Source organism: Manis pentadactyla, chromosome 18, assembly GCF_030020395.1.
Source record: "Manis pentadactyla isolate mManPen7 chromosome 18, mManPen7.hap1, whole genome shotgun sequence".
Classification (NCBI taxonomy): Eukaryota; Metazoa; Chordata; class Mammalia; order Pholidota; family Manidae; genus Manis; species Manis pentadactyla.
The window spans coordinates 16,637,388-17,061,448 of NC_080036.1; the positions used below are offsets into that span (position 1 = coordinate 16,637,388).

The following is a 424,061-nucleotide window of genomic DNA, read 5'->3' on the forward strand; positions in this document are numbered from 1 at the left end:
ACTGTCTGTTCCCCAAACATTTTTTTAGCAACCTATTTCACAGAAACTCTATACCCATGAAGCCACAACTCCCCAACTCCATATCCTCTATTCTATATGCTGAGCCATATGGTAATTCAATATTCAACATTTTGAGGAAATATCACATTTTTCTGCAAAGACTGCAACATTTTAGATGCTTTTTTAAATTCCCACCAGCAATGTATAAGGGTTGTGATTTTCCATATCCTCACCAACACTTGTTATCTTCTGTTGTTTTTGATAGCCATCCTAATGGGTGTGAGGTGGTATTTCATGGTGGTTTTGATTATTATTTTTTTTTGGTATCATTAATCTACAATTACATGAAGGACATTATGTTCACTAGGCTCCCCCCTTCACCAAGTCCTCCCCACATCCCCATTCACAGTCACTGTCCATCAACATAGTAAGATGCTGTAAAATCACTACTTGTCACCAAGTTCACAGTCACTGTCCTTCAACATAGTAAGATGCTGTAAAATCACCACTTGTCTTCTCTGTGCTGCACAGCCCTCCCCGTGCCACCCCCCAACACTATACATGCTAATCATAATGCCCCCCCTCTTTTCTTCCCACCCTTATCCCTCCCTTCCCACCCATCCTCCCCAGTCCCTTTCCCTTTGGTAACTATCAGTCCATTCTTGGGTTCTGTGCTTTTGCTGCTGTTTTGTTCCTTCAGTTTTCTTTTGTTCTTATGCTCCACATATGAGTGAAATCATTTGGTACTTGTCTTTCTCTGCCTGGCTTATTTCACTGAGCATAATACCCTCCAGCTCCATCCATGTTGTTGCGGATGGTAGGATTTGTTTTTTTCTTATGGCTGAGTAATATTCCATTGTGTATATGTACCACATCTTCTTTATCCATTCATCTACTGATGGACATTTAGGTTGCTTCCATATCTTGGCTATTGTAAATAGTGCAGCGATAAACATAGGGGTGCATCTGTCTTTTTCAAACTGGAGTGCTGCATTCTTAGGGTAAATTCCTAGAAGTGGAATTCCTGGGTCAAATGGTATTTCTATTTTGAGCATTTTGAGGAACCTCCATACTGCTTTCCACAATGGTTGAACTAATTTGCATTCCCACCAGCAGTGTAGGAGGGTTCCCCTTTCTCCACAACCTCACCAACATTTGTTGTTGTTTGTCTTTTGGATGGTCATGGTGGTTTTGATTTATGCTGCCTTAATGATGAGTGATGTTGAGTATCCTCCCATGTGCTTATGGACCATTTGTGTATTTTCTTTGGAGAAATGTCTATTCAAGTCCTTTGCCCATTTTTGAATCAGGTTATTATTGAGTTTTGAGAGTTCTTTATTTATTTTGGGTACAAGTACCTATCAGATATATTGATATATGGTCTTCTACAAATATGTTCTCCTGACCTGTACCTTTTTTTTTTTTTCATTCCTTAATAGTGTTTCATGTAGAGCAAAAGTTTTTAACTTCAATGAAGCCCAATCTACCAATGGATCATTCTTTTGGTGTCATATCTAAAAAATCTTTGCCTAAATCAAAGTCACAAAGATTTTCTCCTATGTTTTCTTCTGGAAGTTCTAAGTTCTAGGTTTTACATTTGGGTCTTTGATCCATTTTGAGTTAATTTTATATACAATGTGAGGTGTATTAACATGTATATTAATGTGTTGATTTTTTCTGTATGACTATCCAATTTTTCTAGCCCCATTTGGTGAAAAGACTATACTTTCTACACTGAATTACTTCTGCACCTTTTCAAAAGTCTGTTGTCCACATATATGTGGGTCTGTGTCTGAACTCTGTGCTGTCCCACTGATTTTCTTTGTCTAACTTCATGCAAATACCATCTGTCTTGGTTACTGTAGATTTACAATAATCTTGAAATCAGTCCACCAAATTGTTATTTTTCAGAGTTGTTTTCTAGGACTTTTGCATTTCCATATGAATTTTAGACTCACCTTATCAGTTTCTCTAAAAGGCAGCTGGCGTTTTGTTTGAGGATTCTTTGAATGTGTATATCAGTTTGGAGAGAGCTGACATTTTAGCAATATTGAGTCTTATAAATATGGTACATTTTCCCAGTTATTTAAGTCTTCTTAAATTTTGCTCTGTAGTTTGTAGATGCTTTGTAGTTTCAGCATACAGATCTTTGGTATCTTCTTTCAGACTTATCCCTAAGTAGCTAAAATGTTTTGTGCTATTGTAAATGGTACTTTTAATTTCTGATCATTGCTAGTGGATAGAAATACAATCGAAATTTTTAAATTAATTTTATATCCTGCATCTTTGCTGAATTTACTTATTAGTTCTAATAACTTTTTAAATAGATTTCACAGGATTTTTTTATAGAGATGATTATATTGTCTATGAACTAAGGTAACTTCACTTCTTCTTTCCCAGTGGAATCTTTTTGTTTATTTTTCTTACCTGATTGCATCAACTTGAACTTCTAGGACAATGTTGAAAAGAAATAGTGAGACATCCTTTTCTTTTTCCTGATCTTGGGAGAAAGCATTTCAGTCTTTCACCATTGAGTATGATGTTATCGGCAGGCTTTTTGTACATGTCTTTTCTCTATAAAAGGTTGAGGAAGATGCTTTATCATTGCCAGTTTGCTGAGAGACTCTTTCTTTTTTTTGGAAATATCGGAAATGGATGTTGAAGTTTGTCAAAGGCAATTTCTATGTCTACTGAAATGATGATACCATTGTTCCTTTTTAGGTGCAGTGTGAGTTTAGGTTTATTGTGAGTTGCAGTGATTGGTTTTAGAATGTTAAATAAAGACATGTAACAAACACCCCGTTTGGGCTTACTTGAACTCAGTAGATTTTTGATACAAGCCATGTGAAGATTTTTGAGAGATACAATCTGATGATTATAGTTTTTCTGCCCAGCTTTATATTTCAAAGTTTAGTTAATATTGGAAGACATTTCTGCATGACATATCTAAGAAAGGAGAAAAACCCTTGAACTTCTGATGATTTGGCAAACACTTATTGAAGAGCCTGCTGTGTTCAGACAGTGCCTTAGGTGTGGGGTGCTGAAATACACACTCCTGAGATGTGATGACCAGCTGGGAATTGTGAGAAATTCCAGTGTTACTCGAACAACAGAGGCCTTCCTTATCTCTTTCCTTTGCAGCTAGCAGGAGAAACATTGACATCTGGCTCTTTGGTGTTTTTAAATCAAATCTACATGAACCTGGTGAACTGAAATGCCTCCAGGGAAGAATGACAATAAATGAATGCAGAGAGTGAGGAGGTTTTGATGCTTTATTATCTTTGACTGTGTAACAAGTTTTAGAGTCTTCAGAAATCCCTGATTTTATTAAACTATTTTCTTTAGTTATTCATTTATTCAATAAATATAACCCGGTGCCTATAATGTATCAGGACTTTTCTATACCTTTGTTTCCATTCCCAGAGATTGTCTGACTTTGCTAGGCTAAAATCAAGTTCAAGCTCAAAAGCGAGATAACCTCCCTCTACCTCCCCTTTTTACAGAAGAAAAAACTGAGGGTCCAAGAAGAGAAAACCCTTGCCTAGGCCATACAAACAGGGACAGATTTACTACATGGCCATGTGACCCATTCCCAGGCAGTTGAACCTCCTTTTTATTTTCTAATCGCCCCCTACCCTGCTCCCAGCCATAATGAGGGCAAGACTGGTGCCCCAACAATGAGTCAAATCCCAGCTCCATCATGAGGCTTATTTCTTTCTGGCACTGAGGCCCATCTGTAGAATGTGGTTAATGTAATGCCCACATCTGTAGAATAAAGAACAGTGTTGCGGTTTACCAAAAAATATGGTAAGGCCTTTGCTCCTTCCCGCCTCTTCTTAGTTCCTGCTTTCAGATGCTGTGTTGATGGTCACCACTTCCCACAAAGTGACAAAGCAGGACAGAGGAAGGAGGAGCCAGGCTCATCCACTACATCCTCGGGATCCAGGAAAAAATTACTAATTTTTGCTGTCACTCCATATTCATCCATAAGGTGGGACCCTTTACATCCTGGGCCATTTGAGAGACAAGGTCAACATTTTTAGAATGTATAACTCTTAAAATATCTTATTAAGTTGTCTTGGGCAGGTCATTACCATTTCTCAGATCACTTTCCCCATCTGATATAGAGATAATAATTTCTCCCTCACTGGATTATTTTAAGGATTTATAACCCTTTTTTCCCCCTGATTTTTTAAACTACTCATAAAGTAGTTTTTTTGAGCATACCACGTTATACAACAGAGGCAATATGTTTAAGTATGTTAAAAGTACAAACACATTGGAATTTTTAAAAAGATTTAATTTTTTTTTCAAAATACCACCTTCCATTGTTAAAGAAAGCAACTGATAAAGAAGTTCTTGAAGTATGAAACAATGATACCTGCCCCAACTCTAACCTCACACTCATTCCCTTTTTCTGTTTTTAACTATTTTCTGTTTTTAATTATTTTTGTTTTTAGTTCTGATGGCCTCTTTCATGTCATTAAAGAAAACTATTCTCATACCAATATTTTTTACATATCAAGATTAGACCTATCAATTGGCTTACTGCTAAGATGAATAGGGATTTACCTCACTTTTATCCCATTCCTGTCCAATATAAGGGATTCTTTTTACTTCTTTTATTGATTATCTTTGTAAATTCAAAAAATATATGTATGCTTTTATTTTTCATTTTTAGGCAGCCATAGGATATCTTTCTACTGTCTGCTTTTGAGGACGAGGATACTTTCCCTGAACACTTTTCTTCATCTTTTCTTTTGCCTTCCATCGCTCCTCCTTTGTTATCTATTCTTTTATTTTTCTATGATCAAGGGTGATAACTTCTGTAGTTGGTTCTGCAGCCAGAATTATTTATTCTGGAGTTTCTTTCTGGTTGATTCAAACAGTTGAAAATCATCTCCCAGTGTTTTCACTATGATGACTATGTGAAAGTTGCTCTCTGCAGAGCTAAGCAGGGATTTATTATGATTATATTTCCCATTTCTTTTTTTTTAGTGTTTCTGCTTACCTTCTGGATAGTGGGACTCCCAGTTTTTCTAAGCATCTGTCTTCCCTGCTTCCCATGCAAGCCAGTCAGTCTCATTCCTGGACCTGGGTCAAGGCTTGGCAGAGGGGCCGTGCCCAGGGACCAGCCAGCTGTCTGCTTGCTGTTGTGAATGTAGTCACCCTATTCATCCTGCAGGTTGCTTCTAGGTAGACTGAACTCCTAATGGCCACCTCCTTCATGCTGCCATCACATGCATGTTTTCATATAAATCTTTAATCTATCTTGCAATTAATTTAAGTATGTGTTCTGAAAATCTGTATTAGTTGCCTTTTGCTATAAAACAACTTACCCCAACTCCAAAATTAGTGGCTTAAAAACTAATTATAATTTATTTGTTTATCTTTTATTTTTGTGGGTCTGTGTTCACAATGTTTGGGAAAGACTCCAAGACTGGGGCCTGAAATCATCTGAAGGCTTGACTGAGGCTGGAAGATCTTCTAAAGTGGGTCCCTCACATAGCTAGATGTCTGTGGTGAGTTGGTTTCCTTTTCATGGGCTTTTCCATAGGTTTGCTTAAGTGTCCTTGTATCATGACCACTGGTTTCTACCAAGTAATAACTGATCTGAGATAAAGATAGGTAGAGAGAGAGGAAGACAAAGAACTGGCAAAAGGTGTGTTCTTTTTATGACCTAGCTCCAGAAATCACAAAGGATCACTCCCAGTACATTTTATTCATTAGGAGCAAGTCAGTGAGTCTAGCAAACTTTCTATGTAGGGAATTAGAAATTATTTGTCTAAGTAGGGAATTAGGTTGAAGGGAAGAGGGTCATAACTAGAAGATGTATTTTAAAGTCATCACAGAATGTAACTTAGGCTTTGTCTAAGTTTATAGAGAGCCATCCAATACCATATACTAAACACACTATCATTACCACACCAATCTGAGCCATCACCATTTGCATTTATTAAAATAAAATATAATTTGGGTCTATTCTGTTTTTTCAGCCTCGACTTGCATTACATTTTAGCCTAGTGTATCAGATAAGCTGCTGTCCTTGAGAGGAGACATTAAAGAAGGGAAAGGTGTGTTGCAGAACAATGAAAAATATATTGCATTTCTCATTTGTTCTCAGGGGAGAAGAATTAGTTGAGGTGAAGCTCTGTATTCATGTCCAGCACTAAAGTACTCATCCTGCTGATAATTCCGACATGGGGGCTGCAAGTGCTTCTGGTCAGAGGGGGCCTCTGGCACCCTGCAGAAGGACATGAAGATGGAATTGTCTCTTCAACAGTGGGGACACTTGAAGGCCACAGATACTCAGCTCTAAGTTTGGCTGAGACCTCAGGGTCACAGCATGGAGGCCGGGGATAGCCAAGATGCTGGTACTGGGTAGGACAAGGGATATCTTACTCGCAATGCTGATTGAACCAGCAATAGTAGATTGAAGAATTCAAAGTTCAAAAGAGTAGTACTGGACTTGTTCTTTAGTATCACACCAAGGGCCTGATTGGTTGAGCAGGAATGGAGGGCAGCAGGAATTTCTAGACAGGGGCCATCCCCAGAGTCAGGCGGGAATGGCCTCATGCAGCTGGGCACTCATTTGTGCGCCAGACGCTGCCAGCACTCTGGAACCAAGGAGAAGCATGCAGAACCCACCGGGAAGGGTAAGCAAGAGTCCCATGGGGGGGTTAAAATGCTCCTCAAGTAGCTGCATTTTCATCAGGGATCCAGGCCCAAGAGGGAAAGGATGAAATATGAATCAGAAAAAACAAGCCTTTGGAGGAGGGAAGGAGCCGGAGCCTGCATTTCCCACCGATTCTGGTTTAGGATTATGCGGGACTGATGCTGGACGCCCCCTGCTGGAGAGGATGTGGCATCCACTGGAAGGAGGGTTGGTCGCCTCAGGAAGACCAGGCTGTCTGTGGAATCCCTACTTACCCTCTCTCCACCCCACCTCCCCAATGCCTACCAGTCCTTAGGGCCTGGGGCCTTCTTCCACCTGCACACGGACCAAGTTTACACATGAGTCTTGGCTCCTGGAGACACCAGTTACCAGCTCAAGAAAGCCCTGGGTGGGGGGACTGAAGAGGGCCAGTCACGTTTGGCCTAAGGGCCTCTTTATAGCTTGTCCCAGCTGCGTCCTCAGCCCTCCATTTCTGAGTGTGGGCTTTGAACATGTGGCTCTTGGCAGAGCCTGTACTGCTTTGGGGCTATCCTGCTTCCACTGACAACACTAGGAATGGTCATGTGATGGCCCCCAGCAGCCAAATGCGACTGTTGGGCGTGAAGCATCCAAGAGAGGCATAGGGGGGCAATAAAACCAACCGGCTGGGTGGCCGTTCCAGACAACAGGCTCACTGCCCACTGGAATCGAACCGTTCACAGACAGCAAGTGGACAAGCTGAAAAGTTGAGGAGGTTTGTTAACTGTGGGTGCAACACATGGTTTTGACCTCCAGACAAGGAAGGTAGCTTCCCTTACATCAGCTTCAGACCGCCAAAGCCACCTATAGGGCTTCTGGCTGCTTTTTTGTCTTGCTTTTAATCCCCACCCTCCCACCCTGAGCCCTCATTTCTCTATCTGTGAAATGGGGTTAAGCCCTGCCCTTCCACAAAATTGAGACGGGCAATTTGTATGTGTGTGCTAAGATGAAATGAGATCACAGCAAATGGTAATCGCTTCTTTTTTTTAATTGTGGGAAAACATACATAACATTTACCATTTTAACCATTTTAAGCATACAGTTTGACGGCATTAAGTACATTCACATTGCTGTGCAGCCATTATGGCATCCATCTTCAGAGCTTTGACATCTTCTCAAACCGACACTTCGTACCCATTAAATACTAATTCTGCTCCCAGTCCCTAGTAATGACTATTCTACCTTCTGCGCCTGTGAATCTGACTATTCTAGGTACTTTGTGCAAGTGGAATCATAAAGTCTTTGTCTTTTTATGACTGAGTTATTTCAGTTAGTGTAATGTCTTCCTTCAGATATACCCAGAAGTAGGATTGTGCATCATATGGTAGTCCTATTTAAAAATTTTTGAGGAATCCCCATACTGCTTTCCAAAGTGGCTGCATCAATTCACATTCCCTCCAACAGTGCACAAGGGATCCCTTTTCTCCACATTGTGCATAAAATTGTAATATTTCCAGAATATTTCACCTGGGTTTAGTGCATCCTCAGGGTTGGAGAGAAGTATAGCTTTAGTGCATCTGCCTATCAATAGACTTTCCTGGGGGTGAAGAGAAATTCATCTCCATATCAGCGGGTAATTACCTGGGCAACCGAGGGTTTATCTGAACCTGAGAGGTTAAGAAGAGGACTGGTTGGCTTCTGCTGGAGCAGGAGAGAGAAACAGCCCTGGACTGCAGTTTGTAAGCAATAAATGGGTTTTAAACTTTATTTATCCCTTTGACCGATTTCGGTTTTAGAGGTATTTTGCCCTAGGATTTCCTCTCCCTGGAGTTACAGCATCCTCGCCAACAGTTGTGATCTCTTGTCTTTTTGCTAACAGCCATTCCAACAGGTATGAGGTGATATCTCATTGTGGTTTTGAGTTGCGTTTCCCTAATGATTAGTGATGGTGAGCATCTTTTCTTGTCCCTGTTGGCCATTTGCATGTCTTTGGAAAAGTGTTCAGTTCCTTTGCCCATTTCAAAATTGAATTATCATTTTTTTTCCTATTGAGTGGCTGGGTTCTCTATGTATTTTGGATATTAACCCCTTCTCAGATGTAGGGTTTGCAACTATTTTCTCCCATTGTGTGGACTGCCTTTCAGTTTCACTGATTGTTTCTTTTGCTGTGCAGAGCTTTTAGATTTGACAGAGTCCCACTTGCTGATTTTCATTTCGTTGCTTGTGCTTTTGGTGTCACCCCCATAACCACTGTCAAGACCAAGTCAAGGAGATTTTTCCTTATGTTTTCTTCTGTGAGTTTCATGATTTCAAGTGTTACATTTAAGTCTTTAATCCATTCCAAGTTGATTTTTGTGAGTGGTGTAAGATAGGAGTCCAATTTCATTATTTTGTATGTGAATATCCCATTTTCCCACCATGATTTATTGAAGAGACTGTCCTTTCCCCTTGAATATTCTTGGCTCCCTTGTCAAATATTAGCTGTGTTTATGCATGGGCTTATTTCTGGGTTCTTGATTCTGTTCCAGTCTATGTGTCTGTTTTTATGCCAGTACCATACTGTTCTGATCCCTATAGCTTTATAATCTAGTTTGAAACCAGGAATTGTGATGCCTCCAGCTTTGCATTTCTTTCTCAAGATTGCTTTGGATCTTTGAGGTCTTTTGAAGTTCCATACAAATTTTAGGTTTTCCTATTTCTGTGGAAAGCACCAATGAAATTTTGATAAGACTGCATTGAATCAATAGATCAGTTTGGAAAGGAGGCATGAACTTTTAATGGTGACCGATAAAACACAACAACGAAGGGCAAAGGGAATTCAGCCTCATCTAGGCCAGATGAAGACCTTTAGAGTGTTTGTCTCTCAGCCCTACCTGCCCATTTCTATGTCTGCTTTTCATTGTTGAGGCATAAATCTACAGCCTATATGCTCTGACTCCCTTCCATTTTCCTAGGCCTCCTCTTATGCCCTGCCCCAAACAGGCCCTGGCAGGAGGTTAGATGGCAAGGCACAGAGATAAGGGTCCAGGGCAGTAGATGTTGGAAGTTGCTGGTATGGCAATGGGCATAGGACCTTGGTAAAGGTCACACCACTGGTAGATCCAGAAATAACTGTAACAGTGTGTTCAACAGTACAACAGCAGGCATAAGCTCCTGAGGCTAGAATGCATCCCAGGGGCAGGGCCAGCATGTCATCACCGAACTTACTCTTTGAGCCCTTTCCAGCTTTTGTAATCAATTCTCTGTGTTAAATTCCCTCTGTTTGAAACACCTAATGGTATTAGTTATCCTGACTGGACCCTGGTGTGACATCCTTTCATGCAATTTAATATAAAAAGAGCACTAACCTTGCAAAGGTTTGGTGTGTACCCTCTCAGACTTTTCTTTATTATTTTACCATACAAATGATTTAATATTGAATGTTAACATAAGTATTATCATTCTATATGCATTATTTTGCAACTTGACTTTCTTTTTTAATTTGACAACATACCTGGGAGGTCTCTCCATGTTATAAATATGAGATTGCTGCATTTCTTTTAATTGATGTCTGATGTGTTCTATTAGCCATTTATTTAATAATAAATGTTCAGGTTTTTGCAACTTTTTTGTTCTTTGTTATGTGCTGTGAACATTCTTGTACATGTGCCAGTGTTTCTCTATGGTGATTAAACAGAAGGGGAATTGTAGAGTTGTAGGATATGTATATTTTAAGTTTTACTACAGTTTGCCCCCTTGTTCTTCAAATTGGCTGTACCAATTTATACTCCTACCTGAGGGAAAAAGAGTATATTCTCCATTTCTTGATTATTTCCAAGCTGATTTATAGTCTTGGACAGTTTGGGGTATGAAGTGTATCTTGCTGTTGCTCTAGTTTGCATGTTCCAGTGGGCTAATGCACTTGAGCATCATCTGATAGGTTGACAATGACTACTTTAGGTTGACTCCAGCAACAGAAGTAATTTTTCCTCTGAGACTGTGTGACCACTACTCCCTGGCAGGTCTTTGAGATGGCTCTTTTGCCAATGCAGCTGCATCAAAAAGCTTACCATGATTTCAGAGTCTACAGTTGGCTGAGGCTGCTTGTCAAGAGGGAGGAAGAAAACGCCAAGATTGTCCATGAGCAGGATGTGTGCAGGGGGTTCCAGAAACTGCAGGGGCCTAGTAGTGAGTGGCAGGCCCTGGAGCAGTGGCTGGACTACCAGGTGCCTAGCAGTGGCCAGCTCCTTGGGAGGGCAGGGATCAACAGAGCAGAAAACAACTCCACCAACCACACTTGGGGCTACACAGAGCAGCAAGTCTGCAGCGGTGAGAGTGGTGGGCTATACTGAGAATCAGGGTCACAGTCCACTCCCAGGGTCAATTAAATGTTATGGAATCTGGAAAGTGCTCACCCCTAGATTCCTTCCGATGACATACAATCCTGTAATGAATTTTAGGCTCTGAGAGGCTCCAAGCAGTCTGGTGTGAGTAGCCTTTCTGCTTTGAGAAAAGAGAAACAGGCAGGACAGGGAACCTGAAGTTACACTTCAGTTAATTTTGCTATGTTTTCTACAAGATGTTCCTCAGGAAGCTGAAGGAATCGCCTTTCCCGCAGCCTTCAGTTATATTACGGTGGAAAGGTATGAACCCATTCTGTTGCTGGAAGACTGGGTTCAAGTCCAGGCTTTGCGACTTCGTGCCTAGTTTCCTAACCTCATAAAACCTGGTTAGTAGTACTTCCTGCCTGCCTCGGAAGGCTTATGCTGTTCCTAGCAAGCAGCACTGGGCCGGAAGTCAGGACCACAAATTTCTAGCTCTTGCTCTGAGAAACTAGTTGAATAATTTAGCAAGCACCTGAATCTCTCTCTCCCTCAGTTTTTCAATCTGTAAGGGTGTAATCTCGCGTGTTCCACTGGCTTCTGTGAGGATAAAGGCGACAGGAGGAGTGAAGAGTTTGGATAAAAAGGGCTACAACTGGACGCAGCCATCAGGTGCAAATTCAGGTATGCAGCAAAGTGCCCAGCCACAAGCAAAGCGGGTTTTACTTTGGATGCACAGAGAATATGCTTTATGGATGAAACCTGCTAGTCAGGACCATTTCTGTCTTGTCTTCTTGGGAAGCTGGATAGCAGAGTCAGAGAGGATTTCTAGAACGAGGACACACAGTGAAGACCAGTCAGGTGCCCTCCTGGGTCCTCCTAAATCGCACGGCTCCAGGCAGCTCCTTCGCGCCACCTGGTGTCCCAGACCCGCCACTGCTCAGAAACCACGTGTAAGAAAGTGCTTACAACCTAACTACGCACCCTGGTTGAGACCTGTCCTAGCCAATAGGGGAGGGGGAGGCGGGGCAGGGGGAAGGGAGAGTCCAGTCACCTTCAGCTTTCCGACGAGAAGGCGGGGCTTGGGGTTTACCACGTTGGGTTTGTCCGCAGCGCTAATTACTTTTTCCGAAGGCTGGAGGGTTTCACTCCGGCTGGCGCCGCCGCCTCGCGCGCTCGTGCTCTTCCGCGACTGTCTGGGGGGCTGCTCCTCCCAAGTACCATGTGTGACGGCGCCCTGCTGCCTCCTCTCGTCCTGCCCTTGCTGCTGCTGCTGCTGGTTTGGGGACCGGACCCGGGCACAGGTAACGCTCCCTCTCCCTCCCCTGCTTCGCCTGTGCCTCTCGCCGCCACCTTCCTTCTGCCCTCCCGACGCATCCTGGCGGCGCCCGCCTGCCTGAGCGGCCGGGTCCGGTGGCGGACCGCTGACAGCCCCCGGGGCCGAGGGCCGCGGCTGGAGGACCGGCCTCCGGGCGGCTCCCGGGCGGCCGAGTTGCCACTGGCTCTCCTGTTGCCGATGCCGCAGCGCCGTCCCTGGAGGAGCTCGGGTGGCCGCGTCGGAGACCCTCCCCGGGTGACGCGGGGCCCGGCGAGGCCCTGCCCGGCGTGGGGCTGCAGGGCGAGAGAAGGGAGGAGAGCGCCGCTCGGGGCCGCGTTTCCTAGCGCTGGCGCGGCGTGCCCGGCGCTGGACTCGATGCACGGCTGGCGGCTGGCGGCCGGCGGGATGGCGGGCGGCCGGGCGGGTCCCGCCGCGCTGACGCGTCTCGTCTCTCCCCGCAGCTGTCGGTGACGCGGCGGCCGACGTGGAGGTGGTGCTCCCGCGGCGGGTGCTCCCGGACGACGTGCACCTGCCGCCACTGCCCGGGGCGCCCAGGTCCCGAAGGCGCCGGCGTCCCCGCGTGACCCCCGCAGCCTCGCGCGCCAGGCCCGGCGAGCGCGCCCTGCTGCTGCACCTGCCGGCCTTCGGGCGCGACCTGTACCTGCAGCTGCGCCCCGACCTGCGCTTCCTGTCCCGCGGCTTCGAGGTGGAGGAGGCAGACGCGGCCGGGCGCCGCGGACGCCCCGCGGAGCTGTGCTTCTACTCCGGCCGCGTGCTGGGCCACCCCGGCTCCCTCGTCTCACTCAGTGCCTGCGGCGCCGGCGGCGGCCTGGTACTGCTTGCGTCCCCACCCCGGGACTGCCTGTCCCTCCATCGTGGCTCCTGGGATGGTCCCAGGGGAGGGCTGGGTTGGGGGTTGGGGCGGGATGTGCCGCCTCCAAGGGTGCTCTGCCACTGGCTGGAGGAGGGGACCGTCCTTCTCACGCCGTGACATTTCAGAGCGTCTATGAGCAAAGGGGCTGAGGGAAAGCATCTGATTATCCGGTGCCTTCCACCCTCTGTACTGAGCCTCCGAGGTTCCTGGGGTGGTTGTGGGGGATACACCACAGGCCACCCAGAAGAGCAGAGGACTAGCAACTAGGCCTCTAGACTGAGATGCACGCTTCACCCAAGTGTAGAGAGCCGGCCATTTGTATCCATACAGGTGTGTGATACATGTGTCATGGGGAACACCTGTGTGTGTACATCTCATCTGTTCTTGGATGTGGGGATAGGATGGTGAGCATTCACTTCCTTTCTGTCTTTTTGAGTCTTTTTTATTTTCTACTGGAAAAGGAAGTTTGGAGGGGTACCCTGAGAGGCCACTACCTACTCTTAGTTGAACTGTGAGAACCAGGAGAGCGAGGGTGTTCTTTCATACCCTGTTCCCATGCACCACCAACAGGCATTTGTCTGACACCCGTCCTCAGCCAGGCATGAGGGGTGCTTTCATTGGTGATAAGACCCTTTCTTTTCCTGTCCCTAGAAGCTCTCTTGCTGTGGCAATAGCTCCCCGACTCCCTGGGACCCTGCCCTGCCACACTGAGGCTCCCGTGACAGTGCTCTGAGGGGCAGGGCATGTTCTTGTGCACCTTTGTCCCACCTGAACTCACACTTGATCACTCCACTGACTGGTACCCAACCAGATGCTTCTCAGCTCCTCCGTCATGCCCACTGGGAGCGCATGGCTGGCAGATGAGCTGCCCCCAGCAAAGCCTGGTATCTGCTCAGAGTATGAAACACACAAATTATTTCTCTGTCTTCTGTCATGACTGGCCTCCGGGGAATCAGTTTTTAATATTCTTTTATGTCTGTCCTTCCCTGGTACAAGAAACTGCTTCTCCCCCCCACCTCCATCTTATTTTGCTCCAACATCTAGAATTCTCTAGCCTTTAGCCACGATAATGTGTGATAAGTCACCAAGGACCTGCAGCAAAGCCAGAAAACCTGAGGCTCCAAGATTTTATATGAGGCTCCTACTTTCTTCCCAGCAATGTAGGGGAACTCTGGGGGTAATTCCCTAGGATTGGCCTTCATCAAGTTCCCCTTTGAGGACATTTCTGAGCCCTGATCAGAATGGGAGATGCTGAGAGAAACTGGCTACTTTGGTTAAACAAGGAAAATGGGCCTTGGAGGGAGCCTGGTAGGAGCTGCTATGGAACAGGGGCAGAGAATGTGGGCTATGGGTGAGGAGGCTTAAGTAGGAGTGAGAACGGCTCAGATCACTGTAGGACTCGGGTCAAGGCTGTATCATGTTCTGGGAGGGACTGGAAGGCCCACATCATTTTTCCTGTTTTTGCCAGAGTGTTTAAAGTCTAGGTCACATCACTGCACTGTACATGGAAACATCTGAATCCCATTTGCTGCGGTTTAGTGAGTTTCTGTAGAGGTCAGAGTTTATACTTGTTGGTGTAAAGTTTCCAGCAAGAAGCTATCTGTGAAGGAGCTGAGAGTGAAAATCTGGATAACACTGATTTAAAATCCTCCCCGAGTGAGTGCTGGGCCCTCTCACAGATGGTATCTAAGCTCAGAGAGGGTTCACTTCAGTCCTCTGGGGTTTTCAGGAAGACTGCCCTTTCCTTCAGCACCATGCGGGGGCGCTGTGCTTTAGATAAAGGAACCCGGCCAAGAGGCTTGAGTTCAGCATGTGCCAGCTGCGGGTCGACCTCTAAGACTTCAGATTTTAAATTCCTGCTTGTGCAGACACTTGTGTTGTTTAGTCTGCCTTATTCCCCCTGTTTGTGTGAGTCGCATATTGGGCACTTCTCCCTAAGTTCATTCTGTAGAGGAAGGGCCCAACAGAAGAGACAGCGTGCTGCCCTGGAGTGGACCTCTTGGCTGTAGGGTCGTCGTTGCACTCCACCTTACTTTGATTTCACAAGTGTACTCGACACAGTTCAGATGCTAGTCACTCTTGACTGTGGCGGAAACACCGAAGTGGAGATATGTTGTACATTTGTTAGGACAGGCTCAACCACAAGGTGTGGGAAAAGGGTGATATTAAGTACAAGAATTTTGATGTCCACAAATGGGAGCACTCCAAAGCCTCCTTGTATCTAGCAGGGGTTGGCAAGCTTTTTTGTAAAAAGCTAAATATTTTAGGCTTCGTGGGCCTCAGTCGCAACTACTCAATGCTGCCCTTTTAGTGCAAAAGCTGCCTTAGACCGTACGTAAACAGATGTGGATGTGTTCAATAAACCTGTATGCCAGCGATGAGTATCAATGAAATCCTGCTGCATCAAATATATCCAACATGGCTTCGCAGAGAGAGTGGAGTACAGAGAAAGGGGTATGCAGGCTGTGTTCCTGGTTGCATGGAATCTGTGCTATCTCCAGAGATGTTCGGTATCTTCAAGGTTATAATAGGTCACTACTTATATATTTACAGAGCATGAGGAGTGAATATCATGCCCCATCATGTTCCCACGTTTTTGACAGTGGGCCTGTGGCATTCCCCTCTCTGGGTCTTATCTTGAAAAGCTGTGCAAGCTGCACTTTTTAGATCTTCAAAGATGACAGCTCAAGTATTAATTGTTTTCTGTTTATGCTGCTTCATTTTATTTACATTTCAGAGAGTCCTTAGATATAACATAGGTTTTTGGAAGTTTCTACAAATATACCATTTCAAAGCAATGAACTTTGGGCATGCGAGGAAGGTATTTCCATAACCAGAGAATTTATATAAGTTTGGGTCAGTTGCCTCCTATGAATAGGACCAGCTCATGGAAGACCAGCGGAATTGGTACCGGGTTAAATTTCAACAGGGTGGGCAGGGGATGGAATGATTGTCAGTCTTTGAAAGGATGCTCTGTGCTGCTTGTCTGAAATGAGAGGATGAAGGGGCTGTTGGTCATCCCCACACATGAGGAGAAGTTGACAGAAAGCAGAGGCCCCTGCCAGCAGGTCTGGTCTGAGCCGCGGCCGTTCTTCTGTAATGGATACTAGGCTCAGGGGAGCCCACCTGTCAGAACTTGTCCACTTCTTCTTGGCTGAGGCTGTGCCCTGCCAAGGGATACACTGGGGGGGAAATGTTGGGTCCAGACAGGGGCTCTGGGCTGTGGAATATTAAAAACTGTGCCCATTTTCCAGGCATCCCCAGAGGGACAGAGAGCAGGTGAGGAATGCTTCTGGCATGCCTTCTCTGGAGTCCCAGTCATACTGTAAGGGACCCTGTTTGGACTCTGTCTCACCCAGATTGGTCAGTGGGGTCGACCTGCTGCCCCAGCCCACCCTGGCTGTGGCTGGTCAGCCCAGGTGCAGTGCAGGTGGCCATTTTGGTAGCTCAGCATTCGTGGTGCTTCTTACACATAGTTCTGAAAGCTCTTCCTCCTGGCCTACTTGGGAGCTTTTCCATCTCTGTTCTGCAGAAGAAGAAGTGTGGTCCAGGTAGCAGTAGGGGGGGTCCTCGGTCAGCCAGTCAGCAGGCAGCTAGAGGAGTTGGAGGACTGTTCTCCAGGGCGGCCTGCGTTTATGTAACTCCTACGATGAAGGGGCAGGTTTGGGAGGTTGCTGCCTCTCCCTTTAGAATCATCAACCTCTCTTTTGATTGACTGATTATAAAATTGCCTAGCATTCTAATGCAGCATCACTTGATCACATACAACTGAGCAGGAATTTGTTTTGGCAAAAATATGGTGTGGAGATCATTTGGAAGGGAGCAAATGGGCCAAACTACATTATTCTACATCATTATATTGATACAGGTGTGGGGAAGGCACATAGTCCTAAGTGGCTCATCAATTAATATCAGTGAAGAACTTGAAGAAATTATTATGTATAGTAGAAGTATATTTGGGAAATGGATAGCACATTTTTAAAGCTTTATAAAAAGAAACAACTGCATGGATATTATGGAAAGCGAAAATAAGGAAAGAAGCAGTGTGAAGTTTGGAGGCATAGAGGAATTAAAGGGGAGAACATGGATCAGACTTAAAAGGGAGGTTCATGTGGCTTCACACTGACTTTCTACACCATCGCCTTGGGGTACGGAACCCTACCTAGCTACCTACCTAAGGTATGTTAACTAGCTTTCCCCATCTGAACTTCTGTTTAGTTGGCAACATTTTAAAGAAAAATTGCAGGCTGGGATGATGAGCTGAAGATGTCTTCTTAGACTGATTACATTCTTGGAGCTTATCTCCTGAACTCTGAAATGCTTCAGCTGCCTGACCGTGGAGGTGTTTTTGCAGCTAGTATGTCGGAGGGAACCATGCAGAGTCACTGTAACCTACCCCCGTGCACGCCATAGTGCACAGGCACGCAGATGCACGGCCATGTCCTTGTTCTTGAAGAAACGAGACTGCACGGCTGTTCAGAGCTGTGATCTTGTGCTCAGATCACCTCCTTTGAACCTCCCAGTCTGCGGACGTATGAAGGGTAAATAACATCAGTCTTGCATGGTTATTGATAGAATGAAATAAGATAAAGTCTATGAAATCATTTAGTGAGAGCCTGGCACATTAACTCATTGAGAACATGTTTCTTCTCTTGCCCTACAGGCCATTCCCAGACTTTTCCAGTTATAATCAGCCCATCAGTCAACACTGTTGACTAAATGAACAGATCATTATCACACACCTGCCTTGTGTAGGACACACTGGTGGGCTCCCAGCAGGCCTGGAAGAGGAAGGCAGTGAGGGCCCTGTCCTGGCAGGTGGTCCAGATCGACAGGGGAGGAAGCTGCTCTGAAGCCTGCAGGTGGCTGAGGGGAAGAGCAGGGATGGGGGTGGAGGGGAGGAGTCGGGGGAGAGCTGGGTGCAGGGCTTTCAGGGAGGACTGGGGATGAAGGAGGCCGGCCTCAGGTTCCTAGCGGCAGGAGTGATGATGGCAAAGCCTCCAAGGCCTTGTCCTTCCCGAGAAAAGGGGCCCATGAGCTGGCTGTGGATGGGTGACCCTGGCTGCACATGGAAAGCTGGTGAGCTTTTAATAAATACCAGCACCTGAGTTCCACCCCAGGGATTCTGACTCAGTTGGCCTTGAGTAAGGCCTGGGCTCCAGGAGCTTTGAAAGCTCACTAGATGACGCATTTGGTGTGCAGTGCGATGAGAACCACTGAGCTGGCGGGGGGCAGGGTGGGGGGCTGCAGGGCATCCACTGCAGTCCATTCCAGGCCAATCCAGTCCATTCACATTTTCTTGAGTAACTATTTTGTGACACTGGAAAAATGAATTCCGATCCTGCCTCAAAGGAACAAACTATTAGGTTGTGACAAATGCTCCGTCACACAGTGGGTAGTGGGCTGGGGCACAGAATGCCAGGGAAGGGGGTGTTCTTGAGGGGTGAAGGAGAGAAGGGAGAAGCAAGGTCAGGGGAAGATAAGGAGGGCTGACAAGTACTGCCCTGAGCTGAAATTGTGCATGCATGTGTGTGTGTGTGTGTTCGAAGGGACCCAAGGGGCACTTTTCAACAGTTCATTTTTTCACTGGCAATGTGATGACAGGGTAAGTTTTTGAGATGTTTCAGGGAGCCTAGTGGCAGTGGGACTGTCAGAAGGAGGGCGGGGTGGGGCGAGGTCCTTCCCTGTGTGGCTCCCATGGGTGAGGACTGCACCAGCCCATCCCTCGTGGGTGCTAGTCCTGGTCATATCCCTGCTTGAAGGGCGGCAGTCCCTAGGTCCCTTGAGGATAAGTGGCTGCCAGATCGAGGCCAGCCTGTGAATGTATTTATCCACCCTCACCAGGGTGACCGTTTCTCCCTGAATGGGTGAAACCCAGCATATGGGTCTCTGCAAACAAGACCTTGTAAAGCAAGACCTCTGCAAGGGGCTAGACTGTGCCTGTGGGCAGTGGATGGATGTGAGATCCCTGCCCCAAGGTGACATGCTCTCTCTGTTGTGTCCCTTTATGACCCCCTGCTCTGTCCCTTTGCACTGCAGCCTGGGAAGGCAAACACCAAACTGAACAAATGCCTGGCTTTGAAAGTTGTAGACCCAACGGCGCCTCCCACAGAGCATTTCAGGAAGAGACAGGCTCCTCAGAGTGGAGTGCACCCTCCAGGGAGCCCGGGGCTCACCCTGCACGTCCAGCTTTATTTCAACTGTGGGTGTTTTCGCTGATGGGCATTGAGGTGGTGTTCACTGTGTTTTGCACAGCCCCCCACGGCCTCCACCTCCACTTCTAAAATCTCCCCAAAGTATGGTAGTGAACAAACTCAAGTTTTAAGCTTCAAAAGAAAGGTAAGAAAGCCACGCTTTCCTGCAGATCATGCAGTGCCACCTTAAGACAGTTATTTGTGCAGTAAATTTCTAAGTTGTTCTTGGCAGAAGTTCTAATGAAATGGAAACCTTGAAATCTGCTTAGAGCAGTAAGTATGGTCTTATCTGAGGACTCAAGGTTGTAGGTGATCTTATTAGTTGATATGATTCACTTCCCAAGAGGCTTGAGGTTGATGCACGCTTTCGGAATGCAGACGGGGGGTCTGTCCTTTGGCTTGAGTGAGCTCTGTCCTCGAGCCTGGAGGGATCGCTGTGCTGGGGTGGAGAGCAGTGCTTCTCAAAGTGTGCTCCCGGACGGGCAGCATCAGCATCATCGGGGGACTATTTAGAAATGCACTTTCTTGGGGCTTACCCAAGACCTCCAGGTGATTTTTGACGCTGTAGTTGGAGACCCACTGTTATAGTACGTTATGGCCTTTAGAAAATAGTGTGGGGGAGAGAAGAAAGGATGTGTGTGACGGCTTAAAACTGATCTGCCCCATCTCCTGAGTCTGCTGGCAAAAGTGGTTCCACGCATGGACCCACAGGAGAGACCAGGGGCTGCACAGCCACTGTGCGAGCGCAGGTCTCCTCAAGCCCTGGCCTAGTGGGACCCTTGAGGGAGGTTTACCTGCTCGGTGCCCGCATGGGGAGGGAAGCTAGAAGACCGTGTCCTGGGGACGTTGGGCAAATTGACTTAATGCTGTCAGCATTGGTGCCAAGTGAGGGAAGAAGTCCCCTACATCATATGGATTTGTTTTCGAATTAACATTCATTCTATTAAAGCAACAAATTAAAAATCTTTGTTCTTAAATTTTTCATTCCATTTGCAAATCATGTGCTATTTATAATCCAGCAAGTTTTTGTCCTCCCTTTTAAGGGAGCTTTGGATAATATTTGTCCCCACTTACATACTTGGTGATTAACACCTTTCAGACCTTTAAAATAGCATTTAGGAATCCAACATACTCAATTTCATTTCCATTTTTTAGTTGTCTGATTAAAACACAAACCCGTTGCAAGTACTTAAGTGATTTTTATAAACCTAGTAAGTGAATCTTACAAAAATGGGAAATCTCAAGATCTTTCCTATGTTCTAAGACTGCTTATAAATGTCATAAGATTTTAAAATCACAAGTCTTAATGATGCACTTTAAATTAGAATCACAAATCTAATCCACTGGATACTCAGTCCAGTTGTTCGAACTTTACAAGTTCTGAAAAAATGTACAAATCCCTCACCAAAAAACGATTAATTCTCCAGGTCTGACTGCCTCCGTACTCTGTTTAGTTCTAAATCTGCCCAGGGGCAAGACACATCTTCCCATTAAGGGTGTAATTGTCATTCGTTCCCAACACTTTTGGGCTTGTCTCCTCAAGTGGACTCGTAGGAGATGATTTCAGAAGTAATTTTAAAAATAAAGTTTCTTTTTTATTAAATAACAAAGTAATACATCTTCTTTGAAAGGGAGCCTGGAAAATGGGTGCTGTTGCACCCCCAACCTTGTGCTCCCCTCCCCAACACAACTGCAGGGGAGGATGTTTCAAGTTACACAAAGGCTCATTCTTGGGCTCTGACAGTTGGAGCAACCTGTAGAGAAAAATCCCAGATGTGGTGGTCTCGCTGCCCTCGGGCTGTTGGGGTTTCAGGTGTGTGTGTGTGAGCATAACCAATGCCCCATTTTCCTCTTTCTGGACAGGTTGGCCTCATCCAGCTTGGGCAGGAGCAGGTGCTAATCCAGCCCCTCAACAATTCCCAGGGCCTGCCCAGTGAACGAGAGCATCTTATCAGGCGCAAATGGTCCTCGACACCCAACCCTTCCACCGAGGCCCGGATACCTGGGCAGCTCTGCAAGGTTCTAACAGGTGAGGCTGGGACACAGCATGGCTGCCAGCACATGCCATGTGGCACTGTTGCATGTCTGCTGGCTCACCCCTATTGATGTGTCCCCAAATGCACTGTCATATGAGCAAGAATTTACCTTTCCCTGTATTTTGAAGGCTTTTTTTTTTTTTTTTGGCCCCTGAGGCCACTTCCTTTTGCTTTCTATGCGTATTAATGTCAGCATTTCATGTGTAGCAGCCCTTTGAAGAAGAAAGGCATCTAGGATCTCATTCATGCAGTGCCTCAATTTTGTAGATCAGGAGCAAGTTGAAGCCTGAAAAACCTTGATGGGTTGTTATCAAACCCCAGGTTGGTGGCAAAGCAAGGATGAAAATTCTTTCCCGGGGCCCCCTGTGCATAATGCAGGGTTTCTCAGGCCTGGCTGCACTAATTAGAGTCACCTGGAGGAGCTGGGCAGCAGTGATTCTCAGAATGTGGCCCTGGGTCAGCAGCGTCAGCATCTCCTGGGAGCCTGCTATTGCTGGTTCTCTGCGCACCCCAGAACTCCTGACTTAGAAGCTTTCTGGGTGTGCCTGGTAACCAGTGGCTTCACAGGCCATCCCTCTAATTCCAGTGCACACTAAGGTGTAAGAACCACTGCTGTAAAAAATGCCACACACTGGCCCGTCCTTCAATATCTGATCTGATTGGTCTGCGTGTGACTTGTGCATTTGTTTTGGAGTGAGAACCCAGAGTTTTTATATTCTGTGCCTCTATTTGAGCAACTGTGGATTATCCGTCTGCTGTTGAACATTTCGTGGTGCTGAGTCACTAGCAGTCTGCCTCCATGGGTCCCCTGATGAAGACAGACAATCTGCTCACAGGTGGCATTTCCAACCTGGAGTGTACAGGATCCCACAGCTAACTTTTTCCAGTGGTGCTTTTGTAATTTAAAGACTTATCATTGTATAAAAATATAATGTGTCTTGCTTTAGTGTTCCAATGACCTTGGAAATAAATTGATTATATGACTCTCCTTTAGACCAACTTTGTTATTTGTAAAAGAGCCTTGAGGCTCGGTTCAGCTGCTGAATACAGACCTGCTCCTGTCCAGGGAGTCACCCTCCTTAGTCTAGCCTGCACTCGATGGGAGGCAGTAGGTGATTTGCTGGACCAAGGCCATTGCTGCAGTCCCAGTAGAGCTTTGAGTGGTAGCTGGAGAGAGAATGTTAATTTAGGGTTTTGCTCTGTTCCTTCCTAAACCTTTCAAAAGCCGGGAAGATAAACTTCAGCATAAAATTACTAGTAACTCAAAAAGGCCTGTTAGGAGGAAGCAGGGGTTTTGGTAAGTCCAGTGGCTGGTTGTGCCTGGGCTTATGTTGGTGTGTTATTTTAAATGTTAGCTGCCTGGTTCTTTTCAGGTCAGTCTTGGTGAATCATTTTTTGTTTCATCTGCTTTTAGAGTAAATGACTGCTGGTCATTCTAAATCTTTGTGCATTTTTTGCAGCTGATCTGGACGTACTGTTTCCAGGGAGGGAGGATTACTCCAGGGCAGTGGTTCTCAGCACCGGCTGTCCATTGGCATAACCTGGGGAGCTCTAACAACCACTCACACTGGGGTTCTGCCCCAGGGGAGCTGCTTTAATAGGTCTCTGGTGTAGCCTGGGCAGCTGGCGATTTAAAACCTCCCCAGGTGGTCCTAATGATCAGCTGGCACTGAGAAACACTGCGCTAAGGAGTATTAAGCATGAGTAATTGCACCTGTGGACCATCAGAAGGGGGTTTTCTCAGGTGAGAACCCGAAATCAGAGGGCAGATATGTTTCATTCTCACTTGCCTTCCATTCATTCAAGCCAGTGCTCATTAACTGCTGAGCAGTGGTCAGAAACCCAGGGTGCCTGTGGGTGATATCATGGGATCTAATGCCCAGTTGCCATCCTCCTTAGGGGTGTGATACCAGGGATTGCTGACAACACAATATATTGTGCTTGTGTGTGCATTTTTGTCCCAGGCCTGTTTCAAGGCACACTTTTGATAGACTGTTTAGCTTAGAAGGAAATAAAATAAGGTACAAAACCAGGGTGGGGAGGATATGGTGGAAACAAAGTTAAAACAAGAGCAGCCATGCAAAGCTGCAGAGAAAAATTTCTGAATTTGCTTAAAAAATAATCTCCCCTTCCTGCCCCCAAATCTAACATCAATGTGCTCTGTTGAATGGGAACAATAAGTATATTTAAGGTGGTGGCAGTTCAGGCTCTGTCCTAGGTAGGAACAGACACAGGAGAAAGGTCTATATTTCCTTTCTGGTCCTTCTTGCTTTGTGTGAAATATTCAGCACACTTTATTGCTGTGTTGAGAAAGCTAATGGACCTTCAAATAGGTTTAGCTAATAAGCAGTCCATTAGGTCCTAGCTAGTATGGATTAACTTATAATCATTGAGAGTTTGGAAACTGGGAAAATTAATGTACTGGGATTAATTTACAGCAAAATACATTTTTGAAGTCTCCCAGAAAGGTTAATCAGATTAATCCAAGATTTCCCATGGGAATGTATTCTTTATGGCTGAACACAGCTGCCACAAGCATCATTGTGCCTTGTTGTTGGTCTTGTGGTACCCCGACCGTGGACATGGCCTTGGAGGAGCCAGCTGGCCCAGGGAGCTGTGGCAGATTCTAGTAACTCTTCTTCCTCCATGAAGCACTCAGTTTACTTGAAAGTAGAGCTTAGGTGAGTGTAGGGGAAATGGAAGTTCCTATGGCCAGGATCCTCACCAGACCCTTAATTACTTGATGATGTAATTGGCCTGCTGCTAGGCTACTGCTTCCACACCTAGGCAATAAGCTATTATTGACTGAGTCACTATAGAAAGACTGCTGGATGCAGATGGATTCTTCTGCTTGCTGGGAGAATAAAGCCAGTTACAACCCTTTTTACCCCAAGAATATTCCATGGCCATTTCTTGATCTCACTGAATCCATAGTGAACTTGCCTGGGGCTGAAACCCTCAGGCAAGACAGTGAATCTGCATCTGAACCTCTGTCTCCTCCTTTACCATGGCAGATGTAGTATGCGGATGGCTGAGCTAGATGGTAAAATAACAAAACTAATTTGCCCCGAGGCACTGTCAAAATAGGCATTCTATAACACTTTGTAGTGGTGGTAGGCTTGTTAGAACACAAACATGCCATGCAGTAATGGTGTCTGGGAAGTAAATCAATTGCAGTGAAAAAATCAATCATATTGTTTGGTTCATTTTATAAATTTTAGTGAGTGTTTAGAGGATATCATAACTATGAAGAAATTGTGCACTGCCAATTTATGCAGGAATTTTGCATGTGTCCTAGTATGCATATGTCCTCTATAATAAATAATTTTTACTTATAATTTATAAAATTATTTATAATTAACATTGATCTATGGTTGGGACTTGTGCTTTGTACCAATTGAGATTCATTTGGTTGGAAGTGACAGAAATCAAACTGGCTTACACACTGACATCACTGCTAGGGGCTCCTGGAACTGAGACGTGGAGCGGGAGGTGGGACCCCAGTAAGGCCTCTCCAGGCTGAGCCGCTCCGTGGTTCTCTCCCCGTCTGACAGCTTTTTCCTCGGCTGGATGATGAAGAGGCAGCTCTGCTGAGGAGATAAACTCTTCGGTTTAATGAGGAATTGAGGCGGGTTGCCTCGGATTGCATCTTTAATCACTTTGAGCTCACCACTGGTTTCAGATGTGAGAAAGGCAGGATCTGGAGATCTCAGCCCCCACCTCACGATGGAGATCCCGTTCCCCTTGCCATCCTCATCCTGACTTCCTGCAAGCCATCACATACTTGGTAAAAGCCTGGGGGAACAGATTCTGGGCACCACAAGCCCAGCCGATCCATCATGCCATCATGTGGCTGATGAGAATTTGGCTGGTTCCTCCACACAAGGTCGTCTGTGAGATGCTGCCTAGCTCCTCAGCCCACCTGTGGGCCAGGGATCAGTGTTGTAGCCACTGGTCTGTGCTCACTTAGGAAGGACTCAATCCTTCTGAAGTTTGGTTTCTCTAAACTTCATTGAGACTTCAGTTCTCCAGTGGGTAAAAAAGTATATATGACTTCCTAGTTTATCCCGTGTCTTTTGTTGTTTCAGTGGTGGGGATGGTCTTCCAGAGGCCGCATCTTAACTGGAAGAAGAACCCAAAAGGAGTGGAATTACATTGCTCCTTTGGGTTTCTCCATGGTCATATTTTAAGTACTTATTTACACATAAAAATAAGACTAAAAGCAGACGCCAATATTTTAAGAATTACTGGTCTAGGAGAATGAGAAAGAAGAATGTTGCTAGAAGTCCAATTCTGGTTCCCTCAGGTGTGACCCCAGAAGAGCCACCCATCCCCTCTGTGCCTCTGTGTCAGTGTGCTGGGGTGCCAGGACAAAGTAGCCTGGGTGGTTTAAACAGCAGGCATCTTTTTCTCATAGCTCTGGAGGCTAGAAGTGCAAGATCAAGGTGTCAGCAGGGTCTGTTTCTCCTGAGGTCTCTCTCCTTGACTTCTGCGTGGCCATCTCCTCCCCGCTGTGCCTTCACATAGTCTCTCTGTGGCTCTCTGTGTCCTAAGCTCCTTATAAGCACCAGTTTTATTGCATTAGAGCCTACCCAGATGATCTTGTTTTCTCTTAATTACCTTTCTAAACACCATCTTTAAACAAGGTCATGTTCTAAGGTACTGAGGGTCAGTGTACACAATTCAGCCCGTAACTGCCTCTGTTTTCTCATCTGTAACACTGAGATAGTGGTGCTGGTCTTGTCTGCCTGCATGTTTCTTAGGTGTTTCTTAAAAGTAATATGTATCTGAATTTTTAGAAATGTCCAATTTGATAATATCTGTCTTTTCACTGGCAAGTTAGTATTTTACATTTACAGTGTATCAGTAGATACAATTACATTATTCTTACCATCTTATATTTTGTTTTCTGTTTATGACACCTTGCTTTTTGTTTGCTTCTGTTTCTTTTAGCTGTTGTTTCTCTTCCTGTTGGTTTCACCAGCTTTTCTTCATTAACCCTTCTTCCACTGGTGTGGAAGTTATATAATCTAGTCAACATTTTTGTTGTTATTGTTACTTTAAAAAATTGTCTTAAGAAAGTCTAAAGGTATCAGCTATCTTTCAGAATACAAGAGCCTTTCAATGCCTTAACTTTGATTTTTTTATGTCTATTAATTTAATTATATTTTTGCTTTTGTCCTCTCACACTTAATCATCAGTATTTTATGTTTTTGCAGTTAGAATTATTTAGATGTATTTACATATTTACCAGCTTATTTGCTCAGTAATATTTCTTACAACCTACTTCTGTGTTTAATGTCCTTCTTAAAGAACATTTTTTAACTAGGGTTTGTGAGTGGTTAATATCTTATCTTTGCTTTTTCCAAAACTGTCTTTATTTCCCCCATACTCTTGATGGTTTAGCTGAATATAGAATCTAGGTTGGGTCTTATCTTTTCTCAACACTGTGAATGTATTCTTTTTTTTGAGCCTGTGGTTTTTATTTATTTATTTATTTATTTGTATCATTAATCTACAATTACAGAAAGAACATTATGTTTACTAGGTTCCCCCCTTCACCATGACCCCCCACATACCCCTTCACAGTCACTGTCCATCTGAGTAGTAAGATGCTGTAAAATCACTATTTGTCTTCTCTGTGTTGCACAGCCCTCCCCGTGCCCCCCCACTCTATACATGCTAATCGTAATGCCCCCTTTCTTTTTCCCCGCCCTTATCCCTCCCTTCCCACCCATCCTCCCCAGTCCCTTTCCCTTTGGTAACTATTAGTCCATTCTTGGGTTCTGTGATTCTGCTGCTGTTTTGTTCCTTCAGTTTTCCTTTGTTCTTATACTCCACATATGAGTGAAATCATTTGGTACTTGTCTTTCTCTGCCTGGCTTATTTCACTGAGCATAATACCTTCTAGCTCCATCCATGTTGTTGCGAATGGTAGGATCTGTATTTTACTTATGGCTGAATAATATTCCATTGTGTATATGTACCACATCTTCTTTATCCATTCATCTACTGATGGGCACTTAGGTTGCTTCCATATCTTGGCTATTGTAAACAGTGCAGCGATAAACATAGGGGTGCATCTGTCTTTTTCAAACTGGAGTGCTGCATTCTTAGGGTAAATTCCTAGAAGTGGAATTCCTGGGTCAAATGGTATTTCTATTTTGAGCATTTTGAGGAACCTCCATACTGCTTTCCACAATGGTTGAACTAGTTTACATTCCCACCAGCAGTGTAGGAGGGTTCCCCTTTCTCCACAACCTCACCAGCATTTGTTGTTGTTTGTCTTTTCGATGATGGCGATCCTTACTGGTGTGAGGTGATATCTCATTGTGGTTTTAATTTGCATTTCTCTGATGATTAGCGATGTGGAGCATCTTTTCATGTGCTTGTTGGCCATCTGGATTTCTTCTTTAGAGAAGTGTCTGTTCAGCTCCTCTGCCCATTTTTTAATTGGGTTATTTGCTTTTTGTTTGTTGAGGCATGTGAGCTCTTTATATATTTTGGATGTCAATCCTTTATCGGATCTGTCATTTATGAATATGTTCTCCCATACTGTAGGATACCTTTTCATTCTATTGATGGTGTCCTTTGCTGTACAGAAGTTTTTGGCTTGATATAGTCCCACTTGTTCATTTTTGCCTTTGTTTTCCTTGCCCGGGAAGATATGTTCATGAAGAAGTCACTCATGTTTATGTCCATGAGATTTTTGCCTATGTTTTTTTCTAAGAGTTTTACGGTTTCATGACTTACATTCAGGTCTTTGATCCATTTGGAGTTTACTTTTGTGTATGAGGTTAGACAGTGATCCAGTTTCATTCTCTTACATGTAGCTGTCCAGTTTTGCCAGCACCGTCTGTTGAAGAGACTGTCATTTCCCCATTGTATGTCCATGGCTGAATGTATTCTTTATTCCACTGTCTTCTGAATTCTGTTTTTGCTATGAAAGGTCTAATAGCCATTGATTGTAGAGTCAGATAAATAATCTTTTCTCTGCAGGTTTAAAAACATTTTTATCTTAGTGTTCTGTGGTATATCTGTGGCATATTTTCCACATTTCTCCCATCATTGTGAGGTTTGGATGTGAGGATTCATGGGTTCTGTCAGTTCTGAGAAGGCCTGTGCCTGGGAGTGGAGTTGCCCAGCCACTCAGGGGCCTGGCCAGATGGCTTATCTCACTGTGGCCCTTCACCCTTCCGGCCAATATTTGGATCTAATTCCGTTGGTTGGTTGAGGCCTCGGATCACTCACCTCCTGTTCTGAGTATGGAATTTCTCAATCTAAGTGGGCCATCCTTGATGATGGGGACCTTCTAGTGTGGCTGTGGTGCCTGGAACCCAGCTCAGTGTTCCCATCCACCCTCTGGGGGATGCAAGTGTGGGGTGCCTCCCTGCTGCTCAGAGGTCCCAGCCATGCCCTCCCCAGGCTGGAGAGGTCACCCCTCTGCATTTGCTGCTTCAGCCCCTACCTCTCCTCTCAAGGGAAACCCTTCCCCTCATGTTATCTTTCCAGGAGCTCAGGGTTTAGGAGCTACAGCTGGGGATGGTGGCCATGCCTGGACAACTTCTGCTTTGGACCCTACAAAGCGCCCGCAGCAAGGAACACAAGGGCTACCTGGTCACAATAACAGAAGACACCACATTAATACCTTAGTAAATCAGCACACCAGTCACTCGCTGCTTCCTTTGCTGACTTCAAGTACACGTGCTGTCTCTTTTGATGGTGTTGCCCAAGGAAATACTCAGTGATGTACACATTCCATGGAGCCTGAGTTTGTTCCCTTGGGCAATGGGGAGCTGCTGTCACACTCCTGGCAATGTGTTCCTGGGGTGCCCTGTGGTCTTTCTGATGTGTGCCCACCGCAATATCGGGAAGGTTCTGGTGCAGATGGTGGCAGTCAGCTAAGCGAAGACCTGCCCTGCAAGACTAGAGGGTCAGACAGCGCTTCTGCCTCCTGTGAGGCTGGGAGGCCCCATCCACATCGTGTGGCTGCCCGGTGCCTGTGGGCGTAGATAGGGGGGCATGTTTGAGATCACCAGAGAGTGTTTCTCTGGCACCAGGCCCTTCCTAGAAAAGCCTGCGGGGCACCTTCTGCATTGTGAGAGCTGAGTAATAATCATTTCTGCGTTTGCTGTTGTCTTCTAGACTTAATTCTTACAAGCTTTTAGGGGAATCTCTGATCCTGCCATTTGCTTTATATGAACCATGTGTTCATCCAAGTCCCTTTGATCTCATTCTATTTCTTTTTAAGACCGATGACTGAGGAAAACTTTTGGATATTCTTTTGGGGTGTTTGGGTGGGTAGAGGATGCTTATTCATTACCCTTTGGGAATAATAAAATTAAAACCCAATAATATCACTCTATAAAACCATCATTGCTATTACTATTATTATTACTGTTGCCTTTATTATTCCCTGAGGCTGTATGCCTCTGTGGATGTGGAGGCTGTAAGATGCTGTAATGTGGACGCGGTCTGCCTGTGTGGCCTCGGAGTGAACACGGCCCTGGCCTGGGCTTGGTGGCCCTGGGCAGGGTCTGAAGCTACCCCCCAGCATGTAGAAGTTCCTAAGGACAGCTAACTTCTCTTATTCCTATGTTTCCTCATCTATATTAGTATCCAAAAGGTAAGACTTTTCTTAATAATTTGACTTCACCATGTTGCTGAGAGTTAAATGAACTAATGCAAATGGGTTTTCTTTAAGTGGAAAGTATTATTAAAACACATACGTGTGTGTATGTATCATCTCTTTATGGAAAATGTTCACAGAGTGGGCTTCCTAAAAGCCAAGCCTGAGTGGAGGACTTGGGTACAGGTGGTTAGTGTGAGGGAGGGAGGGGTCCCAGGAGTCAGGAGGAGAGAGACGGAGAGGAGCAGCATCGAATGGAATCCAGTGGAAAGGCTAGTGGAAGGGGTGTGTGTGCCAAGGCTGTTGTGGTGGGCAACAGGGACTTCTTCCCTACAGCTGGAACTCAGGAGTGCACGGAAGCTTCCAGAGCTGTCCCAAGGCTGCAGAAAGTGGGGAACTGGGGTTTTACCCAGCGGCTCTCATCTCCCAGATTTCTGGGCTGCTTTTGTGAATAGAACAAGTGGGCTTTTTTGAGGTGTGAGAGCCTGCAAAAAAAGTGAGGCCGGGGTCATATACTTGAGGAGGGGCCCTGTGGGCATGAGCTGCTCACCACAGTGGTAAGAGAAGTTGGGGTGACATGGAGCACTACAGGGAAGATACCTGAAGAGGCTTCTGCCGGTGTCCTGGCGGTGGGGCAGTGTGCAGTGCAAGGATACCTCACCATTTAAAAATGTTAACAATTGAAGAAAGCTTGTTACCCTCTAAAAATTCCTGTATATGCAGTTAAATTCTTCCTGCATGAACAATCAGTTAATCTATGGCAACCTCCCTTCCCTCTTCCATCCTTCCTTCCTTTTAAATATTTAGTCATTCAGCAAAAATGGCTCTGAGATCTCCAAAGGAGTGGACAGAACACTGTAGACCTGGAATCTTCTGGCGGCTTGGGGAGGGCCAGCTGGAGGCTCAGGCCATCTGGAAGGGAACTCCCTCTTGCCTGGAGGGACCCACCCAAGCTCGCTCATGTGTTTCTCTTTGGAGGTCCTTCTTTCTCATTCATGGAGAATCAGGAAAAATGGATAAACCAGAGCTGAGGGGAAGTGTTTGAATGAATCTTCATGTAAATATCCATTCTATTCTGTATGCTTTTAAGCTTTCAGTGACTGTGGGTCTGTGTTTTCTCTAAATTGGCTTGAGTATATTTTATTTATAGGTCTCTGTATTTGGACTGTAATATGCCCGGTTATCCAGGGCAGTGATTTACTACTTGGCCAATGTTTATTTGCTACTGACTGTGTGTCAGGCCCATTCCTGGGCATTCATCCTGCAGTGAACAAGGATAAAAGTCCCAGACCTCACGGAGCTGACACTCCAGTGGGGGAATGCTGTCCCTTGGATTGAAAACTGATTACCAGTCTCATTCTGGATGTGCTTTAGGGAGGGCCCCCAGTCCCCTGATCTTCCCTTCCTTCTGTGTTCTGGTTGGAAGGACCTTCTGATTCCCAGGGTGGTTGCTTGGCAGGGTGGTAGAGGGAAAAAACAAAGGGAATGAGGACCCAGCCACCAGACTGACAGTTGGGCCTTGCAACATGAAGCGGGGTGTCCAGATACAGGGTGGGGTATTCTGAGTGGCTCATTGCTCCTGAAATTGGAAGCAGAGGCATGGGTGGAAGTCTTGCTTCCTGCACTGCCCATCCAACTGTAGGCCTCCAATATGCCTTTTTAGCAAACTTTTGCAATTCTCTTCTTTCTGTTTACCTCTGGGACCAGATGGCCTCAGTGGGACTGAAGTGTTCCCCTCAGAACCCAACCCTGGTTTATGCCGTGGGAGCATTTGCTCAGCCGTATTTATTTTCCTGGCATCAAGGAAGCATTGCTAGCAGGGATGCCTCGCTCCTGTGCTCTCTCCTGACCTGCTCCGGCTCCCCTTCTTCCCCTGCCTGGCCTTCCAGCCCTTTCCAAGGTAAGCCTGTGGTCTGGGCTGCTTCTTCTTTTCCTTGCTGCCCTGGTACTTCTCTGGCCCCACCCTATAGCAGTCGCCCCTCACTGCATTCCCAGTCTCTGTCTCAAGCCCCTCATCTTCCCGTGTCCCATCTACACACCTCCAGTGGTTGGCTGGAATTGCCATCACTCTCCGTGACTCGGTGTTTCTGGACCAAATGTTTGTCTGACGATGCCTGCCTCCACCAGCCTAACACCCAAGGTTCCGACCTGATTTTTTTTCCAGTCACCCAGACTCAAAATTAACTATGAGCTCTCTTATCCTTGTCCCCTTTCCTTGTGTTCCCCTTACTTTTCATCAGCTTATTTTGATATAGCTGCCAGGAGCATTGGCATGCCCATTACCCAACTCAGCACTCATTAGCATTTTCCCCACTTGTCCTGTTGTTTGCTTTCTCCCTCTCTCCCCTGCCTGCCTCTCTCCTTCTGTCCCTTTCCGCTTCCCCAGTCCTCTCCCCCTACACACACACTTTTTCTGAACCGCCCAAGAGTAATTTGCCGACATCATACCCCTTTATAAATACTTCCGTTTCTATTTCCTAAGAACTCTTACTAACCACTGTGTATTTATCAAATTCAGGATATGAAACTTTGACACAATACTATTATCTAATATACCATTCATATTTAAATTTTGCCAGTAGTCCCAGTAATGTCTTTTATAGCTTTTGTTGGTGCAGAATCCAATCTGGAGTAACACGTTGCATTTTGTTGTCCCGTCTGAGTCCCCTCCAATCCGGGTCAGTCACAGTGTTTGTCTTTCCTGATCTTGACGTTTCAAAAATATATGTGCCATCTACTAATTTCGGAGGTGATCTTTGCATTTGGTTTTGCTGATGTTTCTTCATGACTGGACATGGGTTCTGCGATTTCGGCAGGAATACCTGGGCATGATGTGTTCTGTTCATGCTTCTTATCAGGAGGCCCATGTGGCTGGGTTGTCACATTATTGGGGTGTCAACTTTGGTTACTTCGCTCAGGTGTGCCTCTAGATTACTCTGTTGGAAAGTTACTATCTTCCTGTATGTAAGTAGCAAGTAATTTGTGGAATATTTTGAGACCATATAAATATGCTGTTCTTCAAACCTTCACTCACTGGTTTTAGCATCTCTTAATTCTTGGCAGAATCAGTTATTATTGCAATGGCTTCAGTCTCGTGCTTTTCTAACTCCATTCTTTCCTCCACACTTTTAGTTGGTGCTCACCCCCAAGGAGAGCTTCCTCTTCTCCCACATTTATTTATTTATGTCTGTGTGGACTTCATATTTTACTCCATGGAATACTCATTTATTATTTCTTTTGATGCACAGTGGTCTCAGATTTGGCCATTGTGACAGTAATTTGTAAAAGAAGACATGGGTTTTGGATTTTCTGAAGGCCTTTGCAACATTGTGGGGGCATTCGTGTGATTGTTCTCCTTAGATGTATTAATATGGTATATTATATAAATGGTTTCCTAATAGTATACCAACCTTGAATTCCTGGTATAAATCTCACTTGGTTGTGGTTTATTATTTCCTGATATTGAATTTATTTGCTAATGTTTTATTGAGGCTCTTTTGCATCCTTATGCATATATGATGTTGCTCTAATTTGTGTGTGTGCTGTGCGTGTGTGTGTGTGTACACTATCACCCTCAGCTTAAGTATCAAAGTTATACTAGCTTTAAAACATGGAAGCTTTCCTTTATTTTCAGTGCTCTGGAACAATTTATGAATCACTGAGGCTGTCTGGTTTGTGAGATTTGGTAGAATCCCCTGTGGAACCATCTCAGCCTGGTGCTTCTTTGTGGCTCTAGTTCCTTCATAGCTTTTCCTGTTTCTTCTGTAAAATTGGCCTGTTAAAATTTTGTGTTGCTCATGGGGTCAATTTTGATAAATTGTGGCAAATTTTGTCTAGGTTTTCACATTGAAGTGCATAGAGATCCTCCCTTACTTGACATATTAAGTATTATTTGATGTGGTTCAAAGTAGATTACAGATTCCTAGGTCAAAAGGCCCTTGGTATATAAAAAGTAAACTTTGGCTTATGGAGCTGTGTGGAATGACCTTTTTGTGTTAATGGATTTTCAAGAGCAGTAAAAAGGTAGTGTTTTTGGAGGCCCAGTTCAGATGTCACCTATTCCAAGAAGACCCCCTTGATTGCCTTACTTAGTTTCCTGGAATCCCAAGGGGCTTTGTCTGCATTCTGAACATCCCACTTGTCTCTATCTGCTGTTTGTTGTGTTAGTCGTGTCTAAGGCACCCTGGCTGAAAGGCCAGACTCATGTATTACTTTTTCTGTTGCTGCTGTAACAAATTACCATGAACTTAGTGGCTTAAAACAACACAACTGTATTATCTTACAGTTCTGGAAGTCAGAAGTCTGAAATCATTTTCACTCGGCTAAAGGCAAGATGTTAATAGGCCTTCATTCCTTCTGGAGGCTCTAGGGGAGAATCCATTTCCTTGCCTCTTCCAGCTTCTAGAGACTGCCTGCAGTCCCTGGCTCTCAGCCCCTGCCTCCATTGTCAAAGCCAGCAACAGGCAGAGGACTCTTTCTCATGCTGAATCACTCTGACAGTTCCCTTCTGCGGTCAGATCTCCCTCTGCCTCCCTGGTATAAAGAACATTAGTGATTACATCAGGCCACCTGGATCACCCAGGAGGCTCTCCCCATCTCCAAATCTTTACCTTAATCACATCTGCAAAACCCCTTTTAGCATGTAAGTTAACATGTTACGTGTTCTGGGAATTAGGACACGGACGTCTTTGTGTTGGGGGGGCATTATTGAGCCTACCTCATTCATAAGTATGTTTCCTATGAAACATTTCAGAACTGTGTTTTTCCCATAAGTCTAAACATAGTGATTAACTAACCACTAATTTTTTTCTCCATCTTTCAGTTATCTTTTGGACATGTTCTTTGTAAGAACACAGAAAAAATCACTTGCAGGGTGAGTGCATTAGACCTCTTCCTGAATATTCCCATTATTCAATTGAGAAAGAAAATCTAAAACTCAAGCATTGAGACGAAGAAGAAAAGGCTACCGTGATAGGTTTTGTGCGTGTGTGTCTGAATCCTTTTTCCCACATGCTGCTCCACCAAGCAGAGGAGTTGGAAGCACAGCGGTGTTGTCTTTCCCAGTTCTCCCCTGTACTATTATGCAACACATACCCGCCCCACTTCAGTAACTCAAAGCAGAGAAGGCCTCCAGCTTAAATAGGAAAATCTGCCTCGAGCTGCAGACGGGTCAAGAATGCACAGTTTATTATTTAAAGTGCATGCTGGCTGGGGCTGTCCAGGTGGCTCGAGGAAGCTCCTGGCAGCGGGTCCCACCCTGAGGCTGGAGGAAGGATCGTGGCCCCCAGAAGGCGAGGGCTGGGTGGCTGTGTGAGCACATGGCCAAGGTGCTGACTTGGTGTTCCAGGGGCCGGGGCTTGGGGGGTGTTGAGGTGGAGATCGAGGCCCCTGCCAACTCCCGCAGAAGTGTCTGATTTTTGAATCAGCAGCGTTCATGTTCCCTCCAAGGGAGAGAGCAGGAGAGAATGTGTGACTGAGCAAAGGAGCCCGCCCTGCTTCCCTCCCAGCAGGAGGATGTGGGCCAGGAAGTCCAGCACAGAGGAAGGGAAGGGGGACAGACACTCTGGAGTGACTGGTCTTTTTAAGAAATGAATTTTGGGTTGCATTTTCTTACCCACTCTGCAGAAAGGTCTAGCCTTTTTTGAGCACACTGATTTCTCATGGAAAAGCCTAGCAAAAAAGTCTCATCAGGACATCTGCCGCCCAGTTTTCTTGGGTGTTTTCCAGCCACGAATGCAGTGGGTTCATTTTGCACAGCCTTTTTTTTTTCAAAGCAACGGGCAATTTCTTGTGCACAAACAGACAGGGAATTTGCTTGCTGGAACGGGTGTGGGGTTGCACAAACTGCCTTCAGGCTGAGGGATCTCATACCTTCTCAATCCATTAGCAAGTCATAGATCAAACTCCCTGTCACTGGGCTTGGACAGGGCTGGACAGTGAACCGTATAGGGGAAAAGCCCAATAAAGCTGGGAATGCTCCCACCCAGTTGAGCAGAAAATATCAGGCGTCACTAGTGGTCAGCTGTGACGGTGGTGTGGAGGGGTCTTGGGACCAGCTGTGAAGGGCCACAGCCCCCGGGGTGGGACGCAGAGAGATCTCACCTGCATCTGCCGTGGGTATTGATGCCACACCCCGTGCTCAGGGACTGTCAGGTTTGGGGATGGGAAGAGGGGCTCTCCTCTCCAAGGAGACAGCCATTATTTATAGACAGAGCATATAGGACAGGATCCTATGGATCCCTTAGGGAGTCCATGCTTGGCCTTCCAGGCCCTCAAGAAGGGGATGGGCATTCTTTATGTCAGTACTTAAAGAAGTACAATTTTCTCCCAGAAAATAAACTGTCAAGGCTGGCTACTGCTTTTTGACTCACTTTTGGGGGAGTTCTGGTTTCCCTCGACCACCTCTAACCTCTGACCTTGACGTGGAGGTGCCCATTACCTGTGTGGGGCTGACAGTCGACAGCGGGATAGCTGAGCGTTTGTGCCTCACCTGTGCTGTGTCCCGGAGGGATTGTCTGAGTCACGTTTGCGCCATCGGTGCCCTTTCCGTGAAGCAGTTAATCATTTAGTTCGTGTCCAGTATTCGTAGCTGCGTTGAGGCCGAGGCCCTCAATTCCTGTCTGGGGCCTTGTAGGCTTGTCTCTGAGTTTGAGAAACTGCTGTCTTCAGTATGAATGTGCGTCTCCCGGTGGCGAGGGGTGTCTTGGCTGTTCGGTGATGTGAGCATCTGTGTTTCAAACCCTCAACAGAAATGTGGCCTCTTGCCAGCAGGTTATCTGCCCCCAGATCCCCCGTTTCCGTCCCCTTGCCCTCCCCGAAGCTGGCCCTGTAGGGTCCCTGATCATCCCTTATGAAATAGAGATTTTTTCTTTTCAATTGATCATCTGAAGGCTCCGGAGAACAGTGCAGTTGTTCTTTTTTCCGGTTTTAAAAGGCACCCGCCTCATGAAGCGTTTAGGGAGCCCATTGGGGAGCCCCCCTGCAAATGCTCCAAGTGCATTTCCTCTTTCTCTGTGTTCACGCCGTCCCGTGAGTATCAGGCCCTCCCGGGACCCTGTGGGGGTGGGGGACGCAGGGGAAGAGCTTGGAGAAGCTGGCCAAGCTCCACGGACGCGGGGCACCCCGACCCCGGGTGGGCTGGGCGGGGCCGAGCGCACTGCGAGGGCAGAGTGGGGCACTGGGATGCCCCCAGCTCTGAGCTGGGTCCCAACCACTGCGGGGCCTCCGTGGGTGTGCGGAGATCGTTCCAGAGAAGGAGACAGTTTTTGTCGTCTGTCCCTCTGTACAGTGTCAGGGTGCCTGCCAGGGCCCAGGAAGTTCACACGGCCGGAGGGCATGGGTTTGGGAGTGTGGAGAGGGCTCCACGGCACCCGGGAGAGTGAGTCCTCAGCCTGGAGCCTGGCTCAGAATGTGTGACCTGGAGCACACGTGTCTCTTCCAGGCCTCCATCTTCTTGTGGAACTGTTGCGGAGGCTCCATCCTAGGACTGCCCCCTGGCACGGGGCAAGCAGGGGACCATGGGCAGCGTCAGCAAAAGGGAAGTTCTACAGCTTCCAGCCGTAGTGGAACATAGGGATCGTGTGATTAAAGACAGTTTTCTTTGGGGCATCTGTGTTGTGAAAAATCAGTGTTCCTCAGCAAAATGTCCAGCTTGTAGTAGGGGCCAGATAATTGCTAGATTTGGGGATACAATGACTTGGGAAGAAACACATGTGGCTTTCTTGCCTCATCAGACCAGGGCGTGGAGTACCTGTAAGTTGTACGTCCAGGTGAATGAGATTTGTCCCCGCGTCCCAGGGGTGGCCTCTCCTGCCGCGCGGTCTCCCATGGGGGGATCCCACACTGCATCACCCTGTGGAGAAAGCAGGCTGGGAGGGGACCCCAGGGCACAGTCGGTTAGCTAAGCCTGCGATTCTGTTTTCCTTTCCCATGACTTTTTTTTTTTTCATGATTCCACTGTTGACAGTACAGACTTCTTGAAGTTACTCCAGTTTCAACCATATTAAAGAATAGTTACTTGAAGTTCTGATACACCAGTAACTACCTAAAAAGGGAAGGCATTTAGCAATAGCAGAAGAAGAAGGAAACTGTTCAAGTTGTGTTAAGAATATGATTCGGATTTAATTATTGCCAGTGTGAACCATGTGGGCGTTCTCTTCATGTGAGACCACCATGTCCACCGTAGCATTTGGCCACTCACTTTGTCTTTGGGGATCCTGAAATTTACAGCTGTCATCTGCTCTTTCCCCCTTCCAGTTGTCTGTGACAAGCAGCCTCTAGCAGCCTGTGTTCCAGACAACTGAAAATCATTTCTGGCTGCCAGATAAAATAAAATGTTTTATAAAAACTTTTTGACAAGGCTCTATTATAAAACATTTAGTGGGGTGTGTTTGTGTGTGTGACTTGTCTGTGCATGTGGGGAAAAATGTAGAGATTATTCTCCTCTGGGGGTGTAATGTTTTCAGTAATAGATGTCACTGAAAAGTCATTTAAAAAGTGAGATTTTTGCAAAGTGAACCAAATTTTTAATTTAAGCAAATGAGCTTATCATTTGAAGGAAATCTGGAGTGAATTCTTCTGTGAAGGGGAAAGGTGTTTGGCAGGATGTGTACCAGGTTCTTAGGAGGTACTTGGTTGCTTCTATATCTTTCATAAAAAAGCATAACTGTCCAGATCAGATCTATGACTATTGGGCTCTTTTAGTGGGCACTCTTGTATGTGGCCAAACTGCTTGTCAGGTGTGGCCATATCAGGTGTGCATGGCTGGGAGCTAGGTGTAGTTGGGAGCCTGTGAGGCAGCCTCATTTGCAGAGTACAGGGGAGCTCATACTGGTGTGCCATTTAGCAGGCACACCGAGGTCCTCAGTGCACACCTGGTACCATGCCAGTCACATTACATCTATTATCTCATTTTACCCTTTTAAAAATGCTCAGCTATTTCTGTCACTGTGAAACTACAAGGTGCCCATTTCAGCTGAATGAACACAGAGGAGCATTTCAGGACCAGAGGCAGGAGAGGGCCCAGCCTTGATCAGGCTCCTCTCTAACTCAAACTAAGCGAAAAAAGAAAAAAAGGGGGTGTGGGGGGAAATTTATTGGCTCACATGAAGATTTCTCTCAGGTAATATGAGCTTCAGTCATGGCTGACCCTCAGAATTTCAGTAACATGGCTGGAATATTGTTACTCTCTCCTGCCATCTATTGCCTCTGTTTCCCCCATGTGGGTTTTGTTCTCAGGCAGGTCTGCCCTGATATTAGCAAAGATGGCCCCTGGCACCTGTGGCTCATGTGGTCCTTAGTGCCTGGGAACAGAGTCACATCAGATGTCATAAAATGACTCTCATGGTTGTGCTCTGGTCAAATGCCCATCCCTGGACCAGTCACTCTGTCCAAAGTGTGGAGCCCTCTATTCTGTCCATATAACATGGTCAGTTTCAAAAGTAGGATGGGGCTTGTGCTAGAAGCCCTGGTGGTTTTTTGTGGTCCCAAAAGGCGAGACATTCTAATGTCAAGATGGGGCAAAGTTACAGATGTCCCCTTAGGTGGCAGAGATAATTTTGTCAGTCTCTTTCCTTTTTCTCCTGGGCCAGGCTCCTGGGTGGTCTTTGCTCAGAGGTGGCTTTTGGCCAGGACTGTCTGACAAGTGTGGCTCAGTTTCTGACACTGTCCCCTTAGCCTTCTCATTCTCCTGAGGGCAGTCAGAGGAGGAAAGAAGTCATGTCAAACTAGGGACTCTACTTAGATGAAGGCCATTCTAGAAGCAATGTGTCAGGCCTGTGTTCCAGCTGCATCTGTCCAGTTTGGCTCAGGTAATATAGGTAGGTGCTTTGGGCTCTGGAAGCAAGGCAGGACATTGAATTTCTCCCTAGCTCAGCACGGAAGAAGCCAAACTAATTATTGCATTACTTCTGCATCAGTTGCTATTGCTGTGTAACAAATTACCCTGGAGTTTAGTTGCTTGAAACTGCCATTTGAATATACTTACAGGTTCTTTGGGTCAGGAATTCAGACGGGGCCTAGAGGAGACAGCTTGTCGCTGCTCCATGGTGTCTGAGCCTCGCCTGGGAAGCCTTACAGTCTGGAGGCTGCAGTGACTGGAAAATCTTCTACTCACCAAGGGCAAGTGATCTGATGATAGAACTCTCACCTGGAGTTCTACGGTGGCCTCTGTGACTTGGCCTCCTCACTTTATGGCACGTCCTTCTCACATGGCAGCTCGGGGATCCAAGTGCAGGGGTTCCAGCAAACCCAGCAGAAGCCGCCCGCCTGCTGGGACCCGCCTCTGAGATCACGGAGCTTTGCTTCACTGCACTCCGTGAACTGAAGCAGCCACAGCCCATCCATATTCAAGTGGAGGTGGGGGTAGACCCACTTCTCAATGTCAAAGAAAGAATTTAGAGGCCTTATTCAAAATCGCCTCAGACCTGCGGGTAGGTGATGGTGCTAATGATGAGGGGCCTGTTCCACTGCATGGGGCTGGTCCCAAGACAACACGAGGAGAGGTTTACCCCCTTCTCTCTTCAAAAGGGTGGAGAGAACACGCCGTGGCTCCTGTCTTTCGCCCTGACTTCTTTATAAACTGTCGGTGGCAGTCCTGGCTCAGAGGTCTTTGTAGCAGAAGTGTGGTGGTGTCACACCAAGTGTATGTAATTAATGAGTTTACCTGATGGTAGCTTTGTGGAGGTAAAATGAACATACGCCAAAGTGGGCATACACCAAAATGTACAACTTGCTAAGTTTTGATGCGTGAATATGCCATGAAACCACCCCCACAATCAAGACAAAGAACATCAACATCACCCCTCAAAGTGTCCTGTACTGTCCCTAGTGACTCCCCATCTGTCCCTCCCTGCCTTTCCCCTCCTTAGGCACCTCGGGTCTGCATTCTGTCATGAGGAGGGTGTGCATTTTTTAGAGTTGTATATGTATGGAATCATACAATACGCAGTATAGACGGTTATGTGGCCAATTGGATTCATCCTAGTTATTTTAAGATTCACCCATGGTCTTGTCTGTACCAAGAGTTTTATTCCTTCTTATTGCTGAGTAGGACTCTGTTGCATGGATAATCCACAGTTTGTTTACCCATTCACCTATTCATTGGAATTTGGGTTGTTTCAGTTTTTAGCTATAACAAAGTTATAACAAATACTTGTGTAACAAGCATTTGATGAACCTTTTCCTTTCAATCCTTGGATAAATACGTAGCTGTGAAATGGCTGCCTTATAAAGTAGGTATGTGTTTTGGTGCTTGTAAGAAACTGCCAAACTCATGTCACAAAGTGATTTTATTTTTGACTATTCTGGGTCCTTTGAATTTCCACCTAATTTTAGGACAAACTTTCCAATTTCTGTAGAGAAACCAGGTGGCCTTTTGATAGGAATAGCATTGAATCTGTAGGTTAGTTTGGGAAGTATTGCCATCTTGGCAATTTTAAGTCTTCTGATCCATGAACATGGGTCTTTCCAATTGATTTAGGACTTATTTTCCTCAACAGTGTTTTCAGAGTATAAGATTCTCATTTCTGTTCCTAAGCATTTTATTCTTTTTGATGTGATTGTAAATAGAACTGCTTCATAATTTCATTTCCAGTTTGTCCATTGTTATTCTTTAGAAATGCAATTAATATTTGTTTATTGATCTTGCATTCTTTAATCTTGCTGAACTTGTTTATTAATTCAGGTAGTTTGTAGTGAATTTGTTAGAGGTTCCTATATATTAGGTCATGCTTTCTGTGAATATAGTTTTACTTCTTCCATTTCAATCTGGATGCCTTTTATTTCTTTTTCTTGCCCAATTGCCTTGGCTAGACCTGTCAACACAATGTTGAATAGAAACGCAAGAAAGGACATCCTTTTCTTGTTTCTGGTCTTATGAGAAATGGACTCAGTCTTTCACCATTAAGGATGACGTTAGTTTTTTGTTGTTGTAGATTCTTCTTTTTGGGTTAGGAACATTTCCTTTATTCCTACTTTGTTGAGTCATTTTTGTTTGTTTTTTTTAATCATGAAGGGGTGTTCAATTTTGCTTTTTTTTTTTTTTTTTGTATCTGTTGAGATGATTATGTGTTTTTTGTCCTTTATTCTATTGATATTACATTTTTGGGTTTTTGGATGTTGCATCAATTTTGCATTCCTGGGAAGAATCCCAATTTGTCATGGTATATATTCCTTTATATATATATTGGTAGATACAGTTTGCTAGGATGTTGTTGAGAATGTTTGCATTTATATTTATAAGAGATACTGGTCTGTAGTAGGCTTTATTTGTGATGTCTTTGTCTGGTTTTGGTATCAGGGTAATACTGGCCTCATACAATGAGTTGGGAAGTGTTCTCTTCTATTTTTTTGGTAGAGCGTGTGAAGAATTACTGTTAATTTCTGTTTAATGTTTGGTAGAATTCATGAGTAAGCCATCTTTGCCTAGTATTTCTTTGTGGCTAATTGAAAAATTAGTAATTCAGTCCCTTACAATAGGTCTGTTCAGAATGTCTGTTTGGTCTTGATGTTTGTAGTTTGAGTCTCTCTAGGAATTTGTCCATTTCATCTACATGATCTAATTTGTTGGCATCAAGTTGTTCATAGTATTCCTTTTTAATCTTTTGTATTTCTGTAAGACAAGTAGTAATGTTCCCTCTTTCATACCTGATTTAAAAATTTGGGTCTTCCCCCACCCTTTGTCCTGTGTAACTAAAGGATGTCAATTTTCTTGATCTTCTCAGGGAACCAACTATGGTTTGGTTGATTTTCTCAATTATTTTTCTATTCTTTCATTTTTTTCCCCCTAATTTTTGTTGTTTCTTTCTTAGTGTTTCTTTTTGATTTTGGTTTTTCTTTCTTCTAGCATCTAGTATCTTCTGTGGCCAGGATTCTCACCTGACCCTGGTTGGCATGCTCACTACACACGTGTGGGCAATACGTTGTTACTGACTCTATTATAAAGAGCTCCGTCCAGTGCCCTGGGCTGCACGGCTCAGGAGAGCAGGGGCTGGAGGGGTGGCAGGATAGAGACCGAGCTGGTTCTGGGAAGAGAGGCCCAGATGCAGAGCCCAGCTAGCTGCACGCTGACTTGCTCTGAGGTGGGCAGGATTAGAGAATGCTTGACCTGCCGCTGTGGGAATGAAGTTGGGAATAAACCCTTTCACCCTCAAGAACGTTCCATTGTCATCGTTTGGTCTAACTGAATCCATAGTGAACTTGCCCAGGGCTGAAACCCAATGGCAAGACACTTAAGGCAACAGGTTATTACTTTGAAGTCTGCAAGTATTACTGGTGAACTGTCCATTTCTCCCTCCAATTCTTTTTTTTTTTCTCCTGCTTTGTATTAAGCTGTGTCAGGTGCACATGTTTATAATTATTTTATCTTCCCAATGGACTATTTATCATTTTTAAATGTCCTTCTTATCTATAGTAACATTTTATGTTTTAATGTCTAATTTGCCTGATATTAGTAGAGCCATTTCGGCTTTCTTATGGTCGCTATTTGCATGATATATTTTTTCCATTCTTTTGCTTCCAACTTATTCGCGTGATTTAATGTAAAGTGTCTGTTGTTTGCAGCATCTACCCAGCTGGTAGGCTTCACTAATTGCTGGCTAATTTCTGCACTGTTTTCAGTAGTGCCCTGGGACATACATTGTTCCAGCTGGATCCAACTGAATTCAGTTAGTGGTTATTTTTTGTGGCAAGTCTTTGAGGTCTGTTCTAACCCCAGGAGGGTTCTCCTTAGCTGTCTTTTTTTCCCTGGTACTCTCTGATGAACTAGCTGGCCTATCAGTTAGCTTATTGCCCTTAATTAAGAGGAGTTGCCAGCCACCTATTTGCTTACTGCTAAAATCTCTATTGTTTTCACGCGTGCCCTGAGGCTTGAGCTTTCCCACACTTTGTTTCAAATAAGCTTATTCTTTTGGGGAGAGTGCAGGAGCTCTTCTTACAGACTGCCTCTGTCCCTGGGGAAAATCTCAGAGCTTCTGGTCTGGGTAGGTAGGGTGGTAGTCTCTGGTCTTCTCAGCGTGCTCTCCTGACATGGAATATCTGCCCTGTGTGCAAGCTGGTGTGAGGGCAGTGGGTGCCTCCAGCATATTCCTTCTCCCTGTAAGTGGGGGCTGCATGAAGGAAGGGAGCCCTGATCTTTTGGTTGTACTCTTCAGGAAATTGGACTCTTTGGTGTGGACTTGGAGGGGATGGGAAATGTGAGTGGCCTGCCCCTCCTACGAAAGTACTGTATCACCCTGATTGGGGGCTGAGGGGAAGAGGAGCCCCATCCACCTGGTCACTGACCACGGAGGGAGGGACAGAGTGGTGGCTCAAGTGTCACAGATTCTTATCCTTTCTACTGTGTTTTAGTAGATTTCCTTGAACACAGGTTTCTTCATTTCCTGTATTTCTTTAGGGAAATTTCTAGAGACTTTCAGTGGTGTTTTTAAAATAGCTTTCGCCAATGAGCTTCTCATAGTCTCATCCTGAAAGTGGAACATAAGTAGCTGTTTCTAAAAGCTCATGGACTGAGAAAAAAATGTGATCAGGTTGGAAACCATACCTGTCATGAACTGGCTCTTCTAGGCTCTGGCTGGAACTCTACACCTGAGGTTAGCTTGCCGATGAGTTAATGTAGGCAGGAGTGAGGTGGAACTTCTGGAAGTACAGTCTCTCATCTCAGATTCCTTGAAGATTTCTCAGAGCAAAAAAGCTCCACCCTTGGGTAAAGACAGGAAGTGTGGGGTTCTTCTACTGATGAACAGAATGACTGTCTGGCCTTAAAAGGGGGCTGTTCCAGAAAGAAAACCCATCAGTATTATTCCCAGAGCTGGGAAGCAGATTAGACATGGAAATAGTAGCCGAGTTCTGGGTTTCCCTGGTTGGATTTTTGTCTTCTCTCGGGCAGTGCCTGGGCACAGAGTGACCTGCAGTGGGACCAAGGCCACATGCGGTGGGCTCCTGTGGCTGCTGGTTGCTCTGTCTGAGGCTCCTACTAGGGATGTGTAGGCAGGCGTGATTGTAGGTTGAAGGCATAGCCAGAGCTGATCGTAGACGGCTGTGCCAATTGTTGACACCATAAGTCAGGATCCTGCTGGAAGGATTCCATAGTGGCAGCATTTGCCCTGAAAGATTGCTTGCTGCTGGTCTGGTGCCTTTATGTTGGTCTGCTCTTATAGGCTTCTGGAGCAGAAAATAAGTGTGGTGGGTCTGGTTTCCAGGGATGCAAGTAACTGGAATCACATCAAAGAAACTGACCATGTGCTTCATGGTGGGAGAGAGACATCTTCTTGCAATAGGATGACCCTAGGGCCACTTGACAAGAGCCAGTGGCTGGCTGGCTCAGGTACACTGGGATCAGAGCAGACGTGATGTGTGCCTGGCTCAGAAGGGGCATGCAGTAAATATGGGTGGAAAGGACATGGAGGTGGGCGGGGGGAGAGAAGGGGCTACCCTGTCTCTAAAGGTAGAGCAGGACAGTACCATAAAAAGAAAGCAGTTGGCATTTGGGACTGCTCTGAAGGTCCTGAGGAGGCACTGAGGCATCTCAGTTCCCAGCATGTACTCAGCATCTGGAATTGCCAGGTGGGAGTATTGTCTCCTAGGATTCAATTCTAAAGCTATTGGGCTTAGAACTCGTTGAGCCTCCTGTAGAGGCTGTGCCACAGAGCTTCAGGCAGCCCAAATGAGTTTGTTATAGGAGTCCACACAGTGGCAGCAGATTAAAATAAATCCCCCAGGATATGCTGACATGCTCAGAGTAGACGGCGTTGGAAATACTCTCTTGCTAACTTCTGGAGCACTGCAGCATTACAAAGCATGCTGTCAACATGGCCTTGGGTTTAACTGCAACCAGCAAGCAGTCCTTATGCGAAGACAGAAAAGAACAAAACAGCATTTAGGAAAATGAAGGAAATTGGAAATCTCTGGTTCAACTCAGTGAGGTCTTTCCACCAACTATAAAGGATAGTGGGTTTGGATTGTAAGGGTGGTCAATGGCCTTTTCAGAGTGGCCAAACCCTGCCTGTCTGAAAGAGGGCAAGAAGAAGTAGTTTCCTGTCACCACTTGCTTCTCCTTGGCTCTGAGATTCGGAGGATTTGTGATACTTAAGTAACTGGTCATCTCTCTCTTGGTCTGGCATCAGCCATTTTTGTATTTTTGTATACCATTCCGTAGCCGATTCTAGGCTAGTCCTGTGGCCAGAGGTGTGTGTTGTTGGCACTTGGCATCTTGCATTGCCCTTTAAACAGAAGGAAGCTTGCCTGTAGATCCAGATTTTATTGTCCTATCAGTTCAGAAGGTACAGTCCCTGGGGGTAATACAATCCTACCACAACCTGGAAGAGCTGACCAAGCAGATGCCTACTGGCATCATTCATGGCCACCTGCCCTCTAGCACAGATGTGAGGTGAGTGCTGACCAGAGGGACCAAGGGAGACCTGTCACCCCAGGTGTTGGTGCTGGCTTTAGGTAGACCTCTTCTTTGTGGAGTTTGTATAAATAGAGAAAACCCAGCTGAGGGCCTGAGTATAATGCTACAGACTAGGGAAGTGGTACGTGAAGAAAGAACATATCCTTGGAAAGGATTTCTTTCAGGGACCAGAATAAAGTTTAGAAAACTGATATTCTAAGTGGGGGGCAAGAAAGGGCTTTTAAGAAGTAAAAACTATAAGGACCACAGAGTGAGATGTAAAAACAATAAGCTTAAAATAAAAGGGAGCTGGTGAGATAATGGAAGCGTACGAAACTAGTTTGCTATACAGAATTGAAATCCACTAAGGAGGCAGTGCCGAGCAGAAGGACATTACACATTTAAATTAATGATGCAGAGAATAAATGCTGAGATGCTTTCTTAGGAGGAAAAGGAAAGAAAGAAGAGAGTAGTAAGAAAAAGTAATAGAAAGGGGTTATAGAAAATGGAAATCCAATTAAAAAATCTCTGGAGAGGGAATCCCTCTCCCCAAGATACAATAGGAGCATTGATCAAATATTTATAATGAATGAAGACTTTCTGGAAGGTTTTTTTTAAAAAAAATCTCAGTTTACAGGATAATAGACTTATTGTATCTGGGTCCAAATTGATATATATAGACCCACAGTTATTTATTCTGGCAAAATGTGTGAATTATAAGAATAATGATAAAAGTTTATATTAGTATGTAGGCAGACAAAATAAGTTACTCAAAGAAATGAAAATATGACAGGTCTCAGAGTTGTTTATGATGCTGAGTCCCAGAAGACAGTGGAGCTGGCACTACAGTGTTGGGATGAGAAATTGTGCTCTAAGAATTTGATACTTAGACAAGTTGTTCAAGTGTGAGGGCCACTGAAAGGTGCTCTTAGATATATAAGAGTTTAGGAACTGTACACCGTACCTTCCCTTCTTTTAGGACGGATTTCCTTAAGATATAATTGAGGTTGATTCTGAGCTGAAGCAAAATCAAGAGGTTAAAAACAGGAAAGCCGTAATATGAAGAGTTGATGTAGATGATTGAGAGTGATTTCACATAAGCCTGATGGACATACAGTTATAAATGGAATATAATAATTGAAAAATGAAGGGAAGATAAAAGACTTGAAGGAATGTAAAAGAGGTAAAACTCTCAAGCTCTTAAAAGAAAATATAGGTATACATTTTTGTGACCTTGGACGAGGCAATGATTTCTGAGATATGACACACAAAAATACAAGCGACCAAAGAAAATATAGCTAAAGTGGGCTTCCTAAAAATAAAAAACTTCTGTACTTCAAAGGATATCTTCAAGAAAGTGAAAAGACAATTCACTTGATAGGAGAAATTTCTCTAAATTATATATCTGATAAGGGACTTGTACCTGGAATATATTCTATTATAACTCAATTATAGAAAAAGATAAAAAAACTAAATTTCAAAGTGGACAAAGGACCTGAATGAACAGTTCTCCAAAGAAGATTTACAAAGACCAGTAGCACGTGAAAAGATGCTCAACATCACTGGGCATCAGGAAATTGCAAATCAAAATCACAATGAGATACCATTTCATACCCACTTGGATGACTATAACAACAAAGATGGGCAATAATGAGTTTTGGGGGAACAAAGAGAAATTGGAACCCAGAAATAAACTGCTGGGAATATAAAATGGTACAGCTACTTTGGAAAACAGCATGCCAGTTTCTCAAACGTTTCAACATAGAGTTACCGTATGACGTGGCAGGTTGACTTGTAGATATATACCTAAGAGGGATGAAAACATTTGTCCACATAAAAACTTACACATTAATGTTCATAGCAGCATTATTAAAAATAGCCTAAAAGTAGAAGCACCCTCAATATCCATCTGTTAATGAACAGAAAAATAAGATGTGGTACAGTCATACAATGGAATCATATTTGTCAATAAAAAAGAATGAAATACTGATCCATGCTCTAACATGGATGAGTCTTGAAAATATTATTATAAGTGAAAGCCAGACATGAAGACCACATATTATATGATTCTATCTATATGAAATGTTCAGAATAGGCAAATCTATGGAGACAGAAAGTCGACTAGTGATTTCCTAGGGCTGGTTTTAGGGGAAGGCAAAGGAAATGGGGTGGTGGTGATCCTAATGGGTATGGGTTTTCGTTTTGAGTAATGGAAAAGTTCTATTATTGTGATGGTTGTATACCTCTGAGAATAAACTAAAAATCATTGGATTGTATACTTAAAATGGGTGAATCATATGGCATATGAATTACAGTTCAATGAAGCTGTTATAAAAATTTAAAGAAGATGGATAATATATAGTACTTTAATAATAACCTGTACCTCAATTCAAAAGTCACAAATCAGAGAAATAGGGACATGGGATGAAAAAATGCTAAATTCTTTGTGTAAAAAGGGCAAGCCAGATTCTGCTGTGTTGCTGACAGTGATAACCAGGAAGCTATATAAAGAATGTTTCTTAAGATTGTAAAGATAACTTACTAGTAGGAATGTTTCCTCAATACTAGAGATAAACTTAATGAAATATAGCTCACATAGGAAAATACAGAGAGAAAAGGAACTAAAAACACGATAGAAGATTAAACATTATCCATTTCTGTAATAAACATGAAAGTATGAAAATCATTGATTCAATGAAAAAGACTCAGGTGATCAAATTGAGAAAATATTTACCATAATACAGCAAAAGTCTAAAATCTTTCATTTGCTCTTTCATTCCCTTAATTTTAAAAGTATTGAACAACTGTGTACTAGGCTCTAGACAGAGTGATAAATAAGTTGACATAGTTCCTGTTCTGGATGAGCTTCCTCTTAGTGGAATAAACTAATATTGAACACAGAACAATGAAAAATGTACAAATTTTGGTAAATGCGCCAAGGAATGGTGTGTTATGGTGACTTAGATGAAGGGGTCCAAGGAAAGCTTCTTTGAGGAAGTGAAATTTGAGTCAGCAGTACAGGTTAGGTGACTGGGGTGGGGGTGGGTGGGGGTGGGGGTGGAACTTCCCAGATGGAGTGATAGCATGTTCAGAGGCCAGGATGTGGGAAAGAGATGAGGTACCTGCACTCATGAAGGCCAGTGTGATGATGTGATGGCCTTCTTGGATTTCAGAGAAAGCCACAGGACAGCAGAGGGAGGCTGTAGGAATTGGGGAGTGAGAAGTTCCAACAAATTTGTGAGGTGGCCTGACATAGGTTTCCATTCTCTCCACTGCTTGGATGGTCTGCTCACCCTGGTGGAGCCCAAGGCTGTTGTGCATGTGAAAGTCCACAAAATGATTGACCTGGCCACCAAGGAATTGCTCACAGCTTGGTGACCTGATGGGGACAGTGGAAGGCTGGGAGTAGGAGCCTCATTACACGGTGCTAACCGTGGTGCCAGGAGAACCACGCCATGCTCAGGCGGATGTGCCTTTCTGGGCAGGTCCTTTTGCCTGGGAGTGTCCTGGGCATTTGGGAAAGGGGTCTTTGTTTGGGAAAGAATCATAGTCTGGTGACTGGGTCTAGGCCAAAGCAAGAGCATTTGGACTTATTTTCCCACCTCTGGGCCTGTTGGTCAGTTATTTGAGCTCTTTCTCCATCTGTTAGGGGACATCTGGGACTTCTATGAAGCTGAAGAGGTCATTGGAGGAGGAAAGGACATCTGATTGCAAACAGCTCTGGAAATATGTGGATTATTTAATACGTTTGGAAGAACCCCTGGCATCCAAGGGCCCTACAAGGCCAAGGGGATGTTTTTGTTTTTCCCTAAGCTTCTACAAAGAGGGCAAAAGGATTGTTTGATTGTTTTGTTTACTGTTCATTAGCTGCATTCTCTCATTCTTTTAAACATTCAAAACAATGACTGAATACCAGTTGTATGCCAGGTGCCCTCCTCAGTGTGAAGAGACAGAGACAGGGTTGGGGGGGTGCCCCACCCTCGAAGCCCAGCAGCCTGGGGAGATGTCCAGCCAAGCACCCCAGGGTGTGCTGAGTGCTATTGGAGCACTGGAAGTAGGAGAGTTTGAGGTCCTCGTCCACACAATGGCTCTTTGCAGAGGTAGAGGAATTTCTGAGCTGTCTGAGGTTTCTTGTACTTCCTTGTCAAAGATGAAAGTGCCTGTCAAATGAAACAGTACCCAGGATCCCAGGGGCGGACTCCAGGTGCAGAAGACAAGTTGATTTCTTTTCAGGCTTTTGTTTGCCCTGTCTTGCTCTGGTTGAAATGTGAGCACATTAATTAATTTATTTCCCCAAGCTGTGTGTTTGGAGAATGTTCTTTTTTTCTCTTCCATCAATTTAGAAGAGAAAACTGTCATACTGCAGTAGGTAGTGTAATCTTTCAGCAACAGAGTTAACTGAGAAGTAGTGATGAAAAGCACAGGATAATTCCAAGCATTCGCATGTGTTTTCTTTTGAATTTGCCCAATGTGTCACCACGGACCTCTGAGGGGATTGTCCTTTCCAGGAAATGCCACGCTGTGCTGACCATGTGATTAGACACACATCCCACATGCAAAGGTGACTTGCCCGATGCATACTTCTTAAGATAGGAAAGAAGACAGATGTCCGTTAGGGGCTGAACTGTGTCCCCCTCCCCATTCATATGTTGTCCCAACCCCCAGCACCTCAGAATATGGCTGTATTTGGACATATATTTGGATCTTTAAATAAGCGATTAAGTTAAAATGAGGTCATTAGGGTGGGCTCTAATCCAGTATGACTGGTGCCCTTATAAAAAGAGGAAATTTGGACATACACCAGTACAGAAGGAAGACTGTATGAAGATATGGAGAGAAGACAGCTGTGTTCAGGTCCAGAAGAGAGGCCTCAGGAAAAACCCACCCGCAGACACCTCGATCTTGGACTCCAGCCTCCAGAATTGTGAGGAAATCAATGGCAACCACAGAAGACCAATACAGTGTCTTTAACAAGTACATTTAATGTTTAATAGTGGTTGAGACAAGGTTTTAGATTGATGTGAAATTAACCAGAAAATGCAGCTTGCTGCCGTACCCTCAGGGCGCCTAGACAGCCAGTCCAAAGCAATCCGACTGGAATAGACCCAGCGTCGCTTCCTAGGTGGGGCTAACTTGTTTTTTTGTTTTTTTTTTCATTTTCCCTGCTTTTCTTGTGAGTGTACAGCTCCGTCCTTTCCTGATAAGATGAATGTGCTTTTTCTCCCCTTCTTCCCGTGTGAAGCCAGCTTTCCCTAGGAGTTCTGTGCAGTCTCCTTGACAGCTCTTTCCTTGTGGGGTGTTTATAGGACTGTTAAGTCTTCACATGCTTTTCTCCCTCCTTTGAGGGGAGCACCAGGGCAAGGCTAGCCGCAGAGCTGGGGCTTGGTTCCCCCCTGCTGGACGACTGTCCTCTTTTCTCAGTTGCTATGAGGTGGCACGTGAGGAGCCTTACTCTGCCTAGCTGGAAGTCTGTGGACTTCTGTTTGTAAACGTGACTGGTTGGGGAGAGTGGTAGAAACTGAGTGAAGGTGGCAGTCTTTTCAAGCCTGGGGTTCTCCACTGGGTGTGCAAGTTTTTCCCATGTCAAGAAATCATGTCTGTATTCTAGAACCTTCCAGCAGCATCCCTGAGACTCGAAGGTGTCTGCATCATTTCCTCACTTCTCACTCTGTCACCCTTCCCTGGTCCAGTTTTAGCCCCCTCTCCTGTCTCTCCCAGTACAGCTCTCACTAAGACCCTGCTGCCCCCAACAGTGGACCCTCTTTTGTTCAATCCAGGCACCTCTTGACTGGGGCCTCTGCGGTGTTGTGGGTACCAAGCTGCCTCTCCTGAGACCTGATCTTCCCTGGCTCCGTGACCCATGCTCTGCTCTCCCCGCACCTTGCCTACCTCATCCCCATGGTGGTTCCACCTCTTCTATCCAGCCATGCAGTTTTGAGCTCCCTGAAGGCTTGGTCTGGGCCATGGATTCCTAAATGCCTGCTCCTGTCTTGCCTTAACTCTTGAACTTCAAGTCTGCCTGTCCAACAGCCAGGTTGACCTTCTCCACTTGGGTATGTCAGAAGCACCTGAAACTTTATTAGCCCCAAGCCCACAGTGCTTTTTCACACCGGTCTGTGTTCTAGGGGTCCCTAATTCAGTGACTAACATAGCCATTCAGATCAGGTGCTACCCTCTGGCCCTCCTGTACCCCAAAACCCCAGTATGTTGGTTTCATCTTCTGAGTACCTCACACAGGTATGGGCCCCACGTACCTGAGCTCCTGTAGCAGTTGTCCAACTACCGTCGCTGCTTCTATGCTACCCCCTGGAATCTGTTCTACCCACAGTAGCCAGGGTAACCATTAAAAGCATAAGCCTTCAATGGCTTCTTACTGCTCCTGGGATGAAAAAGGCAGCCCTGAATACATTCTACATGACCCTGCCTATTGCTCAAGTCTCTTTGCCAGCCACACTCTCTTACTCTTGGCTCCCTGTAGTTTCTAGAATATTCCATACTTCTGTCCCCAGGGCCTGTGCACATGCTGTTCCTGGTGTCTGGGCTGCTCTCATATCCTCTCTCCCTGCCGCCACCTGTTAACCCTTATCCTTTCAATCTTGGCCCATGTGTCACTTCCTCCAGAAACCCAGTCTAAATTGGAACCACCTCCTTTGTTTTCTCACAGTGTTGTCTATTCTTTCTTGTAAGCATTTATGTTTGTAATTTTAAATAGAATCATCTGTTCATTTGGTTAATGTCTATGCCTTCTAGATGGCCACCTGCATTTTGGCAGTGCCTAACACACAGTAGGTCCTCAATCAATGTTTGTTGGCTGAATGAGTATCTTCTGACCTCACCTACAGAGAGAGGGACTGGCTGCTTGGTACCTACCTGGCTCTGACCAGGGGTAGAAAGTGCAGGTGGGGTTCTGGGAGTCCCAGGGTGGGACTGTGGGGCCCAACCCTTGCCTTGTGTAGGGACTGATTTTGGCTTCTAATGCTGACCAGTTCTTCATGCAGGATCTTAATCACACACGCACACACAAAAACCTTATTTTCAACCTTTCTTTGTAAGGAATTTACAGCAAAAAGATGCCTTTTATAAAAATCACTTGGCCTTGGGGGAAGTTATTTAAAGAATTCATACTTGGAGAACGAAACTTATTTTTTTTCCTTTTTGAAAAAAAAAAAAGCGAGAGAGAAGGTCATTATTTTTTAAGGATGTTGGATTTATGCAGCTGCCGAAAAGTTCACCTGGCTGGGAGCTCTCTGCACACATGGAACCATCATTTCCAGTTGAAAAGGTAGTTCTTCTGTAAAGAGACCCTGTGCTTTGGGTGAAGAAGAGAAGTGATGAGAAAATAGTTTTTTGGACCTGACAGTTTCATTGGAAAGTACAGTGTAAGCCTGAGCATATGCAAACTTTATACATGAAAACCCACCCTGGCTCAGTCGTTTTTTTATGTTTCTCCCTCCACGACTTGCCTGTGTTGTCTCTGAATCGGTAAGGTGCCATCCTTAGGTTGTTGAGTGACCTGTGGCTCATATTGATGCTTGCGTGTCGTTCGTGGGCATTCTATTGGTTGTTTTTTGTTAAATGGTGACTCAGAATATAGGGCAGCATTCCTGTCTGTGCCAGTGTTGTGCAGTTTGGAAATGCACGTCCAATATCTTAATACTTGCGTGGTAAAAAAATAAATCCTTCGTTACAGAACTGGAAAGAATCTTTGACACTTGAATGAAATAGTACAAGATAGTTTCAAGGACTGACCCTCTCATTTTAGGCTATATCAGTTTGTGTCTAGTTCAGAAAGTGGAAACCATGCTAATTATTTCTAAGAGAGGGATTTAACAGAGAACCGGTTATATCAGCGTCAAAGTCTGAAAGAGCAGAAGAGGGAGCTGAGGAAACAGCTCTCACCCAAGGGGTGGGCAAAGGGAAGAGGCGCATTTCTAGGACCAAAGAGCTTGGGGCAGGGGTCTGGGGGCTGGCACTCAGACCTCTCAGGGGGCATCAGTCCACCAAGGGGGTAGCCAAGCTGGTGTTCCTGTGGATGTACCTCTGCTAGGGCCAGGGAGGCAGGGCTCAGCGTGCCCAAAGAGCTGGAGGCTGGAGCCATAGATGCCCAGTGCATATGGCTAGCCCCATTCCACCCTGAGCTGAAAACACTAGGAGCTCTGTCTCCCCATGTCCTGCCCTTATGTCTCCTTCTAGTGCCCCCCCGCCCACTGCCCTGCAGAGCCGTATAAGAAGCCAGCTGGCAAGGGAGTCTGGGAAATATAGTTTGCAGGCTCCAAGCCCCAGAGCAGAATGCAGAAGAGGGCCAGCAGACAGAAGGCAAATAACTGGTGCTTAGGAAATGGAGAACTTTCTATTAAGTGACACCTTCAAGGGCGTTAAGGTCAGGTCCGGGTGAATATCCAGAGTTCTCAATTCCCAACCTGAAGGTACTTTCATTACACCCCATGGCTGCTTATTATAAGAAAGTTAATGACAAAAGACAGAGGAGCTGTTGGACCATGCATTGAAACCATGCATCTTCCTGTTTTCCCTGCAGTGACAGTAGTGCCTCTGGTGTCCTGAGAAAGGGTTGGTGAGGCAGTGGAGGTCTGCCTGTGGTGGCAGTTGGTCTCTCCTCCAGGGAGATGGACTTAACACTGTCTTTCTTCCATCTTAATGAAAAACATTTGATTTTCATTCTTTCATCCTATGCAAAACGTCATTAACGTTTCATGGTTTGAAGAGCTGATTTGATGTTTTATGTTCTAACATGTTTTATGTGCTATCATGTTGCTGGTTAAAATACTCCTCCCTCTGGAATGTCTGGAGGTTACGTTGAGATGTTGAGCGGGAGTTACAGACCTCTCCCCACCACTCCTCTTGAAACTGTTACTTTAATGTAATTTGAATTTATTGCTGCATGATTGAGGATGGCCTTAGAGAAATTCTTTCTTGCCTCTGAGCAGTCAGAAATATTAAAGGCAACAGGTTGGTTGGTGAGTGTCTAGATTAGAGGTTCTAGGTAGAGGTATAACAAGAGAAGTCAGACTTGTAGAGTGCATCAAAGCATCCAACCAAGCTCACTCTTTCATTCTGGGGTCATGCACAATTTAAAAATTAGTATTTAGATGCTAAGTTAACAGCAGTAATAATGTAACGATAAAGATAGAAATAAGACTGGCAGCATGATTTGGGTGTTACAGGCTGAGCATGTTTCTCTTAGTTATTCCCCACATCTGCCCTAAGAGAGTGGAGTAATTATCACCTTGTTTTATAGGTGGAGAAATTCGCCCATGGACACCCTAAGAAGTCCGTAGGCAGATTCTAATCAGCTCTGTCAGATGTCAAAGTTGGGCTCCATGACTAGCTTTGCCACCTCCTTCTTCAAGATGTGGAGGAAGCACCTTGCAAGAATTTAATTTCAGGACATTTTCTTTAACTTTCTAAGCATTTATCCTGTTATTAATTAGCAGTTTCAAAGAATTCTTAAAATTTATTAATCTAAGTATAATTCTTAAATTCCTACTATGCACCAGGCATTGCTAGGCACTGCCGTGGGTCCACAGAATGGTGTTTGGTTCCTAAAGCTCAGTGTAGCCCAGAAGACAAGTATAGACCCATGGTAGATTACCAAGCATGCTGTATTATCTGCAGAGTTTGGAGGAGAGCTAGGGAGCGGGAGACTTGGGGGCACTCCAAGCCCCTTGAGGTTGGCTCACTGGATCACCTACTAGCAATGGGCTGCCTGGGGTCTCCCAGGTATGCTGGGGGGGCCCCAGAGCTCCAGTCTGCTGCTTAGTCTTGGCTGAGAGGTTTAGACCTTGGCACCTTGGGTGGGCTGCATGGGGTGCCCTGTTGGGCTGTGCACCAGTGAATGAATGGGCCCTGCCTGCTAAGCAGCACCCTTCTTATTCTAGAAGCCAGTGTTACCATCTGTGACCTCACATCTTCTAACTTGGGCCACTTCCTTTCTTGTTTCTGCTGGCCCCTCCCCTTTGCTTTTGCCATGTTTTGTTGGCTGCTGGGCCCCCAGCCCCTATTCTGGGCACTCTCACTGCCCACCCTGGACTGAAAGACTACCCGAGGCTGCCAACCTAGAACACACAGAGGAATTTTTCTAGAATTCCCATTAACAAGTGTTTTGATTCCGGGCCCTTTGGTGTTATCGAAGGTCCTATAAGACAGAAGTAGACAGAAGTCATGAGCACATGGCTGAGAATGCTGCCTGGTGCAAAGTAGCCCCTCCGTGAAGTCTTGTGGTATTTTTATTTTAGAGGTTGGTGTCAGGAAAATATGGTCTTTCCCTGAGAAATGATCCTTCCTCCTGTTGGAGGAGAGTGGTAAAACTGAAAGTCTAGCATGTTTACCTTTAAAATATTTCTTCTCTGATTTCAAGAGCTCACAACCAAATTCTGAGGCAGAATTAGAATTTGGACAGCGAGTAGACCTCTGGCCTGGAATCCCAGTTGGCTGGGTTAGCGGCCACGAGCAAGATACCGAACTCATTTCTCTGTGCCCCAGTTTGCTTATCTGCAGGCATGGAGATGATAAGACCATGACTGGCCGTGGGAAGGGGACGTCAGCCCAGCTTGGGCAGCAGTGTGTCGTCTGTTCTGTGTGCCTTGGGTTAGGTTACAGTCTGCAGTGACCTTTACCACCAGAGCTGCTGTGCTGGCCTTCTCTGTTGGTATATTTCTATTTCCTTTTCTGTGGTTTCTAATTTCCCCAATTTTATTTTAATTATATATTTTTGGGGGATGTCACCTGAAATCTTTGCTGCTGGGATGTAATGGTAAGGGTGCTTAGCATCTTTTCTCCTCCGTGTTCTGTGTCCCCCATGCAACATGCCATCTGCTGGAATGCAAGTTGAGGGAGAGGCTGTTGGTGTACATTTTACTTTGGCCTGTTTTACATGAGCAGATTTGTAGCTCAGCAATGCTAGGAAACTCACCTGCCTACCCTCAGAGGATCAGGCAAATGATGCCTTTTGCACTGGGCCATTTTATCTAGATCTGTCACTGTCCCACCCTAGAGCCTGTCACTCTGTGGGGTGATGGCTCCAGCAGGAGACCTCCACTGGACACCCTGGCAGTGGACATACCAGCCCCTTGTGGGGAGTGGTAGCCTGGCCCTGGAGGCTGTGGTGGGACCATGGCTGCAGCCTGGGGCACACACGGAGACCCCACAGAGACCATCCCTTAGAGTGTTGGCATGGTCTGTGTGTGACTCTCTACCTGTCCCCACTGCTCACATGTGGCCGGGGCATTTCTTCTACCAAATCTTCAGGAGGAATCACTGCACCCCAGAAATGACTTTCCAGAGGGCGTCCTCAGCCCAGGGGCTCTTTGTTTCCATGGGGATAAGGTGTGAAAATGAGGGTTCCAACCAAAGCAATTCCCTGGGAGAATATTAACTAAAACCAAAATCCTCCTCAGCCAAATTATGGGTTGGGAGGATGGTTTTCCTATTTTTAAAGGTTTCTCTGAGATCAGATGTGTTCCTGTGATGGGTAAGCCTGGGCCTGTTTCCTCCTCCTCCTCCTAGTTGTAGCATCGTCTGTGTGCTTGTTTCTGCCACATCTTCTTCTGACTCATTTCCTCCTCGCCAGCTTTGAGAGGGCGACTGGGATGGGCCTACGGGGTCCCTACTGCCAGCAGCTCCAGAGCCCCCTCTTGTCATCTGTCCCCATGAAGAACAATAATAGTTGGTGATCAGTCAGGTGAAGCTTTACTGGGCACTTACTGCGAGCCAGGCACTCAGCTGAGGGCTTACACATGAGACCTCCTTTAAGCCCCACCAGTGTCCTGTGAGGGAGGAAATGTTAACCCCTCTGTTTCATCGATGAACCCTCTGAGGCTAAAAGAGAGCGAGTGTTTTACCCCAGGGCAGACGAAACACTTGAGGAGCCAGGATTTGAATCCGGGCATTCTCCTCTACAACTATGTCCTTAACCACTAGGAAACCTGGCCACTGCTGCCATCATAATTGTCATCCTAATAAAAGTGCTGTTTACTGAGGAATATGGCATTCTGGGAAATGTACTAAGTCCTCAACAAGCACCTCACTTGCTCACTAGGCGATGCTGTGATGGAGGGTATGATCGTTGTGATTAAAAAGCTAGTCACATAAGCTTGGAGAGGGTGCATGGCTTGCTCAGCATCCTGCAACTGGCTCGTGGATGAGCCAGGCACACCCTCTGGTCTGCCCCAAACCATAGCCCTGTTCCAAATTCTTGTCATCTGCTGCCGCTCATCTTGTGGCCCTCAGGACAGAAGCTCCCTGCCCCATGTGCACACTCTGGGGCCTGCACTGCCATGGCCAGCCATGGTCCTGACAGTGGGAACCCCTCTCCCAGCTCTGGAAGGGACTCTTCATCCCAGGACTTGTAAAGGTCTCAATGGGTTTGTGCAGATCATGGACTGTGTGCCTCAAGGTGGCCTTTCTGTGACAGCAGGTAACTTTTTTGTAACACATCACAATGGCCTGAGGGCTTCCGACAGGATTGCTTGCCCTGCCCACAGAAAGCTGGAGACAACTCATGGTCAGTGCCACCGAGGAATACCTGGTTCTGGAGTGTTCCCCAGTGCTGAGGGTTCCAGCTGTCCACTGTAACTGTGTGCCCAGGTGGGGATGCTTTGGTATCTGGACCTTGAGTGCTGCGTGTGGGAAATGTTTGTTTCTGGCTTGACTGATGAGAAGTCTACGTCTGCATCTTCCTGTTAAGCATAAGCACCTTGGACGCCTGGTGCCTAGTTCCCAGAAGTGGTGTTAGTCCTCGCCCCCTGGGCCCAAAGAACCCAGTGCCCACGGACTGCTGCCTCCATTTCCTCCAGCACGCCTGTTTTCTCTGATTTGCTGCTACAGCTGGCAGAGGCTTATTTTTCTCTTCCTTGGCACAGAAAGTAATCTGAGGTCTTCCCTGGAAATGACCTTGGTAGAGTCACGGATGCAAGGATCCTTCTTGTGCAGCAGGAAGGAGAGGAACTCAGGGAGGGCTTCTGACCCAGTGTGCTCTGATCTGTGTGTGGTTTCTCCCTAGTAAATACCGAAATCCTGTATTCCTTTTAAACCAAAGGAATATCTATTCCATTTGATAATTCATAACTGAGTTCTTTTGTTTTAGTTTGCCAAGAGCACAACTAGCAACTACAATTTATTGCGTTTTTAAGCATTTTCAATAGTCCCAAGCTCTTAGAATAAATAATAATTTGAATATTCTAAAAGTACAGCATTTAGAATACCCTTTGTTTCTTCCTTGCCTTCCGCTTTTTCTCATCTTGACCCAAAAAAGATTTGGGGGGTATCTTATTTAAATACGTAGGATTTTCTTTTTTAATGGATAATTAGGACAAAGGTGAAATAAATGTAGGAAAAAGTAACATGAAGCCAGAGATTGACAATCTACGAAGTCAGCACTAACTCCAGCAATGTGCTGGCACAAGAAACTGCTGGGCTGGACTTGGCAATGATCCCTGGTGGCTGTGACAACAGGAGAGGGCTCGGAGCCTTGTGGGCTGAGGTCTGTCCTCATCAGCAGGGTGAGGGCTGCTTCTCTGGTTCCCGCAATGGCTGGAGTTGACTAATTACCTAGTCCAGCAAGGAGGGCACCCCCCCGACAGCTACTCACCTGCCCGGCCTGAACTTGGACCTGTCCCGTGAGGTCTCAATCCAGCATCTGTGTTATTATTCTGAAATTGATGTTTTTCCTCTTAACTTTTCAATATATTTATAATCTGTGAATATCGGTGTTGATGAAATGTTGTCTCCTAGGTTGTATGTATGCAGTTCCTGGAATCAAAGGGGAAAATGTGTTACGGTTCTGTTCTCCCTGTAGGAAAGGAATAACCATCCGAGGTGATGGCATAGAGACCTACGAGTGGAGTGGGTGATGAGAGCAGGAGGGCGAGTGCCCTCCACCCTCCCACCCTTCCATCCCCGTTATCCTTGCCCCCCCCCCCCTCTACCCCCACCTCCCCAGGAAGAACACCTGCATGGAAAAGAAATATAGGTCTTTGGTCTCTTAACTGCAATTCCTAAATTTAGGAGTTCTCCCAACTGTTTTGTGGCAAGGCCTGACCTGCACTGACGTGAGGCTATCAAGCGTCTGTATTTACTCTGCTTTGTGCATTATACTGCATTTTGTAGTAGTGCCTCTGATTACGGCTGCTGCCCTAGACCTCATTGAAAGTAGCATTCAGTAGAGAGTCCATGAACCATATATTGCCTTGCAAAATCTGAACATTTCTGAATTCCTGAAATTCTTCTAGCTGCGGAGGGTTTCAGTCAAAGCTTGGAACATTTCTTCTTGAGTGTGGGGACAGGACGGATCCCTGGGATGTGTCTCAGAGTCACCAGCGTGGGTCTAGCACAACAGCCCCAATTAGCAGCACTCACTGAGGGGAAGGCGGGCCGGAGCACTGTGTGCCTGGGGTAGTTGCGCAGGATAATCATGCTACAGCTGCTCAGGGGCCTCCAGCAAGCTGAGACCATTGAGTGTGAGCTGCACTGTCACTGCAGTGTGCTGTCTTCCTGGCCAAGTCCTGCAGCACACAGCAGAGAAATCAAGTTCATGGTGCACAGCACAGAATACTTTGCTGCCAAGTTTTCTGCAACCCTTCCCACCTTCATGCTTTAAGGTCATATGGCAAAGAGGAGTGTGTTTGCCCAAACAGGTGGCATAGGTGGGGAGCATCAGAGCTGAGCAGTGAAGCCCTGGGTTCCAGGGCCATGTTCACCACCACCTTATGCTTTGCTTTCAGCTTTGTTGTGTGGGAAATAGGGGTTCCACTCACTCACCCATGCAGGTATGCATTCATTCATCCACCCACTCATGCATGCAGTCATTCAGGAAGTATTTAGTTCACACCAAGCACTGAGACAGGGCTGGGCAATGACAGGAACAAATGAGATAGTGTGGTGAAAAACTCAGCACTTGGCCATTGTATTTTACTTATTACTTGGTTTTCTGGGCATATGTTAACACACATTATTTCAATCTTTATGACACCCTGTTTATTAGCTCTCAAGGTCCATGAGGGAGGGAGGGACAGGTCTTATTAGTCCTACTTGATACTCTTGAATGATTGATGCCCAGTGTAGCATTTTGGTATGTTACATGTCCAGGAGCATCCCGCTCCTCTGGTCTAGGAGTGCAGGCCACTTGCCTTAGAGAGTACTCAGCTCCTCCATGTTCCAGCTCACCATCTCCCAGGGAGAGATTACTAATGCATCTTTAGGCTGTGTTAAAAATGATGCTCATTCCATACGAGAACCTGAAAATATATGATAACATGTGAAAACAAGTACTGAGCAGCCAGTTGGGGAAAATCTGGAGAGGAGAACATGAGCTGGTGACTCTAAGGGGTGGGTTGGGTTATAAGTAACCGACTTTGAGAATTGCTGTGGCACCACGTGTCTCTTGGCTGGTCACTGGGGAGATCGTGGGTGTGCTGGGGACAACAAAGCTCTTGCATGGGTGTCCCTTCACTTCTGTGCTGAAATGGGAGCAGCGTGGCTTGTCACAAACTCTGGGTTCAACAGGTAGGACTGATCCAGGCAGGGAGCACCCTGGCAGCCACACTGAGCCCAGGGTTTGGAGATCACCTGTGTTCTGTCTCCTTGTGCTCAGAGATGACCTGGTTGGTGAACGTGGATATTGGTCTGTAAAGAGATCTTCAACAAGGGGCCTCTTTCATTCTGCCCATGTGCAAAGGCAATGCCATCTGAGACCTTGCCTTTCATCCTAGAAGGATCCCTTCCTTCCCTTATTCATTGTTGAGGCCCAGAAGTCCTGCTGGGGGGTGGGCTGGCTCCGAGCAAGGAGGCAACCATCCTGCAGGGCCTACGAGACTTTCATGCCCGTCTCATCTTGTGTTTCTGTGACTAATCTGACGATATACTCGGCTACCCATGCCTTCTGTTTTGTTCTGAGTTTAGAAGTGACTTACGTGTTTTTCTCAAACTCAATAATGTCATCTTAAATAAATGAAGTAATACTTGATCACTGTATAAATGTGGAAAATACAGAGGAAAAAAGGAAAATGAAGATCACACATCACCTACCACTCACATTTTAGTTCTTTCCTAGCTGTTTATTTGGGGTTTTTAAAAAATTATTATGTATGGGATATTATCTTTGAGGATATTTATGTCTAAAATCTTTGCAAAACTGGGATTTAACTGTGTATATGTAGACATATCTGCTTCTCACTATGTCACTAAATAATCTTCATAAACATGACTTCTATGGCTGCATAAGTAGTTTTACCACTGTTGGTTTCCCCTGTGGTTGAATATTTAGATTGTTTCTCAATTTTCACAATGATATGGAATGTTCTTTGTTCATTATGACCTATTCGTACCTTAGGTTACTTCACAGTGTGTGTTTTTGGCTCTGGAATGATTGTGTCATTCTATGAAGCTGGTTTGTACATATACATATTTACTATGTGGAAATTGTAGCAGAGGTGGCTTCCGTATGGGCTAGTGCTGAAATGGAAATAGCAGCTATCACGTGAAAGAATTACCTTTCTATTCCCATTTGGATCCTGAAAGGGCACAGTATTCATGTCATCCTTCCGTGTCGGTCCGAGGGGTTTCCACCGACTGCGTCTGTGTCAGTCCTTACACAGCAGCTAAGTACTAATAACAGCTGCTTGTCAGAGAGCCCTTGGGAGGAATCAGCTGACCTAAAGAGGCAGCAGAGGACCGCGCGCTCATGTGTGTAACCCTTCCCTGTGGTGATGAAAGGACACACTTGCATCTTGTCCTGGTTGTGTATCTTGTGTGATTTTTTTTTCTGATTTATTCATTAATTTTTTTGCAAGTAATGCTTTTGTGTCTGTGAACAATGAGGGCTCCCTATTCATGACTCAGAGCAGTCGCTGGAGTGCCAGCCTTTGGGGAATCTGTCCCCACCATGCTCCCAGCTTCCTTGGGACCAGTTAGCAGGAGTGGGTGTAGCCCTTTCAGGCAGCCCCGCTGGTTCTGTGTCATTGACCTGCGGTGCTTTCCGACCCCTCCCCCCTGCGCCCAGGGCTTCTTTTCCTCCCCTGACTTTGCGCTGCCCACCCCCACCCGTTCCTCAGAAAGGACGGCTTTCTCTTCTGTGGTAGGCAGTCCCATGTGCCTCCTCGGCTATGATGGTGGATGGGTGGCATCAGGCCTCTGATGAACTCTGGCTGTAGCCCCATCAGGCTCCCCTCTAGTGAGTGGGCTCAGGCTCACCCCCAGGATGGTGGAGATCTGTCCACTGGCCAGACTCCACTGGCCAGTCTTTTTGATGTCAGGCTAAATGGAAGGCCGGTTCCCTGGATGGTTCTGGAAATCAACACGCCAAGGACTGCTAGAATGTCTCCATTGTTTTCTAGAAAAGAAGAAGCCCAAGAGGGGCAGGCTGTCCCGGGACTGGCGAGAGCGGAGGAACGCCATCCGGCTCACGAACGAGCACGCGGTGGAGACCCTGGTGGTGGCCGATGCCGACATGGTGCAGTACCACGGGGCGGAGGCTGCCCACAGGTTCATCCTCACTGTCATGAACATGGTGAGTCTTGGGCTGGGGTCCTGACCCGGGAGGGCTCTGGAAGCCGTGCTGTGTCCTTTGTCTTCTCAGTTAAGGAAGAAGCTGGGTTGGGGGATGGAGGCACGCACAGCTTTGTGACCTCTGGGCAGTGTGGACGGCAGGGGACTGGTGGGTGTCCCCGTGGGACAGGGCCTGCCCCTGGCCTCACTCTGGCATGGTGCTCCAGTCCCTGAGTCTGTTCAGTGTTTGGGCCCTGCCTGCCACCCCTTACCGCAGGTTTTCGGTGTGCAAACGCCCTCCCAGGGGCACTCAGAGTTGAGGGAGTCCTACTCTAAGGAGTCAACGGTCTAGTGAAAGGAACAAAGACCAAACTTTATGGAAAACAGGACTTGCTGTGCACCTTGGGGGCCTGGGGGCAGCTGGGAGAGAGGTCACCTACTTGAGGGGACTGAGGAAGAAGCCGTGAAGCCTGTGTCTCCATCCGATTTGATGCGTGGGGGTGGAGGGAAACCACCTGATGTGCAGGCAGGGGAAGGGCTGCACTCCTCAGATTTTAGACACACAAGGATCATTGCACACATGCCAGCTCCACCCACTCCCCTAGCAAGCACTTTGAAAACATCCTGGCCTAGTGTCAGGTGCTGGGGAAACAAGTGCAGAGCAGACCTGGTGCTTCCCTGGGCAGGCAGGGGTTTCATCAGACGAATGACGTTACATAGACACATCTGCAGGGGCCACTGGGGTCCTGGTGGAGCAACAGTGAGTGATCCCCTGTAGCATGGAGGTGTTACTGACCTTTGAGTTGAGCGGGATGGCAGGTCCTGCAGGGGTGCAGCAGGAGCTGCCTCTGCAGGAAGGCCAGTGGTGTGGAGTGGCTGCAGCAGGGAGTCGTGCAGCCTTCAGGGTCTGGGTGGGCTCGTGGATAGGGCCAGGCTGGGAGGGAGGGTAAGGCATCCTGAGGAGTGGGGCCACTGCAGGGGAGGGGAGGACATGTCCAGAGAGATGTTGAGGAACAATCCCAGCAGCTGTGCTCAGGGTGGGCGGAGTGGGAATAGTGGGAAGGCACACCAGGAATGGAGTGCGTGTGGAGAGAGGGTCTGAGCTAAGGGGCAGGAGTGAGGACAGGGGAGGTGGTCCTGCGGCGAGGAGGATGTTCTGGGAGGAAGGACCCACAGAATCGGTAATTGGCAAGGTGTGGGGCTCAGAGAGGCAGGAGATGGCAAGAGAAATAGGGTACAGCTGAGCTACAGATGGGGAGCCTGGGTGGGTGGCGGAGCCCCTGGCTAGGAAGAAGAGGAGCAGAGAGTCTGGGGACATGATGAGAAGCTCATTTGGGGCAAGCTGGATTCAAGTTTCCCATGGGAGGTCAGGATGGAGGTCCCCGCAGGAGATAGGGAGCGGGGGCTCATGGGCACAGCGCTGTGGGAGTGGCCGTCATTGTCCGGCGGGAGCACGTATGGTGGGTCGGAAGCCGGCAGAGACCAGCCTGTGGAGCACCAGTCCTGGGTGGGCAGGGCCGCTTGCAGCAGGGCAGACAGAGACCAGGGAGGATGTTGTCCCTGAGGAAGGGGTGTAGGGTGAAGGAAGAGACTGGGCGACAGTGCCCAATGCCACAGCCATGTCCCTGGAGGAGTATCTCTGGGAACCGTTGGGTGTGGAAGCTGGACAGACCGAAGCGGGAACGGGAGGTGAAGGAGTAGAAACAACACCTGCGGGCGGTCTGGGCCAAGGCGGGGAGAGAGGAGTCTCACTAGTTAGAATGAGGATCAAGGGGGACTTGGCAGAGGGAAAGGGTGCAGGGGTTACAGGTGTGGGGTTTGGGCTCAGGCACGCCTGGACCCGGAGCCCGGACCCCAGACCCCTGCTCAGCCGCTGATGCCTCTGCTGGCGGGTGCGGCGAAGGGCTCTGAGCCTGCTCCTCCTCAGCCACACGGGGCCCTTGCCACAAGCGCTCATGCCTGGCAGCGAAGGGTAGTATGGCTTATGGCAAGGGGGCATGAGGGAAGGCATGGTCAGACGGGCCTGGGCTGTGTTGGGGAGTGTGACAGATGGCTGCCAGAGGCTGGGGACATCACCAAAGTCACTGACAGGGCCGTGGCCACCAGGCCAAGCCTCTGTCTTACCGGCCATAGGAAAATAGATGCTCATGAACCCCACTGTGGGTTAAACGGGGTAATGTGGCCCACAGCTGTCCTGCTTACTCTGAAGACAAGACTCGTACCTTGTTCTCTGTCTGGTGGGCTTCCTGGAGCTTGATTTCAGGACACATGTCTATTTGTAGGAAACTCCATCTGTCTTGCCCACACCCCCTGAGACATGCTGGGCTCTAAAGCTGGTGCTCTCTGGGCAGTGCTCTGAGAGTAGGGGCTTCATGCTGAGTCAGTGGTCTTACTGCTACAGACTTCCTCACCTGACAGGCTCTTCTGCAAAGCAAGCCGGCTGTGTGGGCCCCAGGGACCCTCGGCTAGTGGTCTCTTTTCAGGATGTGGGCCTCTGTGGGCACAACATGAGAGTACCTAGTTGCTCCCCCACGTTTAAAATCATCAACTTGAGGAGTCCCATCAACTTAAAAAAAAAAAACTTTTTGCAGATTTACTCTTTTTCAAAAAAACTGTGGTAAAATACATCTGAAATTTACCATCTTAACAGTTCGGTGGCATTAGGTACATTTACCATCCATCTCCAGAACTTTCTTCATCTTGCAAAATTGAAACCCCATACCGTTAAACGCTAACTCCCCGTTTTTCCCTGCCCCCACCAGCCCCTGGTAGGCACCACTCTACTTGAATTTTTCTCTACAAATTTGATTACTCTAGAACCTTAAATAATGAATCATAAAGTATTTGTCTTGTTGTGACTGGGTTATTTCACTCAGCATAGTGTCTTCAGGGTTCATCCGTGTTGTAGCATGTGTCAGAATGTCCTTTTACATGGCTGAATAATATTCCACCTCATGTACACACATCTGTTCATCCATTCATCTGTCAATGGGCATTTGGGTTGCTTTGTCCTTTTGCCTATTTTGAACAGTGCTGCTATGAACGTGGTGTACAAATATCTGTTCAAGTTCCTGTTTTCAGTTCTTTTGGGTATCCACCCAGAAGTGGAACTGCTTTCATTAACTTTTAATGGGGCTTGTCTATGGTTTCTGAAAAATATTTCTGTGTTCTTCATTTGCACAAACCCAGGTCCTCCTGGTGGCTGGTCCAGGATGGGTTGCAGTGCTCCATTCTGCCCAGAAGAAAACTGGGAGGGCTAGTGGGGCCCGGTTCCTCAGCAGACTCTCCTCTGCAGAGAATTTGTCTCATTTATTTTTTTAATTGTCCAGGACACGAGGAAGAAAGATTCTTTACAGAAACTAAAGTAGTAATAAGGCAAGGTTTCTACTTTTGTATTTGCTTTTATAATTTTATCATCGGGACAGGAGCAGCTGTTTAATCAGGCGGGGAGGGGACAGCATATGGGAATATTGCCCTCCCAGCCCCCACAGCTCTAAGAACTGAAGCCTGGGAACTGAGTGGTTCTGATGCTTGGCTTTAATTTAACACACTTGGAGCTTCTGATCCTGCTGCTCAGGGCAAATCTGGGGCCAACCACGTTAAACTGGGATTTAGATGTTTCCTAATGAGGCAGCATTGCTGTGGCAAAGGGCACTGGACATGTGTGCACTAACTTAGCCCTCCAGTCATCCGCCCTTAGGGTTTCTTGGCCAGTCTGTTGAGGCCACAAAGCAAATGAAAGCAGTCTCCTGAGCTCCCCCCCCGACACACACACTCTCACCACTGGGAACTCCGTTCTGTTGTTCTAGTTGGGGGTTTCTCTTCAGTAAATTTAAGAACAAGCTACAAGTCAGACTTAGTGTGGCACTTAGTGTGGAAAAAGAGCACCCTCCACCATCACCATCCTTTAATCTCTCAAGACCCGGTTTTAAAAATCCAAAGAATTCTATTCTGCCTGTGGCTGTTTTAGAAAAGGGATTTCTGTGAGTAAGAAAGATCACTGTTAAGCCAGGAGGATGGGAAAGGATTGAGGCTGGGCTGAGGAGGCCTGTCGTTGCTGTCTGACTAGCCCCCCACCGGGGGCAGTGAGCAGGAAGGTGGGGCCAACCTGCCCATCTCTCTCTCATCGGTGTTTTCTGTGGGTCAGCAGCATTGAAATGGCTCTGTCTCCTTAACTCCCCTGGGTTTGGAAGGAAATCTGCCACTTTCATTCCAACACATTCCTCTCCAGGCAGTGGGAAGTAGTATCATCGGCTGGCCCACTGCCTCCCCATCATCCTGCTTGGGTCTCTGTGCGCAGAGACCTGCTCATTCACACGTACCACTGTGACTACTGAGGCTGAACTTAGGCAGGCTTGTAGGCCTTGGTGAGAACAACGTGTCCAAAGCAGGAAGACTTCACTATCAAGTGTTTGCTTACAATTTACATAGCATCTCATGGTTGTGATGTATCAGATCAGCACCAGTCAGTGGTCTGATGGTCCATGTTTGAGCAGAAGGAAAGAAGTAGATGTCTGTGAGGAACTGACTAGTCCAGATGGAAAGCTGGGTGATTTCACGTCATTGGCTCCTCACACCTGGGTTTCACCATTCTTGTTTTGCAGAGGAGAGGGAGGCTTGTGGGGTGTGGTACAGCCAGGGTGCAGAGCCAGTGAGTACACAGCAGGTTGGGGACACAAACCTGGGGCTGAGGGGCCCCCATCCCACCTTGTTCAAGGTGACCAGCATGTCTGGAGTCTGCTGTTTCTCTCCATCTCTGCCCTGGACTGACTATCATTATTTCTGGCCTGAACAGTTGCAGGAGCTACCTTGTTGGACTCCTCACTTCCATTTTTTTTCCCTTTGAATCATTGCCACGGAATGGCCAGCAAGATCTGCATCTAACAGAATTGGGACTTTGTCACGAAGCAGCACTAAGCCCTTCATTGGCTTCCCTTACAGTTAATATAGAATCGCCCCCCTTTTATGCTGTCCCCACAGGCCACATGACTGGGGCCTGCCTGCTTCTCCTGGGCTTCATTCCTTTCTCCACTTCAGCACAGACTCCTGCCCTGCCAGCCACTGTCTCTCAGGTGCCCCAAGCTCTTCTCTGCCTCACAGTCTCTCCTTGTCAGGAATGCTCTTCTCTCAATGACTTACAGAGCTGGCTTCTCCATCTTTAAGCCCATTGTGTAAATGTCCCCTTAGTGGGGCCCTCCTTGCTAGATCCCTGTGGAAATAGCTTTATCATAGCTGTCTGCTTTTCATTTGGTGATTCTTATCTTGGTTTAGAATTCCATATTTATTTGCTTTTTAAAATTCATCTTGCAGAGTTTTTGTATGCTATTGAATGGAAGCTGCTATAAATTCAAATTAAGTATTTAACATGAAGATGTTAAATGTAATCCCCAGGGTGACCACAAAAAACATAGCTATAGAATACACACAGTGAAATGAGAAGGGAATCAAATCATTTTGCTATAAAGAAATCAACTAAACACAAAAAGTCAGTAGTGCAGGAAATGAGGTATATAAAAAAAAGTACATAGAAAAGAAATAGTAAAATACAAAAGTAAGTCCCTTCTTATCAGTCATTACCTTATTGGATTAATCAAAAGACAAATTGGTAGGATAGATTTTAAAAAGTCCAACTACGTGTTGTCCACAAGAGACTCGCTTTAGATTCAAAAACACAAATAAGCTGAAAGCAAAAGGATAGAATAAGGTATTCCATGCAAATAGTAACCATAAAAGAGCAGGAGTGGCTATACTAATACCACACAAAATAGAGTTTAATGAAAAAAAAGGTTACAAGAGCAAAGAAGGATACTGTAAGTTAATAAAAGTTTCAATACAGTAAGAAGACTGACAATTGTAAGTATTTATATAATAACAGACTATCAAAATATATGAAGTAAACATTGATGACATTGAAGGGATAAATACACAGTTCTATAGTACTAGAGACCTCAACACCCACTCTCAATAGTAGATAGAACAACCATAGAAATAAATAAGGAAGTAGAGGACTTGAACAACACAGTGACCCAACTAGACCTAACAGACATACAGAACATCCTACCCAGTGACAACAGAATATTGCTTATTTTCAAATGCATGTGGGACATTCTCCAGGATATACAATATGTTGGGCCACAAAATAAGTCTCAACAGATTTTAAATGATCATATGTAGTACCTTCTCTGACCACAGTGGGATTAAGTTAGAAATCAATAGCAGAAGGAAAACTTGAAAATCCACAAATATGTGGAAATTAAACAATATGCTCTTAAACAACCAGTGAATCAAAGGAGAAATAACAGAGGAAATGAGAAAATACGTAGAGATGAAAAATAATGAAAGTACAACATACCAAAATGTATGGAATGTGGCAAAAACATTTCAGAAGTAATGTCTAGCTGTAAGTGATTACATTAAAAAGAAAGAGATCGCAAATCAACAACCTAAGCTTGACGAACTAGAAGAGCAACAAACTAAACTCAAAGCTATTAGAAGGAAGGAAATAAAGATTAGAGCAGAGATGAATAAAGAATAGAAAAACAATAGAGAAAATCAACAAAACCAAGAGCTGATTCTTCAAAAAAATTAACAAAATTGAACTTGAGCTAGATGGACTAATTAAAAAAATTCAGTTACTAAAATCAGAAACAAAAGTGGGACATGACTACCAATTATGTAGAAATTAAAAGGATTATAAGAGAATGCTATGAACCATTGTACACCAACAAATTGGGTAACCTGGACAAATTCCTAGAATCACAAAACTGTGATTAGAAAATCTGAGTAGACTTCGAACTAGCAATAAGATTGAATCAGCAATCAAACATCTCCTGACAAAGAAATGTTTTGGACACGACCACTTCACTGATGAATTATACCAGACATTTAAAGAAGAACTAATCAGTCCTCCTCAAATCTTTACAAAAATTGGAGAACACTTCCTATCTCTTTCTATGAGGTCAGCATTGCCCTTATAGCAAAGTCAGATGAAGACACTAAAGAAAACTATAGTTCCTTATGAATAAGAAAACAATTTCCTTTGTGAATGTTGATGTAGAAATCCTCAACACAGATTAAAGATGGTGGCATGAGAGGTGAGAGAGAGGCCTCCTCCTAAAACCACATATAATACAAAAATATAATTAATACAACTAATCCTGAAAGAGCAACAGGAAAGAAAGCTGTGCCAGACTGCATATACCTGGAGAAAAGAATAGACCTTATGGAACAGGGTAATGTACCAAAGCTGTGGCCCAGCGGGACCCAAGCCCTCCCCTGCACCAGCTCACCAGAGGGTGGAAGAGAAATGGAGCAGGGAGGGAGTGGAGGCCTGAGACCGCTAAACACCTAGCTCTGGAGATCTGCTCTGGGAGCACAAACCTACATTGCATGGTGCTCTGGTGATTAGGGGGATTGGTAAGCTAAGACAGGGAGAACACCTGGAGAGACTGAGATTTCAGTCATTTGTGGAAAACAGATCCATATCCAGCTGCTCTGGCACAAAAGAAAGGCAGGCAGTCTGAGAGACTTCCTAACAGCAAGAGGGCTGCTAAAGAGGCAAGGGTTGCACAGAGCTTACTGCTTAGGAGAAACGACAGGTAGACAGAATTCTCCAGGTGCACTCTGCCCCGTGATATGCAGCTTGCTGCACTTTCCTCCCAGCCAGCCTGCACCTGCCTTGCAAACTGGCAAACTCTGCCCTGGCATCAGGCCAGTCAAAGGGAAGCCCCACCTACAGCAGCTACAAACAGCTTATACCTGTGTGCTTGGCCCACTGGTTCTGGGAGTGGAGACAGGTGCAGCAGCCGGGAAGCAGCAAACAGCTGTTTCATCCCCCAAGTCACCAACACCGCTCCCCTGCAACCCCCAACATTGCTCCAGGGGCTGAGCATCTCCAGAGAGTGGAGCTTCTGGGCACTAGAGGGCAAAATACTACATACACCAGGTAAAGAGTAAAAGGAAACCTATCTCATGAATCTTCCTGAAAGAGATTTCAAAATAAAAATCATAAACATGCTCATGGAGGTACAGAAAAATATTCAGGAACTCAGGAATGAATTCTGGTTGGAGATCCAATAATTATGGAACACAGTATCAGAAATGAAACATACAATGGAAAGTTTTAAAAGCAGATTAGATACAGTAGAGGAGATGATAAATGAATAGAAATTAGAGAAGAGGAATACAAAGAATACAAAGAAGCTGAGCCACAGTGAGAAAAAAGGATCTCTAAGAATGAAAGAACATTGAGAGAACTGTGTGACCAATCCAAATGGAACAATGTTTGTATTATAGGGGTACCAGAAGAAGAAGAGAGAGAAAAAAGGATAGTAAGTGTCTTTGAGGAGGTAATTGCTGAAAATTTCCCCAATCTGGGGAAGGAGGTAGTCTCTTAGGCCATGAAGGTCACAAATCCCCCAACACAAGGGGCCCAAGGAAGACAACACCAAAACATATAATAATTAAAATGGCAAAGATCAAGGATAAGGACAGACTATTAAAAGCAGCCAGAGAGAGAAATAAGATCACATACAAAGGAAAACCCACCAGGCTATCATCAGACTTCTCAGCAGAAACCTTACAGGCCAGAAAGAAATGGCATGATATATTTAATGAAATGAAACAGAAGGGCCTTGAACCAAGAATACTCTACCCAGCAAGGTTATCATTTAAATTTGAAGGAGGGATGAAACAATTTCCAGATAAGCAAAAGCTGAGAGAATTTACCTCCCACAAACATCTCTACAGTGTATTTTGGAGGGACTGCTATAGATGGAAGTGTTCCTAAGGTTTTATAGCTGTCACCAAAGGTAATTAAACCACAGTAAAGTAGAACAGTTATTACTAAGAAAATGCAAAATTAAATCAACTACACCCAAAGTCAATCAAGGGATAGACAGAGTCCAGAATATGATACCTAATATATAAAGAATGTAGGAGGAAGAAAAGAGGAGAAAAAAAGAACCTTTATATTGTGTTAGTAACAGCATACTAAGTGAGTTAAGTTAGATTCTTAGATAGTAAGGAAGTTAACCTTGAACCTTTGGTAACCACGAGTCTAAAGCCTGCAATGGCAATAAGTACATGCCTATTGATAATCACACTAAATGTAAATGGTCTGAATGTACCAATCAAAAGACATAGAGTCACTGAATGGATAAAAAACAAGACCCATCTATATGCTGCCTACAAGAGACTCACTTTAAACCCAAAGACATACACAGACTAAAAGTGAAGGGATGGAAAAAGATATTTCATGCAATTAACAGAGAGAAAAAATCTGGAGTTGCAATACTTATATCAGACAAAATAGACTTCAAAATACAGAAAGTAACAAGAGACAAAGAAGGACATTACATAATGATAAAGGGGTCAATCCAGCAAGAAGATATAATCATTATAAATATCTATACTCCCAACAGTGGAGCACCCACATGTGTAAAACAAATACTAACAGAATTAAAAGGGTAGATAGAATGCAATGCATTCATTCTAGGAGACTTCAACACTCCACTCACTCCAAATGACAGATCAACTAGACAGAAAATAAGTAAGGAGACAGAGGCACCGAACAACACATTATAACAGATGGACCTAACAGACATCTACAGAACTCTACACCCAAAAGCAGAACAATACACATTCTTCTCAAGTGCACATGGAACATTTTCAAGAATAGATCATATACTAGGCCACAAAAAGAGCCTTGGTAAATTAAAAAATATCGAAATTGTACCAACCAGCTTCTCATACCACAAAGGTATGAAATTAGAAATAAATTATGCAAAGAAAATGAAAAAGCCCACAAACACATGGAGGCTTAATAACATGCTCCTAAATAATCAATGGACCAATGACCAAATAAAAACAGAGATCAAGCAATATATGGAGACAATTGACAACAGTAATTCAACACCGCAAAATTTGTGGGACACAGCAAAGGCCATGTTAATAGGGAAGTATATTGCAATACAGGCCTACCTCCGGGAAGAAGAACAATCCCATATGAACAATCTAAATAAAGTCACAATTAACAAAACTAGAAAAAGAAGAACAAATGAGGCCCAAAGTCAGTAGAAGGAGGGACATAATAAAGATTAGAGCAGAAATAAATAAAATTGAGAAGAATAAAACAATAGAAAGAATCAATGAAAGCAAGAGCTGGTTTTTTGAGAAAATAAACAAAATAGATAAACCCTTAGCCAGACTTATCAAGAAAAAAAGAAAGTTTACACACATAAACAGAATCACAAATGAGAAAGGAAAAATCACTATGGACACTACAGAAATACAAAGCATTATGAGAGAATAATATGAAAAATTATATGCTAATAAACTGGATAACCTAGAAGAAATGGACAACTTTCTAGGAAAGTACAACCTTCCAAGGCTGACCTAGAAAGAAACAGAAAATCTGAACAGACCAATTACCAGCAATGAAATTGAATTGATAATCAAAAAACTACCTAAGAACAAAGTCCCTGGACCAGATGGCTTCACCACTGAATTTTATCAAACATTCAGTGAAAACCTAATATCCATCCTTCGTAAAGTTTTCCAAAAAGTAGAAGAAGAGGGGGGGTACTTCCAAACTCAATCTATGAGGTCAGCATCACTCTGATACCAAAACCAGGCAAAGACACCACAAAAAAAGAAAATTACAGACCAATATCCTTGATGAACATACATGCAGAAATGTTCAACAAAATATTAGCAAACCGAATTCAAAAATACATTAAAAAGATGATCCACCATGATCAAGTAGGATTTATTCCAGGGATGCAAGGATGGTACAGTCTTAGAAAATCTATCAACATCATCCACCACGTCAACAAAAAGGACAAAACCACATGATCATCTCCATAGATGCCAAAAAAGCATTTGCCAAAATTCAACATCCATTCGTGATAAAAACTCTCAACAAAATGGGTATAGAGGGCAAGTACCTCAACATAATAAAGGCCATATATGACAAACCCACAGCCAACATCATACTTAGCAGCAAGAAGCTGAAAGCCTTTCCTTTAAAATTGGGAACAAGACAAGGATGCCCACTCTCTCTACTTTTATTCAACATAGTTCTGGAGGTCCTAGCCACAGCAATTAGACAACACAAAAAAATAAAGGGCAACCAGATTGGTAAGGAAGAAGTTAAATTGTCCCTGTTTGCAGATGACAATGTATTGTATATAAAAAATCCTGAAGAATCTACTCCAAAACTACTAGATCTAATATCTGAATTCTGCAAAGTTTCAGGATATGAAAGTAATACACAGAAATCTGTTGCATTCCTATACACTAATGATGAACTAGCAGAAAGAGAAATCAGAAGAACAATTCCATTCACAATCACATCATAAAGAATAAAATACCTAGGAATAAACCTAACCAAGGAAGTGGAAGAGCTGTAGTTTGAAAACTACAAGACACTCATGAGAGAAATTAAAGAAGATACAAATAAATGGAAACACATCCTGTGCTCATGGATAGGAAGAATTAATATTGTTACAATGACCAGCCTGCCTAAAGCAATCTATAGATTCAATGCAATTCCTATCAAAATATCATCAGCATTCCTCAATGAGCTAGAGTAAATCATTCTAAAATTCACATGGAACCACAAAAGATCCCAAATAGCTAAAGCAATCCTGAGAAGGAAGAATAAAGCAGGGGGTATTACACTTCCCAGCTTCAAACTCTACTGCAAAGCCACAGTAATCAAGAAAATTTGGTACTGGCACAAGAACAGAACCATAGACCAATGGAGCAGACTAGAGAGCCCAGATATAAACCCAAGCATATATAGTCAATTAATACACGATAAAGGAGCCATGGATATACAATGGGGGAATGATAGCCTCCTCAACAACTGGTGTTGGCAAAACTAGACAGCTACATGCAAGAGAATGAAACTGGATTATTGTTTATCCCCATACACAAAAGTAAACTCGAAATGGATCAAAGACCTGAATGTAAGTCATGAAACCATAAAACTCTTAGAAGACAACACAGGCAAAAATCTCCTGAATATAAGCATGAGCAACTTCTTCCTGAATGCATCTCCTCGGGCAAGGGAAAGAAAAGCAAAAATGAGCACATGGGACTACATCAAACTAAAAAGCTCTGTACGGCAAAGGACACCATCAACAGAACAAAAAGGCATCCTACACTATGGGGGAATATATATGTAAACGATATATCTGACAAGGGGTTAACAGCCAAAATTTATAAAGAACTCACACCCCTCAACACCCATAAAGCAAATAACCCGATTAAAAAGTGGGCAGATAATATGAAGAGACAGTTCTTCAAAGAAGAAATTCAGATGGCCAACAGACACATGAAAAGATGCTCCACATCACTAATCATCAGGGAAATGCAAATTAAAACCACAATGAGCTATCACCTCACACCAGTGAGGATGACCAGCATTGAAAAGTCTAAGAACAACAAATGCTGGCATGGATGCAGAGAAAGGGGAACCCTCCTACACTGCTGGTGGGAGTGTAAGCTAGTTCAGTCATTGTGGAAAGCAATATGGAGGTTCCTCAAAAAACTAAAAATAGAAATACCATTTGACCCCAGAATCCCACTCCTTGGAATTTACCAAAAGAATACAACTTCTCAGATTCAAAAAGACATATGCACCCCTATGTTTATCGCAGCACTATTTACAATAGCCAAGATATGGAAACAACCTAAGTGTCCATAAGTAGATGAATGGATAAAGAAGAGGTGGTACATATACACAATGGAATACTATTCAGCCATAAGAAAGAAACAAATCCTACCATTTGCAACAACATGGATAGAGCTGGAGGATATTATGCTCAGTGAAATAAGCCAGGCAGAGAAAGACAAGTGCCAAATGATTTCTCTCATTTGTGGAGTAAAACAGTGAAGCAAAACTGAAGGAACAAAACAGCAGCAGACTCACAGACTCCAAGAAGGGACTAGCAGTTACCAAAGGGGAGGAGTGTTGGGGGGGCGGTTGGGGAGGGATTGAGGAGTACTATGTTTAGTATACATGGTGTGGGGGTTCCCAGGGAAGACAGTGTAGCACAGAGAAGGCAAATAGTGAATCTGTGGCATCTTACTACACTGATGGACAGTGACTGCCATGGATTATGGGTGGGAACTTGATAATATGGGTAAATGTAGTAACCACATTATTTTTTTATGTGAAACCTTTGTAAGAGAGTATATCAATAATACCTTAAAAGGAACTGAAGAAAAAAATCCTCAACATAATTCTAGCAAACCAAATTTAACAGCATATTAGAAGGACTATATACCATAACAAAGTGAGATTTATGCCTGGAATGCAAGGATGTCTCAATATACAGAAATCAATCACTATAACACACCACCTTAACAGGATGAAGGAAAAAGAAGACATCATTTCAACTGATGCAGGAAAAGCATTTAATAAGATTTAATAACCTTTCATGATAAAAACACTCAACAAACTAGGAATAGACAATAGTACCTCAACATCATAAAAGGCATATGAAAAACCCATTATAAACATCATACTCAATGGTGAATGCACACTTTTTCTCTAAGATGAATAACAAGGCAAGGGTACTTGCTTTTACCACTGCTATTCTACATAGTACTGGAAGTCTAGCCAGAGCAATTAGGCAAGAATAAGAAATAAAGTTATCCAGATAGGAAAGGAAGAAATAAAATGATCTGTGTTCACAGATGACATGATCTTATATGTACAAAACCCTAAAACCCACCCCACCACCAAATTTAGAGCTTATGAAATAATTCAGCAAAGTAGGTTGCAAAATCACCACATACAAATCAGTTGCATTTGTCTACTTAACAATGAATAATCCAAAAAGGAAATTAAAACCATTCCATTTATAGTAGCATCAAAAAAATAAAATACATAGTCATTAATAAAAGAGGTAAAAGACTTGTACAGTAAAAACTATAAAACATTGGTGAAAAAAATTTAAGATGTAACTGAATGGAAAGACAGCCATATTCATTATTGGAAGACTTATTATGATGATGTCAGTACTACTACACTCTAGCTATAGAATCAATGGAATCTCTAGCAAAATCACAATATTTTCCTTTGCAGAAATAGAGAAATCCATCTTACAGTTCTCATAGAATCTTAAGAGACTCTGAATAGCCAAAATAATATTCAAGTTCACACTTCCAGATTTCAAAATTTACTACAAAAATATAGTAATCAAAACACTATGGTACTGGCACACAGACAAGCATATAGACCAGTGGAATAGAATAAAGAGCCCAGAAATAAAACCTCACATATATTGTCAAATAATTTGCAACAAGGTTGACAAGATCATTCAGTGAGGAAGTCGCAGTCTTTTCAACAGATGGTGTTGGGAAAACTGGATAACCACATGTAAATGAGTGAAATTGGACCCTTACCTAATACTATATACAAAGTTAATTCAAAATGGATCAAAGACCTGAACATAATAGCTAAAACTATAAAACCCCCAGAAGTTTTAGGGGGGAAAAGCTTCATGATGTTGGTCTTGGCAATGGTTTCTTGGATATAATACCAAAGACACAGGCAAGGAAGAAATAGAAAAATTGGACTTCATCAAATGCAAAAACCTTTGTGCATCAAAGGCCACTATCAACAGAGTAAAAAGGCCATGCACTGATTGGGATAAAATACTTGCAAATTATGTTTCTGATAATATCCAGAATATATAGAGAAACCCTAAAACTTAACAACAACAAAAAAGCCAACCTGATTAAAAAATATGCAAAGAACTTACATAGACATTTCTCTAAGGAAGATACATCAATGGCCAATAAGCCCATGAAAAGATATCCAGCAGCACTGATCATTAGGGAAATGCAAATCAAAACCACAATTAGATACCCCTTCATTCCCTTTGGGATGCTATTAGTAAAAAGAAAAAAAGTAAGATAACAAGTGTTGGTGAGGATGTGTAGAAATGGAAGCCTTTGTGCAGTGTTAGTGGGACTATAAAATGATGCAGCCTCTGCAGGAGGGTGGTTCTTCAAAAGAAGATAGAATTACCATAGTACTCAGCAATTCTACTTCAGAGTATATACCCAAAAGAAATGAAATTTTGGTCGTGCAAAGATGTTTGTACACCCATGCTCATGGCAGCATTATTTATAGCCAAAGGAGGAAGCACCCTAAGTGTCTGTTGACAGTTGAATGGATAAACAAAATAGGATATGTGTACACACACACACACACACACAATGGAATACCATTCAACCTTAAAAAGGAAGGGAGTTCTGACCTCTGCTACAACATGGATGAACCTTAATGACACTAAACTAAGTATAATAAGCCAGTCTCAAAAGTACAAATACTATATTATTCTTCTTACATGAAGTACCTGGAGTAGTCAAATTTATGGAGATAGAAATGAGAATGGCGATTGCCAGGGGCTGGGGTGAGGGGGGAATGGGGCGATAGAGTTTAATGTGTATAGAGTTTCTCCTGGGAGAAATGGAAAAGTTCTGTAGATAGATGGTGATAATTTCTGCACAACAATATGAGTGTACTTAATGCTACTAAGCCATACACTTAAAAATGTGTAAAATGACAAATTTCATATTCATATTTAACACGACTTATTAAGAAACTTATCCTGCTTATTATTTGTCTTTCTACCATCTGTATGTTCATTATGTCAGGACTCTGTCTATACCTTCACCATTATTTACCCAGTGCTTAATACCTGTGTAGATGATCAAGAAATATTTGTGGAGTCTCTGAACTCATAAATGAGTGACTGTGCCATATATGAATCCTTTGCAAAGGATTTAGTGTTGAAGTTGTGAAAACATTGGCTTAAAAAAAAAATGCTTGATAAAGTTACTTTTGAAACGCTTTCTGTATTCCAAGCATAGCACACAGATATGGTGTATTATTCTCTGGTAGAAAATGTTTCTACATAAATGTAATTGCATGTTGACATCTCCACACAGCCCACTGTCGGTGGGCAGGCCCCTTCAGGCCCTCTCAGCTCACTTCTTGTCCTTCAAGGAGGACAAGGTCAAGATGGAGCAGATAAAACAAGCGTGATAAGGAGCAGTACAGAGAGCCTTTCTGGCTGCTCCAAGTTTCTTTATGTCTGAGCCCTGACAGGTCAGACTCCAGGGTTAGAGAAGTGGTGTGGTGAGAGCCATGCCCCTCTGGTCATTGTTGAGGGGCTGCGGAGTGGGGAAGAGGTACCTCAAAAGCCTGGCATCGTGCAGAGCGGTGTCATCTTCAAACAGAAGGAAGAAGTGCTCTAAACCACATAGCAATGAGCTGGGTTCTTGTGTCAGTCAGAGGTTTTGGTTATAAGCAACAGAAATGGAACCTGGGCTAAGACAGAAAAGGAAACATGTTTTTGGAGGTGTATAGAGAGGTGCTCAGAAGCAAGAGGAAGGCTGGGCACCAGGCTCAAAATCTGGAGGAATCCTGGGGTCAGGCAGCAAAAGAGAGCGAAGTCAAAGGCAGTCAGGAGCATGGGCTGCTCTCACTCTGCAGGCGTCCGGCTGCTGCTTCGGGGTTCTGGGAACATCTCCCCACTGCCCCTGCCCCTCCTCAGGAGTCAAAGGCCTAGACGGGTGTCTAGAAACAGCCCTGCTCCGTGCTGCTATGGCAAGCCCCAGCAGGGCAGCTGCCCTCTCTGGTTTCTATAGTGGGATGAGGGTGTCTGCCTTCCTCCAGAGCTCACCCAGTAGGGAAATTTTCCCCAGCGAAAATAGCAGTAGATGCTATTTAGGCAAAAAAGAAAAAAAAAGAAAATTCCAGCAAAATTTCTAGCCACTATACAGGCTAAAGTATGAAAGAGGATCACATATATGCCAGATGACCCCACAGTTCCACTTGTGGGTGCATACACAAATGAATTGAGGGCAGGGTCTCTGAGAGATGTTTGTCCACCCATGTTCATGGCAGCCCTATTCACAATAGCCACAAGGAGGAAGCAACCCAAGTTCCATTGAAGGATGAATGGATACACAAAATAGGGTCTATATGTATGCACCCAATGGAAAGTTATACGATCTTAAAAAGAGAGGAACTTCTAACACACGTTACAGCTTGGATAAACCTTGGGAATATTATGCTGAGTGAAATAAACCAAACACAAAGGACAAGTACTGTCTGATTCCACTTATATGAGGTGCCTGGTGGAGTAGCCGCATTCACAGAAACATAGAGTGGAATGGTGTTTGCCAGGGGCTGGCGGGGAGGGGAGAGTGGGGAGCTGTTTTTTGATGGCTCCAGAGGTTCTGCTTTGCAAGAAAAAAAATGTTCTGTGGATGGATGGTGGTGACGGTTGCACAGTAATGCGAGGGTATATGGCACTGTTAAACTGTATCCTGCAAAATGGTTAAGATGTTATGTTATCTATATTTTACCACAATTAAAAATGAAATAAAAAGGTTCACTCACTAATTGCATTCAGCTGTATTTGCTGGGCTCCTAGTGTGTGCTAGGGACTCTTGTAGGGACTGAGGATAGAGTAGGGACCACGACATATCCCATGCTCATAGAACTTATGGGATGGGACCAACATCAGTAAAGTTTGTACACAAAATTTTATAAACTGCTAGGCAAAGATGAGGTGATAGCAAGGGACAGCTCTGTGAGGAGTGACATTCCACTTAGCGGGGAAGGTATTTAGGAGCCAGCCAGTGGGGTCACTCCGGCACTTGGGAGGCACAGATTGTTCATTACTGGTAGACAATGGGGGAGAGCGGGGGCATGGTGAGAGGTGTGCCCGCCAGCTGATCTTGCTGACTGGTACACCAGGGCATGGAGAATGAGCTTTGCTTCACATGCACTGCAAAGCCTCTTGACGGGTTTGAGAAGAGTGCTATGTAATGATTTGTGTTTTAAAAGATACCTATGCCTGGCACTTACCCAGCAAAATGGAGTCCTGCTCTGGGCTCTGCATCCCCAGCAAGCCACTCACCTGCACAGGTAAATGCGCAGGGAGACCTTGATGGGTCCTCCAGCCGGCAGCAAGCCACGGAGAAGTGCCCCGGTCTCGGCTTTTGTAGGTTTTCCAAATGTGCTATTGTGCCTTTTATGTTTCTCTTTGGTTGGGGGTGGTGGTGACGCAGGAGCAGGAATATTTTAAAGAACAAATTGCAGACGGAAACAGGTGGTGTTGACACTAGAAACCCCGGGCTTGGGCAGCCAAATTGGAAAATGGGACCACTTGACAGAATTTTGGTTGTTTTTAGCTTCCTTAACAACCATGGAGTGGAATGAAAACCTGAGACATTCCAGGCAAGTTCTGTTTGGAGGAAGAATGACTTCAATTTTACTCAATTACCATGTGAAACAGTCAACACACTCTCTACATGGTGACCAGAGAAGCTGTCACAGTGTGAGAGGACTCGCGGCTTCTCACACCCCAGCAGCCACCCATGTGAAGCTGCTGGGGGCTTGTTGAATGCAGATGGCCGGGCCCAGCCCAGCATCTCTGATTCAGTGATTCTGGGGTGGGCTCTGGACTGCATTTCCAAAAGTGCCTGAGCAGTGTTGGTGCTGCCACTTCCGGGGCCCCACACAGAGGCACTGTGCTAGAAACACAGCCCCTTCTGTGTGGGGGTCTGTTCACATGTGACATGGGCGTCACCTGTGGTCCCAGTCCGGCCCTGGGCAGGCTCTGAGTCTTGCAGGTAGGTGGTGTTCCTGTGAAAACCCAGCCTGGAATTGAGAACAGCTCCTCCCCTTGCATCCCCGCCACCTGCTCCTTCTCTGGTCCCTGTCTGCCCCTCTCTGACCGTGTCCCCAAGTCCCCCAAGCCAGGAGAGCCTCGGTGTGAGGCTGGTGGCGGCAGGCTCAGCCCCCAGGCTGCCAAGGAAATGTGACAAATGCAGCTAGGACTCTGAACCCTTGCCAGGGCGCAGCTGGAGCTGGATGCTGGAGACAGAATTTCCAGACGATTGGCCATGCTGTTCCCTGCCCAAACCAGGTGTCTCCCTAAACATCATATGGCCGCCACCTCCAGGACTTCTCCTGAGCATGAATTTCCATGGGAAAAAAAGACGGAGACTTTGTTACATGTCGCTGAGGCCTGCTGCTTTGTGTTTCGTGGCTGTCATCAGATTTGCGTCTGGCTTGCCTGGCTTGGCCGTGGGCCTCCAGGGAGATCCTTTGCGTCCGCCCTGTGCTCTGCCGAGCCCTGTGGGAGCGTGGTACAGCTCACAGCAGGTGACGAGGCGTGTGGCGGTGGTCAGGCCTCTGCGCCCGCTCTCCTGGATGTGAGCTCCCTGGTTACACATCAGGGGGGCAGTGCCTTCCCTTGAGCTTGCTAGAGAACATTGTTAGAGCATGAAGCTTTAAAAAAAATAATAATAATAACAAAGTTGACTGCCTTAGCCATGTTTAAGCATACAGTTCAATGGCATTAAATAAAATCACAGTGTCGTGCATCCAATCTCTAGAACTTTACCATCTTACAGAACTGAAACACTATACCCATTAAACAAGAGCAACCCCAAAAGCATGAAGCTCTTTCTCCCCCTCCATCTCACATCTTTTTTTGTGCATTTGCTCCAAAGAAAGCAGCTGGGCCCTGCAGGCAGCGGTGTATAGAATGTACAGAACTGTCATCAGCCCAGCAAGGAGAAGATGCTAGATTCTGACACGGGAGTTTGTTCCTCTAGTTGGGTCTTCCTGAAACTTGTGCCATTCCACACAGGTTCTGTGTGCCTCTTTCATGTGGCCTGTCAGAGTACCCATGAGGATTACTTTACTGCATTACTTCTTCAAATGTACAGTAATATTCTTCAATGTCTTTGGCTGGTGTTGACATTACCAGCCATGTTTAGGTTGCACCTTGAAATCCTGTTTGACTTGAGTTTTATCCCTCATAACTTTTAAGTTTTCCTTGTCCTGATTTTCATATTTTGAATTGAGGTTTCCCAGTTTGGACCCAATCCTAATGCTGAATGTTTCTGGAAAAAGATTGAATTACAGCCATTGGGTGGTTCTCAAAATATAAACACAAGGAAAAAAGTTTTGTGCCTTTCCCCTTCTTCTGCCAGGCTTGAGGATAGGTAATTAAGACGTGCCTTCAGAGCTGGCCCACGGATGGGCCTGTGTCAAAAAAGGACTGTCCTTGAGGAAAGAAAATTTGCAGGGGGGATAAAGTGAGAGTAGAACAACTGACTATGTCCTGTTTTGCCTTGTGGGGAAGAATATGACATTGCACAAAGATTTTGTTTTGCGTTAATAATAGTTTTCAGAGTAAAATCCAAGCAATGACACAGCTAATTCCTTTGTCACACAGATGCTCGAACAGTGTGTGAGTCTGGCTTCTGACGTATGCCAGATGCTGCATCCAGCTTCACGTGGCCTGAATCAACTGTGGCTACACTCTCTGCTGTGGGCATTGCTTTGATGCCGCTGCTGGTATGCCGGAGGACCCAGCACCAACTGGAGAAAGTTTTAATGCCCCTGCTGGAAGATTCTCCCTTCTAGATTATGTCTATCAGAAAAAGCCAAGGAGAATATTCAAAATGAAGTGAAATAAGTCAGATAGAGGAAAACAATATGGGATGATCTCACCAGGTGGATTTAAAAAGACTGAACTCGTAGATAGATTGGTGGTTGCCAGAGGTGGGGTAGGGGGTGGGCAGCATGGATGAAGGGGACAAAAGGTACAAACTTTCAGTTATAAAATAAATAAGTTCTGGGAATGTACTGTGTAACATGCTGACTATAGTTAATACCACTGTATGTTATATTTGAAAGATACTAAGAGTAGATCTCAGAAGTTCTCATCACAAGAAAAAACCATGTGAGGTGATAGATATTCACTAATAAAATTGTGATTATTTTGCAATATATACATATACATATATCAAGTTATGTTCTACTCCTGAAATTAATACAATGTTACATATCAGTCATGTTTCAATAAAGCTGGAACAAAATAAAAAACCAGGGCAGACTGAAACAAAGTATTTCCTCAATTTAAAAAAAAGTTCAAAAGATTCTCATTCCCATTCTCTGCATATCTACAGTCTCACCTTTGTCACCTGCCCTATGGTACCACGCTGCCTCCTGCTTTCTCCGTATTACGTAAAAGGAGCTCAGGAGAGTCACCATCACCCCGGAATCCTCAAATCCAATAGGCTTGCTTGCGTCCATGTCAACTTTAATTCCTGTGCCTTATTTGAGGTTTCCTATCATTCCTCTGCTTGAAACACTTTCATCTGATTTCTTGATTTTGAAGTCCTTATAATTAATTTCTACCTATGAGAAGTACAAAACCAAGAGAGACATATCCTTTTCTGTTACTATAGCTTTATCGCTGTGACACACTTTGGTTAGAATGAGGACTTTGGGGAATAAAGAAGGAATAAGGTCTTTCTGGCTGGGGAAGCCTGCTTTTGAATTGGGATCATTGCTGACTGGTTGTGGGGTTTGAAAAGGTGGCTTTATTTTGATGAGCTGAGGGTGGTAGCGATACCAACATTGATGGCTTGTGATGAGGTTGGAAATGACACAAGCTGGCACCAGGCGGGGCTCACAGGCAGGGACCACCCCCTTCCTTTCGTAAAGGTCCCCTTCAGCTTCCGGCATGAGAGCCCAAAATGGGCGTTTTGAGTTTTGTGCAAGTCATCTAACAACCTTTTTCCTTTTGTTTAGAATCTCCATCCTATACTTCAAAAAAAAAACTTATTTCCAGCTTAGCTTTGTGTTATATGTTTGGGTGCACATGTGTGTGTGGTTCCAGAGTTTTTTTTATCATATAGATATTTAGGGGAATTCATATTTATGGGATTTTTTTTTTTAGTCTCAAGCCTTTTAAATAAAATCTGGGTTATATTTCTCACATATATATATCTTTTTGTTCCAATAAGACTTTATCTATGAACACAGAAATTTGATTTCATATAATTATTATTTGTTTAGATTGTTCTTTTGTGCTGGAAGAGTACAAGCTGTTTTCTGTTCATTTTTAATTAATAGAATTTATGTTTTGTGGTTTAATTTTAACTACATTTATATTTTATTCATTTATATTTTATGTTTTAGATTTATAGAAAAATTGAACAGGTGGTACAGAGAGTTCCCGTACATAATTTCCCCTATTATTAATATTTTACATTAACATGGTATGTCATAACCAATGGACCAGTGTTGATGCATTATTCACTGAAGTCCATAATTTATTCAGATGTACTTAGTTTTTACCTAATATCTTTTCTTTGTTCCAGGATCCCAACCAGGATGCCACTGGTTTTTAAAAAATTTTTATATTACGTATTACTTCTTTTTTCTCTCCTGACAGGTGTACAATATGTTTCAGCACCACAGCCTCGGAATTAAAGTTAATGTTCAAGTTACCAAGCTCGTCTTGCTACGACAACGTCCTGTAAGTCCCCATCAGCACCTCCTCGTGCACACAGAGAATGTAACTGGTCTTGAAGCTTTCTGTTGCTGTTGAGTGCTAAGGAGGAGGTTGCCTGTCTTTTCTGCCCTCCCTGTCTTTGCAGGTGGGAACAATACCTGGTGGGCCGGGGGGCTAGGGATACATGGTGAGAGGAGGGCAGGTACCATTACTGGAAGCACGGTGTGTACATAATTGTGTAGAATCTCAAGGGAACCCCGAGCAGTGGACCTGTGTGCATCCCTCCTTCACTTCCTGCATGTCTCATGTGTGCAAAGCCTAGACGGTGAGGTCGGGAACCGCAGATACCTTTCTGGACCTGTACCCAAATTTCAGGCCAAATTTGGATTAACTGTAGCATCATTTTCTGGTCTTTTGATTGAATGTGCTCACACCTGACAGTGCTGCCGGCAGAATGAAGCCATGAACAGGAGAAGGAAGGGCCAGGGTTTGGTTGGGCACACTGTTCAGAGTGTTTGTCTTTAATGACATAGTCTGCATCTGAAGTTGTCAGTGAGGCCTTGGTGGCTTCTCTCTGGGTCTCTGCATCTCCCTGTAGCATAGGGTTTGTATCTGGGCAAAGTGATGTCAGAGAGCTGCTGTCTCCACCTTAACATCCACACTGTGGTCTGGGCATGGACTCTGGCTGTCCTGAGCCTTTGGTTCTTTAACTGCCCACCTCCTGATTTCTCTTAGGCCAAGTTGTCCATTGGCCACCATGGTGAGCGGTCCCTGGAGAGCTTCTGTCACTGGCAGAACGAGGAGTACGGAGGAGCCCGGTACCTCGGCAACAACCAAGTCCCAGGAGGGAAGGACGATACACCCCCTGTGGATGCCGCCGTGTTCGTGACCAGGTAAAGCTGGAGTTGGCCTGTAAGGGAAGTGTGAGAAGGAAAGACACTTCCCATTGGAAAGCAAAGAGGGCAGTTTGCTAGGAATTCAGGCTTGGAAATCAGACCAGAGCCACCTGTCTGAGCCTCGGGTTGCTCATCCAGTAAAACAGGGATAACTGAGAGCACCTACCTCTGAGGTGTGAGGATCACATGAGCTTGGGAAGCTTCTCACAGTGCCTGGCCCCAAGGAAGGGCACAATAAGGCTTAGCTATTATTGTTGCTCTTGTTATGACTAATATAAAAGTACTGAAAGGCTAGTTATCAGTTTTAAAACTTCTAAGAAACTTTATCTACTGCCTCTCCCCTGCCCCAAATATAAGGCTCCCTGGAAAGAGCTAACTGTTTGAGGTTGTTTCTAAACTGGCCTAAGCACACTATTTGGGGGAGCAGATACCCGGAGTTTCCTGTGGGAGGAAGTCCATGAAGCCCTGCGTGTGCTGTGCACAGCCCCCTCCATGGGGTGCTCTCAGGACAACAGCAAGTGGTCAGAGATGCCCAGAAAATTCACATGGAGGTTCTATGGGAAACAGAGCACTAGTATTCTTTATAGGCAACTGTGCTGGACACTCTTACAGACTGACAGAGAGAGCAGGGGCTTGGCCGAGGACGATAGACACCAAAGCCAGAAGGCAGGCAGCAAGAATGTTCTTTTAGTTTGCTAGGGCTGCAGCAACAAACGGCCACAAACTGGGTGGCGTAAAACAACAGAAACTGATTCTCACAGTTTGGGACACCAGAAGTCCGGAATCAAGGTGTGGGCAGGGCCACGCTCTCTCTGAAGGCTGTAGAGAGGATCCTTCCTTCCTTCTTCCTGACCTCTGGCGGTTGCCTGCAGCTCATGGTGTCCACGTCTTGTAGATGCCTCTCTCTAGTTTCTCCTCCACTCTCACAGATCCTTCTTGTGTCCAAATTTTGCTCAGGACACCAGTCATTGGATCCGATGTGACCTCATCTTAACCTGATTACATCTACCATGACCTTCTTTCCAAATTAAGATGGCGTTCATGGGTAGTAGGGGTTAGACCTCAAACATATCTTTTCGGGGGACACAATTCAACCCTCACCCTATAGATGTGCTTATTTCATTTCCCCGCCATGTCTCAAATCTCTCTGAGAAAATGTGGCTTGCCTCGGGTTGCTTTACATCAGTAATATAAAAAAAAAAGACGTGTTATGTGTTTATCCCAAAATCCCCCTATAGAACATAGACATGTTTCTTGATAATTTAATCCATTAGATTAAACTACCAAAATTTTATTAGAGCTGCTATGAATATGTCAGCTTTGAATTGTAAGGATTTTCTTTATTGATTTAAGGAAAGTACTTCCCAAATTACAAGCTTCCTTTTTGTCTGAGTTCAGAGGTAAAGTTGTGGAAGGGAATCACTTTACTTTGTCTTCACCTTGAAGACAGCCTGCCCCTGTAAGAAGAGTCAAATCTGGTTTAAGTCTTTGGTTTTGAGTCCAGAAAGTGTCTTTGGTTGCATCTCTTTGCCCATGTACTGCAAGCTTCTGGCCCAGTGACATCCCAAAGCTACCTGGGGAAGTTCTGTGGCCTCAGCCGCAGCTACCAGGCAGTACAGCTCCCTAACCTTCTGTTCGTAACAAACCCAGAACATGCACATTGCCACCATCACACACCAAACAGATGCCCAGTCACTCATCAGTTGCCCACCCAGAGGGTTAAAATGTGCTCTGTAGTGTGCTGACCCGTATGAGAACATGTGCTCCTTCTACAAGCTATGATTAAATGTATAATGGGACATTCGAGGTGATACCTGTTCAGTAACCCTGATTGCCTACACTACCAGGCGCAGAGGGCAAGGGATGACTTTGGCATGGTTCTTGCTTTGGATCTGGATTTGCCCACCCCAGGGAGTGCTGGCGACCTCCAGGCACCGTCTCTGGTCCCCACACCCACTGGCCAGAGGCCACCATGGCTCAAGGCACTTTGAAGTGGCTTTTGCAGCCATGGGTTTTGTGTAAACCACCCTGAGGATTGTGGTGCTGGAGTTACGGGTATCATCCTCTCAGAGTTAATCTGGGGAGCAAGCAGGAGTCCTTGGGAACCATGTCTATGTGTGACTATAAATTAATGTGACTAATTTTCCAAATAATAAATTATTTAAAAACCTTTTCTAGAGAGGAGCTCTAAATAGCATCATCTTTGGAATATACAGCTAAATTTCCAAGGTCATTACTTTGAAAGTGGTTTTGAATAAATACTATATAGAACGTATAAATTCTGATGTTTTGTTAAATAACCAATGGGAGTTTTCCCTATATTGCTTATTCATTTTCCTGCTGTTTTCCTTCCTTGTCTGGGTGGAGAAAGTGCTTGCAGGTGGTCTTGGTTTGGAAGGAATAGCCTTTCATTATTTTGCAAAGGCAGTTAATGTTCCCAAAATCAGTGTTGACCAAGCTTGCGGGTTAGCCCTTTGATAGAACCGCCATCAGCAGGCACAAATGAACCCTCAGCCAGACAATGTTGCTGAGAGGCTTGTTTTTCTTTTCCTACCTCCTAACAGCTTATTTTGCATTAAAATGTTCTCTGTAACATTTCACACCCATTGGGATGGCTATTATAAAAACAAAACAGAAGAGAAAATACCAAGTAATGGCAAGAATGTGGAGAGACTGGAACCCTTGCATGCTCTAGGTGGGAAGGTGAAATGGTGCAGCCACTATGGAAAACAGTATGGCAGTTCCTCAAAAAATTAAAAATAGAATTACCATATGATCCAGCAATTCCTCTCCTGGGTATATACCCCAAATAATTGAAAGCAGGGTTTCAATGAGATAGTTGTATACCTATGTTCATAGCAGCATTATTCATAATAGCCAAAATGTGGAAGCAACCCAAGTGTCCATCAATGGGTGATTGAATAAACAAAATGTGGTCCATACATACAGTGAACTATTATTCAGCCTTGAAAAGGAAAGACATTCTGACACCTTCTACACCTTGGATGAACCTTGAGGACATCATGCCGAGTGAAGTAAGCCAGTCACAGAAACTCACAAAAAATCCTGTGAATCCAGTCATAGGAAGTGCCTAGGAGAGTTAAGTTTATAGAAGGTGGAATGGTGGTTGCCAGAAGCTGGGGGTCAGGGGAAATGGAGAGTTTTTCTAAGGGACATAGAGTTTCAGTTTTGCAAGATAAAGAGAGTTCTGGAGCTTGGGCGCACAGCATTGTGAATGTACTTAGCACTAGTGAGCTAAGCACTTAAAAATGGTTAAGGTGGTAAATTTTATGTGTATATTACCACAATAAAAATTTTTTAATGTTCTTTTTTAACTAAGCACATTGTGCATGTGTGTGTGTGTGTTTGTGTTTGGGGTCCTGACTGCTTGCAGGTGCTTCTGAGTGTAGGGGCTGGAAACGGGAATGCCCGGTAGCCTGGAAAAATAAGGTTTCTAATGCTGCAGGCAGAGCCAGTGCAAATGCCTCCTGCACCCCTCTGTCACCCATGGCCTAGTGTTTCCTTTCTCCCTTTCATGCTGACACCTCGGGAGCCACCTGAGCAATTATGATTCCTCTCACCTGCTTCTATGGAGCTGCTGGACCGAATTGCTCCAGGCCTGTCCATTCCCTTGGGTCCTTGCGGATGTTGAATTGAAGACCTCCCAGGAGGAAGGGGTGGGCAGCCGTGGGGTGGAGGCTGGAAGCCCAGTTGGCTGAGAAGCATTGTTTAATACAGACTGAGAGCTGCAGTTCTCAGGATGGGCTAATAATAGGCTGATGTTTTCGCATGGAAATTGGGTGAGAGACAGCTGCTGCTATTGAGAAGCAAGCAGTCCCGTCCTCCCAGAGTAATACGAGCCGAGGGTCTAATTGCAGGCTGTGTAGGCCAGGCAGTGTTTAAGGGCTGGTGTCGCTGGGTCCTGGAACTGGGACTCGCCGATCTGCGAGTTTCTTCTCTTTTCTTATTTTTTTTCTCTCATGGGCTATGGCTGAGCCCAAAAGCGAGTTCTCCTGGACGCCCACCAACCCTACAGGTGGCCCCCCGCAGAGATGCGAGCATGACATCACGCCCAGCAGAAGCTGCTGAGCCAGAGCAGCAGAAGCTGAATTTCCAACAGTTGCAACTTTGGGGCTAGGAAGCACCTCTGAGTCTGGGGCCCACAGGGGGGCCCATGTGGAGGACAGGGGTCCGGGGGGCTTCAGTGCCTCATGCCACTTGACCTTTGCCTCTGAATCTCTCCCAGAAAGCCAGGAAGGTGGGATTTCTGCCCAAACCCAGGTCTGTGCTCATGGGAAACACCAGAGCAGACACACAGGGCCAGCTTGGAGCTCAAGCCCCCGGTCACCGCCAGCTGCCCCTGGCCCTCCCCTCCCGTGGGACTCCATCCAGCTCCCCGGGAACGGTCTTTGCTCGGGCCTTTTGACTAAGGGGGCGTCCTGCAGGCCTTGCTCATGGTGAGCGCTCGGTGAGTGTCTGTGGATCACAGCATCACGATTTTCTAGGTCTCCAACCACTGGGGAAGATGAGGCCAATGGTGAGCTTGCACAGCATGTTGCACGTGGTCCAGAAATGTAGGTCAGTCATGTAATAAAGCAGCCAGTATTTACTAAGCCCCAACTGTGACCAGGTTGTTGGTTACATATAACTTGCTGGGCCCAGGACAGAGTGCACATGTGGGACCCCATGTTCAAAAATTGTTTCAAGGCAGCAGCAACAGAGTGTGAAACCAGGCCGGGAGCTGGGGGGTTCTGAGTGTGGTGCTCACACCCCCAGGAGACTGCCCTGTCGCCTTGGTCCACACAGCCTTCCTGCTCTTCAGGAACAAACAGTGGGGTGTGGACTTAGACTGGTGAGCGGCCTTGGGACCCTCGTTGTTTTTTTGCATTCCCCAGTTGAACCCGGCAGCCCCTACGTGGGGGTGGGGCCTGGGTTTGCAGCGGAAGCAGGATTACCTGGAGAGGAAGCTGCCCCTGCAGGCAGGTGGCTTACTTTTCCTTTTCTGGGAAAGGACCTTGAGCAGGAAGGAGAGTGAAAATTAAAACTTTGACCCTTCCAAACCAGGCCTCTAACTGAGCTGGGCCCACTGTGAGCGGACCACACACCCTTTGAGACTGCCTTCAGGGCAGCCATGAGCTGAGAGAGCGCACACGCCCCTGTCAGCCCGCAGGGCTGGCTTTCTCCAAGATAGCACCTGGGAGTAGCGGTTCTGCTTTGCTCTCTTTTGTGGGACTGATGGTCAGGTGCCCTTTCTCCTTTGTTCAGGTGAGGCAAAGGGATGAAACTTTCAACCTGTCCAAGTGCTCACCCTGGGAAACCCCAGAGCCAGGTCCTGGGCCAGCCTGGGCTTTGCGTCAGCAGGTGTGATGTCTGAACTACCCCAGTGGGAAGGCATCAGATCAAGAATGTTGAGTTGAGGTTAGATAGATCCTGGCCCAGTGAACACATTCCAATCGTTGCTGCTTCCTTGCCACCCTCTATGGCCTGTTAATTCGTCTTCTAAAAGGTTGTCTTTGAGAAAAAATCAAGTCACAAGACTTCCTTTCTCAGCTCCTCTGGTTATTCTCTTTCTATTTCCCCAGAGGCTCCCTTGGTTTTGAAATCGGGTTGTGAAATGTGTGGGGGTATTGAAGGCCTCCTTCTCCCCTCTGTTAAAAGTATTTTAGAATTGACCAAAATAAATATGCTTGCTATGGAAAGAAAGGAGACGCTTGCAGCAAGCAGACCCCAGGTGAGCTGCTGACGGTACTGCCCCACTTTCTCTCCTCACTGTCTCTGGCTGGTTTCAGGGCCACACCATCAGAGCTGTCACACCCAGCCATGTGTCCTACCCTCTCTGGGCTTGTAGGATGTCCAGGGCACCTGGTGGGAACTTGGCCTGAGGCAGTGGGTCTGGCCTGGGAATTCTGTACATCAGAACCCCAAATGGAATCTTTTAAACCTACAGCTCTGGAATCTGTGGGTCTGAGTGGGCCAGTGGCATGGCTTCGGAATGTACTTTTAACTCTGAAGCCATGCCTGGGTGAGTTCAGAGAACTGCAGGTCAGTGGGTGCTGTCTATCAGCCCCCCAGGGATCCCAGTGAGAAGATAAGCATTGGACCCTAGGGAGGGGCCAGGCCACTGCTCTTCTAATCCAGCACCAGGAAGGACACTGCCCTAGACAGTGACCTGGTCAGCTCCTGACTGTGGGAACTTGGGAAGGAGACATGGGAATGGATGCTTTGATTCTAGAATAGAAGGGCTCAGACACCTCGTGTCACACATGAGTGGCCCGAGTGAGAACTTTGCACTTGCAGAACCTCAGCTGGACCAGGTGTTGAGCAAGTTTTCTGTGTGTCCATGGCTTCACACTTGGCGGACTGCAGTGAGCTGTAAATGTGACTTTTAGAAAACTTGTGTTGTCTTCTCATATAAGCGGTACATGGTTATTGCAGCATGTAAAACAAGTTGCTGCCTATGTAGGGCAGCTTGGGGAAGTCACTGTAGTTTGATGGTATTGACTAATAATTGTCACTGATACATGATTTGCAAACATCTTCTAAAACTTGCTCAGCTCTTGGCAGGAGGCCTTCCAGCCACTGAGTGTTCTGTATGGAATAGTGCAGCGCTGAAACGAGGGCCTAATGTGGGGTAACTGGGCCTCCCGGTTGGAAACGTGAATGGGTTGCTTGTGGCAAATGCTGCTAATTAGTTTTCTTTACTGTAACCTGTGACAGCTAAGGTGATAAAATCACTATGGGAAGGATGACTAACCGAGGTCCGCTGACGGCGTCTTCTCCCATCCTTAGGGGTGCTGCTTACACCTGACATTGTCCTTTTGTTTTTTAGGACAGATTTCTGTGTACACAAGGATGAACCATGCGACACCGTTGGTAAGTTCAGAGTTAAGTAATAATTTAAGGGGCTGACGGACCCTGAGATAACCTGGAGGTCCTGTCCTCGAACAAGCTCTGCTTTTTCTGTTGCCTTGTTTTCTTGTGATTTGGTTCTCGGACTTTATTTTACTTCTTTTTTTTCACCCCTAAAACATGTTAAGGCTGCTTATGGCAGAAAGCATCTAGTCAAAGGGTTAATCAGGAAGATATGGAAGTTAAACCAAGGGAGGAGCCACGTGGCTGTCGTTGGGGTGCATTTGGCTCTGAGCCCCTTGGTCCCCAGTGCAGAAGGGGGACCACAATGAGTCACACGGTTGCCATGAGACAGAAGGTGATCTTTACCTGCGTCCTGTGAGGCAGAGCGTGACTGTGTGGCTGTGAGACTGCCCTCCTCCAGGAGCGTCGGCTGCAGGCTTGCCACTTCCTGGTCACACGGTCCTGAGAGTGACACAGTGCTGGTGAAGGACATTTCCCTTCTTCCCCTCCCCTCCCTCCTCTGCCTTCTCTGTTGCCTGCACCTTTCCCTTCTCTTGCCTTTTTCCTTTCCCTCCTGTCTCAGTTATTCCCAGCTTGCTCTTGACTCTTCATAGGTTTCACGTCAGCACCTGTCTGGGACCGTGGGAATAGAGTGCTCAGTTAGCAGAGGAAACACCGACAGGGTGTCCAGTTTGGTCTGCTGCAGCCTAAAGCTTTGTTTACCGGGAGGTTGAAACATCATACTGCTGAAAGCAAAATTTTGATTTGAATGTGCCTAGAATTGTTAGAAAAATAGAAGGAAAATGGAATAGGATTGAAGAATATATATTACTGCGGAATTCAAATGTTAAAAACCTGCGCTTCCTGTGGAGTCCTAGCAGTGGGTAGCCCGGAGCCTTTGCTCTGGCTTTGCCATGTATGAGCCAAGTGGCCTTGGATAAGTCTCCGTAATACATAAAGTGATCATCTTGGACCAGGTGACTTACAAGGTCAAAATCTAGTATAATGATAGCATTTACATCCCATTTTAGAATTTACAAAATGATTTTTATGTATTTATCACTCCTCTAAGCATATGAGAGCCAAGTGTCAAAAACTAACCAACTAACCCAGGCATCATTATTTGGGGCATTATATAATTCCATAATGGAATTCCTAGACAAATGCAATGTGAAATAGGCTTCAGGAGAGGGATGGCTGACACATGTCTGAGTCCAGCTGGGGCTGTAGAAGACAAGTCCTTTGCAGAGCTGGAGGCATGCCATGTCCCGAGGAGTGGCTGTTCCTTCCCACTGTTCACTGGTCAGCTTTCATAGCATCTGCGCTTCTGCGCAGGAAGGGCCTCTGCCCTGTGCATTTCCTGCTCCCTGTGGAGACGGTGGTCCACCATAATGCCTGTTCTGGAAAATGCTGCACTAGACACAGCCAAGCTCTGCCCTTGACCTGTGTGTCTGTCAGCACTTGACACAGGGTTTGAGAGGCTCATTCACTGCTGTTTGTTGACTGAATGAAGGAATGAGTGAGTAAATGGATGGATGCATGCATGCATGCAGATGAAGGAACTTCAGCATTTCTGAACAGCATGCACATAATCACATGGTTTTCTTTCCTATGATTTATAGCTGGCTTTTATTTTGAGGATGTAGCCATAACTGATTAGGTTCTGTATTTTAGACTCCCTGTTGCTATCCTCCCTTTTCTAAACCACATCACCATACTGCTTAGTATTCATTTGCTGGAGCTAACAAAATACCATAGACTGGGAGGCTTAAACAGCAGGCATTTATTGTCTCACAGTTCTGGAGGCTGGAAGTCCAAGGTCAAGATGTCAGCAGGGTCGGTTTCTCCTGAGGCCTCTCTCCTTGGTTTGCAAACAGCCGTCTTCTCTGTGTCCTCACGTGGTCTTTCCACTGTGCATGTCTGTTTCTTAATCTCCTCTTCTTATATGGGCACCAGTCAGCTCTTAGGACCTTATTTAACCTTAATAACCTTTTTAAAGGCCCTCTGTGTGAATACATTCACATTAGGGGTCAGCACTTCAACATATAAACTTTAGGGGACGTGATTCAGTCCATAACACTAGTCATTTGGCGCTCTGCCTCGTCCTGCTGGGGAAATCTTATGTCCTGTGTGGCCCCCACATTTCCTAAACCAAAAGTCTTTTACTTGCATGGGCCAGGTATAATGATTCTCTACAGGACGGTGGGTCAGCTCGGGGCTGAATTAGCCCCATCTCCTGCTTCTCTACTGCGTGTTCTTTCCCACATCTCAGTGATTTTTAGCTTTTACAAAGAAACTGAATCCCTTCCTTTTTTAAAAAAAAAAGGAAACCTGCATTGTTTTTTACTAGTACACACTTGTTTTAATGTGTCATGATTTACTTGTCCATTGTCTCAAGTCCATCAGTGAGAGCGATGGGTGATCCCAGTGAACATGAACATTTGAGAGCTGGGGTTATGTCAGTTTTATGACGTTCTCATCCAACTTCTGTACTTTTTAAACTTTCCATTTTGAAATAATTATAAATAGTTGAAAACTGCCAAAATATTACAGAGAGATCTCTTGTACCTATCACCCAGCTTCCTCTGATAGTGACATCTTAGGTAACTACAGTGTATTTCCGAAACCAGGGACTTGATTGGCACAGTACAATCAATTGGACTACAGGTCGTCCTCCGGTTTCACTGCTTTTTGTGTAAACTCACGTCTGGGTATGTTTTACATATAGTTCTATGACTTTTTATCACATGTGTAAGTTTATCCCACCGCCAGGACAGCGAGGAACAGGGCTGGTGTGGCACCTCCAAGCAGCTCCCTTGGGCTGTCCCTGCAGAATCACCTGCTCCCTCCCTGTCTTCCCCTAAGCCCTGGCTACCAGCTCTCTGTATCCCATCTCTATCATCTTGTCATTCCAGCCTCCAGTTTTTTTTTTTTTTTTTGATTCCACAGGGTAGAAAAATAATCTGAGTCACCTAGCTATGTGGTTGCCAAGGCTAAGAGATTTTGAACAGCTGCCTTCAAATCTCAGGATCCAGCCCTAGCAGGAGGGGCTATACCCTGAGTTCTGCAGAAAATGAGATAATCTGGTGCCTTGAGAAACTAGGACAGCTTGGGGATTGTCACTGTTTTAACATTTAGTATATAATGATGGTTGGTTTTGCTTTCTTGTTTTAATTGTGGTGTAACTTACATAAAGAGTATAGATCTTGATGGATTTTGAATTAAGGCCTACATACACACTTTAGTTTATCTTGTATTTATTGATATAGTTCTAAAGCAGCATTTGAATTCTGTTTTAATCTATTTTTCTAATGGTGGTAATGTATATAATGTAAAATGTACCATCTTAACCATTTGTAAGTGTGCATTCAGTGGCATTAAGCACACCCACATTGTTGTGCAATCATATGCCTGCCCTCCAGATAGCAGTGTTCAGATCGAACATGGAATGTTATCAGCCCCACTCCCCAAAGGTTCCCTCATGCCCCCTCCCAGACAATATGCCCCCAAAAGTAACTTACTACTGAAAATTCTAATTACTGTTTTTAAAATAGCTTAAAATAGATTTCAAAGTTAAATTTGAATGCTTCCTTTGAAGAACCCTGAGGCACAAAGTGGAATTTGGGTTTCTATGAAAAATACTTTTCCTTTACACTGTCCAATGTGCATCAGCCCCTTTCTTCAGACCAGATGCCTGATTGGGAGGAATAAACAAAAGGGCATTTATCAAACAGGGGTTGCCCACGAGGCTGGAGGTCCTGGTTGAAACACAGCCAGCATCCCAGGTAGCCCTGGAAGCTGAGGCTGCAGGCAGGGCCTGTGGGGAATGGACCCCATCTGTCCCCCCGGTCAGCTGCCTGTCACCAGCTCCCAGTTCCAAGTCCTACCTTCAGTCACATGGCCTGTCCCTCCCCACTTCCACCTGAAAGGGGGTGAGGGAGGCTTTGACCTTTTGGGCTTCCATAGGGGAGGCAGCAGTACCTCCAACAGCAGTGCATGTGGGGGGTTCCCACTGGGGGTCAAGGTGCTTTAGCTAGGGGAAGGATGGGTGCTGGGTCATCTAGAATGGCCAATGTCCACTACACCCCTGACTGCTTAGTAAAGGTTGAAATATGAGAAACCAACATATCCCAGGCTTACCACCTGTGCACATTACAGGGGTTCTACTATCATTGGCAAGAGGGGGGCTTCCCTGGTCTTGATTCTAAGGTGGTCCTGACCCCCAAGGGGGAGAGGCCTTGCCAAGCTCCTGTACACTGGGCAGAGGCTTGACTGCACAGATGAATGAAGGTGCTTTAAAAAAAATCACACTCGATGGATCCTCCCTCCATCTCCAGCTCTGCTGATGGTCTCTTGGGTCACTGTGGAAGGAGAAGGGGTGACACTGCAGGGTTCTGCTGATCTCCATCTGGGAGGAGGACACACAAAGGAGAAGAGGCAGCTCTTATGGCAGAGGCGTCTGGAAAAACAGGCTTTATCCCTTACAGAAACAGCTGCCCCCTAACTGGGTGGTCCGCTTCAGACCTTGAATTTGTGGGGTCTGAGCATCCTCTTGCATTGCTTTATCCTGTGTGATTTGCTTTCCTGCCACCATCCTGATGAGGAAGCTTTCCTAGATGGAAGAGGCTAGACCCCTGGGGGCCTTTGCTGACCTGTGCACAACCCCTCCCGACACACACACCTCCGGCCTGTCTGGGTTGGTGCGGGCAGCCTCTCAAGGAGATGTTGCCCAGGGCTTCCGAGCCTGGTCTGTGCACTGGGGCCCTCCTCCTCTGGCCCAAGGGACCCGTGGCTGTTCCCGCACTTGGGTAGGAAGAGCCCATCCCTGTGTGGGTCCGTGTGGGAGGAAGTGAGGGAGAAACATCACTGACCAGGACGCAGGTCTTTGGGAATGAAGTGTCTGCTTCAGGCCCACCTGCTGTGAGGCCAGGGGAGGAAAAGGTGCTGGGGAGCTGGGGAGAAGGAGGGGAGCAGTACTGGGTGTGTTAACGCTGCCTCTCTGAGATTTTATTGATGGAAGGAGGAAGAGAAGTTGCAGGCTTTGTCACGTCGTAACTTAGGGCTCAGGCAATAAAGTCAGGCCACTTTGTATAACAGCAGACATCTGATGTAGCCGTCTGGCTGCACTCGATCCCCCCAGCTCTGTCACCCTGCAGGGCCATCTGCTCATTCTGTCCTGGTGCCCAGACAAGCAGGCACACATTCGTTTGTATTTTCATGGTGTTGGTAAGTCTTCCTTCAGGGTTGGTGGTTTTGAATTGCAGAGGCAGATGTTCTCGGTTCTCTTTGCTGAACGAGGCTGAAAGTTACTCTGAGGTAAAAATACGAAAGTGTTACTAATAAGACTAAGATTGAGTTTCCTTTTTCTGAGGACATTCCTGTTCATTTTGCTTCCTTTTGTTATCCCTTGTGGCCTTACAGAAGTCAAGGTTCAATTTTCTTTAAGATTGTTTGTTGGAAGTAGTCTCGGACGATTGCCTCCGAGGGGAATCACCCCATTGAGTGACCAAGTTCTGCGTGTCAGTCTTCCGTCTTACCGCCCATCTCTGATTGGGCACCATGCATGCTGCTTCCTTTCAGACTTATTCACTCTGCATCCCCTCTGAGAAGCTTACAAAGAAGGCTTAACATTCAGTGACTTATGAGTTGCTCCAAATCAGGCAACTGGAGGTCTTCAGCAGATTTATCTGTTTCCAGAAGTTATATTGGTATTTGTAATTATGCTCTTAACCATGTTCTGTGATTTTTTGAGAGGTTTATGAAAGGTTTCAATTTTGGGAATCAAATGTGTACACATCTAACAAGGGTTCAGACCATTTGGGCAAGCACTGGCCCCTGTGGGGTTTCCAGCTGTGGTTCTTCAAGTGTCAGATTTGGGGCCCACTTCGGCATTTAGGTCAGAGTGGGTGCCTTAGGAGAGTGTCATTTCACAGTGCCACTGGTTAGCATGTCCCCAGTGGCTCACAAGGGACCTCTGAAATAGATACCCTTCCAATCAGGTAGTCCTCAACCTGCACGCAGTGTTGGCAATGTTGGTGATGTTGGTGCCGGACCACAGCCTGCTGCCCTCTGATTAAGCACTGCCTCCCTTGTTCTCTATTTCCGTTCCTCACAGCCAAAGGAGTGCTTTCTGATGAGTTGGAATGAAGTGAGATGCTTCATCTCATTACCTCCACCACCTAGGAGGCCAGGTGGGGGTGGTGAGATTACTACATCTCTTATTCCAGTCGTGCAGCCCTGAGTCACTCCTGACCCTTTTAGAAACCAAAAAAAACCCTTCTCCAATGGGCGGAAGAATCACGAGCAGGAAACGTGGATTTATGAGGTGAGCACTCTTCTGTGTAAGTGCTCTTAGAGCCTGTGTGCCGCCCGGTTGTTGGGAGCCTGAGCACCGTGCCGGAGAGGTGGGGCCGGGTCCCTCTGCAGTGGCTGCAGTGAGAACACGGGCTGCTGCCCTGCCTGGCGTGAGGCAGGCGCCAGAGGGGCACACCCACTACGGCTTCCTGCACTGTGGCCCTGGCCCTGGTCCCGCTCAGCCCCTGCAGGGGCCCAGCATCTCCACAGTGAACCTGACCATCCTCACGGGCTCGCACATGGCGAGCATGGCGAGGGTTGGTGGTCTGAGCACTGACCCCTGCAGGTGGACCTGGGGGCGAGCGCCGCTTCCACTACTGTCCTTGTGTGAGTCACATGATACCTCCAGCACGGTTTTCTCATTCGTAAAATGGGGATGATAATACCCAAAATTATTGTGAAGGTTAAATAAGATGATCCATCACACCCATTAGGATGGCTGTTTTTCCCCCCCTGCAACAACAACAAAAACCCTAAAAAACAAAACCTGCAGAAAATAATAAGTATTGGCAGCATGTGGGGAAATGGGAACCCTGTATACTGCTAGGAATGTAATGATGTATCTGCCTTAGAAAACAATATCGTGGTTCCTCAAAAACTAAGAATATGATCCATGAATTCCAATACGAGGTCTATAACCAAAAGAAATGGGACTTGAAGAGATATGTGTACACCCATGTTCATAGTGGGATTATTCACAGTAGCCAAAATGTGGAAGCAACCCAAGTGTCCTTTGATGGATGAATGGGTAAGCAAACTGTGATATGCAGTTATATGGAAAATTATTCAGTCTTTAAAGAGAAAGGGGATTCTGACGCATGCTATAATATGGATAAAACTTGAAGACATTATGCTGAGTGAAATAAGCCAGTTACAAGAAGATAAATACTGTATGATTCCACATACATGAGGCCCTTGGCATAGTTAGATTCAGAGAGACAGAGGGTAGAATGGTGGCTGTTGCCAGGGGTCGGGGGGCAGGGAGAATAAAGAGTTAGTGGGTGCAGAGTTTCAGCTTGGGAAGATGAGAACACTTCAAAGATGGATGATGGTGAGGGTTGCACAACAATGTGAATCTATTTAATGCTATAGAATGGTGTACTTAAAAATGGTTAAAATGGCAAATTTTATGTTATATATACTTTACCACATATTTTTTTTAAATGGGGTGAGCAAAGTTAATTTTATGCACTAGTACTTCTTCATAATGATTTCTTCCAAGAAAAATGGTCAGGATGAGAGAAGTATAATTCCCAGAGCAGGGGTTCCTCAATTCCCTCCTAGGAAGGCAGGTGCAGGTGATGCAGGGAGCTGGGGTGGGGCATGGGCCAGGGTGGGGAAGGAGGGGGTGGAGAACCAGGCAGCTGGGAGAGGCTCTGGGGTTAAGAGAACAGAGGGAAGACAGGAGAGGGCACTGTAAGAAGCATTGCTGGGGGTTGAATTAGCTTTTTAATGTTCGTAGAGAGATGCAAGTAGGGGTTCGGCCCTCTGCAAGTTTGTTTTTCCGTTGCTCGGCTGTACTGCTTTGGCTTGCGTTCCAGGGCCAGACTGGACCAGGCAGGCACTGAGACTTCGTGAAGTACCTGCAGATATTTTTGGACTGCGGGCCATCCTCATCTGCTTCTGGCATTAAAATCACTATGTTAGAGTCAAGCCGAGTTCATTCTCCCAGTGACTGCTCAGCTGTTGGACCATGCTCCGCAGAGCTGGGGTTGGTCACACGCAAGCCATGTGGTGCTCAGAAGTAACCACAGGGTCAGGACGTGTGCAGCCCTCTAGGTGCAGAACTGTAATTTGGAGGAGAAAGTTGGTTTGTTGCTTGCATATTTCAGGCAGTTCACCAGGCTCCTGTGGAACCCCCACTCTCCTATATGAAGGTGAAAGTTGGCTCTTGAGTTTTGAACCTGTTTCTACAGATATGCAACTTAAGACATTAGGAGTGCTTTGGGAAAGGGAGAGGCTGTCATGTCAGGCCAGCCTGTTGGTCTGTTCTTTGCACAGAGACCAGATCTGGGCCCAGCTGTTTTTAGGGTTTGGGTTCAAACAGCCTTTGAAATCACTGGCATAGATGACATGGATCAGAAATTCTGGGTAAGTGCTATTGTAGGGGAGGGGGTTTCATTGATGCATTGGAAACAGATAAGTCCCGTTTAGGAATTGGCTGAGTCATGGTTGGAAAAGCACTGAGTCATGGTCCAGGGTATTATATATTAGAAAGGCTGACAGCTGATATCTACACTAATTTTTTTCCCTGGATGATTAAATTTCCCACCTTCCTGGCAGCAGGAATGAGAATACAAGTGATGTGCAGTATTTCCAGGCCTGGCCTACAAACCTCCCTGAATGGTGCTCAAGGCTGACTGGCCGAGGTCACCTGGGAGCCAGCAGCTGTGGGCCCTGAAACATTGGATGTATGTGAGTGAGAAGTAAAGCTTGTGGAGACCCTGAGGTTTGGAGTTTTGTTTACTACAGTACTTACCCTCCGAGGATTAGAAATCCCCAAACCTGAGTGACTGTAAGGCTCTGCCCTTGAGGTCCCAGGGCAGTGAACACGTCTATCTCTGTGGGGACTGAGAACAATGGTACCTTCCCCTCTCCAGGTTCAGGCTGAAAGAGCAGGTTTGGCAGCCACCTGCAGGGCAGAGTCCAGAATCTTGAGCCATTTTTAGTGAAGAATTAAGAAGCAGTCTTAGACTTGAAGGGGAGGAAAACTTAACTCATTTTTTTTCTGTCTTAGGTTCATTGGCTGGGCCCCTGTAAATCTGATGACAAATGACAAACTAACAAGACAAAAGCAAACAGAGGCTTATTAGCACATGCATGGCGCATACACATGGGAGTCTTCGTGATAAATAACTGACGTGGTTAGTTAAAATTTAGGCTTATATAGCATCTTAAAATGGGACAATACATTTTTAGAGAAGTGACTGGCCAAAGGGAAAGGACTGAGTTTTATGGGTAGCAAATTGTAGGAACTAAATATATGGGGGATCTAATGGCAGATAGGGCTATTTTAAGAAAGGTTTTTTTATATAGATTCCTCTAGTGCCATCTTTGGGTCATTGACTTCTGTAGAGGGGACTGCGGAAACACCTTCACAGATTTATGTCCTGCCGTTCGGCAGATGGCGGGAGGGCAGAGAGCTTTTCTTGCATCTGCTGCTTCTCAGCTGCCTTCAGCTCAAAGTCATCCTTGTGCAAAGCAGTGTATTTTGGGGTGGCGTTTTCTTCAGACTGCACTGTGATCTTGGGGAAAATTCCTTCCATCGTTGAAGGTATTTAGGGCTGAGGAGGGAGAAGAGGCACAGAGATTGCTGCCCCTTGAGAACAGTACTAACCCAGGACAACGGGGCCCCGTGTTGCCAGACCCAGCTCTGGTCCAGGTGAGGACCAGCACCTCCCTAGCCTTGACCAAGGGCCCCCAGCCAGTCCCAGGCCCAGATGGCTGCAGGAAGGAGTCCTATTACACCTGGACCAGCCACCCCTGGCATTTTCCTGACCCGAGAGTGAGTGGAGCAGGGTCATTGGTGATCCAGGTTGGCCTAGAACTTTGGGGTTGGACGTACCCTGGCTTTGCTACAATTGAGGGGAAGAGAGACATCCAGTGACAGCTTTAACTTGGAGACCACCTCCTCCTCCATTGGCTAGCTGTGGGGGAGGGCGGAGCCTGAGGGTGGGGCACATCTCCCCAGGGAATTTGCTGTCTCCACTCTGAGGCTTGTGAGGTCCTGTTGAGATTCACGTCTGATTTCTTTGTCAAATCAACTATGTAAGAGCCACCTGTCCTCGTCTGTGCTCCTCTCAGCCCCATGGATCCTCCCTCTCAGTGCCCAGACCTCACTCTGATCACACTAGGCAAGCTGAGGAGCCTGGTGGCTAGGTAGATATCCACAAGTAGATGGGATGCCAGCCTCTGCGGGTCTAGAGTGCTGCCCTGGGGCTCCCTCCTTCAGGGCTGGGTGAGGCCCCTTCTCCACTCCCTACCACAGAGGGTAGCTTCTTCCTGCTCTTCCTGCTCCCTTACTATCTCCTGTTTGTGGAGACTATTGTCTTCATCACCTTGGGCCGCTGTAACAAAATATTCTACTGGGAGGCTTAAACAACAGACATTTATTTTTCATCGTTCTAGAGGCTGGGAAGTTCCAGATTGAGGTGCCAGCCGATTTGGTGTCTTGTGAGATCCAGCTTCCTGGCTTGTACAAAACTCTGTGTCCTCACATGGTGGAGATAGAGTGAGCAATTCCCCTTCTTATAAGGACACTAATCCCATCCTGGGGACTCCACCCCCATGACTCATCTAAATCTGATCGCCTCCCCATAGGCCCCCTCTCCTGATGCCACCCCATGGGTTAAGGCCTCAACAAGTGGATTTTGGGGGGATACACACATGCAGTCCATAGCAGGCATCCAGGCAGCTTAGCGTCTCACTGGGAGAAGCACCAAGATCCAAGTCTTCTTTGAACTTAGCCTTGGAAAGTTGAAGAGCATTGCTTTCCGGGGAGCCTTCTACGCTATCTGCACAGCGGTCACTCATCAACAGAATGGTACCAGTCCACTCCTTGGCTTGGCTTCTCGGGTGTTGATGGAGTTGGCTTCCGTGTGTTGAGAATGTCAGTGTGAGATACTTCATGTTTTTAATTCATTTAATCCTCACAATTCTATGAGGAAGTGCTGCTATGAGCTTTGTTTTACATGTGGGGAAACTGAGGTCCAGAGAGGTAAGTAACTTGCCCAAAAGCTACATAGCGTGTCAGTGGTAGAGCCAGGACTGGACCCCAACAGTTCACTTTCAGTCTTTTCTCTTAACTGTAGCTCTCCTTTCAATAACTGTTTAAGGGACATGTTTTTATTCTTTTTAGCAGATGGGGAAATGGGCTCCAGAAGGCTACATTTCTTGTCTCCAGTTATACCCAGAATGAATGATGGCTGGCATCAAACTAGCACCCTGTAAAGTCTGGAGCTTTAACTCCTATTTTATCCTGCCAGATCTGTGCCCATTTGCTTTCCTCTTTCTACAAGAAGAAATTGTCCATCATGTTTTTCCAATATTTTCTTCTTTTCCCTGACTTCATCACAGCACTGCTTTCCCATTAGGCCTTTGTCCTTGTGGACATTGTGCTTTCCCAGCATGCGCATGGGCAAATATTCACTGAGTGCCTACTGTGTGCCTGTGCTACACCAGCCCCGGGACACTTGATGTACAACACAAAGGTCCCTGCCTTTGTGGAGCTGACTCTTGGAGAAAGGGATGATATGTACCGTCAGTAGGTAAACCCCAGAGTAGGAACAGAAGTCAGTGATAAAGAGGAAAATCACAGAGGGGGGATGGGAAGTTGATGGGGTGGGACTTAAATTATAGCTGGGGTGGCCAGGACTCCACTGGAAGGGTGACGTTTGGAAGGCAGACTCTCTGCCTGCTCTGCCTTTGGCAGGTCAGGGCTTCTAGAAGCGTTGAGATTAACTGTGCCACTGATATGAATATCAAAGAGCATACATAGGAAGGGTCCCCAGGGTGGGCAGCTGTCCCACAGCGGGGACAAGTGGGTGTGCCCTGGGCCCACTCCACCTTTGCTTTCCTTCTGCAGGGCCTGATGTTTACAGAAGGCCTCCCACCTGCCAGGCACTGTGCTGGGCCCTCATGCCAAAGGTCCAGGTTCCAATTTACAGGTGAAGAAACCAAGACTATCTCTCACCCAAAGTTGTGCAGCAGGTGAATGTAGGCCAGCCTGACACCCCTCTTGTGCTTATGCCAGAGGTGTAAGCTGTTCTGAGGCAGGGTCGTGGGGTCCTGGGAAGCCCTGGGGAGCCTGGCTCCCAAGTTTGGATTTGAGTCCAGGGTGGAAAGGAGTGGAGGTTTCCTGTGCAGCCTCCGGTCATCCCCTGCCTGGTTCAAATCCCAGCCCAGCTTCTAACTGTGGACCCCTGGGCAATGCTTGTCCTCTTAGTTTCCTAACCTGGAAAATGGGAATAAGAGTAATTCCTGCTCGTGTGGTGGTTGTGGGAAGGAAGTGTGATACTGGAGGTGGAGGGACTAAAACACACATCAAATGCTCCAGCGCTGGCTGGGTGTCCTTGTTTCAGTGCCTCCCGCTGACCACGTGTGTGAAGAGGACCCTGCAGGTCCTCGGTGGTGCTGTTTGGGGAAAGACACACTCGATGCTAAAATGGTTCTCAAAGGGCGATCCCGGGCCACAGCATCACATCGCCAGGGGCCGAGCTGGGAAATCACATTCTCGGGCCCATCTAAGCTCTCCTGCATCAGAAGCGCTGTGCAGTCTGTTTTCACAAGTTCTTGGGGGGTTCTGGAGCACGCTCAAGTTTGAGAACTACACTGGTCTAAGCCTGGGTGGTATCAGAGACCTGGAAGAACTTAATTCTTCTGGCCACATACGTGTGGCATGTGTGCACGTACATGTGGAGTGTGGGAGGCGGCATGGGGACCTTTGCAAGCTCAGGAAAGTAACTGGGGGTGCAGCACTGTGGGCACCCCTCCTCACTGTCAGTGCCACCACCTTCCTTCCCAGAACAGGTCCTAGGTGCGGCTCTTCTGGCAAGTGGGATCCGGGCCACACCACTGCGGGCAGGCCAGCCTGTGCTCCTGTCTCACCGAGGGGCTGTCGCGCCTTCTCAAATTGATGAAAGGTGCTGCTTGCACCGGGCCCCTTTCCCTGTTCCAACAGCATTTCAGGTTTTTTTTCCCAAGAAAATGATTAGTGAGTTTTTTTGTGTGTGTGTGAAAAAGCCATTTCAACTTTATGCTTCCTCTCTCAAATCCCCCCTGCTTTGTCTTTTTCAGTTTCATAATATTCCAGATACTGTCTGTTGTCTCCTGTACCCCATGGTTACAGAATCAAAGGGACCAAACAGCTGTGCCTGGGCTGGAGGGGCTGCCTCGGGAGCAGCGGGCTGGCATGCTCCGCTCCCCCTTGCTGAGCTGCCCATTAAACGGAAGGGTCCCTGGAGAGGCGGGGTGAGGGGACTGGCTTTAGGGGCTCGTGGCCGCATTTCTGTTGTCACAGAGCTCCAACTGCTAAAGTAAACATAAGTTTTGAATAAAGTGGGGACCCCAAGAGGTTTTCATTTTGGAAAAGAAATCAACAAGACAGTGACTGTTTGAGGCCAAGAAATCCTTTTCTTCCATGCCCAGATCTGCATAGTCTGTGTGGTGAAAGTTGGAAGGAGCTGGAAATGCAGGGATTGTGCCTAATGCCAAGGGGCAGGTCACGGAGCAGAAGGGGCTCTAGAGGCAGGCTGGCTCTGCCCCTAACCAGCGTGTGACCTCAGCCTTATTACCTTGACCTTTCAGCCATGGTGGGGCTGCTGCACGCCTGGCGGTATTATCAGTGTGTGAAACAAAGGTAAAGCGTTTGGCACAGTGCCAGCCTGCCTCGTGGAAAGTGGTGGCTGTGATTCTTATGAGCTATTTCTAGAGGGCGACTGGCCGTTGTAAGGTCTCTGTGTCAGAAGGTGCCTGATACTTCTAATCCACCAGTAATTCCTGCCCATGCTGCCTTCAAAATATACTCTTAATCAGACCTCTTTTAAGCACACCTGCTGTTTCCCCTGTGGTTCAGGCCTCCATCACCCTCATTGCTGGGTCTCCTGGGCCTCCACAGTGGCCTCCTGGGCAGCTCATTCGTACATGTTAACCAGAGGGTTACTGTTAAATCACAGATCATGTTCATTCCTTGCTCAAAATCATCCAGTGCTATGGATAAAATCCACAGACCTGCAGGCCTCCATCACTGGTGGCCCTCAGCACTCTCGCTGCCCTCACTGCCCAGGGTTCATGCTCTCGCTCACCCTGCCAGCCACACTGGCCTCTGCCTTGTTCCTCCCTTGCCAAGCTTGCCTCCATCTAAGGGCCTTGCACTTGCTGTCGTCAGGCCTACCATGCTCTCCCCCTGACGTCTCCATGGCTCCCTCTGTCCCTTCCTTCAGGTCTTTGTCCAAATAGCATCTCCCCAGCAGGGCAGAAGTGGCCTCTCCACTGCCTCCCCAGGTATCACTCCCCAGCACTGCATGTTTATCTGGTGACTGACGGCCTCTGTAGCAAGAATGCAAACCCGAAGAAGGCACTTCTGTGTCTCCATGTCCCCCTGTTGTATTCCCTGCACCAGCATGTTTAATGCATGCATGAATGAAAACCAGTTTGTTGAACAAGTAGATTTGTAGTGGTGTTTGGAGAGATTAAGGGCTCAGCAGTTTTCAATTCCATTTATGACTCCCGTTTGCCATCTTAAAAAAGGATGACCAATATAATTTCCCAGTGTGTTAATCATCTGTATGTCTTCATACCATATCCTCTGTGCAATGGGTATAGGAGCTTCAGATTGAAGCAATTGTTAATTGCATAGTTAGCTACTCCACTTTTAAGAAATGAATCAGGCAGCAGGCCTTGGAGATTAAGAATGGCATTCCTCCTGGGGGGTGGGACCTGAGGTGGCCTTTCTACCTGTGAGACGCAGGACAATTGAATGAATAGGTGCTGCTGCAAGCATAGATCTTAAAATGCAAGTGAAATGGTGTTTTGCATACCAGGATTGTGAGGGAGAAATGAGATGGATGCAGTAAACAGGCACTGCTGGGGAGTGATACCTGGGGAGGCAGCCGAGAGGCTGCTTCTGCCCCGCCGGGGGGACGGTATTGGACAAAGACCTGAAGGAAGGGACAGAGGGAGCCATGGAGATGTCAGGGGAAGAGCATGCCAGGGCCAGTGACAGCAAGTGCAAGGCAGAAGCCAGTGTGGCTGGCAAGGTGAGTGAGAACATGAGCGCTGGGCGGCGAGGGCAGTGAGAGGGCCAGGGTGTGCGGTCTGCAGGCAGGGGATGCCCAATCCCTCCGTGGCACAGCTGGTCCGGAAGCAGGCTGGGGGTGGGGAGGGGCAGGGGCAGGGGACTTTTCAGGTGGGCAGCAAGAGGAACACCCAGTTCTGGTGATGGAGTCTGACACCTTCTGCCATGGCCCACCTCCACCGCTGCACAGGGTTTCCCAGTTTGAGCAGGGCAGGGAACAGCAGATGGAGCGTCTGTGTGCCACCAACGTGTTTTTGATTAAGAAGAAAACAGGCTTACTGGGAATGCATACAACTTCTCTGCATGAGTTGATGTTGGTCTAGGAATTCCAGACTGTTGGTCCGTATCTGGCACTCTTTTCACGCCCTCTCAGACCCAGCCCCAGGCTTCCAAAGCTCATGGATGTGTCCACATCAGGACTTGAACATCACCTCTGCCCCTGGGGAGATGATGTGGGTTGGGGGATGGGGAGGCAGCTGCAAAGAGGAAGCTAAGCCTCCTACCCTGACTCTGCAGGCAGGGGTCCCACCTGGAGGGACTGGCTTTCTGTGCTAGTCTGGGCCTATGCTGGCTCTGTTAAAGAAAATTTACTGTCTGAGATTTGTAGTGAAATCTGGGACTGCCTCTGGCCGGGCATCCCCAGCCCAACCCAGTTTTTCTGCCTGTCTCATTCGAGAGTTAATTTCTTCATTACTTCAGCTGAGGGAAAACAAGTCTTGACTATTAAGACAATCTGTGTGAAGCTGAGGTCTCCTTGGTTCATTTGTGTTAATCTATTAAGCTCCAGAGTAAGGATAATTTATAAGTAAAATGAAGGTTCAGGACTTAGGCAGACTAAGAAAGGAAAACAATGCCAAAGATTTATTCCTGGTCTGTGCTCAGCCCAAATTTAGACTCAAAAGAAGAAAAATGATGTGGAATTACTACACATTATTTAGCTCTCCAGGGGATCACTATAAAATTACATAATATAATCATGGATGAATCTAAGGCCAGAAAATGTACGCTCAAAGCTCAGAAGAAAGCCGCAGACATAGAAGACCCTTTTGGACAAGATTTCATGAGTTCAGGAAAAGCCAGCAGCTGATCAGCAAAGCAAATGATTCCAAACACCTCCTGCCCTGCGAAAGCCTTGGGCAGGCCGGGAAATTACTCACTGTGAAAAGTCAGTTCTGGAGAAAGCCTTCTAATCTGAACTAAGAAATCAGCTGGTGAAACACTTAGAAAATTATGTTTTGATTACAGACGGTCCTTGGAGAAGGGAGCAAGGTCTCTGTCAGTAACTGGCCAGGTCCTCTTCTCCCACCTTGGCCAGCCCAGTGCATGAGGGCTGCCAGTCCTTCCTGTAAGCAGGCTTACCGTCTGCGCACTTCCAGTGGCCGGCTTACGAAGGAAGTCGTTTAGGCACACTGGGAAATGTCTTTAATGAAATGAGAATCAGCCAGAGAGTTAGATGTAGGGGTCATTGCCAAGAGGCATTACACTGAAGCCTCTATTAAACTTTCCATTGGATTATCTGATGATACATAGTTGTGCCTTTGGGATTTTATTGTCTTTGATAAATGGCATGAGTTCAGAATATAAAGCAACATAGGCTATAACATAACACAATGCTCGAAATAATGAAAGCCCTTAAATTACCCCAGTGGAAGTATTTATCTTAAAGACTGCTTTGGATTAATCGTCCCCCTACCCTATCCCCTTACCCCCTTGCCCCCCTGATGTGCAGGCTCTCCATCTGTGCTCAGATGGGCAAGGTTTCCAACTCCGCGATTCCTTTTGTTGCCAGTGGAGTTCTCTGCTCTGGGAGGAAAGGGGAGCTGCCTTCCAAACTCACCTTGCCGGGACGTATCCCTTCTCCTCCCCGCAGACCATTCTTGTCTCCTAGCTGCTGGGAGTCGGGGTGATGGTCGCCTGTTTGGATCACCAGACAGAGAGAAAATGCCTGTGTCTGGAGGTGTTCAATATAAGCAATGAATTTCTCAGTCAAAGGGAGAAATAAAGTTTAAAATCCACTTATTGCTTACAAACTGCAGTCCGGGGCTGTCTGTCTGTCTTGCTCCAGAAGAAGCAAAACCAGCCCTCCCCCTCACCTTTCAGGTTCAGATAAGCCCTGGTTACCCAGGTAATTACCCATTGATATGGACATGAACTTCTATCCACCCCTGAGGAACACCTGTTGATATGCAGATGCACTAAGACCTGGCAAGATATTCTGCAAATATTACCGTTTTACCCACACTGGACTCTGCATGGTTGGTGGTGTGGAGCAGAGTGAGCTGAAGCCCTTGAGGCTGAATGATGGACCTGCCAGCCTGTCTGCCTTGTTCTGGTCAGGGGGCAACACAGACATGTCTCCCCAAGCTGGGCATCTCATACTGGCCCGGCAGCCACTTTGAGCCTTCTGTCAGTCCTGCATGCACCTCCTCATGGCAGCTCCTCATGCTACCACCGCAAAACAATTTTCCTCATGTTTCCTGAATGCTCTTCAACAGAAGCCGTGTGCATTTGCACAGGGGGAGGGAGCTTTGAGCTTGGGTCTCCGGGTCTCTTGGAGGTTAGCAGTTTCAGCAGCATGTGTGGCCTTTGGGTGGCCATCTCTGGGACATCATGTGGTTCTGTGCCGTCAACACAGAGTGGGCTATGTGGACCAAGGCCCGGAGCCTGGGGCCTGTTCAGTTTTGCGGAGCTCCTTGCTGTGGTTCTCAACCCAGGGAGCACCCTTGCACATACGAAGCTGGTATCCTGTAAACAGGCCAGGCTGTGCACTTCCTAGAGAAAAAGCTGCCGTGGGAGCGTCAGTGTGCTGTGAACCGAGAGGATGGCGGAGGTTCCTCAGGCAGGGCTCAGGAGGGAGAGCAGCCTCAGGATGCACATGTCAGGGCAGCGGAGGAGGGTGGAACATAAACCAGTGAGCCTGGGAGGCTGGGCCCACATTCACCTCTTGGGTCGACACTGGGAATGGGTGGGGAGAGGTATTTGGGAGGGAACGTGTTTTGAGAGCCTGGAATAATCTGTCGCATCCTATTCTCAAGCTGTTGGGCTACACAGGACTTAAAACTCGGTTGGCTCCTTATCACCTCTGGAATAAACATTGACCTGCCGAGTTGGAGTCTCGAGGGCTCACGTACAATAGCCACCTTCCCCGCCCAGGCCTGGACCCAGTGTCTGTCACAGCTTCTGCTGATGAAGGAGCCCTGAATGTCCCTGAATGTTTCACACAAGAATTACCCCCTCACTCCCTGAGGTGCCTCCCAGGAGTTACTTTCCTTCTCCTCCTGCAGCCCTCACGGGCAGGGCTGGAGGGTGAGGCCTCCCTCGGAGGGGCAGGCCAAGTTGTGGGTGATGAGCTCACCTCAGGGGCCCCATCTTCCTGCAGGCAGGTGGGAAGGGGAGGCCGAGGGGCTAGGGAGCAGCCTGCTCCTTCCCTCTGATCCCCAGGCGGACCCACCTCGCCACTGAGTAGAGCCTCACTGCAGCTGAGGTCCACCCTGTGCAAACATGAGAGAGAGAAAGGGCTCTACAGGGACACAGCGAGCATGGCCAGGGTGCCGCACCTTTGCCTGCCTTATCTGTTCAGTGGTTTCTTGTCTCTCACAACCAGACCTCCATTTCAGTCCAGCCAGCGTCCTGGGCCTCGCCTTTGCAGGAAGTACCCTATCCACAGTCACCCTTGAGCCTTCCTCTTCTCCTCGGGCCAGTCCGTCTTTTGAGGACCAGTTTGTTTATTCACTGATTAATGAATCATGAATTCAGCAGTGCTCATTTGCACCTGCTACACCTCAGGCTTTGAGTGCAATACCCTGGTTACTGTGGTGTGCAAGCCAGATAAGACTTCTTCCTTCAGAACAATCACATTCTCATTGGGGAGCCTGCTTGTGTAAATAGGTGTGGGCTATAAATCGCTAAGGTCCATGAGGACAAAGTGCTAGTCAGAGTGCTAGGGAGCCTGCTAACGGGCTTTCTGACAAAGTCACATGAGGGCTAACACCTGAAGTGTGAGAAGGGGTCACCCGTGTTAAGGTCTTAGGAAAGAATGTTCTGGGAGAAATGGCCCCTTCCTAAGACTCTGCGGCAAAGAAAAGCTTGCTGCATTTGAGGGACAGAAAGGAGCCAGGTGGTGAGAAGTAAATCTGAGAAGGAGGCAGGGCCACACCCCCTGAGGCCTTGTCCTGCTCTGTGGGGAACTGTTTATTTTTCCCTGTACAGTGGTTCATTGTTAAAAAGCCTCAGGCAGAATGACATGAGCTGATTTACTTTTAAGGGGGGTGGGGTGCAGGAGTGGAAGGAATTGTTCTAAGATGATGGCTCATGTGGAAGGTCCTGCCAGCTCTGCCTAACAGCCATGCCCCTTTTCATATGTCGCTCGCCTGTGTGCCCACCCTCAGAGAGTGAATCCAGTCATGACAGTCCATTTGTTTGGCCAGAAAATCACTTGTCCAGCCTGCCTTGCAGCATTGGTCATAGAACCACATGTGGCCAGGGAAACCTAAGGGAGGGCCTGCTGGGAGCTTCAGAGAAAGATTTACTGTGTGACGATTCTGCTGGGAGCTGCGGCAGCCATCTTGGGACCATGAGGGAAAGGCTGTCCATCCCAGGCCGGCCCATCCAGAGCTGTGTCGTCACTGGGCCACCTAATCTGTATGCAGCCACCCACCTCTAGACCTCTTGTTTTGTGCAGTGGTTTTTACCTCTGTGATTACACTGCAGTTAGCCAACTTTCTATTACTTGCAGCCAAATACGAGTTTAAATGTCAGGAGAGATGAGGAAAAGAGGGTGGGTCTGAGGTACCCACATTGAGATGAGGGAGTAATGAACTGGAGGTGAGTGAGGAGGATGGAGAGGACTAGTCAGCGCTTCTGGCCTGAGCAGAAGGGTAGACAGCGGGCCGGAAGCTGAAGAGTATCTGTTGTGCTTACCAGCCAGCACCTAGCACAGCTCCCAGTGTGGTGGAGAGTCGTTTTCTGGGGTGAGCTGAAATCTAAGGCTGAGGCTTGGTTTTAGACCATGAGAAATCCAGGTGGAAGTGTCCAGGAGGCCTGATGCCTGGATCTGGATTTGCACAGGCACGTCTGCCTGCATCAACAGTCAGGGCTCCTCAGCGCTCAGTCAGGACCAGAGCCTGGGGAAGGGGTGAGGTGCCTTGGGAGAGCCAGGGGGCTGGAGATGGCCCAGCACACACAGCCACCCCTTTTCTGATCAGTCCTCCTGGTCTCTTCACTTTGGGGTCCTTTAAAATGGTAGACATCGCCTATTTGTCTCTTACTTGCATTAACTCACATGTATTTTGTTTGCCATTGTCATTGTTATAGGTCAGAACTGTTGACTGTCGGCAATTTCAGGGATTGAACCTAGTATTTCTTGCTTCCCAACTCTGGACCAGGTACTGTGCTAGGTCAAACCAACCAGTATCGTGGCTTGTTTTCTGTTTAAATTTATTCATTCATTCCTTGGTTCCCTCCACACCCACAGGGTGAAACCCCAACTTAGATGATCCTCTGAGGCCTTTTTTTTGTAGATAATTATTTTTTTATTGAAGGGGTAGTTGACACACGGTATTACATTGCATTAGTTTCAACATATTAGTGTACAACATAGTGATTCAACATTTATATACATGACAATTCTGGGTACCAGCTATCACCATACCAAGCTGTGACAATATCTTGACTATATTCATTACATCCCGGTTACTTATTATTTTACCATTGGAAGTGTGTACTTTTTTTTTTTTTTTAATGAGGCATCTCTCATATTTATTGATCAAATGGTTGTTAACAACAATAAAATTCTGTATAGGGGAGTCAATACTCAATGCACAATCATTAATCCACCCCAAGCCTAATTTTCGTCAGTCTCCAATCTTCTGAGGCATAACAAACAAGTTCTTACATGGAGAACAAATTCTTACATAGTGAATAAGTTCTTACATGGTGAATAGTACAAGGGCAGCCATCACAGAAACCTTCGGTTTTGCTCATGCATTATGAACTATAAACAGTCAGTTCAAATATGAATACTCATTTGATTTTTATATTTGATTTATATGTGGATACCACATTTCTCTCTTTATTATTATTATTTTTAATAAAATGCTGAAGTGGTAGGTAGATACAAGATAAAGGTAGAAAACATAGTTTAGTGTTGTAAGAGAGCAATTGTAGATGATCAGGTGTGTGCCTGTAGACTATGTGTTAATCCAAGCTAGACAAGGGCAATAAAACATCCACATATGCAGAAGATTTCTCTCAGAATGGGGGGGTGAGGTTCTAAGCCCTCCGAGGCCTTTTTATCATCCACTCTCGCCCACATCTGCAGACTCATCTTTTGCTGAAAGCCTCCCATGCTTTACTCTCCAGCCAAATGATGCCCCACATTTGTAGACGTAGCAGTGGGTCACAGGCTTCCATCAGAATCCCATTTCCATCGGGCATCCTTCCGTGCATCTCTTCCTACCACAAGTTCAGTCACACTGAAAGTTTTCTCTTCACTGGATGGTCTGGGTGTAGGTGGTACCAGTTTGTGGTTCCAATGGTATAACGGTCCCTCAGTGACACCTGTTTCCATGTTACGAGTACCTGGGGCTCAGGTCTGCCAGGCCCTACCCCCTATGCCCCTGGCTGATTCCTGCTCCAGTGATCCTGTCCTCCTGTATCTTTGAATGTCCCCCACGGGGTTGAAGTTGCGCTTGCCCTGGGAGCTGCGGCAGCCGTCTTGGGACCATGAGGTGCAGCAGCCACTGGGTTTGTTTTTAACCCATCTGCGAAGGTCCTCCAGGCCCTCTCTGTTTCCCATCCTGGGTCCTAGTGAAGGCCATGCCCTGGCACCCGACTGTTCTAATGAAACCATATGTACTTTCTGCCTTGATAGAGAAATAATTCTTGATATGCCTCTCCAACCTTTAAAAGAAAGAATTTTTTTTAAGATCCCCATGTAAAATCTTTGCTGCTGCTCAGCAGGCCTTTGTTAAGATGGTTAGATGCATTTCCAACAGTGGAGCAATAGTGGCTGCACGTTTTGCTGCAAATGGAAGGAAACGTGTTTCCTGTAGAATTCAGGCTACAAAGGACATGTTCCCCAGGGCTGCGAGGTTACTGGTGGATTTTCCTTGCAAGAAGTATGAGGGATGACTTGGTTTCAACATGGCCATCTTGTCCTACACCCTTCCTGGGGACCTGGTAATTTGGGGTGCTCCCGGGTCCATGTGGAACTTTGGTGTTTAAGTATGTGTGATTCTTGAAGTTGCCTGCCCGGTTTCACAGCTTTCTTTGCTGTTTCTATCCTGTAAAACGTGTGGGTGGCCCTGTCATGGACAAAGAGCAGAACTGTCCAGAGCCTGGGGTTGCACCCTGGGGCTCTCTCTGAAACTTAAGGGAGGCCCTCTCCCTGAAATGTCAGTGCCTGAGGCAGCCAGTGCTGGACAAAGAGCTTTCTGTGTCCTTCTGTGGCGGCTTCGGAAATGTAAGCCTTGTAGAGGGTTAAGTCGATCAGGAGGGATGCTGGGAAAACAGTGCTCTTTCCCAGCCTTTGCACTTGGGGTGAAGAGCAGGGACATGGTAAGAAAGGGTAATTTTTTTTGCATCTTCACAATAGCAAGCCTTTTCTCTCCCAAATCAAACCCCTCTGAGTCCCCCCTTGAAATTTGTGATGCCTGAGTCATTTATGATACAGTAACTACCTCTCTGTCTCCACCACTTCTTTTACCTTTGTGAACACCTGCCGCAAAAGTCACAAACGGCTGCAGAGGAAGAAATTGCCACCCATGGAAATCCCTCATCTGTGGCTCAGGGTAAGAAGGCTGAGTATTTCCAGGACATAAACTGTGCAAGAGTATATTTCTTTGTAGAATTAGGTCACAGAAAACACTCCTGTGTGATTCAAATGCCAACAAAACGTGTCTGTGTCAAAAGAACACAATTCAAAAGACCTTTATAGGAAGGCTGTCTCACCCTTAGGATACCTGCCTGGTTTTCACAGGCATTTGAGTTTGTGACTCTTGTCCTCATAGGACCAGTTTTCAATGACAGCCATATTGGCATCACGGACAGGATGGCTTCTCATTGTGCAAGACCGTCTCATGCCCTTCAGAGCACCTGGCATCCCTGGCCTCTGCCCAGGAGTGATCCCTCAGTCCTTGTAACCCAGTATTTCCAAGCATCCCCCTCGGGGAGAAACACTGCTCTCCAGGGCTTGCCACCGGGAAGGGGAAGAATGAGGACAGCAGTGCCCTGGGATAGCCGTGGGCACGAGCAGATGCACCCGAGCCTACGCCCTGGGTGTAGGGGGTGCTGAGGCTGCCCAGGTGTACCAGTCGCTGGAGCCACATGCTCTGCCAGCTCAGTGCTGAGGCCTGTCACATCTGCCTCCTCCTGTGGCAGGGCTGCCCTGCTTTTCAGAACATCAGGCAGAACAAAGCCATGCTTGTTCTTATCACGCTTTTCTGTTCAAACGTGCCATGATCCCTTGCATCCAAGCCAGCTGGCAGGAGTTTCAGGCTTGCCTGCCAGTGTGGTGTTCAGAGCAGTCCCAAGCCATATGGATGCTCAGACTTAAGGCAGAGAACTGTCTGCACAAAACAGCACCTCCTCCATGGTTACCTGGCTCTCTGCTGCTTTCCCAGGATCTATTTTGGTGTTTATACCGCAGTCCATGTTGTGTGGATGAGTATGCAGTAGATATAAGGAAATGGTTGCAGTAGAAATTGTTGGGTTGACTGCCGTGGTGAGGTCAAACTGCCATCAAGAGAGCACATCAAGGAGAAGGGGCAATTTAGTTTACTAAGATGGTTTGGGACATGTGCAACCTACTTGGCCTGCTAGGTCCCAGCTAGGTCTGGACCAGGCCCCTCTGAGATGGGGCCTGCACAGGGCTTCTCAGAGACCCTGAGGCACTGTCGGCTGAGGTGCCAGCTCAAGGGCTGAAGAGTCTCCTTCCCTGAGCACAAACAGGTCAACAATGGGCCTTATTTCAGGCCCTGTAAGTAGAGGCTAAAGTCATTGGAAATAGGTAGAATTCTGGACAGTTTCCCACTAGCTCTCAGGCCATCCCACAGACCTACCCAGAGACACTCTTGCCCTCACTTTCAGAAACAACCTTCTGGAAGGACTTGTGACCTGAAAATGTCATGCCGGTTCAACCATGTACAGGGTGTTCAGCAAATAGTCATGATGGACCCAGAATTTGACAGGTTTTAGAACAAGTGAGAATCAATATATGTAAAGGGGGAGATGTAAGCACACTGGGATGTCTGTTATTTCAGGGCAATACTAATGCTACCTAAGAAGGACAATAAAAAGTGTAGAATAAAATTTTCACAATGGTTGACTGAATGAAAAGACTTTATTTGTATATAGTTTGTACAAATAATGACATATTATCACCTTATGTGATTAACTGTATGTGCTGTTGATTGCTACAGCTAAATATTTTCTGTTTAGTCTCCTTTGTTCAGGATCCAAAAGTCTTCCAGCAGTAAGGCAAACTTCCATCACTTATAAAACATGAACAAGAGTTTATTGGTTTCAGTGGGCAAAAGCCATTTCTAACATATTTTTATGTGTATCAAGAAGCCTTTGGTGTTATTTTAATTGGGAGGATTTGTACACATCTTGTGGGCCACTGTTTTAAGAAAAACACAAACATTTGCCTGTCAAATTGGTGGTATTAAGTTGGAAATCAAGAACCATGTGCTCAAGTCCTTAAGAAATTAAATATGAAGTTACTATATGGCCCAGCAATTGCACTCCTAGATATATAGGAGTTTTTGTGAGGACATATGTGAATGCTCGCAGTGGACATTAATTCATAAATAGCCCAAGGGTGGCCACTACATTAAAGTAGTCCATGCAATGGAATATTATTTGGCAATAAAAAGTACTCATACAGCATGGATGAGTCTAGAAAATACCATGCAAAGTAAAGGAATCCAAGTAGAAAAGGTCACATATTGTATGATTCCGTTCAAATGAAATGTCTAGATCAGGATAATCATAGGTAGTAAGTAGATTTGTGGTTGCCTCAGGCTGAGAGAAGAAGCCTCGGGAAGTGACTGTAACAAGCGCAGAATGTCTTTTCGGGGTGATGAGAATGTTCTAAAATGAGATCATAGTGATGGTTCTACAACTTTGTGAATATGCCAAAAATCGCTGAATAGCACGCTTTAAAGGATAAACTTTATAGTATGGGAATTACATCTCAATAAATAAAGGGCTAGATAAAGCAAATAGGAGAAAATATTATCAGTTACTGATTCTACTGGAAGCAATAGGGCTGATCATATTTCTCTTCTTTCTACTTTTGTTATGTTTGGATTTTTTCACAGTGAATCATGGTGGGAGGTGGGGAAACAAAGACAAGAAAACTGGGTGCCTCTTCTGCAGCCTCTGAGGCTACCCACATTTGAGATGGATTTATTTAGGAGGAACTGGTCCACCCTGAGGCTACTGGACATTCCCCGCTTTCCTTGGGGTTAGTCTGATCCTGTTGAGGAGTCTCCTGATCAAGGGTCCTGAGGATGACACGTGTCTGCTGTCCATTATGAAGAGAGTTCAAGGCCACACTCTCAGCTCATCAGGTCCTCGTTAAGTAAATGAATGAGTGGATGGATGGGCTACAAGAATCTACACATCAGAAGTCATCGTGGCTGTGCATCGGGAATAGAGTATGAACCCAGGACAAGGACATGCACTCGGTCTCCATTTACTCCTCCGCAAAATGGGAATAATAACTGTACCTGGTTCATGAAGCTGTTTGAGGCAACAGGTGTGAAGTGCTTTTCACAATTTTGGGCACACCTGCTTGAGAAGTTGGTATGTACGCATGTGCAGTGGAGGATCGAAAGGGTTGGAGGGGAAAGGGGAACTAGTGGAGTTAACTGAACATTTGTATCTTGCATGAAAGGAGCATCTGTAACTTGAGAATACCGTGGGATCTCCAGTGCCCTCGGATTAGATGAAGGGAACAGTCAGAATTATTCTTCCCTTGGCCATCTCTTGAGCATGAAGTTGCCAAGATTTCTCTGTGGTTTCTCTCCTTACCTGCTTCCCCAGCCCAGACGAGGATGTTGACTGTCACATTCCAGGGCTTCTGGGTGTGCAGAGAGTCAGTGTGCTTCTATCTCTCATCAAGACATTGGGTTTGGAAGCAAAAAGCCGTATCTATGGACAGTAAAGTCATCTCCTTATGTAGGGGCAGGTTTATGAGTGCTTTTTATTTTCTTAAGTTCTCATGTGTTTTTGAGAATGTCTACTATGTTAGACACGTTTTTAGTTAGGAAAAAAAGTTTTAAAGACAATTTTGACTTGGCAGGATGACATTTTTTTAAGCAGCTTTATTAACATATAATTTGCATATCATAAAATGTACCTGTTAAAGTGTATTCATCAGTGTTTTTTAGTGTATAGAGTTATGCAGCCGTCACCATAATTTAATTTTAGAATATTTCTGTCACCCTAGAAAGAAACTCTGGGTCCATTAAAAGTTACACTACATCCCTTCCCCACCAACACTCCTCCAAAGCCCTAGCCAATCACTAATTTAGTCTTTGTCTTTATGGATTTCTCTGTTCTGGACATTTCATCTGAATGGAATCATGTACTATGTGGCCTTTTGTGTCTGGCTTCTTTCATTTAGCACAAGGTTTTCAAGGTTCATCCATGTTTTAACATGTATTGGTACGTCAATGCTTTTTATTGCCAAATAATATTCCATGACTTGGATATGCTGCATTTTGTTTATCTTCAGTTGATTGATATTTGGGTTGTGCCTACTTTTTGGCTTTTATGAATAATGCTTCTGTGAACATTCATGTACAAGCATTTATGTGGGCAAGCTTTCCGTTCTCTTGGATGTATAACTGGGAGTGGCATTGCTAAGTCATATGGTAATTCTGTGTCACGTATTTTGAGAAATGGTCAAACTGCTTTCCCAAGTGTCCGCACCATGTTGCATTCCTCCCAGCAATGTGTGAAGGCTCTAATTTGTCTGTGTGCTTGCCAACACATGTCTTTTCAAATATCATCATTCTGGTGGACATGAAGTAGTATCTTACTGTGGTTTTGATTTGTATTTCCCTGATAGCTAGTGATGTTGAACATGTTTTCATAGGCGTATTACCCATTTGCATATCTTCTCTAAAAAAGTGCCTATTCACCTCCTTTACCTATTTTTAAATTAGATTATTTTCTTTTTATTGTTGAATTGTAAAAATTCTTTATAAATTCTCAATATAAGTCCTTTATCAGATACATAATTTGCAAATATATTCTCTCACTGTGGAGATTGTCTTCACTTCAGTGACAGTGAACATTGAAGCATGAAAGTTTTTAATTCTGATCAAGTCCAACCTGTCCATCGTCTCTTATCACTTATACTTTTGGTGCCATACTTAAGAGACCATTGCCTAATCCAAGGTCATGAAGATTTACTCCTGTGTTTTCTTCTAAAAGTTCTACCATTTTAGTTCATATATTTAGGTCTATGATACAATTTGAGTTAATTTTTGTAAATTCATTTTTTTGCACGTGAATATCCAGTTGGCCTCGCACCATTTGTTGAAGAGACTATTCTTTTTCCCACCGAATTGTCTTAGTCTAGAAGACAATTTGGTGGGAAAATCCAGACAGATATTTTCTCCTGTGGGATATGAGGGGCCTATTTCTTCTTGCCTTTTAGAAAGATGTTTAAGAAATATAACATCCACCCCCCAGGACAAATCCCTATTGTTTTGTTATAAATTTAATATGAACTATTCCTCTTGAAAATAGCATTTTCTGCATCAGGAAATGATTTTATTAATTTTTAGATCTACCTTTAATCAAATAACATAGGAAGCCTAGAGCAAGAAGACATGACTTTGGAGAGAGAACAGAATATGTTTCCAAGGTGCTTCCAGTGTATTATAGATTTAATCTTAGTAAAAACCTTTATTCAGTTTGTATGAATTTACTTATTTATAAATCTGAGAATGTTACGCAAAGTGTTCTCTTCCCTTGGAAGCACAGGGAAGTTAGCAGGCCTGCCTGGGGCACCAGGACCTTCTGGAGGCATCTGGATGAACCATCCTGGTAGCTTGGCAGACACAGGCAGTGTCAGGGGCAGAATTGTCCAAAAGGGGTTTCTCGAGCCTCTCTTTGAAGGGAGTCAGTCCAAAATCCAGATTGAAGTTGGGTCAGATGAGGAGACCAGAGCAAGTGGGGGAGATATAGCAGGGGGCCAAACATTTTCAGAGCACATGGTGGCCTTGCCCCCACTGCCTAGAGAGAGAGGGGGGCTCCTGAGACCCCTGGAAATGGTGCTTTCCCAAGCCCCCAGCTGGTTGCTTTGCTGTCTTCAGCTTTCCAAATGTCATGTTGATAAAAGCATTTAAAGACTCAGCACATCTTTACCCTGGCAACGAAAGCTGCCGGTAATTGTGAAATTGTTACATGCTTCTTGGCACCGAGTTTTTGCTTGATAAATACTTTCTGTTAAACTTTTTAAAAAATGTGGGTTGGGGCAAAGTAATTGCAGTGATAGATAATATTTGTTCAGTATCTGCTATGTGAAAAGTGTTTTACTTGCATTATTCATGTAATCCTTAAACCCATGAGTTAGGCATTAGTCTCATTTTACAGATGGGGAGAAAGGCTTGGCGAGGTTAAATAATTGCCTTAATCACCCAGGTGGTAAGTGGCAGAGTGGGATTCAGAACAGACCCGATTCCTGAGCCTGTCACACCCCCTCAGAATCTGCTGGCCTGAAGAGAAATCTACCTGTGGTTGATACCCCAAGAATGGTCAAGGGAACCAGGATACATTGGAAACAGTGGCTTCCAAGTCAACTCTGCTTGAACAAATCCGATCCTAGTTCTCTTGGAAAGAGTCAGGCAACAACCTTCATCATGAATTAATAACTCTGAGTTTGAGACCAATCCCTGGAGGAATGGGGTCTCCTGTGGAGTTCACTGGCCATCCTGCCAATGGCGCACATGTCTTTGCATCTGTGTCATTGAGTAGGAGAATGGAAATTCACTAGAAGCTCCTTTCAGGGATGTTCATTTGCCCTCAGCTGTAGAGCATCCCATGGACCATCCTTTGTTCCCAGGGTAGGAGGAACTCTCATGCCAGATCAGCCAAAAACTTCCCTGGCTATCAGCTGGAGAGACAGCTGGTCAACCAAGGTCTGTAGTAACTAGTGAAGATTTCCTAGAGGCTTCACGTTCTCTGATAGCTGTGTAAAGATTCCATGTGAAGTTATGTGTGCTGGAGGAACTCTTATGATGAAAGAGAAGAGTCAGTCATAACCTGACATCAAGGCTAGAAGGTGAGGTTCCCACTGCTGTGCTGGAGGACAGTCACAGAGCTGGAGTTATAACAGGAATGCCAGATATTTGGCCCTGAATCCATTTTGTAGACGTCCCAGATGAGATCCAGACACGAACTCTCAGAAGGAGCACAGGAAAATTGCCACCGTATCTCAGCTGATCTTCCACATCAACATCTTGCTTTGCTTTGGGAAATTTGCCCCCTAGCTCCTGGTTCAGTTCCTTCACTTGCCAGTCCACTTGATTTATTATTGCCTCTGAATTCCAAACACAGTCATGGGGGCTGTCTTTGCAGCCAGAACCTGCCCAACTGTGCAGGGCTCAGAAAAGAGCAGTTTGCATTCTTGGGTTATATTTTTTAATAAATGGTCTTCTGTTGAGAGCATTGGGATTAATACTTAGTTCATGATATCAAACTGAGGTACAAAAGATCAGTGGAACAATAGACCAGAATGGGACTGTTCTATCCCCCGAGGAGACAGTTACCTTTGCAGGGAAGTAATGAACTTGTCACGGGACAAACATGTCACAGGAAACCTCTGCTTCTCCATGACATCACTGATCCCATAGTAATAATCTGGGCCCATTGGAATTGTGGTAACTAGTACGGGAGGTAGTGCAGGTGCTGTTAAGAAACGATTTCAGTATACTATGTGTGTGGTGGGCTGGGCAGATGAACCTAGAACATTCTGTGGTTTCCAGTACCAGGAAGAGTGGGCAGTGACCAGGCGAGCCCAGCAGTGCAGTCAAGAAATGCCTAAAAATGTGTGTGCAATTCCATACTTTCTCAGAAGATAAGTCTTGAGGGATGGATCCCTTTTTAGAGGGATTCCCCCTGCCTTATTTGGTTGTTTATGTTAGACCAAGATTGAGACTGACTTAGGAACAAAGCTGTGCTCTGCTCCTGGGCATCGGTGTGGGGTGTCCTCAGGGCATGTGTGCTGTGGATGGGATGGGCCAGGATAAATGCTTCTTTGACCTTAGACTTGAATGAAGAGTGGATGTTGGTGTAAATTTTATGAAGGAGAATGATGACTTGTCAGTATCCTTCAAGGAGAATAAAATCAACAGATGGTTTTTATATTATGTTTTTACTTTTATTAACCCCAAACCAGTCCATTATTTAGAAATACAAAGATAATTTGTATCAAACATCTGCTGAGTGAAGTCCACTTCCACATATATTCAATTTCCAGATCCCTGTAAAACACTCTGAGATACAATAAAGGTCCTACAGTTAAATGCAGCCCCAGGGGGAAGAGATGGAGGCCTTGTCAAAACAAAATGGAATGGTTTCTTTTTCAAGTTCAAATATATATATGAACATATCTTTTTATATATACAAAATGAGATTATATATTTGTAGATCATATATGTGTATATGTGTATTCCTCAATTGTTTTTTCTTTCATTTTTACATTCTTTACAACCACTGTCCAGTTTAAGTTGAATGCTTACTTAAAGGTGTTTTCTCAGTAAAGTATATATGCCTAATTGACAAAATCCACCTTTCACCTTTTACATTACCTTGGCTACTACATGTTGGTGAATAATGGCAGTTAGACCCTTACTCATTTACTCCATGAGTCAGTCATTTGAGATCAGACAAAGAAAAGCACATTCTACAAAACACTGTTGGTTATCACCTCAGGAATGCTAGGGTAATCCCTGAGGGCTGAAGGATCATTTTCCCAGGATCTTTTGGTCTGACTCGGCTGTCCAGAGAGTGTTTTTTTCCTTGGGAATGTCCTGGATTATATTCTAGGATTCCCATGTTTAGTGTTTTTTCACTTTTTTGAGGTAATAGACCCCTTTGGAAATTCAATGAAAGCTATAAACCTTCTTGCAAGAAATACACACGCACCAAAATTTGCACCATTTCAAGAGTTAAAGACATCTGGATTAGAGTCTTTTTAGTTTATGTTTTAACAGAAAAACTCCTTGGACTTTGAACAGCAGTTGGCAGACTTCTCTCATCGCCCTGGAATGCATTATGCACAGACCTGGCGATGTCTGTCTCCCCTGCCTGCCTTTCGTTCCTGGAGGCAGAGATCTCCTCACCTCAGTGGTGGTTGGAGGAGGGACCTAGAGCCAGACTGCCTGGTTGCAGCAAGAGCCTGGGAAGTGAGTTATGCTCTTGGGGCCTCAGTTTTCCCACATGTCAGTGAGGATGAGAATAGCATCTCTCCATAGGTTGGTAATTGTGTGTGCACCTAGGTGTGTGCCTATGTGTACACGTGTTGGGCTCATGAATTCATATACACAGGTGTGTGCATGCGTGTGTCAGGTTGTGGACATTCCTGTCAACAGGCTCAATCGGTAGGAGCACACGGGTGCAGAAATGCAAACAGGCACTTGCCGGGATAGAACTACTTCTCAACGCCTGCACATCTTTCAGCTGTTCTGGACCGGCCAGCCAGATGACTCTCTGAAATGGCCTTTACACCACCAGTTTATACTCTCTTTAACAGCAGCTGAGAGTCTTTAATCCTGATACCTTGTTAGGTTTGGTCAGCATGCTGAGTGTGAATTAACATCTTCTGGTGATTTATTTTGCACTTCTCTGACGACCAGCTAAGTAGAGTGTCTTGTAAATCTTTGGTCACATGAGTTGAAAATAACTTCTTCGTGCATGTATGTCCTTTGTCTTTAACTTTAAGATACGTTTTGTCAGGTAGATAAAAGTTTTCAGAGTGGGGTTAGATGGATAGCTCAGTCATTTCCTTTATGAGTTCAGCTTTTTACATCTTGTTTTAAAATAGTTTTACTATTCTAAGACTATAATGACATTCTCTATATTTTCTTCTGACAGATTCAAAGTTTTGCTTTCACACTTGTTTATTTAATCTACTTAGAGTTTGTTTTTATGTATAGTATGAGAAGGAGAATTTAATTCTTTTATTTTCCACACGGGTTACCTATTGTCCCAGTGTCATTTATTGAATAGTCTTTCCTTTTCTGATTATCCAGTGTTTTAGGAAGAATCAAGAAATCTGGATTAAATTGTGCTCTTCTAATTTTTAATTGCTGATGACTGACTAAAATTTTTATTTACATTACTAAGTAGCCCAAACAGAACATATCTGCAGTACAAATCCTTCTGTGCCCACCAGTTTGCAGCCTCTGTTGTAAATTTTGGGCAAGGCCTCTGGTCCAGAAGAGCTGATATCAAATCCCATCACTAGATGTTTGCGCTTGGGCAAGATGTTGACATCTTAGGGTCTTGGTTTCCTTCTCATCACCATGGGAATAAATAGTATGTAGCTCAGTAGGTGATTGTAAGTATAAAATGAGATAAATGCATAGAAACCTTTAGCAAAGGCCCTGTGCACACATGGCAAGTGCTTGTGTTCGTCAGCATCCTCCTCCTCATCATGTATTCTTCCCTGTCCCAGTTGACTTCTCTTTAGCAGCAGAGGGGGGTGGTTTATGAAGATTAGGTTGGCAGGGCTGGTTTGCATTCATTCATTCATGGAACTTATTGAAGGCATGTTTAACCTATACCGTGCAGGTTAAATTGTTACGTGCGCTGGCCCAGCTAAATGCTTAGCTCTTCTACAAATGTAAGATTTAGGTACAGAGGAGAGTGGAAGGAAGGGGGTACCCTGGAAGGATCGTGGAAGAATCAGTAGAAGAGAGGACACTCAAGCTGGGGCTTTTAAGGACTAATTGGAGTGGGGAGTGACAAGGGATGTGACCCCTGAGGAGATACCACAATAATCCAGGCTTAAAGTGATGACCAAGTTCTGGGTTTGAGACTGGAGAGAAAGGAATGAATTCCAGAGCCTGTGAGCAGCAAGAAATGGCAGTAGTTAATGGTTACTGAGTTGGAACAGGAGGGGAGAGAAAGAGAGGTTAACTTGAGAAGGCTCAGTTTGGGGTAGCGAGTCCTGTTTGGGGAGCGCTTAGTCTGAGGGGAGCGGAGGACAGCCAGGCTGGCCTGTCTTGTTGGAATAACCACAGCAAAGCTGGAACAAGAGTCTGGGCCAGGCGATGGAGCCTGGGGACCATCAGCAGCACAGAGGTGACATGGAGATGTAAAAATATTGCTTAAAGGTTGAAAAATGCTTGTTTCCTCTCTGCCTTTGACATTTTAAAGACGCTGCCATTTATTTATGTGCTGTGGAATAATCCTAAAGCTCAAGATAGCTGCTGTGGTCTGAAAGCCTGTGTGTGCACCACCCCCCACCACCCCCTGGATTTATATGTCGAAGTCCTAAACCCCAAGGTCATAGTGTTAGGAGGTAGGGCCTTTGGGAGGTGATTAGGTCAAAAAAGTGGAGCCCCCAGGATTGAGATTAGTGCCCTTATAAAGGAGGCCCTGCAGAGCTCCCTCACCCCACCTGCCTTGGAACAGGCAGCAGGAAGGCTGCAGGGTGCCACCTGAAAGCGGGCATCACCCAGCCTCGCTAACCCTCATCTTGGACTTTTAACCTCCAGGACTGTGAAGAATGAATTCCTGTTGTTGATAAGCCATGCAGGTCATAGTGTTTTGTTATAGCAGCCTGAATGGACCAGGACAGTAGGCTGTTGGTAATGAGCTGTATTCATAAGCATAGACCAGCGACATGACTTCAACCCAAAGGCATACCAACCACTTTCTGTCACAACAGGGCGACAGTCTCCAGAGGCCAGGCATCTTCCTTGTCTGCCTTCTGTCCTTCCATAGACCTACTTGTTTACTCTCTCTCTCTTTTTTTTATTTTTTGGTGTCTGCCTGACTTCATGGTGCTATGCTTGAAAGGTTGAAAATTTTCCTTTTCTAAGAGACTAACTTACATTCTGCTTTCAAATAAAATGGAAAGTTGTCATTTTTGCCTCCTTTAAGCAGAAGCAGAGTCCCACCCAAGCCTCCCTAGGCTGTCAGAAGGGAGGGCTTGTACCGGTATGTTGACTTTAGCTCATGAACGTTGAGTCAGTATCCAAATGACAGGCAGCTTCCTGCGTTTCGGTTTCTGTACTTCTTCAGTTAGGAGCTATAGTTTTCTGCCAGTGGGGGATTTATAGACTTGTGCTTAGGAGCTGATGCCTGGAGCTGCCTTGGGGCCTGGCCTGACTTCCTCCACAAACCCCCAAATCCCCCCTGCACAGCCTGTGAGCCAGGCCATCCTAGAGGGGCCTGGAACAAAGCACAGATTGGAAGTCCCCTTGCTGCTATTGACCTCGTCCTGGGGTTTCACTGAGAATCTGTATTTCATTCCTAAAAGAATGACTTTGCTGGGCTAAGCATTTAGCAAGAAATGTAGTTTCTTAATTATTCTGAGAAAGCTTTTCTTCTTTGCTAACTTGGCAAATATGTCTAACGCATGGCCTTGTATTTTATTCTCCCTGTAGAATATAGCTATTAATATGAGAGGGAATGAAGCAATTTGTCAAGGCTGTCTCAGGCAAATTTCAAGCACATACCATTGTAAGGGTCTTTGGAAGACAGTAAAGGTGAGTTATAGAAGTAGCTCATATGGTCTAGGTAAAGCCTGGTGAGGCAGTTGAAAGCAGACCTTGACTAGTCAATACCACTTTGACTAATTAACCAATTAATAGCACTATGACTTCATCAACCTATGACCCTTGAAAGCTCTTAAGCCCACCTTTTTTTCCCCCAGTTCTATTGAGCTCTCATTGACAAAACTGTACTGGAAATGTACAATGGGATAATTTGATATACACACACATATTGTGAAAGGATTCCTACCATCAAGTTAATTAACACACCTGTCACCTACATATTTACCTTTCTTGTTGTTGAGAACATTTAAGTTCCACTCTCTTTGCAAATTTCAACTATGCAATAGTGTTACCAATGACAGTCACCCTGTTACACATTAGCTTGCTGTCATTGAAATTAGCCAAAATCAAGACCAGTCCCAGATTAGGTCAGGTCCATACTCTCCATTTAAATTTGTATGTGTATCTCTTTTTTATTTAAAATTTTAATTGAGGTATAATTTGCATATAGACAAGTGTACCTAAGTCTACGGCTCAGTGTATATTCTCAGAAACCAGATCAAGACATAAGCCAGCACTAGCCCCTGGGAACACTCACTCAGTGTCTGATCCCTCTGGGCTAACCACAGCCTAGTTTTTTCATCGCTTAGTGAATTATTATAAGGTAAACATCTTTGGGACCACCTCCCGGGTCCAGCATGTCCATCAGCCATGCAGATGGCCCTTCCCGGGCCCCTCCCAGTCACAGCCTCTCTCCTTCCACAAGTACATCTGGACATTTGCAGTGACAGCTCCCCTGTGTCTCCCAGCTTTGTGTGCTTGTGATTTTCCAGTGAGTTAAGGTGAAAATAACAATAGCATTCATGTTTCCCACTTGCAAAGTTTGGCCCTTGTGTACCTGGGACGTGGCTGCTGCTGGCTCTGCTTTTATTGAGATTCGCTAAGTAGAACCAGCAACTCTCCCTACTCCCTGTTTGACAGACATTTTGGGGCCTACTGTGCACCTGGGGAGGCTCACAGGTTCCCACAGCCCCAGGAGGCTGGCTGCTCAGCTCTCCACCTTCCCAGTCTCTCAGGAGGCCATCACCTTTCCTTGGCATTCTTTGGAATTCTCGGGATTTGAAGAGAAGGTTTTAGCCTCCCATTCTTCAGACCTAGCAATGTGTTGCTTTTACTAGTGTCTTTTGAGACTAGCTTTGTGTTCAAAGTCTGTGTTTAAGAGACTTTCTAGAACATTTTGTAGGGACTTGGAATTTCGAAGGAGTCCACTGCACTGGAGAGGCTGATGCTGAATATGTGGGTCTACGTGTGACGGAGCATCAACGTCCCACTCCTTTCCATTGTCTCAGTCTCCCCAGACAGGGGTCCCAGCTCCAACTCGCATGGCACCCCATTGCCAAGTGACCGAGAGTGTCACCTCTGTGTCTCCAGATGCAGCTGGTAGAGGTGTTTTATGCTTTTAGATTTAGAGCCATTGCTACTCCTGTTCAGAACTCATGTTCCACCCTGGGACATTTTTACCAATGTTTTTGAAGCGATTTCAATCAGGTGCCCATACAGCTTTCCAGATCAGATCCTCATTATTAAACTGTGTTCTGAACAGCCTGGTCCCATGGCATGTTGGGCGGGTGGGTGGCTGCGGCACGTCTGTTGGTGGGCTTCTGTGGCCCCTCTCCTTGTCGGTTACCCACATGAGCAAGGGGACACAGGGCACTTCCATGTGTGCCCAGGTTACACTCTGGGCATATCAGCCAGGTCAGGCTGTCATAATAAAGTACACCATCCTTAAACAACAGACCCTTAGTTTCTCAGTTCTGGAGGCTGGAAGTCAGAGATCAAGGTGCCGTGAGGGTGTGTTTCTGGCGAGGCCACTCTCCCTGACTTGTAGATGGCCATCTCCGCACTGTGTGTGCACACGTGTTCTCTGTGCATCTCTTCCTCTTCTTATAAGGACACCAGTCATTGGACGCAAGCCTCACCCTTACATCCTCATTTAAACTTAATCACTTCTTTACGACCTATCTCCAAATACAGTCACGCTGGGGTTAGAGCTTCAACATGTGAACTGTGGGAGACGGTTCAGTCCACAGTCCTGGGCTTGATTAAGATGCATGTGGTCACACTTACCAACCAACAACTGTTTTGCCTTCTTCCTGGCTGGGACCATCACCATGATTTAGCAGTGTTCCTTCGTGGGCCTGCCTGCAGCTACTCCAATAAGTTTAATTCAAACAGAATTATTGAGAGAGGTTGTGACTCACAGCACACACTTGGGCTGGGAAAAGACTGAGTTGGGAACATGTTCTGTTTCCAGGTTGCGCTCCGTCTCCATGGGGAGCCCTTGAATTCAGTCTCAGATCCCTTGGGGACGTCTGTCTCATTCTCCACATGAAGGAGATATTTTTAGACAAAACATCCCACATCCTCCCAGACTTAACCCCACTTAAAACTCCAACTTTCCCTGGGGAGAGGGAGCGCATTCTAACCCACCAGCAAAGGGAAAGCATTTACAGTGAGAGAAGGTGGGGGATTCAAAGCTGTTGAAACAGGACACCAGCAAAGCTCCTTTTAAATTATTGACAAAAATAGATGCTAAGTGGTACAGTTGATGGGAAAATGTGAATGCATAAAAGTGTTCAAAGCGGAGTCCACTGCTATGGAAATGTAGGCATCAGTCTCTTGTTGCGAGCTCAAGGGGGTCCCGTCCGGTGTTGTCCCATCCGGTTGATAGAGGTGTTTTATGATATTAGATTTAGAGCCATTGATACTCCTTTGATTCCCAGAGTTCCACCCTGGGACTTTTTTACCAATGTTTTTGTAGCGATTTCAATCAGGTGCCCATACAGCTTTCCAGATCAGATCCTCGTTATTAAACTGTGCTCTGAACAGCCTGGTCCCATGGCATGTTGGGCGGGTGGGTGGCTGCGGCACGTCTACTCAGGTGTGCGTGCACCTGCTCACACATTCACAGGACAGGCTGCAGTGCTGCAGACGGGCAGACTTTGGGCAAGCTGGTTAGGTGGTGCCCTTCTAATGGCACACGTTAGGAGGTGGATCTGTGTCCCACTCTGGTGCTCGGAGGGCACATGCGGGGGGCCAGAGGTCCTTTGAAAGGAAACTCAAGGGCTCTTGTTGCCACTGTACTCTCACGTGCTGCCGGCAAATGCTCCCACACCAGGAGCTCACTGTGGTCCAGGCGCCTGGAAATGTTTGCTGTGGCTGAGGGTGTGGCCTGAGAGTAGGCCCTCTGCTCTGCCGGGCAGTCCAGGTTAGGGGCAGCAGGGCCCTTGGTGAAAGCTCCGTCCTTGGTCTCCATTATCCGTTCTCCTGCCATCTCGACTTATCACGGGGCAGTTGTTGGTCAGAGACCCCGGACCCACCTTTGGGCCCCTGAGCTTGATTCAGAACATTTCTGCTCACTGTCCCACCTGCTTCCCCTTTTGCCGGGATGGTGTTCCCAAGACTGTTTTCCTAGGCCTGCAGTGCCTTTGTTCAGCTTAGGATCCCAAGCCTGGTATGACCCCGCCACGTACAGGCAGTCAGTGAACACATGGTGAAATATTTGTCAGAGCAAGAGATCTTCAAGGATCTCTGGACAGGCTTCCCTCCCCTGATGTCCTGAGGCCACCTGCTGCGGGATGCCCTTTCTGGTCGGTATCCAGGCCTGTTCCAGAAGCCTCTGTGGGGTCCTCCAAGGACAGACACCTTGATCATATGAGGCACCTAAAGTCTGCTGCCTGGAGATGCTTTCGAACAGCTTGGGCCCCCAGATGCAAGTGCCATCCTGCCTGGAGGGTGTGAAATCTCTACAACATCTCTGTGCACGTGGCTCCTGCCAGTGTGGTCTGTTGAATATCAACAGTTATTCATTGCTCCTTCCTCCTCCTCTCCTACCATGTTTTGGTTTCCACAGAATGCAGCAAATTGTTGAGATAAACTTGTTTGCTTCCAACTTGTAAATCCCATGGGGAATTGGTTCCCCCATTTACATTTCACTTATACAACCCATCATGATAGTATCTTGGAGGAGCCCCAGCTCCAGCCCTGGGACCCTTAGGTCCTTTGTTAGGGACTTGCTGTGCGATTCTGTCTCCAGGGGTGGCATCTCTTCCCAAAGCCGCAGATGCTGGATGTGCCTGGAAAACCCAGCGCAAGGACATGTGTGTTCTCAGCAGACAGCACAGCCCAGCACACATGGTTTTTCTGGACTCTGACCATAATCAAGAACCCTCTGTCCCAAAACAACAGCTCTCTGATAGGTGGACTGACCAACGGAGTTAGCTTAGGACTCAGAGGCTGCTGGGGAGGCTCCCAGTGAGCAAAAAGCCGTAATGCAGGGGGAAGGCTGGGAAGCCCACTTGGCCTGTGTCAGCACATTCACCGCCTGGCCTGTGACTCCCTGCCGCCCCACCTCACTCCCAGCTCCCACCAAGCCATTCTCTTGTTTTGGGTGGTGGGGGGGTGTCTTTCCATTGGTGAACACACTGGTGTGGGCTTCTTTCTTTTCTCGTGCCTTTGGTGTTATATCTGAGAAGAGTTTGCCCACTCCAAGATCAGAACGACTTACTTCCATGTTTTTACTTCTAAGAGGTTCATCGTTTTAACTCTTATATTTAGGTCTGTGATCCTAATTTGTTTAATTTTTGTGTACGACATGAAAAAGGGTGTCTGATGCCCTACTTTTGCATGTGGGTATCCAGCTGTCCTGGCACCATTTGTTGAAAAAACTCTCTCTTTTTTTTTTAACCCCACTGGATGGTCTTGGCATCTTTGCTGGAAATCAAATGTGGTTTACTTTGGGACTGTCGGTTCTGGCCCATTGATCTAAATGCCTGTCTTTATGCAAGTACCACACTGCTTCGGTTACTCTAATTTTGTATTAAGTTTCAAGACGGGGAATGTGAGCCCTTCAGTGATCAGATTTGGAAGCTGTTACCTTCACTTTGGGCATTTACTACTTCATTCACCCTTGAGGAACGTTGTTGAAGTTTTCAGCTGGTCAGTGTTCTGCTCAGCAAACAGGTGTTAGGCACAGGCATTTGGAGTTGCAGAGGCCACTTCTGCCCCACTCATGTTTAAGGAGGGGACCAGTACCTGCTCTGAGCCACCCACAACCCTCTTCCAAGGTGTAAGAGTAAAGACCTTGGCAAACTCATCTTCCTTCCACCATGACTGACCCCAAGGGATCCAGAGGGAGAGAAGCAGGGAACCTGCAGATTCCTGGAGGTGGAATTGTTATGAAAAGGCTAGGTCTGGGAGGGGGCCGTTCAGCTGTGCTCCTGGGAGATGGGGCAGAAAGCCACAAATAGGACCAGGTCTTCCGTGCCAAGCAGGGGGACCATGCCACTCAGGCCACCTTTGTTGCCAGCCTTCCAGAGCCTTACCCTTAGTGTTCTTCCCCAATTTCTTAGACCCTGGCCCTGTCCTTCAGCATATATGGGGCAGTGTCCACTCCGTGCAGAACCTTCAGGGTGTAGTGGCCTACAGTGGAGGTGATGGTCCCCTGGACTGCTGAGCTCAGAGGGAACGCAGAAGCAGAAGTGCCCAGGAGGACAGACCTGAGTCAGTTAAATGACTGAGGTGGTACAGGTAGGAAAAACAATGTGGCAGTGGCATAAAATCCGAATTTCCTTATTGCAGCTGGTAAGGGCTTCATGGTGCCTGATGAAGGGCCTGATTTTTTCTTTTTAGAATCCAGTCTGTTTTCATTATTCACAGACTCTGGATTATGAATTCACCTACTTGTTAAAACTTATTTGTAACTCCAAAATCAGTACTCACAGGGTTTTGTGGTCCATTGTGGACATGAACAGAGAGGCAAATTATTAGAATTGCTGCACAGGCACATTGCCAGATGAAAAGCTGCACAAGGCAACACTTTGCCTTCTTGTTTCAGCCCAAGGGTCCTTTTTCGTGGTCTCTCTGGTGCCACAGTTTTCACATTTTTGTGCTTTTTTTTGGTGATTTTGCTGCTTTGAATGGCCTCCAAGAACAGTGCTGCAGTGCTTCCAGCATCTCACAGCACAAAAAGGCTGCAATGTGCCTTACAAAGAAAATACAAGATAAGCTTCACTTGGGCTCAAGTTATAGGACAGTTGGTTGTGATTCCAGAGTGAACCAATCAACAACATCTATCAAATAAGATATCTTTAAATATAAACACACATAAAACAGGATTATATATAAACTGATTGATGAAAATGTCATGACCAGAGGCTTTCAGGAACCTAACCCTTTATTTCCAGTAGGAGCAGTGGTTCTGTGTTTGAGAATTTAGTGCTCAGAGTGGCTTTTTAGACTCTAGCTGCCATGAATAAGGAGAATTGACCTTATTTTTCATTGGTCACATGCTGGACTCTAATAAGACATTTACTCTTATATGCTATTCACACATTTGAATCATGCCTACAACTTCTTAGTGAAGTTTGCAAGAGCATAAGAACATGTCAGTAAGCCCAAATGTGTGCCTGCATCTCAATCACTGTGACTGACAAGTGAATAGACATCAGTCGCTGTCTCGCAATTGGCAGTGTGGTGTTGGGGTGATAACTGCAATGGTGTCACCACCTTGAGCGGTTAGTGGGAGAAATTTGACCATTTCTCTAAGAGGTAGAGCCCAAGACCATCCGAGTAATGGGCAACAAGGCCAACAGCTGCAAACTGTTTACATGTGGCAATTTGCTGGATAAACCAGAGTTTATACTCTTACGTGTTGTTTGCTTCTTAAATCTAGAAAGGATCATATGGTCAACTCTGAGTTTAAGAATTATGTGCTTACACCATGCAGTTTTCTACTTAAAAAGAAAATAATTAAACCTCCTTACCCAATTTCCCTTCCCAAATTGTGTTCTTATGAAGAAAAAGAAACTAAAAAAAAAAAAAGAAGTGAGAGTGTCCCCACTGATTTGGCATGGCTGGGAAGATGGGCTGCAAAGCTCTGGTAGATGTGATCTGCTTTTCTGGAGAATTAGATGTATTTCTCCAGACACCAGGAAAACCCTATACAGCCTTTCATTTCTATCCTCAGCATTTCCAATTTTTAAAAGTGTACTTTGCTTCTCTAATCTGTTCCAGGGGAGTAGTAGGGATGGAGTGAGTCGCCATCAGGATACAAGTCCACACTGAATTGTGTATTTACTATGAACTTCCTTCCTATCTTCTGCCTGAAAAGCTGTACACTCAATCAAAATTCAGAGGGTCTTTTTTAATTGGGGGAGAGGGGTTTCCCATGCCTGCTTCTGCCCTGTGTCACCTTGGATAAATGAAATGTAAACAATAACTGATTTTCCTAGCAAGTACATGTTCATTGTACTAGGTTTAAGCCCCAAAAAAAGGAAAAACTAAGAAAATTAAAAAGATCTATAATGACTTAACCACATTGTGGAGGCAACTACTGTTAATATTGATGTGTTATACCCCTCGAGTCCTTTTATTGTTATGATTAAAAGCATTTGGACTTAAACACATGAAACCTTTATTCTGGCCCACCCACATCTCTGCAGAACCATGCATTTAAGATTTTTGGAAATCTTATAAATTCTCAAAGATTATTCATTGCTCTTGGTTACCAAAGCTTTGGTGAAGGAGGCCTAGGGCTTGCCTGGAGGATCCTGGGTGTTGGAGAAAGAGAGCCCCACATTTGTTTCCAAGACTGGACCTTAATCAACCAGAAGAGTGAGCCTCCATTTGCCTGTGTGTAAAATGGGGCCAGTAATAACTGCCAAATAAGGGAGTTATTACCACACAAGCATGCAGAGCAGTGCTCGCCTAAGGTGAGGGTCCTAATCAGTGCCAGTTGCCTTTCTGCTTCCCTTTTGTTCAAGGAACTCTGCAAACATGTGGAATTGATGTTTTTGAAATTTCAAAATTAAGTTCTATGATTTCTTTTGTGGAGAACTTTAAATCACAGACAGCTCAGACCATTGAAAACAGTACTCTAGAGGCTAAGAAATCCTTGCTGTCTGAGTAGGGAATTCCAGCTGTGCAGTAAAGACCCTCTGGTTCTACAGCTTCAGCTTAGCAGAACTGTGTTTACAGACTCCATTTTTTAATAAAATAAATCAGTGTAGAGAAAACGTCTTTCCTCATTACTGGACAGATGCTGATGTGGGGATTGGGTGGGTTTCCTGGGGTGTGCCTTTGTAGCCTGAGTTGATGGGGGCATTTCTGGGTCTCCAGCACACCCTTCTCTCTGGACTGCTGTTTCTTTCCAGGAAACAGAATCAAATAGTGGTGGGCTTTGTTTTCTCCCAAAGCTCGTGGCTTAATTGCCATTTATTCCCTGCAGCTCTTTTACAACAACCTAGGATTTTCTCCAGACTTTGTTTTGTGAGTTCTAAGCATTGCCACATCATTGCTCACAATATTCGGGGGCCATTTTCTTTTATGCATTTTGCCTTGCACGCTTTTATGACCAGGCTGTTCACAATTGGAAGAAATCGTTAAAAGCACTAGACCTTAATCCACCTTTGTATGAGAGTGTTTCTTGTAAATAAACTAATCCTTTGTTTTCTAGTCAAAAAAAAGAAAAAAGTCATCCGCGCCTTGGAAAAATTAAAATGCAATTATTGGGAGGCTCTATTTGCTTAGCTGTTCTAGCATTGCACGTTACCTAATTAAGAGTGGAAATCAGGGCTGCGGGCTCTGGGTGCTGAGTGTGGCTGAGGCCAGGGGACATGTTTGTGTGGCATTTAAAGTCTGCTGGTTCAGCAAATGCTCTCGGGACAGCAAGCTCAGCCCAGCTGGCCTTAGTGTCTCCCTTTCCCTTCCACCAGATGACATCTCGGGGCATGCACGTCTGATTGTTTCATTGACCCGGGAGGCCATGGCCTGGCTGGGAGGGCACTGCTGGGTGTGCGCCAGAGTGTGTGTGTGTGTGTGTGTGTGCGCCACCCGTTCACACCATCAGGGCTGTGTAGAAGCAGTCCACCTACTCACTGCTGGACTTCTTGCAGCAACCCACAAGCATTTTTAAACAAAACCAGAACGGTGACCTTGAAGGCACGAGAAGCCAATCATGTCCTTCCTGTGTCGTTTTTTCCCTTCCGATGGTCTGTGTTTCTGGATTATGATGTCCACATGTAAAGAAAATCATCTTGAAACCAAATAACATTTTTTTTTCTTTCTTTTTTTTTTTTTTTTTAATTCCTCAGACTTGGCCAAGCACATTGCATGTTTCCAAATAAAAATAGACATGTGCTGTGGTGCCGGCTCAGTGTGCCCAACGTGAGCTGAGCCCTGGAGTCACATCCCCCCACAGACAAGAGCCGGGGGGCATGTGGCTGTGCCTCTGGTGGGTGGGCAGTGGGGGGATCAGGAAGCAAGGGGGAGTGCCCTGTGTGTGGCCGAGGTCCAGCCCAGATGGAATGTCAACAGAGGACTGGTTTAGCTCTTCAGGAGCCTGGAGGGAGGTGCATTTTTAATGAATTAATTCCCCAGTCCATTCTCCTCCGCCCTCTGCCAGCATCTTTCCTCCCTGCCTCCTGTGCCTGCAAGGCCACTGTCAGCTGCTGAGATGCCCTGTGCATGTTAGTGAAAGGGGCCCTTTGAATGGGGCAGTATGCTGTGTGGCTGTTGACAGTGTCCATGGGTAGAGAACAGGTGCCCCTTGAATAGGAGGCACAGGGCTGGCAGGCACAAGAGCATTAGGCTGGGAGAACACCATCCACCTCTGAGCAGCACACACCTGGCCACACGGCCAGTGGAGCCACTCTTCCCCCCTGCCCATTGGTGGCCTCTCAGTGAAGGGAGCGCTGACCCTCCTTGGGCATGTAACCCACCGGGCACCCTGTGTCACCACGCATTCATTTCATGGGGCGCACTGAGGAGTCTGACATCCTGACAGCAGTAGTGCAGACGTTTCTGTGAGTACCATCCAAGCCCTGGGGGCCCATGGACTCCCCCTTTGTTGAGGTGAGCCCTGGGGGTACCTAGGCTGGGAGGAATGTCTGTCCAGGGTACCAAGATGGCAGAAGCTTAGAGGAAACAGGAGCTGCCATGGCAGTGTCAGCCTGGAGATGCGGCCAGTGCACTGGCCTCCTGCCCAGATTCCTCAGACCTGCCCCGTCCGTCCAAGGCCCTGCATTGTTCACACGCACGGCTGTACCGGAATAACCTTCCTCTCCTGGAAAGCGCCAGAGGCTGGCAGCCTTCCGACCGCTTCCTCACTCTGTTGCCCTGCATCTGCATGCGTATGGGTTGCCCTGCTTATGTTTTCCTGTCTTGGTGAAGTGTGTGCAGGAATGAGCCAGTGGGTCTGTGGGGCTTATCCTTGTCTACAGGGTCCAGGCCCTCAGGGCAGGGGCTGGGCCAGGTGCAGGGGGGCCCTGGGTGCAGAGGGTAAGGAGGCACTCCCCTCCTCTCAGCACCTGCAAGTGCAGGGCGGGCTCTGGAGAAGGAGACCTTCCCTAAACTTTGCACACTGGGCACCTTGCCTTGCTGGCTTCATCTGGTCCCAGCGCTGGACACTAAAGTTGCACAGGTCTGGCTTAGCATCCTGGCGCCGGATACCAATCCACATGACCTCTGGGAAGCTAGTTACCTTTCGTCTCTGAACCTGTTTGCGTCTCTTACCACCATTCTGGATAATGAGGACTAAATTAGATAATGTGTGTAAACTGCTTAGCACATTGCCTGACATATATTAAATGCCTGGTAGATGTTCGTGGTGGTGTTATTGTGTGAATACCTAAGCATCATACACGTGCCATTCCCTGAATGCGGTCTGGAGTGACACGTCCAGCCTCGGGGTCATCACCATCTGTCCCAGTTTGCCCTTATTTCGGTTGTGCGTGATGTTGACTACGTGGACTTGTCTGATGAGGTCAGGGCCTCCCATGTTCTGAAGAGGATGTGTTTTGTGTCTCTGCTGCAGGAATTGCTTACTTAGGAGGTGTGTGCAGTGCTAAGAGGAAATGTGTGCTTGCCGAAGACAATGGTCTCAATTTGGCCTTTACCATCGCTCATGAGCTGGGCCACAAGTAAGTATCAGACTCTGCATTGTTCTGTTTCTTTAAATTCCTTTCTGAATATATATTTTTTTCACTTGAATTCTGCAAGTCCTGAAACAGTGTTGTTCTGTGCCTTGACTTCTTCCATAATATGGACCTAGGCCAGCAAGCCTGGTCCCAGCCCTTCAGGGAACCTGAGAGATTATAGAGCAGCCTGGCTCTGAGAGTTGGATTATTAATTTGGTGTTCATGTGTATTCTTACGGCACATGCTGTAAAGGGAACAGGTTTTTCTCAGAGTGTCATCTTTGGTTGTATTTTGTGTCTTGGATCAGCATGACCTTTGATTTACTCTAAGTATATCATTCAAATGATGGGATTTATCTTCACAGTGTTGACTTTCTATTTTCTTTTCAGCCAGTTTCAAACAAAGTCTACCATTCTGGAAGCAGATTGTCAGTGTCTCAGTTGTAAAGAATTATCAGCTACTGCCTTTGCACATGGAAATGTTTCTGTTGAGGGGGAAATAACCAGAACCTCAGGACCTAATGATGTTGTTGTACAGAGAATCTGAGGCAGCCTCCCGGTTTTTCAGACGAGGAAACAGTAGGTCAGAGGGGCTGAGCGACTGGCCCAAGGTTGACATCACCTGCAGGAAGTCTCAGGTGGCAGAAGGCCAAACTGTGGCCTGGGGGTTTAGTCTTTCTTCTGGAGTATGTCTGTTTTATGTTTCTCTGAAGGAAAACTTGTGATATGACTGCTTAAGAACTTAAAAAATAAATAAATTGAGGCGGACAGAACATACAAACCAGTGGGAAAATCTGTATTGGCTTGGAGAGAACAAAATTGAATGGAAAGCTAGTTCTTAGGAAAATATATATACTGTAAAGGTTTTCTAATAACCAACATAATAAGATGCCCGGGACCCTAAATGTGACTCCAGCTTCTGCAAGAGTAAAGTCAATGTATAAGGAATGGTTTTCCTTTAGTATTAGCCATATCTGGGGCTTTATTTTTTTGCCTTGTTTTATTTATCTGCTCCCTTCTGAATTTTTTTCACTCCTGTAGGTGGGCTTGGTAGTTAACTTTTCTGCACCTGTTCGATATCACGATGTGAGTATAGGGAGGAAAAATAATCTTATGAATATTTCCTAGGATTAAGGAGGAAATAACATGAGAAGCAAGATGAACACTTGTTTCCAAGTATGCAGTTATGTGAACGATATTTTAAAATTTTGGTAATAACACTTGGTCCACATTATTTCACCTACACTACTAAAAAAGAGTTTTTAAATTATTTGTGACCAAATTTGCATTCATATCTCTGACTTGTTTTAAAGAAAAAAACTATACCCAAGAGTGATTGTAAATGAAAGGTATCAATGCATACGGCTTTGGTAAACATTTTCTCACCACCAAATGACCCACCCAACTCATCCTAGTGCCTCCTCAGGGTCAACTTCCTAATGGTTGTGAGAGAGCGGGGCTGTCAAAACATTTCTTGTCATATGGGTTGCTGTGGACCTTGGAATAGATGTATTTATATGAACTGCAATAGCCCATGGCAGCATTCAGTATCAGGCTACACACTGAAGTGCTGTTTGCTCGCCCATGTGAGCACACACATGCTGCACCAAGGCTTTTCTCCTTGGACCTTAACAACACAGAGGATGCTTTCTCCATGATGGCTGTGTGATTGTGTTGGATCAAACACTGGCGTCTTAACACAGAAGGGCTGCAGAGATGCATGGTTAGATTCAGTGTGCCTTAGTAGCCTTTAGCTACAGTCTGCGTAGACTTTCTTGGAGGACTCTTTATAGCTTGCTATTGAACTCTTTAATTGCCTACAAAAACAAACACCTTATTGTTAATCAAAGCCACTGAATCCTGCCAGCATTTGGCCCTGCCCCTTGTTGGGTGACGATCGTTTTCTCATGGGAGTCTGTTGCCTCTGATTATTTGCAAGCATTGGGAAGCAGACACCCCAAGGATGAAGCCGTATTCTCCCCATCTGTGTGCTCTCTGGTCACCTGGGCTCAGAGTACCAAGCGAGGCTGTATGGGGGCTTGAAAAGAGAGATTAACCTCCACTCTTAGTGAAGCCAGTGCTTCGCAGATAGGAAACCTGGGAATTGTTCTATACTTCAGAGGGGAACAGTTTAACTCCAAGTTTCTTAAGACAGGATGGGATGGTGTTCTCGGGGGACCTGAGCCACTGCTCTGTGCTCTCAAGCAAATTTCTTTGGTGACAGTTTTAGAAAATGAAGAAGAGTGCTCCTCTGTGTACCCCTAGAAAATCCCCAGGGGACTCACTCACTGGTCCCCAACCATTTCATACTGATAAAGTAAAACATCTTTTCTGAAGGCTAGGTGTGTAGTTTTGCATATGCGCATGAGTAGGTGTGGCCCTTCTGTTAGCACCCAATAGACCTCATATAAGAACAGTGTAAGCACTTACCCTTAGATCTGAATGTCAGAAGAAATAGTCTCTCTCCATAAGAGCTGCACATTGCATTTATCAAGTGATGAGAGCTGCATAGGTTAACATGATATTCTTTTTGCTTTGGCTGTTAGAAAACACACATTTCAGGCTCATTTGCAGCATTAACTCATCTGAGTCCTGGGATTGTATTTTTCTCTCTCTTTCCAGTGTCTCTTTGTTTGAATGGTTTTATTTTAGTATCATAGTTCAAAAATAATTTATTTGGTAATGCAAACTGACTCCAATTCAATTTGCAGTCAAATAGGTTCTAAATTATACATTAAATGAAAAACCCTTGTCATGGTAAGGTCAATAATGCTACTTTGGACAGGAATTAATCATTTAAAAATTAATATTATTAATAATTAACAATGTTTAAGTCAATCCAATCTCTCATTTATTGAGCACGTACTGTGTGCCAGTTATTGTGTTAGCTGCTATATATTCATTACGTTATCGAATCAGTCCTATGAGGTAGGTATTATTCAGCTTTTATTTTATAGATTAGGAAACTAGCATTACTTTTTATTTCTATTCTCTACCTGAAAGAATTTGGGATCACTTACATGATAGTATACCCATGCCACAGGGCCATTAAAATAAGAATCCAAATTACAAGAGAGGTAATAAAGAAGAGAGCTTGTTGTATATACCCAAACCCAAGGTACCCTGTTTTGCTGCCAGCCAAAGCAAGAAGGAAAATAAATGGCATGGTACAGCTGCTGCCAGCTGGCGGGAGGACGCTAGTGTGCCAGCAAGTGGCCTTCCCCAGGACACTCGAGTACCGTAGGTGACACGGACAGCTTTCTGATGATTACCGTGATAAAAAAAAACATAGGGAGGGAAAGACTCCAGCCCCAGCTTTTGATGGGGACTGAAGATTTGCAACTCCTGGCTGGGGGTGCAGGTGAGAACCTGGGAAGCGTTCTTCTGTGTTTCTGGCTGGAGGAGGAGTTGGCCCCTCGTGGCAGCTGTGCTGACAACAGCTTCGAGGTTTTCTAATGAATGTCCCTGACCTTCATTGCCTTCGTCCCTGTAGACTGCCTGGCAGAAGCTACGTGTCACCTGGGTTCACCCAGTGACTAGAAGTGCGGCGGGGGAGTTTGGGAAGGCAGCTGTCTCCCCGCCTTGTGTAGAAAGCTTGAGAAAGCCAGCTGACAGGGAGGCCCTTCAGCCAGGGCCTTTCTGCAGCTCCATCCTGCGGGGAGGGGTAGCCCCCAGCATGAGAAGACAGCTTTTGCATGAGGCTGTAGTTGTGATTATTACTGGTTATGACTGAGTCCATGAAGTGGGGGGCTGTTCCCCGGCCCAGCTGGGCCAGCACTGCCTAGGGTTTTTTTCCCTCAAGAAACCAGGGCAGGATGCCCTGTGGTGGACCTCCGTGTCCAAGATATTTATCAGTGTTTGGTTTTCAGGAGAAACAGGGGCAGCTAGAAGCCAGCGTTTGTTCCTCTCAGACAGGCTCACGCTGTGGAGGCTTCACCCCAAGTGCTCACAGGAAAGACCCCCACTTGACAAGGATCAGAAGCTCAGGTCTGCACTGACCGTCAGTGAAAAAGATCCTACGCAAAATCAAGCAGTACCCTCACTGATCAAGGAGGGAGCTGGTAGTGACTTTAGGATCCTTTTAAACCAACCGGGCATATTTACATGTATTGCAATTTTAGAATATATTGTTTGCTGTGATTTAGACATTTTAGGTAAAAGTGGGAGACTTCCTCGTTCTGTGATGGCTGGTTAGAATGACTTTTGATTTGGGGGAAGTAGGCCTAATATGGTATTGTTAGGCTCCGGGGCAGGTGGGGGCGGGGGGGTTGGGCACTTGATCGGTGAGAGCCCTCCCTGGTGCACTTGGAGGCCAGGAGGGCACAGGACTGAGTCTCGGCTAAATGTTTGGGGCCCAAGAAGACCCAAGCACCATGCACACAGCTTGCTTCTATAGGTAGGACACAGCTCCTGGGATCACTAAACCCAGCACCTCGTAGTGTGCATGTGGCCACCCACTCAGAAGAAACAGAGGATGTGTCTTTATATATAGAGACAAAGCTTTCCCTTGCAGAAAACAAATCGGCTTCCATTGGATTTAGGAGGCTGTTAGATAAGCCGCAGCCAGACCCATGGCCTGCCATGAGAGGCATTGCAAATCACGTGACCTCCCGAACCCGAGGAATCCTGTGACAGGCCGTCCAGACAGGCCTGAAAGCCACACCATCTATGGACTCCCCACACCTGTTCGTCCTGGGGCTTTTCCTGGCTGCCCTATGCCCTGTCTCACATCTTTCCATTCAGGAATCTACCTCTTATCTGGTTAGCTGGCTGAGGCTGTGGACTCTGAAAAATGCTCTCTTTGGGGACGTTTGGGAGCCTGGCTAGTGACACCCACAGTGCTGCCCCAGAGGAACACCTGCAGCATTTAGAACTGCCAGGGCTGAGAGCCTCACCTGAGTCGCTTAGAGCACAGCCTCTGGGGAGAGCGTAGAAAGGCTCCCTGGAGATTCCATGCCGTCAGGGCAGAGAACCACTGCACACGGACTGCTGGAGGTTTCATCCTGCTCACTGGCTTCCTCTGCCTTCTTGCTTCCCGCCCTTGCCCCCACCCCCCACATCCCGTGCCTCTGGGCCACCCTCAGGGCTGAGCCACCGCGGCACTGGATAAGCCTGCCCTCCTGGCTCTCGCTCGCCCCCCTCTCAGTCACCCTGAATTTTGTGCCCTTTGCTGCTTCCCACGGGCACTCATGGCTAGTGAAGCAGGTGCAGAAAAGCCCAGCCATCCTGCAAGCTAGCACCATAGGCAGGCTTGGTTCTGTCACCTCTTGTCCAGCACCTCCCAGGAGACCTCAGTGAGTGCTCAGAACAAAGCATAAAGTGACCTTTGATGGGCAGACTGTGATGGGGAGAAGCCAGATGTGGAAGAGGAGGAGCAAAGGTTGAGGGACGGGTGGGGTCCATAGGAGTCTTGTGCCCCTTAGAGGACCAAGGTGTTGTGTACAGGAAAACTCAGACATGAAGACAGATGCTGGGCTGAATGTCCTGATAAGGAGCTATGCATGGTGACATACAGGATTTTTTAATTTTGTTTTTTATTGAGGTGTATGCAATAAAATGCACAGATCTTGGTGTACATCTCAATGAATTTTGACATGTAGACACCCCCAGAACCATCACCCAGGTCATATGTTTGTTGATAGAGCAGTCACGTGTGTCTGTAATCAGGCCCATCGTTATAAGTGGACTTGGTCGTGGCAATGCGTGGTGCACAGGTGGGTTTTCAGACCTGCATAAATGCCCATGGCCTCCCATTTTGGAACTGTGCCCCCTGTTTTGGAAGCACTGTCCTGGCTAGTGTGACTGGAAGGAGTGTCAAAGCTGAGCAGAGCAGGCACTGTATTCCCCTGCTCAGACCTAAGAGGACAGAGGGTAGTTAGGGTGCCAGCACATGTTCTAAAGGAGCCAGCGGAGCCCACGGCCCCAGGTGGGTCACACGTGAAGCATGGTATCCTCAGCTAGATCCAGGCACTCTGGATGTGTGCGGCGCGAACGGGATGCCGTGCAGATAAGAGTTCAGGGCGGTGGATGTCCCGTCGCTGTGAGTCTGGGGACATGCTTGCCCGGGGTACAGCATGGAGCGCAGACTGAACCTGGTCCCTGGGAATTGTAGCTTCTGCGCAAAGGGTGGATGAGTGTCTAGGGAGCGCTGGTGAGCCAGGGACAAGGGGAAGAGAAGCTGTTCTGGGGGAAGTGTTCTCGTAACTGGAGTCTACACAGTTCAGTCTGAAAAGACTTGTCTCAATCCCAGAACGGGAAGTAAGGAAAGCCCTTATCCAGATGTGTGAGGAGGGGAAATGTTTGTCTGTGGTCTGTATTAAGAGTGAGCTGCCTGGAGCTGTATGGGGCAGACACAGTGAACGCAGGCCAGGTGGGAGCCGGCAGGTAGCCTGCCGGCAGATGGCTTGGACACCATGCTCCTGCCCCGAGCCTCTGCCTGGGTGCTCAGCCTGGCAGGTACGGCACAGACGTCGGGTGGGCCAGCCTTACAAAGAAGGTGCAGCAGGGAGAGGATTTCTGGAAGTAGCCAAACTGTTGAGAAGCTCTGGGGCGGAGAGGGCGCAGGGAAGAGGAGATGTGCTTTTGCTCCCAGCTGGAATCAGTGCAGTCGTGTTCACCTGTGGGGGTCAGCCTTCCTCACCGAACGGAGCAGGGTGGGGGGCTTCCCCCAGGCGGCCTGCAAGAGGGTCCAGGCGCAGGAGTCTGGTTCTAGAGCAGAAAAGTCCCACACTCAGGTTTTGGATGGGTTCATCCCAGGCTCGCTGGGTCTTACCCTCTGTTCTCACTCAGCTCCCCTGGCCTCTCCCAGCCTCCCCTTCCAGACTAAAGGGTGACCGGTGGTGCCAGCACTGTTCTGGGCTCTCAGGTTTCACTCAGAGGTGCTTGGAAGCAATTCCTGAGTACGGTTTCCTCAGTGTTTGGCCCCTGGATCAAAGTCAGCGTGTGAGCATCCGCTGGGCATGGCTGTCTTATCCAAATTCCAGAGTTGTACAAAACATTCAGTCCTCGTTTCCTTTTATTTTATTAATATTTTTAAAATTTTCTGCTGAAAACGACAGGGTCTTTCACCCTGATTTATGAGCCACCCTACTCCTCATATCTTTGGCGAACTAGAATGACATGTGACTGTAGAGGAAGCCGTGCTAGAGGACCTGCAAGGCAGGCCTGCACAGCGTCTCTCGGCCCGCTCAGCACGCCCCGCCCCAGGCACAGCAACAAATTAGGGCAGAAGTTACTTTTGTCCCCCCCCCCCCCCCAGACAGACAGCTTTGAATGGGAGGTGCGGTGTTCAGAGCATCAAGGAGAGCTGTAGCGGCTGGCCCTCCTGCGATGGCCTTTCTGCCCGAAGCAGGGATTTCTTTAACAGGAGATTCCTTTAACTCCTGGCATTCACAGGAGATGCAGGGAAATTGCCGTGATCTCCTTTGGAGACTTACCCTGGATGTGGAGTCCAGTGTGAGGAGAGAACAGTTCTCCCAGTTGCCTGGAAAGCCTAGAGCCACTGTCCTTAAGAGGACTTTGACCACAGCCTTCCCAGATCGGCCCAGACCAGGCCTGGGAGGGGAACACAAACCATGAAAAGCTCTTGAGTGAGCAGGCAGATGTGGTCTCAGCCTGCATCCTGAGCAGCCAGTCCAAGCAGCTATTGGCCAGACCTTATCGCTGCGATGGAAAATCCAGCTGGATCTGGGGCGTCTGCTGCCTCCAGAGTTTCATTACTATTAGTGGGAAGCTTACAGAGTTGTGCGGCTGTGTGTCTCTAGCCCAGGAATTCTTTGCCTGTAAGTATCAGGTGGATTTCCTTACCTGAAACAGTACCGTTCAAGATAGTGTATGAGAAGACGGGTGGAAAGTTGCGCTTGGCTGAGGAACCAAATTCTGAAATCCCCTAAGAACTTCCTTACATTACAGACTATTCCAGGAATCAGATGAGATCCAGTTTTCTCGTTCGCCTGCTGGAGCTTCTCGCAGCTCCACCTAATGGCTTTTCTCATGGTTCTCAGACCTGGAAGGGACGTCCGAAGTCATCTTGGCCTCCTTTTGCAGGTGGCGAGTTACCTCCCTTCCCACGGCTTTGGGTGGCGGAGTGGAGACTCAGACCAGCCACAGGCCATGGCGTGGTGCCCCTTTCACAGGGCGCTGAGCTGGCGCTGAGGCTGAGCCCTCCGCACGTGGGCTCTTGGGAACTAGATCTACTTACCTTTACTTGGAAAGACACCGTTGCTTACATGGTTAGGGTTTGAAGGTGCAGGGGTTTATGATGCAAAATTCCCTGTTATGGACTGAATATTTATGTCCCCACAAAATTCATGTTGAAATTTAACTGCATTTTGATGGTATTGGAGGTGACTGGGGTCGTGAGGGTGGAGCCCTCATAAGTGGGATTAGTGCCCTTATAACAAGAGGCCAGAGATCTAGCTAGCTCTTTCTGCCGTGGAAGGATACAAAGAGAAAACAGCCATCTACAGCCCAGAAAGAGGCTCCCGCCAGAGCCTGACTGTGCTGGCAGCCTGATCGTGGACTTCCAGCTGTTAGAACTGTGAGAAATAAATTGATGTTGTTAATAAGCCATCCAGTTTATGGTATTTTGTTATAGCAGCCCAAGCTGGCTAAGACAGGCTCCCATTCTCCCAAGGTGTTTAGTTTCATACCTGAAATCCCTGCTCATCTACTGCCTACTGCTGATGGAAAATTCCAAGCCAAAGACCTTAGGAGAGCTTCAGAGTCTCTGAGACCCTGGGAATTTTGCCACCAGCCTGGTAGATGGCACATTCTAGAAAAGAGCCCTTGTCATCCTTGTCCACTTGAGGCACAGAGGGTAGGCTCTCAGCTTGCCTGGAGGTGAGTTTTGTCAGATGGTGGTGGCAGAAAGGACCAGGACAAGGCTCTAGGGGCCTAGCGGAGCTATGAAATCATGCACTTTGTTCCTGATGTTGGAGCAGAGCACAGCAGTTGCCAGGGGCTCCCGTGAGGATGTGGGAATGGTCTCTCTTGGAAAAAAACCATAAATAAGTAGATGGATATAGAATGAGGGAGGTTATAATTTTCTCAGTGCGTCACAGGAAACATTAGACCTCATCTTGTTGATCATAGCCACACTTCTGTGGTGCTGAATGGGGGTGGGTGTTAAGTAAGCCTGGCGATTCACTGATGCTCACTTAATGATTATTATCAGGAGCAAAGAGAGTTTGAAGAGGAGGTGGGTGGGTCACTTTTGAACTGAGCCAAGAAAAAATCTTAGGGCTGTCAAGGTCCCAGAGGCGCTAATGCTGTGGGGTGGGGTGGGCAGCCGCTGGGAGAGGCTGGACCCGGTGACATGGGCATGCGTTACTTGGGGGGCTGAACCCGCACCCATGCCATGGCCACAGCTCCCCCAGCTTAGGACTTTTTGAAGAGAAGGGGAGGTGGGGGCAAGTCAAATTTGATAACAGTGACCCCCAGACGGAGGCCATGGTGGGCCCTGTAGGACCCCTGCCCTGGGGCAGCTTCAGACACACTGAGGACCAAACAATGGGACCCCTGCCCATGACTGAGAGCGACTCACAGGTTGGTTTCCGGTCAGAGGAGCCTTCCTGCCAGGAGCACATGCTTCTTGGGTAAGTGAACCCGCAGTTGGCTGTGTCGCTGGGAGCACCAGGACTGATTCGGGGCCTGTTCGTGTCTTTGCTGCGTGTCCTGTGATCAGCCAGGGCTGGCAAGGGCTGCGTCCGGCAGCAGAAGGGAGCAGCTATGAAGGAAAAGGTGACCAGCTTGCTGCTGGCTGCCGGTTCCCCGCAGAGCCTGGCTTACTCCACAGAGCAAGCTCCCAGAAGCCCCTGTCCTGCCTCCTGCACCCCAGTATGAACTGTCCTTACCGGCTTGCCCTAAAACTATGCCCATTTCAGAATCTGGCAAAGGACGGTGAGGGAGCCTCACAGTGGGTGCTCTACCAGGGGCCATAAAACTGCACTGGGCACCTTGCTCTTCTGGGTGCGGTCCGAGGACCAGCAGCATCGTGCTGCCAGGGAGTCTGTTAGAAATGGGGGATCAGGCACTCCTCGGGATTCCTGTGTGCATGACAGCTTGAGGGGAGCAGTTAAAACACATCGGAGTGGCAACCCTTTCTGTGCATGTGTGTGTGTGTGTGTGATCTACATATACATCACTGGAGTTGAAGGGAACATTTCTAAGTCTTTTCCATGTGGCAGTTTTGGAATCTCCTCTGTGGCCCTTCGTCTTCACCTATGCTTTACTTACCACCTGTACAGTGCCCGCAGACTGATGGGCCTTCACCTGGCTGTCAGAGTGTGACGCTCAGGTCAGCTTCCTCTCTAGCTAAGAGACCAGCTCTCTTTGTAGACATGGTTGGTTCAGCCACCACCCAGCCTAGCTGTTCCAAGAGACCCCACTCTAGTCCAGAAGTTGAACTTGATGCATCAAAAAATCTGGCACATTTTTGGCCAGCTTCTGGAATGTCACACTCTTGGATAGCAACGAGCCTGTTGGGAACATGCTGGTCACCCAGAATCTGGTTTGCCCATGAAAAGGGGGTTTTCCATGTAAAAGACGGAAGGAAGTGGGAGGACTGAATCACTGAACAAAAGTGGCAGGTGCCCACCGAAGCCCCCAAGGCAGCCGTCTTTGACGTGTTCTTGGCCCAGGCTTTGAAATGCTGGCATTCCTGTCTTGCCTCTTTCCATCTCCCACTTGGGCTTTTTTTTATTTGAATGCAGAAGCGGATGTGTGAGTGACTGGTTTTCCTAAGGATAGCTTCTTTCCGTCCTCGCTGCCAGGGACCCGTGTGTGAAGAGCCCGTCCTGTGGCTGTCCACTTGTTGGATTCACGCAGTTGGCAAGTGAGCCTCTTGACTATCTTTTGGATCTGGTATAATAAAGGCATCCTTTTCCTTCTCCCCATTTGGCATAATATTACCCAAGGTCTAGGAGACCAGAGCAGCCCTGAAAGCCTATGTGGAAACAGCTGGAATCTGAGGATTTGCCTGAGCCCTAAAGTCCAGGACCCTGCCTGCTTGTTGCTGCAACATGAATCTTGTGTCCTTAGAAGCTGGCCTGCCTCTGGGGTTTGAGCCTGGAGACTGCCTGGCATTGGTCTCCAGCACTTCCTATTCTCTGGTCCTTTGTGGTACATTCAGCAACTCCTACAAAGTGATTATAAAGTTCATTTCCTCGTAGAGGATGGCTCAGGAAAGGAAAAGCCCCTGAAAGTGATCATGCTTCCCAACTTGTGGACTTGCCAAGGGTTATAAAGATCCCCCCTCCCACCCCCAGTCCACTTGCAGACAGAGAGCACATTGTATTTTGAAGAGCCAGACCTGGAGGGATGCTGCCTTTCGTAACCGAGTTGTCCTTATCAGTGGGAATACTCGTCATGATCTGATGGCCCGGCAAGCCCCCCTGGTTTTCATACCCTCCGACGTTGTACACTATACCTCGTACCATTAGGAACTGAAGGCCTGGGTAATGGAGAAGGTGAGAAGAGATAAACCAGGCATTTCTCATGATCCAGGCTCTCTTGAATCATGCTGGTCCAGATAGAGAGGACTTTTTTGCAAATGAGAGTTCCAGCTGCTTTGATAATTGCAAAGGAGCAATAAAGGAAAAGCAAGGGGTGCTGAAGACTGCAAATAGGCAAATGCCATCTTGCAAAAGGGAAAGGAGACAATCAGCATGCATTTTAGAATTACGATATTAGTATTGTTTGTAGGAAAGATTCCAGAATGGCTCATCAAATATAGTTTGTGTGCATTCAAAATTAAAAGAGGCAATCTTAGAAGTCAGCCAAGAATCTACTGATAACAAGTCATACTCAAAACAGATTGTAAAAGGCAGGGAATGTAGATTTCACCAGGATTTCTACAAAGCTCTTAACACTCCTAATGGGAAATATGGGGAACTGTGGGCTGAGTACCAGTGCAGTTAAGTGAACTTGTAACTGTTGGACAAACTTACTCAAGGGATGGTTATTAGCAGAGAGGTGTCTATCTGGGATAGTGGCTTCTGCCTGCCGTTGGGCTCCCTGATTTAACATTTCAGGCATGACCTGCATGTGGAGAGGGGTAGCAGGCTCATCAGACATTGAGGTGGTACAAAGATGGGAGGGAGAACAGTGTGCAAAAATTCAGACCACAAAGTTCTTGACAGCCTTGCAAAAGTGGCCAAATACAGTAATGCATTTCATTTGTACCCCAGTCCTCTAATACTATTACTATTTGCATTTTATAGAGAGAAAATGAAGCTTGGGGCCTTGCCACTGCTAAGTGGCAGAATCAGGCTTCAAGCCCTGTGTCAGTGTTGAAGTCTGTGCACTAACCATATGCCTTACTACTTTCCAGATGGTATTTAATTTAAGTCCCAGATGAACCAGATGTAATACACAGGACAGTGGAAACATGGCTTAATGACAGCATGTTTAGATAGAGTCCAGTCACTGCCAGCAAACATGTCTGTCTCTACTTCCTAGTTGCACTCCATTGACAGACATTACTAACTGATCCCAGGAACCATTACCACTGAGTCTCAGTGCATTATCCTTCCTGAGTCTGTAGACAGCCACTGCCAATAGATCACTGATTTCCTACATGTAAGGGGTTATGGTTCACAGCAGGCCCACAGACCAGGGCATTCCTAGGCCCCTAACGTAAGCCTCATTTCCAGAAATGAAGGAGGCAGTGGTAGCTCCCTTCTGCCCTTCTGCCCTTCTGCCCTTCTGAGTTTAAGTGATACTAGGGGTCTTGTATTCAGTATTGAGAGTTCTGTTTTAAGAAGGACTTCAGGAACTAGGACCTTGTCCATATACGAGGGAGGATGATGATGAGGGGAACAACTGGAACGAACTGCATGTCTTTATGTTGTGCAGGGGAACACGAGCACCTTAGGGGCTGCTAGGGTGCAAGGGATCTCTGCTCGGCCTCCAGTGGCAGAGCTGAGCCAGTGTGCTAAAGATACAGGGAAAGAGGTTTCAACTCAGTGCAAGGAAGAAAGTTCTTAAAATTAAGGCTCTCTGGAAACTCGAGGGTAGTATTGATTTCCTCATGCTGGGGTGTTTGCACAGAGCTGGCCCCTCCAGCCTGGGGGTTGAAATAGAGATACTTGGAGTAAGATGAGGGCTGGCTTGATCTCTGGTTTCACATCAGACCCTTCTGTTGTTGATTCTGTGACTCCTGGGCAACATGGGGGACCAAAGAGACCAGACCCCAAGGCAAAGCTTACAGCACATAGACACCCCCACTGAGCAGTGGCACATCTTACTCACTTATTTATACAAGCTTGTTTTCAGTATTTTACATCTGTTCATTCATTCGGTCCTCTGCCCCATCCCAGGCGGTAAGTGCTGTCATTCTCCCCATTCTACAGGCAAGGAAACTGAGGCACAGAGAGGTTAAGCAGCTACCCACTGCACAGCCTTGGAGCTTATCAGTGGTGGAATTGGGATTTGAACCAGTCGGACCTTGGAACCCACACTGCTAACTCTGGGTCCCTGACCCTCACCTGGGACTATAGCTGTCAGAGTGATTTCACATGCATTGTTTCACTTGAGAAAGTATCATAATAGAATGTCATGGTGCATTTGGAAATAGGACAGTATGCAGCAGGCTAGCTGTCATGGAGTGTGGACTAGTAAGTACGGAGCAGAATGCAGGCCATGTCACTAATCCCCAGAGAGGAGGCTGGTGGGCTTGGCCCAGGAAGATGGGCATGGGCACCAAGCAGGGTGCCTGCATTTGAGGAACAGGTGTCAGCATGAGTCAAGCCGAGAGAGGAAGTCAGGGCAGACAAGGAGGGGGCGAGGGGAGCCAGGGACCCCGCAGGGAGGGCCGCCTCACACCTGCTGGAGGCAGGCCCTAGGGCCCGGGGAAGGGCCTCAGCAGGAAGTGGCTTAGGGAGCTTAGGGGACAAGGGGCTTGGGGAGGTTTGTCAGAAGCATAATGGACCGAGAGAAGGTGACAGGCCAGAGGCAGGAGCTCTGCAAGAGAGCATGAATCCTGGCATCTGCGTAGCCAGCGACTATCCGGGGCCACAGGGCAGAGGCAGGGCCCACGCTGTCCCCTAGGGCACAGGCCTCAGACGTCCTGCCCAAATGTGTAGCCCAAGCCTGCAGCCTTAGTTCAGACCCTCAAGGAGTAAATCCTGAAGGCAGCTTTGCTGCAGGGGAAGCAGGTGACTTCACCTCCAAGTGCCCCACTTCCCCATCTGTATGATGGGCATGCTGGTTTTCCTCCTCCACGGCACGGTTAGCAGGGCTAAAGGGGGCCATGCTGACTTCCGGCACTAGGATGAGGTGGTGTAGACTCACTTTTTCATGCTGCTTTCCTTTAAATACAACCAAACACTTTGGGATGATTCAAAAGACACTAAAAGGACTGTGAAAGCTGGGAGGAACAGGGCACATCGGGGACCTCAGCACTTGAGGAGCCACACCATGGCAAGGTCCTGGTTTTCCTTTTACCTACCACATATCCCGACTGGGCGCCTGGAGTCCTGCAGCCCAGAACCATCAACAGACGTGAACGCAAAACCTGGAACAGCCTGCTCTCTGGCCCTTGGACTGGGGAAGGCAAAGCCCAACCGAGCCCTCAAGGGGAGCCCCCACACCCTGTACGCAGGACGGGGTGGGCTGGCTGATCCCTCTAAAGATGCAGCACTGAGCCCTAGGTCACCCTCACTCCTGCCCCATGACCGGGCATGGGTGGGCAGCCGGACCTGCCGGGCACAGCATCATCAAAACCCTGCATCCCCACCCCCATCCAACCCCCCTTCATTGGCATTAAAAACTCAGGCCCAGCAACTTCTCCCTCCCACTCCCCCAAAAGGTGGCCTGGGGGCACCAGGCAAACCAAGGCAGTGCCTTCCTTCCCTGTGGATGTCACCAGCAGGGACAGACAAGAACCTCAGCTGCACCCAGGAGACAAGGCAGTCCAGCCTCACACTGCAGGGCTCTGAACACTGAATTGTCATCGGCCTTAACGCCCACACAAGTAGCCAGGACCTACACAGGAAACCTAGGCAGGGTGGCGCCCTGCTAAAATAGAAGATTTAAATAGGACCCAGACACACCTAACATCAGAGCCCAAATGTTTGGAATGCAGTTGAAAGTCACCCATCATATTAGGAACCGGAAAAACACAAATTGAAATGGGAAAAGTCGATCAGCTGACACCAGTGACAGATGTTAGAATTATTAAAAAGACAATTTTAAAGCCTAAAAATGTTTCAACAATTAATTACAAATTAATATAAAAAATACTGTGCAACCGTGTCAAGCAACAGGACCTGACATTTATAGAACAGTCCATCCAAACAATAGCAGAATACATGTTCTTTTCAAGTGCCTATGGGGCATTCACCAAGGAAAAGTAGTGACACTGAGTGCTGGGGAAAGAGAGAAACTGGGTCACTCATACATTGCTGGTGGAAACGTCAAGTGGCATGGCTACTCTGGAAAACAGTTGGGCAGTTCCTTTTAAAACTAAAACTTACTGTAAGACCCACCGTTTGCACTCTTGGGCATTCATCCCACAGAAATAAAAACTTAACTCTTACCCAGAACCTGGTACACAAATGTTTATAGCAGCTCTTAGTCATAATAGCTAAAAACTTGAAACTACCCAGAGGTCCTTCAGTAGGTAAAGGATTAAATAAATGTGGTACATCCGTGTCACGGAATACTACTTAGCAGTGAAAAATGAGTGGATTATGGATATACACAGCAATGTGGATGAACTTCAGGGAAATTATACTGCATGAATAAAGTCAGAGCCAAGAGGATGAATACTGTATGATTCCATTTATATAACATTCATGAAACGGCATAATTATAGAAATGAGGAACAGATCAGTGGTTGTTAGGGTTTAAGGGATGAGGGAAAGTGTGAATGTGGACATAAAGGTCACAATCAAGAAATCGTGATTCTTGTTTGTAGCAGTGGTTACAGGAAGCTGCATGTGTGTTAAAATTGCATAGAACTGCATGTATACATACACATACACACATGCACAGTGTATGTATAACTAATGAGACCCAAATAAGCAGTGTGGATTGTACCAATGTCAATCTCTTGGTTTCAGTGTTGCACTCCATTTATTATAGAAGATGTTACCATAGGAGGAGGCTGGGTGAGGAGTGCACCGAGCCTCTCTGTATTTTTCTTTTTGGCTTTCTATGCATCCATAGTTATTTCAAAATTAAAAGTTTAAAATTAGAATGCCTTGAGGGTCTTTGAAAAATGCAGATGTTCAGCCCACATATCTTATCAGTTAAGTCAGGATTTCTGCAGGTGGGCTTCAGGCATCTGTATTTTTCTAAACTTCCTTAGATGGTTCTAACACACAGCCAAGTTTGAGGGCCTGCATTCATTATGTGAACAGTGGCCGTCACTGTCACCCCCCTCCTGGTCCTCGTCATTATAGCTGCAGTAGTAGGGCCCTTTCTCTGTGCCATGCACTGTTGGAAGTGCTTGTGTCCATCATCTCTTTTCACCGAGAGTAATCACTGCTATTTGTTCACTGCCAACATCAAGGCTCACTCCCCTCAGTGGGCCAGTTACTATCTGGTGACTCCGGAAGCACAGGCAAGCAGAGTACTCCCATCCTTCTGCAGGGATACTTGCCCCGTTTTGAAAAGGGGTCTGAATTGTCATGGGTTCTGGTGTGGTGTCATCTCCTTGACTTTTCCCTACAGTGAAAGAGAGAAAAGGCACTTGGGGATTGGATGGGGGGTGGTGGTGTGTTTGGATGTATTTCTTGCTTCTGGAGAGCTCCCTGCTTTTTTAGAAGGTGGCTGGGGTGAGCTGGCCTTCTAATGTAGTCTTTGAGGTTTTGCATTCTTCTTCCCCCTGCCTGGAGATGGTCCTTTATGTTTTGGATGAATGTCTGTGTTGTTGTTGGGTTATGGTGCCATCTGGGGGCTGCCAAATGGAGAAGGGGAGGGCGGTGAGGGGTGATAAAATGGGCCCTTGGCTCCTAGGACTTGACCAGTCGTAGATATAGCTCGTACGGAATGCTAGTGCGTGTGGCGGCATTCTGCTGGACACTTAGGGTGACGCAGAAAGAAATCATGGCATGGAAGCAGAGGATATTCATACCTAGGTAAGTCACATTTGACTTCGTTTGACCTTCATGGCCCAGGCAGCAGGGCCTGGAATGCAAATCACAGGGCAGGCCATTGTCTAGGGGTTGGTCCTATTACCTTGTTTAAAGGATGGTGTGGCCTCGTTCCAGGAAATGTTTAACATAACGTGTCAGCCTATCATGGTGTCCGTTACCTGCAGTGCTCTCTCCCCCCAGCCCCCCCAGCTCTCTTCCTCCTAGTGTCCCAAAGAGAAGAGCCTTGGCTGTGAAAAATAAATATTTATATGCCTGTAACATTGACAAGAATGAATCTGTCCTGGGGCTGGAGGGTGAGAAAGGGAAACACAACATGAAATCTTGCAAAGCAGCAAGTGGGCCCCTCATGGTACTCCTCTGCAGGCACTGTTCCCAGAGACAAGGACCCCCCCACACCCACCCACCCTGGAGCTGGAATAGGTGCTGATGTGCTATGAGGAAGGGTGAGAGAGAGCAGGTGGTCTCATGAGCCAGAATCAAGTGACAAAAGGCCACCAAAGGGTAGAGGTGACTAGGCTTCTGGGGAGGTGCCTGCTGAGGTCTAGCGTTTCCATCCCACCCTGCACCATGTGGGAATGCCACCGCTCTGTGCCTTGGTCTCCTTCTATGCATTAAGGATTGGCTTGTTGGTTCCTTGTCCTAAAGAATTAGGATTCTTTTGAAGATATCAAAATGGAAGGGGGAAATCTCTATTTCTAATGCATGGGGCCTCTGCTCTCTTCACCCTGACACCCTACCTGGAGGAAAACCTTTTGTTCTTGGAGTGGCCAAAGATGAGAACCGCTGGCTGTGCCCTTGACAGCTCATATTTCAGACCAGTTAGTCTCTGCTCTGTCAGGGTTGCCGCATTTGACACTAACATCTTCTGTAAACACAAGTTGAAAGCAGGCATTTAAATAAAGGCTAATACCAAAATTATTTTCAAAAAAGGAACAGGGATGGCAGGGCACTTGGTATACCCTTGCTATTTCTGGCTCCTCCTTCCCTCTAAAAGTGCAGCAGAGGCCCAGGAGCTGGTCACATGTGACTAAAGGGGGAGAGAAGTGAGCTGCCAATTCCTGAGGCTGCACATTCTGGAAGATTCAGATCTGCTGGAATCACCCTTTATCGACACTGAGAGGCTTTTTTCTATAACACCTTTTCTTTTTACATCTCAGGTGGGAGTCTGTAGGGAGGGCCTCTTTTCCTGTTATAATAAGGCGTTATCAGATACAAAGTTGCTGCTAGTAAAAATACCAATTATCACTTATGCAATCCTGCTGGCATTACTTGAAACCACATTCCATCCTCTTAACATGATGGTTGCTCTGAGCCAAACTTCAGAGAGGGTTTGAGGACAAGTTGTGTACACAGTCATTACGATGGCCAAAAGAATATATTTTCACCCTGCAAACTGAATGCCAGTTAAGCAATAGTTATTACTGCAAGAAGCTAGGATTTATACTAGGGGAAGTGAAGATTTTTTTAAAGACAAAGAGTATTGCTTAAGAAGAGCATCAAAATGAAAACAAAGGGAGAAAGATAAAGCAATAATAAAGACCCCAAAGCCTCAACTGTGTGGAACTTTAAAAAAAAAACCCTTTCAAAAATAAACCGTTGGTGTTTGAGAACCAATGAATCTATATACATAATACTCAGGACTCTTCAAGAGAGTCACACAAGCTAGCATTTAATAATTTAGCAATAGGGTGATTACTGTTCTGAAATGTGTCTATTCCCTAGAATATCCACCACGAAGGTAGAATTTGTGGAGACAGCATTAGACCTTATACTTTGTGTGTGTGAGTCTGGGGAGAGAAAATCCTGGGGCAAAATACCTCTAAAACCAAAATCAGTCAAAGGGAGAAATAAAGGTTAAAACCCATTTTTTGCTTACAAACTGCAATCTGGGGCCATTTCTCTCTCCTGCTCCAGCAGAAGCCAACCAGCCCTCCCCTTAACCTCTCAGGTGCAGATAAGCCCTCCCTTGCCCAGGTAATTACCCATTGATGTGGAGATGAACCCTTCTCTACCCCTGAGGAACACCTATTGATATGCAGATGCACTAAAACCATACTTCTCTCCACCCCTGAAGATACAGATGCACTGAGGCCAGGCGAGATATTCTGGAAATATTACAATTTTACCCACAGTGTGTGTCCAGAATCTACCTACAGTAATGTCCCCTGGTCTCGCCCCAGAATTGGGAATCTGGGCAGAAATAAAGAACAGTCAGGATTTTCAGTTTGACTAGCCAAGAAATAATTGAAATCTTTTGTAGCTGGGCTTAAAGCCTAATGCAAGCTCCTGCCATTTGTTATCAACTTGGACTTCTCCCCGAAAATTGTAGGCAGAGGTCAAGAAGAAGGGGGACAAGAGATTGATCTCAAATCTTTGAATTCTGCCACATCACGAACAGAGGAGGTTTCGTCAGTGCTTGTTAAGAAGGCAGGTGATGTGTCTGTCCATGGAAGCTGCCTGAAAACCAGTCCCAGCTCAGAGTGGGAAAAGGCTGCTTTCTGGGCCCCCACTGAGGCAGTAATGGACAGGAACAGGCCATAGAGGTACCCTAGACTCACCTGGGAGAAAATAACAGGTGCCCTCCCCCTCCCCCAGAAATCCTGACTTCACTTGGACAGCACCCCCTTTCAGCCTGTTGAGCCCTGGATGCACTTCACAGCTGTGAGGTAGGATGAAGGGATACACGTGCCCACCCCACGCCCACTGCACCCCCGGCCTCCTGGGCGAGATGGAAAAGGCAGAGTCCACATAATTAGGCTGTAAAGTCCCTCCTGATGTGTGGTTTTAAGGAAAGGAAGGGAGTGATCAAGGTCATTAGGAGCAGGAAGCAGCCTGTCCTTAGGGCTTCTGGGCTTGGGGCATCCTGTGCCCTTTGATGTCCCGGAAGGGTCTTTGAACTTTGAGAAATGGCAGGTTCTCTCTGGACAGCAGGTCCCCCCTAAAGGTCAGCTAATCCCTTTCCCTACCCTGCCTTTGAAGGGGATGGGAAGTGCTGCGGGCTAGTTTCCAGTGCCCATTAAAAGAGTGCCCAGGAGAACTGGTGACAGAGATTGCCTCTGGGTGGGGTAGGGGCCTAGGAAACTACTGTGGAGGAGTGGGGCTCAGTTTTCATCTTACACCCCTTTGTATCTTTTGAATTTCTGCCATACCCTTACTTTAGCTGTTCCAAGCCAGGCCTTCTCCTACTGGCTGAGAAAATCCCTCCCCAAGAAACCAGGCCATTGCTATTATCTGGGAGTGAAAATGTTCTTAAATCTAAGCTTCTAGGCAGTCGAAGTTGCTAAGTCTAGGTGGAATTGAAAACAATCTTTCTCTTAATGGGATGTCACTGGTTAAAAAGGAAAAAAAATACTGCCGTTTTGTTTCGGGGGAATAAAAGTCCATGAAAAAAAATCAATGAATTTAGAGCATTTCTTCTAAATAAATATTTCTAAAAGATGGTCATTTTGAGGGGTGTGAGGTTTTCCTAAAGCAAAGCAAATTTCACAGTGAAGTCCACAGAGGACCTCCAAATGATTCCATTTGATGTCTTTTTGAACTTCTTGGCATCTTCCCCATCCCCATTCACTGGGTGGCTGGGGAGCACCTGTGAGGCAGACCAGAAATCTGATTCCAGACCATACCTCACGAGACCTTTGGTTCCCAGAAGCACCTGCTGCAGCAGCTGTTGGGTGTTGGGTGGTCCCCTCTCTGGGCTCCGCTTTCTACACAGGCTAAGACAGAAGGGCTTCAAGAGCCCTTAAAGTGTCAAACCCCATGACTCTTTAAAGCCTGGCTCTCACCTAGAAAAGGAGCTCATATCCTGAGTAGCAATCTTCTGGCAATCTGTTTTCAATATGCAAAATTTTCAAGTACCAAAAAGGAGATGATGGGGAAATATCATTGTAAATCCTGGGGCAAAATACCTCTAAAACCAAAATCAGTCAAAGGGAAAAATAAACTTTAAAACCGGTTTATGCTTACAAACTGCAGTCCGGGGTTGTCTCTTTCTTGCTGGGGCAGAAACAGGCCAGACCTCCCCCTCACCTCTCAGGTTCAGATAAGCCCTTGCTCAATTGCCCAGGTGATTGATTATCCACTCATATAGAGATGAACAACTCTCCACCCCTGAGGAACACCTATTGATATGCAGATGTGCTAAAGCCAGGCAAGAGATTCTGGAAATATTACAATTTTACCCATAATTGTAAAGAACTTCAAGATTCCTCACCCGGACCCCATGCTCCCTGGGTCATTCCCAAACCACACTGGGCCCACTCAGCATCTTGGGGACTTGGGGACCTCTGTGTCTCTCTCCCACCCTTCCCTGCTGAGCCTCAGGTGTATGTGGGAAGGTATCAGCTGGTAATGTCTCAGACGTGTGCTTCAGCTAAGAAAACTGGGAGGTATCCAAAAAGAAGGTGAACAAGTGTGAACCCCTGTCCTGAATGTCTCAGGGCTCCAAATACCCACAATTCTTTTGAATTGGGCCAAGGAATTCTTTTGGCTGCTCCCCAGCAACTGGTCTCCCCAAAGCCGTGTTCATACTCTGTGGGCCCTTCTCTTTCCATGCCATCTTGCTAACAGGAACCATTGTGGGGAGAATAGACCTTGAGCCCTCCAGTGCCTCTTGGCATTTCACTGCTGTCCCCAGGAGGGATTTTCCATGTAGCCCGCAGTAACCTAAGGGCTCCCAAACCACCCCCTGACTCCAGGATGGCCACTCCTGAATGGGTCAGCAGGTTCCCTCCCTTTGAATGCCTTTGGGTGTGGGAGCAGATTTCATCCTCAAAGGGCTGGGTCACGCATGGAGATTCAGAGCATAGGCTGCCCAAGCTCAAGTCATGCTTGACCATTTACGAGCTGTTTGACCTTGCGCAAGCTTCTCAAGCTCTCGTTGCCTTAGTCCCCTTATCTGTGAATTGGGGATAATGTGAATGAGTTAAAACACTCTTTCTCTGCTTTCCCAGGTGCTCCCACTTCTTGGGCAGAAGGCTCCCATTGTTCAGCTTCTCCTTTCCCTGGTCCCACTCCTGGCATCCAGTTCGGTGTCCATGTTGAGGGACCCACCTTTGTCTACACCTTTGATGTATGTCCCATGGCTACACAAGTGCTTGGTGCTGTGACTAGGATGTGACAGGCCACAGTGCATTGAGTGCTGGTAGGGGAGTTAGGGCATCATCAGAAGGGATTCTGGTGTCTGCTCAGGGCTTCCCCAGCTCAGCACACACAGGGGTGCATGAATCCCCACCTCTAACGAATGTGGGGAACACAGCTGCAATGGTTTACAGCTTTGAAAGGCTTGAGCCATCTCTCCCTGTCTGCAGTGCCATTAGATGAGTTGCTCTCTAGGCTAAGAAGCAGAAGGAATGTTTTTCTCCCTCTTGCTCAGGCTCCCAGTTTCCTTCTGTAGAGTAAGTGCCATGATGCCGACAATGCTCCATCCCAGCAGCCTTTCCTTGGGAGAACCTTGGGAACACATTGCTTGAAAGAAACATGTTTACTGTTCAACCACTGCTAAGTTCTCGCCTGATAAGTGGCGCACATGGTGTGGGGTTGGCTCCCCCAGCATTGCAGAGCACCTCCGGCGACCAGGAGGGACCCGGGGAGCCACATGCTCAGACCCACTTCGGTTGCATCTGCCTCTGTCCTTGGAACCCTCCACATGCCCCTTATGTGCCACCCTCAAATGCAGTCAGGCCTAAAGGAAGGAGACTTGGAGGAGAACAGGGAGTCCCAGGGATGCATGGTGCGATTTGGGAGGTGAGGGCACATCACAGGGTTCAGCCTTGCTGGTCCTGCTGGTCTCTACCCGGGCTTTACCGCATCCTGGGCTTCAGCGGGTCCCATTGGCCCTTTGCTGGGCGCACTTCTGCATTGTAGGCCCAGAAGAGGCCACAGAAGGGATGACAGCTTGGGGCTGGCATGACCTTCATCATGTCCACAGTTAATTTTAGAAGAACTCAGGGCTTTTGTGAAGTCTTCTTTTGAAATAATGTTTCCTCAATAAATGGTCTTCCTTTATGAAGTGAATGAGAACTCCACAGAACTTTGTCGCGTTTAAGGGATCTCCTTCGTTTGGCCTTATTACATCACGGTGCTCACTTTCACAGCTAGTGAAGGCACATCACCTTATGCCTTTCTTTGACTGAATTCATTTGAAACAGTGTCCCAGCTTTAATTGCACATAAGTGGTATTCATGGGAAGGCACTTAGAGAATCCCTTTTGCTGTTGGAGACTCAATTTGCTCTTCAGACATCTTATTGTCTAAAACAACTTAGGTTGATGTTCTTTTGCTTTTTGGTTGCTGTGTAAAACCTTCAGAGACCCCCTCACTTCCAGAGCGTCACATCACAGGCCTGGGATCTTCTGGGCTTTTCCCAGATGACATCATCAGCACGACCACTTTGGAGGAAAAATTAGGCATGAATTAAGGTCATACAGAAGTCAGTAGGAGATAACGTGTGTTAGTCCCTCACCTCTAAGTGCCCATGACTTTCAGCTTCTGACATCTATGTCTGGCCACTAATTGTTCTCCAGTTGTGTTACCACATTGTCTTAATTGTCTAATTATTTGTGAGTAACATGCATATACTCTTCTACCAATGTGATGACATCCTCAACTCCTAGCACAATAGTGGTTGGTACTCAAGTTGAATTGTTGCCTACACCGGTATGGTCCAGTGCAGTAGCAATTAGCCACATGTGGATCTTTAAATTAATCTTAATTAAAATGTAATGAAATCACAACTTTAGTTCCTCAGTATCACTAGCACATTTCAGAGGCTCAGTGGCCACCATAGTGGATGGCATATGTGGAGACTTCCCATCATCACAGAAGGTTTCACTGGACATTCCTGGCCAGCACTTGCCCACTTGTCTGTGATCCCTGCCTGCCTGGGGCGGGGGTTCCTTCATGCAGGGCTGGTGTGCCCCTCTGCTGTGTATCTGGTGCCCTGAAAAATGCGTGGTGCAAGACAGAGTTCACTCAGCTCTAGTGGAAAGAATGAATGACGGCGCTACCTTAAATTGTGCTCAGTCTTCTAGATCAAGAATCACATAATGATTTCATTTTGAACTGGAAAACCTCTTAATAGTTATCTGGTTCAAGTCCCTCACTTCCAAGCTAGGAAAACAGGCCTGGGGGTTTAGGAGCCTTGTCTCAGTTCCCCAAATTAATTGGTACAGATCTTTAACACCAACCATCACCTCCTTCCTCTTGGTCCTCTACTCTGTCCACTCTATCAGACTGTCTTTAGTGTTTCCTTTGAGACGGCACTGAGGGAGGCCTCCTCAGATGATTACTTAGAGGGGAGCATCCTTAAGCTGATCAACTTCACCTACCCACAAGCAATCTAGAGCAAATCTATTCAGTGTGCATATATTAGTAGCATTTTCATTAGATTTGGGGTCAGAGAAATGGCACCCACATTATAACTAATATTTTACATTATTTTGGAAGTCTCCAATTTCATAAGGCAAGAAAGGAGGCATGCATGTTGAAAGGAAAGCAGCCAAGCAGTTGTTATCTGCATATCATAAGAGAATCATCAGACAAACTACTGAAACCAGTAAGTATTCATTGTGATGCAAATCACAAGACCCACACACAATAATCCACGCTTTTCCCCCCGCACACACAAGTAATATCAGTTACAAAAGAATAAAAAGCAGACCTCATTCACAGCATCAGCCAAAGATGTGGAGTACCCAGGAATGATGCTGAGAAATATAAGACCTTTACAATGTGAAACTAAAAACCCAGCCCGAGGTCATTCAAGAAAGCCTGACTAAATGAAGCGGTGCCTACCTTGTCCCAGGATGGCAGGCCTCAAAACTTCAATGATTCCACTTCTGCCCAGGTTAATCAGTTTATTCAGGGCAATCCCAAACCAAAAGAACCTTTTATGGAACATGACAAACTAAGATCATATGGAGAAGTATAGTTCTCAAATTACCTGAGATAATTCGAGAAAAAAATTAAGACGACTAAGGAGAGGAAGGAAGGAAAACTGGCTCACTGCTGCCACTCACTCGCCTCGTTACCTTGTCAGAGGCAGTTTTTTCTTAACACCCCTTCAGCTCTTTCATCTGAATCAGTATCGTCACCCTTCAGAGAGTCACTTTGGGAGGCTGCAGCCTTACTCCGTCAATGTAGCCACCATTCTAAACTTCTTTGGAATTTGTACCTGAAATCAGCTTCGAATTCGAGCCAGGAGGAACCATCGGGACCAGAAAACAGCTTTTCACTAAGATGGCCATTGTTTCAGCCCTATAGACCTACATCCCTTAAGCCTGTGTCGAGTCCTGGTTTCTGGATGCACAGGGAACCAAGCATAGTTGTGACCCACTGTACTCAAACCTCCACCTGCTACTGGGGATAAAAATAAATGAGAGGCTGTACCATAGACTGCTGTCTTCATTCTCTCCCCGTGGGCAGTGCACGGAGCAGACCAGTGGTCATCCATGATTATCCTTCACAGGTGGCCTGACGGTGTCGGCAGACCTGGACCAGATGACCAGATGACCACCTGCCAAGAGCAGTTGGGCCCCTAAAGCTCCTGTGACGCCTCTGTTCAGGGGTCTCTCACCTGCAGTCCCTGGGCCACATCTTCCAGAACAGGCTTGGTCTGTTCAGGTAGCTCATTGCAGAAGAAAAATGGAATTCAAAAGTGCCATTTAATAGAGTGGGGACTTTTGAACTCACCTCCCCTTTTGTATGGCATCTCCCACCTCCCTCTCTGACCTGGCAGCTCTCCGAGGGCACTGAGCCTGCAGCTCGGGAGCTGCGGTATTCCTTCACTCAGTCATGCGCCTAGAGGAAGGGAAGGCATCATCTCTTCTGTGTCCCCCACTTGACAGATGCTGTGGCGTGTGTTTTCCCCAGCTATGTTCATTTAGAAGGTCACCTGAATAAAAAAGGGAGTGCCTGTGCTGGCACCTGAGGGCAGGAGGTGGCCACAGGAGGCACTGGACAAATATTTGTTGAATGAATGAATGACATTAATAATTATTGTCATTGTTTAGTCATAGATGAGGAAATGGAGGCTTGGAGGTAAAACATTGCTGTCTCAGAGGCAGAGCTGGAATTCTCCAGGTCGGTCTGACTCCAAAGCTGCGCCCCTCAAATACAACACTCTGCTTCTCCCGGAGAAGGGGGCTTTGGTGTCACCCTCTTTGGCTGTTTACATATTCTCGCCAAAACTATCAGAAAATTGGAGACCGGCTGGGACTTAGAGCCACTGTGTGTGCACATGTCCAAGCAGAGTCGGGGGCCTGTGGGGGAAGGTACTGGACGGGGAAGCATCAGCACTGAGAGGTGTGGCGCCTGCTGTGGTCGACCACGGCCCAGGAAGATGCTTTTAGAGTAAGAATGCTGGCCCAGGAGTGGGGGCGGGAGGCGAGGACGCCCACTTGGTGGTGACCTTGAACACATGGCTCGTTTTCCAGCCCCCAGAAGATGCTCATCAAGACAGAGGGAAATGACTGCTGCTCCTTCCCTCGTTTCGTCCGGAGGCTGTGAAGGCCCAAGCAGTAACGTCAGGGAAAACGCTTACGCAGAGTGCGGGCAGCCCCAGTGATGCTGCACCTTGTACCAAGTTAGGGCTACAGGGAGAATAAAAGGTGAAAACGGTGTCAGAATTACCTTTGAAAACCACTTCCCCAGAGGTGCCACATTGGACACCCTGGACTATCTCCCTACGTTCATCACACCTTCACTGTTGAAACCGGCAACCATTTCTTTGAACATCAGATGGAATTTAAACTTCACCCATCAAGACTCCCTGCCTTGTGTCCATGTTGAATGAAACATGTGATGCGAAACACCAGACCCATCCTCAGTATGATGCTGTGCTCTCAGGGGACCCAAGGCCCCCCAGTGAAGGACAGATGCACAGCTTTGTCACACCCCCTCTTGGGTGCACACTCATGCACGCACAAACACGCATGCTCATTGACCAGAGTAAGGGGCAGACTCACCCTTACACAGTGTTCTTTCTCTCTCAACACAAGCAGCTGCATTTTTGTTAAATTAAAAGTTAAAAGCCGTTTGATGTGAATCTTCTGTGTATGTGTATGTGTATATATTTATGTGTGTGTATGCATATATATATATATGTTTTTATGTTTTTTTATACGTATACACACATACATACATGCAATCACAGGCATGACTGAGGGGAGGCCGGACCTGACTCATATACCAGACACTGAACTCCCTTATCTATAAATTCAAGAACTTGAGTATTTTTGTCACTTCGGTACTCTGGTTAGCTAAGACAATTTAAACTCTGTGTGTCTTAATCCATTTGCACCTATCATGATGTTATCTGTAATAGCAAAACACAGTTTACACCAACATTGTGTTGATTGCTATTTACCCATTGGTGATTGCGAATTTCATGGTGGTGTAGGATTCCTGTTACCATGACGATCCTATAAGCATAGGAGGTACAGAGACCCCAGATCTGCAGAGACCACAGATCGACTCTGGTGGTCGCCTTGTCACTGAATGTCTGAGAGCCAGTGGGCTCATTTTCCTGTATAAAAACAAAAGCAAACTAAAGCTTGTCTGGGGTAAGAGAACTTTGATGTTACTGTCGCCTGTTCATTTTATTCCCTATGCCTGAGGTAATCGATGATCATGACAATTAATCCTCTTCTTCAACCTGCATAAAAAAGTACAGCCTGTAACTTTTAGTGACTTTTAACCCTTGTAGGTAAAGTGAGTGGTTGATGATTGAGGACACAGTCCAGTTCTTGGCAAAGAGGTACTGACAATAGAGAACTTCCATTCTAGTGGAAAGCTGGCAGGTTAATTATTATTCTGTGAGTTAGCAATAACTAACACAAATCTGTCCATCATTTCCTAGGAACTGCCGTGGGCCACCCCTATTACTGCAGCATCACTAAGCATTTACTGAAAACAGACTGCCAGGTGCTCTGCCCACCAGGCTACTGAAGTAGGTCCCAGGCCGGCCTCCAGTGGAGAGGGGCTGCATTATAGGAGCCATTTCTCTGGGTTCACAGCCAAGCCCAGAGAAGGTGGGACCTTCTTTGGGGGCAGGTGGGACCTGATTCACATACCTAACATCAAAATCCCAAAGCTTCTGAGAAATAGGCAGGTAGTCCCGAGTAAAACTGAAGCATTCATGGCAGATGTCCCACACCTAGACCACCAAGCTGATCCCGTGGTTTTCAGGATTTGAGGGTGAAGCCAGGAGGGGTTGAGCATTTTGGGAATCTCTCAGAACTCCCTGCATGGCACATATTGGATTTCCTGAAGCTAATACAGAAGCAATGTGATATTTGTTTTAAGATAAAATCAACCTGATGTCATTAAGTTGTTATCATGTCTGATAAATCAGGGCTACATGTTACAGGAGGCCCGTCTGTGTCCTTAATCGCACAGCCACTGAAAGTTAAAATTACCGTGTGTGCTTTAATGCTCCGTATTTTTGTTAAAGATAATGTTGCCAAAAGTAATAGATGCCCTGGGATGTAAACCTAAAATAACATGAGCTTTTCAGTCAAATAATCCTTAATTTAAACTAAAAATAGCCTAAACAGTAGTTTACGTAAACCTCAAATATCAAGATGCCCAGCACAAAGGCTAGTTCATCAAACTGTAAATTTATGAGGTGCTTAGTTAGCATTTGAACATTTTAAACCAGATCAACCATAATGTGTGTTAGAGACAAGCTCCAGAAACCCCAGGATCTTCACTTTTGGCCGATCTTGCTGACAGGAACATTCCTCAGGGAAGTCCTGCTCTGGGGCCGGCACCGTGAAATGCCAACAAAACATGCCATGCGGGCATGCCGTTGTCCATGGCAGAGTCAGCTTTTCTGAGCCCCGTTTTAAACATAGTTTTGTCTCCTGAGAGACCAGGGTCTCTGGGCAACCGAGTCTGGCAGTGTGGGTGAAAGGAGCCTCTTTGATTTTACAACCAAGTTGACCACCGGAGAAAACTTAAAAGCAGCCGCAAATGAAACATTCCTCCCTACGTGGAGAAGCCATTCTGCCAAGGCTTGGATCTCCTTTGACTGTGGTTTTCCAAATAACATCCCTGTTTGAAAAACCCATCTCGTGGCTGTGCAGGGATGATGGGAGGCAGCCTGTAAAAGCGCAAAACTAGGAGAACAATCGATTCGTGGGTTGATTCTCCATAGGACTAGAATCTCCAAGGTTGGCAACAGAGCACTTAGATGTGGTCCCCAGGCTGTGCTTACTCCTTGTCATTAGAGATGGAGTGGAGCCACTGGTTGCATGTGCCTTTTTGATTTTTGTAACCTCTAGGCATTTAGCAGAGTTCCCTGAAATCCATCAAAATTTTTAGATCTCCCCCACTTGGCAGCTGTATCACCCATTTTCTTTCAAGATATAAAATCAAGTCCTGAATCAAATTTAAGGTGAGTTTCATTTGACTTGGCTAAATACATGTGAAAAACCAGTTAGCTCCTTTAAAAGTTAATGTGAAACAGGTAGTAGATAACTAGCTTTAGATAGAGACAGCTATGGATATAGATAACAAGCAGGGAAAAAGCAAAAGCTGAGTCATGGCACTGAAAAATAGGGCTCATTTTATGCAGCAGAGTAACCATTGGAAGTGTATCTAAATTATTCTTATTGGACAGATTTATCTGGTGATGTCTTAGTTCTTCACGTAACCTTCACTGGATGAATACCTGACATCTTGGCAGGAGAACAAGTCTTAACATAACAAGAGATAGTTTTCTTTGTTCAGTTGAGCAAGCTAGGCCATGGCACTAGCCTCAGCATACCTGATATGGTTGTCCATTTTTGGGTGCTTTCCCCAGTATTAAATGGATAATCCATTCAATGCATATTTATAAAGTGCACGCTGCCTCCAGTCCCTGATGGAGAAGTCGGGATAGAAAGCTGCCCTGAGGGAGTCTAGTAAGTTGGAAGAGCCCACAGGAAATTCAGAGAGAGAGCACATTTTTGTTCAGGGGAAAGTTTGGTAGAGAGGTCGGGGCCAAGGGAGAATGTGGCCATCAACACGTAGGTGGCACCACGGAAGCACACTTTTCTGATAACCTTGTGGTTGGTTAATTGACCAGTTAGCCAAACAATTGGTTCAAGTAGGGAAACAAAGAAATTGTACTTAGGTGCCTTTAAACTTCTTGTTTTAAGCCAGAAAAATGTTAATATTTTTTCCCCAATTTTATGGTGGGCAGTGAATGCCTTTTCTTTTGAGACTGGGCGTCTGCTGGTGGGACTTGCACGTCACCTTCCTTACACAAACCCCAACTATATTGCAGTAAGTTTGAACTCCACGTTCTTTCTTTCTTTCTTTCTTTTTAAACTGGGTAGAACATAAAAGACCCTTGTGAAGCAGTCTGGAGTGGATTTTTATGATTTTTTTTCCCTCATCTTTTACAGTTGTCTTGCCCACACCCAAATTTGGCAAGTCTCTTTTAGCTACTAGCTAGGTTAGTTTTCATGAAAATAACTTGCATTCTCAGATCTCATTGGTTACCACAACACATAACCACACATATGAATCGAAATAACAAGCGTTACTGACTAAGTAGGTTTGAAGATAAATGCAGTTAACCCTCGCGAAGCATACCGTCAAGTCACAGGAGCAGTGTGTGGGTGATCAGAGCACCCTGCCAGCCTGAAGATTCAGGAGCGCGAGGGCCGGCCAGGGTTTTACAAAGACGGGGATGGCTTCCGCTAACCCGCCTCCACATGGGGATGGTGAAGAGTGCGTCTTTGTAGGCAAGAGCGTGGAATGGCCGGAAGTTGTGCAGAGCAAGGACCCAGGGTGAGCCTCTTGGGAGACCCCAGGATTAAGCAGCAAGCATGGGAATTGATGAAAGATGGTCAGAGACAGATGAGGAAAACTAAAATAATGTGGCTCCAGAGAAGCATTTGTAACGTCATTTTATAATTGCCTCTGTGTTGTCTCACCTGCAGGCTAGCAGTGATTTGAGGTTAGGGATGGCATTTGGGGCACCATTGTATCTCTTCTTTCTAGTCCATTACCTGGCACTTGGGGAAGTTTTAATAAATATTTTTGAATGACTGAGAGGTCATGTTTTTTCCACTGGGCTTACTGACAGAGAACGAGCAGCCTTACGCACAGTGAGTCTTTCCCCTGGAAATCACAGGTCAGCAGACTGGGGCCCATCTAGTCTTGCGTGCTCTGTGTCTCAGGTTAATCCCCATGACAGCATGTGTGCAAACTAAGATCATCATTCAGCTGACAGTATGTGGTCAGGCACCCAGTGTAGACAGGCATCCTGATGTTATCAGATAGTAGTGGGCAGGTGACAGGTGTGATCTTGGTGGATCTATGTATGATGATGTGAGAGACAGAAAAGTCAATTTTTCATTAATTTGAAGATTTGCACCCATAATATTCTCTAAGTCAAAGTCTTGGATGGTTCCCAGCAGCTTTTTACCTAGTGACTACTCTTTAAGGCAACAAAACATTTAGATCATTTACGTTGGGATGTTTTAGTGTTGAAAAGCAAGTCTAATCATGAGAAACTTAGAACTGAAGAACTGTGATACCACAGTTAATATCATTTATTCGTTCATTTATGATGCATTTATTTAGCAAATGCTGTCCATGTCTGTTTGCTCTATCAGTCTTCTTTCATTAAATCATCACCCTCTCTGTTTCTGCAAGCTCATGGACTATTGGTTTGCTCTGTGAGAGAAGCAGAATATCAGCTTGGGTCACCGCTTGTATTGAAGACTTGCCTTAAGCTGGGAGTGTGCACCAGAACCAAGAACTAGAGTTAGGAAGCCTGCAGCGTGCATGCCTCTCTCTCCCTTCTTTTCCCCTGGGCAGCCTGGGGATGAACCACGATGGCGAGCACTCATCCTGCGCCGGCAGGTCCCACATCATGTCGGGAGAGTGGGTGAAAGGCCGGAACCCCAGTGACCTCTCCTGGTCCTCCTGCAGTCGAGATGACCTTGAAAACTTCCTCAAGTAAGTTCTTGGCATTATTCGAAAGACATAATACTTGGAGTCTCAGCAAGCATGAGAGGGAGAAATAAGCCCCTCTAGACTGGCCTGAAGAGGTGGTCACTGCAGGATCTCCTGCATCCAGCCAAAGCTTCCTCCCAAGTGTGCATCTGGAGGATGCAGACGTGCCTGTTGATTGATTGAAATACCAACACAGTGACCATGTCTTGCAGAGACCCCCATTTCGCTTCTCTGCAGTGTTCTGACCTTGAGAGAATACCACCTCAGCAGCACCCGTTGACTGCTGCAGAGCCGGGCATTTCCTAACTGCTCAGGCTGTGTCCTCGGGCGGCAGTACATGTGCTGGGAAGGAGGGCTTGCTTGCCTCCCTCACAAGTGGGGATGGGATGTCTTTACCGCACTGCCACTTGATTTCTGGAATGTGTCTGCACTGTTCCATTCTCAGATTTCTCTGGAAGAATCGGCCATCGGACTTCAGACCTTTGTCAGTCTTTGCTCACTTACAGGGTGGGTCCCTGGTGTAAAGACCTCAGGGCTGGACTTACCGTTTTCTTGGGTGGATCCTGACCACTTCACTGGTTAGTTGTTTCATCCGTACAGCCCATGGAGGTGGAAAAGGAGTCCGTGGGTCTCAGCGGCATAAGGAGCTTTACGGTCCAATGAGACATTAAAGTCCCCAGGGAACTCAGGGTGGAGCAGCAGCAGTGTCACTCTGGCCCCTGTTCTCGTCCTGGGTCTGCCATGGTTCTTTTCCAGTGGATGGGGAGATGGTTTAAGTGCTATACAAGGCTGCCAAATGGACTTGTTAGATTTCATAGAGTCTCCTTCCTACTGAGTACCTGTTACCCCAGAATTTTAATGAAATGTTATAAGCCACTTGACACTATGTCATTTTCCCCAGAAGGGTCAGTGAAAGCAGAGTATTTCCATTTGCTCATAGACACAGTGCTGGCCCCACTGCCTTTGTGAAAGAGTCATGTGTCTCTGACACCAGGAGAGGTGGGCCAGCATCAGCTTGTGGGTACTTGTGTGCATGCAAGTCTTTTCTTCAAGAATCTTGGCAACAGGCTGGGCTTTCTTTTTACTGCCATCTTCCTGGTTTTAGGGATTGACAAAGAAAAGCATTCAAGCATTTAACCCCCCAGTGGAGCCACAACTTCACAACTCCCAGCTCAGTTTTTCAGAGACGTTCTCACTATCTCTGAACATTCCCATCCTGGTTGGAATCCCAGCATGCTTTGCAGAGGGAACCTCTGGCCAGCTTTCCGGGACGGCAGAAGGTAGAGACAGTGGGATGCCCGGACCAGCCAGCTGACACAGCCTGACAGGTCCTCCAAGTGAATCTGCAAAGTTGCAAATAAGTACTTTGTTTTTCTTTAAAATAAAGCTAACCAAACCTAACTCCTATTCATGGTAACTTTTACTCAAAGCCATATTCTGAGAAAATACCATAAGAAACTCTTTCAAAAGCATTTTCAACCAAGAAAGCTCTCAAATTCCCCGAGAAAAATATATGAGCCTCATGGGTATTATTCCCAGGCTCTTTCTGGTTGCCAGACTCTCACTGCCTTCAGAGTGAAGTCTGTATTCAGCCATGCAGAGAAAGAGCAAAAAGAGAAAAAACACATAATCTGTAGGCTTGGAGCCTGAGTCATTGTCCCATTAATAATTTGGAGGCACATCCTTCTCAGTGGCTGACAAATCAGAACAAACACATGAACAATACATTTGCAAGTCAGCTTGCCTCTTGTCTGTTTTAGGTCAAAAGTCAGCACCTGCTTGCTGGTTACAGACCCCAGGAGCCAGCATGCCGTGCGCCTCCCTCACAAGCTGCCGGGTATGCACTACAGTGCCAACGAGCAGTGCCAGATCCTGTTTGGTACCAATGCCACCTTTTGCAGAAACATGGAGGTAAGCAGCCGTGGGAGCGCTGGCTCAGGAAGCCGCATCTTGGGTTTGTTGGAGATCGCAGCTCTGCACACTCCACACACACACTCCCATGCATGGACATCACATACATGCACCCTCATGGGCACTTGCACAGGCACACCCCTAGAGAGCTGCATGTGCACACACACCTGCATGCATAGGGAGTTTTACAGGGGGATGCTTCAGAGTTACTACTGACACCAACAGCCTAATGTTTTTTTGATCCCAAAGTATTTCTTTCATTTTTAGTAGCCTAGCATCTTAACATGAAACATTAGGATGCTAGGGAAAGTAAAATTAACCCACCTTCTTAGAAGTGATGTAATGTCACCTGTTATCAAGCCCTGCACAGTTATGGAAGAGCTAAAAACTGCTAAATGCTGGAGAGTATCAGATTGAGAACATTTAACCAATAAGTTGACTATATGATAATAGTGTTAATAACCCTATTAAAATGTTACTATTTACTGAGCAATGCCCACATGTTTTGTCCTAAAGTTTCTAAAGTGTGGTCCCAATTAATCTTCACCACAGACTCTAGGTTACCCCACCATCCCTGGTATACAGATGGTAACACCAAGCCTCAGAGGTTAAACAATCATCCAAAATGGCTCAGTTAGTAGGTAGCAGAGCAAGGATGTGAACAAGTGTGTTCACCACCCCAAGCACACACATTCTCACCATGCTGCAGGCAGTAGCCTGTGGCTTGGCCACTTCTGTGGGTGAGCGTGCCAGAGGGACATGCCAGGACCTGGGGCAGGGAAGTCTCCATTCCGTGGCCCCAGGGGAAAGCTGGGGTAGCCTGCGGTCCAGCCAGCAGTTGGCAGTTGGCTCGGGTGGAGGGCAGAGCCTGCACCACCCTGGGGCAGAAGGACAGAAGCAGGAAGGCTAGGGCCACGTGGGAGCCAGGAGCCAAGCAGTGGCAGTCAATTGAGGGTGGGTCACGCCCGTGCCAGAGCTCAGGCAGCATCCAGTGCCGGGGATTCAGCCTGGAGGGCTGGGCAGGTTCCCAGAACCAGAACCCAGGCTGGCCAGCTCCAGGCTGTGCCTCCAGGGTGAGAGCCCAGGATCCTGGCCAGCAGAACTAGTCAGACTGGACTGCGGGAGGCCCGGATGCTGCCGTTTGCATGCTTCCTGGCTGTGTGTGGCTTGGTTCTGGAAATCAGGGTGGAATCTGTAGGTAGGGCTCTGCCTGCCATTGTTTGGGGTGTAGAAAAGGGCAGTGCTCCAAACAAGCCTAGCAACCTGCGGCTTGCCGTTTCCCAGAAGGGCATGTGTCACAACATTGTCCTCAGTCCCCTTCTGCCGTTCCCCTGCAGGGATGCCAGTAAGGCTCCCTTCCGGGCCTGGATAATGGCAGCTGTCTCCCATGTCACACCCTGGATGCCAGTCCCTTCTGCCCAGCAGCTGTGGGGTGAAGAATGCCTCCATGGGGAGCCGTGATGAGTCCCTGGGTTCCATCATCCCCAGCAATCTGCTACAGTGCCTGGTGCCCATCAACACCTTTTACCGTTAAGGCTTGACCCTGGTATATCTCGTTCATTGACAGTGTCCTAGCCAAGAGGCACCCCATGTGCCCATCCCAGCCTTAGGGCCCTGAAAGTGTCTGATGCCACAGAACCATCAGAGAAGGCAAGTTTCAGAGGGTCCTTTGCTGGTGTGGTGACAGCATGATATCCATGTGGATGGAACTCCGGGGAAAGACGTTGAGTAGAAATGTCCTGGGCACCGGGGTGGAGAAGAGGGAAGCACCCAGCCAAGCCAAGGGACACAGAGCAGCCACTCTGCCCACTGTAGAGTCTTCCCAGGGCTGGTGGGATATTGCAGACCAGGCTGAGCTGGCCCTGCCAGGGGCAGGATTGAGTGGGGGCGGGAGCTGGGCAGAGACTCCCTGCTGCCCGTTTGCTGCAGTTGTTTCTGCCTTCCAGGAGCCAGGCAATTGCACGGCAGCTGGGTGAGGAGGAACAAAAGGAGGGCAGTACATGTACTGGGGGCTCCGCTCTCCCAGGCTGGACTCTTTCCATGCACTGTTAACAGGAAACCCTGACTACGACCCTTGAGGCAGGGGCTTTGATTCCCATTTAATAGATGAGAAAACAGAGGCTAAGAGAGGCTAGGTAATGGGCCAAGGTCACCCAGCCAGAGAGGGAGGGCTGGAAACCAAGACCGGCTACAGAGAGAAGCTCCAAAGGGAAGGAAGGAGAGCTGGCATTTTGTTTTCCTTCATCAGCATCTTTTGTTTGAAGAGGATGATGAAAGATCATCGCTGATAAGTAACGATCAGCGGAGCCGTGTCACTCCTTTCTCCCAAGAAGCTCAGAACACACATGTATCCAGCGAGTTGCTCTCATTTTGTATGTGACAATGAAGCTGAACATTTACTCCCACAGCTCACGAGGACCCCCAAAATGTGTTTTCCTGCTTTGCCTTTCCTTGAGTTCCTCCAGCACTAAAATAAAACTGGCATTTGCCTCCCCAGTACCTAGTGGGGGTGACTGCTTACGGGAGTGAAGGAGCACGTCTTTGCGTGGCCTTGGCTAGCTGGCAGTGATTACCCTGCTTGCAAAGCTAGTGGTGCTTCCTTTACTGCAAGTCTCACAGTCAAATGGCAGCAACTTTTCACGCTGGAGAAAATGCCACGCTAAAGCAAAAGAGGTGCCCCTGCAGAAGAGAGGCTGAATGCCAGCGGGAACCAAGGGCGTGTGGAGCGCTGCCCTGGGCCTGGGACACAGTATCTGAATGAAACCCGAACTGAGCACCTCATGGCAGGATTCAGAGGCTCACTTTATCATCATCTTGCTCATTTTGTGCCAGTGGATGTTCAGTATAGCAGAAGAGCCGTGCATGTGTTGAATTGTTCCTGTCTTCTTCCCTGTAACACTGACTCTTTGGTGCAGGTATGAGCCCCCTCCTCACTTCTTCCTGGTCCTCATCCCCTTCTTCACTCCTCCTCACCTATTCTGTTCTAGTTACACTTGCCTTTCTGCCCCTCCATGAACCCACAAGGCATACTCCTGGCAAGGGGACACTCTGCTTTGCGCTGGCCATTTCCTCTGCCTGGGAGCTCTTCGCTTGGGTGGCCACGTGCCAAAGCCCCTCATCTTTTTGGAGTTTTTGTCTTGTTATTTTCAGAGGTAATCCTCTCAAGGAATCCTACCCTGACTACCCTATTTAAAATTCCAACCTGGTAACCCTCCCTTGCCCAGGCTTGCGACGCCCAGGTCTGCTGATCCCCTAAGGGAAAGCCCTGCTCTCATAGACTTACCATCTTCTAATATGACATGTAATTGGCTTATTTATGATGATATTGCTTGGATAACCTCCCTCTTCGAGATCACAAACCCTCCACAGGCATGAATGTTTGCTTTTGCTCACCAGTGTTTTGGAACTGCCTTGGCCAGTGCTTGGCCTGTAGTAGGTGCTCAATAAGTCACTGTTATTCTGGGATCCATCCATGACCCCTATAGCAAATTTAAATTCTTACCTGACTTCACCCAACCAGTGCTGAGCCTGGGGACAAGCTCAGAGTTGAGGAAGAGATGCCGAGAGACCTCCGTATCAGGTCGATTCTGTAAGCCTGCATCACATTCCTCCCCTGCCTCACTGACACACATGTGAGACTGTCAGATGTCCTGCAGGGGTCCATACAAACCTTCACTGTGGCTTCCTCCCTGGACACGGGGCCACTGAAGGCAGCACAGCACATCTGGTAGTGAGGGGCTGCAGGCCGGCTCTCTTTGGCTGTGCATTGGTGTTCTCATTGGTAAAATCTGAGGCTCCATTTAAGCTAATGGGTCTGTCACAAAGTCAGCACCCAAATATTTGAGTTGATATTCTGTTATTATTATCTTTCTAGATTAACACCGATTACCTTCTGGGGGTCACAGAACTAATTTATCTGTGTACATCTCCAGAATCAGAACTTCTTTGTATTGAACCCCTCAGGGCCATGAACAATTAAGCATTATGCAGCTAGAGTTCTCTTTAAGCAGCCACAGACCTTCAGGACCAACCAATCAGAATGCTCTTTTAATCCAACACCAAGTGATCTTTGTTACCATTACTATACTTTAATGCCCTTGAAGATTGAAATGGATATCATGTAATGATATGATCATGGACCCAATGTTGCCTTTACATTTCTTATCCTGACCTCTGCCTTTGGCCAAGATGGAGCAACAGAGACCAGATTTACCTTCCCTCCTGAAGCAACTAAGAAATCAATTGAAATATACAAAACAATGATTTTCAAGGCACCAAACCTCAAGCAAGGGAGGACTGTTGTCCTTGAGAGATGTGGAACAAATGGGGTGAGCCCTCTGATTGTCCTGGTTTGTGGCTGCACAGTTGCCAGCCTGTGCATAGGGAGGGAGAAGCAGAGCTGGGAGTACCGGAGGCTGGGCAGCTCGAGTTCACAGAACAGAGCCCTGTAGAAGAAAGAGCTTCACAAAGAGAACCTCAGAAATCTGCACAGGATCACCATGAGTCTTCAGTTTAGTACTGAGCAATGCATGTGTGTGAGAAAACAGGTGCCTAAGTCTAGGAACAGTACTATCTCAAAGTTTTAGAGGGAGCAGTCTCTAGAACTCACATGGGCACCAGGTAGAGTACGCAGAGGGCATTGCATCAGTAGCATGGAAAAATTAGCCCTACCCTAAATGCTGAGCTGATCCAACCCGATAAAGCTTAAAAGCAAAATCAGAAAGAATCAGACTGTTCCCAAGTAACTTACCAAGTCCTAGAACAAAGCTCAGAAATATTTATATAAATACAAAACAATCTAGGACTCAATAAAATAAAATTACAATGGCTATCATCCAATAAAAAATGACTAGTCTTTCAAGGGAGTGGGCAAATAGATCCATAATGAGGAAACAATGCAATCAATCAAAATTGACCTAAAAATGACACACAGATGCTAGAATGAGTAGACAAGGGCATTGAAACAGTAATGATAACCATATTCTAGGTTTAGGAAGGTAGCAGAAAGATTATACATGTTACATGGGGATAGAGAAGAGATATCAATTCTAAGGGAACTTCTAGAAATGAAAACTGCAGTATCTGAGATGAGAGTTTCTGGCCTGAGATTGCTGGCAAATTAGAGCCTGAAACAGAGATGATTGATGAACTTGAAGACAAAGCAGCTAAAAGTAACCAAAATGAAATACGAAGGCAAAGATCGAGAACAGAAAACATGGAATCAGTACGCTGTGGGGCTTTAAGGGGCTTAATAAATATGGTGCCCCTGAAGGGAACGAGAAAGAGCAAGAGAGAGAGGACAGAAATAATATTTGAAGAAATAATAGTTGAAAATTTTTTCCCAAATTTGTTGAAAATGATAAGCCCACAGATCCAAGAAAGTCAGTGAACCCCCAAGGACAAGAAATGGGAAGAAATTGAGACCAACACTCATCATAATCAAAGGGCTGGAAAGTAATGATAAAGAAGAAAACAAGAGCCAGAGGTATAAAGAAAAGTAATGTACAGATAAACAAAGATAAAGATGACAGCATGTTTCTCATTAGAAACAATACAACCAAAAGACAGTGGAGCAGCATCTTTAAAGGACTGAAAGAAAAACCTGTCACCTTAGAATTCTACACCCAGAAAAAAATCTCCTTCAAAAATGAAGGTGAGATGGAGTTTTTTGGTTATACAAAGGCTGAAAAAATTCATCACTAACAGAGCCATGCTGTAAGAAATATTAAAGGGAGTCTTTCAGGCAGAAAGAAAATGACAGGAGATCAAAACATGGATCTACATGAAGGAGTGGAGAATGCTGGAAGTGGTAACTAACTGGGTAAATGTGCAATGTGTTTATACACACGTGTCTTTAAAGGATCATTGATCATCTAAACAACTGTTTGGCAACAAAAAATAATTAAGAAGAATGTAGTCGTGGTAGATATTCATGCTGTGCTCCTCCCAACCTGTGAGCTTTACCTTGCGTAGCAAAAGGACTTCACAGGTGTGATAAAGTTAAGGATCTTGAGATGTGGGGAGATTTTTCTGGATTATCTGGGTGGGTCTTAAACCACCCAAAGGGTCCTTAGTAAGAGGGAGACAGGAGATCAGGATGGGTAGTAGTAGTAGGACAAAAAACAAGAGGTGGGAATGGTGCAGGGAAGGAACCCGAAACCAAGGAGTGCAGGTGGCCTCTGAAAAGCTGGGAAGGGGGCAGGGAAACATTCTCCCCTCGCAACTCAAAGGAACCAGCCCTGCTAAAACCTTGACTTAATCCCAGTGAGGTTGGTTGCGGACTTCTAACTTCTTGAACTGTAAGATCATAAATGTGTGTTATTTTGAGCCTCTGAGCATGTGGTAGTTTGCTGCAGCAGCACTAGGAAACTCTTACAGATTTGCCCTAGGAAAGAAGTACAGCAGTGTAGGGTCTATGGCGTGTGATAAAGTAAGATGTGTAATATTCACACAAAGGCCAGAAAAAGAGAAAAGTTAGTAGTAATATTGTAGTAAAGTTTTTGTACATTTGAGGTGAGTATTTTCACATACAGACAGACCATGCTAAAGATGTATAGTATTGACTGTAAATCAACTAATAAATAACACAATAGAGTTATAGACTAATAAGGCAACAAAGGAAATAAAATGTGATCATGTATTACTTACCCTTATGATCCCTTAATCGTATTATGAAGTAGATTGTATAAGGATGGATTGTAAATGCCTATAGTCATTTATACTCCATTCTGCTAAGAAACTGGTACAATTTATATATCCTTAGGGTCCATAACATAGTCGGTTTAGATGTGGGTCTTCTTGCAGCCCCAGTGCCCATCCCATATCTCCGAATGGACAGCACCAGTTGCCTAGTCCACAATCATCACACCAGTGACGTCATGACATACAGTTATTTCACAGGGAACTGTAATGCAGAATTCTCAGCAAAATTCTCCAAATCATGTTTGGCCCTGTTTAATAGGGAGAAAAAAGTACTACTTACTAGATGCCATGAAAAAGAAAGAAAAACACTCATAGCCAGGAGTTGTAGGGGGATGAATATCATGAGGGCAACGGAGCTCCAAGAGTCTGGAGGAATCTCTTCTCTTAAAAACCACATTAATGCCTGGCAACTGGGAACGGTCTGTGTTCCCAAGTCCTGGGTTCCCCCAAAGACTGTGTTGGTGGTGAGGACTTCACTGGCAAGCTCCCCAGCTGGCATTCCTGTGCGGAGCTTGGGGGGTAGTGGGGCAGCTTGAAAGGCATTAATGAGCAACGAGGGGTGCATGGGTATCTTTTATAATTTCTAGAGAAATTTCTGAAGCCTATCACAGAAAAGAGAATAACAATGAAATGTAGCAGAGGTTGGACACTGCCAAGGGAATAAAACCACATCACACACCAGTGCTGGAGAGTTGAACATTGCCTTTTTCTTTTTCTGGAATACAGACCATAAAAATACAAAGAAGAGAAACTGCAGAGGTTACCTTTTGAGAAAAAGCCTGACCACTGTGATTACCGGTGGGCTGAGTTTTCATTTTGCTGGGGCCTCTTATGAGAACCAAAAGCTTATCCCTGGCAGAAGGTAGAGAGGCTTGGGGTCTCAGAGAATCACATTTCTCATGGACAGACACATCACTGTTACTGTTTTAAAGCAGGGGATCTCAACGAGGGTCTGTGGATCAATTGCAGAAGATTTGTTAACAGGGATAGGAAAAAGATTACATCTTTATTTTTCTCTAGCCTGTCCCTTCAATTCTGAATGTCGGCATTCAGCCACAGCAGTCTTAGCAGTACCCGTGACCCGTCCCATGCTTAGGAATCACAGGTATTTTCATACCACACGACAGCTTGTAGTCACTATCTCACACTGTCATTTATGCTCACCACTGCTTCACCATTACAGTGGCTATTAGACCCAGGTCCAGATCTTAGGTAATATGTTGACGAACGCATATGACTATAGTACAATGTCTTCTTTTCTGCATTTTGAATTACATTTGAATTTAATTGTTTCCTTGGTAACTTTGTGGATTTTGTAATTATGCCTTGACAAATATTACTCTTCTCAGAGTTCAAAGTCCCCACCAGATGCTTCACAGCCCAAGGCCAGGGGCTAAGTTCTGATTAGAGGCAGACTGGCATCTGTCCCCAGCAGGAAATGCTGGCCTGCTGTGGGCTTTTACCCTTCTTTAGGTGGAATTTTAAATACAGCACCTTCTTCTGACTAGATTTCTGTGTGTGTTCTTTTGGCACTCACAGTCCATAGCCACTTTAAGACCAATCAAAATTAAAAGTTATTTCCTTGCTCAAAGGTATAGGGTAAATAGCTTTAGAAACACATGCTGCAGTTGCCTTGGGAGCAGCCTAACTTCAAATATTAACCAAGCTTCTGCCTTCTTAAATATTTGCATACCAGAGACCTAAGAAAAAGGATCGTCCATTTTCATTTCTAGGGCTCTGGAGGTGCTCACACCATCACCACTGCAGCTTTCGTGTCTGTCTGCAGAATGCTGGTATTGCAAAGGCTCATGGAAATATGAACTACCAAAAAAAATTGGCATCAATAGCTGGCATTTATTGCAGAAGTTACTGGCAAATATAGCTGTCTCCTCTTTTAGCCAATGGTAATGTGATGTTTTTAATTCAATAAAGCATTTCAAGAAAGTCCAAACAAAAGTTATAAACACTGGATGGTAAATATTTATTAGAAAGGAGAAACGAACTTTACGCAATTAGCCCAATCCATCTTGTTTATGATTACAAGTTCCTCCTGTCTCTGTCAGCAAAGCCACTGCAAAGCAAAGTCACTACTTAACAAGACTTTAAAGCTATTGACGCTCAGGTAGTCTGCCAGGTGCAACAGAGGACAAGAAAGCCAAAAGTAGGTATTGTCAGCTGGAAGCGAGAGTGTTGGATTGTGACTGGAGATGGCAGCAAGGAGGGGGCGGTTAGGGCAACATTCCGGTGGTGATTACGGCCTTAACAAGAAAGAGATTTATCTGTCCCCCACCCATCGCCCCAGTTCCTGGAGATTCTCAGTTGAAAGGTGCTATGTAATGACCACTCACCCCTTACCCTGCCTGCTGCTGGGCAACCATCCCCCCTCTTTGCTTGGAAGCCCATGCGTGAGTGCCCCATGTGCAGTGCTGGGAGGTGATGCACACCAGCCTCATCGGTTGTCTTGAACAAAGGTGTGCCTATGTGTCAGGGCATCTGCAATGGACGGAGATGTGCATACATTACCTTTTTTTTTTTTAAGTATTGAGCACCAAAACTGTGAGCCAATGGTTTCAGGAAGGCAAGAGTGTCTAGAATGGTAATAGGCAGTTCAGTCTTAGGTATTCTTACCTACCAAATGTTCACTCCTTTGCTCTTTTCCATTTAGTTCTCTTAGCCTTTCAGTACAGTGGCAGTGCTGTCCATATCACACAGTGGTTAAGGAGATGGCTTCCTAGGGTCATATCCCTGCCTCTACCTTTTGAGCAAATTACATAAGTTTCTCTAGGCCTCAGTTTTCTTATCTGCAAAGTAAGAAAATTCTGTGTAGACATGGAGTTGTTATGAGGGCTAAGTAACAAATGAATTGGAGCACTTAGCATGTAGTACATGCATTCAATAAAGAAAAGTTAGGCAATATCATTTTTTCCATCAGTGGGTTCCTGGAGCCAGTGGTAGAGGAGACACTGTTTAGCTGAGTCCTGCTGGTGGGCCCTTCTTTTCTGCATCTTCCCTTGTGCTGTCCTCGCCATTCCTCCTGGTACCCGCCTGCAATCCCCAGGAATTGCTCCCCAGCATCTGGGATCCCTGCCTTGGTGCACTTCCTCCGCCCCCAGGCTGGAAAGCCTCTTTCTATCCTTTCCCAAGCCCCGTGGAGATTCTCATGGGCATCTTGCTGGCTGGAGATCCCTGTGGCAACCAGGAAGCTCAAGGTGTCAGAATTCCCCCTTGGCACAACAATGCTCTTTTCCCTGACCATGAGAACCTCCGCTGGGTCATTAGAACCTCCTCCAGGGAATGTCCCAAGTTTTTGTGCCCCGCTCCAGATCTGCCTTGGAATCTCCAGGGGAATGGGTTTCAGGTATTTTTCTTCTTATACAGCTTTCCAGGAATTTGCAAGCTCAGCTGGGTTTGGGAACAGTTCATCTAAAAGCAACCTGCCCCTTTAATGCTGCAATCCTGGCCAGCGTGGGTGGGAGGCTGGCTGAACTGGAGCCTCGCCCTGCCCCTCTGAGAGGGGCAGGACGCTGCGTTGGACACGGGGCTGAAAGCTGTCGTGTCTGCCTCCGTCTCAGCTTCCTGCCCGGCATCTGCAGCCTTTCTCAAAACTGTTGGACTTTGGCAGCAGATGGCCCCAATTTTCCAGAAGTGTCTGAGAGTTTACAGTAGGCTGCCTCCTCAGAGAGTGCTCCGGACTTCGCAAGTTGTGTGCTGTCCTTCCTTTCTTGTCCCCACCCCCCTTGCCAGTTGAGTGCCCAGGTGCCCTGGCCCTGCCTTCACACAGCAACACCCCCAGCCCCAGGAGGCCTCCGCCAGGTGACAGTCTCTGCCCTCCTCAGGACCATGGGAAGGAGTGGCCAGACTCAGGGCTCGGGGAGCCTTCCAGAAGGAGGTTTGGCATGCCGGCCTGGGGAAGGTCTTCAGACTGCAGTCGTGTTTGTGGAAAATTTGGATCCAGATTTTTCCAAAATGTTTCCTCCAGCTCTTATTTTATCTCCCTTTTGGCTTGTGTTATCAGCAGCACATTTCTGAGGGTTTTCACATAACCATTCCCTTCAGCATTGTTTGGAGTAACAGCTGCTCCCCCAACACTCTGTGGGTGCGCAGTGAGGAAGAGGATCAAAATAACCTCCACAGTCCTTAAAAGGGACCCCACGAGTTGAAGAAAAATGGCAAGGCCTTGAATGCAACAACAATAGTGCCTTTCTTCTGAGGAGCTCTGACCTTCCTCTCTTCCACTGGACTCCCGGGAGGGAAGCTGGTCCCTGGTTTATTGGCCATGCGGTGCCTTGAGGGACTCTGGGAAATGTCCTTGATATGACTTTCACCAAACCTTAAATGTAGCCACTGGGGGAACAGATGTTAAAACCAGACAGCTGTTTCATTTTCCTTGCTCGTTGCCCTGGACCAATCGCTTTCCACTGCTTGTTGTTATTTTTTTTTTTTTCCTTTCCCATCTGACTTCATTTCACTTTTTTTTTTCCTATAAAACTCCTGTATAACTCCACAATTTAACCAAAAGCTTAAAATCCAGCTCAGAAACAATCCCGTAACTTATTACAAACATGATTCCCCTTTATTCCTTTCCTCCAGGAGAATATCTCTGTCTAATGAGGGTCCTAGTTCTGCCGCTGGGTCGGGAATTGAGGGAGTCTGGGGATTCCCACCCCTGATTTGGCTTGAACAGCTGTACCTTTATCTGCTTCCACACTGTTTTCATGTACAACATTTCATTTAAGCCAAGGATTATGCTGCCGAGCGGTGCTTGCAAATAGAACATTGCAGGCGGAGGGAACAGAGCATTCCATTCCACTGCAAACATGAGATAATGCCTGGCCGATGGAGAGGATGCATGATCACAGCCACAGAGGTGGGGAGAGGAAGTTGGAGACCAGTCAAGAGGCAGTATGACCAGTATATAAGAGTATGTGCACGGCAGTCAGGACAGGTCCCAGTTCTGCAACTTGGGCAGGTCACTTAATTCAATTTTTTCATCTGCAAAGTGTGAATAGTGATAGTTTCTGTCTCCTAAGGTTGTTGTGAGCAGTAATGAGATAGTTCTGGTAAAGTGCTTAGCCTGATGCAGGGGCTTGTAAATGCTTAGAGTAGGTCAGCTTTTCCCTCACTTTCTGGAAGCTGTGCATTACCTTACTTACAAATGCATTCACTCATCCGTTTGTTCATTCAGCACCTCTTTTCTGGGTATGTACTGTGTCCTGCTGGATGTGTGCCAGCTAATGAGATGAGAAGGTGATGAGATGGCTGCTGCCCCCCAGGAGTTCAGGATGGGGGCAGGGGGTAGGAAGTGAATAACACGGGACCATCAAGCGGCAGGACCAGCTAGGTCAGAGAGCTCTTAGAATACTGATGGGTATGGAGGAAAGGAGGGAAGTCTTCCCTAGGGACAGGCTTTTGGAGTTGGCCTTGAAGAATATAATACGGAGGCTGATTTCATGGCTCTCTGTTAAGATTGCTTATTTCAGCTCAGGTTCTTGGACTGAGCTCTGTGAGGGCAGACATAGGTCATGCTCACCAGCCACTTCACATCTCTAGTACGGCATGGCACTGACACATTGGGCATGAAAAAGATTGCAGTCATAAAGGTCGTCAGGAAACAATCAGAGAGCAGAAGAGGGCTTGAGCAAGGCAGTGGCATCAAGAATGAAGAGAAAGAATTCACTCTGGAAAAGCCACATTGCTGTTTTTAAACTCACCATCAATACTTCGTAAATGTGCATTGTGGGCACTAAATAATTGTAGCAAAGAGTGTGTCTGTCACAGATGCTTGGTTATCAGTGTGATTTTTCAGAACTATTTTATTTCCTGGATAAGCAAAAAGCATACAAGGTATAAAATCCAAAGTAGAACCATTTATAGATTTCCTTTTTCATACAAATGTTAGCATACTGCCGTACTGTTGTGCATCTTGCTTTTTATGTCTTAGCAATATGTTAGAGGTCCGCAATACCAGTGTAAGCAGAGTCACTCCATTCTTTATTTTTCAACTACAGATTGTGTTGTTTTTCAATTTTTTTGTGTGGGTAATTTTGGACTTGAACAAGAGTTACAAAAACTGTATGGAAAGTAAACATCTTTCAGCCAGTTTCCCCATGTTAACATCTTACGTAATCATAGTACCATTATCAAGACCAGGAAATTAGACTTGGTGCAATTGTATTACTAAAATCCCATTCCATTTCCACCAGTTTTCCCACTGCTGTCCTTTTTCTGTGCCAGGATCTCGCTCTGCACTTATTTGTTACATCTCCTTCAGTCTCCTCCAGTCTGTGGCAAATCCTCAGGCTCTCTTTGTCTTTCGTGACCTCCTTGACACTTGAAGAGTCCCAGTTATTTTGCAGTTTGGGTCTGTCTGGTATTTTCTCATCACTAGATTGGGGTTATGTATTATCGAGAAAGAGACTGCTGAGGCAGTGTGGCTGATACGTCTTATTACAGTTGTTCCCATGTCAAGGTTTCACTTCCTGCCATTCTGTTATCTGTGGTCAACCACAGTCTGGACGCAGATGGTCCTCCCTCCGATGTATCATCAGAAGGTCAGTAGTAGCCTAACACTGTGTCACAGTGCCTGCATCATTCACCGCACTCCATCTCATCACATTTTATCATCTCACATCTGCACAAAAAGAAGGGTCAGTACAGTCCCATAAGATATTTGGAAAGAGACCACACTTTCATACCTTTTATTACAGTATATTGTTATAATTGTTCTATTTTATTATTATAGTTATTCATCCCTTACTCTGCCCAATTCGTAGATTAAACTTTGTCATAGGTATCTATAAATATATGGGAAAAACACACTATATATTGGGTTTGGTACTATCCACAGTTTCAGGCATCCACTGGGACTCTTGAACCTATCCCCTCTGCAGATCAGGAGGGGGCTACTCTACTGGTGACCATTTCACAATCTTACTGGCTGTTCTTTCTTGTTAGTTTTTAGAATCTGCTTGCTTAGCTCTAAATTGTGTTGGTATTTTAAAAGGAGTTACATCATTTTATAGACTAACAGAAAAATATATGTCTTTATATATTTGAGTCTATATATTGTTCCTTTACATCCATTCTAGCTGTCTTCTCTCCCTAGCTCAGGGGAATTTTAAAGTTTTCTTTACATAGATCCTACAAGTGTCTTATTTTGTTTATTCCTATAGATTTTCCCCCTATTTTAATAGCACGTTCTATTCTATTGTATTTTTGAAATTAGTTGTAGTTTCTATATAACAAACTATGATTAGTGTATCTTAATTTTATGCACAGCCATCTGAGCTCTTATAGAGATTATAATAGTGTTTTAATTGAGTTATCTGGGTTTCCTTGTTACATAATTCCATATTAGCCCCTAATTCTTTCTCTCACCTAAAATAATAATAACAGTTGTGATAATGAGCCTCATTTTCTTCTTTTAGACTTTAATGAGAATGTTTCTGATGCTTCCCCATGAGATAAAGTTTATCAAGTTAAGGAAGTATTTATTAATAAATATTGTTTATATTTTATTTTGTTAAGAGCTTTTATAAGATGTAATTAAATTTTATTAAATGTCTTCACTATCCACAGAGAAGACTGGGTAAGTTCTCTCTTTTGAGTTATTATCATGGTGAATTATATTAGTGGACAGTCTAATATTGAACTATCTTTGAATTCTTGGAGCAGACCACACTTGGTCATGGTGTATTAGTTTTACTGTACCACATAATTTTATTTAAGATTTTAGAAACAGTGTTCATAAATGAATTTGAAATAAATTTTATTTTCCTCCACTTGTTCAGTTTGGTGCCAATGTTACACTGATTAATATAAAGAATTGGGGAAAGCTTCTCTTTTCTTTTTATGCTCTTAAACAGTTTGAATGCATTGGTGTTATCTATTCCCTAAAGGTTAAGCAGAATCCCCTGTGAAAAAATAGTGCTAAGAAACCATCTGGGCCAGAGGTTTTCAGTGAGAGTAGCTCATTGACAATCTTCCCCAGGTCTTTGTATTAAATAGTCTATATACATTTTTAGTTTTTTTTTGAAAAATGGGTGTGTTAATTTAAACATCCTTAGAAAATCATTTCCTCTCAAGTTTAGGCAGGTAGAATGAAGCTCAGTGATCACTGATCATTGTTAAAACTTTTCTCTACATATTGGTTATTTTCTTTTTTATTATTCATGCTTTCTCCCCACGTTGGATTCCATTGACCCTCTGCTCAGTGCGCACTCCTAGTCTTTTGCCATGGTGTTTCCATTCATTTCTTTGTTGGCTGAAATTCATCTAGTCTTTCCTCCAAAAGAGGATTCAGCTCTTTATATGTTCAAGAATGTTCCTCTTGCTTGAATACTTGAGCAACAGTTGCTAGAAACTTCTTGGGTTACATATGCATTCCTTGTGCCTTTCTAAGCATTGCTGCACTGCCTCCTGGCAATGAGTGCTGTGTAGACAACGCTGCATGTAGCATGATACCTTTTCCCATTTTTGGTGACTTGATCTTTTTGCTGGGCTGCCTAAAATATATTTTACTTTATCTCTGAAATCTGGTAACTTTATCAGGACATGCCTCTGTGTTCATCATTCTTTACTATCTCTCCTAGAATAGGGCTTCTGCTTTTCAATCTGAGACTGAGATCTTCTTTCCCTTGAGGATAGGGTCTTGAATTTATATTCAAATACTTTTTGTTATTCCTTTAGCTCTTTTCTTTGGGAGTCCTGTCCTTTTTCTGATCCAGCTTGCAGCCCTTGACCTCCATAAACATCTGCATCCTCATTAGAAAAATTGAAAACAAAACAAAACAAAACAGAGTAAGTTCCATCCTACTTGCCTCCCACGGCTGTTATGAGCCTCAGGAAAACAGATGTCAGAGCACTTTGTCATTTGCAAAGCATGACACGAATGCCAGTTTTCCATCTATAAGGCATCACATTGATCAGTGTTAGTGTGGCTCACCCATTGTCTTGTAGTGAAAATGAATCACGGAAGGTCAATGGCTTGACTTGGGCACACAGAGCAATTGCTGGTGACTGAGCTGGGGCCAGAGGCTGAAGTTCTAAAGTCATCTTTTCTGCTTATTCTCCTTGTCTATGTTTTTTAAACTGAACAAAAGATAATTGGTATCCTGCTTCCCAATACTATAGTTTTCTCACTTGTTTTTGAACTTCATATACATGGAATCATACAGTATTCCACTGTTCTGATAGGCTATAATGTATCTGTTCTTCTGTGGATGGGCATTTGGGCTATTTTCACCTTTGGGGCTAATATGAATACTGTTGTGATGAACATTCCTGACAAGGGTTTTGTTGAACACAGACACACATTCCTGTTTGACACACACCTAGGAGGGAAATTGCTGGCTGTGAGAATGTCCATGTCTTCAGCTTTCATAAGGACTGCCAAAGAGTTTTCCAAAGTAGTGGAACCAAGTTAGAATCTCATCATCATTTTGAGAGAGTTCTTACCGCACCACATCCTTGCCAACACTTGGCTTTCTCCCTTTCCTCACGCTAGCCGTTCCGGTGGGTGTGTAGAGGTATCCAGCAGTGGCTTTAACTTGCCTTCCCCTGATGACTAAAGACACTGAGCACCACCTGTTCAAATGTTTATGGGCCATCCTTTGTGTATAGGGAGCCTCTTGGTGAAGTGTCTTTTCAAGTCTTTTGCTTATCTTTCTTCTGGGTCTTTTTTCTTAATTTTCTGCAGGAGTTTTTGTTTTTCGTTTTTTTTTTTTTTTTTTACCTATATCCTATATTCTGGATACAAATCCTTTGTTTGTTCCATGCATTTCAGATGTCTCTCCATGTATTGCAACTCTCTTCTCTCACTTCCTTACTGTTGGCTTTTGATAAACAAGTTCTTCATTTTAATATAGAAAAATTGATGACTTTTTTCCTTTATGGTGAGTACTTTTGGTGTTCTATTTAAGAAGTCTTTGACCTCATTCTCCTTTTCTCTGATGACTAGAAAAGTTTAATGAGAAAGTGCTGTCTATAAAGTGCATAATAAACAGCTCTGCCTGCCCTCCTCCTCTCTGTCCTGATGGGGCAGTTCTCTCTCGTAATCCCAACACTGCTACCCCGTAAATGCACCTCCCAGCTCAGCCTGGGCTCTGAACACGTGTCCACACACTGACACCACACTCTCACATTACTCTGGGGTCACAGTGCAGGGAATCAAACATATAATGAGGTGTAGTTGGTCTTTATGGGACCAGCTGGTGCTGAGTTCAAGGCTCTCGTCTTCTTACCATTCCATTGAGGTGAACAATAATGGGAATTCGGGGCTTTTCTGAACCCAACTGCACATATTCCACTTGAATCATCAACTTCTTTAGGGGCATGAGCAACTCCAACATACCTGAAAAACGAGAAGGAGCTTCTGTGGGCTTTTCATAGCTGTCAGAGTCCCTCCAGCTCTGCTTTCCTTCCCCTTTTCACCTTTATTTTTGTCCCTTCAACTTCTAAAAATCTTTTGACTTCAGGCAGCACGGTTGCCCGTGTATGCTGTGCAGATGTTTGAGATTACCTGGAACAGCAGACCTCTGAACTGCGCAGAGCACAGACCTTGGCCAGCCCCGCTGGGACTGCCCTGAGCTGCGTGTGGAGACCCTCGACCCTCACCCTGCCTGGAGGTTACCTGCAGGCCCCCCAGCCATGCCCTGGAGGACGATGTCTCCCCACTCCAGCTCAGGCCTTTTCACCGTAATTGGGTTTGGCATCTTGGAAGTACTGCGTCTTTAAACAAGCCTTAAGTACATCTGTTCTCAATTTTCAGACCGCGAGGCGAGGATTTGGGTGCAAGTAGTTTATCTGGGAAGTGATCCCAGGAAGCACCGTGAGGGGGCAGGAAAGTGAGGCGGGGGAGGGGGAGTCAAAGAAGGAGCCCTGGTGGGCAGAGGACCATGGGGACAAGGGGCCATCCACCTGGACGCCCTGAGAAACGTGTGGAGCCAGCCTCAGGGTCATCCCACCCAGCAAGACAGGATATCCAGCTCCCGTCCCTGCGGACGAGGGCTGCCCCCCGGCCAGAGAGTGGCCTCCAGCAGGCAGGCTTGGCAAGACGGCTGCTGTCCGTCTGCCCTGAGTCCTGCAGGGAGACCCGGCAGGCGGGGAGGACACCGGCTGTGTCTGCTTCCGTTATTTTCACAAATTGTCTCATTCTGAGCACTTTGTCCACGTCCAAGTTTCCTATTCATACAAATGGGAGTCTGTGTTTTTAAATGCCTACTCTTTCTTGTTTTAGCAGAACTATTTTAATTGTATATGAAATAAGTTGTGCATGTTAAGAAATTCTCTTAATTAGGTGAAATAGTATAAGAAATTACACAAAACTCAGCTAAGCTAGATAATGGGTGTCCACAGGGAGAATTGCAGGTTGCCTCTTTAACCCCATGGGGGGCCTTGGGCAGCTCTCAGCTGTGGGCCTGCGTAAGGCCCCTCCAGGCCCAGCTCAGAGCTAGCTGCCTCTTCCAGCAAGCTCTCCCTGAGGTGGCTGGGCTGTGAGATTTTTTTCCTGTGTGCCCTGTGCAGCCCATGGGTATCTGCCTTATACCCTCCTCCCATTAAGGGGAAGGTGTCTGTTTATGCTACCAGCCTGGCCCTGTGTTGAACACCTCCTAGGCCCTCAGCAGCTAATGCTGAAACTGCTGTCCTGAATCCCACTGAGAGAAGCCCACTTAGGGGTAAATGCACACTATTGTTGGACTGAATGAACCAGTTGAAATAATGCATCTATTTTTTTTTTTTCTTGACACCCAGATTCATGACCCTCCTTCTTCCCCTCATATTTCAAATCCCAAATCCAAACCGGTCACTGGGCCCCACCTTCCCACCCCAGCCACGGCCTGGGTATGTGCATGTTCTCCGCAATTATGTTCCTTCCCTTGTCAGCAGCATCTGATGTGCGCTGGACTGTGGTGCCTGGTGGAAGGAGATACGTCCTGCAAGACCAAGTTGGACCCTCCCCTGGACGGCACCGAGTGTGGGGCAGACAAGGTAATCCCTGCCTCCCGCCACCCACAGCAGGCAGCCCCATGACTTCTGGGCATTGCGCCCGTCTCCTGAGAGGTGGTCTGCGCTGTAATCAGGAGTCACGAGCCACCCCAGAAATGCTCATGGAGCCCACTGTGGGCACAGAGAGGCACCTACATCACCTCTCTCCCTTTTAAATTGTAAGATACAGAAATCATTTACTTAATATCTTTTGTTAAATTAGCTCCTTTTTGTCACGTAAGTGAATTTACTTAAAAGGTAAAGTTTTACATCAGTGGACCATAAATGGAAAAATAGAATCACTTGCATTGCACAAAACACTATTGTAAAATGAATGTAATGAGAACCATGTTATCCCATTCTAGCTAGAGGTTAAGAACCTGAGCCTGTAACCTGACCTTCACTAATAGGAGAGATTGGTAGGTGTTAGAGAGGAGAGGCATTTGTGGCCAGTAGCCACATAGCGAGACTTTCTGCTTAGTCTCACTGCAAGGACTGAAGAGATGCTGTGATTGAGAATCATTAAATCACCTCTCATGCCCCAGAGTATGTGCCACACGCATTGGAAAATTCTGATTTTTGAGGATTGGCTTTCCCTTATCCTCAGAAAGAGCCAAAATGGACTCAGAATGTGAATGGAGCTGGCTGTGCCATATTCAAGCACCAAACCAAACTCTGAAGTTCAAAACCACAGGGCCAGAAAATGCTGCCTTCCAGAGATGCACTCACATGAAGTAAAGTTTGCAGAAGCTCAGGCTCTCTCCATGAGCCATGTAGATTGATCCCTTCTCTGGGAATTTAGACTATCCCAATGGAGCACATGCCATGTGGAAGCTTAGGGCAAAATCCAAACCCCCAAGGGATGTGGCTGTCAGACTGAGTGGGTAAGGAATGTCCCTAGAGGTAGCGAGCATGAACACCCTGAAACAGTCTACTTTTATGTAAATTGCAAAAAGTGATTTTGGGTGACATGGTGTTTTTCATGTGGAGGAAAGTGCAGTTTTATGGTGAGTAAGCAGGTCTGCTTCCCGGGAGCTGAGTGCCCTGGGGCCCCCGGCCCGCCCCACTGTGTTTCAGTGGTGCCGCGCAGGGGACTGTGTGAGCAAGACGCCCATCCCGGAGCATGTGGACGGAGACTGGAGTCCGTGGAGCACCTGGAGCATGTGCAGCCGGACGTGTGGGACGGGAGCCCGCTTCCGGCAGAGGAAATGTGACAACCCCCCGTAAGTCCGCCTTCACCATAGGCCTTCTCTGGGGGTTACCTTGACTGAGGTTCTAAACTGTGGCTCTTACTGCCTGATACAAAGCAGGATGCATCTCCTGGTGAGAATTTGAGCTTAAGGAAAATGAAATTGCACCAAGGGCCCAGGATCGTGTTTGTCAAATGGCATCCCAGCTTCAACAGAGCTCTTCCTGGGAATATGGATGCAGAAGTCCCAGGGTGAGCTGGCTCCTTATTGCTTGTATGGCCCTTGGTAGGAAAGTTTCCCGAGACAGCTGGATGACAATCCCTCCTGGCCTGCTTCACAGGCGTCCTTAGTCAAGGGTCATTCCAGGGAAGCCTGCAGGCCTTCCGGAAGAGGGCCGACCTCCCAATTGGCTGTTAGCTGATTTGGGAGCAGCCTGGCTGTTAATGAGTCACAAAACATCTGTGGGTTCAGCTGTCTTCTTATCTAAGTAGTTCTCACCTGTCCTCTTAGGACTCTGACAGAAAATAGTTTTGTTTTTTGTGACCTTTTAACCTCATAGGCCCCCTTTCATGGACTGTGAGGCCACTAGGTCCCTTCTTGTCTGCCTTTACACATTTGCTCCAGAAAGCTCAGGGCTAAGTTTTTTGTGCTCGATGATAGTTCCTTCACCACTGGCTTTTCCCTTCTCTTAAAATTTCCTACTTTTAACATTTCCTAAAATAGCCTGTTTTATGTCTCATGTGCCATTAGCTGCATCACATTAATTTTGAAAAGGAGCAAGTCAGTGATTAAAAAGAAGTGATTTATATCCACAGTTAAGTCATGTTGATGAATAATTAACAAATCCCTCTTGTGTTTAAAAGTCCTCAGGCCCGGGCTATAGCCCAGACCAATTAAATCATAAATTCTGGGGATGGACCGAGGAATCAGATGTTTTGAATCTCCGCAGGTGACTCCAATGGCCAGCCATGGTTTAGAACCTCCAGATTAATGGAAAATTTAGGCTTATAGTGTAGTCCATATCAAGAACTATTTCTTTATTCTGATAGTGCTATAAGAATTGGCATCATATAGTTGGTCTTATTAAAACCTTTCCTTCCAGCACCCAACAGAGTGCCTGACAAATAATAGGTAGGTATTTAATCTCTTAGGAGTGACTTCTTAATTCAAATCATAGATGGTGTGTTGGGATTCTCCAGAGAAACAGAACTCTGTGTGTGTGTGTGTGTGTGTGTGTGTGTTTATTATGAGGAATTGGCTCACACAACTGTGGAGACTGTGAAGTCTCGTGATCTGCCGTCCGCAAGCTGGAGATCTGGGACAGCCAGCGGTGTGGTTCAGTCCGAGTCTGAAGACCTGAAGTCCAGGAAAGCCGATGGTGTCGGTCCCAGTCCCAGAGCAGGAGAAGGAGAGATGAACTGTCCCAGCTCAGGCAGTGAGGCAGGAAAAAAGGGGTGAATTCTTCCTCCTTTCCCCTCTTGTTCTTTTAAGGCCTTCAGTGTATTGGACAATGCCCACAGATGTTGAGCAGGACCATCTGCTTTATGAAGTCCACCAGTTCAAATGCCAGCTCACCCAGAAGCACTAACAGACACACCCAGAAATGGTGTTTGATCTGGTACCCTACGGCCAGCCAAGTTGACATAAAATTACCCATCACGGGTGGGTAGATGTTTAGAAACCCTGTTTAGCTACCTGATGAGAAATTAACAGAGACTGGTTTCAGTGTTTACATTGCTCTGTGAGGAAGTTAAAACAGTTCCACCACTGGCCCCGAGAAGGGGGCTCTGGGTTTGGAATCAGCTGAGATTCGGGCCTGGCTGCTTGGGTCATGTGACCTCAAGGAAGCCCCTTCTCTCCTCTGGGCCCTGGTTTCCCCCATTAGAGGGGCTGGCATGGTATAGTGGGAAGAGCCGGACTTCAACTTCGAGGAGAGACGAGGCTTCATATCCCAGCACCACTCCTTGCTGCGGCTGGCAGCTATTACCTGCCTCTCCATCGAAAAAAATGGAGAACTTCATAGGAATGTATGTAAAGTACATGTGCCATGGTTAATCCTCAGCCCCTCTCCATATTGGCACTAACAGAAGAACAGGGATGAGACCCCCATGCCGTGCCCCCTAGCACACAGGGCCATCTTGAGGCCCAGAGCAGGACCATGTCTATGGAAAGGCTTTGGTAAGTATAGAGCACTGTTCACAGGCCAGGCTGTCACGGGTGCTCCCAGTTTGTGACATGAGCTCAAGTGCCCTGGCCGAGGATCTGTCACTGGGCACGGGTAAGCTATATCATTCCACATCAGGTGATGCCCGGTAATATCATAGTGCGGGGGGGTATCAGAACTCTTAAGCATCTGGAAGGACCCTGGGTCTCAAGATGGTTGACAACTGGAGTGAGTTTAGGTAAGAGTCACCCTTCAAAGTGTAAGATGTTGTCAATGTAGAACAAATGCATTAGGTGCAACTTTCAAGGGTCTTGCTTCTGTCTTTTTTGTTGAGATGACATTGGCTAAGGCATCCCCCGCATGCCTCAGCTGTACCCACTGTCCCCATTCCAGGTGCTTTCTGCCCTGCCAGCTGCTCTGGGACAGCACAGGGGTGTTTTGCGATGCTTGGCTCCTAAACACCCCCTATTTCCGCGAGCCAAGTTAACATACCCTCCCTGGCCCGGCTGCTGTGGGATTTCACGTGCTGGATTCTCACCCCATCCCTCCAAGCCAGTGGCCCCCAAAGAGAGGCTGTTCTGGAAGCCCCAAAATTGTTACAAAAATAGTCTTCCATTCCTTCACTTTGGCACCCCTCCCCTCCAGTGGTGGTCATGAACTTGATCTCTTCTTGCCCCTCTCCCTATGTCTTATCATTGAGAAGTGGGGAAATTTGTAAGGCCACTGCACATAGGCTACTGAGGGGTTGTGGCTCTCCTCACACCAGATGGTTATGAGCATTGCTGCATCCCTGAGAGCAATGTCTTTGTGTTCAGCCTCCGTTACCCAGCAACATGCCATGGGTCAGGGCAATGGGAGAATTATCAGAAAGAGAATGCTGATGTTCTCATCGTCCCGGGCCCTGTGCCCCTTCTCCGTGATGCCTTTCCAGCACACTGCCTTCAGTCAACCTCGACAGGGCCCTAACTCCAGGCCAAGGACCCTGCTAAGTGTAGGCCACAGTGACAAGCAAAAACATGAAGTCCCAGACCAACTTCAGGGGGCGTAGATAATCCCATCAACTTCCCTTCGTTTTCTCCCAAGACACCTCAAACCCAGCCCTTCCTAAACTGTGACCTCTCCTCTCTGCCCACACCCCTTTTCAGGAAATGGCACCCCTCCATTGCGTTCCTTGCTTGAGTCCAAAGCCCTGGTCTCCCACTGGTCTTTTTGTCCCCTCAGCTCCTTCTCCACATCTGATCACAGTGAGAAAGGCAAAGACAGTGGACATTCACCATGTGCCCAGCGCCCCTCCAGACATTTACGTGTAGTAAATCATCTATGCTGTGCATGGGAGTGGTTTTCTCTTTTACCCCACTGTACAGATTAAAAGCTGAATCACAGGTTACATAACTTGCCCAAGGTCACATAGCCAGGCAGGTGGCAGGCTAGGTGCAGAACCAGCTGGGGAGCCTCCTTTCAGACTGTCAGCACAGACTCTCTGCCTCCCACCTGCTCTCTCTCCTCCAGAACCATTCTCCATTTAAAGCCAGGGATCCGCTTAAGCATAAATCCAGTTATACCTCCTCCTGCTTCAGCCCTTTCAGTCATTTCCTGGTCAAGAATAAAATCCACACTCTTGACCATGGCCTCTGTATTCATTTCCTGTGGCTGCCATTAATCAATTACTACAACCTGGTGTCTTAAGACAACAAGAAGTGTACTGTCTCATAGTTCTGGAAGCCACAAGTCCAAAGTGAAGGTGTTGGCCTGATGGATTCCTTCTCGAAACTTCGAAGGAGAATCCACACCACACCCCTCCCCCAGCTCCCCGTGGCCACCAGCATTCCTGGGCATTCCTGGGCATTCTTGGGCATTCCTGGGCTTTTAGGGTTATCACCCCACCCCAGTCCCCACCTCCACCTCCATGTGGTCATCTTCACTGAGTGTCTTCTCATCCTCTCTTCTCTAAGGACACTTGTCATTGGATTTAGGGCTGACCCTAATTGAGGGTGATGCCTACTAATAATGAAGAGATACTTAATTATATCTACCATGACCCTCTTTCCAATTGAGGTCACATTTATAGGTTCTGTGTGGGCTTATCTTTCCCCTACAAGGAGGCCTGAGCTTCCTTTCTGTTCTTAAGGCTCCAACCTCTGGACCTTCTCTGGCTCCCCTTCCCTTCTTCCCGCCTAGCCTTTTCCCCTTTTTGGGTTTCTTGGTAATATCTTCTCGGGCAGGTCTCCTTCCATGACCACTTCATATAAGGCGGGGTGCCTGCTTTACATATTCTGTTGGCACCCTTTTTTGTCACAGGTCGTATAACGATTCTCAATTACTCTTGTTCGCTCACTTGTTTTCACTTTGGCCTCGTCTGCTCTTCAGGGTCCCAACATGCACACCTAATATTGTTTCCCCCTGCCGAAACACAAAGGTTATTGTAAATTATTATGCCAAAAAGGTGGATTACTAGGTAGGTCCCTTCCCTGGTACCATCTCACCTCACTGAGACCCCAATGCTGTGAACAGCCTCGTCTGGGGCCACCTGCACAGGGGACCACCTCCCCCAGTGCCCGTCCTGCCCCAGCGAGATGGTAGCTCACCGCCAGAGGTGCTCAGCACCTTCTCAAGAACAACTCCGAAATGGAACCTGGCCTTGTTTAATTATCCCAAGGGACAGAAACAGTATGTATTTTTGCTTCTATATTTATGTGTTGATCATCCATCTGGTCTCTGCAACTCCCTGTTCTGAACAAAAACGACAGGTTCTTTTCCCCCGGTGGTTTCTACATGACTCCTCACCTTTAGGGAACCACCTCGGGTGACTGCGAAGAGAAGGGCCTCGGCGGGCATTTTAGCCACAGCCCCAGTGCTTCCTGGGAAACGCAGGATGCAGACGGTGTTTTACCAAGTCTGTGCGGCAGCCGTCCCCCTGCAGTTGCAGAATGGCCTGATGGGGTGATTCTTAGGAAGCACAGCTGATCGCCGCCCCAGAGCCAAGCTCTGACCGACATAACATCCTCTCCCCAGCTCACTCCTTAGATCACCAGGCTCGCAGCCCTGAGATTTCCTAAGGATGTGTCCGAATCCCCCTGCCATGTGCATCTCAGACTTGGAAAGCCCCCGCCACCCTCTCCCCACCCCCTTCACTTTATATTCCTGGCTCCTTTCCCGTCTTCTGCAGCTGGTTTATTCACTGTCCAAAAATATTGGCAAGAGAGTTCCCCCCACCCCCCAACCTTTTTTTCTCTACTCTTGGTCTTTACAGCTATTCGAATTTTTATTTCTTGCCAGCTGACATCAGGGCCTTGGGGATCATCCGTGTTTTCAATTCAGCTTCCTAGGCTTGTTCTCTCCTGCCATAATTTGTTTGCCTGTCGGGGGCAGTTTTTACCAAAGACTGCAAGGCAGAAAATTCGTCTCTAACTCAAATTCTTGTACCCCATCAGGGGGCTTGTGTTTGTGCGCTGGGGAGTGGGGGTTACCTGGGGAAAAAAGGCTGGGATAGTCTTATGCGAAAAGCCAGCCAGCCTCCTAAGATCCCAAGGAAAGGAAGCCGAATGCCTGTAACTGCTTTTGCTTCCCAGTGAAAGCCCCGTATGCGTGCTTTCAGCCTGCCAGTGACCTGGGATTCACATGACACTTTTAAACAGTCTCAGTCTCCTGCACTTGAGCTTTAATTGCATGTGTTACTTGGACACTAGGGTGTTTGCTGCCCAGAAGGCCTACCCCACTTCTAAGGCCCTGTGTCTGTGCCCTGATTGCTCATCAGCTCCTGGCATGCTCGGGTGGGTGGGACAGCCAGCTCCCTGCAAAACTCCCCATCTCTGAATGGTGAGCGGAGCTGAATGCTGTTGTGACTTTATCATCCTGTCTGTCTTCACTGAATAGAGCAGAGCAAAGAAAGAAAAAGCGCCACTCAGCTGGGGTTTTTCTCTTCCTCCCACATTGATTCTACACGATCGTCTGCTCCCAGGGAAAGGCACTGTGTGACCCTGTTTATCTCAGCAAATCTTTGCTGCTTGCCTGTTCTGCACTGAGGTCTCCCCAAGGTACTGGGGGCCCCACTCTGGTCAGAGCCATTCCTGCGGGAGCTCAGGGAGGAACTCACCTTTCTCTCCACATATCCAGGTTCTCACCAAAGCCTCTCTACCTTATTCGTTTGCTTATTTTTAAACATCTTTACTAAGACAGAACATAGAGGAAAGTGCATCAATCCTAGATGGAGGCATTTGGCTCAGTGCTGCTCATTGCAGAGGAACACAGGTCGGGCACCTGTGCAGATGTGGGTTCGCCTGGCAGGAGGGAGTCGCTGGCTCCCAGTGTGCACCTGTGTGACCAAATGAGGACCTGATTTTGCAGAGCAGCCATCCTGTCTCTACTGCCCTGAGCAACAGTGAGCTTTCACTTGCTCTCCAGACTTATCAACACTTGGTGGTGTCGGTCTTTTCCTTTTTGGCCATTCTGGTGGGAGGTGTAACAGTATCTCCCTGAGGTTTTCATTTGCATTTCCGTTATAAACAATCTTGTCTGTATCTGCCATTTGGATATCCTTTCTATTTCTTTTTCATTTTTAAAAATATTTTTATTGAAGTATAGTTGATATACAATATTATATTGGTTTCAAGTACACAACATAGTGATTTGACAGTTGCGCACATCATTAAAGCCTCGCCCCAAATGGTGTAGTTACCATCTGTCAACATAGAAAGATTTTACAGAACTATTGACTATATTCTCTATGCTGTAAGTTCATCCCTGTGACTAATTTATATTATGATTGAGATTTTGTGCCTCTTTATCCCCTTCACCTATTTCACCCATCCATCCCAACCCTTCCCGCATAGTAACCACAGTCACTTCTCAGTGTCTATGAGTCTACTGCTGTTTGTTCATTTTGTTTTGTCTTGATTTTGATTCCACATGTACGTGAAGTCATATGGCATTTGTGTTTCTCTGCCTGGCTTATTTCACTAGCATAATACCCTCTAGGTTAAACCATGTTGTTGCAAATGGCAGTGCTTTTTTATGGCTGAGAATATATTCCATTGTACATATGCACCACATTGTCTTTATCCACTCATCTATTAACAGACATACTGGTTACTTCTATATCTTCGCTATTGTAAATAATGCCACAATAAACATAGGGGCACATCTATCTTTTCAAATTAGGGATTTTGTTTCCTTTAGGTAAATTTCTAGAAGTGGAATTACTGGGTCATATGGTATTTCTATTTCTGGTTTTTGATGAACCTCCATATTACTTTCCATAGTGGCTGCCCCACTTTACATTCCCACCAACAGTGTAGAAGAGTTCTCTTTTCTCCACGTCCTCACCAACACTTGTTATTTCTTGTCTCCTGGATAGTGGACATACTGTATGAGATGATATCTCAGTGGTTTTGGTTTGCACTTCCCGGATGGTTAGCAATGTGGAGTATCTTTTCAAGTGCCTGTTGACCATCTGTATTCATTCTTTGGAAAAATGTCTATTCACCTCCTCTGCCTACTTTTAAATTGGGTTATTTGTTTTTTTGGTATTGTGCTGTATAAGTTCTTTATATGTTTTGGATGTTAACCCTTTATCAGATATATCATTTTAATATATCCTCCCACACTGTAGGATGCCTCTTTTTTTCATTGTTGATGGTGTCCTTTGCTGTACAGAAGCTTTTTGGTTGATGTAGCCCCACTTGTTTATTTTTGCGTTAGTTTTCCTTGCCCAGGGAGGCATGTCCAGAAAAAAATTGCTCATGCTTATGCTCAAGAGATTTTTGCCTATGTTTTCCTCTAAGAGTTTTATGATTTCATGTCTCACATTTGGGTCTTTAATCCATCTTGAGTTTACTTTTGTATGTGGCATTACAGAGTAATCCAGGTTCATTCTCTTGCATGTAACTGTCCAGTTTTCCTAACACCAGTTATTGAAGAGACTGTCTTTTCTCCATTGGCATGGATATCTTTTCTTGTGAAGTGCCTGTTCAAGTCATTTGGTTTTAAAGCTAAACTTCTACTTTATTCATGTTTAGAAAGTCCTAATAGAGAACAAATAGAAATCAGGGATTGGCATTGGAGAAGCATCTTGAAAAATGCACTACCTTGCAGGTGACTGTCAGTGGGTCTGGCTGGCTACCTAGTCCCACAATAGCTGATGGGCAACCCCCTTCCCAGCCCTCCCCTGATGCATCCAGGAGTCACACCACCTCATACTTACCCAGTGAGCAGTTATTTAACATATTGGAGTTGCAGTTTTCTCATCCGAAGGATGCAGTCAGGAACCCCTTTGGATCTTCGTGCAGATTTAATGAGGCAGTGGTTTTAAAGAGCAGGCAGAGTGTAAGCCCCCTGGGCAGATTAGCCTGATATCGCTGCTTCTGTGACAGTGCCTCTATCCTTGCGGCTTCTCACTCATGTCCTCAGGTAACTACCTCACTTCAGGATGCAGTTTCAACTTGCTGGCACCTCTTCTGCCATTTCAGTGAGTACCTGTGAGGCCTTGGAGACTGTGTGGTGGAGCCCAGCAGGCCTGTCTGTGCCTTCTAGCCCTTGTGGGAAAGTGAGTGAAGGGTATTTGCCTACCTGTAGCCTTCAAAAATGGACAACTCTACCTCAAATTCTGTTATTTTAACATTTCTGTTGTCTTGGTCTTCCTAGATGTTTTTTTATTTTATCCAGGTGGCATAGCTCATAGACATTTCCCAGGGGGGAATAAGAACCCAGCCTTTTTCTCTTCAGACTTTGTAGGAGGGTGATGTCTCCTACCTGTGCTTGCTAGCTGCCCACAGCGTCTTCTGAAGGCCCTGTGTCGGTACACCTCAGGCTTGGCCCACGTACCTAGCATGGGTTCCTGGGGGAAGCTGGGTCCCTCCTTGAAGTCCTCTCCCAGAATGTGTTTGTAGGCCATTTTTTGGCCTTCACACCCTTCCTCCACAAAGATTATCCTCCATCTTCTTCATAGTGTGTATGGAGGTCCCCTTTCTGTCACTCCAGTGTGTACCCAGAAAGCCCATGCTGATGCCCTGGTGACCTATATTACAGACACAGTCATGAAGAGAGTGGACTGAGTGCAGAGTCCTGGATCAGCATGCCAACACTGGGGTGATTTGGGTAGCAAATCACACGGCCACGGATTGCTTCATTGCTTTTCCCATGTTGTTCCAAGTAGTGACCCAGAGGAAAACTGAGAAAAATCAATCTTTGGGTCATTTTTTTTTTTGAACAAGGCAAGTTTAATTTAAAAAAACATTAGCTGTAACTGATGATTGGAATAATGGAGAATTAGTACCTAAGAGGTACAAAGAACTCAACAGAACACTGGAAGAACAAGTATAGGAAATGGCTACTATCTTCAGGTCTGAGGCATAGTATACCCAAGGAAGGAACAAATATGGATGTGGGTGCCCACCTCACACGTATACACCCAGGGCTGAAATTCCTTTGACTTTGTTGGAGAGAGCACAGCCAGAGTTCACGAGATGAGGGAGAAGTTTACAGAGGTGCTGCGCTGGTGGAACTATCTGGAAAATCACACTTGGGGGTGTCATGGAAAGCTGTCCAAGGAGAAAAATGGCATCTGAGTCTGGGCTGGGGGTTTTCCTAAGGCTTTTGTGTGCTTGGAAGCTGCCTCTGGGATGAATGCTGCCTAGAGAGAGGTGGCAGGCATCACAGGTCACCCCAGGAGTCTGCTGAAAGAAATCACACACAGACCAGACAGAACAGCCAGGTCCTCCTCTGATGTCTCTCTAGTACATTGTACCCACAATGCTTAGCATCATGCCTGCTTGACCGGCGATCTTTAGTTTTCCATATGACTTTGCATTTCCTTCAACTGCCCTTTCATTTGAACTTGAGGGACTCTCTTGAAGGACTTACAGCATTTCTTGTAGGGCAGCTCTGGTGGTAAAAAAAAAAAAAAAGTCAACTTTTGTTTATCTTGAAATGTCTTAATTTCTTTTCATTTTTTGAATGACAGTTTTGCTGGATATAGAGTTCTTAGTTGACAGATTTTTTTTTTCTGTGAGAAAAATTTGGAATGTATCAACCCACTGCCTTCTGGCCTCCAAGGTTTCTGATGAGAAATAGGTTTATAATTTATTGAGGATCTCTTGTATACCTCTTGTCTGCTGCTTCTCTCTTGCTGCTTTCTTTTGACAGTTTAATTATAATGTGTCTTAGTATATTTATCCTCCTTGGATTTTGTTGAGCTTCTTGGGTTTCTAGAATCATGTCTTTCTTCAAATTGGAGAAGTTATTAGCCAGTATTTCTTAAAACTGCCTCTCCACTCCTTTCTCTCTTCTCCTTTTGAGATTCACACAGTGTGATGGTCCTCTTAGTAGTTTCCCATAGATGCCCTCTGTTCACACCTAAATTTCTTTTTGCTTCCCAGTCTTAATAATTTCAATTATCCAATATTCAGATTTGTTGATTCTTCCATCTTCCTGTTTAAATATGCTTTTGAATTCACCTGGTGAATTTTTGATTTCCATTATTTTACTTTTCAACTCCAGAATTCATTTGTTTCCTTTTTTATAATTTCAATCTCCTTATTGAAATTCTAATTTTCTTCATACATTATTTTCCTGTCTTAGTCTATGTCTTCCTTTAGCACTTTGAGCATTTTTAAGGCAGTTGTTTTAACATCTTTGTCTAGTCAGCCCAATATCTTGGCTTTCTTGGGCACAATTTCGGCCATCATATTTTGTTCTTTTGAATGGGTTTTACTTTATTTCTTTGTATGCCTTGTGATATTTTTGTTGAAAACTGGATATTTGACTCTTACAATTTTCTCTGTACTCGGGATCAGCATAACATGAAAGTATAAGGTCTTCTCGGGCCTTTTATGAGCCTTCATCTTTCCTGGGCAAACCTAGTGGCTTTCTAAATTTTCCCATAGGTGCAGTTGCTTTCAAATGGCTTACTCTTTAAGTATCTGGCTCCCAAAAGGGGGGAAAGAGGAAAAAAAAACTATTGCCAGCCACTGAAATTCCCTGGAAGCCACTCCAGTGGGGAGGAATTGCAACAATGGTGGCCAGCCTCTGTGCCCACACCTCAGAGATCAAAAGCTACACTGAGCAATCAGAACACAGAACCCTGATATTTGGAGGGCAAGGTCCTTGTCCACCCCAGATCCAGCAAGCCGTGCCAGGAATGCAGGCACAGCTGTCTGCCATGGGGCTGAAGAGTGAGGGACAGATAACCACTACCACACTAAAGACTGAAATGGATCATAATTAACTGCAACTTACCAGTCAAGCTTTCTCCTGGAGGCCGTGAGACTTCAGATAGATGCTAGAGTTTTGAAATAGCTACCTCACACAGTTTTTGCTAGTGCAATTGTCTAGATGGAATGATAGATTCCTGGTGCTTCTTATTCTACCATACTCCCAAATATTGCTCTCTCTTTTGGTCATTTTAAGTTAAATTCTGATAATATAGTTCAATTCAGTCTAACTACTATTTATTAAAGACCAGCCTGTGCACGTTTCCCTTCTAAGAGGCTGCAGAAGAATGGGAGAAAGACAGGAATCTGGCTCATCGTTTCACAAGTTTGATGATAAGCCACATAGCAGAGACCCAAGCGGGGTCAGGAGAGATCCAGGTGGGAATGAAATGCAGCTGCAAGGTGGAGATGGCCTTAAGGATGGGCAGAGAGTTAGGGGCAGGGGACAGTAAGATAGCTGTGAGACTGAAAAGGGCCTTGCCTGTGAGAGAAGGTTGGGCCGGGAAGAAGCAACACAATAACCAGAGTTCAGGAGGGAGGCACCCTGAGCCACATGGGGCCTCCCCCCAGCTGCCCACTCTCTTCTGGATCCAGGAGTTCTCTTATGTCTCACCCAACCTCTCTATCCACCTGCTGTGAGCCATAAAGTTGGTATATGAATGTCAGTCAGGTGTAAATCTGGAAAAAGCAATTGATAGTGATGGATACAATGGAAACTAAAATACAGCCAGATGGCAACTCAGGAAGTTAATCACATGACACACGCAAATCACAGTCCATATCCTAAGGTGTTATAGGCATTGTAGCTTCCTTTATTTTTCTACAAACCAAGCTTATTTGTATTTTTGAACTCCCTTTTAGTCCATACTGGATTCTAATCACTTCAGAAGTTTTTGCCCCATTTGCCAGAGGCCACTTCTAAGATGCAGTGAGGACACATCTGGGCCTTGGGGTGTCTGGTGTATTCATCTTCTAGGGCTGCCATAACCAACTGCCCCTAACTGGGTGTCATAAACAACAGAAAATTATTCTCTCCCAGTTCTGAAGGCTGGAGGCCTGAGATCAAGATGTTGGAAGAGTTGGTTCCTTCAGAGGGCCGTGAAGGAGAATCTGTTCCTTGCTGTCTCCCAGCTCCTGGTGGTTCTCTGGCTGTCACTGGCCTTCCTTAGACTACAGGAGCATCACCCAGATCTCTGTCTGCATCTGCATAAGGCATCATTCTCCCTGTGTGTCTCTGTCTCCAGATTTCCCCTTTTTATAACATCAGTTGGACTGGACTAAGTGCTTACCCTACTCTAGAACAAGCTCATCTTAACTACCTATATGTGCACAAATCTTCCAGATAAGGTCACATTCTGAGGGAGTGAGGGTTAGGACTTCAGTATATGAATTTTAGGAAGGACACACACAATTCAACCCATAAGTTTTTACTATACAGCATCAGCTGCCTCACCTCTCTCCTCCCCATTCCCAGCCATGGAACTCAGCTGCAACAGAGCAGATGTCCCTCCTGCTGGTCCACATGGCTTTTCGTGGACTGCTCTCTCTGTTCCTTCCACACTGTTCTTGTGGCACAGGAATCCATTCATCTACCATCCTCAGCACTTGGGTCCTGTGTTCTTGGGGAGGCTGCTGATGCTCCATCTATTTGCCATGCAGTTATTTCTTTGAGACCCAGTTGCCTTGCTGGTGCTCTGGGCAGGAAAATGAACCAAGGACCTGTTCTTGTATCCCATAAGCCTTAGAGAGGTCTTGCCATTCTTGGTGTTCAAAACTCAGGGCCCCTCGCTGGGGCCACCCGTGTGTATAATCACTCTCGGTTGCCTCCAGCCCCTCGTGAGAGAAATGTTGTCTGGAATGTACAGGTGGGCACAGAGGTATGAGGGGAGCCTTTTCTCCTATTTCAAATGTTATCTCCAACACATCACGTGGACCACAAGCTGGCAAACTATTACCCATGACCCAAATCTGGCCTACCACTTGGTTTTTTGTAAATAAAGCTTTATTGGTACACAGCCATGCCCTTTTATTTACACACTGTCCCTGGCTGCTTTTATGCAACTGTGGCAGAGTTGAGTCACTGCGACAGAGCCTGCATGGCCCACAGTACCAAAAATAGCCACTTAGCTGGCCTTTTGCAGAAAAAGTCTGTGGACCCCGGGTATAGACTTTTGGGACACAGAAGCCTCATCTTCTGCCACCGTCTGCCATCATCTCTCTCCCCTAAGGCAATGATCACAGGGCAGCCTCACTGTCCAAAAATGAGAAGTGATAAAGGGAGGAAGTGAAATGCTCAAAATGAAATGGCTGGTGTGTCCAACTGCCATCCAGCCAACAGGTGCACGTAATTTTTGAAAGGCCACTGAGCAGAACGGTTGTGATCTGTGCTCTTCTCTCCAGCATGCTGAACTCCAGTAAGAAGTGCAGGGAGGGAGCAATCTCACTCCAGCAGGACGGTCTTGGCCTCACAGAGATGAAGGGAACCTTTGAGGTTGCCCAGGTCAGAGTCCTAGGAGGACACTCGGGGGTCTCACAGGAGACCAGGGCGGAGCCAAGCCAGTGTCCCACTGCTCCTCCTTGATGCCCCTCACGTGCGTGGACCTGGCCGGAGAGCACAACTGGGTCTCCAGAACTGCTTAAAACCCCAGGCTAAGCACAGAGTGCCTAGGACCCAGGATCACGTCATCAATCACATGTGGCCTCCTACTTGGCCAGGTAAAGGTTGCTGCCCAGTCTCTGCCCAAAGCCCATGAACAAGTGAATTAATCATTTTGATTCTTTTCATTATACAGTAAGCAAGAGCTATTTATTTACTCATCCTGAAACTTAGTGACCTCGGAGTACCGAGGAACCATTTAAAGGTCTTCATTTTGTAGACGACAAAAGCAAAACAATGTAACATGTACACCAAGACTTCGCCTTGGGATTTTCAGGGTTACAGATGGCCAAGTTGTAAGTTCAGATGAAAGACGCAATTTGTGCATCTTGCTGAACTGATTGATACTCACTGTATTCTGTTTCCAAATAACCTTGATTTACAGTTCCTGGATGCGTTTTTCTGATGGCTCACTTAAACATGCTATCAGCAGGGGACTGAAACTGCTGAGAGAGGTGTGCGAGAGCAGAGGGCATAGCTTTGGAAACCTTGCCCAGCTCCTCCCCATTCTGGCAAGAGGCAGAAATCAGATGCCCCTGCTATTTTTGCCATGCAGTCTGTTTAACACACACCATCCTGTTCCTCATAGCCCTGGACCTGGAGGCACGCACTGCCCAGGTGCCAGCGTGGAGCATGCGGTCTGCGAGAACCTGCCCTGCCCCAAGGGCCTGCCCAGCTTCCGAGACCAGCAATGCCAGACGCACGACCGACTGAGCAACAAGAAAAAGGGCCTGCTCACAGCAGTGGTGGTTGACGGTAAGGCACACAGCACGTCCTCTCACGGTGGCCTCCCTCCTCCCTGTCCCAAGAATGTAAACACCTCCTAGGAAAACACCCAGGGCACCCCCCTACCTCAGCGGTCACCCAACAGCACCCTCCAGGCCTCCTGCCCAAGTCAGCCGTGGACCTGCTTCTTGAGCAGTGGGACTGAACTTGGATTTCCTAAAAGCAGCTGCAAGGTGGGCAGCAGACCAGATTCCTCCAGCAGCCCCATTTGCATCAAGGAGGGTGTGCTGGCAGCCTGCTGTCTAGTGCCATGTGCTGAGGGGCCCAGGGCCAACTTAGAGGAGAGTGAGGCTCTGCAGGAGTCAGGCTTTGGGTTTGTGTATCTGCTGTGGCCCTTTCAATGCTGATACTTTTTTGCATTTCTTTTCTTGGTTCATTTTGGGTTGGCTTTCAGGCCTTAAGTAGAGAATTTGGGAAAGACATTTGAGGACAGTTTACAACTTAGTGAAGATGATAATAAGCACAGGTCACAGTTTCTTTCCAAGAGCTTTCTCCCAAATGAAGAGATTCTGCCCACTGGGCTGTTGCAAGCATTTCCTGTGGCTGATAAAATTCTAGGTCTAGGATTGGGTCTGTAGGATTTGTGACATCTGTTTATCGCTGATAAGGACTGCCAGGACCTAGTGAAGGGTTTTTACTGTTAAAATTCTGTTCATCTTCAAGAAACAAGTCTGTGTTATCACAATGGCAAGATGGTCCCATTTATTGAGCACACCGTGTGCCAGGCACACGTTAGCTCTGCATACATCAGCTCACTTAATATGCAAAAGCAAGCTGTGCCGATGAGAGGTTACAGGTTACATGACATGTCTAAGCTCCTGCAGCTGATGAGAAACATGGAGGGAGCTGACCCCAGTTCCGGAGGACCTGACTGAGAAAATAAGCAGCTATTATCTGGCTTCCAGTATTCCGGTAAGACAGAAAGCCCGATTTCATGAGTACCGAGTGAGGAGCTTTAACAAGAACTAAGGCAACTGGGCCTGATTTTTACATGGCCTCCGAAGTTTCTGCAAGAGACTGAGGATCCTGTGCCAGGTCTTAGGTTCCTTGCCTGTGATCTGAAGAACCTCTGACTTCTGTGTTCTGTAGTCTGCTATTGTAAATTCAAGTGCCTAGCTTTGCAGGGGCAGGCCCAGCCATCACGTAGAATAACGGCCTTAGACCTGCAGCTTTTAACCCAACAACCTGACCCACTGACTTTGAACTGACTTGTAAAGTGATACGGGATGTTCTAAATCAGAGTGGGTAATACCAGCCCATCCAGCCGAGGACTCATTTTAAAGCATCGGGAAGCTCCCCGACACTTGCCTTTTCTAAAAAGCACATCACCTTTGGGAGCTGAGTGATTATGACTGCACTGCTGCCTGAGTGGCAGACTTCAGGAGTGGTGCAGCCCCACATGCCCAGCTTTCCCTGCAGATGAGGGGGAGCAGAGGCCCACCCTCTCAGATGGAACACGTAGGCCCAGAGGGCGGGGCTCACACACGACCCTCAGGCTCAGTGTCTTGCCTTGAGGTTTCCAGATGTCTCAGGCACGTTAGACCCCTAATCTGGAAGGAGATAGCCCTGGCAGGAGCTGCCGCGTTTGCAGCGCAGTGGCCGGTTCTGATGAGAAGCAGTCCCATTCCCAAGCCTTCAGCCATCCCCAGACTGCTAGATAAAGACGCCCTAGGCCTTCTGTCATGTCCTTCCCACTTCTCAGGAGCAAGAAGAGGTCAGGTTGAAGACAGACGCGCCCCATTCTTATTTCCATTCCGCCGTGGGCCCAGAGTTGTTATTCTTTCCTTGGTCTCCCACTCTGCTTTTCAGTTCTCCTGCCTCCTTTATTCAATGCAGAAATCCCACTTCAATGCCTATTTTTCCACAGATTTTTCCAAGTCCAGATTAAACTTCTGTTTTACTTCTAACCACTTTTGGATCACTGAGCAACTCAGTTCCCTTATCATCACAGTGGCCCAGACTGCTGTCTGCCCAGAAGCCCTCCAGGCAGCCCAGCGGGGCAGCTCTCTGGGAGGCACCCTGTGTCCAGAAGGTGTTTTCACCCACTCGCTTTTTGTGTCTTTTTGCCAAAGCAATGAAGTATAGCCAGGGCGCTACCACCATTGTTCAGAAAAGTGCAACCCTTTTTATACGGACGGCTAACAAGCAGGAAGCACTTTGCCTTGGAAGGAGAGACCCCAAATTCAGGGCTTTGCAAGGGCAGCTCATTCATTACGGTCCCGCTCTGGAGTGGAATCGCCATGACTTCTTGCATACTTGGTTTCATTTCCTTCTCAAATATAAACAGAAGTCAGCTATTTTCCTTTAAGGAGCATTTCACGAGGATAAAAACAAAATAATAAACGGCCAATTTCACAGGGCAAGGGGAGAATATGGATTGTAAGTGTTCCTCTCAGAATTCGGTTTATAAAGGGCACAATTCTAGCTCAGCCATGATAGGAACGATTCCTGTGGTTGGGCTCTGGACTCTTCTGAAGGCCATTATGACTGCCCTATTCATAGCATTGCTATCGCTGCGGAATTCTTTGGCGGATGACGCATGGTTCAAGCAAGGGGGAAGCTATATTTTTTCTTTTTTCTCTTACCGACAAAAAAAAAAGGGAATTCTTGCAGAGGTAGATTTTCCAAGGGAGGATTCAGGACCACAAATTCATACCACCTCCAAAGGAAGACAAAGACTCTCCTTAGAAAATATTTCTAAATGGGAAAGCCTTTAGACAGAAACCCATGGAGATGGCCCACTGCCAAACCCACCCCATTTCTGCTTTCCCTGTGGAATCTCATTTAAGTTAGAAACCTTCAAGTGTTCAGTCTTCCCTGCCTCGGCCAGCAGGCTGCACGCCCGCTGAAGTGTCAGAGGGCTTGGCAAAGGCCATGTCTGGACACAGAGGTACATTCCTAGCTCCTCCTTCCCAGCATGGCAGAACCTGCTCTGGGTTGGGGGGTACAGAGCCTCCCAGGGGGACAGAGGGTATGATAGTGCCTTCCAGCTCCAACTTGTCTAAGCTGGCTGGAGTCACTTAATGAAAAAGAAAGAAATTGTTGCAAACTGCAATGTGTCTCAAAGGCCCAAGGGCCAGGATGAGGGTCTGAGGCCAGGGCCTCTCAAGATGTCAGGATCTTTGCTCCATGCCCTCTACAGCTTGTGTTTGTGAGTCCTTTTTTCCTGCCTCTGCTGTAGACTGGCTTTCTCCCAACTTGTCTGCATGCAGGCTAATGGGCAGCCCATGGCACCTTTCATTGAAGTCCTCATCCCTTATCCTAATCCTTTGGGGCTGGGTAGTAGAAACATAATAACAGTGCATCAACCATATATTATTTAATAACCCCAAGGAAGCACCCCGTAGTCACATACATAAACACCTTACCAGGTAACCCATGAACAGTCTCTAAATGGGATGCTGAACACAACCAATGGCCCCATGTCAGTCAAATCTGGTTTTGCTGCCAAATGTATTTGCCACAAATATAGGAAAATGCTGGCAGTTTTCAGAGCTTTTTGAATTTCTGAATTGTGGGAAAGGGAGTGTAGATTTCTTTGGGATCCACCAACCACCAAGGCCTCCCTGTTTCTCTGTATCTTAATTTCAGTGCTGATTTCCCAGGAGAGAGACTTGGATTGGTCCAGCTAGAGTGAGCTGACCGCTGCTGGTCCAGTCAGCTGAGACCTGGCTGTGGGGTCATGCTTGGCAGCTTTTGGGGTGTGGGGGCAGAGCAGCCTCCTTATCAGCCTCCTTAGCATCAGATAAGCCTTCTTATCTCCCACAAAAGCAAGGCAAGCCTGGGGTGAGCACTTGTGCTGGCCTCAAAATTAAATGGTGTCTCCACTTTAGTAAGACCTTGTAATCACTGGCGGAGAGAGAACAGCAAGAGTACTAAGAGCCACAAGTGTCCACTTCACTGGAATGCACCAGAGGGATTCCTCTAAGCCACCAACAAGAAGATGTGATCATGTGGCAGTCAAGCCCCTGAGCCCATGTCCCCTCCCCTTCCCTGTCCAAGTATAAAGTCCTGTTTGCAGGCTGACCAGTGAGAAGCCAGGACCCACTGCAGACGGTCTAGCCTCGATCAGAATTTCGTCTCAGCACACATCAGCCATGCAGGAGGGAGGGACGCTCCAAGTTTCTTTCCTTGGATGTGTGGCTGTGTTACTGTTGAGATTTGCTCTCTTACCATTCTATCAAGGATGTAAGAGTGTTGACACGGTGCCCAAAGCAAATCCTGGCACTTCATGCTATTATTTATCAGGAGAGTAATTGCCCACCCAAGGCAGCCTAGAGGGGAATATTCAGGGAATTTTGAGGGGCCCAGGGCCTCCTCAAGCTTTGTGAAGGTTATTCTGAGCCTCTTTGGAAGATGGCGTTATGTCTTCCTAGCGGTGTGGGGTGCCCTGAATTCTGAGCAGAGTCCTCGAAAAGGAGATGGACAAATGGAGGAGGTTCTAGCTGAGCAGATGAAGGAAGTATTATTACCTCCAAACTCTGTTCGGGAGTATGTGCATCCCCAGACTTCCCAGGCCAAAGTGGACAGTGCCTGCAGGTGGCAGAGTTGAGTGCTGGTGGAGTTGAGTGTACCTTTGCCGGAAGTGATGGGCCGCATCGCCCCATCGGAGGCTGGGCCACCCTGCTTTGCAGAGTCTCTCCTTCCCTGATGTTCACACCAAAGAGCCCAGATAAACAATCTTCATCTCTCCCAAGTCTGGTCTCTCTAACGTACCTCAAAAGAGCCTTTACTTTTCCCCCCACATCTCATTTCCATTTCTGCTCAAATCAGAGTATACACTCACAAGCCGGAAATAGCCATGACATTGGTGGCTTGTTTGCAGCAACACCATTTCGCCCTTTGATATTTTTGGTCCCTGGTGTTTTCTATTCAGAAAGAAAAAACAGTAGCAAGAAAACCAAAATGGGGCAAAGAGGCCAGGGTCTGGTCCAGCTGAGGGACTCTGCACAAGCAGTGCACATTCTCTGAGCCTCGTGCGTTCATCTGTTTGACTGAATGATGACAGCACCCACATGAAACGTATAGACACCACTTAGTATGCTGCCTGGCACATAGTGGATAATAAGTGTTATTCATGATTTTATCATCATCACCGTCAGCATCATTATTATTGCTATTGAATGAATCACCTCAAAGCTGTTACTCCAAGTATTGAGGCAACACTTCAATGTAAAGGTAATTGCAATCCATAATTTTCAGACTGCCTCAGCCAAGGGACCTTTCCTTCCAGTGAAACAGAAGAAACCCAGTGTATGGAGAAGATCTCCCCATCTGTGCAGACTGTTGTGCTGCAACTCTCCCAGTACCTCCCAACCTGCCCACAGGAAACCTCGGGGTCCCAAAGAGCACCTCAAAAATTTTGTCAAATCTTGTCAAAAAAGTGCAAGCTCTGCTGAGCACAGTGGCAGTTAGTGAATGCTATCCACTAACAAAAGCCCCCAAGCCTGGGGGAAACAGCACATCTACCATAAGAACTTCTCAGCTGGGGTGCCAGGATCTTCTAAAGCCAAGTCAGCAACAGAAGCCCTTTTCTACCCCTGCCCTTGCTCACCTCAGACCACCATAAGGACCCCTGGGGAAGGCCTGTAGTGGAGTCAGAGGGCCCAGCAGAAGCATTACTAAGGTGTTGGCGTTTCTTTCTCTGGAGGTCTAATAACATAAATGACATTAGAATTAGGTGTCTAAGGAAAGAGAGTAAAGGGTACATTCTTCTTTTTCAGTTACATACAAAGGAACAAAATCCATTCATTTATTCAAAAATAAGCTTGAAGCTTTCCCACTAAGATCAAAAACAAGGCAAGGAAGCCCCTTCTCATTCCTCTTTTTCAACATCTTCTTGGAAGTCCTAGCTGATGCAGTAAAAAAAGGAAATAAAAGGAATACAGATTGGGAGTGAGAGAATAAAACTATCTTTATTTGCAAATGACATGGTCATCTATTTAGAACATCTGAAAGAATCAGGGTGGGGCCGGTAGAATCCTCCAGGAACTAGTAAGCAATCATAGCAAGGTTGCAGGATATAAGGTAAATGTACAAATGTCAGTCAATTTCCTATATACCAGCAATGAGCAAGTTGAGTCTGAAATTAAAACATAATACTGTTTACATTAACACCCCAAAAATGAAATTCTTAGGTATAAGTCTAGCAATATATATATAAGATCTGTATGAGGAAAACTACAAAACTCTGATGAATGAAATGAAAGAAATGGGGAGATATTTCATGTCCATGAATAGGAAAAATCAGAATTGTCAAGATAGCAGTTCCTCCCAACTTAATCTACAGATTCAGTGCAATCCCAGTCAAATCTCAGCAAGTTATTTTGGGGATATTGACAAACTTATTCTAAAGTTTAAATGGAAAGATATATTTACAAAGTCCTGTGAGCTGGGTCCTGGGCCTGGCCTGGGAATAAGAGATGAAAGCCTGGTCCCTTGTCCTCAAAGGGCCCCCAGTCCCACCATTTCTTCAATCTAAAGAAATTACAACTCATCCCTTTCAAACTCCTTTAGCAATGGGATCCACCTTATAAAAATTCCCGTGTATGTGGTAGTTGCTCAATTATAAACAGTAGCATAATGGCGAAGGACTTTAATGGAGGTACGTGCACAGCACAGGTGGAGATTCCAAGTCAGAGATGGCATGAGAGAAGAGAGCTGTGGAGTAGTGATAGGAATCTTCCAGAAACCTAAGGGCATGGAGGCATTTCCAGGTAGAGGGAGCAGCCTAGGTAAAGGCATGAGAGCTTGGCATGTTTTGGGAGCTCACATGGTTCCAGGAGCAGCAGAAACCTGGGTTTCCATCCTGCGTGGTGACATGGCTCTTATAAGTTGCCCTATAAGAAGCCCCTTTGTCCTCTTTCTGTACCTTACTCCTGCTCAGTTTCTTCCAGAACCTTCTTGCCACATGTCACAGCCCTGCAGCTTTTATCTAGCCACTGGGGGAGCACTAAAGCTTTTAGCAAAAGCCACCGCTGTGGAGACACCCATGGGACCTGCTCCCCCCTACCCAGAGGCATTCTCACTCACCTTCTCCTTTTCCCATCTCCATGCCACGAGCAGCTCCCGAGCTCACCCTTGGGACTCATTCAACTTAGAGGTTAACACACAGCAAAATGTTTGTTCAGTCTGGTATTTTTATTGCTTTAAGGAAAAGGAAATACTATATCTTTGCAAAGGAAAAAGAGAACAAGGTGAAGAAAAGCCCACAGAGCTCTCACCTGTCATTCACCTGAATCTGAGCATCTTTATTTGCTGTGCCAAATGTTCCAGGGGGCAGGTGCATGCCTCTGAACCATGTGCACCAGGTTCCTATGACCTTTATCCATGACGACCTCTTTGCTCTTGGCCTGGCCCGCTGCCCACATTCACCTGCTCCTTGCATGTCCCGCACACCCCTTTCCATACCAACATCCACCTCCCTCTCTTTCTGCAGATAAACCGTGCGAACTCTACTGCTCACCCCTTGGGAAGGAGTCCCCGCTGCTGGTGGCTGACAGAGTCCTGGATGGCACACCCTGTGGGCCCTACGAGATCGACCTCTGTGTACACGGCAGGTGCCAGGTGATGTGTTTTCCTTGTGTCCTTGCCAGGGCTTTGAAAGGGAGGCTCCCTCTCCCTAGAGGGGCTTGGGCTGGAGTGGAGGCCTGGGGCAGGTGTGGGGGAATGGGTTTTCTCAAGAAGGCCCCAGTGGCGCTGCCCTCTGCAGCCTGGCATAGCCTCCTTCCTCAGCAGGGACCAGGCATGAAGCGGTAACTGCAGGCCAACTGGGAATCGAATAAAGGCAAGAATATAAAAATCTTAAAATAACTTTACGTATGATGGCAAAGGGAATAGTAGATAGAATGCTAAGGTGAGACTGGAAAATAGTATACAAACATGTGTTTGGACAAGCTCTGCTCTGTTTAGCTACAAAAGACAGTAGAACTAAGCAGACTCCTGCACAAGTAATAACTAAGCAGGGGAGGTTCAGTATGCCTGGCTTTTAGAGACCACTCCCCCCGCAGGACTATCATCCCCAAACCTATCCTGATATTGGGAATCGATAGTTCATTAAAATGATGATAAACATTGTTTAATAAGACAAAGAAAGGAGGGAGAGAGGAAGGAAGTGCCCCTTCCACCTGCATTAAATCCGTCTGAGCTGGGGCCCACCTATAGCCAGGCCTGCCCTGGTCTAGTGGAAAGGTGACTCTGCCCTCTGTGTCCATCAGAATGGGTGTCCTCCTGATGTGGTGCAGCAGCTGGGATTGTGGTGAGGGATCAAGAGGCTGGGGGTCCAGTGTCTATAGAGAGGTATTTCCTTATGACCCCACTCTGTCTGAGCCTGTCACGAGAGAGCCTCAAGGGGCCCTCCCTGCCGAGCTTGGACGTGTGCTCACATTATTATTGTGGCCAAGCTCTCTCGGCTGTGTCCTCAGCAGGCAAACCCACTGAGAGCTGGAGGATATTGGGGTTCCAAGAGCCCTGAGCAGGCAGATTGCTGTGCATTTGGCATGCAAAGGAAAACCAGGTCTTTCCTCTGACTCTTGCTTTTCCCTGTTCCATGTCCATTGACCAGAACCTTTGTGAGAACTACTCAAGGAGTCCAGTCACCAAGGGCCACTGATTTTACTAGGAAAAGAGAAACTGCTGCTTGGCTGTTCATGATGCAGGATCCCCGTACCTCCTGAAATTGACACATATCTGTAATGATCAGTTTCAGGGAAATGTTAAAAACATTTGAAGACTTGTAAGTTCCAGGGGCCACGGTGGTGGGGGTAGGGGGAGTGAAGAAACCGACAGCCCCCTTAACTACAGTTGTACCAGAAACCTGCCTCCAGGCCTCAGGCCCACACCCCCTGGGAGGACCACAGAACTCCTTTGTTCTCTCCCTTCCCAGTGCGTGGTCTCAGGCATAGGCAGCAAGGTTTGGGTGATTGAAGAAGAGATGGAGTAAAGGGGAGACGGGCAAGGGGGTACAGACACAAAGACAACTTCTAGGATGATTCCTGTGGCCAATGATTTCAACCCTAGTGGATATTTCTCCCTGCAAAGTCCAACTTAGTCCCAAACTGGGGTTTTCAGAGAAAAGCTTGACACTATCCAGACTCCTTTCGGCACGGCCTGGCTCTGTTATGAAATACAGTTTTGTGTGGGTGTAGACGCTTGGTGCCCAAGAGACTTGGTGGGGGTCCTCCCCAGGAAGGAGGCAAGGATGGGGGTGGAGCTGGGCCCTCTGCTGGGCCACATTGTGCAAAGAATGTGCAGAGCCTCATGCAGTAGGAAAAAGGTATCATTATTACTGAAATGAGGAATTGCTGGTGGTTCTCTGTAAACCTGCTTGCAAGCCAAGTGCAGGACTTGCTTCCTTCCTAAATTACACACTTGCACAGGCCGTCCTGCAACCCAATGATGTGCGTTTCATTAGTAACAATATCCCAAGTTAAAACACTTGAGCCCTTTAGAGTAGCACCAGGCGAGCCACCTCTAGCTTCTTGCCAGCATCTCTGCAGAGTTCTTGCCAATATGGAGGCATTTCTAAGAGTCCTGAGATTTTTCTGGCCGGTGGGGTGCATGTTAAGTGGGCAGCCATGACTTGCACTCTCAGCGATGTGTGCCAGCAGGCCCCCTCTACACGTCGGTTCTAGTCACAGCCTTTTCAAGTAGGTAATCTTCCCTGGACCATGACAGCAAAACTTGCAGTTATTTAGTTAGTTCAACAGGGACGAGACACCACTCGAGATATTTTAGTAGCCGTAAGTCTGTGGTCATCAGAACATCATCAGGCCAGAGCCTGCCCAGCACTTGGGTGTGGTGGGAATGACTTGGGTACACTCGGCTTCCCGGTCCCAGATGCCACCCCGACCATCACAAATGCCTTTACCGTTGTCACCATCATCATTACAGTTACTGATCCCTGCCCTGAAACTAGCACTAAGCAGGCCTGACCCCTCAAGGCAGGCACCCCGGGGCACAGAGATGTAAACAGTGGCACCTCTCCCAATCCTCTATGACCGGTGGGTGGGCTCATGCTCCTTGGAACCTCACCCTGTGGATGCGAAGACCCCTGCCTGCTATTTCTCAAAAGTACTGTCTCCCCTGTGTAGATGTGTCCCCAGTGCCGCTGCCTCCAGGCAGCCCACCAGTTCTAGTAACTGAAGGCTACCATCTTCCCGGTAGGCAGTGATAGCAACTACCTGAAAGCCCTTCATGAGATGAAAACCCTGAGAAATGACTTGTTTTCTGAAGGAAGTTAAAAATACCATCTGTAATTTTTCTAACAGTACTCGTTCTTCAGAAGGAAACTATAAACGTTAACTTTAGCCCACTGAGAAGTCAATACTCACGAAACTCCAAATTTGGAAAGTCGTAGCTAATGAAGTTCTATAATAAAACGGAGCATACTTAAATAAGATTAAAAGAAATTAAATACAAATACAGTATGTCTAGTTACAGTAATTGCCAAAATGGAATATTCTAGATTCCTGTGGTACTTGTGAATGAGTAAAGCAAGGAAAAGAGAGGAACAGTGATAGTATATATATATATATATATATAAATCTCAGGGGTTTAGTGAGCAGAGGATCTGTACCTATTCACTGATATAATTATCTAATGATAACAGGTAAAAGGTAGAAATTATCCACATTTTATGTTAGATAGCACTTAAAGAAATATTGCCATGGTTCATTTACTAGCTTTTTCCTCTGTTCCCCTCAGCCATAAATTTTGCTATTTTGGGGTAGCCAGAGTAGTTCTGGTAAATTTTGAGAAACATAGCAGCTAGGTGGGAGGGAATGGATGGGACAAGAGGCTCCAAAATGGCATTTTGAGTAGATTCCACTAGGCTCCAAATAGCAAGCTGATTCAAACCATAACATGAAACATGGAAATACCATTTTATTCTGCTTTTATGAGGACCGAGTTAAGTTTCATTTCAGTGAGTCACAAATTACTTAACATGCTGAAATGAAACTTAACAGCACTCATAAAAGTGGGAGCGAGTTGGGGGAATAAACACAAACATTGTCTATTTTTCAGCAAGTCTCTGTAAATCAGGAATCCCATCATTAATGATTCCTACTGTTGGCCTCCAAAAGCAAAGACACCAAGTTTATGTGCTTCTAATGCACGACTCGGGGCTACTGACCCTCAGTGGGTGAGCCAAACTGCTGGACAGATCGAAATATACCCAAGACCACATATACTTGGCTTTTCTTTAAGGACCTATCAGCTTATGAACACTTGTAGCCAGTGTACTCTGAGGAGGGTCACACTTCCTTGGGACCCTAACCTGTGTATACATCCTGGGCTTGATAAGCACCAAAATGGAACATCTTCAGGGTCTGAAAACTTCTTCAGTGGAGGGATTGTTTCTGATTACCTGTGTTTCCTCAGGAACTAGCTTGGAGAAGAGCCTTTGATTATGTATCAAAAGGAGGAAAGAAATGATTAGATGGTGGATGGGTGACCTGATCTTAGGACCTGAATGATTTTGGAACCTGGAGCCCCTTTCAGTGGACCATTGAACTGTCCAGATTTCATTGACCTTCCATTTTGTATACAGTGGTCTATTAGGCCATTAGAAATACTGGTGGAACTTAAGAGAATTCTAAGAGACTCTGGCCTCGGAGTCCCCTTTCATAAAGAAGGGATAACCAGCATGCAGGAAAATACACCAAGTATTTGTGCATGGGCCTGTATTTTAAATCCCCTCATTGTTGCTGCTTCTCTCCACATCATGACCCTGCAGCTGACATCACTGAAGTGCCGTGACTATTGGTGCTGAACCTTTATGAATAACAGTGCCTATAACTCTGAAGTCATCCCCTGCACCCCTTGTATTGGATTAACCTTCCGTAACAACTTCTGGATGAAGCCAGCAGACTGTGAACCACACGTCCACTCCTGTCCCACCCCAGGACTCCACTAACCCAGTGGGACAGGCAGTATGGCCCAACCATAATGGTGAAGAGAAGCAGAGGCCACCCTGCGGCAAGAGAAAGACACCACCTCTTTCTGGAGGATGGAAGTAGATGGACGTTTCATTGAAGAAACAAAGCATCCGAGGCCAGAACTGCAGCAAATGGAAAGTCTCAACTGACAGGAAAGCAAAATGCCTGAGGGAATCTAGGACTTGGGGACGGAGGGTGACAGTGAGGCTGAAGATCTTGAGATAAGTTAAAGGCTCATTAACACGGCTGAGCATGCCTGGCCCTGCGCTTGGAGCTTGAGTGGCTGTTAGATGATGATCTTCAGCCAAACTATGAGGGGCCTTCTCTCCAAAGTTGTGTTAGAAATGGTTCCTGGACAACTGGAGCAGGTGTGTGACCTCAGCGCCCACCCTGCTGGGCTCATGGGTGACCCCAGCTCTCCTCCCAGCAGTCCCAATGGAAGCTACCACAGGACACCTCCCGCCCTCTAATGTAGAGCTCACTCAGTTAGCTTTTATGTGCCCTGTTCTCAAAGATGAGCGGTCAGTCAGAGATCATCAGCTGTTTGAAGAAAACCATCAGCATGAACGGGAAAGACGAAGAAAAACAAACAGAAAAGCTGACCCTGGCAGAAAATTGAGATAATTATAGAATTGTGTATACAGCCAAATTATCAACCAAGTGTGTGGGCAAAATTATTTTGAGACATGGGGGAACTCGGAAATTTTATTTTCCATGCAACCATTCTGAAGAAATGACATGTAGTTTAACCAAATGAGTGAAGTCCAGAAAGAGGAAGAGGAGCCCAGCACGGGGGGGTGGAACTAACCCAGGAGCCCAGGAGACACCGGGTTCAGGGCTGTGCCGCTGTCCTGCAAGTGTCCACTTAACATTCCCATGGGAAGTCGGTGGCATCTCTCCCGCAAAAGAGAGAAGATGAGGCAGTTGTTGAAAGAGAACTGCTAGGCTGAAGAAAGCAAGTGCTTCTCCCAGGCAGAAAACAAACAAGCAACAACAAAAAGACAAAAGCGAAGATTGTTCAAGCCTGTACGGGACAGTCCCAGGAGTTCAGATACACCCCAGCTGCACCTGTGCTGTCAGGCTGGTGCCCAGAGGACCCATTCTGAAACCCAGAGTCTCCTCGTCCCAGTTTTGCCCAGGTGCCCAGCCTAAAAAGAGATGATCGTTTTTATGCGTTTATTGGACACGTGCTTTGTGCCCAACACTGTGCTCTTCAGGGTGGGGGAGAAGAATACCAAGAATTCTAAGACACCACCCTCCATGTGCTCACAGTCTAAATGGCTGCACCGTCCATGGCCCTTCCCGTACCATCCTCCAGCACTCAGTTATGAACCCTGCAGCTTTCTAGGAGTTTTGCATGTTTTGCAGGAACTGCCTGTACCGAAAGGAACATGTGCTCCCCCCACCAGTTCCTTGGATTAATTATGCCCCGTGCAGTGTCCTCCCCTGAGTGCCTCACATACCCTGACTTGGCAGCAGAACAGGGCTCCATCCAGGAGATGCTGACCGGGAACTTTAAGGCCCACTTTGAAAGCTCCGAAGTAATGAGAAGGGATTGCTAGTGTATGTAGAGAAGTAACTGCCAGGGACCGCTAGGACAACATGACATACAAAGGGAGAGGCATGATTGACAGCTGATGCACATGTGGTGGTGGGCAGGACCGAGGGGGTGTCTGTCCCCACACAATGTACAGACAAGAAACATGTAAACTCACAAACATGATCATGTGTGGACTGGTATGTGTGAAGCAGAAATAGTGTCCTAGAGCTACGGAGAGGGGTTGTAGCTGAGGAAGACTGTGAATGGCATAGGGGTCTCTCTGAAGAGACAGTGTGTGTGGAAGAACCTGCCTGTAGAAGATGTGAGGGCTGATTGCTCCAGGCAGAAGGCAGCAGGAACGAGGCTGGTGCATTCCAGAAACAGGAGCCTGGAGTGGCGGGTGCCAGAGGGGCAGGAGCAAGGGCAGAGGAATCGGGGCCTGGGCCACACAAGGCCTGGCAGGCCTTGGCAGGAACCTGGGTTTTCTTCTGGTGGGAGTGGAGGGATTGAAGCAGAGGAGGGAAGTGATCCTAGTTATATAGAGAACTGGCTATGGTGGGGCCTGCATGGGACCTGGGAAACCAGTCAGGGGGCTGTTCGAGCGATTCCACCAGCTGAGAGGCGATGGGCTTGCCGGGGCTGGGCTGGGAGGTAGTGTGTTTGGAGGAGTAAAGCCGAGGTGGTGAGCAGCTGAGATGGGATCACGTAGGGTCTGGAATTCCTAAGCATGGTCACACGCCATCGGCAGTGGGGTCCACAGCCACGGATCTTCTCACTGTTGGGTGAAGATTAATCCGACAGCAGTGGGGAGAAAACTAATACAGCAGGTCATGTTCTGAGTAATGAGGGTCTGAACTAGGCAGTGGCCATGACCATAGACATTAGAGGTTTTCAGGGGACAGAGCCACCAGACTGGCCTGAAAGTGTCAGGAAGAGAGAGTCAGAAATGGCTCGGAGGTCTCAGTCTCAGGTGCCTGCGAAGGTGGCTGGGGCTGTCAGTTCAAAGAGGGTAGCCAGGGGCAGGAGTGAGCAGCTTTGGAGCCCGTGTTTCAGTGTGTGCCCGCTGGGCTCGGGGGCTCGGCCAGAGAGCCCAGGGAGGGGGGCAGCGGACTTGCAGTCTGTGAGCCTGGGCAGGGTGGCGAGTGCGAGGTTTAAGAGCTGTCCACGTATGAGTGAGTCTTGAAGTCCAAGGAGAAGGTGGAATTATCAAGAAAAATCAGAGAAGGTTCAGGGCAGCCTTCGGGAAGCTGCCCACTTTCAGGGAGTCAAGAACACCAGCAGAGAGAGGCAGCATCCAAGGGTGCGGGAGAGCCTTCTCTGACACCTGTCCCCTCCTTGGCCTCTGCGATGTCTTCAGGGGCCTCTGCCCCAGCACCTGTTCCATGTGTGCACCATCTTGTTCCCACGTTGGCTTCTCTGGAGATCTTGCACACCCGCATTTCTAGACTAGGCAGGTAGCAGGCATCTGGTAGTGGTGCTTTGGGCGAATGAATATATGCACAACCGAAGCTGAGGAGGCAGTTGCACATTGTCAGATGCTGTGGAGTGACAGGTCAGAGAGGATGAGGCTGGAGAAATGGCCACTGACTGTGGTGGCCAGGAGGTTTTATGTCACTAGTAATCTTCCATTGAGCAGGGGCAGGATTCCGGGGGCAGAAGCCAGCTTTCAAATCACTAAAGATAGGTATTTCTCACAGTGCGCCATCCATGGCCCATTCCGTACCATCCTCCAGCACCCAGTCATGAACCCTGCAGCTTTCTAGGAGTTTTGCATGTTTCACAGGAACCGCCTGTACCAAAAGGAACATGTGCTCCCCCCACCAGTTCCTTGGATTAATTATGCCCCGTGCAGTGTCCTCCCCTGAGTGCCTCGCACACCCTGACTTGGCAGCAGAACAGGGCTCTGACCAGGAGATGCTGACCGGGAACTTTAAGGCCCGCTTTGAAAGCTCCGAAGTAATGAGAAGGGATTGCTAGTGTATGTAGAAAAGTAACTGCCAGGGACCACTAGGACAACATGAGAAGATTCCAGAGTTTATTGTTTGGAGTTTCTTTTGGTTTATTCATCTTCTCAGAGCACCAAGCTTCACAAATACAACTGTTAAAGCTCCTCTGATGTTTATAATTTATGACTTGAATTATTATATCCTATGAGTGCTTCCGTTTGAGAAAAACAAATCCCACCCCTTCTAAGAATATCCTGTGTTGCTTGCACTCACTGTTGAGTAAAGGGAGAAAATGCCACCATTGGCAGATTAGTTTGGCTATTGTTATTTGATTCTCAGAGTTATTGTCATTCAGACACATTCCTGCCCTCCAGTGCGCTCAGCACCTAAAATTGTACCAAGCAGAGGCGACAGAGCACAAGCAAAACTGTTCCAGCCCCTGGGTATCCCAAAGAATTCATTCAAAGGGTGTCCCTGCATGTGTCCCTGTTTGCACCTGACCTGAGAAGCCCTCTGGGACAGACATGCAAGTGGGGGCTGCCTGATATTCTGGGGAAGCCCCCCCAGTGGGTGAGCTTCTGAATCCTAGTGGGAGGTGCATCTCCCACCAGGAGGGACAGAGGGAAGAAGGTGGTCCTGCTTACCTTATTCCCTCTCCTCCTTTTTTGGAAGAAGCAGGGATTCTCTAAAAGAAAAGGGATTGAGGACAACTACCTGTTGAGCACTACTCTGCTCAGATAGGGTAGTGATGGTCCCCAGCCCCTTAGAGTGAATATGGCCTGTGTGTAACCCCCATCTACCCTAACGGTGCCCCCCCCTCAGCAGGCCCCGAGCAGTGAACCTGGATTGTTCCCAAACCAGAGGAGAGGTCATTTTTACAGCAACCCACTGAAGTTGAGGTTAATATACTGATGATCAGAATGGGGAAACAGAAGCTCATATCCAGCATTGTCATTATCCTCAGGACGTGGTGCATGGCAGCTACAACCTTGAGATACACTCACGGAAGAGAAGTTCACTGCCCACCTGCCGGGGTAATTCAGTCCTAATCCAGGGGCCCGTTAGCTACTGTTTGAAACCACATCAGTTTCTCGGTTACTTAGATGCGAAGTTTTAGTGAAAGGAACCTATTTTTAAAATTAGAACAAAAGGCCGGGTAGCGAAAGAGGAGAGCAGTTCCTCTCGGTAACTACCTTTGACAATGTAACACATATAATAATGTGGGTGCTGTCGGTAAGGTTGTGGCGGACTCCAGGTCTGGGTCTCTATTTCATACATAGGTGGACAGGTGTAAAAGTATAGCCACCCTGCGCTGAGCAGCCCTTAAATACCACGCCCAGGAGATATGCAAGGCCGTCAGCTGGAGGTGTATTGGGTTTTATAACTAGACCTTCTGTCATGCTGGAGCTTCCTGGGGATCATGACCTTGGCCTGAGCACCACTGTAAGGAGCTCTGCTCCCTGAGAGTGTAGGGAAGCCAGCCACTGCTTTCTTGCTGCTCTGTGGGCTCCCACAGCTGTACAGCACCCCTCAGCCCAGATCTGCTTCAGCTCAGGGTCCAGGATGGAGGCCACAGGGGTCACCTCCCCAGTGGGAGCTCCATGCATGGCCCCTCCCAGGGGGCCTTTTGCAGGTACCCTCTGGACATGGAGAGCCCATGATCTGAGAGCAGTAGCTGTCTCCATGAAGGCCTCTCTCTCAACTCCAAGCCCAACCTACTGTCCTCCCACATGCCCTGGGTCCACAGCCTCACCTGGGAACTCCTTGGAAACCCAATCCTTCGGCCCCACCCCAGCACTGGGTGACCTGCCCAGCCCTCCAGGGGATTCCACCCCAGGGTGATCTTGCTTGTGCCCCTGGGCCTGGGAGAGCCTCTGTCTACCCTGGAAATTGACCTTCATAGGTCAAACCAGGGGAATTTGCTTCCTTTAGGGAGAGCACAGCCCACAGAGCAAGAACTGTTGGAAAGGGGCACACATCTTGTAGACTAACTAGCTCTCAAGACCAATAGCCCAGCCAGAAAAGAAAGCAGGTGGCTCACGTTCTAGAAAGGGTCACCCCAGGTCTAAGCCCATGCTCTTTTGGTACTACATTGAGCCTCCTGAGAGAAACAGATGCTGATGAGATAGGTCCCACTGGCCTTGCTTGCAAATATCCTGGATTCCTGGGGAAGAGGCCATGGCTAGGTCCTCACAGGCCAAGCTCGCGTGGCCTAGACTAGCAGTGCACTTGGAAGCCCCACCAACACCAGGGCCTTGCTGGGCTCCCAGCTGACACTGATTCATCCCTGAACAAAGGAAATTAAGTCCAAACTTTGCATCTCAAACTTTGGAGGTCCTAAATCACTGCTGGTTGGGGCCCCCCTATGTCTCCTAGCTCTTTTAAGTCCATATAACTCCAGGGGAAAATCCTGGGGCAAAATACCTTTGAAACCAAAATCAATCAAAGGGAGAAATAAAGTGGGAGAAACCCATTTATTGCTTATAGGCAATTGTCCACTTCTGTTCTCCCGTGTCTCTTGGGCCCTGGCTGCAGAAGAAGGGACCCCAACCAACCTCTCTGGCCCAGATATGCCCTGGCTCGCCCTTATAATTACTTATTGGTATCTGGAGATGGACTACTTCTCTCCACCCCTTGGAAACACCTGTTGATATGGAGATGCACTTCCAGGCGAGAGATTCTGGAAATATTGCAGTTTTACCCACAGCCTGCTTTTTCTCCATCCACTCCTTTCCTGACCTCTGGCTGCTAAAGCCCTCTGTCTTGCCCTTTACCTGTTTTTATAATAACTTTGTACACATTTGAGCTTCATTCTTCCAAAGGCTGCCCTTTGTTGTCATAATGGTCATTTTTGGACTCAGTCCAGTCAGCATTGAGCATATCTTCAAGTCTTTACTGAAATATTCTCAGTTACGCTATCATGTTTGGACACAATCATTTCCCATTGACTTTTCCCAAGGGGACGAAAGGACCCAAGGGCGAGACTTCGGGACTGTTGAAACTCTCACTGTTCACAAAGTGTGCCGCAGTGCGATGGGTGTCTGTGCTCCCAGCCAGCAGCATCAGTGTCTCCTGGGAACCTGTTAGAAATGCATATTCTCAGGCCCACCCAGACCTGCTGGATCAGAGACTCTGGGGATGGGACCCAGCCGTCTGTGCTTTGACAGCCCTCCTGGTGAGGCAGATACACACTCATGCTGGGGAACCACTCCCCTGTGAAGCAGAGGATTCTGGTTCAGCTGGTGGGCCCTGGAGCTGAGCATTGGCCTCCAGGAAGTCTGCTGCCCAGCAGGCTCTGCTCTGCACCCTGCCCTTGTCAGAGTTGGATATACGGAGCGTGTCTAGCTTGCTGGCACCCATCCGGACAACACAGGAAAGAGCAAAAGCACCTCGGCCTGGGTTACCAGGCCGTAGCATCCATTACAGCCCAAAGCACCAATCCCAGTGCAGGTAGAGGGCAGTAGGGAAAACCAGTTCTTGTTCTGGAAGTATTCACTTAGGGGGAAAAAGGTGCAGGGGCATTTCAAACAATGTGACTAGTAAACAATCACACACCCAGTGTTTATCAAAACATAAACTGAGATATGTTATTTTGCAGCATATTAAATTCTCATGCATTATTTTCAAGAAACAGGAGTTCACAACCTTTCCCCATTTTTCATGAACTGAGGGGCAGTGCTGCCCACAGCCACCCAGGACCTGGTCATCCTCCTCTACCCTCAGGACACACCTTGTTGAAAAGTTCTGAAAGAGGGGTTCTTCTTGGGCTAGGTCTCCCTAACTGAAAATGGGGGCTCATTCCCAACCATGCCTGAGTGAGCAGGCTTCCTGACCTTGGCAGAAAAGCCAGTGTGGTTTCTGCTGTCTTCTGAGACTGTAGGCTGTGCCAACCAAGAAACAGGTGCCCACAGCCCCAGGGGAACATAGCTCACGTGAAATTGTGGCCTCACCAAGAGATGTGTGCAAGGCAGCCTCGCTCCATGCCCATGGCCTCTGCTCCAGGCCGTTCTAGGAGGGCCAGGCTTCAGGCCTCCGTGTGACTTCCCTGGGCTCTCCTTCAGAGGCCCCCTCCTCCCTAACAGGTGCTAAAAATGATATTTGATGACTGTGCGCATATAAAGACAAATATAACACAGGCTGATTCTGTTCACTTTTTCTCTTCTGATTTTAAATTACAGTATTTTCCTGGGCCTCTGAAAGTATGGTGGACCCCAGGCACCATGCCTGCTGAGCCTATTGGAGGAGTCAGCCCTGCAGGGTACCCTCTTTGAAAAGCCCCATGAGTCTTAAACACAAAAATAACCCAGCACTCTGGTTCTTTAGAAAATCGGCTGTGATGGCATCATCGGGTCTGCGGCCAAGGAGGACCGGTGTGGGGTCTGCAGTGGGGACGGCAAGACCTGCCGCGTGGTGAAGGGTGACTTCAGTCACTCCCGGGGGACAGGTAAGTGAAAGGCTACAGAACACGGGGTTGCTGCAGCTACAGGACAACCTCCACATAGTGAGTATTTTTTCCTTTGCCCAAAAGCCAGTGATTGCATGCCTTCCCTGCATTTCATATTTAAGGGCTAGTTGATAATATACAGGTGACCTAGCACTTCAGTTTTATGATTTCTGAAAGGCAAAGACAAACACTTTAGCCAGAATGATGCGCTCAGGTTCCTGGGAGTGAATAGTTTGGCCAGGTCACTCAGTGGTGCAGTCCTGAGGTCCAGGAGTCACTTGGAACTGCCCTGCGCCACCAGCTACCCTTATATTTATGTCAGCCCAGCACACACAGATGCCTTTGCCATATCATCCTCACCTGCAGATGGAAGACGCTATGACTGTTTCAGAGTTTTCTGTCAAAGCAGGATGGTGTTCATGCACATCCCTGAAATGGGCATGAAACCAGGTGTTCCAGCAAGTTAGATGCCTCTGCCGACTGGGACTGCAGAGTAATGGAGTCCCCTGTACCCAGTGCAGGCCTCCCCCACACTGGGCTCAGAGAGGCCAGCCACAGTTTAGCTGGTGGGCCTTCTTAATCTTCCTGCTTGAACCATCTTCACAGCTGAAGGCTGCTTTGCCCAGAGGTGGGAGGTGGTTTCCCACGTCCTGTCCTGGGGGACACCAGCTTGGGATGTCCAGGGAAGTATCTAGGTTGGTACTGGAGGAGGAGGACAGGAGCAGGCAAGTCAACTAGAGGGTGAGCTTTTCTCAAAGCCTCCATGAGTGTCCCCTCCCCCAGTGCTACCAAGAGCAACATCACCAAGATACCTGGTTGCAGTATAATGGAAAACATCTATTCTACAATGGCTTTGGACAGCTGTGCAGTTCAGTCCACCCAACAAGAGAACAGAATCACAGTTAATCCTCCCTGCCCCACAGAACAGGCCTTGGGGTAAGGCAGAGAGATCTGTGTATGTTTCCCCTTTTGTCTAGAAGACCTAGTCTAGGGAAATGTTCCTCCTAGACACCTTGTGGAAAGGGCAACCTCCTCCCTAAACTTTTTGCAGGATCTTGAGGAAGCAAAACCAGAGGCAAGTGCATGTCCAAAATCAAATTTTAAAAATTATATCTAAAAGTTACATGCAAGTCTCATTAAGGGCTGGTTTCTGGATTTTAAAAACAGATGTCCAGTCTGCAGAACAGAAGTTTGTGTGAGCATCTGTGCCTGCTGCATGGCTCCTGAGATCACCTGAAGAGGGTGAGGCCGGAGTGAGTCAGTCTCAGGGAACATGCCCGCCGAAGCTGCACCGTCCCGTATAATAGCCACAGAGCATTTAGGTCTATTCAAAGTTTGCTTATAGCTAATTAAAATCAGACGTATTTAAAAATTCAGCCCCCAGCCCCACTAGCTTTACTTCAAGTGCTCTGTAACCACGGGGGGCTAGCAGCTGCTATGTTAGCACAGCAAGAGAGCATTTCCATCACTGCGTAAAGTTCATTTGGACAACACCGCTCTGGAGTGTTTGGTATTTTCTCTTTGTTTTAACATGTCAGATGCCACTTGCTCTGTTCGGACCCCAGTTTGCCATGAGACTTTGACCTTGCATACTGTGCCTAGAAGGGCAATTAAGAACAAAACCTCAGCAGTTGGCAAGTGTTTACTATAGATATTTAAAAACAACAGCAAAAGGACACAGTAGAATCCTTTATTTCAGTGGAATGTTGTGCTGATTTCCAGTAAAGAGCGGACTGCAATTGCTCCATCCCGTGGAAAGCAGGTGGAGTACAGCCGTACCCACTCCTGTCCCCTGGGCAGTTCTGTAGAACACTAAGGAAGGTTCCACCACCCCACATGGAAAATCTCCACCATTTGCAACATAGCAGCTCTCTTCCAAGAGAACCCAGGTCAGGGCAAATGTGTTCTCTCTTCTCCCAGGGTCGTTGGCCCTTCATCTTGGCATGAGCAGACTCATTCCTCGGGTCACAGGAATGTCCTTTTCTTCTGCTGTTCCCTTTCTCATCACCCCCATGCCTGGCCCCCTTTGTGCACAGGAGGAAGGGTGTGTGAATGTGCAGCCTTCCTCCTCGGGAGGGCAGGCCTCCGGGGCCACAGCAGCCAGACCCCCATGGGAGCACAGACAGCAGGTGGAAGCCTCCTGGGTGTAGCTGTCCCCACCCTGGTTTCCTTCCAGCTTCTGGGACACACAGCCTTAGCAAACCTCCAGAGAAACATAAGCACATGTGAGCTCCGCCTACCTGTAAAAGTTCTGTCCTTTTGAGCTGTTGCCAGGTGTCACCCCTTTGCTTTAAATCCTCACAATTGGGGTCAATGAGCATAGTGCATATCGATGTGGATTCTGTTTATTGAGAATGGAATGTTCACTCCCACATGAATGAATTGGTATAATTTCATCAAATACAAACCTGGAATCATGGTCTGACATTCTGGAATGCACATGTACAGAGATACTGGCAAATGCTCACCCAGAGTCCATTCACCCAGTAAACATTTACCCAGCACTACTACAGTTTATGCATGAGGTATAAAGAAATAAAAGTTAACTGTCACCAAGTTGGTCACAGTCAAAGGAAAGGACTCCCAGGCAAACAGCTTGAGTCCATGTGTGAGAAAGAAGCAACTCAGTGGAGGGGCTGTGGGTCCCCAAATTCTGGCAGGGCACCTCGCCCAGGCCTGCAGGCAGATGAGGGTGTCCTCCAAGCCCTACAGAACAAGTAGAAATTAACTTACAGTGGAGGTGGGGGAAGGACATTACAGTCTGAAGGAAAAACCCGATCTAGAAATGGTGTAAAGCCCCCAGGTGACTCCAAGTGCAGCTGGACGAATTCATTAATCCTGTCAGTTTAGATAGGAAGGTAACTTTCATCTCTGCCCAGCTCCAGAGACAGGGAAAGGAGGAATATCTTATCACCCTTAAGGGTGACTATCAAAGGGAAATACCATAACAGAAAGATAAAAAGGAATCAAATGCAGGATTTTTGCCCAATTACATGAAGTCCTGACCCTTGTCTGAACTCTTCTGGGTCCACTTAGCTAAGTTCTTGAGCTGCAAAGGCAGGGCAGACCCACAGAGGGACAGGGCCCACGCGTCGCAAGACGTCCTCTCTCATCCTCTAGAGGCCCCAGTGCGAGTGGGGATATGGCAGACCGAGTGCAGCTTGTTTATTTCCCTGTTGCCCCCCACCTTTGAATACATGAGGTCCTCGGAAACTCAACTATGGAAGGAATCGACTTGAATTGGCTATCATGTTACTTTTCTAATGGATGAACTGCGAAATGTTCAAGCCTTTGGTTCAAAGAGTGATTTTTTTTTTAATCAGTAATTTGAAAGTTCTTGCTATGATGTTTTTCACTTCATTCATTAAATTGTCATTTTAATGTTATTATCTTTATTCCATGCTGCTCCTCAGCACTAGAAAGGTGACTGGTGCATTGGACATCCAGGACACATCTGTGTTGAAGTCCCCATGAGGAACCAACTGTGGTGCCCCATGGGCTCTGCATCCCTTTGCACTTTGTTCTCAGAACCTTCTCAAGCGATCAGTTCTTAAAAGGGAGGGTAGTATGATCTATCCCTTTGGGATGTGGACAGATGCACATGTCACATCTTTATTCAGTAAATTACCTTTAGAGCTTCCGTGCTACAGTCTCTAGGTGTGGGGTATGGAAGTTCCATGGGGAAATTCACCAGTGTGTGATAATGACACATACTGACTCTTCTCTCCACTGTGATTAAGGTCTAAGATCTACAGCCTCTGTTTCTGAAATGTGCATACCAACCAATTACAATGTATTTCTTTTTCTCAGCCAAGAATAATCTCTGTACCAAGGTATCCACATGTGTGATGGCGAAGGCTGTCCCCAAGTGTTTCTCATGTAAGATGTGTGGATATTATGTGCTGCATTAGCGGTGACGTGCCTGGCGTGCGGTTCTTGCCTCGCTTCCACACCTGAACGTTTTCTGAGCAGAGCCGGTGGGAGTGAGTCATGCATGAAGCCATGGGTAAACGCTAAGGCCATTTATCACTTATGTATCATTGATGTTTAAGACCAATTTCCGAAAAGAAGAACTACAGAATCAAACCAATTTTAAAGCTGTAAAAGATAAAGAGTCATGGGATTGGAGGCCAGGCAGAAACATGTTTAGTGTGCCAGGCTACGTCTTCACTCTCCTCAGCCATGTTGGCTCTTGGCTTAAAATGCTAAGAGGTGCCAGAGAATTTAGCCACAGATGCCACTTGCCTCCATAGGGAAGTTTCCATAGTACTCCATAGGAGGTTTCCCAAAGGGCAGAGGGCATTTGGTGATACCCTCCTGGTCTTTCTGCTGGAGATAAAGGTCATGGCTTTGCTTTGTCCCACCTGCACGGACCTCAGATTCTAAGAACTGAACCAGAATATTCATCTAGCCTTATGGCCTTCCCAAACAATGACTTCTTTTTAATTTGACCCAGAACAGCCTTTAGGGATAAACAAAGATTGTAATATTCTCATAAACAACTTGTAAAATGAGAAAACTGTAAACTTACCCACAAGCCTCTCCAAGCGTTTTGTAATAACCAAAAAAAAAAAAAGAGGAAAAAGAATTTGATTTTTTTTAAATACGCTTGCTACAACCTTGTAAAGATGTCCACATAGCCAGGGTGTTACCTATATTCCATCACAGCATCTTACCAGTTCAAAGGTTTTCTTCTGAAGAAAGTAAATGCTGCAGAAAACACAAGGAAAAAATGAGACCAAATCATCTGAGGGCGAGTCTACTTGGAAATTAAAATAGAAATTGTTTTGCAGGGAAAGACACTCATAGCCTGGTGATATACTGTTCAGAAGATTTGAGGAAAGTTTAAGGTTAACATCACTTTGGAGTTCCTTCTAACTGCTTGTCCTTACTGCAAAAATGGCATGTTTTCCTAGAACAATGGCACAGGCATTGAATTTTATCCATGGCTTCCTCATGAAACCAAATCACATCCCTCTAACTGGATTTCTCTTGCTTGATGGCAGAGACTAGAATGGGAAATCCAAAGATAAAGTTGCTACTTTACCTAAAATGTGACTATCCTGTGACTTCTTAGAGTAAATCCTCCCTTTAATTATATTTCATGCCTAGTCAACATGATGGCGCCTGGCATCTGTGTAGGGAGATGTCTGGTATGAGGGACGGCCAGGTGCTTTGGGCTGTGGTGATGGGACTCTTTCCCTTGCTGGTTACTCTTCACACCAACCTTGGGATGGGCTTTGAGCTCCGGGTCAGAATAGCGGTCACTGTAAAAAAGGACAGTGAGTTAGAGGTGGATTCCTTGGTTTACGGACAGACGACATGCCTTTCATTTCAGGGATTTTTCCTTTTCATTGGTTCCATTTCATGAGCAGAGGAGCTTATCTTAGAAAGGTTCGCAGGGCCCACCTGTGGCAATGCCTCCTGCCCCGTTCTGACTCAGAGGTCACCTGGGAGGAGCCTCACCTGAGCTGTGCATCTACCCTACGCTTTTCACTGCTTATCAACCTCTGCCCCTGTGGGCACATGAGAAAGGAGAAGAAATAAGTGCCTTTTCAGTGTTGCCTCTTGTGCCAGAGTTTAACTTAAAAATAGAATAGGCATGGTGACCATGCATTGGTTGCAAATAATGCCTTGCTGTGGATTGTGGAAAATCAGCTAATCTGGACCTCGGCGGATGCATCTATTTGCCTCAGATTCTGCAGTTTGGTGATGCTAACACCAGCGTTTGTTGGTCACAAAATAGTTTCCATGCGACAGCAGCCTCTGTCAGTAAATAATTCAGCTCCCTAGGCAGATCTCATTTCCAGGTCAGTTTTGTGATTTAAATGGAGGTTCCTCCAAAAAACAAAAAGGTTTTCATTACATTGACCCTGAATAATTTTGTCTCCATTTTTGACACGATACTATCTTGTATGCCTGGAATAACTCTTCAAACTCCCCGAGAAGAAATGAGTTTCTCCAAGAGAAATTTCTGTACAAAATCCAGAGATGTAATCCTAAAAGATGGGTTTTTTATGGCCCTACTGTTTAAGTAGAGAAGCATTCCTAGAATAAAAACTTTATCATCGAAAAACCTTGCTTCACCCTGTAAGGACTGGGCAGTGCAGGAGCTGTGTGCAGGCTGCTCAGTCCACTCAGGGTTGATGTTCCCCAGTCATAGTGGTTGGAAGGGATTTTATTGGAGGACCACACCCCAATTAGTTAAAGTCACCCTGTCCTGCCTGCGAAGCACAGGAAGCAGACGCTTGCTACCCTCTAACTGGACTGTGTGTACATCCATGGAGTCTCTCCCCAGGCGTCAAGGAGAACATGTGTTGGTAAACCTCTGAGGCTGGATCTGTAATAACAACACCAAAAGCATTTGCTATCAAGACTGAAAGACACACTCAACTTTCTGTCCATGACGGCTGGGTGAACACAGTGCTTACTTGCTTATCTTCCCAAAATCACCTTAAAATGAGTGAAAAGGAACTTATTAAAAGGTCTGAGGAGAACAAGGACATCTCAGTTGAATGTTTATGTATGTAGGAATCAGAATAAATAGATTTGGTTGTGCTGCAATAAACAAGCAAACAGAACACAAATGGAAGACCCCCAGATCTCAGTGGCTTAGCACAAACGTTTATTTCTTGCTGCATATCCAGCATGGGTTAGCAGGAGGCTCTGCATATTGTGGCCACTCGTGGGCCTATACACAGAGATTTTATTGTTCACACACTGTCACACTCACATTGGCAGGAAGAAGGGGACACAACAAATGAGGCCCTGAAGTTCTTAAGCTCCTACAATCACATCACTTGCACTCATACTTCAAGGGTCAAAATAAGCCATGTGGTCACACATTTTACGAGGGTAGGGAGATGTATTCCTACCCAGGATTCCAGAGAGAGACCTAGGAATACTTGGTGGCCAGCACCATGACACACCACCTCTGGCAAACTTCTTGGTATTCCAGTGTTTTGTTCCCTGCTCCCACAGCCGAAAGCCAGTCTGGACCATCAGCAAAACTTGCATGTATATAGAGACAACCCGTCTGTGGCAGCCTTCTCGAATGAGTCTGCAGCACATCTGTGAAAGACCAAGGTAACCTGGAAAAATGACCCATGGGATTAAAAAGATAACTCAAATAACAGAAGTCCAAAATCTCTACTTACTATTCTTAGAAAGATTTGAGGTGTGATTTTATCTATAAAACAAGTACAGAGTGCCCTGAGAAGAAACAATCAGGAAACAAAAAGGTCTCAAGAATTAAAAGTACGACTGTCAATGTAAAACCATGTGACAGAAGGCACCAAAAACCAAGAAAGGGCATATCACAGAAAAAAATATTTGCAACAAGTCTAATAAGTAAAAAGTGGGAGTCCAAACTACATTAAATATGTTATAATTGATATGAAAATGCATCTTAGAAACTCCTGCTTATCGATGAAACAGAAACAAGACCCAGTAGAAAAATGGGCAATGCTTACAAATAGGGCAGTTAACTGGGGAGGAAATTGCAAATGGCCAGTAAGCATAATATGGGAAAAGATGCACAGCCATACTCCTAATGAAGAAAATGCAAATTAAATCTACGATGTACATTTTTTTCACTTACTGGATTAGCAAATATTAAAAGGATTGATAATTTCGAGTATTTAGAAGTCTGCGAATGAACATTTATTCTCATATGGCATTGGTTGACTTATCTCTTTAGTTAAGCTATCATGGAAGGCAACTTAGCTGTGTATTTAACATTGAAACTGCATGCATGTTTGACCCAGCATCTGGGTCAGATGTTTCCTACAGCTGACCAGTTAAGACCTTGTATATATGCACAAGAAGACATGTGCAAAGTGGTTCATTGCAGTATTTTTTTTAGTATCTTTGTAGAGATGTAATTCATACACATCATAAAATACACCCATTTACAGTGTGCAATTCAGTGGGTATTTAGTACATGCAAAGAGTGGTGCAACCTTCATCACAATCATCCAAAACAAACCCCGTGAGTATTAGCAGTCACTCCCTATCTCCCTCCTCTGCCCTAGGCAGCTACTTTCTGTGTCTATTTGTCTGTTCTGAACATTTCATACAAATGATATCATATAATACCTTATCCTTTGTGACTGGCTCCTTTAACTTGGCATAATATTTTCAAGGTTCATCCATTGTAGCATGTATCACTGCTTCATTCTTTTTACTGCTGAATAATATTCCATTGTGTGGAAATACTGGATTTTTAAAATATGTTTATCAGTTGATGAATATTTGAGTTGTTTCCACATTTTTTGGATATGACGATGCTGTTAGAAACATTTGTATATGTTTTGTGTACAACATGGACATATGTTTTCATTCTTCTTGGGTATATGCCAAGGAGTGGAATTGGCAGGACATAACCCTTCTCCAAAGTGCCTGTACTCATTTTATATTCTTACTAGCAATGAATGAGGGTTCCAGTTTCTCCACATCCTCACCTGCACTTCATATTATCTGTCATTGTTAGAGGCATCCTAGTGGGTGTGAAGTGATATCTTACTGTGGTCTTGGTTTGCATTTCTCCAGTGATTAACAATGTTGGGCATCTTTCCATGCTCATTGGCTATTCATATATCTTCTTTGGAGAAATGTCTATTAAAATCCTTTGCCTATTTTTAATTTGGATTATTTGTCATTTTATTATTGAGTTGTAAGCATTATTTATATATTCTGGATACATTTATTTTATCAAAATGATTTGCAAACATTTTCTTCCAGTGTATTAGTTTGCCTCTTCACTTTCTTGGTGGTGTCTTTTGAAGCAAAAAGTCCTAAATTTTGATATAATCCTCTTTTTTTCTTTTTGTTGCTTGTGCATATCTAAGAAAGCATTGCAAAATCCATAGTCAAAAAGATCTACCCCTATGTTTTCTTCCATGAGTTTTACAGTCTTAGCTTTTAGGTTTAGGTTTATCTGTGGTCCATTTTAGGTTAGGTTTTTTGTATGGTCTGAGATAGGAGTCCACCTTCATTCATTTGTATGTAGATATCCAAATGTCTCACTGTTGAAAATACTATTCATTTCCCACTGAATGTTCTTTACACCTATATTTTTTTAAATCAATAAGACATTTATATCTAGACTCTCAATTATATTCCATTGATAAAATGTCTTTCTTTATGCTAGCACTAGTACCACATTGTGTTGCTTACACAGCTGGTTGGAAAACTTTGAAATCAGGAATTATCAGTTCTCCAACTTTGTCCTTTTTAAAGATTATCTCGGCTATTCTGGGTCCCTTGTATTTCCATATGAATTTTAGAATCAACTTGTAATTTTTGGCAAAAAAAAAAAAAATGCTTGGATTTTGATAGGGATTGTGTGGAATCTGCAAACCAATTTGCGAAGTATTTCCACCTTAACAATATTAACTCTTCGGATCCGTGAGCATGTCTTTCAATTTATTTAGGTCCTTTTTAATATCTTTCAACAATATTTTGTACTCCTTGGTGTAGAAACTTTGCACATCTTCTGTTAAATTTATTCCTACATATTTTATTCTCTTTGATGCTACTTAACTTGAATTTGTTCCTTAATTTCATTTAAATTGTTCATCCCTAATGTATAGGAATGCAGTTGATTTTTGTATATTGATCCTGCAACCTTGCCAAATCTATTCCAATAGATTTTTGTGAATTCTTTAGGATTTTTTTCTATATAAGATCGTGACATCTGGACATAGAAATAATTTTACTTCTCCCTTTCCAATCTGGGTGCCTTTAAAAATCTTCTTTGTGGTTGATTGACATAGAACTCCCAGGACAATGTTGAATGAAAGTAGCAAGAGTAGACATCCTCTCTTTTTCCTGACTTTGGAAGAAAGCATTAAGTCTGATGTTAGCTGTGGGTTCTTTGTAAATGATCTTTATCAAGTTGAGGAAGTTCCCTTTTATTCCTAGTTTGAGTGTTTTTATCATGAAAGGGTACTAAATTTTGTCAAGTGCTTTTTGTGCATCTATTGAAATAACCAAGTGATTTTGTCCTTTATATAGTAGGTTACGTTAATTGGCTTTTATATGTTAAACCAACCTTGAATTTCTGGGATAAATCATATTTAATCATGGTGTATAATCCTGTTCATATGTTGCTCTCTTAGGATGCTAGTATTTTGTTGAAAGATTTTGTGTGCATATTTATATGTGATATAGCACTGTTTCTAATAGTGAACAATTTGAAACAATTTAAGTGTTCATCAGTAGGGGAATAGTTACATAACTATATATTAATTTAAATGAAAAATGAAATAAAGCTATACTTACTCATGTGGCTAAATCTCCAAGACATACTATATATTTTTTTTAAAAGGTAGTATAATACAATAGTTAGTTATAATTTACTTCTAACACTTATACAGAATATAGACAAATATAAATATGAAAGTATCATGTGGATACATATATAAATAATATCTGAATGAATAAAAAACAAAACTGTTGGTGACAGTTCCCACAGGGGAAGGAAGTGAAATTAAGGGAAACTGAGATTTATGTGTATTATTAAAAGACTTAGAATGAGAAAATATACATGTATACTGATGTACCTTTAAAATACATAAATTTTTAACAAAAATAAAAATTAACTCACTGATACACATAAACCTTGGTCCTAACAAATTTTACTATCAAGGAAAAGTTCTGTTAGCCCACAACAATGTCCTGTCCCTCTCTACCACACAAATCTGCTGCAAGCAGCTCACACAATTGGAACTTGTGTCACCTAAAAATTCGTAATAAATTTAGAAAGAAAATTAGCGTAGGATCTATATAAGTATAGTGTAATAGGAAAAGGACACATGGGACAAGGAGAACAAGTGACTGATTTTTTAAAAATACTAGCAAAATATTACCAAGGAGAAGATGAAAATTAATACCAAACATTATTGCCATAAATTCCAAAAACTCATTAAATAATAGCCTCAATAAAACAAGAACTCATAGTTCAGCTATAAGAGCTCAAGGCATTATGATTGGCACACATGATGTGTATGGGGGTCACAAGGAAGACCGTGTAGCACAGAGAAGACAAGTAGTGACTCTGTGGCATCTTACTACACTGATGGGCAGTGACTGCAATGGGGTATGTGGGGGGGGACTAGATAATATGAGTGAATGTAGTAACCACAATGTTTTCCATGTGAAACCAAAAGAATGTATATCACTGATACCTTAATAAAAATAAAGAAAGAAAAAAAGAAAGAAAGTAAAGTGACATAAAAAAAGATGTAAGACCTCTAGGAGGGTACAATGAAGCAACAGAGGGAAATGAAACATGACTTAGCAGAGCTGAGGAAAGATGTATAGGAAGAAAACGAATCCATTATGGAAACCAAGTCCACACAGAAGCAGAGGGAAGTGACATTGCTGAGAACAGGAGAAGCATGAAGAGCAAGACTGAGGAAAATGAATGAAGCAAAATGGAAATGAGCCAAGAATCCAAAAGGATTAGAGATTAAATGAGCACGGTGGGAGAAAAGGAGATCAAAGAAATAGTTCAGTGCCCCTGAACAGGAAAGCCAAGTACATCAGAAGACTATAGATTTGAGTATGATTTTAATATACCCTGTGTCCCAGGAAAAAATTTAACTACGAATAGCCTAATAGTTATTAGATTTTAAAGGGAAGAATCCTCTGAGCATCCTTTCCAAATTCTCTGTAAAAGGGGAAAACATCCAATAGGCTTCTCCACACTAACATTTAATGGAGCAGCTCATGCAACGGTCCCAGAGAAAGAAAATGTGACCCCCAAATTTTATACCAGCCAAACTGGCACTCAAGTATAAGGCAATGAACAATAATTTTTTTTACTATATCATCTTTCAGAAAATATAATTCCCACAAGCCCATCTCAAAGAGAACAAACTTACAGCAAGCAAGAATTTATTGAAGGAACTGCATAAAAGGAACGTGGTTTTTTTAGGACTAAGACTAAAGCAACTACAAGAATTAGTAAAATTAGCAAAAGATGAATATTATAAACCAATACAATGTAGGGATAATACGATAAAAGTTGAATGGGATGTGACAGAGTGGAGTATGGTATAATTATGCTGATTTCTTCAGCTTTTAATATCCAGGGATTAAAATGTTTCACTTACAGCTGTTAAGTCACATAACAGGAATGTAAATATAATTAGAGGTTTACCGGAAAACATCAGAATAAAAAAGAAATAACAATGAACTAAAGTAGTTTGGCACAGGAAAGACAAAGCTAAGAATCTGACCCACACACTGTGTTAGTCATGAGGAGTGTGATTCACAGTTGAACTGCTCTGAAGCCTTTGTGTTATCTGGGAGAAACACAGTGATCATCTCCGTAGATGCAGGAAAGCTCTTGATTGAGTTCAACACCTCTTCAGAACAAAAGCTCTTAACGAACTAGGATAAAAGGGAATCCCTTTTACCTGATAAATGATAGGTATCATGTTCTCACAGCAGACATAATTTTCAGTGGAAAAGCTTTGGAGATTCTCCCTAAGACAAGGATGCCACTGTCTCAGGTTACATACCATGTGGTTTTGTAAGTTCCAACCAGAATGGTCAAAGGAGAAGAAACTAAAGGCATAAAGATTCAAAGGAAAAAATACAACTGCCATTTGGACAGATGTTTCAGTTATCAACATAGAAACCCAGCTGAAATACACAAATTACTATAAATAATAACAGTGTTAGAAAGGTACCTAACTACCGGATATCATCTTATAAGGTCAACATACTTTCTACTACATCCTTTTATATTTGAATTTTGTGCCTTGAACACCTATTGCCTAGCAAAACTCCAAAGTTGTCCCTCATCTTTTAAAACCATGTACAATACCCTTTTCATGTAAAAAAAAAATGGGTGTATGTTTAGTTTGAATTATCATGTACAGTTTTTATAATAAAAATGAAGCCATTTTTACTATGAGAAAATGAGGAAATCCCTCAAAATAGATATTTCCATAATCTCTGCACCATCAGACCCAGAAATCTCTTTTTTAAAGCCCCCTTGCTGATTGTGGTGATCACATTTGGGAACGACAGGGGTAGGATTCAGCATCTAATTTGGAGTCATCATCTAAATTGCTGAAGCAAACACATATTACCCTTGTCTAGAACCCTGATGAAAATCAAAACAAAATAATTACCAGCCTGTGTTTCAGAATCTCATCATAACACTGAGCTCATTCATTGACGCAATTGCCATTTACCAGGCGTCAGCCAGTCACTGACCTCCACCCTGGCAGCCTCAGCCATTTCCTCTCTGCATCTTTACTAACCACCTGCTGTTCTAGGCCCCTATGGGGCCACAGCATGAGCAGAGGGAGGCCCTGGCCTCTGAGGGCCTCCTGTCATACTTAGAAATACTCACGGAAATGGACGTAAGTGTACAGGGTGATAGTTGCAGAAATGCCCACCAGGCCATAGAAACAGAAAACTTTGCACTGTGTGTTAAGGCGCTGGTTTTGTCACTGCGCATGTAGCTTAGCTTCTCCTGTCATCTCGTGGACTCGGGTAAAGTTCAAAGTACAGTACAGCAAAGGATGCAGAGGAAGAGGCCAGGGGCACTCAGAGCCCATGCTCCAGGGAGCTGCTGCTCCCACAGAATCCCAGGCTGTCCCGGCATGCCAGGGCTGCTCGAGGCAAGCACCACAAACTGGGTGGCAGAAACAACAGACACTTGCTGTCTGACGGTTCTGGAAGCTAGACGTCTGAGATCAGCTTTTCGGCAGGGTTGGTCCCTTCCCAGGCCTCTGTCCTAGCTTCTGGTGGTTTGCTGGCAATCTTTGGTGTACCTTGGCTCTAGACGCATCATCTTGATCTCTGCTTCCTGTTTACATGGAGTTCTGCATGCATGTCTGTGTCCAAATGTGTCCCCTTTTCTAGAAGAACACCAGTCATATTGGATTAGGGGCCCACCCTGCTCCAGGATGACCTCATCTTAACCAATTATATATTCCATGGCCCCATTTCCAAATAAGGTCACATTCGGAGGCAGCGGGGGGGTTAGGACTCCAACCTATGAATTGGGGGAGGGGGTGGAGACACAATTCAGCTCGTAACACATGCAGGTGTTACCCTCTGAAATTTGGGCTTCCAGGAGATTCTGGCCTCAGGAGAACATTCCTTGTTAGTTGACTATGGGTTTCTTAGTGCTGTCCAAGCCCACAGGCTCTGAAATCACCACGAGGGTGTCATAAGGTAGATTTTGGTGGGGGCTGCTGCATGGGCCTCTGATCTTGGGTTCGCTTGTGTGTTATCTGTTCCTACAGGTTACATTGAAGCTGCTGTCATTCCAGCTGGGGCCCGGAGGATTCGAGTGGTGGAGGATAAACCTGCCCACAGTTTTCTGGGTAAATCAAATGTGATTTCTCTCACAGTCTGTGTTCTGAGAACTGACTTGGATGAGCAGGCTGGTGGTTTGGTTCAGCAGCATTCTCCCTGGCCATTGGTTTTATACTCGTATTTTAGGTGTAATGATGTAAGTAATCAGGGCGTACCAGGCAGGGCCGTCATATTTGGCTAAAGTACGGCCACGCCCCCAAGGTGGGTGATGGGGAGGATCAGTAGGAAACACCAACTTGGGACAGGAAGGAAGATGAGAGAGAGTGAGGGAAGTTGTGCAGGACTGAGGAGCTTATATCCCCCAGGGCAGCCCTAGCAGAGCTCAGAGCAGCTTCAGCCTGAGCAGCGTGGGTACATTGCCAAACATGCAGGTAGCCCCTGGAGGCGCTCACTGGCTCTGGGGGGTGACTCCTTAGCTAGAAAAAGAGTAACAGCCCTATTTCCCCAATGGAAACTTGAAAGGACACTGATTTTTACTAAGTACGTGCATCCTAAATTCCTAGTGGCCAACGCCCTTGACTTCAGGTACAAGTGCCCGTTATCTTCCTGCAGAAAGTTTGGGTTCCATTCCAGACTGGTCCCATTGCCTTGGACAGAACCATGCTGAAGCCTAAGAATTGTTCAGTTGAACCTTCTCTTAGCCACAGAAGATCTTCCGAGTTCATCCTAAGCTCAACTTCCAGCCTCCCCATCAGCCCCCACAAAGCTTAGCCTGGCACTCGAGCACCAGGGCAGTTAGAGTGCTGGGCTGATGTGTTGGTGTTCTTTCTGCTGCCGCGGGGGCCAGCAGGGCCCCCAGGAGCCGCCTCTGCCCTTTGTTCACTGGGATGGGACATGCTACGACCCTTGCCCTCCTGCCAGCCCTGCTCCCATGTCCCTGTCTTAGGTAGGATTTCAGCTGGAGGGGGCCGATCTACTGAGGTGCCCCCCTCTGGAACTTCCTCATACTGTAATCTCTTGGTCTGTGATGCAAGGTGCTGTCTGAGATTTTTTACAATATGCAAGAGATGATCTCTCTCTGCCTTCAAGCTTAAGAATTATTATTTCGGCTAAAATGGAGTTACTCATGAAATGATTTTATTTCAACTTTTATCACAGATTTTTTTAAAAGTTACATCTTTGTCCACATTCCTGCCATTGTAGATACAGAAGTATCTTTCTTTGAAATGGTCTAATGAGACAGACACAAAACAAACTTCTAATAGGCAAGATTATAATGACCCCCATCCTATTATTTAAGAGTGAGGAACCACTTACAGGCACTAAGATAATCCTCACATTCCTGCCTTGGGGAAGGCAGGAGTAAGGACAGGAACTCTTGTTTCTAAGTGTCTACACCACAGCTCACCAGTAAGCAGACACCTGGGGGTCCCTAGTGTGTCTTGGGCAGCTCTCTCACCTGTCACCCACCTTGCCTCCTGAGGCCATAAGAGCTGCCACTGCTCCTACTGCCAGGGTAGGACCTTGTGTCCCTCAGGTTGACATCCACATTGGTCTTCATCAGTCCGTGGTTTTCTCCACCTCCCCAGCATGGACTCCTTCCCAGTCTAGCCTGGCACTCTTTTCCATAACTATCCCAGCTGTCACTCAACTAGAACAATGCTTGTAAATGCTTTCTGAAATAGGGGCAAAGTATTGCTATGCCTATTTCACTGCTGGTTTTTGCGGCTTCTTCAGAGTGACGGCCTTTTTTCTAATTTCTCAAAGAGCCCACCCCCTCTCTACCCACCTAAGGAAACTGGATCCACTTCAGCATTTGCTTCAGAAGCCCCAACACTTAGTGTCACCCCCAAAAGTTGCCCTTCCCAACTGGTACCTTGGCCCTCCCCTACCTGGAGATGATGTTTCTGCTCCCCAGGGGCTCTAGGCCTCTGTGGGAGGCTGACACCACCATTGACCCTCACTCAAAAATCATAATCCCAGTATTCCGGGAGCTGTGTGATTCCAAGGTTGACTTCCTGGTTCTTCCAAGAAGCACCAGCAAGTTCCTTAGCTTCCAGTCCCGGCTTCTGAGACTTCCCAGCACCATTCTCCCACCTGTCCTCTGCGCCAGGTATCTGGCAAAAACAGGAACACTGTTTCCCACAATGATGGGAAAATGTCAGAGTCCTTTAGTTCACTCAACTAATTCCTATAGTAAAAACAAGCTTTTCACTGGACCCCATTTTAGGGCCAGCAAGTAAATAGTGGGCGCTGCCTGGAGGAGCAAGCGCTCATGACAGTCCCTCTTGGCTCCTGACGCCTGAGGGCCACACACAAACAATATCACTGACATTGACGTTGGTGGCTCCCAGTCTGAGCCCCACTCTGCTTTGCAGACCCAACCGTAGTCCCCCCAGATATAGGGCAAAGTATTGCTGTGCCTATTTCACTGAGGAGGAAACTGAGTCTCCAGGGGTTCAGTGGCTTGTCCAGGCTCCTCACACCATCTGGGCCTGCTGCAATCCACAGAGGTATTCCATCAGGGCTGGAAATCAATGGATGGGGATGATTTTCCATTGGAGAACACAGGTTAAACCTGCCCATTGCTACTAACTACATTGTGTGGATGTCAGAGAAGCAAATTTCCATCCAGAGGAGACTGGTTCTGAGCTGGGTCACAGGGTGACTTAGCTCTGCAGAAGCACTGGACCCCCATGGGAGGCTGAGGCCAGCTTTTCTCCCCTTATCTTATTTTCAAACCAAAATCCCAGAACCTGGTGCGTGCACAAGGGCAAATCCAAAGGTGGTCTCTGCTCATTATGTTTCTAAAGTTAGTTCAAACAAGCCTTGTTTCCACTCGGGGCTACTTTGAATTACTCTCACATTTGTTGGGAGCAGTTCCTGAAGAATTTCACCCCACCTACCTTCAGCCCACGCTGCCTGGCTCTCTGCTCAAAACCACCTGGAACAGGAAATGCCTCTGCACTTTGCATCCATAGCTAAGAACAGAGCTGGCAGAACTCTGAGTGGAAATAAAAGGAACTGACTCAGTGCCAGGATTAGAAGTAGGTTGACTGTGGGTCAAGTCTTCCAGTGGAATCCAAGAGGGAGAGAGACAAAAAGAAACCATGCTTCTGTACAGCGCCATGCAAGAGGAGGGCAGTGGACAGGGTCAGACCTCTTGCATCTGCCTCCCGCCAGTTCCAAAGATGAGCTGTGCCCTCCCATCAGGAATGTCCCCTTCTCACTCCCCAGAATGGCTCATGATCTTCCCCCGTGGTGCCCAGAAGTCCAGGGATGATGTGTATATGACCACAGGGAGAAAGAAGGGCCCAGGAAGGAGATGGGCATTTGCCACATGACCTCACCTCTGGGCCAATGAGGAGGCTTTGTTCTTAGCAAGGGAGAGCATGTGCCCATAAACATCCCTGCAAAAGTCTCTAGAGGTTGAGAGGTTTCAGCGGCTTCTAAGCAAAACCCACAAATGCAAGCACTGTTAACACTTTGGACAGTGGTTTAAAGCATCCAACCTCTGACCCAGGCTGAGCCGGCAAGGGAAAATTGCCTCCCCAGCCAATCAGAACTTCAGACATTACAGATGAAATCAAGTCGCGTGGGAATCCCCTTTGTTCTTAACTCCATCGTTTGCCTATCAAATTAGAGCATTTATAAGTATCTCAATAGCACCTCTTGAATTTCTCGGCCTGAAAGTCCTAATTTCAAATACAAACTTATCTCAGAATGCCTACAGGCAAAGAGGGCATTGCATACATCCGTTGATGCCCAGGGATTGAGAGGGACAGAAACTTAGGGGCCCAAAACTTTGGGGTCTTCTTTAAGAAAAAGAGTATATTATATACAGAGTCTTGGAAAGGACTCATGCACATGAGAGGCCCTGGGGCTCTAGCCTCATTGGCTTTGGGAACCCCTGCCCTGTGCAGCTCCCTCTGGGTGGAGGTGGGCCAGGAGGTGATCTTCATGCTCACTCTCTGGAGCTGATTGGGCCCCATAAAGTGGTTTTCTCACTGGACTCCACACTGAACCTATTTATTCACTGCTAATAAAGAGCTTGAGGTCCTGACAGAATCTGTGAGGCTGCATCTTCCCTTAAAGGAATGTCAGGGGCTAAGTCCTGATTTTAGCAGGAAGTTCCAGTTTCTAGGCATGAACCACAGCAACCTGCAAATTTTGAATCTTGCTTCTTGGAACTACTGACCTATTTTGAACTCTGCCTCTGTGTTTTCTTCCCACTGCAAAATGCATGAAGGATTGTTGTCATGATCAAACTTTCCTGAGGAAGGGGGTACCAGCTTTCCAGTGGGGGGCCAAATAGCAGTTGTAAAACTGTGTTTGTAGTGCCTGCAAGCTTGCAGCCGCTGCGGAAGCTGGCTGAAAAGTTTGCATATGCCAAGTTTATCCTTAATGGGTCCATGAGAGTGTCCCCTCCTCCCACCAAACATAGCCCCCGAAGCTATGATAGTGTAGGATTTCACCAGCTCAGCAGCTCCAGACCAGAACCCCCAGTACAAGGAGAGGTGCCTTCAGAACTTGTGGGAATATCCCAGCAGCAGTGTGTGGCTTGGGAGAGCCATCTCTGTCGAGTCTCTTTCTAGGGATGCATTCACTGAGGTCAGGTGGATAACTTGAAACCCACTATGGTGGGGGCATTTACCCCTTAAGTAGCAAGCTCTAGAAATCTAGACCTCTTTCCCCAGAGAGCTTGTCACCAGCACCTCATTGTCTGGAATATTCCTCCGTACTTAGCTGCTGGCCTTATTCTGGAACAGCCAGTTAGCCACAGCTTGTCTCCCTCACTTCCCTTCCCCCTCTTCCTTGAGCACACCCACCCTGCAGACCACCTCCTGAGGTGTCTCCTCCGCCCACCCTTCTCAGCGCTCCCCGCTACTGATAAGCAAAGCCTGATCAGAGGGTGGCGTGCCCCAAGCCCCAGCTGGCTCTCCATCTGTCTTCTGAATCCTCCCGCAACGGGTGCCTCTGCCGACTGCAGCTGGGCTCTCCAGGCCGGCCCCACACCTCTGTGCAGTGTCTGTGCAGATGGTTCTATAATCATCCCCAGGTGTGCCCTCCTGCACTCTCTCAGCCTTCCCACTCCTGACCTCACAGATGTTTGACTTTTGGCACAGAGGCGGGATAGTTTTCAGTTTATAATTCAACAAGTCATTTTCAAGCACCTTGCAAAAATGGTCAGAGAAATGCACAAACAAGGCTGAGTGCAAAAGAGCTGCCTCATCCTGAACATTAGTGCCAGGCAGGCAGAGACCCAGGTGACGGTTTAAAGCATGGATAGAATGTGCCAGGCCTTCTCAATCTTGGGGTAGTAAGCCTATATTAGTAAGGATCCTCCGATGATCTCTAGGAGTGCCTACTAGCAGTCTTCTTTCGCAGTCTCTCCTGCGCCTGTCATGTTTAGCATTTTTTAAGAACCAGCCTCCGAGAGGCACATGTGAAAGCCAAGCCCGGCTTCAGGCACTGCTGGATTCAAAGGCTTAACAAATGATGTCATGGAAGTGATCTCTCTCTAGCCTGGCCCTGCTGTCCTCTCTCAGTTCACTTTAATCTGGGGGTCTCTTTCCATGTGCTGATAGATCCAGACTTACACCGCGTCCCTGGGCAACCCCGTGGGAAGAAAACTGCTTCTTGCCAAGGTGAACAAAAGCCTTGATATTGACTCAGGGTTGGGTGATGGGCCCATGCCTGGAGCTGAGGTGGAGCTTGGTGTGAGCCCCCCATTACTGGAGCAAGACCATCCCCAGAGGAGACTCTGGTTGTTGCTACTTAACAAAGGAGAAACAGGTGCCAGGCAGCGGCACGCTAGATGTTCACAGCAGCCATAAAATGGGAACAAGGTTGGGGACCCAACTTCTAAATCAGAGGCCCCAGCCCAGGGCACTGAATGTGGGAGTGGCGGGTACCTATGGGGGGCCAAGACAAAGAGAGGAGCGGCCACCCTAGCATGACTCTAATTTTTATATGGAAAATGGGTTCTCGGGGCTGGGGAAGGGCAAGCAGGATGGTCATCGGCATACAGCTTTGAAGAAACTCTGCTCCTCTCTCTGAGTTCTCATTCCCAGCGAGGAGGATCTCAGTGTGCTCAGGTGTCTCCTACCCTGGCAACAGTAACAGTAAGCCTTCTGCTGTCCTACACCCCTCACAGCCGCTCTCCAGTAACTGCACCTTGCACTTGCGTCCCCGTACAGGGCGGTGCATTTTCCTCCCTCCTTCCTGCCCCAGTATCTGGTCTTGGCGAGATCAGTCATGGCCTCCGAGGGTCAGGAGCAACAGTCCATGCCTGCCCATGCACTCCCGGGTCCCCCTCTTCTCCCTGCTTTCTTGCAATCTCAGTTCAAAGGATGCCCCCTTTATCTGCCCTGGTCCCTGCTGACGCATGCACAGATGTGGGCCCCAGACTCACTGTCAAAGAGCTTACAAAATTGTCTTGTGTTTATCTTGTTTTCTCATCCGTCTCCCTTCCAAACAAGCTCTCTGAGGGCAGGAGCTGTGAATTTCCCACCCAGCTAGGAGACCCTCAGGAAAAGGGGAGGGACGGGCAGGGGGATGATGTTTTTCAAGCACTCGGGTCCTCACTTTCTCTGTCTGCTGCTTCCTGCCAGCCCGCACTGATTCCTAAACCCAAATTCACATGGGTGCATGCCAGCAACAATTTTCCAAACCTGCAGAAAAGTTGAAAGAACGGTGAACATGCCTGGACTCCCCAGTAACTGACATAACCAAATACATTTTAGATTATTAGTTCACTGGAAGTGTTGGAAATTCATAACGTTAGTTTTGTTTACAAAAGTATGTAGAACGTGAGATCCTGCAGTGTTTGAGTCTGGAATTTGTTCTCTTTGGAAACAAGTATGACATCTGCACATTTCAGCATTTGTCATAAAATTCTGGGCTGATGCTACAGCCTAAAGAAGGTGCAACTTAAAATTGCCAGGATGGTAAGAGTGCTGAGCTTGGTCTGGTTAGGATCAGCTGTTCACTCTACAACTTAATAGCTTTGTGACCTTAGGCAGTTTACTTAACCTTTCTGTGCCCCCATTTTCTCATCTGTGGGAAGAGGAAAATCATCTCTGGCCTTAGCTATTGGGAAGATTCAGTGGGTAAAAGTATATAAGTGAGTGAAACCAGAGGGTGCTTCTTAAAGAGTGGCTTAGAGGTGGTGGCCAAGGAAGAGAAAAAGGAGCAGAAATGGTGAGTATCCCACTCTTCTCACCTCCTTGTCATAGCCAGGAAATTTCAAGAGCAGGTAGAATTTAGAATTTCTTGAAAGGCAATATTTGATTCCAAGCAGTAGAGCTTTCTCTTCTCTATGCCTTCCCTGGAGTCCTGTTATGCTCAGCCGCTCGCAGCACACAACCACCCTGGATGTGAACCCCCCCAGCTGGGAGTCGCCGTGCTAGAAAGCAGCCCGTCTGGTCTCTCTGTGTTTCTTTTGGCAGTTGCTCTAAGCAAGGAGCCCTGAGCGTGCACCTCTGTGTGCACCAAGGGAGTCTGGTGGGCAGAAGTGAACACCGGAACCATAATGGCCTAGAGACAGGAAGGCGGAGGTGCAGTGTCCCTCCAACTGCTTATGCCCTGACTTGGACTGAACCCGCGGGGTCCTAACCCAGCATGGGGCTCATGAACTCAGGACCGACCGAAAACCCTTGTTGGTTTCAACTTGCATTATCCAAAATCAGTATTCAATGGGGGCACTTTATTTCTGGCCTCAGGAAGCAGAGAATAGGGAGCAGGGTAGAACCTGATTCCACTGACTGAACTGAGTAGGGTCCCCAGTGTGGCTGGGAACCCTTGGGGCCTCGGGCTGCTCCAGCTGCCCTTGCAGAGAGTGAGGCATTAGACTCAGTGAGCTGGGAGTTTCATTTTTTGAGTGACACAAAGACTTGCTGTCACCCATTGTCATTTGCCACCTTCTCCTAAATGCCAGCGGAAGTTCTGGTCAGTTTTTTTTCTTTCCCAAGCAACAAAACAAAACAGAATTACACTGCGGAGTCTTCTCTTGCACCTATAGCTCCAAACCTAAGTGAGGAGACCAAATAGGTCCCTGGTGAGCCTAGAAAGTAAATACATGGCTCGTATGGAAAACCAGATTTTCGTTATGGCCTATCAGCAAAATGGTGATTCCTTGTCTCTTACGCATTCCCTGCCAAGTGGAGGTGTGAATGAACGAAGCGTGAACTTGAGGCTTGTGAAGCTGGAGTGTGGGAGGCGCAGGCCCCACCGCATGGCACCTGCCTTCCAGTCACATGTGTGGGCAGATCTGGTTCCAGACTCTCCTACCTGATAGACTAGCAGCTGGTTCTGGAAGGGGCACCCACCGTACTAACCTACTATCACAGCCTGAAGAGATGTTGGAGTTGGGTTGCCCTCTTTAAAAAGCCCAGGTAGGTCACAGTCCAGTGAATTGATAAGTTTGGCTGAAGCAGCAAAACCCATTTTGTAGGCTTGGATGCATTAAAATAGAATTCATTCATCAGGCTGAAGCCCCTCTACTCTGTAAGTCTGGCGAGCTGCAGCTGGGCTGCGGTCGTCGCCATGCCCTGGCGCTCCTGCCCGCACCCCCATTCTGTCCCTGTGTGAGCTGATTCCCAGACAGGCAGCCCACGCTTGAAGCTTGCTCTCCGAGGGTCCTGTGGGTCTTGACTGGTTTGCTGCCTGTGAGCCAGGTTCTGTTCTCAAGACACAGAAAGCCACTCCCCTCACTTCAGGCCTCCCTGCTTTCTGCTGTGGAGGTGGAGGCTGGGACCCCCACCCTCTATTCAGGACACCCAGATTCCCCTTAAAGACAGACTGACTCCCTCTGATTCCATGGTGTCCCATTATCTTTCTAGCTCTCAGGGACTCCAGTAAGCGATCCATCAACAGTGACTGGAAGATAGAGCTCCCCGGAGAGTTCCAGATTGCAGGCACAACCATCCGCTACGTTAGAAGGGGCCTGTGGGAGAAGATTTCCGCCAAGGGACCAACCAAAATACCACTACACTTGATGGTAACTTGCTGCGCTTTGGCGTTTGTCTTGAGACTGATGGTCTGAGGGGTCTTCCAGTTGGCTTCTTCTCTGGGACCCTGGGGGAGGGGATGCACCTGGCTGCGGGTGGTTTCCCTGGCTGCCTGCTGCTCAAGCCTGCCTCTGGGTCTTACATGACCCCTTTCACTGCATGCTTCAGAATTCTCCCCTTTCAAAACCTCATGCTGGCTCTCTACTGGCAGAGCGCCCCTCTTTCTCAAAAGGCATTGCCTCCGGGAAGGAAATGCTTACCCATATAGCAGCCAAGGAGACTTGGCCCTGTTAAGCAGACAGCCCCACTCAAAGTCTGTGTTTTTATATCAGATGGCATAGATCCGCCCCATAGTTTGTGTATCCACATTGAAAACTACCGTTTGGAAATGAACTGTTGACTCTATTTCCAAACCAACATCACTCAGATTTTCCAGACTCAGCTTGGAACAAGCATCCGGGAACCAGGAGGGAGATCTAGGTTCTATAGGACTGTTTACTCTGAATGGTCTCCAGGAACCTGTGCCGCCAGGCCAGGTCAGGACACCTTTCCTTGTCTTATCTGTTGTCTCAGGCAGGACACCATGCAAACCCTTAAACATCCGGCTGTGCATCCTTTTAAGAATATTGAAGATCTCCAGGGAAAGGAATGCCACTGTTTCCTTCTCTGGGTCCAGTTCTCATGGCTAACTTCTGATAGCTCGTAATTATTGATTCCATGTCTCCTTCCAAAGAATGGGATTTGTGGCAGATTGTAAGTCCATAATCAAAGCACATTTTGTCCTCAGTGCTTGCCAAAGTTTCTGCTTGGAAGTTCTTTTCCCCCATTAATTTGTGGTCTCTGGCAACCTGCAGCTGTTCAAGGTTAGGGGACACCCAAAGCACTCCCTGGCTACCTCCCAGGGAATCTCCTGAGGAGACCAACTCTGCCTGTGAGCACCAGCGCCCAGTGGTTATCACCGGATGACCCTACCGCACTGCAGTTTCTCATGAAAGTGAACCGGTTTCCAGGCACAACATAAACTGTCCAGAAATCTGTCAATGCTGCACTCGGCCCACTAAATCCATTGCAGATATATCCTGGCAAGTTTGATTTCTGGGACCCAAGAATCTATATCTAAGCCATTTCTCTGTGATTAGATTGTTTGCTAGTCTAAGTTATTAGAACAAATCCTCCAGTTATGCAGAGGGGCTACAAGAGGAAGCAAAAGACAAGCTAAAGCCTGTACGCAATATCAGCTTATGAATTTGCTTTCTCAGGCCAACACCAAAATAGGTATATTTCCCTTCTTTGCCAAAAGCTTTCATAAACTATGAGTGAATCATCAGCCCACTACAGCAAGTGCACATCCTAAATTCATTCAAACAATGGTAAGTAACACTCAGAGTAGGAAACAACCACCTCACCTGAATTTCCAGCCCTCTTTAGTATTAGTCGCTTTTCTTTCATGAAATATGATTGTTACCTAGAAATGAGAGGTGTCCCCCTCCCCCTGCCTCTAAATCGAAGTCCATTGTCCCCAAACCAGGGGGCGCACATTGCTTGCAGGGTCAGGAGCACCGCAGAGTCACGGGACCTGCATTTGAAACCAATTACTCACTCACATACACAAATTATATGTGGCTGCAAAACTGCAGGAAATTGGTTTCATATGGATTCTCGATTCACCAGTCTTATTCCCATACTGAGATAATAAAGTTCTTTGAGAGAGTTTTTTTTTAAACTGCAGACATTTTTCCAAATGCATTACTGCAAGTCTGTTTCTTAGAGAAGTGGATGTTTATGCAGTTTGGGCTGCCTGGAGCACCCCACCCCCACCCCACCACTCCAGCCCTAGAGGGCTGGGAGATGCTTGGAAGGAAGATCGCTCCCATTGTCTGGCCCCCCGCCACCTGGCCTTCCCCAAGCAAGTCAGGTAGAACACACTCTGCCTTTAGCTCCATCTGGCCTGGAAGAACACGTGCTAGCTGCTTAGACCCAGGAGCACCCACTGGATCCAAGCTTGGCCTGAAACACATCACCCACAGTTTGGCCACTTTACGCTCCCACATAAGGACCTGTTCCACACTGTTGTGTGTAGAGAAATAAACCTGGTGGAGTACCTCTAGGCTTACAGGGCTCGTCACATGCATTACCAAAGTGCAGACCCAGCCATCTGTTTACTCACCAGGATTTCAGACCTGAGGGTCCCCAATCTACAGGATGGCCCCTTACCCCTCGCCCCCAGCATTAAGCCCTGAGCCAGGTCTCTGCCACCCTGTGGGGCGTTGTCATTCTCCTAGCACGGGTGGCCACAGGAAAGCTCACACCTCCTTAGGCTTCTACCCAGAAGCCCCTTGGGCTCCCCTGTGGTGGGCTGTGATTGCCCTGGACCCTGCCTTGCACGTAGCAATGCCTGGTGCCAGGGGAGTGAAGCGTGATGTTCATTTTCCAAGTAAAGTATTCCTGCTTGTTCAGATGCATTTTCGGGTAAAAGCAATATGTTTATGTCCTTGCCTGCAAGGGCAGCTTTGTGGGTGAGCATGTGGGTATGGGTTCTTTTCTCTCTGCCTGGAACAGTGCTCCATGAAAAGTGCAATTAGAGCCCACAAACTTGCTCATCCCCAAATTCCTCGTCTGAACCAGCCCTCCCTCCAGTGGGAAAGAGCCGACTCCTGCGGATGGCTTACATGTGCTCTCGCCCCCGCGTTGAGTATCTGAGGAACCCGAGACTGGAATGAAGGAGTGCGCCTAGATTAAATCTGTTTGGAAACCTAGAAAAGAACTGGTTACCCATGGTAGGGAGAGCGCTGAAGCGTGTCTTGGCTGGCAGGTTCAATAAATGGGTAGGTTTTTGTTCAATTTCAAAATGGCCTTTTATTTTGCTGCTGATCCAGGTGTTGTTATTTCATGACCAAAATTATGGAATTCATTATGAATACACCGTTCCTGTAAACTACACTGCTGAAAATCAAAGTGAGCCCGAAAAGCCCCAGGACTCTCTGTTCATCTGGACCCACAGCGGCTGGGAAGGGTGCAGCGTGCAGTGTGGTGGAGGTGAGTGCCAGGGTTGTGGGCTCGGGAGGGCATGGGATTTTGCAGAAGGGTGGAATAAATTCAGGGCACTCTGCAGCCAGTGCACAGAGCAGGGGAGAGGCCGGTCACATAACCTGCATTTGCTTGCACAGGAGCATAACCACGTCCCACTGCAAATCTGTCTGCAAAACACTTAGAGTCTTCCAACTTCCTGCACATTGGAGCTGTGCCCACTGGCTGCTTTGCCCATGGCACAGGGCCCATGGACTCTGAGCTGAGTGGAGGTTGGGCTGAGGTACAGCTGTTCACAGGTGTGACAGGTGACCCTGGTCTGGAGCAGAATAAACCTTCATCTGCCATTTGGTGGAAGGGCCCCAGAAGATGTTTCTTGCCCCTCAGTACCCTTTCCTCTTTGCTGCAGTAACCCCACCTCAGGATACAATAGAGAGAACAAGCCTACAACATTAGTCCTGGCTTCCTGATTTGCTGCCATATTTTAGCAAACGACTTATATCTGAATTTCCTCTTCCCTGAAATAGTGTGATTGGGCCTCCCACCCACTGCAGGGAGGAGACTGTCACAGTACAAAAATCAGTATGAACCAAAGGCAGTGTATTCATTTCTGTGGTGTTTGAGACGAGAAATCGGAAGCCATTTGGAACTCTTAGACAGCAGCCCCTTAGTACGCGTACTCCGTCACCCTCATGGGACGCAGAGTGGGATCATGGCAGCTAGGACACAGGGTGGGTGGACTTTGATGGGCACAGAGTAAGGACAGGAAGTTGGCCAGAACTCTGGAATACCAATTCAAAGAGTGAGATGGCAGAATGGGACTAGGGCGTGGCCCCACTAAGTTCCAGTCCCGTGTGGCTGGTGACAGCTGAGATGACAGTTGTCAGCCAGTATGTAGAGGACTGTTTACCATTTAAGTGACTATCCCACTTCTAAGGGAGAAGAATTATTGCTGCAGCATGACTGGGTACGTCACCCAGCCAGGGTCAGCGCAAAGCCCTCCCTCCTGCACGCCTAGGCTAACCGCCCTCACCGTCTGTCCTCGGCCTTTTCCTCAGGCAGCCCCATGGTGGGTGGCATAGACTCAGGATTCCTGTCAGCCCTGCATCCTCCCCCTCCACACCTCACCCCAAGAACCCCCCTCTCCCTCAGCTGCCATCTGTGCTGGTGGCCCTCCAGCCTCCAAATCCAGCCGGTGCCCGTATCCCTGATCCCACCACTTTCCCTCTTGGGCAGCTGGCGGCCAACTAAGCATGGCCCAGATGGAGGAGTTTGCAGGCTCCCCTTGCTGGAGGCTGGGGCAGGGCTGTTTTACTGTTGTCACTGCAGGCCCATGGGCATCCTGTCAGGACATCAGTGCCTCCCAGCTCCCTGACACAATTGTCAGACCTGCAGCCCAAATCACGTGCTGGCCTGAGGTGGCGCCACGCTTTCTCCATTCACCCAGGGCTGCAGTTGTGTGCATTTGGAGCCAACGGTGCAGTTCAGGATTCCATAATTTTGAGTCGTTTCTAAAGGACAAATTCCCCAGGAGACAGACAGAGCAAGGAGTCTTAAATAGTTGTGCCTGACATCCTATTAATCTTTTATTGCCTTTACTTCCCGAATAATAACAATAGCAGGAATATAGCTAGCATGACATGTTAGCCCTTCCAGGCTCTGTTCTAAGCACTTGATATATATCAGTTCACTTAACTGTTCCTGAAGGTACCCTAAGGCACAGGGAGCTTAAATGAACCACCCCATTAAGGCAACTGAGGCATAGAAGCATGATAGCTAACTGCATATGTGTTCGCTATGCTAGTGCTCCAGTCAAGTTGAACCCAGACAGCCTGGCCCCAGAGGCCACCCTCCTAGCTCCCAGTCACTCACCTCCCTGGCAAAGTCGTGGCCAAGCATGTGCAGGTGCACATGACAGAATGGCTACCTCCAGCTGGGCAAAGCTCCCCAAAAGCAGGTGGTGCTTAGGCACAAGCAGTAGTTGGCTGGCTAGACAAATTCTCCGATTAGCCCCAGATGGGCTGTCTGCAGAATGCAGGCTGGTGTGCCCTTCAGACCAGCCTCCCTGCTTCTTGCTTCTCTCCAGCAAGGAGGAATTGTGTAACAGGCAGCTGTGATCTCTGGTAAGGGCTGATGTACAGGTATTTAATTGAGACCAGATCTCCACAGGCCTTTAACACAGAATGAGCAGTTAAAGAGACTGGCAATCTATGTTGGAAACTGAAGACCCAAATCACAACTTTGGTCTCAGTGAATCCCAAGCTGTCCGAGGCACAGCTGGTCTGAGGTGTTATTACTCTCTGATCCTGTTCTAGAATCTGTCTCCTGCCCCTGCCAAGTCCTAAAACACCTTCTTCATCCCTAAGATTATGGTTTTCTAACCACCAATAAGGCATTATAACAGTCACTTCTCTGACAACAAATAAGGCGTTACAACAGTCACTTAAGTGACAGACTGGTCAAAGGAGGCTCCTGAGTGCGTGAATGAATGGCCTTCCCAGGCACAGGCAGCCACAGCCTCTCAGCCCCTGTGGTTTGGTTTCCAGGGGAACGCAGAACCATCGTGTCCTGCACGCGGATTGTTAACAAGACCACAACTCTGGTGAATGACAGTGACTGCCCTCAAGCAAGCCGTCCGGAGCCCCAGGTCCGAAGGTGCAATTCACACCCATGCCAGTCCCGGTAAGGAGCTGTGTCCTCAGCTCGGATCCTCCAGGGTCACGTCATGATAACAACACTTGTGAGTGGGGGGTGGGGGACAGTGATACCCACTAAACACCACAGTGCTGCTCTAGGCTGCATTCCATTGTTGCTGAGTGATTTCTGCTTGCTCAAAATACTGAATTTGTAGCTACTAAGTCAGCACTCGGATAGAAATGCTGGAAAGCATCTTACAGGAGGCCCTTAAGAGCATCTCACAGAGATAAACAGCCATCACCACGCTTCAGCTGGTACACATCAGCTCCCCAGTATTACGATGTCTTGGAGAAAAAGGACGTCAGTGTCAGAGCGTGAGTTCCGTGCATCAGTGCATACAGGGTAGTGCTCGCGGTTGGCTTGTTCCAGTGGCTGACGGTAACACCAGAGACTGCAGATCTTGGTGTTTATTGTTTGGAATCCATCTGAACTTCTGTTCCCAACCCCAACTTTCACAGCCATGTTACTCATGTGCTCTGAAGTGGATGCTCTTAGGCTGTGAACTGAGATGAATTGTGTGAAATGTTTTCATCAGTGAAGCCTTCTTATCTCCAGTCATTTTAGCAGGACTTTGCATAGTACGGTAGCTGTTGTATTGTGTGATATTACCACTGGCCTCCCATTCTGCTCTGGGTTGAGGTATATGGTTTTGTTTTGTAGTTCTGTGCATTGGGTTAAGGTATCTTTGCTTTTTGTAAAGAGGCTAGCCTTTTAACGTGGCAGTTTTTTGGTTCTTAAGCTCAACTCGTGCTACTTTCCTGGTGCAAAGCATTTGGGTTTTGTGCCAACCCCCAACTTTGCTTTGTCAAATGGATAAAATGTGTGAGAGAGGAAAAGCAGGAGGGAAAGCAAGAAGGTGAGATGTGTGTCATTGATTTTGTGTGGTTCCTGGTAAATTAAGAATGAAATTTTACCCTAACCTGGAAGCTACGAGGAATAGCTCACTTGGTAGTTTCTTGAGCCTTTGGATATGGGCAGCCACCCCATAAACCCAGCAGCTGATGGATCGGTCCCACACTGTGGAGCACGTTGATGTGAAGACTCAAGATTGGACGAGCCAGTCTCTTCTGTAAGCATGACCAGCCTGGCTCTTGTGACATGATTAGAAAGTAGGGTAAGTGAATCTAGAAGAGGAGAGATCAGCCTGGGCTCAGGGTATGATTGAACAAGAAGAATCTTAGGGATCCATTCAAGAATACGGTATTAAAATTGTCTATGTTTTCAAACTATTTTAATATCAAAATATTTTTTTTAATTATGCATAGAAACTACATACCAGAAACACAAAACAACTGGGACACACATTTGATGAGGAAGAGTAGCCCGTGCACTCAGCCTACCCCTCATCTTACATGAGGCCCATGGCACTTCTGCAGAATGCCAAGGAATAAAGTTTAAAAACTCTCAGTCAAGGATTCTGCTTCCCATAATGATGGAGTAGCCTGTGTTGGACCATCCCTCAGTATTCTTCTAGAATGATACTCTAGAGCTGGGCTGATCAATATGGTAGCTACTAGCTAGTCCGAATTGAGATGTGCTGCAAATATGAAATACATGCTACATTTCAAAGATTTAGTATGGAAAGCAGTTATAAAATATCTTAGTGATGCTTAATGCTGATTACATGTTGAAATATAATTATGTTTTGGTGACTTTGGATCAAATGCAATATATAATTACGACTTAACTCACCTATTTCTTTTTACTTTTTAAATGTGGATAGTAGAAAATTAGAATTACACACATGGCTCACATTTTATTTCTGTTGAACAGTGCTGCTAGATTAACATAGCACTGGCAATGTTCAGGATATAATCCAAAATTTTGAGACATACTAAGAAAAAGAAAAATGTGAGCCATACTCACTAGAGAAGGCAATTAATGGAAACAGACTCCAAGATGACACATAAATTGGGATTAGCACACAAGAATTTCAAAGCAGCTATTTTAATTATGCTCAAAGGCATTAGTAAAAATAAGGTCATAATCCACAAACTCATAGGAATGTCTAAGTAGAAAAAAGGAGACACTTTGAAAAAGAACACAATTTTAGGACTGAAAAATACAATATTTGAAATTTTTAAAAAATCACTTGATGGGTCCTACAGTGGATTGAGATGATGAAAAAAGGTCAGTGAACTTAAAGATGGAAGAATAAATGTTCTTGAAACTAGAAAATGGACAGATATTATTGACAACGGCAGAGACTCAGTGATCTGGAGAACAGTATCAAGCATCCTAACATAAATATAATGAGAGTCACAGAAGGCAAGGAGAGGGAGAAGGGAGCAGAAAATAATCATTAAAGAAACAATAACCGAAATTTCCCAGATTTAGTGAAAGACAGAAAAGAGGTAATCAAGTCACAACTTGAGTATTTCAACTAGATTCCAGATGAATTCAGAGCTATATAACAAAGCCCTCTGATCATTAGACCAAGCAGGCCAATGTAGCACCTTTATGATTTTTGCCTCCTGCAGGTCTTCTAGGAGGGGACTTTCTGCAGAATTCTAACCAGAAAATCATGTAGGAAAGCATCTATTAAATAAAGTCACATAAACAAGCATGAATTAACAAAGGTGCAAACTATATAAATCAGTGCTGTGGAGCTGCTCTAAGCTTGGATAAAGAACATCAAATGTGTGTGTATGGCTCCAAAATGCTGACAGACCATTCTGACAGACCACAGTCCTGCAGTCTGGCCATGGCTGAGCGCAAGTTCAAAGCAAACACGCATTAGATTAAATGTAGCTTCAGAAGCACATTCTTAGTATCTTCTTAGAACAAGGGTCAGCAAACTTCTTCTGTAAAGGACTAGACAGTAAATATTTTAGGCTTCGAAAGCCACATAGAGTATCTAATGTCTATTTTGCTTTGCGTTGTTTATAACCCTTTTAGAAATGTAAAAGCCATTCTTGGCTGCTGGGTGTACAGAAACCATCTGCAGGCTGAATTTGGCCCATGAGCCATAGATTATTACCAGCATTACCTTAGATTATTACTTACCCTTGTTTTGCCCACTGAGGTGTTGGGACCACAGCCCCAGCATGAACCCAAGTCCTGAAGGCACAACCTCAGGGGATGCATGCTCTTATCATACAAACAAGGGCACGTTGTTATTCTGAGTTACTTTTTATGCCCAGTTGCTCAATACTCTTTTTAAAAGCATCCAGCAGGCCTTGAACAACACAGTGCAATGTCAGTACTTTCATTTATTCAACATGTATTTATGGAGCACCTTCCCATTTTCAAGGCTCGGTGGAAGGTACCAAGGTATTTAGAGGTGAGAAAGACAATCAAGGTTTTGTGTTCATGTAATTTGATAAACGCCAGATTTCTCCTCCCCACCGCTTTCCTTTCTAGGCCACTGTCTTCCATTCTCTTTCCAACTCGTAAAATCATGTGGCTCAGACTTAAAGAATGACTAGAATGCTCAGAAGCAGAGGAGCAAATAAAACTGTTAAAAGGACAAGGCATCACCTTTTAAGGCCTCAGAGCCTAAAAAGAGGTGCCTGCATGCCTACTATGGTCTAGTATTGCTTGTTGGGTTGTTTACTTGTTTATTTTGAGTCATCTGACTTTGTACAGACTCACCTTGTTTTATTGTGCCTCATGCTATTGGTGCTTCCCAGAAACTGTGTTTGTTACAAATTGAAGGTTTGTGGCAACCCTGCTGCATTGAGTAAGTCTGTCGGCACCATTTTTCTAATAGCATTTGCTCACTTCCTGTCTCTGTGTCACATTTTGGTAATTCTCAGAATATTTCGAACTTTTTCATTACTGTGATATTTCTTTTGGTGATCTGAGATGAGCAATTATTAGTCCCTGAAACTCAGGTGCTGGTTAGCATTTTTTAGCAATAAAGTGTTTGTTAACTGAGGTATATACATTGACTTTTTAGACGTAGTGCTATTGCACACTTAATAGACTACACTATAGGGTAAACATAACTTTTATACGCACGGGAAACCAAAAAATCCATTTGGCTGCTTTATTATGATATTCGCTTTATTGTCACAGTCTGAAACTGAACCTGCAGTATCTCTAAGGTCTGCCTGTACTGTTTCATAAATTGGACACATGAAAATGAAGTGTCATGGCTCATCAAGGAGTATTGTTTGGCTAAAGAAATGTGTGATCTGATTTTAAAACTTTTATGAATCCTAGTTTTATTTACATATATATATATAAACATATATAAACACACACGTTGTATATATATTACATATTTATGGATACAAACACATATTTGGACAACAAAACTTGAATTATTGCATCTCATGATCTAGTTGTCATGAGTCTTTCTTAAGAACATACAGTGATATGGACTCAGGCTAGTAAGTGAAGAAAAGTGAAGAGACTGACCTTAGAAAATGAGTGCTAGATCATCAAAAAGAGGTTTGATCCATAAGTAAACACTGAAAGTGGGTAAGGGAGGTGGGGTTTGGAAATGTGTGGGGTCTAGAGAATAAATGGCTGCCTCAGGTGGGGGGGACATGATCGGGAGACAGAGCCTGGAGCCTGGGAGAAGAGCCCAAGAACCCAATGGTGTACATTTTATTAAAGAAGCCAAAATGCTGCTCGCTGTTGAATCTGACAAGGTGAAAGTGCCTTTCTATATCATTACTCTTTGACCTTTAAAACAACAGAGATATTTGTCTTTTTCCCTTGTATTTTCCTTTATTTCCCCTGATCTCCTTTTAATTTTCTTCAACCCTCTTGTTTCCATTGAGCTCCTTGCAGTTTCCTTTACATACCCATCTGCACACCATTAGCACCTCTTTATTCTAATCCTGCCACTAGCTCTGCGGATACTTCTCCCAAACCCTGCCATAACCCTATGGAATCTGGAACCTGACATGCAGGGCAGGTGGCCTCTCTCCAGCATCTTGCACAGCAATGCAAACACATCAATAAACCCAGCCCTGACACTGGCAGGAGAGGCAGAAATCACAGATCGGATCAGCTGTGCTAACTGTGGCCAGCAGCCTTCACCTTGCTGACCACAGTCTTCAGGGAAGAGGCCCCACCATCATATGGCATCTAAGAAGGAATGCTGTGTGCCAGCTCCTTAAGACCCGATCCCAGATAGTCCTGGAGCAAGGAGACGGGATATGTCAGGGTGACAGGCTCATTCTGGAACACACAGCTCATGCTTCACCAGGGTTAGTATTTTTGCAGTCTTTTAGAGCTTTTGGCCACTTGCAAAGGCAATTCCAAGCTATTAGGTATTTCCCTATAGTATCTGTGATTTGAACTTCTTCCCAGGCAGTACATACTATACTTTACATTGAATTAGGGGATTCAAAAAATAATATTCAACATCTTACTGGAAATTGAATTGAATAGCCATCTGCAAAGAAGTGTATTTAGATTTTAAATTTGTCTTCTTTGTTCAATTATCTTAATCAGGTTTGCCTTATCTTGGGTTAAAAGGGAATAGGATCCATCAGGTTTTTAGGAAAGTACTTCTGTGTATGTGTGTATGTGTGTGTGTGTGTGATCATGACTTAAGAATGAAACCTAGACTATACAGATCTTTAGGAACAGACAAAATCTAGAAAGATACTATTGTTTATTCCATTTCTAGCTAGTCCAAAAGTTAAAGCTTCTCTTTCCTGCTTTCCTCTACAATATTATGATATTGTCACTCCTCTGTCCACTGAGCCCTGGACGGGGGAGGCTGCAAGAGGCTGCCCTTGCTTCTGCCTACCTCGTGTGATAGACTCAGGTCCTGATGCTCACAGGGGGGGAGGGCAAGGCCTGGGGTTGCAGGTACCTGCAGGTCAACAGGGACAGTCCAGGGAATCTCTGGGATGGGGCTCCCCTCTCTGAGGCTTAGGTTACCCTCCAGATACCTAGACATATGGCCACAGGTCTGGGGCCAGAGACACCCCACAAACCATGTGAAATAAAGAAAAAATACCTAAGGGGGAAAAGACAGTGAATGGCACCAGTGGTCTTTTAATTCCTTATCAATAGGATGTGAATGGTGAGGCAAAATTTAATTGAATTCCTCAACTTTTTTCTGACACTACTCAAATTCCAGAACTTCATGAGTATTTAAATTAGCAAGTAAAGTTTTGAAGCCTTTGCTTATTTGTCTAAATTAGTTAACATTCCAGATGGGGAATCAAAAAAGCATTTCAGGGTGTTGTCTTGAATTTTAAAATTCTGTTTTCTTCTTTGCCTCCATACTTAATCCTTTGACCATTTGAACATCCCTTCCTTGGGTCATTACAGAGGACAAGAGAATTCGCAGATACCAGTTTCATAGATAATAGAATTCTTCGGTTGAGATAGCTTTGCATGTAGGTCCCAGGACCCATTAAGAAGTCTTTCTTTCCTCCTGACTTTTTTGAGTAATAAAATATAAAGAGCATTGAGCACTTGATTTTCACATTTGATTTTTATGTCACAATTATAGGAAAGGAAAAATAAATGGAAAAGTTGAAATTCAGCCTGAGGAAGAAAAATAAAGACAACTGAGATCACAGTGGTCCATTAGAAGTGCAGGAAAAATATGTTTTATGCGGCTTACAGAAGAAACGTCAGACCAAGGAGGAACGGCTCTGCAATGAGGGTGGACAGTGAAGGATCCCCAATGTGTAGAATCTGTAGGGATAGTTCAGAAAGGAGCTTCGAATGTGCTTAGTGGCAGCCTCCTGAAACAGTCCCTTCCCCCTTGGAGACTAAGGAAAGCCAGTGCTGGGTGGCTCTCTTATAGGAATGAATAGTCCTCAGATAGGAGCAGTTTGTCTTAGAGAAGGACAATTCTTTTCTCCTTAAAGGTGAATATTTATTTACAAAGACACTGAAAGTAAAAGGATGGAAAAAAGACATATCATGCAAACAGAAATAAAATTTAAAAAGCAGGAGTGCCTATACAAATATCAGAGAAAATAGATTTTGAAACAAAAATGTTGCTAGAGATAAAAATGAGTATCATTTTATAATGATAAAAGGACAATCCATCAAAGATGTAACAATTACAAATACATAGGCACCTAATAACAGAGCCCTACAATACACAGAATGGAGAGAGAAATAGTTCAACAATAATAGAGACTTTAATACTCAACTTTCAATAACAAATTTTAAAACTAGAAAGAAGATCAACAAGGAAATGTAAGACTTGAGTAACACTATGATCCTCCTAGACCTAACAGATGTCTATAAAGCACTCCACCCAACAGCAGCAGAATATACATTCTTCTTCATGTACATGTGAAGCATTCTCAAGGGCAAACCATAATTTAGGCCATTAAATAGACCTCAAGAAATGTAAAAGGACTAAAATAATGCAAAGTATATATTTATCATAATTGGATAAAGTTAGAAATAAAAAACAGAAATTTTATAAACTCACAGGTATGTGGAAATTAACAACAACAAAAAAAATCACTTCCTAAATAACCAGTGGGTCAAAGAGAAATCACAGAGAATTTATAAAATACTTTCAGATAAATGAAAATGAAGATACAACATGCTAAAACTTAAGAAATGCAGCTAAAACAGTCCATATGGGGAAATTATACCTTAGGGGGAGATTTGAAATAGAAAAGAGAAAAACAACAGAAAAATCAGTGAAACTGAAAGTTGATTACATGAAGAGAACTAAAACAATTTACAAACATTTAGTTAGATTGACCCAAAAAAAAAAAGAGAAAATACTAAAATTAGTAAAATCAGAAATGAAAGAGAGGACATTACTACAGAACTTGCAGAAATAAAAAATATTGCAACAGAATCATATAAATAATTATATGCCAGTGAGCTGTATGCCAGTCAATTTGATAGCTAACATGAATTGGACAAACTCCTAGAAAGGTGCAACTACTGAAACTGATAAATAAAGAGGAAATAGAAAACCTGGGTAGATCTATAACAAGTAAAGAGACTGAATTACTAATCTAAAATTTTCCCACAGAGAAAATCCCAGGACAAAAAAGCTCCACTTACAAATTCTACCAAATATTTAAGCAGAATTAATGCCAATCCTTCACAAATTCTTCCAAAAAATAGAAGAGGAGGGAACACTTCCCAATTCATTCTATGAGGCCACTATTACCCTGATACTAAAACCAGATAAAGACATCTCAAGAAAAGAATACCACAAACCAGTATCTTTTATAAACATTGATATAAAAACTTCAATGAAATATAAACAAATTGAATCTAACAACATATAAAAAGAATCATATACCATGACCAAGTGGGATGTATTCTAGGAATGCAAGGTTGGTTTATCATCTAAATATCAATTAATGTAATACATCATATAAAAATAAATTTTAAAACACCATGATCATCTCAATAGCTGCAGAAAAATCTTTGACAAAATCCAAGACCCTTTCATAATAAGAACACTTAACAAGCCATGATTAGAAGAACTTCCTCAACATGATAAAGGGCATCTACAAAAAACCCACAGCTAATAATAATACTTAATGGTGAAAGATTAAATGATTTCCTCTTAAGGAATGAAACACAAGATCTATTTTATCCATTTTTATTCAATGTTGTACTAGAGGTCTAGCCAGGTATTTCATTTAGGCAAGAAAATGAATAAAAGGCATCCAGATTGGAAGTGAGAAAGTTAAACATTGCAAATTACATGATCTTGAATATAGAAAGTTCTAAGGAATCCTAAAAAACTTTTAAACTAATAAATTCAATAATGTTACAAGATATAAAATCAATAAACTAAAATCATTTCTATTTCTATACAGTAGTGATAAGTGGAAAATGAAATTAAGAAAATAATTCCATTTACAGTAGCATCAAAAGTGATAAAATACTTAAGAGTAAAAATTAGCAAAATAAGTGTAAAACTCGTACTCTGCAAGCTCCACAACATTGTTAAAAGGAATTTTAAAAGATCTCAGTCAATAAAGATATTCCATGTTCATGAATGGGAAGACTTAATATTGTTAAGATGGCAGTACTCTACAAATTGATCTACAGATTCCAATGCAATCATTATCAAAATTCTACCTGCCTTAATTGCACAAAAGACCAAGCTGATCCTTAAATTCAAATGGAATTGCAAATGGCCTTGCATAATAAAAACAATCTTTAAGAAAGAGGAACAAAAGTGGAGGACTCACACATCCCAATTTTAAAACTTACTACAGAGTTACAGTAAGCAAGTGTGGTATTACAATAAAGACAGATGTAAAGAGCAAGGGAATATAATTGAGAAATAAACCCTCGCAATTACTGTAAATTGTTGACAAGATTGCCAAGAGCATTCAGTGGAGAAAGAACAGTCTTCAACAAATGTTCTTGTGACATTATAGCCACATACAGAAGAGTAAAGTTGGACACCTACCTCACAGCATATATGAAAATTAACTTAAAATGGACCAAAGACCTAAAAAGCAAAATGTATTAAATTCTTAGAAGAAAATGTAGGAAAAAATCTTTATGACCTTAGATTTGGCAATGGTTTCTTATATTTGACAGGAAACCTACAAGCAACAAAACAAAAAATAAATAAATTGGGCTTCATTAAAATTAAAAACTTACATGCTTCAAATGAAGCTCCCCCTGTGGCCTGAGGTATCCTGAAGTATCAAGAAAATTGAAAAAAACCCACAGAATGGGAAAGAATATTTTCAAATCATATATCTGATGAGATTTATATCTAGAGTATATAAAGAACAATTACAACTCAATAATAAAATGATACATAATTCAACTATCAAGGATCTGAATAGATATTTCTCCTGAGGAAGAGGTGGAGGGAAGAAATTAGGGGTTAATAGCTAAAGGGTACAGTTTCTTTTTGGTATAATGAAAATAACTAGATTGCGGCAAAGTTAATTGAATTGTATACATTAAATGGTTGAATTGTGTAGTATGAGTTATAGTATCTCAGTAAAGCTGTTATAAACACACAAAGAAGCACACATTTCTTAATGCAGGCTCTTGGGGCTCTAAGCAGACTCCTGTAAGTTCCTGTAAGTACAGAGGCTGGCAGACTAGCCCCCACCCGGAGCTCAGATATCTCAGGACACAAGGGGAGCTCAGGATAGTCAGGAACCTTGGCTGGAATGTCTCAGGTGTCCCCTCTCAAACAAGCACCACTAGATCTTATTTATTAGCCACACTCATCATGCCTGGGTTGCTGATCTCGTCCATCCTCTCCCACTACAAACTGCCATCTCTCTCCCTGAGCCTCTAATTGGGATTCTTAGGACAGAAAATTTTTAGGGTATGGTCAGTCACCCTCCAGTTGGTCCTGTTTGAGTTGACCTTTCCCCTTGGCTGCCCCTCAGACCTTTCCATGTCATACTTTTCTGGGAGGACTGTCTGGTAAGGGGCACACCCAACATAGCTTTCATTCCCCAACCACACTGGCAAGTGAGGCTGAATGTCCTTCTGCCTGTGCCAGCCATCTCCTGTAGCCCCACAAAAAAGAATAAGTAAGCAGGGTGGGTTTTCAATCAAGAGTCAGGGACATCCGCAACCCAACTGTTGCTTTCTATGCCTCTCACTGGTGTGTGTGTGTGTGTGTGTGTGTGTGTGTGTGTGTGTGTGTGTGTGCGTGTGTGTAGGGGGGGAATCTGAGGGGATGGGGACTCTGAAAAGTAGTTTGTGCATCCATACCATGAAGAGAATAACAGTACCATTTGGTTGGCCCATCTCTTTATTTACTTGTTCACTTCTTTTTAATATTTCTACCATGTACTACCATGTTCCAAGTATTTTAAGTAGCCAAAGATTTGACATTATACTACTTAATACTTAATATCAGCCCCCCTACCCTACCTATGTTGCAGAATTTAGTACTAGACAAGATGGGAAAGAGCTTTGTAAACTGAAAAGGGACACCAGTCCCTGGGACTTGGAATCCCCACTCTGGGCGTTCTTCTAGACCATGCAGACCTGCCCATCCTCCTGTTGACCCCGAGCTCACCCACGTCAGTCAAACCCTACCTACCCTTTAAAAAGCCCTGTCTCTTCCTTTCTTCTCACCCATGGCACCTCTTCCCCAAGCCCCAGAGCAGAAACATCAGGGTAAGAATGAGCAAACCTTATACACTATTGAGACGGTTGAAATAAGAACTGGACATACTCAGTGGTAAAAACTGAAAGCTTTTCCTCTAAGATCAGAAACAAAGCAAGGATGCCCACTCTCACTACCTTTATTCAAAATAGTATTGGAAGTCCTCCTAGCCAGAGCAATTATGCATGAAAAGGAAATAAAAAGCATCCAGATTGTAAAGGAAGAAGGAAAACTGTCATTCTGTGTAGATGACATGATACTATGTATGTGAAAACCCCAAAGACTCCACAAAAAACTATTAGAACTAATAAATAAATCAATGTACAGAAATATGTTACATTTCTATACACTAGTAACAAGCTACCAAGAAGAGAAATTAAGAAAGCAATCCCATTTACAATTGCATAAAAAAGAATACAATACCTAGGAATAAATTTAACCAAGGAGGTGAAAGACCTGTACTCTGAACATTGAAGAAGATACAAATAGGTAGAAAGATATTCCATGCTCCTGGATTGGAATTATTAATATTGTTAAATGTCTATACTACCCAAAACAATATACAGATGCAATGCACTCCCTATCAAAATTCCAATGGCACTTTTCATAGAACTAGAACAAACAATTATAAAATTTGTATGGGGCCACAAAAGACCCAGAATAGAAAAGGCAATCTTGAGGAAGAAGGTCAAAGCTGGAGACATCACAATCCCTGATTTAAACCCATATTATAAAGCTATAGTAATCAAAACTGTATGGCAGTGACATAGAAACAGACACATAGATCAGTGGAATAGAGAACCCATGCATATACTATCAATTAATTTGTGACAAAGAAGCCAAGAATATGCAATGGGGAAAGGACAGTATCTTAATGGTGTGGAAACTGAACAGCAATGTGCAAAAGAATGAAACAGAACCACTATCTTACACTATGCTCAAAAATTAACTCAAAGTAGATTAAACACTTGAATGTAAGGCCTGAAACACCATAAACTGTTAGAAGAAAATATAGGCAGTAAGGTCCTTGACATTGGTCTTGGCAATGATTTTTTGGATTTGACACCAAAAGCAAAAGCAAGAAAAGCAAAAAAAAATGAGTGGAACTACATCAAACTAAAAATCTTCTGCACAGCAAAGGAAGCCAACAAAATGAAAATAAAACCTATTGAATGGAAAAAAATTTGCAAATCATGTATCTGATAAGGGATTAATATCCAAAATACGTAAAGAACTCATACAACTTACTAGCAAAAAAACCAAAAAATCTGATTAAAAAATAGGCAAAAGATCTGAGTAGACATTTTTCCAAAGAAGACAAATAGATTGCCAATAGGTACATGAAAAGATGCTCACCATCACTAATCAGGAGAGAAATGCAAATCAAAATCACAATAAGATAACACCTCACACCTATTAGAATGGCTCTTATCAAAAAGACAAAAAAATAATGAGTGTTGGCAAAGATGTGGAGAAAAGGGAACCCTTGTGCCCTGTTGGTGGGCAGGTGCAGTCACTGTGGAAAGCAGTATGAAGGTTCCTCACTAAATTAAAAATAGAAATACCATATGATCCAACTATTCCACCTCTAAGTATTTATCAGAAGAAAATGAAAATACCAACTCAAAAAAGGTATATGTACCTCCATCTTGACTGCAGCATTATTTGCAAGATATGGAAACTATCTAAATGTCCATCAATGGATGGACAGAAAATAAAAATATTATACACAGTGGAATATTATTCAACCATAGGAAACAGTGAAAAATTGCCTCTTATAATAACATGGGTGGAACCTTGAGGGCATTATATTAAATAAAATAAGTTAGACAGAGAAAGACAAATACCATATAATTTCACTTATATGTGGAATCTAGAAAAAAGGGGGAAAAATGCTCATAGATGCAGAGAACAGATTGATAGTTGCCAGAGGTGGGGTGTGAGGGCTGGGTGAAATGGGTAAAGGGAGTCCAAAGGTACAGACTTCCAGTTATATAGTAAATAAGTCACATAATATACAGCATGGTCACTATAGTTAATAACACTGTATTGCATGCATATTTGACAGTTGCTAAAAGATTAAACCTTAAGTCCTCATCACAAGAAAAAAATATTCTGTACATGAGGTGATGTTAACAAGACTGATGGTGGTGATCATTTCACAGTATCTACAAATATTGAACCATTATATTGCACACCTGAAACTAATATATGTTAATTATACCACAATAAAAAATAATAATTGGCCAAATTTTTTAAAAGATGAAAAATGAAAAAGAAACATAAAAAACAAGAAGACCTTCCATACAAAGACAGGATCATTCTCTCTGGAGTAATGTATATATTCTGTAACTACCTCAGCATTAGTATTAAATTGTTTAAATGAGCACATCCCTAATAGTAGCTTTTTGCATCTATTCCTCCCTAAGAAACCACTTGAGCCTTTCTAGGAAGACCCCACATGGGCTGGATATGTGTAAGCCTTCAGAGGGATGCCTGGGAGAGCTGGCATCATGGAACATGGGTTATTTCTGACCACCAAAAGTGATGTCATTGTCTCTGCCTCGCCTTTTTTCAGCCTTATTTCACTATCGAAGACTGAGCTCTCTCACTAACTTGAAGGTCTTCTGTTTACAGCATCTCAAGTGCTTGGGGTTTCCTCGTGGTGCACACCATTATTCTCATGCCCCTGGGGACAGGGAGTGTTAGCTGGGAGGCCTGCCAGCTTCTGCTCCAAAGATGCCGGCCTGATAGTGCTGCATGCCCGCACGGTTAGGCTAAGGGGCAGTGTGTCAAGGAAGGGATGAAATGGAGGATTGCTCAGGTGTACCCAAGACATTCCCCTGGGAGGGAAGAGATTTAACCTCTGTTAACCTCTGTTGTATGGGAATGAGTTTATAGGGTCCTTTGCTGAGAGAGGTTTAAATCTTGGGGGAATAAGGAAAACAAGTGTGTGCTGGCCGCACGAGGGAGCAGGATGGGAGACGGTGGAGTCTGAAATCGCGCCTGGCCCTTTCCCCAGTTCTGCTGGGGATCCACCCTGAAGCGGTTCTAGAGAATGGCTTAAAATGTCAAAGGAAAGAGCTGGCAAGTGAAATATCTCAGACTGCTTGTTGGCCAAGGCCGCAGATGCCAGTTCAGAGACTAGCAATGTTACGTGACATAGCGTCCTTCATTCCAGGCCCAGCTGTGGTGTCCCCTTCCATGGGGGTTCCTGGTGCTCATGAGATGAGACCGCATTGCCTGTCTCTGGGAGCCTGGTGCTTCTCAGGCCTACAGATGGCAAGTCCTGCAACCTTCCCATCAGCCAACTGGCCAGGCCTCTGCCTTCTGTACACATTTATGCTGGTCACAAACACACTTCCCACAGCAGGGCCTGTGGCAAGCTTAGAGGGAGGAAGGACTCCATAGTCACAGAGAGGGAAGTGCAGGGTCCCACAGAGCCACACGGGCTCATTATTGTATCATCCTTCACACCAACACACTTTTGATATGCCACTGTGCACTGTGAATCACTATGAGAACACCACTATTGGTGTTTCTCCAGGAGAATTTTGTTTCAGAAGCCACCCTTCCTAGAGCTTCTAGAGATAGGTGTTCCCAGTAGGAGGCTTGAGGGGCCAACAGCCTATGAGGTGAACTTCTCAGGGTGACCCCATGCCTCCATCAGGACAGTATACTCAGTCGACCTCTTCCTTCCATTTAAGAGACAGTCAGGTGTGGTGGGAAGCAGACCACTGAGTTATCTAATGACATGGCTGCGAATGGAAATCCTGCCCCACCAACCTGCCCCCTGCTCTAAGCCTTGGCTACAGCATGGAAGTACAAAGGAGGTGACCTGAGACCACCACCTTCTGAAGCATATTGAGTGAGCCTTGACTCTAGTGAAACAAAATGCTTGACTCAGGAAACACGTGCATCAAACTTCTCTGATCCCAGGTAACAGGAACTGAATCTAAAAATGAACCCAAAAGATAGGACTATAGAGAGGATGTGGAGTAGCTCCCAAAGTTGAAGAGACACTGAAAAGCAGGTCTTGGGGAAAGGGTTTGGCACCAGCTCCAGTGAACAGGCTTTGCAGGGCATGTGGGCGGGCTGCCTCCCCTCCAAGAGCTGCTCCATGCAGAGCTCGGGACGCTGGAGAATGTCTGATGGGCCTGGCTGGCTCACATGCTCTCCAGGGGTGCGGTGCAGCCTCCCAAAGGAAAACCAAAGCATTCCTTCCAGAAGAAGGAAGATGATGCTGGGCAGATGAAAACAGCAGACATGTCCTCCACCCTGAACACATCAAGACATGCTGATGTCATAGTCGATCTGAGACTGAGAAAGACTATCCAACAGACACCATCCAGCTAGGACGAGAGCCGGCAAGTCTGTTAGCAAGAGGGCTACTGTACTGGAAAATTCCTGTGTCCTGGTGAGAAAGGCAGCCCAGAGGGAATGTTGCTCTTGGATATGAACTTCCAACATCAGCAGCTGTATGATTCTCAAAGCATGAGAGTTTTTTTTCCAAACTCATAGTGATTGGGTGTGGTACAACCTGTTCCCAAACACAGGCTTCTCCTGATTCTTTTAACCCCTAAATCATACCAACATCAATGCCAGCTCAGGAGTGTGACCTGATCAGGTGCAATGGCTCAAGAGAAATGTCACCAGGTCCAGTGACCCCATCAGCTCCATTTACTTGTCTTGCTTCCCCACTGAGATTTCAGTTTGTTCCTGTAAATCCCAGATAAACATTTTTTTTTCTCTAAAAAGAATATTTGAAAATGACTTTACTATAAAAGCAGAGAATCTTAAAACTGAGTGCTTCTATTCTTAAGATGGTAATTGTGGAGGCAGCAGAAATCCAAATCGGGGTGGGAGTCGGCCGGTCCATTCTTGCCTGTCAGCAGCAAGGCTAGAAGGGGACAGGCGCTGGGAACTGGTGTACTCACCCACTGGACAGATGAAGATCCTGAGATGCTTAGCTCTTAGGTGACTTACCCAAGGTCATACTGGTAGCAAGTAGAACTCAAACCAAGGTTTTCATACTTTAAATCTTACAAACTCCCTGCCACACCATTCTCTTTTTTAAAACAGTGTAACCTGCTTCTACAGTGGCATGATAAAGAACACTTTTTGGGCAGGGTACCTTTAAACAGGTATTTAGAAGTGGAACGAGGGAAGTCAGCGGATGGCCCTATAATGGACTTCAGCTTAGAGGGGGATTGAGAGGAAGCTGGGGTGGCTCCCCTCTCTCTTAGTGAAACAAGCAGCCAGAAGTTCAAAGCTTTAAAATGAAACACTAGAGCAAATTCACTAAATGCTGTATAGATGGTCCCCAACTTAGAATGGATTAACTTCAGTTTTCAACTTTGCAATGGTGCAAAAATGATGCATATTCCTCAGAAACTGTATTTTGCATTTTGAATTTGGATCGTTTTCCAGGCTAGTGATCTGCAGTACAATCCCCTCTCTCGAGGTAGGGCAGCAGCCGGAGCCACAGCCCCCAGTCAGCCACCCAGGCACGAGGGCCAACAACCATACACTTAACCACTCGGTACCCATAATTCCTTTTTTTCACTTTCAGTACAGTATTCAATAAATTACATGTGAATAAATTCCAGTACTCATCCAATCATTTTGTTATAACATAGGCTTTATGTTAGATGGCTTTGCCCAACTATAGGCTAAAGTTGAGTGTTCTGAGCACATTGAAGGTAGGCTAGGCTAGGCTGTGATGTTCAGTAGGGTAGGTGTATTAAATGCATTTTTGGCTTACAATATTTTCAACTTAAGATGAATTTCAATTTACATAACCCCATCATAAGTCAGGGAAGATCAGTAGTTGGTCAGTCTTCTGGCTTGTTCTTAGCAAGGCTTCTTACCTGGACCCATGCTGGAAAAAGAATTAAAATTCAGGAAGACAAGGGGTTCCACTGTGAGGGTGTTTTTTTCCAGGAGGCCTGTGTGTGTAGCGTTGAGGAGCAGGAAGGGGTGTTTGCAGGGTGCTGTCCTATGAATACCACAACAAATCTCCGTTGATCCCTAGCTAACCAATGATGGCCTCTTCGAAGCAGGGAGGGACCCTCACACTCTCTCACTCAGACCTGAGCAACCGGTGGCATGAGTTACAGGGACTAGACAGGTGAGAGGTTGTCTGTAGACCAGGTCTGAGATGTTCTTGATAAGAAGCGAAACCTGCCCATTCAGGGATCAAACCCATGGCCTCTGACCGACCTGTAATGTGTCCACTGTGGCCAAGCAGTGAATTCACTGGGGCCAAATACCAGGTATGGGCAGGACATTTCTGATCATCTGTGTGGGTGTTTATTCCTTCGTTTCTTCGTCCCCTTCTTTTCCTTGTCTTCTTCCCCACAAGCGTGAGGGTCTTGTCAATGCCCTGCTCATTCAGCAAATATGTGTGGCGCACCTACTCTGCACCAGTAGAAACTTGGATGTACGGCTCCCTCTCTAGTGCCCAGCAGTGCTCAGAACTTAGGAGGGCTAGCAAGTCATCCGAAGGGATGAATAAACTATTTAGTACTGGTGGAGGGAAAGTGCCCCAGCCATACCCCAATTCCTCATCTCTATGGTCAGCATCCTTGTGCTCAAAATGGGGTTTCATGCTAGCACCAGGAAGGCTTATCCACTGGGTGACCAATGTCTGTCCAGATGGATGTTCCATTGACAAATGGGTGGACGTCCCAGGCTGCTTTAGAAGCCTGGTGTATATTCGATTGTCCTCTGATTAAATCATTCGCACACTCTTGGTGCAGCTTATGGACTGTATCTGCGCTCTGTCCCACCCATAGCCCACCTTGACTTGACCTTGACCTGACTCTGACTTGACCTTGACCTGACTGATGTGACCTTGACCTGACTCTGACTTGACCTTGACCTGACTCTGACGTGGCTCGACCCTCAGTCCTCCCGGTAGCTCCTCTTGTTCCGCTCTCTCAGCACCAGTTCCTGCAGAAGGCTTTTAAATCCGTCCTTCACTTATGGCTTTTATTTAAGTAAATTTGCTTTAAAGTTGGGAACAAAAAATCATTTTATCCTTACCATATAAAGGCACCATAGCACACAATTTGTTAGGCTCAGTAGCTTATCAGGAAAAGAAAGAAATGCTCTCTCCATTTATTTAGGGGTGGCCCCAGATGGGGGGTTATTGAGATCATGGAGTCGGTCAAGGGAAGCAGAGCCCTCACCACCTGCAGGCAAGCTCATGGGCAAGTTACCTGATCTCGCCATCTATAAATTAAGAAATCTGAACCTCTCTCACAGAAATCTTGAGAAGGTATTAGGTGAAGTAAAGCCTATAAATTCCTCCGTCCGACTAAGCACTTGATGAACGTTAACACAAACCATTGTCACTGCCCATTGAGCTATATTAATTATCAACGTCAGCTACCAGTTAGACCCCAGCATTTTGGGGGGTTATCCATCATTTCTTAAGACACTACATGCACGCACACTTTTAATACAGTATGTAACTACATAATTTAATTCATGCTGGCATTTTCCAAGCAACAAAAGATTGGCGGAAGGTCATAGCATATGCCAGCCTTTCCCTTCTTTTCAGAACAAGTTTATGTATAATTTATATGTATTTCAGGGTCATCTGAAGCAGCCGAAATCTCGAGCAGTTCATTTCTAACCTCATGAATGTTTCTGAGCTCTGTATTTGTGAACTTCAGACAATATTATCAGTAGGATGGTGGGAGGACTTTTGGAGGAAAGGGGATTACGAAAGAGTTTCAGTGTCATTCAAACCCCAAGATTGGGTTACGGCTCAGTGCGTGACTAGCAGCATCACAGATGTGGCATGCCCAGGGGGCTCAGTACAACCAGGCTGGAGAGATGGTGGGCAGGAAGAGTAGTGCAGTTACACTGGAGATGTGAATGGATGTAAAATGCAGGACCCTGCCAGCACTTCTGCCTGCTTGGATTTAAATACCACTGAAGGAAGGACCTGGTGAAATATAAGTTCATAATTTCCAAGAGGAAGTCCTGAAAGCATTTAGAGAAGAAATTAGCACTGTGGAGGCAATGAATGTGTTCTGGCCCATACCAGGCGCACAGCTCGGTCATGTTTTCTCTTCCACGACTCCTAATCCTCTTCCTGGGAAGCTAACACTCCCTGGCCATTTGGAGAGAGCTTCACAATAAATCTTGAAAGCAGGAAGGAAAAAATTTCAGCTGCCCAGTGAATTGTCAGGGAGGACAGAGGGTGATCTAAGGGCCAACTGTTCTCGAAGAGCTAGTCAGAAACTAGATGTGGGCCTCAGGTGGGCATTTTCATAGCATTAATGTAGGGGTCATACCATGACAGCACCCCTGGGGTCTTGTTGACTGACAGATTGCTGGGCCCACTCCCAGAGCTTCTGATTCAGTAGATCTAGGGAGGGGCCTGGAAATCTACATTTCTAACAAGTCCTCCAATAATGTTGGTCCAGGCCCCACACTGACAGCCACTAGACTATGGTAACAAATGCTGTTTGAAATTTTAAACTGAAGAACTATGGTGAGAACAACAGGTTTGATGGATAGGATCCTGGGACTCAAATTCAACAGCAGATGCCAGAACCACGCCAGTAGAAAGAGTGTGCAGCTAATCCAGGAAGGAAAAGTAGTCCAGTCATCTCATCTTCTGGAGGCTGGAAGACTAGAAGGCCCAGGGCCCAGACCATTGAAGGGGAGGGCAACTGGGGCCAGAGACCCTAACCAAGTCAAGAATGAGGGCAGGACCACTGGGGAGGCTCCAGGCCTTACACAGCAGTGACTGGAGATAGAGATGGGGAGCCGGGCAGCTGGGCACCCCAGTTTATAGAGACAGCACTCCCTGAAGATGCTGCAAATGTGCCCATTGCTCTGCTTTTAATTCTTTACTCTGACTTTAAACCAGGAAGGGGAGGTCATTGGTATGATAGTGACCAAAACCTGGGAAGCAGTAACCGACCATATTTTTCAGTTTGCCACAGTCAGGAAAGGGACCTCAGAGCAGGACTAAGCACAGACCTCTCTGCTTTTAGAAAACAGAGTAACTAAAGGTCAAAACAGAGCTAGTTCTGATCTCATAGCTAAAGATGGTCACTACAGGTCAGCAGGGAGGGGAAATTCTACAAGATTGGATTCTGACTCCATAATCATGGACAGACTCTACAAGATATAAGAAAGAAGACAGACACAGGACCAGGGGGCTACCTGGCAGCTCTGGATGAGCCAGGTAAAAGCGTAAGAACATCAGAGGAAAGGGCCATGTGGCAACGACAAGCAGAAGACACTGTGGAGCCTCAGCAGACAGCTCAGGCCCAGAAGGCAGAGGCCTGCAGCTGAGCCCTGCCTACAGTGGTTCAACAAAGACATCTTTCTATTGTTTATTAAATTAACCTTCAAAGTAAGAAAAACTGTGGGGAATAAGCCAAATAAGGCCAAACTGCTACTCCAACCCACAGCTGCTTTTCTTTTCTTTTCTTTTTTTATTAAAGTATCATTGATATACAATCTTATGATAGTTTCAAATACACAACACAGCGGTTCAGCATTCACCCATATTATTAAGTCCTCACCCCCTCCATTGCGGTCACTGTCTGTTGACATAGTAAAGATGTTATAGTCATTAACTGTATTCTCTGCACTGTACTACCGTCCCCATGACATACCTATATTGTGATTACAAATTATACTGCCTCTTAATCCCCTTCTCCCTCCCCACCCACCTTCCCCAACCCTCCCCTTTGGTAACCACTACTCCCTTCTCAGTGTCTATGAGTCTACTGCTATTTTGTTCTTTCTGTTTTGCTTTGTTTTTATACTCCACAAATGAGTGAAATCATTTGATATTTGTCTTTCTCCACCTGGCTTATTTCACTAAGCATAATACCTTCTAGATCCATCCATGTTGTTGCAAATGCCAGGATTTGTTTTCTTTTTATGGTTGAATAATATTCCATTGTATATATGTACTGCATCTTCCTTATCCATTCATCTACTGATGTACACTTAGGTCACTTCCATATCGTGGCTATTGTAAATAGTGCTGTGATAAACATAGGGGTGCAGATGTCTTTTTGAATCAGGGATCTTGTTTCCTTCCGGTAAATTCCTAGGAGTCCAATTCCTGTGCCAAATGGTATTTCTATTTTTAGTTTTTTGAGGAACCTCCATATTGATTTCCACAATGGTTAAACTAGCTTACAATCCCACCAGCAGTGTAGGAGGGTCCCCCTTTCTCCACATCCTCACCAGCATTTGTTGTTCTTAGTCTTTTCGATGCTGGCCATCCTTACTGGTGTGAGGTAATATCTCATTGTGGTTCTAATTTGCATTTTCCTAATGATGTACCTGTTGGTCATCCATATGTCTTCTTTGGAGAAGTATCTGTTCAGGTCCTCCACCCATTTTTTAATTGAGTTATTTGTATTTTGGGTGTTAAGGCATATGAGTTCTTTATATATTTTAGATGTTAACCCCTTATAGTAAAATCATTTACAAATATATTCTTCCATACTGTAGGATGCCTTTTTGTTCTAGTGATAGTATCCTTTGCTATACAGAAGCTTTTTAGTTTGATGTAGTCCCACTTGTTCATTTTTTATTCTATTTCTCTTGCCCAAGGATATGTGTTCAGCAAAATGTTGCTCGTGTTTATATTCAAGGGATTTTGCCTGTGTTTTTTTCTAAGAGTTTTATAGTTTCATGACTTACATTCATGTCTTTGATCCATTTCAAGTTTACTTTTGTTTATGGAGTTAGACAATAATCCAGTTTCATTCTCTTACATGTAGTTGTCCAGTTTTCCCAACACCAGTTGTTGAAGAGGCTATCTTTTCCCCCATTATATATTCATGTCTCCTTTATCATATATTAATTGACCGTATATGTGTGGGCCTATATCTGGGCTCTCTATTCTGTTCCATTGATTATAGGTCTGTTCTTGTGCCAGTACCAAACCATTTTGATTACTGTGGCTTTGTAGCAGAGCTTGAAGTTAGGGAGTATAATCCCCCCAGCTTTGTTCTTCTCTCTAAGGATTGCTTTGGCTATGCAGGGTATTCTGTGGTTCCATATGAATTTTAGAACTATTTGTTCTAACTCATTGAAGAATGCTGTTGGTATTTTGATAGAGATTGCATTGAATCCATAGATTGCTTTAGGCAGGATGGCCATTTTGACAATATTAATTCTTCCTATCCATGAGCACAGGATTTCCACTTATTGGTGTCTTCTTTAATTTCTCTTATGAGTGTCTTGTAGTTTTCAGAGTAAAGTTCTTTCACCTCCTTGGTTAGGTTTATTCCAGGTATTTTATTCTTTTTGATGCAATTAGAAATGGAGTTGTTTTCCTGATTTCTCTTTCTGCTAATTGTTGTTAGTCTACAGGAATGCAACTTCCCTGAGACTTTTCTGAATTCACTTATTAGTTATAATAGTTTTTAGGTAGAGTGTTTAGGGTTTTCTATGTATAATATCATGTGGTCTCCAAATAGTGACTATTTAACTTCTTGTTACCAATTTGGATGCCTTTTATATCTTTGTGCTGTCTGATTGCCATGCTAGGACCTCCAGTACTATGTTGAATAAAAGTAGTGAGAGTGGGCATCCTTGTCTTGTTCCTGATCTTAGAGGAGAAGCTTTCAGCTTTTCACTATTAAGTATGTAGTTGGCTGTGGTTTGTCATATATAGCCTTTATTATGTTGAGTTGTCAGGAAAACAACTCCATTTCTAATTGCATCAAAAAGAATAAAATACCTGGAATAAACCTAACCTAACCCTCTATACCCATTTTTAAGAGTTTTTATCATGAATGGATGTTGAATTTTTTCAAATGCTTTTCAGCATCTATTGAGATGATCGTGTGACTTTTGTCCTTCTTTTTATTGATGTGGTGGATGATGTTGATGGATTTTCGTATATTGTACTATTCTTGCATCCCTGGAATAAATCCCACTTGGTCATAATGGATGATCTTTTTTATCTATTTTTTAATTTGGTTCACTGATATTTTGTTGGGGTTATTTGCATCTACATTCATCAGGGATATTCATCTGTAACTTTCTTTTTTTGGGTGTCTTTGTTTGGTTTTGGTATTAGAGTCATGCTGGCCTCATAGAATCAGTTTGGAAGTATTACCTCCTCTTCTACTTTTTGGAATACTTTAAGAAGGATTGGTAGTAGCTCTTTAAATGTTTGATAAAATTCAACCATGAAGCCATCTGGTCCAAGCATTTTATTCTTAGGTCGTTTTTTGAAACCAATTCAATTTCATTGCTGGTAGTTGGTCTGTTCAGATTTTCTGTTTCTTCCTGGGTCAGTCTTGGAAGGTTGTATTTTTCTAGAAAGTTGTCCATTTCTTCTAGGTTGTCCAACTTATTGGCTTATAATTTTCCATAGTATTGTCTAATAATTCTTTGTATTTATGTGGTGTCTGTTGTGATTATTCCCTTTTCACTTCTGATTCTGTTTTATGTTTGTACACTCTCTTTTATTCTTGATAAGTCTGGCTAGGGGTTATCTATTTTGTTTATTTTCTCAAAGAACCAGCTCCTGGTTTCATTGATTCTTTCTATTATTTTATTCTTCTCAATTTTATTTATTTATGCTCTGGTCTTTATTATATTCCTCCTTCTACTATGTTTAGGCTTTATTTGTTCTTTTTCTAGTTTCTTTAATTGTGATTTTAGACTGTTCATGTGGGATTGTTCTTGATCCTTGAGGTAAGCCTGTATTGCAATATACTTTCCTCTTAGCATGGCCTTCACTGTGTCCCACAGATTTTGCAGTGTTGAATTATTGTTGTCATTTGTCTCCATATATTGCTTGATCTCTGTTTTTATTTGGTCATTGAGCCACTGGTTATTTACAAGCATGTTGTTTATGCTCAATGTGTTTGTAGACTTTTTTATTTTCTTTGTCTAATTTATTTCTAGTTTCATACCATTATGGTCTGAGAAGCAGCTTAATACAATTTCAATTATTTTGAATTTAACAAGGGTCTTTTTGTGGCCTAGTATGTGATCTATTCTGGAAAACATTCCATGTATGCTTGAGAAGAATGTGTATCCTGCTGCTTTTAGGTGGAATATTCTGTAGATATTTGTTAGGCCCATCTGTTCTAGTGTGTTGTTCAGTGCCTCTGTTTCCTTACTTATTTTCTGTCTGGTTGATCTGTCTTTTGGTATGAGTGTGTTAAAGTTTCCTAAAATGAATGTGTTGCAGTCTATTTCCCCCTTTAATTCTATTAGTATTTAGCTTACATATTTAAGTGCTCCTATATTGGGTGCATAGATATTTATAATGGTTATATCCTCTTGTTGGACTGACCCCCTTTATCATTATGTAATGTCCTTTTTTGTCTCTTGTTACTTTCTTTGTTTTGAAATCTATTTTTTCTGATAGAAATACTGCTACTCCTGTTTTTCTTTCCCTATTATTTACATGAAATATCTTTTTTCCATTCCTTCACTTTTAGTCTGTGCATATCCTTGGGCCTGGGATGAGTCTCTTGTCTGCAGTATGTAGATGGGTCTTGTTTTTTTATCCATTCTGCCACTCTTACATTTACTGATTGGTGCATTCAGTCCATTTACATTTAAGGTGATTATTGATAGATATGTACTTATTGCCATTGTAGGCTTTAGATTTGTGGTTACCAAAGGTTCAAGGGTAGCTTCTTTACCATCTAATAGTCTATATTAAATTGCTGATGTACTGTATTTCAAACACAATCTAAAAGTACTTTTACCCCCTCTCCTTCTTATTTTTCCTCCTCCACACTTTGTATATTAGGTATCATATTCTGAACATTTTGTGTATCCCTTGAATGATTTTGTGAGTCATTGATTAACTTTTTACTTGCTTGGTAATGAATTGGTCTACTACCTTTATTGTGAGTTTATTTTCTCTGGTGACAGCTATTTAGTCTTAGGAACATTTCCATCTAGAACAGTCTCTTTAACATCCTGTAGGGCTGGCTTAGTAGTAGTAAATGCCTTCAACTTTGTTTATCTGAAAATTGTTTAATCCCTGCTTCAAATTTAAATGATAATCTTGCCAGGTAGAATATTCTTGGTTAGAGGTCCTTCTGTTTCATTACATTAAGTATATCATGCCATTCTCTTCTGGCCTGTAAAGTTTCTGCTGAGAAGTCTGCTGATAACCTGATGGGGTTTCCTTTATAAGTAATATTTTTCTCTCTCTGGCTACTTTCAATACTCTCTCCTTGTCCTTGATCTTTGCCATTTTAATTATTACATATCTTGGTGTTATCTTCCTAGGGTTCCTTTTGTTAGGGGCTCTCTGCGCTTTCATGACCTGAGTGTCTGTTTCCTTCCCCAGTTCAGGGAACAATTATTTCCTCGAAGAAACTTTCTAGCTCTTTGTCTCTCTCTTCTTCTTCTGTTATTCCGATTATGCAAATATTGTTCTGTTTGGATTGTTCAGAGTGTTCTCATTATTCTTTCATTCTTAGAGATACTTTTCTCTGTCTGTTTTTCAGCTTCATCGTTTTCTTGCTCCCTAATTTCCAGATCATTTACAACTTCTTCAACCTGTGAAAGCCTGCTATTAAATCTCTCCATTGTATTTTTCATTTCAAATACTGTATTCTTCAGCTCTGAATGACTCTTTTGGAGGTCATCTGTCTTTTTGTTGAGGTCCTCCCTGAGAGCTTGAATATTTTTCTATAGATCCATGAACATGTTTATGATTTTTACTTTGAGGTCTTTATCAAGAAGATTGGTGATTTCAGTTTCACTCAGCCCTCTTTCTGGTGTTTTGTTGTGTAGTTGTGTTTGGACCAAATTCCTCTGTTTCCTCATATTTTTTTGTGTTTCCTTTGGAATAATAGCTTTATGTAGGAGGTACCCTCTAGTGCCCAGAAGCTCAATTTCCTGGTGGAAGCCCCAGCTGCTGGTGTACAGTGGGTGGGGCACCTTTCTGTCTGGCTTGTAGTAATCTCAGTTCAGGTGGGCTGTGTGGGCCATCAGCTGATCATTCATGCAGGGAGAATACTCAGGGCTGTGCTGCTGGAGGTGCTATGGGCAGAGCTGCCCTCTGCCCAGCCTACAGCAATGGCAGAGGCCACAGGTGAGCGGAACCAGTGCCTGCCGGGAGAAAGGAGCTCCAAGGGCTGGCTCATGCAGGCAGTTCTCCAGCTGGCCTGAAACTGTGCCAAGAAAGCTGGGAGGGTCTCCCTCTGCCTACCCAAGGGCAAAGTCTGAGATCACTCCCAGCTGGCAGGCTGCACACCATAGGGAGGAGCCTCATGGCTGCATTGCCAGTGAGGGGAATGGAGCATCTGGGGCTCCTGAGAGTTCCTAACCTGTTGGGTTGAGGGTGGGCTGGGGAAGTATTGTCCACCTGACCTTTCTCCTGAGCAGAGAGCACTGTGTAACCCTCGCCCTTCTGGAGCCCCTCTTGCTGATGGGAAGTCTTTCAAATTGCCTGCTTTGCTTTTGTCTTGGGGAGCCAGTAGAGCATGCCTGTTGTCCACAAGTGGCTGGGAGCTCAGCCTCCCCGAGTGTTCCACTGTCTTTGTCATCCAGCCCCACTCTAATCACCAGAGCACTACGTCATGTGGGCTCGTGTTCCCGGAGCAGATCTCCAGGGCCAAGTGTTCAGTGGTCCTGGGCTCCTACTCCCTCCCTGCTCTGTTCCTCTTCCTCCTGCCTATTGGCTGGGGTGGGAGGAGGGCTTAGATTTGGCCAGATCTCAGCTTTGCCACTTTACCCATTTCTGTGAGGTCTTCTCTTCTTCCCCAGATGTAGGCAGTCATGTCTGTAGTCTTCAGATCATTTTTCAGGTTTAGTTGTATTTGCTGTATTTTTATATTCATGATTTTGGGAGCAGGTTTCTGCCTTGTCTTCTTACACAGCCATATTTTTCCCAGAATCTCCTCATAGCTGCTTTTCAACAAGGAGAACTGGGTTAAACTAGGACAGGTAGAAGAAAGCACATACAGCATGACACAGAGAAGGTAGAGCATGAACCCCAGCAAGAGGTGTGTGTCCAAGTTCAGGAAGGCTCAGCTGCTGGGTTCCTATCTCAGCTTGACAGTTGTCACACAGCCTCCAAATAAACAGCAGACACACGACATCTACCTCATAAGGCTGTCATGAGAATTATGTGAATTAATAGAAATAAATATCTTAGGCTCGTTCCTCGTTCACATTAAGTGCTAAATATGTCATTTTTATGATGACTGCTATCACTGATTTTTTAGTGTCCAAAATCCCATGCCAGGAGGAAATTCAATTTGCTACTTGGTTCTGTGAAATTGTGGCTGCTGAGAGAAGAGCCAGAAGTCTGAGAGTTGGTTTCAGTTTCCCAAATGCATCAATGGGCAGCTCCAGGGAATACAGCCTCAGCCTGCCGTCCATCTGTGGCACAACTGGAGGACATATCAGTGATTAGACAGATGGCTTGTGTGCATTTTAGAAAAGAAAGCTGTGTGTGTTCCTAAAATGAAGGAGAATGCTCAGTGCCTGTCAGACAGTGTTACTGGGGTGGTGGGTCAGGTCACCAGGGCCCTTAGCACGTCTCCATGATAGCACCATGAGAGAAGCAGGAAAACAGCAGCAGGCTGATGGCCCATCCCCATGGAACTACAGCTAGATCCAGGGCTCCTCCGTCTGTGTCCAGGAAATCCCCTGGTGGGTATGTCTGCAGCTCCACCTATGAGGTTTGTCAGCCTCCTGTCCTGTGACTGCTCTGGGTGGGGCTCTGTGGTTGGGATTGCCACAGGATCAGGAAGCCCCACAGAAACTTGTGGTTGTTGAGTAGTAGGGCTCCTCCCAGAATGGGGGCACCCACTCCACTCTCCTTCACTTCCATTCCCCACCCACTCTTTGGGGCTCTAGTGAGTGGCACACAGATTTCCAGTTCTCAGCGGTTGTAAGGGTCTGAGCAGTGTCATTACAAGACAGCTGACCAGGATGGAGAATGTCAACTGAGGATTTTATATCTAGCAAAACTGTCCTCCAAGTGTCAAGGCTTTAGAAAAACAGTTTTAATAAACAAGAGCTTAGAAAACTGTTCCTATGAGCCCTCCTGAGGAAATCTACTTACCAGGACTCAGCAAACATTTTCTATAAATGGAAGATAATTCAATATTTTAGCTCTGCAAGCCATATGGTTTCTGTCATAACTACTGAACTCTATCATGGTAGCATAAAAGCAGCCATAGACAATATATAAACAAATGGTCTGGGATGTTTTCCAATAAAATTTTATTTAAAAATTTTCTTTAAAAAAAGCAAGTATAAGAAGGGATTTGGCTCTCAGGCCATCATTTGCCAACCCTGTATGATAGAGTGTTCTACATCTAACCGAGAGATGACTGGGAATACTTAAGGCCTGATGATGAACACTTTATTAAGTTTAATTGTAGAGATAAGACTGAACCAAAGGTGGAGACAGGAGTATTTAACAATGAAGATATAGCAGTTATGATTATTTATGGCCCAGGTAACATAGCAACTGCTAACTAAAATCTAAACCACAGCTGATGCAAAGAGATAGATAGAAGCTTATTGAGTATAGGAAACATTAACACACTACTCTCAATGTAAGACAGATCAAGTGCCAAGTAGATAAAAAATAAGGAAGGGCATAAAAGACCTAATATACATAATCAATAAGGTAAGTCATGTATATCAAACACTACACCCTGATAATAGAAACTGCATCTTTTTTTCAATTGCACATAGAACAGTCACAAAATCTGATCATGTTTTGGGTCAGAAAGGAACTATCAGTCAGCTCAGAAAGTAGAAATAATACAAGCAGTAAATACCCTCTGGTCACAAAGCAGTAAACTTGGAAATTAATAACAAAAATGTTTTGAAAGTTCAAAAGCCCCCTCTACCTGGAAATAAAAATATCTGGGGTACCACACCCACATTTGGCAGTTAACTTAGAAGAAGGAAGACCTGGGCATGTCCACTGATGTTAAGCCCAGCCTGAGCATGTAAAGCTCTTCCTGTGTTCAGTCGTTCACCTGAGTGCCTGCTATGTGCAGATGTGATGTCTAGTTGATGCTAACCTAAGATGAAGAGGTTCTTCTCTACTCTTAAAAGCTCCCTTCAGGTGGGAGAGATTGATAGCAGAGCAAGGCAGCTCCAGCCTTATGGGAAGAGCCCTTGACTGGGAACAGAGGACAGATGCCCCACTGGAATTTGTATGGAGGTGCGTTTAGGTACCAGGAAGCAGTGGTTGTGCCACAGCACACCAGGGCTCGGGGGAGAGCCCGCCTCACTGCTCCCTGGCTCTGTGACCCTGAACAGGCTATTTCAAAGGAGTCTCCCTGTCCTCGTCTAAGTGGGAATCCAGTGAAGACCACAGCACATGCATCTGGCAGGTAGAAGGATGCAGTAAATGTTGTTATTATTGTTTATTGACCTGAAGCTGGTCAGGTTATAATTGGAGCTGTATGTGTTAAGGCCACACGCAATGAAACATTGATCAGCAGGGTGCATCTTGAGCAGGAGATGGGGGTGTAGGGTAAATGGCCTTCAAACGGCTGCCCCAAGAAGAATAGCTGAAGGGCTATGTACATTAGTAAAAAGAAGTAGAGAGACCAAGAAGGATTTCAGAGACCATCTTGCCCCAGTGCCTTTACACACGTTAAGCATCATCATCTAGAAAACACACATGCCTGATGCATCAACAGGCTACTGGAGAGACACCATGGGACACAGTGTAATGGACACCCCATAGCACACAGAGCCGAGCAGTCCCTGCTGGTCTTCTGAATGCACCCCTCATCACCTTGGACCCAAGACTTCAATTTCTACCCTTTAAAAATCATCCAAAATATGAATAAAATTGACAACTGCCCAATGTCCAACAAGTATGCATTACTTAAGCAATCTGGCTCTATCTATACAATGTATTGTTATGCAAACATTTAAAAAATCACTCTTGAGAAAAGTTTCTTGATCACATGGGAGCTGCTTCTGCTGTCAAGAAATAAACAAAATACAAAAAGATTTGTTTATACTATGACATCAATAGTTAAAGAAAATATGTTTAGGAAAAGACTCGGATCATGGATGTCCTTTTGTTCTCCTGTTTTACATTTGTATATACTTTCTAAATTTTCTACAATATGTGTGAATTATATTTGTAATTTCTATTAGGTAAACAAAAAAATATGGTTACAGAAGAGATTCCTAAAATGAATAGGAGTATAGACAGAGATTCCCTGGAGACCAGCACAAAGCTCATCTTAGGAAGCTCTGGATTATGTCTCAGTTTTCTCCATTGACAGCCGTGGGATTCAGTTAAATTCAAAAATCATGTGTTGGGTCTTCAGCAAGCTCAAGGCTTTGTGCTAGGAATGTCCCTTCAAAAGAGCCAGTGATCCTTGCTTGGACAAGGATCATCTGAAACAAAACACAACCAGGCCTTTGAGAATGAAGGCGGGAGTTTGAGTGACCCCAAGGATTTCACTGGGGAGTGGGACGTTCTCTACCATTTTCTAAGTAAAATTTTCTCTTGTTCACCTCAAGGTAGAAATTGACAACATGTGACCCTGGAGAAGAAAGGAGAAGATGTCACAAAAGTCAGTACAACAAGACTTAAGATGGGTTCTCTCAGGTTGTTATAGGCAGAGCAGGGGGCAGCCAGTCTCATGTACCCCTCTTAGGAGAAATCCTTAAAACCCATGTAGAGAGAAACACCTTTGCTGATCAGATACATAGGTAATAGTGTTTTAAAAATCAAGGTGAGGAGACCATGTTCTAGTGAAAGTAGATCATTGTGACACTATACTTGTTGAATGGAGCTCTCAAAAGCCTAAAGGGTGATTTAATGCCATAGGCTTAAGAAAGCCAGAAATCAAAATTAATCTCTTTCCTTTCTGCCTGAAGGGCTAAGGGACAGAGGGATATGGTTCCTATAGCTTGTTGCCTATTAAAATTATTAACAAATTATTATTTTCAATTGAAAATGGTTATGGTATTCATTATTTCCTCTCATGCCAAGACACTATGCAATTTATTCAGAGCATGAATTATGCAGAGCAGTCCAAAGTTTCTAAAACGTTTTGGACCAGGTTCACTGACTTTGGCCCAGCAAGCCACTCAGGGCTGAGTGGCTAAAGGTCTCCATTACATAATTTATTGAGAACTTAATTGAGACTAATTATTGTCTCTCATTTGCTTGCCTGAAGACCATCTGCTTAGCATCTGCTGTGACTGCATTTGGTTGAGATGTTTGAATCTTTCTGTGAAGTGAAATAAAGGGCATGAATATTTTATTGTGGATTTATCCCACTGTAACTTTTTATAGGAAACTGCTGGTTGTTTCATTAGCCAGCAGTGTTAATACAGTGTCTCTCCAGTGAGCTGGAGCCCAAGTTTAGGGTGTACTCAAAACACGCTGCCGTAGTGAGACCCACCCAGGGAGGAGGTGGGCACGTCTATGAAAGATGTGGCTAAGTCAGTGTATTTGGGGGGTTGGAGTAGGGGGTGGTGCAGATAATGGACTGTTCTGAGATGTGCCTGCTTAAGTCCTGAGTCAATCCAGATGGGGACCCAGGTGATAACAGGTTGACCACATGTGACTAGTCACTGGTGCATCCATGTGAGAAATGGATGAGTAGCAGCCATTCACCCCATTTCACAGATGGCAGATAGATCTATGGAAAGTTTAGTAGCCAAGGCCGTCACGTAGCTAGTGAGCCTGAACTAGAAGCAAGCCTCTTGCCTCTCATCCATAGAAAGGTGGGGATAGTCTTGGGGGAAACAGTATCATTAAGACCATTTGGGAACCTTAGCGGTGCCAGAGATGGGAGAGGGCACATCTAGGACCTAGGAGGGAGCTGATGGAGGGGCAGGCACTTGAGATTGGCCAACAGAGAGAACGGAAGAGGTGTGCTGGGCAGAGGGAATATCAAAGGGTCCAGGGAGGGAGGAGCACACGGGGCCAAACAAATCCAGGGGGAAGAGGCAGGTTCCCCTTGCCCTACTCTATCCTAATTCTTGTTTTCCTTCTTCCGGAGTCTTATTTTTGTTTGCTTGCATCTGTTCCTGAAAACATCTGTAACGTGCAATGTGGTGGAATGATGGGGGAGCGTGGGCTGTCAGAATGACTAAATTATCAGACTGGACCTTGATTGCCAGGCTCAGGGTGTGAAAGACAGTCGGCACTAGGGAGCCATTAATGGTTTTGGAGTGAGGAAGTCATGTGACTGAAGCCATCAGAGAATCTTAATTCTAAGGTTACTTAGAAGGGAAAGGAGAACACACTCGAGCAAGCCAGTTAGGAGACTGCTACAATACCCAGGTGAAAGTGGCCATAGCAACAGGGAAGGGAGGTTGTCAATTTGAGGTCCCTTTTGGGGGTTGGCTTGGTGTGTCTTAGCAACTGCTTGGGCATGGCCCAGGGAGCGGTCTGAGCTGGCCCCCAGATCCTAACCATGTGCGGCTGGGCTTTGGAAAAGGAGCTGCTAGACCTTGGCAGCAGGAGAAAGAGGAATGGCTTGCGCGCACACCCACCCACCCAGAGCCGGAGGAGTAGTGGGCCTCCCTGCTGTCCTCTAGGCTGCGGATCGCACTGGCCTGCAGGTCACAAAGTGGAGGGCCAGGGGTCCTCTGCATCCATGTACCTGCGGAAACTGTGGCATAAGTAAGGTCTGGAAAAATAAAATAAAATAGAAGTGAGCCACGGGAGCAAAAGAGCCAATGACGGAACCACACAGGGAGGGCCAAGAAACACGTGGAGAAGGGGGAGGGGAGGCCATGGGGAGTAGACGCAGGGTGGCAAGAGCTCTCGGCCTGCGAGGTCAAGGAGCAAAGACCAGGGGGATGGTGACCCCTGTCAAGGGTCAGAGCTGCTGTCTGCCCTGAGGCTCGTTGTGACCAGTTATGCTCACCAAAGACCCTTTAGTCGTTTTAGCAGAAGGCAGGCACCGCAGGACACCAGCCGCCGCGTGGGATTTGGGTCCCACACCACCAGCCTTCTCTGCTTGGGCCCGGCCTGGGATGTCTCACCCCTGGGGAAACTTCTCAGGTTCCCCATAGACATAATCCTTTACAAGCCTTGACCAGCAGGGGCAGCACGGCTTATTTTGAGACATCGGATAGTCAAAATAGACCAACAAAGATCCACCTTAGAAGCCGTCAAGGGGCCTGGCTGGCTCCTGTTTGCTCTGGGGGAGTCAGGGAGTGCCTTTGGCAGCAGAGGTGCAGGGAGCACATGTGAGGCTTGCAATTAAAGGCACTCGTGGGTGGGGAAGCAGGCAGAGCTGTAAATTCCCTTGCTCATAAATCTGTGTGCCAGAACCCTCACAGGGTGAGCTCGCAGCCAGAGTCAGCCAGCTCTGAGGCTGGCCGTGCTGGAGCCCTGCCTCTGCCCCTCTGAACGCAGCAGCCTTGCCCTGCTGTATCCCTTCCAGAGGACGCAGAGCTGGCCCACTCTAACTCTTGAGAACTCCCCCTAGGAACATTCTGGGAGTCTTGTGAAATTCTGAGCATGTTCATAGCCAAAGTGAGGCAGCGTCAGGGGAGGAATGTTGGGAAGGTCTACTTGAATGTTTTCATGTTGAATAACTGTGGGCCTGGGCAGCCAGGCCAGCAAGGCAGGGACTCCTGCTGGTGTTCATCAGGCCGTGGGGTGTTTTCTGCAGCCCACTTGGTTCAGGATTTTGGTGTTCATTTCAGACCGGTCCCACTCAGACTGGTGTTTTGGGAAAACTATGTCACATTATTAATCTGGGGGAGTCTTTTTTTTTTTCTAATCCTCTTGGGAAAAAATTCTTGGGACTAACCTATTAAGCCAACCAAAAGATAAACTAGTATTCGTGTATAGTAGATGCATGGGGACTGAAGCAATAATGGAAGATCTGTGTGACAAGCATATGGTGCAGAGTGGTCTCATCAGGTGAGAGTTAGAGAAAAATACACATCTGGCCACGCGGACTTAGGTTCAGAACCACCACAGCCACTGCCTCAGAACATGCAAGTGTGAAGTCCTAGAGGGGAGGCCACAGGGCCGGATTCCACAGCAGACACGGTTTGGCTCACACAGGCATCTTGAAGTTTCAGAGTCCATTTCCAAATTTTAAAATCAGAACATTGCAGTAAGACTGTACTTCTAAAAAGGAAAGATATGGCAATACTTGCCCAGCACGGCCACATAGCAACAGTGGGCTGGAATCTGCCAGGTACCTGGATGCAGAGGACCCCTGGCTCTCCACGTTGTGAACTGCAGGCACCAAGTTCTCCCTTTGCAGCCACTCTCTGTGGTCAGTGTCAATTAGTAGGTACAGACCTGGTTCTTATGAAAATTTTCAGTATTCTTTGTTACTAATGAAGATTAATGAATAACATGTATCCCTTTGAATTTTAACAAATCTTTACAACTGCCATATTTGCATCACATGTTTTCAGCAATATTACACATTAAAAGTCCTCCTTGACCCCTCCCAATTCTCCTGTCTTCTCCCACCCCCATTAGTGTGTATGCTTCTCACTCAAATTTTCAAAGCTTTACTATATATGTATAAACCTACAAATAAGAAGGAATGTTATTGGGCGTGTTGTAAATAGGATCTTCGCGTGTGTACATTCATCTTGACTTTGGGATCCATCCATGTTGCCAACTGTGGCTCTGGTGCCATTTTCTGGCTGAACTTTATTTCATTTTCTGTATTTAGTTCTGCTCTTGGTGGACATTTGAGTTGTTTGCCAGCAGGGATATATATAAACAATTATACAGTGAACACCCTTGTCCAGTTTTCTTGGACATACATGCAAGAAATTATATCCCTAGAAGTGGAGGTACAGAGTCATAGAGTACGCACACTTTGAGCTTTCCTCCAAAGGGCTCACCTGTTGTAACCACGTCTCCGATGTGGTAAGGGCTCCCATTGTCCCAGTCAGGGCCAAACTTGGCTTAGCCATATTTTTTCAGTGTTGCCAGTTTGGTGGTGGGAAATGGTACCTCATTGTTTGGTTTTTTAATTCCTCTGCTCTGTAGTGAGGTTGAGTATTTTTGTATGTTAGGTAGATATTGATATTTCTTTTTCTGTGATTGAGTCTCCTGTTCTTTGCCCATTATCCTATTGGTCTACTTATCTTTTCCTAATTGATTTATATGAGTTCTTTATATATCCTAGATTAAAAATTTCTCTCATTTTGAGGCCTTGCTTTCGTCTATAGTGTCTTTGAGTAGAAGCTTCAATCTTTAATTTAGTTAAACTAATTAACTACATTGGCACTAAGCAGTGAAAAGATAGTGAACCACCTTCCTATATATTTTTGGAAACAATATATATATAATTCATGAGTTAAAGAAGAAATGATACTGGAAATTACAAAATATTCAGAACTAACAAGCATTTCCTATTTTCTTCTTTTCCCCTCTATTATTTGGAAGCTATAGATTACATTTCTGTTCTTTTAATGGTTACCCTTAACTGTTTCCCATATATCTTGACTATAAGAGTTTTAGTAATATCCAACATTACCAGAACCATTAGCCTCTTCCCAAACAATACAGTGACCTTAGCACACATGACCCCTGGAATAGACCCCACTTCTCCCTGTTCTATCTGGATACTTGGTGGTACTTTTTTGAAAAAACAAAAGTGCTTCTAGTATAACAACAACAATAAAAAATTAACTAGATTAAATGGACAAATTCCAAGAAACATAAACTACTGAAACAGACTCAAGAAAAAAATAAATAACCTACACAGACCTAAACGAGTAAAAAGATTGAATTAATAATCCAAAACTTACCACAAAGAAAACCCCAGGCTCCGATGGCTTTACTGGTAAATTTTACTAAACATCTAAGGAAGAGTCAACATCAAACCTTCATAACCATCCCAAAAAGTAGAAGAAGAGGTAGAAACACTTTGCAACTCATTCTATGAGGCAACTCTATCTACCCTGATAAGAAAACCAAAGACAGCACAAGAAAACTATAGACCAATGTGTCTTACAAATATATACACAAAAATCCTCAGCGAAATGTTAGTAAATTGAATCCAGCCACATAAAAGGGATTATACACCATGACCAAGTAGAATTTATGCCAGGAATGCAAGATTGGTTTAGCATCAGCAAATCCACATAATAAACCACATCAATAGAGTAAAAGACAAAACCACATTATCATCTTATATGACAAACATACAAAAGGCATTTGAGAAAATTTAATACTCCTTTGTGATAAAAAACGCAGCAAACTAAGAATAAAAGGGAATTTCCTCAGCCTCATAAAGGTCATCTACAAAAAACCCACAGCTACCATCACACTTACTGGTGAAAGATTGAATTCTTTCCCCCTAGGAGGGGAATAAGGCAAGAATTCCTGCTCTCACCATTTATACTCAACATTATACTGGTGGTTCTAGCCAGAGCAATTAGGTAAGAAATGAAATAAAAGGCACCTAGAATGGAGGAGAAGGAAAATTATATCTATTTTTAGATGACAGGATCTTGTATATAGGAAATCCTACAGAATCCACTAAAAAGTTACTAAAACTAATATATAAGTTGAGCCAGGTTAGAGGATATAAGGTCCATATGCAAAAATCAATTATATTTCTCTACCCTTGCGATGAATAATACAAGACAAGGAAGTTAACAAAACAGGTCCATTTATAGTAACATCAAAAACAATAAAATACTTGGGAATAATTTTACAAAAGCACAAAACTTCTACACTGAAAACCACAAAGCAGTATTGAAGTAAGTGAATGAATATCTAAAAACATTCCATGTTCATGGATTAAAGGACTTAATACTGTTAAGATGGCAATATCCCACAAATTGTTACTGATATGACAAAATCCCTATCGAAATTCTAGCTTTTTTTATTGCACAAATGGGCAAGCTGATCCTAAAATTTATGTGGAATTGCAAAGGGACCCAATTTGTCAAAGCAGTCTTTAAAAATAAGAACAAAGATGAAGGACTCATTCTCAAATTTCAAAAATTACTACAAACAGGGTAATCAAGAAAGTATGGTAATGGCAAAAAGAGACACATTTCAAACAATGGTATGTGGTTGAGCGTCCAGAAATAAACCCTTAAATTTACTGTCACTTGATTTTTGACAAGGGTGCCAAGACAATTAAATGAAGAAAAAATATTCTCTATAAATGGTGCTGAGACATTGGAAGACATGCAAAGAGTGAAGTTGAATTGCTAGCTCATGCCATAGACAAAATGAACTTGAAATTGTTCAAAGACCTACATATAAGAGCCAAAGCTATAAAACTCTTACAAGAAAACAAGCATAAATCTTCCTGACTCCAGATTAGGCAATGGTTTCTTAGCTATGACAGCAAAAGCATAAACAACAAAAGAAAAAAATAGATAAACTAGACATGAGAATTTTAAAATTGTTTACTTCAAACTCAGCAGCAAAGTGAAAATATAATCCAAATAATGGGAAAAAATGTTCAAATCATATATTTGGTAAGATATTTGTGTCTAGAATATATAAAGAACTCTTACAACTCAATAATAAGACAACCCAATTTAAAAATGGGCAAATCAACTAATAGACATTTCTCCAAAGAAGATACATAAATGGCCAATAAGCACATGAGAATATGTTCAAAATTATCAGCCATCAGAGAAATACAAATCAAAACCACAGTGATATTCACCAATTGGTATTGAGAAAACTGAGTATCAGCATGCAAAAGAATGAAGTTGGATCCTTACCTTATATTATATACAGAAATTAACTCAAAATTAATCAAAGATATAAATATAAGAGTTAAAACTATAAAAATCTTAGAAGAAAACATAGGAAGAAGCTTTATGACACTGGATTTGGTGATAATTTTAGATATGAAACCAAAGCAGGCAACAAGAAAATTAAATTGGACTTCATCAAAATTAAAAATTTTGTGCATCGAAGAATATTATCAACAAATTGAAAAGGCAACCCAAAGAATGGAGAAAATATTTGCAAATCATGTTTGATAAAGGAGTAATATTGAGAATATACAAAGAATTCCTACAACTCAACAACAATGAAAAAAGCTGATTAAAAAATAGGCAGATGACTTGGTTACACATTTCTCCAAAGAAATCTACAAATTGCCAATAAGCACATGAAAATATACTAAATGTCAATAATAATTAGGGAAACACCAATCAAAACCACAATGAGATAATCACTTCACACCCATTAGGATAGTTTTTATCAAAAAACAGCAAACAACAAGTGTTGGTAAAGAGGTGGTGAAATTGGAACCCTAGTATATTGCTGTTTGAAACGTCAAATGGTGCAGCCATTGTGGGAAACAGTAGGGTGGTTCCTCAAAAAAGTAAACACAGAATTACCATGTGATCTAGCACTTCCACTTCTAAGTCTATACACAAAATAATTATAGCATGGACTCCAATATTTGTACAACCATGTTCATAGCAGTATTATTCGCAAAAGGTGAAGCAATCCAAAGTGTCCCTCAATGGAAGAATGAAATGTGTTACATTCATACAATGGAATATTATTCAGCCTTGAAAAGGAAGGAAATTCTGATACCTGCTACAACATGGATGAACACTGAAGAAATTATGCTAAGTGGAATAAGCCAAAGCAAAAATGAACAAGTGACACTATATCAAACTATAAAGCTTCTGTACAGCAAAGGACACCATCAGAAGAACAAAAAGTCATCCTATATTATGGGAGAATATATTCATAAATGACATATCTTGTAAGGGGTTGACATCCAAACTATATAAAGAACTCACGCACCTCAACAAACAAAAAGTGAACAATCCAATTAAAAAATGGGCAGAGGATCTGAACAGACACTTCTCCAAAGAAGAAATTCAGATGGCCAACAGGCACATGAAAAGATGCTCCACATCACTAATCATCAGAGAAATGCAAATTAAAACCTCATTGAGATATCACCTCACACCAATTAGGATGGCCACCATCCAAAAGACAAACAACAAATGTTGGCAAGGGTGTGGAGAAAGGGGAACCCTCCTACACTGCTGGTGGGAATGTAAATTAGTTCAACCACTGTGGAAAGCAGTATGGAGGTTCCTCAAAAAAATTAAAAATAGAAATACCATTTGACCCAGGAATTCCACTCCTAGGAATTTACCCTAAGAATGCAGGAACCCAGTTTGAAAAAGACATATGCACCCTTATGTTTATCACAGCACTATTTACAATAGCCAAGAAATGGAAGCAACCTAAGTGTCCATCAGTAGATGAATGGCTAAAGAAGATGTGGTACATATACACAATGGAATATTATTCAGCCATAAGAAGAAAACAAATCCTACCATTTGCAACAACACGGATGGAGCTAGAGGGTACTTTGCTCAGTGAAATAAGCCAGGTAGAGAAAGACAAGTATCAAATGATTTCACTCATCTGTGGAGTATAAGAACAAAGCAAAAACTGAAGGAACAAAACAGCAGCAGAGTCACAGAACCTAAGAATGGACTAACAGTTACCAAAGGGAAAGGGACTGGGGAGTATAGGTGGGGAGGGAGGGATAAGGGGAAAGGGGGGCGTTATGATTAGCTCACGTAATGTAGCGGGGCGGGGGCAGGGGGATGTTCACGGGGAAGGCAGTATAGCACAGACAAGACAAGTAGTGATCCAATAGCATCTTACTACACTGATGGACAGTGACTGTAATGGGGTATGTGGTGGGGACTTGATAATGGGGGGACTCTAGTAACCACAATGTTGCTCGTGTAATTGTATATTAGTGATACCAAAAATTTTTTTTAAGTCAAAAAAAAAAAAAAAAGAAAGAAAGAAGCCAGTCACAAAAGGATGAATATTATATGATTCCACTTATGTGAGGTACCTAGAGTAGTCAAATTCATAGAGAGAGAGACAGAAAAAGTAGGGTGATGGTTGCCAGGGGCTTGGACAGGGGGAATAGGGAGCTAGTGTTTAATGAGTCCAGAGTTTCAGTCCATGGTGATGAAAAGTTTGGGGGATGGTGGTGATGGTTATACAACAATATGAATGTATTTAATGCCACTGAGCTGTACATTTAAAAGTGGTAAAAATGGTAAATGTTATGTTGTATGTATTTTGCCACAATAAAACAAAACCACAGTGAGATACCACTTCACACCCCCTAGGATGACTATAATCAAAAAGGCAGATACTAATAAAATTTTATGAGGCTGTGGAGAATTTAGAACCTTCATACACTACTGTAGAAAAGCAAAATGGTGCAGCTTCTTTGGACACGGTCTGGCATTCCTCAAATTGTTAAACATAGAGTTTATGATCCAGCAATTCCACTTCCTTGGTACATACCCAAGAGAAATGAGAGCATAGGTCTGCACAAAAATTATACACAGATGCTCACAGTAGCATTAGTCAAAATAGCCAAAATGTGCAAACAACCCTAATGTCTATCAACTGATGAACTGATAAGTAAAATGTGGTATATCCATGCAACCGAGTATTAGTCATTAATGAAAATGTATGAAGTGTTACTACATGCTACAGTATGGATGAATCCTTAAAAACATTATACTAAGTGAAAGAAATTAATAACAAAGAACCAAATGCAATCTGATCCCATTTATACAAAGTGTCCAGAAGTGGCATCTATGGAGACAGTATAATAGGGATTGTCTAGGGCAGTACTGGGAGATGATAGCTAAGAGGTGTGGAATTTCTTTTTGGGAAAACAAAAATGTTCTGCAGTTGATAGTGGTATTTTCACGACTCTGAGAGTATATTGAATTGTGCTATTTACATGGACAAATTATATGGTATGTGACATCTCTCAATGGAATTGTTAAAATGGTTCTTCTACTTACTAATGTGTGACCTTGGGCAAGCTGCTTAACCTTTCTGTGCCTCCCTTTAGAATGGCTCTACATAAGATCATTGCAAAATCAAATAAGTTGAACCATGTCACCTGCTGAGAATACCACCCGGTTTAACTCTCAAAAGGGGTTAGCCGGTGCAGTATCTAGAGAAACCATTTTTAAAACATTTTCTCTTAAGCCATATTTTAGCAGAATGTCGCCACCTTCCTTCCCTTCCTTTCTTTGCCTTCCTTCCCTCAGCAGATGAGAACTAACCACAATGACTCAAGGACCTTTTCAGGAAAACATGGAAAATCCTCCAATCCTGGCCAAGCACCCATCTTGATTTTCAAGGCTAACAGACTCCAGCCAAGAAATACTCACATTTTTGCTCCTCACGATGCACTTCAGGTTTTCATTTCCTCCCTTAAAAAACAAATATGTGTATAATATTACTTTACGGGGAAATGTATATGAGGACGCATAATTCTCAAGCCGTAAATGGAGAAATGCTGAGTTGAAATGCAACTTGTGGCTGTAAAGAGTCACTCTCGTGCTCCTGGGAGAACATCTCAGCTCAGCTCGTTAAGTCCTCATCTGCCCCCTCGCCTCACCCCTTCTCTCATGGACATCTGTTCAATAAAAGCAGCCACGTATCTTCAGAGACTATAAATGGCACATGTTAAAGTCATGTTTTGATTGTTCTCATAACAGAGGTGCTGGCTCCAATCTGCCCTGGGGGGTGAGAGCAATGTAGGCAAATAGGAGAGTCCAATGCTGCCTGGAGTCCTCTGTGGTGTTTTTGGAAAGGGGCCCGGGAAGTCCGGCTCTTGGCCAGCTGGGCTCTGCCACGTCTCCTCACCCCCAAGCCCACAGCACATGGCTGAAGCCGCAGGTGCCCCGGGTGAGGGCGTGTCATCCACAGAGAAGCGGAGCAAAGTGTTTGCATTCCCTCGGCCAAGCATTCACTGCCCCATGGACAGCAGTCCTGTGCTGGGGAGGCGGGGAAGACACTGACAGCCCTGGGGCCCTCCCTGCCCCAGGCATCTCCCCAGAGGCTTCACCTACCGCATACGTATCACCCAGTCCTCGCAAATGTGTACAACGGTCGGCCTTGACCCTGGATTATGGCTAAGGGAGCTAAAGCTCAGAAGAGGTAAGTAACTCAAACCAAATTGATTCAGTACTCAAACAGAGGCCTCGTGCTGTTTTTCATATTCCTCTCATTCAACTCGTGCAATTGCATAGCCAATTAGAAAAAAAATAATTTAAGATGAATTAGTTTGGGTTCAGAATAGCCACATAGATGGCACATTCCAGAGGGCTTTGGGGAGCCCCAGCTTCTCTTAATGAAGTGGATGTCTCCATTGAGAGTAGCAGTGACAGAATTAACAATAGCTGAGCCAGGCCTGGGCTGAGCATGTGGCAGAGACCACCTCAGCCAGTCGTCTAACAGGCCTGTGAGATGAGAGCCACCAACCCCTCGCAGAGGAGGGAACAGGCCAGAGTGCTGACTTGCCCGGGGTCGCCCACTGGCAGGTCAGGGGAGGGACGTCTGAGTCCAGGACCGCCTGGATGCCAGAGCCTGAGTGTGGGCTTCTGAGTGCTGGAGAATGTCTGGCTTCCATATGCAGGTGCCTTTAACTTTCAGGGCATCATAATGAGGTTGATCGGCAGTACCCTAACCAGAAGCACGGCTGTGGGGATAAAAAAACGAAGCCCGTGGACTGGGGCACCGAGGATCGACCCGCCTACTAACGTGGGCCCCGGGCCTGCCCTGCTGCCTCTGCGAATCAGTTTCTCCGTCTGTGACACAGAACCAGCAGGCCTTGAGCCACCTTCCTTTGGGGGTTCTGTGGGGCAAGAGCGAGGTGGCAGTGGGAAGGGCCAGGCACACGCAGGAGGGGTGACCGCAGCCACATTAGCGTCACAGGGCTGCCCCACCTCTGGGGAAATGTGAGCCTGTCCTTTCCAATTTTCTCTTGGCAGAGAATTCCCAAGAAGTGAGAGCTCTGATCTGTCTAGCTTTCCAGATCGGACTCTCTGAGGCTCCCTGGTCTAGGAATGGGCAAGATCGTTCCTAAAGCGAGAATCTTTTTCAAGGCACATTGACCAATTGGCCTGGGCTCTCTCACCAAATCCCGAGGGTGACCCCCACCCGCCACATTCTCTCCATTCACCAGGCTCCTGGCCCCCCTCCCCTGCCGCCCACCTAAGTGTCGGCTATTGCCCAGGCCTCCGATGGGTCATCTGCTCTGCCATGTGGCCCAGGATGACCACAAGGCACTGCCAGCGGGCAGGGGTGGCCCTTCTAGACAGACATGCCCGCGAGGGGCGCTTCCTTGTCTGTTCTGCCACTGCCTCCACCCCTTGGCCATTCTCAGCATTTCCCTTCCCACGCAGAGCTGCTGTCTTGCAGGCCGCTTGACCAGAGGTTCCAAGTGATGCGGCACCTTCCTTACCTGTACCGTAAGGACAGGCCTTGTTTCCAGAGTGTGGGTGTCACCCCAAGACCGAGGGTCTGTTCAGGGCCTGTGCACAGGCCTCTCCTCTTCACCGTCACTCAGCTGGCCCCTCGTCTCCCTGGGTCCTGTGGCTAAATCCAGAGAACACTTCCTAGCCTCCCCCCTTCCCTTGCATCTCTTGAACAGCCTCCCTGCCCTCCCTAGCCTTGCTCCTTGCTCCTTCTCCAGCTCCTGCAGAGTCCCCCTAATTCCAGCCCCCTACGTGTGCATTCCCCAGTCCTGTCCTCTGTCCTCCCTGTACAGTCTCCTGGGGGAGTTGTTCTTGCCCTTGCCCTCTGCCAGGACCTTCTTGCTGATGACCTCTAACCCTGTTTCCAACCCAGAGTGTTCCCCTGAACTCCAGAACTGCACTTTCAGGCCCTTCCCCGCACTACCCAGCTGCCCAGTGGCCACCTCAGCCACCCCTCAAAGTGGCACCCACAGCCCTCCACCAGGCCAGCCCCTCCCCTGAGCTGCCCCTGAGAGGGGAGGCACCGCCCGCATCCTCTGGGCCGGTCAGAACCCTGAGCTTGACTCTTCCCTCCTTTCTCTCCTGACCCAAAGCCCTGTTAACTCCATCCTTACATCTTATATCAGTGCTGGTTTTCCATTTCTCTCCCACTGCCTCACCAACATCTTGCCCTGGGGCACGTGCTTGCTGGAGACCCTCCGAAGACCAGCCACCCTGTGTCTGTAGTTGCACCCTTACTCTCTCTCCTTGGCATCTTTTGGGCAGGTTCTGTCTATCAGGGTACTGAGCCCCTGCTTCTTTGGTTAGCCAACTTCACTTTGACCTTCAGGACCCAACCCAAGCTCCGTTTCCTCCACAGCACTTATCAGGCAGTGAGGAGAGTGTCTGCTTATATGTTTCCCTCTTCCCTAAAGACTGCGCCCTTGACTGGGCTTGGTGTAGACTGGGACGCTAAGCTTAGGGTCCCAGCCTTGGTTCAGGGCTTGGTGTGAAGTTGATAGCCACATGTCTGGGGGAGGTTGAACAAACTAGTCATCCTAGTAACTGTTTCTCTCTTTAGTCTGCCCTGAAGCTTGCTGGAGCTTTTCAGGCTATTTCCCATCCTTATTTTTATGCTGTGATATTTTACATGTGGCCTATTTGATGCTATGCCTGGAATTTGCCCATCTTTCCAACAGATGCTCATCGAATCGCATACAGGCATCTTGTTTCTCTACTTTGACTAATTTTGCTAATGTAGAGAACATTCCTGGCACAGAGATAGGCAGAGGTTAGGTGTTCAGCCAATACCAGCTCTTTCCTATTGGTGTATTTTGGAAATGGATAAAGTTGACACTGAACCCCAGGGGCAGACCACTTGTTAGCATGAACACTTGTGTTAAAATACAATAGCTCATACTATTTTTCGCAATTTGGAAGTTTTTGAAAATAAATGACCTACCAGGTTCTCTTTTTGGTTATCCATATTTGAGATTCTCTTTATATTCAACATAAAATAATGGTATTAGAAGAATGTGATTCTGAAGGTGCCATTGTTTGTGACAACTCAGTCACATTTCAGCAGATTTCCATAAGACCTGTACGAAGTTAATCAAAGTGAACTCAAAATTTGAATAGAACTGAATTTTGAATAGAAGCTGAAATTTCTCAGAACGGTGAATGTGATGGGTCTGTGGTAGGCAAAATAATGGCTCCAAAGATGTGTCCATCCTAACCCCTGAAACTTATGAATATATGAGGATACATGTCAAAGGGGAGTTAAGGTTGTACTCTTGGTTAAATTGTATCCTCCCCAAAAGGTGTTGAAGTCCTAACCCTCAGCATCTCAGAATGTGACGTTATTTGGAAATAGGGTCTTTGGGAGGTGTAGTTAGTTAAGATGAGGTCATTCTGAAGTAAAGTTGACTCCTAATCCAGCCTGACTAGTGTCCTTATAAGAGGAGGGCCACGTAAGGATACGGAGACACAGGAACACATGTTAAGACAGAGGCAGCGATTGGAGTGATGCATCGGCAAGCTAAGGAGCACCACGGGTTACCGGCTGTCACCAGAACCGAAGAGGGTGGCCTGGAATGGATTCCTCAGAGTCTTTAGGAGGAATCAACCCTGCCGACACTTGGATATTTTTACTTCCAGCCTTCAGAGCTGGGGGAGAGCACATTGCTGTTGGGTTAAGCCACCCAGTTAGTGGTACCTTTTCCAGCAACCCTAGAAAACTAATACAGGCGGCTAATCAGCTGGCCTTAAAATAGAGAGATTCTCCTGGATTATCTGAATGGGTCCGGTGTAATCACAATGGTCCTTAGAAGTGGAAGACGGAGGCAGAAGAGGTCAGAAGGACATGAGACGGACTCAACCTGACATTGCTGGCCTTGAAGACGGAGGAAGGAGCCACGAGCCGAGGGATTGGGGCAGCGTCCAGACGCTGAAGCAGGTGTGCCCACCGCCTTCCCCGAGTCGCAGAGGAACCAGCCCTACCAGCACCTTTTAGCCCGGTGAGACCGACGTCCAATTTCCCACCTCCAGGAAGGTACGGTAATAAATCTGCATTGTCTGGAGCAACTACATTTATGGTCGTTTGCTACAGCAGCAATAAAAAGTGGATACAGGGTCTCGGGTAGTCACTGAGCTGCCTGAAGTACTGATTGGAATGACTGACGGTAAAATACGTGTCGGGGAGCTGAGCCTGCCGCACAGGAAAGGAACCGAGTCCGTCCTGACCCCAGAGGCCAGAGTCAGGGAAATGCTAATGGTGGCTTCCTCCAAAATTACAGTTTTATTGCTTTTAAGAAGAGCTGCTGACTCCAACTTGGCTGACGTCACTCTTAAGGATCTTAGGGGACACAAATGAAAAAAGATCAGACATAAGCTGGAATTATAATACACATTGTTTTATGGAACTGTCATTCGTTTCCCAAATTACTGGACTTGGGATTAATGGGGTTTTACTCAAACGTTCGATTGCACGATGCTCCACTCCAATGTCCGATTGCCATTGATGGGCCTCCTGCAGCCGCAGTCATTCAGGTGGAAATGCTTTCTTTCAGCCACCAAAAAACAAAGTTTCAAGAAAGTCGTTTTTTGTCCCCAAATCTCACTGAGACATTTGTCAAAATCAGGAGCAAAAAGTCAAGCTGAAAAAGAGCTACAATAAACTGCAGCTGTGTGTGCACGTGGTAGAGCCCCTCCCCGCTAGTGGCTCATCCCTCATTTTAGGCAGGGGTGCTGTGCTCTCCGCGGGATGCCGTGCACCTCCCGGGGGTCTGCGCAGAGCTGGGGACCTCTTCTCCTGGCTCTCCTCTGGCTCCTGGAGGCCTGGGAGACACTTCCCTTCCTTGCCCTTCTTTCCCCTATTTACTACCTGTTTCTAACTACCCAGTGCCATCACTTCTTTCAGAATTAAATTGTGGTAAAATGCACATAAAATTCACCACCCTAACCACTTTTACACAGCTTAGTGGCCTTAAGTACATTCACCTTCTTGTGTCTTCAGAGCCTTATTTTTATCTTGCTCAAATGAACCACTGCACCCATTAAATACTAGCTCCCCTGGCAACCACCATCCTACTTTCTGCCTCTATGAATCTGACTACTCCAGGGACCTCAGATAAGTGGCATCAGACAGTACTTTACCTGTGTGACTGCCTTATTTCACCTGGCATAATAACCCCATGGTTCATCCACATTACGGCAAGTGTCAGAATTTTCTTCCTTTTCAAGGCTGAATAATAGTCCATTGTATGTGTGGATGACATTTTGTCTATGGACACTTGGGTTGCTTTCACCTTTTGGCTATTGTGATTAATTCTGGGTGTCCAAGTATCCTCACATCACCATTTTTACATCTGGCAATATTAGAATGATGAATAGCCCTTGAGTAAAATAATATACACAACAGCCAAGTTTACTCCCAGCTAACCATGCTTGTGCTTTGGGATTCAGCTCAGAAATCACCTGCAAACTCACTAACTCTGAGATGGAGTGTGACGCCTCCCTAGGCCCCCACAGCCCTGTGCTCAGCTCTGCCTGGTCAGTGAGCCTCATACGCCGATTGTCGGCTGGTTGTCTGTCTCCCACTGTGCTACGCCATATTTGCGTCTATGTGTACTGGACGGTGTGCATGCTGGGAAGTAACAGCTGGGGACAGAGGAGGGCTGTGGAGCTGGGATGTGCCACCAGCTGCGCCCATGTGAGTTGCAGTTGAGGAGTGTGTCCATGCTCCCTTCTCTCCCCCATCACATCATCCGTGAAAGCCAAGTCCCACATGGTGGGGGGGGGACTCATTTGACCTCAGATGGAACCTGTTTTGAATCCTAGCAGGTCCCAGGAACTGGGAGTTTATAGGTACATGCAACAGTAAGTAGTACTCTGAGGAGGGGAGCAGGGGCAGCACCTTCACACTGCTGCAAGAGACAGAGTCCTCCCCGCAAGGAGCAGGCAGACCAAGCATAGATTTCCTGCACGTCTACATGTGCTCAGGGCTGTGTCACCCGTTCCTCTGCCAGACTCTGGTATATGGTGTAACGGGTCAAAGGATTCTTCTGGAAAAGGGAGGAGGGATGCATGGGCTGTTTTCCGTTCTGTCATACTTTTGCAAAGCATCTAAAAGGGTGCAAGAGAAACATCAAAGGCAAAGGAAAAAAACCTGGGGAGCTGGCAGTCCCTCACAGCCCGATGGGAGACTGATCCCCACAGAGCTGATGTTCCAATCAGTGACGGGGCAACAGGCAGGCAAGACGTCTGCGTCAGGGCTGCCAAACCTCTCCCAGCAACTCCCCTCACTGTCCCCCCAGGAGCCCAGATAAAGGTCCCACTTCTCAGGCTCAATCCCAGGAAGCACAGTAAATACAGAAGATAGGAGTGGGATTCAAGGCTATTTTCACAGCTGGGATCGGGACAATAGCTGACCAGGTCTCAACCTAGGTCTCCAAAGCCTGACGTTTGTATTCACTAAGTCTGTTGCAAAAGGTCAGTACAGAGGAGAGAGTCAGTTCAGGAGAGAAAAAAAAAAAAAGTAAAAGAAACTGAAAGAGGTGCAATCTGGTTGCTTAAAAAACTAGAAATGGTGTGGAGTTGGACAGCATGAATGAATATGCAGTCTCTGTTTAAAGAGGGAGAAAAATCCCATGTTCTGCTGCTCTCAGACCATATGTGGCCATTCCCTCCATGGCCAAGAATCCCTTTTCAGAACAGCAGAGACTGATTAGAAAATAGGAATGGGAAGGACTGAGAATCTGCCACATGCAAATTATTTTGCTCAAGATAAGAGAATACTTAAAAAGGGAACAGAATAGCTATCTTCAAATATCCAAGAAGGCAGTTGTGTTACACGAAAGACCAGAATGAGGAGAAATAGGTAGAATTTGGTTCAGTTCTTTTAGTGTTGTTTAAGCAGTTGCCAGGTGCTGAAATGGAAGCACGCCCCACTGGCTGCCCTCTGGGAGCCTTACCTTCTCCTACCAAGGAGACAGTAGGTGTAAGTTACACAGGCTTCTGTGCCAGGCCCTGCTGTGAGCGGTTTATGGGTAATATGTCACTTGTCCTCACCCCCCGTGGCAGACACTGCCTTTTCCCTCCCGCAGCATAAGCCAGCAGTCCTACAGGGGGAGCTTCACTAGAAGCCGTCCCTGGAGGTGTGGGGGCCAGAGTGGGGAGCTGAGCCACGGGACTGCAAACGGGTTCCAGACAGGGAGGCCGGAGCTTGCCCTAGGGGCCGAGAACAAGGTGGGGTCGAGGGAGAAGTGTGGGGAGCTGACTACCTCCACTACCCCAGCTGGTTCAAGCCACCCCCGTCTCCTGCCTGGACCAGTGCAGGAGCCTCATCCGTATCTCCTTACCACTGCCCCTACCCACTGGGGCCTGGTATCTGCACAGAGCCCGAGCAGAGGGGCACGTCGCTCCTCTCAGCAAACCCACCAGGACTGCGGCCTGTTCCAGCAAGAGCTGCAGCAGCCCACCAGGCCCGGTGCAGTCTCGCCCTGCTACCTCTGTGTCTGCCCTCTCTCCCCCACTCTCCTGCTCACCCCCCAGCCATCCTGGACTCCCTGCCACTGACAGCAGCGCTCTCCGCCAGGGCCTTTGCCCCTCCTATGCCCTCTGCCTGGAAGACTTCCCGGGCAGCCACAAGGCTCCCACCCCTCACTTCCTTCCAGGCGCTGCTCAAACATCAGCTCACCACTCAGGCAGTCCCTGCGACTTCATGTAAAACAGCGCTCACCCCTCACCTCCTCCATGGCCTGCCCAACGCTGCTGCTTTACTTTTCTCGAAAGCACTTTATTACTGTGTGGCATCTTCTCTCTTTGTAAATAATACATAATATGTTATATAGACCATATTATGTTGTATTCCATTGCATATTGTTCATTGGTTTACTGTTTTCCCCCACTGGAATGGTGAGATTCATGGGACAAGGCTTTGTTTTGCTCACTGCCTCCTCATCAGAACCTAGACCAGTGCCTGGCACTGAGAGCCCACAGGGAATATGCCATGGAGGGATGGATGAATGAGCAGGCAAGCTGGAGGCGAGGAGGTTGGCACCATGCAGGGCCCCCTCAAAGGACCCTGCCAGCAGGAAGACATTGCCAGGGTTTCTCAGCAGTGGGAGGGCATGCTCCTATTAGGGTTCAGGCTGAACTTGAGACTGTTCTGACTAATGAGGAAGAACGGAATGGTTCCCAGAGCTGGCCAGCACAGACTGAGCCACTTTGCTGAGCAGTGAGCCCCTGGAGCCAGGAGTATTTAAGGCTTGTGCAGGAACCCAAGTAGGAGAGAGTCCTTTAGGGTCCCCAAAAGGGCATTCAGAGCCCCATTTGTGTCCTGACTCCCAAACTGCTCAGCTTCTTTCCAACACCCTGAGGCCAGAGACCCTGACAGCATTGGAAACATTGAAATATTAGTTAAGGAGGCAAAGTTTTAGTTGAGTACTTTCAAACCGACAGCCTCAACAGCTGGGTCTTCCCACAGCCCACTCGGGGGGAAGGCAGGGGGTACCTGGTCCCGGTGTGTTCAAGCCGTCACTGGGGCATCCTTTGTCAAACGCTATCCCAGCCAGCTTTTGCTGCAATGACAAATGACCCCAGTATCTCAGTGGCATCCAGCAGGGTCATGCTGTTAGAGGGCTCAGCTGTTGGAGCCCCGTATTGGGACCTGTTCTCATGGCAAGGGACAGGAAACGGGAGGAATGAGAGCCAAACCACACGATCACACTCCGGGCTTCTGCTGGCAGTCGGCCAGCTTCATGTCCACTCGCTCCACTGAACAAAGCGTGTGGTGAGACCACGGGTGGGATAAGTAATCCACCACCAGGAGAGTGACCAGTTGGGAACAATGGCTCATCTGCCAGAGGGGCGTTTGATACAGAAAAGTTCTGTATCAAGTAGGCCACTGAACTCGGATTGCTCCCTCAGCTCCCATACTCTGGAACCATTTCCAAAGCCGATTGCAAAGCTCTCCTCAGAAGCTGACCTCTCCTCCCCATCATTCTCTCACTGTCTCTCGTCCCTCTGGGCAGGTGGGTGGCTGGCCCCTGGAGCCCCTGCTCAGCCACCTGTGAGAAAGGCTTCCAGCATCGGGAGGTGACCTGCATGTTCCAGCTGCAGAATGGCACACACATCGCCACCCGGCCCCTCTACTGCCCGGGCCCCCGGCCAGCGCCCATCCAGAGCTGTGAAGGCCAGGACTGCCTGTCCATCTGGGAGGCCTCTGAGTGGTCACAGGTGGGTGCCTGGGCTGCCACTGGGGCCTGTGGGCCATGTCCACAGGGACCTCAAAATGATACCTTTCCCTCTATGGTGTTTGTGACACATCCCCACATATCACAGTCCTCGCCAGCCCCCAGATCGACTCAAAGCAGTATCCTAGTTCCTATATTCTTAAATTCCATTTGAGATAACAACAAGGCTAAAAAGACCTGGATAATGTATTTTGATAATGTATATGTTTTTGATAATATACACCGCAATAATGTTTGAACCCATTTCCTAGGAAAATTCTAAGATGAATATAGATAGATGGATGGGTAGGTAGGTATGTAGATCAAAAGATCTGATAAAACAGGTAGATCAGTAGGCACATAGATTAACAAACCTTTTCGTTTCCTTTGGACATACTTGTAGTGTTGTCAGATTGGGAAGGGGGTTCCAAAGGCTTTCCTTTAACTCTGGGGCAGTCTGTGTAGATTGCAAAAGACAGGCAGATGCTGGGAGGGACAGTTTTTAGTGTATAAGTCAGTTAAAAATCTCCTTCCATAAAACAATTTGGAAAGAGGTCAATTAAGCCTTAAGTTTTAACTTTGAAGACTGATCCTGGAATTTCATTTTATCTTTGGTAATATCATCCTTTAAGGCTTTGCATTGACTTTGCATTAATAATTGTGATTGTTGGGCTATAAAACAAAAAAAATAGCTGAATAAAGGGCAAGCTTCCCTCCGGTCCTCCATCAGATGTGTTCTAAGAAAGGCTAAATCCAAGACACTGTTCAGTGTGGAAAATATTTTTAAAGTTCCTTTTTATTGCCAAACAGTCGGAATTATTTTGGATAAGAAAGAATTCAGCCCGTTCTTAATCAACAAAAAGTCTGCCCTCGGCTACTCTAAAACTGAATTTACTTTTCAGACAGATCTTGACATGTACATGTACCCATTTAAAGACCAAGTCTTTAACCTACCTTTATGATATTTTCAGAGAAGGAAAAAGCTTAAAACTGGGATGTTTTTTCTTTATGTGTATTTGGGTTTGTGAGTGTAACGTTCAGTGGACCTTCTTGGGGAGAGGGGGATACTTGCTGGAGGTGTAGGGGTAAGTATGCAGTCTCCCACCCCTCCACCCTCAAGCCTTAGGGCCTCGATCACCTGGCTCTTAATCCAAGCAGGATTTATGCTTTAATCAGATCAAAACCATAAATTTTCCATTCAGATGCTTTCTTATGGGAAAAAAAAAAATGCCCCTCCTTACCAAAATAACCGAGCCTGACATTATCAGCTATCATCATCGCATTAAAGAACACCATATTGGAAAAATGTGAGATAATTGGAGCAAGATTTAAAGAAGTATCTCTAACTCTGTGTCTGTATCTATGTGCAGGCCTGATGCTAATCCTGAAATAGTATCCACACCAGTCAGTCTCATTCTGGCCCAATTCAGGCTCCAGAAAAATTCTTCTTTTTAAACATGTTACTTGGAATCAAATCTACCCCCAGGAGATGTTCACAAAACTGGTATTTCTACTGCTTCACCACAGGCTGAAGGCCCGACAACATTTCTTCTTCCAGAAACAAATGGGTTTATATCTCTCATGGGAGAGTTTTATTGACAGGGCTGCCTTTATGCAGCCAGCGATGTTGATCACACTCACCGTCTATGCCCCTGCATCTTCCCAACTTCATCAGAATGAGGAACAAATACCAAGAAGGAAGCAAAGGGTAGGCCCTTAGAGGGAGGCTTGCCGTGGACCGGCCCCTTGCATGCCAGGTCTCCTTCAACTAGCCCGTCTCTCCTGTCTTCAGCTTCCAGTCCCCATTCCTGGATCAGAAGCCAAGAGAGAAACTGAACTTGCCCTCTTAGGTCCCTTCCAAGACAGCACCCCAGGCTACATTGAATTTGTAGGAAAAATAAAGTTAGATAACATTTTGGGATGAGTGTTGATAATAACAGAAATACAAAGACTAACACTTTTCCTTGATGTGCATTTTTTCAGAGGACACAGTGGAACTTTTTACAAGTCAAGTTTTAGCTCAAGAAAGTCACTGCTGTAGCCTCTCATTTTGGAAAATGAAGCAAGTGTGAAAACAGAAATTAGAGTCGGGGCTCCCCTCTGTGCACCCTCACAGTAGCTGTGGGACCCAGCTGTGGGTCTGTACAGCCTGGCAGGGTGCAGCCATCAGCCCACCATCTCTGTGAGTGACGTGTTTGCTTCTGCAGCGGGAGGGCTGCAGAGCGAGGGTCCCTGGTTCACAGGCCATATCACGTCTGCCTGCTGGCCATACCGTGCACGCTGGTCATGTCCTCCTGAGGTCATGGGTCTGTTCTGCCTGGGCTTCCTCCTGCCTTGTGCTATGAGATGGATAAGCACTCTTGGCAGCCTGGGCATGTTACCCCCTGGTCCCAGGGGAGCACGCCCAGAGCAGGTTCCAGACGCACCCTGTAGGTTCCCTGTGTTTATACCCTATCGCCCCTCCATCTCTCTTCCCTCCTTCTGTGGATCTTGCTGCCTGAGGGCACGGGGCTCTTGAACTGTCAGGGTTTGCAATGATCTATCAGCCCTCAGACCCTGCTCATGTTCCTGTCTCCCACTGTCTCTTGCCGGGTCTCCCAGGAAGTAATACACCGCAGGGAACACTGCCCTGTTACCTCTCCTAGTGTCCAGGTTGAAACAGTCGAGGGCTTGCTGACTGCCTTCCATTCCGTCACCTGTGGCTTTCCTTGCCATCTCCTGTCCAGTCTGATTCCATCTCCAATGCCCCAGGCTGGCCCAGGCAGAGCACATGGACCTGGAGGCCAGCTGGGAGGAGCTTGGGGCTCAGTTTCTCACCCGGCTCCACCTGGCCCCTGTTTCCTGCTCCACTCAAGGGTCCACAGTATTTGCCTTTTGAACTCACCCACTGCATTGGCCTTTGGGACCTGACAGTGAGTCACTGAATCCCATTACCCTATTTTGACCTTCTGGGTACCCCAAGTTCTCCCCACTCATGACTCCTGTGACTCTTCCCCAGTCACTGGCCACTTGGCTGTAGTTCCAGCTGGGACTGTGTGCATAAGACTCTAGAAGACCAGGAGCTTGGAGACCAAAAACGGCATCCTTATCCTTGCATCCCCAACACTGGGTCTGGCACATAGGAGGGACTTAACAGGTGGCAATGGACTTGAACTGAATTGGACTGGATTAAATATCTGAATGGTGTCTTGCAGTGTTCTGCCAACTGTGGTCAAGGGACACAGAAACGGACGGTGACGTGCACTAACTCACAAGGAAAATGCGATGCGTCCACCAGGCCGAAAGCCGAGGAGGCTTGTGAGGACTACTCGGGCTGCTACGAGTGGAAAACGGGGGACTGGTCCAAGGTGAGTCCAGGGCACTGCATTTCCATCAGGCCCCAGCAGTGCAGGGGCCTCGAGGCCAGAAATCAGCTCTCAGCACGGGCGGCCCCAGGCTAACCAGGCAAATCCACACTCTCTCCAAACTCTGTGCCTGCTGGTGACCGGACACAGTGTGCGTCAGAAGGAAACTGATGCCAGCCTGCTGTCCTGTGCCACGTGCTGCCTATGCCCCGCACATCCTGACAGGGCTTGGCCACCAGCCATCACAAAAGCCTCGTAAACATGTGGGAGCCTTGGTTGAGGCAGATGGGGGGCGGGGGGAGCTTGTGGACAAACAACATTTTCACTCATTTGCAAGACCCTTGGGCGAGGGTCTGGAGGAGGCAGGGGCAGACAGGACAGGGGAGAGACAGAAGAAAGGACCAGCCACCTTCCAGAGCCCAGGTCGGTGCCCCAGCGGCCAGGAGGGTTAAATAACACTCGAAATGTACACAGTTCTTGGCTGTTTAACCCTTCTTGTATCATTCACTCGATGCCTTTGAACCTGACATCTTCGATGCCTGTTTGCCGGGGACTGAGGTGAGTGCCGTGCCGCCTGTGAGCACCACCCAGTCAGTCTTAGAGCCTTTTCCCAAAACCTGTAAAATTTTTAATGAGAGTCCAGAGTGTGGTGCTATTTCCTTTTCATGTCATCAACTGAAAGCTCCCCATTTGCATCTCTTGATGCCTCTTCCCTCAAAGGTGGCAACCTGGTGGCCCAAGAGCCACTGGTATTTGTGTGGCCTGCTTAGTGTCTTAAACATTATGGAATTAGTCACTAACATTTAGAGCTGAGTTCCGGCCTCGAGGCCCCTGCACTGCCGCTGAAAATCTGGATTTGGGCCTCTGTATGGAAATCTGACCACGTGACTATGTGGCCCGCTGTCATCTGTGGCTGCTGGGGCCTGGCTGGGCCTGGGGCCTTTTCCCAAGCCATGGTTCCCCTGCTCACCAGGTTCCTCCAGCCACTTTGCATTTTGATTTACCCACCTGGCCATGGCAGTAATTTAGTTGTGCCTCTGCCTTATAAAAGGAGGGATGGCTTGCCCATTGGAAAGCAAAACTTAACTGAATCCAAGCCCTGCAGAAATGCCACCAGAATGCATGTGAGGATACAAACTGCTCCAAACCCTTGGAGGGCACCAAAGCCAAATTCCTCAGGTTCCAGGTTGCAGGCTGCGCTACGGTGCAGCCTGTGGATATGAGTGAATTTGGAGGAAACCAACAGTACCGCCTTCCTATTTACTTCCTGATCAGAAAGTCTGACCAAAGCAATGGAACTGAGGCCAACAATCCAGTTTCTCCAAACAAACCAAACACATGAATGTAATAAAGCATTGCTATGGAGCTGCAAGGATGAATCTTACACTAGGGAGAAACTTTACTTGAAGGTTCTTGCAAAAGAAATATGCCATTGAAACCTGGATTCCTGTAAGAGAGACATTAAGGTGCTGAGTCACAGCTCTGACTCACGGTTCATTGTGTGGGAACCTCTCTGGCCCTCGGTCTCTTTATCTCTGACATGGGAATCATTAACACTGGCCTCACCTGTTTCTCAAAGAGGCTCAGAGCTTTCAAGGTGCTGCTCTGTGTGACTAAGCACTGACTACCAGCCCATTTCCTGCCCCAAATCTATCACCCAAAGTTCACATGTTGTGAGGCACAGTCCCCAGAACTACTCTGTTCTGATCTAAGTTCACTTTGCCTTATCGGTGGGGCTGCCCAGCCTTTTATAGAACCAGGCCAAGAAACATTGCCTCATTTTCAAGCATGGCAGACCCAGTTTGAGAAAGGTCCCCATGTGCCCCAGAGGCCCAGGGAAATGTAAGTGAGCTGTCAACAGTTTAGGTTCTAATCTACGAGAAAACATGTGTGAATGTTGTATGTCAGAATTGTCTAAAGGATTGATGGTTCTGTTGTGCCTGACACGTCACAGGGTCCAGAGGACCTGGATGGGGGAAACTACCCAACGCAATAACAGGCAGAATTAACATTGTCTGGACTCTCAGTGTCCAGGTGTGGAGTGGAGTAAAGCTGCCATACTCAGGGAGTGAGAGCCCTAGTAGTCGCATCTTAAATGCAGCCTGTGCTATTGAAGGGTGACTCCCGGGGTCACAGGTGTCCCTGAGCAGGGAGCAGAGACAAGTGTCCAGTTCAGGCCTGTGCTGTGTATACCCACCAGGGCTTGGCGGTGCCTGGCATGGAGGTGCACCCCTGTGCCTCTGGCCAGGGTCACTAATTAGCCCTGTTTTACAGAAAGGGTATAGAGGCTCACAGAGGCCAGGTGACTTGCTCACACCCTTCTGGCAGAGTCTAAGCTCCTGAACCCCAATTCAGAGCTTAGTCCCTATGGGGGACACAGAATGAGAAGGGCCCTGGTTCCCCATGTAGGTGCTGGGCACCCTGCAGGTGGCTGTTGGCCAGCCAGGGCTTGGTGGGGGGTTCTCCAGCCTAACCCTTCTGGTTTTGAGGGCCAGGTGGAGACTTCCGTGTTCATAAGTACTGTAGACGTCCTGGTACTGGATGCCACAGAACACCAAAAGGTGCCCATGATGGGTACCCGAGAAGCCCAGCCCAGGCTGCCCGTGCCATCTGCTCTCTCTCCCCCACTGTCTCTGCCCCTCCTCAGCTGAGGATGCTGGCGCATGGTCCAGCAGTCTCCCACACTCACAGCTCACCAGGCATGCCTTCCCAGTGAGACAGAGCCTAGCTGGCCTGTGTCTTTTTCCTAGCCAAGCCTTTCCTGGCTTTCAGGGCAGTAAGGTATTAGGGGGCATTAGAAAACCACAGTGCCCATGTTTTGCCACAGCCAGGTTGGTCAGTCATCCCTACCAGGAAGCACAGGCGAGATCGATGGGATGGATGATCTCGGCCTCTGTCCGGGCTGCCATCCTATGGCACCTGATAGGTGTGCATGGAGCCTTCAGGGTGAGTACTCAGCATGGGCAGATGCCTGCTGGTCCCGACAGAGCCAGGGCCCAGGGCAGGCTCATTCTACCAAGCCAAGCACTGCAGTGGCCCGGAACTGGAGTCTGTATGCGTGCGTGCGTGCGTGGGGAGCAGGGGTTGGTGGGGGCCAACTGTTCCCATCACCACCACCCCCTCCCACCACTGCCATCACTGGCTGGGCTGGCGCACACCCCTTCATTTCGGTTACAGGAATCTGTCCGTTGCTTTTCCTGTGCCTCCTCTAGAGAAGTGGGAAGGGTGCAGTACCCCATGGGGCCCTTGTCCTTGCTCCCCGGGTGACCAGGCCCGTGTAAGTGGATTCCGTGGTCTGGATCTTACCCTGACATACGCTTATTCAGACTGGATTTCTTTTCCAGTTTACATGTCGTCTTTGCTGTCCAGCTTGTGGGTATTGCCCTGGTCCCACCCATGGGGTTGGTACACCTTTCAACCAGTAACTGTGGGTGACCGGCCTCCACCCCTCCAAACCTGCCAGGCTGTGACGGCAGCAAACAAGCTGCCCGAAAGGAAAGGAGAAAGAAGTCTGAGCACTGTCAGGCTGTCAGTGTGTCTGGAAGCTTTGATATCTTCCACCCAAGCCATCTCCCATCACTTGGCCCCAAGGTCCTGTTCAGAAAGGTAAGCCTCCCCCAGGGAGGTGATGGATGGACGAGTCCACGCACATGCCACAGGTGCTGTTCTGCGCTCCCTGAAGCAAGAAGGAGCTGGTGCCCCTCCCTGCCCATAGCTGAGTGAGGGTACCTTGGAACAGTGCCCAGAACTTGGAAAGGCAGGGAGGGCTTGGAGGGCGTTTGGAGTCCCCTCCCTCTCCTCCTATCCAGAGTCCCATCAGAGGGACAGACTTCACATGCCCATCCCTGCCAAGGGCATTATTACTGCTCTGCCATGTTTGAAAAATGACCTGCGCTCCTGGGATATTAGCTGTTTCCGAATCTGTACAAATTGTTGTTTTTACCCACTAAATTCTGGGTCCATGTATTCAATGTAGGGGGAGAGAGATGTCACTTAAAATCAGAGAAAAGCAAACCACATTTCTTTCTAGAATAGCATGACTTTTGATCAAACCTTGAGATGTTCAGTCTCAAAACCAGAGAGGCATTAGTCACCACTGAAATGATGCAATGTTTCTAATTAGAAACAAATTATTATGGAGGGATTATAATAGATGGTGCTTTTTTAAAGAAAACCATTGGCTCTCTGTGTTGAGTATGGCTTTCCCTTCTGGTGAAAAGACCAAAGTGGCTATTGACTTCCTCGTGCCATGGGAGGTTCCATGGAAGAGAACCAGTCTGAGTTGCAAGGCCTCATTCAAGCCCCCGGTGTGCCAATCAAGCTCCAGTCTGTAATGTGGAAATGCCAGCACCTCCCAGAGGCCTTAGAGCCAATGAAGCAGTAAGCATGCAAGTTTCTGAGCTGCAGAGGCAGGAAGAAGTCAGGGAGAGCCTCTCGCTTGGACAGTGCTGTGCGTGCATTCCCCAGACAGCTGCCAGAGGCCTTTCTGGGCCACAAGATGGGGCCTGAGCTCCATAGCCTTAGAATCAGAACAGGCCTTGTGTCCCAGGGTCCCAGAAGGGACTGGTTACAGAAAGCATTCCATCCCCAACACTAGCTTTGGTGGGGCCTGACCCCCACTCCTCTCTGTGAGGCTGGCCTGCCTGCCCAGCTGGGGCCCCCACTTGCTGGGTATCTGCAGCCAGGCCACTGTGATCCATCCAGCATTCCCTGAGCTCCTGTTCTTGGCCATACCTGTGCTGGGCGCTGGGGGGACCAGAGTGGACAGGGAGCCAGCCTAGATACAGACAAATAGCGAGCCACCTACAGCAGGTGCCACCAGGCAGCTGTGAACCCAATGCTTTGGGACCCAGGAAGCCGTTGCTGGGGAAGCCATGGGTGCGGGTGCTGGTAGAGGGTGGTGCTACTTTTATTGGGATCAGTGACAGAGGCCTCTGACAGCCACCAATGCTTTAGAACTTACAAAGCATTTTCACGCATATTATTTGACCCTCTCCCCATTTTACAGATAAGAAAACAGGCTCAGAGTGAGTAATATGGCTTTTACCCCAAGGTCACATACCTAGAAAATGGCAGGGCTAGGCGTCTGGTCCCTGCTTTCTGGCTCTTAGTCCACCTTTCTGTCAGGTGCACGGTAAAGTCAGAGGCTTAGATTCCTAACTGAAACAGGAAGGAGCTGAACTGGAAGATGCTGTCAGCTCCAGCCGTCACAGGCACATGCTTATTATAAAACCAAGTAGCTACCTGCTCTTTCTCCAGCACTCCCCATCAAAAGCTGCTCCCCCAAGGGCTTTGTATCAGTCATTTACACTTTAGTGTAAATCTGTTGTCTCTATAAGAGATCCTACATGTTGTCTCCCTCTTTTTATGAAAGAAAAAGCTTAATCTGTGTTCAAAATAACCTGGACATTAAAGAGCAAGCATGAGAGGCAGTGGGGACACCAGGGCCCTTTTCTAGGATATGTGAAACCAACCCGTGCAAGCAGCCAGCACTCAGCATGAAAACAGGGATGAATAAGATGCAGCTATCAAATCCTCCATTTATGATACTACTCTCAGGAACGTGAGCAACCAGTAAAAGGAGGGTCGTCAATCTTCAGTGCTTTTCTGGGAGGGGACAGGAGGGAGGGAGGGCAGCTACTCACGGGTGTGTGGTACTCTGTGTGGGTGAACTGGGTTACAGAGTGACAGAGAAAAGTCCAGGGCCCATGCCTGTTCAGTTAAGAGGAATGAGCTTCTATACAGCAGTGGGGGCCCCAGAAATTGCCAGGAGAGGCGCCTGCATGGAAGTGAGATCGATAGTCTGTAGACCAAGGCCTGTGCCCTCTCTGGTCCCCTGATGCCCTCCCTTCGCCCAGAGTCCTTCGTCAGACCAGCTGCCTGTTTAGGGAGTGAGAACTCCGAGTGGGGATGCCTCCGGGGGCTCTGGTCTAGGTTTTAACCACTGCCTGGACCCGGCCATTGAATCAGGGTGAGGAGCCATCAGCCCTGAGGGACACTTGTGTCCATGCATGCCATGTCAGTGACCTTGCAGCAGGGCATGTGGTCAGGACAACAGAGGCCCGTGTCCCCACATTGCTTGGCCTCATCAGGCCTTGAGCCAACAGCATCCTCTCTCAGGTGGGCCTCGGGCACCCACCTCATAGGGCATCCATAGAAAGCACTTAGCCCAATACGAGGCACGCGGAATGCCCACAATGGGCTCATTGTTATCATCATTATCTTCATCATCATTTTTACCGTCACCCTCTGCTGTAGCCAAGGGGGTCTTGTCTCTTATCAGAATCCCATTTCTTCTACAGGACTGAAAAATATTTCTGTCTTAGAAGGACAGTTCTTTGAATGTGGCTGGGGTCCCATGAAATAGCGCGTGCCCTGCCCTGGTGCCCCAACGTGGTGACATACAGCTCGCGGCAGGAGATGGGTTTTGGAGCATCTGCTGGGCCCATGGCCCATCGTTCTCCAGGAGGGATGGAGGGCTTTCAAACCAGTGCCAAGAAGCTGGGAAAGCTAAGTTACCAAACTGGTAACTGAGGAGAGACAGAGAGAGCCACCCCTGCAGGCTCGCCAAGCAGCATGGAGAGCCCTTGCAGCCCCTTGGAGGCCTCCTGGTTCCCTGGCTGTGGCTTCCTGACCAGAATCTGTAGGTTAGCAGGCTGCAATCTCAGAAACATGGGGGGGAACTTGAAGGCAAGGGTAAGAACAGGAGAAGACAGTTTGAGAGAGGATATGAGGGAAGGGGGAGGGTGTGTATGTGTATGGGTGGGTGCCTAAGTCTAAGGAGGTATTTCCAGTTTCAAGGCTGGAGCAAAGAGGGGGGAGATTTTCATTATGTTTCAAACCTGCTATTTCAGGTTTCAACACCTTCCGAGGTTTGCATTGCTCATACCAAGTCTGAGGGGAAATCTGTCAAAATGCTTTTGAAGAGCTCTTAACTTTTCACCAGCCAAGTGCCTTGCAGACAGACAGAGGTGCACTCCTGTAAGGGCATCCCCCTTCCCACCCTCTCTGTTTCTCATTCTTTGCTATCCAAACCTGCACAAGGCAGGCTGGCCCCACAGACGGGGGCTCAGATCGTGGGGCAGTTACGCTGTGTGGTGAGAGGTGGTCCTGGCATAATTTCATGACCGATCTGACCTCCCCAGAGCCCGTGGGGGAGCTCCTGCGTCCTGCAGTCTTGCAACTAGTGTGCATGCATGTACTTCAACGTTCCTGTAGCATATTCCTCTTTCTGGGATTTTTACGACCTCCTTCAGCTAATTCTCATCATGTCCCTTTGGGACCTGGTGTTATTTATAGAGGCAATTTTACAAGCAGGAGAAGAGATGAGAAGGGAGCCTCGCTGTGGCGGAGTGTGTCATCTGGGGCGATCGGCCTCCGCGGGGTCACGGGGTGACAGGCCTGGATCCTCCCTGCTGGGGAGCCCCATGGCCTCCAGTGGACAGGCCAGAGGGGGACGCCCAGGGCTGTCACTTGGGAAAAGCCACGTGAAGGTTCTCAGCCTCCCTGCACATGCCATCCATGCATCCGGTGTCTACTTATGTGTTCCGACTGCTGCCCTGGCCCCCACGGCTGCTAGCATGAGGATTAAAGAGGACCAACAGGAATGGGTATGAGCCCAGTGCCCAGTATGCGGTAGGCCTGCAAAAGGTGGGCCCTGCTGCTACGACCACTTCCATCCTCCTCGTCCCCCCAGCCAAGCCAAGCCAGTAATGCTCGCTGTCGCCAAGGTCTTTCCCTCTCTGTGCAGGAAGCTACAAGGAAATCTCTTAAGTCACTTCACTTCATGTCACAAAGTTATAAGTAAATTCAAATTCAAGATTTCTCTTTGTTGCTGTGAACCTTTTGCTTTCTGTGCACCAAAATGTTTTATTTTATTGTTATTTTTCCAGAGAAATGTCAACCCCCTGTGTCTTTGAGCCCCCCTCCCAGCAGGGGAAGGCCCCTGGGGTGGATGGCGGGTCCCCAGCCCTGTTGGTGATGCACAGCAGCAGGCCCTGCCAGGGAGGGGGCGTGAGGGGCTGCGCTGCAGGCCGTAGGGTGAGGAGCTCTCCTGGAGCATTTCGCTGCTGCCCATCTTTGTGTCTGTTCCCTGAGTCTCAAAGAGCCACATTAAGTGTTAATGCGCAGCCTGAAAGAAATGCCCAACAGTGAGAGTGCTTCAAACAAGACCTGGTAAGTTATTTGTAAATCTGTTTGCTTAGATTTTAAAAGCCTGAAAAATGGCTTCACAGCAATGCTTGGGGCTAATTCGATGCTATCAGGAGACACTGCAGTCTCTTCATGGTTTAATTAAAGCTCAGGCTGAGGGGAGGCCACAGAGATGGAATTCGGTGTCTGCACCTGTGTCACCCTTAAGGCGGCAGGCTCAGGTTACAGGAGGGCGCCTTCAAAGCAGCCTGTAGACCGGTCTGCAATCACACCTGTCTTCAGGGCCCAGCCAGCCTCTAATAATGCCTCCAGAGGTCATCTGGCGGAGCCCTCAGGTCAATGCCAGGAGCCAGACAGAGGTGGATGTCCACACCTGCCTGTGGAGGCCTGGTGACAGGCACACTGCCTGGGGACAGCTAAACAAGTAGGCCAGGTGACTCTTTATTCTTTCCTGGGCCCTGGAGACTCCCCAGCCATCTCTCTCTGCTCTTGGTCAAGAACTTGCTGTGAATAATAATAGCAGGGCCTTGTGAGGACCCACTCTATCCCAGACTACCCGGCACCTCTTCCAAGCTGTCTCCAGTCGTGGAAATGATTGTGCAAGGAAGACTTTATTATCCTCAAGCCACAAATAAAGAAACTGAGGTTCAGACAGGTCAAATAACTTGCCTGAGGTCACACAGCTAAGTGGGGGTGCTGCATCCCAACAGGCTCGTCCTGCTCCCACTGCTCCATCCCTACAAAACTCCAGCCAGGGAGCATGTGGTTCTATGCAGATGTTAGGCCAAGGGCAAGCTTGACATCACCTCGACTCAAACGAAATGCAGCCAGTGTGGGAAGTGGCAGCTACACCCGAGGGTCAGTGATGGAATTCTCCACTTTTGTTTCAATTATGTTTAATTCTGTGTTGCTATAAAAGACACAAAAAGAGAAAAAGTAGTCCCACAAACCAGATAATAACATGGTAACATTTTTTAATGATTCCAAACTTCTATATAGGTACACACATACAGGCATTGAACAAAAATGGGATGATTTCTGTATATGCCGCTTTGTAACCCGTATGTCTTCTCACCTGCACATTTAAGTGGCCTCTGTGAGGCCAGATCTGACATAGTTCCCACGTAGGTAAGCAAATACCCCGAGATTCTCAGAAGTTCTTGCAAGGGAGCACAAGCCATCTGCAACCCATAGCTGTGTGTGAAGAGCAGACCACCTAGGACTCCAGCTAAAATTTAGCAAAGCCTAATCCAAGAGTCAAATCCCTACAGAGTCTGAGGGTCAGCCCCTAGCCTTGTGCCTGGCCCCTGGCCCGGCCCTGCCTCCCCAAGGAGCTGGCAATCTGTGACGACAGACACATGAGTCTCCATGGGAGAATTCTGAAGACACCTTCCGTGACTTCAGGGAGCAGTTCTTTTTCTAGGCTGGAAAATTAAAAAGCCAGTGACCCTTGCTAGGAAGGATAATGAGTAAATGGTGGAGTTGGACAGTGACCTGGTGTTTCAATTTCTGGACTCCCTTAGAAGCTCCATCCAGGACAACCTCTAATTCCTATCGGAAGATGGTATTTGACCCGTGGGATGGGGCAGCTGGGGTCCTGTCCTTCCTCTGCCGCTCACTAATTCTGGACCTTGGGTGAGACACTGACCCCTGCCCAGCTCGGTGGCCAATGGCAGCCTCAGGATGGTGACGGAGTGTCCCCCACCACTGCAGACCTTATGAGTGAGCCTGCCGGGTGGGGTGAGCAAACTGCCTGCCCGTGCTGGGGGCGTCATGAATGCTATCCCTTTCCCCCTAGCCCCAGAGCATGTCAAACAAATCTAAGAAGTTTCAGAGGGGAAATGACTCTTCAAGGTCACCCCCAAATGCCTGAGTTTTACAATAGTCATTGATTATTTCCAGGCAAAGGCCTCGTCAGTTTTGCTAGGTTTTAATAGACCCACACGATCAAGTCCTTGCCCTGATGTTCACGTACATAATAATGCCTCCTGCAAGAGATACTGAAACCGGTCCTGGTAATCCTGACCAGTAAGTGACTCAGCCAGGCCTAATGCCCATCTGGGAGGGCCTGGGTACCTCATGGCCAGGGTGTGCCATGGAAGTGAGATATGCAGGTTTGCAGATATCTCCTATAATCTGTGCCATTTCCTGGGGGCCCAGAAACCCAACAACTGCCTGCTCCACCCTGCATGCTCCCTGTCTGCCAGAAGGAATGTGAGGATACCTAGCTCACCTTCAGGGCATGACTCCTGCAGCAAGGGATGCCAGGGCCAATGGCCCAAGTCAAGATCTGACTAGAAAAAGAATGTCGGTGTTGCCTATACATCAGCTAGGCCTCATGAACACCAAATAGTCACAGATGTAAGGCCCCGAGTACATAGGACTTCCATTTCCTCAGGGAGCAGGGGGATTTTGTTTTTAATTTTACAACCAATTCAGATGTCAAAGTCTTTAATGGTAAAGGTGGACTAGTCAAATACCTACTTAGAACATGTACCTTATTCCCATAGTTACTCAAATTTAAAGTTATGTATTTTAATTTAGAAATACTGCTTTTCCTTTTCTAGCCTATTATTAAGTTGAACCTGACACAACTGCTGCTTTTTATGGGATCTAAAATGGCTGAATATAAGCAATTCTGCAGGTGCACCCTAAAGTCTGAGGGGTCTGTCTTTACTGTCTTGTGCTTCACTTTCTGAGCCACTGTTCCATTTGCCAGAGGATATCTGGTCCCCACCATCAGAGCACATTGGAATGCTGTCTTCTTTTGAGTATTTCTGTGTTGCTCATTGGATGTCCCCTCGCAAGCTGCGGCCGAACATGGACACTGTTGGCGCGACTGCGCTCTGGGTTGGCGTGACTGTGCGTTGGATTGCTTTGCATCTCAGGATTTTGTCCTGCATCAGGACCCTTGACCATTTTCCTTCTTCCACCCTATTGACGTGGACTCCTTGTCTCTTGAGTATAACCACTTACCAAATTGCTTTTTAAGTGATCTTTAATCATTTCTTGTGCCATTCTCCTTCATTTGTAATTAAGAAGTCCTGCCTTCAGGAGAAGACAGTTAAATTCCATTGTCTCCTTTTTATTACCCCCTCCTGGGGTAATCTTGCTACAGATAATGGAGGGCACTCCCAAACTGTGCGAGGTTTTATTCTCTTTAAATATTAGGCAGATTACTCTTTCTAGTCTTTTCCAGGAATAATCTTGAGTGAAAGCTTCATTCCCTTCGATTCAAGCATGCCTGCCACCTGTATGTCAACTTAGGCTGCCGCTAGAGATACCCACTCTCGCGGATGTCACGTAGTTGTACGTGAATGCTCAACTACTTCTTTGCAAGCAAAGAGAGCTCATTACACAGGACACGGGGAAGAAGTTCGGGGTTAAGTCACAGGTTCTCAGCTCTGGCTGCCTGTTGCAGTCACCTGGAGGGCTCTGAGAACACTGATGCCCCCTCCGAGATACTGATTTACTGCCCTGGGACATCAAGATTTTTAAAACCTCATGCAGCAGACCCCAGCCTGCAGCCGCTTCCTTCCTTCCGAGTTGCCCCCAAGCAGAAGTCATGTGCCCGCCTCACGCCTCCCATGTTCAAGGTCTCCTGTTGGTGGGAACCTCCTGTGATGTCATCCCTCCACCTTAGCACCCCTCAAACTTCCGTGTGCTCCAGCGCTGATTCCCCAGGTCTGGGGTGGAGCTCAGAAATCTGCATGTGTGATGTCTGATGGATTCTCAAGGCTGCCCTCAGCCTTCAGCGAGTTTATCCGGAAGATGGGGTGTGAAGCATGGCCCAAAGCTGGGGCCCAGGTAGCCTTCTTGTCATTGGAGGGCCAGTTCTGGTCTGAGCATCAGGGCCCATAGGGGGCTGCTCGTGGTTTTCCCATGTCTTTTGTGATTTGAGAAGACTAGGGCTCCCTTACACCATTCCCTCGGAGATCCTTTCTTCTTCTCAAGTGGGCATGATCCTGCTTGTCAGACTAGAAAACAGAAATTCACCCAGTGCACAAAGCCCTCTTGGGAGCAAATGGTGCCTACATGGGCTCCCATGGGAACAGCATGGTGTCCCACTTAGCCTGTGCCCAGCGACTCCTCACAGACCCCCAGGAAGGCCCAGAGGGGAGGAGACAGGGGGCACGTGATCCTGGCATCCTCACCACGTATGGCATTCAGAGGACAAGTCCCACTGCCCTCTCTCCATCTCGAGGTGCCAGTGTTAACTCCAGCTGGGCTGCTGCACCGAAGGCCTTTGCTTTATTAAAGTTTTGCAGAGCCCCATAGAGCACCGTTGGGTGGGCTCTGGGGGACCCGAGATGGAGAACGTGCACGTAAGGATGAGGCTCTCTAGCTTGGAGGAGACCAACATAGTACAGACAGTTCCAAGGGCTCCCAGGACAGTAGGGTCAGGGTAGAGGAGCTGGATAGCTGGCAGGCTCCCGTGAATCACTTGTAAAAAGATTATGACGAGGAGGCGGAGAAGAACAGAGCCGTGTGGGGAAGTCTTACCAGGCTCACTCCTTGGGAACGCGGAGGGTCTGCTGAGCCACCTGGGCTGGTTTTAGCAAACCCAGGTCTGCAAGTGCTGGAGTTGCTGCAACAACTAGGGACTTGGTGTCTAAATTAAGACTGTGAGCTGCAGGTAACAGTCCATAACTCCATTATGTAAGAAAAATTGTGCTTCTTCATTTTCTCTAATTGTACTTAATCCTGGGGCCCCAACCCCCTAGGCACGTGGGATATTTGAGCCATCGTTACTGCACACACAGGCTGGGCAGAGACCCCAGAGGCTCACACAGCATGAATCACTGGGGGCACCCCCATGGTCCTCAGGCCCAGTCCTTCCTGGGTGCCAGCCCATACTCTGTCTAGAGAATTTCAAAGCCCAGCTCTCTGCCTGGGACAGAGGTGAGAGGATGGAAAGCGAACTGCAACCAGCGTACATTAATATTTCAGCGTTTGTCATGTGTCTTAGCTTGGGCTGCAGTAACGAAATACCATAGACTAGGAGGCTTAAACAATAGGAACTTCTCACAGTTCTGCAGGCTGGAAGTCCAAGATCAGGGTGCCGGCCACTTTGATTCTGGGTGAGGGCTTGCTTCCCATCTTGCAGAAGCTGCCTTCTGGCTGTGTCCTCACATGGTGGCGAGAAAGAGATCAGGCCTCTCTTCCTCTTCCTAAGAGGACACTAATCTTGTCATGGAGGCCCCACCCTCATGACCTCATCTAAACTTAATCACCTTCTAAAGGCCCCAAATACCATCTCACTGGGAATCGGGACCTGAACATGTGATTTGGGGGAGACACAAACATTCAGTCCAGAAAATCTTGCAACAGTCTCATCTCAGGTGGTGGGTGTGCAGCCAAACCCTCACATCCTGCAACTATTTTAAGCCCCTGGGAACAACATGCAGGGGCCAGGGCCAGAGCAGCTGTGTTATGGAGCCATCGCTGTGTCCCCAGCTCGGGTGAGACCCCCAGCTCAGATTGTCCCTGTCTCCGGCAGTGCTCCTCGACCTGCGGGAAGGGCCTGCAGTCCCGAGTGGTACAGTGCATGCACAAGGTCACGGGGCGCCATGGCAGCGAGTGTCCCGCCCTCTTGAAGCCAGTGGCATACAGACAGTGCCACCAGGAGGTCTGCAACGACAAGATCAATGTGAACACCATCACCTCCCCTCGTCTCGGTGAGTGGCCCCCAGCTTCTGTGAGTCCCCACTGGCGGTGGGAGTTAAGCCAGAAAGCCCCATCCTTGGGCCTTTGAGCGCCAGGGAGGCCAGCATTTGTCAGTTTTATAGAAGATAAAGGTTTCAGAGATGGAATTTTATTCTTGCCATGAAAAAAGGTGTCTGTTAACTGCAATCTCAAACACAACACCTTGAACCCTCTGCCAACAGGTGGGAGCTCAGGAGAATGTTCCTCATCTAACTGTTGGAGGATACTTGTGCATGAGCAGGGGAAAGGCAGGCGCTTTCTTCTGGAAAGGAAGGATTTGGTGATGTCACCTGAGACCATGGTCAGGTGCACAAAGGAGGGTCCTTAGCCAAAGCTTGAGCAGAAGAACAGTGGTGTTGGTAGATCAGAGTCTTTAATGTGGTGGCACAGAAAGCAGAAGGGGAGCATTTAACACTGATATGATTTCTTTAAACAGTTTCTGCTTTTCCAAATTAGAAATCTCTAGGGAATATTTTCCATACAGAGCCCCCCTCCCTAATGGTAGAACACCACCACAATGAAAGGGGTTTCTAAGCAGCTTCTCAGGGGGTTCTTGGAGCTCGCGGAGTAGTACCACAGGCTTCTGCATGCGCAGGCCTCCCTGGTGCCCTCCAGAGACCTCGCGCAGGCAGGACCTTCTTTCTGCATGACCAAGACCCTGAAGGAGATTTGGGCCACTTGCTTGTGCTGCGTAGGCTTTTGTGAGCCCTTGATGTCTACCACCCCATGCAGTTAAGCTTCAGAAATGCCAGCCATGATGGCATCCACCACAAATTAATAGTAAGCATCACTCAGCTCAGAAGCAGGGTGGACAGAGCCCTCACCCTAAGGTGGCAGTCAGAACCCCAAATTCTGCCAAGTGGCCAGGATGGACACAGGTGTGTCCCCTGTGGAAGAGCGCAGTATCACAGCAGCCCTGGAAGTTTGTGCGAGGTGCCGGTGTGCACCTGGATGACGGCAGCCCCAGTGTGTCAGGCCACGGGCCATCTCTGTGCAGGCCTCATGACATCCTCATGCCATCCATAACCCCTGGGCTTTCTCTCCCCACCGTCCCCTTTAGCTGCTCTGACCTACAAATGCACACGGGACCAGTGGACGGTGTACTGCCGGGTCATCCGGGAAAAGAACCTCTGCCAGGACATGCGGTGGTACCAGCGGTGCTGCCAGACGTGCAGGGACTTCTATGCGAGCAAGCTGCGCCCGCCACGGCCGCCACCCCCGAGCTCATGACACGCGGCCCAGCGGTCCCGCCACACTCCGACGCGAGGTCTGAGTCCTGATGACACGGCTAGTTGACAGCCCAGCAGTCCTGTGGCCAGGACCCCCCAGAGCACACCGCCACTCACCCACAAGCCTGTCCCAAGAGTCCAATTGCATAGAACTTGAAAGTGGACTTGGCATATGCCATTAGTGCTTTTGTACTTAATATATTGTTAACAGCCACTGGATGGCTTTCTGCAGTAAGAAAAAACTAGGCACGAGTCACAAAAGAATTGTAATATCTAATGTCCCGTGTACCTCAAAGGGAACGCCTCTGACAGACAGTTGTCAAAAGAAAGAGACGTCATTGAATGCTTCTGTCTTGGCTTCCTTTTGACACTTGAATTCCTGGTGCTCAACGTGCCCCAGGGGTACTATCCCAAAAATGAGACACTTTTTGTTAAAACAGGCTTTATTCTGAAAGCTGGCGACAGCCCGGATGGAAGGACAGGTGTCAGCAAGCCTCTGCTAATGGCTTTTCCGGAGAGGGCTGGCCTGCCAGAGCCCTCCTTGGCCACCCAGGAATCAGTGCTTGCCTCCCTGCCCATCTCCGAGAACATGCTCGCTAGAGATCTTGAGCTTTGCGTTGGAAGTCTTGTCCCCGACAGTTTCCATCTGTGGCAGCCAAAAAGGACCCCAGGGCCATATAGTTCTGCATACCACCCATGTGAGGGGAAACATTCCAGAAGCATGTGGGCTTGGGAGACATCTAACTTTCAGATTTCTGTCGTCCACCACATAGGGAAACAGAGAACCTTTCTTCAAGGTGGTATGAAACGGGACGCATGTTCGTTTAGTGGATGGGACTCCTACCTGGCATAAAGGTGAGCTCGGGTGTGCAGGAGTCTCCTCTACAGCTGTAGTCAGTACTTCACAAAGCTTTGCATCTTGTGCATGGCCTCCCATTGGCCTTGGCCATCAATCTGAAGTCACCTCCTGTTAGAACCTCTGAGGACTCACACTCAGGCCGGGCCACTTGCCCTGGCATGAGGCAGGTTTCTGCAGAGGCCGCTCGGCCTGGTGTGCTGGGGTCAGTAGGAGTGTGTCACCTGACCGGGATCCCTGCATGCCCACCAAGCCTTCCTGCAGCCCAGACCTTGCGATACCCATTATCACCCACTGTCATTATTGGCCATCCTAGTTGGGCAAGGATGACTCAGAAAAGCGTGAAGAAAGCCATTCCCTCCTACAGTCCTCTCAGCCCTCAAAACAGAGCTATGCCCTCTGGGAGCCTGGGGAGATGACAGGAGTGGCGTCTCTCAGAGTGCAAATGGCAGGACCTGGCCCCGCAGGAGCTGAGAGGAGGAGAAGATCATAGATGCCAGGAGGCCTGCTTGCTCACTCGCTTGGTGGGTGTTTGATGGGTGCTTATGTTCCAGGACTGAACCATGAGAAACCACCTCCTCCACCCGTGTTCCAGACAGGGGAATCTCACTTAGGTCAACCTCCCTGGAGTCATCTCCAAGGGTGGCTTGGTTTATTGGTGCTGTGTTTATGTATTTGTTTTTGTTTGGGGGGGTGTTTGTTTTTCTGATGTCACAACTTTAGGGTTAGCTTAAATCAGAAAGAAAAAAACAAAAACAAAACCCGCTGCCTTCTCAGCCCTGTCTTACAGGCCGTGGTCCAGCTTTTGAGTTTAAATACCCCAGAGACGGAGGGGTGCAAGGAAGGCAGGGAAGGGATGCAGTTCCACCTGAATCCATGAGAAGTGTCGGGAAACCTCCTTGGGTGCTCTGCACATGCCAGGATGGAGCAGTCCACCCCGCAGCCTGACCTGCCAGCAGGTGCACCAGCACCTGTGCAAAACGCTGTCCTCCCCAACTCAGACTCGCCAACCCCCTGCTTCCATAAAACCCTCAAATTCCTGGGGAACCAGGGTTCAGTTTTCTGCCAGCCCCCAGTGGGCTGTGCTTCACCACAGAATGACCAGAGGCCCCTAGAAGCCTCTGGGGCTAAGCTGCAGAGCCAGTGTGGCCAGCAAAGCATGGCTTTGCTTGCTTTTTTGCACCTGAGCTGTGTGTGTGTGTGTGGCCACAGGTGAGGCCACTTCCTCTCGTGCTGCCGAATTTTCCCCATGGCAAATGGATGCCCATGGCAAGGGCCTCACACCCTCCAAATGGAAATGACTGATTTAGTTATTGTTAAACAACACCCCACTGGTCTCCCAAATCCGTGTCTTTCTGAGCTCTTTGAGCTCAGGCTGGCGCTGTTGTTCTCAAGTTCACCAGCCTGCCTTCTGTTTGCGATACAAGCAGTGATGGGTTTTGTTGAGGCCACACTTGCTCCACTTTGTACAGAAGACATTGAAACCCTGTGATGACAGCAGTGATGTTTGTTTCTTGTTAACAATACCCTGTACTGTCACTCAAGTACTGTACCTTTTTGGTTGCACAGATGTGTCACTAACAGAGTCTTAGGATCTTATGGTGCTATTTTCATTGGTGCAAATGAAACCCTCTCACTTGACCATGGCTTGATATTATCACAACACAGGGAAAGATCATCAATGGCAATAATATCATTGCTTTGTTCTCTTTTCTTCATTTCAGAGTCAAATGTATATATTTTCCAGTAGCTAACTTACGTTACGTACTGTACCCATGGTAATTGTTTTTGTTTTACTTTTTGGTGCTGGTTTCAAGAGGAAAAAAAAACAAACAGAAGCCAAACATGGGATACCACTGTAAATGAAAAATTAATCATGTCATTGGAAGCGAGCTGAATATTGTTTAATAAAATGTGTTTCCATAACAATTTTAAGCTGTCTATGAAGTAAAAGACAAAAGCCAGTCCTCAGGACAGAAAGGCCGTGTCCTTTCCTTCTACAGCGTCACACAGCTGGCCTGGGACTTGGCCACAGTGAGCAGCAGCCTGCAGACCACAGCTGTGGATGGAGTCAAGGGTCACTGGGAAATGCAGTTCTGGCGGGTGGCTGTGTGTCCCTAAGCAAGCCCTGACAAATCATTCAGTCCTAGGCCTCATCCTGTGTGTTTGCAAAACCCTGGGTGGAGACATGAAGGTCTGACAGCTGTGCTGTGAGTCTGGGTGTCTGATGTAGAGCAGCCCGCAATCCATGGGGCACAGGGACCCCCGCGGCAGGGGGCCCCTCGGAGCTCAGGCCCTGGTCATGCCAGAGTGGGCAACTGCTCCCTACAATATTGCCTTTCCAACCTTTAGCTCCCAGTCTAACCCTGCTGGCAGCCCAAACAGCTTCCCTCCGCCTGCAGGCATGAACAGGAGTCCAGCCCCACCGACCTGCCCGTCGACACAACCAGGGCACCACACCATCAAAGCTGGGACTGCTGCAGCCATTTGGACCCCAGCCGAGGCCTGACATGGAACAGAGATGTCACAGCTCCTTCTCCTGGAGGGTATCACTGGCTCCTGGCATCAAGGAGAAAGAGCTCCCCAGCCAAGAACTTGGAATCCCATTGGACAGCACTTCATTTTAAAGCCGGAGCAGCACCCAGAAATTTCACGAAATAAAGACCATTTGTTTAATAGGCAATGAACTGCCCCTAACAGCCCAGCTGCCAGGAAATCTGTAGCTTGTGTTCATTCTCAAGAGCAGTCAGCCACCTGCCTCAAGGACCTGTTAGAACTTTCTCCTCCTTTCTCTGAGAGTTCTGATCTCTCTGGTAGGTTAATTTCAAACAGCCTGGACAGTATGTAATTTCTTTATAAACTGCTTGCATTCCTGGGTGGCCCTCAGCAGATTCTAGTTTTCAGTGGAATTGATAAGCAGTTAGTGAGTGTGGAGTGGGCTTCTGTTAGCGACCATGTCCTGGAACCTCTGAGCACACAAAAGGCCCACCGCAGAGCCCACAGCCCCACTGGGCAGACAAGCCTGGGGACCCGGACAACAGAGAACAAGAGCTGCAAGAGTTCCAAGAGAAAGGTCAGGGCTTCCTTTGTGGGTTTGTTGATTGACCTCTGGACATGGGCTAGAATCATGTACAATGGTGCTCTTCCTCTACAAAGGGTCCGAGCAAAAGCCCTTACATTTCTACTTCTAGAGACAAGCCCACCTGCGGTTGTGCCTTCCTTCTCTGTGTGGTGATGGAAGCAGTGTCCCAGCCCTCGTGGAAGCTTACCCCTCACACTTGCACCAGCCGCCAGCAGTTCTCCACAGGCTGTCCCCACCCCCTAACTTTCATTAGCTCTGCAGACCAACACCACTCTTGACAGGTCACCAGTGAACTCCAGGGCACCCGATTGCACAGATATTTGAGCACCCTGTTCTCCAGCTCTTAGCAGCCCTTGCTTCGGGGACATCCTCTCCTCCCGGCTTCCACTGTTTCACTCCCAGCACCACTGTCTGCTGACCTTCCTACTCCTCCTGTACCCCCCTTTCTCTGCCAGCTCTCTAGGTCCCCTGGAGCTCAGCCCTATGCCCCCTTCTCTCTCTGCACTTCTCCCCAGGTCATGTCTCCTAAACCCAAGATATTTAAAGCTCTGTACATTCTGGTATTTCCCAGACTAACGTCTGTGGCCCTGACCTATCTCTTGACCTCCATATTCACCCAGGGCCTCTCCACATGCCCAGTCAGCCCCAGAGGGAGCTCTGGGACTGGGATGGTCCTTCAGAGTTGTCCCAAATCTGAGATTTGGAGGGGACAGCTCACCCTGCTCCATGTGGCATTACCTGGGGTGGCTCAGAGGACAAATAGAGGCTGTCCCATCACCTCACTAGGACTGTCAGCCAGAACACCCCCTAAGGGGACTCTCCAAGGGGGTGCTGAGCAACCCTGAAGCACAACAGAAGGGTTTCTGTGGCAAACACCCCGGGGAGCAGGACACTCCTGACAGCTGGGTCACCTCATGTGACAACTCACATTCACGTAGCATCACTTCCACCTCCTCTTATACATTGAGGCAGTCACAAGGTCCTACTCACGTTCAAGGGGAGCGGACCAGGAGTCCACCTCTTGCTGGGGTAGGGGCAAGGCTCTGGAAGACCAAGTGGGATGGGAAATACTGTGGCTGTTTGTGGGGAGATTCATGTACCCCCATATGCAAAATACACTCACCCTTCTCCCCAAGTCTCATCCCATTTCCACATCAGGGTCAGCCTCAACGTCCAGGAGTTCATCGTCTCCGCCAGGTACAGACACAGGCAGGCTTCCTCCCATGTGTCCCTGACTCAGGGACTGCTTCTTGAGCACTATTTCTCTCAATCTGAAGGCCAGTGAACCCCCCAACCCCCAAGAGAAAATGGTGGGGTGGGCATAAAAGGACCACTATAGACACCTTCTATTTTAAAAGGAGGGGAAGGGGAAGCAGGTAGCAGTGAGTGCCCACAGCAGTTGTGAAGCCCAGCATGGCACGTGGGGCTGGCTGTGCCAGGCTCAGCCTGCTGCCTGGGCATGACTCTCCCTGGCCTGCCTCCGGAACCCACAGAGACTTGCTGCTTGTTGTAGCGCATTAAGAGGAAGCAAGATGCAATCAAGTGTCCTTCCCCTTGGAGAGGATGTCCTAACGTGTCCCCGGGCCGCTGAACTCCTAAAAATGTCACCGATATAATGTGTCCCTGAGTCTTCCTGGGGCGTCTCTCCCACCCACTTGAGGGCAGCTAGCTTACCAAGGCCTCCGGTTTACTTGCTTCTTCTTGCTCGTCTGGTCTGATTAACATGATGTCAGGGGCACCGTGGATCGGTCGGTGTGGATTCTGCCGAGGGCCCATACAGCCCAGGCCCTTTGGGGCTGTAACAGAGGGAGCGTTGACCTAGCCCTGGAGAAGGCTGTCCGTAAAGGCGCTGCTGTCCGTCACACGTGAATGCGGCTGCTCTGGTCTGCCTCTCTGTGCGGATAGAAGAGAACGCACTCCCCAGCTCACACACCTTGTATCTTGAACTTTGTTCATCCGCTCCAGCGAAGATACTGCATCTGGCACCACAGTTCCTTTGGGGCTAATTCTTGGTTAAGACTGCCTGTCCACTGTCATGTGACAGGACTGAAGCTAAATATAGTAGACACCAAACTGATGATCTTCAGCCGTTGATGGCATATGGTGGGGACAGCCGTCCCTGCATCCTCTAGGTCTTTAAGCTTGAGCCCCACTGTGCCATTCTCCCTGGGTTGCAGTATTGCTGTTGACTTACTACCTTGCCTGAGGAGAGGGAGGCGGTTTCACAAGTTTCCACTTGGCCTTCCCCATGGTAATAGTTCTTCATCCCATAGGCCAAGGACCAAGTTTATCCATTCCAAATGTACCTCCAGGGACAAGGGAAATGATCATAGCGTGACCTCCGGGTGCTACTAGGCCACCATATACCAGGACTCCGTTTATTATCTGAACCCCATTCCCCTTCACCCTAAAAGTGGGACCATGATAACACCCTGGGTCCCCAACAGCAATGTCAGCTTGGATCTTGTGTGCAACCGGCAATTGATAAAAGCAATCACCCAGCGAATTTGTATTGTCCTTCTCCAGTGCCTCAGTAACGCCCAGAGAAGCCACTGAATTTTTTTTTTGCCTTGTAATCTCTATTTCCCTGTATCTTTCCAATGACTTAGGCCGTGCACCACCAGTAAAAGCTTTAACCATTGCCCTGTACAGATAGATGCCAGGGGCACGGGTCCCTTTTGTCTAGCTGGCAGGTGGCACAGCTCTTAAACCCTTTCTTAGGGTCAGCTTCCCAGGACCACTTGTGGCACCAGCTGCCTTATTTTGGACTCGTGGGAACCAGTCTCTCAGATGGAGGTTTGTGGGGGGGGGGGCTCACTGGGAGGCGCCCCCCGGAACCCTGTGATGGGGTAAGAACAGCAGGGCTGGGCACAGGGAGACAGCGAACTCGAATGCAGTCATAACAGGGGCTCCGCTGAGCCCGTGGGGGTCTCTGGGGCTGGAACGGTTCCTCAAGGTTGTCCTGACTTGAGGCCGGGGAGCAGGCCTTTGTGCATCACCGGCTGTGAGATACCCCAGGGAAGGAGTGTCATCTTCTGACCCTTCTGTGGGGCCCAGTGCCGGGGACCAACCCAGCTGAGTCAGCACTGCTGACAGCTGGGGAAATGAGGGCCTCTGTCTGGAAACCTCTGTGTCACACACACACTGCTGCATGCCTCAAACTTCGATTTTCCAAAATTGAATTCCCAATTCCCTCCCTCTGATAAACTCCTTCCTTCTGGAAGCTTCCTCTTCTCAATAGATGGCACCATTGCCCACTAACGCCTGACACTGAAACCTCAAAGTCATCCCTGTTTCCTCTGTCTCCCTTCCCATCCCCAGTTCAATACAGCCATAAATACCATTGGTTTCACCCCCAAATTGTGTCTCTAATCTGTCTGCTTCCCTTCTATCTCTGCCACCACCTAACACCAAGTCGCAGACTTCTCCCAGGGCCCTGCGAACGCTTCCTGTCTTCCTCCCTTCTCTAGCTCTTTCCAATACCTTGTCCACACCCTAGGCAGGGGAATATTTCAAAAACATGAATCATGGCCTTCCTCCACTTAAAACCCCTCAGTAGCTTCTCACGCCTGGAGTTGCTCATCTTACAGCCCCGGGAGCTGCTGTGCCTGCTGACCTCATCTCCTGCCCCCGCCTCCTCACGCACACCCACATCACCCACACAGCCCCCTCTCCCCCCATGAGCCTCCACTCTCCTCCCCGCTTTGGGTCTTTGCAGGTCCTGTTCCTTTTGCCCCCCCACCCGACTTCTTCCCATGGCTGGTTATCTGCATCCTTCATGGCACAGCAGAGATGTCATTCCTCAGACAGACATTCCTTGAACACTGTGGCTTCCCAGTCACAGTGGCCAGATTTACTCCCTCCTCAGTCCTTGTCCTAACCTAGCATTACTTTGTTAACTTTTAAATTTGCATTTGTTTGCAGATTCAGCCTCTTTTCCTATCTAAAAAGTTTCCCACCAGGGCAGAAAAACACATCCCTCCTGTGTTATGGTTAGATCCCCAGGGCCCAGTCCCTACGTGCTCAGAGTGAACACGCCCTTTGCAAGATGCAATTAATATTGTTCAGATCATTTTCAGATAAATTCAGGATTTTACCAGATGGTGTATATACTAGATGATAAAAATGCACTCTGAATCCAATGATTTTTTTTTTTTGGCATAGACCTTAAATGATACAAATATTTGGAAAACTAGTTGTAAGTCAGTGAAAACAGACGTTTGCAGTTTTTCAAATTCTCCCCCTTGTCATCCACCCCTTGCCCACAGAGACAGGTGTTTCCAGGTGGTTGCCATGGTGATCCTCAAGCTGTTTTCTCTCCTTTTCATTTTATCTTTGGAAAAGGAAAGTGCGCAGGAGGCAGAGAAAAGTCCGCAGTGTGGTAAGATCTTTGTAAAGCTTGATGTGGCGCCACCAGCTGGTGTTTCTGGGGTAAAAAGTACCCGTGAGGCTCCTGGTGCTGTCAGGACACAGCTGCGTGCCTGGCTGGGCTCCAGGGCCACCTGGGTGCTCACTGTGCCACTGCCTTGACCAGCCACCCCTCTTGTAACCCCCATGCGCTATAAATGTGTCAGCCCTTGACTTTGAAGCCCTTCGCAGAAGAGCAACAACCCCTTTCAGACCTCGAGCTGCTTCAGCATTTCAGGGGGTAGCATTCCAAACTGACCAAGAAATTAGGTTTTCCTCCTGGAATTTTTTTTTAGGAGGACACTGGGGTTTCCCTTGAAAATGACTAGATATTGCAGTCTGGGGAAAAGCATCCCATCGTAGGAAAAACACAAATGACACACTGACACCAAGAGTCCCTTGGTAGGCTCTATCTAGAGCCCAGTCAAGCCAAAGCAAAACTCCTTTTTAGTAAAACAAAGAGCATACGGGTCAGCACAGCACCAGGGCTGCCTAGGGATCTGCCCGGTTACTGATACTTACATACAGCCCAACACAGAAGTTAGGCACACAGGCATGGAGCTTGGCTTAAATGAGGCTCAGGGCAAGGGTGTTCCTCCAGTCCCCAAGGCCTCTTTCTACTTCTCCATATTCTCTCTCTTTCTCTCTCATTCTGTTCAAAATTCTCTTTCATGCTTTCCATCTTACTGTCTCACTTACAGTCTCCTTGTATCAGTATTTATTCCCTTTCTCCCTCCCTGTATCCATCTCTCCCTCCCTCTTCTCTCCCTTCCCACTTTCTGTATTTTTCCACTCTCTCTGATTTCAGATGATTATCCACCTCTGACTTTGGCCCCACTGTAGATGTAGAAACTTCCACCAAGGGCCCACGTATAGGCCCCCAAGGGATGGCAAGTTCCCCTAGCTTACCAAGTACCCTTTAAAAGTTCACTCTCAAACCACTCACCCAGGCTCATTGCAAACTAACTGCTCTTGAGAAGTTTTAGAGGTCTCCAGGTGCTCGCTTCCAGCTTCATTCTGTGTGTGCCAAGCACACATTCAACAATCCTTCGGCTAATGGTGTATCTCCAGAAACTGGCTTTCTTGCCACTGAGATTAGTTTTAATATGCCAGTTGATCATTATGAAACAGCAGTTCTGGAAGCCCCATCCAAGAATTGCTATGTATTAACACATTACAATAGTATATTGCAAAATCAACATGCGATTATAATTGACCTACTAAATACTGAAAGATTTTGAAACGTCGGGGCAAGCCAAATGCCATTTTAGTAAATTGGAGAATAGTAAATGGAAGAGAGAGTGTAGCAAATGTTGCAACAGTGTTGGCTTGATGTGTTAATGGTTGTTGCCAGTATTATTTTTTATAAAAGAAGTACTTAATATATCCACATATAATACATTATATTTCATTTTTATTCTCTATATACCCAAGAGAGAGACACACACACACGTATACAGCACCAACATGTGAAATGTGACCACAGGGTTAACTTGGGACAATCTCTTGTGGCTTCTACAGTGGCCTAAGGACAATTTCAGCAGAATCCCTGTGTCCTCTGGAGTGATCGCCACATTTCTAAATTAGGACAGAGGTTCCCAAGGCAGCTGTAACACGCATCTGAACCTATAAGTTACGATATGTAAAATTTATTTATATCGTGGCTCATATATTAAACCATTTTACAATGTAAGCCAATAAACTTGTGTTGAGTGGTGTTGTAGCTGCAGGGTGGAGGGAAAGAGGAGTGATACACAGCCCCCAGTCCTCAGAGAATCCTAACAGCATGTTGCAGTACCCTGCTCCTGGCAAGCAGATCACAATATGCAGTCGTACCTTTCTCTTGCCCAAATGTGGAAAAAATATTTAAGTCAGTTCAAAACTAATAGCGCCGTTGGCTCTGAATTCAGGATAAACAGATCTCTGCCCAAGGAGAATCAGATCTGCCCTTCCGGATGGGTCTAACTCAGCAAAGCCAAGTTCTCAAAGTTTGAGTGCCTCCCTTGCAAGTAACCTCAGATGAACTCCGTGCCTCTGACATCGCCCTGATCACGACTGTCCCTTCGGAATGACAGCACCTGTGCTTCAGACCTCACTGAATAGTCCTGTGTGGTTTTCTGTCTAGACCACGCCGCCCTCACGGATGGATATACCTATCTTCACACAGTCAGTTACCGATAGAGGCTGGACTTTTACCCAGTTATTTTAGGATGTTCAAAAAGATAAATCAAGGAGTAGCATACATTTTAAAGGAACAGAAGTCATGGAACAAAATCAAGTAGACGGGGAAAAGAGCCCATAAGAAAATATAGAACTGACAGACAAAGTCATTAAAATGAAAAACTCCAAATACTGGATAAACTCTAGAGTTAAAGGAATCAAACAGAGGATTTGTGAACTGGAAGGCAGGGTTGAAGAATTTTACCCAAAAGTATAGAGAACTAAAGAAAACTTTTTAAAACTTTGAAAGCATTATCAAGAAATAGTGAAGATGGTTTGAAAGGCACCAACTTTTGTCTAATAGGAGCTCCCAAGATGAGAAAGAAGAAAAAGCAGAGGAGCCATGTCCGAAGAGATACTGAAAAAGCCCAAGAATTGAAGGCATGAGTCCTTGTATTAAAAGACCCTGCAACTAATGAACAGAAGAGACAGAAATAAATCCATACCTCACACATCATAATAAAACTGCAGAAATCAAAGATAAGAGGAAATCTTAGAAGCAACCAAAGAGAAAAGACAAATAAACCTAAAGGAATAACAATTAACTCAGCAGATGCCAGCAGGAGACCAGTCACACTTGCAAGGGTGAGAGCAGCCCCTCCCGCTTCTGCTGAGCTCACCTCAGTGTCTCCTGGAACTTCATTGCTCAGAGGCTCCCACGATTGACAGGAGTCAGTTCTCAGGTTCACAGCCCCTCCTCAGGCCTACACATCACAATGAAGGGCCCCCACCATCCACCCAGTCTCACAAAAGCCAGAAAGAAGCCTGAGAATCACCCATAGACAGGATGGCTCAAGGCCTGACACTTTCTGTTCCAAATTCTCATCAGTCTGTCCTTCCCCACCCCCAGGACACTCGGTGCTAATTCAGGCCCATTGCAGCAGCCTCCTGGCTAGCTTTGCCACCTCCAGCCACACACCGATATCAAAGTGACCCTTTGAAGTCTAATAGGGGCTCTCTTTACTGCTTCCCTGCTCAAAGCCCGACCCTGGCTCACCCTCAAGAGACATGCTTACCCTCCAGCCCTGTCCCTCCAGCCCTGCTCCCATACCCTGCCCATGCCTGCCTGCAGGCCCCCAACTCTCTAAGCCAGGAGTCTGCAACTTCATCCCACCAACCAATTCCTTCCCACTGCCTGTTGTAAGTAAAGCTTTATTGGGACAAGCCCCGCCCATCTGTTTGTGTCTCATCTGTGACTACTTGTGCAAAGACAGGGTTGATATTTGGACAGCTCTCCTCCCAGGGCTAGCCAAATCCTAGACTAGTCCAGGAGAATGCTTTTCACATGCAAACCACGCCAGAGCCCACACCCCCAATCACTTCCTCTGTGAGGCTCTCAAACTCCAGGTCACTCCCCAGCAGCCCTAATCAACCCCAAGGCCAGGTACCAAGAAGCTAGGGAGAGCCCCTGTGCCCCAGAGCCCCCTGGGATTATTCAAACTAACCAATCCTGAGCCTGCTGACCATGCCTTGCCCTATTCCTTCCCACAGAAACCGCAGCAAAGACTTTTGCCTACATCTACGCCCACAACTCCTCCTGCCTCCCCACTGACACGGGGGCTACCCCCATGGGGCCCTGCCCCCTCCTCTTGAGAACTGGGAGCAGCAAATCCTTTCCATTGACAATCGGCTCATGATCTGTTGGCCTGCTCTGCCTCAAACACTCTCTTAGAGGGAAGCGGTCCTAACTCAAAGGAGGAATCAGGCAGGACCCGCAGGCAGACACTCTGGGCCCTGTTTGCCTGGATAGGCTGGTTCCATGGGAGGTGAGTACATGGGCCAAAGGGTTGCGTCTAAACAGGTGGTCTGTGGGCGACTCCCGCCCCCCCATGCTCAGCCCACTGCATTTCCTTCTCAGGCTGGGAAATGAGTCTGACTCTTCCTGGCTCTCCTTTGAAAGAGAAGTCACTAATAAATCTTCCTATCATGCAAGCTCCATGGGGTCCTTGGGCCTTCCGTCTGTCCACCTGGGACTCCCGCCTTCTGCAAGGCTACAATACACATTTCTTTATAGGAAGTAAAAACTGCCCCCCAGAGGCCAGACGGAATGCTGGCTGCTCAGTCTAGGTCCTGAGGCAGATTTACAGGGAAATCATCTCAAAATGAGGTCCCATTTGGCTTTGAGTGAATTACGAGTAACCCGGGGCCTTGGCTCTCCAGCGTGGGCATGGCCACACTCAGCCCCAGGGAGGCCCACGCGGAGGTGCTTTGGTCCTTACGTCTCGCAGAGGGACGAGAACAGAGTGACTCACTCTCTTAATGGAGCCCATGGCAACCTCACAGAGCAGATATTGAAGCACAAGGAAGGATTTGGCAGACAAAGGAGAGAAAAGGGCATTCTGGGCGTAAGGGAAGGAGATGGATGGAAAGTTAGAGGAACACGCGGTGCAGCATCGTGGAAGTGACAGGAGCTGAAACCAGGGATGCAAAGGCCAGTATGTTGCCCATTTTTACCCCCAGGGTCCATCACAGGGGCTCAGGCAGATAAAGGGCTCAGCAAAGCCTCTGGATGGATGAATGAGGCCAAGAGGGGGCCATGGTCAGATATGCAGGACCTTGAGTGCCCGACCAACAGCATTTGCCTTCTGCTTGGAGCAGGCTCGCCGGGCTCCAGGCAGGAAAGGACACCTACTTAGACTTTGTTGCCTCTGGGAGACCACGCCAGCGTAGTCAGGGTGTTTCCGAGCTGAGCTGGAGGAGCTGTTAAGCCATGCTCCTAGAATAAACAGCTTGGACTGTTTGTCCCTCAAGGACAAACTATGCTTTGTGGAGCCTGTCTTCATTATTCCTTGCAACATACATATGCAAAGCATTAGCCAGCGGACTCCCCTTCCCTGGCTTGTTTAGACAGTAACGATTTCCGCCAAGGTCGAGCAGTACGTTAGGGTTGAAAGTGAAAGCAGCGATGACCCTCAGTCCCTGTCGCAACTGCGCAGCTTGCTTTTCTTCCCCACTTTGGCTGAGGGCCCAGCTCATCTACCGAACCATGCGCTGAGGCCTGTCTGGCATCTGGGCCTGGGGTAGGGGCTCCTCTTCTCCAGGGTGTCTGAGACACTGGCTCCCTCGGACTGACTGCAGTGGGCTCACAGCACTGTGCTCCTGTCCTGCCATAACTGTCTCCTTTGGGGGCCAGGTGGAATTACAGCCTTGAGAGGAGATGAGATGGCTCATGTTTGCCTGAAGAACGCAGGGAGAGGTGGAATGTGGCCTGAATGAAATGGGCCTGGCCCAGCCTTCTGGGAATGGTTCAAGGATAGCACTTCCCGGCTATGCCCCACGGAGACTACCTTCACGGGAGACACCTCCCTGGACTCTCCAGAAGACCCCAGAGCCTTAATGTGATTCCCAATACCTCATTCTGGTGCTGGGAAGCTGGCCTCCCAGTTCCACTGAACAATTAAAATATTTATCGGCCCTTGTTATATGCCAGGCACTGTACCAGCTGATGTCCACGTGGCAATTGCTTCCTGCACAATGTCTATTCTCTCTGTGCTAAATGCAGCTGAAGTCAAGGAAAACAGTGGTAAATGGGGCAGACACAGCCCTGCCCTCATGAGCTTACAGCCTGAAATCCTTCCGTTTCAGGGGTCAATGAAGTATAGAAGTGGAAAATACCACAAATCTTAAAAAGACCTAAATTCAAGACTTGGATCTAGCTTCTTACTGGCTATGTATTTAAAGGTGTTAAAATGGAAATTTGAGTTGATAAGAAGATAATAGATACCACATGCCTATGATTGTGCCTGGCCAAAATTGTCAAACCAAGTGGTAAATACAGTTATGTGTCTCTTAAGTGGGGATGGTGTCTCCCACTCCCCTTAGGCCTAGGAAAAGAGGCTACATGGGGACCTCTCAAGGATTTAACACACGGACCCAGAAGCTTGAGTGGCAGTAGACTGGTGCCTGGCTCACACCTGAGAAATCTAAAAGGTGGGAGGTGGGCTGTCTGTGTCAGCTCCAACTGCCATGACAAAGATTGCAGACGAGGGGGCTTAAAGGCAAATGTATTTCTCTTAGTTGCGGAGGCTGGAAGTCCAAGGTCAAGGTCCGGCAGGGGTTGGCTTCTGGTGAGAGCCCTCTTCCTGACCTGCATATGGCTGTTCTCACATGGGCTTCCCTTCTGAGTGCCTTCTGGGTGGGAGTGGGTAGTGGGAGGAGGAAGGAAGCGAGGGAGAAAGGGACAAAACAAGTGAGCATCCTGGTATCTTGTCTTATAAGGACACTAATCCTGTTGGGTCAGGGCCCCACCCTTATGACCCCACTGAACCTAATTACCTCCTTTTAGGCCCTACCTCCAAATACAGTTACACTGGGGCTTAGGACTTCAATGTATGAATGGGGGAGGAGGGACACAATTCAGTTCATACCAGGCTGCCCAGCTACTTTGATGGAAAAGAGCAAAAGAGAGGTAGGTGCCCCAGGATCAGCCTCCATTTCCAGGGTCTATCAGGATGTGTGGGCTGTATCTGAGATAAAGCCCATGTAGCAGGGGTTGGGTCCTGTCCAAGAAGACAGTGTGGTAAGGAGTAACTGTGACAGTCCAACTGTAATCTAGTATCCCAGGAGCTGATGACAGAGCCACAGTTCAGCCACAGGAGGAGGAAATCACACCTCCCACACAGCCCTGCGGGTGAGAGGGCCCAGCGGAGGAGGAGGTGATGGGCGTGTATCCAAACAACCCATGAAAGTACATTAGGAGGAAAGTCACCCTTCATTACTCACAAGGCCCAAAGAATGCTTATACTGGACAGCTTCATTAGTGCCTGATAAGTAGGAATTTTCCTGCTCCCCTTTCTTCCCCACCCTCCCCAAACCTGCAGAAGAATGCCCAGGTGGGAAAAACTCAAGAAGCTTATCATGAACCCCTCCCTGAGTGGGTTTCCAGCCCAAGACAGAAAAGGAGGAGTAATTTCAACTTTAAATCGATTCAGAACTTGGATTATTACAGGAACTAAATATTTTTATTACTGAATTGAGGCCATGTTTTACAACTTAAATTGAGAAAGTGTTTAAAGAACTGTTTTTATTTGACCTAGGAGAGCCCAGGAAATTCATGGGCCAAAGTTTTTGTTCAGGGCCAAGGAAAGAACCATCCCCACAATAGGAATTTATAGGAACAATGAAAAGGCACCAATAAGATGCTTCATGACACCCCCCATCCTGAAATTTTTGTGTGTTCAATGCCATAGGTACATATGCTATATTATCTTCTCATCTTAAAATAGGAATAACACAACATACTATGAAAGATTGTTCTGAAAATTAAACCATATATATGAAGTATATTAGTGTCTACAAAACACCTAGGACAGAGCCTAGTATACAATAGATCCAAAAAGATATTATTAGCCAGTATTATTGTTGTTCATGGTAATACTAGTAACTGGGCTGATAGCATTGAAAAGCACCATAGCAGTTTCTGTAACTCTCAGCTTGCTTTGTTTCTTGTGCCTTCGGTGTTGACTCTCATGTTTAGGTCAGTTTCCAGTCCTATGGGGCTTTTAGGAAATCCCCAACTGCAAGGAAATCTGACCCCTCTCTCCAGCCGAATACAACTTTTGAATTTTATGTGGAAATCTTAAACCTCTCCTCATTTGACCTCCATTTGGAGCTTTGAATATACAAAATATGCTGTATATGGCATCTCCCCAGACACGTGCTGAATGCTAATCACTGTTTTCCAGAAATATAAGCATCTGGACAGCTATCTAGCCCCTGGGATCACCAGTGGAATTGGACTAATACCAAGGCCTGGTTACCACAATACGTCATCCACTCATGGATATCATTAAATAAGCTTTGTTTCAAGAAACCTTAAACCTTCAACTTTTAGCTCACTTCAGTCTTTCCTTGGCACTTTGGAAGATGATTAATGGTGACACGGCATGCCACAGATAAGTTATACCTGGTTCAAACTCTAATTTACAATTGATTAGTTTTTTAACGATGGTCCTGAATAATGTGGTATTAATGGCCAGCCTTGGTGGTCTACTCCCACTAGAAACTCATTACTAGGTCTACCCTGTGTTTTACAGCGCCCTACTGGAGCCCAATACCTGCCCAAGAGGTCAATTGCTTTATTTAATAGCTGCTCTATGCAGTTGGCTAGAGTAGAACAGACAACATAGAGATTACTGCCCCAGCCTTCTAGAGACAAAATGGAAAATACGATATTTTTTGGAAGTCAGTTTTCCCTCAAGTAGGTTATGTTCCTATAGCTTGGGAAATAGATGCCCTCCCATGGCACTTAGGATGAGGACAGGGAGAAAGGCAGCCTGCGAACCATGACCTTGGCATGAGGTGGCAGAGGTCAATGGTTGCACAGATAGGAAACACTTACAGGCCCACAGGATGAAACAAAAGGATGCCTGAAGCTGTGGGGAAAGAAGATAATTAGACAATGAAGAGGAATGAACAGGAAGGCAGAGGAGATGTGAACCCACATGAAGAAATAAAGAGTACTGGTAAAGGTAACTATGTAAGTAAATTTAAAAGACAGATGCTATGGAATATCCTTCAGAATTCATATATTGATGCCCTAAACACTAATATTTGGAGGTGGGGCTTTTGAAGATAATTAAGGTTAGATTGGGTCATGAGGGTGAGATCCTTTTGATGGGTTTAATGTGATTATTTTTAAAAGGGAAGAGAAGGGAGATCTCTCTCCCCACCATGTAAGGATACAGCAAGAAATGGCTGCCTGAAAACCAGAAAGAGGGCTATCACCCTCAACCATCCTGGCACCTTGATCTCAGACTTCCCAGCCTCCAGAACTGTGAGAAATAAATGTTGTTTAAGCCACTCAGTCTGTGGTATTCTGTTGTAGCAGCTTAAACTAAGGTAATAGTATAATTTGGGGGGGTGTTGTTTATAAGTCCTTTCTTCTATATAACTTAAAAGGCAACTGCATAAAGCAATAATAAGTCTGTGTGGATAGGTGCATGGTGTATAGAGGTGTAATTTGTGAAATAAGAACATAAAGGGGGGAAGAGGGAACATCTGTGTAGGAGAAAAGTTTTCATATACTATTAAAATTGAGTTAATATCATTCCAAACTAGATTGTTATAAATTAAGTTAGTGGTAACTCCAGCCAAGGCAACCACTAAGAAAATAATTAAAATATATAATTAAAGAAACAAGGGAATTATAATAGTAAACTAGAAAGTATCTTTTAACATAAAAAAGCAGTAATGGAGGAATTGGGGAACAAAAAGACATAAGACATATAGAAAACAGCAAAACAGAAGACAAATCCTGTCCTATCAGTAATTACATTAAATATAAATGGACAAAACTTTCCAATTACAAGGCAAAGATTATCAAAATGAATTAAAAATCCCAATTCAACTCTGTGCTGTCTACAAGAGACTCATTTTAGATATAAAGACATAAGTAAGTTGAAAGTAAAAGGATAGCAAAGTATATACCATGCAAAAAGTAACCTACAGAGAGCTGGAGTGGCTATACTAATGTCAGACAAAGTTGACTTCAAGACAAAATTTGTTACCAGAGGCAAAAAAATTTCATAATGATAAAAGGGTCAATCCATCAAGAATATCAAATAACTATGAACATATCCACATTTAACAATAGTCCCAACATACACGAAACAAAACTGACAGAATACAAGAGAAAACTATACAATTCAACAGTTATAACTGGAGGCTTCAGTACCCCACTTCCAAAAGTGGATAGACCAGCTAGGCAGGAAATCAGCAAGAAAATAGGATAGCTGAATAGTACTATCAACAAACTACCTTTAATGAATATCTATAGAACATTCCACCCAACAACAGCAAAATAGATGTTCTTCTCATGTACATATGGAACATTACCCAGGATACACCATATATAGGCCATTAAAAATCTAAATAAATGTAGAGGATTCAATCATACAAAACATGTTTTCCTACCACAATGGAATGAAATTAAAAATGAACAACAGAGAGAAATTTGGGGAATCAACAAATATGCAAAAATTAAACAGCATACCCCTAAATAACCAATGAGTTAAAGAAATCACAAGGGAAATTGAAGCCTACTTTGAGATGAATGAAAATGAAAACTCAACATTCTAAAACGTATGGGGTATAGTTAAAAGTAGTGCTCAGAGAGAAAATCATAACCATAAATACCTACATTAAAAGAGACGGAATATCTCAAATCAATAAGCTAACTTTCAACATTAAGAAACTACAGATGAAGAGCAAACGAAACTGAGAACAAGTATAAGGAATGGAATAATAAAAATTAGAGTGAAAACAAAAAAATAGGAAAACAAAGTTTAAAACTCTTTGAAAATATGGACAAAACTGACATATTTAGCTAGAATGACCAAGAAAAAACATCAGACTCAAATTACTAAAACCAGTAATGTAAGATGTAATAATACTACCAACCTTACAGAAATAAAAGAGATTATAAGACTAATGGATTGCAAATAAATTAGATAACCTAGATAAAATGGACATGTTTTTAGAAGGACACAAAATACCAAAGATTCCATCAGTGTATTGAAAGGTCAGGTACACCATGACCAAGAGGGAGTTATCCCAAGGATGCAAGGTTGGCTCAATACATGAAAATCAGTCAATGTAATTGTATTAGCTCCTACTGCTGCTTTAACAAATCACTACAAATTTAGTGGCTTAAAAACAACACAGATTGATTAACATCTTCAACTGTCTCTCTCTGTTCCATCATCACATCACCCTCTCTAACTCTAAGTCTCCTACCCTTACTCTATAAGGAACTTTGAGATTAAATTGGTTCCACCCAGATAATCTAGGAAAATCTCCCCATCTCAATATTCTTAACCTAATTAAATCTGCAAATTCCCTTTTACCATGTAAAATAACATATTCACAGGTTCTGGAGATTAGGACTTGGACATCTGAGAGGTGTCATTACTTGGCATACCACCTATTGACAGGATAATAGTAATAGAGTGTTATTAGATATGAATAGAATTGATAGAATTAAATAATAGAATAAATGAACAAAATCACATGATCATCTTGATAGATTCAGAATAAGCATTTGACAAAATGCAACACCCTTTTATGATAAAAACATTCAACAAATTAGGAATAGAAGGGAACTTCCTCCACCTGATGAAAGACATCTACAAAAAACACCCAGCTAGCATCATTCTTAGTGGTGAAAGAGTGAATGCTTTCTCCTTAAGATCAAGAACAAGACAAGGATGTCTGCTCTTGTAGTTCCTCTCCTGAAATGCAGCATTTCCTGGGGGAACATCCTGTCCTGTCTTTTTCTAGCCCAAGGTCTTCCCTGATGGACAAAATTCTCCTCATCCCCAAACTTTTCCAGCCCCCTGCACTGCTCCCCACCACAGACTTGGTGCCTGGAGGAGGGTGGGTGGGCAGGGATGGAAGACTTGGCAATTTGGGCCAGGAGAGAGAGAGGAGCTTTGGCCCTGGGTGAGCCATCAGGTGAAGCCTTCAAGTCCTGTCCCCAACCCCAAGGCTTCATCTGAATCTTGTATAACACACAGGGGTGGGAAAAGATGAAGAACCTCCCTTCTAAGTGAGGTGATTTAGGGGTAGGGGAGTGGCTAAGTTGAGCCCAGAACGTCCTCTGGCCTCTTTGACATTCAGGACACAGTGGCTTAAGGGTAGGAGTGGGCAGCTTGCTCCCCAGAAAGGGAGAGGGAGGGGGGTGGAGGGGAAGAAAGAGAAAATGCCACGCCAGGCAACTGCGGGTAAGTGAGGGCATTCGCACGGCTGGCCCCAGAGCACTTAGAAGGGAAACCTCAGGCAGAGTCTGCGACCCCTGCAGAGCTTCAAGTTCCCTGCTTGCCCTCACAGGAGCATCTCGGTGTCATACGTCTCCCTGGCTCAGGCTGATTCATGTTTAAGTCCAGGCTCCTGGCTTGCGGAGGACCACAAAGGGGACATCCTTGCAGGCCAGATGTTGGAGCTGCTGCCGTTGAATCCCTCAGCAGTTTCAGCTTCAACCTGGCGTCTTCAAGCACTGCCACCTGGCAAAGTTGCCCCATGAGCGTCTGACCAGCATGGCCTTGGGGACATCCAAGAATGTGGAGGTCCTAAAAGTCAGGGGCTTGCTCGTGAATACACATCTCTCTTAAGTTCCCAGGTTAAAGCTGAATGAACCTCATGGGAAAGAGCACAGAGGGTCTGGCAACCCCAGGAGAGTTTCCTGCGCCGGCTTTTACGCCCTTTGTCTCTCGGCAAGCCTGTGCCAGGACCCCCGGGCTTCTGGGCCCTCTGGGTGAGAAGTTGCAGCCTGCATGCGAGGAAACTGAGTCATGAACAGTGAGGAAGCCACTGGTGTCTAAGAGACGCGAGTTACATCCAAGCTCTGCCACCCAGCAGCAAGATCCTAGGCAAAAAGCCGAGCTGGAGGAGCGCTCAGCCAAGTTGGACGCGTGGTGACACTACAGTGCCCCCTGCCGGCCGGGTGCCCTCACTCCGCGCGCCTGGGCAGGCTCCGTCGCCGCCCTCTGGCCCCATCCCACACACCTGGGCGTGCACATTAGGCACACCTGCGCGTGCACCTGGACACCCAACGCGGCTTCGGAGGCACTCACCCCCGACCCGAGGCTTCCTGCCAGTTGTCAGTCCCATAGACCAGGATGATGGCCCTGGGAAGGAGAGCTGTGTGGAGCTCAACAGACTTGCCGGTGGTGGATAGAAGGGAGGGAGTTGAATTTCTATGCCAATTTTCCTCTGGTTAACTCCTGAGAGAAACACAGTGCTATGAGCCTCAAAGGAACCCTGAGCCTGCCATTAACCGGGCATAAAGAGGGGAATCCAGTAGCAATTACATTCATTCTAAGAACTAAAGCTACTGTTATTTGCCATACATGGTACTAGATGTATCCTGGGGTATTAATTATTCTGTCTGATGTTTATTGTGCTTCTGCTCTGGACCAGGTCATGTGCTGGTATTTGGGATGCAGAGCCAATGAGCCCCCTACTCCACTCCCCGCCCCACACACATACATATTCCTATCCCCTGTCTTTGCATTATTTTTTGACATAGCATGTACCACCATCTAAAATATATTTTACTTTGTTTTTGTTATTTGATTATCTGTTAGCATACATGTGCATGCAGGAGCACACACACATTGTTGTTTTATCCCTCACCCTTAGAAAAATGCCTTACATGTAGTAGTACTCAATTAATTTTTATTGATTCAAGGAGTTCACAATTTAGTGATCTGATTTATCCCTCAAAGTCCCCTAAAGTCAGGGCATTATATTATCCATTTTACAGATGATAAAACTGCACGTGGCTTGCATAGACTGATTTGACCATTCATGGTGGAGCTGGGAAACAAAACTAGGTCTGTTGACTCCAAAATCTGTGCTCTGAGTGCCTGTTCCCACATATAGAGCCCCAGTTACACTGAGCTATGCTGAGCACAACAGACAAAAGCAGAAGGGGCAGTTTGGGCTGGGGGAAGAATTCTGATCAGAGTCCTCTGTGTATATCAGTACCCTCAAAGGTCAACACCTTCAGTGGGTGAACAGAAGAAAAGGAGTAGAACATTCTCCCTGTGAATTCCTAACCACCTGGGTAAGTGACAAGAATTTATACTCTGTGTAAACTGAAGGAACCCCAAATGGGAATTTTAGTTTACAGTGATGTGAAGTTGGTAGTGCTCCCTGGCACCCAGTAAAAGCAAACACAAATTTTCTGGAGAAGATTTAAGCCCAGACTTAAAGAATTTTCAGAGAGAGTTATGAGAACCATGACTTTGTAATCAAAAGTCACAAAACATATGGAGAAACAAACTGCTGTGAAGTAGGTTCTGTGCCCAGTCATGGTAGACCAGGTGGAACAGACCTACTCTCCTGATAATAAGAGGAAATCTTGACGTTTTTGGACAACTAACTAGCAAGTGAGAAACTGCAAGGAAGAGAGGGAATGCCATAGAACTTAGCCCAGAATTTAAGGCTATTTTGACTGTGGAATGCTAAAAAGAGACTACTCCTCAAAGGAACTGAAGCCCAGCCTCAAAATCATGTCAGTCCCTGATTAGGGTAAGATGACCTGGGATCACTAGTACTTCTAGTCTAGCTGCATGCAGAAAAAGTAATCCTCATAAAACATAGATACAATAATCCAGAACTCAAATTACCTCGTTTTTTTTTTTTTTACCTACAATGTCCAGCATTCAATCAAAAACAGCCAAGAATAACAGGATTACTAGCATTATAATAACAGGATATTAGCAAAATTCAAGATAATTAACAGAAACAGACCCATGAAGCACCTAGGATTTGAAGTTATCAGAAACAAACCTCGATAGAGCTATGATTAATTGGTTCAAGAAATTAAAATTCAGTAGACTTTCAGCATAGAATGAAAAGGTGTAAAAAAGTTTCAAAATATAAATTCTAAAGCTAAAAATATAACTAAAATTATTAACCTCAATAGATGTGTTTAGCAGGAGTGTGGACTCAATTGAAGAAAGAATTCGTGAATTGGAAGATGGAGCCCCATCAAGGCAGAGGAAGACAAAAGGTTAGACACTAAAGAAAGGGCTGTAAATTATCTAGGATATGGTGAAAATATTTAGCATATATTTATAATTTGGAGTCCCAGAAGGAAAGGAGAAAAAAGGAGTGGAGAAGAAGTACTATTTGAAAAGATAAAAATAGAGAATTTGCAAAGGTATCAAGCCACAGATTAAAGCAGCACTATAATTCCCAAGAGAATAAGACAAGCAGCACCATATAGGCACAATAAACTGATGAAAAACAAATACAGAAAGAAAACATGAAAATACTAAGGAAAAAAACTTGCTTTCAAAGGAGCAGTGTTAATACTGATAACTGACTTTGAAACAGAAACAATAGAAGCCAGGAAACAAGGAATGGCATTTATACTAGCTGCCAAACTAGAATTCTATACCCAGTGAAAGATCCTTCAAAAAGTGATAGAGAAATAAAGAGGTTTAAAGACAATAGGCACTGAGAAACCCATCACTCCACTCTCCTGGGTCTCTGCTTGCTGACGCTGACTTGGCATGTCAGCCTCCCTCATCGTGTGAGCCAGTTCCCAATATATATGTGTGGGTGGTGTGTGCATTCCATTTCTCTGGGAAACCCTAACACAGGGGGTACTATGGAGTGGTAATGGTAGAAAGTTAAACCCTTTTCTCAGGCTGAAAGAAAGGACTATGTGGGCAGCTGGAAGAGTTGAGCAAGAAGAATAGTGGGTGGATGGGGCCCAGAGGAGGGAACACTGACCCTAGGGAGTGGGGCTATTTTCTGATGCAGTTGCAGGGTCCTCAGCCTTCATCCGTCATTGCATGCCCACCACAGGTCTAGCATGGCTGTGTGCTTAAGGAGCCCCTACTCCCTGGAGTTTATACATGAAATGGCTTTGTTTCCTCCAGGACTGGCCCCCAACTGTAGAACCCCCTTTCCCACTGGGCAGCAGTGAATCTTTATTGAATCTTTACTGGGGAGCTATAACTGTTTGGCTTCTTTGGGTTACTCCTTTTAGGAATTACAATTCAGTCCTGTTTATTTGTTAAATCTTTACTCTCAAAACTCCTCTCACCTTAGTGCCCGCCAGAGGTAGGGCCCCAGCCACTTGTAGCTGGCAGGGGGCTGAGGTTTATGAGCTAGCCTCATCCCTCTCCCGGGTGCTGGCCCCTCTGGCAACCAGGGTGGGGACCTGGAGAGACAGCGCCCACAGGGGCTGCTTCTGAGGAATGCTGGTGGCTTCTGCTGAGGTTTCCCTTGGGCAGGGTTGGGGTTTTCTGGGGGCAGAGTTCAGTGTTAGTCCAGCCCTTACATTGCTAAGGACCACCCCTCCCAAGGGCCCTTTCAGCCTGGCCAAGGCATGGAACCCAAGCCAGTGCTCCAGGCAGTGCCCGTTGCTCAATCTGACTTCCACCCTGGTGGCCCCCTGACTTCTGTCCCTCTGCCAAAGCTCCTTCATGAAGAGCTCTTCTGCACCCTCCGAGAGCCAGGCTGTGGTGTGGGGTCCCCATTTCCTTCTCAGACACGTCATGCCCCATTCCTTCAGCCCTGAGGGCAGGACCCCTGTAAGGACTCTCCCTTCATGAACTTCTAGACCAGGAAGGGCCCCAAGTCACTTGTCACCAGAAGAGGAGGAAATGGGGCCTCCCCACTCTCACCATGGTTCCCACAGGCCAAGGCCCCTCCTTCTCTCCCCACTCCCTAACTCACGTTGCCTAGAGAAGGAGGGGGCTGCAGAGGGTAATGAATTAGGGCGTGCATGAGGCCACAGCAAAGCAGAGGAACCAGAGGGAAGCTGGGGGTGCTGGCTCCGTGGACGGGCAGAGCGGTGGTCAGTCTGGCTGAGGCCAAAGGGCCTGCATGGCGGCCCCAGCAGTTGAACAATAGTTCTCAGCTGGAATAAAGGTGCACACCCACCCCTGGGTGTTAAAATGCAGATTCTGGCTCCATGCTCCCAGGTGGGGCCTGAGCTTCTGTATTTCTAACTCCATGAAGATGACAGGGATGTTGGCCTAGGGGTTGTCCTTGGAAAGATCCCCCATTTCAGAGGCTCAGAAAGAACAGCTGAAATCTCTCAAGTCCACTTATAAAACCTTCCCCAGGCTACCCCACCCCCCACACGCTCCCTGTAGAGAAAGTGAAAGTTCCTACGCCCAGGATTCTCACCTGGCCCTGGTCGGCTAGCTCACTACACACATGTGGGCAATACATTGGTAATGACTGTATATAAAGAACCCCGCCAGATGCTCTGGGCTGCATGGCTGCAGGAGAGCAGAGGCTGGAGGGGTGGCAGCCCGAGGACAGAGAAGGAGACGGCTGTGGGGACAGAGAGGCCCAGAGGCGGAGACAGGCTTGCTGCATGCAGACTCGCTCTGAGTGGACGGGATTCTAGTGATTGACCTGCCACCGTGGGAATGAAGTGGGGTATAAACCCTTTCACCCAAGAACGTTCCATTGTCACTTTCCAGTCTCACTGAACCGTCGTGAGCTTGCCCAGGGCTGAAACCCTCAGGCAGGACACTCCCTCTCCTGTTTCCTTTTATTTTCTATGTAAGTGACAGGAACAAAGTGTCTAATGACCGCCACATGGAGAGGACCCACTGCATGCCATGCTCCTTGATACGTTATCCTCGTATCAGTCCTCCCCTTTCTCCAGAGCGGAGACCAAGGCCCTGAGAAGCCCCACAGCCCAGTCGAGGGCCCACAGCCTGGAAGCAGCAGAGCCAGGGTTGGAACTCAGTCCGCTCTGACTCCAGAGCCCACACCTTGCCAATCAAGTGTGCGCGGCTATGGTTTCAGAAAACTTCCAGAAGCTGCAAACAGACAGGAGTAGAGAACCACCTCCCTGCTGAACTTAGAAGTGAGCACAGCTGGGTGCGCGTGCCCAGCAGGTGGACCCTCTGCTCCTGTGACAGCTCACTTCTCCCTCCGGGCTGTGGTTCCCTCACAGTCACCCCGATGTCCTGAGCACCTGGAGAGCAGAAAGGGAACAGGTGAGCGGCATCTGCACGTCCTCTGCATCCCTCGCCCCCAGCAAGGTGGCCACTCCTCCTGGGAACCCTCACCAGGGGGGTGCCTCCTCGCCCTCTCAGGCCATCTGCTCAGGTAAGCCGCCCCCTCCTCCTTACACAAAGAGCCCCTCTGACTCCCTGTGACAGCAGCCGGTTTTGTCTTCCCAGAGCAGCTCACCACCTGTCACGTTTGCATTAACTCCTGCCTCCCTCAGGTGGCGAGGACACGTGGCCTATCTCGTTGCCACGGCGTCCCTGGCCTGAGCACAGTGCCTGGTCTTGGCAGGTTCCCAAGAGCCCCTGCCCCGTCAGTGGTGGGTTTAGGTGGCAGGGCAAATGTGATGACTGCCAGGCAAAGTCACGCTCCGCTGTCTGGAAATTTTGAAGTGGAAGGGCACTGGCTGACACCTTGCCAGATATTCAAGACAGGTGCATGTTTGATGGGGTGCCTGGCCTTCTCCACATGGGTGATTTAAGAGCCCGTGTGACACCCCAGATGAGCGGAGGCCACACGCCTGGGCTTCTTCATCTTCCACCGAACCTGGCCCAGGTGGTGCCTCTTCTGATAAACAGAATCAAAATTCACCCACCTCTTGTCACCCTTCACTTTAGAGAGAATCCCAGATTGCAGAAAAAACAAGGAAAGCTGCCCCACCTCCTGACATGCTCCAAAGTCACTTTGTCTCAGCAAGTCATGTGCCCATCATCCTTAAGTTCTTTTTCTTCCCATTAAAAAAAAAAATTGAGATCAATTGACATGTAATGTATCATTTTCAGATATACAATGTAATGATTTGATATATGTATACATTTGTGAAATGGTCGCCACACTAAGTTTAGTTAACATCCGTCACTTCACATAGTTAGAAAATTTTTTTCTTAGGATAACTTAAAATTTACTCTCTTAGCAACTTTCAAATATGCAATACAGTATTGTTAACTATGGTCTCCATGCTGTACATTACATTTCCAGGATTTATTCATCTTATAACTGGAAGTTTGTACCTTTTGGCCCCCTTCACCCATTTACCCATCCCCCACCCAAGGCAACCACTTGTCTGTTCTCTGTATCTTTGAGTTCAGCTTTTTTGATTCCACATATTGGAGAGATCAAACAGTATTTGTCTTTCTCTGTCTTGTTTCACTTAATATAATGCCCTCAAGGTCCATCCTGTCACAAACGGCAGGATTTCTTTCTTTTTTATGGCTGAATAATATTCCACTGTACATGTGTATATGTGTATGCCACATCTGCTTTATGTGTTCATCTATTAAATTCTTTTATACTTAAAATTTTTCATAGGTAATACATGCACATGCTTCAAACATAATGATATAAAAAGGAATCCATTGAGCATTCTTGCTCCAGTCCAGTCCTCCTTGATCCCACTCCCACTTTCTACCCTGACCTCAATAGTTTAGGTAACCCCTGTATTTGGGTTCCCCAAAGAAACATGAGACAATGTGGGTGGAAGAGAGGGATTGATTTTATGGTATCGGCTTATGCAATTGTGAGGCCTGGCAAGTCCGAATTGTGCAAGTTGAATCAGAAGGCTAGAGCCAGAGAAGAGTTTAATATTGTAGCTTCAGTCCAAAGGCAGTCTGGAAACAGAATCCTCTCTTCCTTGGGGGATCTCTGTCTTTGCTTTTAAGGCCTTCAGCTGATTGGATGAGGCCCACCCACACTATAGCGGGTAATCTGTTTTACTCAAAATCTACTGATTTAATTATTAATCTTATCTTAAAAATATGTCTTCATAGCAACATCTAGACTGGTGTTTGACCAAACGGTACCATGAATAGCATAGCATAGCCACAGTGACACATAAAACTAACCTTCATAACCCCTTTTATGAATTTTTGACATGATCTTTCACAAAAGGTATACAAAAATTCTCAATTGTAATATAAATTGATCATGGGGATGTTCACAAATGGCTATACAAACAAAAGGTAATACAAATTTATACTTGAACCACCCCTCTTACAAGTTGTAGCATACACTATGCACTGTTTTGCACACTGTTTTTTTTACGTAACAATACATTGGATGACCTCTCCTTATCTGCTCCTAAAGCTCTTCCTCAGTTTATACATCGGCATCATATGGGTGTGCCATTTATTAAACTGGCCCCTATCGATGGGCACTAACTGATCACAGCCTTGTGTGTGTCATTTCATTCTTTTGTTTTTTTCTAGTTTCAAATATACAACACGGTGGTTCAACAGTTACCCCTATTATTAAATCCTTACCCCTCTAGTGTGGTTACTATCTGTCAACATAGAAAAATGTTACAGAATCATTGGCAATATTCTCTATGCTGTATGACCATCCCCATGATCAATTTATATTACAATTGAGAATTTTTGTGCCCCTTACCCCCCTCACCCTTCCCATCCACCCCAACCCCTGCCCCATGGTAACCACTAGTCACTTCTCAATGTCTATGAGTCTGCTGCTATTTTGTTCATTCTGTTTTGCTTTGTTTTTATATTCCACAAATAAGTGAAATAATATGGTATTTGTCTTTCTCCACCTGGCTTATTTCACTAAACATAATACCCTCTAGATCCATCTATGTTGTTACAAATGTCAGGATTTCCTTTTTATGGCTGAATAATATTCCACTGTGTATGAATACCACATCTTCTTTATCCATTCATCTATTCATGGACACTTAGGTTGCTTCCATATCCCAGCTATTGTAAATAATGCAGCAATAAACATAGGGGTGCATATATCTCTTCAAATCAGGGATTTTGTTTTCCTTGGGTAAATTTTGGTAGAAGTGGAATTACTGGATCAAATGGTATTTCTATTTTTAGTTTTTTGAGGAACCTCCATACTGCTTTCCACAGCAGCTGCACCAATTTACATTCCCACCAACAGTGTAGGAGGGTTCCTATTTCTCCACATCCTCACCAACACTTATTATTTTTTGTCTTTTGGATAGTGGCCATTTTAACTGGTGTGAGGTAATATCTCACTGTGGTTTTGGTTTGCATTTCCCTGATGATTAGCAATATGGAGCATCTTTTCATGTGCCTGTTGGTCATCTGTATTTCTTCTTTGGAAAAAGGTCTGTTCAGGTCTTCTGCCCATTTTTTAATCAGCTTATTTGTTTTTAGGTATTCAAGTACATGAGTTCTTTATATATTTTGGATGTTAACCCCGTATCAGATAAGTCGTTTATGAATATATTTTCCCATATTGTCAGTTGCCTTTTTGTTCTGCTGGTGGTGTACTTTGCTATACAGAAGGTTCTTAGTTTGATGTAGTCACACTTGTTCATTTTTTATTTTGTTTCCTTTGCCCAAGGAAATATGTCCAGGGAAAAGTTGCTCATACTTACATTCAAGAGACTTATGCCTATGTTTTCTTCTGTAAGTTTTATGGTTTCATGTCTTACATTCAGGTCTTTGACCCATTTTGAGTTTACTTTTGTGTATAGAGTTAGACTGTAATCCAGTTTCATTCTCTTACATGTAGTTGTCCAGTTTTCCCAACACCAGAGATTGAAGAGTCTGTCTTTTCCCCATTGTATATTCATGGCTCCTTTGTCATATATTAATTGATCATATATGCATGGATTTATATCTAGGCTCTGTGTTCTGTTCTATTGGTCTGTTCTTGTGTTAGTACCAAACTGTTTTGATTACTATAGCTTTGTAGTATAGCTTGAAGTCAGGAAGCATAATCCCCCCAGCTTTGTTTTTCTTTCTCAGGATTGCATTAGCTATTCAGGGTCTTTTGGGTTCCATATGAATTTTAGAGCAATTTGCTCTAGTTCATTGAAAAATGCTGTTGGTATTTTGATAGGGATTGCATTGAATCTGTAGATTGCTTTGGGCAGGATGGCCATTTTGACATTAATTTTTCCTATCCATGAGCACGGGATAGATTCCCACTTTTTGGTATCTTCTTTAATTCCTCTCATGAGTATCTAACAGTTTTCAGAGTAAAGGTCTTTCACTTCCTTGGTTGGTTTATTCCTAGGTATTTTATTCTTTTTATGCAATTATAAATTGAGTTGTTTTCCTGATTTCTCTTTCTGCTAATCATTGTTAGTATACAGGAATGCAACAGATTTCTGTGTATTAATTTTGTATCCAGCAATTTTGCTGAATCCAGTTATTAGTTCTAATAGTTTTTTGGTGTAGTCCTTAGGGTTTTCTATTTAAAATATCATGTCATCTGAAAATAGTGACTGTTTATATTCTTCCTTAACAATTTGGATGCCTTTTATCTCTTTGTGCTGTCTGATTGCTGTGACTAGAACCTCCAGTACTACATTGAATAAAAGTGGGGAGAGTGGACATCCTTGTTTTGATCTTGATCTTAGAGGAAAAGCTTTCAGCTTTTTGCCATTAAGTATGAAGTTAGCTGTGGGTTTTTCATATATGGCCTTTATTGTATTGAGGTATATACCCTCCATACACATTTTATTGAGAGTTTTATCATGAATGGATATTGAATTTTGTCAAATGCTTTTTCAGCATCTATTGAGATGATTATGTGATTTTTATCCTTTTTGTTAATGTGGGGTATGATATTGATGGATTTATGAATATTATACCATCCTTGCATCACTGGACTAAATCTCACTTGGTCATAATGGATGATCCTTTTGATGTGCTTTGCTGATATTCTATTGAAGATTTTCGTATCTATGTTCATCAGGGATATTGCTCTACAATTTTCTTTTTCTGTAGTGTCTTTGCCTGGTTTTGGTGTTAGAGTGATGTTGGCCTCATTGAGTGAGTTTGGAAGTATTCCCTCATCTTCTGCTTTTTGGAATACTTTAAGAAAGATAGGTATTAGCTCTTATTTAAATGATTGGTAGAATTCAAGTGTGAAGCCATCTGGTACAGGAGTTTTGTTTTGGGGGAGGTTTTGATTACCAGTTCAATTCCATTGCTGATGATTGGTCTGTTCAGATTTTCTGTTTCTTCCTGGCAGTCTTGGAAGCTTGTATTTTCCTAGAAAGTTGTCCATTTCTTCTAGGTTGCCCAGTTGATTGGCATATAATTTTTCATAGAATTCTCTAATAACTCTTTGTATTCTGTGGTATCTATTGTGACTATTCATTTTTTGTTCCTGATTTTGCTTATTTGTGTACTCTTTTTTTCTTGAGAAGTCTGGCTAGGGGTTTATCTATTTTGTTTATTTTCTCAAAGAACCAGTTCTTGGTTTCATTTTTTTCTATTGTTTTATTCTTATTATATTTCTGTTCCGATCTTGACTATGTCCCTCCTTCTACTAACTTTGGGCTTTATTTGTTCTTTTTCTAGTTTCTTTAATTGTGAGTTTAGACAGTTTATTTGGGATTGTTCTTGTTTCTTGAGGTAGGCCTGTATTGCTATGAACTTCCCTCTTAGTACTGCTTTTGTGGAATCCCACAGTTTATGGACTGTTGAATTTTTGTTTTCATTTGTCTCTATGTATTCCTTGATTTCTATTTTAATTTGTTCATTGATCCATTGATTATTTAGAAGCATGTTGTTTAGCCTCCACAAGTTGTAGGCTTTTTTGTTTTCTTTGTGTAATTTATTTCTAGTTTTATATCATTATGGTCTAAGAAGCTGCTTGATATAATTTCAATCTTTTTTAATTTACTGAGGCTCTTTTCATGATCTAGCATGTGATCTGTTCTGGAGAACATTCTGTGTACACTTGAGAAAAATGTGTATCCTGCTGATTTGGGGTGGAATGTTCCATAGATATCTGTTAAGTCCATCTGATCTAGTGTATTGTTTGGTGCTTCTGTTTCCTTATTTATTTTCTGTCTGATTGATCTGTCTATTAACATGAGTGGTGTGTTAAAGTCTCCTAAAATGAAAGTGTTGTGGTCTGTTTCCCCTTTAATTTTGTTAGTACTTGTTTTACATATTTAGGTGCTTCTATGTTGAGCACATAGTTATTTATAATGGTTTTGCCCTTTTGTTGGACTGACTCCTTAATCATTATGCAATATCCTTTTTCTCCCATTACTTTATTTGTTTTGAAGCCTATTTTCTCTAAGTACTGCTACTCCTGCTTTTTTCTCCCTAATATTTGCATGAAATATTTTTTCCATCCCTCCACTTTTAGTCTGTGTGTCTTTGGATCTGAAATGAGTCTCTTATAGGAAGTATACAGATGGGTCTTGTTTCTTTATCCATTCTGTCACTCTGTCTTTTGATTGGTGCATTCAGTCCATTTACATTTAAGGTGCTTATTGATAGGTATGTACGTGTTGCTACTGTATTCATTGTTTTCTGGTTGTTTTGGTAGTTCCTCTCTGTTCCTTTCTTCCTCTCTTACATTCTTTTCTTGTTATTTGATGGTTTTATTTAGTGTTGTGATTGGATTCCTCTTTTTCATTTTTTTGTGTATCTATTATTGGCTTTAGTTTTGTGGTTACCATAAGATTCAAGGATAGCTTCCTGACTATATAACAATCTATATTAAGTTGGTGATTGCTCTGTTTCAAACACAATCTAAAAGTAGTTCTTTTTTCTTCTTCCTCCTCCATTTATCTATTAGATGTCATAGTCTGCACTTTTTGTGTATCTCTTGACTGATTTTGTGTATTGTTGGTTTTACAACTTTTGTTTTGTTTTAATTTCATACTTGCTGGGTAAGTAATTGGTCTACTACCTTTACTGTAGGTTTATTTGCACTGGTGAAAACTATTTAGCCTTAGGGACACTTTCATTAACAGCAGTCCCTTTAACATATCCTGTAAGGCTAGTTTAGTGGTTATAAATTCCTTGAGCCTTTGTTTATCTTGGAGTTGTTTAATCTCTGCTTCAAATTTGAATGATAATTTTGCCGGGTAGAGGATTCTTGGTTTAAAGTCCTTCTGTTTCAGTACATTATGTACTTCATGCCACTCCCTGCTGGCCTGGAAGGTTTCTGCTGAGAAGTGTGCTGATAGCCTGATAGAGTTTCCCTTATAAGTAATCTTTTTTCTTTCTCTAGCTTCTTTCAGTATTCTCTCCTTATCCTTAGTGTTTGTCATTTTGGTTTTTATATGTCTCCATGTCTTCTTCCTAGGGTTCCTTTTGTTAGGGTGTCTCTGAACTTCCATGACCTGAGTGTCTGTTTCCTTCTCCAGATTGGGAAAATTTTCAACAATTATTTCCTCAAAGAGACTTTCTAGCCCTTTGTCTCTCTCTTCTCCTTCTGGTACCCCTATTATGTGATATTGTTTCATTTGAATTGGTCACTCACACAATTCTCTTAGCATTCTTTCATTTCTAGAAGTTCTTTTTTCTCCCTGTTCCTCAGTTTCATTGTGTTCCTGTTCTCTAATTTCCATCTCATTGACTGTCTTCTCTACAATAGATTGTCAAGCTATTATTCATTCCCTTCATTGTTTATTTCATTTCACTTTCTGTGTTCTTCAGCTCTGAGTGGTTCTTTTTCAGTTCTTGTATCTCTTTGCTGAAGTCCTCCCTGAGATCTTCAATACTTTCTTCAGCTAAGTGAACATATTTATGACTTTTTTTTTTTTTTTTTTTATTGAAGGGTAGTTGACAACAGTATTGCATTACATTAGTTTCAGGTGTACAACACAGTGATTCAACATTTATATACCATATATAAATGGTATCAGGTATCACCATACCAGGTTGTTACAATATTTTGACTATATTCCTTATGCTATACATTACATCCCGGTTACTTATTTATTTTACAATTGGAAGTGTGTTTATATATATATATTTTGTGAGGGCATCTCTCATATTTATTGATCAAATAGTTGTTAACCACAATAAATCTCTGTATAGGGGGGTCAATACTCAATGCACCATCATTAATCCACCCCAAGCCTAATTTTCATCAGTCTCCAGTCTTCTGATGCATAACGAACAAATTCTTACATGGAGCACAAATTCTTACATAGTGAATAAGTTACATGGTGAACAGTACAAGGGCAGTCATCACAGAAGCTGTCGGTTTTGTTCATGCATTACGAACTATACACAGTCAGTTCAAATATGAATATTCATTTGATTTTTAAACTTGATTTATATGTGGATACCACATTTCTCTATTATTATTATTTTTAGTAAAATGCTGAAGTGGTAGGTAGATATGAGATAAAGGTAGAAAACAGAGTTTAGTGTTGTAAGAGAGCAAATGTAGATGATCAGGTGTGTGCCTGTAGACTATGTGTTAATCCGAGCTAGACGAGGGCAATAAAACATCCACGTATGCAGAAGATTTCTCTCAGAACATGAGGGGGGAGGTTCTAAGCCTCACCTCTGCTGCTCCCCATTTTCTCACCACATGGCCCCCCTGCGACTGTGCCTGTCTTAGGTTGTTCCTCCCTTGAGGAATCTTACCCGTCTCTGGCTAACCAGTCATCTTCCGGGGCCATACAGGGAAATGTGAAGTTGGTAAGTGAGAGAGAAGCCTTATTGTTTGAAAAGGTTAGCTTTTTACTTCTTTGCATATTTATGCCCTGTGGCTTCTATGCCCAGCATTTGTCTTGAGGTGTCTTTACCACTTGGAAGAATTATGATACTCGGTAAATTCGACATGTAGCACGAGCATATTTATGACTTTTACTTTGAAATTTTTATCGAGATTGGTAATCTCCATTGCATGCACCTCTCTTTCTGGTGTCTTATCCTGTAATTTTGTTTGGAGCATATTTCTCTGCCTCTTCATTTTCTCATGCTTTTCTGTGTTTCTTCCTTTGTATTACATGAATCTGCTGTACTTCCTGGTCTAGAGAGTAATGACTTTAGGAAAAAGGCATCCCCCAGAGCTCAAGATTCTTTACTGTCCAGTGCCTAGTTCTCCTTTGAGATAGAGCCCCAGTTGCTGTTGGTGGGCAATGGGCACGGCCACCTTTCAGCCTGTCTGCCAACAGTGGTCTCAGTCCACTGCCATTGGCAATCTGCCTCAGCTGGCCCTTTGTGATCAGAGCAGCAGCTTCTGCTGGGGTTGTTGTGGCCATGGCAGCCCTCTGCCTGCCCTGCAGTGATGGCAGTGGTGGGGCTGCTGGGTTAGTGGCGTGGGCAGGGAAGTTGTGTGGCTCTGGGGCAGGGTGGGGAAAGATGAGTCCCCTGGTGGCCAGGCATGCTGCAGCAGCAACTCGCCTAGGTACCTCCTGGCAGTGGGGAGGCCTGCAGTACCAGGCTTGGCTGTGTGCAGGAAGAAAGGAGCTCTTGGAGCTGCCTCCTGTAGGTGCCTCCCCCATTGGGCTGAGACAGAGCGGAGAAATCTGGGAGACCCTCTGTCTGCCTGTCAGACAGCAAAACCTGACACTGCTGGGCTGAGTGGGCTGGTGGGCCCATGGTTCACAGGCAAACACCTTAGGGCTGAGCTGCCAGTGAGCAGGATGGAGTGTCTGGGACTCCCAAGGGCACCCAACCTGTTGAGAAGAGGGAGGGTTAGAGAGGTATGTTCACCTGCTCTTTCTCCTGCAGAGAGAGCTCCATCCCACCCTCACCCCACTGGCACCTCTCCCACTGCTGGCAAATCTTTCAAACTGTCACTTCTGCTTTGGGTCTCAGTGGGACAGGGGCGTGTGCCTGTCCTCCACAAGTGGCTGGAGTCTCAGCCTCCCAGAGTGCTCCAGCTATCCCTGGTGTCCAACCCCAGGAATCACCCGAACCCAATGCAATGTGCACTCGTGCTCCCAGAGCAGCTCTCCAGGGCCTGGTGTGCAGAGTTCCCGAGCACCTATTCCCTACCCACTCTGTTCCTCACCCCCCTGCTTGTGGACTAGGAGGCAGGAAGAGCTTGTGTCCTGCTTGATCACAGCTCTGCCATTTTACCCTTCTCCGTGTGGTCCTCTCTTCTTCCCCGGGTGTAGGTGGTTTGTCCTGCAGTCTTCAGGTCATTTTCAGGGTCAGCTGTATTTGCTGTAGTTGTTTCCTTGGTGTGTGTGTGGGAGGAGGTTTCTGCCTCGCCTTCCTACTCTGTCATCATTTTTCTTTCCTCCAACATTAACAATCTTAATTTAACAGCAAATTTCTTTGACACCATGGCTTACTGATTTCAGAGTGATTACAGACCTAGGATGGTGTTGAGGTTTGGGTTTGGGCTTTAATTTGTTTTGTTACTGTCCAGGGTCACTGGTGGAGTTGTACCCGGCTATGGAAACTCAGACAAAAGAGGCAGCAGGCTCTCGGCCAACCTTCAAAAATGTATGTCCTTTCTTATGATGTGGGATGGACCCCTGAATCCATATGAAAGCTGGGGAATCTTGTGGTTTCAGTTCTGCCAGCTCAGAAGGACTATGAGCTGTAGTGAGGTTTTAAAGCATCCAGCTGAAACATACGATGTTCTCTGAGGTTCTGTCTGTTGGCATGCAGAAGGGCCCCGCTCAGCCCTTCTTGTTGTTGGCGGGGTGGTTCCCTGGGGAGTGCTTGCTGCACTGAAGCTGTTGCCCAGCTCTTTGGGAAGGGGTAGCCTGGAAATTTCCTTGGGATAATCAACTTGACATGAGGACCCTGTGATAAGAAGCAGCACTTTTAACTACTAGAAGAGCATTATATGCTAAGCTTCCCTATGAAAGGAGATTCTGAGCCTCAGAGACGGCCAAGTGTTTTGGGGAATAAAGAAGGGGGAATGTCAGCCAGAGCAGACAGAGGCTCATGGCAGCCCATGTGTGAGGCCATCTGGATCAGGCATCTCCCTGAGCAGCACCAGGGCTTTTCCTGCAACCCACAGCCAAGAAACCCTCTGCAGGGAGCCAGATGGCCTGCTGGGGCTTCAGAGCATGGAGTGAGATTATCATTCATTTCCTAGAGCTGCCAGAACTAAGTACCACAGACTGGGAGCCTAAACAAAAGAAATGCATTGGCGCACAGCTCTGGGACCAAGGTGTTGGCAGGCTCAGTTCCTTCTGGGGGCCACGAGGAAGAATCTGTCTGGGCTTCTTGTCTACCTACCTTCTGGTGGTTTGCTGCAAACGTCCAAATTCCATCACTTCCAGGAGCATCACCCACCCCCTGCCCGCATGTTCACAGGGCCTCCCTCCTCTGGGCATGTCTGTCTCTGTGTGTGTAGTTTTCCCCTTTTTATAAGACACCAGTCATATTGGATTAGCACAACCCCAATGAATCACCTTTCCAGTGACCCTATTTCCAAATACCACATTCTGAGGTTCTAGGGACTAGAGTTTCAACAATTTCATATGACTTTATTGGGGCTTATTGGGGGACACAATTCAACCCATCCCAGTGAAGGAAGGATCTGAACAGCCCCTCTGCCAGGAGAACCCAGATCCAGCACAGGTGGGTTTTTGACATAAATTCTCATAACCCCTGCCCCAGGTGGAGTTAGAAATGGTGTTATGAAACCTGGGGACCAACATCAAGTGACTTTCCTCTGGGAAATCCCAGTCCTGGGTACAAATTAGGATGTTTACAGAGCATTTTGTGGGATGGCCTCCATGTGTTCCACAAGTGCCCTGACCCAGAGACACTCTTTTCTTTCTCTAAGGCCTCAGTCTGTGGGGCCAAAGGCACAGTCATGGAGGGGCTAGGCTGGCACAAGCCGTTACGCCTCAGTTTCTTCATCTGTAAATGCTTCAGCTGTAATGCTGACTTCACACACAAAGTAACTCATAGAGTGGCCCAGTACCACCCTGGCACGTGACAGCCCTCAGGGACCTGGTGGAGAATGGTACCCGCCCAGGTGCTCTGAGGGTGATTCTCCCACGACTCTCACTTTGTGGGGCCTCTCTCCAGGGGGCCCGCACCTGCACCCGCACTGGCCTGCTTCTCTTACCTTATACAGCAGTCACTCAGGGCCTCTCTGCTCACCCCACCTGGATACAGAGGATCACTCAGTCCCTCCAGCTCCGCCTGCCCCCTTACCCCACAGACCCCATATCCAGAGCCTTTGTATTGCAAGTGTTTGCTGCAGCCAATGTGGGGAGACGGGACAGGCAGGGCCCCCTCCTTGGCCAAGAAGGGCTTCAGACCCTTACAGCATCTTTCCCCAACTTCTTTGCTTGTCCTGGCCCTTGCCCTCCAGTTTCCAGCCTCCCCTGTCTAGAGGCCACCTAGGGACCAGTCCTCAGCTCTAACTCCCGGCCTCTGCTCCTGACTCCCTCACGGACACAGGACATGCTAACCTCTCCTCCACAAAGGCCCTTCCTCCTACCCAGAAGACACCATGCCAGCAGAATCACAGGTACCCTGGGTGTCACGTGGGATTCTTGGGAAGGAAAGGGGGTGGGGTATCTCTTATTCTACCAGAAGAAGGACCTGCTTGGGGAGAATCATATACAGCAGGATAATAACTTGCTGAGCGGCTAGTAAGTGCTGGATTCTCTCCTTTCAATAGTCCCAGAGAAGCTGCAGTTGATGGGGGATCTTCCTTCCAATTCCAATAAATGGCTCCCCTCTTGTCCACCAAGGTCCAGGGCTGTTGAGAGCTGTACAGAGGAATAAACCAACTAGAAATAAAAATATCAGCATAACTATAAAATATGGCTTACATCTGCAGATCGGTGGTCCTAGTACCATAAACCAGATTGAAACAAATACGCCAGCCATATAGGTTTAGGTCCGGAGAGACATAGCAGGCGACCCCCAAACAAAGGAGAGGGGCCATGCCGAGCATCCTTCTCCTCCACGTTCATCAGTGATACCAGCCACGGGACAGAGGCAGGTGGGGTTCTGCCCACCGAATAGCCACCCCCTTCTGATGGCACCACCTGTCTTCCCCGTGACAAGCCACGGGGTTAAGGCAGCTCAGCCCAGCCCAGGTCACTGAGAGCCCTTCCAGGCCTGCTTCTGGAATTACTGGGAAAGACAAGCTCTTGTGTTGCCCCACGGAGGGAAGTTAAAGATCTTACATACAGATACTACAAAGTATCTCCCTCTGGCCATCACAGAGATCACGCGAGGTGATTCAAGCAAAGCGCCTGGGGATGAGCAGACCTTCAGTAAACCCTCACTGCTTTTCTGCTGCTGTGAAATGATGGTAGGGTGCAGAGAAAGTGTCTGAAGGGGTGCAGAAAGCCTGTCAGCAGAGGCATACTGACCACGGTGCTTCAGCCTCCCGGGGCCTCACTTCCTGGGCGCAGTCCAAGGCCTTGCATCAAACTCCCGGTTTTTGACTTAATTTTTTTTTTCCATCAACAGATCCCCCACCCCGAACTACATAAGCTGCGTGTCCCAGAGACTCAGAGCCAGGCCTGTAGGTCAAGCACAGAGTATAAAAGGAACAGGTCTTCTTTATCAAGAAAATGCAGAGGGTGATGCAGGTGGTTTAGTTTCCTTCGAGGCTAAAGTCGCGTTTGTCTGACATCCCGATGTGATGACATCTTTCCTTCTGGCCTGGACTGGGACTGGGTTCAAGCCTTTGAACAAAATTGAAAGGTCTTCCTTAAAAATAAAGATTAGCATTTCAGCCTAAGATAATAAAGCTGAATCCAGGAAGAAATTAAAATGCTTAAATTTCCATTAAGGAGTAAGCTCAGGTCTCCCAGGAAAAGTGATGAACAAATACTTCTCTGGGGTAGAAAGAAGGAAGCTGTCTGAGGACCTCCACAAGGAGGAAGCCAGAGCCAATGCCCAGGCGAGGACTGGCTAGTGAAGGAGGCAGATTCCAGGGGAGTGACAGGGCTCACTGCCCTGCCTCTTAACCCCAGCCATCTGGGGAACAGGGAAGGGCTGAATGCAGCTGGCCCTGAGTGCAACTGGGATGAAGAAACAGGAAATACAAGTGGGGTACAGGGTAAGGTTATGTCTTAAAGCCTGCTTTTTCCTAGTTTCTGAGACAAGTTTTAAAACTTTTCATGAATCAGTCAGTCAGTCAGTCAGTCAACAAACCTTGGGTCTGCTTATGTTTGGGGCACCAGACTGGGCCCTTGGGATGCAAAAGGAAAAGCTGAGGATTGTGCTTGACATGAATATAGAGTCTCTGTGATGGTTGTAGCCATGACATGACAGATGGACAGTGCAGACCTCTGGACAGGGGCACTAACCAGGGGCTGAAAGGTGCCCAGGTGCCAGTAAGGACAGCTAACGTCTACTCAGGCTGACAGAGGGAAAGCTGAGAATGCTAAGAACCATAGCCCTGAAAAGGGGCTGCCCCTCTCCTAGCTGGATGGAGGTGTTAGGGGTTCCTCTGTCAGTGTCAGCTCCCATGGTGGAGGGACCAGTAAGAACATACTTTTCCAGGCCAGGTCTCTTCCCACAGCTGTGGGACCATAGGCCCTGGGCTGGTCTCTGTGTCCTGAATGTCCAGCCATCCCCAAGGAAGGCTTTGCTTCCTCCCAAGGGTCTACAGTGTACTGGGGTCATATGGGGCCAGGGGATGGTGCCAGCTGGGTGCGTGGGGACTGGTCCGTGCAGCTGGCACCTGAGTGGTCTGTGCTGGGTCATCTTCCCGGGCTGGAAAAAGACAACCTCCTCCATCAACAGCTGCCATGGCATCGCTGTATTGCCCCCTCATGCCCCGAGCTCTGTGGCCCACCCTTTAATAGGGACTCCAGTGCAGGGGGTTAACTCTTCTTGAAGGGCTCAGGGAGTTTTGCAGAGAACATCAGAGTTAAACTGTTTCGAGAAAGAAATCAGAGCTTCTCCAGCAGCCAAAAGAAAAAGGATGTTTTTGACAGAACAAAAGGTGGGGATCTGGGAGATACAAGAAGGTTTGACAGGAACCTGTGAGAGACTGAAGCTCGGCAGATCTGCAGAAAAAGCATATAGATTGGAATCTATATGTGAAGGGAAAGGTGAATAAGGCGGAGCCCAGGAGAAAGCAGGTGCAAGCTTCCACTTGTCCTAACCCAGTGGAGTCACATGGGCTTAATTAAGTCACAATGCGTAATTATTACAGCAATGGCATCCGGCAACATATGCAAAGTGTTGCCAACCAGGGAAGCTCACCTGAACCCTGGTGTCCAGCAGTTCTTACTGGGAGCCAGCTACGTAGTAATGGAGCCGTGTGACTGACCTTAGTTACACAGTCCCCAGCCCCCTAGAGGTCAATTTGACGCAGCATGGCCCAAGGCCACCACCAGAAATCACTCGTTAGCCTGAACTACCTGGTGTGGCCCAAGGCCCTAGGCAGTCAAAGATACTGTGATCAGACTGGATATTCAAAGACTCGAAGGTGATCCCCTGGGAGCTGGTCAAGGGCCAGTTCTGAAGACCTTTGGAATGTACAAAGTTAGGGCAACCCAGGCCCAGTGCGGAAGTGCAGGAGCTGGGCTGATGTCACCATCTCCTGATGACAGTAGACAAAGGTTAAGAGGAACAGCCCTCAAATTATGGTCAGAGCTGTCTTGCAAGGGATGACACAGCCAGCGTCAGTTCAATTTAAGGTGCTTGGGAGAAGCACACCAGGGCAGGGCTTCCTTAATGAGGAAGACTCCAAACCTCATTAGTTGAATACAGGCACCTCTTCACCCACTGCATCAGGTATGAAGGTGAGCTGGGCTGAGGTCATGGTAGAGGGTCTGGGAGGAGCTGGTGGCAGGGAGGGAAGAGCGCTCTGTACCAGTGAGCAAGGTTTTACATTCACTTCACTTTTACATTTTACATTTACATTTACATTTACTTGCAGTTGCAAGTGGCCAATGGGATCAACTAATTAAACTTCTTGGCCCATCCCAAGCTCTGTACTGAATAGCAAGGTCCCTTGGGCCAAATTTATTTTAGCTTTGGGGACTCCTTGACTCAGCAACCACAAACACACTGACTTTGGGGTTGTCGCTGAGGGTTTTCTGCCCCACTGTCTTGGTAATTTCCCTTCCTCCTGTTTCCCAGAAGAGAGGCAGCAACAACAGGGGTGTCATTCTAGTTCCTCCTCCACCCCACCTCTCGCTGCTCAGCTTCTAAACATTCACCAATGGGTAGAACAGTGGGGCCCTTTCTCCCTTGCCCCTCATGCTCACCTGGGAGAGAGTGTTTACCAAACCCCCAGGACTCTTCCCCTACCCCCGACCCAGCCCCCAGGGGCCCCTTATCCTTTCCCTTTCCGGTCTCTCTCCATCCCCTTCTCATCACCAAAAGCTGTCCACATCTATGAAGAGTCTGAGGTTTCACCCCACTCTCAAGCTAACAACTCAGCCTGCCACAATTTCACAGATGCTGGCAGAAGACACAAGACTCTGGGGTCAGAGAAAAGGGACTTGACTACACAGCAGCATCATGAACTTCACGTTGGCACCATCTCCTCTTGTCCTGCCCCCATATTAGTTTCCCAGGACTGCCATAACAAATTACCACAAATGGGGTGGCTTGAAACAACAGAAATTAATTTCCTCAGAGTTCTGACGGTTTCAAGTCCAAAATCAAGGTGTCCGCAGGGTTGAGTTCCTCTGGAGGTCCCAAGGAATAATCTGTTCCAGGCTTCTGTCCTAGCTCCTGGTGGCCACAGGCAATCCCTGCCCTTCTCAGCTCGTGGCTGCATCACTCCTGTCTCTGCTTCTGTCTTTGTGTGGCTTGCTTTCTTTGCATCCCCTCTATGCCTCTCCTAAGGACACCGGTCATTGGATTAGAGACATTGGATTAGATTACGCTGATCTAGTGTGACCTCATTTTAATGTAATTACATCAGTCATTGGATTAGAGACTACGCTGATCTAGTGTGACCTCATTTTAATGTAATTACATCAGTCATTGGATTAGAGACTACCCTGATCTAGTGTGACCTCATTTTAATGTAATTACATCAGTCATTGGATTAGAGACTACCCTGATCTAGTATGACCTCATTTTAATGTAATTATATCTGTGAAGACCCTTTTCCAAATAAGGTCATTTTTACAAGTGCTGTGGGTTAGGACTTGAACATATCTTTTTCAGGGACATGATTCAATCCACTACATGCCCAGTTCCCATGGGGGGGATGGGGGGGATGCTGATCCAGGCACAAGTGGGTTCTGTGCATGCAGTGGGTTTGCATCACAGCTGAGGTACCCTGAGTTCAGGAATCTTCATTCTTTTATAACGAACTGCAAGCAATCCTGCCCAACTATTGCCTTACAGGGAGATATCATCTTTGTCATACTGGGAAGCAGATAAGTGCCCTCACTTGATTGAGGCACTTGATCTACTATCTGAGATTGTGCTTTATACCAACATCCTTAAAGATACCCCAGAATCAGACTATTGGTGCCTCTGACAAGATGTGCAGTATTGGGAGAGACCCCTGAGAAGTGTCTTCCAACTTGACACAAGTTCATTGGGGAGGGGAATGGCAGACAAGCCTCTGAGCAGAGGAACAAGAGAGACTGGTGTGATATTTCAGAGCCCAGCACATTTGGGGTCCCTGTCTCCCACCACATGTCATGCAGACCACAGCTTGGCTGTGGGGCTGACTAGTCATCTTTTTTGTTTTGATCTCCCATTTCTCTACCATGCTGCAGATACAAAAGCCAGTTCAGGGTCTCCTTCAGAGCCCTGTAACTCTCCTGCCCTCTCTTTTGCCCTGTGTTAGCCTGACTATGCTCAGACAACAGCCTCAGTCTGCTTGGACCACCAGGGGCACACATGCCTGTGCTGCCCATTGCCTATCTGTCCTCACACTCTAGTGAATGGGAAAGCACAGTATGCAGCTCACTGCCTGGACCCTGCGATTATATATCCAGCTGTGCCTCTAGGTGATCCCAGGCAAGGTACACCATCTTTCCAAGTCTCTGTTTTCTCATATGTAAGATGGAGATAGATCACAACAAGAACATGTATCTCAGGAGGCTGCTAGGAGGCTGGAAGAAGTTGGTGCTCACTGCCACTGCTGCAGCGTAGACACCACTCTTGGTGTGGATGGGGTGGACAAGACCTAAGAGCTACTCTCTAACAATGGAGCCTAGAGGTGGTTGTTGGGGTGCATTGCAAGGAAGCTAGAGCATGATACGTTTGTGTGAATCACCCATCCATCAACCAAACTGAGTTTGGGCCTTTTACAAAACTATCTATGACATGGGCTAAGGACTCATATCAAGTTATTATACAAAAAGAAAAGTGCAGAGGGGGCGGAAGATGGCGGCGTGAGTAGAGCAGCGGAAATCTCCTCCCAAAACAACATATATCTATGAAAATATAACAAAGACAACCCTTCCTAGAATAAAGACCAGAGGACACAGGACAATATCCAGACCACATCCACACCTGAGAGAACCCAGCGCCTCGCGAAGGGGGTAAGATACAAGCCCCGGCCCCGCGGGAGCCGAGCGCCCCTCCCCCCAGCTCCCGGCGGGAGAAGAGTGGGCGGAGCGGGAGGGAGACGGAGCCCAGGGCTGCCGAACACCCAGCCCCAGCCATCCGGGCCAGAGTGCAGGGCCCTCGATACTGGGAAAACAGGGCAGCAAGAACAGTGAGCAGGCACTGAAGGCTGGGCGACAGAGGACATAAGAAAAGCGCGCGACCATTTTTGTTTTTTTTTCTTTTTTGCTGCTTTGTTTTGGCGAGCGCTTTTTGGAAGTCTTAAAGGGACAGGGACCCCAATATTAGGGAAACGGGCAGAAAGACCGGTGAGCAGAGGCCTGAGGCTGGCACCGGAGAATAAAGGAAAACGAACGACCACCTTTTTTTTTTTTTAATTAAAAATTTTTTTTTTTTTTAATTAAAAAAATTTTTTTTCTTGTTTTTTTTTGTGGTGGTTGTTTTGTTTTGAAGGGTGCTTTTTGGAAGTCTTAAAGGGGCAGGGCGGGTCACTTAATCCAGAGGTAGGGAATCCGGGATCTCTGGGCACCCTAACCCCTGGGCTGCAGGGAGCAGGGAGGCCCCTTACGGAGATAAATAGCCTCCCAGCAGCTCCTGCTCCAACGCGACTCCACCATTTTGGAGTAGCTGCCCGAGCCAGGCCACGCCCACAGCAACAGCGGAGATTAACTCCATAGCAGCCGGGCAGGAAGCAGAAACCCTGTCTGCGCGCAGCTGCGCAGCACAAGCCACTAGAGGCCGCTGTTCTCCCAGGAGAGGAGGGCCACAAACCAACAAGAAAGGAAGTCCTTCCAGCCGTCACTCGTCCCAGTTCTGCAGACTATTCCTATCACCATGAAAAGGCAAAGCTACAGGCAGACAAAGATCACAGAGACAACACCAGAGAAGGAGACAGACCTAACCAGTCTTCCTGAAAAAGAATTCAAAATAAGAATCATAAACATGCTGACAGAGATGCAGAGAAATACGCAAGAAAAATGGGATGAAGTCCGGAAGGAGATCACAGATGCCAGAAAGGAGATCGCAGAAATGAAACAAACTCTGGAAGGGTTTATAAGCAGAATGGATAGAATGCAAGAGGCCATTGATGGAATTGAAATCAGAGAACAGGAACGCATAGAAGCTGACATAGAGAGAGACAAAAGGATCTCCAGGAATGAAACAATATTAAGAGAACTGTGTGACCAATCTAAAAGGAGCAATATCCGTATTATAGGGGTCCCAGAAGAAGAAGAGAGAGGCAAAGAGATGGAAAGTATCTTAGAAGAAATAATTGCTGAAAACTTCCCCACACTGGGGGAGGAAGTAATCAAACAGACCACGGAAATACACAGAACCCCCAACAGAAAGGATCCAAGAAGGGCAACACCAAGACACATAATAATTAAAATGGCAAAGATCAAGGACAAGGAAAGAGTGTTAAAGGCAGCTAGAGAGAAAAAGGTCACCTATAAAGGGAAACCCATCAGGCTAACGTCAGATTTCTCAACAGAAACCCTACAGGCCAGAAGAGAATGGCATGATATATTTAATACAATGAAACAGAAGGGCCTTGAACCAAGGATACTGTATCCAGCACGACTATCATTCAAATATGACGGTGGGATTAAACAATTCCCAGACAAACAAAAGCTGAGGGAATTTGCTTCCCACAAACCACCTCTACAGAACATCTTACAGGGACTGCTCTAGATGGGAGCACTCCTAGAAAGAGCACAGCACAAAACACCCAACATATGAAGAATCGAGGAGGAGGAACAAGAAGGGAGAGAAGAAAAGAATCTCCAGACAGTGTATATAACAGCTCAATAAGCGAGCTAAGTTAGGCAGTAAGATACTAAAGAGGCTAACCTTGAACCTTTGGTAACCACAAATTTAAAGCCTGCAATGGCAATAAGTACATATCTTTCAATAGTCACCCTAAATGTTAATGGGTTGAATGCACCAATCAAAAGACACAGAGTAACAGAATGGATAAAAAAGCAAGACCCATCTATATGCTGCTTACAAGAAACTCACCTCAAACCCAAAGACATGTACAGACTAAAAGTCAAGGGATGAAAAAACATATTTCAAGCAAACAACAGTGAGAAGAAAGCAGGGGTTGCAGTACTAATATCAGACAAAATAGACTTCAAAACAAAGAAAGTAACAAGAGATAAAGAAGGACACTACATAATGATAAAGGGCTCAGTCAAACAAGAGGATATAACCATTCTAAATATATATGCACCCAACACAGGAGCACCAGCATATGTGAAACAAATACTAACAGAACTAAAGGGGGATATAGACTGCAATGCATTCATTCTAGGAGACTTCAACACACCACTCACCCCAAAGGATAGATCCACTGGGCAGAAAATAAGTAAGGACACGGAAGCACTGAACAACACAGTAGAGCAGATGGACCTAATAGACATCTATAGAACTCTACATCCAAAAGCAGCGGGATATACATTCTTCTCAAGTGCACATGGAACATTCTCCAGAATAGACCACATACTAGGCCACAAAAAGAGCCTCAGAAAATTCCAAAAGATTGAAATCCTACCAACCAACTTTTCAGACCACAAAGGCATAAAACTAGAAATAAACTGTACAAAGAAAGCAAAGAGGCTCACAAACACATGGAGGCTTAACAACACGCTCCTAAATAATCAATGGATCAATGACCAAATCAAAATGGAGATCCAGCAATATATGGAAACAAATGACAACAACAACACTAAGCCCCAACTTCTGTGGGACACAGCAAAAGCAGTCTTAAGAGGAAAGTATATAGCAATCCAAGCATATTTAAAAAAGGAAGAGCAATCCCAAATGAATGGTCTAATGTCACAATTATCGAAATTGGAAAAAGAAGAACAGATGAGGCCTAAGGTCAGCAGAAGGAGGGACATAATAAAGATCAGAGAAGAAATAAATAAAATTGAGAAGAATAAAACAATAGCAAAAATCAATGAAACCAAGAGCTGGTTCTTCGAGAAAATAAACAAAATAGATAAGCCTCTAGCCAGACTTATTAAGAAGAAAAGAGAATCAACACAAATCAACAGTATCAGAAACGAGAAAGGAAAAATCACGACGGACCCCACGGAAATCCAAAGAATTATTGGAGAATACTATGAAAACCTATATGCTAACAAGCTGGGAAACCTAGGAGAAATGGACAACTTCCTAGAAAAATATAACCTTCCAAGATTGACCCAGGAAGAAACAGAAAATCTAAACAGACCAATTACCAGCAACGAAATTGAAGAGGTAATCAAAAAACTACCAAAGAACAAAACCCCCGGGCCAGATGGATTTATCTCGGAATTTTATCAGACATACAGGGAAGACATAATACCCATTCTCCTTAAAGTTTTCCAAAAAATAGAGGAGGAGGGGATACTCCCAAACTCATTCTATGAAGCTAACATCACCTTAATACCAAAACCAGGCAAAGACCCCACCAAAAAAGAAAACTACAGACCAATATCCCTGATGAATGTAGATGCAAAAATACTCAACAAAATATTAGCAAACCGAATTAAAAAATACATCAAAAGGATCCTACACCATGACCAAGTGGGATTCATTCCAGGGATGCAAGGATGGTACAACATTCGAAAGTCCATCAACATCATCCACCACATCAACAAAAAGAAAGACAAAAACCACATGATCATCTCCATAGATGCTGAAAAAGCATTTGACAAAGTTCAACATCCATTCATGTTAAAAACTCTCAGCAAAATGGGAATAGAGGGCAAGTACCTCAACATAATAAAGGCCATCTATGATAAACCCACAGCCAACATTATATTGAACAGCGAGAAGCTGAAAGCATTTCCTCTGAGATCGGGAACTAGACAGGGATGCCCACTCTCTCCACTGTTATTTAACATAGTACTGGAGGTCCTAGCCACGGCAATCAGACAAAATAAAGAAATACAAGGAATCCAGATTGGTAAAGAAGAAGTTAAACTGTCGCTATTTGCAGATGACATGATACTGTACATAAAAAACCCTAAAGACTCCACCCCAAAACTACTAGAACTGATATCGGAATACAGCAAAGTTGCAGGATACAAAATCAACACACAGAAATCTGTGGCTTTCCTATATACTAACAATGAACCAACAGAAAGAGAAATCAGGAAAACAACTCCATTCACAATTGCATCAAAAAAAATAAAATACCTAGGAATAAACCTAACCAAAGAAGTGAAAGACTTATACTCTGAAAACTACAAGTCACTCTTAAGAGAAATTAAAGGGGACACTAACAGATGGAAACTCATCCCATGCTCGTGGCTAGGAAGAATTAATATCGTTAAAATGGCCATCCTGCCCAAAGCAATATACAGATTTGATGCAATCCCTATGAAACTACCAGCAACATTCTTCAATGAACTGGAACAAACAATTCAAAAATTCATATGGAAACACCAAAGACCCCGAATAGCCAAAGCAATCCTGAGAAAGAAGAATAAAGTAGGGGGGATCTCACTCCCCAACTTCAAGCTCTACTATAAAGCCATAGTAATCAAGACAATTTGGTACTGGCAAAAGAGCAGAGCCACAGACCAATGGAACAGACTAGAGAATCCAGACATTAACCCAGACATATATGGTCAATTAATATTTGATAAAGGAGCCATGGACATACAATGGCGAAATGACAGTCTCTTCAACAGGTGGTGCTGGCAAAACTGGACAGCTACATGTAGGAGAATGAAACTGGACCACTGTCTAACCCCATATACAAAAGTAAACTCAAAATGGATCAAAGACCTGAATGTAAGCCATGAAACCATTAAACTCTTGGAAGAAAACATAGGTGAAAACCTCTTAGACATAAACATGAGTGACCTCTTCTTGAACATATCTCCCTAGGCAAGGAAAACAACAGCAAAAATGAGTAAGTGGGACTATATTAAGCTGAAAAGCTTCTGTACAGCAAAAGACACCATCAATAGAACAAGAAGGATCCCTACAGTATGGGAGAATATATTTGAAAATGACACATCCGATAAAGGCTTGACATCCAGAATATATAAGGAGCTCTCACGCCTCAACAAACAAAAAACAAATAACCCAATTAAAAAATGGGCAGAGGAACTGAACAGACAGTTCTCCAAAAAAGAAATACAGATGGCCAACAGACACATGAAAAGATGCTCCACATCGCTAATTATCAGAGAAATGCAAATTAAAACTACAATGAGGTATCACCTCACACCAGTAAGGATGGCTGCCATCCAAAAGACAAACAACAACAAATGTTGGCGAGGCTGTGGAGAAAGGGGAACCCTCCTACACTGCTGGTGGGAATGTAAGTTAGTTCAACCATTGTGGAAAGCAGTATGGAGGTACATCAAAATGCTCAAAACAGACTTACCATTTGACCCAGGAATTCCACTCCTAGGAATTTACCCTAAGAATGCAGCAATCAAGTTTGAGAAAGACAGATGCACCCCTATGTTTATTGCAGCACTATTTACAATAGCCAAGAATTGGAAGCAACCTAAATGTCCATCAATAGATGAATGGATAAAGAAGATGTGGTACATATACACAATGGAATACTACTCAGCCATAAGAAAAGGGCAAATCCAATCATTTGCAGCAACATGGATGGAGCTGGAGGGTATTATGCTCAGTGAAACAAGCCAAGCGGAGAAAGAGAAATACCAAATGATTTCACTTATCTGTGGAATATAAGAACAAAGGAAAAACTGAAGGAACAAAACAGCAGCAGAATCACAGAACTCAAGAATGGACTAACAGGTACCAAAGGGAAAGGGACTGGGGAGGATGGGTGGGTAGGGAGGGATAAGGGGGGGAGAAGTAGGGGGGTATTAAGATTAACATGCATGGGGAGGTAGGAGAAAAGGGAGGGCTGTACAACACAGAGAAGGCAAGTAGTGATTCTACAACATTTTGCTATGCTGATGGACAGTGACTGTAAAGGGGTTTATAGGGGAGACCTGGTATAGGGGAGAGCCTAGTAAACATAATATTCGTCATGTAAGTGTAGATTAGTGATAGCAAAAAAAAAAAAAAAAAAAGGGCAGTTCCTGTGTGGTAACCTCCAATGAGTTCTACACAAGGGTATAAAGGGCATATAAAAGTGTAGGCAAAGGGTCTGTTTGTGTTTATACAGAGGATCAAAGCCTAATTGGGCTACCCCGAAAATGAACTAAGATACGATATGAAAAAGAACTTCCAACATCTGCACTCTCTGGAAGACTCATGCCAGAAGATGATCATCAGAAAACCCCAACAAAGATCCACGCACTGCTACAGCTGTAGATGCACTCATCCCACCAGTTCCTGGACTTGCCATGGGAATGAGGAAGGAGATATCTAAGCTGGCCTGTGCATGCAGTAAAACAACAAAATTGGACTGGATCTATACTGTTGGAACTCAACCAAGAATTTGGAGAAGTGCAAATTGTAGCGCTCCAAAGTCTTACAACTACAAACTATTTATTGTTAAAAGAACATATGGCATGTGAACAGTCCCCAGGAATGGGTTGTTTTAATTTGTCTGATTTCTCTCAGACTGTTCAAGTTCATTTGGACAATATCCACCATATCATAGATAAGTTTTCACAAATGCCTAAGGTGCCTAACTGGTTTTCTTGGTTTCACTGCAGATGGCTGGTAATTACAGATATGCTTTGGTTATGTAACTATACTCCTATTATGTTAATGTGTGTGTGCAATTTAAGTAGTAGCTTAAAACCTATACATGCTGAAGTTACTCTACAAGAAGATATGTCAAAGAAATAATCAATCTTCCCATGTTTTCTTCCGCCTGCTACTTCTATAGCTTTTCTTCTTCCTTCCTAATTACAACCCTTAAATAGAATTCGTGCCTCATATCAAATTTACCGAGTATCATAATTCTTCCAAGTGGTAAAGATACCTCAAGACAAATGCTGGGCATAGAAGCCACAGGGCATAAATATGCAAAGAAGTAAAAAGCTAACTTTTTCAAACAATAAGGCTTCTCTCTCACTTACCAACTTCACATTTCCCTGTATGGCCCCGGAAGATGACTGGTTAGCCAGAGACGGGTAAGATTCCTCAAGGGAGGAACAACCTAAGACAGGCACAGTCGCAGGGGGGCCATCAGGTGAGAAATTGGGGATCAACAGAGGTGAGGCTTAGAACCTCACCCCCCCTGTTCTGAGAGAAATCTTCTGCATACGTGGATGTTTTATTGCCCTGGTCTAGCTTGGATTAACACATAGTCTACAGGCACACACCTGATCATCTACATGTGCTTTCTTACAACACTAAACTATGTTTTCTACCTTTATCTTGTATCTACCTACCACTTCAGCATTTTATTAAAAATAATAATAATAAAGAGAGAAATGTGGTATCCACATATAAATCAAGTATAAAAACCAAATGAGTATTCATATTTGAACTGACTGTTTATAGTTCATAATGCATGAGCAAAACCGAAAGTTTCTGTGATGACTGCCCTTGTACAGTTCACTATGTAACTTATTCATTATGTAAGAATTTGTTCTACATGTAAAAACTTGTTTGTTATGCCTCAGAAGATTGGAGACTGACAAAAATTAGGCTTGGGGTGGAATAATGATTGTGCATTGAGCATTGACTCCCCTATACAGAATTTTATTGTCGTTAACAACCATTTGATCAATAAATATGAGAGATGCCCTCACAAAAAAAAAAAAAAAAAAAAAAAGGACAGACTTCCAATGGTAAAATAAATTAGTAACCAGGATGTAATGTATAGCATAAGGAATATAGTCAAGATATTGTAACAGCCTGGTAGGGTGATAGCTGGAACCTAGAATTATGTATATAAATGTTCTACCACTGTGTTGTACACTTGAAACTCATGTAATGTAATACTGTGTGTCAACTACCCTTCAATAAAAAATAATTATTAAAAAAAAAAAATAAAAAATAAACAAACAAAAAAAAAAAAAAAAAAAAAGAAAAGTGCAGAAGTTTTGGAAAGATGGCCACATGCTCACATCTGTCCTTTTCCAGCCAATCACACATCAGCCATGCTTTGAAGGGGCAGAGAGAGAGAGAGAGAGAGAGGGTGGGAAACCCATCAGTTTCATGTAAGTCATTAAGTTTAAAAGTCTGTATTACCAAAAAGGTCCCCATTGTGCACATGACTTTGATGTTGGCCAAAGATGAAATTTCAACAAAACAGAAAAAGAATGAGCTACTTAATAAATGGTCATGACACCTGGCCATTGAGTTGGATGGAGGCCCCTGACCCCATTGGCACTCTCTTCTCTGAAATATCACTGCCTGTAGCTCTCTCCTGAACCTTCCCCTGGTACCGTGGCCCATGAGACTTCAGCTGAGAGATTTCCCACCTGCCCAACCAGGTGAGCTGCTTTTTGACTGCCAGCACCTGGTGGGGGAACTTTAGATCCAGGGGTCCTGGCAGGGGGGCCTGGAAAGGCAGGGCATGGGGGTGCAAAAGGGGTTTCTTTGGCACCATCCCTGCCTCCCTTCATCCCCTCCCCAGCAGTCAACCTCCTGGCCAAGCTTGGACTTGACACTAATGGTCAGGATATTTGCGGAATATTTGCAGATTTAGAGAACAAGGAGGCCTGCAGACAAGGGCAGGCTCTGAACGGTGAATTTTAGGCACTGCAGGCAGCCGGATCCTAGAGCAGCCCTGACCAGCAGGAATCTAATGTGAACCAGATGCCATTTTACATTTTCTAGTAGCCACGTTCAAAAATATTTAAAAGGTGAAACTGAGTTTAATAATATTTTCTGTAACCTAACATATCTAAAATAGTATCATTTTAGCATGTAGCTCATATAAAAATCGTAAGTGAGATCTGTCAATCCCAGGGGACTGGGGAGGGTATGGGGACATGGAGGTGCTGAGTGGGGCCTCTGCACATGCGCACAATTCCCAGGTATGCCCAGGGCAGCCAGAGCTGAAGGTTAGCACAGGAGAAAGCAAGTTGAAAGAAACTTCACAGAATGGAAAATTGGGATTGGGGGAGACTGAGGTTTTGCTCCTGAGAAGGACAAACTGGAGACGTCAAGATGTGTCTATAAAGGCTTTAAACACTTTGCTGTGTACACCAAGGTTATGTGCCTGTGGCCCTTCCAGGAAACCGAGCTGGAGACTGAATTTCCCACCAAAGCAGAGATGACAGAGCAGCCCCAGTCTCCGAGCAGAAAGGGGAGGTTTGGGTGCAAGTCAGTCTGGGATGACCTGGGAACTTGGGCCAGGTGCTGCGCTTCCCACGCAGGTGCTCCCTGGACCTGAAGGGTGGTGGCCGCTGTGGACAGCTTGCCCGGTTCATCAGGCTCCTGTTTGTGGGTACTCCCCACACCCCGGCCCCGGGGACAGTCGACTCTGACACAAATAAAGTTGCTGGATGAACAGACTTCAAACTCACCTGAGAAATCTGTCCCCAGATCAGAGCAGGGCTGAGCCTCCCAAACCACCTAAGATACCTAAGTTAAGGTGGGAATGTACTTATTAATGAAACATTGACTTTTATGCCTTTCTGGTTTTCTCCTTGGTAGTAATGAGAGCCTGGGCAAGTCCCCTGCATCTCTGGGTCTTAAACCCCTTCTACAGAGTGAGAAGTTGTGGCTTCAAAAATTCTAATGACTTTACCAGTATAATTCTCTGCTCTCTATCCACTGGGGTTTTGAAACTTCTAGTGAAAGCCAGCCATTCTCAGTGTCCACTCCCTTCCACCCGCCCTCCTAGCGAGAAGGTCACCACTGTCTCAGTCAGCTTGGGCTGCAGGAACAAAACCCCATAGACTGGATGGCTTACACAGCAGAAATGTATTTCTCCTGGAAGTCCAAGATCAAGGTCCACCAGGGCTCACATCCTCGTGTGGCCTTCCTCTGAGTATGAGCAGGGAGGGAAAGAGAAAGGGAAAGTGAGCTCTCTGTATCTAGGATACTAATCTTACTGCATCAGGACCCTACCCTTAAGACCTCATTTAACCTTAATTACCTACTTACTGGCCCTATTTCCAAATATATTCACACTGGGGGTTTGGGTGCCAATTTGGTTTTGGGGAGGGGACTACAGTTCAGCCCCTAGCAGGCTGATACAGGGACAGGATGGCCTAGGTTTGGCAGGAGTTTGAGAGGCATCTGAGAAGGCATGTCTACTTATGCGGGGTCGGCCCCAGCTTTCTCAGGGCCAGAGCAGTGGGACTGTCCTTGGTGGATGTGACCCTGGTGAGGTGAGGCAGGCGACATGGGACAAGCATCATGATTAATTTTTCCTGCCTATGATGAAAAATGCTGACATATAAATAGTATAGAAAGAACAGGAGGGACTCCATCTTAATGCTAAGATTCTATTTTTAAAAAGCAGGGAGTTAGGAGGTAAGATTCCTAACATTTTATGGTAATCAGCCATTAACTGACCCTATCTTAAGGCAAGGCAAGCAGTCCTAAATGATATGTCCCCACTGCTTGGGGGTAACCACTGTATTGGAGAAGAACGGGTTCAAGAAATTCTTTGTGTTAAGTTTATCTTATAGAGTATCCAGAGGACAGACTATGGGTGCTGACGTAGTGTCTCTCAACAGAGATAAACATCATGAGACCACCTGTTAGGCCCTATGCCTGCCCTGGCCCTTTGCCCCTATTCTTGAAAGCCTTGAAAAACAGAATCCTAAGCCCTCAAGTGTGCCTCCTCTGTGAGGCTGCCCGTACTCACCTTTCTTTAAGTGTGTAATTTGCCTTAAATAAAGACTTCTCACTGCTCAACATTCTGCTTTTGTCTCTGTGCTCTTCCAGTGGTGTCTTTGTTACTTCTCTGTTTCATTCAGTTTTCTCCCTCTCTCTGTCCTACTTTAGTCAAGTAGGGAAAGGGTAGTGAAATCTCTGATTTGGGCTTGCAAGTTCCCATCACCTAGGTGACCCAGACAGGACTGCAGCTGTATGATCGTGCTCTTTAGGTGCCTGCCTGAAAATCTCCTTTCTTTGCTTTGGGAAGTTCTCAGAACATAATCTCACTCCATTCAGTGCTCTGTGGCTCCCCACAAATTCTGGTGTGGTAGGGGCTTAGTTCTCCCACCTTGCAGATTCCAGCAGACACTGGACACCAGGTGACCCTGGCTTCAGGACTTGGAAAGGGATGTGTCCTATGCCGAGCAGGAGTTCAATGAGCTTCCCTCTCCTCCCTCTGTTCTTCCTTGCTCTCTGCTGCCTGCATGGCTGCTGCCATCCATTACTATTCTCGCTTTAATAAATTCCTTCCTGACCTACACTTGTCTGACCTGTTTGAGAATTCTTTCTTGATCACAGTCAAGAACCCTCCCCTGCCCAGGTTGAGGTTTCACCTACTGCTCAGGGAGAGACGGCTCCAGATGCAGCTGCCTGGCAACACTGGCACACTTCAGTGGACAAGCCATGTTGCCCCAGTGCCTTCCCTCTGACCTCACCTGGGACTGTGAAACTGACAGCTGGCAGAGACAAGGAGAAAACTAGGGTATGTTTCTAAGGGAACTGTTGACCAGGTTAGTAGGCCTCCTGGTTGGGCCAGCAGGAAAAGCAAAACTGAGCCCTACTCAGAAGCTTTCACAAAATCATGGGCTTTGTAGCCACTGTCTGGGGTTGTATCCTGCCTCTTATACTTACTAGCAATGAGATTTTGGACAAGTAACCACTGTGACTAAGTATTTAAGTTAGAGATTGCATCAGTTGATGTAAACATCTCTTACACAATAGGGACATTTATTTCTTTCTCACACACCTTCCATCATTCTACTTTGCCATCCTTAGCACACTGAATTTCACCTCTATTATCACCTTATGATCTAAGAGGACTGCAGGTGTCCTGGCCATCACATCTGTATTCCATGCAATAGGAGGGAGGCTAAAAAGGGTGCATGTATTTTATAGAGCTTTTCTAGATGTCTCCCTTTTAAAATTTTTTTCAGAAGTGTCACCCAATATTTTCCTTACATCTCATTGCCTGGAACTGATTCGCAAGTGTGCACCCCATTGCAAGGAAGGCTGGGAAACATAATCTCAGCTTGGCACATGGTTGCCCCAAATAATAATGGGTTCTGTATCTAAGTAAAAGATTAGAATGGATATCAGGTAAGAAATTCATAATTTTTCCATCTGTAAACTGGGAATTATATTAATACCTACCTCATAGGGGTGTTGTGTTGCCTGGTACCCAGTAAGGACTCAATATATGTTAGCTAAATTACTGACCCTCCAGAGAGAATGAAGTAGAAAAGGAAAATAATGATGACATCATACAAAAATAGCTTTTAACCTCATAGGCCCCATGAAAAGCTCTCAGGAATCCCCAGGGTCCCAAGACCACACTTTAAGAACTGCTGCCTTAGAGAATTAGATTTTCTCAGGTGGGCTTGCTAACCAAGCTCCAGTCTGACACCAGATGGACACACAGCCATCCTATTGCCTTTATGAAGTCTGAATAATTTTTGTTAACATGTTTTTTTAACATGACCTGGTTTTTTATTTTTCAAAGATCTGGCACAATCTGTAACGCTCTGTTCTGTGTATGCTTCTGCTCATGTTCCCTCCATGATTTTCAGAGAGAGGCCCAGGAGGGCTTGCCAGCTCCACCGCTGTGACCCCTGCTGACACAGGGAAGAAGGCCCATAGACATAAGCTTCACAATGTTGAACTTTACCCAAACCCTGTGCTCCTGGAAAACAGTAAAGGTTAAGAAGCCCTCCCCTCACCCCTCCCCACCTTTTGTATACTGGAAAATGGCTTATTACAAAGAACCATCCTAACTTCCCTATATGATTTAGATAAGACTCACAGACGTCCCCTTTGTTTACCTATGACAAGGCTAGATACAGACACTGCAAATTCCCTTTCTTTGCCTCATAAATGACTAAGTCTCGTGTCCCCACTGATCAGTTGTAATAAAATACTTGTTAACCAAACTTCCATTAAACCTCTCTGCCGGGAGCCAACCTACTCCACCTGCCTGATGGCACCGCCCAGGAGGCTAATGGACCGACACCGCACCGCGGGCCTCCAAAGGGGAGGCTACTGGTATCTCTTCTATTGATTAATTTGACTATTCCCCTAGTCCAAACAGCCCCCATGAACCCATGAATCAGAAAATGCTCCCGGGGGCCATTCCTAAGGAAGGACCTCAGAATGAGCCAATGAAGGAAGCCCCCGGGAAAGGACTGCTGGGAACCATAGAGCGATCATAAAAACCCAGTTGTGTCAAGATAGCCCTCTCATCTAAAGAGAAAATAAAACCCTACACAATCCCCCCAGGCCAGTGGGTTATTAACCCTGGGTTGGGAAATAAAAGAAGGTTCAGGTGAATTCAGGGTACAACTCCCAGGCCAAACTGGCCCCCAGGAGAAATAAGAGATGACCATCATAAGGTATGGGTCAAGAGAGCAGACGCGAGCCTTGTTTGGAGGGGCCGAACATCTTGGCGGAGTCTCCTTATGAGCCATTACTGTAGGGATCATGGTAAGTGCTGTTATAGCCAAGATCTACAGAACGAGTGCCGCTCATTCTACTGTAAATGGTGTCAGGGAACTATAGAAAAAACATGCCCCCGCAGTGAGTCTAGGTGAGAGACCAATTTTAAGATGACCTTTCCTAGATTAAGCAAATTTTAAGACACATTTAGAAGACATTGTGGTGCCTTGTAGAAATTTAACCTGAGATTAGAATCTGAAAGTAAAAGAGCAACAGAAAATTCTTGAGGGAAAGAACATGATGACCTTTCATGGTTGGGAAAAGCAGGGGAACATTCGGAGAAGTAGATTATGCCATAAAATACCTAAGACACATGCTTTATGATGATTTTATGATGACTTACGTAACCGATCCCTACATAATGCTTGAAGTTTCTGTCATTAAACGGCCAGCTTAGCATCTCTGGTAGTGTCTGTGTCCTCACTCACTCACTGACGTCATTCATCCTTCGGGGACCCCTGGACCCACTGGAGCAGGACTCCAGCACCTCTCTCCTCCCTCCAGTCACCTGAAGGAACTGTGGCCCACCCTCAGCATAAGTGTACAGACACTTTTGAGTAGAACATTCTGGGACCTACTTTCCAATTCGGCCATGCTTTCATCCCACTTCCCCACACCTGGTTCTTTCTAGCATTGCTTATTCCTCCCTATGAAAGAAAAACTTTCCACTTATCTCTTGAAATGTTTGCAGACCTTACTGTGAAAGAGTTTTCCCTATTGCAATAGTCCCTTTATCCCCTTGCAATAATTTTTTGAATGAAGTCTCTGCTAACTCTGGATTTGTTTTTATTGGACAAGCTGAATGAAATAAACAACAATAATTATCAGAGAGGAGCTATGTTAATTCAGCTGTGCAGATTCTGTTCTGACTCTTCTCCTCATTGATCACATTTAAATTGTGACTTCTAGACTTGCCAAATTCACCAGGCTATGACCAAGCCCTTTGGGCCAGAAGTACAGCCATGGCTGACAGCTGGGCCTTTGGAGTGAGACACATTAATACTTGTATTTTGTTGCCTGCTTCCCTCCTGTGTACCTGGGTCAGGTCACTTAGTGTCTGTCCTATGGAACAACTATTTAATAAACACCACTGAGTGTAGGTATTGAGACATACACTGGGAATGGTGAGCAAAACAGACTTAGAGATGATGATTAGCAGCAAGTGGATTCTGGCCATAAAACATTGTCCTGGGAAGTGCAATGAAGGAACAATGATGCAACAGACGGAGAGAGCACTGACATATATAAGGTGGACAAGGAAAGCCCCACTGAGAAAGTGACTTATCAGAGGCCTGAGGGTAAGAAGGTCCAGCCATGCCAGCAGCTTCAAGAAGGATATCCCTGCCAAGGGCCAGAAGTGGGAGATATTTAAAGGGCAGACAAAAGAGGGCCATGACTGAAAGGAATGGGTGGAATGGCAGAGAATGCATCAGAGCCCTCACACCAACCTGAAATTTGGCAACATAAAAGAATTTGACTTTTATTTTAAGTGGGACAGAAAGCCATAAAAGGGGTTTCTGAGATCTTTAGTTCTTTTGCTTTGTTCTTCAATTTGATTGTTACTGAGGTTTCATTTTTTTTCCCCAGTTAACCATTTGTATTCTTTGGTGAATTATCTGCTCATGCTCTCCACCCAGTAATGTACTGGGGTCTTGATGTGATGAGGTCTGTCAAAAGATTTTGATCTTTTGTGTGTTTGTTGATTCGTTTTCCCCAAATGATTGTTCGGCTTTTAATTTTGGTTTCCTTTCTTGGGTTGAGGTTTTAGACGATTGTGCTTTAGTGTGTGAGAGAGTCAATCCATCACTTTTAAGTTTGAGGAGTCCTCCGCCATCTGACATTTGGTAATTTTTGTTGTTGTTCCCTGTTGTTGTGGTTCAATGTTTTACAACGTTGAATTTTCTAACCTCATGGGCGGGGCGGGGCGGAGCAAAGGCCTTCTGTGGTCCCAGCAGGCAAAGGCTAGGAATGCAGAGACCCTTCTCGGACTAGGCCAAGTCAGAGGGGGCCTTTCTCCGCTGGCCCGGGCCGGCGCCACCCACCCTACTGGGAGTCCGCTTCCTCTTTTCAGACCATTGACGCACAGTGCGAGGCAAAGGTCCTCTTTCTCAGGTGAGAACATTGAGGCCCCTCAGAAAGCTGGGAGAGAGACGTTGAAATGTTTTACAGCCTAGAGCAGAGGAAAATCCTGGAACCCGGACCAGCGGGTACAGCCCTGTTAGGCGGGCGGCGAGAGAAACAAGTCAGGGGAAGCCGCCCCCGCCCCCGCCCCCGCCCCGCCTCTAGGCCCCCGCCCCGCCTCTAGGCCCCGCCCATCCCCGCCTCCAGGCCCCGGGCCGCGCTCATAATTGGTCCGGTCCTGACCTCTCAGCCCCGGCACGTCCCAGTGCCCGCCCACCGCAGGTTTCACTGGCTGCCTCTCCGTCCCCACCCCGCGGAGACCTGCTGACTTTCGCAGCCAATCAGCAGGCCCGGCAGCGGTGGCGGCGACGGGTCGCCGGGTATCCGGGCGCAGAGGTACCGAGGTAACTTGCAGGCGGGGGCCGAGGGGCTGATAGGGGGGCCGCCTGCGTTCTTTGCGGCGCCGTGGCTCAGCCCCGCTGGTCGGCTGCGAGGCAGGCCGCCACTCCTGGGTCTTCTGCGGCTGGGGGGGTGGTGACCAAGACCGTGAGGGCTGGCCAGAGGTTGCCGGGGTTGGAGGTCAGAGGTCGGAAGTCTTGCCTTTGTGGGAAGTTGCGGCCCCGCCCATCTAAGGGTAGGGGCCGGCTGTTCCCTGGTTTGTCCTTTTTTTTTTTCAATCAGCTCTTGTTTCGTCACTGACACCCCTTACCCCCACCCCGTTCACGGGACGGGCTCTGAGGGAAACTGAGGCCTGGGAGCCGGGGCATCCTGCAGGCAGGGACTCTAGGCGGCCGAGGGTGGAGGGGGCCCGGGCCACGGCCTCCGAGGGCGGATGGGGTCGCGCTGGCGCTACGGGCTGTTCCCGAGTGCTCAAGATGTCAGCTCAGTGTGAGGCTGTCACTCCCCGTATTTGAGATGTGATTTCTGGACTCTCACTGGAACAATTTGGAGAGGAGAGAGAGAAGGTATGGTGGCTTCAGCCCTTGACTAGAAGTGAAAATAAAAACCAGACCTGGGATATAATGAAGGCAAAGGGACCTGTTAGAAACTTGACAATTCCTTTGTTTAACAGGAATTTTGCCCCTGACTTGCCCCACATGTCGTATAATTCAAGCTGTTTCAAAACCGGAATATCTTATTTTCATAGTTCTTCTAAGCAAGTGTCCCTAGGCCTGACCTTCTTGGGGAAGGTGCTTTGGAATGTGTAAAGTATTGAACAAGAATTTTGTACAAAGGTTCTGAGTTAAGATTCTCAGTGCAAGGGAGCTGGGAACAGTCCTTAGCTTTCACTGCAAGGATCCTAGCAGCTGCTTTCGCTACTCTGAGACAAGAGGAGTTATTTCTCTACATATGTGGGTTTTGGGAAGACACAGCTATGGATGAGGAGTAAGGGGAGTAGAAGAGGGATACTTTTGCAAAAAGCATGCAATTAGAACAAAAAATGGTTATTTTATTTGCCTTTCACCCTCCATCTCCCATCAGCAGAAGCACATTCTTTTTTGTGCTAATAGTAGTTGTTGATCATTTACAATATTTAGGGAAAGGATTAATTTCTACCACCAAGACATTTAATGTAGCCACAGAGGAATGAATATGCCTTGTGTGGAATTAACCCTGAGTTTGGTTTTCAGTAAAGAAAATGAGGCCAAAGGAAGTGTTAACCAAGACCTTCCAGGGCCCAGCCACTGTCTGTAGGTCTCCGACCAGCCATGTTTACATGTTTGAGAATGGTGGTGGGGACTCCGGGGACTCCTCTGAGGAAGAGTCCCAGCAGGTGGCCCTGCAGCCCCGTGGCAAGGAGCGCCAGAAGAAGGGTGCCCACCGCCCTCACCAGCCAGGAGCAGTGGATGTGGTGCTGCTGCAGCGGGAGCTGGCCCGGGAGGACAGCCTCAACAAGCTCGCCCTTCAGTATGGCTGCAAAGTAAGAAACCCTACAGGTGAAGGTGCCGTCTGCCCCCGGCTCCTGTGCGTCGGGAGGAACAGAGGAACTCACTGAAGAGAGTGGGGGCCTTGCCGCCCCTTCCTGACCCCCAGAGGTGGTTGGGAGAGGCCTGCTGTAGCCGTAAAGGACTCTCCTGTCTAGCCAGAGATGGAAGGCAGGAGGAAGTACTTCCAGTGCTGAACCTTGGGGTCACAAAGAGTGAGGGATATGAATCTCAAGTGACGGGGCAGCTCCTCTCTGCAGAGTACTTCCACTTGAGCACATTTTATATAACACCTAACGCGGCCGGAGATGCCAGGCAGAATTTATCCAAGATTTGTTTGGTGTGCTTGCTAATTTTTGGCTACTTCTCTTTTTCTGACCCTTTCTTGCGGGTTGTAATTTATTTGATGGGTAAAGTTTTACCTGCTTTCTTTTAGAGCTGCATGATTTAGCCTTTAAATGCTGTCTATCTGTATAACCCTGTTTCTCTCTTTAGTTATGTTTTTAACATTCAGAGTGATTAACAATGGCAAAGTAAGTAGGAACGTATTTATGGAATTGTTGCATTTTTTCATGGATTGAAACTAATTCATTTTGCTAACCTTTTACTACAACCATCCATGGCTTTTTCTAAGGCTATCTAACCAACTTATTTTAAAAGCCTTTTCCTCAAAGTGTCTCTCATTTATCTAATGAGGTGCAAATGGCTAAACACCTGTGGGGTGTTATGTTTCCCAGGGAAATAAACAGGCCTCTTGGGACACATAATGGCCTCTAAAGTATACTGAGATTCATGTGACTGTTACAATCAGCATCTGAAGGCAAACTGTATGGTTTATGGAACATAGGCTAAAAAGTGAACCCTATCCTACAAAGACCTGAATAGATGCAGTGGGCTACTTGGAATGGTGATGTCTAATAAATCCAGGAAAATTATATAATGCCTCTGCTAAGGGATCAGTTTTCCTATTTAAGTAAATTTGAGGTAGTTAATTAGGAGCAAAGACAAGGGTCTAAAGCACCTTATTCTTTCATTTGAGGACATAATAGACTTAAAATGTTCCCCTCCCTAATTTAATTAGATGATAAAAAGTAGTTGCTAAATAATTAAAATAATGGAGATGGGTGATTTGAATAAGGCTGTATCTAAAGGTTGGCCGTATTTACACTCTAAGTGGACTTAGGAGTCAAATCTCAAAGTCCACTTCTGGTGCTTTTTTCAGTAAGTTTTCAAACATTAATTTGAAGGGGGGTTTCTTTGACTTACATCTACCTACCCTCCCCCCACTCCATTGTAAATCTTAAAATTTGATGATAGGAGTTTGTCAGGGACTTTCTTACTTTATAATAATACTCATACTGGTGTTCCTTTCTCCTGGAGTCCTAATATTGGAATAGATTTCAGTCCATAGTCTCCAACTTGAATTGTGATTTCCTACATTTTCTAATTAAGAAATGCGAAATCCTCAAAGTGGATTAACTCTGGTTCCTTTTATTTAAGAAGGTTTATATGCCATACAGTACTCCTGGGAAAGAAAACATGGCAGAATCATGAGGGCACACCCGCTAACATATTACAGGTCAACTAAGTTCTGAGTGTCAGGCTAGCTGAGGCTTGCTTTGGTAATTGCTAATCTTTACTGCCGCTACTGACTTGGGTTCTGATGTGGGAGTGAAGTCAGCCAGATGGGGGCACCATTGCCTTAAAAGTAAAAAGAGGAGAAAGAGTTTACAGCGTTCTTTTTAGTACCATGATTGTGTTTCACCCGAAAGCATTTTGTTGCAGTCACTTTAAACAGATCTTTTCCAAAACTGATAGTAAATTATTGAAACTTGTAAATCTATAGGAAAATTTGAGTGATTAAGCTATACATTAAAGCCAGGTTAAAAACAAAGTTATTCAGCCTAAACTAATTTTGTTTATAGGTACAGTTTTCCAGTGTTCATCACATTAGGTGGGGTGCGGCAAGACCCACTTTTTGGATATTAGTTCTAAGGAGTTTACATATTTCATGATGTTTGTCTTCATGACTTCCCTAGGTTGCAGATATAAAGAAAGTCAACAACTTCATCAGAGAACAAGACTTATATGCTTTGAAGTCTATTAAAATTCCAGTGAAAAACCATGGGATTCTAACAGAGACCAACAGAGAACTCAGGCCCATCCTGAGCCCAACCTCAGAGACAAGAGTGACCTTCGAGGAACAGCCAGACCCAGACAGAGCACCTATAGGTGCTGCTGCCCCATCCAGCCAACTGATGAATTTCTTTAAGGGCATTGACCAGAATATTGAGCGTGCAGCACAGTCAGAAATCTTTTTAAGTGACAGTTACTGCGTAGAGACCTGCAGTCAGCCGCTGCTCCTGGCTCCTCCGAAGGCGCCGGCAGATGGGGCCGACTGTGGAATTCAGTGGTGGAATGTTGTTTTTATCATGCTTCTAATTGGGATTGTTTTACCAGTGTTTTATTTGGTCTATTTTAAAATACAAGCTACTGGTGGGATCTCTAATAACTTAAACATAACTGCTATCCCCAATGGCTCAATGGCAGTGAGTGCAGTTCCAGGGCAAGCCCCCAGATTAGCGATTCCAGTGCCAACCATCCCCTCTTTAGACAGCCAGTTCAGTCAGACGTTCCGGGCAGGGAACTAGCAGAGTCAGGCCAGCATGAGCAGCCGGTTGCCGATGTGCCTCAGCAGACATTGGCCATATCCTGTGGTGCTACATTTCCTCTTCCATGTCATATGGTCACACTTGAGAAGCCACCGTTGTGTTCTCAGTAACACTCACCCTGGGGAATAGCCTTGCCTAATCTAAGGCTTGGGTAGCCAAAACAGCAGCGCCCTTAGCCTCCTACATCCGGAGAGGTGTGGTGAGAGACATTTACACATGACAGGTGCCAGTTCTCGAAGGGAGTTAGCGACTGGCCGTGAGTATCTTCACAGCTGCGCTGCGTGGGCCCCCGAGTTGTATGTGCGTGGAGGGAGTGGGGCGGCTTTGGCAAAAGGACCCGCAGCATCGGAGCCCCTGGGGTTGGCTCTGATGACCTGGCTGTTTGCAGGGTCTCCCTGGCAGAGGGGCTCCCCAGTAGTGGTGAACGTCACTGTTTTATAGAGTGTGACAGTTCACAGTCAGAACAAGCCCTATTTCATACTTGCCCCACTAGTCAGCCTTTTCGTCACTTTGGAATTGAAAACCCCTAAATGCAATTGCCACAATATTAAGTAAATAGTAAGTAAATTACTAATTTAAGTAAACAGCAGTTCTGGTCCTTGTACTTTTAGAGCTATTTAGTTTGTTTGACATGCAGGCCTCTTTTAAGCTGCTACCTGGTGTGGCCTGAGCTTGAGGGAGCTGTCACTCAGTTTCACCCGAAGGACACCCGCACAGCAGTCGCTGAATGGATTCCCAAAGTCCGCTTTCTTGGAAGGAGTTCTTGCTGGTCATTGTCCGGAGCACAGGAGGTCCCAACATGTGACACTTCTAAGGCAGAATCGTCACCTGTCCAGCGTGGCCGAGAGCAGCAGCCCTGGTGCTGTGGGGTGGTGCGGGGTGAACTCTGTTCTTGGGAATTGTAGAGCCACAGCAGGGAATGGGGCTCTGTGTTTTCTTTGGGTGATTATCACTGTGTTTACGATGTAGCTCATAATGTTAAAAGACTAAACACGTCATGGAGGGCCTACAGGTGACCCTTGCTGTGAAGGGCCATAAAAAGCTGGGCCTGATACTTGTTCACGTGCAGTCTGTCCTTCTCCTCCCATCACAAAGCAATCGTGGTGCCAAGTGCGGAGGCTCTCGGGCAGGAACAGTGGCCTCCGAGGCCCTGAAGGTGGGGCAGGTGGGGCGCGGGAGATGACGGGTGAGAGCCTGCTTTGGCAGGAGCCTGCCCCCTGCCGGGGAGGAATGGAAGTGGGCTGCGGGGGCCGGGGGCTCCGTCTCTGAGAGGTCTGTCCGCGGGGAGGAAAATGCTGCCCACATGATGAGCTTGGGCATGGTTCATGGCATTTGATTCATTAGGCCTAGAGAAAATTAAGGAAATCTCATCATGTAAGAGGCAATAGTGGCAGAAGAGCACTTGAGGTGGGTTTCCAGTTTCTCCTCTCAGTTGTGTGGAAAATGATCTGCCTTTGGTTCAATTAGTAAATCTAAAGTATTTTAAAAATTAAATGTCTTCCAAACCAAAGCGGTCTTCCGGAACTTGTGAATTTTTGCTGTAGGAAATATTTTGATCATGTGAGTGCTTTTCTAGCCAAACGTTTGTGCTCACTGCCTGTGAGCGCCACAGGATTGTCTAACATTCATCACCGTTAACTCGGCGCTCGGGGCGGCCTCATTCCCGTGGGAAAGTGACTTGCCTGGCAAGGAATGAATATCTGTATCCTTTCTTTTTTTTTCAAATGGAATAAAATAATTTCTTCTGTGAAGGAAAATTGATTCCTCTTTTTTTTTAATTTGGGGGTTGGTCAGAATTAAAAGATGTGGGACAGCATTGGAGGAGACGGAGGTGTCCGTGTCCAGGGTGCCTTCCTGGGGCTTGTGCCCAAGGTTTCCCCAGCAGGTGAAGAACAGAGAGTGTTACGTAAGCATCATAGCCTCACTGATCAGTCTGCATAATGTGCCTCCAATTGTTCTGTGAAGGGGACATAGGAGATAACATTTAGCTCATTTTCTACCTATTACATTCTTATTGTCTTCTGGGAGTTAATGTTTTAAAGAAATAGATTTGTTCAGCAGTCTTCGGTCCTTTTAGTTGAACTATAGTGCTTAACGTTGTGGAAGCCTGGGGAATCATCTCATCAGACAAGTGATGCTCGGGGTTTGCTCTGGGAGGCCAGGCTGCAGAGGCTGAGTGGAGGCCCCGGGGCCTCCCAGAGCAGGATGCCCCGCCACGGTCCTGCCACTGCCCCTCAGGAGAGCAGTGTGAACTGCCTCTGTGCTACTTGTGAAGACTGGGTTTGAGAGAATATGGGCCCTGAAAAGATGGCTCACAGAGGGGATTTTAACATTTTTCTTTTTTTCTCCCAGTTTTATCGAGAGAGAATTGACATACTGAACTGTGTAAGTTTCAGATGTATAGCATAATGATTTGGCTTACATATATTATGAAATGATTTACTCTCAACTTTCATATATACCATACAGCAGTTTAGCTATAGTTGTCATGTTGTACATTACATCCTTAGTACTTTTTATTGAAGTTTCTACCTTTTAACTACCTTCTTCCAATTGTCCCTCTCTGGGTTCCTGCCTCTGGGAACCTCAAATCTGATCTCTTTTTCTAGGTTGGATTTTTCTTTATTTTTTTTTTTAGATTCTCAATATAAGTGAGATCAAACAGTATTTGTCTTTCTCTGTCTGACTTACTTCACTTAGTGTAATGCCCTCAAGGTCCATCCATGTTATTCATGTTACTACAAATGACAGGATTTCCTTTTTTTTAATGGTTGAATACCATGCTGTTGTGTGTGTGTCACTTTATCCATTCATCCGCAGATAGGCACTTAGGTTGTTTCCAAGTCTTGGCTGTTACAAATAATGTTGCAGTGAACTTGGGGTGCAGATACCTCTTCAATGGAATGTTTTTGTTTATTTTGGATATATTTCCAGAAGTGGAATTGCTCGATCATTTGGTGGTTCTATTTTTAACTTTTTTGAGGAATCTCCATACTGTTTTCCATAGTTTCTGTACCAGTTTACATTCTCACCAACACTATACAAGGATTTCCTTTTCTCCACATCCTCACCAGTATTTGTGATCTGTTTTTGATAATAGCCATTGTAACAGGTATGAGGTGATATTTCACTATGGTTTTGATTTGCATTTCCCTAAGGATTAGTGATGTTGAGCACCTTTGATTTATCTGTTGACTATTCATAACCTCTCTATAAAAATGTCTATTCAGGTCCTTTACCCATGTTTCAATTGATTTATTTTTGCTATTGAGTTTTATGAAAAAGTTCTTTATATATTTTAGATATGAATCCCTTTTCAGATATATGACTTGCAAATATTTTCTCCCATTCCATAGGTTGTCCTTTATTTATTTTTTGTTATTTTATATTTTTGCTGTGTAGGAGCTTTTCAGTTTGATATTCCACTTGTTTATACTTGCTTTTTGCTTGTGCTTTTGATGTCATATTCCAAAAGTATCACTAAGACCAATGTCACGGAGCTTTTTCCTATTTTCTTCTAGGAATTTTTTGGTGTTCAGTTTATGTGCAAGTCTTTAATCCATCTCAAGTTAGTTTTTGTGAGAGGTATAAGATAGGGGTTTATTTTCACTTTTTTTACCTGTTAATATCCCATTTTCCCAGCACTGTTTATTGAGGAGACTGCCTTTTCTCCATTGAGTATATTTTTGGCTCCCTTGTGCATATTGCTTGACCATGTGTACCTGGGCTTATTTCTTGGCTTTCCATTCAATTCCTTTGGTCTGTGTCTGTTTTTGAATGCCATCACCATGCTGTTTTTATGACCATAGCTTTATAATGCAGCTTGAATTTGGGAACTAATTCCCCCTGCTTTGTTCTTTCTTGAGATAGCGTTGGCTATTCAGAGATTTTTGTTCTTCCATATAAATTTTAGGATTCTTTTTTCTAGTTCTATAAAAAATGCCACTGAAATTTTGATAGGAATAACACTGAATCTATTGATTTCTTTGAGTAATAGAGAAATTTTGACAATATTAAATCTTCCGATACATGAACATGAGGTACTTTTCCACTTATTTGTATCTTCTTTGATATCTTTCATCAGTGTCTTACACTTTTCAGTATAGAGATTTTTAAACTCCTTGGTTTAATTTATTCCTTAGTATTTTATTGTTCTTGATGCTATTGTGAATAATTTTCTTTATTTCTTTATCAGGTAATTGTTAGTATATAGAAATTCTACTGAATTTTCATGTTAATTTTGTATCCTGAAACTACTGAATTCATTGATTAGATCATAGTTTTTTGGTGGAGTCTTTATGATTTTCTGTATGTAAAATCATGTCATTTGCACATACAGTTTTACTTCTCCAATTCTGCTACTTTTCATTTCTTTTTCTTGCCTATTTGCTCTAAGACTTCCCATATTATGTTGACTAAGAATGTGAGAGTTGGGCATCCTTGTCTTGTTCGTGATCGTAGAAGAAAAGTATTCAACCTTTCACCATTAGCAATGAAGTGAGCTGTGGGCTTGTCATATATGGCCTTATTATGTTTAGGTACATTTCCTCTATACTTAGTTACTTAAGAGTGAGTTTGTTTGTTTTTTATCATGAATGGATGTTGAATTTTGTTAAATATTTTTTCTCCATTTATTGAGATCATATTATTTCCATTTTGTTAATGGGATGTATCACATTGATTTGTGGATGTTTAACTATCCTTGCATTCCTGCAATCCTGTGTCTATCATGGGATTAAGAATAAATCCCACTTGATCATGGTGACTGATGTTGTTCATGTACTGCTGAATTTGGTTTGCTAGTATTTTACTGAGAATTTTTGCATCTATATTCACAGGGATATTGGCCTGTAGTTTTCTTTTCTTGTAGTGTCCCTTTCTGGCCTTGGTATCAGGATAATGCTAGCCTGGTAAGTGATTTTGGGAGTGTTCCCTTTGGAGCAGTTTAAGGATTCGGTTTTTCCTTAAGTGATTGGTAAAATTCACCAGTGAAGCTATCTGGTCCTGGAGTTTTCTTTGTTGGGAAATTATTTTTATTACTAATTCAAAATCTCCTTACTAGTAACTGGTATGTTCAGATTTTCTATTTCTTTCTGATTCAGTCTTGGTATGTTGCATATTTCTAAGAATTTTAATGTTCTAGGTTGTCTGGTTTGTTGGTATATATTGCTCATAGTAGTCTCTTATGATCCCTTGTATATCTGTGGTATCAATTGTAGTGTCTCCTTGTTCATTTATAATTTTGTTGAGTTGGGTCCTCTTTTTTGCCTTGATTATCTAGCTAAAGGTTTGTCAACTTTGTTTATCTTTTCAAAGAACCAGCTCAGTTATTAATCCTTTCTATTGTTACCCTGTTCTCTACTTCATTTATCTGCCTTAATGTTTGTTATTTCCTTCTGCTAACTTTGGGCTGACTTTATTCTTCTTTTTTGGTTCCTTAAGACATAGAGTTAGGTTGTTTACTTGAGATCTTTCCTGTTTCTTAATGGAGGCGCTTATTGCTTTGAATTTCCTTCGTAGGACTGTTTTTGCGCATCTCATCAGTTTTGGTATATTCTTTCCATTTTGGTTTGTCTCAAAATATCTTTTCATTTCCTCTTTAATTTCTTCTTTGATCCATTGGTTGTTCAGGAGAGTGTTGTTTTATTTCTATGTATTCATAAATTTTCTAGTTTTCTTCCTGTTGGTGATTTCTAGTTTCAAACCATTGTTTCAGGGAAGATACTTGGTATGATTTCATTCTTCTTGAGTTTGCTGACTTGTTTTGTAGATTTACATATGGTTTATCCTAGAAAATGTTCCATGGTCCTTAAGAAGAAGTTGTATTCTGCTGTTGGATATACTGTTCTGTATATGTCTGTCTGGTCTATTTGGTCTATAGTTTCATTCAAATCTGCTGTTACCTTATTGATTCTCTGGATGATCTATCCTTTATTGAGAGTTGGGTATTAAAAATCCCCAACTATTATTGTATTGCTGTTTGTTTCTTCCTTTTAGCTTTTTTTTTTGCCATGTATACATATGTATTTGCCTTATATAGTTATATTTTGCCATATATCTACATACTTATGTATCTATATAGATTATATCTCCAGTGTGTCTATACATATGTACAATTTTATATCTTTTTGATTGGTCCCTTTATCATGATATAATGGCCTTTGCCCTGCTTTATCAGTTTTTTACCTGATAAAAGCATAGCCACCCCAGCTTTTTTGTTGCTGTTACTGTTTGCTTGAAATATCTTTTCCTCCTACTCTCAGTCTATGTGTGTCTTTAAGGGTAAAGTGAGTTTCTCATGTGCACATCATTGGATCTTTTTTATTTTATCAAATGTACATAACAGTTGTTCAACAGGCCCCCTCCCCTACCCCCACCCACACTCTCCCCCTTGGCAACCACTAGTCACTTCTCAGTGTCTCTGAGTCTAATGCCATTTTGTGCTTTCTGTTTTGCTTTGTTTTTATATTCCACAAATAGGTAAAATCATATGGTATTTGTCTTTCTGTGCCTGGCTTATTTCACTGAGCATAATACCCTCTAGGTCCATCCATGTTGTTGCAAATGGCAAGATTTCTTTTCTTTTATGGTTGAATAATACTCCATTGTTTATATCTACCACATTTTCTTTATCCATTCATCTACTGATGGACACTTAGGTTGCTTCCATATTTTGGTTATTGCAAACACTGCAGTGATAGACATAGGCAAGCATATATCTTTTCAAATCAGGGGTTTTATTTTCTTTGGGCAAATTCCTAGGAGTGGAACTACTGGGTCAAATGGTGTTTGTACTACCTTTACTGTGGGTTTATTTTCACTGGTGAAAGCTATTTAGCCTTAGGGTCATTTCCATCTACAGCAATCCCTTTAACATATCTGTTATGACCGGCTTAGTGGTTTTGAATTCCTTCAACTTTTGTTTATCTGGAAATTGTTTAATCCCTGCTTCAAATTTTAAATGATAATCTTGCTGGGTAGAGGATTCTTGGTTGGAGGTCCTTCTGTTTCAGTATGTTAAATATATCATGCTACTTCCTTCTGGCCTGAAGAGTTTCTGTTGAGAAGTCTGCTGATAACCTGATGGGGTCTCCTTTATAAGTAATGTTTTTTCTCTCTTTAGCTACTTTCAACACTCTCTCCTTATCCTTGATCTTTCCTATTTTAAATACTATGTTTTGGTGTTGCCTTGCTGGGTTCCTTATGTCAGGGTATCTCTGTGCTTCCATGACCTGAGTGTCTTATTTCCTTCCCCAGTGTGGGTAAAATTGCAATGTTTCCAAAATCTCTTGCCTGGCTTTAGTGTATCTGCATATCAATAGGTAATTACAAGGGTGTGCAAGGGTTTATCTGGACCGGAGAGGTTGGGTGGAGCTCTCTTTTGTTGCAGTCTGGTCAAGAGAGAGAGACAGGATGACTATTTGTAAGAAATAAATGGGTTTCTTAACTTTATTTCTCCCTTGACTGATTTTGGTTTTAGAGGTATTTTGTCTCGGGATTTTCCCTGCCCTGGAGTTATAGGCAACAACAAAGATAGAAAACCTGAAAAAGAGCCACTCAGCTGAAGAATACAGCATCTGAAATGAAACACAATGGAGGGATTTAAAAGTAGATTAGATCACATAGAGTAGATGGTAAATAAAATAGAAATTAGAGAACAGGAAAACAAAGAAGCTGAGAACAGAGAGAAAAAAAGCATGTCTAGGAATGAAAGAATGGTAAGAGCTATGTGACCAATCCAAATGAAACAATATTTGCATAATAGCGGTACCAGAAGGAGAAGAGAAAGAGAAGGGGATAGAAAGTCTCTTTAAGGAAATTATTGTTGAAAACTTTCCCAATCTGGATGTAACTCCGGGTAGAAAATCCTGGGGCAAAATACCTCCAAAACCAAAATCAGTCAAAGGGAGAAATAATGTTAAGAAACCTGTTTGTTTCTTACAAGCAGTGGTCCTGGCTCTCTCTTGATCCAGCTGCAGCAGAAGAGAGAGCTCCATCCAACCTCTCTGGTCCAGATGGACTAATTCTCTCCACCTCTTGGAAACACCTATTGATATGCAGATGCACTAAAACCAGGTGAGAGATTCTGGAAATATTGCAATTTTACCCAAAATACTCTTCCTGAGATCTTGAATACTTTTCTATAAATCTATGAGCATGCTTATGACTTCCATTTTGAAATCTTTATCAGGAAGATTGGTGATCTCTGTTTCATTTAGCCCTCTTTCTGGGGTCCTCTCTTACATTTTTGATTGGATTACATTCCTCTGCTTGCTCATTTTGTCAGGGATTCTGTTTCTTTATATTAGATGTCTCTATGCAGCCTTTCTGTGTGGTCCTCTCTTCTTCCTCAGGTGTAAGGGGTCTGTTCTACAGTCTTCAGGTTGTTTTCTTTCAGCTCTAATTGTGTTTGCTGTATTTTCCTCTTTTATATGTTTTTGGGAGGAGGTTTCTGTCCTGCCTTCCTATTCCGCCACCTTCAATCCAATCCCTTGGATCTTTTTATTTGTTTAATCCGTTCAGCTATTTTGTGTCTTTTGATTGGAGAATTAACCCATTTATGTTTAATGTAATTATTGATAGGTGAAGACTAACTATTGTCATTTTGTTAATTGTTTTCAGGCTGTTTTGTAGATCAATTGTTCCTTATCCTGCTGTCTTGTGTGTGTGTGTTTTGGTGTCTTTTTGTATCAATATGCTTTGACTTTATCATGTTCTTTTGTATGATGACTATAGGTTTTCTCCTTGTGTTTGCCATGAAACAAATATAACACCCTATTTTAAACTGACAACTTCTGCAGCTTTCCTAAACTTTACACTTTTACTTCTCCCCCCGACTTTTTAGGTGTTTGGCTAAAGTTTACATTTTTCTATGTTGTGTAACCAATAACATTGTTATGGTTATTTCTATGTTTAACTTTTAAACTAGAGTTGTGAGGTACACACCATCATTCTATATTACAGAACCTAACTTTCATTATGTATTTACTGTTACCACTGAGTTTTATGTTACCTTCTTAATGTTTGTATGATGCTAATTAGTGTCCTTTTATTTCCACTCAAAGAACTTCCTTTAACATTGCTTTTAATGCGGGTCTAGTGATGACAAACTCCCTCAGCTTTGGTTTATTTGGGAAAGTCTATCTCAGTTTTTCTGGAGGACTGCTTTGATGGTTATAGACTTCTTGGCTGATAGTTTTTTCTTCAACATTTTGAATATTTTCCTGGCCTGAAATGTTTCTGTTGAGAAGTAATTGGCTAAATAGTCTTATGAGGGTTCTCTTGTATACAGCTTCTTTCATTTCTCTGGCTGCTTTGCCTTTGATTTTTGACATTTTATTTACAATGTGTCTTGGTGTAGCCCTCTTTGAATTCAACTTATTTGGGATCTTTTGTGCCTCGTGCATCTCGATGTTCCATGTTTTTCCCAAGGTTGGGGAGTTTTCAGCTATATTGCTTTAAATATACTTTCCCCTTCTCTTCTTCTGGAATTCCCATAATGTTGATATTTTTCTTTTGATTGGGTTCTGCAAGTCCCGTAAGATGTCTTCACTTTTCTTTTTGACTGGATAATTTTAAACCTCCCATCTTCTAGGTCATCAATTCTTTCTTCAACATGCTCCAGTCTGCTTTGGAAGCTCTCTGTTGAATTCTTCAGTTAAATCATTATTTTTTGAGGTCTAGGATTTCTATTTCTTATTAATGTTTTTATTTCTTTGTGGAACTTCTCATATTCTTTGTACATTGTTTTCCTACTTTTCATTTGGTTGTGTGTTTTTGTAGTTCACTAAGCTTTTTATAGGCAATTATTCTAAATTCTCTGACAGTTCATAGATCTCTATTTCTTTAGGGTCAGTTATTGGAGCTTTTTTATTATATCCTCTGGTGGAGTCATCACTACCTGATTTTTTTTGTGATCTGGTCCTTGATTCCTCACATTGGTATCTGCACATTTGAGTAAGCAGTCTTCTCTTCTAGACTCGACGGGTTTGCTTTGGCAGAGACAGCTTTTCATCAGTCAGCTCAGACTGGGTTTCTGGATGAGTCTACTGGTAATATCCTTGTGAGGGTGGGGATTGCTGTCCTGGGTCATTTTTGGACCAGGCCCCTGTATGAGCTTTGAGGTTGTGAGGGTGGGTTGCCACTGGGAAAAGTTGGATAGGAATGTTGGCTTGGTTCCCTGCCCAACTGAGGCTATAGGATGTGCTCCACAGTTGCCTGGGTTCTCTTGCAGACTTATTAGACAGTCAGGACTGGGTACTATATTCAGCAGTAATTAGGGCTGTGAGTTAACTTCCTTGTGTGGGTGGAATATGAGGTCCAGCTCCAGGCAGCCCCCCAGGAGTTCCTGGTCAGGCTTCCTAGTAGGGAGGTCCCAGGAGCAACACTCACCAGTGAATAGGACTATGAGTTAGCTCTCCTGTATGGGCAGAGCAGGGAAACCCTCCAAACCCCAAAGACTTTGTGATCTTGCCTCAAGCCAACTTGCTCCACAAGTTCCCTGACTGAATGGTGCCCTTGGTCTTGCCAGGTAGATGATCAGCTCTGGCAGCCATACTCTCTGCTCATGTGTTGCTGCACAATGCAGTTTACAGTGTTCTGCCCAGTCTTTCTGGTCAGGTGGGCATGGGTACTACACTTACCAGTGAACCAGGCTATGACTCCAGTTCTCCTGACTGGGCAGGGGCAGGCCAGGCTCCAAAACTGACAAAGCTCTTCATTTGAGGACCAGAATTAGGCAGAAGTGTGCTACCATGTTTGCTGTTCAGACTGCACGACTGTCTTGACTGTGCAGATAAGCAAAGCTGCTGGCTGGGACCACTACTTGGGCACTGCTGCAAGTAGCAACTTAGTCTGCCAAGATCAGAGTGCTGGTTGTTGTAGGACCCTTCCCCCTTCTCCATCACAATCAGATTCCCAGTGGTCAAGCCCTGTGGACTCCCCAGCAATCCCTGTGGGGCAAGACTGGAGAGGGGCCTCCCAAGGAGCTACCCAAAATGTTTGGGACGCTGGATGTCCACCCTGGGCTCTGCTTTCCCATTGGTGGAACCATAGGTCAGGGGAGACCTCTCCGTGTGGTACTGTACCAGCCTAGGGGAGGGGAATGCAGTCAGCATGTAGCCACTTCTCTTAACCTTCTAATTCAGTCTATTTTGGTTTCTGAGGTGCTTCACCCACCCGCATATTCTAGAATTCTCAGTGGTGTCTTGTCCTTGAATAGTTGTTAGTAGTTCTTCTTGTAAGGGGAAGTGAATTCAAGAATTACTTAAGTCACCATCTTGGTGATGTCACTCCACTAACATTTTTCATCAAGTTCAACTGCTTAGTTTATTTTTGTGTTGTCCAACATAGTATTTTTTTATTGTGATAAAATATACCTAACATAAAATTTGCCATTTAACCATTTTCAACTGTACAATCCCATGCTATTAGGTACATTCGTAGTGGTGTGCAACCATCACCACTATCCTTTTCCAGAACTTTCATCTTCCCAAATGGAAACTTGCCTCTGTTCAAGAGTAACCCCTTTTCCCCTTTTCCCCCAGCCCCTGGTAGACCTTCTGTCCCTATGAATTTGACTACTCTAATTGTCAGTTACATATAAGTAGAATCATACAATATTTGTCTTTTTGTGTCTAGTGTATTGAACTTAGCATATTGTTCTCAATGTTTACCTGTGTCAGAATTCCATTCCTCCTTAAGGTGGGATAATATCCCATATTGCATGTACACTACACTTTGTTTATTCATTCATCTGTTGATGGACACTTGGGATGCTTCCACTAACATAGTTTTAAAGGGATCCATTTAAGTAGATTTGTAATGTTTCTTCTGCCCTTGATGAAAGAGCCAGAAATCTTACATTTGATTATTATTTTTGGTAGAAAAAATGTATAACTGCTAACAGTTGTTACCTTTTTGTTCCCTTCCTTTTGGCTAAAGTAAATTCACTCATTCAGTCATACATTTGTTCATTCAGTAGACTATGTACACTACATGCCCAACCCTACACCTGTGGGTAGGACAGTATCTCTGTGCTGGTAAAGTTTACTTTCCCTAGGAGACAATAAAGGACAATCATTTCAGATATGAAAAGTGCTATGAAGATGGCATCAGGGAAAGTGGTATAGAGTGTACCCATATGAGGGCTGAGGGGAGTGGTGTACTTTGGTTTTCTGAGGAGGTGATACTTGAACTGCATCCATATGTAGCATTCTGGGAGATCTCACCAGTTTTCCTTATTCACTTTAAGCTGCACTCTGAGGCCTTTGGGAGAAAAAGTGAATTTCAGTTTTCAATATACAAAAGCTATATATCCAGGGAATACTTAAAAGACAAAAAGATGGGGGGAAAGCCAGTCATGTGTACATTGTTCATAATTACCTCAGAAAGAGAAAAAGGAAAAGTCTCTGTTATTGTCAAAAACATTGCCCAACATGGCCTTCATCCAGACTTCCAGGCAGGCTTTACTCCTTAAAGATTTTTCAATAGTTTCTCATTGTCTATCAAATAATGTCCAGGTCACTTACATATAGAATTCAGGGTCATCCATAATCCAGCCTCAGACGATTACTGCAGCATTTTCCTACAATTCCATTTACACTTCCTTCACTCCAGGACACAAGGCTACTCAGTTCCTTGTCCACATAATCGCCATGCTTTCCAGCTTCAAGGCCTCCGGTCACACTGCAGAGCATTCTGCAGAGCCACCCGTTACCACATTATTAAATCCCATCCTCCTTTTAGGTGTCAACTAAGGAAATAGCCATCTCCTCTAGGAAACCATGATTGGTTCATCAACCACATGTCACCTTACTATCCTCTTATGGGGCCCAGCACAATGTACCACATCACAACCCTTACATCTTTATCTTTCCCACTAGATGATAAGTATGTTGAGACTATATGAAAATATTTCTTTTTATTTTCACATAGCCTCTTGGAATGTAATTGGTGCTCTGGAAGGTTTGCAAATGAATGAATGAATGAATGAATGAATGGTAGCACACGTTCCTTGTTGAGAGTCGTGAATTGGGATTTAAAATAACACAGTGCTTCCTGAAGATCTGGAAAAGTCTCTCCTGGAGTATGATAAGGACCCCTAACCCCACCTCGCACCGCTGTGGCAGTCCCTCAGGGACCCTGCAGTTTTGAGCAGGGGTAGGAGAGGGCACAGGGCACAGGTTGGAGCTGCCCATCACCACCACGCCCACCCTCCTGTGCAGCCTGATTGGTGGCAGGAGGGCAGGGAAGCTGGCCCCGTCTCCCTCGGCAGCTCCGCTGTGGGCTCCTGGAGAGGAGGCAGAAATGGATGTCCCCGTGACCCTGCTCGGCCCTGTGAAGCCAGCTGTCCCACTTCTCTGGAAGTAAGCTGGAGGAGCCCTGTCCCAAGGTAGGGAAATGGAGGCCACTTTACTGAAATAGCTAAGATTTATTTCTCACAGTCGAGGAGCCTAGCTCACTGACTCAGGGGTACCGCCAAAAATAAACCAGGCAGATAAATGTTAATTCTAGAGTTCTCAGGATTCAAGCAGTGGCTCTAACTTTCCTTATCAGATTTTCCCTAAAGGGTTTGCTGTGTACGTGTAGCTACCGTTCAGGGGTCAGTGTTAGCCTGTTCCCTTGTTAGGATAACAGTCTCACAGTTTTGGGGAAGAGACCTTAAAGAGGTACAGGTCAGGATGAACTTTGATTATGAGGGGCTTAGGAGTGGTTCTCTTCGTAATTATTCTGTTTAGGGTTCATTAGGCTTCTTCTGCAGGTTTGTTTTTCCATCTAGTTTCAAAAAACTTGAGCCCTTGGTTCTTCAAATATTTTTTTTTTATTATTCCCGTCCAGTTACACATATACTTGGCCATTTGATGCTGTCCCACAGCTCACTGATGCTCTATTGTTCACCGTCTTTCTTTTTTATCTTGGGTAGTTTCTATGCCGTTTCCACTGCACTGTCTGATCGGCTATTAATCCCAGTCAGTGCACCTTTCATTGGAGGTACTTTTCATCTCTAAAAGTTTGATTTGGAATTTTTTTGTGTCTTCTGTTTCTTTCATCATTGTTCTCATATATTTTCAAACAGTTGGAGTATATTTATAACAGTCATTTTAATATCATCTGATAATTCTATCATTTGAGTCATTCTGGTTCTGTTTCTAAATAACCAGCATTTTTTTTTCTGGTTATAGATATTTTCTTGTTTTCCTGCATGCCAGATCGTTTTTGGTTGATGCTAGACACGGTGATTTTCATGTTGTTCGGTGCTAGATTTTGTTATTAGGGACTTGGAATCAATTTGATACTTTTGAGGCTTGCTTCTAAGAACTCTGTTCGGGCAGGTCCAGAGCAGCGTTTAGTTTAGGGCTAGTCCAGCCCCACTACTATAGCGATATGCTTCTGAAGATCCTGCTCAGCACTGTGTGTGTTCGGAGACCTCACCACTCTGGCTGGTGGGATCACAGATTATTCCTGGCACTGGATGAGCTTGGGAATGCTTCCGCCGCCTTTCTCTGTTGGTTCTTTCCCTAACCTCTGTGATTTCCTCACATGCATTTGCAGATCATCATTCAACCAGAGACTTGGGGGATCTCTGTCCCACTCCCCCTTTCCCCCTACTCTCTCCCCACAAATTCTAGATGCATTGTCCTCCTTGAACTTCAAACTCCCATCTCCTCAACTCAGCAAGACTGCTGGATTCTGTGCTGTGGTCTGGAAACTTGCCAGGCCAAGAACTGGGGCACTCATCAGTTTTATCTGGTTTATTTTTCTTTTCCTCAGAGTTCACTCTCCTGCATTGATCATTGTCCAGTGTCTCATATCTCTTACCCGATTCTTTGTTTGAAGTGATATAATACATCTGGCCCCTGTTATTCCCTTATGGCCATACTATGGAGCAGAACTTCATAGGCCCGAGTTAGGGGAGAGGCAGCTGGAAGGGTGGCACTAGGGGACAATCAGAGGCAGAACCGAGGGAGCAGGCCTGTTGGTGGACCCTGAATTTGAAGCCTTGAAGGGATCATGAGAGAGGAGGTCAAAAGGAACAGATTTTCTTGGAAGGGCTTGGGAATGAGTCCACAGATTCCACACCCTGCAGCACAGCCAAACTGTAGTTGATTTGGCTCAGCAAACATTATCACATTTCCCTGTGTGTCAAGGGCCAGGCTCCCAAGTTTTGACTGTTATCTTAGCTGAGTAGCTGGAAAGAAAGGACAGCCCGTGTGCAGTAGTCCAGGCACTGGTGGGGGTGTCCTTGTTCCTTATTGCCACTTTGAGATACTGATTCCACACTCTTCCCTAAACCCTCTTTGTCATCAGAACACAGTACCTGTCACCCTTCCCTGCTGCATCACCCACAGATCTGGTCTCTTGCTCTCATCCACTGGAGACTTTAGCACCTGTCTTCATTCTTAGTATCCATGTGAATCAGTGCCTCCCTTCGCTCTCCAGGTCATATTTCATGCAGAAAATAATAAAATATGTACAGCACCCTAAAGGAAACGAGGGAGTTGGTCATCTTTACATGAGCCCTCATGCTATAGATACCTGAAGGGCCCAGTAGCTGCAGAGTTTTGTTTTTCAGGTTTTGGAAATGGGTTATCAAAAAGCATGCTTCAATACTGATGGCAAAGGTCTAGAAGAGAGAACTTGATGCCACCAGAGAGAGGGGACAGTTGTAGGAGTGAACACCTCGAGAAGGAGAGCTGTGCTCCAGTATACAACAAGGAAGACCTGGCTTTAGATGAGCCACAGTCCATCCATGGCCCCGGGAGGGAGGGCAGAGAACGTGAGTACAGGTGCAGTCAGATTCTTGGGTTTCATGGCTGGAGGACTAGGTAGGTCTCATCTGATTGCATCTGTTCTCTCGGTGGAAAATGTGAGAGGCAATAATTAGCTGAGGAGAAGAGCAAGTGGTCTTGGAGGTTTGAACAGAGAGGAGAAATAGTAAAGTTGTGATGTCTGGAAGTGGGGGTGTTAATATACTATGGAATTCTAGTGTTGAGAATTGGGCAGTGTTGAGAGCTGTTTAAAAGTTGTGGTCAAGGTAGAATAAAAATAGGAAGTCCAGAAGTAGAACCAAATATATACTGGAAACTTAGATATGACAAAGGTGGCATCTCAAATCAATGGGGTAAAAATGAACATTTAAATAAGTGGTATTGGGACAACCACTAGATAGCCATTTGGAAAAATATAAAATTAAACCAACATATAAAAATAAACACAAATGGTCCATCAGTAGCTGAATGGATAAAGAAGATGTGGTACATATACACAATGGAATATTATTCAGCCATAAGAAGAAAACAAATCCTACCATTTGCAACAACATGGTTGGAGGTAGAGGGTATTATGCTCAGTGAAATAAGCCAGGTGGAGAAAGACAAGTACCAACTGATTTCACTCATTTATGGAGTATAAGAACAAAGCAAAACTGAAGGAACAAAATAGCAGGAGAGCCACAAAATAGCACAGACTCCAAGTAGGGACTAGCAGTTACCAAAGGGAACGGACTGGGAAGGGTGGGTGGGGAGGGAGGGGGAAGGGGATTAAGGGGCATTATAATTAGCACTCACAATATAGGTAGGTCACAGGGAAGGTAGTACAGCACGGAGAAGACAAGTAATGATTCCTTAGCATCTTACTATGCTGATGGACAGTGACTACAGTGGGGTTGGGGGAGACTTGATAATAAGGGTGAATATTGAAACCACAATGTTGCTCATGTGAAAACTTCATAAGATTGTATATCAATCATACCTTAATTAAAAAATAATAATATATGACCCAGGAATTCCACTTCTAGGAATTTACCCTAAGAATGCAGAAGCCCAGTTTGAAAAAGACAGATGCACCCCTATGTTTATCGCAGCACTATTTACAATAGCCAAGATATGGAAGCAACCTAAGTGCCCATCAGTAGATGAATGGATAAAGAAGAGGTGGTACATATACACAATGGAATATTATTCAGCCATAAGAAGAAAACAAATCCTACCATTTGCAACAACATGGATGGAGCTAGAGGGTATTATGCTCAGTGAAATAAGCCAGGCAGAGAAAGAAAAGTACCAAATGATTTCACTCATCTGTGGAGTAGAAGAACAAAGAAAAACTGAAGGAACAAAACAGCAGCACAATCACAGAACCCAAGAATGGACTAATAGTTGCCAAAGGGAAAGGAACTGGGCAGGAGGGGTGGGAAGGGGGGGATAAGGGCGGGGAAAAAGAAAGGGAGCCTTATGATTAGCATGTATAGTGTGGGGGGACACGGGGAGGGCTGTGCAACACAGAGAAGACAAGTAGTGATTCTATAGCATCTTACTATGCTGATGGACAGTGACTGTAATGGGGTTTGTGGGGGGGACTTGGTGAAGGGGGGAGCCTTGTAAACAATGTTCTTCATGTAATTATAGATTAATGATACCAAATAATAATAATAATAATAAAACACCAAATGGATTATGGATCTAAGTGTACAAAATGAAACCATACTAGTACTAGAAGTAAATGTGTGTGGATTCCTCTCTAATCTTGGTGTAGGGAAAGGATTCTAAATTTAATTCAAGTCCACGGTCAATAAAAGAAGTGATTGATAAATTTGACTACATAGAAATGATAAAATTTTACATAACAAAAGTACCATAAATTTAAAAGTCACCTGACAAACTGGGAGAAAATATTCATAGCATATATAACAAAGGGCTAATGTCCATAATATATAAATAACTCTTAACAATTGAGGAATAGAGAGAAATTGTAAAAATACATGAACAGATAATTCATACACACAAAAGAGATTAAAATGACCTTTAAACATGGCGACGTAATTTGTCACATATAGGCTGGTAAAAATAAATGATAACATTCTGTGGGCAAGGTCGCAGGGGATCAGGTATTCTCATATGTTGCTGGAGAAAATGCAGATTGGCACAACTCTGGAGGCAAATGTAGTATTTAAAACTACACATGAGCTTATTCAGCAATCCCACTCCTAGGACTCTATCCTGAAGATAAATCTCTAATAATACAAAAATATGTATATATAAGGTTATTCACTGATACATTTAAATATTTTAAATGGTGTAAATGCCTATTCATAGTTGAGTCAGTCACGATACATCCATACCGTGAAATATTATGCAGCTACAAAAAATAATGAAGCTGTCTATGAACCAATTACTCTATGGAGTCACTTCAAATTATGCTGTTTTTGTTTCTTTCACAGTTTTTGATGAAATCAAATTCATCAAATTTTTCATTATGATTTGTGCTTTGGAAGTTCCTTAATCTAGGTCAGGAAGATGTATTTCTATATTTTCTCCTATAATGCCATTGTTCTCTTTTAACTTTTAGGTATTTAATTCATTGGGAGGCTACCTTCTTGTTTCATGTTAGGTAGGAGTCCAGTTATATATAGTAAACTAGTTTTATCAACACTATTTAGTAAACTGCCCTCTCCCTAATGATTTTTGGAACTAAGTTTGTACACTAAATTTCCTCAGTTCTGTTCCATTTACTTATTAATCTTTTTTTTGCACCACTACCACCTGGCTTTTATTTTTGTGGCTTGGCAGTATGTGTCAATACCTGTAGGGCATTCCTGTCCCACCTCTTTTAATATTCTGATTGTGGACTCTTTTTATTCAGTTGAGATGTAATTGATGTATACTATTGTATAAGTTTAAGATGTACATATATTGATTTGGTGCATTTATATATACTGAAGTGTGATTACCATTGTAGCCTTAGCTAACATTTCCATCACTTCACATAATCATTTCTTTTCTGGAGTGAGAATATTTATTTATTTATTTATTTATTTATTTATTTTTTTAATTGAAGGGTAGTTGACGCACAGTATTACATTACATTAGTTTCAAGTGTACAACACAGTGGTAAAACATTTATATACATAATTCTAGGTTCCAGCTATCACCCTACCAAGCTTTTACAATATCTTGACTATATTCCTTATGCTATACATTACATCCCGGTTACTTATTTATTTTAACATTGGAAGTCTGTCTTTTTTTTTTTTTTTTTTTGTGAGGGCATCTCTCATATTTATTGATCAAATGGTTGTTAACGACAATAAAATTCTGTATAGGGGAGTCAATGCTCAATGCACAATCATTAATCCACCCCAAGCCTAATTTTCGTCAGTCTCCAATCTTCTGAGGCATAACAAACAAGTTCTTACATGTAGAACAAATTCTTACATAGTGAATAAGTTACATGGTGAACAGTACAAGGGCAGTCATCACAGAAACTTTCGGTTTTGTTTATGCATTATGAACTATAAACAGTCAGTTCAAATATGAATACTCATTTGGTTTTTATACTTGATTTATATGTGGATACCACATTTCTCTCTATATTATTATTATTTTTAATAAAATGCTGAAGTGGTAGGTAGATACAAGATAAAGGTAGAAAACATAGTTTAGTGTTGTAAGAGAGCAAATGTAGATGATCAGGTGTGTGCCTGTAGGCTATGTGTTAATCCAAGCTAGACAAGGGCAATAAAACATCCACGTATGCAGAAGATTTCTCTCAGAATGGGGGGGTGAGGTTCTAAGCCTCACCTCTGTTGATCCCCAATTTCTCACCTGATGACCCCTCTGCGACTGTGCCTGTCTTAGGTTGTTCCTCCCTTGAGGGATCTTACCCGTCTCTGGCTAACCAGTCATCTTCCGGGGCCATACAGGGAAATGTGAAGTTGGTAAGTGAGAGGGAAGCCTTATTGTTTGAAAAGGTTAGCTTTTTACTTCTTTGCATATTTATGCCCTGTGGCTTCTATGCCCAGCATTTGTCTTGAGGTGTCTTTACCACTTGGAAGAATTATGATACTCGGTAAATTCGGCATGTGGCATGAGTTCTATTTAAAGGTTGTGATTAGGTAGGAAAAAGAAAAGCTATAGAAGTAGCAGGTGGAAGAAAACATGGGAAGATTGATTATTTCTTTGACATATCTTCTTGTAGAGTACTTCAGCATGTATAGGTTTTAAACTACTAATTAAATTGTGCACACACATTAACATAATAGGAGTATAGTTACATAACCAAAGCATATCTGTAATTACCAGCCATCTCCAGTGAAACCAAGAAAACCAGTTAGGCACCTTAGGCATTTGTGAAAACTTATCTATGATATGGTGGATATTGTCCAACTGAACTTGAACAGTCTGAGAGAAATCAGACAAATTAAAACAACCCATTCCTGGGGACTGTTCACATGCCATATGTTCTTTTAACAGTAAATAGTCTGTAGTTGTAAGACTTTGGAGCGCTACAATTTGCACTTCTCCAAATTCTTGGTTGAGTTCCAGCAGTATAGATCCACTCAAATTTGTTGTTTTACTGTATGCACAGGCCAGCTTAGATATCTCCTTCCTCATTCCCATGGCAAGTCCAGGAACTGGTGGGATGAGTGCATCTACAGCTGTAGCAGTGCGTGGATCTTTGTTGGGGTTTTTTGATGATCATCTTCTGGCATGAGTCTTCCAGAGAGTGCAGATGTTGGAAGTTCTTTTTCATATCGTATCTTAGTTCATTTTCGGGGTAGCCCAGTTAGGCTTTGATGCTCTGTATAAACACAAACAGACCCTTTGCCTACACTTTTATATGCCCTTTATACCCTTGTGTAGAACTCGTTGGAGGTTACCACACAGGAACTGCCCTTTTTTTTTTTTTTTGCTTTGTTTTTGGTATCACTAATCTACACTTACATGACGACTATTATATTTACTAGGCTCTCCCCTATACCAGGTCTCCCCTATAAACCCCTTTACAGTCACTGTCCATCAGCATAGCAAAATGTTGTAGAATCACTACTTGCCTTCTCTGTGTTGTACAGCCCTCCCTTTTCTCCTACCCCCCCATGCATGTTAATCTTAATGCCCCCCTACTTCTCCCCCCCTTATCCCTCCCTACCCACCCATCCTCCCCAGTCCCTTTCCCTTTGGTACCTGTTAGTCCATTCTTGAGTTCTGTGATTCTGCTGCTGTTTTGTTCCTTCAGTTTTTCCTTTGTTCTTATATTCCACAGATAAGTGAAATCATTTGGTATTTCTCTTTCTCTGCTTGGCTTGTTTCACTGAGCATAATACCCTCCAGCTCCATCCATGTTGCTGCAAATGATTGGATTTGCCCTTTTCTTATGGCTGAGTAGTATTCCATTGTGTATATGTACCACATCTTCTTTATCCATTCATCTATTGATGGACATTTAGGTTGCTTCCAATTCTTGGCTATTGTAAATAGTGCTGCAATAAACATAGGGGTGCATCTGTCTTTCTCAAACTTGATTGCTGCATTCTTAGGGTAAATTCCTAGGAGTGGAATTCCTGGGTCAAATGGTAAGTCTGTTTTGAGCATTTTGATGTACCTCCATACTGTTTTCCACAATGGTTGAACTAACTTACATTCCCACCAGCAGTGTAGGAGGGTTCCCCTTTCTCCACAGCCTCGCCAACATTTGTTGTTGTCTGTCTTTTGGATGGCAGCCATCCTTACTGGTGTGAGGTGATACCTCATTGTAGTTTTAATTTGCATTTCTCTGATAATTAGCGATGTGGAGCATCTTTTCATGTGTCTGTTGGCCATCTGTATTTCTTTTTTGGAGAACTGTCTGTTCAGTTCCTCTGCCCATTTTTTAATTGGGTTATTTGTTTTTTGTTTGTTGAGGCGTGTGAGCTCCTTATATATTCTGGACGTCAAGCCTTTATCGGATGTGTCATTTTCAAATATATTCTCCCATACTGTAGGGATCCTTCTTGTTCTATTGATGGTGTCTTTTGCTGTACAGAAGCTTTTCAGCTTAATATAGTCCCACTTACTCATTTTTGCTGTTGTTTTCCTTGCCCGGGGAGATATGTTCAAGAAGAGGTCACTCATGTTTATGTCTAAGAGGTTTTCGCCTATGTTTTCTTCCAAGAGTTTAATGGTTTCATGACTTACATTCAGGTCTTTGATCCATTTTGAGTTTACTTTTGTATATGGGGTTAGACAATGGTCCAGTTTCATTCTCCTACATGTAGCTGTCCAGTTTTGCCAGCACCACCTGTTGAAGAGACTGTCATTTCGCCATTGTATGTCCATGGCTCCTTTATCAAATATTAATTGACCATATATGTCTGGGTTAATGTCTGGATTCTCTAGTCTGTTCCATTGGTCTGTGGCTCTGCTCTTTTGCCAGTACCAAATTGTCTTGATTACTATGGCTTTATAGTAGAGCTTGAAGTTGGGGAGTGAGATCCCCCCTACTTTATTCTTCTTTCTCAGGATTGCTTTGGCTATTCGGGGTCTTTGGTGTTTCCATATGAATTTTTGAATTATTTGTTCCAGTTCATTGAAGAATGTTGCTGGTAGTTTCATAGGGATTGCATCAAATCTGTATATTGCTTTGGGCAGGATGGCCATTTTGACGATATTAATTCTTCCTAGCCACGAGCATGGGATGAGTTTCCATCTGTTAGTGTCCCCTTTAATTTCTCTTAAGAGTGACTTGTAGTTTTCAGAGTATAAGTCTTTCACTTCTTTGGTTAGGTTTATTCCTAGGTATTTTATTTTTTTGGATGCAATTGTGAATGGAGTTGTTTTCCTGATTTCTCTTTCTGTTGGTTCATTGTTAGTATATAGGAAAGCCACAGATTTCTGTGTGTTGATTTTGTATCCTGCAACTTTGCTGTATTCCGATATCAGTTCTAGTAGTTTTGGGGTGGAGTCTTTAGGGTTTTTTATGTACAGTATCATGTCATCTGCAAATAGTGACAGTTTAACTTCTTCTTTACCAATCTGGATTCCTTGTATTTCTTTATTTTGTCTGATTGCCGTGGCTAGGACCTCCAGTACTATGTTAAATAACAGTGGAGAGAGTGGGCATCCCTGTCTAGTTCCCGATCTCAGAGGAAATGCTTTCAGCTTCTCGCTGTTCAATATAATGTTGGCTGTGGGTTTATCATAGATGGCCTTTATTATGTTGAGGTACTTGCCCTCTATTCCCATTTTGCTGAGAGTTTTTAACATGAATGGATGTTGAACTTTGTCAAATGCTTTTTCAGCATCTATGGAGATGATCATGTGGTTTTTGTCTTTCTTTTTGTTGATGTGGTGGATGATGTTGATGGACTTTCGAATGTTGTACCATCCTTGCATCCCTGGGATGAATCCCACTTGGTCATGGTGTATGATCCTTTGGATGTATTTTTGAATTCGGTTTGCTAATATTTTGTTGAGTATTTTTGCATCTACGTTCATCAGGGATATTGGTCTGTAGTTTTCTTTTTTGGTGGGGTCTTTGCCTGGTTTTGGTATTAGGGTGATGTTAGCTTCATAGAATGAGTTTGGGAGTATCCCCTCCTCCTCTATTTTTTGGACTACTTTAAGGAGAATGGGTATTATGTCTTCCCTGTATGTCTGATAAAATTCCGAGGTAAATCTATCTGGCCCAGGGGTTTTGTTCTTTGGTAGTTTTTTGATTACCGCTTCAATTTCGTTGCTGGTAATTGGTCTGTTTAGATTTTCTGTTTCTTCCTGGGTCAATCTTGGAAGGTTATATTTTTCTAGTAGGTTGTCCATTTCTCCAAAGTTTTCCAGCTTGTTAGCATATAGGTTTTCATAGTAGTCTGTAATAACTCTTTGTATTTCTGTGGGGTCTGTCATGATTTTTCCTTTCTCATTTCTGATTCTGTTGATTTGTGTTGATTCTCTTTTTCTCTTAATAAGTCTGGCTAGAGGCTTATCTATTTTGTTTATTTTCTTGAAGAACCACCTCTTGGTTTCATTGATATTTGCTATTGTTTTATTCTTCTCAATTTTATTTATTTCTTCTCTGATCTTTATTATGTCCCTCCTTCTGCTGACCTTAGGCCTCATCTGTTCTTCTTTTTCCAATTTCGATAATTGTGACATTAGACTATGCATTTGGGATTGTTCTTCTTTCTTTAAATATGCCTGGATTGCTATATACTTTCCTCTTAAGACTGATTTTGCTGTGTCCCACAGAAGTTGGGGCTTTGTGTTGTTGTTCTTGTTATTTGTTTCCATATATTGCTGGATCTCCATTTTAATTTGGTCGTTGATCCATTGATTATTTAGGAGCATGTTGTTAAGCCTCCATGTGTTTGTGAGCCTTTTTGCTTTCTTGGTACAGTTTATTTCTAGTTTTATACCTTTGAGGTCTAAAAAGTTGGTTGGTAGGATTTCAATCTTTTGGAATTTACTGAGGCTCTTTTTGTCGCCTAGTATGTGGTCTATTCTGGAGAACGTTCCATGTGCACTTGAGAAGAATGTGTATCCTGTTGCTTTTGGATGTAGAGTTCTATAGATGTCTATTAGGTCCATCTGCTCTACTGTGTTGTTCAGTGCTTCCGTGTCCTTACTTATTTTCTGCCCAGTAGATCTATCCTTTGGGGTGAGTGGTGTGTTGAAGTCTCCTGGAATGAATGCATTGCAGTCTATATCTGCCTTTAGTTCTGTTAGTATTTGTTTCACATATGCTGGTGCTCCTGTGTTGGGTGCATATATATTTAGAATGGTTATATCCTCTTGTTTGACTGAGCCCTTTATCATTATGTAGTGTCCTTCTTTATCTCTTGTTACTTTCTTTGTTTTGAAGTCTATTTTGTCTGATATTAGTACTGCAACCCCTGCTTTCTTCTCACTGTTGTTTGCTTTCAATATGTTTTTCCATCCCTTGACTTTTAGTCTGTACATGTCTTTGGGTTTGAGGTGAGTTTCTTGTAAGCAGCATATAGATGGGTCTTGCTTTTTTATCCATTCTGTTACTCTGTGTCTTTTGATTGGTGCATTCAACCCATTAACATTTAGGGTGACTATTGAAAGATATGTACTTATTGCCATTGCAGGCTTTAAATTCGTGGTTACCAAAGGTTCAAGGTTAGCCTCTTTAGTACCTTACTGCCAAACTTAGCTCGCTTATTGAGCTGTTATATACACTGCCTGGAGATTCTTTTCTTCTCTCCGTTCTTGTTCCTCCTCCTCGATTCTTCATATGTTGGGTGTTTTGTGCTGTGCTCTTTCTAGGAGTGCTCCCATCTAGAGCAGTCCCTGTAAGATGTCCTGTAGAGGTGGTTTGTGGAAAGCAAATTCCCTCAGCTTTTGTTTGTCTGGGAATTGTTTAATCCCACCATCATATTTGAATGATAGTCGTGCTGGATACAGTATCCTTGGTTCAAGGCCCTTCTGTTTCATTGTATTAAATATATCATGCCATTCTCTTCTGGCCTGTAGGGTTTCTGTTGAGAAATCTGACGTTAGCCTGATGGGTTTCCCTTTATAGGTGACCTTTTTCTCTCTAGCTGCCTTTAACACTCTTTCCTTGTCCTTGATCTTTGCCATTTTAATTATTATGTGTCTTGGTGTTGCCCTTCTTGGATCCTTTCTGTTGGGGGTTCTGTGTATTTCCGTAGTCTGTTCGATTACTTCCTCCCCCAGTGTGGGGAAGTTTTCAGCAATTATTTCTTCTAAGATACTTTCCATCTCTTTTCCTCTCTCTTCTTCTTCTGGGACCCCTATAATACGGATATTGTTCCTTTTGGATTGGTCACACAGTTCTCTTAATATTGTTTCATTCCTGGAGATCCTTTTGTCTCTCTCTATGTCAGCTTCTATGCGTTCCTGTTCTCTGGTTTCAGTTCCATCAATGGCCTCTTGCATCCCATCCATTCTGCTTATAAACCCTTCCAGAGTTTGTTTCATTTCTGCGATCTCCTTTCTGGCATCTGTGATCTCCCTCCGGACTTCATCCCATTTCTCTTGCGTATTTCTCTGCATCTCTGTCAGCATGTTTATGATTCTTACTTTGAATTCTTTGTCAGGAAGACTGGTTAGGTCTGTCTCCTTCTCTGGTGTTGTCTCTGTGATCTTTGTCTGCCTGTAGCTTTGCCTTTTCATGGTGATAGGAATAGTCTGCAGAACTGGGACGAGTGACGGCTGGAAGGACTTCCCTTCTTGTTGGTTTGTGGCCCTCCTCTCCTGGGAGAACAGCGACCTCTAGTGGCTTGTGCTGCGCAGCTGCGCGCAGACAGGGTTTCTGCTTCCTGCCCGGTTGCTATGGAGTTAATCTCCGCTGTTGCTGTGGGCGTGGCCTGGCTCGGGCAGCTGCTCCAAAGTGGTGGAGTCGCGTTGGAGCAGGAGCTGCTGGGAGGCTATTTATCTCCGTATGGGGCCTCCCTGCTCCCTGCAGCCCAGGGGTTAGGGTGCCCAGAGATCCCGGATTCCCTACCTCTGGATTAAGTGACCCGCCCTGCCCCTTTAAGACTTCCAAAAAGCACCCGCCAAAACAAAACAACGACCACCAAAAAAAAAAAAAAAAAAAAAAAAAAATTTTTAAATTAAAAAAAAAAAAAAGTTTTTAATTAAAAAAAAAAAAAAAAGGTGGTTGTTCATTTTTCTTTATTCTCCGGTGCCAGCCTCAGGCCTCTGCTCACCGGTCTTTCTGCCCTTTTTCCCTAGTATTGGGGTCCCTATCCCTTTAAGACTTCCAAAAAGCGCTCGCCGAAACAAAACAGCAAAAAAGCAAAAAAAAAAAGGTCGCGCGCTTTTCTTATGTCCTCTGGCGCCCGGCCTCCGGTGCCCGCTCACCGTTCTTGCTGCCCTGTTTCCCTAGTATCCAGGGTCCCGCGCACGCACTGTGTCTGCACTCTGGCCCGGACGGCGGGGGCTGGGTGCTCGGCAGTCCTGGGCTCCGTCTCCCTCCCGCTCTGCCTGCTCTTCTCCCGCCGGGAGCTGGGGGAGGGGCGCTCGGCTCCCGCGGGGCCGGGGCTTGTATCTTACCCCCTTCGCGAGGCGCTGGGTTCTCTCAGGTGTGGATGTGGTCTGGATATTGTCCTGTGTCCTCTGGTCTTTATTCTAGGAAGGGTTGTCTTTGTTATATTTTCATAGATATATGTGGTTTGGGGAGGAGATTTCCGCTGCTCTACTCACGCCGCCATCTTCCGCCCCTCCCATCTGGAGTGAGAATATTTAAGATGTAGTCTCTTAGCAGCTTTGAAGTATATATTACAATATTATTAATGTAGTAAAAATTCTGTGCATTTGACCTCCAGAAGTTCATCACCTTCTAAATACAACTGTGTGCCCTTTGACCAATATCTCCCCAAGTCCATCAGCTTCTGTTCACTATTCTATTCTGTTTCTATACATTTGGCTTTTTAGGATTCCACATATAAGTGGTATATACAGTATTTGTTTTTCTCTGACTGAATCTCAGTTAACATGCTCAAGGTCCATCCATGTTTCCCCAAACAGCAGGATTTCCTTGTTTCTCATGGCTGAATAATATTCCATTGTGTATATGTCCCACATTTTCGTTATCCATCCATTGATGGACACAGAGGTTGTTAATCTGACTTGGCTATTGTGAATAATGTGGCAATAAGCTGGGAGTATATATATCTTTTTGATACCCTGTTTTCATTTCCTTTGGATTATCAGTCCACCCAGTGAAACTGCTGGATCCTATGGTAGTTCTATTTTTAATTTTTTAAGGGACCTCCATACTGTTTTCCATAGTGGCTACACCAGTTTGCATTCCCACCAACAATGCACAAAGGTTTCTGTTCCTCCATACCCTAAAACTTGTTATATCTTGTCTTTTTGATGAGGTGTGAGGTGATAGTCTCATTGTGGTTTTGATTTGCATTTTCCAGATGATAAGTGATGTTGAGCATCTTTTCATGTATGTTCTGGCCGTCTGTATGTCTTCTTTGGAAAACACCTATTCTTGTGTTTGTTTTTGTTTTTTTGGCTCCTGAATTGAGTTCTTTATACATTTTGTAAAGTAACCCCTTACCAGATAAGTGGTTTACAAATAGTTTCTCCCAATCTGTAGGTTGCCTTATCATTTTGTTGATTGTTTCTTTTGCTTCACAGTTTTTGATGGAAGCTTTTCAGTTTGTTGTCCCACTTACTGATTTTTATTTTGTTTCTTCTGCTTTGGTGTCAAAACCAAAATATCATTGCCAAGACCAATATCAAGGAGCTCTTTTTTTTTTTCAAGGAGTTTTACAGTTTCAGGTCTTGTGTTTAAGTTTTCAATCCATTTCAAGTTAATTTTTGTGAGTGGGGTAAGGTAGGGGTCCAGTTCCATTCTTCTGCATGTGGTCATCCAGTTTTCCCAGCACAGTTTATGGAAGTGACTGTCCTTCCCACATCTGAGTGTTCTGGGTTTCCTTGTCAACTATTGGCTGACCGTATATGCAGGGGTTTATGTGTGGGCTCTTGATTCTGGTCCACTGTGTTACTTTTCCACTAGTACCATACTGTATTGATCATTGTAACTTTGTAGTATAGGTTGAAATCAGGAAGTGTGATGCCTCTGGCTTTACTCTTCTTTCTCAGGATAGTGTTGGCTGTTCAGGGTCATTTGTGGTTCCATACCAATTTTTAAATTGTTTTTGCTATTTCTGTGAAAATTGCCTTTGGAATTTTGGTATGGATTGCACCAGATATATAGGTGGTTTTTGGTAGTATGGACATTTTAGTAATATTGCTTCTTCCAATCTGTAAACCTAGGTTATCTTTCCACTTGTGCCTTTAATTCTTGAATCAAAGTCTTGAAGTTTTCAGCATACAAAACTTTCACTTCCTTGGTTAGGTTTATTCCTGAATATTTAATTGTTGTAGATGCCATAGTGAATGGGGTTGTTTACCTTGTTCTTTTTCAGATGTTTGTTTTTAGTGTATAGAAACACAGCTGTTTTCTGTATGTAGACTTTGTATCTTGCAACTTTACTGACTTTATTAGTTCTAGCAGTTCTTTCTGTGTGTGTTTGTAACATCACCTGCATGCAAATACAATTTTACTTCCTCTTTTCCTGTTTGGAAATGCCTTTTATTTACCTCTTTCCTGCCTGGTTTCCAGTACTATGTTGAATAGGTAGGAGTGGTGAGAGTGGGCACCTTTATCATTTTTCTGATCTTAGAGGAAAGCTTTCCACCTTTCACCATTGAGTATGATGTTGGCTGTGGGCTTGTGGCCTTTATTATGTTGAGGTATGTGCCCTCTCTACTCAATTTGTTGAATTTTTACATAAAAGGATGTGTTTTATTAGATGCTTTTTTGCGTCTATTGAGGTGATCATATTTTTATCATTCATTGTATTAATATAGTGTAGTTCAGTGATTGACTTATATATGTTGAACCACCCTGTATGCTCTGTATAAATCCACTTGATCTAGTGAATGATCCTTTTAGTGTCCTGTTGAATTTGGTTTGGTAATATTTTATTGAGAATTTTAGCATTTATATTCATCAGGAGCACTTGTCAGTAATTTTCTTTTCTTGTAATATCCTTACCTGGCTTTGGTGTCAGGGTAATGCTGGCCTTGCACAATGAGTTTGGGAGTGAAGCTCCTCTTAATTTTTAGAAACAGTTTGAGAAAGATTATCTTCAAGTATTTGGTAGAATTCACCAGTGAAACCACCTGGTCCTCTGTTTTTTTGTTTTGGGAGGCTTTTGATTATTGATTGAATCTCCTTCCTTGATACTGGTTTGCTCAGATTTTATATTTCTTCATGATTCAGTCTTGGTAAATTTTATGTTCTAGGAATTTAATTGTTTCTCCTGTTTTATCTAGTTTGTTGGTATATAATTGTTAATAGTGTCATGATCCTTTGTATTTCTGTAGTATCAGTTGTAATGTCTTTTCTTTTGTTTCGATTTATTGAGTCATCTCATTTCTGAGTTAGTCTAACTAAAGTTTTATCAATCTTATTTATCTTTTCAAAAAACCAAGCTCTTACTTTCATTGATCTTTTTACTATTTTTCTGGTCTCTACTTCATTTCTCCTCTGATTTTTTAAATCCTTCCTTCCTTCTGCTAAAGTTGGGCTTAGCTTATTTTTCTAGCACCTTGAGGTATAAAGTGAGGTTGTCTACTTGAGCTCATTCTTGTTTCATAATGTAGGCATTTATGACTATAAATTTCCCCCCTTCAAACTGCTTTTGCAGCATCCTGCAGGTTTTAGTATGTTGTACTTCCATTTACATTTGTTTCAAGGTAATTCTTTATTTCCCTTTTGAATTCATCTTTTACCCATTGATTCTGGAGCATGTTGGTTAGTCTCTATATATTTGGGATTTTTCCAGCTTTTCTTGTGTTGATTTCTAGTTTATGCCATTGTGGTCAGAAAAGATACTTGGTATGATTTCAGTCTTCTTATTTGCTAAGACTTGTTTTGTGACCTAAATGTGATCTCTCCTGAAGAATGATCTGTGTGCACAAGAAAAGAATGTATATCCTGCTGCTGTTGGGCAGTGTGTTTGTATATGTCTTTTAGGTCCATTTCATCTAAAATACAGTTCAAGGCCAATGTTTCTTCATTGGTTTTCTGTCTGGATGATCTATCTGTTCAAAGTAGGGTATTGAAGACCCCATCTATTATTGTATTGATGTCTGTTTCTCACTTCAGATCTATTAGTATTTGCTTAATATATTTAGGTACTCTGATGTTGGGTGCATATATATATAATTGTTTTATCTTCTTGATAAATTGGCACCCTCCCTTATTATATAATGACCATCTTTGTCTCTTGTTACCATTTTTGACTTAAAGCCAGTTTTTTCTGATGTTAGTATAGCCACCTATGTTCTTTTGGTTTCCACTTGCATGGAGTATCTTTTGCCATCCCTTCACTTATGCATCTGTGTGTGTCCTTAGAGCTGAAGTGAATCTCTTGTAGCATACAATTGGGTCTTAAATTATTCATCGAGCCTATCTATGCCTTTTGATTGGAGAATTCAGTCCATTAATAGAGCAGTTATCAACAGGTAAGGACATTAGATACCCAGCTGTGAGGGGCTAGTTACAGGTGGGTGTGGTGATACTGGCCAGTGACAGAGGGCAGGGCCTAATCTGGGCCTGCAAGCAGCCATGGGGCCCCTCATTGTGGTGTGTTCTCTCTCTCCCCTGGGTGCACAGTGGTGTGGAAGCTGGTGGCAGGATGGGCTGGAGGCTTGCAGATGCACAGGTGTTGGCTGTCAACAGGTGGATGTGGTGGTACTGGCCGGTGACAGAAGGTGGGGCCTGATACAGACCTGTAGGCAGCTGTGGGGTTCCTGGATGTTGGTGTTTCTCCTGTGGCCATACACTCTCCCCACTGGGCTACACATTCTAGTGAGGGCTGGTAATAGGCGTTGGGCTTTGGACAGGCTCAGGGCAAAGCTGGAGGAGCTAGTTACAGGTAGGTGTGGTGTTGCCAGCCCGTGACTGAAGGCAAGGCCTTATCTGCACCCAAAAGCTGTTGGTGCATTCACTGATAGCTGCATGCACTCCCTCCCCTACCAGCCCTTGGGGAAGGGTTGCTGTGGAGACTGGCAGTGGATGTTAGGCCAGTGGCATGCAGGTGCACAGCTGGAGGGACTAGTCCTGAGCACAGAGCTGGTGGTGGAGGTCAGCTGAGGGCACCTAGGCTGGCATCTTGCATTTGAAGAGCTATAGTAGCCCAGGCTGAGTGTGAGCATAGCTCCTGGGCTCCAGTGGGGCTGGGGAGGGACTGGGCATGGCTGATGTTAACAAACATAAATACCTGTGGTGTGGCTGGCAAAATCTGTGCAGCTGGCTGGTGACATCCTCAGTGGTGAAAGCTTCTGAATCTTGTTGGCAAGTCAGGTCTGCTTTTCCTTTCCTGGCAAAAGGAACTCTCAGTAGCTGAAAGTTCTATCTTGGTGCTGAACAATTCTGGCTTGGGTGATGGGATGATGCAGGCAAAATGATGTTGTCTTCTTTCTCTCCTTGTGTGATTACTGTTTTTTGTTCCATGGTTTCAGTAAAACCTCCAAAGTGAATCCTAGAGGAGCCGTTTTTGTTTAGAGATGACGGTCTAATCATTGATCTTTAGAAGCTGGGATCTCCTACATAACCATTTTTTCCCCAGAATTCTTTTTCTTTCTCTCTTCTGATTGCTCTGGCTAGGACTTCCATTACTATGCTGAGAGGGGTGAGAGTGGGCACCCTTGTTTTGTTCCTAATCTGAGAAAAGCTTTCAGCCTTTCACTGTTGAGTATGATGTTGCCTGTGGGTCTGTCATAGTTTTTACTGTGTTGATGTATGTTCCTTCTGTACCCAATTTGTTGAGCCTTTTTTATCATGAAATGATGTTGTATTTTGTCAAATGTTTTTTCTGCACCTATTCATCTTTTATCTTTCATTCTGTTAATGTGTATCTCATTGATTTGTGTAAGGTGAACCATTCTTGTTTGTATCTCAGAGATAAACCCCACTTGATCATGGTGAATGATTCTTTTAATGTGCTCTTGAATTTGGTTTGCTGATGTTTTGTTAAGAATTTTTGCAGTTATACTCAGGGATATTGACCTGCAGTTTTTTTTGTCTTTTATTATCTTTATCTAGCTTAGATCTCAGGGTAATGCTGGCCTCATAAGTTTGGGAGTTTGGGAGTCTCCCCTCCTCTTCATTTTTTTGGAACAACTTAATAAGGATTAGTGTTACTTCTCTGTGTTTGGTAGAATTCACCAGTGAAACCATTTGGTCCTGGGTCTGTGTTGGGAGTTTTCATTACTGATTTGATTCCTCACTCATTATTGGTTTCCTCAGATTGTTTTTTCATGATTCAGTCTTGGGTAGGTTGTTTAGGAATTTGTGCATTTAATCTAGGTTATTCAATTTGTTGGCATATAATTATTTATAGTAGTGTCTTATGATTCTATATGTATTTCAATTACCATGTTTCTCTTCCTTTCTGATTTTGTCTTTGTTTCTTAGTCTATCTAGAGTTTTATCAATTTTTTTATTAAAACAAAATCAGTTCTTAGTTGTGGATGTTTTCTGTTGTTTCTCTGATATTTCCTTATTCCCCTTCTGATTTGTTGTTTCCTTTCCTTTGCAAACC

General features: G+C 45.5%; 2 protein-coding genes and 1 long non-coding RNA gene across 11 annotated transcripts; all 3 read left to right on the forward strand.

Annotated features, from left to right (window-relative positions):
* The first annotated feature begins 12,020 nt into the window (after nucleotides 1–12,020).
* ADAMTS17 (ADAM metallopeptidase with thrombospondin type 1 motif 17) lies at nucleotides 12,021–329,568 on the forward strand. Of its 6 annotated transcripts, none has more exons than XM_036878662.2 (24): nucleotides 12,022–12,239; nucleotides 12,715–13,085; nucleotides 21,185–21,350; nucleotides 63,722–63,894; nucleotides 86,168–86,251; nucleotides 86,963–87,120; nucleotides 93,953–93,996; nucleotides 139,745–139,850; nucleotides 171,759–171,899; nucleotides 173,657–173,807; nucleotides 192,393–192,497; nucleotides 193,572–193,717; nucleotides 208,300–208,466; nucleotides 215,935–216,062; nucleotides 228,245–228,365; nucleotides 232,176–232,244; nucleotides 242,639–242,719; nucleotides 251,495–251,652; nucleotides 254,539–254,698; nucleotides 257,236–257,371; nucleotides 308,153–308,357; nucleotides 311,548–311,700; nucleotides 325,349–325,526; nucleotides 326,615–329,568. In XM_036878662.2, the coding sequence occupies exons 1-24, from the start codon at nucleotides 12,158–12,160 to the stop codon at nucleotides 326,782–326,784; spliced, it is 3,453 nt and encodes a 1,150-aa protein (XP_036734557.2). In that variant the 5' UTR covers nucleotides 12,022–12,157; the 3' UTR covers nucleotides 326,785–329,568. The 6 variants fall into 6 exon arrangements, with proteins under 6 accessions (XP_057350710.1, XP_036734557.2, XP_036734558.2 ...); XM_036878663.2 differs by having other exon boundaries at nucleotides 12,023–12,239; nucleotides 192,396–192,497; XM_057494727.1 differs by lacking the exons at nucleotides 325,349–325,526; nucleotides 326,615–329,568 and adding an exon at nucleotides 318,552–318,797 and having other exon boundaries at nucleotides 12,021–12,239.
* LOC130681475 (uncharacterized) lies at nucleotides 101,732–111,046 on the forward strand. Its single transcript, XR_008994654.1, has 3 exons — nucleotides 101,732–105,995; nucleotides 107,125–107,671; nucleotides 110,913–111,046. It is a non-coding gene; the product is annotated as an uncharacterized LOC130681475 (long non-coding RNA).
* A 57,362-nt stretch (nucleotides 329,569–386,930) lies between the features above and the next one.
* On the forward strand, nucleotides 386,931–392,946 carry LYSMD4 (LysM domain containing 4). 4 transcript variants are annotated; one of them, XM_036878698.2, is made up of 4 exons: nucleotides 388,320–388,513; nucleotides 388,794–388,852; nucleotides 389,013–389,050; nucleotides 390,557–392,946. In XM_036878698.2, the coding sequence occupies exons 1-4, from the start codon at nucleotides 388,320–388,322 to the stop codon at nucleotides 391,166–391,168; spliced, it is 903 nt and encodes a 300-aa protein (XP_036734593.2). In that variant the 3' UTR covers nucleotides 391,169–392,946. The 4 variants fall into 4 exon arrangements, with proteins under 4 accessions (XP_036734591.2, XP_036734590.2, XP_036734592.2 ...); XM_036878696.2 differs by lacking the exons at nucleotides 388,794–388,852; nucleotides 389,013–389,050 and adding an exon at nucleotides 386,931–386,996 and having other exon boundaries at nucleotides 388,224–388,513; XM_036878695.2 differs by lacking the exons at nucleotides 388,794–388,852; nucleotides 389,013–389,050 and adding an exon at nucleotides 387,049–387,557 and having other exon boundaries at nucleotides 388,224–388,513.
* Nucleotides 392,947–424,061: the final 31,115 nt, after the last annotated feature.

Coding starts and splice junctions, on each gene's coding strand:
- ADAMTS17 (XM_036878662.2), top strand. CDS start 12,158: ATGTGTGACGGCGCCCTGCTGCCTCCTCTCGTCCTGCCCTTGCTGCTG. Junction 192,498..193,571: donor CCGAGTGTGGGGCAGACAAG/GTAATCCCTGCC, acceptor ACTGTGTTTCAG/TGGTGCCGCGCAGGGGACTG. Junction 325,527..326,614: donor CATCACCTCCCCTCGTCTCG/GTGAGTGGCCCC, acceptor CGTCCCCTTTAG/CTGCTCTGACCTACAAATGC.
- LYSMD4 (XM_036878698.2), top strand. CDS start 388,320: ATGGTGGTGGGGACTCCGGGGACTCCTCTGAGGAAGAGTCCCAGCAGG. Junction 388,514..388,793: donor CCCTTCAGTATGGCTGCAAA/GTAAGAAACCCT, acceptor CTTCCACTTGAG/CACATTTTATATAACACCTA. Junction 388,853..389,012: donor GCAGAATTTATCCAAGATTT/GTTTGGTGTGCT, acceptor TTCTCTCTTTAG/TTATGTTTTTAACATTCAGA.